This window comes from Semicossyphus pulcher, unplaced genomic scaffold (genome assembly GCF_022749685.1).
Source record: "Semicossyphus pulcher isolate SPU_LCO1_2020_fin unplaced genomic scaffold, fSemPul1.0.p SCAF_4, whole genome shotgun sequence".
In the NCBI taxonomy this organism is placed as follows: Eukaryota; Metazoa; Chordata; class Actinopteri; order Labriformes; family Labridae; genus Semicossyphus; species Semicossyphus pulcher.
Window position 1 is genome coordinate 1,278,116 of NW_027211715.1, and position 450,442 is coordinate 1,728,557.

General features: G+C 43.6%; 29 protein-coding genes across 34 annotated transcripts; 11 read left to right on the forward strand and 18 right to left on the reverse strand.

Moving 5' to 3' along the window:
• Positions 1-22,617: 22,617 nt before the first annotated feature.
• Positions 22,618-27,347, reverse strand: bloc1s2 (biogenesis of lysosomal organelles complex-1, subunit 2). Its single transcript, XM_069679909.1, has 5 exons — positions 27,173-27,347; positions 26,868-26,984; positions 26,603-26,722; positions 24,749-24,853; positions 22,618-24,437 (listed from the first exon to the last, which is right to left on the reverse strand). The coding sequence occupies exons 1-5, from the start codon at positions 27,336-27,338 to the stop codon at positions 24,406-24,408; spliced, it is 540 nt and encodes a 179-aa protein (XP_069536010.1). The 5' UTR covers positions 27,339-27,347; the 3' UTR covers positions 22,618-24,405.
• A 1,626-nt stretch (positions 27,348-28,973) lies between these two features.
• usp24 (ubiquitin specific peptidase 24) lies at positions 28,974-66,755 on the forward strand. Of its 2 annotated transcripts, none has more exons than XM_069679565.1 (67): positions 28,974-29,334; positions 33,569-33,737; positions 34,162-34,229; positions 34,318-34,461; positions 35,644-35,769; positions 36,201-36,236; positions 36,330-36,395; positions 39,124-39,189; positions 39,420-39,494; positions 40,700-40,858; positions 40,957-41,071; positions 41,160-41,263; positions 42,451-42,558; positions 42,642-42,737; positions 42,826-42,987; positions 44,021-44,113; positions 44,757-44,864; positions 44,959-45,108; positions 45,298-45,429; positions 45,697-45,808; positions 45,891-45,967; positions 46,054-46,194; positions 46,421-46,474; positions 46,988-47,121; positions 47,257-47,323; positions 48,151-48,261; positions 48,364-48,462; positions 48,736-48,909; positions 49,008-49,093; positions 49,333-49,441; positions 49,525-49,680; positions 49,784-49,881; positions 49,970-50,065; positions 50,146-50,368; positions 50,454-50,616; positions 50,891-51,052; positions 51,212-51,282; positions 51,369-51,529; positions 51,606-51,667; positions 51,754-51,945; positions 52,042-52,156; positions 52,943-53,087; positions 53,180-53,299; positions 53,397-53,522; positions 54,404-54,502; positions 54,583-54,665; positions 54,746-54,887; positions 54,964-55,083; positions 55,180-55,394; positions 56,332-56,456; positions 56,859-57,000; positions 58,263-58,413; positions 58,519-58,614; positions 58,752-58,855; positions 58,949-59,062; positions 61,099-61,306; positions 61,387-61,476; positions 62,124-62,226; positions 62,321-62,439; positions 62,574-62,687; positions 62,774-62,839; positions 62,931-62,997; positions 63,109-63,187; positions 63,277-63,352; positions 63,598-63,684; positions 64,045-64,155; positions 64,453-66,755. In XM_069679565.1, exons 1-67 carry the CDS (start codon positions 29,056-29,058, stop codon positions 64,513-64,515), a joined length of 7,884 nt encoding a protein of 2,627 aa, XP_069535666.1. In that variant the 5' UTR covers positions 28,974-29,055; the 3' UTR covers positions 64,516-66,755. The 2 variants fall into 2 exon arrangements, with proteins under 2 accessions (XP_069535666.1, XP_069535667.1); XM_069679566.1 differs by having other exon boundaries at positions 46,988-47,103.
• A 1,386-nt stretch (positions 66,756-68,141) lies between these two features.
• On the reverse strand, positions 68,142-74,460 carry pcsk9 (proprotein convertase subtilisin/kexin type 9). The gene is made up of 11 exons (XM_069679990.1): positions 74,404-74,460; positions 73,847-73,979; positions 73,627-73,760; positions 72,331-72,472; positions 71,848-72,044; positions 71,584-71,767; positions 71,261-71,431; positions 70,453-70,601; positions 70,202-70,367; positions 68,847-69,013; positions 68,142-68,627 (listed from the first exon to the last, which is right to left on the reverse strand). Exons 1-11 carry the CDS (start codon positions 74,425-74,427, stop codon positions 68,409-68,411), a joined length of 1,686 nt encoding a protein of 561 aa, XP_069536091.1. The 5' UTR covers positions 74,428-74,460; the 3' UTR covers positions 68,142-68,408.
• A 3,093-nt stretch (positions 74,461-77,553) lies between these two features.
• bsnd (barttin CLCNK type accessory subunit beta) lies at positions 77,554-78,986 on the reverse strand. Its single transcript, XM_069679765.1, has 3 exons — positions 78,810-78,986; positions 78,600-78,676; positions 77,554-77,659 (listed from the first exon to the last, which is right to left on the reverse strand). Exons 1-3 carry the CDS (start codon positions 78,984-78,986, stop codon positions 77,554-77,556), a joined length of 360 nt encoding a protein of 119 aa, XP_069535866.1.
• A 1,374-nt stretch (positions 78,987-80,360) lies between these two features.
• On the reverse strand, positions 80,361-85,679 carry LOC138607782 (uncharacterized). The gene is made up of 3 exons (XM_069680431.1): positions 85,234-85,679; positions 84,670-84,988; positions 80,361-81,730 (listed from the first exon to the last, which is right to left on the reverse strand). The coding sequence occupies exons 2-3, from the start codon at positions 84,933-84,935 to the stop codon at positions 81,571-81,573; spliced, it is 426 nt and encodes a 141-aa protein (XP_069536532.1). The 5' UTR covers positions 84,936-84,988; positions 85,234-85,679; the 3' UTR covers positions 80,361-81,570.
• Positions 85,680-92,510: 6,831 nt separating this feature from the next.
• LOC138607940 (uncharacterized) lies at positions 92,511-94,854 on the reverse strand. The gene is made up of 2 exons (XM_069680603.1): positions 94,331-94,854; positions 92,511-92,787 (listed from the first exon to the last, which is right to left on the reverse strand). The coding sequence occupies exons 1-2, from the start codon at positions 94,645-94,647 to the stop codon at positions 92,550-92,552; spliced, it is 555 nt and encodes a 184-aa protein (XP_069536704.1). The 5' UTR covers positions 94,648-94,854; the 3' UTR covers positions 92,511-92,549.
• A 4,973-nt stretch (positions 94,855-99,827) lies between these two features.
• Positions 99,828-108,662, forward strand: dhcr24 (24-dehydrocholesterol reductase). Its single transcript, XM_069680269.1, has 9 exons — positions 99,828-100,058; positions 101,600-101,755; positions 103,237-103,342; positions 103,745-103,863; positions 104,142-104,405; positions 105,420-105,563; positions 107,091-107,288; positions 107,371-107,549; positions 107,722-108,662. Exons 1-9 carry the CDS (start codon positions 99,828-99,830, stop codon positions 107,873-107,875), a joined length of 1,551 nt encoding a protein of 516 aa, XP_069536370.1. The 3' UTR covers positions 107,876-108,662.
• A 2,944-nt stretch (positions 108,663-111,606) lies between these two features.
• LOC138607444 (transmembrane protein 205) lies at positions 111,607-115,946 on the forward strand. Its single transcript, XM_069680048.1, has 4 exons — positions 111,607-111,692; positions 112,427-112,582; positions 113,100-113,263; positions 113,346-115,946. The coding sequence occupies exons 2-4, from the start codon at positions 112,483-112,485 to the stop codon at positions 113,646-113,648; spliced, it is 567 nt and encodes a 188-aa protein (XP_069536149.1). The 5' UTR covers positions 111,607-111,692; positions 112,427-112,482; the 3' UTR covers positions 113,649-115,946.
• A 1,395-nt stretch (positions 115,947-117,341) lies between these two features.
• Positions 117,342-127,243, reverse strand: LOC138607588 (nucleotide sugar transporter SLC35D2-like). The gene is made up of 12 exons (XM_069680221.1): positions 127,094-127,243; positions 126,809-126,842; positions 126,633-126,719; positions 125,451-125,518; positions 125,270-125,341; positions 124,213-124,281; positions 123,489-123,591; positions 122,793-122,885; positions 120,571-120,638; positions 120,263-120,341; positions 120,102-120,184; positions 117,342-118,444 (listed from the first exon to the last, which is right to left on the reverse strand). The coding sequence occupies exons 1-12, from the start codon at positions 127,195-127,197 to the stop codon at positions 118,339-118,341; spliced, it is 966 nt and encodes a 321-aa protein (XP_069536322.1). The 5' UTR covers positions 127,198-127,243; the 3' UTR covers positions 117,342-118,338.
• A 2,046-nt stretch (positions 127,244-129,289) lies between these two features.
• On the forward strand, positions 129,290-131,685 carry aqp12 (aquaporin 12). Its single transcript, XM_069680473.1, has 3 exons — positions 129,290-129,884; positions 131,360-131,476; positions 131,558-131,685. The coding sequence occupies exons 1-3, from the start codon at positions 129,290-129,292 to the stop codon at positions 131,683-131,685; spliced, it is 840 nt and encodes a 279-aa protein (XP_069536574.1).
• A 43-nt stretch (positions 131,686-131,728) lies between these two features.
• On the reverse strand, positions 131,729-133,922 carry rpp21 (ribonuclease P 21 subunit). The gene is made up of 5 exons (XM_069680439.1): positions 133,818-133,922; positions 133,611-133,711; positions 132,891-132,973; positions 132,573-132,707; positions 131,729-132,372 (listed from the first exon to the last, which is right to left on the reverse strand). Exons 1-5 carry the CDS (start codon positions 133,872-133,874, stop codon positions 132,239-132,241), a joined length of 510 nt encoding a protein of 169 aa, XP_069536540.1. The 5' UTR covers positions 133,875-133,922; the 3' UTR covers positions 131,729-132,238.
• A 304-nt stretch (positions 133,923-134,226) lies between these two features.
• Positions 134,227-142,789, reverse strand: pak2b (p21 protein (Cdc42/Rac)-activated kinase 2b). 2 transcript variants are annotated; one of them, XM_069680099.1, is made up of 15 exons: positions 142,576-142,789; positions 140,539-140,896; positions 140,325-140,431; positions 140,083-140,233; positions 139,463-139,494; positions 139,260-139,373; positions 139,026-139,158; positions 138,858-138,921; positions 138,566-138,614; positions 138,084-138,196; positions 137,829-137,946; positions 137,622-137,721; positions 137,325-137,521; positions 135,421-135,558; positions 134,227-135,329 (listed from the first exon to the last, which is right to left on the reverse strand). In XM_069680099.1, exons 2-15 carry the CDS (start codon positions 140,723-140,725, stop codon positions 135,243-135,245), a joined length of 1,590 nt encoding a protein of 529 aa, XP_069536200.1. In that variant the 5' UTR covers positions 140,726-140,896; positions 142,576-142,789; the 3' UTR covers positions 134,227-135,242. The 2 variants fall into 2 exon arrangements, with proteins under 2 accessions (XP_069536200.1, XP_069536201.1); XM_069680100.1 differs by having other exon boundaries at positions 142,744-142,761.
• A 1,118-nt stretch (positions 142,790-143,907) lies between these two features.
• Positions 143,908-146,946, reverse strand: pigx (phosphatidylinositol glycan anchor biosynthesis, class X). The gene is made up of 6 exons (XM_069680403.1): positions 146,775-146,946; positions 146,137-146,227; positions 145,919-146,054; positions 145,432-145,645; positions 144,797-144,897; positions 143,908-144,694 (listed from the first exon to the last, which is right to left on the reverse strand). The coding sequence occupies exons 1-6, from the start codon at positions 146,836-146,838 to the stop codon at positions 144,554-144,556; spliced, it is 747 nt and encodes a 248-aa protein (XP_069536504.1). The 5' UTR covers positions 146,839-146,946; the 3' UTR covers positions 143,908-144,553.
• A 410-nt stretch (positions 146,947-147,356) lies between these two features.
• Positions 147,357-150,318, forward strand: cep19 (centrosomal protein 19). Its single transcript, XM_069680432.1, has 2 exons — positions 147,357-147,486; positions 148,366-150,318. Exons 1-2 carry the CDS (start codon positions 147,357-147,359, stop codon positions 148,710-148,712), a joined length of 477 nt encoding a protein of 158 aa, XP_069536533.1. The 3' UTR covers positions 148,713-150,318.
• A 61-nt stretch (positions 150,319-150,379) lies between these two features.
• ing5a (inhibitor of growth family, member 5a) lies at positions 150,380-155,831 on the reverse strand. The gene is made up of 8 exons (XM_069679824.1): positions 155,216-155,831; positions 153,596-153,667; positions 153,214-153,380; positions 152,963-153,074; positions 152,028-152,127; positions 151,732-151,867; positions 151,593-151,654; positions 150,380-151,503 (listed from the first exon to the last, which is right to left on the reverse strand). Exons 1-8 carry the CDS (start codon positions 155,250-155,252, stop codon positions 151,464-151,466), a joined length of 726 nt encoding a protein of 241 aa, XP_069535925.1. The 5' UTR covers positions 155,253-155,831; the 3' UTR covers positions 150,380-151,463.
• Positions 155,832-156,027: 196 nt separating this feature from the next.
• plekhb2 (pleckstrin homology domain containing, family B (evectins) member 2) lies at positions 156,028-164,153 on the forward strand. Its single transcript, XM_069679569.1, has 8 exons — positions 156,028-156,110; positions 157,245-157,295; positions 157,432-157,584; positions 157,675-157,777; positions 157,912-157,951; positions 158,033-158,119; positions 158,666-158,783; positions 161,003-164,153. Exons 2-8 carry the CDS (start codon positions 157,259-157,261, stop codon positions 161,137-161,139), a joined length of 675 nt encoding a protein of 224 aa, XP_069535670.1. The 5' UTR covers positions 156,028-156,110; positions 157,245-157,258; the 3' UTR covers positions 161,140-164,153.
• Positions 164,132-171,927, reverse strand: LOC138607037 (vacuolar protein sorting-associated protein 4B-like). Its single transcript, XM_069679568.1, has 11 exons — positions 171,773-171,927; positions 170,421-170,532; positions 170,184-170,331; positions 169,262-169,320; positions 169,046-169,165; positions 168,818-168,974; positions 168,596-168,744; positions 168,432-168,513; positions 166,246-166,465; positions 165,970-166,110; positions 164,132-165,845 (listed from the first exon to the last, which is right to left on the reverse strand). The coding sequence occupies exons 1-11, from the start codon at positions 171,791-171,793 to the stop codon at positions 165,744-165,746; spliced, it is 1,311 nt and encodes a 436-aa protein (XP_069535669.1). The 5' UTR covers positions 171,794-171,927; the 3' UTR covers positions 164,132-165,743.
• Positions 171,928-172,187: 260 nt separating this feature from the next.
• ankrd29 (ankyrin repeat domain 29) lies at positions 172,188-177,616 on the reverse strand. Of its 2 annotated transcripts, XM_069679994.1 has the most exons (10): positions 177,484-177,616; positions 176,933-177,043; positions 176,289-176,387; positions 175,323-175,421; positions 175,032-175,130; positions 174,608-174,706; positions 174,367-174,465; positions 173,563-173,658; positions 172,643-172,741; positions 172,188-172,550 (listed from the first exon to the last, which is right to left on the reverse strand). In XM_069679994.1, exons 1-10 carry the CDS (start codon positions 177,493-177,495, stop codon positions 172,467-172,469), a joined length of 897 nt encoding a protein of 298 aa, XP_069536095.1. In that variant the 5' UTR covers positions 177,496-177,616; the 3' UTR covers positions 172,188-172,466. The 2 variants fall into 2 exon arrangements, with proteins under 2 accessions (XP_069536095.1, XP_069536096.1); XM_069679995.1 differs by lacking the exon at positions 177,484-177,616 and having other exon boundaries at positions 176,872-177,023.
• A 1,901-nt stretch (positions 177,617-179,517) lies between these two features.
• cts12 (cathepsin 12) lies at positions 179,518-183,805 on the forward strand. The gene is made up of 8 exons (XM_069679560.1): positions 179,518-179,548; positions 180,616-180,761; positions 180,839-180,958; positions 181,311-181,475; positions 181,573-181,794; positions 181,889-182,057; positions 183,497-183,602; positions 183,706-183,805. The coding sequence occupies exons 1-8, from the start codon at positions 179,518-179,520 to the stop codon at positions 183,803-183,805; spliced, it is 1,059 nt and encodes a 352-aa protein (XP_069535661.1).
• A 4,234-nt stretch (positions 183,806-188,039) lies between these two features.
• lama3 (laminin, alpha 3) lies at positions 188,040-202,064 on the forward strand. The gene is made up of 35 exons (XM_069679766.1): positions 188,040-188,183; positions 188,318-188,430; positions 188,515-188,598; positions 188,738-188,841; positions 190,273-190,317; positions 190,396-190,496; positions 190,578-190,688; positions 190,921-191,032; positions 191,118-191,291; positions 191,610-191,794; positions 192,057-192,211; positions 192,285-192,423; positions 193,313-193,412; positions 193,494-193,610; positions 193,697-193,867; positions 193,941-194,092; positions 195,220-195,411; positions 195,500-195,615; positions 195,714-195,876; positions 196,394-196,521; positions 196,597-196,747; positions 196,835-196,939; positions 197,023-197,156; positions 197,235-197,352; positions 198,715-198,849; positions 198,927-199,069; positions 199,151-199,261; positions 199,368-199,512; positions 199,602-199,720; positions 199,868-200,048; positions 200,149-200,298; positions 200,386-200,545; positions 200,833-200,898; positions 201,210-201,320; positions 201,919-202,064. The coding sequence occupies exons 1-35, from the start codon at positions 188,040-188,042 to the stop codon at positions 202,062-202,064; spliced, it is 4,581 nt and encodes a 1,526-aa protein (XP_069535867.1).
• A 2,233-nt stretch (positions 202,065-204,297) lies between these two features.
• osbpl1a (oxysterol binding protein-like 1A) lies at positions 204,298-238,759 on the reverse strand. 3 transcript variants are annotated; one of them, XM_069679813.1, is made up of 29 exons: positions 238,478-238,759; positions 234,936-235,064; positions 234,777-234,862; positions 234,583-234,657; positions 234,345-234,456; positions 234,135-234,220; positions 233,362-233,506; positions 231,948-232,015; positions 231,812-231,856; positions 230,240-230,313; positions 229,952-230,015; positions 229,747-229,848; positions 228,325-228,447; positions 228,140-228,221; positions 226,728-226,834; positions 216,423-216,585; positions 214,251-214,416; positions 213,456-213,531; positions 211,679-211,813; positions 211,506-211,603; positions 211,234-211,416; positions 209,893-210,000; positions 209,621-209,710; positions 207,287-207,413; positions 207,021-207,134; positions 206,815-206,938; positions 206,634-206,724; positions 205,829-205,849; positions 204,298-205,376 (listed from the first exon to the last, which is right to left on the reverse strand). In XM_069679813.1, exons 2-29 carry the CDS (start codon positions 235,057-235,059, stop codon positions 205,274-205,276), a joined length of 2,892 nt encoding a protein of 963 aa, XP_069535914.1. In that variant the 5' UTR covers positions 235,060-235,064; positions 238,478-238,759; the 3' UTR covers positions 204,298-205,273. The 3 variants fall into 3 exon arrangements, with proteins under 3 accessions (XP_069535914.1, XP_069535915.1, XP_069535916.1); XM_069679814.1 differs by lacking the exon at positions 205,829-205,849; XM_069679815.1 differs by lacking the exons at positions 234,777-234,862; positions 234,936-235,064; positions 238,478-238,759 and having other exon boundaries at positions 234,345-234,398; positions 234,583-234,607.
• Positions 238,760-239,083: 324 nt separating this feature from the next.
• Positions 239,084-263,382, forward strand: impact (impact RWD domain protein). The gene is made up of 11 exons (XM_069680364.1): positions 239,084-239,210; positions 241,908-242,036; positions 242,135-242,187; positions 242,331-242,393; positions 242,528-242,613; positions 249,385-249,504; positions 249,583-249,677; positions 251,855-251,928; positions 252,392-252,482; positions 259,892-260,026; positions 263,038-263,382. The coding sequence occupies exons 1-11, from the start codon at positions 239,163-239,165 to the stop codon at positions 263,095-263,097; spliced, it is 954 nt and encodes a 317-aa protein (XP_069536465.1). The 5' UTR covers positions 239,084-239,162; the 3' UTR covers positions 263,098-263,382.
• An 8,173-nt stretch (positions 263,383-271,555) lies between these two features.
• Positions 271,556-278,316, forward strand: LOC138607663 (histamine H3 receptor). Its single transcript, XM_069680305.1, has 3 exons — positions 271,556-271,820; positions 272,290-272,456; positions 277,292-278,316. Exons 1-3 carry the CDS (start codon positions 271,583-271,585, stop codon positions 278,141-278,143), a joined length of 1,257 nt encoding a protein of 418 aa, XP_069536406.1. The 5' UTR covers positions 271,556-271,582; the 3' UTR covers positions 278,144-278,316.
• Positions 278,317-310,397: 32,081 nt separating this feature from the next.
• LOC138607295 (protein-glutamine gamma-glutamyltransferase K-like) lies at positions 310,398-329,457 on the reverse strand. The gene is made up of 14 exons (XM_069679876.1): positions 329,391-329,457; positions 324,750-325,039; positions 324,469-324,660; positions 319,343-319,594; positions 318,129-318,247; positions 317,941-318,048; positions 316,355-316,532; positions 316,134-316,272; positions 315,859-316,051; positions 315,478-315,631; positions 314,504-314,788; positions 313,673-313,833; positions 313,454-313,590; positions 310,398-313,356 (listed from the first exon to the last, which is right to left on the reverse strand). Exons 2-14 carry the CDS (start codon positions 325,036-325,038, stop codon positions 313,215-313,217), a joined length of 2,349 nt encoding a protein of 782 aa, XP_069535977.1. The 5' UTR covers position 325,039; positions 329,391-329,457; the 3' UTR covers positions 310,398-313,214.
• Positions 329,458-331,883: 2,426 nt separating this feature from the next.
• rabggta (Rab geranylgeranyltransferase subunit alpha) lies at positions 331,884-349,820 on the reverse strand. Its single transcript, XM_069679973.1, has 17 exons — positions 349,746-349,820; positions 349,354-349,392; positions 349,091-349,201; positions 347,036-347,160; positions 346,745-346,932; positions 344,875-345,132; positions 341,103-341,186; positions 340,490-340,572; positions 338,497-338,592; positions 337,108-337,213; positions 336,974-337,025; positions 336,805-336,893; positions 336,641-336,729; positions 335,855-335,971; positions 335,657-335,770; positions 335,419-335,506; positions 331,884-333,265 (listed from the first exon to the last, which is right to left on the reverse strand). The coding sequence occupies exons 2-17, from the start codon at positions 349,354-349,356 to the stop codon at positions 333,117-333,119; spliced, it is 1,752 nt and encodes a 583-aa protein (XP_069536074.1). The 5' UTR covers positions 349,357-349,392; positions 349,746-349,820; the 3' UTR covers positions 331,884-333,116.
• Positions 349,821-351,822: 2,002 nt separating this feature from the next.
• On the reverse strand, positions 351,823-361,539 carry LOC138607056 (GTPase IMAP family member 8-like). Its single transcript, XM_069679595.1, has 6 exons — positions 361,398-361,539; positions 357,508-358,227; positions 356,160-356,858; positions 355,217-355,996; positions 354,233-354,400; positions 351,823-354,143 (listed from the first exon to the last, which is right to left on the reverse strand). The coding sequence occupies exons 1-6, from the start codon at positions 361,411-361,413 to the stop codon at positions 353,923-353,925; spliced, it is 2,604 nt and encodes an 867-aa protein (XP_069535696.1). The 5' UTR covers positions 361,414-361,539; the 3' UTR covers positions 351,823-353,922.
• Positions 361,540-365,805: 4,266 nt separating this feature from the next.
• LOC138607055 (GTPase IMAP family member 8-like) lies at positions 365,806-376,415 on the reverse strand. Its single transcript, XM_069679594.1, has 6 exons — positions 376,303-376,415; positions 373,135-373,863; positions 371,149-371,847; positions 366,913-367,692; positions 366,244-366,411; positions 365,806-366,153 (listed from the first exon to the last, which is right to left on the reverse strand). Exons 1-6 carry the CDS (start codon positions 376,316-376,318, stop codon positions 365,933-365,935), a joined length of 2,613 nt encoding a protein of 870 aa, XP_069535695.1. The 5' UTR covers positions 376,319-376,415; the 3' UTR covers positions 365,806-365,932.
• A 280-nt stretch (positions 376,416-376,695) lies between these two features.
• On the reverse strand, positions 376,696-385,019 carry LOC138607057 (limbic system-associated membrane protein-like). The gene is made up of 8 exons (XM_069679596.1): positions 384,851-385,019; positions 382,292-382,324; positions 381,088-381,384; positions 379,637-379,939; positions 377,984-378,256; positions 377,863-377,898; positions 377,233-377,317; positions 376,696-377,082 (listed from the first exon to the last, which is right to left on the reverse strand). The coding sequence occupies exons 1-8, from the start codon at positions 384,873-384,875 to the stop codon at positions 376,920-376,922; spliced, it is 1,215 nt and encodes a 404-aa protein (XP_069535697.1). The 5' UTR covers positions 384,876-385,019; the 3' UTR covers positions 376,696-376,919.
• A 3,959-nt stretch (positions 385,020-388,978) lies between these two features.
• On the forward strand, positions 388,979-433,876 carry LOC138607088 (capping protein, Arp2/3 and myosin-I linker protein 3-like). The gene is made up of 40 exons (XM_069679638.1): positions 388,979-389,041; positions 394,070-394,164; positions 398,964-399,014; positions 399,095-399,154; positions 401,321-401,442; positions 401,559-401,653; positions 401,928-401,998; positions 402,123-402,196; positions 402,275-402,350; positions 403,120-403,208; positions 403,285-403,379; positions 404,222-404,308; positions 404,838-404,947; positions 405,783-405,860; positions 405,969-406,045; positions 409,998-410,102; positions 410,233-410,302; positions 413,757-413,838; positions 413,965-414,061; positions 414,251-414,305; positions 416,380-416,552; positions 416,635-416,703; positions 417,107-417,200; positions 418,439-418,537; positions 418,623-418,742; positions 418,822-418,935; positions 419,008-419,183; positions 419,313-419,400; positions 419,488-419,607; positions 424,741-424,807; positions 425,085-425,272; positions 425,577-425,653; positions 427,350-427,523; positions 428,044-428,227; positions 429,460-430,144; positions 430,269-430,375; positions 430,487-430,613; positions 431,927-431,998; positions 432,158-432,265; positions 433,773-433,876. The coding sequence occupies exons 1-40, from the start codon at positions 388,990-388,992 to the stop codon at positions 433,811-433,813; spliced, it is 4,524 nt and encodes a 1,507-aa protein (XP_069535739.1). The 5' UTR covers positions 388,979-388,989; the 3' UTR covers positions 433,814-433,876.
• The last annotated feature ends 16,566 nt before the right edge of the window (positions 433,877-450,442 follow it).

Below are 450,442 nucleotides of genomic sequence, written 5' to 3' on the forward strand. Positions count from 1 at the left end.
AAACAATAGCAGTTACACAAGCTAATAAACAGATAAATGTGCGGTGGTGCTTTCTTTATGAGGTCACTCTGACATAAACTAATGCTCTCAGGCTGATGTGTGTAAGCTGAAACATCCATCAGTGATCAGGGAGTGGAGAAGGTCCAGGAGGAGTTTCTCTGACAGAGACACGAAGCAGGCCTGGAGCTCCTGCAGCGACAACATGTTAAAGAAGCCTTTTAACAAGCTACAAGATGATGACAGCCGACTCTTACTGATCCACAGACATGACGTGTCAGTCTTTGCTTCTCTTCATTTATCAATCTGTGAACCCATCTGCTATCTTCTGACAACGACATGTCCTCTGGGAGCTTTGGGTGTAGCCAGCAGTTAGCGATAACGAACTCCCAGCCAAGACTTCCTTTCCCGTGCGCTGCGTCGTTTACAGTTCTGCTAGCAACTTTAGTGAAGTGAGAACGGAGCTGGAGCTGAGAGACGACATCTCAGAGCAGATTGTTAGCTCCCACAGTGCACTCCGTCGCTTTTACTCTCCACACGGACTGTTTAACCTGCATGCAACCAAAGCTTGCTGATACGTGATTGGGCAATACTATCCTACTATTAAGAACACTTTGGGTTCCAAAGTCCGGTCCTGCAGCTGCAGATTTTGCAGAACCTATTGAGATTTAAAAAAAAAAAATCATCAATTGTTGTATGGCCTCCCGTATTTGACCTTATTGTTCCTTATTTTAAACATGCAAACAGACAGAAAACTGACACACTCAACCTCTGCAGGTACCAACGTATTTCTAAAATGTCTTTCTTACAAGGTGTTGGAGAAAACTGAGAACTATTAGTCTGGTTTCAGAGATTCACTCCTTCCTGAGACGGCCCTCATCAAGGTGAAAAAGACGACTCCTTGCTTCATATAAAGCCTAACCCCTCGATCCCACAGGATCCGTGTCCGGCACACGCCGCGGTTCTGGTCCGTCTTTTGCACCAGGTTGATTATCTGCTCGTTTGGAGATCATTCTGTGATTGTTGTGCTTCTGTGGGTGAGTACACGACTTAATTAAAGATTTCAGGGTGTTGATCTTAAAACAATTGAAAAAGACGGGAGTCTGTACCGGTCTGTACATGGTGTTTTATTTTGAAATGACCGGATGCTGTATGCTGTTTCCTGTCTGACTTCCTGTTTGGAACGATCTGCTCTGTTGAACTCGACACCTGCTTGAAGCGGCCTCCGTCAAAAACAGACTCACCGTGTATCTTCATCACGAATCACGAGCACTGACTTGAATGGGCGCGATCAACTCCGGAGGTCGTAATCCTGGGTCCATTACTTTTCTCCATGTATGTGCTGCCATCGTGTCAGGTTATCAGAAACATGATATACATGAAAACATCCTCAGACTTAAAGATCTGTCAGTCAGATAGTCTGCAAACTCTGTACACAGATATAACTCAGGGTTTCTTCTATCAGCTTCAGTCCAAAATGCTGCATCTACAATAATCGGCATCATATAACCCTGATCCTGGCCTTTCTAAATTGGCTGACCGTTCATTTTTGCATTGATTTTAAAATGTTATTGATTGTTATTGATTGTTATTGATCACCTTAAAGGCTTCACATGACCATGGCAGGTTATATCTATGCTCGACTGACCCCCTGTGAGTCTGGGTGGATCCTCAGCTGTACTTGTGACTAAGGCCCCAAAACTCCTGCTGACAGTTAACTTTATCCACCACTGCTTTGAATCCCGTCTCAAGACATTCTTTGAAAGTTAAAGCTTCTTCTCTGTGTGAATGTTGTAATCCATGCGCTCATGTGCCTTCATGTGTGATTGAATTGTTCAAGCTGTAATGTGAAAACCTGCTGGGAACATTTTCGGCCCCTAACACAGGAAGAACTGAGCCAACAGTTTAGTCACCAACAAAGGGACGTATCTGTGTACTATATTACAGTGTTTCAGTGAGCCAGCTCCTCTCAGTGGGAGAGCTGTGATCACATGATGATAGAAGAGATTAGTAATAAACTCATGCTGGGACAGAAAGAGGAGTGTCAATCAACAGAGTCTCTGCTGTGAGATCTGTTTCTGTCAGTCGTCCTCTCTCTGAGCGCGCCTGGTGTATGGCCTATGATAATGATCCATCTGCGCCTCACCTCCGACCCCACAAACCTAAACCAGGTGTGTGCGGTGTGAGCGCCAGAGGAGGAGGCGTGAATGTGTTTGTGTGCATGGAGGACCCCTGCCCGGGCTGAGTGACAGCTCTGAACTTTTCCTGGTACCACGGGGCCGAACGTTTTCGTTTTCTCTCTGCCCAGCAGGACACGTGTCCGTCCACATGTTCACCATCCAGGACCTTAAAGATCACGCTGACCACCATTACTGAGCAGAACAGAAGAACTGAGGGGGGATTAGAGCAGCGCAGAGAGTGTTTAGATTAAAGGCTACAAACAGACATCATCCATTCGATCCCATCCCAGCGGCTCTGGACAAACAGACGCCTGATGGGTACGGGCTCGTTTTTAATTTCCCAGAGAGCCAAAAGAACCGTCTTTGCTTTGTTTGACCGAGTCACGACTAAATTCAGCCATGATAGGAGGAAAATCCCGGCTTAATCAGCTCTCTAGGTTTTGTGAAATAGCCCTCAGGTGAGATGACATGTTGTTTGTGTTTCTAAATTGGGCTGCCAAATCGGCGTACACAATAGGTATAGACACGACGAAGCCTCATGAGCGACTGCTGTATGTCACCGCGATGTGTTTGTGCGTCCACCATGTTGGAGCCGTCAAGAGCTGCAAGTAAAAAATTACAATGTTTTAAGAAATGCAGGCTTCACTACAAAATCGACTGCAACATATTTAATTATGAACTTATTTCCGTGTAATTTGGCTGCTTCAACATTATAACTACATTTATGCCACAAAGCCCCTAAAAATGAGACTTGTGGAATTGTGGAATGCATTTCCAGGTGTTTGGTACGGACAGAGATTATTCTGAAATGGTGCTGAAACACGATTTGTATTAAACCTGTTCAAAGTGAAAGTGTAGTTTTGTGCACGCAGCCTTTATTTGTTAATAATAATGTGAGAAATTGAATGTGATGCTGGTTACTTGTTGGAATTAAACTCAGTTACTGGGACCGGATTGATCAGCTCTCTGCCAAACATGAACCTCTGATGTATGAGCTGCACATACTTATAGAGTAACAACTGTTCCGAGTGTCTCCAAGAATCAGATTTATATATCTCTTACATTCTCATAAAGCCAGCTGGTTTCTTATAAAGGAGTAAATAATCCACTCTAATCAAATAAATGATCTATCCTTGTTGTGCAGACTCCAGCTCAGAGAGAACTACCGGCTCACTCCACGCCGACACTCTGCAGGCTGAAACTTTCCATCACAGATATTAGAAATGTTTCCATCTCCACTTTTGTGAATCGTGAAGATGAGTGCTGTGTGATCGTCGGTGGTGGTGGTGGGCTTTCTGTCCCGGTCCAGCCCCGTGACGCCCCAACCGGGGGCGGGGGGGGGGCTCAGGTAAACAACCTGCTGACAGGAAATCCTGTCTGTCAAACACCAGCAAGACAATGACGTCAGACTGTTGACCCCAGAGGGAGCAGCTTCCCCCACAACACCCAAACACCCATCACATGTCGACTGTCCACACACACACACACACACACAGACACACACACACACACACACACACACACACACACTTCCATTTCCTTTGATGTTTTGGTCATTAATCATGCGATCTTGTGCAACTTCCAACAAACTTTCTTGCTGAAAAGTTTGTTCACACGGTCACACACATGTTGTTTCACTTTCCTCTGAGGGTGCTCAGCCGTGCAGGTAACTGACAAACTTTCTGACACCAGCATGTTCTATACAATCACACGCATGCAACCAGTGCCGTCTCCCCCTGCACACATTAAGGCCATGCAGCTCGCCAACATGCTGAAGTTAACTCTTTAATCAGGAAGACTTCTACGACTGGTTGTTCTTTAAACTGAAACTTCGAATAGAAGCGAAGCTTTGATCTGTCGATGCACAGCTGAGCATCATTCTGTGCGTCTCCTCTCAGTAGCACACATCAGACGAACAAAACACAGCAACATAAAACAACATCAAGAGTTTAAAAAGAATGCATTTACTACTACAAGTATGATCAGAGTGCAGTAGTTCATTGTTCATTCACCACAATTACCCAGGATGCACTGCACAGTGTGAGTGTTTCCGTACAGAGCTCAGTTCTGGTGGCACCTGGGTAAAAAGTGTTCTTAAATCTGGAGGTGCGCGACTTTGCAGACAGTAACACCTCACTGAGGGCAGCAGAGATAGATACCACCTCACATAAACGGCCCCCACACAACAGCTCTCACACACACACACACACACACACACACACACCCCGGGATGAGTCACAAACACTTTAATGTACATTACAGCAAACAGATTCCAGCACATACACCTCATTCTTCCACATTTACGGGCAATCAATTATCCTCCGAACCCGAGGCCTCTTCTTCTATCTCTCCACATCCATCTGAGTCCCTGACCGGGCAGATCCTCCGTCACGGTCTCATAAAACAGACGACACAGTCCCTGAACATCTTCATGAGAGTCCAGCTGTTTCCAGGAGCTGACGTGAAACAGTGAAATATAACTTCATCTCTCTTATCTCTGTGTGTTTGTGCATGTGGCACGACTTAGGACTGGTTGTGTTTCTTCACTGTAAACGTCGATGACTTGCACAAACCTGGCAAACATTATAACGAGTGAAAGAGTGTAACGCATGTTTCTGTTGTTCAGTCATTAGTCAGCCTGTTGTTGGCCAAGAAGGATCAAAGCCCAGGGGCCCGTGTTTTTACGAGAGTAGGGGGGTATGGTAGCCAGTTGTGAGCTTTATGTGTGTGTGCGTTTATGTGAAAATAAGTTGTGTGTCTTCATGTGTGTGTATCTGGGTATTGCTCTGCAGCTCTGGATGGATGGACTCTGTGCTCCCACAGGATGCTGTGTTTCCAAAGGTTTGTGTGAGAGCTGCAGCGCTGGTGTCCTCTGATCCACAGCCAGAGTGTGTGTGTGTGTGTGTGTGTGTGTGTGTGTGTGTGTGAGTGAGGCGTGTATGTGTGCATGTACGTGTGTGTGTGTGTGTGTGTGTGTGTGTGTGTGTGCAGGCTGCTGCTTTAGAAATGTGTTTGGTTTGGACTGAGGGGTAAAGCAGCGGTTTGCCAGGGAGTGCAACAGTCCTATCAGGCCTGAGGAGGCCTGGTGGGGGTCCTGAGTAACTGATCTGCGTGCAGTGGGTGGTAGTTAAAGGTTTGATGAAGGGGTCAGCTCACTGGTCAGGTCTCCTCGGGGCTCTAAGCATGAGATTTAGACTTTTATTGAAACACAGAGTCCAGCACAGCCTGAACGATGTCTTTTAAACTGATCTTTGACAAACAAACTGCTCTCTTCCTCGTCTGACACGCCCTTAATCCGTTCTTCACACCCCGAGGACTCTCTGCCAAGCTGGCCTGAGACTCCAAAGACTCCACACACAAAAGCTTTTGACCTTTTTGACTTTCTTCCCTTCATCCTCAGTTCCCTTCTCCTCCTCCTCTTCCTCTCTCCGTCCCTCCTCCTTCCTCTCATCCTCCACATCAGAGCGTATGGAAATCTCACTCGGCTGTGGGACTGTCCCTCCGTGTCGAGGTGGACATCCGTGAGAGAGTCTGGTGCCTCCCTGGCTCCTGGCTCGCTCTTTGACAGGGTTATTTCAGAGCTGTGATACCGGAAAACACACACACACACACACACACACACACACACACACACACACGCACTGGCAGGCCTGTAAATAGAGCAGTGGACTCCGATGCCCTTTAAGAAGCGGAGTGGGAAGCTGCTCGGTGAGGATTGAGTTTCCGGATGGTATCCAAGACTGGATCCTTGTTGAGTGGATGGAAATAACCCGATGAAGAGGAAGAGGAAGAGAGGAAAGGAGACCAGCGGAGACACAGTTTCCTTTTTATTCAGCTTCATCTCGATGTTGCACGTAAACAATAATGTTGGTTCACATAAAAATAGCATGGATGACTTTCATTCACGATGATATCAGCCATGACTTTATGAATGGCATGTTGGTTTTTGGGAGGCACGGTGGTGCAGTGGCTTGCACTCTCGCCTCTCAGCTAGAAAGTTCCTGGTTCAAATCCCGGTTCAGACGTAGTGGGCCTTTCTGTGTGGAGTCTGCATGTTCTCCATGTGCATGCGTGGGTTCCCTCCAGGTACTCCGGCTCCTTCCCACAGTCCAAAGACATGCTCGTTAGGTTCACTGGTGACTCTAAAATTGCCCGTAGGTGTGATCGTTTTTTCTGTCTCCGTGTGTCAGCCCTGTGATTGACAGGTGACCTGTCCAGGTGTAACCCCGCCTCTCGCCCAATCACAGCTCTGATCCACCACTTTCACCCAGATCAAAATATCTCAAACAACATTCATTAGACATCCACGTTGTCTTGAGGATGAATCCTGCTGACCTCGGTGATGACCTCTATTCTTCTTGCAGTACCAGGACATCAAAGGTTTCACTTCCTGTATAATATAGTGTCAGTTGTTTTACATTCATAGTTCACAGACGATGCGTCCTCCTGACCTCAGAGATGTCCTGCCTTTTCTTCTGGAGCCTCCATGAGGTTCTGATTGTGGTGTTTGGTGCCGTCTAGACTGTGGAGTCTTATTATAACACTCAACCTCAACTGGGGTTTTTGTACAACAGGAACTGATTCTGAGAAAGGTTGGAGGACGCGGCCTCTCTTTCTTGTGCTGGCACTGAAAGAACTGGGAACAATCGAGTCTTTATTGTAAGAATGCTCTAAAGAGGGACTTTGTTTACGCTCGGGGAACAACAGGACCCTTGAGTGACATAATGTAACACAACAGGACAGGCAGGGAATATAATCAGGGAATCCCCTGATGTTGCGGTTCTTGCCTGGTGTTAGGGTAAGATGTCTCCAACCTCAACCAAGTAGATTTGGTTTACCTAATGTCACCTGAATTTACTAACAGAGGTGGCAGATCGGACACAGCTCGTGTCATGGTTTGTTGTGGACATAGTCGACATTTTGGAAGCCATAAAGACATGAATTGTTTTAGGTTTGAACTCTTGTTGGATGAAAATGCTGAATCAACTTCCCCTGAGTCTATAAACAATGTCTCTGTATAAAACGGATTACTAACTAACTCTGCCATATAGCACACCACATATATACACAGCTACACAGCAGTCTGTTATGGTAATCATCACTGCCCTCTCCCCTGTACGGCTGCGGTTCCCCTGAGGTCGGCTTATCGGCTTCCCCTCCTGGTGCATCCTAAACGTCTGAGTTGAAGAGCCACTGCAGATTGTCATTGTTGTGCTGCTGCAGCGAGGAAAGCTTTGAGAGTGTTGGAAGTGACTTATTTACCTGGACAGAAGCCACTTTCCACTGAGGAGAGAAGCATGTGTGCTTCCCTTGGACTTTAGATAATTGTGTGTGTGTGTGTGTGTGTGTGTGTGTGTGTGTGTGTGTGTGTGTGTGTGTGTACTTCCAAGATCTGTACATGGAGGCTGCTTCCTGAGTATCTGTTCTGCTGAAATCCCATAACATTTAACGTTATTCCGGTATCCATACCAGTATCAGAAATGCCTGATACAGCCTTAAACTGAGGGTGTATTATCTGCTATTACAGCAGCCTCTGCACTGATTTGATACCTTAATTTATTCGCCGTATGTAACAGTTTGTTTGACAGGAAATCTCTTTTCCTCACTGCTTAAAATAGCAGCCTTCTCAGCACGTTGGTCTGTGCTGCTCAGATCTTTCCAACCCAGATGTCGGTGTTTTATGGCGACCACTGCAAATATAAAGAACAAGAACAAACAAAGTACGACACATGAACATTTTCTGATAAAAATCTGTGTTTCTCTGAGACTCCGGTGGACACAGCACATCTGGAGGGGTGCAAGCTTAGCTGCCGCCACGGTTAGCTCAGCTTGTTTTTATTTTCGGGTTCCTTCTGTGTTCATCGTTCACAAAGTTTTAAATGGGCTCCGAGTTATCTGCAGAAGCTTCCTGCTACCCAAAACACAAAGACCCAGGCAGAAACACTGAATGAAGAAGCTTTAGTTTAGCTCTGCGGTTAAAGTGCGCGCACCACGTACAGAGGCTCCTCCATGCGGCTGCCCTGTGTCCGACCCCCACCCTCGGCCTCTTGCTGCATGTCGTCCCCGATCTCTCTTACAGAAGCAGCTTCACGTTAAAAACCAGTGTTTGTCCAATGATCTTCAGCACACACGAGAAAGAGAGAAAAACCTTGTATGTTATTAATGATTGAATTTAATTTGTTCTTTAGCAGTGTGTCAAACTAAGAAGGAAGCTCTTTAACATTCATCGTCTGTGCGTGTTTGTTCATGTTTTACAAAGTGATCAATCACAGAGTTAATATAGGAAGTTAAAACTGTCGGATGTTTATCGGATTGATGCTCGGATTCGTGTGATTTGCAAATTCAGGTTTCTGAATCTTTTGAGAAGAAAATATTGCATTAGAAAATCTTTAATAACATTATAATACTATTACACTGTTCTCCTGCAACACCTCATCATTGTCACGTTGACCCATAGAGAGAAAGAGAGAGAGAGAGAGAGAGAGTGACATCATGCCTGTCAGATTCTAACTGGCAGCTCCTCCACAGCCTCAGGAGACGCTCTGTGTCCCAACTCTGCTGCAGTGAGGAGCAGAGGTTACTCTGTGCAGAGGTGACTCCTGCAGCCTGGGAGGCACACTATGTTTCAGTTTGTGTGTGTGTGTGTGTGTGTGTGTCACTCCAAATAAAGTGTGTGTTAACAAGCAGGTCCCCTCAATTTGCACCTCAGCACATCGGGAGTGTGTTATGAAACAGGATCCTTGACTGTATATAGGTACAAACCAGGAGGGAAACGCACACCCCTCAGCATCCTCATCTGCATCGCAGCACTTCCTGTTTTTGGACCAACTATATAGGGTATCACTAATGTACACACACACACACACACACACACACGGACACACAGACACACAGAGCGCTGCCAGGCTGAGGAGGAAGGAGGGCTGTTGAGAACATTTAAACAAAAAGACATTTTTAGACAGGTCCTCTTGAGCCGGGAAACAAAGGGGGGAAGTGACATGACGTCGCACAGGAGGGAGTCTGAGGGTCACCGGTGGCGTGACGGACACGCCTATGGAACAGTCTCACTCATACACATTCACACACTCATTTCACACACACATTTAATAAACACAGTCAAGGTCCTCTCAGAATAGCCGTTTCCTCGTCCTCGGTCTTATTTGCGGATATTAGACTCATAAGGATGTTTTTTTATCCACGTTATCTTTCCTCCTGCAGAGTCCCGCTGTGGATGTTTAACTGATGCACCTGTGATAAGCTGTGATGTAACACAGAGGGAACACGATGTAAGCACGACTCGCTCACATCATGTGGTGTTACTTTATCGTTGGCAGATATTAAACTGGGAGTGATCACGGTGGATTTGTTTGTCTGGTCGCTAACATGAGCTGCACACTCATTGAAACATGTTTCATCTTAAATAGGACCCTGGTGTGTTTACAGGAAGTGTTTAACCACACAACCAGCCCACTTCCTGTTTGTCTAAACATAGCTCTGGACAGAACTGAGGCCCAGAATAGAATAAACGAGAACTGTGATCATCCGTCTGCAGATGCTGCTGTCCGACATGTTAGATACATGTGCAGCTTTAACACGCAGCTCCGTACTGGCTCTGCTTGTTCGGTTCTCTCTCTCCTCGTCTTCCTCTGCAGGCCGACTTCTTGGCTGACACTGCACAGAACAGCCGCGTGTCGTCCATGTTTGTGTCTTTTACATGACAGAGGCATGACCTTCAGGTAACATCACAAAGGAGAGCGTCGCCTTAAATGCACCTCTCTTGCCACTTTCCAAGCCCTGTGATTGACAGCTGACCTGTCCAGGTGTGACCCCGCTTCTCGCCAAAAGACAGCTGGGTTAGGCTCCACCCCCACGACCCTGAACAGGATAAGCGATGTAGATAATGGTGGAATGGAACTTCACAGACTTTGTAGGTGTAACTAATACTTGGCAACAAGTTTTATGTAACATCATTATGTTTGTTTATCTGATCACGTCTTTGGTGTCATATAAACGTGAACACAGTTAACCATGTAGTAACCAAAGCTTACACTGTCACATCAGACAGCTTCCCCGTCACGTTTTATTCCTCATGATCTGTTTTCATTTCATTAAATGTGATGAGCTTCATTGAATAACACATTGTATCATATTTATGTTCTTTTTAATTTATATTTATTGTATATAAATATTATATATATATTAATGTTTATTGTTGTATCTGTAGTCATCCATCTTTTCTTTGTTTGTTCAGCCATAGTAGATTACTGTTTACTCGCAACACTTGCAGAGAGCGGAAAAGCAGCCGCTTAGCTCCGCCTACCCTCTCTGGCAGACCAACCACTGCTGGCTGATGGAAAACGCGTCACTGGGCGCTGCTTGGGATTTTTTCTGTGATCGTCGCCACAGACACCCAGGCTGTGTCCAAAACCGCATACTAACGTACTGCCTACTACAGACTCAAACAGTATGCACTGCATACTGCCTGCGAACCTGACTGTTAGGATGCCGGTGGCATCATACTCAGAGCCGTCTTCTCCGTATCACGTGACTTAATCATTTACGTGTGTCCGATCTGATCTCCGGTCCATCTCCGCCATAGTAGAAGCTGAATAGCCGCAATGCATTTTGGGGCGGTTGAGTTCAACCAGTGAGCTCCGTCTCATACTCAAACATCCGGGCCGTATAGTATAGTATAGTATACATCCGGGCATTTCTCGCATACACAAAATTGCATACTATGAGATGGAAACGCATGACATACTCAATTTTACGTCACGGTTAGTATGATTAGTATGATAGTATGATAGTATGCGGTTTCGGACACACCCCCAGTCTGTAATAATACTATATACTGCAAATGCAAAGGCTTTCATCCGTGGGCCGTAGGCTCAGTCACCATTGTGTGACCTCATTCAGAGAGAGAGATAGACTTAGTGAAAAAGTTTGACATTACACCTTTAAGTACCTGCTCAGCAGCAGTTGATATTTCAAAGTCCCAGGACATATTCACAACTTTTGTCGATGGAAAACCAATCGAGGTGAAGTACACACTAGTTTAATGCAATTTAACGCACTGCTGTTCAATGCAGGTGACTACATAATAATTCATGACATCATGTTAACATCATGTGAAAAGAGGATCAAATTTTAAGCCACAGTTTTTGTCTGTTTGTCTTTCCGCGCTGAGATGCTTTCGTGCTGGACTTCACCACACCACCGTCTGTAAGGGTCGTAGCTGCTGCGGTAGTGGGCCAATCACATCTGGCATTACATCAAATACGGCTTGCAATGATTGGCTGCAAGCAAAATCAACAAACAGTTTACGATCTGGGAACAAAGAACTGATTCTGCAGCTACTTAAAAGGTATCAGCCCTTCTTGATTTCCAAATGAGGACACACACACACACGCACACACACACACACACACACAGATACACACTTGTCCCATCTGGTGCAGCTTAGATCTGTTACAGAGTGTATGGATCTCAGAACCAGAGGGGGTAAAGCCATCAGTCATGCTCCCCCCTCTGTGTGTTTGGTCCCTCTCTGCACGACGCCTGAGGCTACCAGGGAAACACGTTATAGATGTTTACTGTAACTGTAAGAAGGTGCAGCTGAAGCTTTTTCCTGTTTTAACTGTAAATAGATCAAACAGAGGAGCTTCACGCTGGTCACACACACACACACACACACACACACACACACACATACACACACAGCTTTACATCACAGCACGGGAAGGTCGTCGTCAACAAGGTAAGCTGAGGTAATCACGGTGAGTCGGAGGGTAAACAAGGAGATTCAGTTACACATGATTTGCACAGGGTGATGTAACTGCTGCTGGGGACAGTGTGTAGCTGCTGTAACACACACACACACGCACGCACACACACACACACACACACAAACACACACACGCACACACACACGCACACACACACACACAAACGTGAAGCATGTGTTTAAGGGAAGCAGAGCTAACAACGTTTTCTCATTGATCCGAATCAAGGCCACATTTGTCTTAACTCAGCTCCTCTGTGTAACTTCAGACTTCAGCTCTGATTGGATAATGAAGGAGTGGAGACGGAGAGGGATGGAGGGTGTTACATTTAATAAACAGCATCACACTGCAGGAGGCAGTAACAGATCCACACTACATTAGAAGTTGGTGTCTTTGGAGAATCAAACCACAACCACATCACTCTGGTTGGTTGTCTTGTCTCCACTTACTCACGACAATGTGCTCGCTGCGGGGACAGACCACCCGCAGTCGCTGATGGTGATGTTCTGGGGTTTGGTGGGACTTGTTCTTGGCGGCCTGGTTGATAACAGTCCACATAAATATGCTTCTTTAAACTTTAAAGGTGAGACAAGTTAGCAACAGAATCTATATTTGATTAGTACTGCCTTGTTTAACGGTTTAGCCTTGGCTTGGTGTGTTGCCCTGTTGGTCTGAGTCTTACTCCTTCTGATACATCAGCCCCTGCACACTCCACAGGTGCCCTCTCTGCAGGTGTTGACCTGATGGGGACTCCGATATCTGGGCTTGAGAACTGGCTTATACTGAGAACCCCTCTCATACCAGTGCATTAAAAAATGTACACATCATATTTAATATTTAACAGCTGTTTACTACTAATAACTACTACTAAACTACTACTAAATAAGCTGAGCTAACGTTAGCAGCAGCTCAGTTAGCCTGTTAGCTGACACACAGAGCATCTGTTAACATCTGTTAGTAACATGAACTTTCTTACAATTTTCCGTATTGGTCCAAATATAAGATGTTTTTTTTTCCTTGAAACACATCTGAAAAAGTGGGATCGTCTTATATTCGGGGTCTAGACTTTAAATGCCCGTATATGTTGACAACAGCAGACGGCGCCTCTTATCTGTAAAGTGAGTGTACCCCTCATGACTGAGGCCAGCCGTCACTCACAGCTACAGAGCCAGGGGGCTGAGAGACGGAGAGGCACGGTGATCGTCCGGATCAAGTGGCTCAAAAGTCGTCCAACAACTGAGGCGGAGTATTGATGCTAATTTTAAGATAATAATTATCATAAGGCCGGACATCCTGTGTCGCTGAAGAGCACATCATGGTCTGATAATAGGTCACTGCTGTGTTTTGGTTTCACATGGGACACAGCCGTCTCAGGGTGAGGAGAAACAGCTTAGTGGTGTCTTTATGGAGCTTTAAGAAACGAACACTGTTAGGTCTGGTAAGTGAGTCCCTGGGACTCGAGGCTCCAGGTCGGGGTTAAAGAATGATGATTCCTGTTGGGAGTAAACAGATTTGAACTTATTAATACCTGGATTCAATATGAAGCTCATTTTACTCCTGAAACATTTCTTTTATTTTTATTGATGAATACATTAAAGCTCTGACATTTGAATCTTAACACGGACTGATCTGATATTAAAGTCATGATGACTCAAATGTTGGATGACAGTGACTCACAGACACTGTTCACTGTTTGAGACCATGTCTTTGGGTCATGTACCCACTGCGCCGTGATGTTGATGCTGAAACAAGTTTCCAAATCATTAAAAATACATCAAGAAAGTTTGTGTGGGAGCTGAAAAGGGGACAAAGAACCAGCTGATGTTTTTGGCAGACTGACTCCGACCTCATCCTGACCTGAGCTCAGGGTGACTGCAGCCCCACCTGCTACACACTGAAGCCCAGCAGAGCTGACCAGGTAGTCCAGCCAAGCAGGTGCAGCCATGTTTTTATTCTCTGGTTAATTTGGTAAATATTGATGCAGCCTGCCGGCCTTCACTTCTCTGGGCTGTGCTTAGCTTGGACAACGAGCCAAAGCTCATTGGAAAGAGATTTCAGACGGTTTGTCCGCATCATTTAAACACTCAAGATATTCTGTTGTTTCACAGAGAGAGACAAAACATGAACAAACTCAGCTCGATTCATTTAATAATTCAATCTCAGATATATTTTACTCAGGCCTGAGCGTCTTCGTACAGTCTGTCCCTTGGCTTTCTCCCATCCTGACGACTCATACTGCCCGTGAGCAGATGGACATAAAAGCATGTCTAATTCAATGTTCTGTTGAATTTCTCTCACACACGGCTCACATGCACTCAGTGCTAACACAAAGCAGTTGTCTTCACTGACACACAGGGACGGCTTTGAAATGGTTTCACCCAGATTCTGACACAAGGACAACATCTGTAAGTAACCAGAACTACCTTCCAATTTACCGCATCGGCCCGAGTATGGGTCGTGTCATAATCAGGGTCGTCTTAAAATCAGGGTCATGTCATGATCAGGGTCGTGTCATAACCAGGGTCGTCTTACAATTAGGGTCGTCTTATATCCGGACCAGTACAGTATTTAAGATTGATGTGATCTGGATTCAGATAGACTTAATGCCTTTGTATCAACCCAGCCCCATATTCCAAAACCCCAGGCTAGCAGAGAACAAGAGGGGACCAAGGACTGAACCCTGAGGAACACCACACATCACAGTGTCAAGAGTTGTTGTTGTTTGGTTTTGTGTTCGGTCTGTTTCGTTGTTCACAAGTCATTTCCTGTTTTATTTTGTTATTTATCACCCCTGTGATGTTCTACTTCCTGCCTCTGTGTTTTCCCACTTGTGTGATTGTGCCCTGCTCTTATTGTTTTCACCTGCCCATGATTGTCTCACCTGTGTCTGATTAACCTCACGTCCCTTGTGTTTTCTCCTCGTGTTTCCCCCCGTTTGTTGGATTTATCTGGACTTATACAGTAAGCTTTTGTTTTTTCCTTGCCTTGTATTTTTTGTAATTAATAAATATCCTTAGTTTGCATCTGCGTCCTCTCCCTCACCCCAAACCTGACACACACACGGGTGAGTTAGGAAACAATTTGCTGATCCAAAGATCCAAAGATCCAACATGTGAAATATTTTTTCAATGATACATTTAGATAAAATAATGATTAAAATAAGAATTCAATCTTATTCCAGATAACTCACGAGTCTTTGTGTTGAGTTTAGTTTGTCTGATTAGAATGAATTAAACTAATTGAGTTTTCGGTCTCAGAGGATCCAGGAGGTCGCTCTGTGTGGAGGTGAGTTTGATGAGATGGTCAGTCTTTTGTCTCTCAGTGTGTAATAGCATTACTGTAATTGTCTGTATTAAGGAAATTAATTATTTAACTGGCTCAGAAGAGGTCGGTGAAAATGTTCTGATCGTGAGAATTATAAATGTATGATGTCATTTAATGGACAAAATGGAGTCATTACTTGACAGAATGGGAACAAACTCTCATGTGTCCGACACTCACAACGATCTGTTTGGAGGCTCAGTTTGCATGTTTGTTGTCCGTGGAAAATGAGAGCCATGGAACTGGAACAGACAGCGCAGCGGAGGTCAAACATGATTAACTGTTATGTTGTATGTGCACTGTTTGCCAAACATTGAGCAACATTAAAGGAGAGTTTTAGAAGTGGGATTTTATGTGTGTGAGCCGCTGCTGGACAGATGGAGCGTCTTATTGTGCATCATTACTGAGAAACGAGGCGGGATGGTGGCGGGTAGGTTTTCATTATTCTCAGATTCTGGATTAACGTCTCATTTCAGGACAGCCTGTGGGGGACGAGATGAGTAAACTCGGTCCTCTAATGACTTCCGGACATTTATTACTCATTGGGATGAGCTAATGCAACAATACTGGGAGGAAAACACACACACACACACACGTACACAAACACATGTCATGAATCACATAAAAGCCCTTTTGGAGGCATTTTAAATTGCGACCTGTGATCCTCTGACATTTAATTCCTGATAAACAGGACGTGACTTGTTTAAAAAGTCACTGTTTAGGCCCCTAATCCCCTTTATTACTCAGACACGGTGGTCTTACATGTCTCAATCAAATAATGAGGTAAGAGCTGCAAGACTCAAACAATTTCTGATTATTTGGCGTTTTTATCAGAAGGAAACAAGTTTTGCATCAGAACAAGCTGAAATCACTGCTTCTGCAAACACAGACTTTAAACAGCGCTCATCGAGTCTTCTGGCCGCTCTGCAGGGGAACAACTGGTAAACACAACATCAGTTTTTATGGCCAACATGTGAGCAACAGTTGCATATTTAACCACGTAGAGTGTAAAAACATTCATATGGTTATTTCTGGTGCTTGAGTAAATACTGGTCTTTAACTCTCTCCTCTTTTTGCTCTGTTTTGGTCTCCACCAACTTCTGAGGGAAATGTTCACCAGCTAGTCTCTAGCTGTGTCTAACATGCAGTGCTGGGAAGTTTTATCACAGGTGGTTCATTGGCTTTTTTCCCCTAAAAACAGGTTTCAAATGAGATTGAAAAGACTGAACCAAAGCGATAAACCGCAGCTAAAACAGGCTGAAACAATCTGTGGTGTTAAAGCTTCGTGTGTAGCGGTGTGTAGGACACAGAAAAGGAACAAGATGAATGTTACACGTTTATGTCGGGGGAATGGATTGGGAATGAAGGTGATGGGGAAGAGGCCGTGGATGGTGAGGAATGGTTAGCGTTGGTGTGGCTAACACAGGTAGCATGGGTACGGCGGGCAAGAAGGAAGGCAGGAATTACAGGCAGGCTGGGGGTGATCATGAGGCAAAGGAAAGAAACACATTAATCTCAAGTTTAGATTACACTGACTGAAAGGCGGATGACATAAAACACAACAATCCAGCGATGATGGGGAGAAGAGTTTTGGCTGATAACCTGCTGGTTGATGAGCTGATTAAAGTATTGGTACGGATCCATCCACAGAGAAACCAACAGGGGACGCGGGTGGAACGGGAGCTCGCCAACAGCTTTTGGAGATCTCCAACAAAAGCACCAGATCAGAGACAAATCAGTGCTTAATCCCATCAGCGACGATTACTATTAATATAATGTGAAAGACGCGCCAATCCATCTCAGACACTCAAAAGAAACCTGTCAGGTTAAACATGAATAACACTTCTCTTTCCTATTCCTTCGCACGTTTAAAGCTCTTTCCTTTCCTCCATCATGTTGACATATTAATCAATTATGATATGAAATAAAGTCCACTTCTTCCAAAGCGTGTGTACATAAATCATTATGACAGAGGTTTAAAGTGTTTAGTGTTTGAAAAGTCCTCGTACGTGATCTGCACACAAACACTGAAGTCTCTGGTGCCAAACAGTCTGAGTGAGCTTCTGACGGGGGGTCGGGGAGACGCTGAGTCCGCTTAGACACGGTGCCGGACACGCTGCACATGAAAGCAGGACAGAAAGTCAAAATGGGAACACAAACAACAGCAGCAGCTCACAGGGAGACACAACAGGAGCAAAGCGGGATCACGTTTAACTGGGATTACACGGGACAGGCCTCTGAGTGTCTGCAGAGAAAGCTTCATCAGTCCACATCTCTGGAGCCGCAGACCGACTCCCTGATTCTCACACCTGCTGAGAACGGCTGGATTCTGTCTCACATCCAAAATAACACAGCTCCCACGATGCACCCTCATCTGGTCTCATTTTACAGTTTAATAACGGGCTGCTGGTGTGGACGTTTGCTATAATCAGAATGGATTGCATTCACGTAGAAGCGCTCAAAGTGTTCCAGGAACTTCATACCTGACAGGGCTCGAGTTTCAAAGGCGTCCCATGTGACGTGTCGGCTGCGTGCGTGTGTGCATCCTCACATGTCCTCGGTGTGTGATGAAGGTGTGAGCAGCAGACGGCAGTGAATGATCGCGGTGCCAAGAGTTGACCTCATGTGGCTTCTCGTGCCCCTCTCTCTGAAGGCATTTGAAGTTGGTCTCAGCGCCTCAGATCTCACATGTGGCTCATATTTGCACTGAAATACCTCCCAGATCTATTGGCTGCTTTGAAATGGATGTAAACATGAGCCTCTTTATAGAGCGGGCGCTTTAAAGGGGCACGGAGGGGATTTAAATGTCTTGCAGGGCTGTTTATCCCATCTCCTCTGTGTGTGTGTGAAAGAGAGAGAGACAGGAAAAACAGAGATTTCACAATTCTTGTAAATTTGTTGACATCGCCCGATTAAGTGAAATGTTAACTATAAAAAACATTGTGGTTTGAAAGCGCCCTCGTCATGAGTAGTGTCCCTGCTCGCTCTCATTCATGAACGCTGAAGTCTCCCGGTCTCCGTGCCTGCTTGTCAGTTACACAACATTGCGGTGTGGCGCGCTGCCCTGTTATTGTTAACCGGCCCGGTCTCACTGAGGACTCATGGAGAAAACAGCTCCTCTGCAGCTGATGACGGACATGTGTTTGAGTCTTTCTCAGTCACTTTTCTGGGAACCGTCCTGAATGTGTCAGAGAGAATCAGATCGAATCTGTATCATCTCAGACCGAAGCATTTCTCAGTCGAGTTCGGCCTTCTGAGCGAAATCTGTGTTTTAAGTTGATTATATTTACGTTGAAGCCGCAGTAATTCAATCAGAATGATTCCTATGTAACTGATATATAATGTGGCATTGTACCGTGTGACATACTGGTATCTGTTTGCATTGTGTTTACAGTTACAGTAGTGCATGCCGGAGTCTGGAGAGGGTTTGAGGTTTGCAGGATAATTTCTCCAGCATATTTGCAGAGGATTTATTGTCTTACGTCCCCTGCTGTTTGTGGTGTATTCAAACCCTGAGAATCAGCATTACATTGTGGACAGGGATCAGAAATGAAAATATTGAGTTAAAGTGGAGACCCATCTTCTGGAAGACAGACGGAAAGCATGTGTTTGCTTGTTATTACAGTATTCAGCTGAAAACATGTCCTGTTGGTCCCCGAGTGCTGCAGAAACATCCTTATTATGGACTTAGAGGGTCAAACACGATCATGTAACATCACAGCGGATGGAGAAACATAACAAAGAACGAACTGGACCAGGTGGGGCCTCATTAATTTGTAATACTTGAAAAAACTAAGCTCATCAGAAAGACTGTAAACAAAGGAAACAGTCAGACGGTCTCAGTCCAAGAGAAACACAAAACATCTGCAGACCCACCAATCTAAAGCTCATTAATCCTGTTTTGTTTGTTTTATCTGAACAAACTCGAGCAAATTCTCATGATGCTGTCAGCGTTTAATTCTCCTGATGTTCTCAGGTGACAAAGCATGAACTCAGCCTCTTTACAACCCTGCCTCCTGATGTAGTTCTCTCAGCATCCTCTCAGCCTGTTTATTGTCATTAAATCTCAGTAACATCTGTTTGTTGTGGCTTCATAGCGCTGTAGTGAGACAGATCTCAGCCCACGTGTGACTTGCTAGATGCAGTGAAACTGCCACTCAGCGGAGACAGATGGACAGGCGCTCCACAGCTGAAACAGAACGCTGGTAGTTGGTGTCCATCAGAGAAATCCTGGTTCTGATCCGAGCTAACAGCTCATCACACTGGGCACTGGTCAGCCTCAAGGAGCTGGAAGCAGCAGGAGAGTTCATCAGACACAGCTCAGGAGGAGGAGGGAGGTTACCCAGCTGTGTGTGAACACAGACCATGATCGAGTTTGGTTTTCTTACGTATCTGGAAGGGTGAATGTTTGCGAGTTGTGGTGAACAAAACAGATGATCCGATGACAAACTCGCACAGGTCGCCGCAGGGGAAATTTCACTTTGCTTTGTGTCTGAAAAAGGCTTGAAGGAAGATTCTATTTCCTTCAGACAGTGCTAGGTTATTTGTTTTCCCTCTTATCTTTCTGCTAAGCTAAGCAAGCTAGCTGCTAGCTTTTGCCTTCCAGCTACTGGACAGACATCATCTCACTCTCCTGATCAGCCTGTTCTTTTCTGTTTACTTGCTGTTTGTACCCGCTGCCCACCAAAACACCAGCAGTACACTGCATAAACTGTATGAAACTAGACACTGTGCTTGGACACAGGATAATAACACACACACACACACGCACTGTACACAAGCAAATAATCCCAATCAGTGTGGAACACATTTTCAATTATCAAAACCATGAAATCATTAAACATCACTCACATGTTCTCAACGTGAGCGTGTCTGCTGCATTACAGTTCAGTCTACACACACACACACACACACACACACACACACACACACACACACACACCGGAGCACGTGGGAACACTTTCCTTATTAGGTCTTAACTGGAAATATATGGACAAGAAGATAAAGAAAGGCTCCTCTAAAGAGCACTAAAGACGACGTGGTGTTACGCATATTTCTTTTGTTTCACTGCTTCCTTTTCTGCAAAGACAACACGTTAGAAAAACAGCACTTTTATTTTGAAAATATCGATTCTTTAAGATGGAAGGTACATGGTGCAATGTAGAAATGTGTACTCCTGGTCACACGATAAATGAACAGCGAGTATCAGCCTGATTCAAATCAGTACACTCGCCTCCTGCGACCCTGCGTCCTCATGGACACTGAATTTTGAGTGTTCTGCAGTTTATTCTTCATTCTTCTTAACTTAGACTCATTGTCCTCATTCACATTCCTTATCTAAAAGTTTACTAAGTGATGCTACGTAGCAAAGTTTCAGGAGCAGGACCGCACCTCAACCACTCCTCTCCTGGTATTCCCATAAACACAGACCTGCTCCTCTCCTCTGTTTCTTCCTCTCCTCCTGTCTGTAAGCTCCTGAGGGGGTTCATCGTGCCCGGGTGCTACAGCAGATCCCCTGTGAACCTTTCCCAAAACGCTGCCCGCAAGAAGTTTGACCTTTCCTAGTCCAAGCATCATGAGAGGTGACAACAAGTCAAACACAACATCACATTTTAGGGTTTTAATGTGTTTTAATAGTTAATAAAGTTTGTTGTGTAGTATCAGTGTTGTAGCCGAGTCTCCAAACTTTGAGTTCAAGTCCTCAAGGTTGAAAAATGCACAAAATGCACTTCTGTGAATTGATAAGAAATATCCCACGACCTAAGTGAACATCTTGGACCCAGTGGTTGAGTTAATTTAGAGGCTAGCGTTACCCTTTGCTAGCAGCGAGCTAACGGTAACATTACTGACAGTCCAAGTAACTTCAGCATCTCACTCACTCGTCCGGGTGCATCCTGGACAGATGCCTTTGAAGGTCTGAGGTTGTCCCCGTCTTCTCCTCGGTGCACGGCTCTTGCTGCATTTGCTGTAAAAAACGCATGATTCGAAACGCCTCCTTAGGCGTCCAGGAAACGGCATTTGAACGTGCATGCAGGTGAACACAGGTGCCAGCCCTCACTCAAATTATTATTTAATACAATAAAACTCCTTATCCATAAACAGGTCCGAGTCCTCCTCTCCATCTTCCGAGCCAGAATGCATTCAATGTTCGAGTCCAAGTCGAGTCACGAGTCCTGAATCGTGCCAAAGTAAACAAAGCTTGGAGAAATCAACAGTAAATACTTCTGTATGTTATACTAAGTAATAAACATTGATATTCTTGTGTGATACAGTTCCAGGACATATTTCTCAGTCAGAGCAGAAACACTGCAGAGTTTGAGACGCTCTGATGTGGCCAACAAACGAACAAATTACAGGCTCTTCAGATATACTGCTTTGTTTTTACTTTGGTTTCAGCACAGCTATTCTCAGTTTTTTAATTTATTACAACAACAGTCACACAGTAAAACAATCCCATTGTTGCAACATAATGTTCTTCTTTAATGACTTCCTGTGAAAGATACTTTTTATATTTCTGGTCGTTTTTAAGCCAAATATCTTGAGAAAGTTCAAACCGAACGAAAGCTCCGGAGGCCGAGCCGATCCTCGCAGGTACTTTCCATCCACCCGGTCTGAATAAATACTCTCTTATAACAGAACATAATAACCGAGTCCCCACCCAAACTTTATTACTACAGCATGGTCACGTCCCAAACTCAATATTATAAGAGGGTTTACGTCTGATTACTGTGTTAGCGTCTCTTCCACGCTCGACTGCCTCCTGGCACTCACATCCAGCTTTCAGAAAACAACCTGAAATCATTTAATAGACCTGATTCGAGAGCCTTCGGGAGGGGGCCGCATGTTTCCCCTCAGGCTCCTGGAAAAGGAAGGCAGGCAGAGGGAGAAACAGTAAATAATGTTACAGTATGAATAATGAGCTCCCTCTGTGCTGCGGGCCTCAGCTGGACTAATGACAGAGACCTGCTTTAGATTAGGTCGTGCACAAACACACACATACGTGCATGACCCAAAACACACAGTGCACACAAACTCAGGAGGGGGGGTCCTGTCAGCTTGGATAATCTGTCGCCCGTGTTACAAAGAGCTCCAGGACAGATAACGTAAAGAGGGAAACACAGGAGGCAGAGGGCATCACACACGCCTCGAGTCACACGTTCTTTTTACGTGTCCGAATGAGTCGTCTGAGTCTCTCGTCTTCTTCTGAAAGTCGAACCTCCGTCAGCACTGGTTCAGCTTTTTAAGTTTGATTTTACTTCATGTTAAGTCCCTGCCGTGGTGCAGCTCCGCCCTCTGCTGTCAGGAGTCAGTACTTTACAAGGAAGCAGACAAAGATATGAACTTTATGGTTTATTAAGAAAAATCCAGTTTTAGTGTTAATATCTACAGACAGACATAATACAAGAATCCATTCATATCACTGCAAACTCATCAACTCAACTTCCTGCTGCTCTCTGCAGTTTTTCCTTTGTAGCAAACAAACAAAAACCTTAAAGATGATTTTTTGTTTGATTTTAATAATAATAATAATCCTCATGTTTGAGTTTTAGGACCAGGCGTAAGGAAAGAAAACGTGGAGGAAGACTTGTGTGTTACCAAATACAAACAATTAACTGGACTTGTTTTTTTATAGCCAGGTATGAAAAATAAATCAGAGGCGGAAGATTTTTTCTTTTAGGGAATAAAGTTTAAATTATTATAAATCTGTCAAAAGTCTTCCTTCCCTGCAGGGGTGGATCCAGAGGGGTGACCTGGGCCCCCCTTGAAATCTATTTGGCCTCCCCAGGTCCAGAGCCATATAGAAACAGAGTCGCGTCAGTGGAGCTCCAATATGCTTCATGAGCCACCATTGTGATGTCGCAACTCTCTCTCTCTATGGCTGTGAAAGTACCGTCAGTCAGTCAGTCAGTCAGTCAGTCAGTCACATACATACAGACCCATGTGTAGGGCTGGCGGCGGCGGTCAGCCAAAAATATACAAAAGAATATCACATCTGAAACTTAAATGTTAGTAGATAGGTTAAATAAATTGTGTGTGTGTGTGTGTGTGTGTGTGTGTGTGTGTGTGTGTGTGTGTGTGTGTGTGTGTGTGTGTGTACACATAAGTCATGCCACCCCTGCACATGTCAGGCTCATGCACATGGGCCACCCCGGTTAATAAAGTCTGGATCCGGCCCTGCTCCTCTGGTTGATTGTTTCTTATGCACAGTCCACACTGCCTGCCTGGGCAGCACACGTGTGAAGTGGGACCTCTTATTATCGTGGAGCTCATGTTACAGCAGCCCACGCGAGCAGCACAGCCCTGTTCTCTGACACACGGAGCGGGTTAGATCATCCTCATTTGGAAAAACTGAAACTATGCGGCGTTCGCTTCCAGTTATGAATCATGTCGGACGCAGCGTCTCACACACAGCTAAAGGTAGTGAAGTCATAGTGAAAATTTGACAATGCAAAGTGTTCTTCTTTCTCCTGTCATTGCTCTCCTCCTGCCTGGCCCTGATACTCTTCTGTACCAGTGTGTTGCCTCGTCTACAAACTTTATTGACCCAGACATTTAACTAATGAAAATGTGACATTATTACTTTACCTAGTTTGTGAAAATGTTCTCACTGCCAGCAGAATTAAATGTGTAATAGAAACTGTTCAAGTCAGGCTGCTGTGACTGAGTGCAAGAGGTGTGTTACCTGTAATAATCAGAGAGGGCTGGGACACTATTAAAACACATCTATGAGCATGCGTCATCATGTAGGCACTGCTGCAGCGACTCCTTTGTTTAGTAGTAAATTAGTAACTTCTGATTCAACTACACAGTTGTGTTCTGCTGGTTATTATTCAACATAAAGTGTGTCTGCAGATGGATGTATACACACCACTCTCTCTGCCCGGCTGCACGTCTGCTGCCCACATCAGAGACAGAGGAGTTCAATCTAAGCCGAGCTCTGCAGGTCTAATTCGTGTTCCTTCGGCTGCCTCCTCCTCGGTCGTTTCTAAGTGTCAAAGTGTCTCGGACTGTTTGTTGTTTCAGTCTCAGTTCACATCCACTCCACAGCTCCCGGCTCCAGCGACAGGGCCGGGTTAAAGAAGGTGAGAAGGCACCAGAGCTCTCCGCCTGCCTCGTCGTCCTCATCATCGCTTCTCCAGCTTTTTGAATCTGGCCTCTGTGCAGAGACGAAGAGACAGGAAATGATCAGTCTGTCGCTCATGCCAAAGTCCAGGTAATACTTAATGTAGAACTAGTTAGGTGGGGAGATGTTTATGGTGTCACAGCACCCCCTGCTGGTGGACTCTGTAATGCTTTGCAATATGAGCTGCTACAGGCGGCTGTACTATTATTGGTGTGTGACACACACACCAGACTGAACAGAGAGCACATGTAGAGAGAGAATGTTTCTGCTGCCATGCAGGGAGTGTGCTTTCAAACAGAACACACAGTTTCATACATGTCCCCTTCTGTGCACAAATGTCTCACCCAGTTTCTTGGAGTAGGCGTCCAGTTTGTAAGCCGCCTGTTCAAGTGAAGACACCTGCTCCTCAATCTGATTTATCTGGTCCAAGTACGGCTGCAGGCTCGCATCTACAACAAACACACACACACCAGACACACACTGATTCAGCATATTAGAGAAAGGGATGGGACGATGAAGGATTTTATCGCTGCCTTCCTTTTTATCTTCGTACTCTACTCTGTGTGTGTGCTCGAGTGGAGGGTTGGACATATTGTGAGTCATCACAGATTTTGAGAGTGGGTTACAAACCTTCAACAGTGAGTTCACATCGCTGCTGGTTTAAAGGGCATGTACACCGCTGTGTTGCGTTTGCCGTGGAAGACGCACCATAAAAATGTTTAAACTGAGGTGAAGTTTTCATTGTGTCAAACCTGAACAACAGTTAAAGGTACAATGTGTTTAGGATCAAATATATAAAGTCGACAAGCAGTAAATAGATGAGAGCAACCCATCTGGGCACTTTGCACTACAGTCTCGGCCCCGCCCCCTTTTGCTGAAAGCAGTCCCTCTAATCTGAACGGCGCTGAACAGAAATCCTGGTGTCTTTGATGATTTAATAACTTAAAATAAGAACACAGTTTTAATGATTTTACGAGCCCAAACCCATCAGCCAGTCAGGCAACCAGATATATTATGACTTTTCTGATCAGCGATCGGCAACGTGACTCGTGACATTAAAATAATCAATAATAAAGAGTTACAGGTGTTCATGAGCGTCCTCTCATGTCTGGTTTCATCATAAATGATAAACGTCCCCATCGTGTGACCGGAGGTGTCATAAACCGACCTAACATACATTGTGTGTATTTAAACCGTGTTACCTGAGTGATCGTCACTGTTATAAAGTCTGTATTGGTTGTAATGCGTAGTGTGGTAATGAAGTGGTTAATATAGCCATACTAACGGGATAAAAATGGCAACACTATGGAGTATTTCCAACATACGCTCAGTGTAACCAGTCGTTTTAGATCCACAGAATAAGAAGCTTTAGTGAAGTGCTCACTTATTAAATTAAATCATTAATCATGATTTTGAAAAATGATCTCATTAATTACAGGCTTTGTAATCAATTGATTTCAATTAATCTCATATATCAATGATTTCTGTGAGAAGCACGTCACATGTAGATGTACTCAGTCTGGATGACTCTCTTTCTAGATGCTGATTTCTTCCTTCCACAGTTTAATTGTTCTCTCCTCTTCACCTTATGAAGTTTTAATTCACAAACTACTTTAATCTGATGACTTCGCTTTGCTTCAGTCCCCCAACACACCTGCACCTCTGCACAGCTGCTGGCCCCGCCCCCCTCTTTCTGTCTGTCTCTCTGTCAGCTTTGTTGACCTTCTTCATCAGCAGTGTGTTTCATTAGGGGGAGCCGCAGCAAAACGTATGTAGCGTAAACACTGGTCACTTGTGTACCTTCTTATATTTGATGTGATATGAAACTATGGGTTCAGAATGTTTCTGTTTCCTGCAGCAATATGGTGCTATGGTGATGTATTTCTTATCCACGCTCTATTATGGATGGGGACCGTATGACTAATGATGACTATATTTCAGATTGTTTGTGTTTCAAGATTTGAACTAAACAAAGAGCTATGATGTCATTTTTATGTTTATAAACAGATGTCAGGTTTCGTGATGTCAGGGAGCTTAAATGCCATTTGAAGATTTTGATGATTGTCAGGATAAAATTGTCAATATTAATTATTATTGCTATGATTATCTTGTTCTATCTTGACTTCTATATGAGCTACACGTACTTACAAAATACATTCAATAAAACACTTTCAGTGCAGGTGGTCTGTCTCACTCACACTTGTTGTTGAGGTCCTGCAGGTTCCGGCTGATGTTGATGCTGATGTCCTTCATCTCCATGTACTTCAGACTGGTCAGCTTGTTCATGCTCTCCAACAAACGGTAATCCTCACAAGTTCCTGGACAGGTAAAAGACATGGGCAGAATATGCATGAGAGACAGAAACATGGGGAAAGAAAAGAAGTGCATCAGTAAATGACTGATCTTTTTAAGTGTATAGATTTACAAGAGAAAGAAAAGAGGTGTGCCGTTTATTAAAAAGACCTGTGAGCTCTCCTTGCAGAAAGATGGCCATCTTTTCAAACATGTCGGTGCACAGCTCGTTAATGTCAGGCTCTGCAGGCTCCACAGCCTCCTCTGCTGTCTCCACACCTCCATCACCTGAGCGGGATTAACAACACACAGAACAGCCAGTCAGTCCGGCTCAAACACGAAATATATACAAAATTAATAACACAACAACTACAGAAAAAAGTATGTAAGCCTCTCCAACAAGAACAAATATTTTGGTTACTGTATGCTACGTTAGCATTAGCAAGCCACGGAAGCTGCGAGGAATCATCCCTCACTGTTTGTGTTTGTCTTTTTAGGAACGGCCGCCGGGCTCCCCGACACCTCCGCCGGAGCCTCTCCCTGACTGCTGGCCCCTCCAGCTGGGTTCAGAGCCGCTAAATGGGCCGCCGGTGCTCTGGAGATGCTGTCCATGGCTGCAGCGTCGTCTCCCGTCGCAGCCATTTTGTTCCTGTTTTGACTTTCCTCTGTCACATGAGCTGAGTGTTCACGTGACGTCCGCCCGCCACCACAACCACCACCCCTGTGCTCGCGCGCGCTGCCACGCCCTGCTCGAGGTGGATGCCAAGACGTGGGTTTAATTACTGTTACAGATGTTTAATTTTACTTTTTACAACCGTAAACGTTTATACCAAACTTCTAAATAATATATCACTTCCCACTGTTAATTCAAAGATAAGTTATAACGACACATTTAATTAATGTGAGAATAAAACAGGTTATAGCTGTAAGTTTTATGTTTGGTTACCTTTTTAGTCACCTGGAAATGTCGTTACCTTAACATTTATTGTTTAATTTCGTATTTACCTGATTCCTTCAGTTCTATAATTTATCAGTGTCTAAGTAGTGTGCCAAACTTTTAATACATTAGGCCTAATAGGACCACGCACATTAATCAAGGCTAGATTCTGTATTTCTGCCAAGGTAAGCCAGCTGGCATTTTTTCCCCAACTACAAGTTTGCCTATTCATATCGTAAACAGCCCAAAATGCCTCACGTGGACTGCACACAACTAGACTAGACTGGACAACATAGACAGAAAATTAGAACATTGAGAATTTTTGCAAGACTAAAAATATACAACAATAAAATGTCAGAAATCAATAAAAAGGCCTAAAGACAACTACACATGAAAAAGAAGACAAAATAAAACCCAGGGTAAAAATGTAATGTAAAAAAACAACAAAACACCCATTGATAGAAACTAGGACTCAGCTATAAAATAATTCCAAATCAAAAGCCAGATTCAAAAGATGAGTATTAATTTTGTTGTTGTTTTTAAATACAGAGAGGTCATACCGCTTTAAATGCAGAAGCAGTGAGCTCCACAGTTTAGGGACATACAAACACAAGGCACTCTCAGAGGAAGCAGCAGCTCTGTAAAGACAGTACACACCTGACTAACACTGTAATAATAATAATGATTAATGAGCTTTCTTTCAAATATTTAGTGCTTTATCTTTCTGGTGAGAAAATGTTATTACAGAGGAGGTAGTGGTGATTACCTTATACTGACATCCTTAAGAAGAGTTGTTTGTTTGTGATGAAAGCTCACAGCACCTTTAAAAAGGTATGGCTCACGTCCTATAGACTTTTGTAGAACTGAAAAATGTTCCCCAGTGTTTACTTTGCATTTTGAAAAACATACACATTACTGTAAGACTAAGATTACTCAGTTTAGATCATTTTAATAATTCATCTGAAATAAGTATAAATTGTCTTCCTGAGAAGATAAAAGATGAAATTTTTTTAGTATTAATTGTTAAAGTATTTGATGGTTAATAGATATTTCGAGCCAGTTATCATTATAATACCTTCTGATTTTGAAACCATCGATATTTTATTTCTTATTCATAACTTTTCAGTGGTCCTCCATGCATCACTCAAACACCCGACAGTAAAATATTCTGTTAAACAGAAATTAAACCTAAAAATCATTGCAGCTTGTTGTACATTTCACTGTGCGCGCTCCCGCTGAGGGCATGCAGTTCCTGGCATGCAGAACTCGGCACTACACCTGTGTCGGCGCTGTTGTGGGGGAAGCTGATCGTGACAGGCTAGCAGCAGCAGCAGCGGACTGTAAACATGGCGGCGTGCACAGCTACAGGGCTGTGCCGAACACCCCGTTACTATTAGTCTGAGAGACGGAGACACCCCAATCATGGAGACCGAAGAGGAGCAGCACATCACCACGCTCCTCTGCATGGGTTTCCCGGACCCCGACGTGATAAGGAAAGCTCTCCGGCTGGCCAAGAACGACATCAACGAGGCAGTGGCGCTACTGACCAACGAAAGCCCCGGACTCGGGTATGGATACGAGCCGATGGAGAGCGGGCCTGCCCCGGGCTTGGGCTCGAGCGGAGATGGGGAAAACAGCGGGCGGACTGGGACTGGAGGGTTTGATCCCCCGCCTGCATACCACGATGTAGTGGACAGCGAGGTAAGAGCAATAACAAGCATCAACTGGAGCAGCGAAGGTAGAGAACACGGCTAATTACAACTTACAGGGACAGAGTGGGGCTCGCCCATTTAACTAGCTAAACTTAGCTTCAGTGCTAGCTGCAGCGAGCAACGTGAGCTGTCAGAGCAGCAGGTGAGACATCCTCCAGTACTACAAGACGGGGCATGTCACCGGCTTATTGTAACTACAGGGGTATCTGCCCACATGAAGAACAGATACTTAAACGATGAAGCTAAAGAGCCATTCTTAACTTACAAGCTAACACAGCTAGCCAGTAGCTGGCTAGCTAACACTGGTTGAGACACTGAACGCGCCAGTGAGTGGTCCAGGTGTAGCCGCACAGAGGCATCATTCTGGAGGATTGAAGCCTCAGGGCCCAGCTGTTCAAAAGTAATCCGATCGGAATCCGGCTATCAGATTGAAAATCTTGAAAATGGGTAGTTCAAAAGAAATCTGAAATCTGACTAAAACAGGTTACACAGCTTTGGTTGTGATCTGGATCAAACCTCCAGTAAAACTTCAGAGTAGGATCGGTGTACCTCTGATCCAAACATCAGGATCACCCTGATCCAAACTGAAGGTTGGATTTCAGGCACTAAATGTAATAATAACTTTCAAACCTGTCAATCAATACAACATTTGTATCATATGGTACATACTGTATACATATTTAAATACATGTTTGCTAGGATAAGATAAAGTAAACTTGTTTTAAAAAAAGCATTTGGTCCCTGTAAAATAAAAATATCTGTCAATGTCCACCTAAAAGTATTAAGTTATTCTTTTAATTTATGACTTTGTGTACAACAATGACACAGTTAAAAGTAGTTTGTAACATTTGAAGCCCTTCTTGCTCATCAGAGGTCTTCATGGGTTAACCTGTACCCTAGGACCTGACCTGGTACATATTTTATTGTAGTGTAAAATGGGTTGTTCTCCTTTGAACATCCAATTTCTCTTTGACATTTGCTCAAATCTGATAGCTATCATCCAATCAAATTACTTTGGAACAAAGTCTGGGCCCAGATTTCAGTCAGTTGGAGGGTAATCAGTGCTATCAGATAGCCTGCGCACAGCTGCCTGCATGTGTGCAGGCTGCTCTGCATGGGTTAGCCTACATTAGCTTGGAGGCTGGCTGACAGCTTCTACCCTGCTCGCCTCCAACTGAGACTGCAGTCCGCTCAAACCATTCTTAGAAGCAGTTTCACAATACCCTTCACATACTCGGCCATTTTGATCATTCTTCTGTTCATATTTCAGATGCGAAATGCCACTAATGGGATTTCTGGTAATAGGTGTGGCTGTATGATGCATCTTTGACAGCCACATGACATTTGTCATTGATTTACCTGTAGCTCCTTCCCTTCCTCCTAGTTTCCTGTGTTTATGTGTAACAGCAGACTAAAGTGGCCTCTCATACCTTTCTTCTTTACACAAGACACGACACATCGTACTTCAGCAACTTGACCTCAAACCTGTTGCTTTCCAAGATCTCCTAAAACTGTGGAGCTGCTGCCAGAAGGAAGCGGAGCTTTCTCAGAAACTCTTAAATCATTTGATCTGTGAGATTGTTGACTCAGAGTTTTAAACCACTTGTTGTTTCCCTTTGATGGATCATTCTGTTTGAGCTGCTGTGATTGTAGATCAAGTAAATCACTACAGTCCCCCTGCATCTTTTTTATCCTCCTCATTTGTCACACTTTGAAGCAGGCTGCTGGAGTAAGTATAGTGCAAACGACAGTTGGCATTTACAGTGTGCAGAAAATAAATAGCACACACACTTGCAGGTCACTGCAAATAATAAGCCTATTTCTGTAAATGTGCAAATATAGGTGTTGTTAGTCGATCTCTCTCCCTTCTCTATGTGCGCATGCAGAAGGAGTCTAACTTGACTCTTTGATGCATGTTTTAGGTGTGTTGTTCCCTTTCCTGTCAAGTTTATTCCTGTAATATCTACAGAAAGACGTGTTGCTCCTGCATGTTACAATAAGTTCAAAAACAAGGAGTATATGGAAAAGGCTACAAGGATCAACATGCTTTAAAGCCTTTCTTCTCCCCCTCTGTTAGCTGTGTTTGTACATAAGAGGAATGTCATAGGTCTTTGGCCTCATGTTATGCTCCTAAATATAGCCCTGCAGTCTCCCGGACACACACAAACACATTGCAGTTTTTGCTGGGGGGTCCCTGGAGGTTTGCAGGGTGCATAGTAACAGAGTGGCGCTGAGTTACCTCATCGTCCTGCACAACCACACACATGCATGCTGGGCCTGTGAGACCTGAACCTTCCCCTGAAGGCTGAGAACACAGAACGATGCAGCTCATGTGCATGTTTGTTCTTCTGCTTTGTGGTTATTTTTCAAAGAGGTTCTGCAAAGGAAGTTTCTTCTTTTCAATTAGATTTTCTCATTGAATTAAAGGAGTTGATTCTGATTGGAGAAAATACCGTCTAACGGGCTCACCTTACATTTAGCACAAGCTGTGTTCTCTTTCCTTCCTCTCATCCATCTATCTGTCATTTCTAATTTTCTCAGCAAAGGAAGAGATGAAATATGATGCTCTCTCCTCCTCTTCCCCCTCCTGTTCTCCTCTCCTTAACGTCCAGTCAATCTCTTCATATAGTACGTGTATCAGTATGCAGCGCAGTAAAACCTGCACTGAACACACTGGTCATTATGTATGCTAATGTGTGGAGATGTATTCAAAATGGTCAGGCTTGCTGTTACTATACTTTGCTGTATCAAGTGTGCAGTGCTTTCAGGCTTAACGGACCAATGAGTTGTAATAGTTTAGTTAATGTAGGTGATGATGCAGCGAGAAGAACCTTTATCACACGAGACAGCAAACGTAAATCATTTCAAATATGACGCGTTTAATGTCACACGTGTTCTGAAATGTTCCACTGAGCAGGGATGTTTTGGAGGAAGGCGTTCTGCAGTTAAACCATGAATATTCATCCGACTTCATGAATATGTAAACAACTTTATGATGTAAATAATTGAAAAATCCTTTGTCTGCTGTGGCTTCCACCACACTGACTGTTGGTGCTCACAGAGCAGCGTGAGGCCGAGCCTGAGCAGTTTGAACCGTTAATGCAGAAGGTATAAAAGTCGACTTTGAGTGAGGTGGATTTTAATCTCACAACGTGTTCAGATATTAGAGCAGAACTAATGTCAGTGTAGGGAGCATCAATGTCATGTCAAGGTGCATCTTCTCTTACGTCCTTCCTCAACTTTTTTTTGACTTTATCTGCCAGTGAAACACTTACAAAGCATGCACCTGGGGCGATGTGCCATTTACTAAACCCTCATTTATACTGTGATGGAACCTTGTGTAGCCGGGCGTTCACTAACCAAGAAGTGAAACTAACGGCAGCATTGATGAGGAGCGAAACAGCTGTCATGGTCTGCTCGTTAGCTTCACACCCAATCTAAAGAGGATACTGTGCTTGACACTAGTTTGTAGCTAGCTGCTACAGCCGGTTAGCTTCCAAATGAGGCTAACACTTTTAAACTATTAACATCTATTGGCATGCTTTTCCTGCATGTTTCTTGCGTTGCAGTATTTCAGTAAAAGTAACTGTTGTTCTGCGTTTGTTAGCTTCACTCTGCATGGTCTGCTCCGTATTACTCGTCTTTGTTCGAAGCACATAAATAGCCAAAAAAAGCTGAATACTGTGGCAGGGAGACCCCACAGCCAGCTAGCATTGTTGCAGTGTAATTACTGAGTGAACGTCTGCGTAGATTCAATGAAAGTATAAATCAGATTAAGGCTGACTCCTTATTACAGCAGCCTGTGTTTGATTCCAGCCCAGGCCTCCTGCTACACGTCCTCCTCTCTCTCTACCTCCTCCTTCCTCTCTCTGTCTGGCGCTCACGATCAAAAACAGGCAAAATGACCCCATAAATAATCCTGAAGAAAGAATTCAAGCACCTGTCGGCATTAAAGCTTCTTGGAAGTGACAGAGAGCTGCAGAGACGAAGGGCAGATTAAGGAGAGGACACACTTTCCAAATGAGTGCTATCGCTCTGCTCCCACAGGAGGCCGGAGAATGAAGCATCATCCTTCCTGTCGGACTTTATCTTTGCCGGAGGCCATTTGGATTATCCTCTCACAGAGGACAGCTGCGGCGTCATGAAATAATGGCCCGGCTGTGTGAAATAAAGTCACCTGGTGTGTGTGGGGTTGTAATTGTGTCTTGTTTGCGTGTTTCCAGAGGAGCAACGATGAGAATGGGAACTGCTCGGGGGGCAGCATGGAGTTTCCCACCACCAACCTGTACGAGCTGGAGAGCCGGGTCTTCACCGATCACTGGTCCATCCCTTACAAGAGAGAGGAGTCCCTGGGAAAGTGTCTCATCGCTTCCACCTGCCTCGCTCGACACGGTGAGATCATGTCTGTGTGAGGTGGAAGTCTTTGTTTCTTTCAGGTCTGCATTAAAATACACGCTCTCCATCTGCGTAACTGTGTGGGCAGCATGTTCTGTTCGGACTGCTGGGTGTTATTTTGGACCCTTGCTTTACATCGGTGTGTCTGTAGCTCTGATCTTACAGCCGAGTTATTCATGTAGGATGTAGGAGGAATTCATATTTCTCTTTTTAACCAGAAAGGTCTTAAACGTAAAAGTCCTTAGATACAATGAAGTGAAGGACATGTTTACCTGTTAGGAGCTTCGTGGCGTTATACTAGATCACATCCACCTTTTTAAATGCATGAAACATACATTACATCATCTAATGATGTCAGAAGATAATTTGGATGTTACGTCATGAGTAATTATGTGTAAAATAACTTGTCCCCCTCTTTCAGGTCTCGCTGACGCCGATGAGAACTGCAAGCGGTTCATAGACCGCTGCATGCCGGAGGCCTTTAAAAAGGTGAGCAGTGAATCTCTAAGTGACTCTCTGCGGTGCTGCACTGATTAAATTAGATCTAACTGACATTTCTCTCCGTCTCGTTCATCAGTTGCTGACCAGCAGCGCCGTGCACAAGTGGGGCACGGAGATTCACGAGGGGATCTACAACATGCTGATGTTACTGGTGGAGCTGGTGGCCGAGAGGGTGAAGCAGGACCCCGTCCCTGTGAACCTGATGGGAGTCCTCACGATGGTGGGTTCTCTCGCTGTCTGTCAATAATATTCTACATGTAACAACTTTTTATATGTTTTTCTTTTTTATATACTTCAAATATGTTTCATCGAATTCCCTTAAAACAACCAGCGAACAGATATTCAAAGTATTTATTTCTTTTTAAGCTTAAATAATAAATCAGTTCTTACTACATGAAGCTGCTTGGAGCGTGCAGGCCCTGTGTCTTACTTTCTTATAGGTGATAACATCTGCATTTCAAGGACAAGGAACCTGCAGAGTAACTGAGAGCGATTTCACTGCAGGGACATATTTGACCCCCAAATGTCAAAGTCCCTGATTCAGGCTTATTACTTTCAGAAAGTGACGGCCATCGTGACCATGTTCTGACTGGTTGCGTACATTCGTTCGCAGGACTTTTGTTTAATAAGTGCAAACAAAGGTTCTCCCCCGCAGACACAGGTTTCATGACCTCTTTGCATCACTCGCCCTAAACCTGAAATACCTCCGATGACGACATGTCGGGGGGAGCGGTGTTTCGGTTTAGCGAGTGACTTTCTCACTTCCTGTTTTCAACAAGCAGCACTCAAAACGCAACTGAGCGTTAGCAGCCTGCACGGCGCGTTTGCATGACAACTCCTCAAAGACGTAACAGAGAAGTATGTGATACGATCGAAACACAGAAGAAATCGGCTGAAGGTCGACAGCTAACATGGTCACTTGTTGAACCGAAACACCGCCTCTGTTGTTCCCTCTTCCACTTTCAACTGCCGCTGCAAGGTAGGCGCTCGTCACATGACAAGCCAGCTCCCCCAGAAGTGAAGCCCGAACCTCTCCATCGCCCCCTGGGGGAGCGGCTGTTAGTTTAGGGAGCGCTTGATTTGATATGCAGCAGAGTTTTCTACGGGCGGAGCGTTTTAAACGTCACCATCACCGTCAGTCGTGTTTATTTAATCGTGGGAAGACTAAAGCGTGATCTGGATTAATTGTGCAGCCCTACCTTGTAGCTCCTGGGACTAAATACTCTGTGTTGTGCTCTGAATTGGCATTAAACTTCATTTATCCAAAGCGAGCACTGAGGTGTGAAGATTCAGTTTGTCAAATGCTTTGGTTCACTTTTAACAAGTGATGGTCATTCTTTCTGTCTCATGGGAATCAGACGTGTGACGTGTTGATGTTCTGTGTCTGTGCTGTCGCGTGCAGGCCTTCAACCCCGACAACGAGTACCACTTTAAGAACCGAATGAAGGCCTGTCAGAGGAACTGGGCAGAAGTCTTTGGAGAGGAAGCCAACATGTTCGCCGTCTCTCCGAGCAACACTTATCAGAAAGTAAGAGATGCCCAGTTTGTCTGCTCTTTAACTGCTGTTTTTTGACACTGTTCAAATAAATCTCCATCAACATGTAAAGCTATACGAGTATTAATGCACACACGTCCTTATTAGCGTTTGTTTACAGTCAGTGTTCGTGTTCGGGGCAGAAAAACGAGCTGTTTATCTGGTGTTGTGTAACTGAGACACGGGGCTCCACAGAACATGTGTGACTGACCCACAACAGCTGTCATCGTAGTGTGTGTGTGTGTGTGTGTGTGTGTGTGTGTGTGTGTGTGTGTGTGTGTGTGTGCGTGTGTGTGTGTGTGTGTGTGTGTGTGTGTGTGTGTGTGTGTGTGTGTGTGTGTGTGTGTGTGTGCGCGCGCACATGTTCGTGTACGTGTGTGTCAATAACTGAATAAATCCACTGTCAACATTGTTCTCTCTTTCAGGAGCCTCACGGTTGGCTGGTTGATTTGGTGAATCGAGTGAGTGTTGAGGATACGCACAGATTTAGTCTCTTTTAATCATACTTGTGCGAGTTCAACGTCATCTGACTCTTTCTTCTTCTTTTTGTAAAGTTTGGAGAGTTGGGAGGATTCACCGCCATCCAGGCGAAGCTCAACACGGACGAAATCGAGATCGCTGTGAGTGCAACCGTCTGTCCTTTCATCTTTCGAGTGATGAAATAGTTCCTTCCCCGCTGACGGATGCAGACAGACTTTGAGGCCGCTTAAACAGGCGAAAGGTCACCGTGTTTCCCCCCGCCGCCCTCAGCTGCAGGCTGCTGAATGTCTCTCTCTTCCCCCTCTCTATCCTCCCGCTGTGTGATGGTTGAAATGCTCTGTTGTGTTACGTGTTGTGAGGAATCCTTGTACTGATGCTTCCTTCTGGGAACCTGGCCGGAACCACAGCAGCGCACAGCCATTGATTCACACACACACTCCCGCTAACCATTAGCATATTAATAAGGCTGGTTGTAGATCAGTGTTGCTCTCCTCAGAGGCAGCAGGAGCTCAGCGGAGTGTGTAAGCTGTCAGCTATCTAACATACTCCACACACAGGAGAGGGAGAGACTGAAAGTGAAAGAAGATAATGGGAGGAGAGCTTCTTCCTCGACCGACTCCCAGGGGTGATTCATTCATTTGTCGGCTTTGAGCAGGAAGTCAGGAGCAGAGGGGGGGTGTGAGTGAATAGAGGAGGAAGGTGGAGGAGACTGAAGCTGCTCAGAGAGGAGCAGAGATGGAAGACAGCCAGATAAAAAAAGCAGGAACACAGGAACGATTCATGAAGCGGCTCTGATTTACGCTGAATGACAACTGACAGCTGGGCTCCGATGCTGGAACCTCATCCACACATCTGTTTACACTCTTCTCAACACAGTATCAGTTCAAACCCAGTCTGACCTCTGACCTATACACTGTGATATGAGAGGAGAAGTCAAGAGTTGTTGTGTAGTCTTTTTGGTACTTCAGTTTTGATATTTCAAAGTCTGGGCCTGATTTTCACATAAATTGGGAACTTTTTAAGCTCAAAGAGCTGTTACATCGCTCTCTTCAAATCCACCAGACTCCACAGAAACAGTCATTTTACCCGAGTTGCTGGTCTAACTGTGCCTCGGTCAGTCAGTTTGTTTGTGTTAGCGTGTCATCTGGTGTTTATAAAAGGTGTAAGGTTTCTGCTCAGCATTTATGTAACACATAAAGACAGCAGTAGACCAGCGACTCCTGTGTCCTGTGAGCTAAAATCTCTGTTTTTCTGAATGGAGTCTGGTGTGTTTGCAGAGAGCGATGTAACGTCTGTTTCTGGTTAAAGAAATCATCTTCCTCTTTAATAAAAAGGTCTGTCTCTGTAGGATCAGGGTTGTCACGATACCACAATTTAAACTTTCATACAATACTATAAAAAAAAAAAACGATACTCGATACCTGTTTCATTACCACGGCAACAAAAGCAGAAGTCGTACGAACAAAAAATGTGGTTATTTTCTTGTTTTTAATTTCCCACCTTCACACAGGCCGGGTAGAGAAAACGGTCACTAAACACAGATCAGCTCATTCTACAGACTTTTAATAGTCATGAAAAGTCATTAAAATATTCCCTCTTAATCATCATCCAGGAGAAGAGTGAGCCGGTGTCTGCAGAGGGTCTGTCCTTCAGCTGTTATTTATTTCTTTATTTTATTTATTATTCTGCTGTTTGGGACGTTTCTAGACGTCCATCGCTGGGCAGAGGTCTGGAGCTCAGCCGACAGTCCGCAGGCCGGGACTACGTGAAGACATGTCTGTCTCTCTGCTCTGCTCTCTGTCTGTCTCTCTGCTCTCTGTCCGTCTGTCTCTCTGCTCTCCGTCTGTCTCTCTGCTCTGCTCCCTGTCTGTCTCTCTGCTCTCTGTCCGTCTGTCTCTCTGCTCTCCGTCTGTCTCTCTGCTCTGCTCCCTGTCTGTCTCTCTGCTCTGCTCTCTGTCTGTCTGTCTCTCTGCTCTGCTCCCTGTCTGTCTCTCTGCTCTCCGTCTGTCTCTCTGCTCCCTGTCTGTCCTCCGCACACACTGTCGTAACTTTTGCATCTCTATGAGACGTGAAAGGGACTTCACATATGTCTTCACGTGTCGTTCTGTGAGTGAGAACAGTCCGCTGTGTCGCTGCTGTATCAGAGCTGCAGGTGTGACAGAGGGTGGAGCAGACAGACACACAGTCAACTTCGGCCTATAGAAACTAAACCCTGTACCTTCCCCTCTTTTGCTGGCGGCAGCTTTGAACTGAACATCTGACTGTAGTTCTGTTGTGTTTCTAAAGCTTCGGTACCTTTCGGTGCTATCGAACGTAAAGATAAAGGAGATTGTATCGTTTTGAAACAAAGTTCTCACCTCAGTCCGTCGACAGATTTGTTTCTAGCTAAGAAAACAGAAATGCTTCAAAAACCAGTGAACATGTTGGTGATGTGTCATTGCTGAGATTTGGAGGACAACGTTTTTTAAATGTTTCACAAGAGAGCGAGACAAGACGAGCCGTGGATTTCATAGCACGGCCTGCATTGATGAAATAGTTTCCTGTTGTACAATACCAAAGAACAGTGGGAGAACTGGAACAGTCCAGGCCTCCCTGACAAGTGATTGGATATCAGTGCATGTCCGTGGTTGTTTACACTCGTGTTAAGAGCCGTCCGGAGATCTGATCTGAGAGGACACATTTTAACACCAGGTGTAAAAGAGACAAACCATCCCCTGAACTCTGCACCATGCTTTGTGTTCACACACACACACACACACACACACACACACACACACACACACACACACACACGATGCAGCTCTTATTGATGAGTTGATCTCTCTCTCTCTCTCTCTCGCTCTCTCTCTCTCTCTCTCCTCCCTTCAGAGTGTGTCAGCTCTGGTCCAGCCTCTTGGAGTTGGTGCAGAATACCTGAACTCCAGCCTCGTCCAGGTGAGCCATTTACCCGCACACAGGAAGTGAAGTCATCGTTATCTGGTCATTTCTGTGTCCCGCCTGTTTTCCATTTGTTTAGCTGCTGCTGTACATGTTTGTGTTGTCCCCGCTGTGACATGTTATTCTGTCTAACCTGGTTTCAGTGCTGAAGCGATCACTTGTGTTTGTTTACATCACCCCTGTGCTCACATGTGGTTTGATGAAAAGTCTCGTCTTGTTTTTTCCAGCCCATGCTCGATCCAGTCATCCATAAGATGATCACATATGTGCAGAACCTGGAGGAGAAGGACCTCAAAGACAAGGTAAGGTTTTAATTAGTCACCTTTTCATGAGTTTAAAGTTTACAGGTGCAAAAACAGGTGTGTTAGATTCCTGAGGTTGGTACGCACGGCTTGTTTTTACATTTCGGTTGGGAGGCCAGGCAGGGATGTTCTCCAGCTGGCTGCTCAGGGCGCTTGCAGAGGATTCAAATCAGTCCTTAGGTTAGATGTGTAAGTTATGGACCAGTGGAGAACTGTTGGCTTCCTCCTCACCTGTACGGTTAGTGAAGGAGAAGGACAACAGCTGATTACAGCACTCACATCTCCTTGCAGACTGGCCTTGTAGCTTCTCTGATCCACAAGCTAACAGTCAGTGCAGTTTAATATGATGGAATGTGTTTCTCTAAATGAGAATTTATTGGATAATTATATATTTTATTACAATATAGGAAACATAAATTACATAAATACAAAGTACAGTAATAAGTAAGAAGGCACTCAGAAAATCCAGATCCAGAGTTCTTCATTCAAAAGATGTCTTAAATAAACCTGCTGCTGATTTGGCTGAAAAAGAGGAAGAAGAAGGTTTGAAGGTGAGGGACTGAACATGTAAACGAGAGAAGAATCACACCGCGTGGCTGTAACTTTGGACTTTGAAGTTGATGTTTGAAAGCCAATACAACTCCGTCTACAGATGGCTACGTGAGCAGAAGCTAATTATCTCATCTGGGCGAGTCTGCATCATCGAATCCTGCACATCGCCGACGTGCTCCTGTGATAAACAAGCTCCGCTTTTCAGACCCTGCAGGCGCTCCTTCTCTCTGCAGCGTCGAGGCTGAAATGCTTCAGCTGCCGACATTTTGCTGTGTTTTGTTTACCTGTACCTGGAAACGATGTTATGTCATGTACAGCATGAAATACACGTGATGACGTAATTGACTAATTATCCACAGTTAAAATCGCTGCCAACTAATTTTGTCATGTTTGTCCACATTGTTGACTAACTGTTGCATTACTAGAGGCCGATTGGATCCAAACACTAAATGCTTGTTGTTCCCATGCTGCATCCTTCCTCCAAGTTTTATTAAAATCCGGTCAGTTGTTTTTTATCCTGCCGACAAGCTGACGATCGAAAGGCACCGAAACGTAACCTCCTCCTCAGAGACGACGAACAGAGGGACAGAAGGTTTTACTATCTTTAAGATTTTGAGTACACTGATGGTGACTTCACTGTACTTTATTCCTAGCGTCTGGTGAGCATCCCAGACCTGCTGTCGGCCATCAAGCTGCTGTGTATGCGCTTCCAGAGGGAGCTGGTTACTGTGGTGGACGACCTGCGGCTGGACACGCTGCTGCGCATGCTCAAAACCCCCCACTTCTCCACCAAGATGAACTCCCTCAAAGAGGTCCGCTCCCGCAGGATGTGAACCATCAGAATGACCTGTTGTGGTGCTGGTCTTAGTTTCGTCTCCTCTCACACTGCCTGTATCTCTCTCTCTCTCAGGTGACGAAGTTAATAGAGGAGAGCACTGTGTCTAAGACGGTGAAAAACGCCATCGACACAGATAAACTTCTGGACTGGCTGGTGGAGAACTCTGTCCTGTCAATAGCACTGGAGGGTAAGAATCACTGCAATCACCATCTCTTCAAAACAAGAAGACTGATCTGATCTGCTTTCAGTGTCCTAATACTTCTTCTGTGCTGCAGGAAACATTGATCAGGCTCAGTACTGTGAGAGAATTAAGGGAATCATTGAGCTGCTGGGGAGCAAACTGTCGCTGGATGAACTCTCCAAGATCTGGAGGATACAGGTCAGCAGCACGACTGTGTGTCTGTCATGTTTTTATGAAGATCAGCAGGACAGCAAGTGTTTAAGCTGATCTTAATATTTGATGTTTGTGGATGAATTGTGAATCCTGTTTGTTAAATCTGCAACCAATGATTGTTTTCATTATCAATTAATCTGCTGGAGGATAAATGCTTTTAAAAATTACAAAAACTCTCATCACTCATTCTCAGAGCCAAAAGTGACGTTTGTAAATGCAACGGTCCAAAACCCAAACACTCTTCATTTACTGCCATCAATAACAAAGAAAAGCGGCAAATCGTCGCATTTACAATCATTGACTGACAAATAATGTAGACTCTAGTCTGCTGGCACGCGACCGGATGTTAGTGCGGGAACTGTTCTGGTTTCTGTTTGTAGTACGTTTTAGTGGGATTGACCAATCACGTATCAGCATGCTGTGGGGTACGCAGGAAAAACAGTCAGAGACAGTGAAGAGAGCAAAAGCAGGCAGAGTAATCCTCCGTAATGACATCCAGGCTCCATCAGCGACATCTGACGACGATTTAGCTTCTTATTAATCTCTATAAACAGACTCTGCATGCTAACAGCTAACAGCTAACAACCTGTTCTTGATCCAAAATTTAACTTGAGACAAATCTGTTTGACACTGTGTCACAAAAGCCGATCAGCGTTCAGATTTCCCAACTTCCTCGAATGCATCATAAACGATGGCTCCGCCCTCCGTCTCATGTTAAAGTAGTGTTCTTCTCCTCCTGAGGACAGACCTGACAAAGCTTCATGTTGTTCCTAATCTGCATCATGATGTTGTTCTTTCAGCAAACTGAAGAGCCGTTAATTAAAGTCGATCGCAAGAAACTCTGTTTCTGTTTGGGCTTCATCCCGCTGCAGTAAGCCAGAGTGCAGCCTCTGTGTAACTTCCTGTTTACAGTGAGACTGAGACTCAGCACAGACAGATGAACGGGCGCTCCTCCGGGGGATGGGACGAACCGAGAGATGACAGCGTTTATTTAGCAGACACATCTGGAGGGAGAATTTACCTTCACTTTGATCTGAACACACGGTCGCTTCTCCAGCTGCTGACTGGACTGTAAACAATGCAGCGCACGGAGGAGGACGTCTGGGCTGGAAGTCGTTTATCGCTGAACGCTGTTTTCAGTGCATGTGTTGATCCCTGTGCGTTCTTTTCAGGCCGGCCAATCATCAACTGTGATAGAAAACATTCATACAATCATCGCTGCTGCTGCTGTGAAGTTCAGCTTTGATCAGCTCACCCACCTCTTCGTCCTCATACAGAAGGTCAGTGCTCTCTGGGACAGTTTGGGAATACAGTGGTTGAATATGTGTGTGCAGTATTAATGTTAAACTGTTTGCATGTTTAGAGCTGGGAGGTTGAGAGCGACCGTGTGAGGCAGAAGCTGCTCAGTCTCATCGGGAGGATCGGCAGAGAGGCTCGCTCTGAAACCACCACAGGGAAGGTGCGTCTGTGTTTCTGTTCTGTCCATGATCAGGACAAACACGGACCAGCTACAGAGTCTGATGCTTCATGTGTCTGTGTGTGTTCAGGTGCTGGAGGTGCTGTGGGAGCTGGCTCACCTCCCCACCCTGCCCACCAGCCTCGTTCAGCAGGCGCTGGAGGAGCATCTGGGGATCCTGAGCGACGCCTACGCCGTCAAGGAGACTGTGAAGCGCAGCTACATCATTAAATGTATCGAGGACATTAAGAAGGTGAGACAGACGCTCAGTACTGTCTGTGTGTTTATGACAGAGAGGTTTTAAAATCAATATATATTTACTGTTTATTTACAGACTGTGACTGCTGCTCTACATGTTTACATCAGGCTCGACATTTTTCTGCCTGCTGTGACAGTTTTGTTCTAAAGTTAGCATGTCCTTGTTAGCGCTGCATAGTTAGCCTTCACCTTCTTCTTTGGGAGCGTGACCAGTCGAGCATGCAAGAGATGAGGCCACTCTACGGCTCTCTATTTAAACAACAAGTGTCACTCATGAGTTCTTTATTCATGTGAAAGTGAAGAAAAAACAGACACTTTGTGACACTCAACTACTCATTTACTTGTCCTTAACTCTGCTTTAGTTTTTACCTTTTCATCAATCTGCTTACAAACGGAGGAAAAATTCAGATTAAAGTCGTAAATTTGCCAGAAAAAATTGTGATAATATTCTGCCACTAGTTTTGGCATTTTTTCATTATCCCGTCCGGTTCGTTTGCTTTAGCATCCGTCATGAGGTCGTAGGGTAACGGTCATGTGTGGGGCGAACGGGGAGCATAGAAACGTGTGTTTCTGCAGCAGAGGGTCGCTCAGTCTTTCTCCTCTCTGCAGTCTGCTTCTTGTGTGCAGAGAGGCTGAATCTGCTCCGAGCTCCGTGCCATGCACACCTGTGTGAGCAGCAGAGCCAACAGGGCAGAGACACAGGTGAATCAGAGGGAGGGGCCGTGAAACTCCAACATCGTAGCTCAAAAAGTTTCCTATAAACACTATTTTACTGGTTTTTGTTTCTCGCGAACTTATGACCTAATTTGCCGTTTTTTTCTGGCAAATTTACGACTTTAATCAGAATTTTGAGACTTAAATTACAGCATAAAATATACTATTAGAATATCAAAGGTTAAGGTGAACAGACCAACAGGTACGTCTGAAGACAGCTTTAACGAGACAGGATGTATCTGCCGCTATTTGTTTGACTGTAACCGCACATACTGAGCAGAATGCTGCAGCTGAAATGAAATGTATGTTTCCAGACTCACACTCAGGAGGACAGTAAGGGCAGCGACTCTCAAAGCTCTTTTCTTACCGGCACATGGGGCAAGAAGAAAGCTAACTCTGTGCTCAAAGTAAGAAGAGAACAAACCGTTTCATTAATGTTTTCACTGACCGCTCTGTCCGGCCTCGCTGCCTCTCGCCTGCCAACCAATCGTGAAGGAGGGCTTCACCTCACAGGGGTTTCTCTGCTCTCTGGTTGATGATTTCACTTTATTGTAACGTCAGGTGCTTTAACCAGGTGTGTGTTAATCTTCTACTGAGAGGGCTTTGGCGCTGACTTATGTTTACATAGCGGTGTTGATCTTGTTCTGGGTGAGAGCTGGCTGAGTTCAATGATTGGGCTGCTGGATGAACAGTCAGCTCTGGTGGAAGCGGGAGCACAGTTACTCACGGATCTGATCAGAGCCTGGGATGCAGAAAAAGAACATGTTTAATATTTGATTTGAACTTTGAAAACAGAAAGTGGAGCAGATTTGAGCCGACTCTTTGTCAAAGGTTTAACATCCCTGGCTCTGATATTTCTCTTATGTGGAAGCTGCAAGGACAGAGGATCTGTGATGACGACATTGTTACTATATTTGTCACAAAACCTGATTAGTGAGCATCACAGACCTCTGTTTTTGTAGCATGTGTTTGTGCGTGCATCCTGCTTTAGTGGATATCATTAGCTGTGTGTGTGTGTGTGTGTGTGTGTGTGTATTTGTGTCTCTACAGGCCTCTCAGCCCAGCAGTCCTCAGTCGGTCTGGGTCGTTCCCGCCCTCCGTCAGCTGCACGAGATCACTCGTTCTTTTATCAAGCAGACATATCAGAAACAGGACAAGGTAACACAAACACTCACACAAACATCACTGAAAGGACCCGGTGTACAGTGTTGGTGCAGTGTCGTCATGTTAACTGCTCCCCGTCTGCCTGCAGAGCATCATCCAGGACCTGAAGAAGAACTTTGAGATCGTGAAACTGATCACAGGATCCCTCGTGTGCTGCCATCGACTGGCTGTGACGGCGGCGGGTAATAGCGGGCTCTCAGGATCCACGCTGGTGGATGGACGATACACCTACCAGGAGGTTGATATATTGATTGATCTTATTTATGATCAGACAAAAGCAAAACCAAATGAGAACATGTTAAAGTGAAAAGTCATATGTCCAAAGTGTTTCCAAGATTTAAGATGACAAAAGAAAATCAATGCACCTGTTATTTTTCTGGGTGTTTGAGGTTCAAGTTAACACGTGTCTCTCTGACTCTGTGTTCAGTACCTGGACAGCCACCTGCGCTTCCTGGCCTTCTTCCTGCAGGAGGCCAGCCTCTACCTGGTCTGGAACAGAGCCAAGGAGCTGTGGGAGTGCCTGGTGTCAGGGCCCGACGTCTGTGAGCTGGACCGCGAGGTATGAACACAGTCAATGAAACCTCGTCCTCGGACATGTTTGTCAATGTTTGTAACTGCGCTGGAGGAACTGAGGCTGCACACTGCAAACATTAGACACTGTTCACACTATCAGAACAGTGTTTAAGGCAGGTATCAGGCATCGCTGATTTATTTGTAGCATCCTAATCTTCAGTCCTCTGTCCCAGTATGAAATCTGCTTTGCATTGTTCCGTGTATGTGCGTTTAAGTTTAATCAAGCGTAATCATCATGTGCTTCTATGCACAGATGTGTTTCGAGTGGTTCACCAAAGGGCAGCACGACCTTGAGAGCGACGTGCAGCAGCAGCTCTTCAAGGAGAAGATCCTCAAACTGGAGCCGTATGAGATCACGATGAACGGTGAGAGGCTGAACTTTGACAGCATCACAGCCTTTCTACGAGGACGTGATACAGCAGCTAACATGTTTCGTGTGTCTCTCAGGTTTCAACCTGTTTAAGACGTTCTTCGAGAACGTTAATCTGTGCGACCATCGCCTCAAGCGCCAGGGGACTCAGCTGGTCAGTCCTCCCTCTCATGTCTCTCTGCAGCTTGTTCACATGGAGTGGTTGAAGTTTATATTTAATGTGTCATTGTCTGATTTCAGTGTGTGGAGCGCCTTGACCTGGCAGGGATGGATTTTATCTGGCGCATCGCCATGGAAACCCCTGATGAAGAGATAGCCAATGAAGCAATTCAGCTAATTATCACATACAGCTACACCAACCTCAATCCCAAAATGAAGAAGGTCAGTGTGTGTGCGTGTGTGTGCGTGTGTGTGCGTGTGTGTGTGTGTGTCTGTGTGTGTGTCTGTGTGTGTGTCTGTGTGTGTGTCTGTGTGTGTGTCTGTGTGTGTGTGTGTGTGTGTTTGTGACTCTCTGAGAGCAGTGATACCTACACTGTGTATAATTCAGCTCAGTAACATATTCAGTGTGTTGTTCTGTCTGTCTTATGTTACCTCCTCTTTCTTACAGGATTCTGTGTCTTTGCACAAGAAGTTTATTGCTGATTGTTACAAGCGACTGGAGGTAAGAAGTCATGAGCATGACTGTTCGGAGTGATGAGCTGTCGTTCTGTTCTTTAAACCGTCTAATATACCAGCTGTTCTTTAGGTTCAACCCGAACGTAGCATGTAGCTTTATGCTAACGTTGCACTAATTCTGTAAAACTCACCAGTATGCATCCAACCATTCAATCTCACACCTGTGGCTCACAGCTTTTTAATAACATTTGCTGCTTGTATAACTGTTGTATAACAGCATATCACACTCGAGGTGTCGGTATCAGAACTTTACAAATCACATTTATAACGTGTCTTTATTTGAGCATAACTGGATGTTAAATGGTCACATTAACCGTGGTTTAGCTTTAGCCGTGCTGTTGTTTACGTCTGCTTCTGCTTGGGCCGAGCGTTCTGCAAAGTAAATCGATTTCATTCTACATACGATGAAAAGCTGCACTGCCTTATAGACAGAATATAGTTCGTAGTTCACAGCTTTTCACAGAAACACCTGAAAGCTCACTCTGTGTCTGTTTCTCAGGCAGCCAGCTCGGCCCTGGGGGGGCCTACTTTAACACATGCTGTTACCAGGGCAACCAAGATGCTGACGGCCACCGCCATGCCGACCGTGGCCACATCTGTACAATCACCATCCAGGTACAGAGGGGGGTTTGGGTAAGAACAGAGTTACTAAACCTATTAAACATGTTTCCTTTCCCAAGGTCTAACTCACTCCTCCTCACAGAGGGAACATGTTTATTCAGCATCAGAAAGAAAACATAATTCTCCTCTGTGTGTGTTTGTCTCTAGATCCACTAAGCTGGTGATAATCGAAAGACTGCTGCTACTGGCTGAACGCTACGTAATCACAATAGAGGTAAACACTGTCTGCATACAACGTCAATGCAAAGACTTGAGTTAGCGTCTTTCCCTTATTTGAGTTTATTTTTTTAAACTTGTGTGACGCTGAGCCGTGAAAGATGATCACTGTTGAGATTCTCCCGACGTCCTGAGGCTGCGTCAGAAACAGTCAAACCAAACTCCATTCAAAAAACGGTCATTTCAAAGTAGTGTTCTTCGTCTCACACAGACCTGACAAAGCATGAACTCAACCCTGCCTCCTGATGTAGTTCTCTCAGCATCCTCTCAGCCTGTTTATTGTCATTAAATCTCAGTAACATCTGTTTGTTGTGGCTTCAAAGCGCTGTAGTGAGACAGATCTCAGCCCACGTGGGACTTGCTAGATACAGTGAAACTGCCACTCAGTGAGACAGATGGACAGGCGCTCCACAGCTGAAACAGGACGCCGGTAGTTGGTGTCCATCAGAGAAATCCTGGTTCTGATCCGAGCTAACAGCTCATCACACTGGGCACTGGTCAGCCTGAAGGAGCTGGAAGCAGCAGGAGAATTCATCAGACACAGCTCAGGAGGAGGAGGGAGGTTAAACAATCTGTGTGAACCACTAGAGCATGTAATGAACTCAGGCAGGACCGCGTTTCGTTCTCCTTTGAATCTGGATTTGTGAATATTCCCGGGCTGTGTTTAAGCAATGCAAACAGGAGAAAACATGCTTTGCTTTCGGACAGAAAACCGCTCAAATATGTGTCCGTAATATATAACACACAAGGATTGTTATGAAATCAGGGACCCCTGACATGTTCCCGTGGTTAATGTGTTATTTTCATTGTCGTGTCTCTCTGCAGGACATGTACTCAGTTCCTCGCACAATTCTACCTCACGGGGCCTCGTACAACGGACACCCTGTCACTCTTCACATCACTTATGAGTCAACCAAAGACACTTTCACCTTAGAGGTACCTTTAAAACTTCCCCTTGTTTCCTGTTCCACACCTTGATAGAGTATAGTGTCATCTGCAGAGGATAGTAACCCCTCTCTTTCTGTGTGTGTCCCGCAGACCCACAGTAACGAGACGATAGGGAGCATCCGGTGGAAGATCTCTGAGCACTTGAGCTGTCCGGTGGATAATGTCCAGATCTTTGCCAATGACAGTGTGGTAAGTTTCACTCTCTCTTTGTTCCTCCTTTTGTTTTGAAGTTTTACCTTTCATTCCCTCATCACAGTATTTTACTCCTCTCCTTATCATGTGTTTCCCCTGAAGCCAGTAAACATTACAAACTCAAAATCTGTCCACAGTAAATCATTCTAGTCAGGAAGCCGCCTCCTCTTTGGCGGGATCTGTTGTGTGGCAGGGGAAACACAGCCTCAAACAACCTCATCCCCCATTTTTCTCTCACTCCCCCCCCGCTGCCCCTCCCTCGTGTGTTAGCTGACGATGAACCGGGACCAGAAGCTGCTGTCCCAGCTCGGCTTCAGCGACGAGCAGACTCTGACTGTAAAGAGCTCCGGCACCGGCACTCCCTCCGGCAGCTCCGAGTCCTCGGCCTCCGCCTCCAGCAGCTCCAGCTCCGCCGTCTTTAACTCTGCCTACGCCTTGGAGCAGGTACAAGCTCACACCTGACTGTACACCTGAGAAACTGTCGGCACACTTGGGTTTATATCCGTTCTAACCATCCATTCTGTGTGTATTTCTGTCTCCAGGAGAAGTCCCTCCCCGGTGTGGTGATGGCTTTGGTGTGTAATGTGTTTGAGATGCTTTATCAGCTGGCCAACCTCGATGAATCCAGGTACGATGCACCTTGTTTTGTTCATTTGGGGACATGTGAATCTTCTTCCACAGCTACTGGAACTATTGTGATACTATAAGACTAAGAGTTCATAGCCATGCTAGTTGGCTCGTGAATCAAGAAATACATCCTCGATAGATAAAAGACTAAAGGTCTTTGAGCTTCTTATTCCAGCAGGTGAATCCTCTTGTTACACCTGTCAGGAGCTCAGGCAGCTGAAAGGCCTCTTTTCTTTGCAGGATCACTCTTCGTGTGCGGAAGCTGCTGCTGCTGATCCCGACAGATCCAGAGGTGCAGGATGCTCTCGACAACTTTGTTCCCAAAGAATCCAGCGTCTGGAGCCACCAGGTACATCCCACCGTCTGTGATGCTCTCTCTCCTTCACCTGTCTCTGTTCTTCCCTAAACTCTCTTTGTGCTTCTGTTCCGTAGAAGACGTTGTTCACCCTCGGTCAGGGTTCAGGCTCTCGCTCTCCCTCTATGTCCTCAAAGCAGCAGCACCAGCCAAGTGCTGCTTCCATCTTAGAGTCCCTTTTTAGGTCTTCAGCCCCGGGCATGTCCACCTTCAGAGTGCTCTACAACCTGGAGGTATGTTCACGTGATGAAACACCGCCCCGTTAAACGTGCATCGTTTTCTAATCTAAAACTTTCGGGTTGATCGGTGACTCCCTCTTCCCTCTTTCTGTCTCAGGTGTTGAGTTCAAAGCTGATGCCCACGTCTGACGATGAGATGGCCAAAACCAGCAGCAAGTCCTTCTGTGAGAACTTCCTGAAAGCAGGAGGCCTCAGGTAACAGAGAGACACATGCAGGCAGATACATCCCTCACAGTGTCTTGTTGTGTTGTTCTGACAGCAGCGTGTATCTGTCTCTCTGCAGTCTGGTGGTGAATGTGATGCAGAGAGATTCCATCCCGTCAGAGGTCGACTATGAGACCAGACAAGGAGTCTACTCCATCTGCCTTCAGCTGGCCAGGTAAACACGCTGTCAGTCACACACAGTCATGGGTGTTCTGAGCCATACACACCTCCTCACTCTGTCGTCTGTGTTTGCAGGTTTCTTCTGGTCGGTCAGAGCATGCCCTCAGCGCTGGATGATGATGTCATCAGGGACGGCGAGGCGCTGTCGTCTCGTCCGTTCCGTAACGCCGGTCGCTCTGGGCGGCAGCTGTCTCTTTGCGGCACTCCTGAGAAGTCATCGTACAGACAGATGTCTTTGTCTGAGCGCTCCTCCATCAGAGTGGAGGAGATCATACCTGCAGCTCGTGTAGCGATTCAGGTACTGCACAGACACACCTTTACTCTCCGTGTCATGTTTGATCACGAGAGAGTATTTAAAGAACGTCTCTCTGTCTGCGTTGTAGACCATGGAGGTGGGAGACTTCACCTCCACTGTGGCCTGTTTCATGCGTCTGACCTGGGCGGCCGCAGCCGGCCGGTTGGACCTGGTCGGCAGCCCGCAGCCAATCAGAGAGACCCACAGCTCGCTTCTGCCGCAGGGAGTCCGCACCAGAGTCAGCAGCACAGGTGACACAGAGAACTCACTACCAGTGTTTTTATAGGAACTTCATCCTCCAGCAGGTCGTTCACAGTAAAGGTGCCCTTATTGAGAAAAGATCAGTGGTTGCACATGAGCGGAGAAGGTGGAGTGTTTTCATGTGGACGTGTGCAGTCAGTAGTTTTCTTGTTCATCTTCATTCCTGATTTCTGACTCACTTGTTTTTAACGTCGAAATATTTCTGCCTCAGAACAAAAGCTAAAGAAACGAAAGTGAAACAAACATCTTGTGTTTTGTTTGCAGGGAGTAACTGCAGCTCCAGCAGTGAGGGGGAGACCACGCCCACCGCGTTGCATGCTGGGATATGTGTCCGACAGCAGAGTGTCTCTACCAAAGATGCCATCATCGCCCGGGAGGCTCTGTCGCTGTTGGTGACCTGCCTGCAGCTCCGCTGTCAGCAGCTGTGTAAGAGTCACACGGGCACAAACACAACACATGTGATTATTACTGCCATCAATGCTCCATGCAGGCCTGTGATCCTGTGTCTGCAGGTGTAACACTGCAGTTTGGAGCTTTGTGATTGTGCTGCAGTGACATTAAACGCTGTGCTGTTTCTCTCTCCAGGTTCTTTTTACAACCTTCCCTCCGTCAATGATTTCATCATCGATATCCTGCTGGGATCTCCCAGCGGAGAGGTAAACAAACCCCCTTCTTGTTCATTAGAAGAAATATTATATCCCCAAACACTGCGGCGTGTCCTCACACTCCCTGTCTCTGTCAGATCCGGCGTGTCGCCTGCGACCAGCTCTACACTCTGAGCCAGTCTGACACCTCAGCCTTCGCCGAAGTCCAGAAACCCAACCTGTTCCTCCTCTCAGTCGTTCTCACCGCTCAGCTGCCGTTATGGAGCCCGACGTCTGTCATGAGAGGAGTCAACCAGAGGTATCAGAAACACACAACAGATACATCGCTGGTCACTGTGTCAGAGGTCTGGTGTTAACGATGCTTTTCTTCTCAGGCTGCTGTCTCAATGCACCGAGTACTTTGACTTAAGATGTCAGCTCCTGGATGATCTCACCAGTAAGACATGAATCCTACGTTTAGTTTCAGATTACAGCGATAAACATCAGTGCATCATAAAATCTCTCTCTCTCCTCCTCCTGCAGCGTCAGAGATGGAGGTGGTCAAAGTGAGCGCAGCCACGATGCTGGAGGACGAGATCTCCTGGCTCGACAACTTTGAGCCCAGCTGGAGCTCGGAGATGGAGACGAGCGAGGCGGACAACATCCTCCTGGCAGGACACCTCCGACTCATCAAGACGCTGCTGTCGCTCTGTGGCAGCGAGAAGGAGCATCTTGGTGAGCAGACGCAGGAACACATGCACACATAGTGTGCACAACTTACTGAACCTTCAACATAAGTTTAACTAACACATGATGAACTCTTTCCTCCAGGTCCGTCTCTGATCCAGCAGTTGTTGGATGACTTCCTGTTTCGAGCCTCGCGGATCATCATCAACAGCTCAAACCCGACGCCCTCCCCGGCCCCGAGCCACGACTTCCACCCAAAGTACGCCAAGTTAATACTTCATTATTTACATTAGTTACACACTGTGCTGGGAACTCCTTAAAAAAAGAGTCATGTTAACCTTAAGAACAGATCTCTCATGATCCAGTGAGATCGCTAAATTCATGTCAAATAAAAACGTTCATATTTACATTCACTCTTCTTGCATTATGCAGACTTTAGTCTTTACCAGCATCATGTTTATGACATGTTTATGTTATTCTAGCACTGTCAGGCAATTACCATTATTGATCTGTAATTTAATAATCACATATTTAAATAGTTCTTGTGAGACGCACCATCGCATGTAGACTTGCTCAGTCTGGATTAGCTTATTTCTAGATGGTTAAACATACTTCCACATCAGGTTTTAGTTCGCATGATTTAATCTGATAACTTTGCTTCTCTTGAATCCTCCTAACACACCTGCACACAGCTGCTCGCCCCTCCCCCTCTTTCTGGTCTGCTTTATTAAGTCCCAAAAGTTAAATAATTCAGTTTTCACAGCACCTCGTTATTTCACTTGCAGAGTCGAGGCGAGATGGTAACATGTTGGGCGCACTGGGCGGCTGTAATCTGTCTGTTGGAGAGTTTTAATTCATCTAAAATAAAAACTCTCATAGCTAAAGATGAACTCAGAAAGCTCATTAACTTCCACGATTGAAGATGACAATAAGAACATTCCTCTGTTGCAGACCTCTAAGGGTTAATACCCTTCTGCTGTATGCAGTGTTTGGACAAACCCCTGCAGCTCTCTCTTAATGTTTTGTCACCTGCTTGTGCGACCAGGTGCAGCACAGCCAGCAGCCGGCTGGCAGCCTACGAGGTTCTGGTGATGCTGGCCGACAGCTCGCTCTCGAACCTCAAACTGATCACCAGAGAGCTCATGTCCATGCACCACCAGTCCGACCCCTCCCTCTGCAAAGAGTTTGATGTAAGATGCTGATTTGAATCATATTTTTACAACATTATTCATAATTAAATATAATGTGATGACTGTGAAACCATCCTCTGTGCCTCCATCAGTATCTCCCCCCTGTGGAGAGCCGCTCAGTCTCTGGCTTCGTCGGCTTGAAGAACGGTGGAGCCACGTGTTACATGAACGCTGTGTTTCAGCAGCTCTACATGCAGCCCGGCCTACCAGAGGTACACGTTCTCTATGTGCTGTTTACCTTCTGCAGCCACCAGAGGGCGTCTGAGTGTAACACAGTGAATCTAATATCAGTGAGTGTTTGGTTTGAAGGCTTTCCTGTCCATCGAGGACGACACGGATCAGCCAGAGGAGAGCGTCTTCTACCAGGTCCAGTCTCTGTTCGGTCACCTGATGGAGAGCAAGCTGCAGTACTACGTCCCCGAGAACTTCTGGAAGGTAACACACACGCCGTCTGTCAAAACCAGAGACGCTCTCGGCCTAAGTGTTCCTGCACATGTGTGGGCGCTGATGTGAACATTTTATTCACATGGTAAAGATAAAAATTGAGGTCCATCATTTACAGAAAGAAAGCTGTTTTAAAGCCCAACATCCGTCGCATGCTGCATGTGCTGTGTACACTGAGTCTGACTGTCGACTCTGGCTCGTAGCTTGGTTGTACAAAGTAACTAAGAACATGATGATGAGGTAGAAAACAGGGTCGAAGCATTTTAGTGTCTGATTTTTCAAAAGGGCTCAATAACCCTGATGAGGTGTAGAGGACAAGTGTAAAGGGGCAAAGTTGTGCATTTTAAGCAGTGTTGGAGATTCAGCACCTGCTAAATGCAGGTGTTTTTGTGCTTTACCTGTTTGTACATGCTACCAGCCCCGGTGGCAGGTAGCATGTACAGGTAATGCGGGAGACACAGGCCGAAGACCAAAGTGGCCAAAGAGGCAAAGGTCAAAATACGTTTATTTAATGAAAAGTGGAAACAAGACGACAGTGGAGAGTCCCAGGACAGGTTCGTTTCTGAGGAGACGAGCCAGACAAAATGTTGTTCAGCATGTCGCCAACGTGCTTCGAGTGCCAGTAAGAGAGCTGACAGTTTCATTGAGGGACTAAAAACCTAAAACTGGAAGTCATAAAACCCCACGAGCGTCTCAATGTGAAAAAGAGTTCAGGGAAGATGAGCCTCGGAGGAGACGGCTGCAGTGAAGGAACGTACCATCCTGAAGAAAGTCAGTAGAGTTTAAATATTCACCTGAGTCTCTGCCTGAGCAGGAAGTCTTCAGCTGTTTTTTGAGTTTGTTACTGATTCATGATTCTCGTTCTCTTGCAGATCTTTAAGATGTGGAACAAAGAGTTGTACGTCAGAGAGCAGCAGGATGCTTATGAGTTCTTCACCAGCCTGGTGGACCAGCTGGACGAACATCTGAAGGTAACGCACAGCACAGGTTTAAAACAACAGTTCACATGTTACAGCTCATGAGGATGAAATTAATGATGGATTTCAAACAGAAAATGGGCCGAGAGCAGATCTTCAAAAACACATTTCAGGGAATCTTCTCCGACCAGAAGATCTGTAAAGACTGTCCTCACCGGTGAGAGAGATAAACAACATTAACTCTTTTATTCTGAGCCACAGCACCAACAATGTCTGACCTTTGACCTTTTTAAACAGGTATGAGCGAGAAGAAACCTTCATGGCCTTGAACCTGGGAGTGACGTCCTGCCAGAGTTTAGAGATCTCTTTGGACCAGTTTGTGCGCGGGGAGGTGCTGGAGGGCAGCAACGCCTACTACTGCGAGAAGTGCAAAGACAAGGTGTGTCCGGTTCTCTGCACGCTTTGATCCTGCCGTGCAAATACAAAGTGAACTTACAATATGTTTACATGAACAGAGAACCACCGTGAAGAGGACGTGCATCAAATCCCTGCCCAGTGTGCTCTGCATTCACCTCATGCGCTTCGGCTTCGACTGGGAGAGCGGGCGATCCATCAAGTACGACGAACAGATTCGGGTACGGAGAATATCTGCTCCTTCAGACGCACTTTGTGATTTAAATCCCAGCAGTATAAACATGATTGATGTGAGCGTCTCTCCTGTCGCTGCACAGTTCCCCTGGGTGCTGAACATGGAGCCGTACACCGTCTCGGGGATGGCTCGTCAGGACTGCAGCGGCGAGGGCGGTGAGGGGCGGGGCGACGGGACCTCAGGAGGGTCACCCAGGAAGAAAGTCACCATATCTGAGAACTACGAGCTGGTGGGAGTTGTAGTCCACAGCGGTCAAGCTCATGCTGGACACTATTACTCCTTCATTAAAGACCGACGGTAAGATCGACACCTCTGTGGTTTTAATATCCTGTCAGAGTCAGAATCAGAAACATTTACAGTTTCAAGCTGCAAACTTCTCTGATGTTTTCCAGCTTCTGTTCGACTTTACGTAAGAAGCACATCAAGAGAGATTAGTGGAGCACAATAATCCGTTGCTTTAGTTTCCTGGCGGATTTGAGAGGACCTCCTTGGGGCACATGAATGCAGCGTCAGACGTTGTGTGGGTTGTCCCGCTTTAGTTTGTAAGCATCTCCAGATGTCTGGCTCTGACAGGCAGGAATGCTCACTGAAGAAGAGGAATGTATAAAGACCACAGGAGCTAATATCTGGCACCCGCCTCTCACTCGTTCGCTTGTTCCAATCCCCGCTCAATACAACAACAAAGAAAGTTTGTTCTCAGGACGCTGTCTCCCTCCAGGAAGTTAGACACATTCTGGGGCTGCTGCAAAGTCAGTTATTCAGATGCAGATTTGCTTTATTGGCTTAAAAGCGACATAAACAGTTTCAACAAAGCATTCAGAGTTACTTGCAGACAGATTGGCAGCTAGATTAGCTCGTTTGGATAAGGGAATCAAACATACAGTGAAGGATTTGGATACAAATCTGTCTGAGCTCGATCTGTTTCCTCCTGCCTGCCTGTCTTGGTGTGTGATTCTGAGGACGCTGAACTGCATTTAAATAGGTGCTGCCAGCACTAATGCTGTTATAGGTTCTAAAACGTGCAGGTGAACACATCGCTCTGTAAACACACCTGTCTGACAGGATGTTGACCAGGTTGTCGCACTTTACTGTAAACTCGTAATATTGTGTGTATGAATGTTTTGGTATGCCCTCGTTGTTGTTGGTATGTTGATTCATTATTTGGTTCATCAGAAGCTAATCTCACATTTGCTCCTCCCCTCCCTCCATCTTTGTTTTTGTTCCTTCCTCTCAGTGGCAGCGCTCGTGGGCGTTGGTACAAGTTCAACGACAACGTGGTCGAGGAGTTCGACATGAACGATGAAACTTTGGAGTACGAGTGCTTCGGTGGAGAGTACCGGCCCAAAGTTTACGACCAGTGTAAGTGACATGCTCGAATACTGACATCTGTCAGAGCAGAGCAGCTTTCTCACTAAATCCTTTCCCACTGCAACATTGAGCTCATTTCCACTCACTTTGAATCATTCATTTTATATTTTTCACGGGTAGAAGTTTTGGATTGTACCTGGTATGTTTTTTTATATCCACCCTGCCGAGTTTTCTAGCAGGCTGATATTAAATGCAGAGTTGAAATAGACAGACAACACGCTGCTGTTTCACCCTGCATCACTTTGAAAGCTAACAAAGGAGCTGCTGATACCTGCAGTGGAAAACAAAGTAGGGAAAGTGCTCATTCATCTCCAAGGGAGTAGAGATGAGTAGAGCCCAAACTGTGAGGCCTTAAAGAAGGCGTGTGTAACTTTGATTTGTGTGTGTGTGCAGCCAACCCGTACCCCGACGTGCGGAGGAGGTACTGGAACGCCTACATGTTGTTCTATCAGAAGATCAGTGACCAGAACTCACCTGTGCTGCCGAAGAAGAGCAGAGTCAGCATCATGAGGCAGGAGGCCGAGGACCTGACGCTGTGAGTGAGACACACACACACACACACACACACACACACGACACTCACTGCTGAGGAGGTATCAGGCACAGACTGAAGCAGTCAGCGCGGGTCGTCTCCCTGCTGCAAGCTGGGTTTTTATACATTTGTCAATAAATTGTAAAGAGGACCGATATTGATTTCTTTTATTTTCTGTCATAGTCATAATTTAATAATGTTGGATTTTTATCTCAAACGTACCCAATGTTCCAATCAATGAAGTTAAAGTATTTAAAATGAATCCCTTCATGACGTCAGCTCGTCCAGGACGTCTTCATACAGCTGTCTGCTCCAGTCTGCCCACTCAGTCTGTTTCTGACTGCTGTGTTGCTGTGAGACGACTCTTAGCAGCGCTGCTGCCCCTCAGCGGACGCCTGAAAAGCTGGCCAATCAGAAGGAAGTAGGCTGTAGGCTTAATGTTAACAGATATGTAAAATGTGAGAGACACACATGACGACAGATATCGATCGATTGAACAGTTTTGTTCCTGTAGTGTGCAGAGCAACCATCTGACCCAAACAGCACACCACACACTCACAGAGTCATTCACCAACAACCAGAGTCCGACTCTCACAGCTGCAAATCTCACTAAATCTCACGCGGTCAGACGAGACTTTAGAGGAAACAAACATGGCGGAAGGAAGGAAGAAAGAAGAACAAACTGTGGATGAAGTGGTGGAGACGGCGTGAACACGGGCTGGACATGTTACTTTATGTTTCATGTTTGCTTTTGTCGTCATGGCTGCGGTTGTTGTGCTTCCTGCTTCAGTTAACTTGCTTCCTGATTGGCTATCGTTTGGTTCCAGGTGACGATCCATAGAGAGCGTGCTCGGCTGTCCTCGGGGTTCCCCGAATATTGACCATGTTTAATAGGAACATCTGGAGAGATCATCTTTAGAACATTCAAAAAATCAGGACTTTGCTTTTTTTGTCTGAAGGAGGTCATCGGGCCCAAAACTGGCTTCATTATCTTGTAGTGTGTACCTCTCCTTAAAGAGACAGGAAGTGGCTTGTTTCAGACAGAGAGCAACAGGAGGGCTGCATCGAGAGTCATTACACGATAAATACGTTAAACTCTAAAACACGCAACACTACTTCAGTGGAATCCCAGAGAGATTAAAAGTTGTTCACTGTGTCCTCTTTGAGCAAACTCTGCATGCGTTTCCAGCGCGGGGTCATGTTCGGATGTTAAAAAAATATATCTACATCTAAAGCAACCTTGAAAAGTTCCCCTGTGTTTCCAGGTCAGCCCCGTCCTCTCCTGACGTCTCCCCTCAGTCCTCTCCTCGCCCCCCCAGGGCCAACAACGACCGCCTCACCCTCCTCACCCGCCTGGTCCGCAAGGGGGAGAAGAAGGGCCTGTTTGTGGAGAAGATGCCCGCCAGCATCTATCAGGTATGAAGTTATTATAAAGTACCTGTAACATTAGTTCTGTTAGTGACAGAAGGAGAAGCAGCTGGAACGTTCCGGTCCATCTCACCTCTCTGTGTGTTTGTGCAGATGGTGAGAGACGAGAATCTGAAGTTCATGAGGAACAGAGACGTCTACAACAGCGACTACTTCAACTTCACCCTCTCGCTGGCCTCCGTCAACGCTGTACGTGCCTCTGCTGTCTGACCCTGAGAGCCGCACGGGAAATACAGTCACCATTTAATCCTGAATGTTTCTCTCAGCTTCAGGAAGTACATGTTGTCTTCTACACTCGCATCATTTGTTTCACGTGTGTGTTTCAGACGAAGCTGAAGCATCCGGACTACCAGCCGATGGCCAAAGAGAGTCTGCAGCTGGCCGTCCACTTCCTGCTTCACACCTACCTGCACACCAAAAAGAAACTCCGGTATGTCCACACATGCATCCGAACACCCGTCTGTAATGAACATCCCTCCTCAGCAGCAGTGTCACGTTAGCTTTACGTCTGCTCCTCCTGCAGGGTGGACACGGAGGAGTGGATGGCCACGGTGGAGGTGCTGCTGACGAAGAGCAGCGAGGCGTGTCAGTGGATGGTTCAGTACCTGGTCGGACAGGAGGGGAGAGAGATGACACGGTGAGTGCTGATTGGTCAACAGTCGAGCTGCGACCACTTATTGATCAGTTCTCAAGTCTTTAGATGAATGACCAGCTGTTTTTATAGATTGTTTAAATTCTGCTCATGAAACCTGAAATGTCTTTGGGTCATGGGTCAGGGTTGTTTTTTGTTTTGTTTTTAATGATGAGCAGCGGGGGTAAAGAAATTGTAGATTGTAGTCTTTGCAGGTGAATGATTTTCCGGGTTGTCTGATATGAAGCTTAGAGTGTAACATGTGACTGAATACTCTCTCTGTGCAGCCCTGATGGGTGGACTGTCTGTTTGTAGCCTGGGTTTGATCACTGCAGCACGTCTGTAGCTGTCCTCCTGATATGTGACACTGCAGACTTGGCAGCTCGCAGCACTTTCTAATCAATACACGCTGACCTCTCTGAGCGAGGTCAAATAATCCCCCCAGCCTCTGAAACTTCACTCTGTCTTGCAGGGTTCATACAAGGTCTTGGAAAATGCTGAATGTTAACTGTTGTATCTGAAAGAATCTGTTTATAAAGCTTTTTGTCATCATAGAAGAAGAGGGATACTAGGTGCTCACAGTAGCAGGTTGTTAAACTCCAGGTGAAAAGTTAACTGTCGAAGGAGGGAAGCCACCGAGACAAGGATTTACTTTAAAATGCCTTAAAGATCAATATTAGAGTCATGACTCGTCCTAGCCTCGCCCTGAGGAAGACATTTACTCCTGTAATAGTGCCCTGATTTAATAAAGGCATTGTAAACTAAATCCTTGTCTCGGTGCGAGTGTGACTGAAGCCCAGTGGCTTCCCTCCTTCGACAGTTTATTTTCATCATATTGTGGCGTTTCATCCACACAATCAGTCATTTAAACCGCAAAGCTTTTAATATTTGAAAAGAAATCATGTCGTCTTGTTTGTTTGTGGTCTCCTGCATGTGAGGCTGTTGTTTAAAAAGCTGGCTAACAGAAATATAGGGAGTTGGCTTCAGAGAGGAACGCCAGAAAGGAAGGTCTGCACTTCCTGTTCATTCATTTCTGTTGGTTGAAAGGAATTATGTGACCTTTAGTTTTAGCAGTTGCATTGTTGGATTTGTGTTGCATTTATGGTTCCTTAAAAGTGCTTAAATGTTACTCTTAAAAGGCTAAAGCTAATGCTCACACACAATGTGGAGTTCAATATATCTTGCACAAGGACACTCAAGACGTGGACAGGACAATCAAAGAGCCCATCTTCCTATTATTGGACGACTGCTCTTTCTCCAGAGCCATGGCCTTTTTTTTTACTTTATAATTATAGAAATAATTTAAGAACTGCAGGATAATCCTATAAAACAGGTGTGCAACAGGTGAGCTAAATCTCATACATGCTAACTGTATTCAAATCTTCGTTAAACAATGTTTAGCATAAAATCAGTGATAAATCTTCCTCACCTCTTTCCACGGTAACCTCAGGATCCAGAGACACACAGGAGTCAGATCCTGGAGTCAGATCCTGGAGTTAAACTGCTCTGCTGTCTCCACCCTGAAGCTTCGGGATATAATGAAGTCCCTTGTTGTTCGAAATGTCCAGGGCTGAATGCTCAGCAGACCAGAGGAGATCTTTAGCCTCTTCGGGGACTAGATTTTAATAAAAGTAGCAGAGGTCTCTCGGGTGTGATCCTCAGCAGTCTCAGTGCTGAAGCTGGAGGCCAGAGACCAGGCGGCTTCTTCTTCATGTGTCCGTGCTCCTGTCAAACTCGGTGGAACAAGCAGAAGGAAGCTCCTACATGGCTCCAAACAATCCTGTGTATGTTAGAGTGTTCTTTGTTAAGGCATCAGGTGATCAGATGCTTCTCGGACATGATTGGTTGTCAAGCGTCGGATGTGTTGATGCATCCCAGCCCACTTCACAGAGGGGACATTCACATGTGTGTCTCACAGCCACCAGCTCGTTAGGAAAGCATGCTGGGGTCTTTTAACTTCATCAATGTGTTAGATTCAGACGAGTGTTTCCTGCTCCTTATTTGAAACCCTGATATTGATCCTCACGGTGTCTCCTGCTCAGGGTCTGTCTCCTGGAGTGCAGTGTGAGGGAGGTGCGTGTGGTGGTCGCCTCCATCCTTGAGAAGACTCTGGAGAGCGCTCTTCACTTTGGAGACCCAGGATTGGACGGCCTGACCGACGCCCTGCTCTCCTTACTGGACAAAGACGTTCCTGAGAATGTGAAGAACTGCGCGCAGTACTTCGGCCTCTTCAGCAACTTCACTCAGAGGGTAATAAAAACAACAACAGGTACATCATACATTATACAAACAGGAGATGAAGTGTGTGATCTTTGTGTCATCTCTCTCAGGGATGCGGTCCTTGTCAGCTGTTGTTGAAACACTCGGCTTACCGTCGGATGCTCATCTTCCTGTTAGGACCAAACAGGCAAAACAACCAGGTAGAGCTGCACACTGTGCACGGTTTAGAAGCCTGTTTTGATTCAACACACACTGAGATTTTCAACATGTACACTCTTTCACTCAGGAACGTTCAGACTTTCATTCAAAGTTTGAACCCATTGTATCTCACCAATCAACAGACAGCAAATACACCTGTTCAAAGTGTGTACTGACACTGACAGGCTCAGATTGTTATTCTAAGTGTGTGACAACATGACAGAAAGGATCCCTACAGAGATAGACCTTTTTGTTACAGAGGAAGATGATTGTTTTAACCACACACAGACGTTACATCGCTCTCTGCACACACACCAGACTCCATTCATAAAAACACTGATTTTACTTCACAGAACACAGGAGCTGCTGGGCTACGTAATGTTGTCACACACTTAGAATAATAATCTGAGCCTGTCAGTGGAAACAACAAGAACTTTTAGTGGACGACCTTTGACCCATCAAGGATTATGTTGCAGCCATCACAGCCTGTTTCACTGCTGCAGGATGAACACATCTACTGGAGACACTCACACTCTTTTTACCTTTTCATTATTTAGACCCTTAAATATATTTTTAAAAAGAGCCCTGCTTTAGAAATACCAGAATCTACCTCTATCTGCCTAATCTGTTGCTCTTTGTAACTCTTCAGAACCGGCGGTGGAGTCCAGCTCAGGCTCGGGAGTTCCTCCACCTGCACAGCACCCTCGCCCTCATCACGCTGCACTCTGACCTCAACCCCCAGCGGACGCAGGGTGAGACTCTCACATTGAACGTCGACTGTTGATGTTTGTTCACAGTCCGTCGCCCAGTCTGATCCTCTCATGTCTCACCTGTTCTCTCGCTCAGCTCCAGGAGGGTCTAAACTGCGTGTGAGCTGCGTCCCGTCCTCCAGCCCGCTCCTCCCGCTCCACTCAGACATCATGGCCTCACTCTTCACTCCAGAGGGGCAGCCTTACCTGTTAGAGGTGAGTTTCTTTCTTGAAACACTGAAAGATACAACAATTATAATTTTTATAAAGAGACAGAAAAGAAGCAGACAAAATGAAGATGTGTTTATCCGGCTCAGAGCATCTTTGACGGATCCGTGTTTCTCCTCCAGGTGATGTTTGCGATGCGTGAGCTGTCAGGTCCTCTGTCTCTGCTGATCGAGATGGTGACCTACATCTCCTACTGTAACGAGCCCTTCTCTCTGGGTGTGCTGCAGCTGCTCAAGGTGAGAAAGATTCAGAGCTGACAGACATTAAGTCTTTAATGACTCTGCTTTGTGTTGACTTGTTGGAATGACTCTGTCTGTCTTAGACCCAGCTGGAGTCTGCGCCTCCTCATGAGCTGAAGAACGTTTTTCAGATGCTGCAGGAGCTTCTGGTGAGAGACAGGCATCAGGCCGATCCAACACTTCCTACATCATATCATTGCTGCGATCAGGTTTGCTAACATGAAGGATCTTTTCCACCAGGTCATGGAGGATCCTCTGCAGGCCCAGAGACTCAAGTACGCCTTTGAGTCAGAGAAAGGCCTTTTAGGTGCGTCCACCTGTTGTTGTCTTTCTGTTTTTAAGGTCATGCTTTACCTTCTTTACACGGTTGGTGGACTCATGTTTCACTTGTATTAAATGGATTTATTGATCCTCTCAGCTTTGATGCATCAGAGCAACAACGTGGACAGCCGACGATGCTACCAGTGTGTCAAGTTCCTGGTCACTCTGGCCCAGAAGTGAGTACATCCTCAGGAGGATCCTAGTCTCTCCAGGCTGAGCTCGACTGTATGTGAGTGATTCTGAACCTGCTGATGTTTCCCACCAGGTGTGCTCCCGCCAAGGATTACTTTAAGGACCTGTCTGGTCACTGGAGCTGGGCGGTGCAGTGGCTGCAGAAAAAGGCAAGTATCGCTGCATTCAGATGTAGTATTTTTAGGCCTTTTTTACGTCATCAGAGGGAGTAGAGAAGGAAACAAAGATCTGCAGCCTGAAGGGAGGAAGTACCCAACCGTCTGCATCATGAACGTAACTGTTCACATATGCACTACGCATGTGACTGGAGGGTACCTCTAGAGGGCGCACCAGAGAGCGCAGGCTGTTTATCTTGTGTGTTCATGTTTCTGCATCATGTTTCTGCTTCCTTCAGATGACAGAACATTACTGGACTCCACAGAGCAACGTCTCCAACGAGACGTCCACCAACAAAACCTTCCAGAGGACTATCTCTGCACAGGTACACACACACACACACACACACACACACACACACACACTGCATATTGGCAGGATTTTACCCCCCAGAGTCACGTGGACTTGATGTTTATTTTCAATTGGGAACGAAAGCTGATTCAGGTTCTCTGAAGGTTCTACTGCATGCAACAACCTACAGACTGATGTTAAACATCTATTTAAAATGTACTGAGGCTGTAAGTGTTTATCTGATCATTTTCTTTAATCTGCTCTTTGTGTTGTTACTTGTTAAAACGCAGCTGTTCCAGGTCTCTTGTAAATCTCTCTGGTTTTAATGGGACATTAAAGGTGAAAATGACTAATTAAATAAATAAAATGTCTCTTCTGTTCTTCGTCGCTGCAGGACACGTTGGCGTACGCCACGGCGCTGTTGAACGAGAAGGAGCAGTCGGGCAGCAGTAACGGTTCTGACGGCAGCCCGGCCAATGAGAACGCAGACCGCAGCCTCCGCCAGGTAGCACGCAGCTTTGATCACACTAACCGCTCAGCTCAGCGGGCTTCCTGCATGACTCAGCTCACGCCCGCTTCACACAGCTCAGCAGGAGAAAGGAGCAGAAATGGAGCGTGTCAGTCAGAGGCTGTAGAGGCAGATTGTTCCGCCCACGTTGTTATTAGCAGCTCCATTTTTCTCTGAGTCTGACAGGAAGCCCACACAACAGAGGAAATAATCCCCCTGTCACTGCTGAGCACATTTATATCTCACTGCTTTCCTCTGCTCTTATAATAAATGTCCCCTCTGTCCCTCTCCCAGGGCTCCGAGTCTCCCATGATGCTCGGCGACTCAAAGAGCGATCTAGAAGACGTCGACCCGTAGCTCCTCCACCCGGCAGGATCCCTCCGCAGGAGAGGCGGCTCAGCTCCGGGCAGCCGACCGAAAGGGCTGCACTTTGCCTCTGATTGGTCGGGACATTTAGGACTCCACAGCAAGCCAATCAGAACACATATTCTCTGGGTCGCTACGGCAGCGAAGGAGCTATGAATAAATCATGAATTACTTCCTTTCAGAGCAGCCGAGGCGATGATGGAGGTGCATTATCATTAAGGGCAGCAGAGTGGATCGTGGAGGGACGTGCAGAAACCTTCCACGCTCACTTTGATTCATTCGTTCAGTCCGAATGACGGCGAGCGGGAGGACGGCTTCGGGTTGTGTTTTAACAATGTTCTGCTCATATTTGCCGATGTATCTACAGACATATTGTAAAGATTTGTTCCATAGGTGTAATTTCCAGTGTAAGATAATATTTTAAAGTTCTCTTCCTCCTCACAGCCGTGCAAATAGCTAAAAGGTCACGTTAGCCGCTCTAGAGGAACTCGCAGACACACACACACACACACACACACACACACACGAACGAGCGTGCACCTGTACAGGAACACCTCCACACTTAGAGCACTCGGGAGGGGGCGGGGTTTAGTATGCACTTTATAGTCCAGCCCAGTCCAGTGTGACGTACAGCGGTTCCTCTAGAGCCTCCACGCGACCCTCCTTGCTTTTAACAACTTATGATTTCAGTGCCACTTATGCAGACGCCTGTGACCTTTGACCCTGGTGACCTCAGTGTAGCCACAAGGGACGCAGCACAGGGCCGGACACAGGACCCGGCTCTGTGCAGATATGAAACAAGCAGTGCCATCGTCAGCGCTCTCCCTCTCCTCCTTCTCCTCCTCCTCCTTCTTCTTTTTCTTCTTCTTCGTCGTCTTCTTCGTCTCCTCCCTGGATTTTATTCTCTTCATCTTCGTCTTTTTCTTTCTCTGACTCTGGATGGATTGACTCTCGGAGAGGAAGTTTAACGCCTTATGCAAGAAAAGCTGATCTGGAAGCGCACAGATCAGCCGTGGAGGCCGTCAGTGCCGACTGAGGGGAGCTCAGGAGCAAGTTTTATTTTTAGGTGCCAAGGTTACACACGCACACACGCACACACACTAAGAAAAAAACACTACAATAGAAGGTGTGTAAATCATGCAAATGTGTGTCACTCATTCACAAAGAACAGGTCGTCCTCGCCTCACTGTTACCTCCGCTTTATCAGGTTTGACTTTGTTTGCTTTGCCTTTTTGTTTTGCTTGTGTCTACCTTCTGGAACACACACAGAGGAGCTCAACCCAAATGTAGCTCTAGTTTCATACCACAACAGCGTGCACCCATCGTCCCTAAACCCCCCTCCCCCCTCCAGAATCATCGGGAGACTTGAAGTGCCTTAACCTCCCGTTCCCACCTCGCTGTAGGAGAGCGACAGGGCTTCTTCATCCCCATCACACCCCGAATAAGACAGGGAAACTGTCCTCTGTGTGTCGTGTCAAAGACGTGTAGGAATGTATCTGTTGGTTGTTGACTCTGTGTGTATGGGGGAGGGGGGGTGGGGGGTGTTTAGGTGGTTTTGGTGACGGTAAAATGCTGCTTCTTTTCACTCTGCTCGCTCCAGCAGAGACACTTTGTAGATTTATGCTAGGTAGCGTAAAGGAAGCCACACGCTCACTCTGCAGACAGGCTAGCTTAGCATATTAGCATATTAGCTCTCAGCTTTAACAGGTAAATGTTTACAGTGTGAGGACCTACAGAAGCGATCATGCTGAACGGTTTTCTGTTGGGAGATAAAAGTCGCTGAGGCTCGTCTGCGTCCTCAGAGCCTGAGAGGAGGGAAGACACTGTTTCAGCCCCCCCTCCCATACACAGCCCCCCCCACACACACACACACACACACAGCCAGTCCTCCTCTGTCTGATGTGGGTGTTGGGTGTTGCGTCGTGCTCTCCGGCACATTTGCATGTTTGGCAGAAAGTGGTGAACTTTGTCTTTTCTGTGTGGCAGAGAAAAAAAAGAACCCCCCCCGCGGTGTTTGTTTGCTGTGTAGTGTGGTCATTAGCACTTACTGCCCCCCCCCGCCCGCCCCCCCTGTGGCTGTCTGATGGAGCTGCATGCAGTCTGTGCCAAGAGATTCACGGCCACACGAGCGTTCAGCCCAGAGTCTCTCCTCACCGCTTCATCACCACGACGACTTCCACAAGAAGAAGAAAAGTTCAGACTTTATTTTAATCCTGGGATGCAGGGAGGGAGGGGGCGTGTGCGTGGGGGTGGGGGTGGGGTGAGGGTGGGGGGTGGCATCTGTACGGGTTTTTACTGTCATTCAATTTTGGAAATTCACTTCTGCCATCGCAGGATTCTGTAATGCATGTTAAAACTCCGTTTTAATTTGTACATCAGAGTTTGATTAAGGGGACATTTGATATAAAATAAACTGGAATGCGCAACCTTTTGTAAACAGTGTTTTCATGTGTGGTTACGCGTTACTGAACACTACATTTACATTTACACCTTTTCTGTATATTTCTCTTTATGTGACAACAAACTGGTGACAGAGGGGAACATGTGGCAGGTGTGAATGTTAGAAGGGTTTGGCTTTGTTCCATTTAGCTGCAGCATTTTCAATGTGGGCTGCGCGATGGTGCAGTGGTTAGCCTAACAGCTAGAAGGTTCCTGGTTCGAGTCCCAGTTCAGACGTAGTGGGCTTTTCTGTGTGGAGTTTGCATGTGTGGGTTCCCTCCGCCGGCTTCCTCCCACAGTCCAAAGATGTGCTCGTTAGGTTCACTGGTGACTCTGTAGCTGTTTTCCCACCGGTCAAAAAACCCGCCAACACCCGGCTTTTTTGCTGAGTGGGAAAGGTTCCAATCTGCGTTCAGACCCGGGTCACATGACTCTGCAGTAGACCTGGGTAATTATCGCCTGTGACGACACACTAATCTCCGCCCCCTTTCCGGCGCGATGCGATGCTCCGTCGGTAACTTCTGCGACTCCTCGTCATCTCGGCTACAAACTCCGCCCGTCTCCGTCCGAGCAGCGCTCGAACATCGCTCCAAGTTTGTCGCGCAGAATTTAATAAACAGACTGAATGAGTAACAGATACAATAAAGACCTAACCACCGTAACATCTTCACTGGTTACTAACCCTGTCTCAGGCGCGTTTGTGACGTCAGACGGTGACGCAGCAGAAAAGAGACCGACAGGAGGATACTTCACTGGCAATGGGAAAAGAGACAATCAGCATCTATAAGCGGGTCTTCCCGGGTCTGAAAAACCTGCGTCAACGCGCTAATTTTGGTAGGAAAGGGGTATATGTGTCAGCCCTGTGATTGACAGGTGACCTGTCCAGGTGTAACCCCGCCTCTCACCCAATGACAGCTGGGATAGGCTCCAGTGTAAAGGAAAGAATAAATCCAAAGGTGAACAATAAAGTCGGCTGTTTTTTGTGCACCTGCAGTTACAGACTTCATGCAGTCAGCAGGTAACAGGTTCATCAGTCAGGCTGATTACCTGCTGTGCTTCCTCACCTACAGTCTGAACTGAAGACACTCTGCCACACACACACGCACACACACTCAGAGGACCTTACGTGAGCTGTGTGTTAAAACAAAAACACACATCTCAGATATATTTCCTAAAATCGTTTTATATTTATGTGGTTAAAGATACAAAAATATCTGGTTACATTTTACAAACTGTGGTTTAAAAACGAGACAGTAGCTACGAGATGAGGCAATGATAGTGTGTGTGTGTGTGTGTGTGTGTGTGCGTGCGTGCATGTGTGTGCATGTGCGTGTGTGTGCGTGCGTGCGTGTGGACCTACATTAGAAACACCTTAACAGAAGCTCACTGTCACTGATTAAAGACAAACACAACATCAGACAGGTGTGCATCAGAGACTCATCAGATCACTGAGGAGCGTCTGCGCTCTGCTCGGCTGGTCTGACCCGACAGCAGACAGCGATACCTGCTGCTCCTCCTGCTCCTCCTGCTGCTCCTGCTGTCCCACCTGTGGCGCCTCTGACACGGCAGCTGTTGCCCTCAGCACCTGGCTCCACGACGGCTGAGCCTGGAGAGATGGAGCTGCAGTCTGTCAGAGTCCAACCAGAGGGACAGGAGACGTCCACCTGCAGGGGGACAAGTGCTGCGTGAGAGGGTGTCACGTGATCATCAGACACATTTTTATTTTAACAGGAAGTGAATGCATAAAATGTTTGAGCTCTTCTGAAGGGTTTCTATCTTTGACTGTATATAAAGATGGCCGACGTGTCTCCGCCTCCTCTCATGGTCCAAAAGTGAAGCCTAAACATCTGAGCAGCAGTGGAGGACCTCTGTCACATGTTTACCTCATCCTCATCCACTGATGAGTTCTCCAACAGGTGACACTCCAGAGACGGGGCGTGGCAGCACACGGCGTGAGACATCACCCCAGCTTTCACGACGCAGCGTCTCTGATTGCCGTGATGAGGGCGAGAGGCGGACCAGACGTCGGTGGTGGAGCGAGACGAGCAGCCTGCGGAGAGACGAGATGAAATCACCTCAGACAGCAAACAGCAGGAAACTGTGTGTGTGTGTGTGTGTGTGTGTGTGTGTGTGTGTCTGTCTGTGTGTCTGTCTGTGTGTCTGTGTGTGTGTGTGTGTCTGTGTGTGTGTGTGTGTGTGTGTGTGTGTGTGTGTGTGTGTGTGCGCTGTATAATGTGTGTGTGTGTGTGTGTGTGTCTGTCTGTCTGTGTGTGTGTGTGTGTGTGTGTGTGTCTGTCTGTGTGTGTGTGTGTGTGCGCTGTATAATGTGTGTGCAGTGTAAAGAGCTGGTTGTTCTGAGTGGAGGAAGGTCGGAGCTCGTCTGCACACACACAGCTGGTATTTACACCGGCATGAGAACATCAGGTAGATGCCATGGTAACGAGCAGGATAAATGACCACGGTGTTCATGAGTCCACGTGAGAAGCTCACACTCAGTTACACCGAGTTTATATCAGTGATTACAGTGATGCAGCAGACAGGAGTCCTCAGCATCAACAATGAAAGATGTTTTCTTTTCTCCGATTGTTTCATTTTAAAAAAGCAACAGAAATGAAAACTTTGTATCTGTTCTTTCTTTTTGTCTCCTGCGTCGGAGTAAAAAACAGAAGGTAGTTGTGAAGTGAGGGAACTCTGCGGTCTCTGTTCACCTCTTAAAAGCAAACTTTGAATATTTGATGTCATTTTTTCTTACAGCTGATTTCTTTCTTATTGTTAAACCATTTGTGAAGCACTTTGTGGCCTTGGTCTGTAAACGCTGCTGCTCCAAAGACTCTTTACTTAATTGAATCATGTGGGAACTGTTTGGCTCTTTAAGGAGCTCTCTGAGGGTCTTTTGGGAACGGCTGCTTTAAATGATTTTTATGGCTCTGTGAAAATATAATAACAACTTTAAAGCTCATAAATCAGTTAATTCAAGTGAAAAACAGCACATCTGACCTTTTGTCCAGCCCTAATGCTAAGCTAAGTTGAGGGACAGGTCAAAGGTTGATAGTGGGGGAGAAAAGGGGGAGGACAATTATCTGTGCGCCAGATTTCTCTCCACTTAATCATTTTCTTGCAGTAAAAAAGATAGACAGTAAGACAGTTCTTAAAGCTGCATCGTGGAGAATAGAGGAGCGTCCCCTCCGTGCAGGGAGCCCGCCCCCTCCAAAGAGCTCTCATTCCCATCTCTACTCACCTGTCAGGTGGTGCTGTGGTTCCACACACTCGGCGTCCTTCCCGGGTTCAGGACTCACGTGGACCTGACACCGCAGACCGGTGATCACACAGCAGCGAGCCACAGCAAACACACCTGTACCCCCCGGACCGTTGTGGGCGACGCACTCCGTCTGCCCGCTGCTCACCTGGACGCACAGAGGGAAGCGGCTTTACACAGAGGACAGGAGATAAAAGTGTTTTAGATGATGGTGAGAGTCGGACTGAGCTCACTGTGATGGTTTCTCCTGCGTGGACGCCGTCAGGACTGAAGCTGCCGCAGCTCATCATCTCCTCCCCCCGACGACAGCGAGAGACGGCCCGGGCCGAGCTGGTGACCCCTGACCTCTCCGACCACACCGACCGACACAGGAGCTCCTCATCTAAACACAAAGGTAAGAACGCAGCGTGAGTTTGGGCATTGGCAGAGCGTAGTGGGCGGGACGGAGTGTACACCTGGATGAGGGCGTTCAGGTCGGAGCATGCGGGCGGCAGCTGTGAGCCAGTGGAGGGATATGAACAGTGTGCTGTTTTTGGTCGGTCGAAGACCTGTTGCGCTGCTGCGAATATATTTTTATTTTCATTAAATTGTATTTTTAAATTGTATCCGTTTATTTCTCCTTATTCCTTTCCACATTTTAATTTACCTATTAATTCTTACATGCAGGGGCTGCACGGGGGTGCCTTAGCTAGAAGGTTCCTGGTTCAAGTCCCAGTTCAGACGTAGTGGGTCTTTCTGTGTGGAGTCTGCATGTTCTCCCCGTGCATGCGTGGGTTCCCTCCGGGTACTCCGGCTTCCTCCCACAGACCAAACACATGCTCGTTAGGTTCAGTGGTGACTCTAAGTTGCCTGTAGCTTAAAGGTTGTCTGTCTCTGTGTGTCAGCCCTGCGATTGACCTGTCCAGATGTAACCCCGCCTCTCGCCCAATGACAGCTGGGATAGGCTCCAATCCCCCCCACGTGTGTGTGTGTGTGTGTGTGTGAAACCCTGCAGCTGAGTCCGACATGTCGCTCAGGACATGAAGGGTGATCCTCACTGACCTGTGCTGTTTGACGGAGGCATGGCTGCCACCAGGTTTGGAGTGCTGAGACGCTCTGAGTCCGACAGAGGCAGGAGGTTGATTGTGTTGCTGATGGAATCATGCAGCATCATCTGCAGGACCTGCACTGGTGAGGCGTTCTGATTGGACGACAGGATCACTGCTGCTACACCTGTACGTGTCAAACATAAATGTAAAGCACTTATATTGCACGCTAATTACGTTTTCTTTTAATCTCAGGTGTGTGTGTGCGAGTGTGTGTGCAAGTGTGTGTGTGTGTGTGCGAGTGTGTGTGTGTGTGTGTGTGCGTGTGTGTTCTCTCACCTGCAGCGTGTGCAGCAGCCTGGGACGTCCCGCTGCGGGAGGTGAAACAGGTGCTGCAGTCGCTGCTCGCGCTGACGATGTCATCTCCAGGTGCAAACAGATCAACACAGCGGCCGAAGTTAGTCCCCCCCGCCCCCTGCGACATGAGCTGGTCTGCTGAGTTCACGGCCCCCACAGTGATCACCTGCACACACAGAGGAAGTCACAGGTGAGGGTCAGGTGTGAATAGATCCGTCAGACTCTGTAGGTGGGCTGTAGAGTGACCTCAGGCTCTGACGCAGGTGAGTACAGGCAGGCGTCATCTCTGTAGTTTCCTGCAGCAGCGATGACCACGGCTCCGTTAGCCACCATGTCCCGACACGCCGCGTTCAAAGAGCGGCTGAATCCTCCGACGAAAGGAAGAAGAACGACCACAGCTTCCAGCGGACGGGCCTGAAGAGTCGCTCGGATGTACTCCAGACCTGACGGGACAGGAGAGGAAACACACCTGAGCCTTTCACTGCGTTAGCTTCTGTTTCTTTACACATTAAAACCTTCAAAGTTCAATAAGAATTTAATTGCACAGGTTTCTTTCCTGGAAGACAATTCATGTTACTCAGATGTGAATCCTCTGCACAAACTCTCAGGCTCATTTTAGTGAAGCTGAATTTAAAGGGTCGACAGAGTGGACCCGACCCACGGACAATGTTGGTTGGCATTTTGTCTGAAAAGTCTCCCGTCCACAGAACAGTTTGGTTGGAGTCGTACCTTTCAGAGCTCCTGACATGGTCCCTTTGCCCTGACAGTTCAGCACACGGACCAGATTAACACCAGCACCTCGAGCAACACCTGAGTCTGACCCGCTAACAACCCCCGCCATGTGTGTGCCGTGACTGTCACACTGGCTGGCCTGCAGAGGAGAGAGGGTGGACTTTAACTTTCAGGTAATTTCATTTATAGAACAGATGTAGCATCAACATGTTTGCAAGCACAAGGACAGATATGTGCGAGGCAGATGTGGACACAGAACACACTGAGAGTCAAATATAATTTAAAACCCAAAGTACTGCCAGCGAGCTTGTAGGTCCTGTGTGTCACTAGCGAGGAACATAACATTTAGAGAAAGCGTTTAATTTGATGCCAAATAAGTTTCCGTCCGCATGTGCAGGATGAGTCGTCACTTTCATTTTGTTTTCCAGGACATGCCACAGGTGTGAGGGGTCTGGTGGTTCCTAAAGGACTGACAGGGTCTGAGAAGTGTGACGGGCCGAGATCCTGCAGAGACCTCTAAACAATCAGCAGGACTTCGATGTGCAGAGAAAGAGCTATTACAGCCTCCTGTCTTGGACCTTGTTAATATGAATGAGTTGTAAACATGAAATAGCCTGAGGGACAAAGGGAGTTTCAGTAGTCTAGCCTGGAGGATGTAAGTGCATGAATGACTCTTTCTAGACGTGCTTGAGATAGGAAACACCCACATTTGGAGACGGTTCTGAGTTTGAAGAAGTTTGATCTCACAGTGAGACAAATGTTCCTGTTGAAACTTAAACGTGTTAAATATAACACTCAGGTTGTTGGCGTGTGGTCCGATGTAGGCGAAGAGGTGATTGTTTTCCTCATAACTAAAGGAAATAATGAGGCAACAAGTCTCAAAAAGGGTGCACAGTGGTGTATCTCTATGTTTCAGCCCTGTGATTGACAGGTGACCTGTCCAGGTGTAACCCCGCCTCTCACCCAATGACAGCTGAGATCAGCTCCAGGCCCCCGTGACCCTGAACTGGCTTTAGAGGATGGTAGATCTGAGTATCATCTGCGTAACGATGTAATGAGTTTGGATGATTCTTTCAAAAGAAGCATGAAAAGACGGAAAAGAAGAGGACCGAGAACTGAACCCTGTGGAACCCCACATTAAATAATTACAAGAGAAACACAAAAGAACCAGTGGATTCATTTGCACACTGACAAGAGTACATTAAACAGATTGACGAGTGTTAAAGTCGATTTGTTGCAATGAAAAATGTGCAAATACTGCCTGAGTGAAAGTATTTGATCTTTGTGTGTGACCTGTCTGTGAACTCTGACTCCGTCCTCATCAGGGATGTTGTTGAAGTCTGTGACGAGCACTCGTCCCTCCACCTCTCTGTGAGAACTCTGAACGCTGCCGTCCATCAGATACACCACCGCCCCCCCTCCATCGTCTGCGGAGGACGAGAGAGTGTGGATGTGACAAATAAGACCTTTAACTGTGTGAGATAGACAGAGAGATAGAGAGAGACGCTCTTACTGGGTGGCTTGTAGGTTCCGTTTTCAGAGGTGCCACCACGCGGTTGCAGTAACCTCTGGAGGTTCCAGGGGGCGCTCTGAGCAAAGATTGATGAGTCCTCCTCGATGTAGTGGACATGAGGGAGCCTCACCGCCTGCAACGTACACAAGACAGGATCTAAAACAGGCGGCGCAGGAAGATTATGTGACCCCCATGATTTGCGTTTCATTCTCATTAAAATCACCGCAAATCTTATTTACTGGCCGAGATCAAACATTAGTTACTCTAGATCAAGCCCCAACACTTCATAGAGTTGTTACGTTTGTTTGGCATGTAAAGTGAAGGTCCTTGCTATTTAGTGATAAATAAACTCATCAAATCCACTTAAAGATGGAAACAAGTAAACATGAAAACGTCCAAAGGGACGAATGCTTCCAAGATAAATATTTTAATGAGGGAAAAAATGGAAATAGATACATATTAAAAGAATTTCTTTCTGGTCATTTAGTCGTCACATTGACAAGAAGTTAACCCACAGCTTTATACACCACCACATGTTTTACAGGTGAGTCAGTTACCAGGTGAAGGACGTCGCTGCTCATCTTGACCAGGAAGCCGTGCAGAGCGCCAGAGTACGTCTGCAGGATCTCCAGCAGGTAGCCTCTCCGGGCTGCTTTGGCTCTCAGCCTCCTGATGGTCCGCTGCACCTGAGTCTCGTGGGTCCCCTGACCCAGGATGACCAGGTACTGACCGGGCATGCGCCAAGTGGCCTGGAGAACAGGCACAGAGAAGATGAGATCACAGGTGGTCTGTAGATCAATCATTTATTTTATGCACCTGCTCTTATTGATCCGTATTAATAATTTTGCACAAGTAAAAATAAATTTGGTATTTCCAGGTTAATATTTGTAAATAGTGTGTATCCTTTCCTCTCCTCTCTCCTCCTCTCCTCTCCTCCTCTGAGCACACACTTTTCTTTTAGCTGAAACCTCTCAGCACAGATTGTACCAAAGATTAATTCACCAAATATCTTGTAAAAAGTATCTTATCATAAAATGCATCAATAATTAACAGTGATTACTTTGACCATATTCAATACTTTAGTACTTAACTATATTTCTACACGGTGGTAACACTTCTACTCGAGTATCTGAGTACCTCCTCCCCCCCTGCTGGTTTATTACCTTGTTGCACCTGAGGAACTCCGCCGCGGGCTCGGCTCCGGTCTCAGGTTGAGTCCCGTCCTCTCGGATCAGATCCAGGATCATGTCGTCGTCCTCGGGGTAATCCTGCGCGCTCACGGTCAGAGATGCGCACAGACACAGCGTCCATCCGATCCAGCCTGAGGGGCGACGCATTGTGCAGACCTGCTGCACCGCTTCCAGAACACTGATCCGGGTCAGTGCTGCCAGTCAGATGATCCGGGTCAGGTCTAACTGACACAGATCCACTGAGCGGAGGGTTTATGTCTGCCTGGTTGCTCCAGATGTTCTGCTGCTCTCGCTCCGTGCCTGCCAGCCGGATGTCGCCTCCAAACATCTATTCTGATTTAGGAAAAAAGAAATCGAACAATTGATTCTTATAATTGAAGGCGGGGACTGCTGACGTCTCCGAGGCTCACGCCACCGCTTTTGTATCGAATGATTCTGCTCCGTTAAAAACACCTCTCCGTGCGGGAGTCATGTTTCAGTCTCCCCCCGAAACTCCCTGAAATCTCTGCATGTCAAACTCTCTCTCTCACGGCAACTTCATCTGCTGATGCTGTTCCTACTTGTATAATGAATGTGAACAATATGAGTCATGCAAGTGCAGAAACTGAACTAATGCTCATATAATGTGAGGAGAGGATGATCATGTGACCTCATATCTTTCATTATTACTCCTAAAGAGGTCAGTTCAGTTTAAAGTCTTACAGATCAAACTCTTTGTTTGTATCTGTGTTCAGTTCGAGTCTCTTTAAATCATTTGAGTTCAGTTGAAACATTCAAAAGAGAAAGTGGAACAGAAGTAGACGTATTGAGACGTATTGAGACGCATAGAGCAGCTCCAGCAGCCAGACAGAGCTCAGTTACAGAATGTGACTCTTAATGGCTCTTCATGAACTCGGTCAGGTCTGATGGTGATGTCGGTGTCGCTTCCACTAATAGTGCAAACGTGATGTTGTTCAGGGCAACAACACAATACTCTGTAAGAGCGACTGAGTCACACGCGGCTGGGACTCGTCACGTTTAACAGCAAATGTTAAACTGACACCTGACATGTCTGCTGACCTCTGGAGAGCACATCCTGGTTGGTGGCATCATCAGGATGTTGTGACTGCAAAACTTCAGTGAATAAAATAAAGATGGATCGTTTCTCCTGTTCTTCAGATGATTCACTCATGTGGGAGTCACTGCACTCGGGGAATTCACATGCACAATTATGCAAAAGTAGCCTTTCAGAGAGCGAGAGGATTACGTGACTTTATAGAAGTAAAATGATAATTCACATTCTGATTTACAGACGGCTGACAAATCAAAGGAAACCTGGAAGCTTGAACGGAGAGCGAGGGGATCGGCCTCTGTCATCCTGTGGGGGGCATTTGTGCAGGCGTTTGTTCACTGCTCAAAAAGATCACCTCGATCCTCTGATGAAGCTTTTCCAACCTGATAGGAGCGCTCCTCTGTGACTGAACACCTGTGTGAGGGTTTAGAGTGACGTGTAAGACTGCCCCCCCCATCCCCATCACACATGAGAGGATATCCGAGTGCTGGTCATTCCTCCTGCAGGATTTAGAGACTTGTAGACCTGTTCACTCGGACTAGCTGTTCCAATCCCTCTTTAGGGTTGTCATGGACGCCCTCCTTCCTCAGTGTTTTGCTGATAGGCCCACGACACCTCCGGAGGGTCGGAGGGCATCCCAGGCTCACCACCACCAGAGGTCCTTGGTGGCTTGGCGGAGGGCCTTGCCTCGCACCCTCTTCTCACGGAGAGGTCTTGCAGCTGATGTGGCCATGGAGCCTCTGCAGCCTACTTCAACTGGTCAGACCTTCGCTTCCCAGCCACGTTGTTGGGCATCGGCTGCGAGCTCAGTACCAAGAAGCATTACATCTGTTCTGGCAGCACATAAAACACCTTACTGAGACAGTTAAGCTAACGACTGCTGTGGCCACTAGGAGGCAGTAAAACCAGCTTTAACACAACACTGTCATATTATCACTGTATAAAGCTTTTATAATCAACGCCAACCACCGCAGGCACGAGAGCAGCTGGGGCCAGAAGCTGCTTCCCCTTCCATTGGTTGTTTTGCTTTGTGTACATTTCCACCAGGAGCATCATGGGAAATAAGCTGCACACGTTGTGTAAGTAGTGCCCCTGCAAGATACCCAGTGTTTGTAAAATCTGACAGTCTGTTTACATGTGGGGGTGTCAGACTGCAGCCTTTAACCCTGTTTGAGTTCATGGAAGGAAAAACCTGCTGAGGTGCAGCTTTGCTCTCAGGATGGAGCTGACGTAGGTCACAGTGTCACCCACAGACTCTCTCTCTCTCACAGTAAATAGTGCCATCTTCTGGACCTGCCATGCAATACAAATTCAACTTTATTGGCAACAAAGTCACGTGTGTAAAACTGTTTGTACATCATCGGTCACTTTCAGAGAGCAGAGTGATCAGAGGATCTGTTCCCCCTCCTGAGAGCAGCGAGGAGGAGCCGTCTGATTGGACCTCAGCAGGACGGTGTGTGCCTCTCTCAGAGCAGGTGCAGCGTGGGACAGCTGTGACTCTTCAGGGCTCCAGGAAGGAGTCTGCTGCTGCTCGACTGCTGCCCACAGAAAGCTGGAGGAGCCTCAGGATGCCTAAAATTAAATCAGAGGGGGGAGGAGAGGGGGGAGGAGAGGGGGGAGACAGGAATAGAAGTCTAGTTCAAGTGTTTTGTCCTCATTTTCTGACTTCTTTTTTTAATCCGAGGAGAGTTTTGCTGAGCATGCACGTCTTTATCTGCCTGCTGAACGGTCCTGTAATTACACACACTCTCATGCAGGAGCTGAAAGCACAGCTTCCTTTTCCAGCCGCCGGCCCCGATAATAACTAAAGTGCTTTAATCAAAGGAACATTAATGGTTCCTGTTCAGGGAGCGGGGAGAAACCTCGGCCTCCTCCCGTCTGTGTCCAACTCATCTGCCCTTTTTCAGTCAACATTCACGCCACACTCTCTCCTCTGTCTCGGCTGCCATCGCTCCATTAAGTCACCATTCATTTCCTGTAAAGATAATAAAATGAGCTTTGCAGATCCTTCGTCCCCGCAGACACATTACACCGCTGCTGTCGCCGGCTCGCCCACTGGAAGATGGCCGCTAAGCATCCTGAGATTCAGACAGGCCGACCGCAGGGCATCATTAATGGATGAACACCCACCTGTGTGTGGGCCATTAGGACAGTGTGTGTGTGTGTGTGTGTGTGTGTGTGTGTGTGTGTGTGTGTGTGTGTGTGTGTGTGTGTGTGTGTGTGTGTGTGAGCGAAGAGATGGGAAGTGAAAAGGTAAAAAAAACTTAATTGCTGTTCTTAAGTAAAGTCAATTTACTCTGCTGTTCAGTTTGACTAACTTTAATCGTCTCTTAATATGAGGTTAGCTTCAGTTAGCTTAGCACAGAAACAGCCGGTAGAAATGTCCCTCAGAGGGACACGTGTTACTTTATACTGTGAGGACGTTTCACAGCCTGGATGTGTACTTCTTGCGTTGTGTGTGTGTGTGTGTGTGTGTGTGTGCGTGTGCGTGTGTGTACGTGTGACACTGTACCTTTCCTTCCCTGCTCCAGCTGCAGAGCACACCACATCCTCCAGACGTTCCTCCTGCATCTCAGGAGCCAACATGACCTACAAACACACAGTCTCCATTACCAAATCAATTTCTGTGTGACAGCTATCTCATATTATTTCCCGTCTCCCTCCCCATCACACACACACACACACACACACACACACACACACACACACACACACACTGTACCTTTGGGTAGCACTGGCAGAGGCTCCACACAGTCCCGACACACACCATGGTGACGCCCAGAGCGCACATGGTGGCGTAGACGTGCGGTCGCTCCTGAGTCATGATGAAGAGGCCGACAGCTGCCACACACAGACCGGCAGCGATCAGCCCGTATCGATACGGTTTACCCTCCACCATCCCTGCAAACAGCTGAAGCTTTCTGTGTGTAAACTTCTGAACTCTCACGCCGGCCTGCTGTGAGGAGAAAGACTTTTTCTGTGTGTAGTTTCGAAGGTGAGGGGGAGAACGCTCAGTTAGGGTTCCACTCTGCTGGTTATTACTGCCTGCAGACAGACAGCTCAGGTCAGGTATAACTTTGCAGGCGTGTGTGTGTGTGTGTGTGTGTGTGTCTCTGTGTGTGTGTGTGCGTGTGTGTGTGTGTACCTGAAAGGTCACCTTGCCTCGAGCTGCTGGCAGAAAGGAGCCTTGTAACTGAGATTCTTTTCTGGATTTTGTGTGTGTTATTACTAATGCAGATGCCATGTTCTGACTGCAGCATGAAGTCTTTTTAAACAGGTTTTATGGTGGTTCCGTAATATTAGGAAAACTGTGGGAAAGAGGAATATCAGAGAGCAGCCAGCCGCGGAGTCATCTTCAAATAAAATCATTTTTCAGAGTCGTGACACTTCTGACGATGAGGTGCTGATGTGCCAACAGATTCAGTTTTTCATATCATTTTAAATATAAAGCTGTGCAATGTGCTTGCGCATTACTACGTGTTATACGGTAACACAGTCTGCAGTGAAACATGGGGGACCAGGAGGTCTCACGCTCTCTCGAGGTACAGGTACATGCTTCCATGCTACCAGGTTTGCTTGATTTATATATCTGTGGCTACAGTTGTATGAAGCCTCCTGTGCCTCATGTAAGACGCTCCACGTTCCTCACTTCATTGCAGGCGGCTGGCTGCTCTTCTGATGTTCCCCTTTATAATAACAGATACGCAATAGCCTAAAATTACGACATCATTCTTGTAATATTACGACTTTATTCTTGAAATCTTGGATTTCTTTTTCTTTCACGTGTCCCCAATATTCTGTCGTATGATACATATCGTATCACCATATTATTACAAATGCACCTGTAAGTAAAGCTTCGCTGAATACTTGATTTCCATCGTTGTTTTAAACTTTGAGGATGAGCTGAAGTCAGCTTGTCTCAGAGGAGTTTAATTCCAGCTCAAATCAAGAGTCTGATCAGCTGATTACAGTCTGTTGGGAAAAGTCTTTTTGGGCTTCATGAGACTTACCTGAACAAACTGGACATTATGTAAAAAGGTCTTCAGAGTCAGGCTCACCTTCTGGGGGCCTGAACCAGAGACAGGAGGAAGCACAGACTTAAAGAAGCGGACATATCCACCACGACATCGCCCGCTGGTTTGAGTTTGGCATTTTGGGGAGAGAGTGGACACGTGTGGCTCCGCCTTTGTCTGAGTTGTCAGTCACAGGTAGCCCCGCCCTAACCCCTCCCCTCTTCCTGGTCTGTGTAACTCTCAATGGGAGCATCAGTGACTAAATGAACATCGTGCTGTGTTGAAGAAGACTTGAAACTAGAGACTGAGACCATAAACTCATTAGGAACATGTTTACTGAGGGAATAAAACCAGTTAAAGTTTTGGCACCCCCCCACCCCCCACTGGCCCTCTGCTGGCCGTTTGAAAGAATGCAGGTTTCTGGAACTTTTGTGGTGGCTTCACTTTGCAAACCAAGCAGCTAAATCCATTTAATATACCTTTGATGGGAGGAAGCAGTGCTAAAAGGCTTCCTGACAGCTGACCAGTCAGAAGTGGGCGTTTATGGAGGGAGGCCTTGAACAGGCAGGAGCTTAAACAGCGTGTTTGACACAGAGGATTAACCGAAGCGCTGCATAAAGGGCCAATATATTATAAATAAGGATTTTTTTTAACTAACGAACGTGCAAAACTTCTTGAGTGGAGTCCCAGAATAATAATACAGAACTAAGAATGAGTTTAATAGGTCCCCTTTAAATCAGCCGACATCTCTCTCTCTTTGTCTTTCTCAGCGTTTCCCTCTTTTAAATAAACAATTCCTCCTTTTTAAAGAGGGACACCACCCACAGAGCGCTCCGCAGCTATCCATTAACTCAAGTTTATAGTAGAATCACAACACAGAACTAACAGCGGACATTCTGCAAACACAAAGCTGAAAGAGAAATAACACTGTTGACATTCTGCTGTCACTGGTTAAGGCACTTTGCATTGGAGGAAGCTGTCAATAAATCTCCTGCAGATGTTTGACAGGAAGGCGTGCAGATACAAAGAGGAGCTGTGGATGTGTGGAAAGTTGTTATCATGCTGCAGCCACAGTAGTAGGTCACATCAATTCAAGCAGGCCAATAAAATATCCTCATTAGGCGTCTGCAGGAGGCCCGCAGACAAACTGCTGATATGAGTCCTTTAACTTTGTAGTAAAGTTGCATAATTCTACAAAGGCCCTTCGTGTCTCATCCTTTCTTTCACAATCTATCACAGCACACACATTTAGTGGACACAAAAGCCACACTTGGCTCAGCCTGCACAAATATCCATCTTTCAGCAGCTGCAGTCTCTTCCTGTTCCCTGGCTTGTGTTTGGGTTCAGAGCGGCTGTCTTAAGGCACAGACGAGGCCCCATGCAGCGAGTTCATCAATAGCACCGACTGTTCTTTCAGCTGAAGGCAAAAGGCACTGACACGGAGTTAAAGGAGTCCACCAGAGTGAGAGGCTAAAGCTGCTCACTGCGCTCCTGGCTCTTCATCACAGTGTCGTAGGATGGAGGCGGCTCCATAGTCCAGGGGGGTGGGGTCGAAGGGAGGGAGGGTTCAGGCTCCGCCCTCCCGCTGACAGAGTCCTCGGACATCTCTCGACGGATTCGGTCCAACCTCCTGAAGAGAGAGAGTCAAAACAAGTGTGCTAAACTGTCTTTCAGTTCGTTTGTAATTATACAGTCTTACACTTCAACACCTTTCAGACCCAACACTTCAGTCTCTTACCCTCAGCTGACAGTCACCGTAAACTCTTCGTTCAACTCTTTGTTTTTATATTTCACCTCAGTTGCTCTCAGCTCGCACTCTTGAACCGACAGTTAATTCCCATTAGTGATTAAACTTTACCTGACAGTTCAGCTCACTGAAGCACTTACTTTAAGTGAGTCAACTTCTTTTTGTTAACACTCCATTAAAACCTTTCAGTCAGTTTATTTTACCTGTGCAGATAAGCTGTCAGGATCTGCAGCCAGAGGGACGGAGGGTTAAGGGTTGAGGGGCTGCAGGGATCAAGTGCTCTGCTCAATACTAAGTGGTGTCACTGCCACTGAGGGTGGCAGGCTGGGAGCTGGGAGAACGCTAACTGTTTTTCTGGAGCTTGCCTCTCTTGGTAATTGTCACCATGGTGAAAACTAAATGTCATTTCAGTCGAACCGAAAGTGAACTCCTTTCAGGGATTGTATTTGACCCTCAGGCCCCCAGAAGCAGTGACCAGAGCAGACTGTTCTCTGCCTCACGCTGAGTCTAGGCCAAGCAGTGAAATAGCATGTGCATTCTGCGCCTTCTAAGAGTGTAATAACTCTCCATACCAGCAGGTGGCAGTAAGCTGTATCCATCATTCAAAGAGGGAAACAGGAAGACCAAATATGCAAACTATTGTTATGATTAAGAAGCGTTCGTTGATCCTGAGACACCACTGAGACAGTTTGTGTACGAAGAAGAATATGTCGAATAAAGGATGAGGATCGCTCTGGCTTCGTCGGCCGCTGATGTTTTGCTTTTGGAGGAAGAAAGTACGGTGGCCGACAAGGACAATCGTGCTGCAACGGCCCAAAACGGTTTCCATAAGAAGAAGCAGGCCGCAAAGTCAGAAATGATGCAAATTGAAAAACACATGCGACAATGGAAACACTGCACATGAAAAAAACGTGCTGCAAAAGGCCAAAACAAATGCATTCACATCCAACGTGACAGGAGAGTAGCCAGGATTTTACAGTGAGTCTAAACTGGACTCACACCGGGGGTGATCAGGACACGGTGGGGATGGGACATGAGAGAGAGGGAGGTCGGGAATCAGTTTGTGTCCATCTCCAGAAACCTTCTTGTGTTTTCTGTGTTTCTGTGTTTGTAGAGCGTTTGGTGTTAATGCTTTTGTTTTGGCCTTTTGCAGCACGTTTTTTTCATGTGCAGTGCGTTTCCGTTGTTGCATGTGTTCTGGACTTTTGCATGTGTTTTGGAGTTTGCAGCGTTTCTGAGTTTGCAGCCTGTTTCTTCTCATGGAGAGCGTCTGGGCCGTTGCAGCATGATTGCCCTTGTCGGCACCGTCATCGTTGCTTTCCTAAACTCGTATTTCTCTCCTCGTGCACTGATTTCACTTTGGCTTAGCTGAATCTATCAGAGTGGTTTCTCTCTCCACTGATTCAACACGCTCAGACGTCAGAATAGCTGCAGACAAGGGACAGCCAGTGCTAACAGTTCAAGACACAACACAGGAACGAGGGCCACAGATGCTCAGTGACAGCCTGGCGTTGGCTGAGAGCCGACTGTCAGCTCGGTGTGTCAGGGCCCGGACACCCACCCCTTCAGCAAACTCTTCTTACACCTCGACTCCTTTCAGCGCTTACATGTGAGTCCTCTATTATCTGTAGGGAAAACTACACTTTAACTGCACTCATTCACTATGTCCCCTTTCAAAGAGAGTCCAGGTTTTGACTCCCGATCAGCCTGAGTTGTGTGCGTGTTAAGAAGCAGAAGAACCCTGCATGATGGAAACTCTGCTGCTGGCATCTCTGCTCCTCGCTGCTGGACGATAAGCAGAGCTCCTCTTGTTTAAACTCGCAGGCCGTCGTGGATTACCTCAGACGATGCCAGGCCGAGTCTGTCGGCCACATGCGTGTGTGTCTGCTGTTTCCTCCATGACCCACTTCGACAATCAGCCATAATCGCCAAATCTTTCCAATTCTCAACGTCCAGCGTTTTCAACTTTACAATGCGCTTCAGTGCTCTTAGTCAAACTGACCTGTAACTAATGTGTCGAAGAGATCTGCTCAGCAACAAGGCCGTTGGTCATCATGTCTGCCTGGATGGAGGGTCTGGCATTTATCTCCATGTTTATTTCTCTTTAATAACAAAAGGGCCCGAACGGTTCCTCGACTGTTCAGCGTAGCGTGCTGGTTTATAGAAAGAGACATTCTCTAAGTTTACTGTCCTAATGAGCCACGGCTCACTGAGAGAGGGGCAGTGTGAGTCAGTGGGTCAGTGAAATACGGTGACAAACAACAGCAAATACAGACGTTCATGGTCCCCAGAGGACGAATCCTTATTAGTATGTTGATCCATGAGTGTTTCTTCAGCACCAACATGAGTTGGAATTAGAGACTGAGACCATAAACTCAACTCATGTTTACTGAGGGAATACATCAGGAGAGGAGGAGGAGCATTTTCTCATAGACTTCTATAGAACCAGACCAGAGGAGTCGCCCCCTGCTGGGCATTCACATTACATCAGCATGTTAGCATTTAGCTCAAAACACAACTGTGCCTCACGTGACCTCTTACTTTGTCACATGTTGCTTTTGTCTGTTGAATATTTGTTGGAGAAGTTCGAAACATATCTCACCAGGAAGCAGCAGAGATCAGTGACAAGTAAACAAGTTGATGTAAAAGTTTATCAGAGGAGAGTTTGTCCTTCTTTCTCATCCCTCTGGCCTCCGTGGTCCAACCCTCGCTTGGGAAACACTGCTCCATGCTATCCCACACATAAATAACCCCAAATTAGAACCCAAATAACCAAAGCATGCATCTTATGATGCGGTCTGTATACCGCTGTGAGTGTGTACCTTTGTATAGCCAGGGCCTGCTGGGGGCTGAAGCGGGTCCCTGTGCGGGGGTGCAGCAGGAAGTGACCGGGCACCGCCACCTGGAGATTCTTCATCGCCATGCAGAGTCCACTGACCAGCAGGCCCATGCCCCCCAGGCCCAGGAACATCCCCACTCCAAACAGCGGGGCTGAATGGTACGGCAACCCAATGCACAGGGCCATGACCCCCCCAGCAGTCAGCATTAGGATGCCCAGACAGAGCAGCATGCCCTGGGGGAGCGGCATCTTCAGAGCCCCGTGTCCTCCAACTGTGGACTGACTTCTTCCAGCTACAGAGTCTGCAGAGAGAGAGGGGGGTCAGATACAATGCATCCACTGCCACAGGGAGTGTGCGCGTGTGCGCGCGTGCGTGCGTGTGTGATAGTCATCTTATGCTTCCTCTCACTTCCATCCTCGTCCTTTGTGTGACTGCAGGAGAAGTAAACAAGCAGAAACGCAACATGTAGCTAAATCATCTCTGCGCGTGAGTTTGCGCGTGTGCGCGTGTGTGCGCGTGTTACATAAACATCGACCCTCTGTGTACCTGATCGGAAGTGTCGGTGAGGAGCCGTTCAGCAGCAGAGGCGTGGACTGAAAGCTTCATCACCTCTTTTCTCCTCTTCATCAACTTTCGCTCCGCTCGTGATGCCCGCGTGGAGTGAAAACTCTCCCCGCCTCGGCGCGTGAATCCTGCTGCTCATGACGAGCTGCCTCTCCCCGAAGAAGGAGCACATCCGGGTTTGGAGCGATTACGGAACCGAGAATGAGCAGGATGTGGGCAGATGTCGCCTGTGGGCCGGGCACCGTGCGGGGTTCATGTGTCCACAGCAGCAGCAGCGGCGGGGCTGTGCGGGGCTGTGCGGGGTGAGGAAGTGTTTTTCATGAGGAGGCGCTCAGTGACGAGGATCGGAGGGCAGGGCGGGCTGGACGCTGTCACTGCGCCTCTCTGCGCCGCTGTTCGGGCTAGCTGTTTACACAAGGAGAGAATTATAGTCCCATTACAGAAGAAGCGATAAACTGAGCTGGTTTACAGCTGAGGAGGAGCTCTGCTGGGGGTGGAGCAGGAGGACCTCTGCTGGCCTACATTCAGGAGGGGGTGGGGGCTATCAGAGGTTTTATATTACTGTATTGATTCTGAATAAGCTGGAGAGGCGGGTCAATAATGTGCCTGTGTGGATTCATCACAGACCAGGAGCCGGTTTTAGCTGAACTCAACTTTAAACTTGTGAATCATCCTTGAACGCCTCTTCTTCGCTCCCTCTTCTCTTCAGACTTTCTCGTGATGAAATGTTTAAATCAAAACACACTTTACAGTTACTTCACTTTTCCTCAGTTTAAGGAACTCATTTACCCACAAGGCAGCATTTCTCTGGAATAATCTGCTGCATTCAGGAGGCAGGATCTGTTGTGCACTTTGAAATGAAAGTTTAAAACATGGAGCTCCTTCCATCACCATCACAGTTACTGTGCATCAATGACCCACATGAGCATAAAAACACCGAAAAGCTGATTTCTGTTAGACAAACCCCCAAAAACAAAAACAAGAAGCTGTGATCTTGTTTCGTGATTTCTTGTGGAAGCCTCGGCCTTCAGTTCGTGCTCGCTCACTCGTCTCTTGTGGACGTTCAGGTTGTGGCTGGTTGTAAGGCGAGGATGGTGTCAGTCTCAGCTCTCTGAAACACAATATATTTGTGGTTTCCTGCTGCTCTCTTTCTTCGTATTGAACACAACACATTGCAACAGTTTGTGAAATATGACGATAAGGACCAAAACTTTGCATGTTTCTTTAATCTCATTGTCCTCTCTATTCAGACCACAAACTGTACCTGAGTCAGTTTTTACCTTTAAGATTTAAACACAGGACGGGTCGGCAGTTTGTCGCAGCTCCATCATAATGTTTAAATCTGTTAACCTTCAGTCATGTTTCCTACAGAGTCATGCGCTCTGTTGTTTCTCCAACATCTTCACTTCTATTAAAAGGTGTCAAATTCATTTTCTGTCACTTCCTGACACCATGTTCCCTACCCAGAATGCAACATTATGTAGCTCAGCGTATGTTCAAGCAGGAGGCCTGTTTGACACTCATTCATGTCTCTGTCTCTCTCTCTCTCTCTCTCTCTCTCTCTCTGTCTCTCTCTCTCTCTCTCTCTCTCTCTCTGTCTCGTCCTGTCTGATGATCAGCTGATTATGTGCGTATTTAGTCTCGACTTCTGTCGACCAATCATCATCCTGCTGCTGTCCGTTTGTCGTTCCAGTTCATTGCGACCCTCCTCCTCCCCGTTCACCTCCCATCATCCAGATCCTCAGCTCATCCTGCATCCTTTCTTCACCACCTCCATCAGGAGCATCCTGTCCTGCTCTCACTGCCCCTTCGAGTACATGAAGACATCTCGATGGGGTCTAACTGCCAAAGACTTTCTCTTCTTTCCAAACTTAAATAAATGTTCACTCATAATGAAGTCTCTCCTGATGGACATTAGCAGATGGTGCTGTGGATAACATGCACTTTAAAGGACACAGTCCTTATTTAAATCAATACAATGATATTTGAATCAATCAATCAATAACATCACTCAGAATATTAAGTAATTAGCCGTGTAATAAGCTGGATAATGTACAGCGAGTCATGATTGTGGAAACTACTTCATCGTGATTCTGTCAGGGTTCATTTCCCTGACCGAGCTGACAAACCTGCTCCGTGTGCATCAGGCCGTACCGAGCTCAGTGTGATAAACCCGCTCGGTGTGATAAACCCGCTCGGTGTGATTAAGCCGCTCGGTGTGTTAAACCCGCTCGGTGTGATTAAGCCGCTCGGTGTGTTAAACCCGCTCGGTGTGATTAAGCCGCTCGGTGTGTTAAACCCGCTCGGTGTGTTAAACCCGCTCGGTGTGATAAACCCGCTCGGTGTGTTAAACCCGCTCGGTGTGATTAAGCCGCTCGGTGTGATAAACCCGCTCGGTGTGATAAACCCGCTCGGTGTGTTAAACCTGCTCGGTGTGATAAACCCGCTCGGTGTGTTAAACCCGCTCGGTGTGATAAGCCCGCTCGGTGTGATAAGCCCGCTCGGTGTGATTAAGCCGCTCGGTGTGTTAAACCTGCTCGGTGTGATAAACCCGCTCGGTGTGATAAGCCCGCTCGGTGTGATAAGCCCGCTCGGCGTGATTAAGCCGCTCGGTGTGTTAAACCCGCTCGGTGTGTTAAACCCGCTCAGTGTGATAAACCCGCTCGGTGTGCATTAGGCCGGACCGAGCTCCTCATCTGACTCATGAAAACATCTCTGACATTGCAACGTGTACGACTTCAAGTTAGTTTAAACAGGAGGAGGAAAAAGGGTTCAAATGAGTTCAGAGTGTGATCCTGACTGGAAACAAGTGATTTGATCAGAAGCTCTGGAGCAGATCGCATCCTCTCTGCATGTCCACACACACACACACACACACACACACTGGCTGCATCATTATCCTGAACTTAAACAAAGTTTTGGTCGTTATTTGATCCACATTTCCCAAAAATTCAGTGCGTTACATTTTAATTTTGAGTGACTGAAGCAGGAGATACATCCTCAGATTAGGTTGCAAAAGGTGTGAAGAGGCCCCGCCCCTGTGTTTTACAGTGCACTCACCTGGAGAGTAAAACCTGTCAGAGTTTGGCAGGATGGGACAAGGGTTTTTAAAGCTTCAGTAATGTAACATGGAAACAATGAATGTCAAAAACAATCCTGTGAACAAAGTTGTATCGACATTATGAAAAACTTAAAACTATATTTTAACAGATCTTAAAGTGTCTGCAGGATTATTTTTAACGATATGGCATTTTCCCACATAGGCAGCCATGTTCTGTATTACACTTTGTTTGCAAAGCATTCTGGGAATTTTATTCTACAACTCTGTTTGGAGTCAGCTGCAGGGCCACTTGGATTGAAGAGAAACAGGAAACCCCCTCCTCGGCTGGAGCACACAAAACACAGGGGTAAGGCCAAGTGTGGAAACAGGAAGCAGCCGAAGTTTAGATGTGAAACTGCTTCAGGTTTCCAAAAATCTGTCTGATACAGAGACGCTGAATTATTAAACACAATTTAATACAAGTTTTAAACAAGATTCTCCTCCTGAGCTTCAGAGGTACAGAAGAAACAAGATGGATCGTCTTTGATCCTGTGATTCAGATCAGCAGCAGTGTGTGTGTGTGTGTGTCTGTGTGTGTGTGTGTGTGTGTTTGTGTCAGTCTGTCATCCTTGCGCTGTCAGAGATCTCAGCAGTGTATTTCCTGTCATCGGTTCACTGCAGCATCTTATTTTAGAGGTCATGACGGCTGCGAGGGCAGATAGATGATAAGTGAAGAAGATTACATGAAGATGACGGTGCATCAAAATAAATCTAAACATCCGTTTGTGTTTCTGTTTTTGCAGTGTCAATCTAATATTATTTGTACAGCGACAAATCATAACCAAAGTGATCTCAGACACTTTACAGACAGAGCAGGTCTCCACCGACTCTTTGTTGTTTAGAGAGAGGCCCAACATGAATCACCATGAGCAGCTCCTAACAGGCAGAAACCTCGAGCAGCACCAGACTCATGTTGAACATCTGAAGACACTGGATGGGCCGAGAGAGGGAGAGAGGGAGAGGGAGAGAGGGAGAGAGGGAGGAGCAGGATAGAGGCAGAGAGAGCAACAACAACATATGTTCCTCTTACATCAACAACAACAGGTAATACATGCTTATGGTTATGATGCCAATAATAGTGGTACACAAGTGTGAAGATTAGCAAGAACAGCTTAGTCATGATAAAGGCTGATGATAGTATTTGTAACAGTTGAAGTCAACAGGTCTACTATTAGCATTAGCAGCAACAATAATGATACTATGGGGAAGGCTGATGTTAGTAGTTGTTGCAGTCGAGCAGGTCCACAGCAGCAGGTGGTCTGCAGCAACGATCCTCAGGAACCTTCAAGACAAGGGAGCACGAGAACTCCCGGGAAGATATGTGGTTAGTAATGGATGGATGGAGGATGGAGAGAGAGAGAGAGACAGAGAAACACACACACACACACACACACACACACACACACAGAGACAGCCCCCCCCTCCAGCAGTCTAAACCTATAGCAGCATAACTCTGGGCTGGTCCCAGCCTGAGCCAGGCCTAACTATAAGCTTTATCAAAGAGGAAAGTTTGAACTCTTAAAAGAAGAGAGGGTGTCGGCCTCCCGGACCCTGACTGGTAGATTGTTCCAGAGGAGGGGGGCCTGGTAACTGAAGGCTCTACCTCCAACACTACTTTGAGACTTTAGGTACCACAAGCAGGCCTGCATCCTGGGAGCGCAATGTTCTAGAGGGGTAATATGGCACTATGAGCTCTTTAAGATATGATGGTGCCTGACCATTAAGAGCTTTGTAAGTAAGAAGAAGGATTTTAAATTCTATTCTAGCTTTAACAGGAAGCCAGTGCAGAGAGGCTAATACAGGAGAGATGTGATCTCTCTTCCTAGTTCTTGTCAGCACACGTGCTGCAGCATTTTGTACCAGCTGCAGAGTTTTTAGTGACTTATTAGGGCAGCCTGATAGTAACGAGTTACAATAATCCAACCTGGAAGTAACGAATGCATGGACTAGTTTTTCTGCATCGTTTTTATTCATTTTTGAATTCACTCCTGAAGTTTGACTTCTCACATTTAAGTAAAAGATAAACAGATGATCGGGTTGAACGCTGGAAATTCCCAGCAGCACCTGAATGTCTCATGCTAACAGTTGATGATTATTCTGTGATGATTCTCCAAACACGTTTATATCACAGGATGAAACAATACATTCTATGAAATGTCCTGTGAGTCTGTTGTTGCTAAAATATGCACAAACACTGCTATGATCCTTGAAGCATCACAACCCGACCTGTGGTTTAAAAGTGTAGCCAGAGAGCTGTGGTGGAAAAACTCAACCGGTCAGATGAGTCAGCGTTCCCCTGCGTGTGCACATGTGTGCAACAAGAAACTGTCCACAGGCCCGAGCGCTGGTCTGCTAAAGTGAATCATCACGTCCGTCCTGTGAAGAAGTATTTTAACCCTGATGAGGGAAACTCTGCATCACTGACTTGTTTGAAGGAAAAACAAGAACATGTCCTCTGCAGCCATCAGGGGACTCCAGGCGGGAGGATGGCACGGGCTCCAAGTCAACGAAATCCTTAACTTCTTGTGTGCCTCTGTTCCCATGCCAACTGAAAGCCTGAATCAGATCTGCTGCAGGTGAGTCTGGTATCAATATCATATTATTTCAGACACTAAATCCACTTAATAAATATCCTTTGAGTCCAGGCCTGTTGTTATGCTCTTACTTTAAGGATTGTAATAAGGCCTTTAACTGTCCTGAGAGCAGGTGTTCTGGGGGCCAGATCTGAAGATTTAAACCGTATTGAACTGACCTGCAAAAGCTGACTGACTGACTGACCTGTGAACAAATGCTGCTCATATAGCCCCAACTATGTTTTATTGACATTAAAGCTAGAATACTTAATTCGTTTAATTAAATATTTTGTTTAATTCTGATTGCCTTCCTCAAGCCAAAGTTAGCGAGACAGACAAACGAGAATGGCGATGACAACCGTGCGCTGTGCTCCTCTCATCAACGCTCTCCTGAGGACTCGTCTTGCTCGCTAAGGTGGAGTACTCTCATGTGTTACCGGGGAATGGCTTTGACATTTGTACTGTTGGATACTTTTCAAAATCTAGCTGCCAGTTGCCAAAGCTGTCGAGCCGAGCTTTAAAGGGCCAGACACAGGTAAGACTGTAAAAGAAGAACACCAACACAGGTGTAACTCATTGTTTGTGTTCTTTGATATTCACTCGACTGGTCTTCAGAGTTTTTTATTCTTTTATTTTGTTTAAGTTACATCAGCAACCTCCAGGGCTGGGAAATGAAGCAAACACTGAAGAGGCAAAAAGCTGCAGTTCCTCTGGTGTCCACTTGAGGCTGCCTCCAGCAGTGAGTCAGTCCCCATAGAGCCCCATGTTAAACTTTACAGCAGAAATAAACATGTTTACAGCCTGGTACAAAAAACAGTTTGGGTCTCTATAGCTCATTTCTCTCTTCATGACAACTGTACGGGGAGAATCTTTATACAACTCACCTGTTTACATTATATTAAGGCTTAAAGTGATGCAGCATTAGGGGCGTGGCCTCTGTGAGTGACAGGTGGGAGCTGCTAGCTGTCTGCTAGGTGTCCCCTCAGCTAACTCAGCTAAAAGAGATTTGTTCATGTAAACAATAAAGCGCACAGCAAGACAGATTTGTGTCTCGCAGACCGTCCAACAAGCTTTCTGATGAGCAGGAATAACAGTTTTCATTCACCATACCTGCCCCGGCATACTAAGGTCTTTTGTTCGTCAGCTAATGAATTGGCCACGGACACAGACTCGACTAAAACCACGTTTCCCTTTTCTGCTTTAATGTTTGTCCTGATTAAAACAAACTATGACATCGTAGACAAAGCCAGGTTTTCTGTTAACTTGTTTCCAGTCTTTACGCTAAGCTAGGCCATCGGTGACCTTCATATTTAACAAAACAAAATTATCAAATGAATGTATTTTCAACACTCACACTTTGCCCCACGCTTTATACACATAAAGTGTCCTGGTGCTTTATTTTGGTGTCATAAGGCTGTCTTTGTTGGATCTTCCTTTAATTTCAATACATAGATATGTTTTATATTTACAAAAAACGTAGATAAAACATGCTAACATCGTCTGGTCCACACCAGAAAGAAGCATGCTTCAAGTGTTTGATGTCAAAAGGCAGCTACTGAACAGTCCGAGTCTCATGCCGGTTTATGTTTTGGTGTGAAGTATGGGGGAGGGGGGGGTCCACAGCATCACACCTCGAAGCTGATCTCTCTGGACTGTGCAAACAGAGGCTCAGTTGCCAGGTGTGTGTCTGAGTATGCACGCCGCAGGTGTGTGGAGCTGCATGTGGTCTTGATAGCGACCTCATAGGGAGGCGGGGGCTCCAGCCACGGCGGAGGGTGAGGAGACGGGCTGAAACCACCGGGCTCCATCGGGGGGTAGTCGAACTCCTCGCCACGAGTGCCGTGCCGGTGACGTTCCATCGTCCTGCAGGAAACAGGGGCAGTTAGAAATAGTGACAGACTGATGTGAACCGTACGGATCTAAAGTGTCAGGGTTCAAACACACCAGGTGCCAAACAGAAGACAGATCAGCGCCCTGTCAGGAGAGCCAAATAGAGCTGGGAGTTACACCTCAGCTGTGCAGGATGATATAAAGTGTTTGAAGTAAAGCTGTGGTCCAAAACCATTGGGCCGTTTTATCACGCAGGGTTTTCACTAACCAGCACACCTCTAACCAAAGTGCTGGAGCTAATTAGCTGCTTAACATAAAAACAGCTTGAGCTCCTGAAATCTTCTAATTTGAAGTAGTTGGACATCACTTTGTGTGCTAAATATGGAGTTGCAGCCTGTTAGCTTAGCATAAAGGCAGGTACATGGGGAAACTAGCCTGGCTCTGTCCAAGGCAACAAAAAACAGCTACAAGCACTTTTAAAGGTGAGTTCAGATGAAAAACAAAGCAAAATATTTTCTATTTCTTGCACAAAAACGCCTGCTGGAATGTTTTTTGAATTTTCTTGCAACCTGCGTAACTTCGTCCTAAACAGCCGAAGGGAGCAGCTGTAGTGCTGCAGGCGTCACAGACGGCAACAATAAGTTTGTCCTCCATTTGTGCTTCTGTGACGTCAGGAGAAACTCAACGCTGGCAGGAATTCGTGATACACAAGTTTACACATTTCCACCTGCCCTGACGCATATTTGAGTTTCCCATCTTTGCACTGACTGTATGTAATCATAGTCAGTAGTCAGTGCAATAGTTTTGTGTTTGGTCTGAACACATCTCAAGGCTTATTGATTAGCGTGTTATATCTCGTTGTCTAATCAGTACAAAAACTAGTATAAAAACAACAAATTACCATCTTGTGGGCGGGACTATTAGCCAGGCAACAAGCAGAGACTCTCTGATGTAACTGGGCTCAGACAAGAAGTACTCATGGAACTTCTCTTTAATATTTTAGCTATATTAGAAGATCCAGGCTTGTTTCTCTGTGTTTCCAGCTAACAGCTAAGCTAACAACAAATACCTCCTAAAATGTCAGTATATTTCTTCCTGTTTAGTTGTGCTCTGCCCCTGTGTGCAGGGTGAGATGGGATACTATCGATCCCTGTCTCATCCATGGCTGAGCTCTGCCAGCAGAGGGCAACGTGACACTTTCTGTCCTCAAGTCTGAAGCTTCTTAGGCCCAAATAAATGAGAAATAAAATCAAAGTTGGCTTTTGTCTTGAAAAGGTTCTGCTGTTTGGTCTGTGTGCCAGCTGTTTGCACATCTGTGTCTCTGATGGACCCTGAAAGCTGATAACTGAACCACTGATGTCATCAAATTAAGAGCTACAACAGGAAGAATGAATTAGACATGAGGGCGCAGCGGGCGGAAATCAAATCAAATCTGCTCTCTGGGTTAAATAAACCTTTCAATGTCCATTTATTACACATAAATATAAACTTTCCTTATGATTTTCTTCACATTTTCAAAACAGAATCAACAGTAGAGTAATAGAGTAGAATAAATTGTGATTTTTCCTTCACCCACCTGGGCAGAAACACAGACTGGGACTCTGGGAAGCGGCCCCCCGGGGGTGTGAAGAGCGCATGGCTTCCGAAGTTGGGGTAGTCGTTGTACGGATAATGTGGACAGTCCGGGTCGAACTCCCGGTGGTTGTAGTTTGCCGCACTCTTGCTGTTCATGGCCCAGAAGAGCCCCAGGATGAGCATGACCACCCCCAGCACCACGCAGCAGAGGGAGAACGCCTGCAGGCGGCTCTGGTACGAGGCCAGGAAGGCTGTGGAGCCCCCTGTCACGATGAGGAAGGCTCCGACGAAGATGGCTCCGTGGTGCAGGGAAGGCATCCTCCTCCACGACCGGGACCGTGTCTGAGGTTACTGTGTCGGCCGGATAATGTCACTCAAACAGTCCCACGGTGCGCGCTCCCCATGCGCTCTGACGCGGAACACACATCCAGAGACTCACACAAACAGAATCTTTAAATCTGGTTATCTGTATAATTTAAATATTCTTGTCCTTTTACCACCAGGACACTGAATCTCACTCATTAGTTCCCATCATTTCTCCCGCACTGTTAAAAACTGACAGTTGATAAACTCCAGGTGTTGGTCCGCTGCAGCTCCTGCTGAAAAGAGTTTAAATGACCGTTTTGTGTTTAAATAAAGAAAAATAAGCCGGGGGAGTTCTGGAGGCTAATGTGGACTAGCTGTGTTTATCAGATGGACGAGAGGAAAGCAGAGCCCATTAAGAAATCTTTACTGGCGCCCCACCCTCCCTGTCTAATGTGTCTGAAGGGTACCACTTTAGCCCTGTGTGTGTGTGTGTGTGTGTGTGTGTGTGTGTGTGTCATCATTTTCTGAACATAAATGGACATAAAGTACAGGCCCTCATCTTTTAACAGAATAAGATGCTCACAAACTAAACTGATCCTTAGCTAGTTAAAGTGATTTAGAAAGCGCTCTTCAGCGAACAGTCCGAACAGCATCTCTGTGATGTTATTAACACGATGTGTTTGTCAGTATTAATCTTATATTGCCAGTCAGACCCTGTAGGAGGCAGTGAATCAGGACCAACAGCTACACACTGAAAACATCATTGTGGATTTTTGGAAACCTGAAGAAAATATATAATGCTCAGAAAATAAACATTAAAATAAATACATTTTTTTAATCCTCGTGCTCCAACATGAGATAATAAGCAGTGAACTGAAGATGAGGATATTGATGGTTTCACAGGTATTTGGCCTTTAACCAAAGAAGTTTGCACATTAAACTGTTGACCTGATGTCTTTGATATTTCAGTGGAGGAGCGATATTTTCATCTATAGAGCGACGTTGCTACAATGGCAAACAATGAGCTGAACCTAAAATACATTTGAAAACTGTTGTTGTTGTTGGTTGGTTGTTGGTGTTGTTGGTTACAGTGTTACAATTTACTTTAGCAGACGTTTTGTCCAAAGAGACGGACATCTGAGAGTTGTTAGTTGTTGATGGTTGTAAGTGCTGTTGGTGGTTGTTTTGTTGGTTGTTGGTGTTGGCTGTTGTTTGTTGTCGTTGTTGTTGTTGGTTGTTGTTGTTGCTTGTTTTGTCGGTTGTTGGTGTTGTTGCTTGTTTTGTTTGTCGTTGTTGTTTGTTGTTGTTGTTGCTTGTTTTGTCTGTTGTTGGTGTTGTTGCTTGTTTTGTTGGTCGTTGTTGTTGTTGTTGCTTGTTTTGTCTGTTGTTGGTATTGTTGCTTGTTTTGTTGGTTGTTGTTGTTGTTGTTGCTTGTTTTGTCTGTTGTTGGTATTGTTGCTTGTTTTGTTGGTCGTTGTTGTTGTTGCTTGTTTTGTCTGTTGTTGGTATTGTTGCTTGTTTTGTTGGTTGTTGTTGTTGGTGGTGTTGGTTTTGTTGCTTGTTTTGTCTGTTGTTGGTATTGTTGCTTGTTTTGTCGGTTGTTGGTGTTGTTTGTTGTTGTTGTTGTTGTTGCTTGTTTTGTCTGTTGTTGGTGTTGTTGCTTGTTTTGTTGGTTGTTGGTGTTGTTGCTTGTTTTGTTGGTTGTTGGTGTTGTTGCTTGTTTTGTTGGTTGTTGGTGTTGTTGCTTGTTTTGTTGGTCGTTGTTGTTGTTGTTGTTTGTTGTTGTTGTTGCTTGTTTTGTCTGTTGGTATTGTTGCTTGTTTTGTCGGTTGTTGGTGTTGTTTGGTGTTGTTGTTGTTGTTGCTTGTTTTGTCTGTTGTTGGTGTTGTTGCTTGTTTTGTTGGTTGTTGGTGTTGTTGCTTGTTTTGTTGGTTGTTGGTGTTGTTGCTTGTTTTGTTGGTCGTTGTTGTTGTTGTTGTTTGTTGTTGTTGTTGCTTGGTTTGTCGGTTGTTGGTGTTGTTGCTTGTTTTGTCGGTTGTTGGTGTTGTTGCTTGTTTTGTTGGTTGTTGTTGTTGGTTGTTGTTGGTTGTTGTTGGTGGTTGTTGTTGTTGTTGTTGCTTGTTTTGTCTGTTGTTGGTATTGTTGCTTGTTTTGTCAGTTGTTGGTGTTGTTGCTTGTTTTGTTTGTCGTTGTTGTTGTTGTTGGTTGTTGTTGCTTGTTGTTGCTTGTTTTGTCAGTTGTTGGTGTTGTTGATTGTTTTGTTGTTGCTTGTTTTGTCGGTTGTTGGTGTTGTTGCTTGTTTTGTTGGTTGTTGGTTGTTGTTGGTGGTTGTTGGTGTTGTTGCTTGTTTTGTTGGTTGTTGGTTGTTGTTGTTGGTTGTTGTTGGTGGTTGTTGGTGTTGGTGTTGTTGCTTGTTTTGTTGGTTGTTGGTTGTTGGTTGTTGGTGTCGTTGGTTGTTGTTGGTGTTGGCTGTTGTCGTTGGTTGTTGTGGTCATTGTTGGTGTTGGTTGTTGTTGTTGTTGTTGCTTGTTTTGTCGGTTGTTGGTGTTGTTGCTTGTTTTGTTGGTTGTTGTTGGTGGTTGTTGGTGTTGTTGCTTGTTTTGTTGGTTGTTGGTTGTTGTTGTTGGTTGTTGTTGGTGGTTGTTGGTGTTGGTGTTGTTGCTTGTTTTGTTGGTTGTTGGTGTCGTTGGTTGTTGTTGGTGTTGGCTGTTGTCGTTGGTTGTTGTGGTCATTGTTGGTGTTGGTTGTTGTTGTTAGTTGTTGGTTGTGTAATACACACTGCTCAAAAATATTAAGGGAACACTTAAATCAAACATCAGATCTCGATGAACGTATAATTCAGGTTGAAAATCTTTACTGATGTACATTGTGTAATTTGTTGAGAACAAAATGATGTAACAACGGTCGATGGAAACCAAAATCATCAGCCCATCGAGGGTTGGATTCAAAGTCACACCCAAAATCAGAGTAAAAAACACTCCCGACAACGTCTGGGCATGCTCCTGATGAGTCGGCGGATGGTGTCCTGGGGGATCTCCTCCCAGACCTGGATCAGGGCATCAGTGAGCTCCTGGACAGTCTGTGGCGGTACTTGGCGGTGTCTGATGCACTGATACATGATGTCCCATAGGTGCTCAGTTGGACTTAGGTCAGGGGAACGAGAGGGCCAGTCAATGGCATCAATGCCTTCGTCATCCAGGAACTGCCTACACACTCTGGCCACATGAGGCCGGGCATTGTCCTGCACCAGGAGGAACCCAGGGCCCACTGCACCACCATGAGGTCTAACAATTGCTTGGAGGATGTCGTCCCGGTACCTAACAGCAGGCAGGGTACCATTGGCTATGACATGGAGATCTATGCGGCCCTCCAAGGAAATGCCTCCCCAGACCATCACTGACCCACCGCCAAACCGGTCATGCTGGATGATGTTACAGGCAGCATAACGTTGACCACGGCATCTCCAGACTCTTTCACGTCTGTCACATGTGCTCAGTGTGAACCTGCTCTCATCTGTGAAGAGAACGGGGCGCCAATGGTGGACCTGCCAATTCTGGTCTTCTCTGGCGAAGGCTAATGGAGCTGCATGGTGCTGGGCTGTGAGCACAGGTCCCATTAGGATGTCGGGCCCTCTTGCCACCCTCATGGAGTCTGTTTCTGACAGTGTGGTCAGAAACATGCAGGCCAGTCGCCTGCTGGAGGTCATGTTGTAGGGCTCTGGCAGTGCCCCTCCTGTTCCTCCTCGCACAAAGTAGCAAATATCGGTCCTGCTGCTGGGTTGATGCCCTGCTACGGCCCTGTCCAGCTCTCCTCGTGTAACAACCGGTCTCCTGGTACCTCCTCCATGCTCTTGAGACTGTGCTGGGAGACACACATGTATGGATGTGACATCCAGGAGGAGCTGGACTACCTGTGCAACCTGATTGGGCTGCAGGTACTGCCTCATGCTACCGGTAGTGACAAGGACACGAGCAGAACACCAAACTAAAGAAGAATCAGTCAGTCAGTATCAGAGAGCAGCTGTCTGTGGCCACCACATGTTAAACCATTCTCTTTTTGGGGGTTGTCTTGCTTTTGCCTCTCCATTGCACCTGTTGTCTCTTTCATTTGCACCACAGCAGGTGAAATTGATTCACAATCACTCGTGCTTCCTAGATGGACAGATTGATATCCCTGAAGTTTGACTGACTTGGTGTTATACTGTGACGATTAAGTGTTCCCTTAATCTTTTTGAGCAGTGTATAATTCTTGTAATATATTATTGACAATATTGACAAAAACAGATCAGGGACACGTGTATAAATAATAATGGGTCAGATCAGTTCCATATTTGCCTGTAATATTGCACTAAATGTAACAGTTCTTTTGTAAGTTATAGTGTACAAAGATTATAGTGAAGCAATTAGTTATTAAACAGGCTCCCTCCAACTGCTCTGACAGATCATCATATCAGTTATAAGGAAACATTCTGTGAGTCAAACAACATTGAGTGTGATTCTCAGACAAAGTAGAGCTGCGGCTAAAAATAGAAATATGATAATATTACTCTGATGTTTAGTGATGCAGTCTCTGTTCATGATCACAGTAGATTGTGCAGGTATCCATGTGAATATGAATATAAACATGTTTATAACATGATGGATAAACAGTTAATAAGCAGGGAGCAACACAGGTTAATACTGTGACATTTGCACATGTATAAAAAGGAGGTTATAATTACAGGTATAAACGGGTTTTATATTTTTATCTATATATAAAAAACAGGACAAAGTTAAGTGGTGCATGTTCAGTGGCCACTTGATCTGTGATCACACACTCTGAGCATGAAGATCAGCTCTGTCTTCCTCAGCTGGTCTCAGTTTTTGGTCTGGGTCCAGTTTGTAACTGACCCGAGAGGACAGGCTGGATGGTGTGACTGCCTCTCTGCATCACGATTGGTTCAAGTTCAGAAAGAGTACAGCTTTACTATTGCCTTCAGTCTCCTGTTTGACCAATCAGAGTGCTGCTTCGTCGTCCAACCCCGCCTCTTCACTGTGAAAACCAATCAGTGCGGAGGAGGGGAGGGGCCGGCCGCCTATCGCATAAAGGGGTGATCGGGGGTAAAGATAATCGATAGTTCAGCCACATGAACGCCCCGCGGTCATTTTAGGGCTGACTGAGATCTGTGTTAGAGAGCTGCAGACTCGGACACCATGGACCCACTGGTGTACCTGGCCGGTGTGCTCGTCCTGTTCCTGCTGTGGATCAGAGTCAAAGGTTTAGATTATGTGATCGTCCATCAGAGATGGATCTTCGTGTGTCTCTTCCTGCTGCCTCTCTCCGTTATATTCGATGTTTATTATTATGTGCGCGCGTGGATCATCTTCAAGATGTGCTCTGCGCCCAGACTGCACGACCAGCGCGTGCGCGACATCCAGCGACAGGTGAGTTACCTTAACAACTGACAACACCAGTGTCTGCGTGCACAGGTGTGTGTGTTTAACACTTGTGAATAATGTAGTGTTCAAAGATTATTATAGAGATGTGTGTAAACAGTGACTTTCAAAATAAAAGCATACATTACATAAAGGAATACACACTTCAGTTTACCTGTGACTCAAAGGTTGGGTACCATCTTTAAGTTTACTTGACAAAAGAATCAGGATGGACCGACTGCATGTGTTTTGCAAGGAATTGTGGGTATTGAAAATCTCAGTGGCTCTCTGTGATGGTCTGTTATCTGTTCACTTGTTTACCTGCTGGTTAAACTCCACATTCACTTGATAGCACCCACTGGTAAAACATGAACCAGTCTCCCTTAGGGTACTTTAAATACTCATTTCTGACTTGTGTGAATTAATATTAATTTAGCCGAACACGTGATTCAGTTATAGAAAGCTGATTATATAACTGTGTATTTGAGAAGGTAAGAGGCGTGGTAAACCTGTTTGTGTTACCTCAGGAGTTCCCAGACTTTTCAGTCCGTGACCCCCGCTGTCCCTGGAGGGGGTGAAAGCATATAACGTTGCGCACACCTGCATACAGGGACTTATTGGCCTATGTCTGCGTAACAAGCAGCAGGCAGACATTATTGTAACCTTACATTTTAGGAATTTTAACACATTACTTTCATGTCAACATGAAACTCACCTACTGGTTGGTGGGCTCTATGGATGGAGCACAGCAAGTCCATTCAGGGTGTGATTTTGGAGACGGACACTCGGAGATCATCCTCCACGTTTAGTCGCGATTTGAATTTATTTTTTAAGTCAGTGTTAAGAAAGTCTTTTCACATAGGTAAGTTGAACCTCTCAGCTCGCCTCTCCGCTTTGTCTTTGGTTGGTATCAGCGTTTCACTCTGGCTTAAAGCCTACGATACTTAATTTATAAATAACAATAACTTTACTGATTGATTGTTGTTCATTTAGCTGGTTTACAGAAAATTGGCCAACGGTCACACGTCGCTGTGTTTCCTGTGCTGCCGTAAATGGACCGGGTATAACTAATGCTTTAGCTTATCACCTCGGGGTCATGGGGTTACATGAAAAAGCAGAAAACTGATTACCACTATTTTTATGTTTTTATAATAATGGATATAATTTGCAATTTTAAATCATTCAACATTTTTGGAAGGTGTCTTGCAACCCCCCCTTGGTGTCTCACGACCCCCACTTTGGGAACCACTGTGTGAGCTGAACAAAGATTTGAAATCTTCTGGAAGCTTCTGTCACTTTCCTCATCTTATTCTCTGAGGGTCAACTTCCTGTTTGAGGTTTCCCCAGCCACCAGCGTGATGGCACATCAATGATTGAATACAGATAAACAATCTTTCATTTAATCCTCACAGCTTTCCCAAAATGTGCTGTGAGTTCAAACGAGCTCATATACCTTAAAACAAGAAAATCTTTAATACCAAAAAAGCATGACAGAGATCATCTGTCAGATGAGAGATGCTTCAGTGTACCTGCATTCTGACACGTTCCAGGTGCGTGAGTGGAGGAAGGACGGCAGTAAGACCCACATGTGTACGGGTCGACCCGGCTGGCTCACCGTGTCCCTCAGAGTCGGAAAATACAAGAAGACCCACAAAAACATCATGATCAACATGATGGACATCCTGGAGGTGGACACACAGAGGCAGGTAGGAGGACTACACACATTTTACTTCCCCCGATCTGCTCGGAAGAACGTCGTGGCCGCATCAATTTCAAATCGTAAATATTAAACATGTTCAATATTTACGATCTGATATCCTGTTGTGTTGAGGGGTGTCCCGTCATCTGTCGTCATGTGTGGCTCTCACATTTTACACATCTGTGAAGATAAAATCTTTTAGTGTGGGCCAGGCTTTAAAGTCCTGCACTGCTCAACCTAAAGGGAATGCAGCCATTGTTGTGAACGTGTGCGTTTCCATTTAATCAACACTAACAGTGTATCACGGCTGTGAATGTAACCTGAAGGACAGCAGTTTTCTTTTCCGTTTGTCTCCATGGCGACCTTTCCTCCGTCAGATATCCCAGCATCCACAAGGTGGTGACATCCCTCGACTCACAGATGACTTTAACATTATTACAAAGTACAGCTTCGACTAAGTGTTAATACACACGTTAGAATGCTAACTTCCTGAACTAAAATGATGAACGTGATATTTGTCAGTCTTAGTGGGGCCCTGGGCTAAATGCTAACATCAACATGCTAAGTAAAGCCTCACAGAGCTGCTGGCATGCCGAGACATGTTACATCATGTTCATCATTTAGTCTGATCATGAACAGAATTAGAAAAAGGCCTCGTATGTGTTCACAGATCAGGACTCTGTATCCTTGTTCTCTATGTGCAGAGACAGACTTACAACAGAGCTGAACGAATATAGGATAAGAATAGACACAACTATTATGAAGACGCACAAGTGAAACATATATGAATATCATGTACACTATAAACAGAGAATTTTTTATATTTATGTTTCAGGTGTTTTAGGTGATATGAGTTTCAAAGTTAAAGTAATCCGCTCTCTGCAAGTGTTGCGAGTAAACAGTAATCTACTATGGCTGAAAACAAAGAAAAGATGGATGACTACAGATACAACTTCAACAAGAAGTGAAAATCCAAAGAAGAAGAAACAAACTCGACGCTCAGATGAAGCAAACAGTCTAAAAAGAGTTACAGGAAAATCAAGCGTTACAACCGGAGCCAACCGTGGATGTCTGCTTAAATCAGGAAGTGTCCTCCCGCAGTTACCCTTCATCGCCAAAGGAGCCGCCAAAGAGAACGAAACTGAGATCTTCGAGATTACAACTTTTACAACATTATACTGTCCAAAGTACCTGCTGAGATCTGGAAACTCTTTAGATTGACTGGCTGACGGTCGCTTTCCTTTTTAGACTGTTTGCCTTCATCTGAGCGTCGAGTTTGTTTCTTTTTCTCTGAATTTTCACTTCTTGTTGAAGTTGTATCTGTAGTCATCGATCTTTTCAAGACTTCAGTTCTGAAGAAACCTTTCGGATGAGACGTCAAACGTCCTCAAGATCTTCAACCAAGTCCAGCTGCCTTTTGGATGAAGCTTAGGACTGCATCATGAGTCTGATAGCTGATGACTACTAACAGTGATTTTTGTTTCTAAGGTGGTGAGAGTTGAGCCTCTGGCCAACATGGGTCAGGTGACCGCTCTCCTAAACTCTATTGGCTGGACCCTGCCAGTGCTTCCCGAGCTGGATGACCTCACTGTGGGTAGGTTCTCTGTGTTATTGTGGGATATTTCTGGGGGGTAATAATGTAGAGTGGCATCATCTGAGTCTCTCACAGCTCAGTGTTCACTGCTGTCGATCCTCCATCAGTCACTGCATCCTGTTCAGAGCCGCAGCGACGTCTCTAATCGAGTTAGACGACTGATGTTGTAGCTCAGGAGATGAAACTGGGAGGAAATGGCTGCAGAGCTGGAAGCTCCCCTGGATCGGGTTTCATAATGGATTTCCTGATGCCATAAACTGCACATCAACAATCTAATGTTTTCCCATCAGGCTGCGGTACATTCATTTATCCTGATGTCCACACACACACATGCTGCTGCTGCTGGTCTCAGCTGGGGAGATATAAAATCCCTAATAAATGTTTCCTTGTGTCCCCTCTCAGGTGGTTTGGTGATGGGAACAGGCATCGAGTCTTCCTCCCATATCTACGGGCTGTTTCAGCACATCTGTGTGGCGTATGAACTGGTTCTCGCTGATGGCAGCCTGGTGCGCTGCACTGAGGTCAGTGTTCACTGTGTGTCATGTGTCTCCCCAGGGTTAATCTTTGCTTTAGACCAGAAGGCTTTCCTACACTCCAACAACACCACACCTGATTGAACGTGTGTTACAGGCCCAAGAGTCGCTGTGTAGTTTGTAATAATAACATGCAACAGCAACAGCAAACAAATATACACATAACACTATAAACCCAGAAGGCAGAGGCCAAAGTCAACCAGCCATAACGAGCCACACATCTGTTTCATTTGCTCACATAGAAGATTTATTTTTCTGTCACATAGGAGGAGAACTCGGACCTGTTCCACGCCGTCCCGTGGTCCTGTGGGACTCTGGGGTTCCTGGTAGCAGCCGAGATTAAAATAGTCCCTGCTAAGTCCTGGGTGAAGCTGAGCTATGAGCCGGTCCGAGGTCTGGAGAACATCTGTAAGCGCTTCGCTGAAGCTTCAGAGAACAAGCAGAACACGTTTGTAGAGGGACTACAGTACAGTCTGGACTCTGCCGTCATCATGACGGGAACCATGACGGACCACGCAGAGCCTGATAAGGTGACTTCTGTTTTTATCTCTCTTAACCTGCCTACCTCTACCCTCAGGTGCTTCACCTCATTTTTTAAAGGTAGAGACTGTTCGGTTGGCAAAGGTAATCCTGTGCCATCCCCAGGCCCAACTGATTATGGGAGCCCTCAGGGCTCAGTTTTAGGCCCCATCCTTTTCTTCCTTTGCATGTTCCCTCTGGATTACGAAACCTAAACATACAAATCCATCCGTATGTCGATGACACACAACTCTCCCTGTTGATCAAACCGAACAACAAAACCAGCCCTGAAAATCTCTGTCACTGCTTTACCAACATAAGATGGAAATCTAAAAACTGTGTGAAACAAAACGTGAGGGCCTCCTCTTTTCACTAGGGCTGGAAATAACAAATAACAGCTATATTAATATCGATTTTTGAAACAATTAACAGATAATGATTGCACAATGACTTAATGTCTTAGCTCTCAGCTTTAAGTGTAGTTAGAGGTTCTTTTAAGCGTGTGCTAACGAACAATAAAGACAATAAATATGAGTTCTTCATTCTAATATATCTCTTTAATAGACTTTGCTGCTGATTTGACTCTGACTGATATAGAAGAGAAATAAAAGGAGGAAGAACACGAGATGAGAAGGAGAGAAAATGTTTGTTCTGGCAGAAAGGTTTTAAAGTGAGGGACTATAAATGTGAATGTGACATTGATGTGAGAAGCCAATACAACTCCGTTCTATAGTTAGCTAACGTTAGCTAGCTGAGATGCTAATAATCTTGTCTGGGTGAGTCTGCATCATTCACAAGTCTGACGTGGCTTCTCTTCAGATGCTCGCTCATCACCGACGTGCTCCGACGTCCTCCTCACAGATCCTGCGGGCGATCCTTCTCTCTGCAGCGTTGAGCCTGAAATGCTCCCACACTTTACAAGTTTCAGGACGCGATGGTGTTGCATCGGCCGCCGCCATTTTGCTCTGTTTTGTTTACCTGTCTCTGTTTTACATTTGTCTCATTAATATCCCTCTTGATATCAGATAAACAGAATCGGCCTCCATTTCAAACCCTGGTTCTTCAAACACGTGGAGGGCTACCTGAAACTTGACTACAGTGGAGTGGAATACATCCCCCTGAGACAGTACTATCACAGACACACGCGCAGCATCTTCTGGGAACTTCAGGTAAGCGTGAGCGCACACACACACACACACACACACACACGCACACACACACACTTCAAGATTAAGAGGCTGCATTTATTCGCCAGATTTTAGCTTGTCATCATCTTATCAACTCCTCACTCCTGCCTCTTTATTAGCACTCTAGTCCTTTTTGTACTCACACACACACACACACATGCGCACACACATACACACACACACGCACACACACACACACACACACGCACACGCACACGCACACCCACACACACACACACACACACGCACACACACACACACACACTCACACACGCACACACACACTAACCATTAGCCATTAGTGAGAAAAGCCTGGCCTCCTCTGTCTCCTGCAGTAGTAAATGGTGTGATGAATTATGCATGGTATTAGTTTGACAGATGTCTGCAGGAGCTGCTCTGGGCTCCTGGTGCTCTCTGCTTTTTGAGGGGTTTTGTTTTATAGACGGGCAGAGAGGAGAGTCATCGCCGATGTGTTTGATGCTGTGATGTGAGCCGGAGGGTCACGGCTGCCCTCTGGTGGAATAATAGAGTCTAAAATCCAGAAAACTCAAAGAAGCGTTTCTACCATCACAGAGAAAGTTAAACACTAAAATCCACAAAATGATCCAGAAAGTTTCATGTTAGAAGTTCATGTGATTGTCTGATTCAATTTAAAGGGACTGTACCAACATTATTTGAGGAGGGGGATATATCTCAGTTCAATTTATAAGCTCCCCAGCATTTGTAATATTCATTTTGGATCCTGGGCTGCACGGTGGTGCAGTGGTTAGTGCTGTCACCTCACAGCTAGAAGGTTCCTGGTTCGAGTCCCGGTTCAGACGTAGTGGGCCTTTCTGTGTGGAGTCTGCATGTTCTCCCTGTGCATGTGTGGGTTCCCTCCAGGAACTCCGGCTTCCTCACACAGTCCAAAGACATGTTCGTTAGGTTCACTCGTGACCCTAAAGTTGTCCATAGGTGTGAGTGTGAGTGTGAGCGTGAAAGGTTGTCTGTCTCTGTGTGCCAGCCCTGTGATTGACAGGTAGAAGGGATACTTTTATTAATCCCTGAGGGGAAACAAAACATGCTACACACACACAAAGACCCGAAAAATGCACATATGCAAACACATGCACAAACAAACACGTCCCATGGACATGCACTAATGAAGAGATGTCAGAGTGAGGGGGCTGCACATGGACTTGTGCCCCAAGCAGTGGGGATTCGGTGCCTTGCTCAAGGACACCTCGACGGAGCCCTGGAGTAGGAACTGGGGACGCTCCAACTACCAGCCGCACCGGGACTTGGTGCGGCCACCCTCTGGTTCCTCCGGTCCCTACACACTGAACTGCCATCTACCCCAACCCCTGACAAGCAGCCTGTCCAGGTGTAACTCGACCAACGACAGCTGGGATCGGCTGCAGCCCCCTAAAATGCTTCTTTTCCGCTTTGCTTAATAAATTACACGATTATCAAATAAATATCTGGCATCGTCTTCTAACATGTTCCTGTACGTCTGTGTCCTTCCTCCAGGATATCATCCCCTTCGGTAACAACCCGGTGTTCCGTTGGCTGTTTGGTTGGATGGTTCCTCCTAAGATCTCCCTGTTAAAGCTGACTCAGGGGGAGACCATCCGACGGCTCTATGAGCAGCATCACGTGGTCCAGGACATGCTGGTACCCATGAAGCATCTGCAGGCTGCCATCACTCGCTTCCACCAGGACATTAATGTGAGACTCATGTGAATGTGGCTGCTAAAAGCTGGCTTCTTTTTAAAGTATGAATTCATAATGTCTTCTTGTGCTATTTCAGGTTTACCCTCTGTGGCTGTGTCCGTTCCTGCTCTCCCCCGGCAGAGGGATGGTCCACCCTAAAGGTCAGGAGGAGGAGCTGTATGTGGACATCGGGGCTTACGGAGAGCCAAAAGTCAAACACTTTGAAGCTAAAGCATCGACGCGGCAGCTGGAGAAGTTTGTCAGAGACGTGCATGGGTAGGTCTCAAGTCGTACGTGGTCATTAGCATCTGTAATGAACGTGTTCAGAGTACTCAAGTAAATGTGATCGGAGAATTCATAGGATTGAATAAAGCGACAAACACATTTATGCTGAAGCTGGAACATATAGAACATAAAGGCGTTGTTGTGACACATGTGCCTGCTGCAGGTTCCAAATGCTGTATGCAGACGTGTACATGGACCGGGCAGAGTTCTGGGAGATGTTTGATGGACAGCTGTATCACCGGCTGAGGGAGGAGCTCGGCTGTAAGGACGCCTTCCCCGAGGTGTATGACAAAATCTGTAAATCTGCACGACACTGACCCCTCATCACTCCGTCTGCAGCCGCGACCACCTCCGGTTTCTGGATGTTTCAGGAGAAACAAAAAACTGTTTTACACAGAGAGTTTTTTTAAGGTGAAATGAAGAATTGCAAACGCTAATACAAGCTAGAAGATCAACCAACCACACTGTCTTAAGAGATATCCATGTGAAGCACATTAATGTGGTACTTTGAAGTCATGAATGTATGTTCTCTTTTTGTCTGTAATGAGCTTATTCTAACATCCACGTGCTGCTTGACTCCAAAACCTCTGGTGCAATATGCTCTGGTACAAGCTCCACTCATGTTTTATTGTTTAACTACCTTATCTGGTGTTCATCAAATACCTTCTTATGTTCCTCTGCAAACGTTGTGTTTACAGACCAGCCTTACCTACAGTGCCACACACTTTAAACACATGGCTATCTAATGAGTAGGGCTGCACGACATGGAAACAATATTACATTCTTTTGCTAGATATAACCACTGAGATATGATCTGATTTACTGGTAGTTGGAATGATCATGTTTGCTTCAGCTTTATTTTCACCAACAGAATGATTCAAATCCAGATGATGTGACGGTCAGTGTATCACTGCAGCAACGACAATACGGCACATTTTAATTTGATGTAAAAAGCTTCTGCTGATATCATTTTGCAGCCCTACAAATTAGTGTCATGAACAGAAATTAAAATGAACTTTTGTGAAATTTCAAATCCAACAAAAACAACAAAACAGGCTTGAAGGCTATTTTTGTATCCAAGTCAGATCACATCACCAGCAGGGTTTGAAGGACTTCATTAAAGAATCTTTTCTGCAATAAATCATGGATGTGATTTTTACTCATTTTCCTTCATCATTAAGATCGCTTGGATCGTTTTCATGAGGGTGTTTGCGTTCTCCTCGAGCTACACTGGTCAAACAGCGCTGAGCCATTTCCTGTTTTGATAAGCAACAAGAACCCATTGAGAGGAAGCATCTTTGGGTTCTTCAGTGGGGTTTGTCGTGGACATTGATGTTTTTCTACAAGACCAAGTGAGCATGTTTTCAGTGATGCTCCTGTTCTTTACAGCAGGCTCCAAGCTGCTGTTAGCTGCTGCTGGGGGAATATTGAGCAGCTTTTAAGGGCTTACATAGCCAGCTATGAGGTCACCGACATCCAGACAACAATAAATATATCGGAAAGAAGAATCCAATTAATTAGGACATAGGACATCATTTCTAGGCCCCATGGACGAGCTGGAGGATGTCTCTGTCACTATGACAACAACAGTAAACACTAGAAATAGTGTCCTTATTGTCTTTGTTAAAGAAGCTTTTATTTATTTCTATTTATCATAAACCAAAATAACACAACGTCAGAACTACTTGTGCTGCCTTACACGTATAGAAATACACACATGCTGAAACACATTCAAAGTATTTAAGTTCAGGAGTGTGTCAGTGAACTGAAAGAGGTGAACTCGTTCATTGATTTGAGAAATGCAAAAGACTCACATTTAAAGAGACTTTCCCAAAAAAGACACAAGAGGACTCTGTGAGGATCTGTGTGTGTGTGTGTGTGTGCGTGTGTGCGTGTGAATGCATGGATCCACACACCTGTCTGCCAAGCAAGTCTGCACACAGCATCGATCGCATGACGACTAACAACAACAGGGTGTTTCAGTGGGCGGGGGTGATGTTGAAAATCCTGCTGAGGGCTGGATAACGTCTTAAAGCGGTTTTAAACACAGCCGGGCGTCTAACGTATAGTAATTTGAAAAAGCTGAGTTTTCTGTTGCGACACAGAAAACCTCATGTATGTCACAAGAGGGGGAGTCTCGACTCAAATTGGGAAACTACCCGGAGATCTGACAGCATACAGGAATTGGTACCGGTCCGGCAGTTCCCAAAAGTTCTGCTCGTCCAACAAAAAGTGTGCAGGAACAACTTCTGTTGGAGCCAAACAATTGTAAACAAATATGAATAAACTGTGTTTGCTTCTTATTTGTAACATGCGCAGCTTGTAGAACTGTTGTATAAAAGCAATATCACACTCAGTCGTGATTATCTTAGCAGCTGCAGCTTCTGGCCTCTGACTGAATCACAGCGTAAGTGTAAATCTCGCTCGTGTCTTTTTGCTTGATAAATTCGAATTTTCAAAGTAAACCTTAATTGTATAGCTTTACACCAAAGTGAGACGTTTCACAATTGGGGTCAAATTCTGTCAACATTAAGAGCCAAGCCCGGTGAAACTATGACTAACCCTAACCCTTCACACTGACACCCATCCTGGGAGCACAAACATATATGGAATCAAATAATAATGTTGTTTTATTTACAAATCTAATTCAAATATGTGTTCATAAGGAGTTGTGGTTTGGATTCAAAATTGGGCTGCAAGCCTCATAAACTTACCCAACTCTCATGTTAGTATTTGCCAAAAATAATTGTATTTAATCAACTGAAAAATTCTATGTGAACGTGGAAAAATGCAAAGACTGAATTGTACAAAGAAAAAACTTTTAAATTAGTTGGTGTAATTGACTTTTTGGGGCCTACCTGCAGTACCTTTGAGGCCCACCAGTAGTCCTCAGCCCATACTCTATCACTAGCCTCTGTCACACTCCTGACATAACATTATTATTTTGTTATTTTGTGTGACAACTAGGAAAGGTATTCTTCACATATCCTACTTCTTGTTTTTAGCATCAATATGAATGAACATGTCAACAGAGTGACATAAATGAAGAATTTAAGAATCTTTCATATTTAACTCTTGCAACAAATACGTTTTCAATCAATACACAAATGTTACGTTTTATTTATTTATCTATTTTTACCAAATGTAATCTAAAATTGAAAAAAAAAAATATTGATTAAAATATGATATTTGTGCACACATCATTGGGCCAATCATTGGGTCAAAACATTGCTAAATTTGTCTGAATGATAAAATCCAGAAGTGGAACTAAATAAAAAGCTGTTTGGGAGCCGATAGGGAAGATTCTTATTGCTGAGCTGGGCCAAATAATCTGATCACTGAAAAGATCTGGAATTCCAATTGTTTAAGGATTATGTCTCTTTATTTGAATAACTGTATATTGTTTGTAACTTTGTGTCTTTTGTTTGTCTCTCTTGGAGATGAAAGACAGTTCGTCACTGGACTTAACAATCCCCATGTAAAACCAGCTGTGTTGAGGGAACCTGTTGTGTCTCCTGTCGGAGCTGCTGGGACATTTTTCCAAAGCACATTCCTGACACTGGCGGGCCCGCCTTCTTCTGTAGTTACCCTGCATTTACGTGGTGTCGGAATAATCGGACAAATGAGTTTCCTACTCCAAATCGTACCAGCAACTCGTAAAGTTCTGTTATATGTTGGTTCCCAACTTTCGTAGTTGGCGGAATTGAAGTCTTATTACGCTGAAAAATGCCGGATCAAAGTAAACGTTGGGTTGATGGTCAAAAACCTTTAATTAACTCACTTAATTAAATCAGTGTTTTTGGTAATTTGGACTCATTTGTCACTTGTAACATGGCCAACTGACGTAGCGCAATCTATTTTAGTTCTGAACAATAACATATATCATATAAAATATCAACATATTTGTTATTGCGTCCATGATGTTTCTAATTTACCTTTAGGCTACCTCGCTTGCAAACACACTGAAGTCAGAGGATCGACTCCTTAAGTAGGAAATTCGAGCATTCAGGGAGAACTTGAATGCAGCATTACACAGTCAGCTAGCTAATGTTAGCAGTGGAGCCGCAGCCCGCAAACTTACAGTCATACCCGTAGACTTCTGTTACTAACTCCCCGGGGACACTAACGACACAGGTTGGCTGTAAACTGAGATTTTACTATTGAAGTTAAACATTTAAATCTGTTTCAATGCACAAATAATCTGAATATTATTTTTTTTTTTAAACTTGACTTGGAGGACAGTGAACTGCAGCAGAAGTAGCAGATCCATAAGTGAAGCTACCTGACGCTAGAGTTCCACAGTTAACTTTTGCTAACGTTAGCTACTAGTTTCACCTGCTACAACTACTTCTAACCGCGGGCGTCAGTTTACTAACCAGAGGTGACTTTGGAGATTAGCTGCCCTTCAGTATGTCAGTATCTGCGGTCTGTATATCTGCAGTGTGAGGCGGAAAGAATTCATTCTGCAGATTGTATTTAGCTTGTAAATGTAGGAGCTATAGCTAGTCTTGGTAGCTTAAATTAGCCGTTGAGCAATGTAAGTTAGTGGGTTGTGCACACCTGTAGTTGTTTGTTGGTGGGGGACTACACTCGGGGATTAAGGTCACAACAGAAACACAGTTTCCTTGACAACAGTGCGGAAGTTTGTGGTCCTTGTGAGTACACTCTGTCCTCCTGGTTTCTACATGGATAAGGTGAAAGGAAATCTTACCTGTGGGTTGTCAGGGGGTTCAGTCTTCATATCAGCAGTCCTCCACCTTCAGTATGCAGGGACTTGGGCTGAATATCTAACTTACACGTTTACCCAGCTGGTTTACCATATATTGCATGTGTCTCATTGTGCCATGTTTAATATGTTTATGGCTCAGGTGCTCTGGTGCCCAGGTGATTTGGAGACCACAGTTGAGTCCAGACTGGAGGAAACATGTCCACGGATCAGGAGCCCACGTTCACAGTCAAGCTGCTGCAGCTGCTGCTGCTCTCCACCTACTGGGGCATGCAGGTCTGGGTCACCTTTATTTCAAGTAGGTACCACACACAGAGTTTATTTGGTTTTCATGCACAACACAGACATGACTAAAACATTCTCAGTGCTGTCACAAACCACCTCTGAGTGATTGGATGACAGGCTTTATGAAGTGCTTCTTGTACTAAGATCTTGTGAATGCTTTTCACTGCTGAGTGTGAGCAGGACCTCCGCGCAGCACCTCTGGATGATCGATTATCTTTCTCATGGTCTCCTTTACGCCTACATCCAAACCCTGACTCGCTTTTGATCAGTGACAAAGTTTTCAATCAAAAATATCAAACATTTTCTTCCTTCTGCCTCTTAAATGTGAGGATTTGCTGCTTTTCTTTGTAACTCTTGACTGTAAATAAAGAGTCATGGGCCTGAAAGCACTGTGACATCTGAGTCTTTTCATGTTTCTTTCATGTTGCTGATGTGTTATCATATTTATTCTTTTATTTAATTTAATGGGAAACAAATAACGACTACGAGGTTCCTGCAGAGCTGATGAGACTCTTGTGTTTTGTGCTCAGGCTTTGTGATGGACAACCACCTGAACAGACACACGTACGGGTTCATCCAGAGTCGTCTTGTCCCGTTCTACCTCCACCTTGGTTCAGCCTGTGCCTTTTTTAACCTCACCATCTACGCTGTGTATCATCCCAGCGACATGCTGGACGACAGAGAAGCCTTCCAGGTGCGTTGTTTTTTCCCACATTATGACTGTGCTTTGAAACACAGCAGAGTGAGAGGTTAAAGAAATGCTCTGTCTCCTCCAGATCTTCATCTTCTTCGTGTCGGTGACGGTCGCGGCTGTGAACGCTCAGTGGTTCGGACAGATGACGTCAGAGATCATGGCGGACATGCACCTGATCGAGCAGGCGTGTGGGTTGGGTCAGGACATCGGGCTGTCGTCAAACAGAGAAGCTTACGCCAAGCTGTGTGAGACAGACGTGAAATACAGACACCTGAGCAGCCGTCTGTGGCTCTACAGACTTCTGTCCTCGCTCTGCAACCTCTGCTGCATCGGCTGCAACTTCTACAGCCTCTGCTACATGGCCGAGAACCTCGGCTCGCTCTGAGACAGGAGACTGACGCACAGCAGCTAGACTGTCAATCCAAATCACTCCCTCAGATATCTTGATTTCTTTTTGTATCAGAGCGGTAAGTTATATATTTAAGTCTTTCTCTCTCTGTGCCTTATTAAATAAAGAAAAGGTAAGGTTTGCTACTCTGTGCCTCGGGGAATAATGAAAGGACACGGCCTTCATGCTCACACTTTGGGAGATAAATCAGTTCATGCAGGGAGGCATGCGTCACCTCTCACCCAGTGTGTGTGAGCCTGCTGGCACCCCTGAGATCTCCGTTTACCGTTAACTTCACTGTTACAGTGAGGCGGGTTTTTAAAACCTTTGTGCTTGCAGGAGCAGAAAACAGCCCGATGCATCTTTTAATACGTAAGAAGCAGACCGGCACCTTTGTTAAGGACACAGCTCTCAGTCCTGCTCGTCCTGTTTGGGTGGAGTTTTTATACTTTCTTTGTAGCGTGGTGTCACAGGTTTGTCTGGCTCGCCTTCAGCTCTCCTCTCTGCCTTCTGCTGGTATGAAGGAAGACATTAAACAGTGTACTGATATGCATGTTTTAAGATCTGTTGTTGCACAGCAGGTTGGTCCTCTTTAAAGCATCCTGCAGCCGACACGGATCAGATACTCTGTTCTGCTGAGCAGGTTTCAGGGTTTTAAAAACATCAGGTAGAAAGTATCCTCAGGTGGTCCCACGTCCCCAGTTTAGAAGTCGTTTATCGGTGTGTTCAAGAGCTTTAAATCACAATGTGGAAACAGCATGGATGCTACAAAGAAGACGTGTTGTGTTTTAGTTTACGGTAGAAATCTACGTCACTTTAGGACTAAGACAGAAACTGTTACAGCATCACACTACAAAATACAGACAAGCATTTTATGGCAACATGTGAAAAGTTAACCACACATATTTATTTCCTAAATTTTCTACATAATATGTTCACTTGGCCAAAATGTTCTCAAAGCTTACAAGTCTTTGTAGGAGTTCATGTGAAGATTCCCCGTGAGGAACTAGTTTTTCTGATTATTCTGACGCCATTAAACACATCGCGGCCATGAAAGAGCCGCCATGGTCCCTATTACAGTTCAGTGTACAATCCATGAGATTCTGAAGCGGCTATTTCAAGGTAAAACAGTTGCATGATGTTGCTTTAATAACAATAATAATAATAGTAATAGTAATAGTAATAGTGTGGAGCCCAAAGGAAACTGTATCTTCTGATCTTATTTTCCGGAGGTGATTCCCACATGTAGCGTTTGTTTGCTCTGCAGAGTTTCTCCTTTTGAAGACGTGAAAGATTTCTCTGCGCGCGAGCGTTTCACAGATCATCCCAATATGGCCGCCGTGTATACAGCTGCCTTACACTGATCCTCAAATGACAATCACATCAGATCCTGTGCATTTTGTAGAGCCGCTGCAGCAGTTGATCGATTAGTGTCCATTTGACTATTTTGACAATCCTTTAATCAGAATGAGAAATTAATGTAATTTAATTCAGGGCACATTTTTCTGATTCCAGCTTCTTAATGTGAACCCTCTCTTGTTTCTCTCCTGCTCGATGACCGTGAACTGATCATCTCTGGGTTCTGGACAAAACGAGACATTTGAGGACGTTTTCTCACATTTTATAGACCAACAAATAATCAACAATAAAATAACTAGTTGGCCCTGATGTTCTGTGATGGAGTCGTGTAAGTTAAAGATGAACAAAGCCGTTTAGTCTTCAGTTTGAATTCCTGAAGCGTGTTTTGTCTCGTTCTGTAATTACTCGAACATGATGATGTGTCTGTGGAGAAGTGGGACAGCCATGTTGGAACTGAAGCCAAATGATTAACGAACCTGCCGTGTTTCATCTTCTTGCTTCTGTTTGTGTTCACCTGTAAAGCCAAAGGTAAAGATGCTCCTTGTATGTGCCTTAGCATCTGCTTTTTGTGTGTCCTCTTCCTGGACTGATGAAGGTGCTCATTATGTGCTGCTAAAGACATTGCAGTTTCACTTCCTTTGAACAGTATACGTCCTCTCTGTCGGTCGCCCGGCCACTTTAAAGTCATCTAAATTTAAATGAAAGTCAGTTCATGTTTTGTGCAAGAACTGAAAGTCTCTATGTGGATGTTAAATTGTGAATAATAAGTTTATGACACAAATTAGAGGATATTTACGCTATTTTCTTCAACTTGTTTGAAATAGTGGATTTTAACTGTTATTGTGGGTTTGTGTAAAACTGAATGTACCACTGAGGTCAGAGGTCAGAGCTGTCTGTGGTTGTGGGTTTGAATCAAAGATGTTTGTACATGTATGATCTGTTTGTTTTGTATTAAACATGTTATCTTTCACTTGTGTTTGTTGTATTTGATCAGGAAGTGCAGGAAAACTTTCCCAACTTTCATAAAGATGCCTTTTTGAAAGTGTCCTGTAAACATTTGGGTGACCGTGTAGGATTTGAAGGGCTTTATGCAGGAATCTGAGTACAACCTCCTTTTTTTGGTGCCAGAAGTGACCATATTTGGACAAGAGGGAGGAGCTAGAGAGGAGGGAGGGGCTTGCTAACTTTTCAGGTAACTAGTTCGCGCTTGTCTGGACAAGGGCATCCATGAATCGTGTTTACTGAGAAATCAAGAAAGATGATCATTTTGCCTTTAAACAAAAGATACTTCTAACAAAATGAACCCGACTCCTCAGTGTTGTCAATCACAGGTAGCCCCGCCCTAACCCCTCCCCTCTTCCTGGTCTGTGTGACTCTCAATGGGAGCATCAGAGACTAAATGAACATCATGCTGAGTTAAAGAAGACTTGAAACTAGAGACTGACTCGTTAGGAAAATGTTTACTGAGGGAATAAATCCAGAGAGAAGTAGGTCCAACTTCCTAAATACTTCCAGGTGAGTCGCCCCCTGCTGGCCATTAGAAAGAATACATGTTTGAGGCACTTCTGCATTGGCTTCACTTTTCAAAAGCTACGTCCACTTCTTAGATAAAGTCTGTGAGGTAGAAATAAAACACAAGCTCATTTCCCACCAGGAGAGTTTCCTTTGGACAAGAGAACATGTGTTTTTATTGTTTTACACAGCGTCTCCTTTTATATTTTTATTAAGTGTGTATTTTTTATTCTTTATTTATTCTCATGCACACAAATTCCAAAGTATCTGTACTGTCCTGTGCAAAGAGCAATAAACATCTCTTTTGGAATCCTTTAAAATAACTTAGACTGTTAGACGCTTAGAAGTGACTCCCATTACCTGGATAATACAAATCAGCTCCCCGAAATATACAGCCACTTAATGATGTCCTCCTCTTATGAATCTTGTCAACGTCAACCTTACATGTTCAGTAAAATAAACTTTAGTTGTCCACAGACTGTAATTAATGTGCACACTTTCATACATAAATATACCAGAGTAATGACACATGCATTTTAATGTTCCCATGTCCATATCATAGTCACATCCCGATCCTGTGGGAGGGTCGAATGTGATGTGTTGCCTCTTGTGACAGTAGGGGGAAGCATTGCTCTGCTGTGGTTTATCAGCTGCACGTGTGTCAGTTACAGGATTCTTCAGGAGTAAGTGACACGAAAAGGTTTAAAAATACATGAAAAATTACAAAATATTGACAGCGTCAGGAGAAATGTCATTTTACGAGCTCCCCGGTGTGTGCTCTGTAAAGAAGCTGCCACAAAGTAAAGCACAAAGAAGTGATCACGTCAATAGATTTTCTTTTAATGTAAAAATACATCATTGCTACAAATCCATGGTTACTGTTTGAGATGAGCATCAACAGTTCACAAGCCACTCCACCTACAAAAAGAATATTAGACTAAAAAAGTAATAAATATAAAACGTTGATAAAAATGTAAAAAAAACAAAAAGACTCGTACCTGACTATTAAAAGTTTAAAAATGTTTTTTTTATAATACTTAAAAAACCTGAAATATGATCTCAGGACAGTTCAATAATCTCATGAATGTAACAGAAACACAGTTCAGCCTGTCAGCAGGTCAAAGTGCCACAACATCAAATAATCCCCTTTTATGAGAAACAAACTATAAATGTGTTTGTTAATTCTGCATAGAGAAGCACAACAAGCTTTCTGTAATACTGAGCAAATGTAAACGGTGAAACCAGCTCCAGACAGAGGCAGCAACATTATGTAAAGACCTGACAGCACGTCCACTTTGGTTGTTGGAAGGATGAAGGTACATCACTGTAAATAACTTATAACAGTGAGCATGTAAAGGTGTAAAGAGTGAATGAACAGATAATGAGCGTGTCAGTGCATCACTGTGCTTAAAGGCATCTAAAGTTACATTCCTTGTAAACAGCAAACCAGAGAAGGCAATAAAAATACGGATTGTGCCTTTAAAATAACCTTTTAGGAATAATCCCGTTTCTCACACACACCGATGCGTCCAGCTGTTCATTACGTCGTCCCAACATTTAACGCTGAACGCCCAGTCAGGAAATGATGTCATATAAATAATGTTTGTTCCATGTTCCCCCTCGTGTACAGTATCAAAATACACATTTAAAACACCAGCTAGAAAATCCACCCACAGTCCCTCTGGAGGGTTCACAACCATGGCAGCAGCAGGAGACGCTCCCATCACTTCCTGCTAAAATACTCCACAAATAAAAGTTGCATCAAAATACACTTTTTCCCGTTTAGAGTAAAAAATACTAAAATCCAGTGTCTCTGTCATACGACCACCTTCCCCTTGATGTCCAGCTTTGTGCTCTCGCTCGCTTTGTTGGTCTGCTCCTCCGTCAGAGTGATGTACGAGTACACCAGGCTGCCCGCAATACTGCAACACACACACACACACACACACACACACACACACAGACACACAGACACACACACACACACACACACACACACACACACACACACACACACACACACACACACACACACACACACACACACACACACAGGAGACATGTTCAAGTACACAGAAGGAAGCTAAACACACCTTCATGCTTGTGTTTCACACGCCCACTCGGCAATCACAATCTGGTTTTTAGCACCAGTTTTTTTCGCTTAATGTCGTGTCGATGGCTGCAGGGAAATTAAACTCAACGATCAGGCTGTCGGTCAGCATTAAGCTGAACATGTCGCAGCACATCAGTCATAAATTCATCACATTTCACAACATGATCCAGCAGGCACTTTGACATTCTTGCAGCTGATTGGCTCTTTCCTATCAGTGATATCTGTGTCAGCGCTCACTCTTCCTCTTCTCAACTGAAATAAGACTTACACATTTTAAGGAGGAACAGTAGACACTCTGTAAAGCTAATATGCTACATGCTAACAATGGAATATGTGATGATGAAATATAGGAAGGTGCAAAAGGTGCACTCCTCTTCTGACAGTCTCGTTTAATGTAAACTGAGTCACAGGGCTCATCTCACACACACGGCGTGGTGTTGCCCATCACTGTGTTTCAGATGAAACCTTTACTGCAGGACTCGGGGTTTCCTCACCCACATGACAAGTGACCAAATTAAATTAGGATTTATGAACCATTTGTTGGCAGGATGATTAATTTAGCTGAGACGGAAATCCTCTGCTGCCCCTTCTGCTCACTGGATTCAATCTGTGTTTAACTGTAAAGTTAGAAAAACTAAACACTCTTGATCTGTTAACAAACTCGATGTAATCTGGTAATCTCTAATTCTTTACTCACGTCAAGCTACTACATGTGCAGGGCTGTGTTCTCTGATCTGGTTGACAAACAGAATCAAAATACTTTTGTGTTTTTCGGTTTCTCCTTTTCTTTTATCGTTGACGTCGGGGTTCTCCTGCTTCTGTCAGTTTCTTTACTTGTTTAATTAAAACAAAGAAATGGAACGTGTGATATACAGTCGGGCGTTTAACAAGCAGCTCTGTGAGTAACAACAGTTTCACCACAGCACACAGTGATCTCTGCAGGCGGAGTTTCAGTGCTGATTAAGACATTTCAGAACAGCCCACAGAGATTTCATGAAGGAGAGCAAATTAAAACTGTCACGCTCCCGAGTTATTTAATTACTCAGTTATAAATCTCATCTTTATAAAGCTTTTATATCAGCACTGCTCATAAAGACTGTGTACACTCTGACCAACACGATCTGGATAGTCACAACACGTTTTTATTTTCTTCTTTACAAAATTAATTTATGAGTTTCATATTTTTTACTTAAACTGTCTCAAAGATTTAAATCTCTTGGGAGCCACCTACTGGCCAGATTTCAAAGGAACTGCTGGTGGCACAAGATGCTCGATAAAATCTGACCACGGTCATTAGGATTCATCTTCTGGGGAACATGTGATAAAATTCTTCGCCATCCGTGCCATCATAAAGAAATATTTGTGCCAACTGTTAGCGTGGCCATAAACAACACGACATGATAAAGTGAGGATCCATCTATGAAGACAACTAGAGCAAACATTAAAGAATAAACCTGTTTTTTTACCTGATATTCAAACCTATGAAGTTTGTCCAGGAGAAGATGTAGTCTCCACTGAACACCATCCCGATGTAGGTCACCAGCACATTCTGCAGAGAGACGAGAGATTCATGACTTTACTGTGTTCAGTTTATTTAACTTCGACCTCACATGACTCTGCCGCCTACCTTGATGCAGCCGACGATCGTAGTCGTTAACGCGGAGTTGTATTGTGTACACAGCACAGTGGAGTACATCAGAACAAACCTGTTAAAAAACCGTGTCCTCATATTACACACGAGTCAACATTTATTCAAGCAGGAGCCAGATTTCACAACTTTAGCTCACAGTGACTCTTTGTTTCAACACTGAGATTTCAACCACGATATCACAGCGATTCCACAGAAACATTTAGTTTAGTCCAGATGTTTAACTCTGGCTCAGAGTGACGGTCCTGCCTTCTTGTTGATCACAATGAGTCGGGCTGATTTCTTACCCCATGATGCAGGAGAGGATGAACTGTGTGAGGAAGAACACATCTGACCAGCCTTCATACTCCACCGCCTGACAGGAGAAACACAGCGTCAGAAACAACTCAAACACAGAGATACAGTTTCACAGTTTGATCAGGTAAGTTCATTACATGGGCGTGTGCTCAGGTATTCAGTGGAACAAAGGACATAGATCACAAGCAGCTTTCCATAGTTGTGATTCCATTCAATTTCTTTTGATGTGTGTTCAGATCAAAGGTAAATTCTCCCTCCAGATGTGTCTGCTAAGTAAACGCTGTCATCTCTCGGTTCGTCCCATCCCCCGGAGGAGCGCCCGTTCATCTGTCTGTGCTGAGTCTCAGTCTCACTGTAAACAGGAAGTTACACAGAGGCTGCACTCTGGCTTACTGCAGCGGGATGAAGCCCAAACAGAAACAGATTCTCTTGTGATCGACTTTAATGAACGGCTCTTCAGTTTGCTGAAAGAACAACATCATGATGCAGATTAGGAACAACATGAAGCTTTGTCAGGTCTGTCCTCAGGAGGAGAAGAACACTACTTTAACATGAGACGGAGGGCGGAGCCATCGTTTATGATGCATTCAGTCTGGAAATCTAAACGCTGACGGCTTTCATGACACAGTGTCAGATTTGTTTCAAGTTTTTGATCTAGAACAGATCGTTAGCTGTTAGCTGTTAGCTGCAGGTGAAATCTAAACCGTTGTCAGATGAAGCTGATGGGAGCCGGACCTGCTGCTAGCACACTAATGGCCTACAGAGGCTGATATTTATAGCTCCGTCCACCAGTCAGATTAGAACTGCAGAGGCCTTTTGGATGAGAGGTCAACGTCTTCAAGAACTTCAACCAGGTCCAGCTGCCTTTGGATTAAGCTTAGAATCGCCATGACCTGGATGACTGAGAGCCTTCACAGACATGCTCCACACGGACTGTTTCCTGCATACGCCGCAGCCTGCTGATACGTTATTGGTCAATACTTCTAGGACTACAAGTGTACGACAAACGGAAACCAGATCACTTCCTGTGCTAACAATCTGGTTGCGCGCCGACATATTCTACATTTTTATGTAGAATCTGTTCGGAAGCAGAATGAAAACAAGTCTCTTCATTCATCAAACCACCTCCAGCAGAAACATGGAGAGAGGTCTTAAGAAGTTTGTTTCTATTAGACAGGTTTTAATGGTTTCCTCATGTCAGCTGGTGTCGGTGAGGCTGTCTGAGGAAGAAGCTTTATTTAAGAAAATCCTTAAACGTTTTAAACGGTCCTGTTTTTACACAGGTAGCTAAAAAAGTTTAGTAAATGCTCCAGTAGATTGTTTCAGCCGGCAGCAGTGACACAGGCTGTCATGGCTGCAACGTTCTCCTTGGTTGCAAATGCCCACAACCAAGTTCTTGTTGTTGCCACTGACAGGCTCAGATTGTTATTACACCTTTCATCAAAGTGTAAACCAGGAACCAGAAAACTATCATTACAACTCTCTTCAAAAGGCACCAGATTCCATCGACAAAAACACAGTAATTTTACATCACAAAGCAGACGAGGTAAAATTGTTCTAGTGCTGCCTCGATCTACTGGAGCAATCCCAAACTCTCTGCACCCGTTAAGACCCCACACTATGTAACCACCAGGCTGAACATACAGATATTCACCTTGAATGCAACGACGGACCTTCCATAAAAGCCAACAACCAAATCAAGCCGGCTTAAAAAATGCTTTTATGTAACTGTCTTATCGAATTTGCAGCTTTCGTACAGCTGTGTGCCGACATAAAGGTTCATGAAAAAACAACTCCTTACATACTTTTAAATGCAACGGGAGCTTCAGTAGCGTTAAAAAGGAACTACTCTGTATGTGTACAGAGGTTTTCTGGCCAGCAGAGGTTGCAGGCTCGGCTGTAATAACTCTGCTTGCTGCATAATGGCAGCTTTGTGCCTCTGAGGCCGCTGGGCCCCAGCTGGGCAAACCAGAGGGTCTCTGCCAACACTCACCAACAAACACACAGCTCAGACTTACAGCACACATACATGCTCACTTCAGGTTGAGATTAAACCTTTAAAAAGCACCAACACCACGAACTAAAAACACACTTAACTCGATGGTTAAACTAGAGGACAACATCTTGCAGAAACAGAGGATGTTTGAGGTTTAAATGACGTTTAGAGCTCACAGATAAAAAAACAACAAACAAACAGGGTCAACCTTCTTACCTTCTGCACATCTCCGATCACATGAGCCAACAGCAGAGTAGGAAGGATCATAAATAATGCATTATAATACAACAATCCATATTTCCCCAACTCCTGTATGAGAGAGAGAGAGCATGGAAACAGATGGACAGGAAGCATCAGAAACATGAAACACAAGCAGAGCCAGAGCACAGAGGGTTATTCACTAAGACCTTCAGTGCATTCCTCACTAACTAACATACAGATGTCATGCAAGGCCGCAATTCACTGCAGAACGTCTGATTCTGCTGCTGCACGTGCCTCCATGTTTCACCCCCACACACACACATCTCTCCATCACGCTCCCTGTTAGCAGCTCTGCAGACATCAGACTAAATGTGGATACAGTTCTGCCTCTGCTGTAATGTGAGATCTGAGCAGTCGGCTCATGTGACAGGAAAAACAACTAAAACGAGCTCCAACCTATGTCTGACTCAACAACCAACAGATATTAACCTGTCTGTATTCACGAGAGATTTAAAAAGCGAAGCAGAGAAAAGAAGTTACAAGTGAGATGGCGGTAGAACAAAGCGTCATGGTGTTTTTGTACACTGAGCTCCTTCATGCAACACGCTGAAGGACAGGTTTGGTCCTCGACATTCACCAACATCAGCTCGATGCCAAAAACAGCACCAAGCCAACAATGCTCACTATTCATCGGAGGACGCTGCCACATACCTTCGCATCTAATTTTTGTTTCACATAGGCTCCGTTGGCTGCAGTCAGGACGTCGTTCAGGAGGATGAACACGTAGCCTTGCAGGTCAAAGGACAAGTCAGCACTGCGAGCGGAGAGGAGAGAAAACCACAGGAACATTTAGCTTTGGGCATAAGGCAGGAGACGGTTGTTTCCATAATCCTTTTTAAATTGAGCTTTAATACAAAGCATACAGCTGGAGCACACCTTAAATAAACTCTTAGGTTGAACAGGTGAAACGTATTTGAAGATAGAATTTATGTCCCAATATGCAAACATTTTTTTAAAGGATAAAACAATAAAAAAGCCTTTACAATGTGCTCATAAAAACACACTTATCTCAAACTATAAAATGTACAGAGCTCCAGTTACTTGTAGAGTGTAATTAAACAATAAGGTACGTATTGTATTAGATCAATATGTTTATTTGGGTTTATTTAGAACATTTTATAAGCTTACCCAACCTTTAAGCTGAAGTTATACAGATACTAAGGATGTGAAGCATTTAGAAATAGAAAGAAATCACAATAAGCAAGAATACCAAAGTAAGCAGTCTCAGGTCTCAGGGGTTAATTACATGTGTGTAATGACCCTGCAGACAATATAACTGTAGTGAGGACATCAATCAGGAGTGGACGAGCCTTTGTAGTCGAAGTAATTCTGGTTGGGTTTACAGCCGGAGACACCTGGGTGCAGCAGGACTTACCTTGCAGCTATGAACGCCCCGAGCATCATTGTAAATACTGTCAGCTGCACCGGCCGGGAGAACTTCTTCCTGCAAAAGGTCAAACAGCAGCAGAGCAATGAAACTCAAGCTGGCAGCTAATAAAAGCACAAAGAGATCAGTCTGGTGTGTCATTAAGACAAAACGGGGTTTTGTGGATTATTTGATAGCAACGCAATAACAAAACTATTATAAACTTTATCTATCTTTATCTAGCCTAGCACACCTCCCACTACAAAGCTGTGTTTGTTCTGTAGGTGAGTAAAGTGGATGTCTTGTGTAAAAAAAGAAAAATCATTTGATTAGAGAAAGAAACGTTAAAGCTGAACTCCAGTTATCCTTCAAATAAGAGGAAACCCATAATAACAAAACATAATAAAATGATGTCGCTGAAATAGACGTTAGTGGCAGCTCGGCTAGCAGCCCCATGACTGGACATCCTGTGTCTGCAGACGAGAGGAAGGAAGGCTCACTTAAACTTTAAACACAGGGTGTGTTTGTTTTAAAGAGGACACCTCTGCGGAAAGTTTGGCTCACATAAACCACATAAACAATGAACACTGAAGGAATCCTGATGTGACAACGAGCTGAGCTACTGTTGAGGTTAGCTCTGCTCACAGCTCCTCCTGATGCCCTGTGTCTGCAGAGCGTCGCAGACACACTGAGTTTAACATGAAACTTTCTTTTTTAACTGGTTTTATTTGTGTTGAAGAGGAGGAAGCCTGACATATGATTTGGCCTCTGTTAAAAACCTTGTTAACGACAAATCCTGCAGGAATACTAACGTTAAAAAGGTGATTCTTCTGACATGATACTACTTTTTTTAGTATTTAACTCTAAACAAAAGAACACAACCTTAAAAATGTTTGATACACAACTTTAGTTAATAAATTAGTTAAATCTTAAGTTTAAACTACTGAACCCTCTGGTTTCTTCAGGCCTCTGTCATTATCAGGAGACTCCTCAATCCATCAGCACCATCAAATTATATACCGTAGTCATAATTCTGCCGTCTGGCCCAGCCCTGCGGTGATCTTACTTGAGCAGGAGTCCCTCAGCCAGCATTGTGAACAGGATGGAGAACCTCCTGAGGACCGTAAACATGGGCAGGCTGGTGGGAGAGGACAGAAATCACATCATTAGCAGCCGTGCCCAATGAGCTCATGGTGAGACACTTTAAATCATCATCCAGCCCAGATAGTTCACAGATGAGGACTTACTTCAGCCTCTTGGTTCCAAACAGACCAGTGATTTGATTTCCCACATAGAGGAGAGGTAGAGGGAACGTCTGCAGGACAAAAAATATGCAAATGTTGAGAAAAGTGTCCAAAATGGGTGCAACACAAAGCAATTAGACACACCCAGGCTTTCTGTGCAGAAGCTGGCTGCACAAAACCTAAAGACATAACGAGTATCACAAAGGTATCAACTTCCTTGGTTAAAGGTATTTCTGCTTCAGGCTTTGTGTGCGTGCACACCATTTGACTCTGCACAAAAAGGAACCATCACAGGCCTCTCCTGGTCAGACTGTTATAATAAACAGCCATGAAGAATATAGAAAAGTTTGTGAGCCAAAAAGCAAGCACAGAAAAATGATTTTGTTAATGCAAAAATTACTATAATTATTTTACCACTTAATGCTCTCTCACTGCCTGCTTATTTCTAACATGACTACTGCACATTATAGAGCTCTTAATCTTTAAACAAAGATTATTTAAAGTTTAAGAGCTCTACAACACGATGGATATAAGCAGGAGGCACTGTGAGAACATGATACACGGAAATCACTTCAGTTTATGGCCAAAATACAGTAAAGACTATTTATAACCCTAATCTGTGTCAGATATATGGAGCAATCATAAAAACATAAACCACAGTGGTTTGTAGCTTCTCTGTCCTCGTCAGGCTTTAACTGTGAGGATGATCTGCTGTGTGAAATTTGAAGGGTTAATATCACCGAGCGCAAACTGGAAACAACAAAAGGAGGAAGACTGGAGGAGGGTTCTCCATTTTTGTGCATAACATGGAGGTTCCTGTGATGCCATGCTGTACCTGCACAGTGTCATTCTGTGGCTTTACTAATGCAACGATACAGTTTAACAGGTGTTTATATACAACCTATTCCCTCAGCTGACCATGTATAACACGGTCAGGAGAAGAATCAGTGAAAGGAGGACACTGATTAAAATCTGAACATAACCTCCTCCAGAGCAGGTAAGCATGAGTTAACCTGGTGATCTAGCCAGGTCTAAAGAGAGACATTTATGACAGTGAAAACACTGGCTTTAGGCTCAACATACGTCGCTTATCCATTAATCTGGTTCCATACTGCACCCTCTGACAATGCACTGTTGTATGTAAAGTGATGGATGGAAGAATAGCAAGGTGTTTGGAGGTCTCACCTTGCGAGGTATGCTCTCATCACAGTCCGGGAAGGTGATCACCCTCGCAGCCCTGCCCACCCACAGCACGACCACTGTGGCCAACATCTGCACAGACAAACACACATGATTCAACAGAGAATGAATACCTGCTCTCGGGTGCAGGTGTGTATCTGTGTTTTCAGCAGTTAACTTACCTGTCCGATGCCCACACATATTGAAGAGGGGAACCTGAACAGCAGAGATGAGCCCCGTTAGTTCCGGTGTAACATTAAGCATAAATACTACTAAGTTAACGTATGGCTTGCTAACATGCTAGTCATTTCAGTATGTACTTTCACCGCTAAGCTAGCCAAAAGTTGCCGCTAGCTAATAAAGCACCACTGTGAAACAGCCAACTCAACTTCAGACGCTGGCTTAGCTAACATGTTAGCATCTAAACTGACATTAAAAACAGTTACAGACGTCACGGTGATCGTTACCTGTAGTTAGTGAGGATGCTTTTGTTCACCACGACGATGAGAAACGAGCTAACACCGTAAAATCCGGCGGCGAACAGCTTCACAAACACAGGTTTGTCCGCCATCCCCGACCACTTCTCATTCCTGATTGAGAGTCTGTTGCTGCTCTTCACCCGCTGCTGCCATCACTGCACCGCCTCGCGCGCGTGCGCGCGTACACACACACACACACACTTATGACACACACACAAACGCGCACGAAGGGTGGTGGTAGTTTCTCAACTTCCGCCTGCAGCCTGAACACCAGAAAGACACATCAGTACTTGACTGTAACTTACATTAACGAGCTAACCCAAGTCTGAACAGTCAATCACAGAACTCCAAGTACTACGGAAGATGATTAGGGCCAAATTTTCCTGTTTGAGTTCTGACTTCTTAATAAAAAAACGTACTTTTTTACTGCGGAAGGGGGGGTGGGATCGTAGTTAAAGACATTTAAAAGTAGATAATGTGAAAATTATGTCAGAATTCAGAGAATAGTGTAATTCTGACTTATTTTTGCTGAAACCCCTCCGCCGCCAAAAAGCAGAAAACTGTGCTCAGGGTGATTTAAAAATGGCGTCATAACATACTTTGTCCAACAGAGGGCGCTCTGCAGGACATGCAGCAGAACATCACAGCTGAACAGACACCAATCCTCTTTAAAATTAGATTGCAATGTATTATAATGTTAAATATTCTTTAATATTCCTTTTTTTTTTATAAAGAAAGCAGCCTTCTGAGTGTTTTTTGACAGAGTAGCATCCTTAAAAAAAGTTATTTATTTATTTATTATTATTATTATTATTATTATTATTATTATTCCATTTCCAGCTCAAAATGTCACCATGTTGGAAATCAGTGATTTTTTGTCACCTCTAAAATCAGTATCAGTGTCGTAATCCTAATTGGACAGGCGAAGCAGAAGGATTACTTATATGTATTGATTTGAAGCAGTTTGTATTTAAAGCAGGAGCCTGAATATATATATATATAATTAAACTCATTCACTCATCCCTCCAAAGTAAAAGCATTCATCTGCTTCTTCCTCTAACAACTAAAATTAATACATGAAGCCTCTAAACTTTCTACTGTATTCATGGTTTATTACTATTTAAGTTGAAGGTAACTAATTTTGAGTAAATAAAAATGTGTTATTTTATGTTTCTGTGCTGTTTTACAACGAGCCCAGAACAAAGGAAAAGCACAAAATATTTGAGGTGTTAATCTGAAACGTGACGGCTCAGTGATCCTGCTTTTGTTGGTTTAACAATTGGCGATAGAAAATTCAGACAAAATATAAACCGGACTGGAGAACAAGGTTACATAACAAGCATTAACAAAGCTCATTAATACATACAATGCTATGTACACTCAACTTCTGATTGTACAGTAATTTATCATTTATTCAACTTCAGGGCTACAACCAATTATTTTTAATTACTAATTAACCTGTTGATCATTTTCTCCATGTAATGATGATTTGTTTTGTCTATAAAATGTCGATCAGAGTTTTCTAAAGCCCAACATAACGTCCTGAAATGTAGATATTCAGTTTACTGTCATAAAAAAAGAAACCTGAAATTATTCACGTTTAAGAAGCTGCAATTAGAGATTTAAACTTTGTTTCTTAAAGATAATTGCTTGAACCAATAATTGTTTACCAAATATTTTGCATCAAATCTGATAATTGATGAATAAACGATTCTAATTGCAGCTCAGTTTTAATATTTACTCACAACTGGTACATTAAATGTTCTCGTGTTTTCTGGATGTTTGTGGGACCTTCAGAAGTCAGCTTTCTGCCCCTGCTCCCCCAGAGAACACTTTTAGTCCAACAAGCAACCTGCAGGTTTTTATCTGAAACTGGACGAACATCACCCAAACTATTAAATCCTGTGGGGAAATATTTTCTTTTCTTTTCTGTGCAGTCGGATTCAAAACATAATTTCCACCTGACGTCGTCCTGCGGAGCGAGGACCACTGAACGGAGGCCAGCTTCCTGACCTGACCTCACTCAGGCTCATGTGTATTTTGGCAGCTGGTTGTGGGATAAAAACCTGACGTGTCCCTGATAAGAATTGTGTCTGTGCATGTGCCACGTCGCCTGACAGAGAGCAGAGTCACTGAGTGAAACCTTCATTCAGTCCTTTTCAGAGACAGCAGCTGAGGTGAGACATGTCGGGCCTGAACGCCTCCCTCGGGTACTTCGTGTCTGTGGTGATCTTTGCAGCCTCAGTGAGAGCGCTTCTGAGGAAATGGCCTCGCTTCGGGTTTGCTTTGGAGTTTGCATCCTCCTTCATGCTGGTGGCGTGCTGGCTGGAGGTGCAGACCATCGTGGAGGTGGGGGAGTGGGCCGGGGGTCTGGGCCCTGATGTGACTGTGACCATGCTGTTTGTGGTGCTGCTGACTAACGGTGTGGTGAGTGGTGGAGCATCAGGGAACCCCATCCTGGTGCTGCTGAAGTTCCTGCAGCTGGAGACCTCCACCCTGCCCACCCTGCTGGCTGTAGCTGCACAGTTCCTGGGGGCCCACCTGGCAATGCTTGTGGCCGTGTACTACTGGAGTCTGGAGCTCACTGACATGCACATGATCAAGAACCTGATGGCGCGGGAGTGCAACTCGTCCCTGCTGGTGTCTCTGCTGCACGGGTTCTTCACTGAGTGTGTCTGCACGCTCGTCTTCAACCTGATCTACCTGAGCCTCAGACGCAGGTCGGCTCTGATCCGGGTCCCTCTGATCGCCGTCCTCCTCATGTTCCTGTCCCACACAGGTGAGTTGCAGGTGAACCCAGCCCCTACTGTATCATCACTGCAGAAAAAAACACGTAAAGAAACTTTGTAGATAAGAACATTTTAGTTTTAAAACTTTTGCAAAAAACAAACAATAAAAACATCTGAGCAACAGACACACTAAGTGCGTGTGCAGTCTCAGTGCATCCACATACTGCAAACTGTGCTGAGAACTCTCTATGTTAAAACACCTTTACCCCCCCGCCCGGCTGGTACAGTCGAGAGCTCGAGAAAACAACAGGAAAATGGAGTAAATAAAATGTATGGATGGAGGTCTGCTTAGGGCTTCCGTAGAAAGGAGCGTGTCCACGATCATGGCAAAAAAATGGATCAACCTGATGAAACAGTGCCCTTTAGTTTGATAGTAAAAAGATAACCAACCCCGACCGCCTCCTCATTTACTCATGGACTGGATTCTCCTGCAATTGTGAGGTACTGGTACTTGAGTATTTTAGTTTGGTGCTACTTTATCCTTTAAGTCAACCATATTCAGATGGGAAGGTATATAACATTACAGGCTTGTTCAAGTAATCCGATGGTTTCAAATATTTTTGCGGCTGACGTCCTACAAAAAGCAGTGTGTAGGCAGGATCAGTTCTAGAAAACAGTATAAGAAACTGATTCTTCAACTTTAACTGATGACACTGCGAAAAAAAAGAGAACAAACTCCCCCTCTGATCTTATTTAAATACCTGACTCTAATACTGAAAATCTTAGGGTCGATACCAGTAAGACTTTAACTAACTCAAAGTGGGGTCCTAGGACCCCTGAGGGTCCGCGAACCATAGCCTGGGGGTCCGTGAAATAATTATAATACATTTATTAGAAATGATAAAATTGTGCTGTATCATTAAAAACTGCATGTCTACAGATGAGCAACATTTGTGCCGATGAAACAAGCATATCGTGTCCATCACTCCCTCCCATGTTAGCTTTGGACCAATAGAAACTGACTTGATTGTGACACATCGTGTCAATCTGTCATGAATCACTGAACTCACTCAGGTCACAATGAACAGGTCCTGCTGCTGCTCATCTTCTGGAAGCTTTCAAGATCCATTTATTTAAAGTATAAATGCTGTCAAGTTGAGTCTGCAAGCCATTTAAATGAAATGAGTCTTTGGTTTTAAGTATAGAAGTGATATTAACATGATTCAAACCAACATGTTTTTCTGTTTATCTCTATGTAACAGGTCTGAAGTATTGAGGTTAATAGTTTTACAATACAAATAGTTCCACTGGCATCTAAAAGAGCAAATGTTAGTAAGCATATGCTTTATAGGTGTTACGATAATGAGGGGTCCTTGGAAAATGTTCTCCCCTGTGAGGCGTCCCTGGCCCCAAAACGTTTGAGAACCCCTGATCCCAGTGACATGTCTGCTTCCACTTTCTTTGTAGCATCTTAAAGATTGCTTGTTACTCTTTGTTAAGCAGCTTCATTTGTCCCATTTTGCAGCCAGAGGTTACACCTCCGCCTACATGAATCCATCTCTGGCTTACGGCCTCACCTTCTACTGTCCTGGATTCACCTTCCTACAGTATGCAGCCGTGTACTGGCTCGGCCCTCTCATAGGTAAACTACATTAAAACAAAATACATGTGTGCAGCTCTTTAGAGGAGCTTACTCTGTTTACAGTGAATGTCTGTTTTCTAGGCATGATGCTGGCTCTGCTCCTGTACATGGGCCACATCCCGAGGATATTCGCCAAGAACCTTTTGTACTACCAGAAGACGCGATTCAGAGTGCCGAAGGGCGACAAAGGAGAGAAGAAGAAAATGTGAAAAAGGAGATACTTCTTTTTTTAAAATCAACCTTTTAGGAAAGTACTCGACAACAAATGTTCAAGAGACATTCATTTAAAGTAACAGTTCCGTGCCTGTACAGAGAATGTAAAATATGAATAATAATAAAATAATTTCAGTTTTTGCATCCTGGTCAAGTGTTTTTAATAAAATCCTTTAAATCCACCTCGTGTTCAACGCCACCTGCTGGTAGCATCAAAAATTACCCTGCTATAAAAGAAACGTTCACACAGGGATACAATGTTCGATTTTTGCCAATAACTGACATTCTGATGCTGCCAAATGAGCATAATCAAAGCATTATCTTAACGGCCTGTCACACCAGCAGAAGAACGTATTTGAGGCAGATAATGACATCTCATTTTAAAGCTTTTATCGACACAGATGATGTGCCACAATTATCGTGCATCCCTACTTATTAAATCAATAAAAATACTGAAGAACAGAAGTTTTGCCATTTAAATAATATTAAACTAAAAAATATGGAGAACAATAAAGCCCAAAATATTTTAACCTAAAATAAACAGAGATATCAGTCCTTCTTATTTCCAGAGGAGGGCTGCTGCTTCTGCTTCCTCTGCTGCTGTGTGGAGGCAGCGCTCTGAGAAGACGCCGACCCACCAGACTTTGGGTTTTTGGGCTGCTTTTTAGCTGAAGGGCCTGGATCTGTGGATGAGACAGAATATATTAACAGTTAATAAAATGTGTTTGCACTTCTCTACCTAACAGTTTAAGACACATTAGAAAAAGAGGCTTTCACACAATGAGACTTGATGCAGCTGTGTGGACGCTTAGAAAAGCACAGTATGCTAACAGAAATTGTCCTCCGTGAGAATGATGTACGGTGTGAAGGTGGAGTTGGTTACCTGGCTGTTTCTGTTGCTCCAGCTGAGCCTCGGGTCGATCCACCCATAAACAATAATCTGGATTATTCAGTAACGTCTTGCTCTGCCCGCAGCTGAGACACCTCATCACAGTGAAACTCGTCTTTCTGTTTTTTCCTAATGAGACAAAGTCAACAAAAGCAGGTTAGTTACTCGAATTCTTGACATTACTCAAACAGATTAGACATATAAAGGAACTGCTGAAAGAAACTCAAGATCATCTAATACATGCATTTTACATCGAAATGAAGCAGGAAGCATAAACAGCAGGCGGTGGACTGTTACTATAAGCTGACTCACTTCGTTGTCTTGTTGTGGCAGTTACACCAGGGATGAGCGGGGAGCAGCACTTCTTACATAATGTTCTCTTCACTGACGGATCTCTGCAAGAAAATGAACACGTGTTGAAAACACTTTAACTGTATATTTTTCTTTTGTCAACCAAATCACCTAATGACACTGAAACTAGAGTTTTGTCCTGTTCTTTCTTACATACCTTACCTAACTGTGGCTCTCTGGGGCCTGTTGGTTCATATTTAAGACACAATTTGTTTACATCGGGTCATAAATATGAAGTTTAAGTATTTGAAGGGGTTCTGATATTTCCTCTAATAGCTGGGCATTGTAGTTTTTAGTAATCACCACCTAAACAGTAAGTTATTGTGTATTTTTAAAGGACTACTTCCAGCAGTCCACATGTGGTGCTGTTTTTCTTAGATTGAACGTATTAAACAATACTTGTCTTCAGTTGGATTCATTGTTTTAGAGTTGGTTTTTCATGGGTTTTGTTCACGTAAACAAGGAGATAAACTGTTAATAAGATGCCATAAATTGTTAAAAAATAATTAAATAATAAGCTGTCTTTAGCTGTATTTACGCTTATGTGCACAAAACGAAAAACTCAAGCGAGAAACCACACCAAATTTAGATGATTTACAGGGAAGCGAGGACAGACTTCCTGTGACCCTGCCTTCAAAATAAAACGAATATGACACTTTATATTATTGACACGTAACTTACTGTCTGAGAACCAGACGTCTCGCAATGGTCCTTTGTGTGAAGCAGTAGAATCGAGCCAGCTCCATATTTTCAGGGTTTTGAGATAAAACACAATGTGCCGCCTGTGGAGGGAGGAAACCGTTAAATACAACCGGCTTAGCATGACGGCTAATGTGTTAGCCACGTGACTACTACGGACACAATTTAACTGTATTGATTATTTCCTACCTGATAAAGATAGTTCATTCTTTGGTACGCCTCTTTGTCTTTTAGCTGCCCTGCCATTACGCTTAAAGGTCCAAAAATAACAGCTGTGCTCTCGTCTTGATGTTACAAGAGCTGCACTGCTTTTCGCTACCGGCAACCGGAACTAGTATTGGAAACTTCCGGGTGAAACTCCAGAATGAAAGCTCAGACAGATATTAAAATGTCATACTATTTCTTCAAAATTAAAACACATCGAGCTTTGTCACCAACATATTTAACTTGTATCCGCCTGTAAACACTGAACATACATTATACATATATGAGATAATATTGTACTGCTTATATTAGTCTCGTCTTCTTGTTTCCCTCTGTTGGGCTTTTAAAACTAAAAATGTGATATTACTGCACACCAATCACTTTCACACCCAAATCACAAAAGCACAAACAGTTGCATTTATTTGAGTGTGCGGACAAGGTTGTTAGTCTTCCAGAATAGACAAAAATAAAACAGGCTACAAATTGTCTTTATCAGCCTTTGACAGCTAACCACGATGACATGGCCACTTTTTTTCAAACTAATCATTAAGTACACAATATACACATGGGAAAAGCGCATTTGTTTAGTCCAGAAGAACACAAAGGACAGAGATCAACATACAATACTCATTTTTAATAACAACAATAGAGAAGAAAGTATAAACCCTGTCATCTAACATCTTAATTTGCCTGTAAGGTGCACCTCTGGTATCAGGAGACTAATGAAAACAGGGAAAGGAGGAGCTGGTACAGAAGGTCTGTCAGGCCAAATACTGACACGATCACAGCACATGTTCATGATGACAATGAAATGTTTCCTATAAAACCGGTAAGAGAAAATGTCCATAAAACATGTTGAAATAGCGACGAGTGTTCATTGAAAAAGACCGACTACATAACAAGAAGGGGCACAAATATGAAATTCAAGTATCAAAATAACTAAGACACTGACGAGCTGAAAAGGTCAATTACAAAGGTAGTAAAAATCATGGGAAGAGAAACATTGACACAATCAACAATACATTAGGCAACATTTTGCATCTGTTTTAAGGCAGTTGATTAAAAAAACTAAACCGAACTAGGCATCTTCTTCATTCCAAGTTAAATACGAGCCTAGCCCCGACGTGTCAACAGGAGATCTGTGGTACAAAAGAACTACGCCGGACTCGACACTAAGCACTTTAGTTTGACTTGTCTTCTGACGTCTGAGAGAGAGTAGAGTTCATGTGGACAGCGGTGGAGTTGTGCTCGAGATTTTTGGTCTTCTTCACAGTGAGGTTTGTCAGGGCTGATAAGGCTGCTGCATCAAGAGTGGAGAGTCACTCTCAGCCTATTGTCTGGCACGAAATCTAAATGGTTGGCACGTTATCAGTGCACAGCATGGGAAGGCAGGGGAGCTAGTCTCATCCGCTAACGATTGCCCTTCATGGCCTCCTTTGCTGCCAGGATGAGAGGTGTGAGGCTGGAGAGCGGCTTCGCCAGCTTCAGGAACGGATGCTGCACAAAGAGAAGAGACAGGAAACCATTAAATCAAGTTAAATTCCTGAAACACAACGGGAACAAACTAACAACAAGAAGACTTTTTCACCAGCAGCAGCTCTTTGCCTCCGCCTCTTTTCTCCACATCCATCTCCAAACAACGGTTGAGGAAATCTCTGAAGACCGGAGACAGCTTCTCTGGGTTCTGGAGCTCAGGTGTGCCGTTGGTGGCGATCAGGTATAACGCCTGCAGAACAGGAAGAGGAACACAACAACGTGTGAAATCTAGTTTGTCACTGCACAACTCCAGTGACCAGCCAACTTGGTTAAGTAATGCAGGGTTGAGACCTGCTCTTTATGTGAAGTGGCACTATATAGATAAAAGTTGATTGATTGATTTAATGATTGATTGTAATCACTGCAATTAAAGTGCAAAACACCGTTTTCAAGTGACAGCAAACAGTAATTACATTTTCTCCTTGTTACAGCTAAACACACAATAATAACGGTTCAGAGCTTCCAGGCCCTGAAAGCCTCCACTTTTGCTCCATCTAAGCGAGATCTGTGCTCCGTCCGCCTGCACTTTCAGTGGCTTGACTCAGCCTGCCAACCCCTGGCTAGCTCCCTGGAAGTCCCCCAGGATGGGGTCTGCCCTCCTTGCCCCCGAAACGCTGCAACAGGCGGCCCGAGCACCGCGTAGCTCCAAATACATTTGAGGTGACGCGACAGCACAACAGAACTCATGATCACCTCATAGATTTCCTGAAGCGTTCACAAACAGGGGCGAGCTTTGTAACATGCTCAGTTTAAAGTAAAGTGGAAAACTGGTTTACACATCAGCAATCAATTTTTACGTTATAATTACATAAATCTCTCTTGTTAAAGAACATTTTCACTCAGAGGACTTCCACATCTGTGGATTATATCTCTGTGTATTTGTATTTATATATTGTCCTTTTAATGTGTCTCTTTATGTTACCTGCGTAGGGACTACGGAGGTAAATTAGCATTCTTGCTAACTTGCTAAGCTACTTACATTTTGTATTTTGATACTGATGTTCATCAACATGCTCTTGTCCTATCAAATTAACAAATCCAACAAAAACCAACATATATGTATGTGTTTAAGGTTCGAGCCTCTTCCTTTATTTCTTCTTCTGTGGTAACTCCTACAAAACACCCTTTGCCCTCTTCCGTCTCACCTTTTTCCAGTTCACTGTGAGAGAGGTGGGAGTTACTTCTTTTATCCATTTACTATCCCAGTCAATCCCATTATTTCTCTTATTTCTCTGTTTATATATTTCTAATTTCTTTTTAACGTTATAATGTCTGCCCCAACTTATCAAAACATTAAACTAACTGGCCCTATACATTTAAAGGGTTAAACAATAAGCAGATAACTGTGTCGGAGCGTGCAGTGAAATAAACATAAAGTTTGTTTGTCTGGATAAAGGATGCAGAGGCCCCACCGTCACAGAGTCTTTCCTAACAAACACACACACAGACTCCCAGGGGCTACATATAAACTGTATATCATACATACAAACACTGTACATTAAACACTTCCACTGTATGAATGTAAAATAACCTAATGAATAAAATACATTTCAGCACTTTGTTTATAGTTACAGTGAGTTTAAACATACATGTCCAATGAAGCTGATTCAAAAGTGTTTTTACTCAACACGAAGACAAACAAAGCAACAGAAGCAGCAGAAAAACTGCAACTTGTTTCTTGACAACCAGTCAACTATTCAGTGCCCGGCTCTTTTCCTGAATGTTGTTCCTCTCATGAGACTGTTGACTCACTGCAGCTGTTCAGAAACTACGCCAGACTCTGACACAACAGATCGTTTATTCCATCCATAACTTACTTCAGATATTTGACCTTATTAGGTTTATAAATTTTACGATTTGCTGACTGTAAAGAGGATTAACCTTGGAGAGTTTCATGTCAAAGATTATAAAAACATGTAAATAAGACTAAAAGAGGATTCAAACATTGTCACTTACTCGTAGCGGGTTCTCGTTCAGGTACGGAGGCTCTCCTTCCACCATCTCGATGGCCATGATCCCCAGAGACCAGATGTCCACTTTGGGCCCGTACGCCTTCCTCGTCACCACCTCGGGAGCCATCCAGTACGGCGTGCCCACCATGGTGCTGCGCTTGCTCTGCTCGGGAGTGATCTGGGCGCAGAAGCCAAAATCGGCTGTGGAGCAGATGGAGGAGAGTAAAACCACAGTTACAGTGATAGACGCAGTAATCCCAGTCTAACGGGCAGCTCCTGATGACATCAGTGCAGGACTTACTCAGCTTGACCGAGCCGTCCATCCCCAGCAACACGTTGTCACTCTTGATGTCTCTGTGAATCACCTGGTTCGCATGCAGGAACTCTAATGCTTGTAAACACTGCAGACGCACACAGGAGCAGACAGACAGAGAGGATGATGGGAGATAAGTTTTCGTTTTGACTCAAACTTTGACAGGAAGTGGATTTAATTAGCTTCATATCGTACCTCTCTGCAGACCGCAGCTATCTGAGCCTCGTCCATACAGGTCTCTGTGACCACATCTGTCAGTGAGCCTCCAGCCAGATACTCCATCACCACAAACAGCTCCTCCCCCATCAGGAAGCTGACAAATACACATGGACACACGACATCACACACCTCGATCCATCTAACTTTTTGGATTCTTTATAACGATGATTACAAGTTCTACTCCCGTATGTTTAACTCAGCTGTCAGGCTGCAGGTGTACTTCAGTCTCACCTGTCTAAAAAGTTGACAATGTTGGGGTTCTTCAGCTCCTTCATCACCAGAATCTCGTTGATGATCAGCTCCTTCTTCGGCTGCTTCTGGAGGTTGATCTGTTTAATGGCCACCTGGAATAAAAGCAGGGAAGTATTAAACTTTAAAATGTAAATGTTTCGAAACGTTCCTTTGGTCTATATTAAGTGTATATGAGCATTTTAACTGATTTCAAGCAAGATAATCATCTAGTACTTTTGAATGAAGAAATAACAGCATTTTCCTCACTTCATCTAGTTCTGATGGTAGCTAATGAAGGCTAATGTTAGCCAACTTTAAAACAGATATTGCTGTTTAAGTAAGAGTACCAGTTGTGAGCTGTATTTGTTGTAGAAAATGTAATTTTAATTTTATTTTTTTCTTTATGTGACAAACTCCATCACTGCACTCTCTCGTATATGTCCTACGCAAGTCTCCTCATCCATCACTCAGAGAGTCTTTACCTCCTGTCCTGTGGCGACATCGATGGCTGTGAACACTGTTCCTGATGCTCTGTGAGAGGAGACAGACAGGTTTACTTCAGTGCACATTTTAACAAACTGTCCAGTTTGTCTGCAGATACATTGTTTTCCTGATGCACAACGTTCAATTTGTGTGGATCCTGCTTCATGCAAAAGTGGATATCAAAAGTATCATGCCATGTGGACTTGAGACAAACACGTTGCTGGATCATGTTGAGAAAATTAAATAAATTGTACCACTTGTTCTAAAAGCAGCTGGAGGCTGTGCACTCACCCCTGACCAATTTTCTCGTATCTGGTGTATTTCTTCTTGGGATCTCCGATGCTGACGATGGTTCCTGTGAGACAATCACATATTTTACACGTAAGACCAGGTTGAAATCAAACTTTTATACCGCGATAACAATATAGTTATAAGTTGAATGATGTATTTATAATTTACTCAGTTTGTCCATGATCTCCTCGTCCGACATCTTGCCCTTCTTCTTCTGCCGGTCTGCAGCCTTGGAGGCGACGTCTCCGTCCACGGTGGTGCTCGGAGCAGGGAGGGGGTCGATGACAGAGCGGGTGTACACCTGCACAACAACCGCATACACACAAACATATTAACACATCTCATACTCGCACACATCAGACAGTTAAATATGAAAACCTGAAAACACAGTTAAAGACTCACACTCTTTGTGTGTTCTGGTCTCGGTGCCACGATAGGAGGAGGAGCTTCATCATCGTCATCATCGTCGATGTCTTTGATGTTCGGAGACGACGGTTCAGTGCCTTTTTTGACCGGCTGGTTCAGAGAGAAATCAGACTGTTAGTCTTTATAAGACAAAACAAACGAACATAAAATAGCACATATGTCATAGTGTAAGTACTTACAGACTGAGGCCCGGGGCTGAACGCGTCTTTTTCTGTCAATGACAAAAACAAAGAGGTGTTAAAGAGCTCTATACTTACCTGAAGTCACATGTGAACACAACAAACTGTACAGCTTGGTCATATTAGATTATATTGATCAAATTTCTCTTCATGATAAAAGAAAAAAATTATCTCCTGAAAAAAACAAACATGATGAGGTCTTTAATAAATGTTTTTAGTGGCACAATCTGACACAATCTGGTTCGCATACACGACTGTCCATCATGTTATCGTTGACATACTTGTGTATGTACTACGCGTGTTACTCTAGAGGGCACCAGAGAGCTCAGGGCGTATGCAGCTACCGTATGTGCGGGATGTAAACAACAGACAGACTCGAGGAGGTTACTGTGATGTTCATTCTGACCTCACCACAGAATTTTTGAGGAACGTGCAGCCGACGCTCCAACAGACCTAGGGCAGCTATCATGTGCACGTTAGCATGTAGTTAAAAGCAAGTATACCTCCTCAGTCGACCAACTTTTCTTTGGCCTCTTAGTCGCAGAAAAAAACAACAACCTAAAACTTCATCACACAACTGCACCTTGTTTTTGCCTCCTTAATGTCATTCAAGTTCTCACCTGAAGAGGAGAAGCTGAGGTACTTCTGACGGCCGTTGCCTGTAGAGTCGTAGAACTTGAGAACGTCGAGCACCGCCTGTGGGTTCTTCTTCTGCTCCGACTTGGTGATGTTTGAGGTCTGCAGTAGTCGAGCCCATTGCTCCGGCATACCCTGTGTATGACACAGAGAGTATGGAGTTAACATGGGTGATGGACGGAAAATAATATAAATGTGTGAGGATGAGCAAACAGGTAAAACTCACAGTGAACTCCCCTGTGACAGCATCAAATCCAACATGTATAGTGTGTTCAAAGTCTGACGGGGGGGAGATCTCTGGTCGTTCTTTGTCTCTGTCTTTCTTTCTACCACCTGAAAGTTTAAAAAAAGCCTTATTGAACTGACACATGGCCGCACTTTAACCGATCACAAACACAAGAATAACTTCAAATCTAAACATATTTCTTCCTTCTTGTCACCTTTTTCAGCCCCGGAGAAGATTGAGATGATCTTGTTGCGAGGTTTCCTCTCCTCGGGCACAGACGGCAGAGGTTTGGAGCTGTGATTGGCTGAGAGTGAGTCTTTGCTGGAGCCGAAGATGGTGCTGCTCATCCTGACCGGAGGGGCGGGAGGTTTATCCTCAGGGTCTCCGTTATCACACATCATTAGAGGCTGTTGCAAGGCTCACAGGGCTGAGAGGGCGGCGGGCGAGGATGGAGAGGGCGGCAAACAGAGAGGGAGCGAGGCGGCGCTCACATCAGCATGAAGCACGGCTGTGCTCATGCGCTGCAGGAGGATGTGATGTCAGCAGAGCAGAGAGGAAGCACCAAATGATACCTGAAGACGATCAGAGTTACTTTAGTTTAGAAACATAGTAAACCAAATCAAACCTCTCAGGTACCACCTCCCACCGAGTGCAGTCAGCATGAACCATGTTGTCGTGGCTTGTGTTGTGATTTGCCTCTCGACTGTTTAGGCTTTTCAATCATCAACTTAGTTTAAATCCAGCTGTGTCTGGTTACCGTTAAGGTAACTATTTCATGCTATGTCGTACGTTATTATTGTAAGCAATAAAATCTAATTTAATCACAATATTTTGGGTTTAAGATTTGGGCCACTTGGAGTGCAATTATCAGGGTTTTGTTTTTTTAAAAAGGCTTTTGTGTACAACCAGTGATACACGCACGACTGCTTGTGAATTCTTAAAAATAAATTAGTCCATACCCCAAAGATTCATTTACCATCATCAAAACAAAGACGGGCAGAAAATCTTCACATTTAAGAAGATGGAAAAGCAATTGTTGAACTTTTTGCCTTGGAATATGACCTGAACGATAGGAGATGAGTTTTCTCTCAACTCACTGACTGATTGTTGTAATTGATAAACCCATTGTAAGAATTTAGTGATTGATAAACTAATTTATATAAGACCAGGAAATTACATTACTATTAGGGCTCAACCAATGAGGGATTTTTGACACAGATTTCAGAGGGAAAAAACAAAATATATCCAATATTATATAGTTGCTGTTTGAGGTCAAATGGAAAAACAGGAGACCTTTTTAGGCTATTTGGCACCAATATGGCTGGAAATGTATTCAGAAAGCTGCTTTCTTTGATAAATATTAGAAAACTTAAACGCTGATCCTGTAAATATTTGTGAAAAGATTAAATGGCTGATGATAAAAACTCAGAATAATATATCCATAGGGCTCTAAAGCAACTGGAGACCACACCGGTGAATATGTATTATTGAGGCTGGTGCAGTGTTTGTGTATCTGCCAAGTTGTCTGAGCCTGCAATGTTTTAGTGTCATTATCTCAGCCATAGTAATATAAAGAATTAGCACCACAGTTCAAACAAAGAGTGTGGGTTATTGTAGGAACAAAAAATCTTTTGGGGAAAGCAGAGACTTTAACATTTAAAATATAAACCATTAGCGGAACAAAAACACAGACCACATCTTATTTAGGCGCGACTGGTGTATTTTTATACCACCACCATCAGCTAACTGTTAAAAGCTTCTTCAGCAAAGTAGTTTCTTTTTTTGTGTCGTATCTAAAGAGGACTAACGTTAAAAGAGGAGGATTAAAGATCATATATGTTGCTCTTTTCACAGTGAACCAAAGCTAACACTACATTGCGTCTTGTTATGATATAAATTATCAACACATGACCATTTAGCCTTCTATTCAGCTATATAACGGTCTTTCTATATACTCAAAAGTGCCCTTCAAATAAGTATCAACAGGGGCGGCTAGCAGGCTACGGTTAGCATGAACTACTTGGCCAACAAGTGTGCTAGCTACAAGCTAGCGTTAGCATGACAAGCTATACTGCCACTTTCAAACTAACGGGGAAAGCTTCAAACCAGTTAAAGCCAAGTAGTGTGATAACCAGAGTTAAGGTTAATAATCACGGACAGGAGGTGGTTTACTGAACAGTACAGATTAGCAGAGACGAGCTAACTCTTCTGTTTAGGCTAACAGAGGCGGCGCAGGGTTAGCGGGGCTCACCGGAGGCTCCACACCAGCTACACTTCAACAGAACTTGAGTCCCGGACGATCCTAGACGGTCTGAAAAACGTTTGTAAATCCGTTAAAAGTAGTTCCTGTGTTACATTGGGTTGTGGTGGTCCAAGACGACGTAAATAACTTAGTAAAAACGGAACTGTAACTATTTACAATGCAACTTTTCTTGTGTCTCTGCGGCCCCGGGATGATTCCGCTATGGCGGAGGGGAAGCGGAACTACCGACCCAGCCCAGCCTGCTCAGTAATGTTCCTCATGAAGTGTGTGTGAAGTTTGTCCGCTGTCTGCCCACTAAGATGACAGCCGTCTGCAAACCTGCACGGATCATACTGGAGGTTATAATGACATGTTTTTAACCAGAGGGATCACTGAAGAATAGAAACATGCTGGAGGACACCAGCTGAATTAGGTCGAAGGGCATTTTAGGTAATGTAGTTTAAACAAACAAAACATTGATTTTATGGGCAGAGGAGGAGGATGACCTAAAATCACTGTTCATCAGCTGGAGGCTAAATACTCTATTCATTTCTGCAGACTGGACATGGATGTATTTTAATTAAGTTTTGTTATTTCTAATACTTTTAAGTAATGATGTACACTTTTAATGTCTGAATCATTACGACCCTGAGGCTGATTTCTTAAAAAAAAAATTACTCATGGCAGCTGATATCAAATACACTGTTTGGTAATCAGAATCAGTTATATTGTAAAGATGGGGGAAAAGATAAAAAGCAAGCGCTATAGTTGGGGAATAATAAATAATAATTGACAATAACATAAAAACTGTACAATAGTATATCTGTCTTTAGGGTGAAAGAGTGAACAGGAATATGCAAAATATAGGGCAAGAAATGTGCAACATTGAAAAGTATTATGTAGCAACTAAATACGCAATAAACAGAAATACTGGGAAAAATGGGGAAAGGTGTTTCAGGTACGCTGCTCCTGCTGCTTAGAATCTGCTGCAGGAGGATTTGGGTCTGAAGGACCGGATCTGTTTAAATCTTTTTAAAAGTAGATTGAAGGCGTTGGAGGAAGATGCATCAGGTTGTAGATGCTTTGATGGATGGCTTTCACTATGTGACCAAGAATATGTTGACTTGTTTTTGTAAGGTGTTGTATGTCTGAAACTTTGTGAAAATGTGCTGCTGCTGTCTTAGCCAGGACACTCTTCTAAAGGACATTTTTAATCTCACTGAGGCTTTCCTGGTTAAATAAAATAATAAAAAATAATAATAATAACAGTATGTGTAGATTAATATGAAGCATTGATTTGCCATTCCAAAAAAGATGTGGTACACATAATGTGACCCCCAATCAATGTTCTTTTATTTTCCCTATTGGACAGCTTTCAGGTTGGAAAGACAAATGTTTTATTCCATACTCTCTGACATCAAATATAGATACACGTGCATCTTGTTCTATATATCTATGTATAAATCTATATGTACTATATCAGCTTCTTCAGGCTCTTTGTTGAAGTTATAAAGGACATAAAAAATTACATTTTATCACTCGATAACAGTTTTTTAGTTCATGTTCTCCTCATCAATCTTGGCTGGATATCAGACATGTGTTGTATAATATTATAACCACAGTTAAACTTTCCAAACAGACATTTTTCTCACTGTCAATGAAAGATGGATAAAATCTTCACTTCAATAAGACCAGTTTGCAGTTTGGATGAAGAACCTCATCTTCATTTAAGCTCTGGTTTATGTTCCTACTTCTGAGCCCCCTGAGAGCAACCAAAACAAAGAGATATACTGTCAGTGACTTTGACCAAGTCCAGGAACAAAGTTACTTCATTATCTTCTCAGAGTAAAACCAGGAACCTCCTCTTTGGTGTAAAATAGACCTGTTCTCTGTTTGTGTCACCTCAGAGCAGACGCCAGTTTGGTCCTGATGTCAGGAAATCAGTTTTATGATAAGATCCTGAGTTCTTTAACAGGTGTATCATCCATCACTGTTTGATCCGATGTTTCCACATGTATTTGGACAGTCCAACACAGCAGATCATAGTGACGAGAAGAGTTCCAGCACAAACAGGCGTCACCAAAGACCCGTCACCAACTGGAACCTGTAAACCCACCGGGCCGTGCTCCTGCAGGGTACGAGAAAGGAAAGACACAACAGAAAACAAGTCTCATAAAAAGTTGGACCTTTTTCCACTTCAGATTGAAATATTTTTTTTGTAAAGAACCACCTGCTGAGGACGGAGTTTGAGCCATGCACATGTGCTTGAATTTTTGGGGGTACAGGGGGCGTCCACAACTATGAGAGACTCTGATCTGTTAGGTTTGGTGCCTACAACAAAGAAAGAAGTTTAGATGAATTAATGAAATGGTCCTTTAACAGTCAAGTTATTGATTAAACCTTACACGTTATTGGTATAATCACTTATTCACTCAAGTAAAAATAAAAATGCATCCACGATCTCTTAAAATCACTCTCGTCCAGAAGGATATTCAGCAGTTAAACTTATCTGAAGGAACTTACAGGTATCACAATATGTGATTACATTTAAAACAATACAAAAAGTACTGACTGAAAAGGTGGATGCTGAAGCTTTAGCTTATCACACCTAACATCACCTGACAGTTACTTAAAAGCAACAGTTTCAACGTTTCATTACTCGGTTAAAGCTATACAAGAACAAAGCAGCAATAAAAGCCAAACATTTTGTCCAAGAGACAGAACATTTTTCCAACAGTTCATACACAATAACGGTCACACTTCAGCTTTAATATTGTCATTCTGTTTATAAGCATTTTTCTAAAGCACAAAGTTTTTCTTGAAAAGAGAAAAAACACGACTACAGAATAAAGGTGTTGTACTTACATTTTTCAGTCCGCAGCAGCAGCTCTGGAGGGTCTATCTTTATAGAAGTGACTGTTTTCCCATCAAAAGACGGCTCGTGGTAGCGAGCGTGAATAGGGAGTGTTACTTTTAGAAGTCTGGGAGTCGTTCCATCGGTGCTCGGATACACGTGGGTAACAAATCCTGTCGTCTTGTGGGCCGGCAGCTCCAGGTCAATGGCTGAATCTATTAATATCTTAATGAAGATAATAACAATAATAATAATAATAATAATAAACCTTTATTTATACAGCACCTTTTTAAACCCAGGTTACAAAGTGCTTTACAACAACAACCACATAAAAACAGATCAGCATTATAAAAATAAGAATAGCAGTAATAAAATAATAATAATCCAAACATACATACATGACCAAATTAATACATAAAAAATGTAGACATAGTGTACATTAATGTTGTTTGTAGTATGTATTTAGACCAAGGTGCTGTGTTGCAGTGTCAGTCTCACCTCCCACTCACTCTGATCCCTCAGAGATGCGAGCTGGTATGGATCCACGTAGACTCCTCTGGGCAACCTGTGAACCAGCAGAACTCTGACCCCCCTGAGGTCATCAGTCCTGAGATCCACAGACGCCTCCAGCTCCCTGAAACACATCACAACTCACTTCCTCAATCATCTCACAGAAAGCCATTAATATGGTTGTTCTTCCATGTTTGAATACACACCTGTGAAAACCGTTCTTCCTGACCTCCATTGAAACTACAGAGGATTCAAGCAGCTGCTTCAGGAGACCACAGTGGTTCTCTTTACCGTCATCTACAATAAAGTGTGGGTTATATTAGTCACAAACACAAGACTCATGCACACTTTTATTAATCCTAACTGTTCATTTGTCTTTTTTTTTCTTTGTTAGTTCTGATAAAGCACTGAGTCAAAGGCAGGGTCATGATTTAACTGTCACTGTGGCAGCTACCTGAACATACTGATACATTCATCAACAATAGAAACACAAGCAACCCTACTGAACATAACATTAATATTGTGTTATAAGAAAAACCTATCTGCCATAGTCGCAGGCAATCTAAAATGTTTACCGACCACAGACATTCACCCTGTAAATCTAGATACCAGAGGCAAAATGAATATAAAAAATAGAAACAAAAAGAACAACTAAATTACAGACACTGACAACTGCACATCCATCACTGGTGGAACAATGAAGCAACACATTACATATTATTATTTTTTTCCATTAAGCATATAGAGATTCTTTAATTCTGAATTGAAGAGTAAGAAAGTACGAAAATACTAATAGATCCTCACCCCTGTCTACAAATAACAATATTTAAGCAATAAAACTTACTCTCTTCGGTTAAACCATGACTTATCGATAAACAAGCCAACACGGAGAACAGTGCAAAATACATCAAAATGATAAATTTGAGCTACAACAAGCTTTTTACAGCTAGTGTGGTGAGTTGATAAAGCCTGAAGTATTTGGTTCTCTCTTTGAAGTTGTTTCCGGAAAAAGATCCTGAAGGACCCCTTAGTAGTACTAGGTAGGCTGTGGCGGTGCCTGACAATAAATAAAGACAAACGAGCAACGTAGGAAAGCTCTGAATTAATAATTATGTATAGAAAAGGATTCTCGGTCACTCAGTCATTAGTTATTTTCGCCACTGAGGGTGACACGATTGTAGGTTTAATAATTGGTGTAAATGTAGACAGGCTTCGGAAAAGACAGAAAGGTCCGACATTCACTAACACCCAGGCAACGGTTGACGCTAATCGCTCTGAGAGCCTGCTTCTGTTAACGACTTTCTTAATTTAGACTCATTAGTCAGCCGCTGGAATAAAATAGTTATTATCAAAAATTAAATGATATATTTAACTGTTGATATCCAAGTAGGGGCCGGCTTAAACTAGCTTTGTTGCAGAAGAGAAGATGAGTTTCGAGGCAAAGCGGTGCGGAGTGCACTTCAGTCCTCCCTCTATAGTTTTAATTTATCAGCACAAAGACACCAAAAAGGTCCGAAAAAGAATAATACCTGTACGGAACTTCTCCAAATATTCTGGTAAGACAAGACAATTACTTTTATAGACTCATACAGACAAAATACTTCCCTTCCGTTCTTACTAAATTGGTGTGCTAAACAACTACATGTAAAACCATGTTCCAAAATTCAGAGGCTCTGTTTTAATCTATTAATTGTTGTTGTTTTTGTGTTGAAAATATTGAGTTTGGCATCCTAAAAGGAAATAAACTAGTCATTACTCATGGCAAAATATGTCATTGGCGGTTTTATTAACTGGGTTTTTATATGATTATGCATCACTAAAGCTTCATGTAAACTGTGAGGATAGACGCCTCAAGGAGGCTCAATAACTTAGTGGTTCAAGGCCCTGACTTGATTTCAACCTTTATTACTTTAGTTAATTGTATGCCCCCCCTCATGTGAATTTCTAAAAACATTTGTGCGTTCCTAAATAACCACAAATCTACCAGGCGGGAGGACAGGAAGGTTCCTGGGGCCCTTAGGTAAGATAAGATAAGATAGAACTTTATTGACCTCTAAGGAAATTATAGTACCAGATAGCTCTAAAAATACAGTACAAATTAGAGAAATAAAAAAAAAAAAACTCAAATGTAAGTGAAAATATAAAGTGTATGGGTTAATGCAAAAGAGACAGTGCCTGATAGAAAAACAATATTACAATAGTTATTTACTGAAGTAGGCAAGAAGTAATGGAGGCAGTTAAATTGACAATATTGACAGTTACTACGCAGTAAGAACTTTTTATGAACAAGTTTATGAATTAAAAGGAAGGAAACTGATGGACTTCCCCTGTATTGTCAGCTGTCTGCACTGTATTTAATAAATACTTCAACGTAACAGGATGCATACATGATGCTCACAAAGTAAACTATTGCTTCCTCTCTGCTTCCCGTCCAGACTGCAGCATGGCAGCTGAAAAGCTAAAAAACAACACTCGGCACAGGGACTACCTGGAGGGTGTGTCCCAGAGCCAGCTGGAGAAGCTTCACATCATCCTGCGGGATCACATGAGGGGAATCAGCCTGGAGCACAGCCTGGCCTCGTTCCGGCTGGACCCAGAAGAAGACCTGAACAAGCTGGACGACGAGCAGCTGGCCCGCAAGAAGGGACAAATGGACGAACTGTTTGAGAAGAACCGGAGGCACAAAGAGGATCCGGACTTTGTTTACAACCTGGAAATGGATTTCACAAAGACCAGCCAGGAAAAGTGCAGCTGGGATGAAGAGTCTGACGATGGATTTTAATGATCCTTCCTCTGAGCTCTCTGACTCAACATGATGATGTTTTGTGAGATAACAAGAAAGTCTGACTACACCACGTCATGTCCATCTGATGTAGGGTAACTCTTTTGAGGACATATCTTCAGAAACTAAGTGAAATATTTACTATGAACTGCTACTTGACTGAAGGACTGCTGTATTAAACTTCATTCGTCTTAGCTGGTGATCTTTGGGGTGTCACAATCACAATTCTAAATCCAAAATTGATAATAATAAGCTTTCAATTGCAATGAATGATTGTTTGTGCACTTTCAAGGGAAAAAGAAATCCTTCAAAGACGACACAGCTAGCTAAGAGGTAACCTGAAGCAGCACTTTTGGAGACACCATGGTCACTGTCAGTCAGACAAAGAGATGACAGAGAAACAAAAATACAAGAAGACACATTTTGTCTTCCTTCTGAGACTCTTGTTATAACGACGACCTCTACATGCACTACATATTTAGGTTTTGCCACATGCAGAAAGTATTCCTCCTAAGCTGTTTAAATATCTAATGAAATAAACTTACATTCCTGTTAAAATGCAGCCACACATACTCTTATTAACTCCAGCCTCAATCTGCTGAATAGCTGGTTTGTTTTGGCGATGCAACAAAGCTGACTGTAAACACGAGGCTTTGTGTCATAGACGCATATACTGAACGTGCTGCATACACGACTAAAGAATGCTCCTAAAACCTGCATTTATAGGACCTAAGTTAGGATATCAGAAAATAATTTGCTGATTAAATGCTTCGCTTCATTGCAGCACGTCTGTGTTCCGCTCACTGTTACTGACATGTTTTACATCAGGGTTATTGTTTTAAGGTTGTCCCCTGTAGTCTGAGGCCACGGTTCTCTGCCGAAAAATGGTGGATTGTGCCCTCCGGATGGGGAGTTAGCCTCTGCTCCAGTGAAGGAGTTTGAGTAACTCGGGGTCTTTGTTCACAGAGAAGGTAAAATGGATCAAGAGATTGACTGACAGGTCGGTGCAGCATCAGCAGTAATGCAGCCGTTGTATCAAACCGTCGTGGTGAAGAAAGAGCTGAGCCTGAAGGCAAAGCTCTTTGATTCATCAGTCGATCTACGTTCAGACCCTCACCTGTGGTCGTGAGCTTTGGGTAGTGAGCGAAACAATGAGGTCACGGATACAAGCGGCTGAAATGAGTTTCCTCCGCAGGGTGTCTGGGCTCAGAATTAGAGAGTAGTAGTAGTGTAGGAGCTAGACACTCGGAGGGAGATGAGCTTGCCAGTTGAGGTGGTTCGGGCTTCTGCTTAGGATGTCTCCTGGAGGGATTATATTGTATGTATATCCCACCTGGCCTGGGAATCCCCAGGAGGAGCTGGAAAACGTTGCTCCGGAGAGGGACGCCTGGGCTAACTTGCTTAGCTTGCAAACACGACCCGACCCCGGATATGAGGAAGAAAATGGACGGATGGAAGTTTGGATGAGTAAACGTGGAGAGTTGACAGCTACAGGCAGACAGTACCGTGTCCAGAGCCCGTCTGATCGCAATCCCAAACGATACATACAAAGTTATAATGGTAGTTCACGACACATTGAATTTTACCGTGAGAGCTGAACGTTTGTGGCAGATGAAATGTTCCTTTTCAAACTGCAATAAATTAAAAATGCACAGATAATAGTGAATATTTATTTGTTATAAAATACTGCATTTTACAAAATACAAAGACTTTGGCTCTTTTATTTGTGGCTTACACCTAAATGAGTGATATTCACAGTCGAGTATGAAAGAAGATGCTTAAATCCCATTAAATAAACTTTAAGTGTACACCAATAAGTAAGCAATACAACAAATATATCTTTGGAAAAAACTGTGTCCACAAAATATTGTTTCATATCATACAAAACATATATATATATTTTATATTTCCATGTGGTTTGAAGCGATGGCAAAGGTTTAAATGAGATAAACTATTTCATAAAACCGAGCCTGCATGTTTCAAACCTCTTGAGGGGAAAATTTCATTCAAAGTGCTTAAATACCTCATTCAGCTGACAGGAGACACTGAGCGACTGAGCAAAGGAACCACAATACATTCAAAGATGTCGCAGGTTTCTCAAAATCAATAAAGATTCATTTACATCGTTTGGTTTAAGATAATTCAAAACACATTTTTACACTGGTATCATTTGCAGTCGTTTGTGCAGTGCCGATATTTTCCCCAAGGAGGTAGGTAACTGAAAATCTGACACATAATTCCTTTTACCACCAAAGTTCAGTAAGGATTTAGGTGTTTAAGTTAAAATCTAAATCGTCAGCAGGCTTTTAATTTGTTTAAAAAATACATCTTTATAAAATTGATATTTCAAGTATGCTAAAGCCACAATCCAGGATTTCTGAGTACGTTAGTAATGACAGTATTTACACTATATGACTGAAGTGGAAGGACTTTCTGATTGGTAATTATTTGTGCAACTTTTAGACTAATTTACTCAAAGTACACAGATAAAACAGGCGAATCCATTATTGTAAAGCTGTTGGACAAAAGACAGCAGTCTGACATCTGATGACACAGAAACTGTAACGTAAATCAGGGAGTCTGTTGGTGCCATGAGGGTAGCTGGACACCTAATCCGCATTAGGCCTTTGAAATAGATGTACGACCCACAGTAAGAGGATCCGAGACATATATATATATGTATATATAACACTATTAAACTACATCAAACATACATACATTATTAGGCGAGTACTTCTGAAATAGGATATCCTATTTCTTCTTCCTGTCTTGGGTGCACCTCGGACAAAACCTGGAGAAAGGCGGGAAACATATTGATGAGGTTCATGCACTCAATATCTTTTTAAAAACAACTCGTCTGAATCAGTTCAAAGCTCTTACCATTTTCCTTTGGGTTTGGTGGCAAGATCAACACAAGCAAAGTGAAACCACTCGATCGGACACTGAGGGATGAAAAACATCAGTATTATAAACAGGAAATCAAAAACGTTGCAGAGAAAGGTGCTAAACGAGAACCTACATCTGGGTTATCACATCCGATCATCTCTCCGTATGACACCTGATGGCACAGGCAGTACGTGGGCTCATTGGGATCGACCGGCATGTCCAGAACGTCTGACGGTTGCATCGGCAGCAGAGCGTCGCTCAGGTCTGGACTGGAAGGACAACAGAATACACAAAGCGTGATAAAATGAATCATGATTTAACAGGGGCCAAATTAATGAGTCACTGTTGATCTGAATAAACGGTGGTATGAACGACACAGGACTTTCAGGTCTGATGTAATCATGTCGTGTCTGATGGAGCCACAGGTACCTGTTTTTCATCTTTTTCTTTCGGGGAGAATCTTCATCTGAACCTTTCCTCGCTCTTCCTCTGGATCCACGTTTCTCTCTCAGCCCCCGGGAGTCAGCCTCTGCGGGAAAGATTCACATTTATAGATTAGTGCATCAGTCTGTTTATTAAAATCTTACAATGAAAATCTTACATGCTACGTCAACACTATGTTTTAATTTATGACCACTATAAAAAACAAAAAGGATTCCAGTCCAAAGGAGCATTTAAGAACTATTTCAGGATCAATCTCCATCCATACACGCCTTGAAAACTCAAATCACATGACCATTCACTTGTCAGTGTAAATAGGCACACACAAAACGTTCTCAGTTTTCTCACCCTAAACAGCAGCACTACTCACGCACACACGAATGGCTTGTTTAAGCCCTCCTGCACATGCACGCAGTAGCAGCATTATAAAATGCAGAATTTAACTAAACAACAGCGGCTAGCATAGACAACCAGGTCAGCAGCTCCTGTAATTACTTATTAATGTTGATGTAACTGCTGCGAGTCACGGTGAATTGTGTTCTTCTAGACAACTGTTAAGACATAGGGCCAAACAAATGAGGACAAATCAGCAAGTGAATGTGAGCGTCTGCATCATCCTCTCCAAAGGTCGGCATTTTAGGGGCTCTAAAAAGGCCAGAGTTGTGTGAAAGCTAGGCTTAGACATAGAAACGGTCATGGATGTTAAGGTGAAAACGTAGCAGGGTGGACATTGAAAAGGTAGGTTTACACATATAAAGAATATGACTTGGTGTTTCTGTGTGGAACAATTAACATAGAAGTAGAATAAAAAGAAGTATCTGTTAAACAGTAGTACTCCTGCTGTCAGGGACCAGGAATTTAGATTATAACAGACAACAAGAGTAAGATTTCAAAAAAGCAATATAATACAAATCAAAACTTACTTTTAACAGCTCTCCCGTCCGAACTCTCATGGCCGCTCAATTCCAGTTTCTCCTTCAGCTCATTTTCAAAGCGGGCCAGATCTGCATCCAATCTGCGGATGTGTTTGTCCACCTGTCGGACAAGGAGTTCATAAGCCTGAGTATGTGGGACTTTAAACATTCATATCAAACTTTTATAAAACTAAAACCAGATTAACAGTGACAGGAAACTGAAAGGTGACCAAATTCCAGTAGGTGTGTTCAGGACTGACCATTTCGTACGTCTGCATTGCGAGCTGGACTTTGTCGTCGCTGAACTCTTTGCACTTGCTGTAGGCGTTCTGGATCTTCTGCAGGTGCTCCACTCTCTGCGCTGAGGCCAGGTTCTTCACATTTGCAATGTACTCTTCAGCCAGTTTGTCAATCTCTCCTTTCTTTTCTGCACAACAACGTGATCATTACAAAGATGTAAAACAAGGAGGCGTGCCAGGTAGTTTTTATTTCATAGATATTTTGACCTGTTTAAGCAGGAAGCACAGATGTGTACTTGATATCAAGTTAGGTAAGCCGGCTATGGGGTCCTGATATCGTACATGCAGGCTCATTTGGACATTGTTAGTGTTTTAGTTGCAGCTGAATGAGATTAATGATCACCTTCAGTCCTGTTGTCCAGGTCCCTCATCAAAGTAAAGTTCCTCTGTAGCTCACATGGTAGATTTTCAATACCTGCAGAGGAGAGAGACATTTAACTTTTAACACTTCATTTCATTATCCACTAAATGAATAGAGTGTAATTTCATAAAGACATAAAAGGGTCAAGAACCCCCCCTCTTACAGCTCTACGAAGCCTTTAAACTGCTCGCTGTACAGTTTAAGTTTAAATTAATGCTTAAAACCATGTACACAAACTTTAAGCCATAAAGGAAACATTTATAATATAGGCAGATATTCACCATTAACTAGTTTGTCATTTGCATGCATATCAGTAGCATATCATGTCTTTATTAGTTATTATAAAGCTGTTATTACTTTGTTCTGCATGACCATATTCTTAAACTACTAAGCAATAAAGTATAAAGTTTAACATCCTCGTGATACTTAATAGTAAGGGAATTGTTGTATGAAAAAGATGATAAAAAATAAAATTTGATATCAATAATAAACATAGCCCCATGTTTAGTATTAATATGGAGAAAATAAGTCAATAATTTAACATTAAAACTTAAAGTTTAGAGATAAAAAGTCCAATTTATGAAACAAGTCAATATTATAAGTTAGAATGTCATATGTAATGTAATAACTATGACTGTTTAAGAATGTTCATTACATATTTTTTTAATCTTATAATAGCAACTTTTTTGTCCTGTAATTATGACTGTCTTTCTGACAAATTTGACTTATCAAGTTGTAATATTTAATATTGAACGCAATTTTTACTTTTGACTTTTCAAAGTTGATTTTATACTTTGTAATTCGTAATTAAAACTATCATGATGATGACATCGTGACCTTTTAACTCATCATTGACTTTATTCTTATTATCAAGCCAAAGTTTATATATATATATATATATATATATATATATATATATATTTTTTTTTTTATTTATATTTTTTTATTTAACTGGTATAAATTTGGCTTCCGTACATATACCATGTTATGTACAACAAATACAAAAAAAGAGACGCGTGTGAGCTTGGTCCTGCCCACTGTAAGGAGAGTATGGTAAAGTGTGTCAATGCGTGTGTGCTGTACGTTATGTTATGTGACGCACTTTAAACAGCCCGCCCCGGCGCGTAACTGTTGACGGGAAACGCGGTTATCAACAGGTTGCAAATGCGTATCTGCTTTTCTACCGCGAACATTAATGCTCCCTAACACAAATCAAAGGTTTTAAAGTGCTAAGAATGACAATAAGACTTTACAAAACGTTATAAAACCAATGCTAGTTCTGACAGTCCTGCTACAGTTACATGTGATAGCACACGACACGGAAACAAACCGCTAGCTAACAACAAACGGTTCACTCTGTTTGACTCACACCCATACATGAAGAGTTAGACAAACTTTAGTCCACTGAATAAAACTATATCACGATGCTAATCAGTTAGCTAGTGAGCTAACTTATGACCTCACAGCTATTTGCTAATGGATTGTACCTGCCAGTCGCCCGCCAAGCGTAAAAGTATGCGATATGACAGTTAAAGTAAACCTCAAACCGGTGTAAGATGTTCAAACTGTTACTAGCAGTACAATGTATCCCCAGATACTCACTGTCAAGGTAATGTTCCAAGTAAATTGCCGTCGCCATGACAGGTTAGCCGTGTAGCTTCTGCGTTACTCTCGTTAGCTCTCAGACTGTCGGAGTACTTGTTTTGTAACCCTGGGTAGCCCGTCGGTCAGTATGCTTGGAGATATTTGATCCTGCCTGCAGTGGCAGTCTGCTCCGGGCGGTGATGAAAGGACGCTCACTGTTACAGTGAGGCAGAGTTGGTTTCCCTCCAGTACACATGCACTGGTGTTGCATTCATGTGCTACTCCTAGGCTCGTAGTTCCCAGACTTCTTTAGAGTGTGAGTTCACGAGTTTTACATTTACAACTACTACAACCACTAAACAACTATAAAAAACAACATTTTACCAAATTACAAATGAGCCGAAAAATAATGTGCAATACGTAAGTAATTTTAAAAAGAGTTGTTGACTATCATTTCTTTTTTACCACCATGTTTCAGCGCAATACGTCGTAAAGTCTGTCAAATCATTAAGTCGGGTAAAAAACATATGGAGACTTTCCCAGTTGTTCTGATTTGAGCGAACCCTCATATGAATTTTGCCCAATTGGAGCTGATTTTTCCAACCTTACGGGAGACACGAACGAGCGAGTCCTCGCTATGTTTGCTAGCACTTTCCAATGCTGTCAGCTGACAGATTACGTCATTCAAAACAAATACCTCCCTCTCCAAAGAGGTTGAAAGATCGTGTCGATGCTCTGTGGGCGGGGTTAGTGCACAGAAAATAACGGCTGTCTTTAGGCTGTGTCCGCTCGTCCTATTGGTCACGCTTTTTCACTCCAAGGAGGGCATCGTCTTTTTCTGGTCATCTCACTTCCGTGTTCGCTGTATCCTCACGGAGCGTTTCAACTCTTCCTAAAACATAAAAATAATCAAGTAAGTAACCCACTTACACCGCTCATCTAACAATAAATGTACCGCTATCCTCAATTGTGTGGATCAATATTAGCGTTTTAGTTAACTATGAACACCGAACTAGTTAGCTTGTTGGTTAGCTCGCTACTGACATGTATAAACAAACAGCGTAAGTTGCTGCTAGCTAACTTCGATTTTGTTTGGTATTAAAAAAAGAGAACAGTAGCTAAGCTTCACATTTGATTCAAGTGACTACGGTGTTCATTTTGCTTAACAATTGTCAACGTTTTCTCTCTGTTCCAACTTGTATTAATAAGAAATGAGGATGACCTGTTCACAGCTGGCCTCGAAGCCATCATATGTTACCGTTAGGTTAGCTAACAGTTAGCTGAGGTTAGGTGAGGCCCAGAAATAACTAAGCAACTAGCTGATTGATTACTTCAAAATAGTAAGTGTTGGTAATGAGAAATATCTTACATCTGATCCTTCTAAGGTGGTGATTAAAAACCATATGGTGTCAAACAGGTGCTCAAGTTTAATTGAACAGTTGAAGCTTGTAATAAGCCATCGGTGGCTTTTTATATTAAAATCTTGAATTTGGACTTTTGGATCCCAGTCAAAAAATCTGCATAGTTTTCACTAGCTTCCTTATTTTATTGTGAAAATATAATTATGGAGTTAGCCATGGTGGCAGTCACGAGGTTTGTGTAACCACGCCTTGTCATCAGCTCTCAGTTTCCTGCAACAAAAACTGATATAAATATATGTAATAGTTTTTAGCCAATTTAAGTGATTTTATTTCTATAGCGCATTTAAAAACAACAGGAGATAAATCAAAGTGCTTTACAGGCTATGCAGGCCGTTCAGGATCTGCCTCAGTACATATATACATGATAAGGAGTAGAACAATAAAAAGCACTTTAAAAAAGTGTAATTACACAGCAATAAGACTGATCACAACTATGATGTTAAATTAAGAATCAAAGTGATTTAATAATAATAACAACAGAGGAAATAGGGAGAGGAAGTCATGGGGATACTTAATTAAAAGCGAGAGACAATAGGTGGGACATTTAATTCAAATTTGACAAGGGGAGAACTGTGAACGGACAGACTATTCCAGAGCCAGTTATTTTTTATGTTTTGTTGTTTTAGGTATAGAATCCAAAATGGCTATGGTAAAGAGTGGTTGGCTCCATCGACAAAGTAAGTAGCCGTACTAAATCCTAAAAGTTATAAAAGCGTTTAATCAGTATTATCTTGCATCCATATGGTTAAGTTGCTTCAAATCCTGTAAAGATAAACTCAGGTGTGACTTGACTGTAGCATGTGTTTGTTACAGGCACCATCCTGCGTCGGTGGAAAAAAAACTGGTTTGACTTGTGGGCCGACGGACGTCTTGTGTTTTATAATGATCAACAGAGGCGTGACATGGAGGATGACATCCACATGAGAGTCGACTGCATCAACATTCGCAACTCTTCCGCATGTCAAGGTACATCTCTCCTGTTTCAGGATGATGTCACAGATTAACCAGGTTGTTTTCATAATTTTAAACATGTCACCGCTCTGTGTTTGCTCTCAGAGCTGAACCCACCGGAGGGGAAGATGCGTGACGCCCTGCTGCAGATCGTGTGCAGAGATGGACGGGTCATCAGCCTATGTGCAGACAGTGCAGATGATGCTCTGTAAGATGACATATAAACTATTCTTTTTATCTCATTTTGTGTTTGTAAAGCTTAGTGTTTTAGTTTGAGGTCTTCTGTGTTCATATATCAAGGAAGACATTATTTAACCACACGGTTTCCTCTTTGTGTTGCAGGGCCTGGTCCATGGCACTGCAGGATGCCAGAATTAATACGGTGAGTTTCTGCTACATTTTGAATTCGTTTTTCATATAAAAATAGCTCTATGTCCTCATTTGTGTGTTTTTCTATTTTTAGGTGGTCGCTACTCCTCAGATCGGCTTTGCACAGGAAGCGATGGCCTCTGCTCCTCCCCCCTACTCGGAATATGCCCCCCCAACTCAGGTAAATAGTGTAAACAGTATGAGTATGCAAACAAATACGTTTACTCCAGGCTTTGAGATTCTTGGTATTGGTATATAAACTCAGACCTGTTTACCTTTGAACAGGATTGCTTCTGAAACTTTAAAGGTACTATTATTCTTTGCTTTTATAATTATGAGGCACTATTTACATGAACAGACGAGCATTGTTAAGGGCATCAAATATTTGATAAGCTAGTTTCAACATTATTGTCCTGTATCTGCACTGTGCGTGACATTTGATCTTGTATTGCACATTTCTGCTATGTTTGACATCATTCTTGTAAAAACAAAGCTAATGCTAGCTTAAACAGAAAAGTACAAGACTGCTACACAAACAAAGATGGAGCCGTCTGCTATCTAGTGATGCAGTGAAGTGTTGAAAAGCTCCATTCAGCTTTATTTCTGAAGTTAACATTGAATAAAATGACTCTTAAGTCATGTGAAGGGCTTGTTCGTGCTGACATCCTGCACAGTATAAACACAGACAGTCTCTGGGATCCACAGAGTTGTGTTGTTTCATTTACAGCAGGTTTACGCTCCGGGCCCGTATGGAGAATATGTTCCATCTCCAGCACACGCTACACAGATCATGTACTCTGCTGATGGGCAGCCCTACGCTGTGGCTTATCCTTACCAGTACCAAGGTAAATGACTGCACATGTTTCTGCTCACATGTAAATATGAAGATGGTGAATGTGATGGCGCTGGTGTTATATGTGAAAAGTATCAGTGGCTCCAAATGTTGAACAGTGTGTTGGGTGAAAGGTTGAGGTTATCAAAGTAAACAAAGAAAACTCCACCACTGACCTCTTACTCTAAAATAAATTAGTGCTGGAGTCTTGTCTGTTTGTGATCAGTGATGTGAAAGAGAACGGAGGGGTGTACTACGTGTACTACGAAGCGAGATTAGTGGGTTAGCCGGGTGTGTGGAGCCTAAACCCGGGGTTCTCAGCGTCACGAATCTGGCTCTCTTGTAACCTGGTTAGATCACCATGGTGACTTACTCTGCGAAGCTAACCTGGTCAGGAACAGGTTACATTCAGAGCTTTGGCTTTAAATGGCTGTAAAGCGCCGTCCTGTCATGAATAATGTCCTGACGATGTTCTCCGTGGGTAAAACAGATCCTCAGCTGAGATTACGTATGAAAGGAAACTTCTGGAACGTTACGTTATGCATGTAAAGACACAGAATGAAGCCGTGCAGTTACAGTAGCACATACTGTATGCATCGCATCACAGAGCCTGTGCATGCAGCCTCCCTCCTCTCGTTTTTACCTGTTTGCTTCAGGTTGAATTAACACTTGAAATTCCAGCAGATCATCCAAACAGTAAAAGAACGATGAGGACACAGCAGCAAAGGACACCTGATCATGTTTTTATGTTTGGTCCTAATTTCCTGCTCAGTCCGTTTTACACGGATCATTTAAAACGCAGATGATAAATTTGATGAGTCTGTAGATATTTATCACTGATTGAATTAAATCAGTAAATTAATTTTAATTTAATTTGGACAAATACCAACGTTATTTCCTCGCATTTTTCATGAAGTGAGAGTATCTGACCTAACTGTAGTTCCTGACTATTCTACTGAAATCATGCATGTCACTGTTACAGTGTCAGAGTTGTGCTGTGTGTAGTTGTTACGGCACTGAGAGCGTTTCATGAGCTAAAATAAATACATGAATTTACGTATTAAAAGAATACATTTCTACAGCATTCCTCTCTTATTGCAGCAGCAGTGTGGTTTTTACCGTAATAACTTTTACATAATCATCATCACTTATCAATCAGTTATCTCTAACTGGTACTTGCCTGGATAATGTTGAAGTTGAGTGAATATTGAGTTCAGTTGATGCTTTGATAAAAACAATTTACTCTCCACATATTTTGTATCCAAGTGAGCACTCAGCTCCAAGCTTTTGTCTTATTCTTTACCTCCGTCTGCATTTTACGTTTAAAACACTGTTGTGAAAAATGTCCTCCTTTTTAATGTGTTGAGGCTCCATTAAATCATCCTCTTTTCATTTGTCTTAGCCATGCTAGCAGCTGTGCAGGGCTCCCCTCAGTGGGAACGTTTATGTTTATGCTACCCAGCTCAATATAAACATTAAGGAGACCTTTCAAAGGGTTTAGTTTTCAGCATGTCTTTCCAAAGGTCAACACGTTTGAATGCACAGCTTAAAGCTGTCTGATGTTTACTCCTTGAAACCTGAGCACAAGAAACTTTTCTCGACTTTAGACATTGATATCTCCACAAAAGCCAAGCATGTTTTGACTGTTGAAACAGCGTTTGAAACAGCATTTCAAACAGCATTTCAAACATGCCTATCCCGTCCTTGTTTTCCAATTTTAACTGCAAAAAGAGCTGTTACTAATCTCTTAAACTGATTGTGAAAATAGGACCCTGCAAACGCAGGGATAACCCCCCACTTCAGCACCAGAGTGCATGGAGCTAAATACAGTACTAACGCCAACATGCTAACATGTTGACAGTGATAATGCTAACATGTTGATGCTAAGTAGGTCAGGGTAGTATTCAGCATCTGAAGACTGTCGCATGCTAACATTAGACAATCAGCACAAAACTCACGTTGAAGTTCAGATGAGGATGATAGAAGTAGCTCTGCAGGTATTCGGCCATAAACCAACGTATTACATTAAGTGACCTGATGATGGCGCTAAATACAAAGTCAGAGGATCCCAAAGTCATTACAGTTCATCCTGAATGTCCTGAAAATATTTGTACTGAATTAAATGTAAATCCAGTTGAGAGATTTTTCAGTCTGGTTCAAGATAATTAGAAGATAATAACTTTCATCATTACAAACTTACCTGACACGTTGATTTGCTGTCTTCATGTCCAGGTGGGTACCCTGCTCCCGGAGTGAACCACGTCGTGATCCGGGAGCGCCAGCGTGAGGACGGAGGAGACGTGGCGTTGGGAATGCTGGCCGGAGCAGCGACCGGTTTGGCCCTCGGCTCTCTCTTCTCCGTCTTCTAGTGTCTTCACTAACGTTTACTTCCTGCTCCTGTATTTGCAGCGTTCGGCTTCTTCTCTGTGCCATCACATGAGTCGGAGTGAAATGTGTCTGTCAGGCGACTTCCATCTATGAAGCATGATTGTGATGGGCAGCGAGTTACTCCCTATGTGTCCTATATGCATATATTTAAAGTAAATACTGTTAGCACTTTCTCATGGGCCTGAGTGGCAGCGCCCCGCCCCCTTTGTGTTGTCTGAATATGAATGTTTTAACCAAAAACACAACAGTTACTCACTTTTTAAAGACAGGAAACACAAACTCCTTCATGTACACTTCAGCTCCTCTCAGTGTTCATCTTTCATGGAGCACATTTCTCCTTTATATCTGCAGACTTTTCTCATATTTGTTGTTTTTTTTACCAGCTTTATGTTGATCCGTGGACTGTACCTCACTTTGCTTTACCTTGTTATTTGTCTGTTTTGAATATGCAGTGTTTCTTCAGCTCCTCAGGTTATTTGTGTTTGAGGCAGGCTGAGACGAGAGGTGTGTACAGAAGAGTGAACAATATGAAGTCCTTTTAACTTTTAATCAGTGGCGCTGACCTGCAGCTGCTTACTGTTCACTGTGGACATATTTTAACATGTCAAGAATCCATTTTGACAGTTAAAATGTTCGTTTCAGATATCCTAAAAACTAATTAGACATGTTACAAATATATTTACATCAGTTAAAAGGATCCACATTAATCTTTAATACAATAACAGATAGCGGCGATTTATTTTTCATTAATCAGAATAATTATTACAGATATCTACAATTAAATGTCAACATGTTGAAAAAGAATTGTCACTATTGGAGATATAATTTAACATTTCCAATATGTCCGACATCATCCAGACATGCGTCCTAAAATACCATATTCATTTAGGATATTATGTAGGTTTGTTATTAAAGATATCTGCAGTTTATATTTAGAGTAAAAGAAGTTTAAATCCTGTTTTTAATATTCAAAAACTAAATTGTGTCTGGTTATAAAAGGAAGATTGTAGATTTCTTAAATGTAATTCTTACTTGTACAAATGTGGTATTCATTGGTTCATCGAAATCTTACATCCAATTTTTGATATCTGGAATTAAATCTTTACTAGTTACAGTTTCATGCTGACGTAAATAACATTTTTAATAGCTAGAAATGAAATTTCTAAATCTAAAATTACATTTTTACACATATAATGTAAGAGCAATATTTAAACTAGATATCAATGATTATCGGAACTAGAAAGAAATTCATTTTTGTTATCAATAATCACCAGATTGATGAGTAAGAATTGAATCGTGGGTATTATTAAATCATTATGCCGAAACTTAATTGATATCTGTAACTGAGTTTGAGTAGAAGACGATGATAAAAACTAACTCGTTTAAGTAACAGATGTCAAAGAACAGCTTCAATAGTGACACAGGAAACAGATATCTTTGATTAGAGCTGATACTCCTCAAAATTCAGAGACTGTATAAAAAGATGGACAACACGTCCCCCCCGAAGCTAGCACTGCCATTTTGCGCTGGTGACGTTATTTGGAGCCGCAGTATTGACGTCCCGCCCCTTCCTCTACCCGACACACACCTTTACCTTGTGTCCTTGGCGTGTTGGAGCCCTCAGGTGTCCTTGGCGTGTTGGAGCCCTCAGGTGTCCTTGGCGTGTTGGAGCCCTCAGGTGTCCTCGGCGTGTGGGAGCCCTCAGGTGTCCTTGGCGTGTTGGAGCCCTCAGGTGTCCTTACCGTGTTGGAGCCCTCAGGTGTCCTTACCGTGTCGGAGCCCTCAGGTGTCCTTGGCGTGTTGGAGCCCTCAGGTGGGCTCAGTCTGCAGCAGAACAGCTTCTTGTGTCGGTCTGAAGCAGATATTCACGCTGATGGAAAGTTCAATGACTGTAGTGTTAGTGTTAGTTACGTCTCCTCTCGCCGTTCCTCCTCTACTCTGCTACTCTGGAACAGAACGCTGCAGGAGCCCCATTTGTCCACACAGCTGTCAATCATGAGGTCACGCCCCCTTTTTATAGCATCAAATAACTAATTAAAAGTAAATGAACACTTGGACATAAATCAGCATGATAAGAACTAACTAAAAATGTATGAAAAATGTATGTTTGACTCATGTCCCATCTGTTGGAGGAGATTTATGGGGCTTTATGAGCTATACGGCAGCCAGTCAGCAGGGGGCGATAGAGAGGGTTTAGTGAGCTGACATGTCGGCCATCTTTTATACAGTCTATGATAAACTAAAATCATGGCTATGTTGGCTTTAGTCTAAAAACAGTCCTTGATATATACAGTATCTGTTTTGCTGTGACAGCTGCTGATTAAATGTTAAAGGTCTGAACATTTGCACACATAAAGCAATAATCCCTCTCAGTGTAGCAGCGAGAATACTGGCTGTGTTTGAAGTCTGATCAGCACGAATACGTCCATGTTTGAGGAAACACTGACATTAATGATGTGCTTTAAAGTGAAAAGGGACGTCACTCCTCCTTACTCGTATGTGCATGCTTTATTTAAGGCCATTTTTTTCATGGGCAGCTGTTAAAATGGTGTTTTAATTGAATTTAAGACGTGTTACAAGTTTTTATTTTGTAGATTCGATGCAGCACAAAAACAGTAATCAGGTTAATTCTTCTGTTGGGGTGTGTTTCAGTCGGCCTGGACTTTTTGTTTTTATATTTATTCACTTTAAAGAACAACTTCTGCTCAATAGAATCAGTTTGAATCTGCTTTCAGACAGATGTACTGCATACTGATTATTTATGACACTAATCCAACTCTAGTATTTTAGCACATTATCAGCTTGTGTGAGCAGCGTAACATTGATGTCAATTTTCTACAGGTCTTACATTGTTTAAGGATGTGAAATGAACCTGTTATATTCCTCTTTATTAAATGTACTAATGACATAATGAGCCTCCCTGCATTTCAAATAAGAAAGACAGTGAACTAAGAGATGTATTTTAACAATTAAATATATTCACAAAGTTAAAGACTCTTGTTGTTTGAGCTGTTTATTTAACCCTTTTGTTCACGTACGAAACAAAAAAGTGCAAATGAGCACGTAACCAAACAGTGACCTCAGTAAACCCAAAAGAAATCTGAACTAAAAGACAAAACTGAAACCCAGAGACGACACAGGATCCATTATTCATTCAGATAAATCAAAAACCGACGGTATAAATGTAGAAAAATGCACAGACCTTGTTAAACCATTAAAGGTTTATCAATGATTATAAAATAGTAACTGTGCAATATTTTAATTTGAATTTAAACCCAGAAGGCCCCTTTGGAAGCTGCTAGTACATGTAGTTAAATAAAAATAACCACAAATACGTTTACATGTTGCACATTTTACAGCATAAATCCCCATTTTAACTGATTCTGTTAAAGGCAACATTCAGAATATATACAGAGGTATGTGGTGTTGAAACCATCATGTGTACACAGTGATGGTAGTGAACTGTTTTTTTTTTTTTTGTTTTTTTAAGGTCAATTATGATCGCTTTGGTTTAAGAAGAAAACTAAAAAAAATCAACAAGTCAAAGGAAACTTTACAAAAGATGTAAACATGAAATATTACTGATTAAAAAGTGCAGAAAGTTTTGATTAAATATTAAATTAAGATTTTGATCATCGATTAATCATTTTTCCTGTAAGAACAACAAACGTGATAGACTGTGTACAGGAAGTGGACGTGGTGGAAGTGCCTGATGTCTCTCTAATGGCCAGCAGGGGGCGAAAAGAAGTGTGATTGAAAATGCTCCTCCTCCTCTCCTGATGGATTCCCTCAGTAAACATGTTCCTCATGAGTTTATGGTCTCAGTCTCTAGTTTCAAGTCTTCTTCAGCACAGCATGATGTTCATTTAGTCACTGATGCTCCCATTGAGAGTCACACAGACCAGAGAGAGGGGAGGGGTTAGGGCGGGGCTACCTGTGATTGACAGGTCGCTACTAGATTAACCTGAAAAATGTCTTTTTCTGCGTTCAGATGTGTTAAAGACACTTTATGGAGTCAGCTGTTCGTTTTTTAAGTAAGTTCATTTTGTTTAAAGCATGTTTTTTTTCCTAGCCAAAATAAGTGTCCTAAATAAAGTCACAAGAGACACAAGTGGAGCTTTGTGACGCAGGGGTAAGGGCGAGAACTGCTGGTGACGTTGACAAGACATCCTCCATAGACCTGACCGTCTCATTTCAGTACAGCTTTAGCGTCTGCACAGGCTATGAATGACTCATCCTTCATAGGCCGCGTCCTTTGAAGGATGCAGCCCCTGAATTGAGACACAGCTGTGGTCACTTCTCGCTCCAAACAAACAAAATAGCAACAGCCAAAAACATTAGTCCTTAAACCAGTGGATGACATCATGTTGGCTCTGCCCACTTCCTATAAACAGTCTCAGGTATTAGCTTGCTGTTTTTTGTTTCACATTGTTCAGTAATATTTCCGCTATGCTCTAGTTACCTGTCGTGGATGTTTTCCACCTTTTTTGACCCTTTTCAGTCCAAAAGATTAATCGAAGAATCAAAATCTTAACTGACAGAGGAGTTGTTAGTTGCAGTCCTGTTCAGCTGAGTGTGAGTAAAATCAACCTTCTTGACCAAAATCTTCAGTAAACTTCTTCAGTTTCTCCAAGTCCTGCTCGTTCACAGTGGGCTTAGTGTTCGTCTGTGACCTCAGCATGTCGGCCTGCACGGGAAATATCAGAGACAGTTCATCTCGATCGCCTGAGTTTAACAGTAACACTGATTTACAGATGACTGTTTGGATAAAATAACATGCACGTTAGCAAATACAGGAAGTGTTTTCTCACCATGCACACGACCGGCTCTAGAAGTTTGTCCCCAGGAACGTCCACCCACGTCAGCTCGATGGCGCCGGGATCACCGGGCGAACACGGAGTCAGGAGGTCATCAATAATAACGCCGGGATTGTTCCATGAAGACCCACGAACCTTCATCAGAGTGTGTTTGTGTGCGAGGACAGAGAAACAGAGAAACATCAGATACCTGACAGATTCCTCACGTTTCTTATCATCCTGCACCTCTTGAGCCAGCTCAGGTATAATAACCTCCTCAGGTGTGTTTACCTTCTTGAAGTGTGTCGCTGACTGGACCTTCCTGACCGGCTGCATCAGGGCGTCTCTGACGATGATGCTGATGTCGGCTCCGGAGTAGCCCTCGGTCTTTTTGCCCAGAGTGATGAAGTCGGCCTCCGTCAGCTGGTTGGGGGTGGAGCCCAGGTGAAGTTTGAACATGAAGGAGCGAGCGTGCTCCTCGGGCAGAGGGATGTAGATCCGCTTCTCAAACCTACAACGACAAAACATTTGATCAGCATTTAAACTAGAAATCATCTAATTAATTACAGGCTTCGTAATTAATTAATCACAAGCACAGCATGTGAGGTTGACTCACTCAGTCTGCATTAACCTGTTTCTAGATGGTTACATCTTTACTCCACATTTTAAATTAGTTTGTGAATTAAATCTTCTCGTGAAGAAGAGAGTACAAATAATCTGATCACTTTGCTTCCCTTCAGTCCCCCAACACACCTGCACCTCTGCACACAGCTGCTGGCCCCGCCCCCTCTCTGTCCTTTCTGTCTGCTTTGTTGACTCTTTGACAGCAGTCTGTTTCATTAAGTCACAAAAGTTAAATATTTTCTCTCACGATTCACTCGTCACAGCACGTGAGACGTGTTATTTGTGACGTAGCGACTCAAATCGATTGATCGTCACCAAATGATATCGGCTCCTTTGACAAGCTTTAAAACAGCGCCGGGTTTATTTTAAAAGGGAAAGCTGATCGATCGATGAGTTTACAGTAGGGACGTACCAGAGGACGTCTAGTGTGTGTTTCTCTGTAGAGCGCGTCGACCCTCCTCACAACAGGTGTGTGCAGAGAGCGAAGGCAGCCTGTTCACTTATTGATCGATCTCAGATGGGTAAAATATTAATATATGTAAAGCCAGGTGACGTTGTGTCAGTGTTTCTTTCATGTTTTCAAACCTGCCGTATACAACAGAGTTAATCTGCATTCATTTTTGTTCTGTGATTAATTAATCTAACTGAACACATTACGTTCTTCTCCATGTGTGTGTAACCCGACAGCTGTGACTGAAGGTAGACAGTCTGAGAGGTCCGCAGTTTTTCTGATTGATCAGTTAGATGGTTCTGATCATCACAATCAGCCTGCCCTCTGGAAGTATAAAATAAGTGAACTTTCATTTAATCCCATTTATAGCAGAGAAATAAGTGAACTGAAACTACGCTGCAAACAGAAATACGACTTTTCAAACAAATACCTCTCGTTCAAAGTGTTGTCACCTGTTTGTAGGAAAGCTTCCTTTGACATCATCAGGTTAAATTTAATCATGTCATCAAGTCAGTGCAAGAATGCAAAAATATTAAGTTATTTCAAGACATAAATCTCAATAATCAGTTACTTTGCCACAATTTGATGAACAGTAAATCCCTCTGAACAACAGGACAAAGAGTCTACAGCCGTGCTGACCAGTCTACGAGGTTGTCTTAAGCTCAGCAGTTATACTCACCATGTTTACCCTCATAGTCAAGCATGCTAGCATGCTTGACTATGAGGGTTTCTATTCCTTATTTTTCTATTCAGATTTGGAGCTGGTGACGGCTATGCACCAGGGGAGCTCCATCTTTTATCCAGCAGACCCCTACAGCCCTGAGAGAGGCGTTCAGGTGTCCACTAACTGAGAACTGTTTTAGAGTAACGATGGAAACTGTGGTGTCGACTTTTCACTGCAGACTCAGTTCAGTGAGAAGATGAGACGTGTCTTTTGAAGTTGACTGAGGTAACCGGAAAGTTGCTGGTTGTTCTAAGATACTTTAAAGACCAGCATCACATCATTTTTGTTTTATTGTGAATATTTTCTTCTAACCATTATTATATTTATCTGTATATATTTAGAAACGTCAACTAACTGCAGTTGCACCCGTGGTTGGGAATCACTGTCTCAGACAATAAGTTGTCTTGAGAGTCGTCCAGACATCTTAATCTGAACCAGGAGTGGGACCAGAGGTCCTCTGGGGACCTTAAATGACAAAAGTCGATACATTTTATGTTATAGTTCTTAATATATCTCAGTCCTGATCAGGTGGACGGACAGACCGACTGTCCTTGTTAGTGAGCGTGCAAGAGAGCAAACTCTTTAAGATGCAGTCAGCAGGTTTAAATTAATAATAAAGAGCTGTGAAAGATATTTGTGATTATATTAAAACAGGTCACACAGCTCAGTTAAACTGACCTCCTCCTGATGGCAGAGTCCAGAGTCCACGGGATATTTGTGGCTCCGAGCACCAGGATTCCTTCATTGTCATTCCCAACACCTGAGAGGAGAGACACATCCCTTACACCTCATGAAAACAGAGCACAGGTATTTAAATGATCATGTGATCTCCTGTCGCTCACCCTGCATCTGCACCAGGAACTCCGTCTTGATCCTCCGTGCTGCCTCGCTCTCGTTCTCGCTCCGGGAGCCGCAGAGGGAGTCGATCTCATCGATGAAGATGATCGACGGTTTGTGTTCTCGAGCCAAAGTGAACAGACTCTTCACCAACCTGGAGAAGGAAAAGATTCATGTTTAGCCCCAGTTTATTTACTTTATAATTATATCAAGAAGCTGGGCCTCACTTTTCGCTCTCCCCGAGCCACTTGGACACGAGGTCGGAGGACGAGATGGAGAAGAAGGTGGAGTTGTTGGCCTCTGTGGCGACCGCCTTGGCCAGGTAGGACTTCCCTGTTCCTGGAGGTCCAAACAGGAGGATGCCCCTCCAGGGAGTTCTCTTCCCTACACAGACAGACACACATTAAGCACTGCTCATTATCAGCAGGGTTACAGTCGGCTCCTGTTCTCTGTACCTATGAACAGATGAGGGAATTTGATTGGCAGGATCACGGCTTCTTTTAAGGCTTCTTTGGCTCCTTCAAGCCCAGCTACATCGTCCCACTTAATGTTCGGTTTCTCCATGACGATGGCACCTTCAAAAAAGTAAATAGATCAAAGTATTCATGTTTGACACATCCTATTTAACGTCTTCCTTTGAGTTCATTGAATGCAGCGACAGCATTATTTACCTGAGAGTTGATTCTGGAACTTCTTCTTCTCTGCGTCGTCTCCGTCTCCATTTTCATCCCTGAAATTAAAAGACAACATCTCATTAGGCTTTATCGACATTTTATTGAACTGAAATATTGTTTTTAAAAGATTCTAAGGGACTGAAAAGGTCCTTATTCTTAGGAGGGTTTCTAAACAGGTTTAGGAGTCGTGATGGGGAAAAGTATTCGAGGCAAGTGAAGAGGCAAAAGCTGCAGTTCCTCTGGTGTCCACTTGAGGCTGCCTCCAGCAGTGAGTCAGTCCCCATAGAGCCCCATGTTAAACTTTACAGCAGAAATAAACATGTTTACAGCCTGGTACAAAAAACAGTTTGGGTCTCTATAGCTCATTTCTCTCTTCATGACAACTGTACGGGGAGAATCTTTATACAGCTCACCTGTTTACATTATATTAAGGCTTACAGTGATGCAGCATTAGGGGCGTGGCCTCTTTGAGTGACAGCTGGGAGCTGCTAGCTGTCTGCTAGGTGTCCCCTCAGCTAACTCAGTCACTGAACGTAACCTCTGGCCCGTGTTTGTGCTGTTGGAGCCTTTTGGAGATTTGTTCATGTAAATATCAGACAGATAATCTGTGTGTGCGCTTTATTGGACCAATACAACACGTCTGACAGTTTTTACACTCAGTCACAGTCTACTGTTATTTTATTTATATGTTAGCACTAATTAGCAGCTTTCTGTGTCTGTGCTCAGCATACCTGGCTTGTTAGCTTAGCTCTTAACCTGCTAATAAATCCACTTGAATCACTGTGTTTTCTGACCCCCTTTCTCCCCCTCTGCTCCACCCTCTCATCCAAACATGGTCACTTCTGGACCCTCATGACCCGAATTTAAGCACCACAACAACAACACTGACTCGTCCCACAGTGTCTCTGACCCGTCTCACCCTTTGTCATCAGACTGGGACTCTTTGACAGGTTTGGCCGGACCCTTCTCCTTCTTCTTCAGGTATGCCTTCAGCTGCTCGGCTCGGTCCAGGTAGTCGGCACACTTTGCTCTGATGCTCTGCGCCGCTCGCTCGCCCTGAGTCTCGTCTGAAACACAGCGAGGAGATTAGATATTCAGACAGACGTGCAGGTAAGAAATAACACAAATCAGACACTGATGTGAGGCCAGCTCTTACACTTGACAACATGGAGGAAGTACTTCACTGCATTCTCATAATATATGAGCGCCTCCTCATAGTTTTTGGCTTTGTCCGCCTCTGCAGCTTTGGTGGCGAGATCGATAGCTTTCTGAGAACAGACAACAGGACATGTAAGAAAGGAAAGATTTATAAGTGTTTACAACTGTGTTACAACCTTTCACGCTCACATTCACACCTACGGGCGATTTAGAGTCACCATGAACTTAACGAGCATGTGTTTGGACTGTGGGAGGAAGGCGGAGTACCCGGAGGGAACCCACGCATGCACAGGGAGAACATGCAGACTCCACACTACGTCTGAACCGGGACTCGAACCAGGAACCTTCTAGCTCTAGCTAGAAGATGAAAATTAAAAGTACTCATTCTGAATGATTTAAATATTAAAGGGTTAACAGATAAAACTGACTGTGAGATATTTAATCAAACTTCTGATACACACATCTCGAATCAGTGTTTTTCTCTAATCGCAGATTTTATCAGTGTAATATTGATTATTTAACCTGTTGAGGGTAACGCAGACACTACACAATAACCTATGTCCTTATTGATTTAATAAAGTTTTGGCAATTATTTTGACTTTTGTTACAATTATGATACGAACAGCAATAATTTACAGGAACTGACTCGTTTTAAAATCATTATTCTTATTTACATAAGTAACATATTTAAAGTATTGTACTGTGTATTTTTCAGACATATGGACCAAGATATTTTCTTTAGTCTGGACAGGTGATCTCTGCAGCACATTATTTGATTTAAATGGTATTGTGACACACAGGTGACCTTTAACAATTATTGCAGTAGGCCTTTTAATAACGTTTATAATACCTGTTAAAAGCTAACATCATAAACATCTGAAATATTTAGCTCATCAGATGGTTTTATGTCATTTAAATCTGATAAAGTTCATGTCAAATAATTGTAGTGGTAATATAGTCTTTCCTTCAGTGATATAAATTACTGGTATAAAAATGGAAATACACATCACACCCTTACTTTGGTACAGTACCGAAGTAAATGTACTCCGTTTCTATCCAGCACCATAAACAGGATTTTTCTCAACATGGCAACCCAAATGTTGTGATTTATTCCAGCTGATCAATAAAACCTCAATAAACTATCTACTAACCATCACTACAGTTATAAGTTATTACTTAAAAACCCTGGTACCGAACATTTAAGTCGGTACCGTCTTAGTTAACATACTTTTACAGCTCGAAATATCCGTTGAGATAAATAAAATCTGACAGTTTTACCGGATAGTTTGATAACACAGTCTTATATAACCGGACAGCTAACTGTTAGCTTCGTAAAAGTTTAACACTCACCTGTAAATTACCTCCAGCCATCAGGTTTGATTTGTGTCTCAAACTTCAGTCGCTTCTAATCAAACTTTGACGTGTTTTTCTGCTGCTTGTGTTTAATATTAGAACAACAATCGCAAAAACATCCTAAAGAATCGTCTCACTTCCGCATCAACAAAGCCACTGTCACTTCCGTGATTGTCACGTGACGTAATGTGATTGTCATCTGTCGCAGCTGCTGTGAGGTGATATTTATAGATCACATACTTTAAACGATGTTATATGACCCAATAATCGTTCAGGATTAATAAATAACGTTTAAATTAATAGTTTTACTGCGTGACTTTTCAAAATAAAATCACTTTATTCTCCTTAAATAAATTAAAAAACACCACGATTTATTGATCGAATATTTAGACTTTATTAATTAACACTTTATTACATCTATTAAAAAGGCAAAGAAAAAGTGTGCAAAATATCTAAAAATCTTACAACACCTGGGGTAAATAAATATAAATACATTTACTGTGGAGGGTAAAGAAGATGAAGCACAGGAGGAGACAAATGCATTTCACATTGTGTTGCTTTAGATTTAGTCCAGGTTTATTCACTTTAAGACAGCGTTAAGGCAGGCATCAGGTACAGTACATGTAGATTGTTGTTTTCTTCTCCCTCATCAGTGTGCTACAGGCAGGTGTGGCAGCAGGACGGGCGGTCATCAGCTGTCTCCGTTCAAGATTTTTGGATTTAAGAGTTTGAGGATGCGGTCGCTCTTTGTGAGATCAGCAGGGAGTTCATTATTCTGCAGTAACACATGAGATAAAATTCATAAGCTTAAGTTTTTTATTTAAATTCTGTCTGTTCCTTCTCCTCCTTCTGATCTCGGTGTCTCACCTTGTTTGGAAGCATTGGATCTGCGTTTGCATCGAGAAGCAGCAGAACAATTCGAAGATTTCCTCCCATAACAGCAGCATGAAGGGCAGTAGAGCCGTTCTGGAGACAAGAAATTCAGCTCTTAATGCTCATGGAGAGGTGTTGTATTCTACAGTTTTTATCCAATCATAATTGCTCCTTACCCTGTGCTGAAAGATTACTAATAAAGAATTTATCTGACATTTTGGGATCGGAAGATTGACACCACTGTCATGCCTGTACGGTAAATGTGAGACAGTTAGCTTAGCTTAGCATACAGACAGGAAGGTAAAAATAATACACCTTCTTGCACCTCTAGTGCTTTTTAATTAACATGTTTGTATGACGTTAGGGTTGTAACAAAAAGAAAGAACCCAATTTAATAAACACAAACGAAAGGCAAAAAAACAAGGGGACTATGCGAGAAATAATTCACACTGGAAACAAGGTTAGAAGATGAAATAAACAAGCAAAGAAACAGGTGAGGACAAGGAATGAATACAACACAAAGGTGAGGGTAGTCAGGCACAGGTGAGACAATGAAAATAATAAGGGTGGGGCAGGAAGTACAGCAACATACACAAGAGGGAAAAAGTGGGCGAGTGAAAAAATAAAACAGGAAATGAAAACTGAGCACTTAAATAGATGAAATGCTAAAACAGGTGATGAATGACAGTTACAGCTTGTTGTGTAAAAACAACACACAGAGGTTTTACATGGAAGTATGGGCCGGAACAAATCTGGGCTGCAGGCAGTGACTTCCTGGAGTCTATTCAGATGCTACGCGAGCCATCACTTGGCATTAGCTTCGTATTAAGCATGCAGACATGAGAGTGCTATCTATCCTCTCCATAAACGCTCTTATTTCCCATACAGTCCACGTCTCCTGCAGCGTGCTTTACCTTGAGGAGGCCGAGTGAAGGAGAAAACTTGAGGAGCTCCTCGATGACGCTGCTGTGTCCCTTTAAAGCTGCTTTGAATAACGCTGTGGATCCGTCCTTTGAAGACAGCACAGACAGCATACAATCATTAAACATGTTGTCACTGAATGTCCAGCAGGGAACTCAAAGCAGACATCGATTGCAGTAAAATAAATGTGATAATCTCTTATAGAGTTCTAAGTCTGCTCCGGTGGTACAGTATACTCTGTTCCTATTCAGACGATTTAAGTCCCTCTTCTGGCACAGGTATAACCCTCACAACCTGATCTATATTCATCAAAACTACACATTTTGTTTGTCACTTCATGCCATAAAATTTCTGAGATGTAACTCGACACCTTGCCTTTACTTTGTAAGCATAGATCTATATGCAAATACTTCCTGTGTCTCAATCTCTGACCCCGTTTGCCAGCAGCTCGATTTGCCGCGTATCACTCCCAAAGATATTAGAAACGTGACGTTAACAGTTCATATGAGCCTTCAGCTTGTTGCTGACGTAAGATTAACCTTGTGAGATCGCCAGCTCTGACAAGTTAAAGTAAAACTTAACTTGCAAAATAACAAGAGGCCAAACCTGGCAAGTTAAATCCAGTTACATGGTAACCTTTAAAAGCAACAAGAGGTAAAGTTAAACGCTGGTCCTGTTCTGTGTCATGCTTTGTGCTTTGAATAACAGGAGGGCTGAACACTCGTCCCAAATGACACGGGCCAGTTATCCATTAAGTGATTCTTTAGAACTTCATTAGCTCTGAAATGACTGCATACTTGTCTGTCAGCGTCCCGATCTGCACCTCGTAAGAGAAGCACCTTTACCACCTCGCTGTGACCCATCTGAGCCGCCATCCACAGGGGGGCAGTGCCATCCTGCAGAACACACGGAGGAGAGGAGGGGGAGGGTGCAGAAAGGACCAGAGAGGAGGTGAATATCAGAGGTGATGCGGGCCTGAGATAACCTGGAGGGATGTCATAGAGGACATCTGTGTCCTGTAAATGTCGAGGACATTACCTCCCTGGCCTGGTTAACTTTGGCACCAGATGAAAGCAGCTTACGGATCACAGTCACATGACCCTCCTGTGCAGCGAGGAACAGCGGGGTGGCACCGTCCTGAAACACACAACACCCATCTCACACACCTGGTAGCACTTTAAAGCTGTTAAAAAGCTTCCAACACAGCAAAAACTTTATTTCTAATATTTCACTGCTCATTTTTAAACGTGTGTTTGTGCAGTCGGGTTGTTTTCCCCGGCCGATGGACAGACTCCACTCCTGCCAAAAGCGAGTCTGACTCAGCAGTCTGCAGAAACCTGAGTGGCTGGATTCCTGCTGCTGGGACATTGTGTGCAGCTAACCCTCCTCTTTCTTTCAGACAGACAGACGGACAGGGGGAGGAGGCAGGTCTGAAAGAAGCTCTGTAAATGTGGACGCTCACATTCAGCTGGTCGTGAACATTGGCTCCGTACTTCAGGAGGGTTTCCACAACCTTGGAGTGTCCGTACTGAGAAGCGACGGTGAGAGCCGTGCCGCCGTCCTGCAACAGAAAAACAAGCTGAGAGTCACCTCAGTGTGTTACACGCTGCAGGGAGAACATCTCTGAAATCTGCACAGGTGTAAAACGCAGCTGCCATGCATCATTTTAGTCTCTGCATGAAGCAGTCTGACTCAGTCTGCAGCATCCCCAGTCACACCCAGCATTACACAGACACACGTCACTGCAGCGCACCTTTGTCTGAAACTCTGTGGAGGCTCCGAATTCAAACAGGAGCTTTGTGATGTCACTGTGTCCCTGCTGGGAGGCGAAGAACAGAGCGGTGGAACCGGTCTGAAAAGATGACAACAGAGATACAGACAACAGTTGGGCCGCACAATGAATTGGATATTTATCCCAATCATGATTTTATCTTGCCACGATTAAATAAACATGATTGATGGTGATATTGACGTTTCAAATGCTCCCTAAACTAACAGCCCCTCCCCCAGGGGGCGATGGAGAGGTTTTGGTTCACTTTTGGAGGAGCTGGCATGTCATGTGATCAGCGCCTACCTCTGAGCAACAGTTTAGAGTGGAAGAGTAAACAACAGAGACGGTCGGAGAAACTAAAGTCACACGTCTGGAACAGACGACGAAGAGCTGGTCCCCTGAAATGGCTCGTCAGCGCTTGTTTGGAGGTGTTTCAGGTTTAGGGTGAGAGAAACAATAATCAGCAAAAAGAGGTCATGAAACCTGCGTCTGCGCCGCAAAGTGCAGCATGATGAGTGTGTGAAGGCCACGAGGAAGAACGAGCTACTCCCCGTCCTCCAGCGTCACGTCAGACATCCAGAACTCCCAAAGACACACTGGAATTACCAATGCAATCTAATTCATTTATATCTCTCTCACCTGGCGAGCGAGCGGCGAGTCCAATACTTATTTAGTCTGATGAATAAACCACTGCAGTCAGTCACCACCACAGGCTGTTTCTGTGGGAAACTGTAAAAGGAGCTCATTCAGGAGTCAGCCACGGGCCCTCAACTCCTCTCCAGCTCCACCCTCTCATCCAAATATGGTCACTTCTGCCTCAGGAAAACCAACATGGCGGCAGCCATATCCCGAACTGTAGGCTTCATTTACGCAGTAGAGAAACCAATGAGTGACGTCATGGTGGCTACTTCCCTTATTTATAGAGTCTTTGGTATTTTCCCATCATACCTCTCTCTGGTAGTTGATGTCGGCTCCTTGCATGATCAGCTCTTTGACACACTCATAGTGGCCGCTGTACGACGCCACCATCAGCGCTGTGGTCCCATACTGAAAAGAAATATGGAGACATTCAATTAGCATCATTAGCTGTGTTTCAACCAGAAGTAATCAAATCTTTTAGTTCCTGGAACACTGTTCAAGGGATTAAAAGGTTCCTGCAGTTTATTGTTGTCTGCGTTTCCACCGAGGTCTTAAGACCTCTAAAGAAAAGGAAAATTATTCTGCTGAGAGTTCCCAAATTTGGCGAGTGCAGAACAAATCAGCAAAGTCCCTGTACTTTCAGAAAGCCCCTCCCCTAATGCCATGACCTTTAGCTGGGTAAAATAAAGTCCTTGTTCCCTGTGGAAACTTCCTGCGGTGGAAACGCAGCCGTTTGTAGTTTTACGGGTTTGACTTGCTGAAAATAACTTCACATGTGGGGATGAAACTGCTAAATTCTGCAGACTGAACACATGAAACCTTCACAAACATAAATGTGGAGTTGAGATGATACACACATGCAGCACAGAGGTAAGTCTCTCTGTCCCCCTACCACAGGTGGGTTATGGGTAAAGCGTGCAGCGGAGCAGCCGGGACATGCACAGCGTCCGTACACTGTCTCTGCAGTCTGCGTCCACTCGGCCGCTGTTCAGCAGCAGCTGAAGGAGAGCCAGGTTCCCCTTCCTCGCTGCCCAAAACACAGCATTAGACAGGGGTGTTTCCTTCTGCAGGGTAAATACACACAACAGCCTCTGACCTCAGACCGACATTATAGTCTTACACACACTCACAGTAAACAACATCAAGTTTCTGCAGGCCTAAAGAGTCTGATCAGGTGTGACAGGTGATCAATCATCTGACTAAAGCGCTCTTTCAGAAAAGATTACAGGTATTTAATGTGTGAAATGTGACCACAGGACACATAATAGCCTGTTATATGTGCACGTGCACGCAGAGCTAGACTGTATGATAACATTAAAGTCCATAAACACTGAATTTAGCTGGAGCTCTCGCCGCTTTCCTGCAGTTAAATCAACCTCGTCGTTAAATGAACCTGGACACGAGGAGATGAGACTGCAGGAGGAAGCAGCGGCTGTAATCTGATGTCTCACTGAGGCCTGTCTGCAGCCTGATCGAGCTGAGGAGGTGAAAAAAGGTGATTTACCTTAAAAGACATCCTGCAGAGATCACGCGTGACTCATGTTTCTCCTGCGCACGCGGTCATTAAGGAGATGCCGTTCTGCAGAGATGTGCAGGGTGTTGGCGGATCGCGGACATAATAACCGACAGAGTCAGCTGAGCTCATCCTCTGCAGTCAGAGCTGCACGGAGGACCGGAGCAGGCCGCAGGGGGGCGCTGCTGAGCACGAACACAGTCACAGAGAGGAGCGGGTAGATTTCAGAGGGAAGTATTGCAGCCTACTTTGAACTGCACTTGTTGTTACGCGTTTATTTACAGATTAAGATTTTACATTAAATACATTTTAAGAAGTTCATAATGTACGAAGCCTTACATGTGTGTCTTACAGAGACATGTCTTACAGAGGGCACTTTTCCTTTTTAACAACATACTTCGTTGTTTTTATTTCTAGAAAAGACAGATTTACTCCTCTAAACTTTAAACATGGGTACATTTAATAAATTGCTCAATACCCAAATGATATTAAATTTGGATCATTTTATTTCTACGGAAGCCCTAAGCGGACATGCATACATACTTTTATTTACTCCCCCCATGATAATGAGTAACTTCGGTTGTTCTCTCGAGGTTTTTTATCTCGTTAACTCGAGATATCAAAGCCGGTTTTCTCGTGATAACGAGATCATTTTCTGTCTTGCTGCTCACTGTGACACAGAGCAGGACATGCTGCCATCGCCCACACTGATGAGGTCAGTTAAGCCTGTTTCCATGTCTTGTGCTTTTGCAGCTCTGGGGATACGAGTTATTATTGTCTGACGTCACAGTAAAATAAAAAATAAAAAAGTTGAGATCTCGAGAAAACAACTGAAATGACTCGTTATCACAGTAAACAAGGTATATAAAATGTATGGGAGCATGTCCGCTTAAGGCTTCTGTAGTTTGCTTTTTTCCATATGATGCTTTTAAAAAGTCAAAATACAAAGAAAGGGAAAATAAAATTTGCAACACAGGTATGAATATAATGCAGCAAAAAAACAGGTGTGTCTAAACATCGGTGTTATGTGTATGAACAAATAGTCTTCTCTTTCAGCTATGATTTGACATTTCTGTTAAAAACACTGTTGTGGGCAAAGCTGTGCTGCTTCTCTGAATGAAGCCAAATATTATTCATCAGGAAGGGAAGGATGAGGGGAAAGTCAAATATGTAGACAGGTACATTTCTTTGTCCGAATGTTTCATGTCTTCAGCTCTCCTCTGAGCAGCCGTCTGTTCCACCACAGAAACATTTCCCCCTAAAAACGTCTCACATTTAAATACATCTGATCATCATTGTTGTTTAACCATGTATGTCCACTATTTAAAAAAAATTAGAGATAAAAGAAAAGTTGACAAAAATAATAATAATGTTTGACCCATGACCCCTCAGGTTTTTCTCAGGACCCTGCAGAGGGCTCTGACCTTCATGTTGGGAAACAGTGAACTAAATGTAGAAGCACAAATACTGAACAATATTTGACTTAAATGTGTTTCTTTAAACAGACTGGTGCGACTAAACCAACATGTTACTTGGTTGTATTAGTTCAATGTAAGCGCGGGCCAACAGGAACAACAGAAAACTTCATCTGACCTTCAGTATGAAACTTTTATGGGAGAACAAGTGAGCTGCTATTTTAAAAACAATGTGTCACAGCAGACGCTTCAGTTTCTGCAGAAATCTTCTTCAGGACTTCTATTTTTACATGAAGTTGCTGGATGCTTTGCCTTAAAAAGTGTTTGTGTGTTCTCGCTCCAGCCTGATTTGGAAAGTTTGATGTCAGGTGTTATTGGTGCATTATAACCTGGTACTTGAAGGATTAACAGTATTGCAGGTTTAGCTCTCTGTACATGATTATAGAGGCATTACAGAGGAGGAGCAGCCAAAGCATCTTATTTTTGTTGACTAATGTCCTGCTCAGCTGCTGGCAGACGTGTTAATTCAGGGATTCAGTAAAGTATAGAGGAACCTGCAGAGAAACTATAAAAGGAGGGAGGACGCTGAGTCCGGAGTCACTCTCAGAACATGGGCACAAAACAGAACCACACACATGCAGGTAAGACGCAGATTTCAGGTTTATTTTTTAATTCCCTAAAGTTTGTTGGGATTTATGTTTGTTATTGTGAGCTTTACTGAATCTTTAAGAGAGAAAAACGTCAGTTAAATTTAACTAACATCATCAGCTGAGCTCACACGCTGCTGTGTAAAACCTGTGTCATGGTTTACTGACATTTAGTCTGTGATTAGGACACAATAAACATCAAACGTGTCTTTTTTAAGCAAAATGAAGAAGCAAAATCATGCAAAGTCCTGTTATCATTGTTGCCTTTTCTGCAGAGTTACATATTAACAAACACATTTTTCGTTTCTTTGCATCTTTCAGTTCAGTTCTTTCGACTTAATTTGCGCGGCATTTGACATGCAGAAGCAAAATTATAAATAAAGGATTTTACATCATTTCACTCGACAGCACAAAGTAATAAGTAACAAATAAAAAGCTTTCAGATGTGCTGAAAAGCTTTAATTAGCTTGAATTTGTATTTTGTATTTGGCAGAGGTTTCGATGCATTTAAGGTTTCTGTACCCTGTAATACAAACACTGCACAGCTGTAATTACACTGATTTGCTCAGCAGGGTAAAAACAAGAACTGACAGCGCTACGATTTTTCAGTGTCGGCTCGTATGCTGAATAACAAAGGTTTCACTCATGCACTGACGAGTACGGAAGTGAAGGACGCCCATGTTTTAATGCTGTTATCACATTTTAATTAATTCACTGTATCGAGAGAACGAGGCTCGTGTTTGTCGTGATAACAGGTTCATTTATCTCGATATATCTGGAGAAAACAAAAGACGGATTTCTTGATATATTTTTTTCACAAGATCACAGAATAATTATGGAGAACTCTAAATGTGAAATAAATAAGTCCACATTTTGAGAAAACAACGGGAAAACGGAGTAAATAAAATGTATGTCCACTTCCGGGCTTCCGTAGCGCTCTGTTTCTGTAGGACAAGAAGTGTCAGTGTTTAACAAGTATTTATAACCCTGATTTGGCTGATATACTCTGACGATGAGTTGACACATACAGACCGTGTGACTCCTCTGTGCTGCTCTTGTAGTCCAGCAGGCCTCCTTCCTGCTGAGAGCCGCTCTGCTCTCCGTCCTGCTGCTCGGCCCCCAGCAGGGGGCGTCAGACTCAGACGAGGAGGTCCTGACTGAGTGGGAGATCTGGAAGATCAGTAATGGGATCAGCTACGAGGAACTGGTGAGGCTGACTGTAAAACCAAAGCAGGAACAGTGAAGTGAACACAAGCTCTCACTCACTGATGTGTTATCGTGCAGGACGACATGCAGCGGAGAGCCATCTGGGAGGAGAACAAGCGGATCATTGAGGACAATAATCAGGGCTTCATGATGGGGATGAGGCCGTTCACCATGCTCATGAATAAATATGGAGACCTGGTAAGAAGTCGAGTGTTTCCAGCTCCACCAGTAGAATTCAAACTTTCATGACGTTAACAAACTTCTCAAAGGTTTCAGGAGAAAATCAATCACTGACCAAACCTGGAAATCCCAACACGGCCACAGTGAAACTGATAACTGATAATCAGGATGCTTCGACCACTTCAATGAGTCCTTTCACTTTGTGTTCATATTTGAGAATGCGTCTCTGGTGTCAGTGTTTTCATGTTGCTCTCAGTTAGACAGTTTTCCCCTGCAGACAGGATTCTTTTTGCCCTTCCAGTATCTGAGTGTAAACGGGTTGTGTAGATATCAGTAACTATATACTAATAATCTTCCTTATATCCTCTAGACCAGACAGGAGTACCAGGTGTTGCAGGGTGCTTTCATAGACGCCCAGTTTGTGCAGAGAGGGAAGACGGTCTCTGCACGAAAGCTGCGTATCAACGCCAGGAAGTTCGACAGCTTGTTTGTGGACTACAGGAACATGGGTTACGTCACTGAGGTGAAAGACCAGGTGAGAAACTCCTGAGCTCACTTTGAGTTGGTTTCATCCACTGTGAATGAATCAGGGACACTTTGACATGTGCTGTCTGTTTAAACATTCCTCTCAGGGTTACTGCGGCTCCTGCTGGGCCTTCAGCACTACGGGAGCCATTGAGGGACAAGTATTCAAGAGGACAGGTCAGCTTGTGTCTCTGAGCGAACAGAACCTGGTGGACTGCTCCAAGTCTTTCGGTACCTACGGCTGCAGTGGCGCCTGGATGGCAAATGCCTACGACTACGTGGTCAGCAACGGGCTGCAGTCGACGAGCACCTACCCCTACACCTCGGTGGTGAGGCTCAACCTGCGGTCACGGCCTCCATCAGGACAGTTAAACAGTTCATTCTTCAGTGTCAGCCTGCAGGTAACCGTGTTTCTCTCTGCAGGACACTCAGCCCTGTTACTACGACAGCAGACTGGCAGTCGCCCACATCAAAGACTACAGGTTCATCCCTAAAGGAGACGAGCAGGCGCTGGCTGATGCCGTGGCGACAATCGGGCCAATCACAGTGGCTCTTGATGCGGATCATTCAAGCTTCCTGTTCTACAGCTCAGGTTAATCATCTGAAAACACTCCTGTACAACAGTCACTTCAGAAGAGTCTTTTTAAAGCTGAGATCATCAATAGTTTCATAAATCAAATCTTCACTCTCGTTTATTGTTCTGGTCCAATCTCAGCGCTCAGATCAACTTAGTCTCTGTGGCTTTACAGCCATCATGTTTCATTGAACTCACTTCCTGCAGCAAACAGACATGCTGAACCTAGAGGAGCATTGAGCTGCTGCTGAGAGACATTTCCCTCCGGAGGTGGTGGAGACCAAAAACAGAGATACCGTAAATATGGGACCTACATCTCCAGATGAACACAAACATGACTTATAATAAATTCAATTAAATATGTATCTGAGGCTGCAGTGCAGTGGTTAGCGCTGTCGCCTCACAGCTAGAAGGTTCCTGGTTCGAATCCTTGTTCAGACGTAGTGGGCCTTTCTGTGTGGAGTCTGCATGTTCTCCCCGTGCATGCGTGGGTTCCCTCCGGGTACTCCGGCTTCCTCCCACAGTCCAAAGACATGCTCGTTAGGTTCACTGGCGACTCTAAAATTGCCCGTAGGTGAATGTGAGCGTGAAAGGTTGTCTGTCTCTATAGCTGTGTCTTATGGAGGATGACCTTTGGAGGATGCATCATTCGTAGCCCGTGTAGACGCAAACACCGAACTGAAATGAGACGGTCTGCGTCACCAGCTGTTCCCACCCTTACCCTTGCATTACCAAACGCTACTCCTGTCGCCTAGCAACAGGTACTTAGCGGGCTAACTAGCTAAAATAAGTTACGTCATAATAAGATAATTTGTTTCAAGGCCCCTTTCGTTTTTTTAACATTTGTACCGCAGCTACCTGATTGAGTTCAAACCAAAAACTTTGACATTTAAAGTGTATTCCTCGGCCACCGAAGAGTTCATCATTTTGTTTGAATGGATCTCGGTACATGTTGAGCTGTGAAGGATGCACCTGATGGATCCTTGATGGCCCAGGAAATGGAGGCAGCGTTTGTTGGTCGCATCTGAAGGAGCCTTTGAAATGGGACAGCCTGCAACGCGCCACTGTGACGCAATCAGCCTTCAAACACGTCCTTCAAAGGGTGCAGCCCCTGAATTGGGACACAGCTTATATGTCAGCCCTGTCGACCTGTCCAGGTGTAACCCGACCTCTCGCCCACAGCTGGGATAGGCTCCTAACTCTAACCCCTGCGACCTTGAACAGGATTAGTGGTACAGATAATGGATGGTAAAGTTATCATTTCTGAAACAACCTCAGCTGAGTCGATAAAGAAATCTAATTAAGCGAATATGCAAATGATGCTTGATTGAAATGATGATGTCATTGCTGGTGTAAGTAAACGTCATGTGGACACCCTGCACACACATTTAAAGCTTTTCACTGCCGCCCTAAAGTGGCCAAACAATCAGTGAATGCAGGTTGAATTCTCTCTGCAGGAATATACGAGGAGTCCAACTGTAACCCGAACCATCTGAGCCACGCCGTGCTTCTGGTCGGCTACGGCTCCGAAGGAGGCCAGGACTTCTGGATCATCAAAAACAGGTCAGACAATCATAAAGGCTGAATTTGGTGAACACTACATATCCTGTAAAAGTGTTTGTTCTTCTATGTTGCTGTAATATATTCCCTGTTCTGTGTCCTTTAGTTGGGGTTCCAGTTGGGGCGAAGGCGGCTTCATGCGAATGATCCGAAACGGCTCAAACTCATGTGGCATCGCGAGCTACGCCTTATATCCCATTCTGTGATTCTGTGTGCTGATGCTAAACCTCTACGGGACTGTCAGTGGGTTCATCCTGTCACAGCCCGCCTCGTCTGTAAAGCACTCTGTCACACATCTTTTCTGAACTCTCTGCTGAACCTTTCTGATAATGTTTGTGACTCACAGCAGCCATTAACAGTAACTCATCGCTTCTCTCAGGGATGTCGTCTGAAACACCTAAAGACCCTGTTAGCCTGATTAAAGTCGTTAGACCATCTCACAGAATGTAAAACTGACATTTAAATGATTAAAATGTTACTTTGGACAGAAGCAGGAACATATTTCTCCTCAGCAGGAAGTGATTGTGGGTAATTTTGGGTAGTGTTAGCAAACTTGCAGTCGTCCATAAAGGACATGACTGAACGGTTTTGCTGACTTTATGACTCTTCTCCTCTCGCACTACTGTTGCAGTAACTTAGCAATTTAACAAACTGCTGCACAGCATTTAGCATAATCCCAGTGTCAGCGTCATTTACAAGGTACAATTACGCTTTAAAATCAACAGTGGATTTGCTTGTGGGGACATAATAAAGCCACATGCACTTTGTGTTAAACTTTGGTAAACTTTGACCTGTGAGTTTGTACCGTTAAGTCTTGCTAGCCTTTGAGGGAGTTCCATGGCCGCCATACAAGAGCTGTTTCTCTTTCACCCAGACACCCTGACCATAAAACAACACTGACATGGGCCTCAGAGTTTTGCCCAAACCGTGATCATGAACTTTACCTCATGTGTTGATTCATAAACTTTATTTAAAGATCTTAAAGAACACAACAGAACGACTGCGCTGAAGTCAGGATACAGATGGACCAGGCCCCGCCCATTTGTGTTGATCTTTGTTGTCAATATTGAGTACATGTTTTCAGTGTGACGTTCTGATGGTCACTGTGACATCCAGAGTACGACGGCGTATTAGGGCCATTGTGAAGAAAAAAGGGGTTCACGGCCCCCTCCCTCTGATTCACCTGTGTCTCTGACCTGTTGGCTCTGCTGCTCACACAGGCGTGCATGGCACGGAGCTCGGAGCAGATTCAGCCTCTCTGCACACAAGAAGCAGACTGCAGAGAGGCGAAAGACTGAGCGACCCTCTGCTGCAGAAACACACGTTTCTATGCTCCCTGTTTGCCCCAGGGGTTACATCACACATGACAGTCACCCTACGACCTCATTAAGCCTACTAAAAGGAAACAGGAACAAACCTGCATTACAGCCAAACATATAGAAAACTACATTAAACAGTCCTACAAACACTATACTTCTAGTTTTTGTGATTTACGACTTTTAATCTTGGAATATCACTCTTCTCCTTTTTCTTTTTTCTTTCTTTTTTCACAATGTCCCTAACACGCCGTCGTACAACAGTCAAGTAACTTTAATTTGAAAATCTACGGACGTCTCGTCACGGTTGAAGCCGTGCAGCAGTAAAGTTAAAAGGAGCAACGGTCGGATGACAAACAAACACAGAATGATCTCTGTGTGAAGTTACAGGCCGAGCTCTCACCTGGAGCTTTGATCTGCAGGTTCACACAAAGATCAGACACTTTAGATCACAGGTAGAGAGTTTATACAGAACGAGAGGAGGCGACCTGATGAGAGCCAACAAGATCAGACACACAACACTCTGTGTGACGCAGGATGTAAGACACCTGCCCCAGCTGAAATGGCTCGGACCGGGGGTTTAGTTTCACCTTCAGTCGATGGTCCAAATACATGTTTTGCATAGACTGCTTTAACTTTATTAACTTCCTTCAATAAAACAAAAACAATCTTTAGAACAAAATGATAAATGTCCAAGTGCAGCGACGCCCTTTGAGCTGTTCCCCGTCCTCTGTTTGTCCCTGGGTTATGGGCTGTTAGCAGTTAGCAGTTAGCAGTTAGCTCATCAGAGATCCCAACGTCACCAGGCTTCTACAAGGCAAGCACATACTGCACAAAGGCTAGTAGACTAATGCTGCTGTGCCACTTCCTGTTTTAACTGTCACTCAGAGCCACAGTTTCTGCTGATCTGCGAGTTTCATTACAACATGTCTGTAATATGTGATCCCTTTGTTCTGTGGATCTCACCACATGAAGTAAATCAGGGTTTCCTGCTTGCACACACTTACAGTTAGTGGATCAACGAGACTCCAGACTGCAGAGCTTTGAAGTATTTTGTTACAGTAACGTTTGTTGGAACTTTTAATACCTGTGCCAGGTGGCTTCAGTGTTTCACCCGAACCTCTGATCTGTTTAAGACGGGTCAAATAAAAGGTGCTCTGTGTTTTCAATGCAAATACATATTTCTTTGTTTCCTGTTTCATGTTCTTGGTTTTCTATAAACTTCATGTTAATAAAGTGATGAACATTTTCCTCCACGCGTCTCTTCTATATGTTGAAACAGCTCACACATTCCTGCCACACCTCAGTGAACCTTGAACCTCACAGATCAACACTTACTGTTTTTATACCACCCAGATTTTCTTCATGCGTCGCACATAAACAGCTCCAAGGTTCACCTGCTCCTGACTTTACCTGTGAGGAGGAGGAGGAGCTACCTGAGAGAGCGAAAGGCTTAACATCTGCTACACTCACATGGCTTCCTGAAGAGCTCATGATGCAGTTCAAACTCTCTGCCTGGTTGTTTCTGCTTTGCTCGGCTCAGGTTTGTTGTGCTGCCGAGCGACACTCAAAGTTCAGATGTGACAAACAAACTCGGGTCCATCAGGAGGCGCGCAGCACGAGGAAGCTCTGCGATCCTTCCTCCAGCAACCAGACAGCAGGTGCAGCTCAGGTAAGGCAGATCTGTGTTGAGTTTTCAGTTGCACATTTTCCTCTCCACCGTGTGTCAGTGAGGAGGTTACAGCACATGCTGCGGTGCAAATAGGCCAAGGAGTGAGTTTACAGTTTTCTGTAGGGGCCCTTTCCATAAAGAAGACATGAGGAAGTGACCTTTGCTGTGTCATCCAGAGGAGAGAACGTGATGGTGTGTGCTTTAGGCCCTGATAGTGACAACAACCTGATGCTGTACCATCTAGGCTGCAAAACAGCACGCAATGACCTCTGGGTCTCTTTCAGGGGAGAAAAGAGGATAAATGTCCTTCAGGGGCTCCTCCAGCGGATCAAGACGATGCAGTTCCCTTCCAGTGGAGTCTGTGCGGTGCAGTCCTGTCGTACGCTGCCCTTCATGTGGAGATCATGGGCAGAGTCGTCTACGGTTCCCCTACCAGTGGAGCAAAATGTGATGCTGAGAGTGGGCCTGCAAGTGTAGGAAATGTGATGCAAAACCCTCTAAGATGCATTTCAGTGAAAACAGAAGGAATTACCTTTGCAGGCACCTTCAGAGGAGAAACATGAAGCTCTGTGAGGTGGCCCCCCACTGGACCCTGAGCGGTTACAGCTGTTAGAGGGGGACCTTCTAGTGGACAAAACATGGGCATACTTTGGTGTCCTTCCAATGAAGTAAGGGTTATGCACTCCCCTCTGCAATGTGAGCGGCCCTTCCAGTGACAAAAATCCTGATGCAATACCTTCTAAGGTGTGTTTCAGTGGACAAAACGTATTGAATTATCTTCTTGGACAGCATTCAAGTTGAAACACGAGGAAGTGCCCGCTTGGCTGCCGCTCCAGGGGACAAAATGTGATGAGGTGTCTTCTTGGCACCCCTACCAGTGCAAGGGCAACACTCCAACGGAGAGAGCATCTTCCAAGCTTCCAGGGGAGAAAACCCAATGCAGTGCCCAGCGTGGGGGCCTCTTCTGTGGAGAAAACATGATGAAGTACCCGTAGTGTACCCTTCCAGAAGAGAAAACCTGTGCAGGCCCTCCTAGGGTGGAGAAAACATCAGGAGGTGCCTTCATCGTTCCCCTCATACTTGATAAGACGCAGTGCAGAGCCCTCCGTGGCCTCTGTGCACCTCTGCTGTAAACTTGTTTTACTTTATAGTTATATTTAATCTGAGACAATTATAGAACGATTTTAATCTTAAATAAGGTTCAGAAATATTTCACAATAAACGCACCAACGTTTTCCGCTACACCACATGAAGCTGGTGCCTTTTATACACTGCTGTTAGACACGCATGTTATCATAGGAATATAATGTAATCACTTTAATGATGAAGTCTGATGATAATTAACTCTTTACAGACGTTGTGTTCTATAACAGATGTGTATTCGTAGTGATGAATGCCTCTGATGCTGCAGGCCTGTGATTCTTCAGATTGAATCCTGTGTTTGTGCCGTTGATGACGGTTCAGCACCGTGTGTTTAAACAGAAGTGCAGCTCCGGCTCCTACAGAGAGACAGTCGGACCACGCAGGGGTCAGTGTGTGCCGTGCAGCTGCAACGGACTCTCTGAAGAGTGTGACGAGAAAACCGGGAACTGTGTGGTTAGTTTTCACACGCAAGCACACACGCACGCACGCACGCACGCACACACACACACCAGCATAGGTTGTGGGACGTGTTGGCTCGCCCTGAACCCAAACATGTTAATGTTGTGTTTTGTGTCTCTGACCTCCAGAACTGTCGGTCCAACACGCGTGGGCACCGCTGCGAGCGCTGTGAAGAGGGTCATTATGGAGACGCAGCCAGCAGGACGTGTCGGGCCTGTCCGTGTCCCTTCACATGGAACAAGTGATTATCTTTCTATCACCCAGCTGCAGCAGCCTGCCCTGATTGTTGCCCTGCTTCAGCCTGAACACCTTCTTCTCTCCTCAGCTTTGCGTTGGCCTGTCTGGACGTCGGCTCGGGATCAGTTGAGTGTTTGTGTAAACGGGGGTTCAGTGGAGGCCGATGTGAGAGGTGTGTCTGCTGTTCAACAAGCAATACTTAACACAAGCACCATTTACACTTCAGGATGATTATCAGTGCACTAAAATGTTGCATCCTAAAAATACAAACGCACAAAGCAGCTTTTACTTCTTGTTTTTCCTCTTCTCAGATGCTCTTTTGGTTACTTTGGCAACCCGACAGCGTCTGGAGGAGGCTGCAAACCCTGCAACTGTAAAGAAGGAAGTGTGAACGTCTGTGACCCCCTGAGCGGAGGTACATGAACTCTGTCACACAAATACACACAGATAAAGCTTTGACACAAACAGGAAGTCATAAACATTCGTTTTCCTATGATTCAAAATTCACTACGACCACTGACAGGTGAAGTGACAGTGGGCGCTGTCAGTGGGTGGGATATGTTAGGCAGCAAGTGAACTTTTTGTCCTCGAAGTTGATGTTGGAAGCAGGAAAAATGGGCGAGTGTAAAGATGTGAGCGACTAACAAGGGCCATATAGTGAAGGCTCGATGACTGGGTCAGAGAATCTTCCCGGTCTGCAGCGGTCAGGACCAACCAAAAGTGCTCCAAGGAAGGAAAACAGGTGAACCAGTGACAGGGTCATGGGCGGCCAAGGCTCAGTGATTTGTGTGGCGAGTGAAGGCTGGCCCGTGTGGTCCGATCCCACAGAAGAGCTACTGAAGCTCAAACTGCTGAAAGAGTTAATGCTGGTTCTGATAGAAAGGTGTGAGAACACACAGAGCATCACAGTTTGTTGTGTATGAGGCTGCTCCTACAACGGGCACGAGAGCATCAGAACTGGACCACGGAGCGATGGCAGAAGGCGGCCTGCTCTGATGAATCACGTTTTCTTTCACATCATGTGGATGGTCAGGTGCGTGTGCGTCTCTTACCTGGGGAAGACATGGCACCAGGATGCATTATGGGAACAAGGAGAGCTGGCGGAGGCAGTGTGATGCTTTGGGCGATGTCCTGCTGGGAAACCTCGGGTCCTGCCCTTCATGTGGATGTTACTTTGACACGTACCACCTACCTGAACATTGCTGCAGACCAAGTCCACCCCTTCATGGAGACAGTATTCCCTGATGGCAGTGGCCTCTGTCAGCAGGATAATGTTCCCTGCCACACTGCAGACATGGTTCAGGAATGGTTTGAGGAACACGACGAGTTCAAGGTGTTGACTCGGCCTCCAGATTCTCCAGATCTCAATCCAGCCGAGCGTCTGTGGGATGTGCTGGACAAACAAGTCCGATCCATGGAGGCTCCACCTCGCAGCTTACAGGACTTAAAGGATCTGCTGCTCACGTCTTGGTGCCAGATACCTCAGCACACCTTCAGAGGTCTGGTGGAGTCCATGCCTCGACGGGTCAGGGCTGTTTGGTGTCAAAAGTGAACCTACACAATATCAGGCAGGTGGTCATAATGTTATGGCTGATCGGTGTGTTTTTAAGGAGAGCATCTTTTAATATTAGATCTCTATAAAGTTGGTGGACAAAATCGAAGCAAAAGATTTTGTGACTTTTGTTCCCCAATATGAGCTCCATAAACACGTGTACCTACATTTCCCATAATGCAACACTTGCTATGTTGTGTTGGATGCTTCCTGCCTGATAAATACCCAAGTGGACCCATGCTGAGTCTGACTGCTCATGCACACTAACATTCATGTGTTCTTTCCTTTGAGCAGAGTGCAGCACACCTGGTGACAGCGGCTGTGGGGATCACTGCCAAGGTGAGTTAAAAATCCTACAATACAAAAACACAAGATGTAAATATACATCGTGTTTCAGCCTCTCTGTGTCTCTGACAGAACGTAAAGGCTGCAGCGTCCCTTTACTGCTCCACTTGGAAACGATGGACGATGTTTTGGCTCTGATGAAGAAGCAGCTGCAGAACGTCTCTGACAGCAAGGTGCACCTCACACAGGTCTTCACTGTGTAGCGATGTCCTGTCCTTTAAATCATTAAAGTATTGTGACGTCTCCTTCTGCAGACTCTGGTCGGGAGGTTGAGCTCTGCAGTGAGACACCTGGATGTAAAGGTCGAACAGCTGGAGGCAGATGTGGACTTTGTCGGAGAAGACTTCAGTCAGCTGATTAAAAAGGTACCTGAGTTCATTTCTAAGGTGGATAATGGGATTTTAATTAATTTAAGTGTGCATTACTGTTTGAATTCTGCAGGAGGTACTTTTATAACTGATTACATCGTGTCACACTGACATTAACCGCTGAGATTTATGAGTTAACCTTCTTCCATCCTGTGCAAAGTTAGTGCACAGAGACGTATGTGGAAAAAGCCCTGACACAAGCCCCGACACTATTCTTAAACTTTTCCAGATGCATAAAACTGTATCAGATGTGGAAAAAGTCTCTCAGCATGTGAATGGAACAAAGCTAAAGGCGGAGGATCGTCTCTCTGAAGCTGAGGCTCTCCTCAGAGCGATACAAGGTACACAAGTTAAACATCAATATAACGAACGCGTTTACACTGTTGGAACACTCCAGTAAAAGTTTATGTGTCTGTTGTTTGTCAGATCTGATGAATCAGCAGCTCTCTGAGGTGAAACCTGCAGAGTCAGACGCTCCCTCTGAAGAAGAAAGAGCCGTGAGGATGGAGGAGGCTCAGCGGAGGCTGCAGGACGTGAGAGGGAGAAGCTGCACCGCTCCGAGAGGCCGAGCTGACAGAGAGCGGGAGGAGGCTAACACATGTGAGAGTCTCACTGTTTATCAGATGGTTTCAGTATAGTCATAAAATAATGCAGAGGTGAAGTAGCAGGTACAGGTAGGTCATTGACTGTATATAAAGATGGACGACGTGTCTTCACCTCCTAAACCTAAACCCCCCCGAGCGGGCGCTGCCATCTTGCTCCTGTGTATCCAGAGTGTGTGCAGATCGGCTGGTGGAGCTTCCTCCACCCAAAACACACATTTACAGATTTACAGACATTTACAGACGAGCGTACAGATTGTAATGACAGTGTAGACTCACTCAACATGTTAAACTAATACCTGCATGTTCTCCTCAGTGCTGGACGTGATCAGGAGCAACATGACACGTCCTGCGGCTGTGTTACATCACGCTGCAGACTCTCTGATGGCCTCTCTCTCTTCTCTGAGGGAGGTGGCCGAGCTGCTGTCAGACGCAGAGGACGGAGTGAGCGGGACGAACGGCCTCAACCTGAAGAGTTATACTGAGCTACAACATCTGGAGGTGACTTCATGCACGTGTGATGTCCAGCTGGATCCTCTGTGAAGTCACACAGATGTTCTCACCTGTCTTTGTTCTGCAGCATCTTCACGCTCAGCTGGAGAGAGAACAAAGAACTCTCCGTCCTGTGACTGACATGACTCAAGATCTGCTCCAGAACATTTCTGACATCTTTTTAAAGCTTGAGGATATTAAAATGGTAAGCAACCATCTTTCCACAATAACGTTTTGAAGTGTACCAATAACCGACTTGTTTGAATCGCAGGAATATGAGACTCATGGAGCTCAGCTGGACGGTGCAAAGCTGCAGCTCTTTAAGAAGTTGAATAAGATCTTCCAAAAGATGGGAAAGCTGGAGACTGTGACCCGGGCTGAGGAGCACGCAGAGGAGCTCTGCAGAGAGGCAGCAGAGATTAGACCGTGAGTCACAGGGATGAAACAAACACACACATGTGAAAGTTAAAGACTCTAACAAACCATGCTGTTGTTGCAGAGTGCTTCATAATGCGACACACAGCTCTGACCTGCTCAGAGTCCGGCATGGAGGAGCTTATAACAGCTTCATAACTGCTGTGGAAAAGGCAGAGAAGGCAGCGAATCGGTGCAGAGCATCAGCGGATCACGCCTTACAGGTAACTCAGGCACCGTAAGTAATGTAGGACCCCTAAACGTGATGGTTCAGACGAGCAGGTGTGCTTTTGCAGGATCTAGTAGGTCACTCTCGCCTGCCGTGTCCCCCGTAAACACAAATACAGTTTATGTTTCATTTTAGCACAGACTGGGATCTTTTTCAAAGTGACACTGACAATCACAAAATGAAACCATCACAGCTTGGGTTGAAATAATCATCTATAGATCTACTCCACTGATGTCAGAGTGCAGATCCTCGTCTGTTAGGATTTATATGTTGGATATAATTTAGTCCATCTAAATGTGAATATATTTCAGAAGTATGTAGCTGTACATTGTCCAAGAGAAACTTCTGAGTTAGTTAGTTAGTCAGGTAACTTTACTTTTACTTTGAAAATCAGTAGGAAGTCTCGTTGTTGTAGCTGTGCCAGCAGTAAAGAGATTTCTGCTCCGTGTAATCTCGACCCAAAGCAAGCCAACCCAAAGCGTTTTGGAGCCTTGAGTTTCTTGTATCTTGTTTTTGGACGAGAGGTTGGACGTGCACCGTATATCCTGTCTATCACAGCGGAAGCGACTTCTCACAGGTAGCCCCGCCCCTAAACACTCTCCTCTTCCTGGTCTGTGTGACTCTCAGTGGGAGCATCAGTGACTAAATGAACATCATGCTGTGTTGAAGAAGACTTGAAACTAGAGACTGAGACCATAAAGTCATTAGGAACATGTTTACTGAGGGAATAACTCAGGAGAGGAGGAGGAGCATGTTCTCATAGACTTCTATTAGAAAGAATGCAGCTTTAAGGCACTTGGGCAAAGAGGCTACGTCCTCTGTTTTTATATGGTATCAAATGTTAATTTAAAATAATAACCACAGGCTCTGAATCTAATAATCAGGATGTGAAGGATGGAGGTCTGATCCACAGGGCCGCAGGACTCACAGATAATTCCACTCATTTATGGAGAGACGCCAACATGACTCAGAGCGACCGTAACAGTAAGTGAACAGCATCACTGAGAGTAGAAACTTTATGTTACCGAGATGTGAAGGTGTCGAGTGTTCCTCTCTGTTGAACAGAGCTGTCACTCACGGTGAACGGCCACCAGCACAAAGTGCACAAACAAAGAGAGAGAGCAGAATCACTGAGGACCAGAGTCTCAACCATCAGCGACGACCTGAGACGCATCACACGAGGTCAGTGGGTTCATGTGAAGGTGCTTCAGGTGAGACGTGGGATGATTGTAATTATGTCCAGTGGATAATGAAGGCTTGGATTTCAGATGACACAGCTGATCTGACAGAGTCTGTGAACACAGCTGCCTCTGCGTCCAACTCCAGCGTCAGTCACATAGCAGACAGACTGAGGAGCATCAGACAGGAAGTGGACAGAATCACTGTCACTAACGTCGGCGTGGACACAGATGATGTGCTGACTGATGCAGACCGGGCGTGTGAGTATTTAACAGTACGTTCTTACAGTTTAATCGTTGCTTTACTTTAATTTTGTTTATTTTTCTGTTTCAGTGGAGAAGTTGAACTCAGCGCTCCCTGTGCTGACACGTAAAATCACAGAGGTCGAGGCTCTCAGTGAGACGGCGCCTCCTGGTGGCAACATGACAGGAAGCATCAGGAGAATCAAGGAGCTGATGGACGAGACCAGAACCTTTGTTAAACGGGTAAAGCAGTGTTTTTAACTTGTTGTTTCTTGCCTGCCAGCTTTCTGAGGATGTCTCTGGTGAAGAGGCCGCAGAGCGTTAGTCTGTTCGTCCTCTGAGCTCTACGGAGCGCTGACGTGTCTTTCAGCTTTGTTTTGGTTTTCTGAGCTGTCGTGTCTTCGTTTCCTCTCATTAGTATCATGCTGTGATTTCAAACACCTGTTCAGTGAAAATGCTTTAAAAACACTGTTCACACCTGCCCAGCAACAAGAAAAGTTAGCTGCTAAAGAGAGATTTTCCCACGAGAGGGTGGAGACCAAAATCAGAGCTCAAAGAGAGTTCATGTTGGGATTATATTGTTGAAGTGACACAAATCTAAATCAAAAATGATACAGATTTTTTGCTTGTGTGTAAAGTTAACGAGTTTGCCATAAAATCTAAAGGTGATTATAATTAATTGAAGGATGTTTCTGCTGCCCCCTACTGGCCAAAGATCGGTTATGCAGGTTTATGATATACAAATCTGCATGTGCAACCTTAAGTCTGGATTTGGATGATCATTGTGTCAAATCCACAACTATTGCTGGACAAGAACTTCCAGAATTGGCCAAACAGATTTTCTGTAATTCTGCTGACAAACAAACAAACAAACAAACAAACAAACAAACATCTAACAAACCTTCTTGGTGAAGAAATAACACCAACAACTGTCATCGCTCGTGTGTTAGCCGTTACTAAAAGGCTTCACTCAGGAGGAACTCCAGCTGCATTTCACTGCACATATTTTACGAGTTCCTTTTTCCCAACACAAAAACAATACCTGATAACTCGCAGACTGCGACCTGTCCAACAGCAAACGTCAGACAAACACGGCTGTGGACCTGCTGTCGAACACAGAGGAGCATTCAGCAGCTCAGGAAACAGATATTTCCCTCAGGGGAAGGTGAAGACCAAAAACTGAGCTAAAAGCTGCCCCCAAGTGTCCAACAGCTGCAGGGGCCGAGACCTCTGAACCTGCCAAAAAGATGGAAGACGATGAGAGAGTTTAAAAAGTTGACACTTCTTCCTCACATTAATAAGAACAACGATAATTTGTCATGCATCCATATGTACAGCAATAATCACTACGTTGCCTGATCTCCTCCCAGCTCTCAATTGCCACCACATTCAGCGGGAAGACTCACGTTGAGCTTCATCCTCCGAGAAACGTGGAAGACCTAAAAGCGTTTACAGCCGTCGATCTGCTCCTTAGTCTGCATCCAAACAAGCCCTCCAAGAGACGGAGGAGACGGCAGGACAAACACAGAGACTTCTTCGTTTTCTACCTGGGCAGCAGAAATGTGAGCGCGTCCTCCCTGAAATACAGAAAGATAAATCTGTGTAGAAGTACAAGGAAATCTGTTTGTCGTGCTCTTCCTTGTTTCCCAGGCGTCTGGAGATTACATCGGGATGACTATCAGAAACAAAGTGTTGGTTTGTGTCTACAAGTTGGGTGGAGTTGTGCATGAGGTGGAAACCAGCCAAATAACAGCAACCAATGAGAGGTCAGAGTTTGACCGAGTTGTCCTCCACAGGTGAGCATGGCTTTCTAACAGTAAAGTTCGGTCCTCCACAGAGTGTTACTCACAGGTGATCTCTGCAGAGTTTACCAAGATGCTGAAGTGAACATCACTCAGAACTTCACGTCCCAGAAGCCCGTCAGCGTCTCTCCTAAACGCCTCCGTCCCAACACGATGAGCGGCGTCCTCCAGCTGGATCCAGACGGGGTCGTTTTCTACGTTGGCGGTTATCCTGAGGATTTCACGGTAACCAGACCAGACAGACCTCCTCCAGGTTAAGCTAACGTTGATCTGAAATGGCACCCAGTGGGATTTATACGACATACGGAAGCCCTCAGTGGACATGCATCCATACATTTTATTTAAGTTTTTGCATGATAAGTGATTTCAGTTGTGTTCTCCAGATCTCCACTTATTGATCTCGTTATTTGAGATTAATTAAACGAGTTTTTTTGGTGATAAATCATCTCGTTTTCTTCAGAAAGCTTAATCAACCTTCTTCTATCAAGTAAACTTTGTTATCCCGAGAGAAGGAAACATTCACTTGTGATCTTGTGATAATAGCATAAAAAAATGATTGCAAGCATGAAACGTCCTGTGAAAGTCTTTGATATCCTTCTGTGGGCCGACGCTCAGAAGCAGTCTGATGACTGAGGCGTAAAAAGCTGCGATTTTCTGTCCAGATCTGTTCAGAGAATCTGAAAAGAACATCTGACAAATTCTTGTATTTATGACATGTTTGGCATTTTGGTGATTCTTTCAGCCTCCTGTCGAGCTTCATTACCCAAAGTTCAGAGGAGCCATGAAACTCTCCTACATCAATGACCACCCTGTTTGTCTGTTCAGCTACAAGCATGCAGTTAATCTGGATGTGCAGCGGCCTGCAGTGAAGTAAGAAGGAACTTTTTACAGTCTGCTGTAACTTTATGAAAGTTAAACTCAGATGAAAATATTCTGTCTGTTCAGGATTCCTCAGTCGGAGGTGTCAGATTATTACGAGGGCACCGGTTACCGCCTGGCGCTCATAGCTGTGCCCGACAAGATAAAGAGACGACTGTTCAGATTTCACACAAACAGCAGAGAGACGAACGCCTTCATATTTTACATCGGAAATGAAGTATGATTACAACATTATGTCCATGAATAAAAGGAAATATTGTCTTAGAAAAGGGGAGCACATTCTTGTTTTCTTTGTCTCGTGCAGGACTCGTTCTTCTGTCTCTTTGTGGAGAGAGGTTTCCTCGTGCTTCAAGGACGACAAGCAGGTCGAGAGCTGCGCGCTCAGAGTGCTGAACACGTGTCTCTATCTGTAAGATGATCTGTGGCAGTGCCAGCTTTCTTTATTAAAGTCACAAACTGTTCTCCTAAAACTGTTAATGTGTCCTCTCTCAGGATAAATCCTTTGCCATCACTATCGGAGATACGTTTACCGTGCACGTTGGACCGCAGCGGATCTCCTCGGATCACATTCAGACAAACTACAGGAGTTATTACATCGGGGGTCTGCCCGCGCGGCTCAGACAGAGGTAGGACAGAAACATGCTGCAGTCACACGTTTAGCTCCTTACATGAGCCGCATGTTCAGTCTTCTGTTTGAATGTCAGACACAACATCACAGCCCCCCCGCTGAGAGGATGTGTGGACCGCCTGACAGAAGACGGTCAGATCGTCGAGTACAACACGACGGTTGGCGTCAGTGAAGGATGTCCAGTCTCACTGCTGGTAAGCAGAGGAACAGGACACATGCTGCTCTGAGCTTCATGCTCATGACACTGAAACATCAATCAATGGTTCATTTATTGGGGTTGTATCGATGTCCCCAGGGTCCTTTGTTCCCCGTCTCAATATCAGTATAACACATGAAAGAGGTTGTAGGTTGTCAGCCATGTTTGTTCCACTGGTCGTCTCCCCAGGTCAGTATGTTGTAATCACCCACCCACAGCTTTAAACCTTCCGTCGTTCTGTTGGTCTCTTTGAACGAGGGAGATTTAAACATTGAGATCATTTAAAAGCAGCTGAGCGTGTTTTTAACCTGCAGTTAAACCGTCTCTTTGTTCTTTTGCAGTTTTAAACTCTTACCGATCTACGTGTAACACTTTAGGGATGACCGAACAAAACTTCTCTCTACTGCTAACTTTAGCTTTCGTTTTCCACAGTCAGCTAATGGTCCTACCAGAACAAGTCAGGCTGTCGGGGGTCGTTCCTAACCCTGGTGTTGTGCTAGAACAGGACTGAAAATGTCTTTACACTCACCTACGGAAGCCTGAAGCGGACATGCATCCATGCATTTTATTAACTCCTGTGACGAGTAACGAGTCATTTCAGTAGCTTTCTTGAGACTTATTTCTCTTGGTATCTCGAGATAACAGCGCTGCACCATCGTAACGTCAGGTGATCATAACTCGTCTCCTCAGAGCTGCAAAAGCACCAAACAAACATAGAAACAGGCTGAACTCAGTGTGAGCGATGGCGGCACGAGAGAACCAGCTTTGTTATCTTCGAGATAAAGAAGTCGAGATCTCAAGAAAACAACCGGAAATTCCTCGTTATCACAGGAAAACAGAGTCAATGAAATGTATGTATTTATGTCCTCTCAGGGCTTCCGTATTCGCCACAACACATTTTCTGAGATCTGGCCACAAAACAAACAAACAAACAAACAAACAAACAAACAAACAAGAAGAGAAATAAAAACTTAAAAAATTCTTGATTAAAGTTGTAAATCTGCCAGAAAAAAGGCTAATTTATGAGATTATTAGGCCATAAATCTACGACCCCCTGAAAAGTGTGTTATGGTTCACGGCCCCTCCCTCTGACTCACCTGTGTCTCTGCCCTGTTGGCTCTGCTGCTCACACAGGTGTGCATGGCACGGAGCTCGGAGCAGATTCAGCCTCTCTGCACACAAGAAGCAGACTGAGCGACCCTCTGCTGCACAAAAACACGTTTCTATGCTCCCCATTTTAATTTTTATCTAGGAAAAGAACATTTCTGTGTGAACGTGTTTCTTGCTTTACACTGAGTGAATGTGTGCAACAGAGACCTACGACAGAAACCTGATGTGAGAGTGTTTCCCGTTTTCGCAGGGCGTCCGTGCAGCCACGTTGTCCTCCGCTCCGTCTGCTGACTCCCTGTTTGTCTGGGACGAGCAGCCGCTCGCCGTCTCTCTGGGCTTCAGGACCAAACACACACACGGTTCTCTTCTGAGGAGCAGCTCTCAGGTGAACCCCTCAGGCCTCACATCCAGCTTTAAAGGACAATTACAGATCAATTATTAATATTGTCTGATCTCCTGCAGGGCTCCAGCTCCGTCCACGACCTCCAGCTGTCCCTGGCTGACGGCTTTGCAGTATTCAGTTGTGATAATTACACCCTGAGGTCAGATCAAAAGTACAGTGATGGAAGGTGGCACTACTTGTCTGCTGTGAGGAGGAAGACTGGGTGAGATGTAACGAGAAATGTTCCTTTGTCTCAGTGTAAACTGTGAAAACGGCACATGAACAGAAGATGATGTTTTCTCAGGCTGCAGCTGAGCATCGATAACATGAAAGTGATTCAGGGACAAACACGTCGGATCAGACACGAGGATCAAACTGTGCTCGACGGCTGCATCGCTAACCTTTACACAAGGAGGTGTGGAAACACTGTGTTTTATTCATGCTACACGTGTTCTAATACAGATGCTCTGTGCTGTTTCTCCTGCACTCACATGAGCTTATGTTGTGTGAAATGTAATCAGGGCTGATCAGAGCTTTCTTCCTGCTGACCTGAGCTCACTCTCACTAACGGGAGATGTCGTCCTTGGCCCGTGCGACCTCCACCCTCCACCACACGCCGAGCTCTTACCAGAGCCGGTGACGAAAAAGCCGCAGAAACACAAACCTGTGAGCGAAAAGCCGTGATTAATTATAATCCTCCTGCTGCTTTTAAAGAGAGATAATGATGCAGGTTATTTCTCTCCGCTGTGTGTCAGATTCAGGCTCCAGCAGGCATCAAGTGTCGACCCTGGTCGGCACGGCGGGCCGAATATCAGCTGCTCGAGGAGCACAGCTGGCTGAGCTACACGCTGCCACCAGACGACCTTAATCACAGGTAATGTTAATCATATATGAAGAATACAACACGTTACTCCGTCCTAAAGATGTAGGGATTCTGAGTGTTATTCTGGACTGGTCTAACATTTTAAATTCATCCATCCTGATTTCCATATGAACAGTAAAAACCACTTCCCTGTTGTAGGCCTCACTTCTCTCTTGAAATCAAGACCAAGTCCTCCAAAGGTGTGATCCTCCACGTAGCAGGGAGAGGAGTCATACCTCTGCTCGCTCTGTTCATCGCTAACGGGAAGATCAAGATGTCACTCGGGCACGACAGGATCATCCACCACAAGCAGAAGAGCAACGACGGGGACTGGCACAGAGTGAGCTCCTGCTCCCCAGTGCTCCAAGTCAGCATCAATGGTCCTCAGTGTTGAGTGTGTGTGATAGCTTGTCTTTGTGTGTGTGTGTGTGTGTGTGCAGGTGGAGTTCAGTGTGGAGAGGAGCTCGTTTCACCTGCTGGTCGATGGGGTCCGTGTGACTGACGGACACCTGCCCGACAGCGAGGGATCATCTTTAGACCTGATGAACCCGGTGTCTCTGGGAGGAGAGCCAACAGGCCGAGCCACAAAGGTCTGTATCACATCAGTCTTTTCTTTAGCAGCTCTGTCACACATTATTTGTTTATTTCTTCTCTTGTCTCTTGCTGTCGTCCCTCAGGGTCACAACATTCCCATGAACAGTGTGATCGGGTGTGTGCGAGGCTTTAAAATGAATGACGAAGCTGTCGGTGAGCCAGAGGGACGATACAAAACTTTACCCTGCTCCGACCGGCTCACAGAGACGGGGACGTACTTCAGTGGCGGTCACATCGTCAAAGGTTAAAACCTTGTAAAAAGATGGCCGACATGACAGCTCCCTACAAACCCTCTCTATCGCCCCCTGCTGACTGGCTTCAGTATAGGTCATAAAGCCCGCCTCCTCCTTGTTGTATACAAATGAGCAAGATGGCAGCGCTCGCCTCTGGGATATTTTAGCTTCACTTTTGTACGAGAGGAGGTGGAGACGTGTCGGCCATCTTTATTTACAGTCACTGGGTTTAACAGATTTTATGGATCGTGATGTTTTTGTTAGAACAAACATTGAAACCAGAATCTTTTCTTGCAGATGATTTCTTCCCTCTCAGCGCTGAGTTCGTGCTGTCCTTCGAGCTGCGTCCGCAGTACCTCACAGGTCTCCTCTTCCATGTTCAAAGTCACATGTGTCACCTGAGCGTGTTCTTAAAGGACAACAAGGTAAAACTGTTATTAATGTTTATCGTTTGTGAAAAAACATTAAATGAGCAAAACAGGAACTCAAGTTTCCTTCTTCAGGTGGCTGTCAGACTGAATGATGGTGGCCATGATGTCAGTGTGTCAGTGACTCCTCCTGAAAGTCTCTGCGACGGGAAATTTCACCTGGTCACAGGTACGACCTCTCCTTCTGACAACATGACAAAGATTTGATGATACATGATGTCAGACTCTGATGGTTTTCTGCTCCAGTTTCCAGACAACAGGAAGTTATTAACCTCGAGGTGGACTCCACGTCTGAGCAGAGAGACGTCTCCTTCTTGTCCACCTCGTCCTCAACACCTGGAACACTTTACATCGGAGGTACGTCCATCAAAGAGCGGCAGATTTACTGATGATGCACAAAGACACAGTGTGGAGGATGGTCAGGGCCAGAATACAAATAAATAAACAATTTAATAAACGTGTCAATATGCAGTTGTATGAACCAAAAGTAAGATTAAAAATAAAGGTACACATTCATCAAAAAATAAAATGTGTCATAAGTTTATATTTTAGATCTAATTTGCATCTTTTTAACTTTGTTTCATTCTCCTTATTTATTAACTTTCATGTAATCTCCACTTTTGTTTCATTGTAATACAATTAAAATAAATAGTTAAAAATAAATGGATAAAAAGGGGAATAAATATGAAAGTTAATAAAGACAAAAAATGACATTTCACATTATAAAAAATGATTGTCAGCATTCACAACATGATTATCGGTGCATTTATGAGCATATTCACAGTTGATTTTGGCAGCGTTCTTCCTCCATACACACACATTTACAGCATTTATACGGAAAGTAAAAAGGCAAAGGTAACAATAAATACTGGATAGATTAAAAGTTAAAGATAAATAAAACTGATAATTTATTTGTATGAATGAGAACTTTTCTTCTTCTCTGCTTCTCGTTCAGGAACGTCTGCGACTCTCACACCCGCCGTGTCGTCACCGTTCGTGGGCTGCCTGAGAGACGTGAAGCTGAACGGACGTCGCGTTTCATTTGAGGCTGGATCACGTGACGTTCAGCCTGTGAGCGTCACTGGATGCCCGGCAGCCTGAACACGTGATATATGGACAACACACAAACGTATTTAACCCATGCAGACCCTTTAGTGTCCTTTAACAGTCTTATTGTGCAGACAGAGCTCAACACAAGGACGGCTTTACGGCTCTAACCAAACTTAATGTTTATGTCCTGATGTCACACAAAGCATGATGGCCACCATCATTCATTCATCAGACAAAGTGACATTTGCTGCTAGCTTATTAAGCTAATGTTAGCTTCATGAAGGAGTTGAAACGGCAGCTGTGGTTGAGATTTACGATTTCAAGGTGACTTGTTTTTGTCTGACGTACAGACGTGATCGCTGCAAACACGAATGTCGTGTTTAAAAAGTGAAATCGTCACCAGATGATCCATGAAGAACCTTTTTCCTACCTTGTTGCAGGTAATCAACAATTATTATAACATAAACCAGCTCAGCGAACGTGTTCACACCTGGACAGGTGAGACAAAGAAGAGATTCAGTTGTTAAACAGCTACAGAGAAAAAAGCACACCGCCATAAACATATCATAGATTAAAGTTCAATGTCAACAACATGTAAAACACCGGAACAAACGAATACAACAAAATGACATTTTGTTCACATTAAAAAATGCTGGATGTAGTTTTAAAGAGAAGGTAAATATATTTTATATTCACAGTGTTTGTAGTAAAAATGAAAGAGAAAAACAAAGCTGCTGCTGATCCTCTGTGTGAATCATGAACGTCACTTTAAACAGTTTTAGTCTTTTGAATTTTTCTTTGAGCAAATATCTGATCAGTTTTGATCCGTGTGTCGTTAACATGGACATGTGTGTTATATTTGTGTATGTTTTCATGTCACAGTGTGTGTTTGGTTCTGCTTTATAAACATGGAAATAACAAAGACAAATGACTTTTACTGTGCTAATAAAAACACTGTGCAGACTCATCTGGTGCAAAAAGATTTTTAGAGATATTTTTCAAAAAATAATTTGACCTTGTGACCTTTCTGATTATCCTGATTCATTCATTCATTCATGTGTAATGTAGTCACCAGGTCTGTACAAGGAAGAGGAATTATGGAGGAATAGAGATAAAACATTTGGTTGTGCTGCGTTGATTCTGATCTTTTTCAAACTATGAGATGCACAAGTTCTACATTTTGTTTTGGTATCTAAATGTGGCTTTGTGGGCTGCACGGTGGTGCAGTGGTTACTGTCGCTTCAAAGCCAGAAGGTTCCTGGTTCGAATCCCGTTTCAGACGTAGTGGGCCTTTCTGTGTGGAGTTTGTTCTCTCCGTGCATGCGTGGGTTCCCTCTAGATAGCCTACTCCAGACATGCTCGTTAAGTTCATTGGTGACTCTAAATTGCCCGTAGGTGAGCATGTGAGCGTTAAAGGTTGTCTGTCCCGTCCAGGTGTAACGAGCCCTTTTTACACTGTGTTTCCGCCTCAGCGCCGTAACGAAGCTGCGATGTCGAGCAGCCTTTGCCATTTTACATCGGACCAAGCAAAGCGTGCACGAGGTGTAAACAAACAGTGCAAGCTTTAAATAGCGCTGTTCTGCCCTGCCGGCCTGTAGTCCCACTTCCCTGCTAACAAACATGTATACAGGTCACAGTGTCAGAGCAGCATCACCTGCTCAACATCTTCAATCAACAGACACAAAATACTCAACCTGCTGTTCTCCCTTCGACCATGAGATGGAGTGCTTTACCTGCTGTACCAAGTGTTGGTCTGTTCTGGATGTCCCCCTCCGTCTCGTCTGTGACCGTGAACGGGACGAAACAGGTGATAAAAGAAGACAAAACAGAGAAAGCTCTGATCCTGTTAATTAAACTCAACACCTAACTCACTCTCCTTAGTACTGTATGTTTTTATATTTTCCCTCTCCATCAGTATTTTCCCTTGTTTCCCCCGCGTGGATATCTACGAGAGATTTAATTTCACTTCCCTCATTCACATGCAAATCACACGTCTGTTCAGAGTCACACACGTACTCTGCTTCAGCTTCTCCGTTCTTCGGGGTCAGCCACTGAAACACTTTGGTTTCCCTCTGGTTATGTGGTCAGAGAGCACAGCCTCCTCCAAACATGATGTAATCTACTACATACTACTGACACGCACATAAAGGGCTACCTGGGATTATTCTCAGCTGAAAAAAAGAAACAGTTTGGTCACATTTCCTGTGAACTTGCACTCAGAGCAAACTTCACATATACGATGAAAACATACACGAGTACAATGAAGTGTTTTATTTTAGCCTCCAACAAAACGCCTTCAAATTCTGACCTTTAAACCCCAAATCATCTTTGTTTAACTGTCAGATTGTTTTAAACACACATTTTAGATTCTCAGCATAAATATGAATAAACGTCTTCACAGAGCTCCACTCTCGTGTGTGCTTCAGGACATACGGAGCACAACAGACAGAAATTCAACTAAACGAGTCTTAAAAAGAGTAACATCGATGAAGAAAATAAACAGGTTGTTTCTGGGATTCTGAAAGGCAAACTACGGTGGCCTAATAGGGCAACCTCGCTGCAACGACCCAAACGGTTTCCATTAGAAGAAACAGAAAACACATGCAAAAGAAAAACACCAGCACCAGGCAGTCAGCTGATGGTACCGCTCGCTGCACGGCTAACTGGGATCCTTAGCTCAGGGAAGCAACACTTAGCTCTTACTCAGTTACACAGAGCGCCCCCTACAGGCCTGGGGCACTTTCGTTGTGTTGACTGGACTTGCAGCGTTTTTCTTTTGCATGTATTTTCTGGGTTTGTGTGTGGCAGTGGTGAGATTGCCCTTGTCGGCCACCATTATAAACATCAGGAGAAATAATGTTATATAAGCTGTGTCCCAATTCAGGGGCTGCATCCTTTGAAGGACGCATTTGACGGTTGATTATATTTACAAATAAACATTTAAAGTCTAAACACAATTAAAAGAAGACAGACGGACGCTAAAATCATGAACCACGGCTCTAAAAAGTCCTTACACAGAAATAATCCGGTCTCAATGTAAAAACAAATTCTACATTTCACAGCATTGTCAAACTGCTTTACATTTCATACAGTTAAATATAGATTTAGGACCTTTTTCTGCACAGTTTCATCGTCTCAGAGTTGATTAAGGCCACATCTTTTCAGTACTCTGTTTGCATATTGTAGTTTTTCCATTAAAAAACAAGAAAAACTAACTGCTGCTCCATACAGACGAATCTGCGCGTTGCAGGGAATGTACGTCAGTAAATGTCCGGCAGTGTGCTGTACTTCCTGTCCCAGTATCCACCAGAGAAGAGCCAGTCCTGGGAGCTGTTGTGGGGGTTCTGGCCCTGCTGGAACCACCTGAAACACCAACACGGACACATCAAACAACGAGACACCAACCAGGAACATCTACATTCAAACTGATCAGAGACAGCGAGGAGGGTCAGGCATGCTTCATCACACGGTTAGAGGGAATATGTGCTGGATTCTGCAGATTTGCTGGTTTGTATTTGATCAAAAATAATTAGTTTCGTGTTATTTTTGCTGCATTACAGCAGGGAGGGAATGATTTGGGGTGAGGGGGCTCCTGAGTGATTCTATCAAGTGCGAGGAAGTGGATCTGTCATGCAAGAGGACGGGAAATCGGATTAATCATCTCCAAACTGTGATTCTATGATCAGTGACTCTATCACGTCTGAACAGACTCAGGACACAGTTATAGAGATTAGATGTACATTTAGAGGGAACAGGAAGTGTTGGAAACAGCGAGACTACAAACACACGACCACATCACACACAGCAGCTCTGACCTCGGGCCCAGGGCGGGAGTCCTGAACATCAAAGTGAGGACGCAACAGAAACACATGAAGATAAAACGGAGATTTAGCTCGAGCATTTCAAAGCAACAGTATGAAACATCAGAGGAAGAGACGATAAAACTACAGCAGAAGATCAATGACAGAGAGCGTATTAGGCCCAGATGATCACTGATGATAACGTGTCTGTAAATTCACCAAGTCTACATCCCATCGTTTAGCTCGTTAACATCAATATGTTCACAAAATGTAGGGAACACATCAATTAAATCTGAGCATCTTAACTTAGCATAGCTTAGCATAATTTAGCAAGAAGATTAGAAAAAGCTGATAATGTTCAGAGCTGACAAAATGACAAACTATAAAACTCACAAATATTCTGTCTTGTTTTAAAATCTGTACAAAAGCCAAACTTCATAAAGCAAGTCTTTGTGCTAAGCTAAGCTAACTTTTGCTTAATATTTGGCTAAACAAATAGGTTTTGGATACCACTCTACCAGAACTGCTATGGTAACTATTAAGCTACAATCTGCTGCTGCTTAGCTTAGCTTAGCATAAACACTTGAAGAGCTTGCCTGACCCTGTTCATAGGAAACAAATCACACCTAAGCTCCTTAAAAGCTCACTTATACTTCTTTGTTCAGTCTGAAACTCACACTCGCTATCAGTGAAAAAAAGCCATCAATTATTGTCAGTTACATATTTACACTTACTGCACCACATTAATGTCACTGCATGCATGTTAGCTCACTACACGAACAGTGATAAAGATGATTCGAGTTGTTTCACCAGCACTCACCTCGTCTTCCACTCGTCATCAGCCTTGGAGCGGTTTTTGCGAGCAGCTCTCTGCTTCTCCTCCAGTCTCTTCTTCTCCTCACTGGCCTGGTCTGTGTGAACAAAAACATTGAAGAGTTTCAGACCTAAGTACAAAGATGTTGGTGTTATGGTCACCTCCAGATTAAAGGTAACAGTTGTACCGATGTCTCCGTTCTCCATGGCTCGTATGTCCGGTCTGAGCCTGCAGTCGGTCTGAGGGATGGCTCCCTCCATCTCCTGACGCAGCTCGTTCAGCTGCATCGCAAACGACGTGAAGCTGTACATCTGCCGTTACACAAAAGGCTCATTCAGTATATTAAAAATTACAATCACTAAACACAAAGCTCATATTGTGCTGTACTCAGACCTGGGCAGAGTTGGGTGGTCTGGGTGCGATCCTCCACAGCAGCTGGCTGCCAGGAATCGCCTCCACAGTGTCTGCAGCTGGAGAGGGAACGTCCTCCTGACCGTCACTGCAGCCCTGAACACAAACACACCGAGTTACCTGTGTGCTCTGCAGGATGCACAACTTTATATTGTATCTTTTGCATCTTTTTATTTGACTTTAAAAATGCTGCTGCATTCACATGCTGAATCCCAACAAACAGATGTGCCCCCTGCTGTCGTTCTTACCGCTTTGCTTGCTTTCTTCTCCTCTGAACCTTTCTTGTCACTTTTCTTGTGCGCTTCGAAGGCGGCCGTGTCGATGACGTACAAGCACTCTGTCCACTTCCCATAGAGCGCACACAGCTTCTTTTTGCTGGTGAAGAAACACAAACAACCTCAGGAACAAACACGAGATCATGACTCAGCTACAGAATATAAACATGTTAAAGCTACGATGGCCGACAAAAGCTCCAAAAATCTGTCTGAATATCTCATGTTGCATATTTACTGTGTTTCAATTTTTTCACCTCCTTGTTAGTTGAGGAGTTTATAAAATATGTTTCTTCTACTTTTTGTAAAAGTGAAACTAAACTATTAAAAGAGATTAATAATTTGGAACCTTCTCTTCAACAGCTCGTTCTGATGGCCATGAATTATTAACAGTGTTAAATGTTAATTGAGGATTTGCATGATGAGTTGATTTTAATGGCTTCTGATGTCACACTGAGAGCAATCTCAGAACCCATCAGCTATCATCTGACCACGATACAGCCTCTGGGAGTGACGGGGAATTTTACGGGCATTCCTGTTTAACCAGCATTCAGCGATAAACGACTTCCAGCGCAGACTTCCTTCTCCGTGCGCCGCATGTTTACAGTCCAGTCAGCAGCTCGAGCAGCGACCGTGTGTTCAGATCAAAGGTAAATTCTCCCTCCAGATGTGTCTGCTAAATAAACGCCGTCATCTCTCGGTTCGTCCCATCCCCCGGAGGAGCGCCCGTTCATCTGTCTGTGCTGAGTCTCAGTCTCACTGTAAACAGGAAGTTACACAGAGGCTGCACTCTGGCTTACTGCAGCGGGATGAAGCCCAAACAGAAACAGATCTTCTTGTGATCGACTTTAATTAACGGCTCTTCAGTTTGCTGAAAGAACAACATCATGATGCAGATTAGGAACAACATGAAGCTTTGTCAGGTCTGTCCTCAAGAGGAGAAGAACACTACTGTAACATGAGACGGAGGGCGGAGCCATCGTTTATGATGCATTCAAGGAAGTCGGGAAATCTAAATGCTGATCGACTTTCAGGACGCAGCGTCAAGCAGGTTTGTCTCAAGTTGAATTTTTGATCTAGAACAGATTGTTAGCTGTTAGCTGTTAGCATGTAGAGTCTGTTTATAGAGATTCATTAGAAGCTAAATCGTCATCAGATGACACTGATGGAGCCGGGATGTCATTACGGTGGATTACGTTCCGCCTGTTTCTGCTCTCCACACCGACTGTTCTTCCTGCATACGCTGCAGCCGGCTGATACGTGATTGGTCAATACTACTCTACAAACGTACTACAAGCAGAAACCAGAACACTTCCTGTCCTAAAAATCCCCACCCCTGCTATAAATAGAGTGCCCACTCAGACACCTCAGACCTCAGACAAACTATATCCTGATTTAAAATGAAGCATTAAACACGTTTCCTCTAAAATATGGGAGGATGGATGTAAATGTTTAAATTGTATGACAATAACTATCATGACAATAATGTCTCTCTCTAAATGACTCTAACAGCATCCTGTGTTTCTGCGCTTTATGTTCAAATCTGACAACTTTTTCTTTTACAACACAAATATCTGTATTTTCACTCCTCACACTTTTAAAACAAGCTGGTTACTTTAAAAGCATTTGAGGGGGATTATTGTTTATTCATTTATATTTTGCACCATCGTATGCCACCTTCCCAACACCCAGACCGATTACGACCTAAGTGGCTGAAGGCCTCGGTGTCTCCATCAGGTCACATCACACAGGACAGACATCACATGAAGGAGGTAACAGACGTGTGAAGACAAACAGACAGAGAGGGAAACTGGAGCGTGGAGAAGAGGCGTCTAGTGAACGTCTGTGAGTGACAGGGAGAACTCAGAGCCTCATGGATGAACGTGAAGCAGCCAACATGGCCGACAAGCAGCAGCGAGACGTTCCCCATCCAACTGATTCACACACTGGAGCAAAGTTCATGTTCATTGTTTTCACTGTGTTGTTCTTTGATTTGAAGTTCACATGATTTCAGTTTAATAGTCACCAAGTATGAGGTTAGCTCCAGTTAGCTTAGCACAGAAACAGCTGATAGAAACGCCCTTCAGAGGGACCCGTCTGACTTCGTACTGAGAGGACGTTTCACAGCCTGGACGCTGCACTGATACTGCAGGACACAAGTCACTTCTACTGGAGTAAGAACGTGTCCCTTTGTCGCCTCCAGTTATGCAGAACATGTTTAGTAATGTGAGTGTGTCGACTGTTTCCATCAGCATTCAGGTCAGTGAATTGTGTAAAAGACTTTCAGGCATGAGTGTAAGCCCTACTTACCTTTTATCCAGAATGTAACCTTCGACCTTGTGCAGCTCTTTACCAAACAGGCCGCACGGTTTAAAGTTCAGGCAGCACTTTTCCCCCGTTCTTAGTGAAAGAAGAGGAAAAACAGGATCTTATCCTCTCACTCACTGCAGTCACACAAAACTTCCTCATCTGCTCCGTCCGTTTCCTCATTGTTCATCACACTTCCTCTAAATATTTTTATCAACTAAAAAGACTCGTTGCACTTGAGTGTAAACTTTAGAGACTGTGTTCTGTCTTCTTACCTGTGGTTGATGAGCTCCATGCTCCCGTACTGCTCGATCCACAGCTGACCTACGATGATGTTGTGAACACAACATGTAGGATTTGTCCAAGTGTAGGCTTCATTGTACCTGAAAGTGAAAGAAGACTTTACACATCACAGTCTGTTACAGGTGACGTGAGGAGAAGGAGCGAGCGGATAAATGTCCTCGAGTGATGCTCTCTGCTGCAGGTGAGGCTCCAGGCTACATTAGCTGCTATTAGCTGAACACAAAGTAATGTGGGTAATGTAGGCACCAGAATGTGTGGAGTAAAAAACATAATAACTTTGGTTCTTCTGCATCAATTCTGATCTCGTCACTCTGTGCAAAGATACGGAGTCCTTCTGGTGTCAGCGGAGAAGAGAAAAGAGCCGTGTGTAAATCTGTTCTGTGTTCACACATCCATGCGCACAGTTTATAATCCGTGCTCGCTGATTTACAATCTGTGGGCGCGGTTTTGTAAACACGATTTCTTTCTTCACGAAAAAAAGGAATGGACAGTTTCCACGGCAACCACATCCGCCAAGTCCAAATGATCTGGATTTAAGGGCAGATTTAAAACTTTATTGTGTTTTGCATCAGACTTTTCACAGCTGTCACGGTGTAACTAAATTTATTGTGCTTTTCAGCTCCAAACCAACCTTTTGATTTACGTGATGATTGCGGTCGCCGTGGAAATGGTCCATTCCTTGTTCAGCGGGCACGGATTATAAACTGGGAGAACAGCTTTACACATGGCTCTTTTGTTCTTACCTGACACCAGGTGGGCTCCGCACACTGATGATGCACTAGTTGTAGTTTTTCTGTTTCAGCTTTGGTTAATGTTCTGATTTAACTAACTTTAACTTGTTTCTTTATTTGTTCATTTCTTTATATTCCTGCGATTGTGAAGCACTTGGTGTTAATAAAGCTTTCTACAGGCTGCTCAGATAGAGGAACTTATGACTGAAAGGGAAGGGTAAAAGTCACCGAAACAAGTTTAGACTTTTATTCTGTTAATATGCAAGATTTTTTTTTTTTTTGCCACTTAGGAACAACAGGATGTGATCTTTTTGATTGAAACTTTCAAAATAAAGGCATGTAGAATTAATCCATATAGTATTTCATAAGAGATCTTTGTTTTGTTTTTTCAAATCTTAAATCTTTGCAACTGTCAGTTTCTATTCCAAATATTAGCCTTTTCTTTACATGTACAGTGTCCCTAATACGCCATCGAAGGAACTTTATGTTATGTTTTACTCTTTTGTCTTTATAAGAAGACAAAAGGTTGAAAGATTAATTTGATGAAGAAAAAATGCCATCAACTCTTTTTGTCGTTCTTACTTGGGCAGCTCCAGCGTGATAATTCCTTTGGGCTCTGCTTCCACACTCTTTCCCCAGAACTTGAGTTTGGGGTAGATGGATCCATGAAACACAAAGTCCTGCTGCAGACCCTCAGCGTGGAAGGCGCTGACCGGAGGATGGTGGCTCACCTGCTCCGAGATGAGCCTGAAGCCCAGGTCCTCTCTGAGACCAGCAGGAGGACAGTTTAACACAGTTGGTAAACCAAAGTAACATCTCTTTAGTAGAATTAGATATAATTACAGTCCACTCACCTGACCAGTTCGTAGGTTTCTCCCAGCAGAGGGTTAAAAGGTTTTCCCGTCCGCTCCCACTGAGACGCCACAGCGGACACAGCAAACGCAGCCACACACTGCCAACAGATAAACAGTTTAAATATCTGTACTTGAGTCACACGATCCGTGCAGGCTGTCACAGAGAGTTCTACCTTCATCCTCTCCACAGAGTCCGATGAGGTGTTGGCCTGGTGGATGAGGTACGTGTGCTCCATGTACTCGGTCAGACGCTGCAGGAAGCTGAGCGGCTCGTTGAAAATCACCGGCATCGTTATCTTGGAGAGCTCCTGTAAAGAGACGTGAGGAGGAAACGAAGGACGTGACAGAGAGAATAAAGTCTCTTCACACAACAGTCCTTGGAAGTGAAATACTCTGTTACTGTTACTGTTGAAAGGGTAGAAAACATTGTGACTGGTGTACAGACTTTGTTTCTGTCCGAGAAGGATCATCAGAGTTAATAAATATAAATATAACATCTTCTGCTTTTTTCTCTGGTGCAGAAAAAGTAAAATAGCCATATAATATCAGTCCATAACTCCCCAGCCCAGGACCCCCACCAGCTACCCCTTCACTACGCCCTGCCACCGGTTGTTAGTCTGCGTCTGGGTTCAGCCGTAGCCTGTGACAGCTGTTTTTGGTCTGTAGTTTTCTCTGAAACTACACGAGCGCTAAAAGTGAAGAGGACAAGTTGTGGGCCTGATGGATCATCATCAAACAGCCGTCACACAAAGGAAGGAAGAAGAGGACACTGGGGCGCTGTGGCTCCTTAGTTTACAGTCCTCTCAGCACTGTCTGCAACACGTGTAGCATCACAGTTGGTAGGTTAACAATGTATAGTTATGCTAACCTGTAACCTAACCTGTGCATAAGAAAGAAGCCATATTGGTAAAAGCTAAAACATTCATGTATGTACTGTATCATTTCAGTAACTGATGATCGGTTGGATGTTTGTACGTTCCAGTGGAAACGCACAAATCCTCACATGTGGCGGAGTTTGGGTGGAAGTGTTTTATTCGTTTCTTTATCACACAAAAACAGAAAGCACATTTAGCCGGAGGAGATGCCAAATGTTGGAGGCGGTGTGGATCTCGAGAGGCCAATCACTGGCCTGTATTTTGGGGGTGCCCAGTAATCAGGCCTTTCTGGACCGAGCTTCACAAGCCACTAGAAAACATATTTAACATTGGTTCACATTATTTTTAGGAAGTGCTGATTTTCAGGCAGGACGACCGGATAAATATGTGTTCGGTATTTTGATCTCTGCTGGTAAAGAAGTGATAAGAAGGCGCTGGCTGCTTCCTGACCCCCCCAAAAGATTACTTTTTGTCTACGTCCACAGAAACATGTGTTTATATATGTGAGGAGGTATTGAATGATTAACTCTAATATTGTTTTTTTTTTAAAGCCTCACTGACTGTACTTTTGTCGTTTTTTGTTTTCACCTTTTTATTTTTTTCTTTCTCTCAGGTCTGCCGCCGATATAACCGCTGACTGCTTCTGTGTGCAGTATGTGAAGAATGTGTGATTGCAGGGGAACTCAAACTGCTTTGTATTGATGTTCTGTAATATACAGTAAATAATGTCGTCACAAAATAAAGATTTTAAACCAATACATGTGTCGCTCGGGCTCTGCAGGTAAATTGATAATGACAACAACAGTTATTTTCCACCCTAATAAAAATTAACTTTCTATCATTTGCCTATTTGAGCTGAAAACGACAGCTGATGCCAGTGTGTCTTTAGGTTTTCAGTAGTTTGGTTACAAACCACAGCGGTGGACAAATTCACATTTGACCTGCTTTTGAAGCTGGAGGAAGAGTCATCAGACCAGTTATCACGATTCATCCTAAAGTGTCAGGATGAATCGTCCAGTAAACGTAGTTAATGCTACAGTCAGGCTGCTAGCAAAGATAATAACGTCACTCTCACCATTCCGATGCAGTTCCTGAGGATGCTCCAAATACTGAAGTCATTTCTTGAAAACATCGGGGCAGGAAGGCTGGTCCTAAAATAACACACACGCATAACACAAACATTAACACACTTTCAGTTACTTCTAAAGGTTTGTATGATGAACGTCGTTACGCTCTAAAATCTGAGTAAATGTTCTTACATACAGTATAAAAGCTGCAGGTGTCAGGTTATGTAAGTGATTCAAGTCGACAAAAGCCTGTGATGTGTTTAAGGACATGTGGGAACGAAGCAGAGAGAGACGGACAACAAACCCGGCCTCGAGATCAGCCATCACTTAAGTCTTCTAACAGGTTCAGGTACGTTTAAAACTACCCTAAAGGTTTTTCAGGTTGGAGTTTGGATTATAAATTTAAAACAACAAACAAAAAGGAGTTCACATTATTATTTAAATAAGGTTAAATCCGTCCAAACAGTCTGGACTGGACCCTAAAGCAGCCTGGAGGGATTAACCAGCTCTGGACTGATTACTCTGTTGCACTGTGACCTTATCAATATTTAACACACTCCAACACACAGAGCTGCTTTCTTTCAACACAACTCTTTCTCTCATTCAGCAGGCCGGACCTCACGCTAAATTATTCACAGCATCAAGTGGAAAGACCTGAGGGAGGACATGTCGCTGACAAACAAAGATGGCCGACAGAAATAAAAGAGTAGAAACAATAACAGAGCGATGTGCAGCACTGTCATGACAAGTGGCTGACGGCTGTCCGTTTGGGACGCTGTGGGCGGGTTCGGAGAACAGCTGACCTATGCTCTGCGATCCCGTTGGGCTGAGCCTCGTCCTTGTGGTGATCGCCCATCGTGCCGCGGGGGCTGCTGAACCTGACGGAGCCTTCGTCCTCCTCCTCGTCCTCGTCACACGAATGGCTGGCCACCGTCTCAAAGCCGCTCAGGGAGATCTCCGAGTCCGACTCTGAGGGAGGAGACACACAGAGACAACTCAGCGCCAACAAAGTGTTGTTACATGAAGACTCTAAATCAAACGAGGCAAACTGAGCTCCAGCTTTAGTCACGGCTCAAACCTGTAGAAACATCTAACTGTGTTTATTCAAGAGGGATAAGATAAAAACAACTTCATCATGCACCTGCGGAGATACAGAAGTGTGGACCAATATCAGCTTAGTTAATGCAAATACTGAACTTTGTGGATTGATCAACAAAATAACCCCAAGAAAGAAAAAACCCCATTTCAAAAATACCAAAGAGAAAAGTCTTTTAATATTCTGCTGATACCTGGATGCTTAATTCTCCCAGATAATATAAAGTGCACACTTCAGGCACATCACAGAGAAATTAAAATCAATCCAGTGAATAAAGCTTGACAACTGAATGTCTGTGCAATGCTTTGTGAAAACAAACGCCTGCAGCCGAGCTGTTTCGTTGTGTTCTTCATTTTTATTTTTTACAAAACAACAGAAACGTCTCTGTGAAGTTTTGGCCTCTTCGCCGCCTCAGAATCATTCCTTCTGTTCTGGTTCAGCCTTTCCAAGAGGAAACTGAGTTACTGCATCAAATGTGTTTATTTTTGTTGTCTGTAGTTTTTTTTTTCTCAGATTACATTAAAAAAACGAAACATTTTATTGGCTTTAAGCACACAGGGCTTTTGTTGCACCTCAGTGGTGTAGTGAGTGCCGCTGTCGACATTGTGAAACAACATGGACCATGTGTGAGAGAGGAAAGAAAGACTAACCGTGAACTGTCTCTCTGGTCCTGAACTCGGTGCTCAGACGGAGAGCTGAACGTCGGCTGCATGAAAGCTTTCTGGATAAAAACGCCTGTCGCTCATTTGACCAATCGGTTAAAGCTCCCGTGAGGAACATTCAGCTTGTGTTGATTCTGGCGCCCCCTGTGGACAAAGAGGTACCTAATATCTCTTTGCTGATCCTGTCCAGTACACATGAAGGTTGTGTCTTCTGGTATAAAATCTCCTCCAGTTTTCTTTTATCATTTAAACATCACTCATCAAAAATGTAAACAAAGACTATTTTACCCACGTGCTGTTAATGTCCTCGTCTGACCCGACCCCGCGGCAGCAGTTAAAGGCATTCAAATATTATATATTCAATATCAATAAAGAAATAATCAATCTGGTCACTGCTGGTCTTGCTTGCTTTTATAGGTCATAAAGACGTGTCAGTATTAATTTCAGTGTGTTCCTCCTCCATGCGATGATCTGTGCACTTCAGCCTCTGGTGGCCAAAACGAGCATTACAACAACAAACACATGAGCCTGGAAAAACACTGTTTTAGAGACTGTCCCTGCAAACTGTAGAGACCTACTCTTCACTTTCCTTTCAGAAGCTCTCTAAATATTATTCACCAAAAGAGGAGAAATAAACGTCTGCTTGATTAATATCAAAATGTAAGTTGTCTCTATTTTATGATGTGGTTTTATACACAGTTTTTCTTTATGTATTCCATGATTAACATGTAATAGCTTGTGAAATAAATCTATAAAATATCCTTCACAAAAAAATCTCAATGCAAACCATGCTCTGCAACACTGCATGCAACTCTGCCATGCATCTCTATTAACATTTATCATGTTAACTTTCTGTCGTCTACAGAACTGGTGACATGTGGCGGCAAGAAAAAAGCATCAAGTTAGATCAAACATTTTGCTTCTACTGACAAAGTTTAGTATAAAGAACCAAGAAGTTTAAACTCCAGTAAAATAATGTTTTAAACGTGACTCCACTACGCAGCTTTTTCACACCAGAAACACTCGTTTAAGTTGTTCAAACCAGGCAGCACTTTCTCTCACGTCACACCTGACGAGCGGGAAACATACCAAAGACATTCAGTGGCGGGAAAAAGTATTCCTGTGTCCTAAAGGTGAATGACAGAGCAGCAGGTGTGAGCGGGTCACAGAATCTCCTGCAGCCGCTCCTCTTCGTGTTCGATAACTCGTCAACTCACCAGAAACGGCGTCGTGGAACTCATCCTCACTGAGCGCGCTCCGTGGCGAAGATCCCTTGACGACGGATTGCTCAAGTTCGTGGTGCTCGGTGGCGAGAGTCTGCAGCGCTTCAGAGAGGATCTTATTCTTCTCCACCTCCTGCTCCAATTTCACACTGCGCACCTGAGCTCCACACAAACACACACACACACACACAAACACACACACACACACACACACACAAAGAGAAGACACAAATCAGTCACAGAAACACACAAAGAAGCATCATAATAATGTCCACATTTAGACACAAATACGTGTTTTCATGGCGGCTTTGTGCTTCACTGTCAGACCAGCTGTGAATAAACATCCTGCTGACCCTCCCCTCCACACTGTCCTGTCATTATCAGGCCCACACACAGACACACACACACACACACACACACACACACACACACACACACACACACACACACACACACACACACACACACACACACACACACAGATGAGCTGTGTTTATCTGTAATAGACGACAGCTGCCTCGATGTCCCCGCCGTCTCAGATGTCCTGCAGAAGAACACGACTCCCGAGGAGGAGAGGGGATCGAGTGACGGCCGATGGACTCGGATGGAACCTCCTCTTTTTCACAGTGTTGAGAAAATAAAGATGTGAAACTTTATTGACTGATAGAAGAGGCACCGTGGAGATTTTCGTCCTCAAGATGGTGCTTCAGGGTGTACTGAAGATCACTTTATCAATTCAGCTTCCCCTGCAGTGCTCTCCCATGTTTCCAGTGTGCTTAAATTCTCTGCAGATTTGCCTTAAAATAGTAAAATTGCGTGCATGCTACGAATGTCTCATTAAGCATTCATACAAATCTGTATGAAATATACATTCATAACTATTACTAAAAAAATAATAAAGCACCTCATTCTGTGTTTAGATCATTTCTCAACACTGTGTGGGCGTGGCCACATCATGTTGATTGACACCTCCGTGGCACTATCAGTGTACTACAGCCCTGAACGTTACGTTAGAGTCGTCTGCATACACTGCATAAAAAGATGGCTGACATGACAGCTCCCTCAATGTGAGTCCAAACCCTCTCTACCGCCCCCTGCTGACTGGCTGCAGTATAGCTCATAAAGCCCGCCTCCTCCATGTTAACAGATGGGACATGAGTCAGACTATAAAATCAAAATACACGTCAAATACATTTTTCTCCAACATGGTTTCTGTCATTATAGTTAGTTCTTATCATGCTGATTTATGTCCAAGTGTTCATTTTTCTGACAAGTTTACTTTTCATTAGTTATTTGATGTTATAAAAAAGGGGGTGTGGCCTCATGATTGACAGCTCTGTGGACAAATGGGGCTCCTGCAGCGTTCCGTTCCCGAGTAGCAGAGTAGAGGAGGAACGGCGAGAGGAGACGTAACTAACACTAACACTACAGTCATTGAACTTTCCATCAGCGTGAATATCTGCTTCAGACCGACACAAGAAGCTGTTCTGCTGCAGACTGAGCCCACCTGAGGGCTCCAACACGCCAAGGACACCTGAGGGCTCCAACACGCCAAGGACACCTGAGGGCTCCAACACGCCAAGGACACCTGAGGGCTCCAACACGCCAAGGACAGCCACGTGTTTCCCTATCCAAACATGACCTCAAACTAACTCTTTAGTTGAGGACGCTCCGATCTTTACTGTTTCAGATTTCTACGAGCCAAAAAAAATGATGCTGGCTTTCAAACTGCAAAATCTAAAATGTGTAAAAAAACACATCCTGGTATTTTTAGTCGTGCTGCATCCGACACGCATACGTTGGGAAATTGTCGATCTTTTCCAGGATAACTGAATAATTTGGGATGATTGGAACACAGTCTCTCTCTGCCTTGTCAGAGAGTTAGCTCAGCGCTGCCAACACGTTTGTTCAGCCTGTTTTTTCCTACAACTCTGAAAATGATCCTGACCAGAAACAAACTTTATTCTGCAGCTTTGTTAAGAATTTCTGTCTCTGAGTGGAGAATAATACTCTGAAGCTGCCAAAGAGATGACCTCATTTCTTTCACTTAACAGGTGAAGTGCCGTAGGTGCTGTACTATGACCCTACAGCTCACCTGCCTTAGCTGCAGAAAACTGGACTGTAAGGAGAGATTTCCTGCTGCTTGACCCCTTCACAGGTGGTCGTAAACTGATTCAGGATCTTTTCTTCACAGGCAGAATGAGCTGCTGCGTTCCCGCTGCATGTGCACACTCAGATATACAGTACGTTTGAGTTACTGAGAGCAGGCCTATTCATGGTGAGAGCTCAGACATACTGTGAGCCTTTTATCGAGCGCTCTGCCTCTGCACATCACAGTTTAAAAGGCCAAACAGCCGAGCGACGGAGGCCCGGCACAGGTAAGAACCCTGAAAGCACCCGACCGAATGTTAAACCGGGAACACTGGAATGGTTTGGAGCAGCCTCGGGGCTCACCAGCAGCGTCTCGCTAAAGAGCCTCGAGCCTCAGATACACACAACATGAGTTGGAGTGGGAGGAGAAAACAACACATTATGATATTACCAAGACTGCGAGTATGTCGCTACTGATCTGAGCAATATGACGGGAGACAAAATGATCTAAGATTTCAAGAATGAAGTCGTAATTTTAGACTCTGGTTAACCTGTATGTTATTTTGAAGGGTAATATCAGAGGAGCCGCCGCCTGCGCTAAAATGAGTCTTTTCAGAGTCCTGATAGTTCTGACAAAGTGATGTTCCCAAAGATATTTCCTATTTGTGAAACCTGCTCATGTATTGATATATACCTGTGTAATGTGCTTGCGCATAACTAGGCAGGAGAACTCGCATGTTCTCTCGAGGTACATGTTTGCTATGCTTCCATGCCACCGGGTGTGCTCAATAAATACAGCTCCAGTTATTCTTCACACGTTCCTCATTTTAGTGCTCTACTGCTCTTCTGGTATTTATAATATTTAGGCAAACAACAGTCTAAAATTACAACTTTATTCTCGTAATCTCTATTTTTTTCCTTTAATGGGGCCCTAATACGTCCTAAAATAACTCAACTCACTTTCAAACTTTCGTCTGTGTCTGTGGACATATTCTGTGCAGATCTGTTGTGATGAGGTCTAGAATTACCAAGTCAAGGGTTACAGGAGGTACATGAAACCGCAGAACTCTCTCTCTATCTCTCTCTCTGTCTCTCTCTCTCTCTCTCTCTCTCATTTTCTCGGCGCGCTCCGGGCTGAAAGAGCCCTTCAGGCAAACACTGAGGTAATGGGGTCGAGGTAATCACAGTGCAGGAGCGCGGGACGAAGCACATTACCTTCACCAAAGAGAAGTTTGTAAAACAAAGCAAAACGCCCAAAACTGCACGAGGTCAGCTGTGACTCTTTTGAACATGTTTGATCCATGACGGTTTCATATTTGTGCAGCTCACAACCAGAGCCAGCAGGAGGAATAATGCTGCACATATTAAGCGGCCGCTCACCGAGAAACTACACATGGAACCAGTTTTTGACGTCTGCACCAGGCGAACATTTTGTCTTGGACTAAACAGGCGCCGTTGTGAGGTCTTGTATCCTGGTCTTCAAAATGCATCCATGCGGGGGTGCTAGTGAGCGACACATGGAGGACGACTTTTTTCCGTGGGCTGCTGCAGAATAGTTAATATATCCGTCTAAAAATGCCATTTTTGTACGAATAACTCGTCTACATCATAATCAGAACCCACCAAGAGCCCAATCAAGTGCGATACACGGAGCTGTTCAAATACACAGCTAGCGATCAGCGAGCTAAAAGGACCACGAGGCAGAACCAACCTACTCCAGCCAACCCGGACCAACCCCCGCCGACTGAAAGCACTGAAAGTTTAGTCATGACTGCCGAAAACATCAAAGCCGACATCCTCGACACTGTGAGGGGAGAAATATCGAAAATCATCATCTGCCCTAGCGGATGACTTCGACCCCCTAAAATCCGAGCTACGAGCGGTGCAGTCGGAAAATGCAAACACTTCAGCGGCTATCAGGTCTAAAATAAATCAAATGAAGGCGGACATTCAAGACGTGACGGGAGGGCTATCCACATGGTCGGATGAGGTGACCAGCAAACCACGGTAACCAGCCTTCATAGCCAGGTCGTAACATTAAAAGACAGAGGTGAGGATATGGAGGGAAGAATGAGACGGGGAAACATCCGGATTGCCGGCGTTGATAAGTCCCGGGCTCCAGCGCGCCAGAGTCCGTGTCTAAAATGCTTAAAGAGGTGCTGCAGCTGGACCGGGAGATAAAGATCGACCGCTCGCAACGTACGCGGGGCTCCAGAGGACCGGGAGAAGCCACAAGTGATAATCGCTAAGCTTCACTATGATGGAGACGAGGCTGAAGTCCTGAGGAGAGCATGGGACAGAGCTCCGCTGATGTACAGCGGGAAACGGATCGTGATATTTCCTGACTACACTTCCAACGTTGCCAGAGGCAGGGCTGCATTCACCCAATGAGTAAAATGCTCGAATATCAATGCACGGAGGCGGGCCTCGTTGATGTATGGAGGAGCAGGTTCCCTGGAAGTAGAGATTTCACATTAACTTTTCTTTACTTCTAAGACAGACCTACATAGAATATCTGATATTAAAATACTGCCTATTATTCTATCTGATCATGCACCTATAGAATTAAAGAGGGACATAGTCCAAAGACCATCCTCTAAACAATGGAGACTAAATGCATCCGTCCTAAATGACACAGAATTTAACTCCTTCATCAAAACAGAGCTCAAGAATTACTTAGACACCTGCAAACATCTCCCCTTATCCTACGGGACTGTGCTGAAGCATTCCTGAGAGGCCGTATTCTTTCATTTACATGTGCCAGGAAAAGACAGAAGGAAGCTAAACAGCGTGTCAGTCTGCATCAACCAGCTTATTAAAAAAATTAAATGCGACACGTAGAGAACTTGATAGTCTACTATCAGATCAGATTGAAGGAAATTTGAGATTTAAGAAAACAAAAGTCATCTAATATAGTGCAAAAAATAAAATCACAAAGTACCTTTGTCACAAAATAAATAGCAGAAACCTTTGCACTTTTCTATAAATCCCTTTATAAAAACACAGACAGCTGCACTGATGATAAAAAACGTGCAGATTTTTACATAAAATTGCCAGAATTGGCGGAAACGACAGGAACGAGATGAACCAACTGAAGAATGGGAGGTTAAGCAGGTGATCTCGACACTAAAAAATAAAAGCCCCGGGCCAGATGGCTCTATCAACGAATTCTACAAGACTTTCAGTGAGTTACTGTCCCCCTGCTGTTAAAAGCATACCACCATGCACTGTATTCTAAAACTGTATCATGGACAGATGCAACCATTGTGGTGATACATAAAGAAGGCCAGTCCTATAGACCAACATCACTGTGAAATGCAGATGTGCGAATATTGACTGCAATACTGGCTGGACGAGTCGACCAGATAATAACTCAAATTATTCATCCTGACCAGACTGGATTGATTACTGGAAGATATTATGGGGATAATCTACGACGCTTGCTGAATATAATATCATATCAAAAAGATAAGAAATCAATGATTTTATCCTTGGCTGCTCAAAAAGCATTCGACCGTGTGTCTTGACAATTTTTATTTCAAAATTTAAAACACTTTGGATTCGGTCCTAACTTTATAAATTGGACACAAACGCTTTACTCAGACCGCCAGGCCTCCGTTAAAGTCGAGGGCTAAATATCACAGAGATTCAAATTGGACCGCGGCTGCAGGCAGGGCTGTTCTCTGTCACCACTGCTATTTGCTATCAGCATTGAACAATTTGCCCAACTCATTAGAGACAATATTAATATAAAAGGAATTATGATAAATAATGAGGAACATAAATTGTCACTTTATGCAGATGATGTATTACTATATCTATCAGAATTGGCGTCAACAATACCTCATCTTAAGACTCTAATCAGTGAATTTGGATATTACTCAGGATATAATGTAAATATGGATAAAACAGAGGCTGTGGACATCAATGGCAAGATACCCCACAGTGTTAAACTTCAGACTGGGTTTAAAAGGCGTAAAGGAGGTGTTAAATATCTTGGTATATTTATTCCCCTATCCCTACAGAACCTGTGTGATGGTAATTATACCAAAATAATTCAGTGCATAAAAGGTGACCTGGATCGTTGGCCTGTGCTCCCTCTCTCTCTACTGGGGCTCATTGAAAGCGTCCGCGTGAACGTTCTGCCCCGTTCTGCCACCTGTAGATATTCCTAAGCTTGCTTTCGACAATTTGGATAAAATGTTGTCAAGATTAATTTGGCAAAATAAGCGTCCTAAAATTAGACTTAAAACCTTCCAACTATCCAAGTCCAACAGAGGCCTCAAGCTACCAAATTTAAAATACTATTTCTGGGCTGCACAAATGAAACCCCTGATAGGATGGGTTCAGGAGAACACAAGCACGAGATGGGTTAATATCGAAACACAACTGTGCCAGGATCCCTCACAAAGCAGGCCCTTTCTAGATGCCCCCACCGGAGGGAAGTCGGACTGGACCAGGGTCACTTTTAAAATATGGAGTAAAATAAAATGTGCTTTTAAGCTACCAAAGTGAATTCACCTTTGATAAGTATTGGCTATATCCTCCTGAGACCCGAGCTTTTGTTTGGTATGCATTTTTAATTTCTCCTACCTTTTGGGGATTAATAGGAAGTAATAAGTAAAAAACCTAAGAATCGTCTTTGTGTTACATTGAAAAAGTCCCCATGTCCTCATGTGAGCACCTTGTCGTAACGGTGGTGTAGCTTGTTGCTATTGATGAAATTAGTCACATTTGTCTGCCATATCAAGCTACAACTGTTAAAACGCATTAAATAAACAAGTTTCAATCATAAAATCTGAAGAGGTTTTGTACCTGGTTGAGTTTTCTGTAGAGACCGACTGTAACACATGTTGGTCGTGATCACGGCCATCTTGAATGTACACCAATCAGTGTAATTTGCTTTTGTGACCACAGGGTGGAGGACAAAGTGTCCATGAATGAGACCAACGGGTCTAAGTTTCGCAGAATTAAATATTATGGTGCTGTGAAGCCAAAATGTAATGTCCCCGTATGAGGACGCAGGGTCTCAGGAGGCTAAGAAGACCTTTACACCCAATCATCTAGATAACAGCTTTAAAAAATGGTCAGAACAGGGATTGATTTAACTGCATCAGCTGTTTGATGGTGGTATACTTAAAACATTTGAGCAGCTGAAAAATGATTTTGATCTCCTTTCTACAAATTTCTTCAGATACTTGCAACTTAGAACCTTTCTGACGACTCACAAGGAATGGGATAAGTTCACAAAACCTACACCCCTAGAAAAGTGTCCGATAGAGATACAAGCTGGAGCTGGAGAAAAGAAAATAATTCCTAAACTATACGATATATTCTTATCTATGAATGAAGACAACTCCTCACAGATAAGGAGGAGATGGGAAGCGGAGGCCAACATAGACATATCTCAGGATGACTGGCGCGATGTGTGTACGAGGCCAATTTGGCTACAAATTCTAACACATGGAGGGAATTCAAATGGAAAATAATTACTAGATATTTCAGAACACCAGAAATAGTGTCCAAGACGGGTCCACAACATCCCAATTCATGCTGGAGGAGCTGCGGAGCCCACATATTTTGGCTATGTCCTAAGCGTGTTGTGGAGGGAGGTTTTTAATGCCCTGAAGGAGGTTTTTAAAATGAACATTCTGCAAGATTTCACAGTGGCAATCCCAGGAGTAATACCCAAAGGTCTGGGTAGGAGGGCAGATAAATACCTCCTGAATATATGACTCACTGCCGCCTTAAAGTCTATAACCATCAGATGGTTGAAACCAGAACCTCCCTCATACAAAACATGGATTCAAAGGTTTGGGATATTTATCAAATGGAGCAGATCACATTCTCACTCAGGCTTCAGAAAGCCACCTTTACTAAAGATGGGAACCTATGCTACCTTTACTGATGCAATAACAATATTTATTAGTGATGACAGATCCTCCTGTTATATATCAAAATGCTGTCATCCTGTCCCAGACCAGGATTTGTACCTATAACCTCATGAGTGGACATTTTCTAATGACTTGCTATGACTGTTATTATTTTCTTTAATTTCATCCTATGTTTATAAAAATACACACACAGCTGGGAAAAGGAAAAGAAACGTACTGAACTGTATTGAAATGTAAACATTGTAATGTGCTGATAAAAAAAGGAATAAAAACTAAGTTAAAACTGCATCCATGCATGATCATCATTCTGAGCATGTTAGCGTACTGCACACCTTTTCCCATATATATGCTTCCCCTGTGACAGATTAGCAGTTGTTTTGGTGGAACGTGGTATTACTGCTGCGCCGCTGACACTCTGTTATATGTCTCTGTAAACCCAGGTGAGAACTGTCTGGCCGCTATCAAGAAGTGAATGTCTCATAACTCTCTTCAGCTCAACTCCGACAAAACTGAGCTTCTTATCGTCGCCCCAAACTTTCCACAAACAGCCCAGTTTTTCAGACCTTTATACAGAAAGCATTTTATTTGACCCTCAACTGAAGTTTACTATCATGTGAACACGTTGGTACAATCCTGTTTCTGTCAACTGCGAAACATTGCAACCATTCTTATCAGCTTACAACACATCATTCATGCTTTCATCTTTTCCCGGCTTGATTTTTGTAGTTGTCTCTTTCCCTGCCTCAGTCCGTCCTCTCTGTCACGACTTCAACTCGTGCAAAATTGAGAGTTGATTTTGAGATGCTTTTAATTACTTATAAAGCACTAAATGGCTCAGCCCGAAACATCTCCGAGCTTTTAACCCCTTGCATCACCGATCGACTGCTTAGGGCATCCCACCACAGTCTCCCGGTGATACCACGTACTAAACTTCAAACTAAGGGCGACTGCGCCTTTGCAGCATCGACTCCCAGACTCTGGAACTTACTCCTGAAGAATTCCAGGTTCAGTATCCATCCATGAGTTTATAAACCATTCCTAACCCTTCCCACTGACAGACTGAAGCTCACGAGGGAAACGCCTGCTGCACGAAAACAGGGAATGGATCTTATGATGTGAATCACCACATAAAAACTGTGTTCAGTCATGTGTTATATAAATTAAGTTCTACATTATCACAGATTGATGTTCAGGGTTGGCACTTGTTGAAAGGTATGAGCGCTGCCGTCTATTTTCTGTCCTGCAGGGATGTAATCTATCCTCCGAATCCATCATTATAATCAGATCCTTTGAACCACACACAAAGAAAATCCATCTGACAGCTCATAATCACGGCGCTGCACCGAGCTGCTTTCATACGGAGGTGTGAAATGTGCCGCCGCTGTCTTATGAAACACATTTTGTTTTTACAGGTTGCTCTTAAAAGAAAAACACCACTACATGTCTGAGAGTCACGGATAATAAGATGCTGTTGATTATAGTATGATTACATAATCTGTATTTTTAAGGGTCGTATCACAAAGAAATATGTTTTTCTACGCAGCCTAAAGAAGATGTTAGTCCTTAAAAAAGTCAACATGAATGTGTCTCTGCAGAAACAGCACACTGGAAACGTACACGAGTAAAGCATAATTAAGTAAAGCATAATTAATTGATTTTAGTATTAAAAATCAAAAATATTAAAAATCAAAAAATTAAAATTTCACACTTACTGACGAATGTACAAACATGCACACTTTAGAAGTTTTTTCAGCTCCGTAACTTTTGTTTTTTAGTTTAAAGATGTTTTGACGGCATCATCTGCAAGTCGAGTGTTTACATTGGTATTTCTGATTATTGTGATGTCATTTCATGGACTATATTTAAATGCTTTAATCCCTAAAATCTCTACAACCTAAATGTTATGTCACGTATATTATTCATGCTGCAGCTATTTTAGGTCAGATCATATTTTCAATAGGATTATGCAAAAAAAGATCTTCTCCCGCCAAATTGCCCGCGCACAGTCACCACGTTAAGGCAAATCAGGTTACGTAATGACATCACCAACAGACCAACAACATGTTAATGGAAAAGAGAGAAGTCTCAGCTCTCTGATGTAAAAAGAATGACGGGGGTAGCGACTGTAGTTTTTATGTTACATTGATTTAAACTGTATTCCAAATTCTCAGTTTTATTGGTCTGGCAGCAAAAGTTTCAGAGCTGAAGGATACACATAATAACTGGTGTTCTGCTGTGAGTTGTGGAGCTGATGATCAATAATGTACCAGAGTGACAACAGCTAACAGGAGGTCAAACGAGGCTGGACACTCACCCCCTCCTGTCTGGAGAACAGGCTCAGACAGACACTCAGGCTGGAGCTCGTCTCATTGGACAGCTCACAGATGTGCTGCATGTTCTGCAGGATGGAGGACGGAAACCCTGAAGGGACAAAAAACAGAGCAATGTGACATACTGAGATTTAGAAGACTTCAACGTCAAGAAGACCTTTTGACCAAGTCTTCTGACCAAGTCCGAGTCCAGTCTCAAGTCTTGCAGGCCAATTTGCAAGTCAGGTCTCAAGTCTTTAAAAGGCCAGGTCCTAATCAAGTCACAAGTCTTCTTGGCCCTATCCAAGTCAGGTTTCCAGTCTCAAAGGCCATGTCCAAGTCAAGTCTCAAGTCTTTTGGGCCAAGTTCAAGACAAGTTTTAGGTCTTTTTAAAAAAGTCAAGTCTCAAGTCTTTAGAGGGTGATTGGATGGATGGATGGATGGATGGATGGATGGATGGATGTAAGCCTAAAGTCTTAATAAGGCAAGTCAAAGTCACCTCTCAAGTCTTTTGGACCAAGTCCAAGTCATATCTCAAGTCTTTAGAGGGCAATTCCAAGTCAGGTCTCAAGTCTAAAAGGGCAAGTACAAATCAAGCCTTTTGGACCAAGTCCTAGTCAGGTCTCATGTCTTTAGACGGCAAGTCCAAGTCAAGTTTCAAGTCTTTTGAGCCAAGTTCCAGACAAGTTTTAGGTCTTTTTGATCAAGTCAAGTCTCAAGGGTGATTGCAAGCCTAAAGTCTTAATAAGGCACGCACGTCACGTCTCCAGTCTTTTAGACCAAGTCCAAGTCACGTCTCCAGTCTTTTGGACCAAGTCCAAGTCACGTCTCCAGTCTTTTGGACCAAGTCCAAGTCATGTCTCCAGTCTTAAAAGGGTAATTCCAAATCAAGTCTCAAGTCTTCTGGGCCTTATCCCAGTCAGGTTTCAAGTCTTAAAGCGAAGGTCCAAGTCAAATCTCAGGTCTGAAACGGAAGGTCTAACTCAAGTCAAAAGACTTACTGGCAAATTCCAAGTTATATCTCTAGTTTTACAGATCAAGTCCAAGTTACATCTCAAGTCTTTAAGGCCACGTTAAGACTCATGCATTTTAGGCCCAGAAGAGTCCAAGAAGATTCTCACGTCTCACGGGTTGAGTCCGGCTCATTTTATACAGGCTGAGTACACGTCAAGTCTCAGGTCTTGTAGCCCGAGTCCAAGTGAGGTTTTAAGTTTTAAGAAGGCAAGTCTAAGTCAAGTCTCAAGTCTATCGGTCCAAGTCCAAGACAGGTCTCTTACAAGTCTATAAGAGAGTCAAGTCTATACAAGGCAAGTACATTTAATCCCAAGGTTTTAATTACGCCCTTGAATGCTTCATGCTCATTTCTTCGCTCTTATTTTATTACAGAAAGAATTGACAGTAAAATTAGAAGCTTTACCTTCTGCCAGTCCATCATTTCTCAGCAGGGACATGAAAGCTGCCACCTCCTCCTGGAGTTTCCTCTGGCTGCTCTCTGCTGCCTGTAGTCAGGGAGATGAGGGGGGGTTGGTTCTCGAGTTCAATGAAAACACTACAGATTATTATGCTGACAGGCTAATTATTGATGTTTTTGTTTACGGCCACCTGTAGTGATTCTGTTAGCTCCCCGAGCGATATCCCCTCCTCCTCCTCTTCCTCGCTGCCTTGCTCCTGGGAGCAGTAGTGTGTGCTGTAAGCCACGTGCTCCTCCAGCGCGTCCATCCAAACCTGGAACACAGGAACAGGTTTCCCTTTGGTTTGTTGATCCATGTTGATCCATTTAGCAGAGCATGACTGTGGTTTTATAAGCTTCTATCTGGGATTCGACTGGTCTTGGAGATACCGAGGTCTTAAAAAGCTAAAAGTTACAAACGTTTGTTTTTATTGGTCAAAATAACCAGAGACTTGAATACACTCGAAATATATAATATCATAATGATGCATTAAAAGAGATTATCAAGAGCTCATTTTGGAGAGAAGTCATTTTCTGCCTGGAGCTGTATGCTACAAAACTGAACGAGAACGGCTCAACATCTGTGGGACCGTGTCAAAGTCGAGTCTAACGTCTTTGAGGAAGTACCAAGACAAATCTCATATCTTGAAACGAAAGTTCAAGTCTTAAGTCCAAAGAGAGCAAGTCCAAGTCTCTTGTCTTGACAGATCGAGCCCAAGTCAAGTTCAAAGATCATTAGGATTATCCAAGTCCAGGTCAGAGGGTCTAAATCGAGTCTTGAGTCTCTTGAGGGCAAGTCTTACTCTTAATTATTTAGAGGTCAAGTAAAAGTAAGTTCTCAAGTCTTTTGGAACATGTCCCAATCAAGTCTCAAGAGTTAATAGAGCAGGTCCAAGTCCCAAGTATTTTGAGGCAAGTCCACAAGTCTAGTCTCAAGTCTAAGAGTCCAGTTTTAAGTCTTTAGAAGGAAATACAAGTCAATCTCTAGACTAAAGGGGCAAGTCAGAATCTAGTCTCAAGTCCAAGACAATTTTCTCAAGAGTCTCTAGGTCAAGTCTAAAGTTTTTATGGGGACAAGTCCAAGTCGAATCTTAATTCTTGAAGTGCAGGTCAGAGTCAAGTCTCAAGTCATTTGGACCATGTCCAATTCAAGTCTCAAGTGTTTTGGGCCAAGTCCAAGTGAAGACTCGAGTCTGAGAGGGGAAACCAAATATTGATTCTTTAGAAGGCAGATCAAGTAAAGTTCAAAGTTGAAGGCAGGTGGGTCCAAGTCACACCTCAAGTCTTTAAAGTCTTTAAATTCCCAGTCCGGTCTCAAGTATTTTGGAACATGTCCAAGTCCAGTGTCAAGTCTTTTATTAAACAAGTTCTATTACAGCTCTGTTTGGAGCCAGTTGTGTTTCTACGTCTCTGCTCCTGGTCTTGATCCTAAAATATGATTGGTCGAAGTCAGACTTAACTATTTGCATGCTCGGGTCACTGATGTGACCTGCATTAAATGTATTGTAAAAGAGGTAAAGGTGATCTTTGAGAAGTGTGTGTGATATTATAACCGGAGCGGAAATTAAACGTACTTTTCTCGTAGCCTCTGGGTCGGTTTTCGGTGAGACTTTGAAGTGATGGACACTTTCATCGAAACACTTGAGAGTAAAAAAGCAGGCGTCTTTGGCCCGGATCTGAAGATGAGAACATCCGAAACATTCCCTTGAGTTTTATTCACACAAATTCATATTCGACACAGCTGTCTAAAAAGGAGGGCAATCTTAAATGTTGGTTTACCAGACACTGAGCATGTGTGAGGGACTTGCAGCCTTGCCTTCTGTCATTGGCAGCTGCATCTGACCTTCGGATGAGAGAGAAAAAGGTGATATTTTTCTGTTATTTCCTTTTGACTGATGACACATTTTCAGTGGAGGTTTAGAGGACAGAATCCTTTTATTTTCCAAGTTATTTATCTGTCACTGCCACAGCACCTTTCTAATCAAAAGTTTGCAGCACTTCCATTTATCTGTGGCAGAGCAATGTTCACTTCTGAATCAAGGAGCCAAGGTGAGAGATAGCACCTACTGTTTAGAGTACCAGGATAAGACGCCGTCCTGAAGCACGACCCAGTAGGAACGCCAGCCAAAAAATCTGGAGCTCTGTAGGATGACGAGAAGGAAAAGTCAGGGGACTGATATTCAGTGATTTCTGTAATTAGTCAGTCTTATTTGTATTTCAGCGGTGGCTGAGAGAGAGAGCAGGGAACAAAATCGAACACACATTATTAAATTGCACCTGAGCTGCATTTAGAAACACTAAACCCCAAAAACTGCAAGAAAAAAACAACAAGTTTGTCTGTATTTGTTTTCATATCGATCAGCTCTGTGGGTGGTATTCACAGTGGATCCATAAACATTAGGTGTGAAAGTGCTTCTGTATGTGGGAATGACTCATAAAAACTATAGCTATTGCGTTAATTGTAAGTAAGAATGTAAGAGTCGACTACTAGAAATAAACCAACAGCGAATTTTCAGCCACCTGCAGCCAAAAAGCTGGCAGCTGTTTTCAGCAATGAATCTTTAAAGCTTTTAATAGTACGCGAGCACCGCTGTAAACCTGTTTTCAAAACGTATCTTTGTCTTCCTCACTCAACATTTTAAATAATGTTTCCTGAGGTTTTAGGGGTTGTGCCATGGCCTTATGTTTTCTTTTTCATTTCACTTATTGTTGTGTATTAAGCAGAACATTTGCAAACATGTGAGATGTGTAATTTGTGGTTATAATTGCTGTGTGCTTTTCTATTTACATGTTGATTGATTGATTGATTTTATTGTTTATTATTTATCAATACGACTGTGGAGGCAGCTAAAGCACTGAAGTCCCGTAGGGACAATAAAGTGTATTGTACCGTACCGTACCTTACCGTACCGTATCATATTGTATCGTATCGTAACATAACGTAAAGTAGCGCATGGTCTCGTATTCGGTAACGTATCGTATCATACCATATCGTATCGTATTGTACCGTAACGTATCATAACGTAACATAACATATCGTACCGTAACGTAACATAACGTATTGTACCGCAATGAACCGTAACGTATCGTATCGTACCGTATCGTATCGTATCATAACATTCGGTATCATGTCGGATTGGGTCGTGTTGTGTTGTGTAGTACAGTTAACAAAAAAATAAAATAAGAGGCTATATGACATCAAGTAGAGTTTTATCTGAGAGTTCTTTGCATATAAACAAGGTAACAATGCCTGTGCACGTGTTCTGTGCACATAGTGAAATGTCTCGTGATGATGATAAGCTTATCAAAAACACACTGACAGGCAAGGCTGTAAAATATGAACAAAAAAAGAGGCAAAGTTAATGTGCTTTTGAATTGTATGTTTCAAGGAAAATGTCAGTGCCGATAACTTAGTGCTCCATTAAGTGGAGCCCAGTCTTTAAAGGAGCGCAGCAATGACAGCCACGACAGCATTTTATTTCATCTTTAAATGTTTAAGTTACACCACTGACCTTATTAGGGCCTGGTTGTGTTTGTGCTTTGGGTGTTCTCTATTTCTCTGGATGTAAATGTGTTTCCTGATTCTGCGGAGGACAAAGTTTTCTCAGCAGACACAGATCATCATTTTAAGACTGTTACCTTCCAGAGGAGTCCCTCGAACTTCTTCACATGTCGGGTCAGACCCTGCAGCAGCACAGATGATCAACATGAAGACAGTGCAGTACAAAACAAATCAGTGGGGCTTCAAAATGCCGAACATCAGCTGAGCACTCACTCGATGAACGTTGCCTTCAAGAACCTGCTTCATGGCTGAGTCACTGGCCAGGTCAAACACTGTCTGGTCTGTGAGTGGACGCATGAGAGGGGATTTAGTTAAACAGGACACATGAATACAGACGGGAAGTCATACTGCCTGGTTGAGGGATATTTCAGTGGCAACACCTTGTGATTCTCAAGTTTTACAATTTCCCGATAATCATGCGGAAGTCACAGAAATAAACTCAGTGACAAAACTGATTAGAGGCAACACCTTCTCCAGGACTGACAGCTGCTTCATCAGGCGCGCACTGTTTTATTTTGGGTGAAGCAACAAACACAATTTGTGAGATTTGTTTAAACTGTCTTCCATCAACAAAAGGAAGAATACATTTTTTGTACATGTAGTGGTCATTGGGGTTTTTGCTTCATGCTGTCGTCTGGGAGCATTTCACCGTCAACACTGCAAAGAAAAGGATCGCCGGCAAGATTTGCAAAGCAGACCGAGCTTATGACGGGAGCACGTCAGCGAGCATTTCAACAGAAGGCACGATGGACTTGTAAATGATGCAGACTCGCCCAGATAAGATGATTAGCTTCTTAGCAAGCTAACGTTAGCTGTCTTTAGACGGAGTTGTATTGGCTTGTAACATTAACATAATACTGTTGTGCAATAGAAAGAACCTGACGCATCTCTCTTTTAAACATCAACAGTCCAGAGTTACAGACGCGCTGTGACTCGTCTCTCTTCTACACTTTCAGTCGCTCACCTTAAACACTTCATCACGTTCTCATCTCTTGTTCTTCCTCCTTTTATTTATCGTTTGTATCAGTCGGAGTCAAATCAGCAGCAGAGTTTATTAAAGACATGTTTTTGAATGAAGAACTCATATTTATTCTCTTTATCGTTAGTTAGCACGTTTAAAAGAACCTCCAACTACATTTAAAGCTGAGAGCTAAATAAGAGACATTAAGATATTTGGCAATTTATTATCGGACGTTTCAATAATTGATACTAGCTGACAATCAGAATAGTCGTTAGTTGCAGCCCTTTTACCATATTTTCTAAATAGGACTGTTCCGAATAAACAAAACTGTTTCTTAGCTAGATGGTCCGAAGGTTTTGTTTTCCACCTGGCTGGCTCAGAAAAAAGATCATCAAAGTGGGCTTCTGTGTTACTCTGTGTTATGTTACTTATTTTTTCCACGTTATTAAAAGTTATCTTTGGACAAAAACCTCTCTTATTACTCTTAAACTCCTCTTCCCTGCCTGTGGCCTTGAAATGCGGCTCATTGGTGCGTTTTTAATACTTTTTTTTGGACATTATGGAGCTCAGAGGAAGAAGAAATATCCGGCTTTGGCTTCACAGGGGAAAACTTTTTAATAGGATGTATTCATTGTTGGTGTTTCATGGCTGCCAGCTCCGCCTCACCGTTCTTGTTCTTGATGTTGGGGTTGGCTCCGCTCTTCAGCAGCTTCAGGGCACACTGCTTCTGGCCTCGATACGCCGCAGAGTGCAGCGGAGTGTTACCCAGCAGGTCCGTGCAGCCCATGTCTGGAGGGTTTTTCCTGCTGAGCTGCAGCGAACACGCAGGACAAAAACAGATGGGTTGTCAGGTCCCAAATGTCCCCCAGCTCTTTATTATTCTGCTTATAGCTGGAGAACAACTCTTTGAATTTACACTCCCATGTGTTCACAAGCTGGAACAGCTCAGGCTGAAGAGGATTTTCAAAGCCAGGCTAATTTGGAAAACTCTTTGACACACACTGCAATTATTACTTTTAGAACAACTTTCCTTTCCTGGGACATCGTGTTGGTGTCAGTGAGAGTGAAAGGGCGCAGTCGTCTGTGTTCTTGTCTTGACTTGTGAAAGTGTAACTGTCAGTTAATGAGTCTTCTTACTTACCAACAAGGAAGGAAACAAATGAACCAAGAGGTGTTAACCTATTTGTTTAGTGCTGCTTTCAGCTGTGACAAACTGCAGCTCACGCTGTTACAGTTGGGACTCAAATGTGCTTCAGTTGTACCACCAGACAGCGTCCACTTTCAGTTTCAACTTTTTTTCTCTTTTGCAAAACTTGAAGTGGTTAATGTTGGTAGTTTCCCTGTACTGTTTAAATATGTGGGTAAAAAGTAAAAGTAAAGGTTTCACACTTTGGTTATCTTTGAGAGTATCAGTTCAGGTATCAGTTTGAGACACTCACCAGCTGAATCAGAGTAGAGAGGTCTCCTTCTCGTGCTGCTTCCAGAAGTTGCTCCTCCAGTTTCCTCTCCTCCGTTCTCTCAGCCGCTGGTGTCAGGAAAAGAATATTACAAGAAAACATGTAATTTAGGATCTGTACATTTTATAAACATCTTGTATGAATGAATTAAAACACAAAAAATTAAGGTTTACGTGACGATGTGTCTCTCACCTTCCAACATGCCTCTGATCTCTGCATTTTGAGTGACATCTTTGGGAATCTGAGCTGTCCCATTGATGACAGTAGCACATGCATCATAGTGCAGCAGCAGCATGACAACCTCCTGATCAATACGTGATTGATTGATTGATTGATTGATTGATTGACTGAATGAATTAATAAATGCATGCACAAAAAAGAGACCAGAAGAAAGAAACTGTATTCTAAAAGTGAAGATGTGTTAACGTACTCTTCTTCCTGTGAACGCAGCTTTGTGCAGCGGCGTGTCTCCGATGTTGTTGGGCAGGTTAACGTCTGCTCCGGCCTGCAGGGAGGAACAACACACAGACACACACACACACACACACACACACACACACACACACGTAAACTAAGCAGTCATTCAAAATCAAATGTAAAACATTTTTAGATTAGAAACTCTACCTTGAGTAATTCCTCGACTACATCTCTGTGTCCAAAGTAACAGGCCAGGTGAAGCGGCGTCCAGCCCAGGTTAGACTTCGTCTTACCTGAAAGAACAGAACATGTGTCAGTGTTCCACCACACTGTGACAGATATTATCCCCACAGGTGACTCGTGTACCTTTGCAGTTAATGTTGATCTGCGTCTCCTCGCGTATCTTGGACATGAGCAGCCTCTGAATCCCCGGCAGATCTCCGTTGCGGGCGAACCGCAGGAACTGCTCCTCAGGCTCCAGCTCCTCCATCGACCCTGCAGAGGAGAGCCAGAAAAACAACAGCGACAGCATGAAAAGAAGCTTTTTATTCCTGTGACTCAACTGTAATTAAAACGATGCTGTCAGAAGGACACGTGCATCGAGTCTCTGAACAGACATCCAGCAGCTACAGGAGCTTTATGCTAATCAGAAGAGCTAAACAGCAAGGAAACCAATGACACATTTGTTTTTCTCTGTAGAGGCAACATTTGAGCTCTTTGTAAGAAAATGTCAAGACTAAGACACCAATGCAAAAGAAAAGCAAGGGGAAAAAATATGTATATATACATACAGTATATTGTTATTGGTAGTAGTTCCTGTTTGTGTGCAGCTTTGTACTGTTTTTTTATTGAGGAGGTGTTCAACGTCTTGGAAAATTCACTGAGAAGTGTGGGGCAAGTAGAGGACAGAACGGAGGCCGTGTGTGTTAACTGCTACATTAGGCGTCAGAACAACTGGGACTGGAGGAAGACATTAAGGACATGTTAGCGGACCATTAGCTAAAGTAGGCCTTAATGAACCAGCTGGTTAGCCGCCATGTTTGTGTTGCTTTATCAGTGACACTCCAACCTCCTGTTAGCTGTTAGCTGTTGCTGCCAATAATAAATGAGGGCTCCATTGAGATAACAAACACACATCACTTTATCATTCTTCCTCGGGTTAGCTTCACCTATAAAACTACTTTTATAAAGTTAAAGGAAAGTATACAGCAGAGCTGCTAACATGAGTGTAAGGACAAAGCTAACATGCTAATTTAAAGCAGGTATAATGCTAACCATCCTTGCCGTCTGATTCTAGTGTGTTAGCATGCTATCTCGAGCTGTGTATCGGCAAGATCTTGGTGCACCGTACATGTCACGATACAGGGTTAATGATATGGTGACTTATTGTGACACTGTAAACAAGATGATTTATGCAATGGTTAAAAAATCTAAATGTAAGAAAACTGTCATAATATAATAATATAATAATATAAATGACCACCACATGCATAAAAAGTAAAGTTTGACCTGCATTGTTTTTTTTAATCACAGTTCATCTTGCAACTAAACTACTTTTTGTGCAACTGGAGAGTTAACATCGGTTAGTAGTAAAAAATACATCTTTACATTTAAACTATTGATAAAAATATATTGTTTTTGAGAATCAATATTTTATCAAAAAACATTATAATCTACGACAGAGTATTAGGGCTGCAATAAAGAATAAAAATCTGAGATTATGAGAATAAAGTCGTAATTTTACGAGAAAAAAGTTGGATATTTAGGCAGAAGCCAGCCGTTACAATGACTAAAGTCAGGACTCATTTTCAAGTACAATCACTTCTCAGAGTCCTGATACTTCTGACGAATTGGTGCTGATGTGTCAAAAGAATAAGTATTTCCTATTTGTGAAACCTATTCTAAAGTATTGTCATTTAAAGCTGTGTAATGAGCTTGCACGTTACTACGTAGGAGATCTTGCATGTTCTCGCGGGGTACATGTATGCTCCTGAGGTGCTTCCATGCTACCAGGTGTTCTCAATACATATAGCTCCAGCTAAAGTTGCATTTAGCCTCCTGTGCATCATTTACCAGTTGAACTTCACAAGATGCTCCACGTTCCTCATTTTAGCGCAGGTGGCTGGCTGCTCTTCTGACATTCCCCTTCATAGTAACATATAAGCTAACAACAGCCTAAACTCACGACTTTATTCTCGTAATCTCTCTAATACCTTTTATTACACTCCTAATGCTAACATTGGCTAACTAGCTGTGAACTCAAAGCACAAGTTCAGTTCTGTAGCTACTTGGACTGAAACCAAAGCACGAGACACAAAGTTGACTTTAAGAAATGTCAAATACGTTTTGAAACTTCATCCTGAGTGGAACATGACTGTGACTACCAAGTGTCATGGCAGTCATATGAATATCCGCTGATAATTCAGTCTTCAAGGACTTCAAGGACGAGAAGTACACGTGCAAAGCTCTAGAAATAATGGATCCTACATGTCCCATCATGCAACTGGGTTGGGTCTTTCATTAGACTCTCCCTGCCTGTTTTTAACACAATGCCTTCTTCTAAGAGTCTGTAACCCTGATAGCAGCACAGTGAGACATTTTTACTTTATTTAGCAGCTGAGCAGCTGAATAATGAAGAAAATCAGTGCAGTCATCATTTAAAGTGACTCTTCAAACCTCCAGAGTTCAGCCTGCAGAAGTAGTTTCAGTTCTTATTGCTTAATCATCAGTCATCTGTCGTTCCTCAGGACATGTGAGGAAAGAAGTCACAAGGGGAGAAAAAGAAGGAGATGTGTTTGATTACAAAAGGTGGCAGTCACCAGACAGGCCCTGCAGGAAGGAGCCCGTCCTCTCTCTCCCCTTCAGTCAGCTTCAGCCCACATGACGCTCAGTGTCTGCAGTCACACGTCGGTATGCAGAGGCAACAATGACAGAGTTTACTGTATGAAATGCCATGACAGGTCACATGGCTTTGAGGAATAAACCACACAAATCAGACGTGTGAAAAGCAGGTTTACCTGAGACAGAACAGCATGTGACTCTAACGGTTACCACACCTGTCGTCCTGCTGTGCTCTTTACTGTAGATGGAAATTCTGTAACAGGTGTTTTTGGTGTTTATTCAAAATCCTTTTAAAGCTTAAGAAAGTTAATTGTGCCCTTGGTTAACTGATTATAGGTAGATCCTATGCAGGTATACTACTACTATTATTATTGTCATTATTATCATTATCATTATTAATGTTATTTTGTTCCCTAATTATTGTCTGGCTAAGATTTGACCTTAAAAAGTCTTTAGATAACCTTTATTGACACCAAAGTGAGGACAATTCAAACTTTCAGCAGCTGAACTGTCAGAGAAGAGACAAGAAACTCAGAGCCCAACCAATATATATCTCGGCTGACATTATCACATATTTCACATATATATTCATATATTCACATATATGTCAGTATCGGCATTAATGTTTTCTAATACACACTGATAAACCTTGTAAAAAACTAAGTCTGGGTCCTTCCAAGTCCAAAACTCATATTGCTTGATTATTTTTTACTTTCAGTTTTAAAATCATTCAATCAGTCTGACAAAGATTATTCAGATATCTGAAGACCAGAACAACCAGTAACCAGTAAAATGACAAGTAGCTACTTTTACTGTGACACTTAAAGTGCATGAAGCTGAGAATAGGCTACTGCTGTACTTTAACTATGAAGCTATGAATACTGCTGTAATTTCACTCTAATAGTTAAACTACATGAAGTATTTTACTGTGCCATTTTAACAACACAAAGCTGAGGATACAGCAGTCCTACTCTGACAGTAATCAGTGTTCAGTGATTTTTGCCTGAGGCGTCCAGGTGACGTGAGGCGGGCTAGTGTGTGTTTCTGTGAGTCAGGCAGACACTTACTGCTTTTCCCGGTCCTGTGAGGTCCGATCCGGATGTCGGGGCAGATCAGCTCACTGGGCCCCTCCGTGAGGCTGCATGTGATGGTTTAAGCCCCTCTGAGCTGCTTCCTGCTGCTTTACTACAGCACAAACAGCGCTGTGCATATCATCCGACACATCACACACACACTCCTAAACATAACCACACACACACACACATTACACACGCTCACACACACTCCCCATTATACCTCAAATAACCGATGTTGAAATCCAGCTGTCAGTCTCACCCACACACCTCTGCCGTCTGTTTACACTCAGATCAGCTGATCAGCTCAAAACGGAACTCACATGGCGTAATCGTAAAAGGCCTTTCAAAATAAGAGTCCGGACAGTAATTTCAAACTCAGGATAAACATGTCAGTGATGTAAAATACTAACGCACTCTCTTTTGAGTTCTATCAGCAAACAAATCATTAAAATTACACTTATTTTGTTCATATTGTGTTATATTTTGCGCCGTCTTTTTCGTTTTAACGTACACGCCAGAACCCGGAAGTCAAAAGCAGCCAATCAGCTTTTCCCTGGAAGCAGTTCATACGTCCACATATACCACAGTCCAGGCCGAATACCAACATGTAATGCATGTGCTATAAGTTTTATGTGATCTTTTTCATACGTTTAACTATTGCTGAAGACATGAGGACATGGCCGACGTCATACTTTCGGGGAATGAAGGAGATCTGCAGGCTCAGGTCGGTGTTTTCTCCTGTGATAAACTATCTCTCTAAAAAAGTTTAGAAAAAACAGAGGAGTTTGGTTTATTGCCTGTCTGCTGTGTTGTAGTGTTTAAACGTGGCCTGCAGAGAGCGTAGATGACAAGCGGAGACTGCTGGTGGGTCCAGTTTGAAATAAGTTTAAAATACCTCTGACTGTTCCTCAAACTAGCCTTTATCTACATGTATCTGAAAGACACAATGGGGATTTGAAATTGCGCATGCATATGTGCGCAGGATATAAAAAAACATACACACACACACACACACACACACACACACACTGCAGGTTGCTCCCACAGTGTGTGGACTCATTAACACGTGTGCATGTGATGTCTGAAGTTCAGCAGGCTCTCCACATTAACACTGTGCAGCCAAACCAGCCTGAAACAAGACTAAAGATGGCACAAATTATCACCATCATAAGCGAAAAACATGAAACCTGCATTGGTGTGTGTATCATGCCTGCAGGTTGTTCCCTGTTCATGCTGTCTGTTTTCAGGTGAAGCGTTTATTTATTTATTTATTAGCTGCATTTGTTGTATTAAAAGTGCTAAAAGAAAGTCTAAAAAAGTGTTGTTCTTCTTTTTTTTTACTATTGTTAATAATATATAATAAGAAGAAGCACAGATAAAGAGTGCAAAGCAGTGATGTGTTAGTGTTGAAACAGTACAGCAACAGATATATCTGTCTGCATAAGTCTACCAAAGATATATCTGTATTAAAATGTGTTTTTTTTCTCTGATATGCAACAATATCAAAACTTTTTTTATATTACATATAATTCAAAAGGATTCTTGGGGTTTTCTGCGCTCCATAGTCCACAATCCTCTCAGCACTGTCTGCAGCACATGTAGCAGAGCATCACAGCTGACACTGGGCCTCACTAAAAAGCTTACATATGTCCCGGGCTGTAATCTTTATACAGTTTTGTGCTGGGCATAAAAGTAGTGCTGCTTAACACATGACAAAGAAGCTAATTCTACGAACAGAAAATTAAGTACTGTCCTTAATAAGTTATAACTTCTTAAATAATGTATTGAGATTTAAATACAAAGGTTATTGGGTTAATTAAATATGTTTTGAATATGTCTTTCTCTACCCTGAACAATTGCACAGTCAGTAGTCTGCGTCACTGGACTTGGAATATAGGACCCCGCGTGTGTCTGGTACCTTGACCTGCTGCTGGCTGTAGCTACATTTTTACTAAACAGACAAGAGAGTGATATCGAGCTTCTTATCTTACTCTCAGCAAAAACATTGTATGAGCACATACACCGATCAGCCATAACTTTATGACCACTGAGGGGAAGTAAATAACATTGCTTATCTGGTTACAATGGCTGCTGTCAGTGGGTGGGATATGTTAGGCAGTGAGGGAAGATTTTGTCATCGAAGTTGACGTGTTGGAAGCAGGAAAAATGGGCAAGTGTAGGAATGTGAGCAACTTTGACAAGGCCATATAGAGATGGCTCGATGACTGGGTCAGAGCATCCCAAAACCTGCAGCTGTTGTGGGGTGTTCCCGGTCTGCAGCGGTCAGGACCGACCAAAAGTGCTCCAAGGAAGGAAAACAGGTGAACCAGTGACAGGGTCATGGGCGGCCAAGGCTCAGTGATGTGTGTGGTGAGTGAAGGCTGGCCCGTGTGGTCCGATCCCACAAAAGAGCTACTGAAGCTCAAACTGCTGAAAGAGTTAATGCTGGTTCTGATAGAAAGGTGTCAGAACACACAGAGCATCACAGTGTGTGAGGCTGTGTAGCTGCAGACCGGTCAGGGTGCCCATGCTGACCAACGGGCACGTGAGCATCAGAACTGGACCACGGAGCGATGGCAGAAGGCGGCCTGGTCTGATGAATCACGTTTTCTTTCACATCATGTGGATGGTCAGGTGCGTGTGCGTCTCTTACCTGGGGAAGACATGGCACCAGGATGCACTATGGGAAGAAGGCGAGTCGGCGGAGGCAGTGTGATGCTTTGGGCGATGTCCTGCTGGGAAACCTCGGGTCCTGCCGTTCATGTGGATGTTACTTTGACACGTACCACCTACCTGAACATTGCTGCAGACCAAGTACACCCCTTCATGGAGACAGTATTCCCTAATGGCAGTGGCCTCTGTCAGCAGGATAATGTTCCCTGCCACACTGCAGACATGGTTCAGGAATGGTTTGAGGAATGACGAGTTCAAGGTGTTGACTCGGCCTCCAGATTCCCCAGATCTCAATCCAGCCGAGCGTCTGTGGGATGTGCTGGACAAACAAGTCCGATCCATGGAGGCTCCACCTCGCAGCTTACAGGACTTAGAGGATCTGCTGCTCACGTCTTGGTGCCAGATACCTCAGCACACCTTCAGAGGTCTGGTGGAGTCCATGCCTCGATGGGTCAGGGCTGTTAAGGTTTCAAAAGAGAACCTACACAATATTAAGCAGGTGGTCATAATGTTATGGCTGATCGGTGTGTATACATAATTATATATTTTAAAAAATCAACCCAGATTTTTTCTAATATAAAAACAAATTAAAGCTGAGGCTAGTTTGCGTTTTGAATAGTTTGCCTCTGATGTGTCTGCAGCTGGACTTCAAAGATAAATGTATTATTGTACATTTAAATAAAGGTTTGGTTCATGCATAATGTTAATCTTTTATTGATGTTTTCTCTGTTATTGTTTCTCTCTGTAGATCGAGGAGGTGGAGGCTCTGTCCTCCATCTATGGAGATGAATGGTGCGTTATAGACGAAGCATCCCGAATATTTTGCATCAAAATATCAAACGCCTTGGACGAGACAAAACTGACGGCATGTTTACAGGTGGAGAAAAACAACTCCTGCATATTAATCACAAGTTTGTGTTATTGTAGTTTCACTTTAAATCCAGTTCATCGTGTTTTTTTGTTCTTATTGATCAGATAATCCTCCCAGCTGATTACCCGAGCGCCGCCCCGCCCATCTACCAGATCAAGTGAGTCTATTTGCCTTTCAAATGTAATCCTGATGTGTCCGCTGAATTGTTAAAACAACATCCCTCTCCTCGTCCCTCTCCTCGTCCCTCTCCTCGTCCACTTCTCGCCCACTCAATGACCCTGTTTGTCCTCGGCTCTGTAGTGCTGCGTGGCTGCGAGGCCCGGAGAGGACGGAGCTGGCAAACAGCCTGGAAGACCTCTACGTGTGAGTGCTTCTCCTCCTCTCTGACCTCACCAGGAGGAAGTGTACGGGGAGATTCTCCACAACAAAAGCTTTGAATGATCGTTTCCACTCTGCCGCCCGTGAATCCCCCCTCACTCTGAGATATTTAATTTCAGGGAGCATGCCGGGGAGAGCATCCTCTACCTGTGGGTGGAAAGAATCAGAGAGTTCCTGGTGGAGAAGTCCCAGAGCTCGGAAGCAGGTGAGGTGTGAAAAATGAAATTCATGCTTGGAGACACTCTCTGAGCAATTTGTAATCAGTTCACTCTGCACATGTGCAGATTACAGGAGAGGGGAAGGAGGTTTTAAAAACTGGTTTTTAAATGTTCTACAGAAGTGGACCACACCAGACTCAGTTTATCAGCTGAAACAAGAACTCTCTCTGTTTGTGTTTCCAATGTTCAGTATATATTTGTTCTCTTAATTTTCCTTTAACATATTTGTGTTGTCCTCGACTGTTTCCATCTCTATATGTTTCTTGCAGTGTTTGCCCTGTTAGATATACTGTATGTGTTTGTTGGGACAGCCACGGCTGGAGGTGTTCTGTTTTCTGCTCGTCTCTTTCACTGCTCTGAACGTGATATCTCAGGAACACGTGCAGGGACTTCCTTCAAATGTGGCTCAAACGTCAACTTGGCTTTAAGGATGATTTGAGTAGTTAAAGGGCGGCTGTGGCTCAATGGTAGAGTGGGTCCTCTCTCAATCCGAAGGTTGGTGGTTCGATCCCCAGCTCCTGCAGTCTACATGACAAAGTGTCACTGGACAAGACACTAGAATTGCTCCCAAAGGCAAAGGTGTGTGTGTGAATGTGCGTCAGTGTAATGAGTTACATGTGTAGTATGAATGTGTGTGAAAATGTGGCATATTAACCTGAAGACTAGAAAAGACTATTCATCATCTAGTGTTTGGTCACTGTTGTGACCCACTGTGGGGGCGACAGGAGAGTCTGTGCAGCAGTCTGGCTGCAACTTGAGACGTAAGAGTGGAGTTGGAGAGTGTTAGCTGTGCTTACACACAGATTTCTCTCTATAGAGATTAAACAGTAGGGATGCACCGATGCACCGGCTGAACATCGGTGTCGGCCGCGTCGGCAAATAAAGTGGCATGTGCCGATGTTTTTATTGATGAACTGCTTTCATTGTGCAGTAAATTAAATTGTAACATTAAAGTGTTTGTTTTTTGTTGGGCTTTGTGAGCTGTGAGACGTGTCTGTTCTGTGACCTCGTGGTCGTTAAACAGGCTGGAGAGGCTTTCAGGCAGTTGTTTATTGAAAAAAGGTTTTTAAAGAAGTTTAATAAAAAGATGTTTTGAGAATTTGAAAGACTGAATTCATGCTTTCGCAAAGAGCGTGATGAAGGACAGAATAAATGGATTGTTGTATAATAAAAGTTCATTTTGGTTTCTTACCCAGACGAGGGCATTGATAACTTCAAAAATAAGTTATTGAAAAAAACAAAGTTATCTGCAGCATTTTAAACATCGTTATCGGCCCGGATTTTCTCAATCGGTGCAGCCCTGATAAAGATGTGTCTGTGTCTGTGAGCTGAGATGTTGTCTGTGAGGGAAATTCCCCCCCTGAAGATAATTTGTGAAGAACAAGCAAACTCAATGTTGTGAATCACGTCTCTTTAGTCACATTCACATGCAGCATGGAGAGAAGTACAGCAGTTCTCTCCCTTGCAGTTAAAGTGTTCAAGCTTATATACAACATCAACAAACCACTACCCCATCCCCACATGGTTCTTCAATCCTCCACCTGGCCTTCGTAAGCAAGTAAGATGATCCTTCTTTGCTCTCCGGGGGGGAAGCCGGGGTTCACCAAGTAAACGTCATAAAATAAATTACCCCCCCATATAAGTGTAAGTTTAGACGAGTTACCCCCTCGATGATCCCTGGAAAATTCCCACATTGTCCACTACAAGCAGATAAATTCCTGGATTGCATCACTGCCACTGTGTTTCTCTCCACTCGGACAGTTTTCCTGCATCAATCAAAGCCAGCAGAAACGTGATCGGACGTTACTAATGAGAAAACAGAGACCAGAACACTTTCTTCATGATGGTTCCTGACCTTACAGATTCTGCTTTCACGTGCAGGTATCTGTTTGTTGGGATTACGTTTTAGAATCTGCAGGCGTGTGGAGCGTTTTTGGATATCAGACGCATTCTGGTTTCTGTCCAAGTCCAAGCTAAATTGTCCCTGAGCGTTTCTGCAGGCTTTGGTTGTATGCAGGAAGAACAGAGAGCAAAGAATCAGAACACAGTGGCAGTAATTAAAGCCATAAACGATTATCTTTTTTTTACTCTCTGTAAACAGACATCTGCATACAAGTGATGCTAACAAGCTGCTCTTAGACGTCGTCTCTCAACTGGCTACACCGGAAGTGTTTGTCTGTCGCTCCTGGAGGACGTCAGGGAGAAGGACGCCACACGATTAGTGGACGATCTCCCCTCGCTTAACCACTGACCTGTTTGTTCTGCTGTTTAGGTTTCAGGGTAATGTGTCCTTATCGATGTTTATATCCCCTGTCCAGTCACAGTCACACCTTCTTTCTGTGGGAATCACTGATGGCTGTAAATTGCAACGTACAGTCGTCTGTCTCATTTAAAATACTTCCAGTTAATGAGTTAAAGCTGGGTTACGGCTGCGGTTAGCTAGTAGGCCGGGCATGCTAACATCTGGAGCGGATAAATTATGTAAATTTGACTTTATTAAACACTTAAATCAGTTATCACTCCTGTAAATAGGAAGTGTCTCTTAATAGAACGCCACGCTTATCGCTTCAACAACGCTTTCCGACTCCGGCTCGAGCTCAAGATAACATTCACACCCTGATAAATCCTCTGTTCATCAGCAGGTCGGTCATTAGATCATTTTTAATCAACACATAATCTAACTGAAGGCTCAGATGAATCCTCTGTGTGCGAGTTCTGCTGAGATGCTCCTCTGTGAGTAGAACCAGGATCTGATGTGCTCGGACACGGTGATAAGAGGAGCACAAAGGCCTGCAGGGGCATTAAAAAATCCACCCGACTGACTTTGAGTGACTGCATTGAATTAAGATCGATATCTAAGTAATGCCTTCTGTTACCGGCAGGATCTTTTCAAGTGTTAAAAGAATAAAGGAAACTCAAATTAAAGATTTTCTACAGGTGCCGCCCTGCAGCAGGGCTTCTCTCGGTGTCTGTTATCGAGTCAGACGGATGCTTTCAGGTAACAACCCTGAGAAATATGAACGTCCTCGTCTTTGTTGTGCCGCTGAAATCATCCTCTCTGTGTGATTCATGTGGTAATAAGTGAAACTGGTTCACAGTGCTTAAGCTCAGAGGAGGATTGACGGCTTCTTCCCATTCAGATGACAGGGACACGGGGGAGAGAGGGGGAAGACGCACATTTCACAGAGAGGAAATGAAAGAAGAGTAAACATGATGTGAAAAGAAAAGAGGAATAATGGAGGGATGATGAATGAGAGCAGATGGATGGAAGGATGAAAAAAGAGAGAACAGATGTTTGTTCACCTGAATCTCAGGTCCCTCTTACTTTTAATGAGTTTTGGCAGCTTGTGTGTGTGTGTGTGTGTGTGTGTGTGTGTGTGTGTGTGTGTGTGTGTGTGTGTGCGTGTGTGTCTTTGAGCTTTACTTTGTCACAAAAAGCCTGCTCAGATAGAAACCATCTCGACCTTGATCACTGGTTTGTTTTGGCAGTTTGTTTGTATCTTTAAAAATAAACCTTCCTCCTTTACAGAACATGAACAGAAAAGTCTGTTGATGTTTTTATATTTTATATCTATAATTATTATTATGATTAAATCATAAAAAACGACACCAACAATGAATTTAGCAGCGATTGCCTGTATCAGCACCGGCAGGGACAGACATGGGGGTCCGATGGGCTGATCCCCGACAGAGCAGACTATTTGTACTGTACAAAACGCTGGTATTATGACTTACATATTATTACATTTCTAAGCATAGAATTTTTGGCCCCTTCCTCTCCCCGACACACACCTTTACGTTGTGTCCTTGCCTTGTTGGAGCCCTCAGGTGTCCTTGGCGTGTTGGAGCCCTCAGGTGTCCTTGGCGTGTTGGAGCCCTCAGGTGTCCTTGGCGTGTTGGAGCCCTCAGGTGGGCTCAGTCTGCAGCAGAACAGCTTCTTGTGTCGGTCTGAAGCAGATATTCACGCTGATGGAAAGTTCAATGACTGTAGTGTTAGTGTTAGTTACGTCTCCTCTCGCCGTTCCTCCTCTACTCTGCTACTCGGGAACAGAACGCTGCAGGAGCCCCATTTGTCCACAGAGCTGTCAATCATGAGGCCACGCCCCCTTTTTATAGCATCACATAACTAATTAAAAGTTAACAGAAAAATGAACACTTGGACATAAATCAGCATGATAAGAACTAACTATAATGACAGAAACCATGTTGGAGAAAAATGTATTTGACGTGTATTTTGATTTTATAGTTTGACTCATGTCCCATCTGTTAACATGGAGGAGGCGGGCTTTATGAGCTATACTGCAGCCAGTCAGCAGGGGGCGACAGAGAGGGTTTGGCTTCACTTTGAGGGAGCTGTCATGTCGGCCATCTTTTTATACAGTCCATGCTCTGAACTCTGATACACTACATACTGTACTTTTTTCATTATTACGGACTATGTCCATAATGGACGTCATGTTTGTGAAAAGTCCCGTTCTGTTGAAAGCCTCGCTGGTGCAGACAAAGTGAACTGAGTGGTTCTTTCTTTTTATCTTTTGTGCTCACATTTTTCTCTCTTACTCTCCACTCCAGATCAGTTGGTGGCACAATAGAAAAAGAGAAATGTATCCTCTTACATTTAGTGTAGAAAACCAGCCCACAAGATGTGGACGTGTTCGAGAGGAAATGATGGAAACTCAAAAGAACAGAAAATAGAATTAAAGAAAGAACAATTGATGATCAATAAATCAGTTAGTCTATTAGGTTTCTATATTTTGTGGAATGAGTCAACAGAATGATGACAGTTAACTTTGGTGTTATAAACTGGATGTTGAGTCGACATTGTTTCATAGCCCAGCAGTGGCTGGTCTGCCAGTGAGAGGAGGTGGACATGATGGGCTGATTTGTCCGCTCTCTGCTGAGTTGTGAGTCAGTGGTTATTATGGGAACAAAGACAGAGAGGGAGAGTTCTGGCTACAGATGATGAAACTTCAAAAACAAATTAAAATCCAAAGAAAAAGGAACAAATTTGACATGAAGATAAACCGTCAGTGAGGACACTAGTTAGATCTCCAGTAGGCTGGAGATGAACAGTACTTGCCTTTTGACCTTGAGTTCATGTAATTGTTCACATACTTGTCTCTGCACTACGCGTGTTACTGGAGGATACCTCTAGAGGGCGCACCAGAGAGCTCAGGCCGTATGCAGCTACTGTACGTGCGTGATGTAAACAACAGACATGGCGACACTCGAGGAGGTTACTGTGATGTTCGTTCTGAGATCATGGTCAGAACGCACCGTCTGCTCCGTCCCCGCTCCGTCTCTCCAACATGTTTCTCTGTGCACGGACGTAACGGTCCCAGACTTGTTCCAATTTAGTTTTGCGGGTTTCCACGTCGTTACTGCTTATCACCACAGGTGGCGCCAAAGAGTACAAAGAGATAGTTACTAAAAGAGTAACAGGTCTGACCATAACTCCAGCCACTGCACAAGGGGCTGAGAGGGGGGTGGGTGTGTCCGGCGGCTCAGTGACGTCCCCTCCCCCAGTGTTGCCAACTTAGTGACTTTGTCGCAAGATTTAGCGACTTTTCAGACCCTCTTGGCGACTTCATTTCCAAAAAGCGACTAGCGTCAAATTTTGTGACTTTATCAGACCAGTGAAATGTAATATTGTATTTCATTCCCGTGCATGCTGCGCAGAGTAATTGCAGTTCTCATTGCGATAACTTTCATGACGTAGTTTCGTCCCAAATGGTCGCCTCTACGTCACCATCGGCTGGCAGCGTTCAGGGCTGATTTAAAACAGTAGATGGCGTGTTTGAGCCATTTCCAACCCATGAGATGTTAACACCAGCATTGATGCGGTTCATCACAGTACAGCAAAATCATTTAGATTACAGCTCAAAAAACATGTTTAAGTGTGCAGTTAAGTTTCATCACAGGCTGCACGCACAAAAATCATCTGGTGGACAGATCATGAAATGTGTGATATGATTCACGGTCAGTGGGAGAAATTCTTTTTGCATCTCAGTTTTTATTTTCACCGAAAAACAGTTTTTTAAATCCTGAAAATGTTTCTGTGCAAACAAAGATGTTTTCTTACACCTGGAGAAACAGATGTGAAGGTCAGAGTCTCTGCTGCGCTGCACAACGTCGTCATACAACACTTTCTCACACATCTGACCTTCATCGCACGTTTCACTCAATATTTGGAAACATTCAAGTCTAAGCGCCTTTTTATTTACAATATTTACAGTACACACACGCACACAGAGTATCATCTGATTTAAGGCCACGCTCACACATACAGCACCTTTTGTTTCCATGACAACAGAGCACTAATTTGAGCTCACCTGCTGCTCTTTTGTATCTGGACCCGGTGCATCGTGTGACAGTGATACGGACTTTAACACTCATTAACACAAACAGTGTCTGCACTTACAAAACATGCCACACCTTTGGCTTTGACCTTTTCTGTGTTATTGATGGAACTAAAATAATGTCAGCAGCTTCAGCGGTCCCAACATGCAGCATCAGACAGGCTGTGGTAATCACTGTCATCCATTATGAATCGCGTGTGTCGGTGTAACAGGCTATGAAACGCCGTTAGAGTCTGTGTTAAGGTCACGTAATGCTAATTTGGTAATAAGGTGCTCAGTGTGTGGTTTTAATGACGAGCTGCTCGGCTCGGTGAGGACCTGCGCAGGCAGCAGGTGTGGGATTAAAAAGCATTATTTTCTGTAAGAAGACGTCAATGTTTCTGACACTTCCTGTTTCAGTGTCTGAGCCAGAGAAGGTGAACATGACGGCCGAGGAGGATGATGATGAAGACGTACCAGACTTCAGGATGCTCAAACTGAACACAGAAAACGCTCACCTCTTCATGCAGCATGCAGACGGTACCTCTCTTTATGATCTCTGATATTTATGTGTTTAAGTCACCCAGATTATGAATAACTGAACATTTCCTCCTGCAGACGAAGAGCTGCCTCCGATCAAACATGGAAACACCATCACAGACCGACGCAGCACCTTCCAGCCTCACTTAGCACCTGTGGTGACCCCCCGACAGGTACAAATCTAATATGAAGTTTCAATTAAAAAATATACGCTGCTTTTTCTTTCCTGAGCCGCGAACACTAACAGCAAACGACAGCTCATAAAAGTTTCAGCAGAAATCAGCCCACGAGGAGCTGGTAGAGAATATAAATATGCAAATGTTCGCAGCAGTTTCATAAACTGAAACACCATCCGGCTGCTTCCTGCAGGTGATCTCCCTCTGTGACTCTCAGGTAACATACTGACGCTTCTTAAAAGCTTCCACCTGCTGCGAGGAGCTGTGTACACCCAAATATTTACACTCACAGCTGTCCTCAGAGAGAGACTGAGACCTGAGCAGCATTTACATAAACTCCTGTAATAATCTGTAAGTGTTCAGCTCCAGCACAGAGAGGTCCTCTTCACTGAGAGACGCCGCCAGTTTAAAACCTTCTTATTGTTTAGTTCATAAAACAGAAACTGTATGGAGCCACACTGTTAAATATGGAGTGATTAAAGAAGACAAATTAAATATAAACATGGAAAAACTGTAAAAGTGAGAAGGGAGGAAAGTTCAACCAATCACACGCCAGCTTCAGCCGCTAACAGCTGGTTAGCTAGCAAGCTATGTTGCTGAGAATGACAAACAAAAAAAGTTTAAAATCAAAACCCTGCCTGCAGCTGATCACACCCACAGACTGCATAAAAAGATGGCCGACATGACAGCTCCCTCAAAGTGAAGCCAAACCCTCTCTGTCGCCCCCTGCTGACTGGCTGCAGTATAGGTCATAAAGCCCGCCTCCTCCATGTTAACAGATGGGACATGAGTCAAACTGTAAAATCTAAACACACGTCAAATACATTTTTCTCCAACATGGTTTCTGTCATTATAGTTAGTTCTTATCATGCTGATTTATATTTACTTTTAATTAGTTATTTGATGCTGTAAAAAGGGGGTGTGGCCTCATGATTGACAGCTCTGTGGACAAATGGGGCTCCTGCAGGCTTTTTGTACAGTACAAATAGTCTGCTCTGTCGGGGATCAGCACACCGAGGTTCCCGCCTTTGCCTGCCACCCGGCTTGCGTCCCACCTGACCCCCATGTCTATCCCTGCGGGTGCTGAGCCTAAAGGCAGAGGCTCCACGTTGTTTTTCTGGCTAAGCCGGAAAACCGTGGATTGTTTCCCCTGGGTGGGAACTGAGTCACTTCCCCAAGCGAAGGAGTTCAAGTATTTCAGGCTGTTGTTCACAGTGAGGGTAAAATGGATCATGAGATGGACGGACGGATCGGTGCAGCATCAACAGTAATGGGGGTGTTATACCGGACCGTCATGGTGAAGAGGGAACTGAGGCTAAAGGCGAGGCTCTTAGAGAGAGGGTAAGGAGCTCGGAGCTCGGAGTAGAGCGGCTATCCTTCGCATAGAAAGGAGCCAGTTGAGGTGGCATCCTGTTAGGATGCCTTCAGGGCCCTCCTTGTGGGGGGTTTCCAGGCACGTCTAACTGGGAGGGGACCCCGGGGTAGACCCATAGCTCGCTGAAGGGATTATATATCCCGTCTGGCCTGGGAACGCCTCAGGATCCTCCAGGAGGAACTGGAAAACATTGCTGGGTGGAGGGACGTCTGATAACTTGCTTAGCCTGCTGCCACCGCGACCTGACCCCGGATAAGCCGGGAAATAGATTTCTTTTATTATTCAGTGAAATGCTCCTTAACGATTTCCAATTCCACAATTATTCCACAACTGGATGAGCTGCTCATCATGCAGATATTCCTCCTTGAAATCCGCTGACAGAGGTTCCCTTCAAACTCATAGAAATGATAACTGTGAAACTTCAGCAATGAAAGTATCCTGAAGTATATTTTTATCCATTTAAACCTCCTTTTCATAAGAAGATGTGATTTTTCTCAGCTAACAGGTGACTCATGTGCATTAGTAAGACAGCATGTTGTCATCAGCAGACTCAGTTGTTAAATTGACTCATTTTCTTTAACATTCCTGCTCTCAGAGTTTCTCTTTGACTCTGTGCAGCAGCAGCAGCAGCAGCAGGAGGAGGAGGAGGAGGAGGAGGAGGAGGAGGAGGAGGAGGAGGAGGAGGACGTCCTTGTGTCAGCAGTTTTATTCAACAGTAGATGTAAAAAGATGTCAGAGAGAAGAGAGGGATGTTTCACCACGCTCCTTTATTCTCTGCTCCTCCTGTCGTGTGTTGCAGGTTAAAATGGTGCTGGAGAAGCTGCATGAAAACAAGAAGATCGCCAGTGCCACTCATAACATTCATGCATACAGGTCAGTCATGTCATATATCTCTTGATGATGTAACATCTGTCAGAAATTAATATGCAAATCCTGAGGTTAGTGTTACAGTGAGTCTCATTAGTGCAGGAGGAGTGAAGACTGGAGGTCTGTGTGTCGGCTGTAAAGGGCAAACTGCTGCATTAAAGGTCAAAAACAGCACCAGAGACAGTGAAGACGTCCACATGATGCTGTGTATAGACCTGTGTGTGTGTGTGTGTGTGTGTGTGTGTGTGTGTGTGTTTGTGTTTTTGACGGCTGCCTGTATGTCTAGTTTTTTGCCGTGTGGTCTAATGAGGTCGATGTGGAGCTGCCGGGTGGTCATTACTGCTGACATTTAAAACACTTAAAAAAACTTTGTCTGTGAAGAGGCTGCAGCGTCGCTCTCTCACCAAAATGTCTTCATCCTCTCTCGCCTCATGCCGAGCTGTCGCTGTTATCATTCTCTCTGTTTAAGGATTTACTGCGAGGACAAGAACAGCTTCCTGCAGGACTGCGAAGACGACGGAGAGACAGCAGCAGGAGGGAGACTGCTCCATTTACTGCAGGTCAACATTTCATTCAGACCTTTTGAACCTAACTCTGCAAAACATATGGTCATGATCTTTTTTCTACAGTGTCAATATTTATTAGGATATATATTAAAGGGATAAAGCCCTGTGAAGCACCTAGTGTCAGGAATCCTTGGACCACGTGGAGGCCAGAACCGTCCAACGCAAACTACAGGAAGTCTGCTTTCATGGAGTTCATAGATTTCTAATGAACATTATCCTGCCTGTAACATGATGACACACGAAAGAAAAAATAAGAGTAACTTTACACCAATCAGCCATAACTTTATGACCACAGGTGAAGTGAAAGACATTGATTAACTCGTTACAATGGCCCCCGTCAGTGGGTGGGTTATGTTCGGCAGCATTTGAACTTTTTGTTCTCAAAGTTGGAAGCAGGAAAAAAGGGCAAGTGTGAGGATGTGAGCAACTTTGACAAGGGCCATACAGAGATGGCTCGATGACTGGGTCAGATCATCCCAAAACCTGTAGCTCTTGTGGGGTGTTCCCGGTCTGCAGCGGTCAGGACCGACCAGAAGTGCTCCAAGGAAGGGAAACAGGTGAACCAGTGACAGGGTCATGGGCGGCCAGGGCTCAGTGATGTGTGTGGTGAGTGAAGGCTGGCCCCTTGTGGTCCGATCCAACAGAAGAGCTACTGAAGCTCGAAGTGCTGAAAGAGTTGAAGCTGGTTCTGATAGAAAGGTGTCAGAACACACAGAGCATCACAGTTTGTTGTGTATGAGGCTGCTCCTACAACAGGCATGAGAGCATCAGAACTGGACCACGGAGCGATGGCAGAAGGAGGCCTGGTCTGATGAATCATGTTTTCTTTCACATCATGTGGATGGTCAGGTGCGTGTGCGTCTCTTACCTGGGGAAGACATGGCACCAGGATGCACTCTGGGAAGAAGGCGAGCCGGCGGAGGCAGCGTGATGCTTTGGGCGATGTTCTGCTGGGAAACCTCGGGTCCTGATTCATGTGGATGTTACTTTGACACGTACCAACTACCTGAACATTGCTGCAGACCAAGTACAGCTCTTCATGGAGACAGTATTCCCTAATGGCAGTGGCCTCTGTCAGCAGGATAATGTTCCCTGCCACACTGCAGACATGGTTCAGGAATGGTTTGAGGAACACGACGAGTTCAAGGTGTTGACTCGGCCTCCAGATTCCCCAGATCTCAATCCAGCCGAGCGTCTGTGGGATGTGCTGGACAAACAAGTCCGATCCATGGAGGCCCCACCTCGCAGCTTACAGGACTTAAAGGATCTGCTGCTCACGTCTTGGTGCCAGATACCTCAGCACACCTTCAGAGGTCTGGTGGAGTCCATGCCTCGACGGGTCAGGGCTGTTTGGTGTCAAAGAAGACCTACACAATATTAGGCAGGTGGTCATAATGTTATGGCTGATCGGTGTGAGTTTTGTACATTTTGCACTCAAAATATAAAGTTTAACAAGCTGTAACTCCGTCCCACTGGTGAGGCCTGAGGGTCTGACTGATACCTGGAACAATCATAACCATCGCATAAGATTCTAAAGTAATGGAAGCGTTGTTCACTGCTCCAGCTGAGCTACCAATAATGATGTTAGTTCAGTTTGTACAAAAAGATTAATTCACAAGGATTTTACTGGGAGCCGACTTCATCGAAGAGGTCATCCAAACCAAACAGAGCCAGTTACCTCAGGACTGAAAACACTAAATAAAGCAGTTTGTCTTTAAGAATCAGTGTCTCCCTGACGTTCAGCAGGCTGCAGGCTGAGCTGCCCCGAGCAAAGTTAGCTCAGTCTTTAGCTCAGGGTTCCTTCAGGGTTCATCGTTCACAAGGTGTTTTACTGGAAACAGCTTCATGTTGAAAATCAGTTCCTTGGAAGCTTTCCTGGCTGGTCTTTAGGGGCTGTGAGCTGAGCGTCTGCTAACTTTATCTCACTGGTTTTTCTCTCAGACCTCCGACGACCACGATGACCTTCATTTAAATGAGCACGATTCAGACGTTTCAGTGCTGTGACTGAGCAGTAAGAAAGCAGTTCAGGCATGCGTGCTAAAGATGCAGACTGAACGGCCTTTTTTTGTTATTAGTTCTGTGCGACCGGCTGTTGGATCTTTACAAATCGAGTAAAATGTCTAAAGTTTATGATAATAGATGTAAATGTGAAGTTCTTTATCACACACTCACAGACATCTCTCAGAGTTTACTTTCGGCTGAAAAGGAAAAACTTCCAACAGAAGTGATGAATGAGTCAGAGCGGCTCTCGTTCAGCTTCGGCTGAACTGATTTTACATTGTTACATTTTCTGTCTGCATCCAACTTTGTTTTGGCTGCTCCGTGTACTCACACAGGCCTTCAGCTGCTGTCTGCTCAGAGCCTGTTCTTTCCACTCGCTGCATCACTTATCATCGGCCGGGGCTTTTAAACTCGGACTGTTCTGAGTAAAGAGCTCTCCACTGACGATGACAGTTTAATTAAACTTTTCTGTTTGAGTTAAGCACTTCATACGTCATCATCACAAAAACATGTTTACAGTCGTCTGAAGTAGTTTAGGAAAATACAGACGTCTGTGGAAAGAGATAAACTCCTGCAACGCAAACGCTTTAGAATATAATGAGTATGACTAAAGCTGAACGCAGGCAAAATGTTTATAATTACCTTCTGAGTCAATATTTAATTACACAGTCGTCATTGACAGTTAGGATATTTGATTTAAGCTCTCTGACTAATAATTATTTTCTAATTGATTAAAAGGCCGATTACCTTTTTGTTTAATTTCGAGTGTTTGGTTTGTAATTAACCGGAAGGAAAATGAACAAGATGAGTCACAAAACAATAAGCAGGGTTATTTTTGGAAAAACATTTTGCTACGTCCTTTAATTTAATAAATTATTTTAATACATGTGAGAAACTGTCTGTAGCAAATCCTATTCATTCACAGGTAATTTTCTAATGAACTAATTGTTAGATGATTTTAGTCCAACCTGAAAGTTTTACTAATGATCCTTCTGCTTGAAATTAAGTGCAATTGGATTGTGTAAATATTAACGTTAAAATTACGTGACCCTTTTATGCTCTCGGATTTTTGGTGCTTCTCCATCATGATCTGTTAGTTTAGAGTCGTGATGTGACCTTAAGGCCGAGCCAAATATTAAGTGCACTTCCTGAGAGTAACATTAAACCAGTGAATAAGTCTTTACAGGTTAAAAAGGAGAAGCGACATCACTTGAGAAGCCCACACACCACTCGTATTAACATAATGAGTAAACGTCCTCTCTGCTCCTCTCCAGAGGAATACTTCATGGTAGTAATTTCACACAATCATTAATCCTTTCATCTCACATATCAAAGAGGCACTTGTTCCTGGCCGTCAGATGGCTTCATGATTCACACACACGCCCACATCACACACTCAGACCGGCAATTGTCCACACACGTTTTGTATTTCTGTAAGAAAAGAAAAAGTTTCCTCTGTACTTCTGTCGAACTCGTTAGCAGCAGATGTAATCAGAGCTTCCCCGGATCACATCCATGACTCATGTCAAAGTTCATTCATAAGATGACAGCAGTCGTCTTTGCCAGCGTGACTCTGAGAGAGAGAGAAATCTGTGTGTCAAACTATGTATGTCAGAGACTGTGACCGGCTGCACCGAATGCAGATGACTCGAGCTGTCTTTGACTGAAACTGTTCCCAGCTGCTTAAAGAAAAACACGGTCCTGCTTTGATTAAACTACTTTTACTTTTGCATAAATTTAAAGAACAGATGGAAACAAATTCATACATTGAAAGTCTCTAATATGTATATATAATAAATATATAATATAAGATGTTTTTAAGCATCTTTTTCATCTATTTTTCACACCTCCTGATGAGACCTCCGCTCCAGCACACCTCTTCAAATTAAAGCTGCTCTAAAGATTATTTATACACCAACAATGGATGAGACGTATGTATGCTATGAAAGGTGTCCCCTATAGTAGTGAACCCACAGAGAGTATCACCTCTCTTTAAGCTCATGGGATCTTTGTAGCTTCTTTTAGCTCATTGTTTTACACTTTTGGTCCCATCGCTCTAATCAGTGTTGTTTAAGTTTGCAGTCTCTAAATCCACCCATACTCTTTCTGCCCATCACCTAACGTAAGTCAGACACAGTCAGAGACCGCCTGGTGAACATAGTGGAGACTATAGCAGCTGAAGAGACAGATGTTTGTCGCAGGAGCTGGTGGAGACCAAAACAGAGCTAAAAGAGAGTAATATAAGACTAAATGCTGATGCTGCGCTCTTTTGGCCTGAGGTGGAAGAAGGGAGTAGGTTTTTTTCATAGGCCAGAGAGCAGGGGATGCTTGTTGCTAACCAATACAACCTGTCAGTCAGGATTGAGGTGTAGCAGTGGGAATCCACTCTGTTGACCGAATAGTCGGCCGGCTCCAAAAAACCAAGATGGTGCTGCCACAATGCCAAAGTCAAGGCTTAAAAACGTCACAGTGGCTGCGTCCAATAGTATACGGTCTCTGGTTACTACACTTGTTAAACACAATAACTGTAAACTCTGCAACTTCCTTTTTTTTTACCTTGTGGAAAGGTCACTTCCTGCGGCTGACTGACCTACTGTAACTGCAGTGATAGCACGAGGCCTGCTGTCCTTCAGCTCATTGTTCTGAGCAGCATGCTGATTAATCTTCTACTTGTCTCACTCTCAGCGTTCGGAGCCATTTACATGAAGAGCTCTCTCCTTAATCTATTCTTCTCTAATCTCATTCCTCTCCACAAGCCTTTCTTCCCGTTTCCTCGTTTAGATTTTGGTTCTTTCTGCCAGTGAACGTTCAGAGGGTGAGGTGATGAATGCTGATCTGATCTGATTAACGCTGTTGGCAGCCAGATGTGTGAGCCTCCTTGAATGACAGATTGCATTTTTTGTGTGAGGCTAATTCTCTTTTTGTTAAACGGACAGTCTGTCATCGGGGCCAATTTTCCATTTCCGAGGAGTTTGATGAGAAGATTAACGTCAATTAGTCTGTGTGTGCAGTGGAGGGATGCAGGACATATTAAAAGGCTTAGTCGGGCGAAGCAAAGGAAAACACAAGGTTTACTCTTTACAAGGTTTAGTTTCAGAGTACATCCAAGAGTCAGGGAGGCTTCTGGGTTGTTGGTCGTGAAAGTTCTTTAAGGCCTGAGCTACGCTGAACTCTGGACAGCACGAGGCTAACTGTTCCCTGCTTCAAGCTTTAAAGGGATAGTTCAGATTTTTGGACACTAAGTTGTATAAAATACTTGCTAGTATTGTAGTTGATGCAAAGCTATTAGCTTACTCACCGAGTCCCGTGGTCCGAGTTCTGTCCGGTTCCAAACGTAGAATAAGTCGTTCCGGTGAGACGCCAGGGTCAGAAAACCAAAAACAACACGCAGGCGATGTGATCCATTTCAACACAAAATCATCGTCCTACGATTATATATACCGTGCCTTTCTTTGGGCACTATTTTCTCTCGACAAATCCAGTATCACTACGCCTGCGGCAGGCCGGTTTCTCAGGTAAGCCGACCTTCGCATCATGGTTGAAGTAAACATGGCGGACTATGAAAGTGATGAGGAACATTTACCTTTAACAACGGATCCAACGGGACCTCTAAGGGCACGATCCGAGTCAGGAAAACGCTGAAATACGTGCGGTGGAATATTTTTATCACTGCAGCCAGGAAAATCACAAATTGGCACCATTTCAACAACAAACGTCGTATTCACAAGTTACCGATTCCAGCGTGTTCTCTCAGAAACAGCTGATGGATCACGTCACCTGAGAATCCGTTCTGCCACAGGCGTAGTGATACTGGATTTTTTAAGAGAGAAAATAGTGCCCAAAAAAAGGCAAAGTATGTGAAATCGTAGGACGATGATTTTGTGTTGAAATGGATCACATCGCCTGCGTGTTGTTTTTGTAGAGTAAAACTTTTCGGTTTCATGACCCTGGTATCTCGTCGGAACTACATATTCTATGTTCGGAACCGATCAGACCACGGGACTCGATGAGTAAGCTAATAGCTTTGCATCCACTACACTAACTGAACTGTTTTGTTTGTTGTTACTGTGCCTTTATTGTTTGTTGTGGGCGTGTTTGCCGGAACTGGGCGGTGATGGTACTGATTATTGTACTCACCTGTTCACTTTGGGTTCTGACGCTGATGGAGAGTGAAGGTGTAAGCCTGGGAGTAGATATTTCCTGTTGACCACACACACTCACAAACGCTGCTTTGACGAGCTGGTCGCTGGTACCAGGTGTAATTCGACATGTTTTTTTGTGGACAATTAAATAAAAGTATGCATATCTCTAACGTGGAACTGGATTATTCTCTCTGTGCAACAGAGTTTTCCGTCTTCAGTCCCTTTAACATATTATCATCTTTTCAAGGTTTTATAGCAAAGAAATTTACAACATTTACTTTAATTTGTCATGTGGAGGCCACTGGAGAATCCAATAATCTTTCTCTTTGTTGGATGCTACTTCTTTGCATGCTGTTTGGTGGTGAGCCGTCTGAGCTTCAATACAGATTCCTGCTCACTCTGGAACCATTGATTAGAGCAAGGAGACTTAGTCTAGACTGTAGACTTGCAGACCGTGCAAACAATACCTGATGTGAAAGACACCTTCTATCTTTGATTTATTGTTAGGGACGGCTAAAGGCCAACAGACGGAGCACAATGTATCATAATCGGTAAACCAACAGAAGAGAAAATCAATGTTACAAAATTATGTTAAACAAGCTAAAAAGACCAAATGTAAGCAAATCAAATGAATACTTTAGTGTCCAGTCTGCCAGAGAGAAACTCGCTATTATAGCGGGTCGAGTAGAGAAGAATTTGTCAAAGCATACAGGTGAAAATATTCCACATTAGAGAGAGAAGGGTAAGAACGTTCCAGTAAAGTGTGAGTGAGTGTAAGAAATATCAGAGTCCATTCTAGCTTTACAAACATTGATTCGAGCAGATTTAACAGTAGTTCTGTGTTGTATTTTTATTGCTTCCCCTTCTAGCAGTTCTGTTATTGCTTTGTTGTTTATATATTGATGTAGTTTGAGTTTATATTCAGAGTTTTATTTTGTGGGTAATGATGGTTCTATGGATGAATAAATTGTAATAACCTCCGATTATCATGTCCTGGAGCTCCATACGGACACACGACGATCTGAATTTGAATTTATTTTCCTTTTAAATTCAATGACAGCTCAAAAAGAAAAAATCCTCAAATTCTGGTGATTCAGAGACTGACAGCTGAGCCAGAAACAAATAACGCAGACTCCTCCGCCGTAGCACATCTGGTGTGAAGCGTTTGTCGGCAGGGAAACGTGTCGTGTCACATTTTATTGTATTCATCACAAATTCACACTCATTTCACATTTACCCCGTGTCTGTCTCTTACCACAGATCCTGGACGTTCGTAATGTCTTGGTGGTCGTGTCTCGCTGGTACGGAGGCATTTTGTTGGGGCCCGACCGCTTCAAACACATCAACAACTGTGCCAGAAACATCCTGGTGGAGGAGGGATTCACCGCCTGCACGGTGAGAATCTCACACAGTACAGTCATCATTCAATCGTGACTGTGCTGTCAGGTTTCCTGTGCCGGGGAAACCTTCATGTGTTAAACTCGTGTTCCTCCGACTCTCTGAAAACAAATAAACCAAGAGACAGGAATAGACGAGTGATTTCAACACTCTCAGACAGCTCACAGGCACAGGTTACAGTGAGACAGAGCTCTATTACCATGATATAGAGAGTCTGTCAGGTTTGCTTTGTGTTTCCACAGTCACTCCTCGGTGTCTGTCACATTAGGCATATTGGTTCATTTGAAGTGTCTGGATGCCACATTTTCGGAGATCAAACAGTCTGTGCTCGCTCTCAGCAGCCTGAAGTTAGGTCCAGTCTGCTTTGAAGTCGTCTTTGTGTTTCTGAAAAGTTATTCCATTGATAACACGATTGACCTTTGAGCTGCCACCGCGGATAGATTAAAGGTAGTCCAAACCTGCTCTTAAAAGTATCCGACTTCAAAACCCCCATCAGCTCTCTGAAAGCTGCTCTTGATTTCATCCTGGCAGCAAAGCCTCAGCTTCCCCTGAATGTGGAGTCTGGACTCTGACAAGTTCAGTCTAATTAAAGGGCCACTGCCTGTGGATGAAGAGACTAAAAACCTCCACGTATTAGTGTGTTTCCTCTTCATAAAGGGCTTTACAAAACACCAAAAACAAATTTACATTGATCCCAAAACAAGCAGCTTAGTGTCAGTTGAAGCCAGTCTAAAGCTTTTTGACTGCCAGATAAAAAACAGTCAATTTAATCAGTCGCACAAATAGAAATAGTAGATAAACTCTTTCTTCCTGACTGGTTTAAATTCCAGCTCAACATATTCATGATTTAACTTTGAGTAGCTGCAATTTAATGTTATTTACATTCAATTCTCACTTGTCAAAATGTTAAATATTGTTATCAACGATTCAATTCTTGGCAGATCAGTTGTTCATGCAGATATCTTCAGTTGTTCTTTCATTACAGATAAAATAAATCAAATACAAGATGTCTAAAATTAAATTCTGGCACGTGAAAATTACATTTTTGATTTGTAAGCCTGGAATTGTAACTGGTAAGAATATAATTTCAGACATCAAGCCAAGAGAAAATTATAGTCATATTAGAAACAATTTGAGGAACCTTTTTTGTAAGCCAAGCTCTTTTAACATTTTATTAGCAGGGCTGACGAGTAACGATTTAGTTTTCACCAGTGAATCACATTTAGACAGTTGAAATTGTATTTTATGACGAGTTGATATTTCAATTCAATTTCAAAAGGAGTTTTGGCTTTATTAAACAGGTGTGCTGGAGAGAGACAGGAGGCATGAAGGGAGCAGGCGAAAATAATCAACTGTACTTTAAAAATGAAGCCAACAAAGCCCAAACAAAACGCAACTCAAGACAAACTTGTATCAGCTCTGCTAAAAAACAAGCCCAAGTCTTTTTTTTATTTTTTGGGCTTTTTGCTTTTATTATTAGGACAGCTGAAGAGAGACAGGAAACGTGGGGAGGTTGGAGGAGGATAACATGCACCAAATGATCAGCAGACCGAGAGTCGACTGTAGTCTCTGTATGGGGCGCCTGCTCTACCAACTGAGCTAAACCAGCACCCCGCCCAAGTCACTTATAAGAAGCAGACTTATCAACCTTGGTAAGGCGGCTAACAGTGCTCATAAAACGGCAAGAGATACCGTGACATCTATAAAAGTTTAAATAAAAGAGGACCCAGATTAGACCCTTGTGGGACACCAATTTTCGATGAAAACCCAGAATCCTTATCGTCCAGGTAAATAAATAAAACACTCCTGCTCCAGTGCCTCATTCTGTCAGTCCTCGTGTATTTCTGAGATACAGTGTAAATTGAAAACAGGACAATAACTGTGGAGAGGAGAGCGTGAGAACAATTTCACCCTAACTGAACGCTCGATTAGATAAAATCTCTCAGCACTTGGATCGAGGAGAGAAAACAGACTGCAGTAAAGAAAACAAAAGCTCAATCATCAGTTTGACACCTCAGGAACCTTCAAGAGAAAAAACAAGGCAAAAATAATCAACTGCTATTCAAAAACAAGCCCAAACAAAATGTAACCCAGGACCAACAATATCTGTATAAACTCTTCTGAAGAACAAGCACAACGTTGCTTATAATAAGCAAACCTGACAACCTTGGTAAGGCCGCTAACGGTGCTCATAAAATGACAAGAGATACGGTGACATCGATTAAAGAGAAAACAAATTAGGACCCAGACTTCAGCCTTGCGGGACACCCATTTTTGATGAAAACCCAGAATTTTCTATTGTCCGGGTACATAAACAGAATACTCCTGCTCCAAAGCCTCATCCTGTCAGGCCACATGTATTTCTGAGATAAAGTTTAAATTGAAAACAGGACAATAACTCTGGAGATTAGAGCGTGAGAACAATTTTGCCAGAAATAAACGCTTGATGAGATAAAATCTCTCAACAGTTGAATTGGATCGAGGAGAGAAAACAGACGTCAGTAAACAAAACAAAAGCTGAATCATCAGTTTGACACCTCAGGACCCATCAAGAGGAACGGTTGCTGCCAGGTATTTTGCAGAGCCTGATTTGCTTATTAAAAACAGTCAGAAATCGACTTCCTGTTTGCTAAAACTGCAGGAAACTGCAGAAAGCATTTTTTGTCCAAGCTGTTCAAATGTTTGGAGACCTAGAAGTCAAAGAGTCTGGATCGTCAGAGTAATAATTAGCGGAAGATGTTTTATAAGAGTACTTAAGAACGCAGTGTTTAGTTTGATGCAATTACAGGAATACATTAAAACAGTATGATGTGAGCCAATCAGTGCGTCGTGATTTGCACATTTCAGAACAGCTTGGAAACACAGCAGGAGCTCAGGCAGAAGTGCCTCTAAAAAACAGCACTCACATATTAAACATGTGGAAAGCTTTGGCACCAGTAAGTGGAGTGCTAATGCAAGATAATGATTAGTCTGTTCCTCCTCTAATCCTTTTTGTGTTTGTTTCACAGGATGAGGCCAACAAATCGGGAGCGAAGAGCAAAAAGACAAAAAGCAAGAAGACAAAATGAATTTCAAAAAGACTTTTGTTGAAAAGGTTTTTAGCCGAGACACACGGGGGATTTCTTCTTCTTCTGTCATTACAAATAATTTATTCAAAAAGACTACAGCTTTGAAATTATTATTAAGCTGATTGCTTTAATCCTGGAAATTATATTGCATCATTTAGACCGAGAAGCCTTGAATAAAATGTTTACAGTGCAATATGTTCTTATTAAAATAATCAAATTGTGTCTGCCATGAGCAGAACATGCTGTTTCTTTGCACCCATTAGGCACACACTTTATTAAAAAACATCATCATTACACACTTGAATGAATGATTTTTTTGTCCCCATCCATTTCAAATTAACGCTCTTCTCCTGTCTCGATGTTATGCATGAATCCTCGTCCTTGTTATTCAGCTTCCAGTAAATGAAATTCATACAGAATTCATTCAGCGTTTCCAGGAGGAACGATCCGACATCACTGACACCCTCACATGATTCACATGTCCGTTTTACCCCGGAGCGTTTGACATCCACACGAAGCCTGCTAAATATTCAACTTTTCACTGTTGCACGTGCTCTCGCAGCGTTACGCTCACCGTGGCTGCTGTGGGATTTTGCTGCACCTCCACATTTTGGTTTCACTCCGTCCCTGGAAAGACATGGTCTGCATATTAACGGCTGCAGGGTCGGCTTTAGGCAGCAGAGCATGCTTTCTAAAAATACCTCGGGCTCCTCTGTGCATTTGGTGGTTTGGTTTTCAGCACCACGACCTCTCTGATATAATGTACAGCTTCTACGTTTGGTATGTTGATGGAATGAAAATGATCCAATAGAGACGTTTCAGTGAAACGACACACAATAGGCTGCGTACCCGATACTTCCTCCCTGTCTGTGTACAAAGCAGCCCACTTGTTTCTCTCATTGAGAGTAATTACAGCTAATTCACTTAGCAGAGGGTTGTTTCTCCCTGACGAGCTGTCATCACGCTGAACCCATCATCTCAGCCCTTAATCATATTTTTTTGAGGCTCGTGAAGAACTCGGGGAGCTAAATTCATACTCGAGGCTGAGGAGGATAATTAGCGCACTCAGAGGATTTAAAATTTCATCCACACAGTCGTTCCTGCTGTTGATTGTCACAACACACCTCAGGAGAACTTTCAGCGTGGAAGCAAATCTGAGGATGTAAATGTAACACTGGATCTACTTTGTTTAATAAGAGGATAAAATGAAGCAAAGAAGAAAAGACACTCACACTCTGGGGGGAAATAGAATTATACCAGCAAATATAAAGTAATGAAAGAAATCGTATAAAAACTAATTTTATTTATGTTACACTTAATTTTGAATTCAATACAGAAAGAAGAATTTTTCAGAGGTCTGATTTATCAGTATTTTCCCCAAAGTACAGAAGCCAAGAGCAGCCAAGCTTACAAAGTGTCATACTCTTATTGAACAGGGTATTATGCTAATTTCAAGCTTCATATTTGTGATACCTGTGGAGTAGCTTAGCATAATTTACAGTTTAAAAAACTCCTCATGTTTCTCACCCTGCTGCTCTGTGCAGGCCCTCATACAGCCTCTGCCTAAAAAAGACTCAGTCCGCACTGGCCCTTTAAGAAACCCCGCCCCTACAAGCCCACTTTCTTCTGATTGGCCAGCTCTCTGAAGCCTGCTGAGGCTACACTTTGTGACATCACAAAGTGCAGCATGTAGAAAAAACTTTGTGAAACCTAGCGTTCATAGCAGCCTGCAGATTACTCCAACATATGTTACCTACAGATCTGAAACTTCACCCACGTTTAGTCTGGACATCCAACATTGTATATAAATATGTATTGTATGTATTAAATGTGAAACAGCATAATACCCCCTCTTTAATGTCATAAAATTATTATTGTGTTATCTCAAAATAGCAATGATTGTGAGTTTGTTTATCTCATTATCTTATCAGTTAAAAAGGGCGAGCTCTCAACATAAGATATCGATAAGATTTTCTGCAGATTGAGGAATAATTTACAAAAATATGTGTCCAGTTCATTTGATCACACCTCATTTCAGCCTTCTAGACTTCAGGATGGATCCATCTCTGAACAGTGACTGAACTTCATCCAACCATCCGCTATCCACCGCTTATCCTGTTCAGGGTCAGAGGGGGCTGGCATTGGGCGAGAGGCAGGGTGGACTGAAGTTGATGCATTTATCAATAATGTGTACTCGGTTTAAAACGTAGAATAAGATTAAGTGTTTTCTTGTTATAACAGTTTGATTGACTGTTCTCACGATATCAAAGAGATAACCTCAGTGTTTAACTATGAAGCTCAACGACTGCTACTAAATTTCCAGTTGGCTTCAGTTAGCTAGAGCAAATGTATCTTCAATCAAAAGCAAAGCACGAAAGCAGAGAAAAATGAGTTTCCACTTTTTAAAATGTCATTGTCTCAAGACAGCAAAGCTTGTAGGCGCTTCATTCATCTTGTGACAAAAAAGGTTTCTCGAGATAAAATAATCGGTCACAAGAAAAGGACTTTTCTGTCGAGCTCAAAAGTGACTGTCAGGTGAACTAGCCGGGCGGATTCAAAATTGAACATTTAAATCTGACATTTCAAATAAAACATTATTAGTAATTAAAGGGGTCACACCCCTGTTTGAACACTTGGACATACATCAGCAGGATAAGAACTAACTATAATGACAGAAACCATGTTTGAGAAAAATGTGTTTGACGTGTATTTTGATTTTATAGTTTGACTCATGTCCCATCTGTTAACATGGAGGAGGCGGGCTTTATGAGCTATACTGCAGCCAGCCAGCAGGGGGCGACAGAGAGGGTTTGGCTTCACTTTAGGGAGCTGTCATGGCAGCCATCTTTTTATACAGTCTGTGGTTCACATAAAGAGGGTAAAAACCGTCCTGATTTCATTCGATATCGACAGCAATGAAGGATGTAAAAACAAGAACCAGTAAAGTCAGCCTGTTGTTGCAAATAAGACGTGTGAATGACAAACATTTATGAAATAATTTCTCTCAAATGTTTTTCAATTTTATTTAAATCAGTTTAATTGAACACTTCCACTTTGCCAAGATGATCCGTCCAGCTGACAGGTGTGGGATACCAAGATGCTGATTAAACAGCTTCATTATGACACAGGTGAGATTTGGGCCTTTCACATTAAAGGGATGCTCCTGAATGTTTCTTCAAACAACGCCACAGATATCACAGGTTCTGATCTGTATGCTTAATTTCCACCAGAGCTGTTTCCCATGAATGTAATGTTTATTTTATCACCAGTGAGCATCTGCGATGTTTTTTATGTAACCGCGTTACCAGATTTACAGATTTATTTACCTCAGCTGTCCACAGGGACAACGCTTTGCTTGCTTTAAATATATACGAGGAAGATACGAGGAAGAAACGATACGAGGAAGAAACACACACACCCTTAACACACACCCTTATTGAGAAACTTCTGTAGGCCGATTGCGTCACAGCAGCGTGTTGAAGGCTGTCCCATTTTAAAGGACCCTTCAGAATCATCCTCCTTTTTCCCGGACCACAAAGGATCCATCAGGAGCAACGTATCCCGAGGTTCATTGCGTGCCAATTCAAACAAGATGGCGGACTCTTAAGCGGCTGAGGAATACACTTTAAATGTAAAAGTTTTTGGTTTCAACTCAATCGAGATACAAAATATTAAAACACAAAAAGGGCCTTTAAGTTTTAAATTATCTTTAAAATAAGAGGTTATGTTTCAGTTATGTTTGCTAGTTAGCCTGCTAGCAACATGTTGCCAGGCGTCAGGTGTGACGCTTTGTGACGCAAGGTGAAAGGCGGGACCAGCTGGAGATGCAAACAGGAAGCTACTGTAGACCAGACCGTCTCAGTTCGGCCTCAGCGTCTACACAGGCTACGATGACTCATCCTCCGTGGACCTCGTCCTACGAAGGATGCAGCCCCTGACTTGAGACACAGCTCTTGGTTTGCTATAGCTTATAGCATACAGCTAGCTAGCAGCTAGCATGTGATTGGCTGTTTAGTTCAGGAAATATGTACGAACTATAGCTATAGAATTATAACTTGAAATGAAATGAAAATATAATAATTTATTGGTTAATTTTTACACACATTTTACACAGTTGATTCCACAGATATTTTATTTTTATAGGTCTGATGTATTTATGTACTTAATGTTGAACACTTTAAGGCTTTTATGCAAGCATCCTTTAATTAATTATTTTCACGGCGAACACTAAAGAACAGGATATAAAAGGGGAAGTTATAAAGGAGGTGTGTGGCATTGGTTTGCCGTCTGAAAGGATTCCTGGGCGCTCGGATAATAAATATAAAATCCTTCTTTAAATAAAGGATAAACCAACGCATTTCAACAGGGACAAGGTCACATGACGTCTTAATTCTGCCTCTTAAAGAGACCAAAACAAGACGAAAGAACTGTGAGGACACTCAGAGAGCCAAGGCAACACTTAACTCTCATAAACATAACGACAGATAACAAATGTTTGGGCAGAAAACTGCTCATGGAAGAAATGTTGACTTGTTCCTGAGTCGATCCTGTCCAAAGTTTAACAGGATCTAGTTTCATGAAAATCCACCATCCACCATTGTAAACCAATAGAGATCAAGTTAAGGACGATATCAATGTCATGTCAGTGTAGGTGAACAGATGACGGCCTCCTACTGTGTGAAAATGCTCGTAATGACTCCCTGGATGGTACTTGTTCAAAGGACAAGTGGCTCATTTTACAACTAATACACCGAGTGATACAATAAAGACATGGTGACACAGAGACTGAAGGACACTCACACAGTACAGTACTACATCAATAAATGGTTTAGCAGCACGTTCCTTATTAAAAAAATAATAAAATGCTCTCATTACTGAAAAGAGTCCTAAACGAGGGAGAAGTACATTTCTTTGGTGAGGCCTGGGAAGGTACGCAGGTGTGCGCCTGGGAAGGTAAGCAGGTGGACGGTGTTTCATTGGAGGATTTGTTAACGTAGAGGACGGCCAGCAGGAATATATTTCAAAAGCTGTGGCTGAATATTTACCGGATTTCGAAGATGAGGCATTTGAGTTTGATGGCCGGGGGTGTCCAGGGATGACACAGAACGCTGTGTAACCATGTCAGAGGATGTCCCTCCTCTGATCAACAGGCTGTGCTGCAGACTCTTTCATGTGCCCGAAATAAGCTGGAGGAGACGACTAAGACCACAGGGACCAAACGGGCAGCGATCTATCGAGTAAGTAGACCGAACATATTTACATGCATCTGAAATGTCACAGTTTCTGTGACACAAAAAGGATCTTACTCTTTAAAAAAAGGACGATCTTTGTAGGGATCACTTCTGTAATGTTGTCGGACACCTGGAGCAACAATCTGAACCTGTCAGTGGTAAAAACACTTTTAGGGGACGCACTTCGGGCGCATTTGCCCCAGTCCGTACCGCAGCTACTGGACCGATTCCAAAACTTTTTGTTCCTGTGAGTCATTTCAACACAAATGTGTACAAATAGGGCCCAGGTTTAAAAATACTGAACATCTCTTTTAAGTTGAATTGACACAGGCACAAGTGGAGTCCATGGACTGTATAAAGAGATGACAGCTCCCCAAAGGTGAAGCTAAAACCTCTCTTAATTAGTTATTTGATGCTATAAAAAGGGGGTGTGGCCTCATGATTGACAGCTCTGTTGACAAATGGGGCTCCTGCAGCGTTCTGTTCCAGAGTAGCAGAGTAGAGGAGGAACGGCGAGAGGAGACGTAACTAACACTAACACTACAGTCAGTGAACTTTCCATCAGCGTGAATATCTGCTTCAGACCGACACAAGAAGCTGTTCTGCTGCAGACTGAGCCCACCTGAGGGCTCCAACACGCCAAGGACACCTGAGGGCTCCAACACGCCAAGGACACCTGAGGGCTCCAACACGCCAAGGACACCTGAGGGCTCCAACACGCCAAGGACACCTGAGGGCTCCAACACGCCAAGGACACCTGAGGGCTTCCCTTAGAGACCTCTATGTTACGGTTTCAGTAGAAACAAAAAGGTGAGGACGCAGAAGAAGACATATATAAGGTTTAATTAATAAAAGGCAAATATGCAAAAACAAAATCTAAACTCCAACAAAAGACAAAAAAGGAAAATCAAAAGACACAGCAAAAAACTTACAAACAAAACCAGGAAACAGGTAATCCAAGGGAACACAAGGAGCCACGAGGAAATCAGGGGAGGCACGAAGATAATCCAAAATAGACACGAGGAACAAAATCACAGAAGGAAGGTCAAAGACACCGACTCAACTCCACAGGAAGGACGACAATGAACTGGCACTGAAGTGTAGGAACACAGAGACTAAATACACACAGGGTAATCAGGGACAGGTGAGACTAATTAACACAGGTGAACACAATGAGGGCAGGGCACACAATCTAAAGGCAGGAAACAGAACAAAGGAAGGAAGTAAAACAAGACATGACATACAAGGGGCGAGAACTACAAAATAAAACAGGAAACACTAGAAACCAAACGCAGGACTACAAAGTAAAACAGGAAATTCTCTACAAGAAATGCACAACTAAAAGACAGGAACACAATATACTAAATACAAAACTAAACAACAAGAACTCAAGACAAGAAGAGACAAAGGAAAACAGGAAATAATATCTAAACACCAAAATACAAATCAACAACATAACTAAACTAGAATGACTCATGACAGCCTGTAAATCTGCAGACATCCATGCATACAGGTTTTTTCTCTGTAGATGTTGCATGATTTTGTGAGTCACATGTGGAAGTGCCACTGGGTTTTGGGATCCAGGAGGGGATGGTGGTGGGAGGTCTTCTGCCCTTTTTAAAGAGACGGCTGGAGGCTCGGAAAACCCCAAACTAAAGGTTATGGAACAGAGAAAATATCCCAGTTTTTGGTGCTAATATGTCTCATCATACACGCTGCTGTTCTGTGAGCTGAACATGTCTCTGAGGTTGTTGTTCTTGTTCAGAAGCTGCTTCCTGTCCAACCATTTAGCTCTGATTGAAGCTTAATTGAGAACCTTTTAGTTGCATCAGTTCCGATCAGTGGTTCACGCCTTGTGTTGATTCTTCTGAATTATTCTCAGAGTCAAAGATTCTTCTACGCCTCTAAATTTTGCTGTACGGTATATTCTATGCATTGCTGAATTGACGGGGTCAGGAGGTCACATTCTGATCTTTAGTGTACTGAAGCCGATAACTGAAGTGACTTTAAGACGGCCACACTGATGCTTTAATGTCCCTCTTGTTAAAAGAATCACAGTTTTTCTAAGTGTTAATATGTGGATTTGTTAATAGAGTAAATTAGACTCTGTAGTCAGCTAAAGGACGAGAAGGGGAGTCTTTGTTAAGCGAACTCATCGGGACTCTGTGACCCTAAAGTCTCTCTCCGCTCGGGGTAAGTTTGAAATCTTCAGACTTCCTGCCGTCTGCGGCTCGGATCATTTCCTCTCTCAGGCCGCTTAACGCCGCTGGTCCACTTCAGCTCCTGATTGCAGACTTCAGCCTTTGATCAGTTGCTGGGCGGACAAAGAAGCAAAACGTCAGGTGCGCAGCAATCAGCTGAAGGGACACCGGAATTTGTTTCGCCTCCAAAATAAAAGCTTTTGAAGCCTCTTTGTCTCAGAGTATGAAGGCAGAGGATGAAAAGAATAAATTGGAGAGGAATACGATTTTTTAAAAAGTAAAGGTACAAGAGAAAAATCAGAGGAGGAGGATTTTTTTTACTTTAAAATGATAGAAATGAAGCCGAAATGTTCAAAATTCTTCCTCAAATTATTTTTTAATACCTGGAACTAAAAGCCTACTTAATTGTATTTGACACTTTTCTCGAAGTGAAAAATTAAAAAACAATCTTCCTTCTCTCTTTCTTTCCTTGTGCCTGACCATAATAATCACCAGAGTTAGATGATACCTCTGTATTTTGTTTGTTTTTGTTTAGTAAACATTCTAATAGTTTAAATTGGCAGATATTCTCTTTGGCTACATCTTTGTTTGTAATATCACGTTCTGCAGGGTGATGGAAGATAGCCTCCATCGCCCACAAATCGTTACAGTGAGACGTTTATTGTGAAAATATAACCGGATATGGTACTTATTTTTACTATGCCACCATTGACTTCAGTGACAAAAAGCAACAGTGCGCTCCGCGGCGTCCGCACATCCCGCAGCCCGCACTGATAATAAACCGGCTGACCGGAGGGAAGCGCGCGCTCCCGGAGGATCAATAATAATTCATATTAATAATTAATCATTTAAACTGGTGCCTTTCCTAATTACAGAACAATCTGGGGAACATGGAAGATTTTGGGAAAGTGTCATTATTGAAGCTCAGGTGTCCAGTCATGTTTGACTCCTGCGTAAAGTGGAGCGCAGCGCGCGGACGCGTAACTGGACTCATTGGTTGTCTGTGCGCGTGAGATGAAAAAGCTCTACAATGATCCTGGCTTTGAATTAACTATGGGCGCGAATATTCCTGAGTCCAACTCCAGCGGCAACTTGACTCCCGCGGTGTCCGAGGCTGGGACCGTCCTCCCGGGCTACCTGGTGGTGATCCTCTCGGTCCTCATGGTGACTCTGGTTGTCGTGGTGGTGGCTGGGAACGCGCTGGTCATCATGGCTTTTATTGTGGATAAAACCCTGAGGACTCAGAGCAACTACTTCTTTCTCAACCTGGCTATATCTGATTTTCTTGTAGGTGAGTTGGAGTCTCTCCATCTTCTTCTTTTCCTCCCAAATTCTTTTGTTCCCCCTGTGAGGAAACCCTCTGACAGGCTTTTTGCCCACGCCCCAAACACGGTGGAATCTCCCTTTATTCTAATTAGAGTGAGTCAGAGGTGTTCAGAGGCGAGTTTATGTGACCTCAGCGTCCTTCTGCTTCATTCATGTGTCACATTACCTTTGAGCATCGCTCTGTTTTAAATCAGTCAGCCCTCCTTTTGTGCTGCTCCTGTCTGCAGCATCCGCAAAATACATCCCACCTTCTGCAAACCAGAGAGCAGCCTGTTCCCAAAATCTCTCTGTGTGATATGCAGCCATTTTTCTGTCTCCTGCTTTGGAGAGGTGTGGATTTTAATACAGTAGTCTTTGGAGGGTTGAATTATCATGCAGTGTGTGTGTGTGTGTGTGTGTGTGTGTGTGTGTATGTGTGTGTGCGTGTGTTGCAGGTGCGTTCTGCATCCCAGTGTACATCCCGTACAACCTGACGGGCCGCTGGATGCTGGGTAAGGGTCTCTGCAAGGTGTGGCTGATCATGGACTACCTGCTCTGCACCGCCTCAGTCTTCAACATCGTCCTCATCAGTTATGACCGCTTCCTGTCTGTCACACGAGCAGTAAGTAGAGAGCACACACACGTAGCTGACACACTAACACAGTTACTCTGCAGCCAGGAGTCATTTACATTCACAGCTTTGTTCCTGGTTTTAATCCATAAAGTCAGTCTGAACACTCAGCGTCATCCGTCTGCTTCGTTTGGTTAATAAAGATTTTCAATACAAACATTAGCAGCTGTCTGTACGGACAAATATAAAAAGTTAAAGCGACGCTCCTTCACTCTCACACTTTGTGATGTCTTCCGTTTCTCTGGAGGAGCTTTTCTAAGTATGAACAGAATGACCCTGAAGTTGTCTCACAGTCTCACAGCCGTTAACGTCATGTGTCAATCAGCATGACAAACTATTGTATGTTGGAGGTATATTTCCTGCCTGTGACAGGAAATGCTTTAGGAAGTCAGCTCATGTAGTTATGGAGTCAGGATGTCCGCTGGGTGGTGTCCGGGGTGATGGATGGGTCAGAGAACACGGGACTTGTGCTGGGGTAACTGGGGTTCCCCTTCCAGGTGAGACTCAAAAGTTCAGTTGCGACGGTCAGGACTGAACTCCCTTATGTTCCAGTTTTCTTGATGGACTGTATTTCAACAGAAGCCATTTTTTCTAACCCTAATCAGGTCATTTTGGTGTCTTCATGTAAACTGATTATTTTGGGATCCAAACTTTTTCGGTTCGGTTCAGAAAATATCGTGTTTGGGCCGAAATAAAACACTCTGACTGATTTCACCTGGAGAGGAAGGATTTCCTTTTCCATAACAACCTCCAGAGACCAACAAATCCACCTGAATCTGTCGCTAATTTAAAACAAATTCAAGAAAACGTGTCCTTATTTCAAAAAAGTGCAGTGATGTAAGATACTGCAATATTTCACTGCAACTTTGAAATTATTGTATTTCAACGAAGGCAGATGTATGTACTGAAACAACCTGGAAAGGGGACCAGGATACTTCACGGAGGTGCTAAACTTCGCCATGTGAAGGTTCTCAGTCATCAGGTCGCGGTAACTCTGAGCTTAATCCAAAAGGCAGCTGGAGCTGAAGTTCTTGAAAATGTTTCACCTCTCATCCAACAGGCTTCTTCAGTTCTGCACAGACGGAGCTAGAATATAAGCCTCTGTAGGTCATTAGTGTGATAATAGATGTCGTCTTCACTTGAAGTGAAAATGATTTCTGTAGTCTGCTTATTTCGTGGCCGTCCTTTCACACTCTCGCACCAGTCGAAGGTTTTTCATCCCAAAATGTGAAGCAACATGTCTGTGAAGGTTCTCAGCAGAACTGTTGCATGTGCACAGCGCCTCGCACAGGGTCCGCAGCAACACTTGGCAACACAGACCTGGCAACCCGGCTTCACATCCTGGATTTTTATTTTACTATATATAATATTTTTAAGACTGTTGTTGACCCACCATGATTCAGTGCTCAGTCTCGCTGCTCACTGCAAAGACGAAGGGGAAACAATGTCGGGACGCGACAGAGTTCGTGAACACGAGTCGGGTGCTGAGGAAAGGAAAATAATTTTAAATAAGGAAGAATCAGAAGTCACTGTGAGGATCGCTGGATACATTTGTCTGCACTTCCGGAGATGTGATGGCTGAGCGGGTGTGCGAAGGTAGCGTGTGTGATGTGACCGTGATTTATGCGCATGCATGTCAGTGAGCAGGGCCTTCATGGTGATGGTAATTGACCCATCGCTAAGCCCCTCCCTTGAACGGCCACTGTCCAATCCTACGTTAGCAACCGTGACTAGGCGCGGGAGGCCTGCCAAGCTTTCAGAAGGAGAAATGGTCTTACGGTGTGCATATGGAATCTACAAGTCCGACAGCAGATATCCTCAAAGTTTAGAGGCGGCTAGCATACTTCTCCAAATCCGAAAACTCGAGAGGAGAGACGTCGGACATGGATTAAAAATTGTGAAAGACACTCGCAGCTTAGATCAACAAAAAGTCCTTTGTTTGCTCCAAGATAAGACACTGGCTAACTTGGCTAGGTTAGCATGTTAGCAAATAAAGACGGTTGAATATTAATTACAAGTTAATCCAGAGCAGAGTTTGGATCAAGCCCACGATGTGCGAGCGATTTCCTGAAGCAAAATGAAAAAGTGGGATCATTTAGTTTTGCTAACAATGGGCAGAAACATATCAGATAATGAAAGTTACAGGGAGTCAGAACTAAACATTAGCTTAAAATAAAATATTGACTGAAATCATTGTTGTTCCTGTGTATGATCCTGAACATGAATTGTAAAGACGTGGGGGGGCTGACCCTTGCTTTGAGGCCGCTCAGCTTTTGCCTCGATGTTTACGTCCTCTTCACTCTCAACACTCCGCTGACACATTATGTTCTGGATGTAGCTTTCAAATGCGCGTTGTCGTCCTTTCTGTCGACTTCTCGCTGATATTTGGAACAATTTTTCCAGAAATTTGCTATGATTTCCATCGGAACATCTCTCACTGTTATAGTTGAAAATGGCAAACTACTTAACCCTAAAGAACTATACTATAAAGAGCATACTAATGACCTACAGAGGCTGATAGCTCCGTCCACCAGAAGAAGCCTTTGGGATGAGAGGTGAAACGTCTTCAAGAACTTCAGTCCAGCTGCCTCTTGGTGTAATCTGTGAATACTTTGTGTTTAACCAAGGGCATGATCAACAGTGCTGGTGTTATTGGCTGCTCACAAATTATTTATTAAACTATCAAAATGATGTACACTCTACCTTTTGTGGAGTTATTGAGTACATATCGTACTCGAAGTGATCGTACATCAGTGAGCACTAAATAAGCGTCTTTAGACTAAAGCTGTCACAGATGTCGTCGTTACCTCTCCTTGGTTTGACACACAGCTTGACAAGCACGACCTAGTGATTGGTTTATCATTAACCTCTCCCTCCCTGCAACGCTCATTGCATCATTCAAAGGTCTGACCCCATGACTGTATATAAAGATGGACGACGCGTCTCCGCCTCCTTTTGTTATACGAAGGGAAGCCCCCAGTATCTTGTACATATCGAGGCTGTGCAGTAGAGATCGGCTAGTCGAGCTGCAGTATTGATGTCCCGCCCAAAACACACCTTTACCTCAGGTGTCCTTGGCGTGTTGGAGCCCTCAGGTGTCCTTGGCGTGTTGGAGGCCTCAGGTGGGCTCAGTCTGCAGCAGAACAGCTTCTTGTGTCGGTCTGAAGCAGATATTCACGCTGATGGAAAGTTCAATGACTGTAGTGTTAGTGTTAGTTACGTCTCCTCTCGCCGTTCCTCCTCTACTCTGCTACTCGGGAACAGAACGCTGCAGGAGCCCCATTTGTCCACAGAGCTGTCAATCATGAGGCCACACCCCCTTTCTATAGCATCAAATAACTAATTACAAGTAAACTTGTCAGAAAAATGAACACTGTATTTGTATTTGACGTGTATTTTGATTTTATAGTTTGACTCATGTCCCATCTGTTAACATGAAGGAGGCGGGCTTTATGAGCTATACTGCAGCCAGTCAGCAGGGGGCGACAGAGAGGGTTTGGCTTCACTTTGAGGGAGCTGTCATGTCGGCCATCTTTTTATACAGTCTATGGTCTGAACTCGTAAACGTATAAAAAGGTTTATATAAACAGATTTGTTGATGTTCTCCACCCTGCAAGCGCACTTCCTTTTAAATAAGGCGGGGTTTATGTACACGTCGCTGCTGATTGGCTGAAACCTCTGACACACCCTCCAAACGAGAGCAAACATGGTCGTATGACATCGTTTTGAGGATTCATGTCGTTCAATCCATAAACTGGAGATTAATGATGCAGCCTGTTTTACAAATGAGAACGCCCCAGGCAACATTTAAGAGTCAGGAAAGTTTCATTAAACCTGCTGTCGAGAAGAATTATGGGAAATGTAGGATTCTGCCCTTCTTTATAATTTATATGAACACAGAGAAGCCTTTGAGAGCAGCAGACAGACAGACAGTGTGACACAACCTGCTGTTTGGTGGTTATTTTTAACACTGCATGGTCACTATTAGTCATCAATTCTTCTTTTTTCAAAGGTTAAACTGACTTAAATGATCTCCCAGACAACATGTTCGACTGTTTCTGATTGGCTGAAATGTTTCCATGTAGATCAGTTTAATAATGTTATTTTTAATGTCTCAGATTTGTCGCCTCATGACGCCGTCTCTTTGCTTGTGGTTGATAGTTTGATCTCAGAGGCTTTGTGGGAAGTTAAATTCATGTATTTATACATTTTCAATCCACAGAGAGGAATTGTCTCATTTACAAGGGAAATTGGAGTCTTTTACTTTACCCGTGACGACCCTCGAGGCTGCGCCAGAATCAGTTATTAGCATCATGAAGTGTTTCTATTTGATTATTTATTGACTCAGAGGATTTTTGCTCTTTAACCGTCGTCACATTAGGAGCGTCTTCTCTCCCAGAGACACGCCGAGCTGCTGCAGAGACATCTGATGGTTGGAGGCAAAGAAAAGATAAAAACAACAGAAATAGAGAGAGAGTGAGAGATGCTGTGATAGACGAGTTTAGACTGAGAGGAGCTGGAGTGAAAATGGAGCGAGGGAGAGGAGAATGAGTGCCGGGCGAGGGCGAGGATCAGGAGAAACCAGATGTCTCTTTCACACTCTTTCTCTGACACCCCCCCCCCCTTATTGGCTTCAGAGAATAAGGGCCTCATGAGTGGGTTTTATTTACAGTGTCTGTGTGCTGCTCAGAGGAAACAATACAAACTGGCTTCATCTGAACAAAGAGCAGAAATGTTTGTACGTGTGCAGCTGCGGCTGTTTCAGATCTAGACTTCGTGTTCCTGCTGCTTTCTGTGAGTCACTCTGTGCCTCTTTTTTGACACAGGTTAAATACAGAGCGCAGAGAAACATGACCCGCCAGGCTGTGCTAAAGATGGTGGCTGTGTGGGCGCTCGCCTTCCTCCTCTACGGCCCCGCCATCATCTTCTGGGAGGCGATCAGAGGACACAGCGTCGTCCCGTCTCACGAGTGTTACGCTGAGTTTTATTTCACCTGGTACTTTCTGCTCAGCGCCTCCACCTTTGAGTTCTTCACCCCGTTTGTGTCGGTGGCTTTCTTCAACCTGAGCATTTACCTGAACATCCACCGCAGGAACAAGAACGGGGGAGCCTGCTCAGAGGACGAGGTAAAGGTGCAGAGGATCAGTAAGAAGCACAAAGACGGAGCGGGCTGGTCCGTGTTTTTTGTGAAGACTCGGAAGGTGTCGTGCAGCGAGCCTGCTGCCATCTCTCCAGTTATTGAGGACGAGGATGTCATATCCTCCAGCGGGGACCCGACCACCAGTCAGGTCTTCATGCAGAGGGAGAAGTTATCTCCCAACAGAAAGAACTCCAGGCTGTTTCAGCACTCGGCCTCCTGCGTGGCGCCCGCACGCAGGACGCAGGGATCTCGCCTTACACGAGACAAAAAGATTGCCAAATCTTTGGCAATCATTGTCTGCATTTTTGGGATTTGCTGGGCTCCTTACACCCTCCTAATGATTATCCGTGCTGCCTGCAGCGGTAAATGTGTGCCAAACTACTGGTACGATATTACATTCTGGCTCCTGTGGCTGAACTCAGCCATCAACCCGTTCCTGTACCCGCTGTGCCACAGCAGCTTCCGAAGGGCTTTCTCCAAGATACTGTGTCCTAAAAGACAATCGGTCCAGCCTCAGATCGAGGCTCAGTCCTGTTAGAGGAACTCTATTGCACTTCCATGCTTTATGAATGCAGTAACTGTTGTTGGTCAAACACTGTAAAAACCCATCTACTGTTCTTCCATTGAAAAATCCAGATTCAAAAATATGAGAAATGTTTGCATTGAAGGGACACTCCGCTGTTTTTTAACCCACGGTCTGTTTTTACATGTTTGAGCTCAAAGGTACAAAACGTTTGTTAATGGCTCCAGCAGATTGTTTCAGCCTGCAGGAGCCTCACAGGTGTGAGGACCGTCCCTGACACGTTCTTGTTGTTTCCACCGACAGGCTCAGATTGTTCTGTGTCTGATATCATTACAGAAAGGATCCACACACACACACACACACACACACACACACACACACACACACACTCACACACACAGAGACCTTTTTGTTGGAATTAAAGGACTTTTTACATCACTCTCTTTAAAGCCACCAGACTCCATCTGCGAAAATAGTCATTTTTCCTCACAGAACAACGTAGTTGTTTGTCTAATGCTTTGTGCATTGGTTAGCTGCTTTGTGTTGTTGTTTGTTACACAAATAAAATGTTGGATCTGAACAAACCATTTAAAAAATATAAAAATTTGCACAGTGACCAGAACAAACTAACCAATCAAGGCAGGCGTACACCAGGAACTCCCATGTTAAATGATCGTTTTTATGAATGGAGTCTGGTGTGTCTGCAGAGAGCGATGTAACGTCTGTCTGTGGTTAAAACAATCATCTTCCTCTGTAACAAAAAGGTCTATCTCTGTAGGGATCCTTTCTGTCATGTTGTCAGACACTTAGAATAACAATCTGAGCCTGTCAGTGGAAACAACAAGAACTTCTAGTGGACGCACTCTGATCGAATTTGCTCCCAAGAGGATTACTTAGCAGCCATTACAGCCGTGTTTCCGTTGACACTTGAAGCTTTCTACTGAAGCAATTTCAAAACAATTTAAACACTTTGGTTATTACATATTTGTAAAAATAAGACTCTGGTTTAAAACTACTGGAATTCCTGTTTAAAGTGAATTGTGTGAAGATTGTCACATTATATCTGACAGCAATACGACAAATCAACATGAAATATGAGCGGAGAAAAAAGACTAATAATAATAATGATTAAACTTTAATAAAAGGGTGGAGAAGTGGAGTCTTACAGCACCTTTTAAAGCAGATATAATTGCACCTTGATTAAAAGTGGATGTCAGATTTGAAGCGATGCACCACATCCTGATATCAGAACGTATTCATGCCTCCTCAGATCTCTGTAAGTAGGACAGGAAGCAGTGACGTGGTTTTTGGCTTTCTCAGCACTCACTGCTTTATGTGCTGACGGCTGCGAGAGGATGACTTATGCTGCCGGAAAGATTTTGATGACCATAATTGAGATATTATACAAGAACTACAGCAAGTTGTAAATGATGGTCTGTGTGGAAGAAAGCAGAGCGCAGAGAAACAACAGAACACCTTTTAACTCCTACTGAGACCGAACTGATGTGGAGGAAGGATTTTACGGTCTTTTATGGTTTTATAGTGTTTCATAGTGTCTCTGCCTGCAAATGAAACCCTTTTACTTCAGAGTTTTAAAAACATCGCTGCAGAAAAAAGCCTTTTCCACACGTCTTCAGAAAGATTTTTCATGCCTCTCATCATGCAGCAATAGGACGATGGATGCTCCGTCCTCAAAGTTCAAAGCACCTGAAAAGAAGAGAATAACCTGCGTTTGTTTACTGACCACTTAGTGAACTTTTATCACACTGAGTCAACACTGGATCTGCACTTAATCTTAAAAGATGTCCTTGTTGATGATAAACATGTAAAGCACTATGACATGAGAGTATTAAAAGTTTTGTACAATATCTATGCCAAACTAGATGGTTGTTCTTTACGTGCGGTGTTTATTCAGAGACTGGTTTGTTTGCGTCTTGGCTTTGAATGTGTGTCGGTGTAAGTAGCTAAAGAAAAAATAAAAAGAAGACTGCCAACTAAGGAGGTATACTTGCTTTTAAATTGCTTCCACGCGTGTCCTGCGTGTGTTTGGACCGTCGGCTGTGCACATCCTCAAAAATGAACGCTATGCAGACGAGCTGCAGTCTGCACATGAGCAGTAGGGGCAGTGTAGAGGCAGAGGGGATGTGACAGGGTCGACAGCAGCAGGGACAACAATGGTAGAAAGTTCTGAAGACGAGCTGATAGACCGAGTCCTCAATGATCCACAGCTGTACGATGTGTCGCTGCCGCTGCACAGAGACAAACATGCCTGTCAAACAGCTGCAGACAGATAAGTTCTGTTTTAGAAGTCGACGTGGAAACCTGCAAAACTAAATGGAAAGTCTGGGAGCGTTACGTCCGTGCACGGAGGAACATGTTGGAGAGACGGAGCGGGGACGGAGCAGACGGTGTGTTCTGTCCACCGCTCATGGTTACGTAATATTGTCTGTCACCGGGTCAGTCACAGTAAACTCCCCATATGCGGTGTAGTTCATATATTTCAGTGATAAACACAGAGCTGTAGAGCGGCATCAGGCTTCATGATCAAAGTTTCATGGGATGTGAAGCCAGGGTTTCCAGGTCCGTGCTTTTTCCAGCTGAATTAGGCGACTTTTAAAGTGTCTTTAGAGGCGCGAGGCCCTGTGCGGTTGCACACTTCACACAGCCCATGTGCCGGTTCTGAGTCTGTTTGGAATGTCAAAGACACCTATTGGGTTTTGCGGCCCGGAATCGGTCCGCGGACCGGGGATTGGGAACCCCTGGTCTAAGCAACTTATTGTGGCCCACTTTCATGGTTATTTGTCCTTCAGCGGCCTTTGGAGCCAGGTCAGTCTCAAAAAGAATAAATGCACACAAAAGGATTCACAAATATATTTAACGATTTATTAATGAATGATTCTGTTCAAAAAAATGTTTCACTGCACACAAAAATATTTGTCCTTCTATATAAATGTAACAAACAATCCACACATAATAAACAAAAACATTTTTGGACGTGGTGACATTTATATACAACCCGTTTAACCTGCATTTACGAAGCGTTGTTGGTTTGTGGACTCCCCTGTGTGTATCTTGAGACTCCCCTGCCGTGGCTCGATCCACAAAAGTGTTTTTTGTGTAAGTGCTTTTTACTCTTTTTGAGACTGATCGGGCTCCATCGTGGCCTTAGCAGTTATGACGAGATAAAAGATAAAAGAGTGAGAAAGTCCACACAGGGAGGAGGTCGGGTTGTTCAGATGAGTCAGACGTTCATCCAGGAGACGCTGTGTAAAACGTGACTAACATTTAATGCAATAATTTGCTCGTTCTGTTGACATACAAACACGTTACAAAGACAACATTAATTTTGTTTTAACTCATAAACTTTTCTGTTTTTCATTCATCAGTTAACCCAGGTAACTGATATATGAGAAGCTGATGTATCCACAGAGAGGTCATCTTTTGGTTTGTGCATTGCAGCTTTTAGCAATAGGACGCAGCTGCAGAGGAGGAAAGGATAGCATAGGCTAAGCTATCAAAGCTATTCAGCCCATTTCAAAAGCTTTTTCATTAGCTGGATAATTAGCGAGTTAGCGACAGTGTTTATCACAGGACGAGATATTACTTGGGGTAGCTGACGAGACTATTTTATTTTTCAGACAAAAGAAGTTAAGGGGCACATTTGTTACAATAAAGGGCATAGAAAATTAAGTAACTAAACAAGTGTATCCTAAAAAATATGTGCTAATAAGATAATATGCAACAGACCAAATGAAATGACGTGTGCAGGTGTGCAGCAGAGCAACAAAATGTACCGAGTAACTTACGAACCGGTCCTCTCATCACTAAAGCACGACGTCTTTTGTGCAGGGAAACTCCTACAACAATCTTTTCTCTCATGCACGGGCCGCCACAAATACATCAGTGTATGACAAACACTGGCTGAGCTGACAAGCCAGGTACGGTGAGCACACACACAGACAGCTGCTAATCAGTTCTAACATATAAATAAAATAAAGTGTAAAAACAGTGTGTGCGACGTGTTGGACGGTCTGTTCATCCAATAAAGCGCACACAGATTATCTGTCTGATATTTACATGAACAAATCTCCAAAAGGCTCCAACAGCACAAACACGGCCCAGAGGTTACGTTCAGTGACTGAGTTAGCTGAGGGGACACCTAGCAGACAGCTAGCAGCTCCCACCTGTCACTCAAAGAGGCCACGCCCCTAATGCTGTGTCACTGTAAGCCTTAATATAATGTAAACAGGTGAGCTGTATAAAGATTCTCCCCGTACAGTTGTCATGAAGAGAGAAATGAGCTATAGAGACCCAAAGTGTTTTTTGTACCAGGCTGTAAACATGTTTATTTCTGCTGTAAAGTTTAACATGGGGCTCTATGGGGACTGACTCACTGCTGGAGACAGCCTCAAGTGGACACCAGAGGAACTGCAGCTTCTGGAACATTGGCTTCATTTGTTCAGCTCTGGATGTTGCTGCTTGTTTCAGGAAGACAAACACAGATTGCTCATATTTCCCAAAATGTTGAACTACTGTCTGAAAGAGTTTTATTGGAGGTGAAAGGTTTGTAACTGTGGCTCCTGCGATAAGATAAGAGTGAGATGAGCTGGTTTACAAACGAGTGGGTGGAGAGGAATCTTGTTGTTGTGTGTGAGTATTGTGTGAATCCCACCTGACAATGTACTGTTTAAAACACACATCGAATATAAATTAATATCGACCCTGCTTTTAGAAACGGATCCCTTAAAGGTTCAGGTCTGCACTGAAGATGCAACTCTGCTCTGAACATGAACACTGCTGTCATGATTTTATTATCTGATAAGAAGCACAAGATAAGTGTGAGGCGTGACACACCTGCAGGGCTCTGCCCTTTGGTACATTTTCACAGCACAGATAGACAGAAATACAATCAGAAAAGTATCTCTGGGGATTTTAGACAGCCAGGAAACTACAGTATAGTAAGAATTATGTTAATTATGTCGAACGTGTTTTACTTTGGAGGAAAAACAGAGTGACACATTCAGTTGCAAAATGTTGGCAGAAAAGACGAACTAACTGAGTGATGATGCCTTTTATTTGTACTTCCTTCAGTCACACACTGTGTCTTTAAAGTCTGCTACAGTGACAGAAGCCGCTTTCCCACTGGTCAAAAAACCCCACTAACACTCGGCTTTTCTGCTGAATGGGAAAAGTTACAATCAGCATTCAGACCACCCGGGTCTGAATGCGACTCCTTGTCAACATCGTTCCAGATTTGTCAGCGCTGAGTTTCATAAACAGACTGAATGAGTAACAGATACAATAAAGACCTAACCACCGTAACATCTTCACTGTTTACTACCCCTGTCTCCGGCGCGTTTGTGACGTCAGATGATGACGTAGCAGAAAAGAGACCGACAGGAGGATACTTTACTGGCAATGGGAAAAGAGACAATCGGCATCTATAAGTGGGTCTTCCCGGGTCCCGGCGTTGACGCAGGTCTGAAAAACTCCTTCAGAAACAGTTCAAAGTAAGCGTGTAGAGGATTTGCTTCATGAAATTTTGGGCATCAAACCTTTACTTCCTGTTTTTAATGAAATGTATGCAGCAGTTTGAGGTGCTGCTTTCTGAAGTTCACATTTTAACAAGACTTCAACTTGTATTATCCTTTAATTCCTGTTTTTAATATAACATTTCACCATTGCAATAACAGGAATAATTCTCTTCCCTGCACTGACTCAAGCTGCTGTCTCTGCCTGCTGTAGTATTTAAAGGAAAAAATATGAATTATACAACTAATATTTCCAATTAGGAGGCGATTGTTTGATCTCAGCTTGAGCTCAGACTCAGTAGAATGCATTCTTTCAATAGTTACCCAACAACCTTTCATGCCAGCCTTAATGCATTTTATAATCCAGGGTTTCACCACAATAGGAAGATTCTTTTTATGTTTCATGTCAGCAATTTAAAATTCCTTTTTTTCTTAGTCGTGTCACTGTGGATGTTTTTCCCGACTAGTCCAGGCCTGTTTCCATGACCGTGAGAAAACTGACTGTCTGACATGTTTGTCTCTGTGTACCTCTGCCTCAGTGACCTGTGTTTGTGTTGTTTTATCTGTTAATTATCAATGTGCTGCTTCACATTGATTCAGATCACGATACAATACGCGATACGTGGCCCACGATCACGATAATATCACGATGCAGTGATTCTGCAATAATTGATATATTGCAACACGATCATATAACGATACATCAAGATATCTGATTAACTGAAGAACATAAAGAGGTAAAGTGCAGGATTCATGTATTTATTCACTGCAATTTGGTGTCAGTTTCACAGAACGTCACACAAACTGAGATGAAACTATGTTTGTGTTTTCAGTCCGTAAATTGAATTTACAGAACTTTAGAACAACCGTAGAAACAAATCAGGACTTTGGGTTTGGTGCGTCTCTGAACTTCTTTTCACCGCTGTCCAACATGAGCTGTGTCTCAATTCAGCAGTGTTACGTAACGTTACTTTTAACAGTAACTCGTTATGTTGCTGCGTACCCCCTGAGTAAAGTACAGCGATTACTTTTGCGTTACCGCGGGCTCTTAGTCCCACCATTGTTGTGGATCTGTGTTTAGCTGCAGATGCTTCGTCACGTTTGAAGTCGAGCTCTTCACAGCTGACGAGCACTTCTCCTCCAGACACAGCTTACATTTCACCGTCATGTTGTTCTCATCCCTTTCACCCAAACATTCAGAATAATGTGAATATTTACACAAAGTATTCGCTGTCCTCTCTGACAGCTCGCTAGCTGAGTTAGCTAGCTACGCATGCGCACTGACACAGCTGTGTTTACCTTCTGCTGGCAGGTATCTCCTGCCAAGGAGGAGGAGAGAAACAGAAACAGAGCTTCAGGGAGTTTCTGTTTCTGTGGAGACAAAAGGAAAAAGAGAAATACGGCTTTTTTTTTCAGTAACAGATTATTTTTGATGAAAACACGTTACATTACTCGTTAGAACAAAAAAGTAGTCTGAGCACTCTAACGGATTACTCTGTAACACGTCACCCCAACACTCCAATTCAGGGGCTGCATCCTTTGAAGGACGCTGTCACTCGTAGCCTGTGTAGACGCTAAGGCCGAACTGAAATGAGACGGTCTGGTCAACGGAGGATTTCCTGTTTGTGTCACCAGCTGTTCCCGCCCTTACTCTTGCATCACCAAACGCGGCTCCTGTCACCTAGCAACAGGTAGCTAGTGGGCTAACTAGCTATCAGAACTAACGTCACGTAACTTAACCTGCTATTTAAGGATAATTTGTCACATTTGTCGTCTGAGTTAAAACCAAAAATGTTCACATTTAAAGCGTATTCCTCGGCTGCTTGAGAGTCTGCCATCTCGTTTGAATTGCTGAGCAATGAATCTCGGGATATGTTGGGCCGCGAAGGATGCACCGATGGATCCTTTATGGCCCGGGAAAAGGAGGACGCATCTGAAGGAGCCTTCAAAATGGGACAGCCTTCGACGCGCCACTGCAACACAATCAGCCTTCAAATGCATCCTTTGAAGGATGCAGCCCCTGAATTGGGACACAGCTTATATCCTGCTGTCAACATCTTCTTTGGCCAGTTAATTTCTGTTCACGTTAACCTCATGCATGTCATAAGCACCACCGTGAGGAGTCCTGCAGTAGTGACGCGGTGAGTCAAAATCGCAGGGAAATCTGTTTATAGCGCCGCATATTTGTAAATGAAAATATCGATATTTGGTGCAGCCTATCAATAATTGTATTGCACGAGTCAGGATGTCGATACAGGTCCATATTAATATTTTGTCCCACCCCTAACTCAGGCAGGAGGCAAACAGAATATCTGTTGAGTGCTCTCTTTACTCGAGGTAAAGCAAATTATTTTGTGCAACAACACACCGTCTCTTTTTCAGAAGACATTAAATAAGGGAAACAGCGTGTCCAGTTCTCCTCTCACTGTCCGTGCTGGAAGTGAAGGACTGACCTTTTGTTACGGAGGGAATGTAATGAAATATTAATAGCAAGCTGTCTTATATAGCTGTGTGCATTATTCAAATCATAACATGAAAAAAAAAGGCATGGTATATTTTTATTTTATGTGTTTCTTTCCATGCTTTTTTAACGATATGACATCATTATGGTGACGTGTTTAGTACTTACTGTAAAGAGCTGAGTCTCACGGCAGGTCGGAGCTCTTCTATCAAACACTAACACGCTGAGGTATAAACATTTCAAATGTCCCTCCGTAGCCAGGGAGGTCAGAGGGCATTCATTTATTATTGTTAAAACACATTATACTCCCCCTGCCCCGAGGAGACAGAGAGAGAGAGAGAGAGAAAAGCATGCATATAGACAGACGTGTGCAAACAAACAGTAAAATAATTATTGGTTGGCAGGTTGTTTGTAGGGGCATGTCCTTACAGCGGCATCCTCCAGGGCTGATGAATGAAGCTGATAAGTGCCAATAGCTGCAGTTCCTCTCTTGTCCACATTTTGGGAAATATGAGCGTAGCAATCTGTGTTTGTCTTCCTGAAACAAGCAGCAACATCCAGAGCTGAACAAATGAAGCCAATGTTCCAGAAGCTGCAGTTCCTCTGGTGTCCACTTGAGGCTGTCTCCAGCAGTGAGTCAGTCCCCATAGAGCCCCATGTTAAACTTTACAGCAGAAATAAACATGTTTACAGCCTGGTACAAAAAACACTTTGGGTCTCTATAGCTCATTTCTCTCTTCATGACAACTGTACGAGGAGAATCTTTATACAGCTCACCTGTTTACATTATATTAAGGCTTAAAGTGACACAGCATTAGGGGCGTGGCCTCTTTGAGTGACAGGTGGGAGCTGCTAGCTGTCTGCTAGGTGTCCCCTCAGCTAACTCAGTCACTGAACGTAACCTCTGGGCCGTGTTTGTGCTGTTGGAGCCTTTTGGAGATTTGTTCATGTAAATATCAGACAGATAATCTGTGTGTGCGCTTTATTGGACTAACAGACCGTCCAACACGTCTCACACACTGTTTTTACACTCTTTATTTTATTTAGATGTTAGCACTGATTAGCAGCTATCTGTGTGTGTGCTCACCGTACCTGGTTTGTTAGCTTGTTAGTATTTGTGGCCCATGCATGGGAGTCAGGGTTGTCGGCCCCACAGAGAAGACAGTGGGCCATAATGATGACAAAGACCAGTTAAATGAAGTTACCCAGTATAAGTCGTTCACCCAGTCGCTCTCCCTCTGAAGATGTTTGGGAGGGAGCAGCGAGTCTGCTACGTTCCACAAGTTCTCTGAGCTTCTTTAGTCTTTATAAACGTCTCCTGTCAGCTACAACCACAAACAGAATCTCATTCTGTGGGAAACACGACGTTTAACTTGCTCATTAGTCAGCTAATGATTATCCACAGGTACAGACTGTTGGCTTTGATAATGAGCATTTGCTAACTCCTCGCTCCTCTCCAGCTCCACCCTCTCGTCCAAGCATGGTCACTTCATGCTCTGGAAAAAACCAAGATGGCGACGTCCAAAAATGGCCAATTGGTGACATCACGGTGGCTACATCTACTTCTTATATACAGTCTATGGTCCCTTCAATCCGGAACAAGTTAAACACTCTTTATATAATGCTGTGTGAAAGCTGTTAAGCTGAAATAACAGAGGAAGAGATGCAGAAGATCAGTTTATTCACTCAGCAACATCTCAGTTAAACTCTGAGCAGCTGCCATCATCAGAGTTCCATCCTTACTGTGCCTGAACACATTCAGAGGCTTTTGTTTGAAGAAAGTCCCCATCCAGATAAAAACAGTTCTTTGTGTCGGTGGTGACAGCTCTCGAGGATGAACGATTTCTCCCTGTATGTTCTGACCTCCTGTAATAACAGTGGTTTAAATGCCACAGCGGCTGTGGGTGTGGACACATTTTACGCCTGTAAAACCACAGCTGACAAGTGAAGACGCTCTCCCTAAACAAAGACGTGAGACTCCGGAGACACGACCGCCGTACCTGCTCCTCAGGATCCGTCTATTAGAGCGGAAATAGACTCAGAGCGGAGGAGCACAAGTGGCTGTTTCCTGCCTTCCCAAAACAGATGACAAAGTCAATTTGGAGGCCTTTATTAAAAGGTCAGAGGAGGATGAGATGAATAGACTGCGGTTCAGGTGACCTGCGCGGAGACGCAGGTGGACTTGCAAATAGAAAACAAATTGCTGGGCCGAGTATTGGCATTGTTTCTGAGCGCTGTGGGAGACCGAAGAGCCGATATTCACAGTCTTTCAGAAAGGAAACTGGAAGCGGTTCAAATGCTTCTGGCTCACGTTTGGATTGTTCCGAGACGCAAATATGTTGGCAGTAATGTAATTGTTATTGAAGCAAATATGTGGTGAACACAAAACCAAATGAGCTCCTGGAGGACAGCAGTGAATACACACACCTCTGGCTTTTCATGAGCAGACAGAGACGCGCAGGGAGCACAGATGTAGCTGCAGCTCCTCTAACATGTGCGTCTGTGATGATAAGCCGAGTGTCAGTCAGAGGAAACAAAGGAAACCAGCTTTTAGTGCATTTCAATGGAAACAGAATGTCTCACCGCTTGTTTCTTTATACGTAACAGTACAATTATAACAATAACTGACCTGCTTTTGTTTCGCCCCTGAAAAAGGGACGGTAATGTTCCCTCAGACAGCTTCGGACTAATTTAGTTGTACAAGGACATTATAAAATAACAAACACATCAACATGTGCAGGAAGGTAGAGAGGAGGAAGTACGCGCCCTTCTTCAGTTACAATATGCACACAGAATATAGACCTGAATCATCATCATCACTCCTTCTACTGCTGTGAGTCCCGGTTCTGACGTAGTGGGCCTTTCTGCATGGAGTCTGCATGTTCTCCCCGTGCATGCGTGGGTTCCCTCCGGGTACTCCGGCTTCCTCCCACAGTCTAAAGACATGCTCGTTAGGTTCAGTGGTGACTCGCCCGTAGGTGTGAGTGGGAGTGTGGGAGTGTGAAAGCTCAAATGCTTTACTTTTGTAACCTGTTGGCAATTTATTACAGCCGATTTACTCTGTTTAAAACAACAACATACCTAAAAAACAATTGAAGACAATTGTGGTCGAACAATTAAAATGCTGTGATTTCCCTCGATACGTGGGTGAAGACAGAAGCAATCGATCTCACCCAGTGAGCACCAACCGGGATCTCAACGCTGAAGTTTGGTTGAAAACAGGCCTGAACGTCTGAGACCAAATTTCAACCATTTTTCAACCGGCTGAAGAACGGTTACGACATCATCGTGTCAGAAACACATTTTAGTTTAATCATTTTGATTTGTTCATTTAAGCTTTGAAGGAGGATGAAAGAGATCACTGTACATCATGTCTCCAGAATCATTTTGCAGCGGTGGTTAAATCTGGTCGACACAAAGACGTCATTTCAACACATTTTATTTTTCATATAAAAATGATAAACACGGTGCTTTCTGGGCTGTGTGATGTTAACAAGAAGGTTCAGAGACATTGTACAGGGAGCAGTTTGAAGTATTCCCCACAGAAGAAGACTGAGCATGTGCAGCTCTGACTACGACGGCAGAACGACCCCTGGATGCTGACGTAGGTGATCACACCTGACGGAAGGACGAATCCTAAGACGTCGGTGGACGACGGTGATGAGTGCTGGACTTCAGTGCAGCTCTCTTCAGACTGAATCCAGCTTCAGCTGTGTTTGTAATAATGCACCGCTCACTTATACTTAGCATTTAAGCCGCTAAACATAAAGAGATGCGACTTGAAAATCACCGTTACTATGAGTGTGAATGTGTGATGAATCTTGTGACAGCAGCAGTGTCCTGGTGAAATCTGGTCTAATCATAAAGGTTCACTTTTTAAACAGTTCTGTTTTTTTCACTGGGCAGCAGGCTTGGGAAGTAACGGCGTCATGTAAGTAGGATACAAAAAATGGCGACTGTTTCAGTGACAGTTCCAGAAAAAAGAGGTAATCAGATTACAGAAACAGTTATTAAAAATGGGGATCATTAGCAGGATTACACTTAAAAAATGCATTTTAAAATGAAGACGATAGAATACCAAAGATGCTCTGTGACATCTGGCGTCTCATTTCTAAACCGTCCTTCTGAGCGTCTCTGATAACACCATGCACCTGCACGCACACGTTACGACACATCACGACACGCAAGTCTCACAACGCCGCTCCTCAAAGTAGCCAGGAGCAACATGGCGGTACAGTGTAAGCTCTGCCTTCAGGCTGGGAAAATGCTGACATTATCCAAGGACTGGACATGTCATTCAAAGAAACATTTACAGGTAAGACCAACCGCTAACGTTAGCTGCACGGTTAAACTGTTAGCTATCCTGTCGTCTTCTACTACGACTGAAAAATAGTAACTCTGCTGTTGGCTGCAGCCGAGATGGTGTGCGTACAAACTAAAAGCCCCACACTGGAATAAGTTTATGGCAGTTTACTTGAAGCTTGAGTGTGAAGTAGTGTGAACAGCAAACCTAACAAAGTACATTTAATGTTCATAATTACCGTTATTATTTTAAATGGGCATTCGCGCATTAGAAAAGTGTTGACATTTATTTTCTCTTGTCTTCACTTGTCATCCAAAAGTAACTGAAAGTAATCAGTGACGTTGCTTTAACATTGTGATGCTTTGATTAGGTTATTGATTACATACTTTAACAGGTCATTAGTAACTGTATCGGAATACATTTTTAAGTAACCCTCCCGACCCTGCTGGGCGGTACATCATCATCAAAGCCACTTTACAGAACACAGATCAACTCTACTGCTTCTTAAATAAAACAATAAAGAACAACAAAGAGTTAAACAATAAAATAAACTCCTTTCTGGCACGTTTACACAGTGTGATCTTCCTTATCACATATATTAACATCCATACAGACCACACATATACTCTTCCTTTTTACTTTTACCAGATTATATTTTATTTTACATTTTCAGAGTAAGTCTGTAAAAATCCAACAAAATAAGATGTCAGCGAGGACTCTGCCTCAGCAGGAGTCAGAACAAAGACTCATCCCGTCTGATGATGCTGTTACGTGTTCTCGTCTCTTTAACAGGATTCACACACTGAGGGAGAAGTGTTTTTATGGACGTGTTTCTTTGTCCTAAAGCTGATGAATGCAGAGAACAGAATCCTGCAGCTCACCTTCATCGAGGTCACCGTGAAAATAAAACTTCAGTCAGAGTTGTTCATTAACCTCGGCGCCCTGAACGTGCTAATTACCCGCAGGGAAAGACAGAGTACTGTTTCCACACGAGGTCAAACCAAAGTGAGCGTCTGATGTTTTTGTTTTACTTGTTAATTGCTGCAAAACACTTTTGGATTTTGGGCCAAAAATGTCACGAATGTATTAAAATAAAATTGTGATTCAGGACTCGCGAACAGGTTTATCTAATTACACACTCCTGTTAAAGTTTCAGGTTGATGAACCTTAATTTTCACTTGAAAATGAACAATGACTCATGTTGTCATTATTTTTAAAGAAGACTGATGCTGCAACTCAGAATATCCAACCTCCCACGAGAACAGGAAGAATGAAACACCAGCGGAGTTCGCTCTAATGAAACAACAATGGCAGCACGAATGGAAACATATACATGACAGAGTATAAATGAAAGGGTACTCAAATTATATAAGTGTCTTTATTTATTCAAAGTAATGCGCTCTATCATATAAAAATATGTAAACTGTTAACATGAAACATTTTAAGTTTATGTTTATAACAATGTACAAAACAAGAACTCAAGTATGCTGACCCCTAACAGCTTCCAAACGAGCATCTACCATAGACTGCATAAAAAGATGGCCGACATGACAGCTCCCTCAAAGTGAAGCCAAACCCTCTCTGTCGCCCCCTGCTGGCTGGCTGCAGTATAGGTCATAAAGCCCGCCTCCTCCATGTTAACAGATGGGACATGAGTCAAACTATAAAATCAAAATACACGTCAAATACATTTTTCTCAAACATGGTTTCTGTCATTATAGTTAGTTCTTATCATGCTGATTTATGTCCAAGTGTTCATTTTTCTGACAAGTTTACTTTTAATTAGTTATTTGATGCTATAAAAAGGAGGTGTGGCCTCATGATTGACAGCTCTGTGGACAAATGGGGCTCCTGCAGCGTTCTGTTCCCGAGTAGCAGAGTAGAGGAGGAACGGCGAGAGGAGACGTAACTAACACTAACACTACAGTCATTGAACTTTCCATCAGCGTGAATATCTGCTTCAGACCGACACAAGAAGCTGTTCTGCTGCAGACTTAGCCCACCTGAGGCCTCCAACACGCCAAGGACACCTGAGGGCTCCAACACGGCAACGACACCTGAGGGCTCCAACACGCCAAGGACACCTGAGGGCTCCAACACGGCAACGACACAAGGTAAAGGTGTGTTGGATAGAGGCCGATCTCTACTGCACACACTCTGGTGACAAGTGAGCAAGATGGCAGCGCCCGCTCCGGGGGCGTTATGCTTCACTTTGGTACGAGAGGCGGTGGAGATGTGTCGTCCATCTTTATATAAAGTTACTGATATTTATTTAACAAATAGGAAAGAAAGGTCGGGGGATAAACTAGGTCAGTAGGATTAAACCACTGAGCACCATGATCATCCAGATTCCAGCTGTGAGCCAGAGGCTTCGTCTGACCTTCAGATATTAATGCAGAATAAACTCTGTGAGATATTACTGAAATATTCCCATTTACAGACCTTTCCTGCATCTGTCTAAGTGATTCTTCAGGTTGCTGCTGTTTAACTTGTTTTGCTGCTTTCAGCTCACAACCTTTATCAGCGGAGAGGAGGACTAAATGTTCCTGGCACAAAATCATTTTAATGAATCAGTGCTGCTTGTGTTTCCTGCCAAGCACTGCTGGCACGGACATTTGCATGACAAAGAAATTAAAGAGAAAAAACACAAATATCTGAAGTGCTTTTAAAAACTTTATTCATCCTCTGAATGTCACGGTCCTGACGAAACAGCTTCACACCTGCAGGAGTCGGCTGAGAGCTTTTCTCGGTAAACAGACGATTCAAACAACTTCAACTACGGCGCCTTTCAAAGGGTTAACAGGCAGAGAGACTTCATGTTATTAAGCTGTAATTCAATTCATCAGAACAAAACCAGCTTCTCTAACATCATTTCTGCATCCATAAAATGAGTTTTTCCACCTTCGTCAGGGTTTGAACACCTGGGATTTACACTCCATCTAAAGTCATGTCTCCTTGTTAGGAGACGATCAGCAGGAGATCAGGCTCATCTGTAGTTCTGATTTGAACCTGAAACAAACTGATCCTAACGTGCGCTCCGTCTCTGAGATCTTATCCCCCAGTTTACAGGCTGATCCGTCCGTGCTGAAACATGAATAATCAGGTCGACAGAGGACACTGAAACACTGCTGCTGATGTGTGTGGCCTTAATAACACATCTTCTACCCATTTACACTCTAACTAAAGTGTTTTCTGTGATATTGATTTTCTGTTTGTCACTTTTTTACTCGGTGGAGGTTTGACATGTTGATTTGACAGCCTGTTATTTCCCTCACGCTGCAGAGCGAGCGCGTAAATGGACGGCCTTTTGTTCCATTTGATTTCAGTCTAAGGCAAACTGTACGTCTGCTGCTCGCTGCAGAGACACCGCTAACACACAGACACCGCTCACACACAGACATATAATACTTTTTTTTTATATATTTGTAGCTTTTCAGGACAAAAGATTGAAGCAGTTTAAAACAAGAATGTTGCCCTGCTCCTTTCTTCACATGTCAGGGGGAAAAGACGAGAAAGAAAAGAAAGCAACGGGTTTCAAAGGATCATCAGCTGAAGCCCTGCAGTTCCTCTGGTGTCCACTTGAGGCTGTCTCCAGCAGTGAGTCAGTCCCCATAGAGCCCCATGTTAAACTTTACAGCAGAAATAAACATGTTTACAGCCTGGTACAAAAAACAGTTTGGGTCTCTATAGCTCATTTCTCTCTTCATGAGTGATGCATCATTACGGGCGTGGCCTCTTTGAGTGACAGCTGGGAGCTGCTAGCTGTCTGCTAGGTGTCCCCTCAGCTAACTCAGTCACTGAACGTAACCTCTGGGCCGTGTTTGTGCTGTTGGAGCCTTTTGGAGATTTGTTCATGTCATGTCATCTGTGTTGCTATCCGCTTTATTGGACGAACAGACCGTCCAACACGTCTGACTGTTTTTACACTTATTATTTATTTATATGTTAGCGCTAGTTAGCAGCTATCTGTGTCTGTGCTCACCTTACCTGGCTTGTTAGCTCATTCAGTGTTTGTCTTACATTGATTTATTTGTGGACGGAGTCAGGACTGTTCAATGAGCCGATGTCTTTATGAAAAACATTGTAGAGGGAAGCTGTAGCTCGTACAAACTGTGCAGCGTTTGGTGATTTTGCTCCCTCAGAGCGGGAAATCATCAATCACAAACTTCAGGAAATAAATAAATAGAAAGAAAAACGATGAATAAAGTGTCACACAACTTGAAAAGTCTGTTTTTCTTTTGTCTTTCCACATTTTGTTTTTCAGAAATGAAAAGTTGATCATCGCAGACACTTGAAACCTCCCTGTTTGCATGCTCTACATTAACCTGTCACTCACCTGTCACCTGTCACTCGCTCTGCTGTGTTGAGAGCGTTCTTCCACCCTCAGCCTGATTACCTCTGACCTCGTTCTGTATGATAATTCAGCCCACAGAGAAAACAAACAGACAAACAAACAGCTCGCACAGATGAGGATACGCAAAGTCATCTACCCGGCGTGAATACGCAGACTCCATGTTGGCCGATGACGCACTATTTACCCCCGACCGCCCTCCCTGCCGTCTGTCCTGTGATGTCAAACAGTAAGTTGGAGGACATCATGAAGTGTTCATACACAGGACAGCTGCACTCGGTGTTTACCCGGGTTTATATTCAGATTTCAGTGTGAACACAAACACGACTCTGCACAGTTGATTTTTGTTTTATGAACTTATTATCTGGATGCTCTTCTGTGTTTGTTAATCAGCCAATCAGACGGCTGATTACGCCGAGCTCAGAGAGAAAACATAGAATTAGATTTTTTCATTTTCATCTTTTACTCATTTAGAGTTTTATTTGCTCAGATTTCCATCAGACCTTTTATCTCCTGTGGGAGGTTTAACTGCAGTGTTCATTTCTTTAACAAAGGTTATGTCCAGCTGCCTCTTGGATGAAGCTCAGGCTACCATGACCTGGAAGACTGAGAACCTTCACAGACATGCTGAAAGATTTGCTTTGTTCTGTTGAATGGACACGAGAAGTTGCGCAATTATAGTGTTCTGTTTCATACGTCCTTTGGACAGGCCGTCTTTAGGATGGGATGGCTTATAAAACTTGATTATTGAATCTTCATCAATAGTTGATTACAAAACAAATTGAAGAGACTAAAATACCAAAAACAAAATAATGTAAGGAGGAAATCTCCAGGAGTTTAGTACCGATGTTTAAGTCATCTGACAGGTAGAAGTTACCTATATATACTTAAAAGACTGTTTGCTCATTATATTACTTTTTAAAATGATTGCATTTGCTTGACAACATAAAATCTGCTTGGCGTGATATTAGACAAAGATAAGTTTTTACTTTTTTAAGGTGTAAGCATTTTATACTGGCAATATTATTTGGTTTGTTATATGTTGTTACAAAAAAAAAAAGAAAAAGAAAATACGTATAATACGTAAATACGATTTTTATAAGTTTGCATTTGTTAAAATCAACATGCTTTGTTAAAAGCCTCTGTAACTGCTGTAAGAAAGTGTGTGTGTGTGTGTGTGTGTGTGTGTGTGTGTGTGTGTAAGCAGGAAGCAACTGTAGCTGCACAGGAAGTCACACAGAAACATTCCAGTTGTGACGTAGACAGAGCACGTGTCAAACTTTACCCAGAGATGGAAAGTGTTAAACTTTTGTGACCCAGACATAGCAGGTGTTTAAACCTTTTTTTTTTTTTTTAACTCTTTAAAAAAAAAATATATATATTATTATTTATTTATTTTTTGAGCCAGCACGTGTTCACCCCTGTTTGACCCAGGGACTTTCACTTTCTTGCATGGAGAAAAAGGTCCGTTCACGCGCGTGTGGTACGAGGACGGAATGGTTAGGTACTTTCCCCTTGCAGTATAAAAGCAGCTATCTCGTGCTGTTCGCGAGTCTTCTCACAAGACTCAAACCAGATCTCATTTGGCTTGTGAAGTCATACAGCATGAGAGTTTCTTAAACAAACTCAAAATGTTGGTATTATGACTGCAATTTTATCAGCTATAGGGATGGATAAATCACATGGTACGAGAGCCTCTTGGACAAGTGTTAGTTATATGGTGTATAGCACACTGAGATCTTTTAAACAGATCGAGGTGTTAGTATAGAAGTGTTTAGAGCACTGATTTCTTTTAAACAGACTGAGGTGCTATATGTTAGGGAACGTGTGAAGCACTGATAGAAGTGTGGAGCACAGTTGTGAAGCTCAGAGTTTATTAGACGACTCGACAGTGAAGCAACAAACGTTTGTCTGAGATGGCTCGACTGCAATGATGTGAATAAAATCTTAGGAGGGACAGAACAGTAGGACACTAGATGAGGGAACTTTTGGTTCCTTCAGTTTAGAGCCCCCTGTTAATCTTTTATTCATTTTTCTTTTGAGACTAAATTGTTATTGAATATTGACGAGTCTGACTTAATAAAGACCCTTTAAAACTTTTAAGGGAGATTCTGGTTGTCTGTTTTATGTGAGTTGATCACACAAGGACGCACATAAGAGTTTTCTTCAAAGATCCTCGTGAAGCCCCCGAGAGGTAAGCTTATGCGCACCCACACTACGGCTACACGACTGACGACCTTAGGGCACACATATACACATATACATCTGGTAGAGAATCTGTCGGGGCCCCTCCCTGGGCCGGGGCCTGGTTAAAAGCTTATAACTGTTATGCTTTGTGAGGCTAGGGATCCTTACAGGTTCTTCAGACGGAGAGAAGAGATGACTGTAGGTTTCGGTATTCCCCTTGGTGACCCTGAGGAGGTGCAAAGGGAGACTCCTATAGGGGCTAAGTACTAGACAACAAAACTAAGTGAGTAGTAAAAAGTTTGTCAGGGAGTCGGTGGGAGAGAATCACATAGGGAAGCCTTACTCCCCCTTCCTGTGTCCACATGCCTGAAGGCTCATAAGTGTTTCAGATCGAGGACGAGGCCAGTGAACGAGGAGCGGACACTAGGGGACCCACGGTGGTAACCGGACAAAGGGATAGAGAAACTAGCCGAGATTGATGTTAAGATTTAAAGTAATAAGTTGTTATCGATTATCTGATTTAAATTTTAAAAGTTAAAATTAGTCTTTAAAGGTAGAGATTCAAATTAAAATTTAAAGTGAAAATCTTATGATTTTTTTTGAATGCCATAGATTAAAATGTAATCTTTTAAAATCTATACTGATGTTATTTGACGTTTATTATTGATTAAAATAGAGATCTTAAGTCAATCATTCCTCGAGGGCTCAGGGTTAGCATAGTCCCGTCGATCCGTGAGTGCCACAGGCGGAAGATTAATGAACGTTCCGTCGCTCGCAGGAAAGTCTCGGGATTGACACCCCGAGGGCAGCCTGTTTAATCTCTTCGTATTGTAAGAGTGGTAACGCTCGCTTCAATTCTCACTCATACTAACATTAAGACTTTATCCTTTAAATGTAAAATGTATAAAAGTGTCCTCCTGTTTATTTCTCTTCTTCTGCCTGGCCCTCATATGCTTCTCTTTTTAAATTTGTTATGAGTCAGAGAGGTCACAGACGTTTTCCCTTCAGCGGAGGAATCTGAAAAAGCTCTTTGAGGTGAGACATTTAGAGTTAATAAACCTGAGGACAACATATTTGTGACTGAAGGTGATCTCTGAAATGTCCCTGAAAATGTTGCCATACTTGCTAGAAAACACGTCTGCACATCCAGCAGGCACAGAGTAACAAGATGATTCATCATGTTCACCAGCTGCTGTCTGCTGCTGAGTGAACATCGACTTTTTCTTACAGCTTTTTCTCTAAAAACGACATTTTTATAGCTGAGAGTGAAGCGGACGGTGAAGTCGTCTGTCAGACACGAAGAACAATCAGCTGAAACTCACCGTGAAACTCGTCAGACAGCCTTTGGAGAAACCAACAACGGTTATTTACAACAAGTTATTTATTAACCCTCCTATTATCCTCAAATAAACTTACACATTTTACACTTGGGGTCAATCTGACCCCAGGGATATTTACCTCCAGAAAATGATTTACATAAAATTGTTGACCAAGTCTTTGTGTCAGGCACTTTGTTTATTTGTTGAATACATAAATAACCCCTCGATAATGAAACCTATCGGTGAGTTGACCTGTTCTCTAGCGCCACCATCAGGCCAAACTTTTAAATTAGAATGAATGTATCTTGAAAAGTTTTCATACAAATCTTTTCAAATTTACTGACAACATTAATGAACACAAGAGTATGAACCCTATTGGTTTTAGTGATGATATGACCTTTCCTGTAGCGCCACCATCAGGTCAAACTTTCAGTTTTAGAGTTAGTGAATCTTTCATCCAAATCTTTTCTAATTTGGGGTGCACATTCATGACTCTCACAGAATTAACCATATTGATTGATGTTGGTGACCCCCCCTTTCCTCTCATAAACATATTTATTTAATTATTTTTATCTCCTTTTTTTGTAACATATTTGTGGTTCGTCACTATAAAGTCTCACTCACCCCTCCTCTTTTGTTACCCGGCTTGGGATCGGCAAATGTGTCATCCCAAGTACAATATTTTCAATGGATGGTGTTATGAAGAGCTCTAATGATGACTTGATGTCTTCAACATGGCTGATTGCATATCTGGTGGGACCTGGAAGCATTCTGATAATATTAGTAGCGCTAAGTCTACCCTGCTGTTGAAGTGGTGAAAGGGACCGTATTATCTTTCCATGTTTGGAAGGGATCGTGTCTGCTGGTGGTTGAGAGACAACAGGAGGGTCAACACTCTCACTCTACTCACTTCAACAACAAGGTAGACGTGCTGCTAAGAGTGTCTCCCAGCAGACACACAGTCAGCCATGTTGAAGACATAAAGTAATTGTTCGAGCTCTTCAAAAATCCATCAATTGAAAATATTGTACTTGAGATGATAATTTTAGAGGGGAATGTGTAGTTGGAAAGACTTGGATGTGATCAACTCACAAGCCTACGTTGGCTTCCTCATTTTGGCAGGAGTTCACAAGTCAAGTGGTTTCCCACATGCCCACACCACGAGAAGTATGGGAATAGTTGTCCCTGTTATGTATCATCTCAGAAGTATCAACTCTGCACCTGCAGGTGTGGGGATGTCAGGTCACACAGACAGACACACAGCTTTTACACAGCTAAAACAGCTTGGGGTCAGAGGAACACCAATGCGTGCAATATGTGTTCAGCACATTGAAAAAATATCATCATGATAATTTTATGCTAAATCAGTTGTCCCCATCAAATTAGGAAAAGTCATGAAATATGAAGCAAAAAAAAAAAAGTCAACTATTATTTTTTGAATGATAAACATTGAATGGGGTCAAATTGACCCCAAGGATAACAGGAGGGTTAAATCTACAACTCAATTATCTCTCAACTCAGGTATCGTGAATGGAATACGATCCATCCATCCATCGTCTATACCGCGTATTCTGTTAGGGGGGGCTGCAGTCTATCCCAGCTGTCATTGGGCAAGAGGCGGGGTTACACCTGGACACGTCACCTATCAATCACATGGCTGACACAGAGAGACAGACAACCTTTCACGCTCACATTCAAACAGCTGCAGACAGATAAGTTCTGTTTTAGAAGTCGACGTGGAAACCTGCAAAACTAAGTCCGTGAGCGTTACGTCCGAGCACGGAGGAACATGTTGGAGAGACGGAGAGGTTGATTACATCCTGCACATACAGTAGCTGCATACGGCCTGAGCTCTCCGGTGTGCCCTCTAGAGGGACGGTTGTGTGCGCGAACATAAGGTTAAAAAGTAAGAATATCTCCAGCCTAATGGACCCTCCCTGCTGCAGTGGCACCGAACCATACATAAATACAATAAATAGAATGAATATTTACATTAACACATATTTCTATTATATTTCACATAAATCAATAACTCGTGCACTTCATATGATCTCATAAATCAACAGTTTTTTCTTCCTGCATTAAAGTTTGTCTCCATCTTAACGATCCGAGGCCGAGTGAGGCTTTGACTGCTGTGTGAGTGTTGTTCTTCTCCGTGCAGGAGGAGCCTGCAGACTCTTTATTTACTATCGATCTGACACATTTTGATCTTTCCTAACAAAGTTTTACTTTTACTGCTGCAGACTGATTTTACAGACACGTTTCCTCTCTCCTGCTCTGTCCTCTGTGGTCGGATATATAACACATATGTTGCTCAGCACTGCAGCAGAGTTCACATCAGCCTGCAGAGACACACACAAAGATTCCTTTATTCTGAAACATGCTTTCTCTGAGTCCAGACGGCTCGTACATCACCTGCAGGGACTTCAGATCAGGTGGAGCTTAATAATGTATCACATCAACACCAGAGGCTTGTTGCTAGTTTGTTTATGCAGCCTCGACCCCAGACAACAAAGAAACCTGAAATAAGGATAAAATAAAGCACATATAAAGCGTGCAACACAAAACATATTAAATGCAACCACTCATGAAGTTTTCTCCCACGCTGACTCCAGTTCTTCCTCTCCTGTCTCTTGGTATGAGGTGACACAGCGAGTGCAGCGTGTTTAACACACAGCGAGGCCTCGCACGCTCAGAACATCTCCGCTCGCTCTGAGTCGTGTGTTATAATTAAAATGAAGGAACCAGCTGAGCGAGCGGATGCTTCGCGCTGATTTAACATCTGCTGCACGCTGGAACGTGGGAGTCCCAAAGCAGGTAGTCTTCAAAGCAGGAAAAATGTCACAAAAAGCATTTAGGAGGGCGTTAGGATGAAAAGCAGCGTCCCTCGAGGGGCTGTATCGATTCCAGAGCAGGCAGACGGGCACAGATGTTGCTGTTCAGAGTGCATTTATCAGTAAAGAGCACACTGCAGTATCGATGTGTGTTTGTGCTCCACATTCTGACACAAACAGGAGTCCATGAGTCTCCTTTTCCAGATTTATGTCGACCTGAATGTGTTTAAAGCAGCCTCGTGTCCGAGCGGTCACAGTGTCACTTTCTCCTCCTTACCTGCAGATTGTTCTGCACAGATAATGTCCCATCATGCAGCTCTCTGAGTGCTTTTACATCTCTGTATCTCTGTCCTCCATCCTGAGTCTCATTCAGCCTGAAGGCACCTACAGTAATAAAGCCTCGACGGCACACAGTGTCACAGTGTCACTGTCTGTCTGCAGAGGCTGCAAAACATATCACACAGAAACAGATAAGAGTGATACACAACGGGCTGGAAGAGGTATGGAGCTGCTCAGTCAGATTGTGCAGACACTGGCTTCATTTAGACTTAAAGTCCTTTATAGGTGCGTCACAGTTTGGAACCCACGCATGCAAACACCACACAGAAAGGCCCACGACATCTGAGCCGGGATTCGAACCAGGAACCTTCTAGCTGTAAGGTAACGGCACTCATCACTGCACCACCGAGCCGCCCTTCTTGGTTTTCTGTATGTCTGTCCAAGAGAGCGAAGCGATCCTGGATCAATAAGTGGAAAGTCTCGCCTCGCTCTAACCCCCACGTTCCGGTTCCTTCTGCAGATGAAGGACCTCCTGCGACCGCGGGCGCCGTTCTCTTTTCTCACGCCTCTCCTGTGCTTGTTGTAGTGGTGTGACCGCTCCTGTTTATCATCGGCCATAATGTTGTTTTGTCTTTGTTCTTTAAGATGATTTAATAAACAAATATATCGACGTGCAGGTCGCACTGAAACACGCACTGACACCGGACTGTTCTGAGAGGGACACGGGCACACGGCTGTAAATGAAGTATTAAATGTTTTTTTATCTCGAGGCTGCAACTTAATTATTTCATTATCTTGTGAAACGAGATAATCAGTTTGTTATCACATCAAACAAAGGTTGTTTCCTCTTAAATATAATGAATGATATGATAAAGTTTATCTGAGGTCAGGAGTGTCGGCATGCAGAGGTGGCCTCGACGTGTAGCATCTGGTTTAAATTGAAAATGTCCCACGGAGGAGTCCCTGTTATTGATCAACACAGACTGTACTGTAATCAATAGATGCAGAAGTTAAACTTACAGTAAAGACTGGAATCAGCAAAGGAAACAGACACTTTACGAGCTCTTCATGATCATCCTGTGGTCACTCCTGTGGTGCTGAATGATCTCCTCTCTCTTTATGTCGTTTTATGTCGTTTATAAATAACGACCTGATCACGAGATACAAACAAGATAATGACATTGATTACAAGCTCGGCCGTTCGTGTCTCTCCTGTAGAAACACATTTCTGCCTGTGGCTTCACTTGTCCTCGTTAAGGTTCAGACCGTCTGATCAACATCCAGAGGACAGGTTTAAAGGAACATACTGAACATAGTGCCTGTGTTACACATGCAACAGTTTGACTGATTCCTGGGGAGAAACATCAGACAAACATTAGCTTGATGGCTACGATAACAGTCAGCCCTGATCAAAGTGTGAACGGCCTTTTCAGATCTCCCTGTCGTCTGTGTTTCGTCCTGCATCAGGAGATCTGCACACACACACACGTTCAAACACAGAAATGTTAACGTGCAGAAAAAACCAGACATTCTTTAACCTTAAAACTGAGATTAAACATACCTGATTCATTTAAATGCCCTTAATTTAGTCCCCACAACAAAAGCACCACAACAGGTTCCTTCCATAAACTGATTATAAGCCACCATTATGTCACCATCTTTGTGACCATATATGGACGAGAGAGTGGAGCTGGAGAGGCTAATTTCTCAGCTTTCAGTGAGCTAGTTAATCGCCGTGTTTTCCACAGAATGAGACTTTATTTGTGATGTTTATTTATTACATTACAAGGCTGAGAGAGCTGGGGGAAATTAGCGAAACTCGCTGCTCACTCACCTACAACTCTGGCGGGAGAGTGAGCAGATGGTGAACGGTGAGAACCAGGTAACTCAAAGAGCCGTTCTACTCTGCAGGGAACGCCAACAACAATCCTAACTCCCTGCACAGACCTCACAATAACTCACTATCAGAAAACAGGCTAACAGGTCAGGTACGGTGAGCACAGACACAGACAGCTGCTAATCAGTGCTAACATATAAATAAATAATGAGTGTAAAAACAGTGTGTGAGACGTGTTGGACGGTCTGTTAGTCCAATAAAGCGCACACACAGATTATCTGTCTGATATTTACATGAACAAATCTCCAAAAGGCTCCAACAGCACAAACACGGCCCAGAGGTTACGTTCAGTGACTGAGTTAGCTGAGGGGACACCTAGCAGACAGCTAGCAGCTCCCAGCTGTCACTCAAAGAGGCCACGCCCCTAATGCTGCATCACTTTAAGCCTTAATATAATGTAAACAGGTGAGCTGTATAAAGATTCTCCCCGTACAGTTGTCATGAAGAGAGAAATGAGCTATAGAGACCCAAACTGTTTTTTGTACCAGGCTGTAAACATGTTTATTTCTGCTGTAAAGTTTAACATGGGGCTCTATGGGGACTGACTCACTGCTGGAGACAGCCTCAAGTGGACACCAGAGGAACTGCAGCGTTTGGGACTTTTCAGCCTTAGAGGTTGCTGCTTTTTCTCTTCATGTTTAATAAAACCTCCACACGATCTGAGCTTCTTTTGGTGTTTTGATCTGTAATTAATTATCTGTTAGTTTTAGGCTGTTGAATCAACAAAACAAGCAATTTGAAGACGTCACATCAGCCTCTCTGGAACATTTTTCACTCTCGTCTGATATTTGATCCAAATGTTTAATCAATATGATGAAATGATAGAATTTTAGCTCAATGATCACATTAAAAAGCAGCTGTCGAGGTTTTATAAATATATTTCTGTGAAAGGAAATCCACAATAGTGTAAAACATTAGAGCGTGAGGTTCACAAAACACACCTGCTGACTCTTAAACTCTCGCTGGGTTCAGAGTAAAAGGAACAAACAGCTTCTTGTCTCCTGTAACAAATAAAAAACTTTGCTGTTTAAAGTTTCAGAATCAACAAATGAAAACTGAAATTCATTATGTAAAACAGCAAACTGTGGTCTCTGCAGGGGAACATTGATCATCACGACTCTGACACTCACAACTCTGCAGACTGAGAGCTTAATTACCTCCGCCTCCAAAAGTGCTCCAAACATTTCAGTGAATCTAAAAGGATATCAGGCTACGAGCCAAAATACACTCACAGCAAAGAGTCAGAGGACCCTTTTTGTTATTGAGCTCAGGTGTTAGAGCCACAGGTGCATCCCATTATTTGGACAAAAGACAAAACAACAGAAGTCATAAAGAGCTCAGCGACTGTAGACGTAACTTTGACTGTAAAAGAGCACAGCGAGACTCTGTTTGCACCAAACATGCATTTCTCCAACAAACCGAGGTTCGATTGTTCAAATCAATTGGAGAGCAATTTTACCAACTGTGCCACAAAAGCTGCTCCATGCTTAAGCTCTGAAGTTGAAGAAAGACGTCCAGCAGCACAGCAGACGACAAAATGCTCCCTGAAAGTGCAGAGCGGTGAGTCAGTGTGAAGGAGGAAACAACAACAACAACAACAACAACAACAACACTATTGTTGCTTTAGTCGCAACAAGAACTGTTTAAAATTCAAAACAGACTGTATGAAAACATGGCCGACATGACAGCTCCCTGAAAGTGAAGCCAAACCCTCTCTGTCGCCCCCTGCTGACTGGCTGCAGTATAGCTCATAAAGCCCGCCTCCTCCATGTTAACAGATGGGACATGAGTCAAACTATAAAATCAAAATACACGTCAAATACATTTTTCTCAAACATGGTTTCTGTCATTATAGTTAGTTCTTATCATGCTGATTTATGTCCAAGTGTTCATTTTTCTGACAAGTTTACTTTTAATTAGTTATTTGATGCTATAAAAAGGGGGCGTGGCCTCATGATTGACAGCTCTGTTGACAAATGGGGCTCCTGCAGCGTTCTGTTCCAGAGTAGCAGAGTAGAGGAGGAACGGCGCGAGGAGACGTAACTAACACTAACACTACAGTCATTGAACTTTCCATCAGCGTGAATATCTGCTTCAGACCGACACAAGAAGCTGTTCTGCTGCAGACTGAGCCCACCTGAGGGCTCCAACACGCCAAGGACACCTGAGGGCTCCAACACGCCAAGGACACCTGAGGGCTCCAACACGGCAAGGACACCTGAGGGCTCCAACACGCCAAGGACACCTGAGGGCTCCAACAGGCCAAGGACACCTGAGGGCTCCAACACGCCAAGGACACCTGAGGGCTCCAACACGGCAACGACACCTGAGGGCTCCAACACGCCAAGGACACCTGAGGGCTCCAACACGCCAAGGACACCTGAGGGCTCCAACACGCCAAGGACACCTGAGGGCTCCAACACGGCAACGACACCTGAGGGCTCCAACACGCCATGGACACCTGAGGGCTCCAACAAGCCAAGGACGCAAGGTAAAGGTGTGTTGGATAGAGGCCGATCTCTGCTGCACACACTCTGGATACAGATGAGCAAGATGGCAGCGGCTCCGGGGGGGTTAATGCTTCTCTTTTGTACGAGAGGAGGAGGAGACGTGTCGGCATCTTTATACAGTGACTTTTTATTCATTAAATTCTTGACTGCCAAAACATAAAGTTAGAAAAGTCCTTTTCTGTTATAATGTTCAGGTTCAGGCGATAAAATAAAACATACAAACACATAAAGGAACACATCTTCTGTGTTTCCTGTCTTCGTGTGTATGTGAGTCTGATCCCACATAAACATGGTCTCCATTCAGAGGGCTGTGCAGCCCGATGAAGGGATTCATCCTCTGAGTGCTTTTACTTTAATCATATGCAGCACATTTAACCTCTGAAACCTCTGTTTCTGGTTTCTTCTTCTCGTGTGCTGCTCTCGTCCTGCCGGGTCGTCAGAGGGGAAATATTACAGTCGACCCACATTAACAGAGTCAGCAGCAACTGGAGAAAACATCTAACAAAGAGGGCTTCCTCACACATGCTGATGTGTTTGTGCTAAAGTCGTCCATGTTTTCTAATTCAGACAGGATTAAGCAAGCGCAAAACCATGGTACAGACATTGGGGGGGTCCAAATGAGAGTTATCCACCCAGAGTTTTTTGTGCAGTTTCCACATTTCTGTAACATTAATATTCAAAAAGACGCACATTCAGGACACCGTTTGGACGACTACAGTGACCATTTGAATTCACAGTTAAAGAACAGTCTGTGATTTCTCTGAGACAGACGCTGCCCCTCCACTTGGTTTTGTTTTGGTCTGTTGCTGTTTACTGTCTTTGACATGAGAAGTATGTCTTTACCGGGAGTAGAGCTGCGGAGAGCTTCAACGGGGAAAAATCTGATACCCAAAGCATGTTTACGTAATTATTCTGATTAGCAGAGATGTGGACTTGAGACTTGGTGATTTGGACTCGAGTCGACTTGAGTCACTGTTTTGATGACTTGCAACTTGACTTGACAAAAAATAAATGAGACTTGAGACTCGACTTGACTTGAGGCATGATGACTCAGATGACTTGCGTGTGTTCATAAGTTTGAACGTTAGCTGTTAAACATAAAATGATAAAATTCAATGTTGTCAAGTTTCTCTATAACTATCAGATATGTACGCAGCACAATCTGGGAATCCTGATTGGACGACTCAAAAAGCTCCCCGTATGTGATTGTCATGATTGGATGACTGGCTGTCAGTCAAACTCCTCGCTATGGCAACACACAACATCAAAGACCCCAAAGAGAAGCCTCATCAGTCGCACTCGTTACTACTTAACACGCTCTCAGAGCAGACCATCATCATGGCTGCGTCTGTGCCAAGATAACACAGATACAATTCACTGTCAGACTTTGTGAACAGGTTATATAAACTGGCCAATAATAACATTATTAGACGGGCTGCTAACACCTTGTCTCTCCTCTTTGTAAAGAGGTGGAAAAAAAGTGACTTGACCTGCTTTAACTAAGGACTTGACTTGATTCGACTTGACTTGCCCAAGAAAAAATGACTCGAGACTTGCTTGGGACTTGAGCAAAGATGACTTGGTCCCAACACTGCTGAATAGAATAAAAACTAAAGCTGTTATTGAACAAATGGATGAAGTGCTGTGGACTTTAAAGGTCCCATATTATACTCCTTCTCAGCAGGTTCACGTCGGTCTCAGAGGTCTCAGAGGTCTCAGAACGTCAATTTGAAGTCTGTTGCCTAATGACCCAGTTTGTTCCTGGCCTTCAGCCAGCCTGTAACTCCCTCTACTGAGCTCTACTGAGAATGAGCTGTTTCTGTGTCTGTAGCTTTAAATGATAATGAGCTGTGCCTGTCCACGCCCCTCCCGCTCCGGTACCATGCGCTAATTCGGTTGCTATTGGCCGGCTCTGCCTTCAGTCAAAGAGGGACAGGCACCTCCCTTCAACACCGACTCTGGTTGGCTATTGTAGGCTGAGAATCAGTAATGGAAGCTCCTATTGGTTCGAATAAGACCTCTATAGAAAGCTAAGAAGCTCGCCTCCACTTTGATAGCGGAACGGAGCGGCACTTCAAAGGGAATATGAAGTTATTACAGTAAATACACGGGGAAATGCAGCATTTCTGACAGCTGATTAGAAACGACGAACGGCGATCCGTGGACACTTATTGATGGAATAATGCTTTTGGACTAAATACTTTACTGGATTATATCATCTGGACCTTTAGCAATGTACCAGGAGGGAATTTATGAAAATAATATGCATCAGTGGAATACAGCGAGCCTTCATCGGTGAGTAGAGTGGTAACGGGTTTTAACGTAGTATAAGGAAACTATGTTACCAACAGTAACTTACCTTAGCTGCTATGCTAAAACCACATTCAACAGGCTATCACGCTCGGTAGGCCGATACAGTAAAGCAACATGACCTCAGACGAAGGAGGTAAAAATAGACTCCTGTGCTCGTTTGTGCAGCCAACAACAGAGCACCTGCCGTGCTTTGCCCATACCTTCGCCATGTTTATTTTACCGGAGCAGCGTTTGCGAGAGGAACAAAATAGCGCCCGCGAGGAAGTTTCAGGGAGCAGACCAAACATTTATCTGGGGCGGGGTCACCAACCTGGAGGAGGTGTTATTGCCCTTCATGACGTCATGTAGGGAAAAGCTGCAATCGGGCTGTTTCAGCACACATTTTCTGAAAAGTGGAGCAAGAGAGGAGAGGACAGACTTTTCTCATGTCGGGGGGGTTTGTAGACGGGCAGGGGGCGCATGTTATTGTTAGGAAACCATTCCAAAGGGAATTTTGCATAATATGGGACCTTTAAAGTCAGTCAAAGTCAATTTGTGTTTTGCTGATTTGAGAATATTTCTGTGCATTTACACAGAAAACTCTGATGTGAATGAAATCATAGAATTAAAGGGACGATCTAATATCTGATAATCTGATATTGACTTGAACAAAGACAATTTAACAGAAAAATACTCATTTGTAATCTTCTCTCTCCTCCTTCACACCTTATCATGTTGCTTCACTATGTTATATTAAACTGTATTTTGTCTGCTAAATTTTTATTTATTGATGGTATTCATGTAATTGTGCACTATAGGTCTACCCACCAGCAGACAAGAAAATTCAACCCGCAGCAACGATTCAAAAGGAGCCCTGAAAGGGAATCTGTGAACCTGGCAACCCTGAACAGACGGAGCGCTTCTGTAGCGAACACACCGGTGTGTGCTGGCTACAACCAAGGGTACATTTGGGAGCGGTGTCACACACACACTTGTGTTTTCCTCAACAAATGGAAATAAATTGAAAATAAATCTGAAACAACGGGAGACCGGTCAGTTGACAGGGTGCAGATACCAGGGCAGATTTTCTGTATATTGGGGGGGACAGTGAATTTTCTTTTTTCCTGTCGACTGTCACAACAATCTGATTTCTGTGAGCACAATTTGGAGTCAGTGTCAGGAACAGACTTTTTGTTGTTGTTTTTGTTTCCTGTTTCCTGAAAGCAGAGCAGTCCGTGACGTGAGTTCAGTTAAAAGGTTTTTGTTGGGTCAGTCAGACGCTGATGGAGCAAACATCACTGAAAGCTCTGAGACCTGCTCGCATGCAGACGGAGAAAAAAATGTTTGATGGAGAAAAATAAGTTGAAGACCAAATTTAAACGTCTGCAGTCCAAATGAACGTCTTCACAAGGTAAGAAACATAAACACGGTCAGGTGGTCTCGACACAAACGCTCTTTTTGTTGCAGTGAGTGTTGAGCACTAAATCACTGTGCGCAGGTGTTTCTGTGCACCTGTGTCATCTTGTGTATGACACACAGGTGCAGCTGATAACTGATAGCTGATTCCTCAGTACCAGGTCACATGCTCTCTGACACAGTTAACTGGGATCAGTCGTCATTTATGTGACTGATTCCACCTGTGCTTCTCCACCTGGGCAGGTGGATTTCTCTGGTGTAGATGCTGAGTTATCCCAGCGCAGCCGGCTCCAAGCACAAAGTGTAAAAACCCTTTTAGCAAACAATCCAAACAAAGTGAAGAGGCCGCAGGAACACTTGTGGAGAGTTAGTGATTAAATCAGCGTCTCTCTTTGACATCGCAGCGTGTTTGTGAAAACAGGAAGCTGGAAAATTTCCAACAACACAAAGTGTGAAACATGAACTCTCACAGGGTTCGGGGTGTATTAACATATTTCACCTCGGCTCGCTGCCACGTCTGCAGGCTGGATCTCTGCAGCAGCCTCTGCGGCGTACGTAGGAGGGAAGGAGGCATGTAACATAACGAGAATAATATGGTTTGGTGATATTATGAGCTGTCAGTCTTCTGATAGTAGCTGCTGCACAAGATGATTAATCGTGTCTTTCTATTTTAAATCAACTTTGAGAATCAAAAACAGGGATTTACACAACGCATGAAAATAAAACAGTCTCCACGCCCGGCCACAGAGCCCTGCTGCAAACATTAAGATCTTTAGTTATCTGTGAAACGACTCAAATAAATAAAGCTTGAATAAAAGAGCGCCTCGTCCACTGTGATCTGAGGTTCCTCTGACACACGCTTTAATAAAAACGAGGATTTTTCGTGTATTTGGAGGAAGATTTGGGGGATTATCTAAAGCAGGAAGAAATGAAAGAGAAGAAAAGTTCACAGTTAGAGTTACAGTGGATCCTGAGTGGATCATTTTAAACTCTGAATGAAGCAGGGTTGGGTACCATCATGGATGATCTACAGGACCCAGTTGAACAAAAAGTTTATTCTGGATCAGCACTTTCCAGGCTCAGCTAATCCGTCTTCCTTTCGTCCTTGTCAAACTGGATTGAATCAACCTGATCCAGATCCAGATTTCAAGATTACCAGAGCTCTAAGTGGAACTACATACTGTCCACAGGGGGCGCCAAAATCCACACAATAAAAGTTCCTGACAGTTGCTTTAAATGGAATATTTCATGTTTGATATTAGGCTGCATGGTGGCGCAGTGGTTAGTGCTTTCGCCTTAGCTAGAAGGTTCCTGGTTTGAATCCCGGTTCAGACGTAGTGGGCCTTTCTGTGTGGAGTCTGCATGTTCTCCCCGTGCAGGCCTGGGTTCCCTCCGGATACTCCGGCTTCCTCCCACAGTCCAAAGACATGCTCGTTAGCTTCATTGGTGACTCTAAATTGCCCGTAGGTGTGAATGTTGATTGACAGGCGGCCTGTCGAGGTGTAGCCCCGCCTCTCGCCCAGTGACAGCTGGGATAGACTCCAGCCCCCCCGCGACTCGAGCAGGATAAACGGTGTAGATAATGGATGGATGTTTGATATTGATGCTGTTAGGTGCATTATTTTATGGGGACAAAATCCAAATGTTTTTAATCTGCTCTGTAAGTGTAGAGTTACAACAGTTTTGCCCCCATAGAATAATTAACACCAATCAGCTGCCCCTGACAGCCCCTGACAGCCCCTTTAGGTGCTATTTAAACTGAGCTGCATCTCTTCCCCTCATACAGTCAGGTGAGCTCCACACACACGTCTCTCGGGGTACGGGCTTATTCTAAATTTTAATCAGGCGATTCGTTAGAGAAAAGAAAAATCTGACATGAGATCTCCAGATCCTGTGATCCCTGAATGCACCATGAGATCCCACTTCCTGCCTGCGTCACCAGCCGTGCTCTCTGCTTCATGTTCAGATGACGTGTCGCCCTGATGACTCACTTTCTGTCCACCACAACACAGAAGTTTAACCCTCATCCTACCAATGAGTTAAACATGTGAGGGCTACTGACAGAGGTTCTTCTCAAACATAGGGGCGGCTGTGGATGAGTGGGTCACCCTCTGATAGCGAGGTCGGCGATTGGATCCCCAGCCCCAGCATGGCAAGATAACCAACTCCAAATGTGTATGAATGATCAGGAGATCAGTCGCCTACATGCCGCTAATTTAGTGTAATAATGTGTGTGAAAGTACGGAAGCCCTAAGTGGACATGCATATATTTTATTTTCCGGTTGTGTTCTGGAGATCTCGACTTATTTATCTCGAGGTAACAAAGCTGGTTCTCTCGTGAAAACAGGATCATTTTCTGTCGATGTTGAAAACTGTCACGAGCTCTATTTTAGTTTAGTGGTGTTTTTGATTTGTGTTTCGGTAATTCGATGTTTCCTGTTTTACCTCGTCACTTTGTCTCGTGTTTCATTCATTCTTGTTGATTAGTTCTGTATTTCATTTGTGTTTTATTGGTGTTTGACTTTGTCACCTTGTCTCTCGTGTTGGTCTACTTCCTGCCTGTGTGCGTTTCCAGCCTGTTTGATTATGTGCCCCGCCCTTGTTGTTTCCACCTGCCCCTTGATTGTCTCACCTGTGTGTGATTAGCCTCACCTCCTAGTTTATTTAGTCTCTGTGCTCCCGTGTCTCTCTGCCAGTTCGTCGTCTTTTGTCCTGTATATTCCTCAGTGTTACCGTGTCCTTGCTTCAGCCGTTCTTTTCCTGTCGATTATTTGTTTCCTGTTTTGTTGGACCTCTTTGTTGGATTTATGTTCCTGGGACTCTATCAGTAAGCTTTAGTTTGTTGCCTTTTTTGTTTAATTAAATATCAAGTCTGCACCTTTACCTGTTTATTTTACCATAAACGTGACAGGAAACAGAACAACAGGCTGCTCGCTGTGATGTCACAGAGCAGGCCATGCTGCCATCGGCCACACTGATGAGGTCCGTTAAGCCTGACGTTACGGTGGTGCTGCGTTGGTAAATAAGTCGAGATCTCGAGCAGACAACTGAAAGGACTCGTTATCAGGGGAAACAGAGTCAATAAAATGTCTGCTTTGGGCTTCCGTATGAAAAAGTGAATGTGACATGTACGTGATCGTGCAAGGAAAAAAAAATAACCGAACGCGTCTGTAGGGTTTGAGTCGCATGCTGAGCACGTTTACCTGCACAGCACCTTCGCTCCATGTTTTTGTTTGAGACATGCCGGCAGTTTAAAGGAGCTGCGAACACACAAACATCAGCTGACCCCAGCATCAGTTTGACATTGTTTTAATAATAAGAGCAGATTTACATTTTAAATAACATCATTCTCACCGTCAACACAATCAAATAAATATGTCCTTTTTACAAGTATAAATATAAGTTTACTGAAGGGCATCTCTTTACAAAAGTCTTTCACTGAAGCTGCCTCGCTGTCTGACCTCTTCTTCCTACGCGCCTGCATGACGTCACAACATCCTCCGTCCTGTAAAGCAGTTTGATGTAATGCTGCTCATTCTGAGGGGAAACCACACTGCGCTCTCTGTGTTCACTTTTTAATTCAGCTCTGTGCTAAATTTAAACTTTCCATATAAACGACGTAGAAAAGTAGAGTCAGCGTCTCTGTGGAGGAAATGAGAGTCAATATTCGCTTTCAAAGCTCCGGTTGCTACAGCGCCGCGCCGCTTTACTCCTCCACCGTGATGTCGCTCTCGCCGTAAACCTGAGTGAGCTGCTGACAGCCCAGAGACACCAGTAATTTCCTCTTCCCGGACAGGGAGGGGACGAAGTGCTCGATCAGGGACACGGACGCCCGGCTGCCGATATCTCTGTGAGGACGACAGGAAATGACAGCGGAGTCACATAAAGAGGAATGTAGCCAGAGGTTTAAGAAGTCTGAGTACAATAGAAAGTTTCCCTTCTCACCCGTAATGAATCTTTCGTGCATTAAGCAGGCCGAGTCCCTCCAGGTGGAATATGACGTTCTTCAGCACCTGAGGCAGCGGGTTGGTGAATGAAATCTCTGCTGACATCTTCTCCCCGACCACGGCCTTCCCCACCGGCTGTGAGGGAAGAGAATGTAATCAGTATTCATATTTTAATCTTCTTGAAAGTAATAAACTCCTGATGCACTGTTTGCTTCACCTTTACGATGAGTTCTGGGCTCCTGAGCCGGAAGCTGAACTGCGTGGCGAGGACCTGCTGGGTTTCTTTGACGCGGCCCGACAGGGTCAGCATCAGAGCCGCCTGGTCTATCAGCTGGTCTTTGTAGTCGCTGTACTCCAGGGTCCACTCCAGCATCTTTTCTGTAGACAGAGGAGGAGGGAGGAGAATGTTTAAGGGTCATCATCTCTGAAAGCTTCCACCAGTTAGCTTAGCACAAACAGCTAGCCTGTCTATGTGCAAAAGTAACAAAATCAGCATTCCTGCACCCTTAAGGGGCATTTGGTCTCATGTGTTTTAGCTGCATTATAACTGCAGTGTACTGCTTCATTAATGTCCTGATGCAAACCTCCTGCAGTTTTCAGCTGAAGCTTTATCAGGTAGCTTCATCACCACGTCTGCAGAGAGTTTGCACTGAGATGAGGAGACATTCGTCATCTGTATCATTTAGTCCCCATGGAGAGTTTAAAGTCCGTGTACCTGTTAACTCTTCCTTTAAGAGATAGAGACGGTGCGTCTCTCATTCCTACTCTGCTCCACGAAAGCCTGATCGTACACTCTGTAACTTGAGTGGGTGGGTGCAGCCTTCAGTGGGAAGGTTAACATATGGCAAGGCTAATTAGCAGAAGGCAACATTTCCCAGGCTTGGCTCGTTAGGCAAGACACCAAAACTGAGTCTGAAGCTAATAAGAGAAAAAGAGTGACTGGGGCGAGGCAAGAGGAGGTCTCTACATCTGCTTTTAACATGTGAAAAGTGAATTGCACTTGTGAAGTTGCAAAAAATGCACATCGTGACTCATCATCTCGACTCACCCTCGTTGGGCAGCAGGTCCACGTCCGTCCTGTCCCTCCTGACTGTGGCCTTGTGGACGCCCGTGTAGTACATGACGGCCACCTGGCTGTGCAGGACCACCTTACGCTCCTCTGAGCTGCTGTTTTTCAGCACGAAGGTCAGCTCGGCATCTGTTCCCATCTGAGGTCCCTCTCCATCCATTCTCACCTCCACAGAGACGTCCTCCGCTGTGGGGGAGGAGTAGGCCTCCGCTTTGGAGCCGTAGCTGCACGCTGTCTCTACAGCGATGCGCTCCTGCTCTGAGCCTGAGAACACAACACAGAGCGAACATGAGGGTTAAACTGTTTATGAAAGGTGTCTGTGATAAAGGTAAGTTCCTCCAGATGGTTGCTTCAGCTCAGCCCGAGAGACAGCCTGTAAGGGCTGCAGTGTAACCCTCGGTGTCCAAAGTGCGTCCACTAAAAGTTCTTGTTGTTTCCACTGACAGGACACAGGAGTTTCTCAGCTACCGCTACCTCAAGCAGTTTGTTTGTGTTGTTTGTGTTACATGAATATTGTGTTGGATCCAAACTAACCATTTAAAAACACCAAAGACGCGTAGTGACACGAACAAATTCACCAACTGAGGCAGCAGCAGAGCAGCAGCTCCTGTTCTGTGAGGTTAAATCACTGTTAAAACAATCATCTTCCTCTGTAACAAAAAGGTCTATCTCTGTAGGGATCCTTTCCGTCATGTTGTCACACACTTAGAATAACAATCTGAGCCTGTCAGTGGAAACAACAAGAACTTTTAGTGGACAACCTTTGACCTATCAAGGATTATGTTGCAGCCATCACAGCCTGTTTCACTGCTGCAGGATGAGCACATCTACTGGAGACATTCTGTTTGTACTTATTGATCATTTAGATCCCAGAACACGTCAGAATAGGGCCCATGTTTCAAAGTACCAGATGGTCCCTTTAAGTGGCCTTTTCAGTGAGTGCATCTTCGTACCTTCGGGGTGTTTGTAAAGGTGTGTGATGTCCATGCGTGCGTCAGAGCCGACAGCCTTCGTGCTGATGTAGTGTCCCACCGCCTTTTTCTCACTGTAGATCTGACTGAAGGTGCCGTCTACGTTCCTCTGCCAGTAGATTTTATCACTGTTCACCTGCACAAAAGAAGAAAGAGAGGGAGGATGAATATAAGCTCAGAGCAGATGGTGACATCTCTCATCCTTTGACGTGTGCCGTATGGCTCATCATTATTACCCATAACACACACAATCTGTCAACACGACACGACAACCCCTGGGGGTGAGGTGTGTGAGGGGAAACTGTAAAATGTTTGAGAGCTTTTCTCTCTGAAGGTCAGCGCTCGATTAAATGCTTCACAAACCTCAGCGAACACAAACGGAGCGTCGTGTTTGAGGAACACCTGACCGTTTCGGACGGCAGCGAGAGACGCCGGGCCGCAGCGGAAGGTTCCCTGGCTGGTCTCCTGAGGTGTGGCGTCCACAGCCTGCCAGCCTCCGTTACCTGGAGGCAGGTCAGGACGGGCCATCCAGCAGTCGTTCCACACGTGGAAGTTCCTGCAGGAGAACACACAGACGGTCAGACTAAATAAACGGGAGAGGATACATGTCGTCAAGAAGCAGCTTCACAATCATGTACCAGATAGAGTCGGCGTTCAGGTGCTCTAAGGGATCCAGGTTCTCGTCCAGGTAAATATCTGTCGTCAAGGAGACGTCTGTGTCGTGAGCTGAGGCGAAGTTGGTCACGGTTCGACTGGGGATTCCTAAACAGCGAAACACTGCGAGGAAGAGACGATAAGGCGTCAATCATCTGTTCAAACAAACGTCAGGTAAGCACAGGTGACCGAGCAGAGAGCTGACCTGTGTTGACGACGCCGGCAAAGATCCAGCACTGTCCGTATTTAACGGGGGAGCCGTCGTTTTTATGGTACTCCTTCAGGATTTCCACACTCCCGCTCCACACTGTCGGACTCGTTCCAAGTGAGTAATCTCCCGACCAGTTTCCCTCCAGGACGCCGCGGTCGTCAGGAGAGTTCACCTGAGAAGCAGAGGACAGCCACTTTGTTATTTCCAGAAAAGAGCCATCTATAAGGACGCTGTTTATCTGTGCAGACCTTCGTGGCAACCAAAAGGTGGAGCATATTTAAGCTTTTCAAAAACAGTCCTGTCCATCAGTGCATTGTTAGGATGAAACACCATCAGCTTCGACCCCTGCATGCTGCAGGTCCTGCTGAACCCCTGCTGATAACTGTTATCAGGAACAAAGGTGGTTCAAAGGAGCTTTTTTTAGTGTTTCTATTTTATTTTTCATTTTTGTTTAACGTTCATATAAGCAGCAGTAAAGTGTCACTTATCCTGCTCAGGGACAGCCTATCCCAGCTGTCATTGGGCGAGAGGAAGGGTTACACCTGGACTGATCACCTGTCAATCACAGGGCTGACAGAGACGACCTTTCACGCTCACACTCACACGGGGCAGTTTAGAGTCACTAATGAAGCTAACCAGCATGTCTTTGGACTGTGGGAGGAAGCTGGAGTACCCGGAGGGAACCCACCGAGCACGGGGAGAACATGCAGACTCCACACAGAAAGGACCACTACGTCTGAACCGGGGTTTGAACCAGTGACCTTCTCACTGTGAGGCAACAGCGTGAACCACTGCATCCTAAAGTTTTACTCGCTGATTCAAAGAAAAGGAGCGCCTTACTTTAAATCTCTTTGTCCCTGTTTGTTTTAAGCACAGCTCGCAGGAGTCAGTCCTCGTGCCACACACCTGAAACCTCCCAAGCTTTTCTTTGATTGGTGTTTACTGTTTTTGGATTCTGTTTACCACCGAGCGCTGGAGCAGCCAGTGGTGTGTTCTTATTCATCGGGCTGTTCTTGGTCTGCGCCTACAGATCTACATCCTTCAAATAAAAGTAGAGGCACTTATTGCCTCCACTCCCAGGACTTACTGCTCCTAACCGGCTCTTCAGTTCGTACTGAACCAGGACACACGTTCTTTCCTGCTCCTACTCCTCGGGAGCTGGATGCACAACACATGTTGTAAAGGAGTTTAGGTGTCTTTGATGAAAGAACATGTGGCTGCAGATGTGCTGAACTTTGATGTTTATTCTGTAATTTGTTCTTTTTAACTGAACTGTTAATTCTGCTGCAGACCGTCTCGGTCAGGACTCTCGTATAATCAGGGATGCACCGACGCATCGGCTGATGTTTTTATTATTTAACTGCTTTAATTGTGCAGTGAATTTAATTGTAACATAAAAGTGTTTGTTTTCAGAAAGATTTTTGTTGCTATGTTAGCACTAAAACTACTACTAACCATGAGACTTCTCTCCTGGGTAAATACAGGTTAAATATGAATCAAAATAAACACCAGCACACAGTGAGGAGAAAGATGAACGTTAGTTCACTTAAGGGGGATCAAAGTCGTCTGCACGGTCTCACCATGGCTGAAATGACTCGCACCACATTGACTGGGTCTCCCCAACCAGACGGAGGAGTCGTACTCTTTTCCAGGACGAAGAGGCACGCAGCAAGAATCCCGTCATCGAACTGAAACCACACAGACAAACAGTCAGTCTACGCTGCTCTTGTTATTGATCACAGACTGAGAGATCAGTCGGCTCTCTCACCTGTCCGTAGTTCCACGTGTGCGCTCCGATCTGGTTCTGCGTGCCGTAGTAGATCCGTCCGATGTCGTTCAGGACGTATTCCTGCCGCTCGTCCTCAGAGTCCATGAACACGGTGTCGTCTGACAGAGGACAAGTCACAACATGTTTTTTTACCAGTTTTATGGGATTTTTTTTCAGCTGCAGCTTTTACACCTGCAGAGAGTCTTCACTTCACATTAAGGCCTGCAGTAAGTGTGCAGGTATTCATCAACATATTTGGGCTCATTATTTCAGCACTTCTCTCCCTCACGGACACGTTTTCAGTAATGATGCTGAACGCTGCTGCAGCCTCGTTCCACCAAAAGCTTTTAGACTGAAGGTCTGATGAGCGGCAGGTTTCCTGTCAGCCTTCTTCAGACGCTCCGGCGCTCATGTGAATGTTTACTTTGGCTCCTTTTGTCTTGGAACATACGTGTGATTGCGTCTTTCGTGGGGAGTGAGATTAGAGGATGGATAACACTCACATGTCTGTCTGATCTGTTTAATATACAGCGACAGCTGGTTAGCTTAGCTTAGCTTGGAGAGAGTAAACAGGAGGAAACGACCGTCCTGGCTCTGTTACACAGTTACAAACTTTCAAGAACACACGCAGACAAACTAAGAAAACAAGATAAATTAGATAAAAGCCACAAATACGACAACATGACCAAATGTGTGCACGTGTGTCCCAGCCGTGTGTCCCAGCCGTGTGTGTCGTGGAGACGTGTGTCTCAGCCGTGTGTCCCAGCCGTGTGTGTCGTGCAGTCACGTCCCCTCTCGCTCTGCTGTTTGGTTGGGTTTCCTGTATTAGCAGCATGTTTTCTAAACGCTCTGCCTGTGTTGTGAAATGGATGAAGATTTCTTCTCCTTCTTGTGTTTCGTCTCTTTTGATTTCTCGCAGTGTGTTGAGCTCTCAGGGCCGCCACGCTCGGGTATTAAGCAAGATACAACATGTTACATAGTTAATACTCAGAGTGGAACCGATCATCAAAGAAACCTTTTCCAAAGAGATTCTTTCACTCTGCAAACTAAAGCAAGAATCAATGAGTTGGATGAATGTCTGAAACGCATCCAACACATCTTGTGCTTCAGCAGATTTGCATGCAGAGCTCTCTGATGCTGTATGGGAGCTGTTACTCTATAGTGCAGGGTGGGCTGCAGCAGTCACAGTATAACAGCGTATATCCGGTCTTTACCTTCGCACCAGGGGTTGAACAGCATGTAGATGTCATTATCTGGGTTGTGTGTGGAAACTGCCTGTCCGCTTGGACTGTTTGTCTCCACTGTGAGCTGATATCGACCGATGACGGCCGTGGGCGCAGAGTTCACCGACAGCTTGATTCTTTTGTCGTCCTGCTTCACCACCGCAGCCTCCCAGCGGCTGTCCTCCAGATCCTCCACCAGCGGGACGATGACGTGGGTTCCTTTCGCCACAGCTGGCAGAGAGCCTGCAAACGTGAGAGGACACACTCATCACACACACACAAAGGAAGATACAGTGTGTGTGTGAGTGTGTGTGTGAGTGTGTGTGTGAGTGTGTGTGTAGCTTTTGTTGTTCGGACCGAGCCCAAACTCAAGTACAGCAACAGTATTCATGCCACACCTGCATTCCTACCTCACTCACCTGGGGAATGTTTGAGTAAATAGAAACTGTACAGAGAGAATCTAGGGGTGCACACACACACACACACACACACACACACACACTGATCTAGTAGCTGTACTATAATAGAACATCTTTGTGAGGCGTCTGAACTCTGTGTTCAAAGAGACAAACTGAGCCTCTGCTGGGAACCAAACTCAGGATATCCTCTGATAAAAGAACAAACTATTTCCAACATGACATTCATCTGTTGGGGAATAGCTCCTCCATCTTCAGCCATGTCTCTAACAACAGCCTCCGAGAGCGTCGGCCAAAGACTTCCTGTGCCGTGAGCTGGCTTACAGTCCGGCTCGTAATTTGAGGAGCAAGAATGGAGTTGAAAACGAGAGCCGACATCTATGAGATAAATAAAAAACTAAATCGTCATCAGATGGCCGCTGATGGGTTCTGGGATGAAATTACAGCTGATGCTTTCCGCTTCTCGTGGATTTGATCTTCCACCCTGTGTGGGTGTGACCGTGTCTTTGTGTGCTGTGTTTACAAATGTCTCAACACAGCTGAGACGCTGCGCTGTGATCTCAGAGGAGAGGAATACGGGAAGGAGCCTCAACGTTCAGACAGAACACAGACAGCCTACTTTATTTCATCCTGTCTTTTCCTTCTGCGTCTTCTACAGGAAATAAGAAAGTAACGTCCGGTTATGCACGAAAATGACAGAGCACGTTCATACTGCCCAGAAGACGAACCCTTAATCCTAATCTCCACAGGGCACGCGGCTGCAGATGGCATGTGGGCACCAGAGCTGATGATGTGCACTTCTGATAAATCTGATCGTCCTCAGATGACAGCCGCGGGGTTCTCAGATTACATTACAGCCGATACTTTCTGCTTCCTCTTTCTGCACACGATGTTCACAGATTCTCTCTCATATGTAGAAACTGTTAATAGAGATTAAAGAGCGCCAGCGCGGCCTCAGGTCCCAGACTGAAGATGTAAAATCGTGCATCCGTCACAAGAAGGAAGCTCACAGACGCTCTCTCTAATCTCAAACATTCTCACAAACATCTGACAGTAATCACTCACTCACTAGAGATATTATGCTACTATCTCTGTGCCGGAGGGAGAAATGCATCACTCATGTGATCCTGTGTGAGCTCATTGAAAACAGACTGATGCAGTGAACAGAGAGCGAGTCTTGATGAGGGGAGACACAGTTTGTCCTCGGTCAGTTTTATTGCTAACGTTAGCCTCGGGACTATGACGTTTGTTTTGCTTGGCGAGACAGCAGCTCTCTCTCCTCGTAGACTTCCCCTCGATTGGCTATCATCGTCCTGCTGGACCGCACAGACATCATCCTTCATATTTAAAATCCTACAACATGTTTGAAACGATCGCTGCAGCTCTGAATGATTGAGATGAAGAGAGACGATTACCAGTGTCGCTGACTTCCTGTTTCCCTCCTCTCCCGATCTACACACCTCCTTTTAATCAGTCGTGCAGTTTCCATTCTGTCACTCAAACATGTACCTGCCTATTAACCTTTTACCTGTTGCCTGCAAGTACCTGCCTGTACAGAGAACTGCTGAATTGCACCAGTCCTCCCGTATCCATCTGCGTTCTGGTCCCTCCCCTGCTGCCTGCACTGTTAACCGTGACAATCAGATAATCTGGGCCAAACATCCCACACCCGATTCTCCTGAAAGTCTAGGGCGGGGTCCGTTCGCAAAAAAAGTCCAAAAAGGTCTGAGCCTGGATTAAAGTGAATGTGGAAAACTTGACCCTCCCTGGGTTTGATCCTCCACCCTGTGAGGGTGTGACCGTGTCTTTGTTGGCTGTGTTTGCAGATGTCTTAACAGAACCGAGTCGCTGCGCTGTGATTTCACCATGAGAGGGAAACGAGTGTGAAGGAGCTGTAACCCACCAAGACACCACAGACGCAGCGCAGCCAGCTTCAGACGCAGACACTGTACGACTGCGAGAAGGGCAGGGAGGGAAAAACAGTCTTTCAAAAGGGCGAACAACATGCTCCGCCTCTGAATCACTCTGGGTTTGACGCCTCTTATAGGACTTAGCAAAGTATTGTTGTAGACGTGACGCCCTGCTTCAGAGTCCTGGGAGGTAAACGCATAGCTGTACGTCTCTCTCTTGCTGATCTGGTCCTGAGCGTGCGTCCTGTACGTCTGCTTCAAACGCAACGCTCACTGTGAACCTTCATGTTTCTGCAGCGGGCTGTTAACCTGCTCGTCTGGCAGCGTTACAGACAATAAAATGAACTGTATAAAAATAATCTTCTTTCTTGCTATTGTAGCTCATAAAGAGACATCGGGATGAATTTCAGTCTGCTTCATAACCAGATAAAAACTCCTCACATGGGATTTAAATTCAGCAGATGCTCATCAGAGTCAGATTTTGGCTGCTCTCCCCGTGATGCTGCGATGAGCGTCTGCTGACTGTAGCTGCAGGTGAGTGATCTGATTCTTCTCTGACTCTTAACAAGAAAACAAAATACTCCTTCAACAGCTCTCCCTGAGCTGCCATGAAATGTTCTGAACACATTCCTGCTCCCTGCAGAGAAAAGTCCTCCTGATTGTTCTGACATCAGGGACCTTCATCCCCCCCACCCCAGAAAAACACAGCAACAGGTGAGACCCTCCGAGCAGCCAAATTGTCAGCTTGCAGTTCAATCTTCCACACACTTTCAATCTGTGAGGTGTTATGAAAATTGCAGCCTCTCTGCGTTGTTAGCGCGGCCTCAGACTTTGAAACGCTTGGAAAAGCACAAAGTCAGAGCACTCAGCTGCCGTCGAGTTGTGAAAACAAGTCTGCGCTGGGATGGGGCTGTGATCAGCGCCGTGCTGGGGGGCTCCGGGCTCAGGGTACGGCGTTTGGACTGAGTGCAGGCTTTGTCATGCACCGTTTGAAATGAGATATGAGCAGGAGGATGGCTCCGTTTTCTGCTCTCGTCATCGATCATTGGGGGAGTGGTGGCATGATTTACAGAAGACTAAAACTGGCATTTAGTGCAGCTGCTGTCCTCCTGCAGGTCATCTCTGCTGTAACAGATGGCCTTTTTTAAATGACTGCATGATGTGTAGTTAAATCACATTTTGTACTTAATGGGTTGCACCGATAAACTCTCTTTCTCTCGAGGAAAAATATTGAATATAAATCATTAAAAAAAACATATTTTAGAGGCTTTATTTGCATAAAAGCAGCCGTAATGAAGCTGTGCATGTTTCTCATTATCAAACACTGAACACAGGGTCAAATTTTCCTTCCTGATTCGGGCGCACAGCCTCTCTGTAAAAGAGACGTTGTAATTATTATCTTCAAGCTTCACTGGTTATCACACATGGCTATAATTATAGGATCTATATTTGTCTGTGTCCTCTCTCTTACAGTGACAGAGCAGCAGAGATGAACGCTGGGTAAACAGGTGGCGGGCTGAGGCTCTGACAGTTGGATGGAGGCAGAATTGATGCTGAATTGTACTCTGGATTTTTAGCTCGAGGAGGGCCGAGGACTCTCCCTGGGACTTAGAAACGAGGACTGTTACTATAGCAATGGTGAACAAAAATCTCCCTCTCCCTCCCCCTTCCTCCCTCTCTCCCTCTCTCCCCCTCCATCTTTAAAGCGATGTGCTGCACACACACGACGGCCAAAATAACACTGCAAGACATGAGCATGAAAACAAACTTCCTCATGGCACATCTTGTTTCCTCCCACAGTCCTCACCCCATCGCCTTTCTCTCGTCTTTCCTGTCGCAGCCCAAAAATTCTTAATCATCAGGCAGCTCTGCACTTAAGCAGGGTCAGAGCAGCATGCGAGTGTGTAGGCTGGATTGCATCCATCCAGTTTCACACTTTGACTCTTAAGATTAGAGGCCAGTCAGGAAATCAATTCAATTCAATGGAATTTGTAGTCTATTTTTCTGTTTAAGATTCATGACAAGATAATCCAACACTGAAGTGTCAAAACCCTGCAGTTCCTCTGGTGTCCACTTGAGGCTGCCTCCAGCAGTGAGTCAGTCCCCATAGAGCCCCATGTTAAACTTTACAGCAGAAATAAACATGTTTACAGCCTGGTACAGAAAACAGTTTGGGTCTCTATAGCTCATTTCTCTCTTCATGACAACTGTACGGGGAGAATCTTTATACAGCTCACCTGTTTACATTATATTAAGGCTTAAAGTGATGCAGCATTAGGGGCGTGGCCTCTTTGAGTGACAGGTGGGAGCTGCTAGCTGTCTGCTGTGTGTCCCCTCAGCTAACTCAGTCACTGAACGTAACCTCTGGTCCGTGTTTGTTAGATAATCTGTGTGCGCTTTATTGGACTAACAGACCGTCCAACACGTCGCACACACTGTTATTTTATTTATATGTTATCACTAGTCAGCAGCTATCTGTGTCTGTGCTCACCGTACCTGGCTTGTTAGCTCGTTAAACCCACTACTTGCTCTCCCTATGCAGATGTGTGCGAGCTAGCGGCTGTCTTGCTACTTTCCTGAAGCTCTTTTAGCTTATTTAATCTAATCAGTAAATAACTACAGTCAGCTACCACCACAAAAAGAATCTCTTTCTGTGGGAAACCTGGTGGCTAATTAGCCAGAAGGAGTATTAGCCTCAGACACAGACTTTTTATCTACAATCTATGTAAACAGCTCATTCAAAGCTTGCTAGAGTTCTGCAGCTTTAACCGTGTCCAGGACTGTGACTGACCTGTTTTAAGGTTAAGGTGAAGTTTGTCGGTGTTGGGGTCAAAAGGTCGAGACAGGGTGATCCACATCTGGAACGTCTGTCCTCTGCGGATGATACAGTCCTCACTCTGGTAGAGATCTGTGTGGTGCTCGGTGCGGTTGGGCCCTGATTTGCTCTTCATCAGGTCTATCGATCGCACATTCAGGAGGAGCTCTGCAGAAACACAAGACACAGAGTGAAGTCATGTGGCTGAAACTTCCGGTGTTTGATAAATTAGATATTTTATGAGCTCTGCAAGTTACCATCCAGCTCCTTGTCCTCACTCCCAGGCTTCTCCCCGTCCTCCTTATCGAGCTCATCGACCGCTGTGTCCAAAGTTTCTGTGACATCGTCGTCTTTTGTTTTGGGGCGGCAGCAGGGGCAGACCTTCCACCACCACCACTGACACGCATTTTCTTTGTCAGTCTCGCTCTCCTCCGCTTCCTCTTCCTTCTCTAACTCCTCGTCTGTGTCGTCCCCAAACCCCAGAGTCACAGATGGAAACCGACCCACTGCAGACCTGTCTCTGATGGACCGCGTCTCTACAGGCATCCTGAGAGGAAGACAAACATTCAATCATCATGCATCGTTTCCTAAAGGACAACACTAGTTTTACATTCGCAGCTCGTCTTCTTTACAAGCTGTTAAAACTCCGGTGTTCACACTTCCTTTGCAAAGTGTTCAAAAACACATCTCATATTCCAAAAACGGCACACATTAAGCTTCGGATAGGAATCCGTTGTCCCATTACCTCTGTCGTGGAGTAAAAAGCCTTTTTGTACAAGCGGCAGCTGACTGACTCACTTTGAATCCTCTTTATCACCACAGTGTTGTGATGTGTGCCGACAGCCTCATTATGGCCCCGACACGACAACACGTTTGAATTTCTGAGAGGGAGACGTTTCTAATTTAAGGTCTTTGTGTGTTTCTAAATGTAATGTTCAGCATTGTCAGTTACAATAAAAATCACAGAGCAACAGCAGAATGTGAAAATGAGAGCTGCTTCAAAAAAGTTCTGCTTTTAGACAGACGGAGAAATAATTGCTCTTTTGGGTCTATTACAGTTTTTGTGAAAGGCACCACGGCCCTGTCAGACGAACTCAAACACACCACGATACAACATGTGGAGTCTGGAGAGCGGCGGGATGTTCAACCATCTTTAGCTACTTAAACTTCTAAACATCAGCTCACTATTTAAACAGCTGAACCGTTAGCTTTTTCATCACATGCATGACTTTAGCGACCAATTTATGAGGCTACTTTTAGCTATTTTAACGTTTCATCCATTATTTTTAGAGAAGTTAGATAATTGCTTTAAAGGCCTGTGTCCACTAACAGCATTTAGCACTGGCAGCGCCTATTTCCTTTACAAAAGCTCATTCCTCGGTGTCAGCTGTTTTTTGTCGCTGAGTAGAACACCGCTGCACTCGTCTCCCTCACCAGCCAATCAAAATCAAGAAGGGGCGGGACTTCTGATATCAACTCTGTAAACAACAGTGGCGGAGGAAAAGCGAATCCTTTCACTTGTTAGCTGCTGCTAACGTCAGGACACGATTCATTTAATTGTTTTTATGTTTTCTTTGTAAAAATGTCCTTGAATAAAAGCAAATATTAAACACACAGAGCGATTTAAAACAGACTTAGGGCCCGATCAGACAGGGCGCGTTCAACACTGCCTTTTTTTGTTGTAAAAACCTGATCTTGAATAGTTAATTTCAGGTTTGTGCAAACAGAACATTCTCCTGTAGTGGCATCGAGCGGAGCGTCTGCTGACTCTGTGATACCATCAGGACACATCCGGAGCTGAATTACAATCTGATGTGAGTCATTGAAAGCATCCAGGAGGCTTCCCTGGGAGGTGAGCACGTGCTCCGATTCACAAATGTGCCGTGAAACAAATTACCTTCCTGTGTGTAAAGATCAAAACTGGCTTTGTAACCTCTCGGCGGCGGAGATTAAAGTCCGATATCTCGGGTGAACTGTCAAAGAATCAAATAATTCATGAATTCTGCGAATCCTTCTTTTCTCTGTCGGCTCATTTAGCTCCTTCTTTTCAAGAAGCGGACACACTTTACTGACAGTTACGAGTGACTCAACAGGCTCTGAAGACGCAACCAGGACTGACAATGAGATCACTCCCTATTCATGTTGCCAAAAGATTGAGAGAATTAATGCCAGAAAGACTCTTTAGCAAGTCAGAGAACGCCTCCACCTAGCGCCGGACTGAGAGTCATAATAACTGCCGACATGCAAGACTGAAAGCAGATTAACAAAACAAAAATCTGAGTCTGAACATGCTACCTGCTACGGTATGTGCATTAGATCATCACTTCATCTACTTTCTTATCTCTCATTGTTTGATGAGCTCAGCAGCTTTCAGTCATTCATAAAATACAGTATGTACTAAAAACTGCAAACAGAACAGCAAATAAAACAATGACTTTTAGGTTTTTGAGACATAAAGGTGCTAAAAGAAAGAGGCAAAGCCATGCTAACATCTCTGAGAAGCAAAGTCTTGAGGTGCTAGAAAAATGCTTGCAACAGTTAGATCTAAACTGTATCAACCCTTTACAGGAAGTTAAACTGTCCCAGCAGCTACAATCACAATCAAGACACCACATCTAACACTGAACATAAAAACACTTAGAAATCTGTTTCTAAACCAGAGTCAAACTTAGCTAAGAAAAGTGCAAAAGTGGCTATATGTAAAAAGCTTAATATAAATATATACAGTGCATAAATATATAAATGAATGTATATTATAAGCATACATTATTAATTCATTTTTGGCAGATTAATTTGGTGATGCAAGATCAAAGTTAAGGGTTAAAACTGATCCTGACTGAGGTAAGAAGTATCTGGTCTCATGTCAGCTCCTCCGACAGTTGTGGAGACATCCAAACCGAAAAGGTCAACCTCATCATGGCAGTAAAGAAAAAGTCAGTGGGCCTCCAGAGGTAGAAGGATTCATCCTCTGGGAAACATGAATGTCTTTACTCCATGAAGTTGTTGTTGAAATATTTCTGACTGGAGAAGCTGAGCGACAAACTTTTCCATCCCAAAAACAGTTCATGTAGCAGCACAGCGATTCTAACTGGGAAGCCTCAGTGTGTTGTGAAAGTTCACAGCAGGATGGGCCCTTAAATTAAATCCACCACGCACCAAAACTATGAGGCTGCTGGAGGAGAAACATTTCATGGACTCGTTTTGCTCCATCTGCTTCAGGGAGTCTTAGACCCAGAAAAGGGACCCGCCCACCGATCAATAAATCACGTTTCTGCTGAATCAAATAATCAATGAAATAAATCCAAAGTGTTTGCAGAGCAGTGACAGCAGACATGAGGAGGTGAAACCTTCAGCAGAGAGAGTGACACATGTGACCTGATGATGCTGATAAGATGTCTGACAGCAGAGCCTGCTATTGGCTCAGATTCTCATCATTTCACCCTCGGCTGGGATTCTATGGCAGGTAAAAGCTGCCAAAATCAAAATTAAATAATAACAATAAAAAGTATTGATACATTTAAAAAAAGGTTTCAAAAATATTTGTCAAATTTATTGCCCGATTTGCTGTTGGCAGTGTGAAAATACAGCAGGAAAATAATAAGACAATGGAAAAAAAAAAGGTAAATAAATGCACAAATGCATATTTAAAATCTTTATATTATTTTAAATTATATTTAAAAAATAATGCACCAATAAAGAAATACATTTTAAAATTAACTTAATTTTAAAAGGTAATTAATGCAAGGTATAGAAAATAAATGAAATAAACATTAGTAGATGTGCCTTTAAGTCTACTTAATCAGTTGTTGTTATTATTCAATAGTTATCATGTACTCATTAAATAGTTACCACTCCATTGTCACTTCATTAAAGTTTATTCTGCTATTGCTGTTTAGCACATTTAAAAACATTGTTTAGAAAGGTGCTAAATGGCCTACCTCCTTCTTATTCCTGTGATTATTGTTATTATTGCTATAATTATTGATTTATATCACATTGTATCAATGAATAATTTATTTTGTAACATTTAACCAAGTGTTTATCTATTCATCAAGTTGTTTGTAGATTTAACTTTTGGCAGCTTTCGTCCTCCATACGTAAAACCTGATTCTCTCCGATTCGAGTCTCTGTGGCTCCCACTGGACCACACGGTTCATGTCTGCAACCAACATCCTGCCTGACTGAATCACACATACAGATCTGGAACATTTGGCTCGATGTTTAAGTTCACTCCAGCAGCAGACTTAACATGTGCTCTTCATCACAGTGTCTTCAAAGAGGGTGCTGATCCATGTGCACCCCTCTGCCTCACTCATGACCCATCGCCTTGGGCCGCTCATGTCTGATGATGTCAGAATAAAAGCTTTTACAGCTTTGATTTGACTCGCAAACTCTTCATTTGATGTTTGTCCCTGAGCCCAGGAATGAAAATCTTTTGTTACGTTCATTTAAATTTGACAAAATGTGTCTGTGTTTTGTTTTACTTCACTTGATTTAGCAGCAGAGTTTCGGCTCCTGTTGGTCTGTGTTGCCTGGAGTCATGTGTGATTTATAACATATTTTTGAAAGGAAGAGATCCCCTGCAGTCTTTCTACTCTCACAAGTAAATCATATATTTTATAGCTGTCTCATACAGCTGTGAGTGAAGAATACAAATCCTTTCAGACAGCACATTTAGTCTCAGAGAATTATTCATGCAAGAAAAGGCACTTTAGACTATTATTTGCATAATCGTGGCTTCACAGTGAGGCAGAACTTATTTATAGGAACCATCTCTTTGACCAAAAACTACAGAAAACGTCTGATAGAGGAGCACACAAGTACGTAAATGACTTTGACTGAACATAAACTCATAAATCAAACTATGAAAACATGTAAAGCAGCTGATTCAAACTCACTCAGTTCACTGGCAGAAGAAATGTGAAATTGCAGACTTGAGGAGGAAATCTTCGTTCGTTGTGTTCTTTGTGTTTGACAGACGACAAGTTCAGACCTCCTTTTAAATACTTGAAGACAGCGAGGACACGCCCTCCTGCTGCAGATATTTCTCCTGTGGCAACAACTCAAATCACTTTGGAGCCCAGCAACCAAATCCCATTCTGAAAAATGACAATTTTGGCTGCTTATTCTATAATAGACTAGTTTTTGTCCCACTATCTCTATTTTTATTATTTTTCTCACTATTATCATATTGTATTTTTCATTACTATTAAAAGAGTAGTAAGCTACAGTTTGACGTTTGACAATGAGCCAATCCGGAGCCAGAAGCCAAATCGGTCAAATGGAATCCAGCCACCCCTACCTGCGACATGCGAATATTCTTGTGATCCATCAATATGTTACTCACCTGCTGTGTGGGTGGGTCCCCACCTTGCTCATGCAGAGCTCTGACGGTGTAACAGGTGGGTGTCAACATACTGAAGCGGAAGGTCTGAAAGCTGAAACATCACCTGTGAGAGAGTTAATGGAGTTATCCACTCAGACTGGTTGAGTTGGTTGAGTTGCACAACTCTGTGAGGTGTTGCCTTCTACAGAAAGGAGCCTGAATACGTCGCAAAAACTAAGAGAACACTGGTGTTAACTCCCTTCAGGCTTAATTACCTAATTTGTGATGCAATTGACAAAAATCCCAAAGAAGCAGGAAAATCCACAATGTGCACATTTTGTATTTCCCTGCGCTCATGGTGGAAGCTCAGGTTGTAATTGTAGTTGTATTAAAGGTGGATCTTTCTGATTGATCAGCAAGTGAAAAGACAAGGTGTAGTAAAAATCTGTGGCAGCATCGAACCACATTTAAAGAGAAAACAACATACTTGACAGCAAATCGTCTACTGTAAGACAACAGCGTTAGCAAAGAGCTAAAGGTTAGCATTGAGAGAGAAAATCCCTAGCGAGGAAACGGTCAGATGCTAATGTTAGCGCTTGACAAACCATACCTGATCAAATGTGTTGTTTTACCTGATAATGACCTCAAATTCATCCAGATTTTTACTATCTATTCTCTTTGGATGGAAAGTTGTATGTTTACAATTTGTCCGAACTGCTTGGATTAACTGTCAGGAAACGGCTGGCATGTCAATATGTTCCGTTACTGTTTTAAAAAAGTAACACGTAGCCTCATGTATAGAGGCTACAGTCCCTGTCGCACTGATCGCAGGTTCGATTCCTGGCCTGCCGATCCTTTGGTGCATGTCATCCCCCACTTCATCACCCATCTTCAGCTATCCCATCTCATAAAGACAAAAGAATAATCTTAAAAAAGAAAAAGAAAAAAGGAAGCAGAGAAAAATTCACAAACTTGCAGAGAGATTACTGCCATGCTTGGGAGTAACATTTTTCTATACCTGTATTCATGGTGCCCAGAAGATGACGCCTTTTGACGTTGGTGATCCTGTGACTCTAACTTTAGCGCTACCATCAGGTTTACATTTTGAAATACTGGATACACTACTGCTTAAATAAACAAAGATAACTTACAGAATCCAATTCCATCAGCCTCAGCTCATGTTAACCACTATTTAGCAAGTTTTAGCATACTAAACTGTTAACAGGGTAAACATATCAGCTAAACATTAGCGACAAAGACGCAACCACTTATATTACCGTATTGGTCTGATCTTTAAGATTAAATTGTTACTTATTATTTTGAATTAAATAAATGCTTTTCAACATTTCAATAAATCATTAACCATCAAAGTGAGGCCTGTTTATAGAGCAGTCTGTAAACAGCTCGATGACAGCTCGGGAAACGGGCAGACCTTCGTTCTGTTTGACAGTAACACACTCCGCTTTGGACCACGGTACGATTTTCCCCGTTAGCATCTGTTAGCTAAGACTGTTAGCATTTTTAAGACGATCTTTTTGGGCTTGCCGTCTCTGGACATCACACTGCGTGACACCATTATCTCGGCTGTTTGACAGCTGTTTAATGACTCTGCTGCACTGATGACCATTATCTTAAAGTTAGCATCATAACTCCGCCTCAGTTGTCGGTTAACTCGGCTGACTTTTGAGCCACTTTGTTCCGGACGATCACCGTGTCTCTTCATCCTTCATCCCCCTGGCTCTGTAGCTGTGAGTGACGGCTGGCCTCAGTCAGGAGGGGTACACTCGCTTTACAGCAAAGAGACGCAGTCTACTGTTAACTGTGAACGTATTGGCCTTTAAAAAGTGCAGACCCCGAATATAAGATGGTCCTACTTTTAAACTAAGCTAAACAAGACATTGTTAGGTCGCTATATGAGCAACTTGTCAAGAACAGGTAGCTCCGCCCTAAAGATTACCCTGCTTTTCTTGTCTATTTGACTGTGAATGCAACCATCACTGACTAAATGAACATCATGCTGTGATAAAAGACTTAGAGACTAGAGATTGAGACCATGAACTCATGAGGAAAATGTTTACTGAGGGAATAAATCAGGAGAGGAGGACGACCATTTTCTCATTGACTTCTATACAATCAATACAATTATCTTGGAAGCAGTGGAGTCGCCCCCTGCTGGCTGTTAGAACGAATACAGGTTCAAAGACACTCTGCGTCGGCCTCACTTGTAAAACAAAGAAGCTAGGTCCATTCATGTAGTTTATGGTATGAAGCTAGCAAAGTTACTGTTAGAGTATTAGCACGCTGATATTAGCATTTAGCCTCACAGAGCTGCTAGCAGGAACATGATTTCTGACCTCGTTTCCTTGTCAATTAAAGGCGTAAAGAGTCACTCTGGAATGTTTTCCTTCCTTTTGTGTTTGAGCCAAGGTGTGGTATTACTTCACTTCTGTTCTAATAATTTGTTTTGGTGTGACACTCGACGTTTGGTGTGACACCTGACAGGAGTTTTTCACCTGGAGGTTTTCTTTGGAAAAAGTGACACCAGAAAAACAAACACTGACTCAATGCGTCGCAAAGTTGAATTTCTCACAGGATGATGAAACTGTCGGCTGAATCAGATGTCACGCACCTGGTGACCCTGGCACTCCTTCTACACCGCCTCTTTAATGACGCGTTCAGGAAAGTCTGTAAATCTGATGCTCATTTTTCTTTGACAAAACGACAAAGGCGAGGAGCTTTTTGGAAGGCAGTGACACAATGTGTGCTGTTTATTACTGGATCTGTGACTTACTGTGCAACAGTATAGTGTCATATATTAAATGCTTTACACAACCTTTAAAAAAATGTTAATGAGAACTGTGCGGTGCTCTGGTTAATAGCTTTTCTTTAGATCGAACCGTTTGAAGCTCACAGAAGCGATAGGCTGCACGCCGATCCATATACAGTAAACTTACTCCATGATCAGTGTTTCTGCATGCATATGGGTTTGTAGTATTGAGGACATCCACACACACACACACACACACACGAAGAAATGCAACAGTGGTTATTAGGCACTCACTCAGACACTCACACTGAAGTCTAGACATTTCACTGAAGGTGTTAGAGAGCTTTCTGACATTTGCTCTGAAGCATCGGGCTTTCAGAGGCTCGGGGGTCACTTTGATTGACACTCTCCCAAACAAGTGGAACAAACAGAAAAACACCCACTCGCTCTTTCACAAACAAACAGGCCGAGAATGTGAAGGACAAACGGACGAAGGGACGGTGATGGCAGTGATTCCTGCCCTGCGGCGGATCAGAGCAGCAGGTCTGTGATCGAGGGCAGCAGCTCGGCCAGCGCAGACTCGATGTTCGCCGTCTGAGTGACGGGGTTGCCACGAAGATCAAGGCGCTTCAGCGCGGGGCAGGAGGCCAGCGGCTGAAGATCTGCCAAAGTGGAGATTTCTGTGCATTTGGGTTAAAGGAAAAAAGCCCTCTGGTGTTGTTGTGCAGAGTGACATTAGTATCAGTAAAAAGAAGGTGACGGATGCTGGTGTGAAAGTAAGAGCCACGTGTCAGATGTGACACTGGGATTAAAATTAAAACCCCAAATATAAAACTTGTGAGCTCTTTGTTTATACAGAGAGCAGACGGAGCGTAGAACAGTCCAGATAAACTACGACTGTTTTCTTTTAATACACGGATCTGATATTACAAAAGATTGAGCTTACTACAATATGTTAGGGTATGAGGACATTATGGGGCCTTAGTGGGGAGGTCGGAGGGATTCTCTTGATGCACTATTTATTTACATTCAAAGTAAACATTTTAAAGTGTGTACCTCAACTGCTTAAACCTTAAACATGTATTGACTAGAGCAGGGCTAAGGTGAAATTAATGTGTTACCATTAGTTAAAATAGAGTTTATGCATCATGGTGCTGCACCTGTCATCATCTGCTACTCTCTCTTCTCTCTCTCTCTCTTCTCTCTTCTCTCTCTTCTCTCTCTCTCTGACGTTTGTGCTGTCTCTCTCCTCTCTCTCTTCATCACATGCTGCCTGCCTGTCTGTCTGTCTGCATCACATTAAACACTGTGGGATTAGACGAGCAGGGCAAACTAATTAAACAACAGAACGTACGATATATGTACATCAAAATATGACACTTCTTACCCTCCCCTCTATTAAAATATGAGTTTTTCAACCTGGACCTGAACGCATCTCTCCTCTGGTTGTAAATTTTGTTGGCAGGAGCGCAGTGACTGAGTGGTCGAGCAAGTTAGAGAGAGAGAGAGAGCGGCAGAGTGATGGTAAATGCAAGCAGAGCAGAGAGAAAGTTTGGGGGTGAAGGCGTCAATCTGGCAGCAGGCTTTTATTTAACATCGCACCCGAAGCTCCACACAAAACGTCTGAGGCTCAAGCCAGCGCCCCCCACAACGTGACGCCCTAGGCGACCTGCCTTGAGCCGGCCCTGCAGCGTAACTAAATCTTTTAAGTGCTGAGATTCTCCTAGCCTTTTGAGATTTCATCAGAAATGGTCAAACCAAACTCCATTCAAAAAATGAGCATTTTAAAAACAGTCTGCTTGTCGTCTTGCAGTCAGACCTCACAGCTTAAATACAGACTTTTAATAAACCTGCCTCCTGATGTAGTTCTCTCAGCATCCTCTCAGCCTGTTTACTGTCATTAAATCTCAGTAACATCTGTTTGTTTTGGCTTCATAGCGCTGTAGTGAGACAGATCTCAGCCCACGTGTGACTTGCTAGATACAGTGAAACTGCCACTCAGCGGAGACAGATGGACAGGCGCTCCACAACTGAAGCAGAACGCCGGTAGTTGGTGTCCATCAGAGAAATCCTGGTACTGATCCGAGCTAACGGCTCATCACACTGGGCACTGGTCAGCCTGAAGGAGCTGGAAGCAGCAGGAGAGTTCATCAGACACAGCTCAGGAGGAGGAGGGGACTCTAACCGAGCTGTGTGAGGCGACAGGTGATGTTATGAACCAAGACACATGGGGGTTTGGTTTTATGACACTGCTTGTTGTTATGTAAAGTGAAGTTCGGTTCACTTCTGGTCTGAACCCCGCATTCAGCAGGTAGGCAGTGAAATTGTAATTCAGTCATTACAAACAACATCACCTGGTTGTCGCCCCAGAGTCACGACCTGCACAGCACATTAACTCGAGTGTATCAGAGGAAGTGAGGCATGAAGGGGACCGAGTCTGAGATGTGCTGTTAAGTGTCTTTTCCCTTCGTAATGATGCCGTTTGCTTTGTGAGTCTGTCAGTGCTGATTGTATTTACGCAATCACTGAACAAAAGTTTCTGGTGAAAACTAATTATTCCGTCACTGAGCCGAAGAGTCTCTGCAATTTATAAACTCTGTAAACACGGTCGTCGCGTCTTTCACATCTCGCTCTTCACACGCCGTCAGCTGCTCGCGCTCGGTTGTTTGGCAGCACTCAGAGCTGATTCACACATTTCTTGAGTCACTGGTTCTGTGAGAGGAGAACACGGATATAATTGACCTCTCTGACACTGAGGCTGCAGGATGAACACAGAACGGGAAGTCCTCCAGCAAACCAAAAATATAGAAGAGTGATTTCTTTAAAAGGATACTGTTGTTCTTCAGGAGGAGTTCCTCCAGTTTGGGAAGGTGATAAACTCCCTCCAGGTTCTCTATGGAGTTGTTATCAGCCTCCAAGACCTGCGAGTGTGAAGAAGAAGTATTACCAAACATGTTGCACAAAGGAGAGTCGTCGACACGTGTGTGTCCTGCTGTAATCGACCACAACACAAGGAGAGAAACATTGTTTATGAAGGACTTGTTATTGGACTTTAATTGCAGGTGTATCACCTCTAGGCACTGCAACATCGCGAACTGAGGAGGCAGCCGCTGCAGCTGATTGGAGGACAGATTGATGTGCGTGACCAATAACAGCTGGTCCAGGTGGCACAAGGTGGTCAGGTTCTGTAAGGAACGAAACATTACTTTCAGCGATGATAAAAGGAGGATAAAAGTAACGTAGCATTTTTTTCATAATTCTTTACCAACCTTGTCAGAGATACTGAAGACGCGTACTTCAGCGTACTCCATCTTCAGGATGGTGTTCTCAATCATGAACTTGCTGCACAGGTCGCTGTAGTACGCAGAGCGCATAGAGTCCACTTCCTGAGGGAGAACAGGACAGCTGTGAGAGCCCGATGCATTCTGCACATGCGCTCACATAAACCTGAGAGCGTTCAGATGAGACGAGAAACGTCTTCAAGACTTCAACAAAGTCCACTCGCCTTTTGGATTAAACTTTGAATTAATCTCTTTAACAACACTGCTCAATCTGTTCATGCAGGATTTCTTTCTCGGCCGCTTTACGAGCGTTCCTGTTGGTATCTGCGGGTTTTGGCGGGAAGCCAAAATGTTGAGAAACATGTTGAAATGTCAGAGAAAAGTTTTGAAGAGAGTTTAAATGTCAAGATGAAGTCAAGCATTTAGTAGAAGTGCCAGGAATAAGAAAATAACAAAATGTTGGTGGAAGATATTTTTATTTTGAGTTGAATAAAGAGACAGGACAGCGGACAGCGTCGGAAACAGGGGAAGAGAGAGAGAGGGGATGACACGCGGCAGGGGGCCGAGGGTGGGAGTCGGCCCCGGGTCGCTCCATATGTTTCTTTTTAACGCTCTTTGTCTTTTAATTATGTGTTAAAAATACAGTTTAATAAAACAAATTGGCCTGGAATGAGGACATATGCAGAACACATCAGGCACTGACTCAAGCCTTCGGTCTGTGATCTCCTGTCTTTTTCAAAGCATACTCAAAGTCTGCACATGCTCAGTACTCACTTTCAGTGTTTGGAAATGGGCCAGTGTCTCCTTTTCATATCCCAGAGGGTCTAGCGCCCTCATCAGGAGGATGATGGTCAGTAAGCACCCTGCAGACAACATGAAAACATGAGGACGAGCAGCAGATGAATTCATGTGGATGTAAATCATTTAAAAGCACTCACACTTGTTGAGCGGCTCCAGTTCTTGTAGCTGGTTGCAGGACTGAAGCTCTGACTGTAACACCGAGGTCTTCTCCACAGACAGTTCACTCCTGCAGACAGAGAGCACACTCACACCTCATCCTCACAAAAAACAACTGCACAATGTGCTGCCGGCGTGAGGAGACGATACCTGAAGAGCTCCTGATCCGTGGCAGAGTCCCGACACCAGCTCTCAGCTCGACCTTTGGAGAAGTTCACAGTGTGAGGAAACAAGCAAACCTCAGTGACGGAACATGACGTGTGGGGATGCACGCTGGGTCTCACCTGTGTACAGAGCGCAGTCTCTGTGAGTGTGTTTCTCAGTCCAGTGCACCGTCAGGTTGTGTTCATTAGTGACGTCGCTTATTGTCCCAGGAGGGAGATCACAGATCTGATTCAGTGTTCAGGTTCAAAACAGGACAAAGTGTGGATTATTTATTCCTCAAGAGAAGAGGAGGGACACGTTTCTAAATAAATTAGCAACCATTAAAAAATGGATCCCAGCCAGGCTCCCAGCGTGAGTCTGCACAGTCAGTCTGTGGCTCGCTTCACAGCCAGGAGCAGCAGACTGGTGGAGCTGTGACCGAAATATAACGTCCTCAACGGCCAATGAAAACCAGTCATTCAGACTAAATAGATTTAATTCAGATTTAAACACATTTTATCTGCAGGCTTGTACGTAGTAGTTTAATAGTTTAATGTAAGCTTGTTGTTGTCGTCTAAAGTGTTTGTCTACTTCAATGTCTGTACATGGAGATAAATGTTACATTCTTTGTACAGCGTTGGAAAATTAAGAGCCCACTCCAAATGTTCCTTAAATCAGCATCTCTCTCTGCATGTCATGGCCGCCCGATCCAGATGTGAACCCCATTAAAACCTCCTGAATGTGATCAAGAGGAAGATGGACGGTCACAAGCCATCGAACAAAGCCGAGCTGCTCTGAGAGCGGCCTAACGTCACCAGCAGCTCTGTGACAGACCGGAGGAGAGCACGCAGAGAGGCATGAGAGCTGAGATTACAAACCAGGTTATTCACCAGATATTGACCTGTGAACTCTTCCTGCGTTCAAACATTCTGTTGTTTCAACATGAACTTGTTTCTTTGCTTTATTCAGCTCTGAAGAACATCTTTTGGTTTTCTGATCCAGTCGTCACTTTCTGCAAATAAAAGACCGAAATGTGAATATTTGATTTGGAAGGAGGAGAAATGTTGTTTACAATAAAACAGAGGTTGAAAATCCCGGAAAAATACAGTTAATTAGGGAATTAGATTAAAACTAAAACATAACTACAGAATGATTCAGTTTTATGAGTCTATTCAGAGTAAACCAACATTTCCTGCCAGCTCTCCTGATGCTGTTGGGAATTCAGCAGCAAGAACAGACTGAGCTGTCAGTGTGACTAAACATGGAGTCCTCTGTGGTACGAGTTTAACAAGCTTATAAAGAACAGAGGCCATGACAGGAAGCCCGCTGCACGTCTCAGGAGGCAACAGTAGCATTCCTGTCAAGCAACACTTATCAAAGTTTAGTGATGAAACATTTCTCTTTCTGTTGGTGCACATACCTCTTACGTATCAGCGTGAGGCATGTGAAGTATGATGTGAACAGAGTGTCACACGAGGGACCGGTTCAGACTCACAGTAACAAAAGGAGGAGAAGGAGGAAAAGGATACCCAGACGGGGCTGTGTTTGAAGCGCGGGTGGACGCTCCTCCACTCGACTCTCTGAGGCTGACCGTCCAGGACGAGCAGCAGGCCGACAGACTGAGCCTGACAGAGCAGGGGGAGGGAGAGAGGTGGCGGAGTGAACACAAGATATACACGTACAAACATGCAGACAGGTTTTCACTGTTGGTTGCACACATGTATCAGTAAAATGTCATGACTAACTGTGAACCTCAGTGTATTAACAACCTATTTTGCATGCTTACATTCGTCTTAAAAAGCCTCAGACAGAACTTCTGCGACCTAAAACTGAAATTAAAATACACCGATCAGCCATAACATTATGACCACCTGCCTAATACTGTGTAGGTTCCCTTCTGCCTCCACACAGCCCTGACCCGTCGAGGCATGGACTCCACCAGACGTCTGAAGGTGTGCTGAGGTATCTGGGTTAGTATCCTTTAAGTTTGTTGCAAAATGCTCATCAGACTAAATAATAAATTTGTGCCCGGTGAGAAAACAAGGCAAGGAAACTCTTAAGGAAGACTTTAAGGGGATTTTTGCCTTGTTTCATGTGTAGCTGATCAGATATTTCATCCATCCATTTTCTCACTTGTTCTTAATGGGCTGCAGACAGCCTGAGCTGGTCCCAGCTACAGAGCAGAATAATGGTGCAAATAATGATAAAAAGATGAAATCTGTCTTGGGTGTTCTCCAGGGTAAAGATATTGAATCTGCCAGATTGGCAATTTGAAAATCCATTTTGTAAAATGTCTGCCAAAATGGAGCATCTGAAGTGGATTTTCTTCCAGAGAAATGTGAGCAGTCGGCCGATTTGAATGATGTTGGTATGAATTCATACTCTTGTAAAACATTCCAGTGTGTAGTTGAATGCTGGAGTCATGACTTCAGTCATGGAACTGAGTATTTGTAATAGAAAGGAAAAAAGTAAGGCCAGTAAAACTCTTTGACTGTCCGTTCTTCAGTTGCTGTCGGCCGGTTTTCTGTTTCAATCTGTGAACATGCGATCGATCAGTTTCTGAACGCTGGCTTCAATTGGTGCTGATATTCACGTTTGAAATGTCTCTCCTTTCTACGTCCAAACCACAGACTGTATAAAAAGATGGCCGACATGACAGCTCAAACCCTCTCTGTCGCCCCCTGCTGACTGGCTGCAGTATAGCTCATAAAGCCTGCCTCCTCCAATACACGTCAAATACATTTTTCTCCAACATGGTTTCTGTCATTATAGTTAGTTCTTATCTGCTGATTTATGTCCAAGTGTTCATTTTTCTGAATAGCTTAATTAGTTTTTTGATGCTATAAAAAGGGGGCGTGGCCTCATGATTGACAGCTCTGTTGACAAATGGGGCTCCTGCAGCGTTCTGTTCCCGAGTAGCAGAGTAGAGGAGGAACGGCGAGAGGAGACGTAACTAACACTAACACTACAGTCATTGAACTTTCCATCAGAGTGAATATCTGCTTCAGACCGACACAAGAAGCTGTTCTGCTGTTAAACACGTCGACGATCCTTGCTGTGTTCTTCGGTAAGTTAAGTGTGTGTTTTGGTTTAGCGGAAGTGGCTACAGAGGCTCCAGCCGCTCTCTTCTGCGCAACTCTCTCGCACTCTCTGCAAGATGGTAGTGCCTATCACGAGGGCTATTTTGACATCAATTTCTTACAATGAGGGCAGATGGAGACGCGTCATCCATCTATATATACAGTCTTTGGCTCCAACATGTCAAGTCCACAAGGTAAATGTGTGTTTTGGGTGGAGGAAGGGGCAGGACGTCAATACTGCGGCTCCACCAGCCGATCTCTACTGCACAGACTTTTGGCTTCACTTTTGGCTTCCATCTTTACAAACAGTCAGTGGTCCAAACCCTGTGAGCAGATCTGCTGATGCTGAAGTGATTTTGATTTCAGATTTACTGTTAAACTGAGCTGCTTGTTAAAAAGAAGGAGAAAACTTTGTCTCATGAAACTTGGAGAAGACACTCACATTAACGGGCCTGGAGAAGGCGACGGCCACTCGCTCCTCCTCCCGGCTGACGTACACGCAGCTGATCATCTCCTCTCGCTCCGCTGAGGGAAAGAAAACTCACTCAGTGCAACTCGTGTGATACAAAAAGTACAGAAGAACAGCCCTGATATAGCTGACCCGCTCCAGCTCCCAGTGTCTTTTAGGATTTAAGTTATTTTTCTTGTTTATAAAACTCTTAAAGGTTTGGGAGCGCCCTACAGTTATTATTCCGAGTTGATTTATAAACCTTTAAGGCCTCTTAGATTCTCTGCAGCAAGTTTTTAAATACAAACTATCAAACAGGAAAATCAGGAGCTGAGACTTTTTAAACTCTGCACCAAAACTATGGAACCTCTTCAGAAAAATATTTAGTGTTTAACAGCCATCGAAAACTTTTCATGCAGAAGATGTTCTTATACATTCCTTAGTTTTAGCAACTTTCACGTAATTTATTGTTCCTAGCAGATTCCTGTTCTTGCTGCTGGTGTCTGTTTGTGTTTTATTCTCCTCTTTCTTCTCTGTATGAAAACACTTTGAGCTCCTCCCGCTGTACGAAAGGTGCGCTGATTATAATCATCCTTGTTACACATACCTCTGCCTAACAGCCAGCGATAGTAGAACCAGGCGCTCTGGTCGTTGGGGTCAGTGAAGAAAGCGTTCTGTACGAGCTCATATTCTGAAAAACAAACAGGTTGTTTTACACATCAGAAAGGGAGCTAGTTATACACACATCACGTAGGAGAGAAGCATCAATGAAAAATGGCCTCCAGCCTTATTAAATGCAACAACAAAAATATCCTTACAAAAAGGGCCAGTGAAACCAGGTGGAGGTGGGTTTCAAATATTCCATCAACCTTTCTGAGACACACGGAGCGCGTCAGACCCCCAAGAGAAGGAGGCAAGATTTCAAAACCCTCTGACTCCACAGAGAAAGACTCTCACAGCTAGAGGTTATAACCCGGAGTGGAAGATTTCACATTCTCTCTAAAATGTAAGTGTTGTAATACCACGAGGGCGCTTTCCAGGTATGCATATAGACTTAGACTTAGACTTAGACTCAACTTTATTGATCCCTTTGGGATGACTCCCTCTGGGAAATTCAGTCTCCAGCAGCTTATACGGTACAATACAATAGGAAAGAATCAGCACACAGAGGGTAAAAAATAAAGATCAAAATATATCTATCTATCGATATATATATATATATATATAAAAAAGTACAAAATTAGATAACAAAATATATAAAATATACGCTCTTAGAAAATGTACAAGTAAACAGTGGGTAATAGTTCAATTAAACTAAATTAGGTTATTGCACTGTGGTGAGAGATTATTGCACATTGACAGATTGTTATTGCACATATGACCCTTTGAGAAATAAATAAATATTACTATTGAATAAAAGAAGTTAACTACTATTAACTTTGTGAGGTGAATTAGTGGCTACCGCTGTTGAGAGAGTCTGTCCCTGTTACCTCCTCCCCCTAAGTGAGGAGTTGTACAGCCTGATGGCATGAGGGACAAAGGAGTTCTTCAGTCAGTTAGTCCTGCACTTTGGAAGGAGCAGTCTCTCACTGAACAGGCTCCTCTGGTTGCTGATGACGGTGTGCAGAGGGTGGCTGGCATTGTCCATAATGTCCAATATATATACATTTTTACAACCAGGGCCCCGTTGTTCAAAAGTAATCTGAAGGCACAACAGTTCAAAACTAACTGAGACTAAAAGGATTCTGAAATGAGATAAAACAGTTTGTCCAGTTTTGTTCTGGATAAAAGGATCGGGAAACTTTGATCCAAGACTTCAGGACTGTCGTGATCCCAGCCGAGGGGAGGACTCAGGCTGGAACTCATGTAGCTTAAAATGTTTAAAACTTTTTAACAATAAAAACTTTTTTTACAGTGTAGTTTATAATGTCGACATTTATTCATATTTCACACTTGGATTACTGAATCTCTCCACAAAGACAAAGCATATAAAGTAGAAGAGGGCTGTCCATGAATATTCTAAATTCTAATATGAAACCTAATTCTTCAGAGAACAAGGAACGGACCATTCCCATGGCGACCGCATCCACCAAGTAAGTCCAATTTATCTGGACTTAAGGCTGGATTTAATACTATATAGTGTTCTGCATTTGACTTTTCACAGCTTTTACTATACACTAATTAAATCTAACCTTAAATCCAGATGAATTGGACTTACTGCGGTCGCCGTGGGCATAGGCGCCGATTTATGTCTCTGCCGGTGGCGCTCTCTTCACAGCATGCAGACGTGCTTTATAGGAACTGTAACTCAACGAATGGAACTTTAACGCAGAGTGGGTCAGCCCTAAGCCGTCTTCAACGCGCAAGACATGCGTGTGTGTCTCTCTCTGTTTCAAGTTTGCAGAGCATGTGTGACTTTCAGTAGGTGAAGCCTCCCCACAATATCAGAACGGACATGTGAGAGGGAGCTTGAGTGAGGGGAGATTGCCCAGTGCCACTAGTTGATCGATCGTGGAGGGCGTAAATTGGTCGTCAAATAGCCTTTACTGAGGCCATAGGCGCCGATCCCGTGGGTGCTTTGGGGCCCGAGCATGTGTAGACAACCCTGGTACAGTCGTGGATCGGCGCCTATGGCCGTGGGAACGGTCCGTTCCTTATTCTATGAAGAAAGAAATCGTGGGTACAAATCCGTTCCTATACATTACAAATCAGCGGGTACGGATTCTGAATCTGTGGGCATGGATTATAAATCGTGCGCACAGATTTGTAAACCGAGAGAACAGACTTACACATGGCTGTTTTTTTTCTCAGCTGATACCAGGGGAGGCTCTGTAAATATTCGATGTGAAAAAAAATCTGCACTACCGCGGCTGTCCAGCGCGTTCTCGTGTGTCCTTGTGTGCACTCTCTTGGTTACGGAGCCTCTTCTGAATGCACACGTCACTTTAAATGTTTATTTCATTACCTTTAGTCGAGCTGAAACGAGCTAATACAACAACCGTGTGGCGTGTGGTACTGATGGCGGAGAATTCAAATCCCAGCCCAGCCAGAGTCAGAGTCAGAGCGATTCTCACTCATTATTTTATTTCTTTAATTTGCAAGGTGTATGAAGCCTGTGTTGATCTTTTAAAAGGCATGTTTGTGTTTAAATAAATAACTCTTTGCACATTAGTTTTTCTCTCGTTGTATTGGTATGTCTTCTTGCGTAAAAACAGATATTTGAATAGTTCGAAATTTTGTGTTTTTTTAGAAGGAATAATGGAACGTCATTTTTGGCCAATTTTAAAAGGAGTAAAGTAAGTAAGACATTAAGGTTGTAAAAAAATAAGGGATTTAGTCCCTGTAAAATATTCCACTAAACAGCATCAATATCAAACATCAAATGTCTAATTTAAAGCTTTCATTGTGCGGAGTTTGGCGCCCCCTGTGGACGGAGCATGTAATGTGTAGTCCCATTTAGAGCTCTGGTAATCCAGATTTGGTCATCTGGAAAAATCTGTATGAAATTCCAGTTTTACTTAGAAAAACCAGGACAGAAGTAAGACGGATTATCTGATCCTGGATAGCAAAACATGTGATTTCAAGACTGGGACCGGACACACATCACACAGCACATTCAAAGTGCGCACATGCCCTCTTGCCTGTTTACAGTCAGCTGTGTGTTGTAGTTAAACTAGCCAACAGTTTGTCAGTCGGGGTTAATCTCAGTCTTTAAGCTGCACGTAAACAGGAACATTAGTGAAAGACGTTTATTAGTCATGTAAACAGTTCAGCAGGCAGATTTATTTTTAGGAAAATATTTTGTGGATGTGAACGTAGTCATTATAACATCACTGTTTGACTTGAGTCTCACTGTGAAGACAAAATGTGCCACAGCTTGTTTCTGTTGTTTCTCTGGAACGAACCGTGGTGTCTCCAGAAGTACGGCTGCGGGCTACAGCTAAGCTACGCTGTGTTTACTTTGAAGTGATATTTTCTCTTCAGATGGTGCAATTAAGCCGGGCTGGAGAGAAATAATAATGAGAGAGCCGCAGAAAAACTGCTTTTGATCTTGTTGATGAAGATTGAAAGCTCATGGAGTCAAATCATGAAACCCTGAGTCCTGACACGACCGGTTTACATAATCGCATTTTCATCTGCTTTCTTATTCCTCCAACTTTAAGTGAAGACTTCAGTATGCTTTGACTTGATGTCTGTGGATATCTGAAGTATGTCTTTTTTAATACTGTTCATCCTCCGAGTGTTGTTCTCTATCTATTCCTGCTAAAGGAATCATACTACTACAGTCATTGTTAATTCTAGACTGCCTCCTGTTGTCACTATGAGGTATTGCTGACTACACATCTCAAATATTCCTTCAGGGTTATTGTGAACTTTACCTTTGAGCAGCTGCTCCTCACAGACACGGTGTGAGTGTGTTTGTGGAGAAGGTGGAGGGGAGGAATGAGGAGGCTCTCGGCACGGTGACGGGGGCTCCGGAGACTCCGGGTGGAGCAGCGGCAGCAGGGTGCTGCGGTAGTGCCAGCTGGAGTAGTTGGAGAAGTTTGAGCCAATAAGTCGATCGGTAAAACCCAACTCCTGATCCACGGGAACGCCGTACACCTTCACGACCATCCGGCGATAATCCCAGCAGTGGACTGGTAGAGAGGGGAGAATACGCAGTGAGTAATGGGGGGAAAAGAGATGAGACTTTAGTTTAATTGTGTGAGTGCTTAGTGCTGTCAAATCACGCAGTGCGTGAGGGCGCCAAATGCAGACTTTTCCGTGAGTTGGTATAGCTCATAGACTGTATAAAAAGATGGACGACATGACAGCTCCCTAAAGTTTAGCCAAACCCTCTCTATCGCCCCCTGCGGACTGGCTGCAGTATAGCTCATAAAGCCCGCCTCCTCCATGTTAACACATGGAACATGAGTCAAACTATAAAATCTAAATACACGCCCGCTAAATTTTTCTCAAACATGGTTTCTGTCATTATAGTTAGTTCTTATCATGCTGATTTACGTCCAAGTGTTCATTTTTCTGACAAGTTTATTTTCAATTAGTTATTTGATGCTGTCAAAATGATGATTGGCAGCTCTGTTGACAAATTCGGCTCCTGCAGCCGATCTGTTCCGGGTGAGCAGAGTGGAGGACGATCCGCGAGAGGAGACGTAACTAAAACAATCACTACAGTCAGTGAAGTTTCCATACCTGTGAACTTTAACCTCAGACCAACACAGAGAAGCTGTTCTGCTGTTAAACCCGCCGGCGTGCAGGATCCTTGCTGTCTACTTCTCAGTCTCTGGCTCCGTATGACTTCACCCTCACAGGGGCTATTTTTGCATCAATTACGTACAATGGGAGCAGATGGAGACGCGTTGTCCACCTGTATATACAGTCATTGGTATAGCTGCAGATTCTCCTTTGGTAGTTCCCCAGAGTTCATATGTGACATATACAAACGTGATTGTTCAGCCACTACATGTGAATCAATGTTCATTTATTGAAGTAAACTGGTATATTGGTCGCACTGGTTTGTAGGACGCAGCCCACGTTTCAGATGAAAATAATGTATTAAAAGTGCGTCTTAGCAGCAGCCAGTTGAATATTTCCCTACTGTTCTTACATCTTGGTGGCTTTAATATATTTAACATATTATTTATTTTGACCAAATTAAGCATTTAAGACAGAGACACAAGCTGAGCTAAGGTTAGCTCGCAGACCCTGAGGCCAAAGAGCATCAAAGAAACACTCATGTTTTAAACGTTAAGTGCTTTATTCATATTTTGACGGACTTTAACCACCGGTTAATTTTGTTTTGCCGAGGAGGAGACCCCTGTGGGTAATTCGGCTCTCAGTAAAAACCTTGTAAGCAAAGAGTACTGAAAGAATTTTACCCTAAAAACTGAGATAACATTGTTAGCATGTCCTTAGCTTGCAGCCCCTTCTGCGTCCATGAAAGAAGGTTGGCGCAAAACTGAATTTTAATGTGAAACTATTTAATTCAGTGTTTTTATGGTTTTTAATTATCTTTAATAAAAAAAAAAAAATAAAACAACTCCTGTAATTTCTGATGGACATCTTCAGCGCGTGTTAGTTAACTTTATTCTACAGTTTAACTAATGACCCGCCTGGTTTCTTCTGTCATTATCAGGATATTCTTCAACTGCCCACGTAGACGTCACATACAAGAAAATGCAGAACAATCAAAACTTTGTCGTCTCATAAAATCCACCCTTTCATGCAGTTCCCTCGACTATCACTCACAGTTGCGATCGTCCAGGCTGAGGCAGCGATCACACAGGCTCAGCTCTCTGGCCCAGTCTGGTCGTGGCAGGCGGGCTGAGACCCAACCTCGGTGGTGCCAGCTGCCGTAGGACTTTGGATTCACCTTCAAACAAGACTCCAGAAAGGACAGCTCGGCCTCGTAAACCTTTTGCACTTCATCCTCGTCTCTGAGGAAAAGACACAAAGCCGTCACTCTCCTGTAACATCTCAGATGATTCTCTATCCAGAAAGTGAATGTACTGGTGAGGACATAACTGGTAATGAGCTTACTTCACAGTCTCCAGGTGCATCAGGATTTCTCGTCTGTAGTTCCACAGGGTCGCAAAGTCAGGATTGGATGATAGAAGCTGCTGGGTGATCTGGAGAGCCTCATCATCCCAAATACCCTCCTTTCTCTGGGCAGGGCAAAGTGAGGGGGAGGGTAAAGCACACAGAGCAACAGACAGACACAGATGCAGAAAGACAGGACACAAGACAAATTAGGACAAGAACAAAATCGAAACTGCTAAATAGATAATATAGTACTATGACTGCCATATGTGTGGCTTTATCTGTCTCTATACACATTCCAATTTCCTTCCCATCTGTAGCTCTCAGTTGAATGTCCATTTCTTGACACAAATCTTTACAAACAGGATAATACTGTAGTATGTAGTAAACATTTCAAAAAGACAGCAGGTTTTTAGTGCATCAATTTGGGGCTATTTTCAGCAGCTGAAAAACACATTTGATGCTCTAGGAAAGATGAAAGGTGAACGGCCCAATCCCAATTTCAACACTTAACAATTCAGAGAGGAACATTCCCCTGAGTGCATGAGGGCTCAGGACTGTCCCACTTTCAAATCGACACTTGATCATGAGGGATCTGATGCCGATAAACTCCAAACTCCAACCTTTCTGTAAGTCTGCAAACTTTCCTGTGGGACTCGCACATAGTTCCTAGTGAAATTGAAGATATATTTAACATGGTTGTCCCGCCCTCCACAAAAATTTACACAAGCATGGACCAGGTGTGGAAGAAATCCAAAAGTTAATCCGTGTGTAATCTCTATTTACAGATTCTACATAGTAGAACAGACCACACAGCAGAATCTGTAGGCAGGGATGTGGATTTCCGGGAAGGCAAGCGATCTGGTTGAACTACGCTTGTAGTCCAAGTAATATTGACCAATCACGTATCAGCAGGCTGCGGCGTATGCAGGAAAAACTGTCCCCGAGGAGAGCAAAAGCAAGCGGGACGTAATCCGCCGTAATGCCATCCCGACCCCATCAGCGTGATCTGACGACAATTTAGCTTCTTATTAATCTCTATATACAGACATCTGCATGCTAACAGCTAACAGCTAACAATCTGTTCTAGAGCTAAAATTTAACTTGAGATGAATTCCCTTGACGCTGTCATGAAAGCCGTTCAGCGTTCCGATTTCCCGACTTCCTTGAATGCATCATATTGATCCGACCTCCGTTCAACAAACTATCATTTTAAACGTTTTCTTCTCCTCTTGAGGACAGACCTGACAAAGCTTGAATTTTTACTTCTTACGAATCTGCATCATGATGTTGAAATTTGGGCGAAGGTAAGACCTGTTAATAACAAGTACATCACAAGAGAACGGTTTCTCTTTCTGTAACAATGCAGCAGGAAAAGGAAGTCTCGACAGGAAGTTGTTTGTCGCTTACCGCCCGGCACGTTCACCGGTGTCCCCAGAGGCTATATCGTCTCAGAATATAGCTGATGATATCTGAGATTGATCTGCGTGTGACAACATCAAGCAATCTGCTGTTGCGGATATTGATTGCACAATTATTAGTAATTCCAGGTAAAGTTCTGCACAGGATTTTCATTTGTTAAGGGGCTTTCCTGACTCTCTGTTCTTTGCTGAAACACCTAAATGTCACAATAATAAATACATACTTGAGGTCTGGTGTTGTTTCTTTTCTGATAATGGTAATGCTTTGCTTCCAGACATTGTGCAATGTCTCAATGATGTCCAATTTCTCCCTGTATATAATGTCAAGCCCTTATTAACTCACACATTCACGCACAGCACACCTGATGGCGATTAAGTCTGTGAGGATTTAGTGCATAGGTCTTATGATGGGGATGAGATTGTGCCTAAGTAGATTTTACTCAAACTAAACAATTTTTGTTCGTGGTTGTAAAGGAAAATAGTTGGTAAGCTATATCAGGCTTTATTTACACAGGTAATACTTGATACTACAGTGTATTGATGTTTTTTGCCTTCACATTGAAGAGTACAGATTACCAGCCATTTTGTGTTGAATATAAAGTATATATGGTGTTAATGAGTATTTTAATATAACCTTAGAAAAGCAGGCATCTCTTGCAGCCACATATATCTTCAGTTTCTTCTCTCGCTCTTTTCTTTTCTCCTCCTCCTGCTGGGCTGTAGATTTAATCTTAACTCGACCATGCTGTCGAAAGCAAAAAAGTGGACAATCCAGTAAATGCATTTCAGTCTGCTTGTAAGACATTATTATAAATAATTAATTAGTCTAAATACAAATAAGTGAATACAGTATGCGTCCATTTAAAAAGGAAAATCAGTAGATGATAAATCTCTTACCATCCTTTCTGTTTCACCAAAAGAGACTTCACGAAAAACCTGTTAATATTGTAAAATGAGGAGAGACATTCAGGATGAGGCCTCAGTATCATTTACATGACAGACGCACAGACAGATGACACACTGACAATAAAGTTATGACAGGTCAATATTATCAGCTCGGCCGCCTGTATGATATTAAAAATGTATTTAGCGCTCTGCAGGTTTGAAACATTGAATATAAACAGCTTAAATTCAGAGGTTAGCTCGCTAATTAGCTCCGTTGTCACTAAACAACATTCATTCACAGTTCATTCAAACCAGCACAGAATAACACAAACCCGCGATACAAAATATAATCTCATCCCTCCTGAACATTGAACGCCGCGTTGTTGATCCCATAAAACACTCACCTGTTTTTCTACTTGGCTTGTTTTATTATATTTCAGAAAGCAGTTTGTTTTGTCATGTCACTATCAGGATTTCTAACGACTACAAATTTTTACTTCCGTCTCAAGGTGATGACGTCACAGCCCGAGCGCTTTTCCTGTGCGGTGTGCGCGGTGTTTTGTAGCTCTCTAGTGGAGGAAAGAGCCAACAGCAGCGTGGACAAATTGAACTGAAAAGCCCTGCGGACTGAGAAGGTATATGTCTACATTTTAAAGGCAGTTGTTCGAGAGTTGAGGTGTAAATTTCCCGCTACAACTCTATGAAAATGAAGCAGGAAATGAGCGTTAAGGGACAAAGCTCAGCAGGAGTTTATTTTAGTAGCCAAGTTAGCTAAGTTGGTGAAAACTTACTAGTTATAATTTCTTTATAGATAATAACTGAAATGTGGCACACACATTAATGTGCAGATTAACCATTTAAATAATTGTTTCTGTTTCAAGAGCAGCTCTGTGTGTTTGTGTTCTGATGCTAACTGATACAATGCAGTGCTAATATGCGTTTCACAGCTATGCCTGTATGGGCCCAATGGAAGCACACAACTATATCCCTAGCATCTATATTTAAAGTAATAATCTCGAAGCTTTTCATTCAAATAAATGTCTGTTAAGTCACTATCTATCGCTGAATGAGGTTACACAATGGTGATTAAGCATGTGGCCCACTGATGAAAGCCTTTGCATTTGCAAAATTATGGACTGTGTGTCTCAGCCAGCAGTGGTTGGTCTGCCAGAGTGGGTAGGTGGAGCCAAGCGGCTGCTTTTCCGGTCTCTGCAAGTGTTGCGAGTAAAAAGCAATCGACTACAAACAAAGAAAACATGGATGACTACAGATACAACTTCAAACAATAACTGAAAATCCAAAGAAAAAGAAATAAACTCGACGCTCAGATGAAGCGACCGTCAGCCAGGAAGATCTACAGGAGAGTTACAGCCTGAAACAACTGTGGACTTGACACATGCAACACTGTCTGGATACCTGGGAAGTGTGCTCCTGCGATTACCGAATATCACCATAGGTGCCGTCAAAGAGAACAATACTGAGATCTTTGAGACTGGAACTTAAAGCTATTTGTGTGGATGTACCTCCTCGAAAAGAGACTTCACTACATGACCAAAATAAATAGATGTCAGAAAAAGGATCAATGAGTCAGGCAGACAAGGAGGGCTCTCCCAAAGAATATAGAGTAGGCAATCAATCAATCAATCAATTTTTAGTCATAGCTATCATTATTGACGTCCACATGAATATTAAAGTCAACATCAATAATTACTCTATCTGTACTTATATATATAAATTCAGAGTACTGGCCAGGGGCACAGTATAGTGTAACAAATATTATTGGCCGTAAAGTTTTCCAAGCTGGGTGTGAAAAACTAAGAACGAGGCTTTCAAAAGAGCTATGATTAGGTTTTGGTGTTATGGTTCATTCAAAGGCAGGAATTGAAAATAGCTGCCACTCCACCACCTCGGCTGTTGCCTTGAGGGATGTGCGTATAAACAGGAGACTGGAAAAAAGAAAAAATGATTCTAGTAAAAGCCAAAATTGGTGGCCACTGGCACATATTAAAATCCGACAATTTGACATGTAATGCTTACTGTTCAATGGATAAGTTACTGCCAGTGATGTTTCCCAAAGCAGGTGGTCTAAAAAGGATGTGTGCAATCAATGCAGTTCTTAATGTCTTTTGTCAGTCTTTTGCTAGTACTTGTCAGACAATGAGGACTCGGCAGGAGGCCACCTCTCAGACAGACCGACCAGCACATTTCACATATTGTTGTTGGGCTCTTCTTCTTTTTCCCACACCAAAACATTCATTTTTAAAACTCCACAACACACCTGTTTTTATAATGACACCTGTGGGCAGTCTCTTCCTGCTAATAGATGTAGATTATAGGTATATGTATTGATCTGTAGAAGAAAGAAATTTTTAACAGATACTTTCAGGGGCGCGATGTCAATATATCTTCTGCTTATTTGTGGGCTAAACTGAGATCCTTAACTTTAGGTACTTCTGACAAATGACTGACACAGGCAACATGTGGGCTGATGACAGTCATCCAAGCAGGTTTATTGTCAACTTATACATTACAAGGATTCTGCCTTTGTCTGGGGTAAGGAAACATCCATATCAAATAGAAATATTAACATGTCAAAATATGAAAAAAAATATATAAAACAAAATGACTAAAATCTTTGAAACATTATTCTGCTGAATTGTAAAATTTGAATTATGCAGCTTCCATGTGAATACAAATCTAATGAGAGTTGAACTTTCCTGAGCAAATAAAATAAAACTGCATTAAGGAAAAAAGTCCCAGAACAAGTGAGATTCAGATACCAGTGTCTTTGCAGTTGGCTCTCACATCAAATAATATGTTTTGCATCCTATAAGGATAATCTTTAATGTGATTAATGCAAAAACTCTTCTAACTACAGCCCTAAAATTACCACAAACCTTAAACACTTTTGAAACAATGACAAACTTGAAAAACAATGCAAGCTTAATAATAGTGTGATCATAGGCTGATTATAAAAGTGTACAAAGGCACCAGCCGTTGACTGCCGTTTTGAAGCTTGGAGTTTGGCGTTTTGGCTCTTCCATTTAGTTTTTTAGAGCCGTGACCATTTTTGGGGATACAAGACGGTGGGGCTAGAGAGGAGCAACGGGGTGGCTAATGCTTTTTTTTTTTTGCCTTTTTATGCCTTTATTGATCGAGAGGACAGTGGATAGTGTTGGAAACAGGAAGAGAGAATGGTGGATGACGCGCGGCAAAGGGCCATGGGTGGGAGTCGAACTTTGGGCCGCCGCATCAAGGACTATAGTCACTTATCAAAGTTAAACAGTCTGTACTCAAGGCTAATTCAATAGCTGGCTAATAAGTTAGTTAAAAATATTAGAGCCCGATTTATCGGCCTATATTCGCACTTCGCAGATATATCGTTACTGGCGTGTATGTCCTCCGATATAAATTAATAAATTTTTTTGCAGTGCTATAAGAAAAAGCCATTACACCTCCTGACAAGCAGAGGGCGCGGTTTTAAGAATGACAATGTTTTGATTGAGTCCCCACCTGCGGACTGTTGGCTGAGCTCCAGACCACTGCCCCGCAATAGACAGTCCATAGATCGTCCAAAGTGCCCCAAACAGAGCCGAAGAATAAGAATAGAAACACAGACGAAGGGCAGATACAGACACCAGCTCACACTTCTCCTGGATTATGATGTTGATTAATAGGGAATATTTAATATGGAAAGTCCTGCTCATTAAGCCCTTTATTACTATTATTAACAGTATCAGTCTGTCAATTGAGCTGGTCTGTGTTTAGTGACTTTTCTCTTCAGCAGCACTGTGTGAAGGTGGGACTGCCCCAAAAATCCAATATCGGTCGGGCTCTAAAAAATCCAACACAATGAGATTCTATTTGTAGTGGTAGCTGACCGGAGTTTTTCATTTGTCAGACTAAAGAAGTGAACTCGCTGCTCACTCGCTCGCACACAACTTGGCTGTGAGAGTGAACAGCGAGTGAATGGAATCGGGTATTGTAAAATAACCGTTCTTCTCATTTGTAAGGCCTGCCGTCTCCTCTGCTGGGAGAAGCCAACAACAATCCTGACGCCCATGCATGGGCTGCCACAATTAAATCAGTGTATGACAGACACTGAACAAGCCAGGCACAGACACAGATAGCTGCTAATTAGTGCTAACATATAAATAACATAAGAGAAGAATTTCACGCAGTGGAAAAGCTGAAGCAGAGCCTTTTTTGGCTCTGTTAGTACAATTAACTGCACAGCAACACAGATTATTTATCTTAATTTTGCATGAAAAATCACACCAAGACCTCAAACACTACAAGAAGTCAAGTGACTGTATTAGCTAAGGTGACAAACAAGACAGCTAAGCAGCTGTGCTGTATCAGTTGGGAGTTAGGCCATTCTTTCATCAAACTGACTGAGCCTGAACATTTCCTGAGCCTTTCAGAAGAAAGCCTCGGTTGTAGATCATAAAATTATTGCTCGACATGAATTCATCCATAATGTTAACCTTAGTCACGCCCTTTTCTTAGAAAAACTATCCCTGAGTGCACATTCTGCCTTGCTTTATTGCATTTTCCAGTACGTCAGCCAATAGCACCAATTCATTCAGAAATGTCTGCTTCTGTATGAAACTCCTGGTGGTCTGGTGGCAGCACAGATTTGTATCCAGACGACTGAGAGAAGTTGAGGCTCAGCTGGTTGTCAACATTTGTGCTGATCTGAAGGTTGGACAACCAACCGAGCACTTTATCAAAGTTGCCTGATGATGGTCCTCTGTCCGCCAAAGACTCAGCAAGAGGCGATTCTGGACTGGCTCCTTTAACTGTAAATGAAAAACAAAACACAATTTGTCTGTGATGCCGTCCCAATCGTTATTGTTATACTAGAAATTTTGGTCAAATTTTTGCTTACATTCTGGGAGCAAGAAGTCCATGCTTCTCCCAAGACGGTCTGTGGATCTCATTATGTCCTTGTTCAGATTTTCAATTTCCTGGGAGATTTTTGCAGCTATGTTTTCCTCCTTCCCATCTTTTTTGCTCTGACCAATTCCCTTGATTTTGATTTTGGTCAGATCACGCACTAACAGTTGATCAAGAAAACAACAGATTTAAACATCAGAACATTTATTAGGGACCAATCCAACAGAAAGCAGCCCATCCAAGGCAATGGTTCTCTGCCTGGGATAATTGCCTCTGAGTTGGGAGTGAGATACTGCGTCAATCAAAGAACTTAAATGATATCTGGATGTTGTTCACAGATGAGAGTAAAATCCATTATTAGACTGGTGAGGAGGGAGCTGAGCCCAAAGACTAAGCTTTCTATTTACAAGTCAATCTACGTTCCAACCCTTGACCCTTGAAAGTGACCAAAAAAAACCCTTTTTTTTTTGCATACAAAGGACCGTAATTAGTTGTTTTTGCAGGGTGTCTGGGCTTAGCCTTAGAGAGAGGCTGAGCTATTGATCCTTCACATCGCAAAAAGAGCCAGCGTAGAGGCCGACCATGGGATTATCAATTTGATTACGTCCAAGTAGCCATACCATCACACTGTCATACATCAGCAGCAGACTGGGAGTCCTTTGTGTTTGAAGGAAGAAATAGGGAGCTACCCCACTTGGACCATGGAATCGAAAGTGCCAGCTGTTTAAGAGTATTTCACACTTCTACACCAACAAGTTCTACAGCTACAACTGCAGTGCCATTGTTTCCAGGAGTGGCAGTAGCACTACAAATTGTAATACAACCAGTCAACCAATCAAACGCTGGTATAAAAATGTAGCATTGGCAGTAAGTATCCTCCTGGGACAGTTAAAGTTGGACCAATGCATTCCTTATGTTGATATTTTGTTTAAAAAAATAGACACAGTATTCATCCCAGTCGTAGCATGATACTCACCTGGTGACTTGGGTGAAAGGCTTGTCGCACTTCCTCTGATCTCATTGTGCAGCATGAGGAGTTTATTCCTGAAGCCCGACATCAGCTCCAGCTCTCTTTTTCTGTACTCCTCCTCAAAGTGCTGCTTCAGCACATGTTTGATCTGCCTCCTACTGAACTTCTCCATGAGTCTCACCTGGATGTCATTCATATCAGGACAGAACGGCTGGCCGTTGTTCCCTGCCACCATTTCCTCAATCTTCTCATACAGCTCGGTGACCTGACTGGTATCATTTTTCTTCATATTGTTCATTACATGATACCTGTTCTCACACTTGTCTACCAACCAACGGAGAGCACTGTGCTCCCTCTCAATGTGCTCCTCTACTGATTTATCTGCTAGTGTGTCTCCATACGTGAACAAAACAATCAAATGCTTCCAGACTCTCGGAGCAAAGAGACTCATTTGTTCCTCCAGGGCCGCCTGCTGAGCTTCTCTGAACGTCAGGTCCAAGGGGACAACCAACAGAACGGCATTAACTCCGAATGGACTCAGCGACATGCCTCTGATTATTTCTTTGTCTATCTCTTCAGTGCTGCCAGACGACTTTAGCCACCAACCCGGGGTGTCGATCAGTGTGATCAATTTGCCAGCAACCTCTGCCTCCTCAACCTGACAGTGCTCATTCTGACAGGTGGGGAACACCTCTTTACGCAGGAGGTTATTTCCTGTTGCACTCTTTCCAACGGTCTTTTCGCCAAGCATCATTATCCTCAGGGCGTGTAATTTGTTTCTGGAACCTAAAAATAAAACATGGGTTGAAAAGGCATATCGCATCAAAATATTGTATTATTGTTTTATATTTCTATTATTCTGCCCACTCCTGGCATCTTTATGTAAAACAGCTCTGACAATGGCAAACAAATGTACTTGTGACACTAATGTGAGATGGCTGAACCTTACCTCCCAGAGATTTTCTTTTAGACTGGACCTCACTTTGCCTCAGTCTTGCTCTTTCTTCCACTCTTTGTCTCTTCTCTTCGATGGTCAAGAATATCTTCTCATCTGGTATGAAACAGTCCCAACCGTTTCCAGCCACTGTCTCAGTGATTTTTTCCAGCAGCTCAGTGATTTGAGTACCATCATCTGCATTCTTGTTATCAATGACATGATACCTGTTTCCACACTGCTCAACCAGAGACTGCAAGGCCTCTCCCTCCCCTTCTATGTACTCCTCAATGCTGTGTGCTCTCAGCCAGTCTCCTCTGGTGAAAACGACAACAGTGCGTCTCCAAACTCCTTCCGCTAGAAGCTCCATGTGTGTCTTTACTGCTTCTAAGTGTTTGCCATTGAAGGATGCATCAGAGTCTATCATCAGCAGGAAGACGTGAGGCCCAGGGGGACATAGAAACATGCTGCGCATCAGTTCCTCTCTGATCACTGCAGGAGTGTCACACACAGGGAAGCCTTTCCACCAACCTGGCGTGTCAACTAGAGTTATTTCAGTTTTACCCACAAATCCCTGCCGGGTCACTGAGTGTGCCGTTCTCTTTCCATCTTCTTGTGCTTGGATTCCCAAGATGGTGTTCCCTACTGAGGTTTTTCCAACGCCTCTGCTTCCCAAGAGAATCGTCTGGAGCTTTGGGATGGTTTTCATGTCCTCTGTGTGACAGAACAAAGCTGGATTATTCATGAAGCTTACAGCCATTTATGCAAGTGTTTGAACTTACCAAGCTACTGACTCACCTGAGTAATCATATTTACATAAATAATATTTTAAGGTGAATTTTGTAATTACATACAATGTCAGAGACACTCTTATTTGCACCGGAACAACAGAATATTCCATACATTTAAAAATTCAACTCGAGTGAGAACTTGTGGTGATTTGTTGCCAATTCCGATGAGGGTCGAGATTCTCCGGATGTCCTGGGATTGCACCAGATATGAAACCAACTTCCATTTTAATGGTAGTTTGCTTGTCTTTCAAACAGACTTTATTGGATTTAAATAACAGCAAAAAATGATTATTTTTTGTTTCATAATGCCGTACTTAGCCAGATAGTAGCCCGCATAAGACATGCTAGATACAGTGAAATCCAGAGATTTCTGATACAAAGCCGAGCCAAGCTAACAGGTTGCTAATTGTTTTTATTTTCCAGTTTTTCAACTTATTAAAGAAATGAGATCTAAAATGTTTTTGCGTTAGCTTGCTACCTGTTTGGTGTAGCTTCATGTTCACAGCACAAATCCAAGATTGCTATTAAAATCAAGTCCTTTAAATCTTCATAAAACACAAGAAATGTTTTACCTGGAATAAGTTTTTTCATTTGTTGTCTTTGTTCCTCGGCCCTTCTGTGCCTCTCCTCCGCTCTTACAGCTACTTCTTGTTGCTTCTCTTTCATGATGTTCAGCGTCTGTTCATCTACCTCGTAGTAACTGCTGTTGTTGTACCACACCATCTCATCTATCTTCTCCAACAGCTGCCTCACCTGAGATGAGTTACTCCTCTTCTTGTTATTGAACACGTGGTACCTGTTCCTGCATCTCTCTATCACCCACCTGAGAGCATCGCCCTCACTCTCAATGTGCTGCTCTATGGTCTTCTTCCCAAGGTAATCACCACAGGTGAACAGCACCATGGTGTATTTCCACACCCGCTTCCCCAAGAGCTTCATGCGCTCCTCCACGATCCTCCTCTGCTCCGCACAGAAGGCTGAGTCTATGGGAATCACCAGAAGGAAGACATGTGGGCCGGGCGGACACTTGGACACGTTGAGCTTAAATCGTTGCTTCTCTCCCTGTGGGGTCTCACTGGCAACGTGTGAGCTCTTCCATCCCGGAGCATCGACCACAACAAGGTTCCTGCCCTCCACCTCCACATGTCTCACCTCAGACTGAGCTGTTCTGGTTCGGCCACACTCAAACCTGTCCCTGGTGATGATTGTGTTTCCAGACCAGCTCTTACCAGCCCATCTACTGCCAATCAGGATGATTCTGACCTCAGACAGGGTGAAGCTGTCTTTATCCCCTGAAAGGCAAAGCAAAAGTTAGAGAAGATGTGAAGAGGAGACAGTTTTACCAAAATGTCAGGTTTTTAATAACTTTGTGAAGCAGCTTCCTTGGCTTAATGATAATGCGTTTTGTCACATTCAAGTTGGAAAAGAAACTTTGCATAAAAGGAAGTCAGCAGATGATGCTCAGGAGGAGAACATAGTCAGTGTAGCCGAGAAAATCAGCAAAACTAGAGCGACAAGGTTATCACACTAGGTGTCTCTTCTGCTTTACATGACTGACAAAAGACAAAGGCTTGTGTGGTTGTATTGTTCCTCGGGGACTTTCTGGCAGAGTTATTTTTGACTCTATTACTCTCTTTCATTTGGGAATCTGAAGAATCAAAGAAATGTGAGGCAGACTAAAACAGGGAAACACTTTTAGAATGACCCGAAGGAAAAAAAAAAAAATCATTCTGAAGCGAAGTTAAAAGATGCCACATGGAAAAAGATCAACGAAACCATCTGAATGACTCATCACCTGCCACTGTGTCATGTGCTTTGTGATTTGTGCTCAAAATATGTGACCGAAACAGAAAATACAATGACAGACCGGCCAAAAGTAAAGTATTGGGATGATGTAGTTCAACACTTTTTTTTACGACCAAAGAACATGCTTTAAGCAGATATAGTTCTATGTTAAGAATCTATACTTTGCTTTGGTATCATATTGAACCAAATTAAATGAGTCTGTCCACCTCGCTGAAGGGAGCTTTAGATGTATTTTTATTTTTTTCAATTGAACCTTTATTAATCATGAAATACTAAATTCTGGGGATCAATTGGCAGAAATGAAATCCATACTTCTTCATGCTTCCAGTAGTGCGTTAATAAATGTGGAATATTTGTTCTGAGATCTGACTGGACGAGAACATTTTCAAGAATATTTATATACCTGACCCATTTTGCCCAAAATGTTGCACACCTGGCCCGATACATGTCCAAGAAGCTTTAGATCGAGTCTGGTCCTTTAAACAGATAACAACCCTGTAATAACAATGTGTTACTAGGAATGCTGTTTTACCATTACTATAGCAGACTTGTGTTACCAATCCTACTGGATGTAATGTTTAATAAAGTTTCTGATGTTTATTTTTATTTTCATGCCTCTTACTGTGCCTTGTATACTTGGACTTTTCGACATTGTACTTTGCCACAGCCTGGAATTAAAATAGGCTTACTTGGGCTTTTTACTGTTTGCCTAACAAATAAGAGCTGTCCAAGAAGCAGACATCTGTGGGCTGCACGAGTATTAACCTGACAGCTGTTGGTTGCTCTTGATCATAGGGAGAGTTTTCACAGCAAAACACTCAAAGCTTTTCATACTATAATTTCTAAGTAATTTAGAAAATCATGTAAATTCTTGCCAGGTGGGCCTGTGACCACTGTTATTGGGGGAAACAGAAAAAGACTTAATGTGCTGAAAACCTTGAACACAATAACTTATAATTCAGTTAGCTAGTTAACTAATGACTGAAACTATAGTGATGTGCGAGTCATGAGTCGATCATTCTTATACTGACTCGGGAGTCACGAGTCTCTCCACTACCTTTATCACTGACTCACCCCTTCTACCTGCTACTAGCTACTCGAGACCACTGCATGAGCCTCGCCCTGTGAGACAAACAACCACTCCAGCGCTTGTTTCAACTCAGTACGTGCTCCTACAGTCCAATGCCCGGAGTTGCTTCCTGCCCTAAGCTGAAGGTCCGACTCGAGCCACACGACTCACTGAATCACTCACTCACTCAGTACCTGCCCTCCACACACAGCAGGACACAAAAAGCACTTTTTCCGCACACAATCATGGGAAAACAAGCGTCACAAACCTGAGAAATGACTCGCCTCACTTTTAGAAATTGATCACTTAGGTCCAAAAACAACCAGAAGGTCCACAAGAGCTGTATGATTAAATTTAATCTCTATTAATGTTAGCGGAGTGCTACACCGGAAGTTAGCCTGATCGGTTAACGGAAGTCTCTGGGTACTGACTCAAGTGACTTCAGTAACTCGAAAACCCAGGTCTCTTTACTGACTGACTCATACAAACTCAAGTTAGTAAGAAGCTCCTGAGATATTTTTAACTGGTTATGAAACAGACTGAATTTAATCCTGATGTCTCTATATGAGCTACAAAAAGAGAAACAGACCACCAGGAAGAATATTGACTTCATCTTTGTTGTCATTTTTAATGCCTGTAAACGCTGCCTCCGGGTTAATGTCAGACGAGGAGAACAGGAGCACGCTGCAAAAACAGACTTTGTTCTCACATTTACTCATAAAGATTCACAGTGAGTGATACATAGTTAAAAGAAAGCAGGAGGAGGTAATTTTGTGAGAAAAGAAGACTAACACATGCTCAGGACAAGATCAGAAAATAAAGATTTTGTCCACAGGGGGCGCCAAAATGACGACATAATGAGTTCCTCACGGAAGCTTTAAATAAACATATTCTGTTTCACCAGGAGTAACTATGACGGGATCTTGATATGACAAAGTAGAATAGATTTTTTTTTTCATGTAGATTGTTGAATAGTTACACAATTGGACGGGGATTGGATCTCAAAGTAAAAATAAAGTATTAAATATAGTTTGTAGACACTAGAAACGCCTGATTAATCTACATTAACTGCAGCCTCAGATCTGACTCACAGCATCAACAAGAATTGAAACTGTAAATTAAAACATAAAGAATGCAGAATATTTGCATTGATATGCATGTAATCTAGAGATATCTCTTGTCACTCATGTACGGGAAGCTGTGGGTGGAGTTTAACTCTAAATGCATCCTGATGGGAATCAAGTGTCTTTAAAGGAAACAACTGGTCTGACTGGATTTACTGTGGAACCATCAGTGTTGTTTATTTTGTACATACATACCGGAACTGCCAGCTATTACTTTTGATCTCATGTTAGTACGGTAGGAATGGTTGAGGAATGTTTTTAACCTGTCGCTCAATTTCACTGAAACCAAACCTGAAAAAAGATCTGCATGTTACAGCAGATCTTTTTACTTCGAACATTTAAATTCATGAGACATATTAAGTTCTGATTACTAGTAAAGTACTTTTTCTTTGAGTAATGGCACTCAAAGCAAATTCTACTCTGCAGCTACATTTGAGTTCAACATAAAGCTTAATTATCTCACCGAGGTTGTTTTCCATCTTTCAAGTCGTTTCTTCTCTCAGTCGAGTGATAACCAGCTGAAAACTCTGCAGAGGTCAGTGGATGAAGTCCATCCTCAGGTAAAATAAAGAGAACAGGTATTCAGTTATATTGTACAGCCGTCCTCACGGCCTTCACCGAGTGGTGTGAGAGACAGCACAAAGAGTCAACAGAGGCAGTCTCACTGGCCTAACCGGTTTCTACTCACGTGCAGCGGATGAGGGTTTACATAAAAACAGGTGACACAGACAGATTACCTTGGGGTTTTTTGCAGCAGAGTTGAAGCTCACGTGGCAGCACGTCAGGCGATCTTAACTGAGGGAGTTGAGACTGAACTGTGGGTCCCTTTTTGCAGCAGCAGCAGGAAGCAGATTTTCCTTCAGCTTGTCTCGTTAAGACGACTTTTTTGCTACATAATTTTGGCTGATTGACAATGTTTGGATGCACAATATACACTGGACACTGGATGATCTTCTAAATAAATGACATGCACACTGATACAGCCACAGTTAAAAGCATCAGAAAATTAAATGAACACAATGGCAAGAAAAACGGTTCAGCCATCAAGACCATGAAAACTAGAAAAAGACTATAAATAAGATACTGGGTAGCCAAAGGTACACTTTAATTGGTATTAATTATTTTTTTTACACTTGTATGCTGCACTACATTTTATTATAAAGATATTTACTATATTTAAATGATTTATATATCATGCCAACCTAATTTTCCTGATGGATCCGTAAAGTTAACCTATTAATGACTATCAACTAAATTTAGTATGTTAAGGAAAAGTCCCACAGAATGTTTTCTGTTGAAGGTGGAAATACAACATTTGCTGTGGAAACTATAAATACATGTGGCCACACAAAACAAAATTAAAATTTTTGATTTGGAATATTTATCATGCCTTAATTGGCTGACAAAGTTGTGTTTTTGTAAAAAACGCAAAAAAATCTCAAAAACAAGTTCAACAATCATTTGTCATGCTTAATATCCAACTTACACTGAATCAATGCATATATTATTGAAATGTAAGTGGTTGTAAACGTGCTGTAAGTGCTGAATCCAATGCTAACAAGCATTTGATTTAACTCCTTGTAGTTTTTGAGATACAGCCGTTTCTGTAACAAACTATTTTTAGTTGATAGACACAAGGGTAGTCCCATAGGAATGAATGTGGTCTGATTAGCCGAAGCCCTTTGAGGTGCCTCAACCACTAACACATTTACACACAAACATACACATACAAGAACACATGCACACATACACACGCAAAATCTCAGACACATGCACACACACACACGCACACACACACACAAGCACGCACACTCACACACACACACATTCAGGGGGAGAGAACAAAGGCCATAACCAGACACTTGTTTGCAAACATCTTTGCTCTTTGAAATGCAGCTGCAGGAGGTTTTTTTTTTAGTTATCTTCTTTGTTGCTCAGTTGGTCACTGCCAGTCCAACTATCTTTATACTTTAGAAGTAAAAAAAAAACTACTTTTTGTACAGATTTCAGAGGATTGTGTATTAATGGTGTAGTAGTAGTAGTAGTAGTAGTAGAGTGTGTGTGTGTGTGTGTGTGTGTGTGTGTGTGTGTGTGTGTGTGTGTGTGTGTGTGTGTGTGTGTGTGTGTGCAAGTGTATGTGTGCGTGAGTGACATGGATATTTAGTTTGGCTGAATTTCAAATTAAGACAGTCATGTTGTTCATAGAGTGAACCCCATAGGACAACATAGAAACACCACAGAATACTACAGAAAAGGTCCCTGATTTCCTGGACAAAGAAAAAGCAGTGGATTATCAAAATTCTTTTTGAATATAAATTGTAAGAGTCTAGACTATGCGTGTATGAAGAATTATGAAGATGTGATATTCCTAACCTGTTGGTTTAGAGGTTTTTTTTAATGAAAAATCCAAAAACCTGCTACCTCATGTGACTAACAACTAAAAATAGTTGTTTAAGAAAAACGGGTGCTGTGGCCTCAAACTTTGACAGGTTTGAAAAATGTCAATGGATTTGTTCTTAGCTCAGCTGGTACTTTGGGTGCTGTGAAGGAAAAATTCCACTGTGGACATTAATGGTTTAATTTACATCATTTAAATTCAGAACCTAACTAGCATTCTGTGCATTGTGAAATTATAGCATAAACCTCTCTTTCAGCCACCTCATACATAAACTGTAGAAGATGCACAGAGCTGATGTTTGATATTCAGACTCTGACTTTGTCACTCACCAAAAAGGTACAGATCATCAGAGTGGCATTCAAAGTCTTTTCAAACAACACTTCCTTGGGTCTAGACCCTCCAAGCATGACATCTGTATTGGATGGAATATTACTAACAAGACGGGATGGCTAACAAAGGATGGCTATAAGGTAACATGAAATAAACAGTTATAACATATCTTTAAATTTTTAATGTTAGAAATATTGGATACATTTTCTAGACAGGAGGACAGATGAGACCTGTAGCTACCTTTCTCAAAATTTAAATTAACTTGTGACGGTAGAATTAATCATTCAAACCACAAACGATTAACAACAGCAAACAAATGGATAGATGTAACTGTAACTTATATAACAAGTATTCTAGATCAGTTAAAAAATTCACTATTCAAACTATTTACTTTTTGTTTACGTGGAATTTGAAGTTTGATATCTTAAAAGATGATGAAGTGAAAATATAAAATGTATGTGTTCATGAAAAAACAATATTACAATAGTCATCTATAAAAGTAGGCAGGAAGTGATGGTGGGAGTTAAAGTGACAGTAGTATTGACAGTTATTACAAAGTAAGAGCTTCTATTAACAAGATTATGAGTTATTAGGAAGTATTATACTGCTCCTGATACTGCACATGGTACTAATAAACAGGCTGAAATATTGCACAAGATTATGCGTTGTATAAATATCAACATGGATACAAATCTAAATATGACCAGTAAAATATAATTGCACATAATGAACACAATATAGCCAGATGTAGAAAAGTATTATTCACATTCACATTGGAAAATGTAGAAGAAATGAAATTTAAAAAGTAATCCTAGTGTGACGTCACAACATGTCATTAGCAGTATACAATACATAATCATTCATTTAAAGAGGAAGAGTTTCATGAACTTTCTTGATGAGGAGGATGGATGCACGGCCAGGCAAAGAGGAGAAGGCTACATCTGATTAGGTAGGACAAGTAGTTTTGGTTTGACAACTGACTAACGGTAACCTGTTGACAACAATCAGCTGTTAAGTCAGTGTTGATCGGGTCTGTTTTGTCCGATCAGGGTCGGGTCCAAAGACTGTATATAAAGATGGACGACAGCTCCCTAAAAGTGAAGCCAATACATTTCGGGCGCCCCCTGCTGACTGGCTGCAGTATAGCTCATAAAGCCCGCCTCCTCCATGTTAACAGATGGGACGTGGGTCAAACTATAAAATCAAAATACATGTCAAATATATTTTTCTCAAACATTTTTCTGTCATTATAGTTAGTTCTTATCATGCTGAATTACGTCCAAGTGTTGGTATTTCTGACAAGTTTATTTTTAATTAGTTATTTGATGCTGTCAAAATGATGATTGACAGCTCTTTTGACATATACAGCTCCTGCAATACGGGAAAATTGTCCCAGAACAAATAAGACTCAGACACGATTGTCTTTGCAGTTGACTCTTAACTACATCTCTAAAATGTCCACAAACCTGAAAAAGTTATGAAACAATAAACTTAAAAAGCAATCCCAGCATAATATAAGCGGGGATCACACAGTAGGCTGAATAAAAACAGTGTACAAAATCACCAATGGTGATCTGCTATTTTAAAGCCAAGAGTTTAACTGGTCTTTTCATCACATCTTCTCTGCGAGGAAAAGCCAACAACAATCTTGACTCCCATGCACAGGCTGCCACGAATAAATGAATGTATGACAAACACTGAATGAGCTAACAAGCCATGAAGCCAGAGATAGATGCCTGCCAATTAGTGTTAACAAATCAATAAGATAATACCAGATTTTCACTCAGTGGAAAAGCTGAGGCAGCGCCTTCTTTGGCGGTCAAGTACAATTAAACTCACAGCAAGGCATATTATTTATTTTTGCATTAAAAAATATAACAATTGCACCAAGACCCCTTCTTTGGGGAGAGCCACAAGGGAAAAATCCACACTAGGAACAGGTAGCAGAAAGTTTGGCAAAGACGAACTGGCACGGAAGGGAAGGAACATAGGCTAAATACACACGGGGTAATCAGATCCAGGTAAGTCTGACAAGACACAGGGAAACAATAAGAGTGGGGAAAACACACAAAAGCAGGATGTGATGCAACACAAAAGGGAAGAGTGACACAAAACAAATAAGAACTGAACAACCAAACAGGAATAAGATACATAACAAAGTTTAATACATGAAATATCAGCGTCTGTATGAAACTAGTCCTGAAAATCCCTGAGTGCACATTCTGCCTTGCTTTATTGCATTTTCCAGTACGTCAGCCAATAGCACCAATTCATTCAGAAATGTCTGCTTCTGTATGAAACTCCTGGTGGTCTGGTGGCAGCACAGATTTGTATCCAGACGACTGAGAGAAGTTGAGGCTCAGCTGGTTGTCAACATTTGTGCTGATCTGAAGGTTGGACAACCAGCCGAGCACTTTATCAAAGTTGCCCGATGATGGTCCTCTGTCCGCCAAAGACTCAGCAAGAGGCGATTCTGGACTGGCTCGTTTAACTGTAAAAGAAACACAAAACACAATTTGTCTGTGATGTCACCCCAGTTGCTCTTGTAAATACTAGAATTTTAAGTAATTTCTTATCTTACATTCAGGGATCAAGAAGTCCATGCTTCCCCCAAGACGGTCTGTGGATCTCAGTATGTCCTTGTTCAGATTTTCAATTTCCTGGGAGATTTTTGCAGCTATGTTTTCCTCCTTCCCATCTTTTTTGCTCTGACCAATTCCCTTGATTCTGATTTTGGTCAGATCATGCTCTAACAATTGATCAAATAACAACAGATTAAAAATAGAATATTTATTAGGGATGCACCGATCTAACAGAACAAACCTGACTGGACTGAGCCAATACTGGCATCACATATTGGTCTGATGCTAACTTCAGTAGCTAGATGGGGTATAAGTAACAGATGGGGAAATCCTGGGGTGATCAATTTTATTCTGCAAGGAAGAAGAACGGAGTTTCCCGGCCTGAACCATGGAATCTTAAGTGTCAGCTGTTTGAATGTAATTCACATGTTCTACGCCAACAAGTTCTACAGCAACTTGTTACCACTGCAGAGCCTTTGTTTCGAGGGGTGGCACTGCACTGCGATCTATAACACTATCAGCGAACCAATTAAACCAATCAAACTTTGAAGGGTAGAGTATGCTTAAGTATTCTACCGGGACTGTAAAATACAGATCGATGAATTTCTTATGTTAATAATGTGTTATAAACGACACATTATTCATCCCAGTCGTAGCATGATACTCACTTGATGACTTGGGTGAAAGGCTTGTTGCACTTCCTCTGATCTCATTGTGCAGCATGAGGAGTTTATTCCTGAAGCCCGACATCAGCTCCAGCTCTCTTTTTCTGTACTCCTCCTCAAAGTGCTGCTTCAGCACATGTTTGATCTGCCTCCTACTGAACTTCTCCATGAGTCTCACCTGGATGTCGTTCATATCAGGACAGAACGGCTGGCCGTTGTTCCCTGCCACCATTTCCTCAATCTTCTCATACAGCTCGGTGACCTGACTGGTATCATTTTTCTTCATATTGTTCATTACATGATACCTGTTCTCACACTTGTCTACCAACCAACGGAGAGCACTGTGCTCCCTCTCAATGTGCTCCTCTACTGATTTATCTGCTAGTGTGTCTCCACATGTGAACAAAACAATCGAATGCTTCCAGACTCTCGGATCAAAGAGACTCATTTGTTCCTCCAGGGCAGCCTGCTGAGCTTCTCTGAACGTCAGGTCCAAGGGGACAACCAACAGAACGGCATTAACTCCTGATGGACTCAGCGACATGCCTCTGATTATTTCTTTTTCTATCTCTTCAGTGCTGCCAGACGACTTTAGCCACCAACCCGGGGTGTCGATCAGTGTGATCAATCTGCCAGCAACCTCTGCCTCCTCAACCTGACAGTGCTCAGTCTGACTGCTGGGGAACACCTCTTTACACAGGAGGTTATTTCCTGTTGCACTCTTTCCAACGGTCTTTTCACCAAGCATCATTATCCTCAGGGCGTGTAATTTCTGTCCGGAACCTGAGAATAAAACATTGTGGGTTGAAAAGGCATATCACATCATGTACCAGCCCCGTTACAGTCCATACTCATCAAACAGGCAGCTCGGTCAGTGGCCAAATACTTTCATTTATGACGCTGTGGGTATGGCCAATAGTCATAATTTCTTTGCCCTCTACATTGCCAATTTTTTTAATGTGATTTGGAATGATGAGAGCAAACGTTTGCTTGGGATGGCACTGGGACAATGGATGGTTCAAACAAACATGGGAATTTCATCGCCTAGGATAATCCCTGTGTGAAACCAATTCCACTTTTTGTGACTACTAGCAGCAGTCACTGTCCCAGGGTGTTATTTAATACAATTAATGCTGTTGTCAACCCATGCACTTCTGCTGTGACTGATGTCTCAACCGCCACAATTTTCTTCGTTATTTTGTTGACAAAGTGGATTCTGTCAGACAAGACACCAGTAAGAGTTTTAATATGAGTTTTAATAAGGATTTGCTTGTTGCCCCAACTCATTCTGCTGTGTTTTAACAGTTGGAGTTGGTTTCTCTCTCCTCTCTCGGTGACGTAGTGAAATCTTTAAACCCTACAAATTGGCCATTGGATATTGTCCCTGCCAAAGTGCCGAAATTGGTTTTTAATACTGTGGGGCCTAGTCTTCTGGTTCTTATTAACACCTGACTTAGATTAGGAGCCATCCCAGCTGCCTTTAAACATGCCGTGGTCAGGCCCCTTCTTAAGAAGCCTAATCTTGACCCCTCAGTGTTATCAAATTTTAGACCTGTTTCTCATCTGCCCTTTCTTTCTAAGGTTTTAGAAAAAGTTGTTTTTATACAATTACAGTCCTATCTGGATAACAACTCTGTTCCAGAGAAGTTTCAGTCTGGGTTCAGGTCTCGTCACAGCACTGAGTCTGCACTGCTAAAGGTGCACAACGATATTGCACTGTCTGTGGATGCCAAGGGCCCTGTTGTCCTAGTGCTGCTTGACCTCACGGCAGCCTTTGACACGGTGGACCATTCAGTCCTCCTGGCACGCTTGAACAATTATGTTGGCATCCACGGCACTGCTCTGGAGTGGTTTACATCTTACTTGTCCAGTAGAACCTTCTCTGTTATGGTTGGTGACTTGTCCTCTTCCAGTGCTCCTCTCTCCTGTGGGGTCCCACAAGGTTCTATTCTTGGCCCTATTCTCTTTTCATTATATATGTTGCCACTTGGGTCAATTATAGCTAGGCACAACCTTTCTTTTCATTGTTATGCAGATGATCTACAAATCTATCTGCCAGTGAAGCCTAACAGTGACAGTGCACAAAGTTCTTTGTTTGCCTGTATTGCTGATATTAAGCAGTGGTTGGCCCAAAATTTTCTTCATTTAAACGATGATAAGACGGAATGTATTGTGTTTGGGGATACTGTGACAGCTGGCTTTGGCACCTTGTTTTCAAAGCTCAGTCCAACCGTCAGAAATCTGGGAGTGGTTTTCGACAGACAACTGAAGTTTAAAAAACAAATCGACATTGTTGTCAGGACTAGTTTTTTCCAGCTACGTCTCCTAGCCAAAGTTAAAATGTTTTCAAGCCGTCACGACCTTGAGAAAGCCATCCATGCTCTAATCAGTTCAAGATTAGACTACTGCAATGCACTTTATGTTGGCATCTCCCAGTCTTCTCTTAGTCGCCTTCAACTTGTGCAAAACGCTGCTGAACTCCCTTCATTGGCTTCCTGTCCATTATAGAATTGATTTTAAACTTTTAATGTTTGTTTTTAAAGCTCTTAATGGCCTTGCTCCATCTTATTTATCTGAGCTTTTAACCGTTCGTGAGCCTGGTAGAGCTTTGAGGTCGTCTAACCAACTTCTGTTGGAAGTGCCCAGGTCAAAATACAAACACTGGGGTGACCAAGCCTTTTCTGTTGCTGCTCCCAGGCTCTGGAATAAGCTCCCCTCCGAAATGCGTCTTATTTCTGACCTGGGCCTCTTCAAATATAGACTGAAAACCTATTTATGTTTATTTAGGATGGCTTTTAATACCCAGTAGTGTGGTGACACTTTTACTGTTATTTTTATTTTATTTTATTTTATTGCTTTTATTGTTTTTATTGTGTTTATTTTATTCCTTTTTATTTACTATCTATTGTAAAGAACTTTGGTCCACCGAAAGGGTTGTTGTAAAGGGCTGTATAAATAAAGAACATTTACATTTACATTTATTACTTTTTGGATATGAATGGTACTTCAGTACCAGTGTATGGATGTAGTGATAGATACATCTCAGGGGTTTCCAGGAACCTTGTTTATCAGTCTAATCAAATGTTACTTATTTATTATTGCAAACTGGAATAAAGAGGCCAACATGTTCAGCACCGATGGTAAAAGGGTTACCAACATCTTGTTTAAGAAGCTTAGGCCCGCTGACCAAGTTGCTATAAGAAATGTAATGGTCTTGGTCCCTCACAAAAATCCCAGGATTTGTTGCCAGAGGGTCAAATCCAAGATGGCCGTCTGCGCCATCTGGAAGAATTAACTTTTGAACCAAAGCAGCTAGAATCATGTCTGAAGACACTTTTTCATATAAGTTGACCAAGAGGATTTCAGTTCTGACATCAGTTTGACATTATGACCCACCCACCAGTTGAGTGAAAACGGCACTTTTGAACGGGAAAACTGTGTTTCATCAAAAACTGTCCATTAAAGACACCTTCTCACGTATATAATACTATAATAATACTTTCTAAACTATATTTGATCATTTATTGTGGTTGATCAAGATATTATTTTTTATACTTCATATATAATACATCAAGGTATTATGGTAGGTAAACATTTTTCCCGTTCAAAAATAGAGTGTTCACTGAACTGGGTGGCGGCCATCTTGGATTTCTGGGTTAAAATGTTGTCATAATGTCAAACTAATGTCCTCTCGGTCAACTTATATGAAACAGAGTCATCATACATGATTCTAGCTGCTTTGGTTAAAAAGTTAATTTTTCCAGATGGTGCCGGCGGCCATCTTGGATTTGGCCCTGTTAATGATATTAATGAACAGTGGGGTGACTTAATATCTTTATCCAATATCTGCAACCCACAGAGTATTATAATATAAGTTATTAAATTATGTTTTAGACTGTTAGGTGTTGATTCATAGTTTTATAGGTTTTGTGTAGTAAGAAACAAATTAGCTAATGTTACTTTAATGGCACCAAACACAACGTACAGCAATCATGCTGCAGATATTTGTATCATAAACTAAAGTATTGAAATTAATAAAATGTTGCCCTGATGATCAAGTTCACAGACCGACATTGTCATCAGAGCGCCAAATGCTAACATGGCTAAAAGTCTTCTAGTGTTGAATTATTGTTTTATATTTCTATTATTCTGCCCACTCCTGGCATCTTTATGTGAAACAGCTCTGACAATGGCAAACAAATGTACTTGTGACACTAATGTGAGATGACTGAACCTTACCTCCCAGAGATTTTCTTTTAGACTGGACCTCACTTTGCCTCAGTCTTGCTCTTTCTTCCACTCTTTGTCTCTTCTCTTCGATGGTCAAGAATATCTTCTCATCTGGTATGAAACAGTCCCAACCGTTTCCAGCCACTGTCTCAGTGATTTTTTCCAGCAGCTCAGTGATTTGAGTACCATCATCTGCATTCTTGTTATCTATGACATGATATCTGTTTCCACACTGCTCAACCAGAGACTGCAAGGCCTCTCCCTCCCCTTCTATGTACTCCTCAATGCTGTGTGCTCTCAGCCAGTCTCCTCTGGTGAAAACGACAATAGTGCGTCTCCACACTCCTTCCGCTAGAAGCTCCATGTGTGTCTTTACTGCTTCTAAGTGTTTGCCATTGAAGGATGCATCAGAGTCTATCATCAGCAGGAAGACGTGAGGCCCAGGGGGACATAGAAACATGCTGCGCATCAGTTCCTCTCTGATCACTGCAGGAGTGTCACACACAGGGAAGCCTTTCCACCAACCTGGCGTGTCAACTAGAGTTATTTCAGTTTTACCCACAAATCCCCGCCGGGTCACTGAGTGTGCCGTTCTCTTTCCATCTTCTTGCGCTTTGATTCCCAAGATGGTGTTCCCTACTGAGGTTTTTCCAACGCCTCTGCTTCCCAAGAGAATCGTCTGGAGCTTTGGGATGGTTTTCATGTCCTCTGTGTGACAGAACAAAGCTGGATTATTAATGGATCTAACAGCCTGAAATACCAGTAACTGAACTACTGAATTGCCTGACTAATCATATTAATATATACAATATTTATAAGGTGAATTTTGTCATTAGATACAATGTCAATGCAGAGACATCAAGAAACTAATTCGCACCGGAACAACAGAATATTCCCGTAGGTCTAAAATTCAACTCGAGTAAGAACTAAGACAGTGATTTGGTGCCAAACCCAATGAGGGTCGAGATTCTCCGGATGTCCTGGGATTGCACCAGATATGAAACCAACTTCCATTTTAATTAGGGCTGCCACAAATGACTACTTTTCTATCGATCTATCAAACTTTTTTTTTTAACCGATTAGTTGATTCATCTTAACGAACAATTTTCTTCAATTATTACACAATTATTCAAACGTGTTGTTTTTATCGCATTCCTAACACAAAGAAATGTGCTCATTAAACCACTATGAGGACAAAAAGCTCTCCCTACTAATGAATAGACAACATGCACGTGGCTTTGGCTGTGTGTTTTCTCTTCAGGTGCTGCTGTGGTATGCCAGAGAGACTTTGCACAGGGTACAAACCACCTTTTTGTTTTGTGATCATTTGAAGTACTCCCATACTTTCGGAGCCTTGGGCCTTAGGAAACATTCACTCTGAACCAAGTCGGACTCTGCTGCTGCCACAGCCATGTTTAACACTGTGGTGCGTTGACTGGAGCTGCTCAACCGACCAATGACTCGAGCCAAAAACGACTGACATCATGACGCAGAAGAAAAACAACGAAAAACCCTGCAACAATTAAAAATATCGATGTATTGACACATTTTCAGCGTAGACATCATCGACTACACTGACTTCTACCGGCAGCCCTAATTTTAATGGCTGCTTGCCTGTCTTGTCTTGTGAACAGACCTGACAAAGCATACATTTTGATTTGTTTATTTGATTCAAATAACAACAGCAACAAACATCTTTTTCTTTTGGGTTCATATCCTTGTACCAAAAAGTAGCCAGCGTGTGACCTCTCCGTTCAGTGAGATCCAGGGAATTGTGATAAAAAAGCCAAACCAAGCTAACAGGTCGCTGATTGTTTTTGTACTTATTAAAGAAACAACAGTTTAAAATGTTTTTGAGTTAGTTAGTCTTCCAGTCTTTGTGTTAAGATACGCATATCATCTGTTGGGTGTTAGCTTCATGTTAACAATAAAGACCCAGGATTGCTATTAAAATCAAGTCCTTTAAATCTTCATAAAACACAAGAAATGTTTTACCTGGAATAAGTTTTTTCATTTGTTGTCTTTGTTCCTCGGCCCTTCTGTGCCTCTCTTCCGCTCTTACAGCTACTTCTTGTTGCTTCTCTTTCATGAAGTTCAGCGTCTGTTCATCTACCTCGTAGTAACTGCTGTTGTTGTACCACACCATCTCATCTATCTTCTCCAACAGCTGCCTCACCTGAGATGAATTACTCCTCTTCTTGTTATTGAACACGTGGTACCTGTTCCTGCATCTCTCTATCACCCACCTGAGAGCATCGCCCTCACTCTCAATGTGCTGCTCTATGGTCTTCTTCCCAAGGTAATCACCACAGGTGAACAGCACCATGGTGTATTTCCACACAGTGGTGTTTTTCTCCCCCAGGAGCTTCATGCGCTCCTCCACGATCCTCCTCTGCTCCGCACAGAAGGCTGAGTCTATGGGAATCACCAGAAGGAAGACATGTGGGCCGGGCGGACACTTGGACACGTTGAGCTTAAATCGTTGCTTCTCTCCCTGTGGGGTCTCACTGGCAACGCGTGAGCTCTTCCATCCCGGAGTATCGACCACAACAAGGTTCCTGCCCTCCACCTCCACATGTCTCACCTCAGACTGAGCTGTGCTGGTTCGGCCACACTCAAACCTGTCCCTGGTGATGATTGTGTTTCCAGACGAGCTCTTACCAGCCCATCTACTGCCAATCAGGATGATTCTGACCTCAGACAGGGTGAAGCTGTCTTTATCCCCTGAAAGGCAAAGCAAAAGTTAGACCTAAAATATACAGACAACAATGCACATAGCAACGGCATACTCCCTAATAAGTCTCCGATTACAACTAATATCTGTTGGAAAAAGGTGTAGGATGAAGTAAAGAACATCTACTACCCTTTTTGTTCCTACTAAAAATATCGATCCGGTTGAGGCAAAAGCATTCAAAATGCCACCAAAGAATACAAGTCAACAAAAACGCATCAACAAAATAGTATAGATAACACAAGTCAAGAGATACACAATAAAAGTGATATTATTCCACTTTCGCCCTTTGTTTTTGTGTTTTATATTTGTTTAAACCTGTTTCATGTTTGACATGTTTTAATTTCTTCACGACAGCCTCACACTGGTTCTTACTACTTGTTTTTTTATGTTCCTCCCTCTGTTGGAAAAACCCTCTAGATACTGTTTGGTAACTGATGATTTTTTTTACTCTGTACATGATTGGAATAGTTTTGAAGGCGACCAGGTCCTCACATTTCAGTGGCTTCGGCTTAACAGTTGATGAACAAACAAGAGCTGTCCAAGACGCAGACATCTGTGGGCTGCACGAGTATTAACTGACGGCTGTTGGTTGCTCTTGTTCATAGGGAGAGTTTTCACAGCAAAACACTCAAAGCTTTTCATACTTTTATTTGTAACTAATTTAGAAAATCATGTAAATTCTTGCCAACGGGCCGATGACCACTGTTATTGGGGGAAACAGAAAAAGGCTTAATGTGCTGAAAACACAGTAATCTATAATGCTGTTGCTAGTTAGCTAATGAATGACTCTGATAAAGCTGAAAGCTCCTGAGATATTTTTAACTGGTTATGAAACAGACTGAATTTAATCCTGATGTCTCTGTGAGCTACAAAAGCAATCAGACCATCAGGAAGAATATTGACTTCTTCTTTGTTGTTATTTTTAATGCCTGTAAACGCTGCCTCCGGGTTAATGTCAGACGAGGAGAACAGCAGCATGCTGCAAAAACAGACTTTGTTCTCACATTTACTCATAAAGATTCACAGTGAGTGATACATCTGACTGTTTGAAGAAAGCAGGAGGAGGTCATTCTGTCAGAAAACAAGACTTACACATGTTCAGGGTTCATGGAAATAGAAAAGGAAATAGGTGCACAATTGGACAAGGGAAGGGATCTCAAAGGGTTCAAACTGGATTAATAAGTTTAAAATATAGTTTGTAGATACTAGAAACGGCTGATTAATCTACATTAACTGCAGCCTCAGATCTGATCTCTGTCTATACGGCTCTGGATACTTTGTTCAGGGAGTAGGCGGGGCTGCTCCCCCGCTGCTCGTCTGCTGTCCTCACCTACATGCGCAGCGCACACCTGCTCGCGTTGTCATCGGCCTCATAAGGACAAGGACTAATGTCAATTAATAAAAAATATATATGATGTAAAATAAGTGATTGCACAAATGCATAAATATTCACCTCCTTCAAAGTGACTGACCTAATTTAACAGAGATCCAGCTAACTGGTGCCAGTAGTCTCACAATTAGTGAAATGGAGACCACCGGAGTGCAGTGAACGTCTCAAGTGATTGTAGTATAAAGAAACTTTTGTCCAGTCACTGGTTAATCAGTATGTCTGGCTACAATTACACCATGAAGACAAAAGAACTCTCCAAGCAACTCTGTGGAAATTGAATATTATACAACAGTTAGTCCCGACCAAGCAATCTGATTGGACTAGAGACATTCCATGAGTGGCGATATAGAGTACAACATCACTGGGAGTTTTCACTCTGTGTATCACTCCGCCTCCGTCAGGTGTTCTGAATACTGTTGATTAACATCACTGCAGACCGTGTATGTCTACACTGATCAAGCTGGTACCTCTGAGTCACACAGCAGACTCTGATTTCACTGGTTGATAATAAATTAAAACAAACAGATAAATGTTCATGATAAAAACAGCTGATCTGTGATAACGTGCAGGAGGATGTTTGGGTTGCTCGGCAACAAGAGTCCAGATTCAGTTAAATTGTGTAACTAGTTGAGTTGGTGGAGCAAAAAGTACTGTTGTTGATTGTTACTGTTTACTACTATTTGCCACTGGTAAAACGAATTAACAGTATTCAGAGCACTGGGCTGAGGTGGAGTGATACACAGAGTAACAAGTCCCAGTGATGTTGTTCTCTATATCGGCACTCATGGAATGCCTTCAATCCAGTCAGATTACTTTGTTGGAACTAACTGTTGTATAATTAAGCAATCACTTATTTTACATTATATATTTTTGATTAACTGACATTACTTTGTTTTAACTTTGACAAAGAGTTTTTTTTATTCTCGACAAAAAAGCCAAATTATACTGACCATGATTCAGTTTATAAAAGCAATGAAAGGGGAAGACATCGAAGAGGGTAAATACTTTTCATAGGCGCTGTAAAGCTTGATTATCTCACCCAGCTTGTTTTCCATCTTTCAGGTCGTTTCTTCTCTCGGTCGAGTGATAACCAGCTGAAAACTCTGCAGAGGTCAGTGGATGAAGTCCATCCTCAGGTAACATATAGAGAACATGTATTCAGTTCCTTCACTGAGTGCTGTGAGAGACAGCAAACCATGTACAAGCAAAGTGTCAAGGAGGCGGTCTCATAACCGGCCTAACCGGTCTTTCCTCATGTGGTGCAGGTGATCTTGGTTAGGGTTAGGGTTAGTGTTTTTTTATTGAAACTTTTTTAATAACCAAAGAACTGTAAATAAGATGCTTGGCAGCACATTGGAGGGAATTAAAACAAAGCCAAGTGAGTTTTTTCAACTTAAACCATTTAATGATTTGCATCAATTTGTTAGTAACATTTTGTATTAGTTTTCTAAAATCTTAATATGAAGCTGTAGCATTTTATTAAATAGCAATCTTTATAAACACGGGCAGATCATGGACATGATTTAAAAAACCTCAATGGACCAAGAATAGATCCCTGGGGTACTCCTTTGAAGAAGCTCGGACTTATCATTCACTACAAATTGTCTGACGTTGTGCCCCATTGACTAAATTATCCCATGGAACTACAGCAGTCCTTTAGGTTCCAGGGTATAAGTGTTTATCCAACAGGTTGGACATCTCCATCCAGGACAGGTCCCACTGCACCTCAGTCACGTCCTGCTTGGTCGCAGGAAGCTCCACGCCTGGAATCTCCTCTTTGGAAACTGGCCAACAGCTACGAGTGCAAAACGTCTGGTGCCTTCACACACAAACAAAAACAATCAGGTAAACATTTGCTCAACAGTCTGTTTTATTTGTGATTCATGGCAGGATATCATCGGTCTAATGACATGCAAGAAGGAGAGCGTGAGAAGCGGGCTGAAGATTTCTAACAGAAGCTGTGACTGACCTGAAGTGACGAACTAACCAAACAGAAAGAGGGATCAGAAACAGAAGCACGAGGCTGCATGACAGTAAGATCCATTTCCACGAGTCTGAGGAAGAGAAGGAATCATATTTGTGTCAGGATCAGAGAGCCAAATGAAAAAAGAAAATACATTAACAAAGTCTCAGTTTTCATTTACAGCTTTGATCACATCAAGAAACCTTTCAAACCTGGCACGAAGCTCTTTCTACACTGCAGCGTAACAAAAGTAACTACTACTACTGATACTCCTACAGACGTATTGTGTCTGTTACTATTGTAGAATTAGCTATCGATGCCACCTTTATGACATTTAACATTTATCTGAAATGATTCACATCATGATGAACTAGAGGAGCTCAGGGAGGCTGTTGGTGGTTAAAAATAGATTTTTAATTTTAAACGTTGTCTTAAACAATAAATTTGACTTAATTGCTGAACAATCTGTCACCCAGCTCTACAGCATGGTTACCTGGTAGTTAATAATGGATGCATTAAAGGTTAAAATAAGTTTATCAACTAATAAAGCCCTCATTAAGAATGAAGTCATATATTGTTATTATATATTCCCTCAGAAACAAGTACATCTGCGCACAAACAAGAAATAGCTCTCACCTGTGGAGGCGTCTGTCCCGTCTGATGTGGCGTTTCCTAAAAGACAGGTAACATCTTTCACTGTTAAACTCTGACAGATGTCAATCAAAGCAGAATGATGAATATTATCTGTCCAGCTGACCTCGGTCAGGCCTCACTGATAACCAGCTCTCTGGACTCTCCATCTGTCGGTCCCCGGATGCACACTTGTAGAGGCCTTCATCTTCCTGTGTCACATTCTCCATCGTCGTCTTTATCACTCTGTCTGAGCTGGCAGACGTGGAGCTGATGACTTCTGCTCCGTTCTTAAAGAAGATGGTTTTACTGCGGGGTACCATCGAGTACTGACAATACAAGTCGACTGTTTCCCCCTCGAGTACGGCGAGGGCCGGGGTCCTGAGGATGATGGAGCCGTCTGCAGGAGAAAGGAAGCAGACGGAGTTAACAGCTTGAAGTGTAAGTTTCTTGTGTTTTCTGTTTGATGGTTTTGTTTATTGTTTGTGTGCCGGTGGGCGTGTTCACAGGAACTTGGGTTTTTAGCATTGACTGAGGTCTGAGTCTGGGCTTGTATATTTTCTGTTGCGCACACACTTTAAAACGTTTTTTTGTGAGTTGAAGAATAAATGGTTGAATCCATGTTAGATTTGGAAGTGGATTTTTCTTTCAGAGCGCCACCGTGTTTACTCCCCCGCTGCACTTTTCTGACGACCAACGCAGGCTGATAGCCACGATAGCTTCGATACAACCCTTTATTGTTAGTCTTTGTTAGTCTTAGCTGCTAACACTCACTTCTAGGGCTCAATGCTAACCTTGTCCCACCGACGCTAGAACGATGGAGATCTTCTGCAGGACAAAAGGGATATTAACACGTACGATATATTGTCAGCATGGTATGCACATGTGCAATAGTCACATCTGTGTACCCTCCTCAGAGCGCACAAAACATAATGCACAAAACATAATGCAAAATCAAAGATGTTGCAATGTTGGTTTTTCTAATATGGTGCAGGCCTGATGTATGTATGTGATAAACTGTCTCTGATCAGCTGAACCGACGCTGAAACTGAGCCAGCTTTCTTTCTCTTTTCAGTCACGTCGCTTTTTAGATAATTTTTAACTTAACCTTTTGACTGGAACGACTTGATCAGAAAAACACGATGAGGTAAAGTTTGGCAGATCGGCTCACAGCCAGAGCATCAGAAACACTCTGAGGAGATCTCTGCGGCGGGTTCGGAGCTTTTGGTGGCTGCAGCTCAGCTGAGAGCGTCGGAGAGATCCTGATGCCTCATTCTCTGTTTTTAAATGGTTTTAATTATCTTTACTTTGTTGGTTAATTCTATTTACCTTTTAAACAAGGTGATAGATATTCCCCTTCAACCTGGACTTTGGACTTACAGACACTTTATATCTTTATTTTCATTTCACAAAACCTCTAGTGAAAGTAATTTGATGAAGGTAACCTGATAAGTTTACTAGTTTGGACTGAGGAACACCTCTGAGGTGCTTTCATAACAGAAAGATATTTTTTCTGTGTTAATGTTTGCAGATAACTTCTTAGTTTTGTTTTAATCCTTTTTATAACATTTTAATGGGGTTTTAATTTACCACTAACAACTATAGAAGACAAATACAAAGTAAAGAATCAACCTTTTTGGGGGGGGTACAGATTACATCCACTTCCGGAGGATTGAAAGTTAGTTTGGAGCCCTTAACAAACACTTCACATGGACAAACTCTGTGTTTAGACACCCTGTGAATGAACTCTCTGTCAGTGCAGAGTCTTTGACTCACTCACAGCTCACTGAGATGCTGACTGCGTTGCTGCGACCCTCGCTGCCCTCGCACCAGTACAGCCCGCTGGTCTCGCCCGATGCAGTGAACACACACGTGTGAGGCCTGTCTGCACTAACAGCTCCCCCTAGTGGTGAACAGCGGTCAGTGTGGGCGGCTCTGCTCCTCGCTGTATGGCCGGGGGAGAACCGCATCAGCTTCCAGCCTGAGGAGTTAGTGTGAGACCCGGGGCACTGCAGGGTGAGACGCTCCCCTCTGAAGATCTGTCTGCTGCTGGGGGTCACAGTCAGAGAGGGAGGGGCCCGATCTGGAGGAGAGCAGGAGAAAACAGGCTGACAAGTGGTTTCATGTTGAGGTTTGACCCATACGTCTGATGAACATGGATGCACAGCTGTTCCGTACGTCAGGCTGCAGACTCACATGGGACCATAGCTGACACATACAATGAACACACCACTGTATGTATTTGTATTACTGCAGTAACTGTGTTTATTGAAGGAAATAATGAGACATGAAGAGCAGCTTATTCTCTCTTGACAGTTAGCAGCAACAATAGAAAAGCAGTGTTTTAGCACTGCACAGTGAGATGTCACTTTATAATTCCTGCCTTTGTCAGATGTAAGATGTAATCTCCTCTTCCCCTGAAGCTCACCTGAATGTTTTTGTTCTGCACACTTCAGGCTTTTGGATAGAAATAGAAAGTTATTTGAAAATGAGAACATTTTTTAAGCACATTTTTTTTGCTGTGTCGTGGAAGTTAAAGACTGGATCTGCTGGCTTTGTTCCCTTCTGAGACGTCTTTCTAACGTCCAGCAGGGGGCGACCCCACTGGTTGCTAAAAGAAGTCTGATTCTATAGAAGTCTATGAGAACATGCTCCTCCTCCTCTCCTGACTGATTCCCTCAGTAAACATGTTCCTGATGAGTTTATGGTCTCAGTCTCTGGTTTCAAGTCTTCTTCAACACAGCATGATGTTCATTTAGTCACTGATGCTCCCACGAGTCACTGAGGATTTAGGGTGGGGCTACCTGTGATTGACAAGTCGACACCACAACAACCTGTCTACGAGGATAGTGACAAAGCGTTGTGACCCTCTCGTCCAAATATGGGCACTTTTGGCTCCAGAAAACCAAGTTGACAACTGCAATGCAGTTTTGTAGTCCATAAACCAACGTCAACGTGGCTATGTCCACTTTTCATTTATGATTATGCTTCTAACTAGGTACCATTTCTTCCCTATATGGTCATTTCCTGACGGACAGGATGACGCTTTCAAGGCCTTAAAAATAGTGTACAAACCAGGGTGGCTCTGTCCACGTCTTACACAAAGTCTGTGTGTCAATCTATTATTAAAGAAGCTGCAGATTTGTGTTGCTTTGCTGAACAATCTTTCCTTTGTGCTGTTGTGAACACCTGAACCTGATGTTTCCCTACAGATGTTTACCTGCTGCTCACCTGACACTCTGAGCGCGGCCGGCTGGCTGAGGATCACCACAGAGCTGATGTTTCTCTCCCTCCGCTCCACCTGGCACTGATATCTTCCCGCATCCTCCCTCGTTACCGCGGTGATGGAGTAGCTGTCACCTGAGACCAGGTGTCTGGGGTTCGGGGTCAGAGCGGGGTGAGGGTTGTGTCTGAACCACCTGTAGACAAAGCTGGAGTTTGACTCCACGGTGCACCGCAGCAGCACGCTCTCACCGAGGAAGATGTTCGATCCCGGAGGCCACACAGACACGCTGACCTTCAGAGGCCCTGTGGGACGACACTCACTCCAGTAAGGTCTTTTGTCTTTAAAGGGATAGTTCAGATTTTTTGAAGTGTGGTTGTATGAGCTTATCAATAGTGAGTGTACAGTAGATGTATGTAGTGTACAGTAGATGTCAGTCAGCACGGCTCCTGTATGGAGCAGCCGGCCATGGAGGCTAAGCTAAGCACCGCTGCAGACGGGGTCACGAGAAACACTTTAGTCACTTAAAAACATCCCTAATATAAAAGAAGATTTATTGTTACCCTAGCGTACGCTGTATTTCTTAATGTTTGGGCTTTTTATTCCTCCGCATGCCGTGCAGTGTTTTACGCCGTATGTCAGCTGTTTGAGTCAGTGGCCAGCGCAGACTGAAACTGTTCACCGTTGGTGCTTGCTTACTTTTTTCCGACTGTTCAAACAAAGAGTGTCCTGGTTACTTTATAGATTACACCGACTTCTGTTGAGTGATAACGGTGTTAGATAACGTGGCTAGCTCTGCTGAATGTAAACATTAACACTCCACGTCTGCACCGATCATTTTTATGCAAAACCACCGGCGAATAATCCAGCTAGACTCTTGCTCGAGATCAACGCTGTACCCATCCGCCAGGAAAGCTAGTGCAAAACAAATGAATGAAACGAATCACCAAACCAAATCTCCTTCAGCCCGTCTACCTCTGCTAAAGTTATTCCTCCCTGTTCTGGTTCATAGAAGTATCCTCTCTCCACCGTGAACGGCACTTCGTCGTTGCCATTATATTGTATTTCCTTTTATCTGTTGTCTCTTCGAACAGCTGTTGTGATACCGTGCACTGGATGCGTTGGTATACAGGGCCATTGTGAGTGTGTGCGTGTGTGCGCGTGTGTGTGCGTGTGTGTGTGTGTGTGTGAGAGAGAGAGAGTTTATTGTACCTTTAGATGAAGCAACCTGCAGAAGAAATGCACCTGAAACACAGAGAAAATACTTCTCACAAACTCTTGTGTCTGATGTTGTGACACAGCTTGTTCCTGTCACATCGGTGTGTTTAGTCTGTTCTTCCAATCAGCAGTGACATGCATGAACATGAGCACCACAGGCAGATCAGATGGTTTGTTCCCTCATGCAGGCTCGACAGATCGTCAGATTTCTGATAATATAACCGAGACCGAGTTTGCAGAAACGTTCGTCTCTGCAGGCGGATTTAAACGTCCAACAGCTACAAACTTTTTCTGCAACAAATAACTGAAGTCTTTATTCTGCTGAGATGTTTTTACAGTCATCATACCACCACACTGTGTGACAGAGAGGAGCTTCCTCCTCCGTAATGAGACTGTTTAGACGCTTATCATCCCCATGGGAGCGGGAGGAATGTGCACATTTGCTGTATTTTTCCTGTTAGACACCACACACACACACACACACACACACACACACACACACACACACACACACACACACACACACAGTTCAGCTCTAAGAAAGGGGAAAAAAGCAAAAGATGAGGAATAACTTAAAATAAGGTAAATCATCTGCTAACAGAGCAGAAAACCTTTTTAAAATAACTAGTGTCAAATAATTCACAGATATCTTTAAACTCGTGCGTCCAGGCTAAAAATAAGCACATTGTCTGATACAGAGAAAAACTTTATCTTATCATTTTGTAGAAATAGCCATAACATTATGACCACCTGCTTAATATTGTGTAGGTTCTCTTTTGACACCAAACAGCCCTGACCCGTCGAGGCATGGACTCCACCAGACCTCTGAAGGTGTGCTGAGGTATCTGGCACCAAGACGTGAGCAGCAGATCCTTTAAGTCCTGTAAGCTGCGAGGTGGGGCCTCCATGGATCGGACTTGTTTGTCCAGCACATCCCACAGACGCTCGACTGGAATGAGATCTGGGGAATCTGGAGGCCGAGTCAACACCTTGAACTCGTTCCTCAAACCATTCCTGAGCCATGTCTGCAGTGTGGCAGGGAACATTATCCTGCTGACAGAGGCCACTGCCATTAGGGAATACTGTCTCCATGAAGAGCTGTACTTGGTCTGCAGCAATGTTCAGGTAGGTGGTACGTGTCAAAGTAACATCCACATGAATCAGGACCCGAGGTTTCCCAGCAGGACATCGCCCAAAGCATCACACTGCCTCCACCGGCTCGCCTTCTTCCCATAGTGCATCCTGGTGCCATGTCTTCCCCAGGTAAGAGACGCACACGCACCTGACCATCCACATGATGTGAAAGAAAACGTGATTCATCAGAGCAGGCCGCCTTCTGCCATCGCTCCGTGGTCCAGTTCTGATGCTCTCGTGCCCGTTGTAGGAGCAGCCTCATACACAACAAACTGTGCTGCTCTGTGTGTTCTGACACCTTTCTATCAGAACCAGCATCAACTCTTTCAGCAGTTTGAGCTTCAGTAGCTCTTTTGTGGGATCGGACCACACGGGCCAGCCTTCACTCACCACCCGCATCACTGAGCCTTGGCCGCCCATGACCCTGTCACTGGTTCACCTGTTTTCCTTCCTTGGAGCACTTTTGGTCCTGACCGCTGCAGACCGGGAACACCCCACAAGAGCTGCAGGTTTGGAGATGCTCTGACCCAGTCAACTAGCCATCACAATCTGGCCCCTGTCAAAGTCGCTCACATCCTTACTCATGTCCAGTTTTCCTGCTTCCAACTTTGAGGACAAAATGTTCACTTCCTGCAGAACATATCCCACCCCCTGACAGCGGCCCTTGTAACAAGATAATCCATGTCATTCATTGGACCTGTCAGTGGTCATAATGTTATGGCTGATTCATTATTTAAACACTTGTAGACAGGAGAGAAGACAATACTGCAAAAGGTGCTGAGATAAATGAGGTCAAATGTTTAAAGAACTTCAAACCACTAAAACAAATATGAATCTGTCTGATGGAAAGAAAAGAGAGAGAATAATGATTTCCTTGTTATGAATGAAAATGAGGATATATAACCTGGACTTCAGAGTGATACCATCTCAGTAACAAGTTCTAATATGTTAAAAAGATGTAAATGAAGTCAGATGCTTGAACAGAAAACTGCCTGTTAAGAAGAAACAACCTGTCAGACATTAAAAATAAGCATCAATGAAAGCATAAAGATTTTCTGCAGTGTACTGTGGTGATAAAGTTTGAAACATAACTCCTGGCTGTCAGGGATGAACAGCCGACACCACAGTTTGGCAGCTCTCACTTCCATTACTCCAGAGTCTGACTGCTGCACATCATCTTAATTTACAGTGAGCTCCAGCTGCAGGAGAACAGCACAGTGAGATTTAGAGCCCTGCACACACACTGATATATATACTGTATACTGGTGTCTGCATCAAATGAGAGTCAGTGTCAGCACTGCTCTGACTGCAGACACTGTTTGGTCCTGCAGCACATTCAGTTTTAATGATGTCCAAACATGTACTAGTTCATACAGAGGCAGGTGTGTCTGTCATTCAGGTGTTATCTGTGACACTCACCCAGAATGGAGATTAAGATGTTCATTCTGTCAAATGTCCAAAATTAGAAGCGCTGCTCGTCCGTCGTCCGTCATAAAAACTGTGAGAAACTGAGTTCTGATTTAAGATCTCCACCAGGTGAAGTGATGTTCGCTTCAGCAGTGCGGTGTTGTTCTCCTCATTCTTTATGTTTCCGATGTTACAAGACGGAGAACTAAAGTGTCTGACCACCGCAGCAAACCACAAACAGAGATGTTATCTTGGTGGAGACATTTCCGTCCTCTTCATGCAGCTTACAGGCGGAGCATCAGACGGCACAGCAGGGACAGTTTCTATAAAGAATCTCTGCTGTCACATTCGGTCTATACGTCCAACCACACACGCTGCCCTCATGAAGATCTGTCACGTTATTTTCTGCCTTCTTTGCTCTTTATTTCCTCGTTCTCTTCCACTATTTACTGACTCTGAAGCTTATTTTCTCTTTGGGGAACATTTAATTATTGTATTCAGTTTAATCCAATCAGTTAGGATCAGATACAGATTTACTAAATTAAATGAGGGGAATCATAACCTCCAGTCAGTGTTATTGCTTTGGCTGCCACCAGTTATTCCCCCTGTTTCCTGTCCATGTCTGTGTGGGCGGGGCTTCCTTCAGTGACACATCATCGTCCGATCGTTGTTTCAGCTTCTGCGGTAGACTACGTCTCAGGCCTTTCATTGACTCTGTAATATTTGAGGTGTCTCATCCTGTTCTCGCTGTGCCTTTGGATCACCATTCTCCCCATCTGACTTCCTGCCTGGCTGACTGTCTGTTCTGATGGGCCCGCTGGACTCTTAACTCCTCACCTCACTCCATCATCCCCGCTCACACTGCTGCCTCGACCTGGGCAAACATTTCACCTTTCCCTCTGCAAACGTGTGGACATCATCCACCCATCTCCATCCCCCTTTCCCTGCAATAACAATATTTTTATCTCAATACCTCTGAGTGTTCTGCATCTGGGTCCTTATTCACTGTTCAACAGTCAGTTTTATCAGTTAATTCTTCCAGTGCTTCATTTCATTATCAAACACTTATTCTTCTGCTTTAGCTGTGATCTGTGTTTATAAGGGCCTGTGTCCACTAACACTGCAGCGCCCACAACCTCAATTTTAGAGCGTGAACCGGTGCCTAGTTGTCCCACGGCGCTTCTGCTTACCTGTAGTATCCGCTCTTTATAAAAAGAAAACACAAGGTGTTAGCAGCTCGTCTAATAATGATGTTATTGGCCAGTTTATAACCTGTTCACAAAGTCTGACAGTGAATTGTATCTGTGTTATCTTGGCACAGACGCAGCCATGATGATGGTCTGCTCTGAGAGCGTGCTGAGTAGTAATGAGTACGACTGATGAGGATTCTCTTCGGGGGCTTTGATGTTGCGTGTTGCCATAGCGAGGAGTTTGACTGACAGCCAGTCATCCAATCATGACAATCACATATCAGGGAGCTTTTTGACTTCATCATGACTCCCAGTTTGCGCTGCGTACATACCTGATAGTTAGAGAGAAACTTGACAACATTGAATTTTATCATTTTATGTTTAACAGCTAACATTCAAACTTATGAACACACGCAAGTCATCTGAGTCACCGTGCCTCAAGTCAAGTCGAGTCTCAAGTCATTTATTTTTTGTCAAGTCAAGTCATCAAAACAGTGACTGGAGTCGACTCGAGTCCAAGTCTCCAGTCCACATCTCTGGTGATGGCTAACTTTTCGGAGCTTCCAGTGTAGCCAGCGGTTAGTGATAGCAGGCCTCCAGCCAAGACATCCTTTCTTTCCTGCTCTGTTTACACTAACAACTTTAGAAGTGAGACTGGAGTTGGAGGTGAGATACGACGTCTAAGAACAGATTGTTAGCTGGTCTTACATGCAGATGTCTGTTTATAGAGATTAATGAAAAGATCAATCATCCTCAGATGACTGCCGATGGGAGACGGGGTGGTAGAGCGGCAGCTTGCTTTGCCCCTTTTGCTCTCCACACAGACGTGTTGTTCCTGCATGCAGCCAAAGCCTGCTGATCTGTGATTGGTCAATACCACTCGGACTACAAACAGTTACCTGAACACTTCGGCGTCTGCTGATTCTACAATTTATTCAGAATCTGTGGATGTTTTAAACTTCCTTCCGTTAAAGTTTAAGTCCATCTAAAATTAAATTCATGTTCTTCTGTTTTCTCTTTGATGGAAAATCAGAAACCGAAGGGAGTGATGAAAATGTTATGGATGAATATTTTAATTCACAGAACATCCTTCGGTCGACATTGATCCTTATTTCAGTACATCTATCTATTATCAATCAGCTGTTACACTTGTCCTCAGAGGTGTCACATGGGGCTTCAGTCTAACCCAGCTGACATGGGGCGAGAGGCGGGGTACACCTGGTCGCCATTCAATCCTAACAATTTCCAGACAGCTGCCGGACATTCAACGGTCCTGGGTAAGCGTGCAGGAGGAGTCGTCCATATTGGTGACTGTTTCTGGGTTAAGATCACAGCATGTATCAGGACGTTTCCATAATACAAACACAACAGCAGAAAACATCAGACACCTGAGGCGAGCAGCAAGGAGTACAAAGCAGGGAAACTCAAAATGAACGATGTCATCACCCCGCCCACCTGCTGTGTGAACGTTCCTGACTGTTACCTGCTGCGTTCACACATCTGCTCAACCCAACTTCACTCAGACTTTTTACTCGGGGGCTGCAGGAAAACGTCTGCTTAAAGTCGAGGTGAACCGATTCAGCTGTTAGCGTTAACACATGCGGTTCTAACGAACAACGCCAGGAAAGTCTTCAGGAGGGACTGTAGAGGTGGACAACGGCTCGAGTTACACCTCGCCGTCTGTGCTCAAGTCACAGAGGCGAAATTGTGGAGGGAAGTCGCTCTGCCGCGTCGCTACCTCGAGCAGCAGAGGCGTAACAGCATCTGTGTGAACGGGAAGCCAGCAAGACAAGACAGCGCCATGTGTTCGACGCTTGGACCTCTTTTGCTTCTGTACTGCTGTAACACTGAAACACACGCTGGGACAGCTTTATTCATCTGCTGTGTGGTTCAGTGTAAAAGTATGAAGGCGGCATGATGGCGGAGCTTTGTTGAGGCGCTGTGTAAAAAGGGCTTCAGAGACAGACAATGATTCACACATACAGCCTCCTAACATGTTGTGGACTGAGTCACAAACCCACACAGATCCGGGTTAGAACCCAGAACCTTCTTTCTGTGAGCTAAGTGTTAAAAACTTTTGCCCAATCAAATCTTGAGTTAACCGCTCATGTTGCTGTGGTATCTTTGGCAGAGCAAATGGTCCCACTGAGCCGCACCCAGACTTGTAACAACACGAGCTCCACAGACGCTCAAAGAGAAACTGCTTTCCTGCAGACGTCTGATTTAATGAACACACATGTACACACACATCTTGTCCCGGGCCTTAGCTTGTTACACTGCAATGCAATCACAAGTTTAGGCTAGCTGGTTTGTTTTCGTTGTCTCTTGTTCTCTGATGGAGCTCAGCCTGCCAGCTGCTGTCAATCAAACACAGACAGGGACACGCCCCTCCAGCTGCTGATAGCTCCCAAAATAACTTCCATTAAATAACAAAACATATGAACAAAGCATTTAAGAAATACAGTTTCTGAGATGTGAATTTTTTAGAGAAGAGATGACTAAATGTGATTTCAGTGGGAGTTTAACATCTGCATGTCACGTGAGCAGCTGCTGTCGGACGTTATCAGCTTTAACTTATGTAACAAAAGAGCATCAGCTCAAAGTTCTTGCAGCCTCACTTCAGTGTATTTCCTGTGAATGTGTGAACTCTCGCTGCTTTCACAGGTAACTACAGCTGCCTCATTATCCCTCAGTGATCCCCGCCTCCTCCTCCTCATCCCTCCCTCCTCCTCCCTGCCCCTCCCTCCACCTCCCGTCGCTCCTATCACCCAGCCTCCCCACATCCACAGGGTTTCTTCTTCCAGGAAGCGCGTCGGGCAGTCGGATGCTCTGCTGGAATGCCTGGGAGAGAGAGCATCCCTTCTGTCCGTTTCTGAGAGAGAGGGGGGAGAGAGCCAGCGGGGAGGAGGTGGAGGAGAGGAGGAGGAGGAGGAGGGGTGGCGATAGGAGAGAGGAGCAGACATGGCTTCTAGAGAGATCACTGGTTTCGTGAGTGTGAGCAAGGACATCACAGGTGGGTACAGCCTGGTTATTTCGCTCCGTGTGTGTGTGTGTCTTGTCGCGGGCTGCAGCCGCCGTCTGCCCCGGTGTGTCAGCGCTCAGGCTCGGGATGCTTTTCCTCCGCGCGCCCGGCGGAGGCTGCGACCGAGCAGACGCATTAGAGGATGAGCTACACCTCCTCTTGTCCTGGAGCCTTTTCCTCCTCAGTGCATGTGAATTAGTTAACGTGCGGATGAATTATTTACAGTGCGGGGAAATATACCCTGCTTTAAATCTGCCCCTGGGGCGGATCAGGTAATAACCCCCACCCCCCCACCCTCCAGCCTTAGGCCAGAGAGGAAAAGGGGCGTTGTGGAAATAGTGCACAGTGTGTGCGCGTGGGTCCGATCGCGTTTTGTTCCCGGGTTTGCTCCATTCTTCCTCTAAAGCTGAATCATTCAGTGTTTTTTCTTTGTTTTTCTGCAGCTCATCCAACCCGAGCCCTTTAGTGATTGCGCGCGTGCATGCATGACTGCGCGTGCGTGCCAAAGTGAGTACTGATAAAGGCAGATGTTCTCCGTCTCGTGCCAATAAAAATACACGAGCTCCACAAACCCAGCAGCGCACAGAGTGCACAAATATTTATTCATTTTCCTCAAACAGCAACAGCTTGTGCACGTGTCACAGTATCAGCCTCGGACTGAGGAGCGTGCACGAGCTCTACGAACACGCGCACAAACACATGCTCAGGGTAGCCGGGACTCTGCTGCTGTGTTAATTACTGCTAATGGCTCTATTAGGCGCTCTGTGATGATTAACCCAGAGGAATCCCGGCCTCCTCATTCAGTCACCTGCCGCGCGGCTCCGCCTCCTCCTGACCCGCCTCCCGCTGACTGACAGGCAGGAGGAGCACCGGGGGCCACTGGGGCCTGGTGGCCTGCAGGCCTGCACAAGGTCACCTGAATGAGAGTCTTGATCCTCTCTCAGGATGGTCTCAGATTATTCTTCAGAGTTTCCTGAGTGTTTTCATCTCTGACTGTCTCCCTCCCACACCTCCCGCTCTCACTGACAGGTGAGCTCACACAGAAAACTGGCTCCTGTTTGTCTCAGGAAAAGTTTGAAGGATGTTTTGAGACTTTGACAGTGAATCCGATCTTTCTTTGAACAAACCAACACTCACATGTGACGTCTGAACACCTGTCAAAGATGTATTCTCATCCGTTACTAAAAGAAGTGATTTTGTAACGTAAACAACTCAAAGTTTGAGTTCAAAGGAAAAGCACAAAAAAGTCAAACCAGCACTTTAGTTGTTAAAGAATTGTTAGTTAAGATGCCTTCATATGTGATGCTAACATGTAGTGTATTCCATAAGTGTGGCTGCACGATGTTGCGATTATTTGGACAGATATTGTGAACTCAACATGACTCACGATGAGCGGAAGTGATTTGTGCACCTGTTTTGGGCTGTTGATCAGCAAGACTCTGATACAGCAGGATACAGGGGTTAAGGTTAAACATGCTGGGATAAGTTGTGATGGAGCAAGGTGATGTACTGCATCCTTTATGACAGTTCAAGTGCCTGTGTTCTTTGTGTTTATGCTAGCTGCATGTGCTAACGTGCTAATGTTGATAGGAGTGAGCAGGTCAGAGCTAAAGATGGATTACAGTCTGCTATTTAGTGTCAGCATATCATTAAAGCTCTGTCGTGTTTTGGCATTAAAACTCATTAAAAACTGACACGGGGTCCCAAAACATGATAACAACATACATAGTATGTTTCATGAGTTCATTCTTCTTCTCAAGTTACGACTGTAGTGAAGTTAAAACCTTTCTTTATGAAGGTCGGAGGAGTAGAAGTAAAAAGCAGCACAAAATATAAATATTCCAATTCAGTACTTGACTTAATGTTCTCCACCAGTTTTTAACTCGATCTTTGCCTCGTGGGCTGCACGGAGGTGCGGTGGTTAGTGCTGTCGCCTCACAGCTAGAAGGTTCCTGGTTCGAGTCCCCGTTCAGACGTAGTGGGAGTCTGCATGTTCTCCCCGTGCATGCGTGGGTTCCCTCCGGGTACTCCGGCTTCCTCCCACAGTCTCCTTAGGTTCACTGGTGACTCTAAATCCCCCGTAGGTGAATGTGAGCGTGAAAGGTTGTCTGTCTCTGTGTGTCAGCCCTGTGATTGCCAGGTGACCTGTCCAGGTGTAACCCTGCTTCTCGCCCAATGACAGCTGGGATAGGCTCCAGCCTCGCTGCGACCCTGAACAGGATCAGTGATGTTAGGGTTGTCACGGTAGTTTTCCAGCCGCGGTGACACACTAACGCCCCCTTGTGGTTCGGTGCTTAGCTGCCACCCCAGCACGCTGTCAGAGTATGTTTTGTTTATTTAACTATGGCGCGACCCCCTGATGGTAAAACATCATCGACATGAGTGAACACAGCCTGAGTGGTGGAAACAGAAGTTTATTATCACTACTGACTTTGTGTCCTAAAGTGTTGAAAGTAAATCGGTGGTGACGGGCTGCTTGTTGTTGTCGCGGCTAAACTAGCATGCACGAGACTGCACACGGGCTCGTCTGCGCTGATCAGACGCACAGAGGGCTGAGACAGCGGTGCTCTGGCAGCAAGGTTTCCTTTGCAGATGACTGTGATTTTTAAAACAGGTGTGTTGTTTATAATGTTTCTTTCTGTATGGAAGGATGAGGTGCTTCCCTGGGACGCAGGGATAGTGAGTTTACTGCGTCCCTTTAGACTTGAATGTGTCAGAGACGCTGGACGCGTACCGAGCAGCCCTGAGCAGTATAGATCATGGACGGTTCGATCTTTGCCTCACAGAAAAAACATTTTCCTAATTAATTGATGAGTTGTCCTGTCCAACAAACGTTAAACAGATATGAAAAATATCTTAGGGTTTCCATAAGTCTAAAGCGGGGTACACACTACAAGATGATTCCCTCCTTCAGACTGAATTAAACAAAGTCCTGATTCTCTGATGTTTCTAAAGATGATCTCTCCAGATGTTCCTGCTGTGGCGAATGTTCGAGAGATTTTACTTCTCCGATCTGCTCGGAAGAACGTCGTGGCTGCACCGATTTCAAATATTCAACATGTTCAATATTTACGATCTGATATCCTGTTGTGTGCGGGGAACCCCGAGGACAGCCGAGCACGCACTCTATGGATTGAACCAAATGATAGCCAATCAGGAAGCGAGCTGACTGAGGAAGGAAGCAAAACAATCGCAGCCATGGCGACCAACGCAAACATGCAGCATAAAGTAACATGTACTGCCAGAGATTCAGTGAGATTTGCAGCTGTGAGTGTCGGACTGTGGTTGTTGGTGAATGACTCTGTTAGTGTGTGGTGTGCTGTTTGGGTCAGATCGTAGCTCTGCACACACTACAGGGACAAAACTGTTCAATCGATCATTATCTGTCTGTGTGTCTCTCTCATTTTACACACCTGTGGGCTTCAAGGTGACGTCCTCAGATGTCTCACTTTGTCCTCAAGTCAGTTTGCTGCCGAAGAGGAAAGAAAGCAGAAAATATTTACTTTGAATTCAGAGAACGTTCACCTTTTTTTTTTAACTTCTCAAACATTTAATCAGCTATCAAAGCAGTTAGTTGTTGACGACTAACCGATTAATCATAAAGTCTTCAGTCACGATGCTTCAGTGATTAGAGTGTGCACCACTATGTGTGTGTGTGCGTGTGTGTGTGTGTGTGTGTGTGTGTGTGTGTGTGTGTGTGTGTGTGTGTGTGTGTGTGTGTGTTCCCAGCCTGAGAGTGAGACGCCTCCTCCGGCTCAGGGTGTGTGTGTGCTCCTCATGTCAGAGGTCACAGCAGTGATGCTGATGCAGTTTAACAGGAACAGTTCTCAGTGAATCACAGACGCTGATGTCTGCACGCGTCATGAAAATCACACTGAAGCATACTGGGAAGCATTTAGATGATAGCTTAGCATGATGCTAGCTTTGTGCTGAGACCAGCGAGCGATTCAGGAGAAGATTATAGTGATTCCTCAGAGTCCATTCAGTCGTTATTCCAGGAAAGTTCCTGTTGAAGAAGTGAAACCCTCTTAGTGTTTCTGATTCATGTTTATTTATCGTTGTGTCAATGACTTTTTATACAACCATCAGGATGTAAACAGACGCAGTTTATTAGATTATTATCATCTGAAATATCGTGATTATTCACATGCATGAAGCTTCCCTGAGTTATTAGAGGAACACATGAATGCAGCCTTTGTGTTTCAGAGCCGTTTGGTTTTAGACTTTTGTTCTAAATGAACATAACGAGGTTCTGGATGAAGTATTTCTGGGGCCGTGCTGTTTGACAGACTCGGCTGGTAAAATGGAGAAACAGGAGCGACAGGTGCAAAGAGCCCTGCTTGTTTTTAAACAGTGACATCATCCAGGTGATGTGTGAAAATAAAATTCACTTTTTCATAAAGAGATTGTGGCGTCTTGTTTTTTACCTAAAAGCTTCGGCCACAGTCACACATGCATGGTCGACAGTTCTTTGTTGTTTTAGTCGATCAAAGTTGTCTTTAGTTGTTATAATAAACAGCATTTAAATATGTGGATGGAGTCACTCCTGCATGCATGTGTGAATGTATGTATGGATGAATATATTTTTAATAGCTGAACAGACTTTGATCATAAAGTTAGTGCTTTTTTTAATGATTTTATTTAACTAATCTAATCAATCTCAGTGCAGACAAAGCCTCGCGCACCCCCAGCCATCTTTGGCGCTCCCCTAAGGGGGCCGCGACCCCAGGTTGGGAACCACTGGTGTAAAGCATCAGTACTGAAAACATCTTTTAACTTCACAAAGTGTAACTTTAACGGTCGAGCAGGTGTGCCATCTTTAAAATGCTTTCTATTGATTTACAGCCTGATATATTTTTAATGGTTTTTCACATTCTGGATTGATCTGCTAATTATTTCCTCCAGTGATTGATTGATTGTTTGGTTTGAAGAATAATTAAAAAACTTTTGTCGTGGTGGTTCTTGTGTGTAAACACTGATTCTTACACGACATTTGTCTTTTGTTTTATTCATCCACAGAAAGCATCAAGAAGACGATCGACAAATCATCCATCAAGTTTGTTTACGGCATTAAGCTCGACACCAAAAATGGCCGAACAGAGGACAGGATCCTGGTGAGTGTCAGTCTGTCTCGGAGCTTCATTAACAGCTCTTTAACCCTGCTCACAGGCCGCATGCGTCATGTATGTTCACCATCTTTGATGTAACTTGTGCTGCAGTGTTAATGGATCTGTGACTGCAGAGGATCCAGGAAACTTATTAACTGCTGTCTAACTGCTGCCTGTCTCTGCTGGTGGATGAATATTGGATGGACAGTATCTGTGGACCCCTCTGAGGCAGTGGGGGGCCGTGCAGCTCGCAGCCTTTGATTCAGGGCTGCTTTCATCACAGACTACGCGACTCTGATATGAAATCTCTATTTGAAGCTCGGCCAGAAATCTTGATAAAATCTGGGCCAATCAGCTCGTACATTATGGACCAGAACTCAGATTTGTCCCTTCAAGCATTCCTCCCTGAGAGACTGGACGGACTTTATTTGTGCATGAAAGCACAGCACCTCATGCACGCTGCAGCTCGTCCACACCGAGCGCAGCAGCTTCTATTGATTTAGTGCTCCTTTTAAAGTGCAGAACTAAAGCAAACGTCAGTGCAAGCAGAACCCTACAGTCCAGCCGCCGTGTAGTCCGTGTAGTTTTACCCTGTTTAAAAGACTAATGACTCCTGTTGCCCCTCCTGCAGCCCCCCCTTTCATCCCCGGCCGAGCGAGCTTCACTCAATAGACTTGCATGTACAGCCTTTGATATTCAGACACTTTGATATGTCACTCTGCCCGAAAAATCATTCTAATAATCTCTTTCCAATCCATTTCTCATTTGCTGCTTCCTGTTTTTAAGAGCCGAGCTGGAAGGGAAGAGTTCTCACTCCTGCTGGGTGTGGAAAAATAGATTGGAGTTCGATCAAACGCACCGGGCTTACAGGGGGCTTTGGTATTTTTAAACCTGGGACGCTTTTTTCATATCTTTGGGTCCAAATAATTAAGAGGTAGAAAAAAGTTTTGGAATTGCTTTAGTACATGTGTTCATCCTGCAGCAGTGAAACAAAGGTCGTCCACTAAAAGTTCTTGTTGTTTCCACTGACAGGCTCAGATTGTTATTCTAAGTGTGTGACAACATGACAGAAAGGATCCCTACAGAGATAGACCTTTTTGTTACAGAGGAAGATGATTGTTTTAACCACACACAGACGTTACATCGCTCTCTGCGCACACACCAGACTCCATTCACAAAAACAATGATTTTACTGCTGTCTTGGGAGTTGCTGGTCTACTGCTGTCTCAAAAACAGATGATTTATTCAAAGTGTTATCTTGGAGTCAACCAAATCCTTGGAAAGTTATACGGCAACACAAACAAACTAACTGACCGAGGCAGCAGCAGACCTGCAACTCCTGTGTTCGGTGAAGAAAAATGACTGTTTTTGTCAATGGGGTCTGGTGGCTTTGAAGAGAGCGATCTAACGTCGGCTTCCAATGGTTAAGATATCTGCTAACTCCTCCCTCTGAGTGTCTGACACACAGACACCACTTCAAACTGTGCACTGAACTGAACTCTTAATGTACATAAGATGGATTATTGTGCAATAATTGAATTCTGATTCTGATCTTCACAGCCGCCAGACTCCAGTGACATAAACAAGATTGTTTGTCTGCTGCTGCCACGACCACTCAGTTAGTTTGCATTGCTGCGTGACTTTGATGTTAAAAGTGTTGGATTACATACAAACCAGCACCTCCTGTGCTATGTGACGTAAAAATGCTGTTTTTGTGAATGGAGTCTGGTGTGTGTGCAGAGAGCGATGTAACGTCTGTGTGTGGTTAAAACAATCATCTTCCTCTGTAACAAAAAGGTCTATCTCTGTAGGGATCCTTTCTGTCATGTTGTCACACACTTAGAATAACAATCTGAGCCTGTCAGTGGAAAAAACAAGAACTTTTAGTGGACGACCTTTGACCCATCAGGGCTTACGTTGCAGCCGTTACAGCCTGTTTCAGGGCTGCAGGCTGAAACAATCTACTGAAGCAATTCCAAAACTTTTTCTCCCTATTGTACCATTAATATGCAAATATATAGATATGTGTGTCCGGGTTATTCAGCAGTAGTTGTGTATTTCTCAGAGGTTTGAAGAGAGGAGTAGATCGGTTGTTTGGCTCCGTCACATCAATTTATCTCCATGAGGCCTAAACCAAAGTGTCAAACAAGAAAAGATTGGAATATCTGTCCTGTAGCTTTTCTCCTGCATAATTATCCACCACAATAAGCGTGTGTGTGTGTGTGTGTGTGTGTGTGTGTGTGTGTGTGTGTGTGTGTGTGTGTGCGTGTGTGTGTGCGTGCGTGCGTGTGTGTGTGGTCTCTCTTTGATGTGGATACTGCCTCTCTCTGCTGCTGCATCAGCATGATTCACTCCTGTTTACTCTACGCTTTCTCTCTTAACTACCACCCGTAACCCCGACTCATCACCGTAATGTGATACAATCTGCTCCTTTAATCAACTCCTCCAGACACACAGATCCTCCTCCCCCCTTCCTCCCCCCTCTCTCCATCTCACATCCAGGTTTTGAGTGACTTCATCTCAGACACCTCGCTCGCTGTGTGGGTGTAAGAGGCTGTCAGCGTTTGCTTCTGAGAGGCCTGTGTCAAGCTCCTCTCTCCAAAATATGAAACACTGGAGTGGGAGAGCTGTAATTTAATTACTGCTTCTCATTGGGGAGAGACACATGGACAGGAGGAGGGGGGAGGTTTGTCCTGAGGGAGTGTTTTAGCAGGGCCATCAGAGAGAATGGAGTAAATGATTGGGAGCGACGGAGCAGAAGAGGAGAGGAGAAAGAGCAGAGGGCAGAACTCAGGGGCTGGTGCAGAGCAGCCAAATGCCAAAGAATCACTGCTCTTTGTTTTCTGCTCGGAGAGAGACGCCGACGTTTTTAGGATGTGAAATCGTCGCTCATGAACACAAGTCAGCGACAGAATCTGATTTATCCTGCAGCTGCATGATACAAATGTTTCCAGGCTGAGAAAAAGCCGCAGAAATGCTGCGTGATGCACAAATAAGCTCCTTGGTCGCTTTCATATTTCCTATCACGTCCGAACTCCCATCAAGTTTGCATCGCACTAAAATTATCCCCACACACTTCAGACTGCAGACAGCAAATTAGCGGAGGAAGTGTAGCAAAAAGATGCTAATTCGGCATCCTGACCCAGCATGACCGGATCTGGAACAGATCCCATCACTGCACTGTAAAAAGTCAGCTCACAAAAACAAGGACACATCACATGCATTAATGTTTAAAAAGAAGTAATATTACAACATGTGAATTGTGCACAGATATATAAAAACTAATACATTCAGACTAAAATATGAGCAGTTTTCTTACACTAAGAAGGTTTTGTGTAAAATTATTGTGCTGGTGATTTCATTTATCTCACGGTGACGCTTAAAGCGAGTGTTTGTCTGAAAGAAAAGATTTTAGAGTCCCATGACTGTGAAAAGTCAGCTCTCAATAATTCAAATAAGCAAAATTGTATGTCAACAGAACAAGAAAACGTCTCTCACCAAGAACCCTGATGTCTTTAAACTAGTGTATCCAAGTACATTTGTCTGATGCAGGGAAAATATTAAAGAATTATTTTCTCAATTTGTGAGAAATGTTTGTGAATTTTGGAAATGCTACTGCCTTTCATCTTAAAGTAAAGCTTCATGTTTAGGAAATATTTCAATAACCATTACAGTTGCACTGAAAACAAGTGCAGAGTCCTCTGACTGCACTGCGATAAGTCAGGTCTCAAAAACAAGAAAAGAATGAAGATAATGATTAAAATGTTTCTTAAAATAAGCAACATGATTCGTCCAACAGAACAAGAAAATGTGACTCCCAATATGCATTAAATGTTTGTAATTTTCGCAGTGCCTTCACCTTGACATGAGGCTCAAACAGCACAGCTACACTGAAAACAAGTATGTTTGTCTGAAAGAGAAAGATTTCATCACTGCACTGTAAAAAGTCAGCTTTCAAAAACAAGAAAAAAAACATTAAATGGGGGAAATGTTATTTAAAAAGAAGCAACCAAAGCAATAAAACCAGTAAAAACACAAACATTTGTCACTAATAACAAGACTTAGAGTCCCGTGACTGCACTGTAAAAACAAGGGAAAAAAGCCAGATAATAAAAAATGTTACTTAAAATAAACAAACTTATCTGCCAACCGAAAAAGTAAAAATGTCTGGTAAAAGCGTCCTCAGATATTTTAAAAACAGCAGGTTCAGATGAAAAACGAGTGCTAGTGTCATCAACCTAAAGTACTTTAGGATAATCACTCAAAAAATGGCACGTCAAATTTAAGGAGAAAATGTGACTCTATCGTTTATCCTAAATCTCAGTTCTAATATATTTTAACAGAGTTAAGGACAAACAAAAGTAAATATCTGTCATGAAGATGCCTAGAGCGAAGAAATATCAGATGTTGGTTAAAGAAACTTCGACTTCACTTTTTGCAGTGTGGAAATGTGGAGGACACATTATTAGCTGCTGAAAACAGCTTCTGTACGCCGTCTGCAGCATGTTTCAGATTAAACAAATGAGCCACATCAGATCTGTTGTTAATGAAATTAAATCTGATGTTTGTGAGATTAAATCGCTGTCGTCATTACTCAGCCTGCATCACGTTCATCTACGAACATTAGAGAACCCTCAGAGGGCTTGAAGGCGATCAATACGTGATAATATAGAAAAGGACTCGTCGTTTCTCTCTCATTATTACCATGGAAACTCCTGGGACTATTCTCTCCCCCGTGGTGATGGTGACTGTGCAGTGAACTTTTCCGTAATCTTCATCCAATTTGCTCTGCTGCCTTTCTTTAGGTCCTCACAACATGGCGTCTCTATTTCCTGGCTCCAAAGATCCCCGCGAAGGTAATTCTCTCACCGCTGTCCGTCTCCAGGAGAAGCTTTGTGTTTCTCTGACATCTTTATTCTGTCCATTCCGACCACAGGTAGAAAGTACATTCAACTTTCTGGAGATTCGAGCGCTGAATTCTCACCCTGAGCACCAGGTGAGTTTTAACACTGAACTCTGTGCTGCTCTGTTACCACTGAATGATTGTCTGTAGGCTGTATAATGCAGCGGTTAGATCACCTTAACCTTCAAGGACTGACAGGACATATTAAAAGCATCTATCAAACAGATACAGGGACAGTCGATGCTCTCTTAATAACTTTTTCTTTTCTGTAGTTCATGGTGAAGGTGATGAAACCGCAGCGCTGCAGGGATGAGTCCTCAAAAGCATGACGAGTTCCCAAGTCTAAAAGTTAGCTGTTGTTTGCATGGGGTTTGGTTTGAGGCCTGTAGTGAGCTTTTTACCATATAAAAGGCGGATGTAGCCTCTGTTTTAAAGATGCAGAAGTGGCTTAAACCTGCATTCTTTCTAATGGCCAGCAGGAGGCTAAAAGAAGTCTAGTTCTATAGAAGTCTATGAGAAAATGGTCCTCCTCCTCTCCTTATTTATTCCCTCAGTAAACATGTTCCTTTTGAGTTTATGGTCTCAGTCTCTAGTTTCAAGTCTTCTTCAACACAGCGTGATGTTCATTTAGTCACTGATGCTCCCATTGAGAGTCACACAGACCAGAAGGGAGGGTTTAGGGCGAGGCTACCTCTGACAAGTCACTACCAACCTGTCGAGCATCGTATATCACACTCTCGTCCAAATATGGACACTTTTGGCTCTAGAGAACCAAGATGGCCACGGTCAAAATGCAGTTTTGTAGTCCATAAACCAACGTCAAGGTGGCTATGTCCACTTCTTATACATTAATATGCTTCTATGACATTTACGGTCTTCTGTACATTATAGAAAACACCTAAAACGTGCAAGAGATGTGTTGGGTGTGAATTAGGCGTGGCTATACTGAGCGTTGGTGTCTCGCCTCTATGTTATTGACTGCATGTTCATGACATGAAGTATAGTGAAGATGTTGACTGTACAGAAACAACATGAAACATCGTGTCCAATGATGGTCTCTCAGTTGAAAATAGGTAAACTTCTGGAACACCACCACGCTCGTCAATGTCGCTTCTCCCTCACCGTCCAATCAAAATCAAGAAGGGGCGGGACTTATGATATCAACTTTGTCAACAACAAGCTGCTTGTCGAGCTGCGGCCAATGGCAGGACTCCTTTCTTTAGTGTTTAGGTTTTCTTTGTAAAACTTCCTTGAATAAAAGCAAATATTAATGACACAGAGCGATTTAACAACGGTCACTAACAAGGGAAGCCAAAGTGCCCAGAGTCAACTTTCGTAACCTAGCAACAGTAAGCGCCAATCACTGAGCATTTCTGTGCTCATTTCTGGTGCTGGGAAAGAAACGTAATGACTAACAATCTAATATTTAGTTTAATATTTAACCAGAAATGAGGGAAATCTCAATGATTTTTCGAGGCTTCAATAAAGCTTCATGTTAAATGGAACAACATAACGACAGCTGTGTAATGATTTAAATATATCTTTAATGGAGGTGTTATTATTGTTGAATAAACGTAACATTTATACATTTCAGAGCGCTTCTCACCGACGTTTACAGTTGCTAGGTTACGAAGGTTGATTGGCGGCACTTCGCTTCCCTCGGTAGTGACTTTAAGTCTTTGTTAAATCGCTCTGTGTGATTCATATTTGCTTTTACTCAAGGACAATTTACAAAGAAGACAGAAAAACAAGGTTAAGGAATCGTGTCCTGGCCTCCGCCATTGTTGTCTCATTGTTGACATCATAAGTCCCGCCCCCTCTTGGTTCTGATTGGTTGGTGAGGGAGAAGTGACATTGACGAAACAGCAGCATTTCAAGAGTTGAGCGCAGCGACGAATAACAGCTGAGGCTGCTCACGGTTTAACGCTGAAAACGCTGCGTTGGTTTTGTATAAAAAGTAGGCGCTGCCAAAACACTGTTAGTGGACAGAGGCCTTTAAAATGTTTATACATGCTTAATACTACATTATAAGCCTTTTTATTTATTGTAACTCTTCATGTTTATGTAAATAATTATCTTTAGTAATTCCTGTGTTTTATAAAGGTGAAACTCAGTGCTGTATCTGAGGATAGTAGGGGTGGGTGTCAGGGGGAGGGTCCATCACAAATATGAAGAATGATGGGGAGGCTGTTGCTTTTTGAAGAAGGGAAACATCAGATTAAAGCGTTTAATTTTCAGTCTCTTCTGTTTCCTGTGCAGGTCGTCATCGACACCGACAAGTCCAGCTTCTCTCTGAGGTTCGAGTCCCGCGAACACCTCAATAATGTGGTCAGCCATATTAACTACGCTCTGTCTCGAATATTCAACAACTCCATATTTGCGTAAGTGTCGCCTACACCAGAAAAAGCATCTGAATAAATCACATATTAGTGCAGATAAATGAATGTCAGGAGATGGATGGTGCCTCACAGTGCCCGTGCTTCTTTTATGTTGGCAGCCCCTCCATCTGTCATTCAGACAGCGACCTTTCAGAGGGCAGCAGGAAGTATTCACCCAGCTCGGAGACATCAGTGGAGACGCAGAGAGCCTGTGGTAAGAGACACACTATCATCAAACACGCAGGCACACACATACACGCTCACATGCACAACATTTGGCAGCCTCCAGAGGAAGTTGGCTCACATGCTCGCCACAAATTCTCCCCCAGATGTTCTTTTTAAAGTCTTCTCTCAGAAAAATTAAAGATTGATAATTTGGACAAATGTTTCTGTTTGCATTTCGCTCCTTCCTCTCTTCTGCTCCCGCTGAAGGAAGCAGCTGTTCACATAATCTCATTGTTTGTGTCTCTCGCCTCTGCGTCTCTCAGGAGGCTTCTCGGAGACGTACTCGGCTCTGTGCGACTATAATGGCATCAGCTGCAAGGAGGAAGTGCAGTGGGTAAGAGCTGTGGGACTGTGCCTGTGTTGCTCTGAGTGCTTCTGAGTGTTACATACAGCTCTGTGCACAAAATGAGGGTTTCATATTATGCAGCAAAGAGGCTCATGGGTAATGTTGCTCCTAGGATGTGGACACCATCTATCACTCCCAGGACAGCCGAGAGTTTAACCTGCTGGACTTCAGCCACCTGGAGAGCAGGTGAGGGACGAGCAGCGGTCACTCTCTGATATCTCCTCCGTGTGTTTCCTCGTTTAGCTCAGTGTTCATCTCTTGCAGGGATTTGGCCGTGATCGTTGCATCGATGGCGTACAACACCTGGTTCACTAAACTGTACTGCAAAGACCTGCGCATAGTGAGTACAAGCTCTCTGCTTTACTGTGCTGTGGTTCTGTTTTCACGAGGCTCTAAGGTGACTGTTTATAAAGATGGACGAAAAGGGAAGCCAAAATAAAGCTGCCATCTTGCTCTGATGACGTCATCTGTATCCAGAGTGTGTGCAGTAGAGATCGGCCTCACCCGAAACACACCTTTACCTTGTGTCCTTGGCGTGTCGGAGCCCTCAGGTGTCCTCGGCATGTTGGAGCCCTCAGGTGTCCTTGGCGTGTTGGAGCCCTCAGGTGGGCTCAGTCTGCAGCAGAACAGCTTCTTGTGTCGGTCTGAAGCAGATATTCACGCTGATGGAAAGTTCACTGACTGTAGTGTTAGTGTTAGTTACGTCTCCTCTCACCGTTCCTCCTCTACTCTGCTACTCGGGCACAGAACGCTGCAGGAGCCCCATTTGTCAGCAGACCTGTCAATCATGAGGCCACACCCCCTTTTTACAGCATTAAATAAATAATTAAAAGTAAACTTGTCAGAAAAACGAACACTTGGACATAAATCAGCATGATAAGAACTAACTATAATGACAGAAACCATGTTTGAGAAAAATGTATTTGACGTGTGTTTTGATTTTATAGTTTGACTCATGTCCCATCTGTTAACATGGAGGAGGCGGGCTTTATGAGCTATACTGCAGCCAGTCAGCAGGGGGCAGTAGAGATGATATAGTGAGCTGTCATGTCGTCCATCTTTTTAAACAGTCTGTAGTTAAAACAGACAAAAAGCTCTCTGTTTTTTAGGGGTCAGAGGTCACCGAGCAGGTCCTGCACACGGTCAGCAAATCATCCAGCCTGGAGGAGATCACTCTGGAGAACGCAGGGTTAAAATCGTGAGTTTTGATCTCTCTAGCTCGTCTCTTTCTACCTTTCCTTACACCTCAGTATAACCGTGTGTCCTCTTCACAGAGACTTCCCTCAGAAGATGTCTGCAGCTCTCTCAGAGAATCCCGCTTCTGTCATCCACTCGCTCAACTTGGCTCACAACTCGCTGGACAACCAAGGTACCATCAAACATCCACTTTCCTTTGTGATGGACTGTAAAGTTAAAACATTCATTCAATCCTTTTATTTGATATCAATAAGGAGGCCCCAACAATACTTTTGTAGAGCAGCAGCTCCTGTGTTCTGCGAGGTTAAATGTTTTTCTCACTGGAGTCTGGTGTGTTTGCAGAGAGCGATGTAATGGCTGTTTAAATACAAACTCATCTTCCTCTGTAACAAAAAGGTCTATCTCTGTAGGGATCCTTTCTGTGATGTTGTCACACACTTAGAATAACAATCTGAGCCTGAAACACTTTAAGTAGACATACTCTGACGGGGCTCATTTGCCCCAAAGGATTACGTTGCAGCCATTCTTGCTAATTTCATGGCTTCTGGCGAATGCAAACTACTGAAGCAATTCCAAAACTTTTCTACCTATTAGTCATTTAGACTCCAAAATATCTGAAACAGGACCACGGTTTAAAAACACAGGAATTCCCCTGTCTTAAAGTAAACAGTGTGAACCATTAAAGCCACTAATCACATAAGACGGGACCGAAATAAATCAGAGAATGACTCTTTGCACTTATCTTTAAACAGATTAAAACGATGGTGAGATTCTTATTCAGTTAAGTTCTGTTAGTCGCCCCTGTGGATCATTTTAAACTGTATAAAAACAGAATGTGTCTCGGATTTAAATATTCCCTCATTTCACGTCTTTGAGATCTAACTCTGCAGCTGCATCTTTGTGGGAGAAAGTGTTTACTGTGGAAGTAAAGGTTGCAACAAAACAGGAAATTAAATGTCAAGACTGAGCAGGTGAATGGAGATGATCCTGCTTTCTCTTATTTGTGTGCTGCAGGTGTGTCCAACTTAATCCAGCAGGTGTGTCGCCTCAGCAAAGGGCTCCGTCTCCTCAACCTCTCTAAGACCTCGCTCACCTCCAAAGGTTTGTTTCCTCTCTGTTTTCTGTAATGCAACGTAAATAAAGTGTCAGCTACAACCCGGTAATACACGACCCAAATCGGGTGGAATAAGTCAAAAACAGCTGCAGCTGGTGGAGCATCTCTCAGTCTTTGTGTTAGATTAAAGGTCAGGAGATATGAAACCTCCAAAGCCCCTGATAATTCTCCCTCCTGAAGAGCTGTGTTTCATGTTTGGCCCCGCCATGACTCCGTATTGACTCAGTGTGTGATGTGCTGTGCAGCCCCGCAGGCAGCAGGCCTCCTGCTTCTGTCTCGTCTCACTGCACCCAGAGGACAATTTAAATATTACATTGAAGCAGGCAGATACAGAGCACTGTTTCCATTACATCCACTGATACCTGCTCCTGCTGCTGCGTATGAATAATGAAAGGACACAAAATGTTTTGAGAGTGTTCTCCGTCTTTTAATATTGTACCCCCTCCCTCCCTCCCGCCCTCCCTCCTCCTTCTCTTGTCTCTCTCTCTCTCCCTTTTATCTCCCCCTCTCCCTTAGGAGTGGTGTCTCTCTCTCAGGCTCTGTGCTCCAGCGATGAGTACTCCAACTCTCTGCTGCACCTGGACCTGAGCAAGAACCCCGGGGTCCTCTCAGGGGAGGACGCCTCGGTCAGAAAACACAAACCAAACAAAAACGCACACGCTGCTCTATTTATACACACAGAACACAAATTCTAATATTTTTAAAAGGGCCTTATTTGTGCATGTTTTTGGAGCTAAATGAGTAATTGGTATAAAATGTTTTAGAATTGTTTCCGTAGATTGCTTCAATTAAGTTGAAATGGCTGCAATTTATTCTTTGGGTTATACGTCCACTAAAAGTTCTTGTTGTTTCCACTGACAGGCTCAGATTGTTATTCTAAGTGTGTGACAACATGACAGAAAGGATCCCTACAGAGAGAGACCTTTGTTACAGAGGAAGATGATTGTTTTAACCACAGACAGACGCTCAGTCTGTCACTCTCTGCAAACACACCAGACTCCATTGACGAAAGCAGGAATTTAACCTTGCAGATCACGGGAGTTGCTGGTCTACCGCTGCCGCAAACATTTAGTTTGTTTGTGTTATTGTGTGTTAAACAAATATTGCGTTGGAACCAAACTTACCATTGAACACACCGAAGTACATAATAAAGACTAAATGATGGCGACAAATGTTGACCATCAACTCACTTTATCTGGGAGTTAAATGACTGTTTTTTCAAATGGAGTCTGGTGACATACTCTGATCAGACATGTTTGCCTGTAAGGACTACGGTGCAGCCGTCACAGCCTTTTTTACTTCTCCTTCTGAAGCATCTACTGAAACAATTCCAAAATGTTTTGACACAAAAAATAAACAAAGATAGAGCCCAGGTTTAAAAATACCGGAGTGACGTCTCTTTCTTGTCTTCTTTCTTGTCTTCTTTCTTGTCTTCTTTCTTGTCTTGTTTTCTGTTTGCAGAACTTGTATCTGTTCTTGTCTCAGCCGAACTGCCTGGTCCACTTGGACCTGTCGGGCACAGACTGCTCTGTGGACTCTGTGAGTATTTAATGACCGAGGACGATGAAATGTTTATGTCCAACGCTGAAACAAAATGCACTTCTCTCTCTGCTCAGATTAACCCTTTCCACCCTGTGTCTCATGCAGCTATTTGGGGCTCTTCTGAGGGGGTGTTGTGCTGATCTTTCCTTTCTGAATCTTTCCAAAAATTCCTTCTCCCACAGGTTAGTCATGACTTTAAGGTTACCAGCCTAAATCATCAGATACACCATCTTTATGTTATCTTACCGGCCTCACCCCTCCCTCCATCTCTCTTCCTCTTTCCTCTGTGGCTGAATGGAAACTCAGGAATGAGCTTTGTGGGAATCGTTGTGTCTCCTCTCTGTGGGTGTGTCTGCTGCCGTTTAAAAGCAGCCTGCATAGATAAGACTCATGAATATTTAAGCACAGTTATCTTTCATTTGACCCGACTCGCTCCCTCCTCTTCCAACAAAGCAATATTCAGTCTGCTTCTCATTCTGTGTCAGAGCCCTGCCATCATATTTACCCAGCGTGTCAACGGTGTGTGTGCAAGCTCTCATCCCTCTCTCTCTCTCTCTAGCCCTTTTCACACATGCACTCCTGACAGTTTCGAGAAAAATTCACAACAGTCTGCCCCAGAAATTTTCCAGAGTTGCCCTTTCACACACGTCCCTCAGAGCGGAGTTTTTCCCTGTTGTACGGGGCGGGGGAGGGGAATCTGATGAGGAAGGACACGGTGTAAAAAGTACGCTGCGGCGTCGGCCCTCACAGAAGCTCCTGAATGTCTTCCTCTCTCTGCAGACGTCTTTGCTGTCGTCTTGTAAACAATCCTTCTTCTTCAACCTCGGATGTTTTTAATCATCCTGTTACGTGTCGCTCTTCTGGTTTCACACCGGTCACATGATATAAACGTCATCACCCCGCCCACTCGCTCGCGGTGAATGTTCCTGACTATTCCCTGCTGCGTTCACACATCGGCTCACCTCCACTTCTTGCAGACGTTTTACCAGGTGGCTGCAGGAAACAGTCTGCATCCAGTTGGGGAAAAATTTGGTGGTTTGCATCCACACATGCAGCCCGGCCCGACTATGTGGGGAAATTTTCATGAGTGCAGTGCATGTGTGAAAGGAGCTTCTGTATCCTCTCGTTCTTCTTTATTTTTTTAACAGTTTTTTATTTATATTTCTCAATATGAACAACACAAACTTCCTACATCAGCAACACAACAAATAAAGACTCTCAGGCTGCACTCATACTGCAGGCGTTCGTGCTCAGTGCCGATTTGGGGCTCTGATTTTTTGGGGTCACTGTTCATATCTATTTTAGAATGTGACCCAGGAAAGACATCGATGTGAACAGAAAATGATTTAAGGAAGACACGCGTACGCAAACAATAACAAAAGACGTCACAGCTGTTGACATTTGTTTTTTCGTAAACATGGATGGCTCTCGGGCATTGGGACTTTGGATGTGCATAAACTTTTGTGCATGTAAGCGACATCTCCATCAGAGATGGGTGAAACGGACAAGAGCTCTCGAAATGCTCTCGAACAGTTTTGATTGGATAGAAGCATCTCCCCACATAACAGTTAGATCTGCTATTTCGGCGTCTCTCAACTGCTGCGTCGTCCTCCGTGGTCAAGCGGATAAAGAAAGTCTTCTTCTTTTTCTTCTTCTTCAGACTGACTCCTGGAAATGTGCATATTACCATGGCAACAAGGACCAATTCTGATTCGAGTGTTCAAATACAAGTCGCATGCAGGTCGCATGTTTGGGATTCCAATTTAGTGCCATATATTCAAGTAGGCCAGGACCGAATTTAAAAAATGCGACATCGTGCAACTTTTTGCTGTTCACACTGATTTGAAATAATCAGCTCTGTGTCACATGAGGGGAAAAAATCTGAACGAGTCTGAATGCAGCCTCAGTGTCATCGCTGAAACAAGACAAAGTAAAACAAAGTAAAACATCACACGTTAAACAAACGAGCTCCACCTCACTGTTTTCATACCTGTTGAATGAAATATGTTAAAGCGATAGTTTGGATTTGGGGGGTTGAGTGGGTATGAACTACTTATCAATACTCAGACCGTTGATGTCCATACAAATGAAAAAGAATTGAAGAAAAATCCAACTTAAATATGTTGAAAAAATACAAATTGTGAAGGTTCAGGTTTAAACAAAAAAGGACCCAGGTGCAGACTTGGATGATTTATTAAATAAAACAAAGACAACTCAAAAACAAAAAGGCAGAGCCAAAATCTTCATACCAACAAAAAGGAAAGCCAAAAGGTAGAACGAGACGGCTCACTGAGCTCCGAGTCCAAGGGATGCAGGCAAACAATACCCAACAACAAAGCAAGGTCCAACAAAACAGGTGACAAATAATCCAAAAGAATACTCATCCACAGGTGAAACACACATGGGGCCGCGGGGGAAATCCAAAAGAGTTCAGGTAACAAATAACGACAGGTTTCAATGAGGTATCCAGACGAAGGATGACAACGAACTAACAAAGAAACAAGAGACGATGAATGCTGTGTTCCAAATGCCATATCATATACTACATACTGTATACTATATACTATATACTGTATATTATATACTATATACCACATACTGTATACTATATACTATATACTACATAATACATACTTTACTATATACTACATACTATATACTATATACTACATACTATATTATATACTACATACTGTATACTGTATACTATATACTACATACTATATACTGTATACTACATACTATATTATATACTACATACTGTATACTATATACTACATACTATATACTATATACTACATACTACATACTATACTATATACCACATACTGTATACTATATACTGTATACTACATACTATACTATATACTACATACTATACTTTATACTATATACCACATACTGTATACTATATACTACATACTACATACTATACTATACACTACATACTATATACTGTACACTACATACTATATACTATACTATATACTGTATACTACATACTATATACTGTATACTGCATAGTACATACAGTATACTACATATTGTGTACTATATACTATATACCACATACTATATACTACATACTGTATACTACATACTACATACTATATACTGTACACTACATACTATATACTATACTATATACTACATACGATATACTATATACCACATACTATGTACTACATACTGTATACTACATACTGCATGCTGCGTCCGGCGGTAGTCTGTAGTACGGAGCTGATCAGATGAATTTAGCAGTATGCAACGCCAGGCACCAGTTTTCTTTTGGAAAGCAGAAGTAAACAACAGCCCGCCAACAACAAGAAGCTGCTTCCTTAGCTATAGCGCCCCCTTCTGCTCTTCTGCTGCCATCTGCCATTTCAAGTGCTGTTGCGACGTTTCAGTGCTTTGCATCGTGAGATACAGGCGAGGTAGACTGGTCCGATGCATGCTGGAGATTTTTTCTGATTCATTACGACATCCGGTTATGTTTGGCATTCTTCACATTTAGCTTTTGTTTGCATACTACAGACTACAGACTACATTTAGGCCACATCAGTACGTACTGCTGGTGTAGTATGGCATTTCAAACACAGCCAAAGAGGTTATACACTGAGGGTAAACAGGGACAGGTGAAACTAACGAGGGCGGGGCACGCAATCTCAAAGGCGGGAAACAAAGACAGGAGCAACACAAGAGACAAAATACAAAGTAAAACAGGAAATGAATATCAGAACATGAATACAAACAAATACAAACTTAAACAACAATACCTCATGACACAAATTGATGGTTTAAATAATTCTGCAGCCCCGATGACACTGAAAGACGGAGCGAGGCTTGCGAGCTAGTTCAGGCAGGCACCTCGAGCAGCACTGATTTCACATCATCATTCTCCACAATCACCTGACGAAGACTTCCTCCCAATGTGGCGTCTGTTTAAACTTTCCGCTCTCTCCCTCTGCTCTGTCATTGCCACCGCTAGTTTCCTCTGCTGTCATGATAAATGTAGGTCGAAGCTTTAAAATAAACTCCTCTTACACCTGATAAATTCTTCATCACACAAACCAGACTTGTTCTGCAGATTAGTCAAAGACTGTCTCCTTCATCTCGTGTGTTTGTGTCTGACAGGAAAGTGAAGGACACGCTGCCGCTGTTCCGTCAGTTCTTCAGCTCGGCCTTCAGCCTCACTTATGTCAGCCTGGCCTCCATGAAGCTGCCGCCTGATGTTCTGAGGTACTCACCCTGTCGCCTCTGATTACCGTCCCATTCTGCACCCTTTCATCCTCGCTCCTCTCAAATGAAGGCAGATCTGAAGCATATGGAAATCCTCCTTCACTCAGTTCTGTTCCTGCTGTCTCCACAGGGCTCTGCTGACAGGGTTAACCTCCAATCCGCACGTCAACGACCTTCATCTGGACATCAGTGGCTGTGAGGTAAGAGCTCATCTCTGCGCCTGCAAAGGAAGCTCAGATTAAAGGGATAGTTTGGTATTTTCTGCTCATCCAGACGGATCTGTCTGCCCAGATTCATGAGTCTGTCTGAAGCTGCGTTTCCACCTAAAGTACCCAGCGCTTTAAGTCCCAGGAACTACATCCTACGGAACTAAGAGGCTCCGTCACCCTGTTGTCTGTGTTTTCACTGAGGACTAAAGGCCTGCTTCATGTGAAAGACTAAAACTGTCACAGCTGCATGGCTCTATTTTTACACGTTACCCTGAAATGAAGTGTTGAGATTTTCTTTTCTATCCCGTGCACGTTTTTCAAACATAAAGATTTCTGGTGTTTAACATTGAAACTCACAGCCACAGTTTCCTCAGAGCGTTGTAAGTATTTAAGCACGACGAGGGAACACTTCCAAACGGTCCTCTGAATGCTGCGAGTACCAATCAGCTCTGCAAAGGCCACCCCCAAAGTCTCTGTACTTTTTGAAAGCACTACCTCTGGCACAGGGACATTTTGCAGAATAGTCCCTGGGAGTTTATTCCGACCCTGTTCCCTGTGGTTGAAACACACTGAGTACCTTCAAAAGTCACAGACCTCTCTGCATCGCTCCTGCAGAGGAAACGCAGCTTCGTGAGCTCTAAAAAGTGTCGATAAGATTGTCAGTGATGTTCAGAAATCACTTCAGCGCTCGTGTTATGTCATCACTTGTGCACCTGAAGGATAAAATGACATTCTGACTCACACAAAGACTCTTTTGCTGCTTTTGTGAGCATCAGACTCAGAACAGAAAGTTCCCGCTCGCACAAAAACACACATTTAAGGCACAAGTACACATTTTGTCCGCGCTGAAGTCAGGGCTGGAGAACCTCACAGTTTATATAAAGTGATAATGTGTCCTTTTCAGAGATGTTTTCACAGGATCACAAAGTCTCAAAGGCAGAATATTTAAAGTTTTTAACCTCTTTGCCGACTGATGTACAAAAAGCCATACAGACCCTCAAGGACGCAGGCACAGTTTGAACTTTAAGGTTGTGGGTTCACAGAAAGTAGAGGAAATGCAACCAAAAGTGTACAACAGAGGCAGAGTGCGGAGAATTAAACCTACCACAGAAACCGACCTCGCACAAACCATAAAACCAGATAGTAAAGCTGATACAGATCCGCAGCTGGAGTCTAACATAAACCTGATATACTGTTGGTTAAACACAGACAGGTCTGTAGTGAAGTGGGATCGCTGGGCATTACAACCTGGGATACGCTGCCACCCCACAGCAGCATGCAGGTTAAGTGTGCCTGTGATGTTCCACGCTTTGTGACCCTCTGATAATTGACTCCAGTACGTGCACCTCTCTTTGTTAGTATTTCTCCCTCACTTCCTTAGAGACATGGCATCAGCAAAAAACAAACAGCACAACAACTTGTCTAGAAAAACCGAGAAGCACTTGCTTCTTGGGGCCTGAATGTTTTTCCCACTGATCGCTGGGGCATTGGAAATCATCCAGGTGTCTCACAGGGACCGGGGCCGAGCGGGGCGTGGTGGCCGATATACAGTCATGGCCGACAGGGGCTGGTGTGGCTTCTGTGCTGTTGCCATAGCAATGACAGCACCGCTGCCGTTAACGTTAGCAGCAGCTCAGTGTCTGCACTGTCAGTCTCAGAGTTTGCGTTGTTCTTTAGCGTGTAACAGCGTACATCCGCTCTCTCTGTTTAAGGCAGGAGAAACGCAGTGAGCTAAACAAGTGTTGACAGAACGTTGACCTCTAACCTCTCCTTCTTTGCCTGTCATGGGTGCGTGACTGAGAGTGTCCCTGCAGGCTACCGTACCACAGCTTTATGAAAATAATCACAGTCAAACAATTAGTTTCTATTTGTATTTATTATCGTAGCGCCAAGCGATAAATTAAAGTTCTGTGCTATAAAAAATAGATATTAAAATACTAACCCCAGACTACGCCGACACGCGAGGCATATTTAGGTTTTCATGTCTCCCAGGTGTTTCATTAGATGCAGCTCTTTCTGTGCTTTTTAAAAAGACCACATCGGGCTCCTTTAACCCGTCGAAAGCATTTATTAATTCAGCTCATGTTTGTCTAACATTTTTAAGATGACGTTACATGTTTTAAGTAGAAGTAAGTTTACTTCCTGCTGTAGTGGTCGTTTTATTTTGGTGGGACAAAGTTTGTTGACCCTTATTTGAGCCCGTATCAGGCCAGCTTTAGCAAACAGTCTGATCATTTACTTTTTCATTTGTCTTACCCTGTTTTAAAAAACACTTAGTACATTAAAGTTAATGTACTGAGTTATACTACATAATAATACATTAACTAGTCCCTCCAGGATTTCGCAGCGTGTCCTGTGATTGTTGTGGCCACAACTGCTCGATTTCACAGCAGCTTTTTAAAATAAGTTTTACTGCAAGTTGTGATGTTTGGAGCCTTTTTGTGTCACACATCACACATGTACTGTGAGCGAGCGGGACACACGCTGCAGGAAACTACCGGCTGAGCAAGTTTGTCTTCTGACATCACTATCGGCCAGGACGACATTAAAGTCAATCGCCATGAAATGCTCATTTCTCACTGCATGTGCACAACCAATGCTCTCCATGTGTGCAAAGGAGCGTCTACACATAATTTATTATATCTATGCTGTTGGTTATTTCTGCTGCTGCAGTATAAAAACCTTTAAGAAGAGACAGTGGAGGTTACTGTCTCTCTGCTCAAACAGTCTTTGAGATCAGCGCCGACACAAACACCAGTAACAAGTAGGTAATACAGGAAAAGATGCCCCCACATGTTCAGACACCTCTGCAGACCTCAGGGGATCAAGTTTGTACATGACTGCACACTTTTGCGTGAATTCGCAGGTGCACAACTTCCTGCTGGAGAGACTGATTATTTATACCGATGCATTAACAGATCAAGCTTTAGATTACTTTACATACCACAGTTTAATATTCAACAATGTTTGTAAAATATTGACGTGTAAATTAGGTTGTTTTAATTCTTACATAAATACAGAGGAGTTAAAAAATATTGTTTTTATTTTGCAGTGTATTGAAAGCACCTGAAACCTTATAAATGAGTTAAAACATTCAGTACTCAGTTAAGTTTAAAAGTTAATTTTCTTGGTCATTTATATTACTTTGTTTTCCCACAGATTTCCAGGTGATTGGGATGTTTATGTGTTTGCTTATTGAAGTGAAAAAATGCTAAGCTAACAGGTAACACAAGATGCTTTCTCGCTGCAGAGCTCAGCGTTCAGCACACCTTCAGACTCTCACAGAGAGGTAAAAAAAGGCTCCATAAATCTGCCTCACTGTGGAAAAATAGAACAATTCCCCAAAGACTGAAGCTGAAATGACTCCGATTCACTCCTGTGCATAATGTTGGTTTTCCCGTCTCTCCCTCTCTCTCTCTCTCTCTCTCTCTCTCTCTCTCTCCAGCTGAGGTCTGCAGGAGCGTCTGTGATCCAGGAACTCTTCCCCAGAGTCTCCTCCATCGGCACGCTGGACATCTCCGACAACGGTGCGCTGCAACACGTCCTCTGTGACCTTCTCTCTCTGTCCTCAGGCAGGCCGGGTCCCAGTTAATGACTCCAGCCATGTTGAGCTCCTTATTTATATACGTGTGTGTGTGTGTGTGTGTTGACAGGACTTGATGCAGACCTGCTCACAGTCCTGCCGGCGCTCTCCAGACATCCATCGCTCAAACACCTTCATCTAGGCAAGAACTTCAACATCAAAAACAGGTGCTGCCGGTGCTCCAAGTCACGCTTTACTGCAGTTATTTATGTGCGTGTGTGTTTGTGTGAGTGTGCCAGCTTGAATATTCGTGTGTGTGGTTGTACTTCCGCCGCTCCTCGGGCAGACCGCTCGCTGGCAGCAGGAAATGACTGGCTCCGGCTCACTGAGTCTGGCCTGTGTGTTTGTGTCTGCAGGGTTCTGGATGAAGTCCTGCAGAAGCTCGTTCAGCTCATTCAGGAGGAGGAGTGTGTGAGTGATAACACAGGACACAAAAACAGACTGTAAGATGAGAGCGTTTGCTGGCTGCATAACAAGTCACACAAATAGAAAAATGGATCAGACCGAAATTACTCATTCCAGTTTTTCTGCATTTTTATTCGTCCCTTCGAGCCTGCAAAAACAAAAGAATGCGTCACTGCTTACACTGCTCTTTTTATTGTGATGTCATTTCCTGTTATATCCCTTATAACTGAACATAAATGTTACATGTTGGGGCTGTCGCTTTAGCTCAGGGGTCAAAGCGCGCCCTCCATGTGCACAGTCCTCAACCAGCGGCCATGGATGCTGCGTGTCATCCCCACTCTCTCCTTCCCTATTTCAGACTCTATCTACTGTCCTATCCAAAGAAGGCAGAGGCTTAAAAAAAAAAACTCTAAAAATATAATAATCTCTCTTTTTTTACGCACAATCGGATTATAGTACGGTCGGTGTTCTGGTTTCTGTTTGTAGTCTCAGTTGTGCAGAGATGTGCAGGAACAACAGTTCTAGATCTAAAATTCAACTTGAGACAAATTCCCTTGACGCTCTGTCCTGAAAGCGTTTGGATTTCCAGACTTCCCTGAATGCATCATAAACGATGGCTCCACCCTCCGTCTCATGTTAAAGTAGTGTTCTTCTCCTCTTGAGGACAGACCTGACAAAGCTTCATGTTGTTCCTAATCTGCATCATGATGTTGTTCTTTCAGCAAACTGAAGAGCCGTTAATTAAAGTCGATCACAAGAGAATCTGTTTCTGTTTGGGCTTCATCCCGCTGCAGTAAGCCAGAGTGCAGCCTCTGTGTAACTTCCTGTTTACAGTGAGACTGAGACTCAGCACAGACAGATGAACGGGCGCTCCTCCAGGGGATGGGACGAACCGAGAGATGACAGTGTTTATTTAGCAGACACATCTGGAGGGAGAATTTACCTTCACTTTGATCTGAACACACGGTCGCTTCTCGAGCTGCTGACTGGACTGTAAACAATGCAGCGCATGGAGGAGGAAGTCTGCGCTGGAAGTCGTTTATCGCTGAACGCTGGCTAAACAGGACATGCCCGACATGTTTGCCGTTGCTCCCAGAGGATATATCGTCGTCAGATTATCTGGTGTCAATTTAGTGGTAAAAAAAAACAGGTTTTCAGACAGAGAAACTAAGTTATAGCTAATATGCACTCTTTAATAAGATATGGTAATCCTTTATTGATTCCCAGGGGGGGAAATGTTTGTTTGTTTATCGCACTTCATTGCACAATGAACACTAAGCACTTAATGTTCTCACATTGTGCCGGCCTACTTTAAACTTGTTTATTCAGTATTTTACAAGTTTTAATGAGCAGGTCAGTTTGTTTTGGGGAGGAGGCGGGGTCCCTCTGGACCTGCGGTGTTTGCTGAAGCTTTGGAGGGAAACTTTTAATGGAAACTCTTAAATCAGTTTCTGATCCTGCACTTGATGCTTTATCAGAAGCATTTTGGAGAGCGGTATCAGTAATGGAACAAATCTAGTTTTAATTTCAGAGCAATTTAAACAGAATAATACAAAAAACAAACTTGCTCAGTGCAACAAGAATGTAAAGACGTCATCGTACAATGTGGTGACAAAAGACTGAAGCCTTAACTTTGTGTATCAAAAGAATAAAGGCTCCGGCTATTATAGTTTTTACTTTAGATTATTTTAACAAGACTATGCAGGAGATGTTCTCCTGCAGCGCCCCGGGGGGACGCGAGTATCATCAAATGTGTAACAACAAACTCATCTCCTCACACTTTATATTCGTGATTCTCTGGAACATTTCTGCATTATGTATCACCGTCGACGTGTCACACTCTCATTAAACATTTCTGCTCTCTGTTACCCTCACAGGCACGGCCTCTGTATCACTGCACACATACTGTAAATAATTCATACAAACAGCATGTAAAGTCACATCGCTCTGCAGTAAATTCCCCCTCCCGGCCCCCCGGTCGCCTCTTCTTCAGACGCTCAATTTTCTGCACTTTATTTATTCATATAACAACACAGACACTTTCACACACACGCCTCTTCCTGCTCTGCTTCCTCTTCAGGCCCTGCAGTCTCTGTCGCTGACCGAGTCCCGCCTGCGCTCTCGGGGCACCGTGCTGGTCAACGCCCTCGGCAGCAACACCTGCCTGAGGAAGGTGGACCTGAGCGGGAACAACATGGACGACATCGGAGCCAAGATGCTGAGCAAAGCGCTGCAGATCAACACCACGCTCAGGTGAAGGAGAAGACGATCGCAGAATATCATGTGCTCTAAACGGAGGTCTGATTTTAGTGCAACTCATGACTTCTCCCTGCAGGAGTGTGACATGGGATCGCAACAACACCTCCGCATCAGGATTTCTGGATGTGGCGCGGGCGCTCGAACAGTAAGAGCAGCATTAAAACATGTATTTAGAAAATGCACGCTTAAATAAATGAGAAGATACCTTCTATATTTACTACAAGAGAAGAAAGTGTGATAGATTTACTTTCTATTTCAGAGCACTTAAACATTTCAAATTTGCAACGTGAGCCGAGCAAATTGTTGCTTTCCACTTTGCTATCTTAAATGGTCCAGACTTGGCTGCAGGCTGAGGATGACATGGTTGCAGAGATCAAAGTATTACTCAGTGGTTGCTCTGCGGAGGAGGATATTTTAGGATGATCTCGGTCCTTTGGGGATATTAACCTTATCTAACCTCGAATCTAACCCACTTTATTTCCTTTTTCAGTCCCTCACTGTCTCCTTCAATAACTCGACCCTTTCTCTTCTTCTGTTTCCTCTCTCAGTAATTTCACCTTGCAGTACATGCCTCTGCCCCTGAGCGACATCAGCCAGGCGTACCGCAGCGCCCCCGAGAGGACGGAGCAGGCGCTGACAAAGGTCAGAGATCAGCCGTCAGAGATTAAAAGTGACTTTAAGATTTGATCAAAGCAACAGAACATCTTGACCATGTTGTCTCATGTCTTCAAAAGAAAGTTTTACTTCTTCTGTTTGCATTCGGATCAATAATTCATCAAGAGTTCAGACGGGATCCAAATAGATAAAAAGTAAACTTTGATCTTTTCAGCTGCAGCTTGAAGAAAATATTATTTAAGCTGACACAAGAAACATCGAACTGTCCGTCAAAGTGAGAAGAAAGTGAAAACATTTAGGTCAACATCAATGTTGTTAATGTCACTGTTAACAGTAACTCCTTACGTTGCCGCGTTACCTCCTGAGAAAAGTAACGCGTTGGATTACATTTGTGTTACCAAAAATTAACCCCTCTTTGCGACTCGTTCCACATGTGTGTTATATCATCAGGACGGCGTGTCGCCTGCTGTACGTCTACCTCTGAATGTATCGACTCTACCGTCATTGCAGAGCCTCGTTTACGGCCCATAATCTGTAACTCTGCAGGACTGACAGACGCAGTATAACCTTTACAGCTCTTTATGATGCTAACAGTCTGACAGTGAACTGGGCAGAGGCAGACAGTATAAGGCACAGCTGTTTCCATGACAACAATACAACACAGGCTCTTAGCTCCACCAGTGTTGTGGAGCTGTGTTTAGCTGCAGATGCTTCGTCGCGTTTGAAGTCGAGCTCTTCACAGCTGACGAGCACTTCTCCTCCAGACACAGCTTACATTTCACCGTCATGTTGTTCTCGTCCCTTTCACCCAAACATTCAGAATAATGTGAATATTTCCACAAAGTAAACGCTGTCCTCTCTGACAGCTCGCTAGCTGAGCTACACATGCGCACTGACACAGCTGTGTTTACCTTCTGCTGGTACGCAGCGACCTGCCAAGAAGGAGGAGAGAAACAGAAACAGAGCGTCAGGGAGTTTCTGTTTTTGTGGAGACAAAAGGAAAAGAGGAATACGGCTTTTTTTCAGTAACGGATTATTTTTGATGTAAAAGTAACTAAATAACAGATTACTTGACTTGCAGCACTAACATGTTACCCCCAACGCTGGTCAACATGCTGTCACCCACAAAGTTTTGTTATAGCCATTAGAGCCCGTTTCACAACAATCTACAGGAGAAACTCCAAAACTGTTTGTATCTTTTAGTCATTTAGACATCAAAATATGTTAAAATGTTAAATGTATCTTCCTGCCTCTCTGCGTTACAGATCCAGCGCGCCCTGGTGAGGAACAACCAGACGCAGCGTTTCTCTCAGCGTCAGGCTCTGCGGCTGCACCAGGGCCTGGTGACGAGCACGGCCGAGCAGGTATCACTCCTCTGTGTTCGCTCACCTCAGCATATGTTTATGTGTTTACTGTTTTTTAACACTCCCCCGCCTGTCTGTTTCCAAGGTGATGGAGCGCCTGTGTGTGCGTGTCCAGCAGCAGGTGTGTGTGTTACGAGGTGCTGGAGAGATGGAGGAGATTCAAGCTGCTAAACAAGTGCTAAAAGAGGCCAGGAACTCCCGCGCTGTGAGTGATGGGGAATGTGTGAGCGCAGTGTTTGGTGTACTGTCACACAGACGTTTGAATGCATGTGTCTCTCTCCCAGCTGTACCCGTCACTGTGTGAGCTGGCTCATGTGCTGTCTGTGGACGGCCCGGTGCGGCAGAGACTCGACTCTCTGGCTGGTGAACTCACCAAAGCTGCAGACAAGGAGCTTCAGGTAGATCTAAAGCTGCCTTTTCACACCTTGATCCCCTTCAGCTGAGTTTCTGATCCCTGGCCTCCTTTGCAGGTGATCGTGGACTCCATGGTGTCTCTCTGTCGGGAGCTCTGTCCTTTATCTTCTACAGCAGCAGAGAGGTTGACTCCTCCGCTCTCCTCCGTCTCCGAGCGCGTCTCCATCCCTCGCTCTGCCATCCGGACCGCTCTGATGGAGCGAGCGGCACAGGACATTCACCGAGCCTTAGAGTAAGATAGAGATAAAGAGAGGGAAAAGCATGTGCGGCAATAAGTCTGAATGTGATAAGCAGGTTATTGATTTTCTCTCACTTTTACCAAACCTCTTCCCGTCTCTCCTGCTAATTCAATCTCCTGCAGAGAAGTGAAGCTGTCAGTGGTTTCCTATCTCACCAACTCCATCGTGGACCAGATCCTGCAGGAGCTATACGCCACACATAAGACTCTGGTAGATAAAAAGCACTTACTGTTAAAGATATCATGTGTCAGAGACAGAGATACAGTGATTGAGATGGTGTCTCTCTGTCGGTCTCAGACTCGGCAAGTGTCTCATCTGAAGCGCTGGGAGGGGCCGTGTGAAGACGGGACGGGCTGGAGGTTCAACAGACACAGAGACTCTCTGGACATCACAGACGAGGAGCTCAGCACCAGCATAGTGAGTGAAAGTGTACAAACACACGAGTGCAGATGGTCTTTACTTATGCTGTTGTCACCAACAATCAAATATTGTTGCAGCAGACTGTATATTCATTTAATATTTGTTTTATTGTATTACTGTTTATATTTAAATCTTATGTGAGCTCTTTCTGTAAGGAAGTCCAAATTCTCTCGACTGTTTTGATGACTTGCGACTTGACAAAAATAAATGACTTGAGACTCGACTTGACTTGAGGCATGATGACTCGGATGACTTGAGTGTGTCCATAAGATTGAATGTTGTAAAATTCAGTGTTGTCAAGTTTCCATCTAACTATCAGATATGTACGCAGCACAAGCTGGGAATCATGATTGGACGAATCAAAAAGCTCCCGGTATGTGATTGTCATGATTGGATGACTGGCTGTCAGTCAAACTCCTCGCTATGGCAACACGCAACATCAAAGCCCCCAAAGAGAATCCTCATCAGTCGTACTCGTTACTGCTCAACACGCTCTCAGAGCAGACCATCATCATGGCTGCGTCTTTGCCAAGATAACACAGATACAATTCACTGTCAGACTTTGTGAACAGGTTACATAAACTGACCAATAATATCATTATTAGACGGGCTGCTAACACCTTGTGTTTTCTCTTTATAAAGACCGGATACTACAGGTCAGAGTGCTGGATCTTGGATGGAAAAAAAGTTACTTGACTCAAGACTCGACTTGACTTGCCCAAGAAAAAAATGAGACTTGGACCAAATGACTTGAGACTCACTTGGGACTTGAGCAAAGATGACTTGGTCCCAACACTGCTAATTAACGTACTTACTAGCTAACATAGTCTTTGCTAATGTAATGTTAGCTAGGATTTGCTTCCCTCAAACACTGTCCCATTTCCAAGGCTTCTTCAAATACCTCCTCCATTTCCCGGGCCATGAAGGATCCATCGGGTGCATCCTTCATGGCCCAACGTATCCCAGGATTCATTGCATGCCAATTAAAACAAGATGGTGAACTCTCAAGCGGCCGAGGAATACACTTTAAATGTAGTAAATGTATGTCACAGTGTTACAATTTCATTTAGCAGACGCTTTTGTCCAAAGCGACGTACATCTGAAAGTTAATACAACACAAGGTATGTAAAGTTTTTGGTTTCAACTCAATCAAATAGCTGCGACACAAATGTTAAAAAAACTAAAACCTTGATACTTAAAATTATCTTGTAAATAATTAGTGGTAGCTAGTTAGCCCACTAGCTATCTGTTGCTAGGCGTCAGGAGGAGTTGACACAAACAGGAAATCCTCCGTAGACCAGACCTTCTCATTGCAGTTCGGCTTTAGTGTCTACGAAGGATGCATCCTCCATAGACCGCGTCCTTCGAAGGCTGCAGCCCTTGAATTGAGACACTTTCTACTTTATACATTATACATACTTTTTTTGCTGTTAAGTCATTAAACTTAATGGTCCTCTACTTTTCTTACTGCCTTAAGTATCAGCTCCTTCTCTGAGAGCCCTGCTGTAATATTTTATATTTTGACGTCCCAAAATTGAGTATTTTGTCCTTCTAACTGTTGCCAGGAACCTGAGGTAGCATCACTGTGACGTTCCCATTTATTATTCCAGCCTTCCTGTGATATCTTCAGGCCTGCTTCCTGCTCTGTCTGACATGGACAGTCCAGTGAGTGTTGCAACATTAGACAGTTACTGTCTGTAGTGCATCAATGAGTAAACCACTCTGCTCTTCTTGTTAACCATGTCAAGAGAATTAAAGTTAATTGGTTCAGTTGTGGCAGAAACTTGGACACTTGAAACTTGATTTTCCTCCTGGTTCTGGACTTTGAAGACACCAAGGTTTTCTTTATCTTCTACACGTGTCAGCAGCTCGACTCGTGTCATTGGTCATACTCTGGATTTATAATTTGGTCTTTCTACCCAAACTTCAAAGACTTTTTTTTATCAACAAGCAATTATTAGAATTCCCAATCCTTCCTTTTCTTACTTTTCAAATGAATTGTCATTTTGCTCTGCTGCATGCCCTTTTTCTCTTCAAAGCACAGACCTCATTTTGTCAGACTTTCTGTTTCTTTATCATCGTCTCAAAATGAGAAAACTGAACCTTATACTGATTCTGGACTGAATAGATCCACTATGGCTGCAAGCTAAGAAAGCAGAGTGAACCTGAAAGATAATAAATCTGTTGACACACTAAAAGAACAGCTCAATATTTACAAGAAAGCGGGTGAAACAGCCCGAGCGAACTGTGTCCCTGACATTATCTCAAGAATCTGCCATGAGCCTGAGGCTCTTTTCATTACAGTCAGTTCAGTCATTACTCGTTCAAACACCTCCGGCCTTCATGTCTCTTTCACCTGCTAGGAATTTAAAACACTTTTATTTGAAGAGCTGAGCATTTAAGCGAATTTATTCATTCTACAGCACAGTTGCCTCCTCTGCACCGGCTTTTACTGCTAATAAACACGATATTATACCAATTTGTTCAACAATAAAAACAGCTTACTTTGTTTTTATGTCTTCTAATGTTGCCTCACACCGATTTCTAAAACTGCTGTGACAGCTTTCTGGCCACAGTTTACCATTTAACCAAACTTCCCTTAAATTAACAGTTTCAAGAAGTTATCCAATCTCCCAACTCGTTGTTTAAAGTCCTGGTTTCTTTTTATTCTCCTTCTATATTACTAACAACACTAGTTTTGGTCCATTTTAATCAGAATGAGGAAATTAAACTGTTTTGGTGGTTTTAAATGACATTAATGTCTTCTGTGGAGTACCTCAAGGATCTGTCTTAGGCCCTATCATTTTCTGCATTTAATGTTTCTTTTCATTCTGATGATTATTTTCTTTCAATGATACACAGATGACACTATCTCACTGTAAAAACATACAAGTGTAAACCTGAAGGGGAGTCAAAGTGGATTAATGTCACAGTTTAAGCATCTACGTACTTTAATTGATGATTGTTAACTTTTAAACTTCACATTGAAAAGGTGTCAAACAAACTGAAGCTCAACGATGTTTTTTATTTTAGAAATAAATTCTGCTTTACGTTCCCTGGTTGGTTAGGTTCCCTCTGCTTGAGTATACTGATCTGTTTTACATGCACACCTCTGCATAAGCATGCATCAGTGGAGTTTTGTGTACTACAGCTCTTTGGGGTTTGGCACAGGATGCTTTCATCACAATGTTACTGGATATCCTAAAGCCCAGTCACCTTAATTGGCCATGGGCAAAGTACTTACAACAGTATAGCTATATTTATACAACGGATAGTTCTGACCAAGTAACCTGATTGGATAAGAGGCATTCCATGAGTGCTCATATAGAGAACAACATGACTGGGACTTTTCACTCTGTGTATCACTCCGCCTCAGCCACGTGTTCTGAACACTCTTATTTCACTGGTTAAAACACACAGATAAACCTGCGGACACAGAGTGCAGGAGGATGTATGGGTTGCTCGGCAACAAGAGTCCAGTTTCAGTTAAGTTGTGAAACTAGTTGAGTTGGTGGAGCAAAAATGATCATGTGTTGTTGATTTATACTTTTTACTTCTATTTGCTGCTTGTTTAACTGTTGAATAAAAGCTTGCGGCCTCGTGCCTACAACCGAATCACAGCCGTGATGACAGTCAGTATCACTCCCTCTCATGAGATATTGCTTAAGTCTGTGTTGGGTTTGCTTCCCACTAATCTTTGTGGTATATCCAACTAAAACTATGAATTATTGTCTGCGGCCCGATGACACCCTTTGAGCAACCCGAAGGTTGTGTGTTTTATGCCCCCCGCAGACTTGACACACTTGTAGGCAGATTTGCTCTTCGATTCCTATTCGTCCTTTTGAACGTGCATGTGAAGGTTCGAAGGGAAATTCACTTGGAACTTGTAATTGCTTTCCAAGTTACATTTATGTCTTCTCTGATGTCTTTTCGGACTGTGATTCTGGGAGTTGCCAAATGTTTTGATTTGTCTTTTTTGTGCTTGTGTGTTTTTACACACGTTTCTGCTCCTGTCTCCACAAGAGCTCCTTAAAAAGAGATGTTGTGATCTCAGTGGGTTTCACCTGGTTAGAAAAAGGTTCCTTTATAATAGGACATTCAGTTCAGAGACCTTTAGGGGCTGTTTCAAGGTCATTATTCATGACAATAGCTAGTAACTTTGATCCCTCTATTCCTACCAGTGCTAAAACTAGCAAAGCGAAGAATCTATGCTAGCAGCTCTGTGAGGCAGTTGCACTTTCAGCTAAATGCTAACATCAGGATGCCACATAGCATGCTGATGTTTGGCAAGTATAGTGCTTACCATGTTCACCATATTGGCATGCTTACAATTGTTAGTTAGCACTAAACAAAGTCAAGCTGTGGGATGTGAAGGTGTTTAGTTTTGCAGGTATTTGTAGTTTTCTAGCAGCTGAAACTCTGAAGCTAGATGAAAGACAGAGGATGATTAAAGTTATCACAATTCATCGAAGGGGAACGTGTGTGTGTGTGTGTGTGTGTGTGTGTGTGTGTGTGTGTGTGTGTGTGTGTGTGTGTGTGCCAGAGTTCTTGGCAAATTATCCAACAGTCATGGTGGGTTACAGGGCGAGTGAGAACATCACCAAACCCATTAAGACTAATCCGTTTGGCACCGTGAACATTTGAACTGAGTTTTTAAACAATTGATCCAACAGTTCAGAAGTGTTGGACCGACCGACCGACATTACCATACCTGGACTCAATCCACTGGCATGGCTTTAATACCTCCACCAGCCATCTGCCCTCGGCGGTTAATCCTTCTGCCAAATATCTTTGTGAACAATCGTTTCAGAAGTTACATCCAGTTTTCTTCATGTCAAATCAAGCTTTTCCTGCCACCGCTGATCTGGAGGGAGTCATTCACAGCATCAGCCGTTTGTACTGTTACCCATCTACCTCGTTAGGTCCCACTGTGTGCTTGTTATCTTGTATTGTCTGTTTTTACAGGTTCAATTTATATGAATCAGCTTGAAATCAGGACAGAACTTAGCTTTATATGACTCGGCTTTGTCTGATTTGTGCTCCTTGACATGTGCACTCGCTCCCTCTCATGTTCCTTACTCTAACGCTTCCCCTCAGCGTCTCAATATCAGTTTCTCTTTCTTCCTCCAGGACACAATAGCCATTAAGAAGCGCAGCTCCAGAACAAGACGAATACGACCTGTCTCCACCCGGCTGAGTGAGTACTTCTATAAACCCTCAGTATTCTCTCTCTGCTCGTTCTCGTCCAGCTCTGACCCCATCCTGTCTCTGTCAGGACTCCATTAGTGTTTCTGTTGACTCTTTCCCGTCAGGAGGCTGTTAATGGCTGCTTAAGTCCAGCCTGAGCTCGGTCTGACTCAGTTTATGTCCTAGATTGCTTTAAACTTGACGTCTCTGACGGCTCCCTGTAAGTCCACGTCCTCCATGTTTCACATCCTCTCTGATCCTTTCATCCTCCTCATCGCTGCGATCAGGTCTGTGTGACGACTCCAGCTCCTCTCCGCCCCCCTCCATGCCATCGTACTCCTCGCCGCTATCCCGCTCAGCATCCTGGGAGGGCTTGTCAGAGTTGCCTACTCAGGGGCTGCCTCTCCATCATGTGACCAGGGTTCGACCGAGGCCCCCGCGGAGGCACAAAGGAGGGTACATCCCTGCTGAGACAGTGAGGAGGGTTTAATAGCTATCTATCAATCTTGCTATCTCACTATCTCTCTATCTCGCTCTCTGTATCTCAATCTTTATATCCCTCTATAAAAATCTTTATCTATCTATCTATCTATTTATCTATCTATCTGTTTTTATTGATTATTTCATCTCACTGCCGCACCTGTAATCCATTTGTTTCATTGCATAAAGAACATTTACAGATGAAACCCAGCACGCAAAAATTGACCTCTCTAAAAAGAGTTTGTGTGTGTGTGTGTGTGTGTGTGTGTGTGTGTGTGTGCGTGTGTGTGCTTTCCCAGCATTGTGAAAATGGAGGAATAAGCCCTCTTGACGACGGACTCCCAGACTTCTACACTAAGAGAGTTCTACCTGACAGGTACGACTTTCTTTTACTGTTTTACGGTGTTTTTTTGTATTTATACTTTTTTTGTTTGATTTTAATTTTCAGATTTTTTTTGATTTTTTTTTTTCACTTTAAGTCTACAACTTGATTGAGGTAGTAACTCCATCCCATCCATCGTCTCATGGCTGTCAGCAGAAACTTTAACGTGGTTGATGTAGAAGAAGAAGAAGACGACATGTTTATTTGTTCTTTGTCTTCAGGTTCCGATTTTCCAATAACTTGAGAATAAAATGCTTTTTGCAATGAAACAATTTATTATTATTTAAAAGCAGTTTATTAAATACACATCCTTCCCAGAGCTCGCGCACACACTCTTCAGTTTTACTCCAATCAGAGGATTTTACCTCCATCACTGTTTTAGTTCCTGTGCGTGTTTCAAGAGGAAGAAAACTTCCTCAGCAGCAAATCAGGAAAGGCACAAAACGAGCACGATCGTGATCACAAAGAGCTCCTTTCACAGGTTGCAAGATGAACAACACAGCCTGTAATATATTAAAAAGAGCAGCTTGTTACGTTTTGAATTGTTTTTAGAAAACCAAACGAGCTAACTGAACCGAACTGGGATTTTGCCGTGAAGTAAACCTCAGATCTGCGCCTGTGCAACACAAATGATGTTTGCAGCTTGTAAAATGCTGTTTGCCTATAAAAACAACAAGAAACAGAAGCTTCCCACTGCAGAATACAACACTCTGTCTAAGTGAAGCCTAAGAGCAGACTTAATACAGTTTAACAGTGAAGGGGGGGGGGCATGCGAAGTGTGGCTTGAGTGGAAACACAACAAATATAATCTTTGGTCAGAGCTTATTTAAGCAGAATTAATTTGAGCAGCGTTTCGCTCTCGTCTTTATTCTCCAGTAAAAATCTGCTGTTGAAATTCTTTGATGTGTTTCATTCACTCCTTTGTAAACACCATTCATTCATCAGGCCGGATTTAGACGAGCAAACACAGATTCAGTCTTAATTTAATGACATGATAGTTGAATCCACACACAAACACTTTATTTGCAGACTTAAAATGAGACAACAGAAGTGTTTCAGAAGATTAAATCAATGATTGTTTTGACTCTTGTTTTGTTTCAATAATTAAAGACGGCCGTGTTTCTCGGAGTCGTCTGTCTTTGAACTAATCTGACAGCGAGGTTCAGACTGTTAGGCACATCCTGCCTTCTGCTTACACGCAGAGACGATCAGACCTGCTGCATGTCGTGTTTGCTCAGTAAAACATAAATACTGTCGCTCTTTGATGCTGCACACTCGGAGGATTCTAGCTTTAAATATTTGCAGCTGGTGATTTGTTCAATTTATGTTCAGTCTGCTTTGGAGATGGTTGTGTGGTTCTTCAGCAGCATGCAAAGAAAACAAACATCCAGAACCACCAGTGTGACCCTTTGATATTTAGATGCTGCAGTTTGGGAAGCTTTTATTTTGGCGGAGCTGCAAGCAGGAACAAGTTAACAGAATGTAGTTGCCTCCTTTCTCTGGTTTAAAATGATTACACTTATGATATAAAAACGCACTTTAGATAAATCACTGTGTACCAGGAGATGTAGCCGTGCATCGCTCAGACTGTCGATGCATGCGAGGCCAAGGCAGCTGTGATGAATTCATCGACATCCTGACGGAGATGATTGATGTGGACTGAATGTGTGACCTCTCTCCTCTCTTTCAGTCAGCTCTCGTCTCTGCACAAAGCTCACTCTCTGCGGAGGAAGAAGAGGAGAAACATGCTCGCCATCTTCGGTTTCCGCAAGAACCGCAATCAGACTCTGTCCAATCAGGGGCCGGAGTCTGAGGTGGAGGTGTACGGAGATGGGTGTCACACTGTTGCTACAGCGCCCACGGGGTTTGTAAATGCACAAACACACACACACACACACACACACACTCTGTTTTGAAAGATATGGCCTTGAAAAGAAAATGCAGTGCCTGTTTGATGCACTAGATAAATGTTCATCACGTCACGAAGCTCCTGCTCATTTCTCCTCCTGATTCTACATCTTCACATCTTCTGCTGATTTTCTCTCCTCAGTTCTTCCGAGGACAATCAGTCGCTCCAAACTCCATAAAATCTCTGACAAACATCGCTCTAAATCTCCCTCGTTTCTTTGTTGATATGAGAAATGGCTGATGGCTGCCAGCGTGCAGCAGCGTGTGTGCACAGATGTAGAAGACAGCCGGTGGCTCCCATTGTCAGCCGAGCGATTAGAAACGAACACGCTGCATGTTAAATACAGATTAGGACGGCGAGATGGCTGCATTCTGCCAGAGAAGATCGTTAAATTTATTCTTCATGCTGTGAATCTGCGGAAACATCGGCAGACTTTGCTGCAAATGTTTCATTTTCTGTGTTTTCCATCTTGCAGCACCGCCACAGAGAACGTGTACACGCTCCTGCAGCCTCCGAGGTCCGCCACCAGAGCCGGATCCCCCGGAGAGGGGGCTGATGGGAAAAATGCTCTGGTTCTGAGTCCTCCTGCTGTGCCGGGTATCCCTCATCCGGGCGTGGGAGGAAGCAAACATCCTTTTTACTCTCCCAGAGAGGTAGAGGTAGAGTGATGCGACACAAGCACAACATTTATCACTGCACAAAGTCAAAGTGTGATGAAGCATCTTTAACCGAGGCGATGTGAGCTTATTTATTTCTGATGTTTCTTCTTACCAGATATTTCAGAGCATTTCACTTTTTGGGCCTAAATGTTGAAAATAACAAGTTTCATCTTTGAAAAACATTAAGCAGAACAATTCTGTTACATTCAAAAGGTGATATTTGACGTGGGTTTTGTACATACTTTACTTTAAACATTTAAATTGTATTTCTACTTCAGGTACATTTAGTCAGGATGACATATTTTAAGCACAATATGTTTTCTCTGTGACTTTCAGGGTATTTAGCCTTTATTTTAAAGTCGAGGTGAAATGAAAAATGTCATTTTAATCCTTTTAGATCACATCCCCGGTAATATTGTGCATCTATCTGACAATATAGGCCAAAAAAAATACAGTAAATCCATTTCTTCGTATTCTTATATCAAAATCCGACCTTTTTTTCTTCCGGTAAAACTAAATTTCACGCGTGCTTACGTAAGTTAGCACCAAACAATTTCAACCAATCAATCTGCACAAGCACCAAGAACGCTCGGTCAGTTAGCTAGCTGCTGCGCTGTGGAGAACGTCTGTCTACGCCCACTTCTCAACGATCAAATCAAATCCCTCTAATGATATGTCCCGCCTGCACGTCCTGTTTCACTCTGACATACGTCACGATACGGAAGCTAGATACTCTCGAAATGCAGTTTCAGCTCGACTTTAAGACAATATTAATAGCATTGGATGCTTATTTAAAGGGATAGTTTGGGTTTTTTGAAGTGGGGTTGTATGAGGTATTTATCTAATAATAGTAAGTGTACTATGTAAGAGTCAGCACGGCTCCTGTTAGGAGAAGCCAGTCGGACTTCCTTCACTGAGGCTAAGCTAAGCACAGCTGCAGACGGGGTCAGGAGGTCATGTACTTTCAGCACTACATGTAGTGTATACTATATATATGTATAAACAATCCTTTCCTTGTTTCAGACAAATGTTCTTGTTTTTTGTCTGAACTTTTAGGATGTTTGTTCTTTCACACCAGAACTTATTTAAACAACCTTGACAGGTGACATTTCCTCGTTCTGGTGGCAAATCATTTTGTTATTTCTTAGTTTTCTTTTTTTTTCTTTGTTCTGAGCGCTGCCTTGTTTGTCTGAGACGTGAGCTCTTATATTGTTCCTGTTGTGTTTTGACAGATCTCTGAGGACGTGTTTGAGCCGCCGACAGAGGCAGACAGGTACTGGGTGGACGACAAGCAGAGGACGACGGAGGTGCTGCAAGCAGACAAGCCGTGGATGGAGACAGAGAGACAGCGCTTTGACAGAACTTTTGGAGAGCCGAAGACAGTGGACAGACAGACAGACAGGTACTGGACCGAGAGCAGACACTCAGACAGACAGTGGACGGTCGACAGACACACCCAGCGACAGATCGACAGGAAGATAGAGCGACAGTGGATGGGCGGCAGGCAGATCGACAGGTCGTGGTCGGAGAACAGACAGACGGACGTTCAGGTGGACAATCAGTGGACGGAGAGCAGACAGACGAGCAGGAAGTCAGAGAGACAGGTGCAGGCACTTCAGTTGGCTCAGAGGCCGCTGCCGCCGTACCCGTCAGACCGGACGCCCTCGCCTAAACAGGAAACAGAGACGGCAGCTGTGGAGTGGCTTCAGCAGGACGCGCAGGGAGACAGACTGGTTTGTCCTGATGCAGGTGGAGGGTTTACAGAGGGATGGAGGAGCGGAGGAGGAGGAGGTGGAGGAGGAGCAGGAGGAGGTCGAGCTGGTGCACCTAAACCCGACCCCCCGCCTCAAAGCAGCAAACCCAGCATGTCCAAACTGAGGCCGAGACACCGAATCGAGAGCTCCGAGCCTCTCCCAGGTACCTCACTGTCCTCCATCATTCAGTGCTGCAGTTAGAAAGGACATTTAAGCTTTAATAAAGAGGAAACAACTCTGTGAAATAAAATTAAAAAACCCAGGTGATCGTCTCCATTTGGTTTTAGGGATGGAGGAGGAGGTAGAGGCAGAGATGGATGCTGGAAAAACGGAGAAGAAAGAGAAAGAAAGGAGAAGAGACTCGGAGGGTCAGCCTCCTCCCATTCCAGAGAAGGTGAGAGATTTGTATCCAGGCAGGATTTCATTTGTCCTAAAAAACAGAAATAACTACAGTATTAACAGATCCACAATTTGTTCCTGTTTCGTGTTCTGATCCGACAAACAGCCAAAGACGTCCTCGTATGTGACATTCCCAAAAGATCCAGCCAATGAGAGGAGCTTACCTCCTCCTCCTGTCCCGCCTCCTGTTAACAAGCCTGTGCACGGGTTACCAGACCGAGCTGCAAGTCAGGGTGAGTCCTCTAAAAACACAGACAACGGTGGAGCTGACGCAGGTACACTTTAAAAGCTTAGGTGTATTCACATTCCCTTTATGAGGAAAAGTTTTCAGATTTCTGCCTGACTTTGGTTTAAAGTATTTCTTTGCTGCTTGAAAAACAAACAGACACAGAAACTCACAGGATATGAAGATGTAAAATATGTATGGAAGAATGTATTTTTGCAGCACCTTTCACAACCTAGGTTGCAAGATTTTGCCAGTGACAAAATAAAACTAACAAAAAACAAATATTAAAGGATAAAGTTCTGACAAAAGTGCAAAAATAAACAACTCAGCCTGCAGAAAACTCTTAGTCTTATTTGAAGTATTTTCATTTGCAACTTTTCAGGTTAATCATGGTGGTGCAGCTAGCAGCCACTTAGCTTAGCTTAGCTTAGCATGAAGACTACAAGCAGGGGAAAATTGTTAGCTCTGTTCAAAAAATAAATATGAAATAAATGTGATCAACTAAAAATGATGATGATGATTAGTTATCTTAAGAGGTGATGGTAAGCAGATTGTACCTCCCTTAGACAAAGCATGCTAAGCTAACACAGCTTGCTAACAGTGTAGTAACTAGTTAAGGTCATTGAAATGCCAGCCGGTTAGCTTAGCTTGGCACGAAGACTGAACAGAAAAGGAAATCTTACATCACCAGGTCTATGCTAGCTGTTTCCAGTCTTACACAGCACTTACTGGGAGACGGGGAAAAGGCAAGTAATGTTTTAAGCCATGCTACATGACTTCCTGTAGTTTTGTCATCTTCGTAAACCTGCCAGGCAAAAAGTAAGGACTCCCCCAAACATTCCCAAAAACTGTTGTTAGGTGTTATCTACCTGGTAGAAAATAAACTGTGTAATATGATTATAAATACATATAAATAAATGTGTATTTAAATGTACGGTTATGGTGTTTCAATAAGAGGTGCTGGTCGGCTGATTTTGTTGCCATCAAAGAAAGTGGGGCTAGCAGTTTCCCTCTGATTCTAGTCTTTATGCTAAGCTAAGAATTTGCCGACTATAGTCTCATATTTACTGAACAGACATAAAAGCTCCCGTTAGACATTTCACTTCATCTAAAGCCCTTAAATCATCTTATAAAGCACATTAAAACGTGGCCGTTATCTATGAACGTCTTGGACTTCTTTCCAGTATCTCTATGACCCATTATATTCAGTGTATATAATATGTGTTTGTACCGTAACACACATATCACACTCTAACATGTTTGTGAAATAAAATATCTTATATATTACGTGGAAACAAACCCTCCTCGTCCTCCCCTCAGGTGAAGAAGGGCTGAGACCTCAGGCTCCAGTGAAACCGCAGAGGAACAGGAAGGCCATGTCATGTGACGCAGGTACAAACTGACTCCTCTACGCCTCGGTATACTTTCAATATCCATTACCTAAACGGTGCTAACACACCTTATTCCTGTTTGTGTATATATATGTTGATCTGTGTGTAAAGCGTGAGTATTTAACTGTTGATTGTTGTTTTTTGTCGTCACTGACCTCAGGCACTGACAGGGAAAGCCCAAATAACGTTGAGAAGCCCCCAAATCGCAAACCCCCCGTGAAAAAACCTAGACTACCCCAAAACAGAAATAAGTCACTGGACCAGTCTGGTACATGTCTCTCTGTTTTTATTCGTGTATGTGTGTGTGTGTGTGTGTGTGTGTGTGAAGCAGATGTTACAGGGTGTGAGTCGAGTGTTAATCAAACACTTATATATGTGTTACTGTTGTGGAACGTGATTGTCAAAGGGAAATTCTGGTATTTTAAAATCTGAGCCCTATTTTTACATATTCTGGGGTATAAATGACGAATAAGTAAAAAGCTTTTTGAAGTGATCCCGTAGATTTCTTCAGCCAGCTGCAGTAAAACGGGCTGTAATGGCTGCAATGTAATCCTTTGGGACAATTTCATGTGATGAATAATGTCCACGAAAAGTTCTTGTTGTTTCCAGATTGTTATTCTAAGTGTGTGACAACATGACAGAAAGGATCCCTACAGAGATAGACCTTTTTTTAACAAGGAACAGACGTTACATCGCTCTCTTCAAACACACCAGACTCCATTGACAAAAACAGCAATTTACCTTGCACAACACAGGAGTTGCTGGTCTACTGTTGCCTCGATCTGTTTGTGTTACTGTGGACTTTGGTGTTTACGATAGTTAGTTGGGATCAAACACAATATCTGTGTGACACAAAAACACAAATAACCTCACCTATAGTGGCAGCAGGAGCACAGCTACTCTTGTGTTCTCCAAGGTGAAATTACTAGTTTTGTCACTGGAGTCTGGTGTCTTTGTAGAGAACGACGTAACAGCTGATTCCAACATTGCAGAAAGGTTCCCTACAGAGATAGACCTTTTCATTGTAGTTTAAAATGTTCTGCTGAAACCAGAAACAGCTGAAACCTTGCTCTCTTCAAAGCCACCAGACCCCATTGACAAAACCGCAATTTTACCTTACAGAACAAGGAAATTGCTGGTCTGCCGTTGCCTCAATCAGTTTGTGTTACTGTGGACTGTTGTGTTTTTAATTGTTAGTTCAGATCACACACAATATCTGTGTGATACACAATTACTCAAATAACCTTGCCTATAGTGGCAGAGGTAGACAAGCAACTCCTTTATTCTCCAATGTAAAATTATGGATTTTGTCAATGGAGTCTGGTGGCTTTAAAAAGAGTGATGTAACGTCTGTTTCTGACTAAAAATTAGCATCTTCCTCTTTGACAAAAAGGTCTATCTCTGTAGGGATCCTTTCTGTAATGTTGTCAGACACTTAGAAGAACAATCTGAGCCTGTCAAGAACTTTTAGTGGACGCACTTCGATCATCCGCAGTTGCCCCAAAGGATTAAGTTGCAGCCGTTACAGCCTGTTTTAGGGCTGCCAGGTGAAGCAATCTAAAGGAGCAAACTTTTTATACCACAAAATATGTTAAAATAAGCCCGTGGCTTAAAATACTGGAACTCTCCTTTAAATTTCTCCTTAATCCAAGACATTAAAAGATGATTCAGTGGATGATTTACTGCCTTTTCTTCATGTTGTTTTGGCAGCTCTGACAGTTGATGAATAGATGCTGTCTGCTGATCAATAATCATATTTCTGTTCTTCTTTACAGACAGCCTGAACTCTGCCTCTGGTCAGAGCGAGCTGTTGTGATGCCCGAGAAATTCACCCGGCCGGAGCGTTGTCATGAAAACTGTGGAGCATTTCATCCACGAGGAGGAGGAGGAGGAGGAGGAGGAGGAGGAGGAGGAGGAGGAGACATGACAGACATCATAAAGCATCAGTCTCTGCCTTCTGTTGAAACACTTTCTTAATGTCACCTTTTCTGTCTTTGCGTTCTCTCACATGAAAACTATCTGTGGCTTCGGTATTTTATCAGTGTTTGCTTCTTTAGACGCCCGATCGATCACTTGTCTGTTGTGTTGGTGGACGGTGGGCCGAGTGTTGGAGCATTGTGGCTTTAATAGACAGAATATTTAAAAAAAAATCTTTATTATTAGAATGTGATTTCTTAAATCTGCATTTCTGACTGCTGACTCAGCTGACTGCCTCGGTTGACACTTGAAAATAAGTTGCTTCTTATCAGATGATAATTTATATCTAGTTTTGCTTTCAGGATCTGAAAGGTGATATATTTTATAGAAAAATAAATATTATGTATGAGCACCCTCACTGTATGAATAAAACACTAATGAAAAACAGCTCCGACTCCTGCTTTGACGACATAATTGTCAGTATAAAAGATGGCCGACATGACAGCTCCTTCAAAGTGAAGCCAAACCCTCTCTGTCGCCCCCTGCTGGCTGTCTGCAGTATAGCTCATAAAGCCCGCCTCCTCCATGTTAACAGATGGGACATGAGTCAAACTATAAAATCAAAATACACGCCAAGTACATTTTTCTCAAACATGGTTTCTGTCATTATAGTTAGTTCTTATCATGCTGATTTATGTCACAGTGTTCATTTTTCTCACAAGTTTACTTTAATTAGTTATCTGATGCTATAAAAAGGGGGCGTGGCCTCATGATTGACAGCTCTGTGGACAAATGGGGCTCCTGCAGCGTTCTGTTCCCGAGTAGCAGAGTAGAGGAGGAACGGCGAGAGGAGACGTAACTAACACTAACACTACAGTCAGTGAACTTTCCATCAGCGTGAATATCTGCTTCAGACCGACACGAGAAGCTGTTCTGATGCAGACTGAGCCCACCTGAGGGCTCCAACACGCCAAGGACACCTGAGGGCTCCAACACGCCAAGGACACCTGAGGGCTCCGACACGCCGAGGACACCTGAAGGCTCCAACACATATATGGCATCCTCTTTCTGCGAGGCGGGGTTACACCTGGAAAGGTCAATCATAGGGCTGACAAAGACAACCTTTCACGCTCACATTCACACCTAAGAGCAATTGCGAGTCACCAATGAAACTAACGAGCATGTCTTTGGACTGTGGGTGGAAGCCGGAGTACCCGAAGGGAACCCACGCATGCACAGGGAGAACACGCAGGCTCCACACAGAAAGGCCAACTACGTCTTAGCCGGGATTCAAACCAGGAACCTTCTCAGATGTCTCATTTACAGTAAACTTGCATGCTTATAATTGTTGATGATTAAACACACTGTCCAATCATTTCTCTATAACCCTAAAAACAATAAAAATTAGCAGCTAATAAAACGAGCTGTTAAAAATAAGAAGCTATGAGCACAATCAAACCTTAAAGGGACACAAGAACTCCCCAAAACAGACCATTATTTCCCAAGAGACAATTAAAGCCACTCAGCTGTTTTACTTTTGGAAACATAAAAAGGTTTAGTATTTTTATTTAACGATTGGTCTTGTTTCTGCTGCCCTCAAGTGGCCAAAGATTTGAAGTGCACTAATACATGAAAACTGTAATTTATAAGCCTGTAATCATTGATAATTAATGACACAGTCTCTTTATTTCACTGTCATTTTAAAAAATTAACTGTTTTATAGTTAAAAAAAAATCAGACTGTAACAAAAGAACAGATCATGGTTTCACAATAAGAAGCAGCAAGCCTCTGGTTTTTTCCACACAAGTCAAACAATGTGAAGAACAGCAGGGGGCGACTGATCCTCACAAATGAAGCCATGCAAGGCGCAACACACCACACACACACACACACACACACACACACACAGCAGTCTCGCAGGTTGTCACTAGCAACCGTGCCGTGACCTTTTTTGTGAAGATGCTGTAATGAGTCAGAAACGAGAAGCTGACATCCAGAGAGGAAATCTGCTGAAAGAGACATAAAGAGGTTGTTTTTTTTTACACACAGGCGGAGATTTTAACGAGCAAACAGCCTCGAGAAAACACCGAGGAGCTGATCATATGACTGAGACTACAATTAACTCTTTGTATGATTTATTGTTTTGTGTTTTCATTCATTTACCTCCAAGCCGCTCCGACCTGCTGCGCCCTCTGAGATTCATTAATTGATTACGCTTGCTGCATTCAGAAGCTTCCTGATCTAAAAGAATGTAAAACTGTAATATGAGGCTTAATAATCCAAAATAAGGTAATCATGTTGTGCTAAAGAAATATGTAGATACATTATTTTCTAAAAAGAAAGCAATAAATGTGATCAAACTGCTTTTACTTCACAGCCAAATCTGCATATTTAAGGTGTCAAAGCTCGTTTTTCTCATCAGAAACATTTTATTTCAGAGGATTTACTGTGAAGGAAAACTTTGCCAAATGTGGAGTTAATAAACTTTTTAATTTTTAGGGTTATAGAGAAAAACAGCCTTATATAACATAACATAACCTTTTTTGTGTTTTTGTGTGTTAGACACATTGTGTTGATCTGAACTGATAATTTAAGACCCCGAATTAACATGAAAAACACAAATTAACTGACTAATCAAGGCAGCAACAGACAAGCAGCTCCTGTATTTGGCTGGGTAAAATCACAGTGTTTGTCAATGGAGTCTGGTGTATCTGAATACAGGGATGTAACTCTGTATCGGGTTTAAAAAGTAGCAGATTTAGTCCAACAGAGAAGAAATTAGCTGCAACTGGCATATTTTATGTGCAAGTTTACTGTAACTGTGTAAATGTTTAGACAGCTGACATGTGTGTCCATCAGGGGGCAGCAACAACACGTCCAAAACACAACATTGACATATTATCAGTTTACAAGGAAACATTTTGTTCATTTTAAAGCCAAATCTGCACATTTTAATGTGTTAAAGCGTCACCTGTTATCTTTGAAAATCACAACACATTAATTTCAGGGGTTTTATTTCCACCAGTGTTTAAATTAGAGGTTGCGTTAGGAGTCTGTACTGTGAAGTTCTTTGTTCTATAAACTCTCATTAATCTAAATCTGAGATGTTAAATCTGCTTCACAAAATGAATGAATGTGTTTCTGATGAAATATTAGGAGACAAAAGAAGCTTTAACACAGTATTCCATTTAAATACTTCAAAGATGTTACACCTGTTGTTAATATATATCTGTCACAGACATCTCTTCCCCCCTCGCTGTAATGTGTGAACTTACCCTTCATAAATCTCTGCAGATCTCCAGATACAAACATGATTTAGTCTCTGGTCCTGCGTCGCTCTGTGAGAGCAACGAGCCCGTCTCTCCTGTAGCAGATTTAATGTCACAGATTTTGATTTATGAAAGTTTACAGGAGTTTTTGCAACAATGACTTCATAACAGGACAGAGAAATATCACCCCAGAGCTGGTTTGAACTTTTACACTCACTGCACTCCTGAAATAAACATATTTCTGATCATTTTTACAGAGAAAAAATGTGCTTTAACACTTTAATATATGCAGATTTACATGTGAATTATATTCAGTTTTGTTTCCTTGTGAGCTAAAAATATGTAATGTCGTGTTTTGGGCGTGTTTTGGGCGTGTTTTTATGGCCCCTTAATGGCCGAAAATGTCAGATTTCTAAACATGTATACAGTAAAAGAAACCTTGGACATAAAAATGAGCCAATTGTGGCTCGTTTCTTCTCTATAACTGTAAAATAAATAGAGTTCACCAGTGGTCTCATTTTTAAACCAGATTACACAGAGTTACACCCCAGCATTTAAATACACCAGACTCCATTGACGAAAACAGCTATTTTATCTTGCAGAACACAGGAGTTCCTGGTCTACCGCTGCCTTGTTAGTTTGTTTGTGTTTGTATATGAATTTTAAATGGTCAGTTCAGATCAACACAATATGTGTCTAACACACGATAACACAAAACATGTAGATGAGCAGCTCCTGTGTCCTGCAAAGTAAAATGATGTTTATTTCAATGGAGTCTGGTGGCTCTGCAATTATGGCTAATTTCTTCTCTATACACCTGAAAATAATAAGTAATAAGTTGGCAATAAAACATTTATTAACTCCACTTTTGGCTAAATTCTGCTTCACAAAAAAAATCCCCAAAATAATAAATTTCTGATGAAACATGGGGAGAAAAGTGGAACTTTAACACCTTAAAATGTGCAGATTTGGCTGTGAAATAAAAGCAGTTTGATCACATTTACTACATTCATGCAAGCCAGGAAGTTCCTGAATGTAACTCCTGACCTGAGCTCCTTGTCATCCCAGCCAGTCCCTCTATGCAACCACAGATCAACATCCAGCTTGGACAAACTGAACTCATTCCCACTAAGTCTGCCTGGAACCTGCGTGTCACAAATGACGACCATGTCGATCTGTCATGTCGATTTGCCCTGTTCACATCAGGAAGATCAGACCCTACCTGTCAGAGCGTGCAACACACCTGCTGGTACAGGCTCTCGTGATATCACACATTGATTACTGCAACTCCCTCCTGGCAGGCCTTCCTGCATGCACATTCAAACCTCTGCAGATGATCCAGAACGCAGCAGCGCGACGGGTCTTGTCAGCACACGTCACTCCACTGCTCATATCCCTCTACTGGCTCCCAGTCGCCGCTCGCATCAAATTCAAACCCTGTTGCTCACTTACAAAACAGCAACAAAAACGTCTCCTGCCGACCTGAACGCCCTCATCCAGGTCTACACTCCGTCCCGCCCACTACGATCTGCCAATGAAAGGCGCCTGGTCCTCCCATCTCAACAGGGCCCTAAGTCTCTAACTAGACTCTTCTCCTCAGTCGTCCCCTGGTGGTGGAACGAGCTACCAAACTCCATTCGGTCCGCAGAGTCCCTTTCACCTTTAAGAAGAAGCTAAAGACCCAGCTCTTTATGACCTCTGACCTTCATGATGTTGATGCTATTGATGATGATGATGACATCGAGGATGTAGTTTATGCTGACTAGGATTTTCATGATGATGATGATGACTGTACTGATCTTGCTGATGTTGCTGATGATTGTTATTAAAAAAAACGCCCTCTACACTTCCTGTCAGCACCAGTGTCCGATCGCACTTGAAGCTGTGTGTTGGCTCTTCCTGACTCCGCCCCCTCCTGTCTCGATCGTTGCTCGTGTTCTATTAAATCTCAGATGTACATCACTTTGGACGAATGCGTCTGCTAAACGAAATTGTAACATTGTAACAAGTGTGAATTATAAAATCAATGAATCAAACTTTTTAATCCCACAAGGAGCAACAGGTTGGAGCAGCTTGTGCATAAAAACACAACATTTTATTTTTAGAATGATTTGATTTGTTTTAATTGATATAAAGAGATAAAATATGGAATAAGATTTAAAATTGATACTAAAAAATAGAATTATTAACAACTTAACGATGACGGGATCAGTGTTTGTTTGCTGCTAAACTAAGGGTTCGGTTCCTCCTCCTGTAAAGGATAAAAGATCGTTAGTTTACAACATGTCATTATTTTCAACACAGATTTCTGATCAATAATGATAAGAACGTCAGAGTGATGAGATGACAGGTGCACGAAGAGTCTATTCTGCATCCTGACACCAATCTGAACCGAAACGATGGACTTTTCACTCGTCTGGTTTATTCCGACCACACTGCAGCGTCTTCCTCACAGCTGATGTGAAGACACATCACATCACACAGGAGGCACCCGAACACATCCTACACTTCTCATCATTCTTCTGCAGTTACCAGGCAACATGATCACATAAAGAAGGCCGAGGGAAGAGAGGGAACATGTGTGGGCAGGAGGAGAAAGATGCGTGAAAATAAAGCGATGCAGGCAGGCCGGAGAAATGTGCATCATGGAGCTCACACGGTGCAGGTCGTCTGCTCTCCATCCGGGTCAAAGGAGGATCCGCAGGTGTCTGAAAGGCTGAATGACTCATGAAGATAATAAATAATAAGTAAATAATCACCATGTATTTCTATTTAATCCTGCATAAAGCAGTTAAACATGTCCTCTCTGTGTGTTTCATGTCTCCTCTCTGCAGGTCTGCGAGTCTGGATCAGCTTCATGGGTAATGAGTCATGAGAGCAGACGGTGATAAGATGCAGCGTAATTTAATGTCATTACAACCTCATCTACAGAAGGTCAGAGTGAGCTGTTCAGGCAGGTGGTCATGGGAACCGCCTCCGTGATGTGTGACGGGGAGCTTAAGCAGCGAGACAGAGCCGCCAGACAGCTTCAGACACAGGTGAGACGCAAGCGCAACATCATGCAACACTGTTGCAGTTCCTCTGGTGTCCACTTAAGCTGCTGTCTCCAGCAGTGAGTCAGTCCCCATAGAGCCCCATGTTAAACTTTACAGCAGAAATAAACATGTTTACAGCCTGGTACAAAAAACAGTTTGGGTCTCTATAGCTCATTTCTCTCTTCATGACAACTGTACGGGGAGAATCTTTATACAGCTCACCTGTTTACATTATATTAAGGCTTAAAGTGATGCAGCATTAGGGGCGTGGCCTCTTTGAGTGACAGCTGGGAGCTGCTAGCTGTCTGCTAGGTGTCCCCTCAGCTAACTCAGTCACTGAACGTAACCTCTGGGCCGTGTTTGTGCTGTTGGAGCCTCTTGGAGATTTGTTCATGTAAATATCAGACAGATAATCTGTGTGTGCGCTTTATTGGACGAACAGACGTCTGACACGTCTGACAGTTTTTACACTCAGTCAAATCCTAGTATTATTTTATTTCTATGTTAGCACTAATTAGCAGCTATCTGTGTCTGAGCTCACCATACCTGGCTTGTTAGCTTGTTCAGTGTACGATGGACCGCAGTGATGAGAAGACATTATTTTAACTTTCCCGGTACGCGTCGTTCGTCTCCTCTGTGGAAACATAAAGTTAAACTAACTCAGTCAGCAGCTAATGAATCAGCCACAGACACAGACTGTTTAGCTTTGATAACTTAGCATTAGGTAACTCCTCGCTCCTCTGTAGCTCCACCCTCTCATCCAAATATGGTCACTTCTGGCTCCAGAAAGCCAACATGGCGGCGGCCAACTCCTGAACTCTAAGCTTCATTTACACAGTAGAGAAACCGATGGGTGCCGTCACGGAGGCTTCGTCCATTCTTTATAAAATCTGTGGTACAAACAACAACTGCAGAAAATGATGTCGTTTCATTACAGTAAAAAGGAATAACCGCACCTTCCTGCATTTTTAATGATAATTATATTAATAATAATATTTTTTCATGCAGAACTTTTCAACACAAAGTGATTCACATAATGCAGAAATCATAACATCATTGGGCATGTCTTTATGAGCACGAGCGTTGATGCAAATATAAATGCTGCATTTACACGACAAAAGCACCAAAAATGTATAAGTTGCAGTTTTGTAGTTTGTCTCTCTGCTGCTCTTTCACTCTGCTTCGGCTCATTTATGGCTACGATTTTTCTTGACTTGTACAGAACAGAAAAAGGATCTCTTTATTAATATTTGTGAAATTCAAATTAGGTTTTATTATTTTGTTTCTTCTCAGCTGAACAGTTTTACGCTCTTTAATTGTCTTAATCACCACGTGGAGAACCGTCCATGTAACTGTGAAAATCTGCAGAGTCCACATTTCTTAAATTATATTCACATAGCTTTTATAACTTTTCCTGTATTTTTGCTGCTGTTTAATATGAAACCACATCAGTTAATCAGCATATGTCTACTCCATCTAAACTCTAACTAAAGCTCATTATTACAGCAAACACAGTTTGCTTTAGTGAAACATCATCTCCTGCACAAGGATGACGGAGGAGAAGAATCCGAGCAGCTACGTGAGGGTGAAGGAGGGGCGGAGAGAGGGAGTGAATTAACAGATTTAGTGTCATCTCTCAGTCTGGAAGAGGAACCAAAGTATCGACCACCTTAATCCCTTCATCCCTCTCCTCCTCCTCCTCCTCCTCCTCCTCCTCCTCCTCCTCTGTCTCCTCCTCTGTCTCCTCCTCCTCCTCCTCCTCTGACCTGCGTCTCTCTGTCTGCTGGTTTCCATCTCTGTGTTTGTTTAAGATTAAAGTCGTCTTACGCTTCATGTTTGTTTGTTTGTGTCGTGCTGATGTGTGAGGTTTAGTCCTGCAGACATTGTTGTTCATGAATGACGCAAAAAAGATTTATGAAGAAAAATGAAGAGTTTATTTATTAATGCATTCACAGCAAACTGCTGAGAGGCATTTCATCACATTAATGCTGAATCTGCACACACACACCCTCCGCTGAATAACAGGAAGTGATTGGATCATGATTATTGATCAGAGGGGGATAGACAGTTAAAGGCCGGCTGGGTGAGGTAATAGTGAGGGGACTGACAGCTTATGTCTACATTACAGATGGTTTATGAAGGCATGGGTATCTGTTAATCTGACACTAGTTTCAGGGGGAGAATCAGCGCTAATCCCATGACTAGCCTGATAAGTCCACTCACAATGAGACCCCACGTGTGGACAGTATGAGTAAACACACACACACACACATACACACACAAACACAAACAACAGCAGTAAGGTGGTCTGGAAGGAAAATCAATAAAAGACAGCAAATAGCTTAAGAGGTATGAAATGTGTAATCTGTGGCTAAACGGCCAATTTAGAGATTAACAGTTGAAGTGATGGATTAGATGCCTGTTACAAAAACACTGAGATTAGAGGCAGACAGGAAGTCAAGTGATAAACAATCCTGCTCGAGCAGATCGTAAAGAATCTTTGCAGCAGGATAAATTTTGTTTTCTGCTAAAATTATATTGAATTCAATCAGAGGGTAAAGAAATCAAAGAGCCACGAGGAACCTGCTGATATTATGTGACTGTTTCAGGTGGGAAGACAAAACAACGACAAGATGTGTAAAACCTGTAAAGGAATAACTGAACAGTAGAAATTAACTTACTGTATTCACTTTCTTGCAAGTTAAAGTTAAATGAAAAAATGTTTCATGCCTAAACGAAGAAACTGCTCGATAGCATAAAAAATGCTAGCCTAGCTCGGTCTGAAGGTAACAAAGTCCACTAAAGGTAACTAATATATTTTAAGATAATATTTGAACTATACTTATATCAATCAATATTCATAAAGCTATCTGAGGACACTTTATAAATAGAGCAGGTCTTAACAAGCAGAAACCTCGAGCAGAACCAGACTCATGGTGAACACATGGATAGGCTGAGATAGAGCCTAACAGCACTTATGATTAGTAATGAATACATGAGACAGAAACACCTGAAACACCAGCCCCTTCATTACAATACTTTCTTTTACCAAAGATGTATTGTTATTCAGAGAGCCAAACAAAGGCAGGCTGCAGGAATGCTTCTTTTTTCCAATAACTATGAGTTCGAATGGTATTTATGTAGTATTTAAAAGTTTTAGGACATCCAACATGTTATATCACGATGGCCTGCAAGTTTTTCACAGAGTAAAAAGACTGCAGAGGAACATAAAGCTGTGCGTCATCAGCATAACAGTGTTGAGGATCTCCATGATTCCTGGAGATTCATGGCACAGAGGGAACCTGTACACTGACAAAAACAGTGGGCCAAGGATAGAGCCTTGAGGGACACCACAGTTAAAATAAGCAATGAAGGAGCTGGCATTTGTTATAACAACTAGTGCACAGGTGTTAATGTATGCATCTGTTGTAGGGCAGTTCCCTTAAGTCACTCTTATTAAACCGTTTTAGAGCCTAAACGTACAAAAAAAAGACCTCATACAAATTAACACCTGCTGATAAAGATGACTTTCTACAACCTAAAAGCATGAATTACTTTCAGAGAAACAGATTAGAAAAAATGTGCATTCATTTAGTATCTAAACATTTTGGGACATCCAACATTATATATTACAATGGCCTGCAAGTTTGTTATCTGAACTGCGTAAGTTAATAGGCTGCAGAGGAACATAAAGTGTCATCAGCACAATAGTGTTGAGGAACTCCATGGTTCCTGGAGATGTGGCAAAGAGGGAGCTTGTAAACTGACAATAAACGGTGGAGCCAAGAATATGGCCCTGAGGGACACCACAGTTAAAATGGAGGAACTAGAATTTATTAAAACAACTATTGCACAGGTGTAAATGTATTTGTAAGTTTTAGGGCAACCTAAGAGCATATAGAGTATTCCTCTCATCCATTTGAGAATCAAGCTGTAGGAGGATTCTGAACCTTTTAAAGGTATTAAACATACAGGTATGGTTCAGAAATGCTGCTTCATTCACACGTGTAAATAAGAAAATAAAACATGTCTTTGTTCCATTTAACGTCTTCTGTTTCCGTGTGCTGGTTTGGTGCAAAACTGCATTTACCTCCAATATGTAAGTGTTACACCCCTGAAAATGGGGAGAAATAATCACAGCCGTGATTTAACGTGTGTTTCCTTAACCAGGACTTTACTGGAATTTATTAACAATGTAAAAATGATACAAACGCATGAATCACAAATACGTAAATGCATACCAGACTCATAAAACATACGTGGCGACTACAGACCACACATCGCTAGCAACCGAGAGTTCTACTCGCACGTGCGCGCTCATTTACATTCGATAAAACTAGCATTTACCTCGCTCAAAATACAACACAAACACATTTCTCATACTCTAAACATGTTAGCACTGTATCACAATCATATTACTTCTGTCAAAACCCAACAAACCTGAAAATGGGGAGAAATAATCACAGCCGTGATTTAACGTGTGTTTCCTTAACCAGGACTTTACTGGAATGAGGAAAAACACCACGATTCCCGCTCAGAGTGGGAGGAGACAAAAGCAATTGATCTCAGACTAACTGATTGAGGCATAATGGAAGAGTACCGATCCTTCAGTTATGGCATAATACGAACAGTAATGACTTAGATAACATACATGAAATCAACCATTAAATATTTAACTCTTTTTAGACACACAATTTAACTACTTTGAACACTGTATTGTAATTTTAACATACTTATAAATTCAATAACCTTTTTTTTAACTCGTCTGTTTTTAAATCTCTTTTTAAACTTAGTATACCATGACCACTATTATGAATTCTCAGATTTTAACCAACATATCATTAGCTTTTAGTCTGTCACATACATAATGTCCTCAAAAGCACAACTATTCATTACAGTTGTTCACATTGCTTTTATGTACATTCCAACCTATCACACTCTCCCCCACGAGATAAATGTCGTCCCGACATTAAACACAATAGTGTTTCTGTTATTACAGTCTCTTTCTCTTCTGTCAACAGTCCTTCATGAACTTGATGCTGAAAATGTTCTGTGAGCCAGTACTCAAAACAAAAATCAAGGACAGCAGTCCATATAGAATCACAGTCCATAATCACAAAACCACAGTCCACGTCTGCTGACTGGCTACTGTGCAAACGATCCATAAACAGTCTTTCTGTAAAACATGCTCGTCCATTAGTTTGTCATGGTGAAGATCTGCAATCACAGTCCCAAACTTTCCATGGCAATTGCCTGTGAACTCATGTTCACTAAAGTCCATATATAAAAGGGGTCCGCGGATAGAATGGCTGTAAGGGTACCAGCCATGGGACTTGCCCTGCATGACAGGCAGGAAAAAGCTGGGGCGTAGGCTGGACATTGTAGCAGGAAGGGATGCCCAGCTGGTCGTAGGTCATGCGTCGTGGTGGTCGTCTCTCTCTTTGTGGTAGTCGGTAGAAGGGCTCCACTGGTTCTGCAGAAGCACTTGATGAGGGCGAGGCAGGCGGTGAGTGCTCAAACATATTTCCCGCAGGCAACTGCTCAGCAGGTGCATTGAACTCCTCCAGCTGATCACCACTAGGGGGCTCTGCAGGTGGTGTAGCAGGGGCTGGGGGTTCCTGTGTCATTTGTGGAGGCTTGCAGCAACTCTCCATCCTCGGTCCAGCAGGCTCATCATTATCAACCGTATGTGAAACAGGGGTCTCAAGTGGTTCATAATGAAGGTCATATTCATCTCCACTGTCCTCTTCAGACTCCTGAGGCTGTGGCACAGCGTGGTGTTTCCTTCTCAGTCCATTTTGTTTATCATCTTTGGCTGTTTCTGTCTCAAAAGGTAAGTAGTCACAGGACATAAGCAAATTTCTGTGCAAGACTCTGGAGCGTCCCTTACCCTTTTCTGGTCTCACTTCATAAATGGGGAGGTCAGAACCCATTTGTCTGACTACTGTGTGTATAGTGTCTTCCCAATAGTTACGGAGTTTACCTGGTCCTCCTCTCGGTGTCAAGTTTTTGACCAGAACCCGCTCGCCAGGCTGTAACACAGAACTCCTAACTTTCATGTCATAGTGCTTTTTACCTCTTTCAGCAGTTCTTTTCGCATTTCTGTTGGCAATGGCATATGCTTCCTCCATGCCTTGTTTCCATTTCTCCACATAGTCTCTGTAGTCACAGGACCCTGTCTCTGCATGTGATCCAAACAGGATGTCCACGGGAAGCCGTGGTGATCTTCCATACAGAAGATAGAAAGGGGAATAACCTGTTACTTCACAACGTGTGCAGTTATAGGCATACAAGAGTTTGTTCAGGGATTCCTTCCAGTTTGATTTCTGTGTCTCAGTGAGAGTCTTAAGCATTTGTAACAATGTCCTGTTCATCCGTTCCACCTGACCATTCCCCATCGGGTGATAGGGTGTTGTTCTGGACCCGGCCATTCCACTGAGTTTCTTTAGTTGACTGAACAACTGATTTTCGAATTCTCCCCCTTGGTCATGATGGATGCGGGAGGGGAAGCCAAACTTTAGGGCAAAGTCATTGAAGATGAGGTTTGCAGCAGTTTTACCTGACTTTGATGTGGTGGCGTACGCTTGCACAAAACGCGTAAAATGATCAACAATGACCAGAATGTACTCATATCCGCCTTTGCATCTGTCAAGATGGAGGAAATCAATACAGACCAGTTCAAAGGGCTGTGTGGTCACAATGTTTGTCAGGGGAGCTCTCGTATCATGGCATGGCTTTTTCTGCTTGAGACAGGAACATAGTTTAGTCACATAGTGTTCAATGTCGGATTGCATATATGGCCAGAAGAAGCGGTCGCGGACTAGTGACACTGTGCGATCAACACCCTGATGTCCCATGTTGTTGTGTAGTTCCTCCAGTACTTTCCTCTTGTACTGCTCTGGCAGGACTAACTGCTTGCGGGCTGTAGTGGTTCGATACAGAATACCATCACTGTCTATATGCAACTTTTCCCATTCTCTGAACAGACTTTTTGTTTTTGGTTCACATGTTTTCAGTTCTCTGATTGGTGGCTTAGAACCTGACTGTTTACAACGCAACACTGGGCATATTACTGGATCTGATTTTTGTGCTTCAATTAGCTGTTCTTTGGGTATTGGGCTGATTGATGCAGCAGCTTGTTCACATTCGGCTGAGACTGACATTGATACAGCTGTGACTGGCCAAGGGGCGGATGACTCCGTTTGAATTTCCACAGCCTGGGTGACGGCTGCAATGGCGTCAGGTGGCAGTTCCTCAGAACAGTCTGTCATTAGCGCCTCTACATCCAGTGGCATTCTCGAGAGGGCATCTGCATCATTGTTTTCCTTCCCCGGCCTGTACTTAATTGTAAAATGAAAGTCAGCTAACTCTGCAACCCACCTGGAAGTGGTGGCGTTTAACTTGGCAGTCGACAGTATGTAGGTTAGCGGGTTGTTATCACTATACACAGTGAAAGTCGGGGCATAGTATAGATAATCTCGAAACTTGTCAGTGACTGCCCATTTTAAAGCTAGAAACTCTAGCTTGCCTGCATGGTAGTGATAGTTCTTTTCAGCTGATGTCAGAGTGCGGGAACCATAAGCAATAACTCTAAGCTTAGCATCTTGTCTTTGATAGAGTACTGCACCCAAACCTTTATGTGATGCATCAGTGTGTACAATGAATGGCTGAGTGAAATCTGGAAAACCTAACACTGGTGGATGAAGCAAACAGTCAATCAGCTCCTCAAGTGCCTGCTGGTGCTGGTCAGTCCATGTGATTGGCTTGTTCGAGGGCACAACATGGCTCGCTTTTTTTGATTTCATTTTTGTTTTCATTTTTGCTTGTCTTACACTGTCAGGGACTTCATCTGATTCTGCCTTCAAGAGGTCATACAGGCAGCTGGCTTTTCGGGAGAAGTCTTTGATGTATTGCCTGTAGTACGAGAGCAGACCAAGCATTTTTCTAAGATGGCCAACATTTTGTGGTTTAGTGTCTTTTAGTGCTCTGACAGCTTCAAAATCAGCTGGATCAACTCTACTGCCATCTGCAGAGACTATTCTGCCCAAATACCGTACTTCTGGCTTAAACAAGTCACACTTACTGGGTTTCAGTTTTATGCCATACTCTCTCAGACGTTGTAACACTTGCCGTACGTCATTCACATGGTCACTGAAGGTTTTGCTGAAAACAAGTGTGTCGTCTAAATAGGGAACACAGATGTTATCACGGAGGCCATCCAAGCATTCCTCCATGCAACGCTGAAACGCTGCTGGGGCGTTCATAAGTCCAAAGGGGATGCGTATCCACTCATACAGCCCCCAGGGGGTGACAAAGGCTGTCAATGGTCTGCTTTCTTCAGAGATAAAGCCCTGGTGGTAAGCTTTCCCCTGATCTAAGAGAGAGAACCAAGAGTTGCCACCTAAGCTGTCCATGATGTCTTGAACACGAGGAATAGGTTGACGGTCAGGATGGGTCTTTCTGTTCAGATCTCTATAATCTATGCACAGTCGCAATGTACCATCTTTTTTCCTAACGCACACAACTGGGGAGGAATATGAGGAGTTTGACTTTCTAACCCAGCCCTGTGCTATGAGGTCATGTAAGTAACCCTTCATCTCCTGGTACAATGGTTTAGGTACTGACATGTATGTGCGCTTGACTGGTTCAGGATCTTTGAGAGAGATGGTCATTTTCAGTCTTTCAATGCAACCTATATCATTGTCTGACTTTGAAAAAGAATCACATTCTTCCTTAAGCATCTGCCTAACTTCCTGTCTCTGCTCTTCATTCAGGTGGCTAAGGTCTACTGGTGGGTCCCACTTTTCACTAGCACTACGTGAAGCTTGCATGTTGGTGTGATTTACTGTGACTGGTGTTGCATCTTTTCCAACGGCCTGGGCAGGCAATACAGCTGTAATGGCCTGTACTGTGCCAATTACAGTGCGCCCTAATAAGGTAATGTCATGGTCAGTTGGGTTAGATATGGCAATCGTGATGCCTGGAAAAACACCTTTTTTAACTCTGACTAGTGTGTCAAAAAACTCAAGACCATCTGGCCACTGAGGGTTCAAATCTGGCTCAAACAACATAGTCATGTCCTCTTTAAAGGGCTGTGTGGCTACACGACAGTCAATATGAATATGACTGTGTTTTGGTACCGTAACCCCATCCTTCTTAGTTTTCACCATATACTCTTCTTCTCTGTCTGCACTAACAGCCTGTATGAAAGCTCTCACCTTGTTTCTTTTTAAACTTGGGAAAGATGTCCTCACTGTACTGTACTGCTTGGTTTTCTCTGTGTTCATCAGGATGTGCTCGATGACATTGAAACCTATGATAGGGTGGGAAAGGTGCCAACCCTTCATCACAAGCACTGGAATGGTCAGTTCTTCTGCTTGGTCATCTCCTGAGGCTAGCTGAAAAGTGGTTTCAATCCACCCCAGGTAAGGCATTTCAGTTCCGTTTGCCGCCATCAGTGTCAAACCATCAGGTGAGTCCAGAATTTCCGAAACATCTCTTAGTCTTGTGTTTGGTAGGTATTCCTCTTTCCACTTCTCATCAATGATTGAGACCTGAGAGCCCGAGTCCCACAACACTTGAAGTCTGTGGCCAGCCAGGTAACACTCCACCAAACACTGCCTGCCAACTAATGAAGTGACTCTATGCGGACAGCCAATTTGAGCTAGGGGTGGTGGATCGTGACTATTTTTCTCTTTACCTGAAGGATTAGCTTTGTCATTTGTCAGGTGCATACATTCTGATTTATGCTTAGTCCAATGTTGTTTTTGACATGCCCTGGAACAATACAATGTCTCTTTACAGGATGAGCACTGTTTCAGCTTGTGCGGTTCATTGGTTTGTGCATAGTCACAATTTGCACATTTTTGGGACTTTTTACTGGCTACGGTTAACACTCGTCCCGCAGTGGCAACCCATTCCTGTTTAAAGGAGTCTCTCTGGCTGGTCTGAATCCTCTGATCTTACAGCCGGCTTGAAAATGTTCCCCACTTCCACAGCGATAGCAGTGCATGCAGCGTTCTTCTGCTCCAGTCTGTTGGCAAACATAACACCTCCTTGGAAGACGAGCAGGGCGACTCATGTAGTGGTGAGGTGTATACTGAGGCTGGGTCGAAGCAAGTACTGTGGGGGGATTGGGGCAGCTATAATAATGCTGTTGTGGCTGGGGGTCCCTAACTGGCTGCATAACTGAGGGCTGAGCATACTGCTGAGACCGAAACATAG

Bases quoted from the DNA above. Each gene is read 5' to 3' on its own strand.
- pigx (XM_069680403.1), bottom strand. From the start codon at position 146,838: ATGTATTTTGCACTGTTCTCCGTGTTGGCTTGTTTATCGATAAGTCAT. The intron at 146,228-146,774 runs GTAAGTTTTATT...ACTTTATTGTAG, and splicing joins TCATGGTTTAACCGAAGAGA to ATGACGGTAAAGAGAACCAC. The intron at 144,898-145,431 runs GTAAGTACAACA...TCTTTGTTGTAG, and splicing joins GCTGCTGCGGACTGAAAAAT to GCACCAAACCTAACAGATCA.
- bloc1s2 (XM_069679909.1), bottom strand. From the start codon at position 27,338: ATGGCTGCGACGGGAGACGACGCTGCAGCCATGGACAGCATCTCCAGA. The intron at 26,985-27,172 runs GTGAGGGATGAT...AATCCCGCTCAG, and splicing joins TAAAAAGACAAACACAAACA to GTGATGGAGGTGTGGAGACA. The intron at 26,723-26,867 runs GTCTTTTTAATA...TTACCTGTCCAG, and splicing joins TCTGCAAGGAGAGCTCACAG to GAACTTGTGAGGATTACCGT.
- osbpl1a (XM_069679813.1), bottom strand. From the start codon at position 235,059: ATGGAGGAGCTGGAGCCTGAGGAGCAGTTCCTGCGGTTCGCCCGCAAC. The intron at 231,857-231,947 runs GTGAGTGCTCAG...GTGCTGCTGCAG, and splicing joins TTGAAGGCAACGTTCATCGA to GGTCTGACCCGACATGTGAA. The intron at 205,850-206,633 runs GTGAGTGCTGGT...TTTGATGTTCAG, and splicing joins GATGACGAGTGGAAGACGAG to GACTCCCGCCCTGGGCCCGA.
- LOC138607056 (XM_069679595.1), bottom strand. The intron at 356,859-357,507 runs GTAAAACATTTC...TCTGTCACACAG, and splicing joins AATGAAAAAACTTATTCCAG to AGGACATGAAAACCATCCCA. The intron at 354,144-354,232 runs GTAAGCAAAAAT...TTTCATTTACAG, and splicing joins GGACTTCTTGCTCCCAGAAT to TTAAAGGAGCCAGTCCAGAA.
- pak2b (XM_069680099.1), bottom strand. From the start codon at position 140,725: ATGATGTGTGATAACGGAGACCCTGAGGATAAACCTCCCGCCCCTCCG. The intron at 137,722-137,828 runs GTACGATATGAA...GTGCGTCTGCAG, and splicing joins TAGCTGCGGTCTGCAGAGAG to TGTTTACAAGCATTAGAGTT. The intron at 137,522-137,621 runs GTAAGTCCTGCA...TCTGCTCCACAG, and splicing joins GGACGGCTCGGTCAAGCTGA to CCGATTTTGGCTTCTGCGCC.
- impact (XM_069680364.1), top strand. From the start codon at position 239,163: ATGGCCGACGTCATACTTTCGGGGAATGAAGGAGATCTGCAGGCTCAG. The intron at 242,188-242,330 runs GTGAGTCTATTT...TCGGCTCTGTAG, and splicing joins CCGCCCATCTACCAGATCAA to TGCTGCGTGGCTGCGAGGCC. The intron at 249,505-249,582 runs GTACCTCTCTTT...TTCCTCCTGCAG, and splicing joins CTTCATGCAGCATGCAGACG to ACGAAGAGCTGCCTCCGATC.
- LOC138607295 (XM_069679876.1), bottom strand. From the start codon at position 325,038: ATGCCTGTAGAGACGCGGTCCATCAGAGACAGGTCTGCAGTGGGTCGG. The intron at 319,595-324,468 runs GTCAGTCACAGT...TCACGTTTGCAG, and splicing joins TCACCTTAACCTTAAAACAG to GCTCTCTGCCAGCTGTGGCG. The intron at 313,357-313,453 runs GTGAGAAGGGAA...TCGTCCTCACAG, and splicing joins GCACGAAAGATTCATTACGG to AGATATCGGCAGCCGGGCGT.
- cts12 (XM_069679560.1), top strand. From the start codon at position 179,518: ATGGGCACAAAACAGAACCACACACATGCAG. The intron at 181,795-181,888 runs GTGAGGCTCAAC...TTCTCTCTGCAG, and splicing joins CCTACCCCTACACCTCGGTG to GACACTCAGCCCTGTTACTA. The intron at 183,603-183,705 runs GTCAGACAATCA...TGTGTCCTTTAG, and splicing joins TTCTGGATCATCAAAAACAG to TTGGGGTTCCAGTTGGGGCG.
- usp24 (XM_069679565.1), top strand. From the start codon at position 29,056: ATGGAGACCGAAGAGGAGCAGCACATCACCACGCTCCTCTGCATGGGT. The intron at 42,738-42,825 runs GTGCGTCTGTGT...GTGTGTGTTCAG, and splicing joins CTGAAACCACCACAGGGAAG to GTGCTGGAGGTGCTGTGGGA. The intron at 45,809-45,890 runs GTGAGAGGCTGA...TGTGTCTCTCAG, and splicing joins GTATGAGATCACGATGAACG to GTTTCAACCTGTTTAAGACG.
- LOC138607055 (XM_069679594.1), bottom strand. The intron at 371,848-373,134 runs GTAAAACATTTC...TCTGTCACACAG, and splicing joins AATGAAAAAACTTATTCCAG to AGGACATGAAAACCATCCCA. The intron at 367,693-371,148 runs GTAAGGTTCAGT...TTTTATTCTCAG, and splicing joins TAAAAGAAAATCTCTGGGAG to GTTCCGGACAGAAATTACAC.
- bsnd (XM_069679765.1), bottom strand. From the start codon at position 78,986: ATGGTGGAGGGTAAACCGTATCGATACGGGCTGATCGCTGCCGGTCTG. The intron at 78,677-78,809 runs GTACAGTGTGTG...GTGTGTTTGTAG, and splicing joins TCTGCCAGTGCTACCCAAAG to GTCATGTTGGCTCCTGAGAT. The intron at 77,660-78,599 runs GTACAGTGTCAC...ATTTAATTTTAG, and splicing joins GCTGGAGCAGGGAAGGAAAG to GCATCCTGAGGCTCCTCCAG.
- LOC138607444 (XM_069680048.1), top strand. From the start codon at position 112,483: ATGTCCACGGATCAGGAGCCCACGTTCACAGTCAAGCTGCTGCAGCTG. The intron at 112,583-113,099 runs GTAGGTACCACA...TTTTGTGCTCAG, and splicing joins CTGGGTCACCTTTATTTCAA to GCTTTGTGATGGACAACCAC. The intron at 113,264-113,345 runs GTGCGTTGTTTT...TGTCTCCTCCAG, and splicing joins ACGACAGAGAAGCCTTCCAG to ATCTTCATCTTCTTCGTGTC.
- LOC138607940 (XM_069680603.1), bottom strand. From the start codon at position 94,647: ATGCCTTCCCTGCACCACGGAGCCATCTTCGTCGGAGCCTTCCTCATC. The intron at 92,788-94,330 runs GTGGGTGAAGGA...TGTTTCCTGCAG, and splicing joins CAGTCTGTGTTTCTGCCCAG to GACGATGGAACGTCACCGGC.
- LOC138607663 (XM_069680305.1), top strand. From the start codon at position 271,583: ATGGGCGCGAATATTCCTGAGTCCAACTCCAGCGGCAACTTGACTCCC. The intron at 271,821-272,289 runs GTGAGTTGGAGT...CGTGTGTTGCAG, and splicing joins TATATCTGATTTTCTTGTAG to GTGCGTTCTGCATCCCAGTG. The intron at 272,457-277,291 runs GTAAGTAGAGAG...TTTTTGACACAG, and splicing joins TCCTGTCTGTCACACGAGCA to GTTAAATACAGAGCGCAGAG.
- plekhb2 (XM_069679569.1), top strand. From the start codon at position 157,259: ATGGCTATGGTAAAGAGTGGTTGGCTCCATCGACAAA. The intron at 157,952-158,032 runs GTGAGTTTCTGC...TTCTATTTTTAG, and splicing joins AGGATGCCAGAATTAATACG to GTGGTCGCTACTCCTCAGAT. The intron at 158,784-161,002 runs GTAAATGACTGC...CTTCATGTCCAG, and splicing joins TTATCCTTACCAGTACCAAG to GTGGGTACCCTGCTCCCGGA.
- lama3 (XM_069679766.1), top strand. From the start codon at position 188,040: ATGACGGTTCAGCACCGTGTGTTTAAACAGAAGTGCAGCTCCGGCTCC. The intron at 194,093-195,219 runs GTAAAGCAGTGT...ATCTCCTCCCAG, and splicing joins CCAGAACCTTTGTTAAACGG to CTCTCAATTGCCACCACATT. The intron at 198,850-198,926 runs GTGAACCCCTCA...GATCTCCTGCAG, and splicing joins TTCTGAGGAGCAGCTCTCAG to GGCTCCAGCTCCGTCCACGA.
- ing5a (XM_069679824.1), bottom strand. From the start codon at position 155,252: ATGGCGACGGCAATTTACTTGGAACATTACCTTGACA. The intron at 151,655-151,731 runs GTAGGTTCTCGT...TTCATCCCTCAG, and splicing joins TCGGATGTGATAACCCAGAT to TGTCCGATCGAGTGGTTTCA. The intron at 151,504-151,592 runs GTAAGAGCTTTG...GCCTTTCTCCAG, and splicing joins ACCAAACCCAAAGGAAAATG to GTTTTGTCCGAGGTGCACCC.
- aqp12 (XM_069680473.1), top strand. From the start codon at position 129,290: ATGTCGGGCCTGAACGCCTCCCTCGGGTACTTCGTGTCTGTGGTGATC. The intron at 129,885-131,359 runs GTGAGTTGCAGG...CCCATTTTGCAG, and splicing joins CATGTTCCTGTCCCACACAG to CCAGAGGTTACACCTCCGCC. The intron at 131,477-131,557 runs GTAAACTACATT...TCTGTTTTCTAG, and splicing joins CTGGCTCGGCCCTCTCATAG to GCATGATGCTGGCTCTGCTC.
- rabggta (XM_069679973.1), bottom strand. The intron at 341,187-344,874 runs GTAAAGTTCACA...TTTGTTTTTCAG, and splicing joins TGAGGAGCAGCTGCTCAAAG to AATATGAGCTCGTACAGAAC. The intron at 340,573-341,102 runs GTATGTGTAACA...TCTTTCCCTCAG, and splicing joins TCGCTGGCTGTTAGGCAGAG to CGGAGCGAGAGGAGATGATC.
- LOC138607037 (XM_069679568.1), bottom strand. From the start codon at position 171,793: ATGGCTGGAGGTAATTTACAG. The intron at 168,975-169,045 runs GTACAGAGAACA...CTGTCTGTGTAG, and splicing joins ATTCCCTCATCTGTTCATAG to GGAAGAGAACTCCCTGGAGG. The intron at 168,745-168,817 runs GTGAGGCCCAGC...TTCCTTCTCCAG, and splicing joins TGGCTCGGGGAGAGCGAAAA to GTTGGTGAAGAGTCTGTTCA.
- LOC138607782 (XM_069680431.1), bottom strand. From the start codon at position 84,935: ATGCCGCTCCCCCAGGGCATGCTGCTCTGTCTGGGCATCCTAATGCTG. The intron at 81,731-84,669 runs GTACACACTCAC...CTCTCTCTTCAG, and splicing joins CAGGCCCTGGCTATACAAAG to GAGGTTGGACCGAATCCGTC.
- cep19 (XM_069680432.1), top strand. From the start codon at position 147,357: ATGAGTTTCGAGGCAAAGCGGTGCGGAGTGCACTTCAGTCCTCCCTCT. The intron at 147,487-148,365 runs GTAAGACAAGAC...CTTCCCGTCCAG, and splicing joins GAACTTCTCCAAATATTCTG to ACTGCAGCATGGCAGCTGAA.
- rpp21 (XM_069680439.1), bottom strand. From the start codon at position 133,874: ATGGCAGGGCAGCTAAAAGACAAAGAGGCGTACCAAAGAATGAACTAT. The intron at 132,708-132,890 runs GTGAGTCAGCTT...TTGTCTCATTAG, and splicing joins TGCCACAACAAGACAACGAA to GAAAAAACAGAAAGACGAGT. The intron at 132,373-132,572 runs GTAACCAACTCC...TCTCATCCACAG, and splicing joins GGAGCAACAGAAACAGCCAG to ATCCAGGCCCTTCAGCTAAA.
- LOC138607588 (XM_069680221.1), bottom strand. From the start codon at position 127,197: ATGGCGGACAAACCTGTGTTTGTGAAGCTGTTCGCCGCCGGATTTTAC. The intron at 126,720-126,808 runs GTAAGTTAACTG...TTGTCTGTGCAG, and splicing joins TATGTGTGGGCATCGGACAG to ATGTTGGCCACAGTGGTCGT. The intron at 120,342-120,570 runs GTAAGAAATCAG...GTTTTTTAACAG, and splicing joins ATCCTCTCCTGCATCATGGG to GTTTGTTCTGATGTACTCCA.
- ankrd29 (XM_069679994.1), bottom strand. The intron at 176,388-176,932 runs GTACGGACGCTG...ATTTCTTTTCAG, and splicing joins ACGCAGACTGCAGAGACAGT to TATGGGACCACAGCGCTGAT. The intron at 174,466-174,607 runs GTAATGTCCTCG...TGTGTTCTGCAG, and splicing joins AAGTTAACCAGGCCAGGGAG to GATGGCACTGCCCCCCTGTG.
- pcsk9 (XM_069679990.1), bottom strand. From the start codon at position 74,427: ATGAGCAGCGACGTCCTTCACCTG. The intron at 72,473-73,626 runs GTCACACACAAA...TCTCCTCTGCAG, and splicing joins GAGTCAGAGTTCACAGACAG to GCCAGCCAGTGTGACAGTCA. The intron at 71,432-71,583 runs GTGAGAGAACAC...TGACACGTACAG, and splicing joins GGCTGCTGCACACGCTGCAG to GTGTAGCAGCAGTGATCCTG.
- dhcr24 (XM_069680269.1), top strand. From the start codon at position 99,828: ATGGACCCACTGGTGTACCTGGCCGGTGTGCTCGTCCTGTTCCTGCTG. The intron at 104,406-105,419 runs GTGACTTCTGTT...TCTTGATATCAG, and splicing joins ACCACGCAGAGCCTGATAAG to ATAAACAGAATCGGCCTCCA. The intron at 107,289-107,370 runs GTGAGACTCATG...GTGCTATTTCAG, and splicing joins GCTTCCACCAGGACATTAAT to GTTTACCCTCTGTGGCTGTG.
- LOC138607088 (XM_069679638.1), top strand. From the start codon at position 388,990: ATGGCTTCTAGAGAGATCACTGGTTTCGTGAGTGTGAGCAAGGACATC. The intron at 414,306-416,379 runs GTGAGTGATAAC...CTTCCTCTTCAG, and splicing joins TCATTCAGGAGGAGGAGTGT to GCCCTGCAGTCTCTGTCGCT. The intron at 432,266-433,772 runs GTACATGTCTCT...TCTTCTTTACAG, and splicing joins TAAGTCACTGGACCAGTCTG to ACAGCCTGAACTCTGCCTCT.
- LOC138607057 (XM_069679596.1), bottom strand. From the start codon at position 384,875: ATGAACATCTTAATCTCCATTCTGG. The intron at 377,899-377,983 runs GTCAGCTGGACA...CCTGTCTTTTAG, and splicing joins ATCAGTGAGGCCTGACCGAG to GAAACGCCACATCAGACGGG. The intron at 377,083-377,232 runs GTCAGTCACAGC...TTGTGTGTGAAG, and splicing joins TGGTTAGTTCGTCACTTCAG to GCACCAGACGTTTTGCACTC.